Source organism: Cryptomeria japonica, chromosome 6 (assembly GCF_030272615.1).
Source record: "Cryptomeria japonica chromosome 6, Sugi_1.0, whole genome shotgun sequence".
Classification (NCBI taxonomy): domain Eukaryota; kingdom Viridiplantae; phylum Streptophyta; class Pinopsida; order Cupressales; family Cupressaceae; genus Cryptomeria; species Cryptomeria japonica.
In genome coordinates, this window is record NC_081410.1 from 515,304,185 (window position 1) to 515,880,900 (window position 576,716).

Here is a 576,716-nt window from a genome sequence, read left to right on the forward strand (position 1 = left end):
GACCTGAGCTTAACTATACTATCACTGAAAATGAGATGTTGGCAGTAATATATGCACTTAATAAATTCAGGCATTATATCATAAGATATCAAACATATGTGCATATTGATTATACAACAATCGAATATCTCATGAACAAGCCTTCAATTACAGGAATATTGGCTCGATGGTTACTATTGATGTAGGAATTTAATATTATAATTGTTGATAAACCAGGTAAAGTGAATGTAGTTGTAGATTATCTTTGTAGGCTTCAATTGTAGGATAATCCTGAACCTATAAATGATGCTTTCCCAGATGAACATTTGTTCTTGATAAAAGCTCACACTCCCTGGTATGCTAATATTGCAAATTATTTGGCTGCTAATAAGATGCCTTCTCATTTTTTCTCCAAAATAAAAAAGGTTTCTAGTTGATAAAAGCTTTAATTTCTCTTGGATTGTTGATTGTTTATTTTATATTGGACCTAACCAAGTCTTAAGAAGGTGCGTCAGAGAGGATGAAATGTATGATATTCTTCATGCATGTCATGATGAGCCATGTGGAGGACATTTTTCTGCTAAAAGAACAACACTTAAAATCCTTAACACAAGGTATTATTGGCCAGCTTTGCATAAAGATACAAATCAATATACTAGAATATGTGATAGATACCAACGAATGGGTAGGACCACTAGATCTGATGAAATGCCATTGTATCCCCAAATATCGGTTGCACCATTTGACAAATGCGGATTGGATTTTGTTGGACCAATTGATCCTCCTTCCAATGGGATATCCTATATTCTAGTATGCACTGATTATGTTACAAAATGGGTGGAAGCAAGAGAAATGACTTAATAAGGTAGCTGAATTTCTCTATGAGGAAATATTTACTAGATATAGAGTACCAAGAGAGATTGTTTCAGATCAAGGACCATAATTTACTTCCACATTAATTGTAGCATTGGTTAATGAATATAATATCAGACACAAGAAGTCTACTCCATACCATCCTTGCGCAAATGGTCAAGTAGAGGTTACAAATAGGGATTTATAAGCTATTCCTACCAAGATAGTAACTCTTCATAAGAAATATTGGTCAAATAGACTTCTTGAAGCCATTTCGGCATACAAACCAACATGGAAGACAACAACTAATTTTACACCTTTTGAAATAGTGTGGAAAAACAACCATGATGCCCATTGAGTTTGAGCATAAAACTCTTAGGACAACTCTGCAATTGAATATGACTCTGTCAGAAGCACAAAAAGACCACATCATCCAATTGAATATGACTAAGTCAGAAGCACAAAAAGACCACATCATGCAATTGAATGCCCTAGATGAATTGAGAAAGATGATTTCCCAATATACATAAATTATTCAACATCAACATGCTAAATGGTATGATAAATATATTAAAGAGAGAAAGTTTCAATTTGGAGATTGGGCATTCTTATATGATTCCAGATATAAGGATACAATGGGGAAGCTACAAATAGGTTGGTTGGGCCCATATGAGATTGATGATTTTTTTTTTTTTGGAGCAATTCAGTTGACAATAATAGACCCAGTCAGATTCAAAATTTTGGTCAATGGTCATCGACTATGCCTTTATCATAAGCCTACAACAAAAGAAGACTTCTTGCAACAATTTGACAACCAAGTGTAGACCATAGTTCTTGCAACCTCTACAAGGGTCCTTCCTAGTCCAGAGTCTTAAAATTCTTTTTGCATGCATTCATAATAAACATTTCCATATTTAATGGAAATACCATTCTTCACTAATAATTTTCTCATCCAGATCATCTCATTTCATTTCTATTTCTACCACATCATCCACTTCACGTCACCTCATCTCATATCATGAAAAAACAATTGTTTGATTGCATCAATAATTAGCACGACTACATGTATGTATATTATTTATTTTTCTTTAATTATGCATTTATACTTTCATTATGATTATTAAATGATATGATTCACATAATCCGCATACCCTTCCCTCTGTCCTTTTCCGCATGTGTGGACACGTGTCATCTTAAGTTGGGGGGGGTGTTTTATGGTTCTATTTGTGACTGCGTAAATTATGTGTCCTTGTCCATGATGTGTTTTAATCTTTTTGACATAATTTTTGAATGAGTTAGTGCTGATGTGAAAGCCTATAGTATGAGTGAGTATACCTTTCCTGCTGCCATAGTTGATGAAAGGCATTGAAGAATAAATAAAAGGTTATGGGGCATGAAGTTTTAAATCTCACAAAATATTTCAGTCTTTCATTTTGTTGTGATGATATTCATTTTGTTGTGGTGATTGTTTTTGAATGTCAAGTTAACCATGAGAGGTGCCTCTATCCATCATGAGCCTATGATTCATGATGCTTTGCTATAGGACAACCAATGTGAACACTTTTTCTAGACTTATGGGTGGATTGATTATATTTTGAAATTGATAGATTTTAAGATTGCGCAAGAATTTATGCGCCCATTTAGTGAAGGGGAGGATTTTTTCAAAGCGTTATGAGTCATAGCCATAGAGAAGAGAATAGCCAAAGTCACCAGGTTGCCGCAGGATGGAGAACTATTTGCTAAGGTAAAAGATGCAAGAAGTGCAAGGGCAAAGTTTACTCACCCAGCTGATGAACCTCTGAGCGTGGACAAGAAAGGAACTAAGTGGATATCTCTTCCAAGAGAATGGCCGCAGGTTGCATTTCATGTAATGAAGTATTTAACATGTGATGGTAAGTACTCCAATCTGCATTTTGTCCATTTCAAATTATTGAGTCATGCGAGGCATGGCTAAAGGATGAATATTCCAAATTTCTTGTATCATCTTATCTCTATTAGTGCAAAGGAGACACAGAAGGGTAGTACCCATTTTGTAAGTCATCACAATTTAATCAAATTATTGGTAGAATGGTCTCTTAGAGATGTCTTGTAGATGTGATGGGGAGAGTCTGAGGATATTAGGCAATTTGGGGAAGAAAATGGTCCTACTACAAAAGAAATTGTAGTTCAAGAGGAAAATATCATAGAAACTTTGTATCCTAGGGTTTTGGCGGCAGTCGAACCTCCTATTGCCGAGGAAGCTTTGTCTGGCATGAAAGGAACAATAGTTGAGCCAAGTGTTGAGCATCCCTCCACTCAAACTTAAAGTGGGATTGCATTTTATAAAAGAAAGGGTAAAGAAAAAGGCGATGCAGGGGGAGAAACCATGGAATGGCCACAAGAAGTGCAGGTTCCTCCAACTAAAAAGCAAAAAATGAAGGAGAATTTTCTTGTAGCAGAACCTCCTACAACCACACAAGAATTCCCATTAAGAAGAATTCATCAAGTTAAGCAAAGAGCTTAGGAAACATGAGGTGTGAGTGAGGTTATTTCTATGGAAACATCAGAATTAGGGCAAAGAAGTCAGAAAGAGGGTAAGCCGTAGGAAGGACATGGAGCTGAAAGACTGTCAAATTTAGCCCAAATAGCAAAGCAATTTGAAGAACTAGGTGATAAGATCTCGAGCCCTTGGGTAACTACTCACAGGCTCCCTTCATGTCTCACTAGCTTATCTGTTGCACTCACATTTTATAGATAGTGGGAAATAGAAAAGGCTAGGCTATAGGAGATAATTTACAAGCAACAAAAAGAAATTGAAAAGAGGGACAACCAAATTATTGAGTTACAAACTAAAGTAGATATTGTAGCAAACATGGTTCCCAAGTAAATGCAGTGCAAGGCTCCATCAAGAGTTTATTCTTTATATCTGAGGGAACAGTATCTATGTTTTAAACTTAAGCGCATTGTTAGGGATCTAATCCCTTCTTTGAAGACTTTGCATGAGTTTTATAGTTCTTACCAAAGCTCTCCTATAGCTATTAATAATTTTCTATGTGATTTTTATTTGCATAATTATGTTGTCTCTTCTGACAATGAATGAAATCCCTTGTTGTATATTGGTGATATTCAGTTAAAAGCATTGATATCTTGAATACAGAATGAAATTAGTATGGGAGTACAATCTAGAACATACATGAACTTGGATCTTGATTGTCCACTACCACTTAGAGATGAAGCTAAAAACCCACGACAGATGTACTATGAATGGAAAAAGTTGCTGACTAGACCTGATGTTAGAAGCCAAGTTTTACCATTGAGAGAGGAAGTATTTCAGGAGTATGAAAATTTGGTTAGAACTGAGAATCAAGTTGCAGTTGAATATCTGGCTCAACATTAGAACAACCTTCTAGAGGACCTAAGGCAGGGTGAACCCCATTCATTTCCCAATTCTCATGCAACCATACAAAGAGCTCCCAAGTATATCCACTTGGGTAGCACAAAAGGCAATAATTGGCTACCATTGATATTTCAGCCACCTATCCTTATGTGGCCATTGATGGGATGTGTAGCTACAGATAAACTATATGATGAGGCCACGGAGGAAGCCAAGTGGGATAGGTTGGAGAAGATGAAAGGATTTTATTGGAACCTTGTTGTAGGAGGTACAGGACAAGGTACCATAGGTGAGTTTCGAGTTAGTGCTAGACTAAGGAATTTTCCTCCTGCTAAAGGACCAACAAGACATTAAGTTGGGGGGCAAATGATGAGATAAAATAATAGCTCTTTTATTTCTATGATTGATAAGTTTTTCCTATGTTTTAAGTTGCATATTGGGACAATGTTTAAGTCATGTGATGTATCAAAGTTTTGATTATGTGCATTTTTTAATGATAGCCTAACCCGCTGAACCCTTTTATTGTTCTGACTTAATATTCCTATAGCTATGTGGATTATTATGGTAATATCATGCATGGATGTATAAATATTGTGATTAATGGAAATATATACATATATATATATGCTTGTATTTTCTAACCTTTAATGCAGGAGTAAATAAGTTGTTGTAGAAGCGGTTGTCTTAAGGCAGATGGAGAATCATGCCATGCAAATAGTTGGAGATTTTTTGAGATGGTTGAGCATTTAAAACATTGGAGAATATGGTGTTCAAGTAAATTGGAAAAGGAATAGTGAGGCGATACTAGACTCATTTATGGTTGTCTCCAACAAACATCAATCTAGTAACCACTGCCATGCTATATTCTTGGCTATGGTTTAGTAAAGCCCCACGTTCTTTGTGGATTAACTTCTTCTCCTTGTTGTAGTAAATGTTTCTGCCTAATTTCATGGGCATGATCTAAGTAGTTGAAATTTTTTTATAAATTTATAATAAATAAAGACCTACACCTCTTCACGAAGGTTAGACAACAGTTTCGAGAATTGGAAGCATTTCTCTTATCTCATGCATTGTATCAACTTTTGGAAATAATGAATAACAGCTATGTTATTCAGAGTATATAGAATCATTTTGAAGTCTGGATACACTCATCCAAGGGGGCCCACTTGGTGAGTATTCATGTGTGATTTTTATATTAAGTTTTATTTTTGTTGCAGTAGATGTTCTAGCAACTGATTGTTCCTGTAGCCAATGGAACCAGATTTGGTGATTGTTCCTATAGCCAAAGCAGATAGAGTAATTCATGTTTCTCATCTCTGAACTTAGTTAATAGTGTTAGATTCGATGATAGTACCACAGACACTGAGAGGGCGGGGGGGTGAATCAGTGTGTAACCAGTTTGATGAATATTTAAACTTATTTATTACTTTGCAACCCAAAACAGTGTATCGGTAAACAAGAATTAATGCAGTAAATAGAAATAATAGAGACAACATAGAAACACACCATAACACAAGATATTTTAACGAGGAAACCCGGTGTGGGAAAAACCTCGGTGGGATTTGTGACCCATAATATTACTCACTGGCCAATGAATAAATACTACTTACAATAGGGGCCTACACATGTAGGGAGGCCAACAGCCTAGAGCTCACTACTCAAAGAAGAGTCTCACTGACTACAAAATGGAGAATTAAATCCAATACAATGTACTGCTCAAAACAAAATCTCTAATTCTAGGTTTAGTACCGGTTTAAGCTCAGATAGATACCTTAAACAAAAAGCTTCACTGCCACTAAATAATTTTCTTCTACCATACATATATCATATTTCCTTCTACTACTGCTTCAAAATAACCTTTAAGATCTCACACATATATGAGTCTTTTACAATATACCAAGTCGGCTTACAAAAGATAATTATATTACAATAAACAAAAGTTCATCCCATGTCAGCTTGAGGGCCGATATGCTTTGTTGCCAATGTAATTTGAATGCTAGTGTAAGTGCCTACCAGTGTCGGTGTCTACCGGTGCATAAAATTTATGATGTCGGTGCATGTAGAAATCTATTGCTAGTTGGTGCCAGTTAGTTGCCATCAATGACAACATCAACTATTCTCATATGAGTGTAGAATGCCAACAAATTGTTATTTAGTTAGAATCTTTTGTTAATGTTAAGATTTCCTATAGCCATTTAGTTGTCATATTTTTGCTTGTTTATTTTAGATAGACTTAGTTGTTGTAGTAGTGCAGAATGATTTTTACCAGAACTTAGTGCATATACAATCCAGACCCATTTCAAGTAATATGTTCCTAGGTTGACAAGTAAATAAACCTCAGTCATGGAAATGGTAGCTACTTGGAATAAATGATCAATCTTTGAGTTAGGACTTTAAATCTAGTTATTATTCTTATTCGCTAGGCAAACACATTCTTTCTTCAGATCATTCTTTGTACTTAGATTACTAAGTTTAGCAATCTTCCTCTTCTTGAAGAGATCTGGTAGCCTTCCTCAAGCCACACAAATAGTCTGTAATGAGGTCTCCATAAATGCATTCTCCATCATCCTATTCTGATCAATTCGATCATAGCTACCTTCATTAATGAAATCTTCAATTCGTAGATGGCAACAAAATCTAGCAACAGATGAATCATATTTGCATTCCTTTATGTGCAATCAATGAGCACCACGTCATCACAATGACGTTCAGACTAGTTGGTCAACCCTTAGTCAACTACCACGTGGCCTCAAAATTATTGAATCATTCATCCATAGCCTCTAGTCAGAAATTGTCAAATGCTTATGTGGATAGGTCAACTATTGAGGACACAAAAAACTTGAGCTCCACAATGCAACTAGCACAACTTCTATTCACACAACAAACAACCTCTTTACAACATCGCTGGCAGTTAAGACATCCTAGTAGAAATCCCTATGAAATGGAAAAAACACCATGCCTTTCATGGTTTTTCTACGATTCAGGTCAACCAGAAGGTTTCACCCACAACCTAGCAAAAACAAATCACTATAACATCTTATATTAACTCCACGGTCACCTTTTTTGTCTTCGTGGTTTCAATGGAAGCATACAACACTTTCGTGGTCTCCCTATGAAATGGTGACAACCTTCTAATCACTGAAAAATTGTCATATCACCCAAAAAGGTCCCACCAGTACAACTCATGGGTAAGAGTTGAAAGTTGGGTCCCAATCCTATGGAAGTCTACAGGTTGGGGAAATTACCCACTAGAAACGAGCGCCTGATTTTTACAAATTGGGTGCCCATTTCACTTCGAGGGCCTAAGCTATGAATAAAACGGGCACACATTTTAGAAAATGTGCACCCTTTTCAGTTCGGTCCCCTGAAGCAAAACGGGCATGCGATTTTTACAAATCGGGTGCCTAATTTGTAAAAAAGGGGTGCCCATTTTGTAAATGTATTTAATTTTTTTTTAAGGCCTTTTTTTCTCATTTTCACTGTTTAGAAAATGGGTAAGCAATTTCAGGAAGCACGGGTGCCTATTTTCAGCTTTCCAGCTGACCCCCCAGACCATTTTTTTCCTCATTCTAGGGACATACCTTTGTTTTTTAATTATTTTTTTTATTTTTAGTATTATTTTTCTAAAAGAATGTTAATTTATTGTTATTTTTTAATTGTAGAGAGTATGTTAAAATTTTAAAGTTTGAAAAACATTTTTATTTAATAGTGTAAAAAGCCATTAATTTTATGTTTAAAATAGTTGTTTTTTAGTTTTCAAATATTGTAGAAAACATGAAAAATAAAAACTAGTTAAAACTTAAAACCCTAGGTAGAAAACAAAAAGGAAAAAAGTAAATGAACAATAAACCCTAGACATAAAACAAACGAACAATAAACCCTAGACAAAAAACAAATGAACAATAAACCCTAGATAGAAAACAAACAAACAATAAACCTTAGAAAAAAAATAAACAATAAACCCTAGACATAAAACACACAATAAACTATAGATAGAAAATGAATAATAACTCTCTCTCTCTCTCTCTCTCTCTCTCTCTCTAGGACACCTTAGTACATCCTAGGACCTCTTAATATATTATAGAATGCCTTAATACATCCTAGGACATATTTTGACCTTGTAAAAAATCGAGAACCCTTTAATACATCCTACTACATCCTTAGACCCATTTTCACCCCAATGCTACATATATTTCTATGATTGCCCTTTCATTCAAAGTGTCCATAGTACCTTATTAGCAGGTCTCCCTTTGTATCTTTCTAATTTGATGTTTGTTGCCACCACCAAATGAGAATAGTATATAATATTCTTTTCTGATCAGTAGTCTTCATAAGCTGGTAAGTCATTCCTTCTTGTTAGGTATTTGCGTAGCCATGTGCGACCTACCACAACTAACCCAACTAGATACTGAAAACCCATCATCATCTACTTGATGAAATATCAACTTTTTCTTCGGTTCTACACATATAGCTAGCCAATACTCAGTCTACTCATCATTATCCTCAAGTGCAACAACAACATACACATGTCATGGAAAACAAAATTAAGTACATGTAGAAATAAAACTTGTTAGAATTTATAATTCAAATACAATCATAAATTATATGATAATACATAAATAATATAATTTACATTTATAAACAAGAAATTGAATTAAATTACTAGGTTGTATGAGGTCTGAAACATGATCATAATATTCTAATGCAAATGCATGATCTGGGTCTTCATTTCTTCTAATATCTTGATATTGTGTCTCACTAGGTGTTAAGGATTTTTTTTGCCATTATTCAACCCATTCCATCTTCTCGCATTGTTCCCATTCACCTGCAACACAAAATTGACAAAAACATGCAAGCTCCCTGATGGAGAGCTAGGTAACAACTAGGTGAAAACCTTCTCTCACCAACAATTACTATGTCCAAAACAAGTTATTTTGTTTGTTCAAGGTGTCAAAAAATGCACCTACCAAATTCTCAACTCACACAACAATTTGTGTGACCTGATCCATACTAGTTTAGTCTCTTCTAGTACCGGTATGATGAAAACACTCTACCCTTCTGTGAATCGATTTAGTGTCTTCTGGTACTGGTGGGATGGAAACCTATTTGATTTTTCCTATTGGTGGTCCAACCAACACAAAACACCCATAAGATATGGCAATCAGATGTGTTAGGGAATACTTGCCTCACAACTATCCAATTTTCTAGTAGCCCTACCACTAGCCTAGTAGCCCTATCGATTGAGTTTTCCAAACACAACTTAACAAAATTCCAAAGGACAAGACAAACTAAAGGTATATTTAGATACCCTTTACCTAGTTAAACAAGTATCCAAAGGCTTGGACTCTAACCATAAGTTGAAAGGTTTGTACCCTTACTATACTTCCAAACCTAATTAAGCCAATTAGGCCTGATTTACAAAGAAAGTACCCCTTGTATTAGTCCCCCAACTAAACCAACACTTCTAAAACTTGGGGTAAGGTGTTAAACCAATAGATAAAAGGTTTAAAGAATTGATCCCATCTTCTTTATCTTCTGCAAGTGATTTCCACCTCTACAGTTCAGGTGGTCACATAGAGATGCCCGCCTAGGGTCAATTCAATCTCTCCAGTCTTGGAGTCTCCCTGCAAACCAATACAAAAATCTTATGATGCAATGGCCCTTCTAATATTTTCCCAATAGTTTGTTAGGTCCTCTAGTGAAAATGTCAGATTAAGGGCATCTTTACAGTGAAACCCTAGGTGTCGATAAGGTTTGTGACTAGTCTGGTTATATCTGGATGGATCCCTACAACCCGATTATTACAAAACCTCAAAATTGATTCAAATGAAAGGTAAGATACTTCCCTAATTCATTCAATTGGTTTCAGACATCCACCAATCTATACTAATCAGAAATTAATAGCAAAAACATAGAATTTCATAAAACTCCAAGTATATTGTATTGCTCCAAACTCCAAAACATCATCAAATTTCATAAACTTCAACAACTACACCAAAAACATCTTGGAATAAATCCAAGTGGGAATAATATATACTCCCTAATGGTTTCCAACTACTTTTCAAATTTTAGAACCATTGGAAGATTAGTTATCCCTTTTTACAATATTTTACAATGACAACAAAAGTTGTCAACTTGCACTTTTCAAACTTCGCAACTCCAAGCTGTATTTGACCTATTCCAAGTATTGGTTTGATGTTTATAAGACCAATATTTATTTTTATGACTCATTCCTAAACTCCTACTGACACACATGGTCATTTATCCATGGTGGGTTATAAAATGCAACCATGACAATTCCTTACATCAATTGGGTCTTATTGGTTCACAAAACTATCAACCTATTACAAATGATCCTTTTTACCTTATGGGTGATACTAGGCTCTTTTATACTTCATTTGTGTCCTCCTTTGTGTCTTTGGGTGCTCCTGCACCACTCCCTTGTCCATATTATCCAAGTGTTAGAATTAGAACTCTTAAATGAATGATACTAGGTAACCCATTGATTGTATCATAATAATATCTTGGAAGGATATTCTCCTCTTCAACTAGCCAAAAGAAATGTCTGATTGTAGAGCTCTGACTTGATCCTGTGGATAAATTTGCACTACACCAATCCACAATTGCACTTCCATTTTTAAATTTAGCTTTTTCCTCAAATTTGAGTTGCTCTTTGCAAACGGATCTCTTAACACATGCACCGGCACCATCATGTTCTCCTTTCTCGTGTCCAACCTCAAAAAAACTCCTCATGTGTTTGATATTAGTTTGCTTATGTATGCTACTCAACCAATAAGACATTCTAGCATTCTTTAATTTCCCTGTGCAATTATCTGACCATATTAGATGTTGTGTCATCTGAATTTCTCTCTCCTTCAAATTCTCATAAAAGGTCTTGAAGCAATACTAGGAAAACTCTGATGAGTACAATTTATTATCAATCATATAGAAATGGTACTCTCTCAAAATTTAATGATCCTTTTCTATACTATCAGGTGCATGCCTATAGACAATATGAACAAAAATTGCTACTTGCATTGAATTGTAATATTGTGATTGGACCTCATCTTGTGGTGCAAGTGTATAGATATTTGCAAAGTCAATGACCGAAAGTATACTAACAACAAGAAATGTATTCTTAAATACTTAAAACTAACCATTGAGCCATTTATCATTTTGAGAGTGTTTAACATATCTAGGTACGATCTTACTCTTAAATTCATTCATAAATACATGAACACTAACTTTTTCAGTAATTAGATCGCACCATCTTCCAACCTTTCCACCCTTCAATGGATACTCAATAGTTTTAAATATTTTTACATCAACTAATTCTTGTCCAAAATCAATTGAAATATTTTCATGTAAACATTCATCCAACAATGCAAGATTGCCACATATATCACATATACTAGAAACACATGCATTCAAAAGAAATTATTGCTCATTAGGTGGGTTGCAAAACAAACTAGATATAAACTCCTTTATAGATTTAGCTAGTATATTTATACCACATTCTTGCAACATTCCATTACTATGCATTGTAACACGCACATATCAAAATACATCATAATGGTAATGAAATGGAACATGAGTTTTGCAACAACATGTGACTCTTTCCTTGTCAATCTGAACATACAAATATTTACACTTTTCAAAAGACCTTTGACTAATGCTAATAGTTAACACCTTATCATCCAAAATTCTTTTGTACAATTCAGTTTGAGTCATGTCCAAAAGGTGTTCTAGATGTGGATCATGAACTTTTTACCCAACTCTTAATTTAAGAACATCTCTAGCATTAGGTCATACTCTTGTATTATCATGCCATAATTTTTTGATCAAAGTTTTGACTTCACTAGTAAGTTTCATATTAGATCTTGGTAGTCTACCACTAAAAGTACACAAATTTTTTGATGGATCACTTTCAAAGTGAACTCTTCTTTTTACAGCTCTTCACAAAGTTTTATGATGAATATTAAGATATCCAACTATGTTAGTCATCATTCTTTTTTCAGAAGTTGTTTTGCTTACTAAAGTTGTTGTTATTGCTCAACGTGCCACATTCCTATCTTTAGACTGATTTTTCTTTCCAATTGTATTAAAGATGATAGAAACAATTGATACAACTTGTTTTAAAGACTCATCCTTCTTCTTAGGTTTGACATAGAAACCTAACTTAATCATCACTTTTCGCATTTTAGTCATTTTAATTAGTTGTACTATTAATTGATATTGAAACCCAAATTTCTTATTATAAAAAAATTGTCTAAACAGTCTATTTGCATGTGTCCTAATCTGTCTCCATGAAACCAAGCCAAGAATATTGTCTAGCACATCTCTTTTAATTTGAAAATATTCATTTATTTCATTATCATTCAAACATGTTTCTTTTGTTAATTGTATTTCCATGTCTACATCCACATTATTGATTTCAGTTGCCGGTTGATTTTCAATTTCAATTGGGGTTTCAATTTTGATTTTTTAATTTGAGTTTTACTCTCATTTCGGGTCTTATTTTCAAATGGAGTTTGATTTAATGAATAACCTACTTCTACTATATCACCAATTTGTTCATGAGAATAAACTGTTAATAAGATGAGAGGGGGGGGGTGAATCATAAAAACTCACTATGTAATATATTTATCAGATTAAACCTCAGTAGCCTTTACTGCTATGCAACTATGACTGCAAATCATTCAAACTCATAAACAGATACACTTAAGACATCATAACACATTTAACATCAGATTTAACATAGAAACACAAATAGGGAAAAACCACTGTGGGATTTCGGACCCACTAAGAAATATACCCTTCTAGAGTATGCTCGGTTAAAAGCCAATCCTGTTACAGATTATATAAACACATTGCTAGATGTGACCCAGTTAAGGGATTTCCCTCAAACTTGTTAGAGTCTCACACTTTGTTAGAAGTGACCTTGTCAAAGGATTTCAAACACTCATTCAGAATGTTACCTTGCTAGAGGATTTACAAATAAGACTGTTAGGTCCACTTGGTTAAGAGATTTCCTATCACTTACAACATAAATAACAGTATAAGATATATCTACAACTTCACATCTAAAATGCTAAAGTAGATTCTGTGTGCTCAAAATAATCTGGTCATAAGACTTATCTTGCTCCTTGCTGGGCTTCTCAATCTATTCTTCAATCAGATCTTCAATCTTCTATGCTCGGTGCTCACTACTGTAGTATCACTATTCTTCTATTTTGCCCGCATACATTGTTCATCAACAATTTCTTAATTATAAAAAATTCCTAACCGCTTAATCTCCTTGATCACATTTACCATGATCAATCTTAGCCATTAGATCTTTAAACTTGATTAGGTTCATTGTAGATCTAACTTGTATTTTCATTGTCATAGATCCTTAAAAAACTTCTTGCACGACATACCAATCATCTATACATCTCCAGCTCATTGGCATCTTTCATTTAATAATGCTTTTATCCATCCAATGCATTTTGTTATTACTCGATTGTTACTCGATAAATATTGAACCTCACTTGGTAGATATTCTACCTTCTTTAACCAATAGCGATAACCTTAGGGTTTATCGACTAGCATCTTGCTCGGTAACATAGAACAGTATCCAACCTTAACTAATTCTATAGCTTGAAATCTTTTCTCCTTCTTGTTCAGTCTTCGAATACTCATATATAGGATATCAAAACAATCAAAACAACAAGATCTCATTAGTGTCTAACTTAGTAATAGTTTCCCATTAAATAACTTATTACTCTCCTTCATTTTTACATTCATTCTGTGCCACTTACCGACATCTTTATACTCATCAAAACATACTCTTTAAGATATGGCAACATCATACTGAATCAAAAAATCAATTGCTTGACATCAATGACAAAATAATAATATTAAGATAATAATCATCCTTTATCAATTATATCAACAATCTCCAACAACCTTCTCAATATCCTCATACCAACAAACTTAGTGGAATGCCAACATTCTCCCTTTGTGAAATGCTAACAATCTCCCCTTTGGCATTGATGACAAAAACCAACTTTAATGGCAATACCAACTTGATTTATTTCAATTGATTCGGATTCGGATTGCTATTTAAACTTCTCCTAAAATTTTCTCCCCCAGTCATTAGTCTTCTCTTATCTGTCTTTACTAATTAGTCTTCTCCCCCTTTGACAACAATGGCAAAAAGTAAAATTAATTCATGATTCCTTCCGTTGTGAAGTAATTTTCTTGCTGAAAATACAAATGTGTCATCTTAGTCTCGCTAAGAGCAACTTGTCTTTAATCACTATTTCCTGCACAACTTTAGGCAACCTCCTAAAGTGTGTAAAGCAACATCAATTCATAAATAGTTATCCTGTAGATTCATAGAATTGATGCTTTCATTGAACTCAGTCAGTGAGTACTAGATAGGGGTAACTTACTTCTGAGATACTCAAAAGTGTCCCTTGGTAGTGGCTTTGTGAAGATGTCTACTATTTGTTCCTTTGAACTAATATATTCCGGCACAACTTTCTTCTCTTGAACTTCTTCTCTGAGATAATGATACTTTATAGAGATATGCTTTGTTTTAGAGTGCATTACCAGATTCTTTGAAATGTTAACGACACTAGTATTATCACAGAATATAGTTACTGGTTCAGTAACTTTCTCATTAATAATTTCCAACTGTTGTTTGATCCATGTTATATTGGTACAATTCAATGCTGTAGTGACATATTCAGCTTCAGCTGTTGACTGTGAAATGCATCCTTTTTTCTTGCTAAGCCAACTTACTAGTCTGTTTCCCAAAAAGAAAGCTCCACTGCTTATGCTTTTCCTATCATCAATGTTTCCTGCCCAATCAGCATCAGTATAGACTTTTAAGTCAAAAGAATTCCTCTTTTGATATACTAAGCCATAATCTTCAGTACCTCTTAAGTATCTGAAAATTCTCTTGATTGCTATCATATGGGTTTCTTTGGGATATGCAGAAAATCTTGCAACTATACCTACTGCATGTGCTATATCCGGCTTGCTATGAACCACATATTGCAACTTTCCAATCATATATCGGTAAAGTGTCTCATCAACAGATGCAGATTCATCATTCTTTGATAGTTTATAATTGGTAGTCATAGGAGTACTTACAGGTTTAGAATCCTCCATTCCAAATTTCTTCAAGATTTCCTTTATATACTTGGATTGAGTAATGAAAATCTCATTTTTCATTTGCAGTATTTGTAGACCTATAAAATATTTTATTTCATTGATTAAGGACATCTCAAATTCTTTGCACATTTCATTTCCAAAGTTCTTGCATAAATAATCATTTCCACAAAAAATAATATCATCAACAAATATGGCTAAAACCAGTATTTCATTGTCCTCATCATTTTTCATATACATGTTGTTGTTTTCACTTGTCCTTATAAATCCAATTGTGATTAAGTAAGAGTGCAGTCTTTCATACCATGCTCTAGGTGCTTGCTTTAGACCATACAATGTTTTGTTCAACTTACATACCTGATTTGTATTCTTGTCTTCAATAAATCCTTCAGGCTGTTCAATATAAACTTCTTCTTCTAGTATACCATTTAAAAATGTAGATTTAACATCCATTTGATATACCTTGAATTTTTTGTAAGCAGCATATGCCAACAATGTTCTCACTCCTTCAAGTCTTGCCACAGGTGCAAAATTCTCACCATAATCTATTCCTTCTTCTTGAGCATAACCTTTGCAAACTAGTCTTGCTTTATTCCGAATGACCTCTCCTTTTTCATTTAGCTTGTTTTTGAAAATCCACTTTGTACCGATTACATTTTTCTCTTTTGGTCTTGGGACTAGTGTCCATGTTTCATTCTTCTTGATTTTTTCAATCTCTTTTGTCATAGCATTTATCCAATCTTCATTACTAAATGCCTCTTTTACTTTCCTCGGTTCAAATTCAGATATCAGACATGTGTTTTGTCTCAGTTTGTTCTTTGTCATCACTGGATCATCCTTATCTCCTATAATTTAAATTGATGCATGATTTCTTCTGACATACTTGGCTAATATAGGCTCAGTAGGCTCTGTTTGATCTTCTTCATCACTCGGTAACTAAGTATTTTCTTCATTTTCTTCATCAATTTTCTCGGTAGGACTTCTCGGTTGAACATATACAAACTCTTCATAATCTTTTGGTTCTTTGGAATTTCCTTCATCATTTCTTTCTGCAAATTCATCAATTTTCACATTTGTGCTTTCCACTATTTTGTTAGATGTTTTGATTAGACATTTAAATGCTTTACTTCTAGAAGAATAGCAAAGAAATGTTCCTTCCTCGCTTTTCTGATCAAACTTTCCATTTCTGTCATCTTTGTGAACATAACATCTACTTCCAAATATTTTAAAGTAACTTACATTAGGTTTCTTGTCATACCAGATTTCATACGGTGTCTTCAAAGTTCCTTTCTTCAGTTGTACACGGGTCAGGGTGTAAACTGCAGTGTTGATTGCTTCTCTCCAAAATGTTTGAGGTACCCTCTTTTCTATCATCAGGGTTTTGGCACAATCTACACTTGTCTCTTTATACCATGATAATTGCAAAATAGATTAAATTCATCATAAATGAATTCTCCTCCTCTGTCAGATCTTAGACATTTCAACTGTCTTTCTGTTTCTTTTTCAACTCTAGCCTTATACCATTTGAACATTTGAAAGGCTTCTAATTTCTCTTTTAAAAAACATAACTGACATCATCCTTGAGTAATCATACACAAATAATATGAAGTATTTATCTCCCTAATAACTTTGAACTTTCATAGGACTACAAAGATCAATGTGCACAAGATCTAAAATTCCTTTAGAAGTGTAGGACTTACTTGTAAAGCTTGACTTTGTCATCTTACCCATCTGGCATCCTCGGCATATTGCTTTCTCATGTTTTTCCAAGCTCAGTAGACCTCTTACTCGATGCTTCTTTCTTATTTTGATCAGGTTATCAAAATTTACATGACAAAATCTTTTATACCATAACCAGGTATCTTCTATTTTAGCATACAGACAATTGTTCCGAGTTGAGTCAAGATGAAATGTATTACCTTTTGTTTGTGTCCTGGTAGCAGCCAACTTTCCATGTTTGTCATGAACTTTGACACTTCCTTTCTGAAATTCTATTCGGTATCTTGTATTGTTTAGTTGTGCTACACTCAACAAATTGTATTTCAAACATTCAACCCAGTATACATCATCACATTTAGCATTGTCAAGAAGTGTGATAGAACCTTTACCTTTCACCAGACATGGTTCATAGTTACCAAATCTTACATAGCCTCCATCGTAGTCTTATAATTTAACAAACTTGTATTTGTCACCTGTCATGCGATGTGAGCATCCACTATCTATGATCCAAGAATCATTTTTATTTATGTGAGATATTAAGGCTTTTTCCTCATACCTTTCTTCATCGATCCATCTTTGATAGCCACATAAACAACTTCCTCTGTCTCAGTCCCATCAGATTTATCATCATTGGATTCCTCATCAACTACTAGGCATGACTTTCTATCTCTCCTTCTAAAGTCTCAGTGTCCTTTGTATTGGTTGTCTTTCTATCTGTCATCTCGGTATTCTCTCTTTTCATTAGATTCTTTGTTAGGATAGTTAGAAGCCATATGTCCTATTCTATCATAGTTAAAACATTTTAAAGGTAACTTTCCTTTATACTTACCTTTGCCTCTTGGTAACCTTCTGGCTAATAATGCTTCAAACTCTTCTTGTTTTTTGATTTTCTCATATAGTTTGTGTACCTCTTCCATGTTTTTGTGAAATCTCTCACTTGCTCTACTCTGATTTCCTTCAGTATACTTATACATTCTATAATTGTAATCATTAGATTGACCAAGATGAAAAGAACTAAATGGAGATTCAACTTTATTTACCGAAGACCCACTATTATCAAAATTACTTAACTCAAATGCATGTAGCTTACCAGTAGTAGCATCCAAGGATACTGACATGTTTGGTATAGACCTTAATTCATTGATTGCAGAGACTTGAATGGTATAAGCATGTAGAAGTGTTCTGAGCAACTTACTTGTTACATCATTTTCTTCAATAGTTCCTCTTGCTCCTTTGATTTGATTGACAGTTTCCTTTAACCTTGTACTGTATTTGGTTATGTTCTCACCTTCATTCATTTTAATGGATTCAAGTTGAGCTCTTAGACTATCTACTTTTGCTCTCTGAACATGTTCATCACCACCATACACAGATATAAGCTTATTCCACATTGCTTTGGCATCATTGCAGACTTCTAGATCATTAAACTCTGAGTCGATTAATGTTGATGTTATTTCAATCATTACTTGAATATGTTATTCATTTGCCTTTATCTCTTCCATTGTCATCAGATAGGTGCTAGGTGCAATGTAATCATTCTCCAGATAATATGTTGCATATTCTCCAATTCCTGATAAGTGCAACTTCATCCTTTTCTGCCATGTGGAGAAACTAGACTTGTTCAGCTTTGGTGCATCCCTTTTATACATCTTCAGATCTTGCCTCAAGTACCTTTAAAATTTTATTTCAGAGTCCAAAGCTCTAATACCAATTGTTAATAAGATGAGAGTGGGGGGGGGGTGAATCATAAAAGCTCACTATGCAATATATTTATCAGATTCAACCTCGGTCGCCTTTACTTCTATGCAACTATGACTGTAAATCATTCAAACTCATAAACAGATACACTTAAGACATCATAACACATTTAACATCAGATTTAACATGAAAACCCAAATAGGGAAAAACCACTGTGGGATTTCAGACCCACTAAGAAATATACCCTTCTAGAGTATGCTTGGTTAAAAGCCAATCCTGTTACAGATTACATAAACACATTGCGAGATGTGACCCGGTTAAGGGATTTCCCTCAAACTTGTTAGAGTCTTGCACTTTTTTAGAAGTGACCTTGTCAAAGGATTTCAAACACTAATTCAAAATGTTACCTTGCTAGAGGATTTATAAATAAGACAATTAGGTCCACTCGGTTAAGGGATTCCCTGTCACTTACAACATAAATAACAATATAAGATACATCTGCAACTTCACATCTGAAATGCTAAAGCAGATTCTATATGCTCAAAATAATCTTGTCATAAGACTTATCTTGCTCCTTGTTGGGCTTCTCAATCTGTTCTTCAATCAGATCTTCAATCTTCTCTACTCGGTGATCACTACTGTAGTATCACTATTCTTCTATTTTACCCGCATACATTGTTCATCAACAATTTCTTATTTATAAACAATTCCTAACCGCTTAATCTCCTTGATCACATTTCCCATGATCAATATTAGCCTTTAGATCTTTAAACTTGACTAGGTTCATTGTATCTTTCGATCTGAAAATATTTTATCTCGCCTTGGAACTTGTATTCCTTCCTTGGAACTTGTGCTAGGTTATGACCGTTCAATCTATGCTGTAGATCTAACTCCTGTATTTTCATTGTCATAGATCCTTAACAAACTTCTTGCATGACATACCAATCATCTATACATCTCCAGCTCATTGGCATCTTTCATTTAATAATGGTTTTATCCATCCAATGCATTCTATTATTACTCGGTTGTTACTTGGTAAATACTGAACTTCACTCAGTAGATATTCTACCTTCTTTAACCGATAACGATGACCTTAGGGTTTATCGACTAGCATCTTGCTTGGTAACATAGAACAGTATCAAAACTTAACTAATTCTATAGCTTGAAATCTTTTCTCCTTCTTGTTCAATCTTTGAATACTCATATATAGGATATCAAAACAATCAAAACAATAAGATCTCATCATTGTCTAACTCGGCAATAGTTGCCCATTAAATAACTTATTACTCTCCTTCATTTTTGCATTCATTCTGTGTCACTTACCGATATCTTTATACTCATCAAAACATACTCTTTAAGATATGGCAAAATCATACTGAATCAGAAAATCAATTGCTTGACATCAATGAAAAAATAATATTATTAAGACAGTAATCATCCTTTATCAATTATATCAACAATCTCCAACAACCTTCTCAATATCCTCATACCAACAAACTTACTGGAATGCCAACATTCTCCCTTTGTGAAATGATAACATAAACATGGGGTTGTGAAGACATACCTATATCCAATAATGGATTACAAGATGCACCTAAATTTCATTCTGTTGTGTTTCCTTCTTCAACATTTATGGTGTCCTTAATGTTCTCGTCTTCTAAAATGATTATTGAACTTGAAGCTCCAACATTGTTCAATTCTTTAATTCTTGCTCTTCTTTCTCATTGACATTTTTCCTCCTCTCTATTTGCTGCAATGTCTCCAGCTGTCATAACCTTCCTTTGCCTCTTTCTGCATTAATTTGATCCCATGGCTATACCAAAATTCGAATTCGGATGGATCTCCTTGTCAAATCGATAACAAGACAATAAAAGATAATTATTTAACAAAATATTCTCTTTGCAGATCAAACCTGCTGAATAATGATTGAATAATAATTTACTCATTGAAATTTGTCCTTTATTTTTTTCCCAACTAATCTCTTAAGAAATGGGCATCTGTTATTTGAATGAAATGGGTGCCTGTTTTCAAATCGGGTACATGATTCTGAAAAATGGGTACCCATTTCACTTTCAACAGTACAAAGCGAAAGGGGCATCTGTTTCATAAAAGGTGGAGTGGGAAACAACCCTCTGCCTTTCTTTTGGCTTTGGGTTAGGCTTGGTGGGACCAAGCTTATGCTTGGACCTCCAAAAAAATGGCTAAGACAAAAGAATATCAGATTTTTGCCTTGGACTAATTTTTTGAGGGCCTTCCTGATCGAATATTTTGATGAAACGAAAACCCATTAGAGTTGTCAATGTCTTGATTTTAAATGTAAATTTCACAGTGATAAGATTATTTTACTATTTTTGCATTATTTATTAATCAAAAGTGCTACCTAAACCTAAAATATTGAGGTTCACTAAAACTTTAATAACATTTTTGTTTTTAGGTTTTTAGAAAAATAAATTATATGACATCAATCTACATACAATTATTTTGAAGATAAAAAAAAATTAAATAATGAAATTTTCATCAAATTATGGTGGTCGTACACCGAATGTTTTGGAAATGTACTTTATTGTCAATTAAAAATTAATAAACAAAAATACATTCAATCAAAAAATAATAAAAAATATTCTCATTAATATTTGGGGTATTAGGTATCATTTCCTAGAAGGATTTGCAAAAATCATTTATTTGTGTCAAAAAATGGTGGTTGTACACATGTGGTATGGTCCTGAAACAAACATTTTGAAAAAGTGGTTTTTAATCATGCCTACTAAAAAGATATTTCTACCATGTGGGTATTGAAATAAATTACATATTTGAAAATTAGACTCCGAGTACTACATTTTCTATTATTGAAGTTTTCCAAGATTCAATCTCTAAGTGCCTCAAATTTTGATATCAATCAACAGAATAATTTGAAAAACAGAGAAAACACTTCCACTTTTTGCCCAAAATTGGGTCTCAACTTCTTGTAGCCACCCTCATTGCCAAGGGGATGAATCAACTCTCAAAAATTAGTACCTGCCAACACAAGAGAAAAGCGGGCCCCACAAACTATTAGGTCCTGGAGACAACTAAGAGGGGGGGGGTGAATCAGTTGTCAACTACTTTCAAACCAAAAACAACTTAACCACCTTAATGCTTAATACCAGTAAACTAGTTAAGTATGCCGGTAGATAGTGATAATAGTTAATAGCTATACCGGTAAAGATTAATGCATGAAACATAAACACAAAGTCATCCACAACACATGACACCAATATTTGTACGTGGAAACTCTATAAGGGGAAAAACCATGGTGGGAAACCTTACCCACAATCAGATGATACTACTGCAGATAGTAAGTGTACATAAATGGGGTCTACACATGCAAAAAGGCCAACAGCCTAGAGCTTACTGCTCAATCACAAAATGGGAGTCACACTGACTACAGTTGGATGGTTAAATCCAATAAGAATGTACTGCACAAAATAACATCTTCATATGCTGGATTCAGTACTGGTGTAATGCTGATATGCTTTCACAAAACCTAACTTCACCTTCAAATGATGTCTTCATGTATAGCTCTGCTTAATCTCGCATATACCTTCACACAATTCTTTTTCGCATTCCACATTCGATCTTACAAACAAGATCTTACATTTATACCATAACCTAAGACCAATTTTAGTAGGTCGGCTCTACAAGATATTACAATAAAAACATTTTACAAACAATATAATATCTGATGCAATAACCGATTGAACATGTCAGCTTAATGCATTTACAACAATAATTAATCATTTCCTTAGCGTGCCATGCTGATCTGGAAAAGATAAACATACCGGTGTAACCCTAGGCAAACCTGAACCTATTTGCCAGTAAAAGCAAATATGCAAATATGAATATACTAGTGAACAAAACTATGAATATACTAGTGAACAAAACTCCAGGACAAGATTTCAAAAAAGATGTCTTCGACATTACCAAGTGTCTTCCACATAATTCTGAGTGCCAATGAAAATTATATCCTATCGGTGAACCATATACCAATAATTGTGCAATAGTTACTTGATTGCCAGTGAATTCTGCTAGATCTCCAAAGTGCTAGTGTTTTAGTAGGTGTTGACATCAATGACAAAACCATACCAAAATACCAACAATCTCCCCCTTTGGCATTGATGGCAACACAAGATGGAAAAACCATCAAAGTGCCAAAACAAAAATGCCAAATACCAATAACCAACAATCTCTAAAATGATCATAACTAGAATACAGAGAGTAATAGTCTCTCCCAAACAACAATCTCTCCCCCTGGGAGCAACATGTGTTATCAAAAGTTTCCATACCAATCTCTCCAAAGGATAATGTGTTTTTCCATAGATATCTCTCCCCCTTTGACATCAAATGCCAAAGTTACAATAATACCAAGCTCATATACAATATACCAGCTACTCCCCCTGAGAAGTAGCTTCCTCATCAAAGACCAGAGTAAAAGTTTTGTCTTTTAATTCTGCCGGTTGATGATAATCATCAACTGTCTAGGTCTCTACCGGTGGTGGTATGACTCCAAGCTGATCTTTGAGATATTAAAAAATCTCCTTAGGCAAAGGTTTTGTGAAAATATCTGCAAGCTATTCTTTAGTGTTCACATAAACCAGTTTTATATCCTTTTCTTCAACTTTTTCCCTTACAAAATTCAGTTTGATAGAAACATGTTTTGTTTTAGAATGTAGTACTGGATTATTAGATATACCAATTGTTGCAGTGTTATCACGATATATGGTAATAGGTCCCTTGCATTTTACCTTTATGTCTTTCAACATTTGCTTAAGACATAGTACCTGTGTACAGTTAGTTGTTGCTGCAACATATTCTGATTCTGTTGTTGATAAAGATGTACAACTCTGCTTCTTACTCAACCAAGAAACTAATCTCTTTCCAAGAAAGAATGCTCCGCCGATGGTGCTTTTTCTATCATCCACATATCTTGCCCAATTTGCATCTATGTATGCACATAATTCAAAGTTTTCATATCTAGGATACCATAATCCAAGATTTATAGTGCCTTGTAAGTACCGGAAAATCCTTTTTACTATTTATTTATGATTTTCTCTACGATTACTTTGAAATATAGAAACAATACATACTGCATTCATAATTTCAGGCCTGGTTTGTGTTAAATATAGTAAACCTCTTATCATAGATTTGTATCTAGTAGGATTAACAGGTGTAGATTCATCCCTTTGAGATAATTTATCATTTGTAGTCATAGGTGTGCTTACTGGTTTAGAGTTCTCCATCCGAGATTTCTTTAGTAATTCTTTCAAGTACTTGGACTGACTCAAAAATATACCTTTATCAGTCTGAGAAATTTGTAAACCTAAAAAGAATTTTATTTCTCCAATCATAGATATTTCAAATTCTTGCTGCATTTCAAGAGAAAATTCCTTACACAATCCATCTTTTCCTCCAAAGATTATATCATCAACAAATACCTCTATAATCAAGATGTCATCATTATTTATTTTGTAATATAAATTTTTGTTTGCATTTCCTTTAGTAAAACCAATCTTTAATATATACTTATCCAATCTTGCATACCAAGCTCTTGGGGCATATTTCAGTCCATACAGAGCTTTCCTTAACTTGCAAACCATATCATTGGCATCTGTCAAAGAAAATCCATCAGGTTGTTCAATGTATACTTCCTCTTCAAGATCTCCATTCAAAAATGCACATTTAATATCCATTTGATAAACTTTGTAGTTCTTGTGTGCTGCAAAAGCCAAGAATAATCTGACTGCCTCAATTCTAGCTACCGGTGCAAAGGTTTCATTGTAATCAACTCCTTCTTTCTGAGAATATCCCTTACATACTGGTCTTGCTTTATTTATGACAACCTTACCATCTTCATTAAGTTTGTTTCTGAATACCCATTTGGTTCCAATTACTTTTTTATCTTTAGCCCAGAGAACTAATGTCCAAGTGTTATTTTTCTCAATTTGTTCTAATTCTTCTTCCATAGCTTTAATCCAAAATTTATCTTCACATGCCTCATTTACAGATGATGGTTCTATTTGAGAAATAAGACATACCTCTTCATTTGCCAATCTTCCTCTTATCATAACTCCTTTAAATTTATTTCCAATTATCTGATCTTTAGAATGATTCAATCTTACATACTGGGGTGTCTTTGTTTGCTGTTGTTCTTCAGTTATTGTGGAATCCTTAGATGTACTGGGGTAACTAGATCTTCATTGTGTACTAGTGGGTTTGGTGTAGGTTCATTTGTCACAATTTCTATTTCCGGTTCAGAGTCTATATACCTTGAAGTTCCTCTGAATTGTTCATCATTTTTACATTTGTACTCTCAACAATTTTCTGCAATCTTTTGTTAAAACATCTATATGCCTTGCTCTTAGATGAATAACCAAGAAATATTCCTTCATCAATTCTAGGATCAAATTCTCCAATATACACATCTCTTCTAATATAACATTTACTTCCAAAAATTTTGAAATATTTTAGAGTAGGAGTATTACCAAACCATAGTTCATGAGGGGTCTTACCGGTTTCACCTTTGATGTGAACTTTTTTGAATGTATAGACTATTGTGCTGACTGCTTCTCTCCAATACATGTGGTAAATTTGCTTCCGATAACATACTTCTTGCTGCATCCATGATAGTTTTGTTTTTCCTTTCAACAACTCCATTCTCCTGTGGTGTCTGAGGTGTTGATAGTTGTCTTGTGATTCCATTCACTTCACAGAATGTATTAAAGTCCTTAGATGTGAATTCTCCTCCTTGATCTAATCTTAAACATTTGATTTTCTTACCGGTTTCATTTTCAACCATTGCTTTGAACAGTTTAAACTTTCCAAGTGCTTCTGATTTTTCTCTGAGAAAAGTAACCCAACACATTCTAGAATAGTCATGAATAATTAGCATGAAATATCTATCACCTTGTAAGCTTTTAGTTCTAGCTGGACCACATAAATCAGTGTGAATCAAATCAAGAGCATCATTGGATTTTTCTGGAATACTTTTGAAACTAGCTCTAACTTGTTTTCCAAATTGACATTCCTTACATATTTTGTTATGAGGTTTGACAATTTTAGGTAGATCTCTAACTACCTTAGAAGTACTGATCTTTACCATGAAATCAAAGTTTACATGACAGAGTCTCTTATGCCATAACCAACTTTCATCTATATGTGCAATCAAGTGTGTCATTTCACTGTTGTTCAAATGAAAGATATTACCTCTAGTCTAATTACCGGTTGCAATTTCCAAACCAATTCTATTCATGATTTTGCATTTTCCATTTTTAAATTGTAACTGAAATCCTTTCTAAATTAATTGACCAACACTTAAAAGATTATGCTTCAATCCTTCAACATAGTAGACATTGTTAGTGTTATGCTTACCATCAAGAGATATTGTACCCTTACCTTTGATTGAATAGGCTTTGTCATCTCCAAATCTTACTAAACCTCCATTGTATTCTTGAAAGTTCAAGAATTTACCTTTGTCTCCTGTCATATGATGTGAGCATCCTGAGTCAATGATCCATTCATCCTTTACTTAAACTTTAGTTGCTAGGGCTTGTTCTATCGGTTGAACAGTAGGTGCCAGTTGATCTTCTGTTATAGCAACAAAAACCAATCCATTGTCTGTTGGATCCTCATCAGAATCATCAGTCACACCTTCATCAACAATGTAACAAGATTTGTCTTTGTTCTTCTTGAATCTGTATCTCTAATATTTAGGATTAGGCTTGTATGTCCTTCTAGATTCTTCTCTTAGTCTAGCATGTCTATCAGGGCATCTCGAAGCCATATGACCAATCTTATTGCAGTTAAAACATTTAAAGGGTGCTTTACCTTCATACTTACTTCCAATTGGACCTTTAGGCATTTTCCTTGCAAATAGTGCTTCAAGTTCTTCAAGTTCTTCATTTTCTTTCTTGCTTTCTTCAAGTTCTCTTGCATAAAAGGATCTCCAATCATATTTGTCAAATGATGGAGTAGATGATGTTGATGCTTTAAAGGCTAAATCTATCTTTATAGTAGCCACAGGACCAAATTCTTCAATTTCAAAAGCTGAAAGTTTCCCAATCAATGTATCCCTAGTTACTGATGTATTAGGCATTGTTCTTAACTCATTAATAGCAGTAACCTTCATTTTATATGTCGATGGAAATCCTCTTAATATTTTTGAAACAATTTCATCCTCACTTAAGGTTCCTCCATAATATTTAATACCCAAAACAATTTCATTTACTCTTTCCATAAAAGCAAAAATCCTTTCATCTTCTTCCATTTTCAGATATTCATACCTGACCTGGAAGCTTTCAAGTTTTGCAATTTTGACTATGGAATCTCCTTCATTCAGTGTTTCCAAATGATCCCAAATAGCTTTAGTAGTAGACCTATCTGATAATCCCATGATTTGTTGATCTGATAATGCGCTCAAAAGTGCTTTCCTCATCTTTAGCCACAATAGTTGGACTGGGCTGACCAAATACAGTAGCAGTGTAACCTTTCTTTGTAACTTCCCAGCCATCTTTGCCAATGCAATTTAGATGTGTCTCCATTTTGATCTTCCATATGCCATAGTTGGTTCCATCAAGTTTAGGACTGTCCTTCCTGAAATAATTAGTAGACATTGGATCTCCTTAAGTTGTTAAACTTTTGCAAAAGAGGACTAGGATCTGATACCAATTGTTAGGTCCCAGAGACAACTGAGAGGGGGGGGGGGGGGGGGTTGAATCAGTTGTCAACTTCTTTCAAACCAAAAACAACTTAACCATATTAATGCTTAATACTAGTAAACCCGTTAAGTATACCGGTAGACAGTGATAACAGTTAATAGCTATACTGGTAAAGATTAATGGAAACCCTGTAAGGGGAAAAACCATAGTGGGAAACCTTACCCACAATCAGATGATACTACTATAGATAGTAAGTGTACATAAATGGGGTCTGCACATGCAGAAAGGCCAACAGCCTAGAGCCCACTGCTCAATCACAAAATGGGAGTCACACTGACTACAGTTGGATGGCTAAATGCAATAAGAATGTACTGCACAAAATAGCATCTTCATATGTTGGCTTCAGTACCAATGTAATGCTGATATGATTTCACAAAAACCTAACTTCACCTTGAAATGATGTCTTCGTGTATAGCTCTGCTTAATCTCGCATATACCTTCACACAATTCTTTTTTGCATTCCACATTCGATCTTACAAACAAGATCTTACATTTATACCATAACCTAAGACCAATTTTAGTAGGTCAGCTCTACAAGATATTACAATTAAAACATTTTAAAAACAATATAATATCTAATGCAATAACTGATTGAACATGTCGGCTTAATGGATTTACAACAATAATTAATCATTTCCTTAGCGTGCCATGCTGATCTAGAAAAGATAAACTTGCCGATGTAACCCTAGGTAACCCTGGACCTATTTGCCGGTAAAAGAAAATATGCAAATATGAATATACCAGTGAACAAAACTCCAGGACAAGATGTCCAAAAGATGTTTTCAACATTACCAAGTGTCTTCCACATAATTCCAAGTGTCGGTGATCATTATATCCTGTCAGTGAACCATATATCAGTAACTGTGCAATAGTTACTTACTTGCCGATGAATGTTGTTGGATCTCCAAAGTGCTAGTGTTTTAGTAGGTGTTGAAATCAATGACAAAACCATACCAAAATACCAACACAAACATATTAGCATTTCACTATTTTGTAGATGGTCAAAGTCAATGAATTTTTTTGACCGTGAATTGGTGAAAAATGGGTTGTTAATAACATGCATGTTATACGCATTTTGCAGTTTCGCGGCCGGTCATAACACTTAGGCAGTCTTCTCAGTGAAATAGAAATAGACCACAATGGTAGTCAATAACATGCACATTTCATTGTATCATGAGACATGTTAGTTGACACTTAAACTAATCTATGAAATGGCAAAGATCAGTAATCTTTGTGTTGTGTGCTCTTTGCAGATTCATGACTGACTTAATCTGTGTGAGGTACTTCCCTGCGATATAGCGATAGAGATAACATGATGTATTATGTGCATATCAACTGCAATAGAGTGTGACTAACATGACATGTTATTCAAACAACAACCATACTTTTGTGAGTCAGATCAAACCACCCAATGCATTTAACACACTTTGACCTATGTCTCCTTTGTCCATTTTCATGTACTCTAACAACCCTTTCATGTTGGCCTTTTGTATCTCTTGTGTGACTAACATGATGTGTTATACACATCCTATTTATAAATTCTCTACCATTGACATCAATGAGAATACAATGCCAACAATCGCCCCCTTTGGAATTGATGTCAACCACACTAATTTTCTATCCATTTGACACAATGACAAAGGGCTTGGTTGCCTATAAAAAATCAGCCTGATGTACAAATCTTGTATTGTATGGCTAAAATACTGCTAGAAGTGTGCATTCTCCCCTTCTGAACATTACCGCATGCATAAAGTTGGACTACTTGTATTGCCTGAAAGACTAGATGAACCATTATTACAATATAAAACATAGCTCTAATACTGCTTATAAAAACTTGTGATGTCCCCCTAAGACCAAGCATGAGGCTCAAAGGAAAAATTTATAAAAAAATATGCTCCCCGAGAACCATAGACCTCATTAAATGTGTAAGTGTTGAAAGAGGGTGGGATAACACCCAAATTTATTCATTTTTGTCTTTTGGCAATGCCTTAGTGAAGATATCAACTACTTGTTCACCAGTGCACAAATATTAAACTTTTACCTCTTTCTCTGCAACCTTTTCCCTGAGAAAGTGAGACTTGATGGCAATGTACTTTGTCCTAGAATGCGTGACAAGATTCTTTGATATATTTATAGAACTTGAATTGTCACACATGATGGGGATGGGGTCTAAAAATTCTACTTGAATACCCTTAAGTGTCTACTTCATCCATAACACTTGAGAGCAACATGTTGCAACAACAATGTATTCGGCTTTAACAGTTTATAAGGAGATTGACTTTTGTTTCTTGCTATGTTATGATACCAACTTGTCTCCAATGAAGAAGGATCCACCATTGGTGCTCTTCCTATCATCTACACATCCTGCTCAATCAACATCAGTATAGGCTTGTAAAATGAAATCTCCTTTCTTTGGATACCATAAACCAAAATTGAGTGTTCCCTACAGATACTTGAATATCTTCCTAATTGCATTGACATGTGATTTCTTAGGAGCTTCTTGAAATCTTGCAACCATGCACACTCCTTGAACTATATTAGGCTTTGAGGTCGTGAGATACAATAGACTTTGAATCATGGATCTATACAGGGTCTGATCTACACTAGGTGACTCATCATCCTTACTTATTTTGCAACCTGTCACCATGGGGGTACTAACTGGTTTGTTGTCTTCCATTTGAAATTTCTTTAGCATGTCCTTAGCATACTTGGTTTGAGAGATGAATATTCCCTTATTCTACTATGATAATTGCAAACCAAGAAAATATGATAACTCTCCAAGCATGGACATCTCAAACTCAAACTTCATTTGATCAGAAAATTCTTTGCATAAGGTATCCTTGTTTCCTCCAAATATGATGTCATCTACATATGCCACTACTATGATCATGTTTTCTCCTTCTACCTTAATATATAAGTTGTCAGCATTTCCCTTCCTGAAACCTTGCTGATGGAGATACTTATCTAATCTTGAATACCATGCTCTAGGTGTCTATTTTAATCCATATAGTGCCTTCTTCAATCTGAAAACAAAATTCTCATCTACATGTAGCTGAAATCCTTCAGGTTGCTCTATGTATACCTCTTCTTCAAGACTACCATTCAAGAATGCATATTTGACATCCATTTGATATACTTTGTATCCTTTATAGGCTAAGAATGCCAAGAACATTCTAATTGCTTCAGGTCTTTCAATTGGTGCAAAAGGTCTCTTCAAAGTCTATCACTTCAACTTAAGCATATCCCTTACACACACAAGCCTTGCTTTGTTCCTTATCACTTTTCCTTCTTCATTCATCTTGTTCTTATAGATGCATTTAGTCCCAATAACATTTATCAACAGGTCTAGGAATCAATTCCCATGTTTTGTTCTTCTCAATATGTTGTAACTCTTCCTCCATAGCCTTCAACCACTTTTCACTCTTGTTGGCCTCATCATATGCCTGGGGTTCCATCTGAGTCATAAGGCAAAATTTTACTTGCTCATTATTTCTTGCATGACTTCTTCTGGTTTGCACACCTTCATTCATATTGCCAATTATCTAATCTTCAAGGTGATTCTTTTGAACATATCTATTTGGAGCTTTGCTAGGAGCCTCTTCTTGTTCACTTTTAAATTTCTCTTCATCTTCAACATATGTTTCTTCAATCTGATTTCTTGTGGTTTGTTTACCTTTATGTAGATCTTCATGGATTCTGGCATGTACACTTTCAATCACTTTCTTTGGCCTTTTGTTAAAACACTTGTAGACCTTGTTGTTAGTAGAGTATCCTAAGAAGATACATTCATCACATCTTTATTCAAAGCTAAATACTTCATCCTCATCTCTTTTGATGAAACGTTTTCTACCAAACACCTTGAAGTACTTGTCTGAGGTTTCCCTATCATACCATAACTTATAAGGTGACATTATGCTATTCACTCTTAGTTCTACATTAGGTAGATTGGCTTCATTTAGCATTGTCCTTGCCATCTCTTTGACTATTCTATTCTTCTTTTCCGCAACACCATTTTTTTGTGGTGTCCTAGGGGTGGGGAATTGTCTTTTAATTCCATGTCTCTCATAGTAATCTTTAAACTCATTTGATGTGAACTCACCTCCATGGTCTGATCACATACATTTTAGTTTGTATCCACTTTCCTTTTCTACCATCTTTTTGAGTATTTTGAATCTTTCAAATGCTTGTGACTTATCTTGAAGAAAGGTGATCCATGTTATCCTTAAGAAATCATCTATAAGAAGCAATAAATATTTTTATCCATTTAGTGCTTTTGTTCTGGTTGGCCCACATAAGTCAGTGTGCACAAGTTCTAGTGGCATTTTAGTTGAGTATTCTTAAGTCTTTAAGCTCACTTTAGCTTTCTTCCCTCTTTGGAACTCATCATAGAAAGTGCTTGCAGGTTTGATAATCTGAGGTATGTGTTGAACATACCCTCTGTTTCTTACCTTAACCAAATTATCAAAATTAATGTGTCCTAGCCTTCTATGCCACAACTAGCTCTCATCAACTTGTCCCATCATGCACTGAGATTTAAAGAATTCTTTTAGATTGAATACATTACCATCAGTCCTCTTGCCTTTGGCAATAAGTTGTCCATTACTTTCCTTTTTGATCTCACATCCTTTGGAGTCAAAATTGAATTTGTATCCCTTGTCACACATTTGACTCACACTTAGAAAATTGTGTTTCAGACCTTCAACATAATATACATCATGAGGTTTGAATTTTCCATCTATGCTGAGAGTACCCTTTCCTTTTATTTTAATTGATGAGTTGTCTCCAAATCTCACAGAACCACCATTCCAATCTTCAAGATTAATGAATTTCTTCTTATCTCCAATCATGTGATTGGAACAACCACTGTCTACTATGCACAAGTTCTTTCTTTTTGCATGTAGGGAAGTTTGGACAATCAAACTTGACTCATTTTTTCCTTCCCTTTTTCTATCCAAACTTGTTTTGTCTCTTCCTTCTTTTCTATTGTCTCATTCTAATCTAATTTTGTTTTTTATTCCAAAATTGACACTGCCTTCTTTTGCTTAGTTGTCCTAAGCTTACAATGTTTTGCAATGTGGCCCAAGTTTTGACAATGATAACATTTTACATTCAAATTGAATGATGAATTTGAAAATCTATTGTAGGACTGAGATACATTTCACCTACATTCACGAATCATGTGACCAACACCATTGCAATGATAGCAAATGACATTTACATCTCTAAGAGAAATAAATGAATGTCTACTTTTAAAATTATAAGAGGACCTACGCATAAGTCTACATTCTGCAATTCTATGACCATAAGTATTACATTTATAATAGTATCCATGGAACTAAGGTACATATCAATCACTGTTGAAATTATTGCTCATTGGTCTCCTTGGAGAAACATAACTTGATCTTATTGAGCTCTTCCTTATATCCTTGAGTCTTGTGAAGCCTCCATCATCCATCTTGGCTTTTCCTTTAGGATCAGCATGTTTGTTTCTTGTAGTAGAAACATGTCTTCTTCTCAATAGGCTTAGTGATAGTGAAGGTTTATTTGTTTACATTTTCACTTGAAGAGGTAAATGTATTTCTTTATTGGTTGAGTCCTCACCATTAGAGAATTGACTAGCATCAAATCCAACACCCTCTATGTGTTTGGAGTGCTTTAGTTTGCTCAACATTTTGTCTAGTGCATCAGTGCTCCCCTCATACTTAATCCTCATGTTAAGTTCATCTTTATTCTTTTCAAACTCCTTCCTTATATTTACAAGATCTTCTTCCAATTTTTGATACTCCTTTTTCTTCTTCTCCAAATCTGATTTTGTTACTTCATACATCCTTTTTACTTCTTCCAACTAGATTCTCAAGTCAAAAATTATTGTCTTTGACTCATCAAGAAATTTTTTTATCAACTCTTGTTCCTCAGCAGCAACATACCTATTACTTTTGTATTCTTTTCACACCTTTCTAAGTTCTTCTAGAGCACCCACAAGTTCACCTTCAAGATCTACCTCAACTTCAACTTCTTCCTCTTCATCACTAGCAGCATGCTCATCATATAGTTTTGTTACTACTTACTAAGTTTCCATTAGTTTTATATCCAAAGTCATTCTATATACTCTAGTTGGTTACTACTACCGAAATATTTAGTTGGTAAGCACAGAGCAGTTGGTTATAGAAGAAAGTAGTCACAGAGCCTAGTATACACCGAGTTGTCTACCGAGTTACACTCTATGTCTACCGAGCAGAAAAAATGATATACCGAGTGAACACACACCGAGTGAAATGTTTTACCAGATTCATTGAACCTAGACACATGTGTGGAAACATGTTACAAGATCGAGGAACAAAGAACCGTTATCTCATTGAAAATTGCACTTAAAGATTTTATATGATTTTGAGGTCATCTATCCAATGATATATTTTGTATGGTTATAAATTCGATAAATTATGTTTGTAAGATCGAAGCAATTAACCAGATCACCGACATAAGAGATCTATTTATACAATATGGATTAAGGATAAAAATGAAAGAAATGAGGTGTATGAAGCAAGACATGTGCAATAGATAAGCAAGCACTGAGTATTGTGACTGTCAGAGACATAGAGGTCACTGAGAAGGATTTCAGAGAATAGTCAAGGAACAGAGTAAATAGAAAGGTTTACCGAGTTACTTTATGGGTTATCGAGGTATCCTAAAAGCAAGGTAATCTCATTTTGAGCACATAGAATCTTCTATAACATTCCAGATATAAAGTTGCAAATATTTTGTAAAGATTTTATTGTAATATTTTGAGTTGTAAGAAAAACCTTTAACAGGGTAAAAGACTCTAACAAAGTCTATAAATTGTAAAGCCTTTAACCAGGTGCATCATTTAGAATAAGTGTTGTAAAATTCTTTAGCTAGGTAGATCTAACGATCTTGATACTCCTAACAGGGTAAGCTATCAGAAATAGCTAAACATGTAGCTCTAACCGAGCAACCTTTATTATTGCAGTAGTGAAGTTGTGGGTGCCATCCCCACCACAGTTTTTCTCTCTAACCAAGAGTTTCTGCTTAACCAAAATATATGTGTCATGGAGTGAATCATGTATGATTGTTATTTATTTGTTTTAGCTTTATGTTATGTTACATCAATTTTTGGTTTATGCATAATAGTAAAGTTATTGTTAAAGAAAGGATTTGAAGTACTAATTCACCCCTCCCCTCTCAGTACATTAGCTTTCCATATTGGGCTTAACAATTGGTATCAGGGCTTGAATCTTGGAAAAGGCTTTAATAGCCTAAAGAAAAAGATCTTATCAATGGAAGGCTATAAACAATCTTAGAGAATTGTGTATCTGCAAGAAGAGTTGGATCATGCTAATCAAGTGATTGCAGACATGCAAAGACAAATGCAAAAATCATTAAAAGTTAGAAGAAGATTTTCTGATGATTTGCAGGACTCTCAAGAGTTAGTGGAACAAATTGAGACATCATCTGAGAACAGTATATCTGAAGAGACCGAAGAAATGATTGGAGAACTGAAAGAAAAGAACAAAGCACTGACTGATCAGCTATAAGAAATGAAAAGAGGACATGAACATTTCAGCACACAGATGACTGAAATCTTGATGCATTGAGGACAACCAAGGATAAAGTAAGAGATCTAGAAAGAGAAAAACAACAACTTGAAGCATTAGTATCTGAAAAGAATGATGAAATCATTAGGATGACTGGAATTCAAATTAATCTGACAGATGAATTGGGTTATGCACATCATGAAGCAAATCTGAAAGACGATGAGAATCAAGCATTGAAACTTGAACTATCAAGGTTGACCGATGAACTTGAAACAAAGAAGAAATCCAAAGAAACACTGAAGAAGAGTTATGAAGCATCAAAGATGTTGGATGAACAACTGAATACAAAAAGACCCAACAAAGTTGCAGGACTCGGTTACAAAGGAAAAGACTCTATCGAGAGAGGAGAATAATCAAAGCAAGCTGGAAACAAGAAGAACATTAAAGGAAAGAAGCCTATTTACAGCTACTGTGGAAAACAAGGACATACTGCTAATATGTGCCAAATCAAAAAAGGTAAGCAACCAAATGTCACTAGGTATAATGGTTATTGTCACAATTGCAATAAATATGGTCATACATCTAACCAATGTAGGACAAAGTCTGCTAGCAATTATCAGAAGGCAAAATTCAAAGGATTTTGTAAAAACTGCAATAGATATGGACATAGTACCGAGAAGTGTTGGTTTAAGCAAAAGAACTATATGTGGTCTACACACCGAGCAAATACTAGAGGCTACCAATCTCACATAGATTCTAATCGACAATATTCTGTAGTACCATGGGACTACAATACAAGGATATGGTGTGAATGTTGTGGAAGATATGGACACATAAGTGGCAACTGCTTTATAAGATTTGGAATAAACAACTGAAGATCATGGAGAAATCCTGGTATGGCATGTTTTCATTGTCACAAAGTTCGACACTTAGCTGGAGAATGCAGAGATAAACCTGTTTGAGAATCTAAACACCATAAGGAAGCCGAAGAAGAACAACTTGGCTAATACATTGAAGTTTGGATCACTTTTGGTATGCATGTTTTTCTATTTTGAGAAATTCTTTCCATTAGTTGGTAATGTAGTTTGGGAGCTACAGCGACCATTCACCCATCAAATCAATGACTTCATCAAATAGCTAGGTGATAACTTTAATGATATTATTGATGATTACTTTAGCAAGTTTCAGGAAAAGACGCATAACAGGTATAGAATTCCACCCAAGTTAGTAGAGGAGTACAAGGATGACATATGCTTTGAAGTAGACACTGACTACTGCTATGTTAAAGTTGTGGAATCGAGAACTCAATCTTTGCCACCTATGGGTTATGAGATTGATTTTGACATAACACAACAATAGATAGATTCTTTTCTTACATTACCAAGGCATGCTATCGAGCTGAGGTATGGAACCTATGAAGAAGTTAAAGAGAAAGTAAAGATGAGTATTGTAGTACCCAAGGCTACAAGGAAATCAACGAAAATGATCAAGGCATTAACAGAGAAATTTGGAGAAGGTTCTTCCTCCACACCTATCAAAGGAACTCCAGTAATCACCGAGGAGGAATCTAAAGCCCAAGAGGCAGCGATTTCTTTGAGCACTGAATTGCCTAAAGGGAAAGTTTTGAAAAGGAAGAAACATGATACATCAAAGGTATCACTGACTCCTTCACTAAAGCGCCCAAACACAAGATCATCTACAATGTCACCGAGTAAGAAACCTAAGAATGTTGTTGTTCCAAAGGTAACAAAAACTTACAATAAATCTACTTGGAGACTCATTTTGACTAAAGAGTCCAGTGACACCGAATCTGAAGACAAAAACAAATTTCAGATTGTCAAGAGTAAAAAGGTAGATGTACATAGTGTTGATAATTTTTGTGCTAATCTAAAGCAATATGGTGGATTTGGAGCATTCAGATATTTAAGTATGAATCCAGATCTGATGATGAAAAGAGACAAATTGAAGAAGCCGTAATCTACACACTTCTGAAATTCTGATTGGTCCCATTGGAAGTATCTAAATCTCTTCCAAATGAATTATATTTGCATATTGATAATAGGTGGAAGTATGCCATGGACTTAGAGAAACATATGAGAGAAAGAAGTCTGGTACATCTCTTTCCAGACATGTCAGTAAATGAGATCAAAGAACATCTGAAAAATAACCACACAAACTTCCTAGTCAAGCAAAGAGCCTTGAAATTGATGAATGGCCTTTACTTGGATGTAGAGAATGAGACAAAGGAAAAATGGTAGGAAATCTTTTGAATCAAGAATGTTGGTGAACAAGTTGAAGTTGAAATAGTTGATGTCACCGAGCAAGACCCTGTTAGCACTATATAAATTGATGAGGATATCATGGACACCGAGGCACAAGAACAAGAAATGATAGAAGGGAATGCATATGCCAAACGAGTATCTAGTGAGTCCGTGTTGGAACAAGTACATCCCTATCCTCCGGTCACTCAGCCTGCTTCAACCGAGGCCCCTCGGGATACTAAACAAGGAACAGAGGATCACAAGTCTATAGAAGGAGACACTACTTCTCAAGCCACAGGGGAGAAGACCTCTCAAGATCCTTCTAGCACCTAAAATGTTACAACTGAGACCCCAAGCACAGAAGCACCGAAGGACACAACAAAGGCTACATCAAAGGTTCAAGAAATTAACAAAAGTGTTGCCTCTACTAGGCAACATACCGAGGGTCAACAAGCCTCCCAAGCCATTGTGTTAGTTCAACTGGTGAAAGGTAAAGAAAAGAAAATGAAAAAACATAGTTTCAAATTAGATTTGTCAAAACCAATAGTGTTGCCAAATGTTGACATTTCTAAACTAAAAGGGCAAGCACTCATTGAATTCGGTGAACTATGCAAAGCCAAAGCAGAACAGGAAAAACAAATGTCTATTCAAAAGAAAAACAAAGTACTTTAGAAGGTGAAAGCACTATTAATAGATATGCTACCTAAAGCTACAGTGACAAAAGATGCAGCCATCCATATTCAACTGGATGAACTCCTAACTAAAATAGAGACATCTCGAGTAGACGCATATGAATATTTGAGAAAATTGAAGGACAAAGAGCTCACTGCTAAAATGATTGAAGAGGTACAGAAAGCTATTGCTATTGGCAAAGTAAAACTGGTCAAATTTATTGTTGAGTTGTCCCCTCAACTCAAGCACATTCTTTATTTATTTCAGAAACTCTGTACATTGTCTTTATTCATTAAAGATATAAAAAATAAAACAAAAGTGATTAAGAAAGAGATCACCGATCTCTCAAATAAGTTGACCACTGAGCCAAATTCTATTCAGAATTTCTATACAAAGTTACAAAAGCTCATGGCTCAACAATTGGAACTTAGGAATGAAGAGCACAAGATTAGGATGGATATAATGACTCTTCAGACATTATTCATTCCTCATCTTTTCTCCATCCAAGAATAGATCAACAAAGCTACCTCCCTATCCACTCAACAAGAGGGAAGCACCTTAGATGGACTAATTTCACTATTAGCTGACATTACAGCTCATAATTCACTCATGGATAGTGTCAAGGATGCCCTCTCTACCGCACTCACCGATGCAAGGACAAAGTACAAATCCATTTTTGACCAGTTGCCACCACCGAATGGTAACTAAGTTTTGATGTTTTTCAAAAAGGGGGAGTGAGTATAGTATCAAAGTATCAAAGGGGGAGTGTAGTATATAGGGGGAGTATACCGAACAGAGTATCAAATGCACAGTTAATTTTGACAGTGAACTGGCAGTGAACAAAGCAGTGACAACTGAGCACTTAATACAAGAGATTGATCACCGAGCATGCAAAATCAGAGTTATGTACAGTATATTGAAAAGTGGAGTATATCTGAGTATATTATTTTATTGACAATTGTATATACTGTCAGTTTAGTCAAATTTTGTAAGTATATAGATTTTTGAGTTATGACTTTGAAAGTAGTTTGTCAAACATCTCAACTAATGTCAAATGGGGAGATTGTTACTACTTACTAAGTTGCCATTAGTTTTATATCCAAAGTCATTCTATATACTCTAGTCAGTTACTACTACCAAAATATTCAGTCGGTAAGCACATAGTAGTTGGTTATAGAAGAAAGTAGTCACAGAGCCTAGTATACACCGAGTTGTCTACCGAGTTACACTCTATGTCTACTGAGCAGCAAAAATGATATACCGAGTGAAAACACACCGAGTGAAACATTTTACCAGATTCATTGAACCTAGACACATGTGTGGAAACGTGTTACAAGATCGAGGAACAAAGAACCGTTATCTCATTGAAAATTGCACTTAAAGATTTTATATGATTTTGAGGTCATCTATCCAATGATATATTTTGTATGGTTATAAATTCGATAAATTATGTTTGTAAGATCGAAGCAATTAACCAGATCACCGACATAAGAGATCTATTTATACAATATGGATTAAGGATAAAAATGAAAGAAATGAGGTGTATGAAGAAAGACATGTGCAATAGATAAGCAAGCACTGAGTATTGTGACTGTCAGAGACATAGAGGTCACCAAGAAGGATTTAAAAGAATAGTTAAGGAACAGAGTAAACATAAAGGTTTACTGAGTTACTTTATGGGTTACCGAGGTATGCTATAAGCAAGGTAATCTCATTTTGAGCACATAAAATCTGCTATAACATTCCAGATGTAAAGTTGCAGATATTTTGTAAAGATTTTATTGTAATATTTTGAGTTGTAAGAAAAACCTTTAACAGGGTAAAAGACTCTAACAAAGTCTATAAATTGTAAAGCCTTTAACCAGGTGCAGCATTTAGAATAAGTTTTGTAAAATCCTTTAGCTAGGTAGATCTAACAATCTTGATACTCCTAACAGGGTAAGCTATCAAAAATAGCTAAACATGTAGCTCTAACCGAGCAACCTTTATTATTGTAGTAGTGAAGTTGTGGGTGCCATCCCCACCACAATTTTTCTCTCTAACCAAGAGTTTCTGTGTAACCAAAATATATGTGTTATGGAGTGAATCATGTATGATTGTTATTTATTTGTTTTAGCTTAATGTTATGTTACAAAAGTTTTTGGTTTATGTATAACTAGTAAAGTTATTGTTAAAGAAAGGATTTGAAGTACTGATTCACCCCTCCCCTCTTAGTACATCAGCTTTCCATATTGGGCTTAACAAGTTCTCCTTGTACCATTAAGAGATTAATTTCTCTTTCTTCTTCACTGCAATCCTCATCAAAGACACTCGCTTCATCCATGTCATCATCTTCAAAGGTGTAGAGACTATTTTTCTTCCTAAAGCATCTTCTCTTTGGTTTGTACGCTTTCTTCATTTTATCCTTACGAAAAGATCTTTTGTTTTTCTTCTCATCTCCATCTTTCTCACCATAGAGGCACTTAGAAGAAAAATGTTATATTTTACCATAGTTGAAGCATTTGAAGGGAAGCTTACGTTTGTACTTGCCTGATCCCTTTTTTATTTTTTTGACAAAGTTATCTACAACAACATTAGAATCATCTTCTTTTTCATGAGAAACTTCTTCTATTCCTTTCTTGGTTATGTTTAATGTTCCCTCTCTCTTTGACAATTCTCCACTTATTGTTCTCATGTCATAGGATGACATATAGCCAAATAGTTCATCCATAGAGAAGGTGGTCAGATCTTTAGCTTCTTCAATGGCTAAGACTTCGGTGTCATACTTTGGATTGAGAGATCTGAGCACCTTTTTGATGATGACTTCAAATTTGACTTCCTCTCTGATTCCTGTTATAGTATTTATAGTTTCATCTACTCTTTGAATGTATTCTACTATTTTATCTTCTTCCTTCATTTTTAAACCTTCAAACTGACCTTTGATATTTTGTAGTTTGGCCTCCCTTACTTTGATAACACCTTGATAGATTTTTTGCAGCTTGTACCAAGTATCTTTTTCAGTTGTACAATGCATCACTTTGATAAACTTTGTATCAGATAAGCCACTAAGGATGGCGTTCTTGGATTGAACATTATTCTCATATTCTCTTTTAGCATCAGGATTTTTAGGAGATGCTTAAAGAATAGTATAACTTGTTTTCACTTACATCCAAACATCAAAACATAAGGAGGATAAATAAGTTTCCATTCTTGTACTACAGAAGGCATAGTTTGTGCCATCAACTATAGGTGTTTTAGAAGAAGAGGATTCATTCCTAGCCATTGTGTTCACTAAGAAGGATCTACTCAAGTTGGATAAATCTTTTACTCTAAGAGAACCTAGGGATCTAATACCAATTGAAGAACACAAGTGAACACCAAGAGGGGGTGAATCAATGTATTTAAAAAAAACAATAGATTAATTGTGCAAATATTAACAATGCAATGCAAATGAGAATACACAGATACACAAGAATAAATCCACAACACAAGATTTACAAGGAAAACCCACAGTGGGAAAAACCCTCGATGAAAAATGCTGCTAGAGTCTACTACTCCAATATAGCCTCACAATAAAATCACTAATTAAAATATATTTAGGGAGCCAACCCAAGGGGAACCAATCCTTGATGATTTTGAGCACCAACTCAAGGAGCACCAACCCCCTAACAATTAAGAGGACCTACCCCTACTCTGAGAACCCACTCAGATATTTACAAGAAATAAAGGTTTACAAAATCAATACTAGCCTTGTTACAAATGGGTTTTGTAACACTTACAAATTCTCACACCTTGAGAATTGATTTCACTGCTAGCTAATGTTCTTCCTCTATTTTATCTTCTTCCTCTATTTGATTGTCTTCTTCTATCTGCCTTTGCTTCACCTTGCTAAATGTTCTCTTCTTATTTCTGGTTCAGTAACTACATTTTCTACTATCTACAGGTCTTCACACATCGCTCTCTATACACAACCTTAGTTAGATAGAGATTTTGTGTTTCCACATCTATCTTTGTATCAACAAACACACCTCCAATTGTCAAATCTCATCAAATCTGCTACTTGATTCAATTGGCTCTGTACAGCCAATATTTTTCCCTCCAAAGAAGAAAATCAAAATATTTTATTCAGTTATGTTGTCTTGGATATTTATACTGCATGACATTTTATTCTCCATCCTAAATACGTTCCCAGATTGGTCTCATGTATTGAATGCATCAATTATGTCTTTTCATTCTTTGTACTTAGATTACTATGTTTAGTAATCTTCCTCTACCCGAAGAGATCTTGTATCCTTCCTCGAGCACAACAAACAATCTACAATGCGGTCACCATTAATGTATTTTGCATCCTCCTATTCTAATCAATTCTATCATAGCTACCTCCATTAATGAATCATTAGTTGGTAGACAACAACAAACTCTAGCAAGTGATTAATCAGATTCTCATTTCCCTGCGTGCAATCAACAAGCACCACATTGTCATAATAACATTTAAACTATTTAGTCAACCCTTGGTCAACTTTTGCATTTATTTTCTTCTTTACCAACATGCAGATGTGGCCTCAAAACTCTTCAATCATTCGTACATAGCCTCTAGTTAGTAATTGCCAAACACTTATGTGGATAGGTCAACTATTGAGCACACAAAATGCTTGAGCTCCACAATGCAACTAACACGAGTGTTATTCACACACCAAACAACCTCTTAACATCATCGTGCTAGTTAAGACATCTGGACAAACATCCGTGCAAAATGCCAAAAATGCCATGCCTTTCACGGTTTTTCTATGGGTTGGGTCAACCGAAAGGTTTGACCCATGACCTAGTAAAAACAAATCACCATAACATCTTATATTAACTCCAAGGTCACCTTTTTTGTCTTTGCAGTTTCGATGGCAGCATAGAACACTTTCATGGTCTCCTTGTGAAATGGCGACAACCTTCTAATCACTGAAATCTACCACATCACCCAAAAAATGGTCCCACCAATACAACCCACTGCCAAGTGGACGAATTAGATCGTGATAGATGAGTACCCACTGACACAGGAGAAAATTGGGCCCCACAAACATTATAGCATTTTGCTATTTTGCTAAGGGTCAAAGTCAATAAAAAATGTTGATGATGAATTGGAAAAAAATGGGTTGTCAATAGCATGCGTGTTATATGCATTTCACAGTTTTGCGGCCAGTCAGAACACTTAGGTAGTCTTCTCATTGAAATGGTGATAGACCACAATGGTAGTCAATAACACATGCATTATGCGCATTTCATTGTATCATGGGACATGTTAGTCGACACTTAAACTAATCTATGAAATGATGAAGATCAGTAATCTTCATGTTATGTGATCTTCGTAGTTTCGCGACCGACTTAATCTGCAAAAGGACCTTCCCTGCGATATAGCGATAGTGATAACACAATCTATTATGCACATATTGACTACAACAGAGTGCGAATAACATGACATGTTAGTCAAACAACAACCATACACAAATTGATATGAAGCTTAATCATTTAACAAGGATCCTTGCACATTGCCTAAGTCTAGACATCATTCTGACTTAACTAAGTTAGGATGTTTGCATATATAATATGTCAACATTGTTCTTTTACTCCCCTTTCGAATTACATTTGTTGGTTAAGCTATGACATATTATCCAGTGAAAAATGTACTATGCATTAACAAAGACTCATTTAAAAAATCAATTTTTACTTCATAAACTCTTTAATTCTTAACAATCACTTAAACTAGAAACAAAAGCTCATATAAAAATGACCTCTTTAATTCTAAGAAGGCTAAGAAGGTGTAGTTTAATTATTTGGCTACCTGTGCACTTACTCTCGCCTCTTCCACCACCTTCCAAACATCAAGGTCGACCACATGCCAAAACTATTGATAGAAGAAATAAGGAAAACCATCTAGCCCCGAGGCTTATTTTATCTTTGTCGATGAAAATGTTTCCAACCTTCATCCTATTCCATTCTTTTAATTTTCCTTTAAGTAACTGTAATTTCTTAAAGAACTAGAATGCTTTCGAACAATACACCATCGGGGCCTCCTCCCACCAGGATTTGATCAAATCTTTCAAACCATGCTCCCTTAACCACATTTTATCAAATTTAAAAGGACATATAATCAGGAGACTATCTAGACAAACCAAAAGTTCCACTGGAAAATGATCTAATGCAACAATCAATTTGACCCTAACTTTGAAGATTAAAGGTCTGGAAGCCCAATTTCCACCCAAAAAAAGTCCGTCTAATTTCTCAGCAATATGATCACCCCCAAATCTACAATTGGACTAGGTGAAGGTTCCTTTATTAGTTCTTACATCTCTTAGGCCATTCTCAATGAAAATTTTTTAGAAGCCAACTTGTGAAGTAGTGATACCCACATTTCCTCCTTTCTTGTCTATCATGTCTAGAATTGCATTAAAAGCTCCCTCAACAATCACCAGTTCTTGTGACAGATTACTCAGGATCAATGATGATTTTTTTCATATCTTCAATTGCAAATTAGCTTTCACCAAGCCATACACATTAATGAGGAAGAACTTACAATTGAGACTGCAAGAATATATTTTGCACAACTGCCAAGCATGAGTTTTGAATTGTTCCTCCACCTTAACAAAAGAAGAATTCCATAGTCTACCAAGTCCACCTAAAGAACCCACAACACTTGAAAAAAACCCTGTCCATGATCGCCAAAGCTCTCATCAAACCCTCTGCCTCCTCCAAGCTCATTTTTGTCTCCTATAAACATACCAGATCTGGTTTCATCTGTTCAAGACCACGCTTGATCAGATGATGTTTTTCAAGGGTGTTACAACCCCTGACATTCCAACTTATGAGTTTCATTTTTGTTCAGGAAGTGGTCCTCCCTTCCCTACTGTAAGTTTGCATTTTCCTTTGGCATTTCTTGCTATAGCAATCCAGATCCTGTTTGGTTTCCTACCCCTGGACTTCTTTTCCTCGAGGGGGGCTTTTGCAAGCTCATAATTGATTTGGTTGATGGTACGACTCTCTATAATATCTTCCTCATCAAAAGCTCCCCAATCATCCTCCTCATCATCTCAAATCGTGTCATCTACCTCCTCTTCACAAACAATCGTTTCTTCATTATTCATGTTAGCACATTAACTCTGTTCCGGTTGTAAATATTCTTTTGCACTTGGCTCCTTCTGGGTTCCTACCACTCCTGCATCCAATGTCTTCATAGCCGCTTCAACTTTATTTAAGGTCTCTTCTACTAAGTTAGCAACTTCAATCTGGCCTGCTATTCTATATACATCACTTGAGACCGCCATATGTTCATTCCCTTTTTTTGCTTCATGCTCCTTAGCAACATGCACCACCATGGAAGGGGAATCCTCATCGTCCAAATTTTTTGACTGCCTCTTCTCCTTCGCCTCATTCGCAAACTTCTCCACTGTAACTTCCAATGAAGAATCTATTTACTTACCCTTAGGGCAAACCATGCACACCTCTACCGAATGTCCTTCCTTGTTACACACACAACATCTTTCTAGTTGATCTTCTACCTTCACCTACTATACCCAACATCCTACATTTGTATTTATTTCTAACCATGTAGGAAGAGGGAAATGAGGTTTCCACCCAATACATATTATTGCATACACACTAAATTATTTTTTCTCTATAGCCTCATCCGATTTGATATAAAATCCTAAATTATTCCCAATCATCTGGAAGGTCTCTTCATTCCAATATTTCTTTGGAAGGTTATAAATTAGCAACCAAATGGGTACTTTTTCTCGAGGGGCCTTAATAGGATTAAAGTTCAGCTCCCAATCCTTGATTTACAAACCTCGACCTCCCATGAAAAATGACCCATTATTTAAGAACCAGCTCTTATCCTTACTATTCTCTGTGATTACTAAGAAGAAGTCATTAGGAATTGTCTTTATATCCACTTTGAAAGGTCATTTCTCCTCACACCATTTCTTAACATGGCTAAAAGCCAACCAATCTCCAATCCATTTCATGCCAAAACCATTTTCTCTTAAGAAAGCTAGCAAATCATTCCAACTTTTATTATCCAAAAAGAAAGATATTTTTTGAGCTTTCGGCAGTTTAGGGTTTACCTTCCCCAAAGGCTTCATTCTTGGGATCTTCTTTGACCTCCATTCCTTTGTGCAAACCTTTTGTCAATCTGGTTTCTCTCCTGATTGGTTGTCATTGCGATTGTTGAAGCTACCTTGGAAGTAATTTTTGGATCTTGAGAAGTTCTTGCGCCATCCACCGCTTTCCTTTCTACCCATAAATAGTTCAGGGGCTCTGTTATGATCCTCCCAAACCCATTTAGGTTTTGTCCATGAACGAAAATCTAGACATGCATGGTACGTTGACCAATCATTTGGTCTAAAATCTCTGAACTCTCTGGGTTGTAGCCCTAACCTCTTGTGTGTTGCCATTAGTCAAAATAAAATTGAATTTGAAATTTGACTTGCAAGGAAAATTTGAAATTAAAAATTGCAAATCTGAAAAAATTAACCCAAATTATGCAATTCACAAGCTCAATTTTGAAATTAAAAATAAGTGTTTTAATGAAATTAAACTCTAAATTTTTCAAATTTGCAAGAAAATCAAACTTCTAAATGAAAATTTGAATTTTAAATTGCATACACACTCAAATCTAAAAAATAAAATCAAAAGTAAGCATAGGACATATTGGGTTCACCAAAAATGTAAATGGGAAAAATGATTCCCTAAGGTTTCCACCCAAGGAATGAAAACCACTAGAGATATTTTTCTCTTTGAGGCCTTTACATTCAAAAGAGGATTGAGAATTCAATAGATCCAGTCAAAAATCAGATAAAGATCAAATGCTAAGTGAATTTGGATATAAGGGGGTTTCCCCTTTTGTAAAATGAAGTGATGAAATTAGGTAAAAGGCTAAAAAATGAAGGTGAAAGCATGAAAACAATGAGCTACAGTTGCGGGATTTTTGCACGCACCTAGAATTAAACAATGTAAGTCAAATCGGACCTTCTCAGCGAAACTTCTCAAAATTTGCCATGACCATGGTGCATCACAACAGTTGTCTAAACTTTTCGCACACTAAAGGGAGATGATTCATCCTCGTGAATGAAGCCCAATATGAGGAGTACAACTCTGTACTTGTTTCCTACACCAGAATAAAAGGAAATGTGTTAGGAATAAGGGTTTGCCTTAGGTCAAACCCCAGTTTTGGAATTAACCATGAAATTGAAATAAACGTAATTGAAATGAGTGAAAGGAAAGGATCTCGTTTTGAGAGAGATATTGAATTACGACTTAAAATTGAATTATGATACCTCCTAGTGAACTTTTTCTTGCTTCCACATGGAATTAGGGTTTATGAAATCTTCAACAAAATATGATGAATAATGTCTCCTTCAATGCTTGAAACTTGACTTTACTACTGCTCTTAAGTTGAAAGAAGACTGATTGTTGCTTAATTGGTCTTGAATGCTTGATCTCATGTATGATCTTGATGCTCATGTGATTGATAGATGTTCGAATGAGAGGGGAAAGCCTCTTTATATACTTGCTCGTCAGTGAAATTGGCTAATTTTCTGATACGAGTCGACACAGAGAGGGAAATCCTGCTCAATTTTGAAATAGGACCAAAGGGTCAAATTGGGCCCAATTTAGAGAGGACCATTGTGTGGTGCCATGGTCCCAGTGAGGACCATGGCATGATGTCATGGTCCTGCCCTATTTTGGGGTAGACATAAGGTGCTAGATAAGGTGCAATTTGAGTTTAGATTCCGTTTGTGATGCGCAAGAGCATAATCGGGTCTTCAATTGGGCCGAGGGGTGCAAACACTTAGGTGAAGACCCAAATGCAATAAAAATTGCGAAGGGTGCAATTTTAGGATGCTACACTTAGTGTGTGGGGTAAAGCATTCAGGTCTCATTAGCTGTAGATGCCATTTCATGGTTCATTGGTACTGACTTTTCCTTCTTGGCCTCCTATCGCTTCATCGCCAATTCCTTTTTCACCTGATTCGCTATCACCACCTCCTTTACCACCTTCTGCTTCACAACCACCATCTCCTTCCTTGTCACCATCTCATTCCTCATGCAATGCATCTTTGGCACCGCCTCCTTCCTTGACTTCTCTTCTTTCCTCAAGCACTATTGCTTCAATGATCTATCTTCTTTTGCAGTCAGCCTTAAACTACACACTAAGCAACATATTAAGTCTAGAAAATGCCAGTCAACTTTGAATGTTTAACACTTTTAAACCTAGAAATCAAAGCTTAGTGTGTGATTTAAACCATCCCTTCTTTTGCAACTCTCAAACCTAAGTTTCCCCATCAGCCTGCTCAAATCTTAAAACAGAGGCACACACAGAATAATTAAACAGATATGTAACATACACAATTAAAAAGAAATTCAATTCACAAACTCCATTACATCGTGCCTCTGTTTTCAGATTTTACAATCTTCTTCCTTGAAATTTCCTTTTACCAATCTACGATGAATGTGCTCGTCGAGAGAAGGAATGAAGTCAACATCTCCTCAACCATCATCAGCAAGTTTGCAACCTCATCTCCACTCGTTGGCAAACATCATCTACAAGTTTGCAACCTCAAGGTAGGAAAGGTGAGAAGAGTTGGTGTTGCCACGCCCAGTAAACATGATCTTCTTGCCTTTCCTACTTTGAGGTTGCCCACTTGCGGACATCTCCATTCTTTATTGTAGTACGTCCTACTGGCAAACATTCTGCAGGTAATATTTTGAGTAAGGGAGGACAGCAGCTTCTTCCTCTCTCAGTTTGAGCTTTCATGGAGTTTCATGGAGGCAATTTCATTTTGTTGCCATCCCTCCTCAGCTTATAGAAGAAGAAAATTGAAAGCTGTAATCTTGCAATGAATGGAAACCCGCAGAGAACCCCTGTAATATACACGCGCAGGTCAACTTTGCCTACCACGAGACAATTGCCACAGTCAATACGAAAAATATCAGTGCAATATGAGGTGAAGATTCATTCCAGAAAACTTGGAGTACATATGCACCGTTCCAAACGTAGGTTATTAATGCGGGCGTACGGGATTTTTTAAAATAAGGAAGTGATCGCAACACTCTTTACGGAATGTTTTGATCAACTTCTATAGGTCGGCAATTGAAAAGACAAGTACCAATACAGTACATCTTTCCTTTATTCAAATGATATAAATCTGAGGTCAACAAATGACAACCAACGTATTAGGGTCAAGCATATGTTACAAATAATCATCTTAGATATTTTAGTAAGGTTTGGAAATTGAAATAAGTTTTTCAATTAAAAAATTAATTGTTGATTGCAAATTTTTAATGATTGTCATTGTCACTATATAAATAGAAGTGAACATTTTAATAATGTGCATAGAGTTTTGGATTTGATTGTGTTACTTTTTTGAATATTTATTTTGTTTCGAGTCAATATATTTACTAAAACATAGAAGATAAATGACGTCGAAAAAAATTACACATTCAAATCCAAAAGTCTAATCTCAATGATATCATGGATTCTAAAAATTCATGTTATAATTTAGCAAAATTTGTAGACCTCTTAAGTTAATTTATTGTATAAGTATGTGTAAAGTAAGTATTAGATTTTGATAATCTATAAAGATAATTACAATATATTATTCAATATAACAATTTGTTGAGTTGTAGTGATGTATTATATGAAGCTCCAACATACATAGCTATAATATTTTTGATAGGGAGAAGTTTATTCAAATTACAAACAATTAATAGTCGAGTGATTGGAAAAAAATTGGATTGCTTCTAAGAAATGATTCATACAAGAAGTTGTCAATTATTTTCAATCATCAACTTAAACTTGATTATATGCATTTTCTCAATTGCAATGCATTGAACAATATACCAAACTCTCGTAAAATGTTGCCAACATAATAGGCCAAGCTCAAAATAATTTTTCTTTTACTAAAATATGAAAGGTATCAGGGATTGCAGATGCATTGATATTCAATGTTGCAACAAAAATTGTAACAAGGAATCGAACACCATTTGGAGAAAGAAACAATAATAATGGCGATTGAGAAGGGTGAGTGGGTTTAGATGATGTACATCTTATTTTAGGAATCAAATATGACATTCCAATCCTTGTATGTATCATTTGAAACATAGTTTTCATTTGATTCTTGCAAAATAGGATGGAATAATATCCCATTCTACTCAACTAGTAAATTTATTGGGTCACGACTCGTATTTTCCTTGTTTCATGCAATTTTGTGTTTTGATCAATTATATCTATGAAATTAACTATTAAAAATCACAAAGAGGATGGATGGTACAAACACACCAATAATAGTTATTGTCAAAGTCATGCCTATCAACCATTCCAAGTTCATTACAGTCATGAGGAACACCCATGTAGATCCAAGACAAGAGTTACTACTTGTAGTCTCATAAATTATATTTTCATCTAATTTCTTACTCATTTGGTCCTCACTTTGGTGTTTCTCACCCTCATGCCTCCAAACCTGATCAATTTACTCAATCCAATACCAAATATAGAAGGTCATCACCTTTCTAAGCTCTCACATGTTATTTTTAGCCCAGAAAGTTAGGAATAATATTCCCAGCACCCTAGTCCTCCTAGACTATGGCACTTAGTTTAATGCTCTGCCAAGGAACGCTAGATGAGATTAGAAAAATACACATAAGATTATATGGACATACTTTTATTTTATTAACTAAGAGTGAAAATACATAACATACATGAGTTTAAGACTCAACTTCAAGAGTATGTCAAACTATCATTCACTAATAATTCACATGTAGAAGACTAAGAACCTGAAAATTCAATTAAACATGGGGAAGGGTATCATGAATCATAAAAAAGATTACTACAGTGATTAGGGTCACACAAGACCATTCAAAAAGTTGCAAGACTTGATTTAACAAACAAGAATACCTACTAGGTCCTAGGTGCCATCAATTGGTTTTAGTGAAAGCCTAATCGCACTTCAACACCCACAAAACCATATAAAGTCATTCTAAACAAACTTAAGACACCTCTAATGGTTCCTAGATATCAATACCTTCATAACATAACACTTTGAGCTCTCAAAACCCCTGATCTCTCAAACTGACACTCCAAGCTCTCAAACTGACACTCCAAGCTCTCAAAAAAGACTATAGACTATTCAACAAGACATAGATGGGCTATCCCACATTAATGGTTCCCACTTTTGCTAACAAAGGAAATTGGCAAAAGTGGAGAATTGTTTTTATGGGGGGTTTGAGCGAAGTCGGGGTGTTCAAGCGGAATACCCTTTGGGGTTCGAGCGAAGCCCCCACTTCGCTTGAACCCCCTCTTTCGAGCCAAGCACCTTTAATGCTTGTTTATGTCATTTTTCAATTATAGCACGGGTGTTCGATCGAACCCCCCTTGATTCGAACCTTCCTAAAAATTGGGGGTTTGCTCGAACCCCCCTTCGTTCGAACCCCTTTTTTAACACTTCTCTGAAGATTTCTACACTTTTTTGCAAATTTTTGGCCTTGAAACCTCTTGTTGAAGGCTCAAATGGAATGATCTTGACAACCCAAAATGTAGTATTGTAGTCCTCGAAGAAAGCTTTCCAATGACTATAATTTTATTACATATTGAGTTTATTATGAACTTGTTTTTTTAATTTTACCAAACATAGGTTTTTCACCGAACATGAACTTCTTTGTTCAACGCATTGGGAAAAATAGGAAACTAATTAAAAAAAAATTTGAAAAATATCTAAGCCCCAAGTATTGATGTCTTCTTTCTAACAAATAAAATAAAATTGAATTTTGATATATATAGAACAAGTTATGTGTTCAAACTTAAACCTATGTCTGAATTATGACTAGTTGGACTTCAAAACTTAATAAAATGAAAAATATTGAACATATCACTATCAAACCAACTGCAAGCATTGGATATTGATGTTACAAACCAAAATTCAAAAGAATTGAGTTTTTATCATTTATATAAAAAAAGTTATGCGTTTCGAGAGGCACATCACTCTTAAAAATTATAGTTTGTTGTAAAAACTACTTTTCGAGGGAGATGGAAAAATTAAAAAAAGTTCCTTCAAAAAAAATTGAAAAAAATATATATAGAATCTTTAGACAAAATGCTACAATTCACTAATTTACATCATCTTCAAATTCTTAATAGTTTAAAAGTTATAGTTGTCAGAAGTTGAAGATTATTTTAAAATTGTTCATCTCAGTGTCAAAAGTGGAAAAAAAGTGGGAACCATTATTGTGAGTTCACCAGATCCCTAGACTAAACACAAGCACCCGAAATGGGTACCTACACATTTTTAGAATACTAGCATGGCATGAAATAGTACTAAAAGCTTCCCAGTGTCCTAGACATATGTATCCTATAAGCTTCCCACTATAGATCATATTGTGTTATTTGTGGTCATTGAAGGACCAATACATGTATATATTCGACATTTTTATTGTATATCAATCTAGACATGGCATATGTCACATTTTTGTAAAACTTTTATTGACTTGGCATATATGCAATTTTTGTATACATACACAATTATTGTGCATTTTGATATATATAAAAAATGATATTTGATCCAATTTGTTCATTATGTGCATGTCTTTGTACTTTGAAACTTAAATATTTACAATTAAAATGTGATCCAATTCTATCATATTGTGGATTTATCAAATTAAAATCCAATAGAATTTATTAAGTTTTTACAATAGGCTTTGCATTGTGGTATGAGCCATGATCATTACATGGAATTTGTTTGACAATTTTATCATTGATGTGCATCAAAATCTTGTAATATGTATATTGTATTTTTGTATATTTACATGTTGAAGACACATTAGTCATGAGGCACACATAAAGGCATATGTTGAAAACATATCAGACATCAAGTGATCACATGAATACATAAGACATATGAATACACTCAAGCATAAAATAACTCCTTAATGAAGGAATTATTCACATGAATTCATGAAGACACAAAGCATACTCAAAGTATCCACTCAATACATGCGTTGTTAGAATCTTTCTTATTAACTAGAATAGTTCATTGATTTGTCTATACCTTGCAAGATGGCAGGATCAAAGTTTTGATACCATTTGTGATATATGTTACTAATTTTAGACTAGTCTTAGAGTGAAAGTTTGTCAAAGAAGCGAGCCCATTCGACAAGATTAAGACAATCATAGAGCACATTTCAGAGGATTTTCAGTCTTTGCAACATATATCAAACCGACAAGCACTGGAGAGGTTCACAGAGGCAAAGAGAGATACATTTGATCAAGTGATTGAATCTGAGAGGAAGGAGATTGATGATAAGTTGAAATTGATTAATAATGCATTGAGGAAGTGTACTAATATCTACAGAGTATGTTGTAATACAGGTTTACTCACAGTTGAGAGAGATAAAAGGATCGAGGATATTCAGGAGGAGATTGTAGGTATAGCCAATTCTTTTGATGGATTGAATTCATTAACTACAACTATAGATGGTTAGATTTTGGTTTTGGAAGCCCAAGTTTTTGCTCTTAAGAAAGAAAAATATAAAATCATAAGGAGAGCCAGAAGTCTTAGAGGTTTGGTGAGTCCCTAGTTGGATTCATTAAGTGTACATAAAAAGGAGTGTATAGATATGGTTGGTAAGCTCAAACTGGCAAAGATTATGAGAAAGAGTCATTTGCTCATATGCTAAATGGACTTGTATCTATTTTCATCACTTTCAAATCTGGTTGGGATACCTATCTTGAGCTTTTGGAGAAGGCTTATCCGAATATTTTCAAATACATTCAACTCTGGTAAGGTATTTTGGGACATATTCATTGTATAGTCTTTCATTTTGTCTCGATTTTTGCCTTTTTGATACTTTTTGGTATTTTTGATGGCATTGATGTCAAAGAGGGAGAGTTATTGATGTGAAAAAGAAAAAGGGAGTTGTATACATTAGGGGGAGATATGGATATATGGAGTATTTTTTATTATGATCATAAATGAATATTCAGCTTAGGGGGAGTAGGCTTAGGTTGAAATCGACAGATACAAACCATGATCATTTTTTACATGAGTGTTGCCATCAATTCCATAGGGGGAGATTGTTAGTAATTGACACTCAATTGGTTGGTTTTGTTAGGATTCCCAAAGATATTGAGAGGGGGGGGGGGGGTGATGAATCAGTATCTGACCGATATATTAATTTTCTTATCTTATAACATGAAAAACATATTAAAACTATGTACCGATAAAGCAGAAATAATGCAACAAATAAGAACAAGAGCCACAACATGAAAAACACACCATAACACAATATTTTAATGAGGAAACCCAGTGTGGGAAAAACCTCAGTGGGATTTGTGACCCACAATATTCGCTTACTAGCCAATAAGGGAATACTACTGCTACAATAGGGGCATGCACATGCAGGAAGGCCAAGTGCCTAGAGCTCACTTCTCAATTACAAAAGAAGTCACACTGACTTACAAAATGGATTATACAAATCCTATATCTTGTACTACTTTCAGATTACCATCTGCTATGCAAGATTTAGTGTTGGTTTAAGCTCTGCTACATACATAAACCCTTAACCTATAATTTGCATATTAGGTCTGCTACCTTCTATTCATATTTCACATCATACATCTTACAAAATGATCTACAATGATCTCATACATATATGAGTCATATTACAATCCACCATGTTGGCTTACAAAAGATTTTACAATTAATTACAAAATGCATTTATACAAAATTGTTGTCCGCCAGGATGCCGGTAATCTTCCTTTTGAGTGTCGGTGATCTGTATGCCGGTGTAGAGTCTATCGGTGTCAGTACCTATCAGTATCATAAGATTGTAAGGTTGCCATCAATGACAATACCTTCAATCACCTACAATTTCTCATTGGAGTGTACATTTTCCAGCAATCTCCCCCTTTGGCATTGATGGCAACACTCATGAGAAAAATCAAAAAAGTGTCCACAATGATGTCCAAAAAGAATCTGCCAAAAATTGTTCTACCAAAACTATGTTGTCAAGAATGTATGCTCCCCCCAAGCTGATGATGTCCTTTCTTCTGACCATTTTTCTCATCGCACTACTCCCCCTTTGACATCATTCTGCATCTTTTCACAAAGTTCTCTCCTCTTGTTCCTTGGAATAGTAAAATTCTCTTGAAGTGCTTGAATGATATCCTGAGCAGCCTTCAGATCATCTTCAAGTTTGATATTCTTCACCTTTTCTGCATCATAGTCTGAAAGAGTTGTTTCCAATTGCTTTCTCAAGTTTTCCATCTCTACCAGTGTCAAGATCTTCCTCAAGCTGTTAGGCTTTTGAAAATAGAGGACCAAGCTTTGATACCAATTGTTAGGATTCCCAAAGATACTAAGAGGGGGGGTGAGTCAGTATCTGACCGGTATATTAATTTTCTTATCTTATAACATGAAAAACATATTAAAACTATGTACCAGTAAAGCATAAATAATGCAACAAATAAGAACAAGAACCACAACATGAAAAGAACACCATAACAAAATATTTTAACAAGGAAACCTGATGTGGGAAAAACCTCGGTGGGATTTGTGACCCACAATATTCGCTTACTGGCCAATAAGGGAATATTACTGCTACAATAGGGGCCTGCACATGCAGGAAGGCCAAGTGCCTAGAGCTCACTACTCAATTACAAAAGAAGTCACACTGACTTACAAAATGGATTATACAAATCCTATGTCTTGTACTACTTCAGATTAGCATCTGCTATGCTAGATTCCGTACCGGTTTAAGCTCTGCTACATACATAAACCCTTAACCTATAATTCGCATATTAGGTCTGCTACCTTCTATTCATATTTTACATCATACATCTTACAAAATGATCTACAATGATCTCATACATATATGAGTCATATTACAGTCTACCATGTCAGCTTACAAAAGATTTTACAATTAATTACAAAATGCATTTATACAAAATTGCTATCAGCCAGGGTGTCGGTAATCTTCCTTTTGAGTGTCGATGATTTGTATGCCGGTGTAGAACCTGCTGATGCCGGTGCCTGCCGGTATCATAAGATTGTAAGGTTGCCATCAATGAAAATACGTTCAATCACCTACAATTTCTCATTGGAGTGTGCATTTGCCAACAGGTTTCAATATGTTGTCATTCATGGCAAGACAAAAAATTGTTCAAGCTTCATATTTTGTTTTAGTTATGTATCGGTGGGCACTTTACAAACACTTCACTAACACTAACATTGGCACCGACACTGAAAGGTTGGAAGGAATTATTTGATTACTAGCAATGTAGGCCAACATGGTTTAGAACTAGGTTATCAGTATTGGAGGCTGATATCTTTTGGAGATCCGACATTGGCAATTGTTTTTGATATTCATGTATTTATACATTATTGAGTTGTCATGTATATTCATATTGTAATTATCTTTGTAAATTGACATAAGGCTATTGGTATTTTAGATATGTTGATATGGTTTTGTCATTGATGTCAACACCTGTCATCACTTGTCAACACTTATCAGCACTTGGAGATCTTTGATTATGTTCACCGCAAGTCAGAGACTTATGCACAATCACTGGTATTTGGTTCACCGGTAGGTTATATTATTCACCCGCACTTGCAATGACTTGAAGACTACTTGGTTATGTCAAAGACATTATTTGATCACCTGGTTTTGGTGATCTAGTTATATGTTTATTCGGGTTCGCATATTTGCTGTTACCGATAAATAGGTCCAGGTTATGCACCGGCATGCATATCTATTCCAGATCAGCATGACACATTATGGAGATGATTTATTATTATTGTAAATACATTGAGCCAACATCATGCATTGGATATTGATTTATTTATTTGTAATTGATTTTATTGTAATATCTTTTAGTGACCCGACCTATTCAATTGGTCTTAGGTTATGGTATAAATGTAAGATCTCATTTGTGAGATCGATATGTGATTGGAAAAAGAATTGTAATAAGGTATATGCAAAAATAAGTAGAGATATACATGCAGATATCATTTGAAGGTTCAAGGAAGGTTTTTGTGAAGGCAATCAGAACTAAACCAGTACTGAATCCAGCATATGAAGATGCTATTTTATGTAGTACATTATCATTGGATTTAACCATCCAATTGTAGTCAGTGTGACTCTAATTTTGTGATTGAGCAGTGAGCTCTAGGCAACTGGCCTTTCTGCATGTGCAGAATCCATATTGTACACATATACTATCTGTAGTAGTATCATTTTATTGTGGGTAAGGCTTCCCACCATGGTTTTCCCCCTTAAAGGGTTTCCACATACAAATATTTGTGTTATGTGTTGTGGATGTTATTGTCTTTCTGTTTCATGCATTAATCTTTACCGGTACTGCAATTAACTAATAAAACTGTCTAGTGGCATAAAGTTTGGTTTACCAGCATTAAGCATTAAGTTTTGGTTAAGTTAATTTTGGTTGAAATTATTGGACAACTGATTCACCCCCCCTCTCAGTTGTCTCTGGCACCTAACAAAGGCATGTTGAATTCTAAAGGGTATATAGGTCATTTGGTTAGATCATTTTTTATGGATGGATAGGAGAATATGATAATGTTGTGAATGTGAAATATATGAGAGAGATCATGTATGTGAGGATATTTATGTAAGGGTTATTCTGGTAAGGGTTTAGGGTTTCAGACCGGAACAAACAGAGCTTAACTAGAACTGTATTCAGGCATAAAAGATGCTACCTTTGTAGTTCAATCATTTCACCAGATTGTAGACTAGATTTGTATGTAGTCAGTGAGGCTCCTTTTGTGATTGAGAAGTGTGCTCTAGGTGGTAAGCCTTCTTTCAAGTGCAGGGCCCTATATTTTGTAATATCTCTTCATATGGCCAATGGATTGATATTGTGGGCCAAAAATCCCATCGTGGTTTTTCCTCTTTGAGGTTTTCCACATATAATTCTATGTGTTATGGTATTTATTTATGTGATTGGGTTATTGGTCGCTTTACTTATTTAAATTCTATATGTATCGGTATATCGGTTGGTGTATGCATACTTTAATAAGGTTAAAATTGATCATTTCGGTAGAACACTAATTCACCCCCCCCTCTAAGTTTTATTGGATTCCAATGGTATATAAGGATGGTCTTAAATGCATGTGTTAAGGTACAAAAGTATGGATGTGTTTGAAAAGATGTGATGTATATGCAAATGATATGCAGACAGATTTGATGGAAGAGATGTGCAAAAGCTAGTTGAGAACTTTGATAGTGTTTGGTAATAGATTTTGATTTTAGATGTGTTTTCCATGATACTAGATAGTCGACATAGAGATTCAAGGTCAAATTCATGATCAAGATATCCTATTCATTTTTAGTACATCTATTCCCTCTACAAGAAACTTTGTTTCTCTTGGAATTATTTTGTATCTTTCCCTAAAGGAATGAGTTTATTTGTGCACTTGTCCTTTATATCTTTCCCTAAGGTTACACACATTAGCTAGCAAGTATGGAGTAGTTAGCTCCTTGGACTGTGGCCTAATCATTGTAATATTTCATATCTATATTGTGAGTTTGATTGTCACAATAACTTTTGCCTTCTTGGGTTTTCCACATAAATCAAGTGTCCATGAGTTGATTGTGAGTTGTTCTTTCATGATTTTGTTAAAGTAATATGTTAGTAGTGGTTTCAAGTTTAACAACTCAGAAAAAAATTGTGTTAGAGATAGGGACTAATTCACCCCCACCATCTATTCAATAATTCCTATAAGAGCTTAGTCCCTTCTTATGAAGGTTAACCACTTGAGGAATATCTAGAATGGCATAGGATTTAAATTTAAAGCACTGAAGTTTGAATGTACGTATTACTCTTATTTGAAAGAGAGAATGCAATTTTACTTCCAGTTTTTACTAAAATGAATATGACAAATTATCAAGACTGGTTAAACTGCTCCACAAAATGGTCCTCCACAAAATCGAGATGAGATAAAAGATTTTGACAATAATACAAAGACTATGTTTACTAATGTCAACTACTTAAGAGTAAAACTATAATTATGTCTCACATTTTAGGCCAACTTATTAGCACAAGTGAATTTAAGTATTTCTAACTAAAAAATAATTTTAATTAAACATATGGTTTATATAGAATCATTATAGCTACTTGTTATATATGGGCCACAAGTTTTCCAATTGGAAGTGTCTACTAAATGTATATTTTATATCACTTTGGGTCTAATTACCAAAAAAAATATTTTTTTCGAAAAACTCAATGTTTCAACAACTCCTACTCTTATAAATAATTACTTTTTGAAATGTAGAAGTACCATTTTATAGATCTCCAATTGAATATTCCAAAAAATATCTCTTTTAATTTTTTTATATTTAATATTTGATATTTTTTTTTATTGAAAGTAGGTCATCAACACTATTTAATATAAGATTGATTATCTTGTCAAGGAAAAATACTAAAATTTATTTAAAAAATTTGCAAAAAATATGATGCACTAGAGAAAAGAATCTGTGTCAAGATGATATAATTCTTTTGTAATTTGGATAAATAATGAAGAAAAATGTGGCACCAAATGGAAAGAGTTATATTTTAGCACATGCAACTTTTCAAATTTATTGAAAAATATATATTTATAAAAAATAGTTAAAAATATATTCATGCAGTAAAGTTTAAAGTTATCAATATACACAAAAAAAATTTAAAAATAAAAGTTAAATTTTACTAAATAAAGTGTGGCTCCTTATGTAACTTCAATTTCAACACTTTATTACCAACTAAATTAGAGTGTTTACTTTATAAAAAACTATATTCAAATAATTTTTTACTTTTTTTTTATAAAATTACAAACATAAATTACACAAAAGAATATACATTTTATCAGTTTACATTATTTCAAAATTTAAAACATATATTTCACTTTCTATTGATTCAATTTAAAAAGTTCAATTAACATTGGCCATTTCCTTTATAATTTAATGTAACACAACTTTGAACTTTTATTGTTAAGTGATGAAGTGTTTGGTAGGGTTGTGGTATTGAATATTGCTAAAGAAATTTGGGACAAGCTAAGAAGTGTATATGAAGGTACTCTGAAGTCAAAGCAAGATAAACTAGCAAATCTGGGGGACAAATTTGAGAACCTAAGGATGTATGATGACAATATCATTGTAGGCTATGCTTACAAATTAAATGAAGTTGTAAAATGTTATCAAAGGTGTTGGTGGAAAAATAGAAGAAAGTGATGTTTTACAAAAAGTGTTGCTAACACTACTGAAACCCTACAAGCCCAAGAGGTTTTCTATTGGAGATAGTCATGATCTAGATAAGTATGCATTGGACTAACTTCTTGGTTTACTATCTAATTTTGGGATTGCTGAAATAGATGATATTATAAAAGAAAAGAGAGAAACAAAATTCAATGTTTCAAAGAAGCCTAAATATGAACAAAAATCAAGTGAAGAGGTGGATGGACTTGAAGAAAACTTTGTAAGAAGACTCAAAAGAGGAACTAGAAAGTACAAAGGTATTCTACCTTTTAAATGCTTTAATTCTTTTAGAATTGGTCATTATGCTTGTAGATGCATGCACAAGGAATATTACAAGAGATTTGATGGTGATTAAAGGAATGATATAAATTAAACTAGCCACAAAATAAGAAGATAAATCATAGAGATAAAGGAAAAAGAGGTTTTTATTCAATAGAGACACACTTATCAGAAGATGAAGATGGTGATGACTCAAATGAAGAATTCTTGTTCTAGGATAAAAAGAAGAAGGATAAAGGAAGATCTAGAGGACTGTAAAATATGAAGAATAGTGGAAACCTTGCAAAAGGAAAAAAAATATGCATGGTAAAAAGGAACAAAAGGCCTAGATTATTGACTCTAGATGGTCAAACCACATGAAGGTAGATATGGAGATTCTTGTTAAACTTGAGAAGTATGACGGAGGATCAATGAAATTTGCAAGCGAGGAAGCTATGCAACTATTTGCGGAAAAGAAAGAACTACAATTGATGGTAAGCATAAGACTGATGATGTTTACTATGTCAAAGGTCTGATACATAGTTTTTTGTGTAAGTTAGATATCCAATAAAGGTTATGAGGTCATATTTAAAGAGTCTAGATGTGAACTCTCAAAAAAGGGGGTATAGTGTGATTAGTTGTTGAAGGTATGCAAATAGATGGAAATGTCTACTATGTGAAAGATAACAGTGGAAGAAACTATTTGTTGGCACAAGTTTGTGGAGAATGGAATTGGACAGAGACTGAACTTTAATTTGAGAATGAAGTTAAAACTTTTACTACAAAAGAAGAGAAATCTCTAGATGTTAATAGCTGGATAAATATGATTGAGAAGGATCTAATTCAAATAGAGGAAAGTCAAGTATTAGAACATGTACTTGAAGCGGTTAACAAGAGAGATAGAAATAAAGGGGATGTTCATGAGTAGGCCAAATATAGATGGTAAGGAAAAGGAAAATATTAAAAAAAATTAAACCAAGATAAACTTATTATGCTTAAAACAAAGGAATTTTTGGAAGTAATTGTAATCAAACTAGATACTCATCATCTTTCAATGGTAAGTGTTTTTCATGCAATAAATTTGGACATAAAATAAGTGAGTTCAAAAATTAGAAGGGATCACATTCATCAATAAAGTATGTTATGCTTGTAACATTTTTGGTCATAAAGGTAATGTTTGCAGAAGTAGAGCCATATGGAATGGAAATATCAATACAACGTATGGTAGGAATGTTCAATCTCTTAAGGGATACTACTACACTTTAAATATGTATAGGATCAAGGACATTGAGTGTATCTTTAATGGAAGATTCATAATGACCGATGATGACAAAAATAATGGAAGTGTGCTCCAATAAGGTTTGGTCATCACAAAATGAAGAAATCAGATGTGTTGGCAACAATACAACAAACTGAGAGGGGGGGTGAATCAGTTTGATTACAAAATTTACTTAACTCAAACTCAATCTAAGATGTAATTAATAACAATGAAATGAAAAAACAACACCACATCAATAACACACATAGCACAAAGATTTTTGACATTGAAAACTCAGTTAGTGGAAAAACCACAGCAGGAACCTACCCATAATGAGATATTACCCTATTAGGAGTAAATTAAATGTTACAATGGAGAATGCACATGCATTCAGGAACACTTCCTAGAGCTCATTTCTCAAATCACATTAAAAAAGAGCTACAACCCTGAGGAAGACTCATTGTCTTACAGAAACATTCAGACAACATCCAAAAGATCATGAACTGAGAAAATACCATCTCCTCATGCTTGGTTATAGTTCTGGTTAAGCTCATAGTCTGATCTTCTCTACCACACTTCTTCACACTTCTTCTCTACTACTGAAAGATCAAAACATTATTCACACACATATATACCTCGTAGATACATCTCTCATATGATTATTACATATATTTTTACAAATCATCAACCTATATTTCAAGGTCGGCTCAACACTCATCACAAATTACAAGAATATAACGGCACACTACTACATTATATAAAGACCAAAACAATATTAACTAAGACATAGTATGGACCTAAACCAACACCTCGAACATGAAACAAGTCGAATAATTAAGCCTCGAACATCCACAACATGCTACAACCATCTGATCACTGAGAAAGTCACACAACATGAACATACCGAAGAAATCATCAATAACATGCATAGCGATCAATGCAGACCATCAACACAGATAGGACCCAATCTATAAACATCTACAAGCATCATGAATTACCACATCAACAATTGCAACATCACCACTTCTAGAATCTTCATCATCATCATATCAAACCTCAAGCACATCAACTATATTGAGTGTCAAACTGAAAGATTCACTCATGGACCTCCAAATCATCAACCATATCAATTAAACACATATATTAACATCTTGAAAAATTGCCAAATCTGCAAACCAAGATATTGCAATGCAGAGAAATGCGAAGACAAATCGAAAACACTAATCAACACAAACAAGTAATAAACCAACCATAATACCAGATCTCATAACTCAATAAAATAATCATGCAAACCTCTAAAACTTTAGCTAAATCAAGTAGAGATACTTATCTCAAAACCCTTTAATCTTCAATCTCATCTGCAACACACTAGCCAAACCAACTCACTCAATCTGACTACAACACTAGAATATAGGAATATGTTGACATCAATGACAACAGATCATTCTAACAAACTTCTCAATAATATCCAACAATATCCCCCTTTAGAATTGATGGTAGCATATGAATGTGAAAAAAATTAATGCAAAGAAAGAATTTAACTACCAACAATCATCCCATAACTCTCAACAATCTCCCCCTGAGATCATGCAAAGAACTCAACACAAGTACTCTCTCCCTCATTCTTTTACATGAGTCCAAAAGGAACATATGCAAAACATGATTTTCTCCTCCTTAGAACTAACTCACAAATCTGAACATCTCAACTACATCACTAACTACTCCCCGTGAGTAGAAACTTCACTCATTGATCTAGATCACAAGATATCTTTGTGAAGTCCATTAGACTGATGCAACTCAATTCATCTTAGTTCTCGTCAGGAGGGAAAACCACCCCTAGCTTCTCTCTAAGACACTCAAAAGTATCCTTAGGAAAAGGCTTCGTGAAGATATCTACAATTTGTTCCTTTGTAGATACATACTCCAATCTGACTTCCTTCTCACTCACCTTTTCTATCAAGAAATCAAACTTGATTGATAGATGCTTAGTCTTTGAATGCAAAAATTGAATTATCAAAGTATATAGTAGCAATCTCATCAAAAATAACTTTTATATCCTTCAACATCTACTTCATCCACATCACCCGAGTACAATTGCTAGCACCAACAATTTATTTGTCTTTTGCAGTAGATAAAGAAATTGTATTTTGCTTCTTACTCATCCATGAAACCAACTTCTTACGCAAGAAAAATGCACCAACACTAGTACTCTTTCTATCATCAACATCACCTGGCCAATCAACATCAGTAAAAGAAATCAAACTAAAATTTGCTGGCAAATGCACACTCCAATGAGACATTGTAGGTGATTGAAGGTTTTGTCATTGATGGCAACCTTACAATCCTATGACACCAGCAAGGCATTCCACCGACACTAGCAACATCATACTCTACACCAGCACACAGACCACAGACACCGGTAGTGAAAAGAAGCATACCGGTATAGAGGCCAACATGAATTTGATTGATAATGTATTTCATTTCTTATTGTAAAAACATTGTAAGCCGACTTGGAAAGTTGTAAAATGACTCTTATATAAGAGAGTTCATTGTAGAACATTGTATATAGAGGATGCAAGTATGGATGAATGTAACTAGGAGAAATAAGGCAGACCTATTATGTGAATTATAGGTTAATGGTTTATGTAAGAAGCAGAGAAGAAACCGGTACTGGATCTAGCATTATAGATGCTATTTTGAAGTAGTACAAGACACAGGATCTATATAATCCATTTTGTAAGTCAGGGAGACTTCCTATTTTTTATTTGAGCAGTGAGCTCTAGGCACTTGGCCTTCCTGCATGTGCAGGCCCCTATTGTAGCAGTAATATTCTCTTATTGGCTAGTAAGTGAATACTGTGAGTCACAAATCCCACTGAGGTTTTTCCCACACTGGGTTTCCTCGCTAAAATATTGTGTTATGGTGTGCTTTTCATGTGGTTGTTGTTTTCTTTGTGTATTGCGTTACTTTCTATTTACTGATATACAGTATTAACATGTTCTCCATGTTTTAAGTTAAGAAATTGCTCATACTGGTTAGATACTGATTCACCCCCCCCCCCTTAGTATCTATGGGAATCCTAACAATTGGTATCAGAGCTTGGTCATCTATTTTTAGAAGCCTAATAGCTTGAGGAAGATCTTGAGACTAGTAGAGATGGAAAACTTGATGAAGCAACTTGAAGTAGCTCTCTCAGACTATGATGGAGAAAAATTGAAAAATATCAAACTTGAAGATGATATAAAAGCAGCTCAGGATATTATTCAAGCACTTCAAGAAAATCTTACTATTGCAAGAAACAAGAGAAGACAACTTTGTGAAAAGATGCAATTTGAGAATGATGAAAAAGAAACTCTTAGTGATCTGATAAACAAGTCGAAACAAGAGAACATGACAACAAAGAATGAGATGCAGGATATGACTATGAGATTTTGTAAGTAAATTGAAGATAGAAAGAAGAATGAAGAAGATTTGACTAGAAGACTAAGTGATGTTGCAAATGAAAACACAAGACTTAGCTATGAAAATGATTTGATGAAGACAGATCTGATGCACGCACAGAATGATTCAAATGAACTAATGAGATAGAAAGAAATCTTAGAAAGAGAACTAGATACTGCAAATCAACATAAAAAAAAATTCAAGAAAAGATTAGAAGAACTTGGTGACTTGTTGAAGAATCAAAAAACTTAAGGTAACACTTGTGGAATTGGCTTTAAAGCAAGAGAAATCTTTGGTACTGCAAACACACAAGATCATAGCAAACCGGTAAGACAACCTACTGCTTACAAATTTAATGGCAAATGCTATAACTATAATAAGTATGGTCATAGAGCAAATCAATGTAGATCTAGAAGTAATCAAAATAACAATGCACCCACCAGTCAATGTTCAAAATGCAACAAAATTGGTCATAATTCTAAAAATTGCAGAATGAATGTGAGATGTTATGTTTGTGGAAGATTTGGACACTTATCTAATCAATGTAGAACACAAACCAACATAGGTTATGGGAAGGCTATTCAGAAAAATAATGTGACTTGTTATGCTTGTAACAAGATTGGACATATTACAAAATTATGCAAAAGTAAGGCACCACCGACTGACAACAAAGGTTCTAGTTTGAAAGAAAAAGAAAAAGTTGAAGAAGTTAAGCAAGAATTCTCAAAACAATGGATTAGAAAGTCAAACCTAAATGGTGTTGGGAATACTCCTCCACCGGTAGAACCAAGCAACACTCCACTGGCAGGAGTCTCTTCATCTAATTGAAGAAAATTCTTTTGAGGGTTTAGAAATCAAATAAAACTCATGCTATCATTCCCTCGGTTGATGGTGAGAAGTAGAAATTACTTCTATACCGGCAAATAAAGTTAAGTGACTACTTAACCAACATGCATTAAATGTGGTAGTTGGCGAATTAACATTATAAATTAGTGATTTTGGCTCCATTTTACTTCACTAAGCATTCAAACATTCGAAGAGCGCAAAATTTCTAGAGCTAAGGCATTTCGAGCAAAGAGGCAAAGCATTTCAGCAATCAATCTTTCCAAAGGCAGAAAAAGGTATTTATAATCATGGCATCCTCTTCTGTACCTGAATGCATAGCAAACCCTACTGTAGTTGAGGTAATCAAATGCCCTAGGCCCGTATTTCAGCTAGTTCCTGAGATAGCTAAAAAGGATGATAATGTTGGTGGATTTTCCCAAATCCCCAAAGGAGTTGTTTTTGCAGAAGACCCTAGAATGTACATCCATTTCCATATAGAAGAATTAGGAGATGAAGAAATTAAGAACATGTACAAAACTATTATATGTGATGATTCCAGTAATGTGAAACCTGAACACAAAATTGTTGAAACCCTAGGATTCACTGAAATCCTCAGCATTCCGGATTTCCCTAAGGAAGTTATTAGGATAGTATTGAGCAAGGTACATGGTGCATTCTTTTGGATAGATTCAGTTCATAAAATTACCAAGGAAGTTGTGAAAGCTGTAACAGGGTTACCTTCCACCGGTGACAGACCAAACAAGACAAAGAAGGTCTCAAATGACTTGGTAATGAACCTAACAGGTGCAACATCCGACAAAATTTCTTTAAGGGTGAATGATGTAACTGACATAAATGTGAGATTCATTAGCATGATTCTAGGTTACAAAACAACTCATGCAAATAGACTTAACTCAGTTTCCAGCTTATGCATTAAAAGTGTTGATGATATGGTTAAAGATAATGTGAAAATTGATGTATGTGAATGGTTAAAGGATGAACTTATTGACAATCTGGGAAAGATCAAGAAGGATAAGAAAGGGACATTTAGGTTTGGCAATTTATTTGTATGTTTAATGCTACATATAACAAAATAGGTGCCCGATATAGGTAACAAGAACCTTGGATTTGACATACCAGTAGGGAAATAGTTATCTGACTTATTGAACAATATGGGTGAAAACAAAGATAAGAATATCAATGAGTATTTTCTAGCATTGAAGGCCTGGATGAACACTAGAGTCAGACTATCAAAGAAAATTGTAAATAAATACAAGGATGAGATCTGGATGGAAGTAGTTATCCCAAGAACAATTTGGGTTACTGAAATGGGTTATGAGACTGACGACCACATCATTGAAACATATGCAAAAGCCCTTTTGGAAGCACCCAAGGAACCTAAGGAAGAGGTATTTGGTAGTGCTAAAACCATTGAAAAATAGATACAATCAAAGAAAAATGTAAAGAAGGTTGAAGCAATAGTAAGAAGAGGATCCCGGTAGGAAAAGGCTATAAAATAAGATGTACTCAAGAAAACCGGTATCACTGAAGATAAGCTAGAAGAACTATAGCCTGAAACTCACCTTTCACCGGTAGCTACTTCTTCAGAGAGTGATATGCCTGCAGCATTTAAAAGAGTTGTAAGGAAAAGGGAACCTTCACCGATATCAACACCTTCACCTAGAAGAACCAGACAAAAACAACATGCAGTAAGGCCACCGACAAAGAAGAAAAAGTTAACACCCAAGAAGAAAACTAAACAAAACATTGCCCCAATTGACAAACTACTGGATGAAATAATAGAGGAAGGAAAGCTTAAGAACATCAAAAAATTATATGATACATTATCAGCTGAGGACAAAGAGCAAGTTGAAAATAGTGTTATTTTACACTTGGATATCTACAAGAAGTTCTTGATGCAAGTTGTGCATGAACTACCGGATGAACTATTCAAGAGACTGGAAGCAAGAAGACAAGCTATTGTAGAGATTTACAAGAAAATAAAAGTTGAAAACTTACTTGTTGTCTACCTAGTTAACTCTCCAAAAGAAATAGATGATCTAATTGCAGAGGCTAACCGGTTAGTATTCTCAACTGCACACCGACATATAACACTTATGGCTGGTAGAGTAAATGAGGTTATAGAGGAAATTGAAAATGCATGGGATATATTCCTTGTTGAGAAGGACAAATAGGAAGAGTATAGAAACCCTAAACCAATCAAGGTATATCAAAAAGACAAGGATAAGGGAAAAGGAAAGGTTGGTGGACCTCCAAGCATCAAAATTAGAGATAATTTATCCCCACCCCCTCTGGTTACTCCACCGGTAGCAACAACTAAAGATGAACCTACAGATGAGAGTATGGATGTATCACAAGAGGATACAAATCCTAATTCTGAGGTACTATACATAGTTGATGTTGATACTCTGAAAGTCAACATTATGATAAAAAAGGACACAACCGGTAAGACAAATATAGCTAGTGAGCCACTGGTAACTGATAACATCGAAGGAAAAGAGGCAGATGATAACATAGGGCAATAGGTAGAGACTCAAACAGAAACACAAACATATCAACAAATAGAGAAACAAGCAGAGAATTAGGCTCCAGAATAGCAACAAGTTCATGTGGAAATAGTGCCACCGGTAAGAGGAGAGCAACAAAAACCTTTTCTTAAGGAAATGGAAACATAGACTGACCTACCAGAGGTCACTACAAGCAAGGTTTTTCCCCCACCGACAGAATTCAGAATGTTGGTTCCTCCTCTGCTGGATTTAAATCAACAAATGTAACTGAAGTTCTTTTAGATTCTATAGAGAAAATAACAGATTGTAGTTCATAGGCATATAAAGCTATAGATGACACAATTCCAATTTTGAAGATGATAGCTCCAAAATGCAATGTACAAAATAAGGATTCTTTGAGTCAACTCAACACTCTGTCTAAGTATATTACTGACAACACAGTGACAGTTGAGAAAATAAAGGAAGAAGTATTCAAAGAGAGGTTAGAAAAAGAAAAACATAAATTCTTTGAGGAACAAATAAAGAGGTGTACGAGGTAGTTTAACACACTTCTACCAGAACTGTGCAACACACTTAAGGAGTTCAAAACTTTGTACCGAGACACTTGTAAGACAAACTTTTTGACAGTTGACATTGATAGGAAAATGAGCAAGATACAGGAGGAAATTAATAAGCTAGCTGACAATTTTATTAATTCATTTGATTCATTTTCAATTTTTGAGCAAAAGATAATAGGTTTTGAGGAAGAATTATTAAAGCTAGAAAGAGAAAAGAAGAAAATAAAATACAAGGCTAAAGATCTGAAATGGAGATTAAGTCCAAAAATGGACTACCTAGCATGTTTAAGGAAAGAAATATTTGAGGCATTAGTTCAAGGACAGAAAACACCGGCAGAGAAAATGCAACACCTCACCGGTACAGTTCAAAGAATAAAGGCAACAATAAAAGATAGTAAAAAGTTTCTTGAAAGCCTAAATTTGGTTTTGGTGGATCTTTTTCAAATTGTAACCACCCGATTACAAGGTTGAGATAGGAAACCATACTCTATTGACACTTTGACAACCTTTGTCATTGATGCCAAAGGGGAAGTAGTGATATGAGAAAATAATCACCTAAAGACTCAGCTGCTCAGGGGGAGTTTAGTCATTTTTGGTTCACACATTTTTGGTAACATATTTTTGGACTACACCTTTTCGAATTTTCTCATGAGTGTTGCCATCAATGCCAAAGGAGGAGATTGTTCGCAAATGCACACTCCAATGAGACATTGTATGTGATTGAAGGTTTTGTCATTGATGGAAACCTTACAATCCTATGAAATCGACAAGGCATTCCACCGACACTAGCAAGATCAGACTCTACATCGGCACACAAACCACTAACACCGGCAGTGAAAGGAAGCATACCGACATAGAGGCCGACAGGAATTTTATTGATAATGTATTTTGTTTCTTATTGTAAAAAAATTGTAAGCCAACTTGGCAAGTTGTAAAATGACTCTTATATAAGAGAGTTCATTGTAGAACATTGTATATAGAGGAATGTAAGTATGGAGGAATGTAACTAGGAGAAATAAGGCAGGCCTATTATGTGAATTATAGGTTAAGGGTTTATGTAAGAAGCATAGTAGAAACCGGTACTGGATCTGGCATTATAGATGCTATTTTGAAGCAATACAAGACACTAGATTTATATAATCCATTTTGTAAGTCAGTGAGACTTCCTATTTTGTATTTGAGCAGTGAGCTCTAGGCACCTGGCCTCCTGCATGTGCAGGCCCCTATTGTAGCAATAATATTCTCTTATTGGCCAGTAAGTGAATATTGTGGGTCACAAATCCCATCGAGGTTTTTCCCACACCAGGTTTCCTTGCTAAAATATTGTGTTATGGTGTGCTTTTCATGTGGTTGTTGTTTTATTTATTGTATTACTTTCTATTTACCGGTATACAGTATTAATATGTTCTGCATGTTTTAAGTTAAGAAATTGCTCATACCAGTTAGATACTGATTCACTCCCCCCCTCTCCATATCTGTGGGAATCCTAACAAAATCATCATCTTTAGGATATCACAAACCAAAATCAATTGACCCTTTCAAATATATAAAAATTCTTTTAACAACTACAACATGAGATTCCTTAGGATCAGCTTGAAATCTAGCAACAAGACAAACAACATTCCTAATATGCGGTCTAGTCTGATTAAAATACAACAATCCACCAATTGTAGATCTTGTTGGGTGAATATTTTGTCACCAGCGTACCAATGACAAAATATGTGTTTCACATAGCTATGATAAGACAAAGTCTTTCCTCTCATCAAAGAGGGGTTACCTATTAGAATTTTTGGTATTACAACAACTTATACAAAGAAAAATTTGGGTGTAAGCATAGGGTATGTAATTCTCTTTTTCTAGAATTAATGTATTCTCCCTTCACTTGGTGATATTTCTTACAACTCAATAAACTTAACATCTAAATTAAACATCTTGACAAAGATCCTTAATATTTAGACAATGTTGTAAGCTCAAAGTCTTATGTAAGTGTAACTACTTTAATCACCACTATTTTAACTTAAATCTCAACTTGTAGCTCAAAGTATTCAAGATGTGATCAATGATTCCTAAAAATGCAAGTAATTGGCAGCAATACAAAGCTTCCTATGTAATTACTTAATTATCAAAAGATTTCCCAAATATGTAGATAGCACAAAGTCTATTTCCACAATTAATAAAGCTCTTTCATAAACCCTCACAATTTCACCAAAAGGATTCAAGTTCATAAGAAAAGATTATATGCGAACTAAACATAAAAATGATTCCAATCACAATCACAATCTTTAGTCCAACACAAAGTTTAGAAACTATTAGATTGCTATCTTTATTTCCTTGAATTAACTTTTACATCAAAAAGCACAAAGTCTTAGTTGAGATAAAAAATTTGGCAGAGTTTTGTTAAGCATAAAAAATATCCATATGTACAAATGAGGGTCCAAGTAGTGGAGAGAAATGTGGGCACAGTTGACTAATTCAACTGGATAGTCCCACTTGAATACAACTATTGCATCAAATGAAAATGCAACTACAAGAAAATTTGCAATGAATAAAAATGCAACTACATGAAAAGAAAGTGTCAAAGTGGGACACTTTATTCATCTTTCTCCTCCTCATTGGATTTTTGGAATTCCTTGAACATGACCAAAACAACTGATGGTAGAACATTATGGTAGAACTAGTGATGGTGCAAACACAGGAAACTGCATCTTCAACTTTCATGTATTTATTCCCTCTATCTTTCAACATTGATTCATGAACTTCAAAACTGATTTGTATTTCTAGCAACTTATCAAATGCATTCAATGTGAAATTTTGTTTTGTATAGTGATCTATCAAGGAAAGAAATTCTTGTATGATGGCATCGCTGGTCACAATATTTTGATCATTATCTTACAAATAACAAGGAATTATAGCTACCCTTGCTGAAATATGATCAATCTCATCATCATCTTCTTTCTTCTACCAATCCATCTCCATAATCATTGACCTTATCATTTACCTCTTATGGGAGAATAATGATAATATCTAGATGTATTTCTCTCTTATTGAAAATACTTTATTTTCCACAAGGATGTCAATTATGAAATCCTCCATTTTACCCCAAAGAGTTACACTCTTTTCAATATCTTCTACCTCTTGAGATAAGGAAGGTTTGACACCTTGAATTTCACTTTGAACAAATTCAAAGTCAGTCAACAACTTAATTGTTGAATCCAGAAGATCAGAACCTTGTGATTTCAAACGAGCAATCCATTCATCTACTACTCGGCCCTTGACATCCACCCATTCCACTTTCTCGAGAGCCTCAGTATCAATTGAGGAAACAATTGACTCAATTTCCTAAGAAGATTGTGTGACCTTGAGAAGCACAGTGGTCAACTATTCACATTTTTGCTTCAATTCATTATTTCATCTCTTTCTTGATCAAACCTTTTCATAAGAGAATTGAAAGCAGTTTGAGATTCTAACTTGACACTATCATGTGTCTCCACTCCAAGTTATACATTCTTCATAGTATAATCTTCAGGTTGAATAATATCCTTGTTCTTATCAAAAGATGACACCATAACCTCAACATATTTCCTTTTTGTAGTAGGATCCACCAGCACTTGAGAAACAATTTTTGGCTTTTTAGTGCTTTTGGATTTGGGAGGAGCCAGCTTTTTGAAATCAAATTCATCTAGTGAAATTACCCATTTTTCCTTTTAGGTGATACTATATCCATCCATGGTGGTAAATATTCATTAGTAGATGGATTTGTGGCACCCTTCTGAATGGCAATTGATATCTGAGGAACATTCTGACTTGAAGTTACAACAATAGAAGATGGAATTATAGGTACTAGGGTTGTGGAAATAGATGGTGTGTTTGTTAATAGAGATACAGTAGCTTTTATTCATGCCTCCTTGGAAACAACTATGGTTGTGATGTAGAGAGGTCAAGAAAGAAGGTAACAAGACCCAGTATCACACTTCTATGCCTTATCTAAGGCCTATTACAACCCCACAACTAGGGTTCTACACACACACCAATGAAACTAGTCACCTACTGCACTTACTAAGGAGGGTTTGGACTGATTGACAACCAATTTCACTCACCCTAGCCTTCCAACTAGTTTTGGGAGACTTCTTGTTGCACTCGGGTCAAGAAAACCCCTATTTAGGCATAGTTCTTGTAGCCCTACCAGGCCGATATTTCTCAAATCATTCAAAATTATCCCCAAAAACCATAGGGAGAAATTACATATCTGAGTACCCTTTTTGGAATTACATCTAATTACAAAACATGGAGACTTGAGTCTATTCCATCAACCCTAAGAAATTACTAAGCTACCAGACCTAATAGGCCTAATTAGGCCTATTTTCCAAGGCAACTACTTAAAGATGTTGTTGAAAAACCAAAATAACTACTTGTAAATGTTACTTAGGCTTCTAATATGCCAAATCCACCATTAAACTAATCACCAAACACTCCCTAGGTGAGTGTTTTCTCATTCCTCCTTAAGGGCTAGGCTAAACACATGGTTTTGTTTAACCTAGGTTTTGATGGAAACCACAACAACCCTCACTCCTAGATTCCACCCTTTGGAAATTGTAGTATACACACACTCAACCTTAATTTCCCAAAATTCCATTGAATTACTCAATGAGATTTGCATGTTAGGGCCATGTCTTTGGTGAAACCCTATGAACCGGGTTTGGAATGACAATTTTTAATAAACTGCCCACAACTCACTCCAAACTCTACCAATTTGATTCAGATCACTTGTATTCAAACCTTTAATCACACAAAAATCCAACCAATTCAAAATCCCATGCCAATGAATCCTTTGTCAGATAATACAGTACAAAAAACAATGAAAATTGGGCAAAATCTGAGTTTTCTTATTATTCAAACCACCAAATCTTTACATGCTTCATCCAACCCACAACATGGATGATCTCTAAGGAACAAATAGGCCTTCCCCAATGGATACAAATATTTTTCAATTAGTTATAACCATTGGAACCTATTTGCAAATCGATGGGAAAAATTTGCTTAGCAACTTTTACAACTTTTGACAATTTTACATTTTTGACATGCCAAAGTCCCTAATGGAATTTTTAGAACTATCCTATGTCTAAACAAGTCAAGAAAACCTTAAAAAATGCATCCTACCCTACATGAACCTCATGGAAAAATTTGGTCTCTTGGTTTATAAATGACCTTCGAGCCAATTGACCTTACAATAGGCTCTTTATTACATTCACAAGATCCAAATTGATCCAAAACACATTCCTAAGGTCTAAGACCACTTATCTAACATTTAGAAAAGAAAAGAAATCCAAAACCATGAGGTGCCCTGCACCATAATCTCGAGGCTAAAAAACTCAAGTCTCTTGAGTTGGGAAATCAAGAACCTTGCACCCAATCTTCTCCAAAGCCTACTCTGTCATCTAGGTTGCATCTTCTAAGTGTTTGTCCTTCCATTGGAATAGGTACTCATAGTAGGTATGCCATCTTATTTTCTTACACACCCTTTTGTTAAGTACCTGGTTAACTTCAAGCTTAGGTTTCTTAGGGAGATCTTGTAATCTCTTCCCTACTAGAATCATCTTGACCTACATCACACACATCAGTAACGAGACCTTTATATGTACAGATATCTGAAACATTGAAAGTGTTAGAAAGATCAATGTTTGGTGGGAGATCAATCTTGTAGGCATTGTTGCCACACTTTTGACTTATTTTGAAGGGGCCTATTTTCTTCATCATCAACTTTGTGTATTTCTCCTTAGAGAGTCTCTCCTTCTTGAGATGAATCATCACCATATCTCCAACCTTAAATTGTAAATCTCCCTTTTTCCTATCTGCTACATGCTTGTACTTGTCTAAGGTTTGTTCTAACCTATCCTTTACTTGTTGATGTATATCCCTCATCACTTCTGAAAAGTCCTCTGCTTGTGCACTTCTTCTGTCCAAATCCTTCACATCTCTTAACTCTAATACACCTCTAGGGTGTGACCCATACACTATTTCAAAGGGACTGTGACCAGTGCTCCTATTCAATGAGTCATTATAAGAAAATTATGCATGAGAAAGTATTGAATCTCATGTAGGTCCTTGATCCTTAGTTAGACACCTAAGTAGGTTTTCAAGTGACCTATTGTTTACCCCAGTCTATCCATTAGATTGGGGATGATAAGCTGACGTGAATGAAAAATTGGTACCCAACCTACTCTAAAAAGTGCACCGAAAATGCCCAATAAAATTAGAAACCCTATCTAAGATGATTGATAGTGGAAAACCATGTAATCTTACAAACTCTTTGAAGAATATACCTGCTATATGAGATTCATCATGTGTGGTTTTACAAGGTAGAAAGTCAGACATTTTTTAAAACCTCTCTACAACTACATAGATGTTGTCATAACCCTATTTGGTCTTTGGGGGTCCTAATACAAAGTCAATGCTGACTGAATGTCATGGCTTGTTTGGTATGGGCAAAGGATTATACAAACCTACATTTGAACTACTACCCTTGACCTTTTAAAAAATTATACAGCCTTCCACATACTTTCTTATCTCAGTCTGCATCTTGGACCAGAAATAGAATCTTCTAACCAACTCAAGGGTCTTGTCAATTGAAAAATGAGCTTCCAATCCCTCACAATACTTCTCTTTCACAATGTTTTCTCTAATGGAGCCTTTAGGGATACAAAGTTGGCTTCCCTTGAAAAGTAGACCTTCCTATAGAATAAAATTTGAGAACTCCTTGTGGTACTTGTCACCCATTTCTTGACACACTTGGTATACTTCTTTAAAATCCTCATCTCTTTGGTACATATCCTTCATGGAATTGATTCCTATGCTCTCCAACTGAATCTCCTTCACTGTCAGGTTCCTCCTGCTAAGGGAATCAGTTACCCTATTAGCTACTCCTTTCTTGTGCTTGATGGTGAAAGTGAATGCTTGAAGTGTTAGAATAACTGGTGGACAACGGAGAGGAGGGGGGGCGAATCAGTTGTCAACAAATTATATAAATCAATCCACTTTATAACCATTAACCAAAGCACATAAACATTGAATACTGAAATAGCAAAAATAGATACCGGTAAGCAATAAAACTTAAGAGTGAAACAGATAATCAACACAATGCAACCATACCACATAATACCATAATTTGTACGTGGAAAACCTAGTAAAGGGAAAAACCATGGTCAGAAGCCTACCCACAATCAAATAATACTTTTGCAAAAATTATGTGATACAATGAGGGGCCTCCACATGCAGGAAGGAACATTGCCTAGAGCGTACTGCTCATTACAAAGGAGTATCACTGACTACAAAGAGGTTATAACCACCTCAATATAATTGGACAACAATCTAGAAGAATGAACTGCCAGAGATAGCATCTACCATGCCTGATTACAGTCTCGGTTAAGCTCAATACCAAAGGCCTTTGACCTCTTACATAGACCCAATTCTATCTTCAATGATTGATCAAATCTCCTGCCTAAATGATATTCTATTATTCGCACATTACATTTCACTGTAACTTCCAATCTTATGATCTACAATGAGATCTTACATTTATTTATACCAACCCTAAGGCCTAAACCAATTAGGTCAGCCACCTAAAAGATATTACAATAAGATCATTAAATATATCCACATTACAATGATATACCATGTTGGCTTTAGACCAAAACAACATTAACCAATCCATAAATTATCCCAGTAACATATAGAGTGTTATCTTGATGATGATTGTCATGCATTCATCACTTGTTATCATTGATGAAACACTCTCACACACACATATGATTACATTGACTACCAGTGTAACTTCATTGATTTATAATGTTAACCGGTATGTTAGAATGTATATCTCTAACCGGTACTTTGTGTCAACAGGTATGTGCCTAAGAGATAACTTGTAGTTACATTAAGTCGGCATCAAAATGAAGATAAAGTTGAAGATGAAGATCGAGTGGAAGATTCTAGGACAATGGTTCACATATTTTGTTCCAACCAGTATTGACTGTTTCAACTGGTATCCATTTTTGTGATGAGTTACTAGCACCGTTTGTTTGGCGGTCATTTTTTGCGATGAGTTATGTTTTTATGTCAAGATACATAGTACCTATGAAATTGTGTTCCTATGGCCAACATAAGATTTGTATGCCTATTTAAAGAGAGAGAACTGATATAGAAGAGGAGTTTTTATGAGAATACTGATATGTATAAAGAATGAAATCTTTTGTTGAAGAGCGATAAGTGTATAGAAGAAGAGCAATGTTGAATGTACTTAGAATGATCTGATCAAGAAAGTCTTGTGCTACTCAGAACAGATTAAATATTTCTTGTTGTTTTCTAATCATTACAATAGAGTGAAATCCCCTAACCAGGTAAGCTCTAACAAGCTTTATTGTACAAATCCTTTAGCAAGGTGATCCATTAGTTTGGATTCTAAAATCCTCCAGCAAGGTTACTCCTAATAGGGTAGTACTCTTAACATAGTATAATCTTCTAATCAAGCTTGGGATTTCTAACAAGATTCGCTCCTAGCAGAGCACTTTATAAGACCTTAAGTGGTCAGTTTTCTATTACTCCAGATAGTTAACTTGTGAGTTCCATCTCACCGTGGCTTTTACTTATTTGGGTTTTCCATGTATAAACACTTGTGTTATGGTGGATGTTCTACTTTATGTGGATGTTGTTATTTCATTTTAGATAGCATGTATTTTGTTCAAATTCTTAGTTAAGTTCATATGCGGGTTAGTGTTTAAAGTTGTATTTGTTTTGGTGTCACTGATTCACTCCCCCCCTCTCAGTGCTTTTCAAGACCATCAATTGGTATCAGAGTCTAACTTCTTCTTTGAAGCCTAACCGCTTAGAAGGGAATCTTGAAACTACCATGGGGGAAAGAAGCTACTTCGAGATGGTTAGAGAGTTAGAAGCTAGCAGAAATGAGATTGAATCCCTTAGGGGAAAACTAAAAGTCTCTCAAGCCAAAAGGATAGAGTTATCTAAAAAACTACTAGAAATATCTGATAACAATTCTTCAGATGAAGCCAATATTGAAGCTTTAGCTGATGAAGTTGGAAAGGTGAATGGTGAAAAATTGAATCTAAGGAGAGAAGTAGAAGGTCTCACTATCCACATGAGTCAGGAACTAGAAGCCAGAAGAGCTACTGAAGATCTTATGAAAGTAAGAGATCGGGAGATCATAAAGACAAAACGGGAAAAAGATACTATACATGAGGACTTGATTGCTGAAACAGAAGAAAAGGAAAACCTAAAGCTAGATCTTGAGTTGGCATCTTCTCTGAAAGAGAACCTTTCTAAGCATAATGAAGATCTTGTCAAAAAGCTTACTGAAGCTAATGAGAAATTGGAGATGTTTGTCAAAAGTTCTACCATGCTAGAAGAACAAATTGAATCACAGAGAATGAAGGGTAATATCTCTGGACTTGGTTTTCATACAACTAAAAAAGGTGAATCCTTTGGTACAAAGAACAAAATTGGTTCTAAATTCAATAAGACTACTAGTAAGAAGGTTTTTAAACATGTCTTCTTTTTTTGTCGCAAGCCTGGTCATGTTACAAATGTTTATAGGAATAAACCTAACAAAAATGCAAGTTACAATACTAATGCTAGGTATGTGTCTAGAATGTTTAAAGGTCAATGCTACACATGTGGAATGTATGGGCATAGACATATTGAGTGCAGATATGGATCAAACAATCTTGTACCACACATGCATCCTAGACCAAATGGTGACCGGATAAGGAATTTTGATAACTAGGTAAACCAAAATTGGCAAAGATCCTATGGCAACCGATTTAGTCAATTCGAAATGGAAAAGGCAACAAATGTTGTTTGCACCTTTTGTAATAACTTTGGTCATGTGGCTATGAACTATAGAAAAAGAACAAGAAGAGGAAATGCAAGACCCTGGAGATCATCCAGTATGGTTTGTTACCACTACAACAAACCAGTGCACTTGGCAAAGTTTTGTAGATCAAGGAATAGTAAACCGGTCAACTATTTCAAGGATCAGAAAGGCAAGAAGAAAGTTGATGTTGAGGAAACTAGAGAGGATATGAACCAGACCTGGAAGAAGAAAAATGAAGAATTGTCTGTAGAGGAAATCATTCCTTCACCCTATGAAGAGAATCCAACACTGGTGACTTAAGCCTATATAACATGGCTAAGGGGAGCATAACGGTAAAACATTTTCGGACCCCTTTGAGAAATAAGCGGGAAAGATTTTTTTTTTGAATTTTGGTGACTTTTTGCTGACATGTTATCAACTGGTATTTCACTTAAGTGGTAAATAAAAATTAGGTTTTGTAACCTAAAAGTGTGAGTACTTATTGCGGTCGGTAAAGTGGATAAAAATGAGTTTTACTTTATCATTTTTACCCTAACTCTTTTGAAAAAGAAATTTGAAGCGATTGCAGAGCAAAACAAGGTTGTCTTTGTGTAAATGGGCAAATTGCTTTGTGATTATAGAAATCAAGCTGAATTGAAAGTTGCAGAGAGGTGAACGGGTGTACATTTGAACATTTTAACCGGTAAACAGAGAAACATGCAAGATACAAGGTATTTCTTTGTATACTGCTTAGAAATCTATTTATCTAGAATGGCATCTACTTCTCAATCTGTAGAGAGGTTGATGTTCACTACTGAGCCTGCGGAAGCTCTAAAGGAAAATGAAATTATGTCTAATAATGCATTATCACAAGTACTAAGTGGTGTTGTGGTTAAAGGTGACTTGTCCAGCTATATAGATTACAAAATAGAAGATTTAGGAACTCTACACATCTATACTCAACTGAAATCACTTTTTGATAAGAATGGAAAAATTGAAACAAAATATGCAAGGGTTTTTGAAAAAGGGTTTCATAATAATGCATATTTTCTTGAAGACTTTGAGGATGAACAAATAAGAATCATCCCGAGTTGAGTCCACAAAGAGAACATGTATTTGGAAAGAACCCATATGATAACTAAGGAGGCTATTAGGGTTGTAACGGGTTATTGCTCAACTGGTGAAATTCTTGTGCTCAGAAGAATTTCAAAGGACATTGTCTTCAAGCTAACTGATTCTACATCTAATAAGCGTGCTTTCTCTATCAACACTATTAGAGACCTTGTAATGAAACTTGCAGCAATGGTGATAGGCTACCGGGTATTCTACTCCAGTAGACTTAACAGTGTTCCATCTGCAGCAATTCACACAACACATAGAATGATTATAGATAATGCAAACTATGATATTTGTGAAGCTATCAGAGACCAATTATTTCAAATTTTGAAATCCATTAAGAAGGAGAATACACAAAAGTTTAAATATGGTCAAGTGTTAGCCGGGTTATTTTTTTACTTTCAAAACTTCCTACTAGGTATTGGTGATATTGAATGGTCCAAGGAACAATCGGTCAATGCACAAATCAAGAACAACATTAAGGTTGTGAAGAATACTTTTTCAGCTGCCATGAACAAGTATTTTAATGAATTCTAGAAAAAGATGAGCATGAGAGTGCGGTTACTTGAAGATGTAGTAAAACACTTTGCAAAAGACATAATCTTCACGGTTACCTTTGACTTCTACTTGATGCGAGAAATTGAACCTAGAGAAGAAGTGATGGAAGATATGAGCTATGAGGTCAATCATGATTTATTGGTCAGTTATTCTAATACCCTATTAGCATCGCCCAAAGAGAAAAAGAAGGTAAAATTGGACATCTTGGCAGTCCAAGCTGCACCAGCTGAAACCAGTATTGCACCTGTAGCTAAAGTGAAAGGAAAGCAAAAGAAATTTGATGAAAATTCTCCTGTAAAAAAGACCACAAGGGTGACTCAGAGTGTCCTAACCAAGAAGGAACCAACACCTAAAGTATATGAAAAGAAGGAGAGTGCACCAAAGAAGAGAAATAGGAAACTGATTTTGCAACAAGATTCTGAGGGTACAGATTCTCAAGAAGAAGAACCAAAGAAGAAAAAAGCAAATTCTGAAGAAGAAGAACCAAAGAAGGAAAAAATAGATTATGAAGAAGAAGAACCAAAGAAGGAAAAAGCAACCAACAGAACACCTAAGAAGGTAAAGGTAGTGCCAAAGGCAACTACACCTATAGATATTGCTACCTACAAACTTGACATAATCTTTGAGAGGACAATGAAGTCATTGGGAAGAAACAGGTTTGACACTGTCAAAGAACATTATGATTCTTTACTGAAGATGAGCATAAGCAAGTAAACCAATAGGTAATAACTTATTTGGGTCATTACAATAGATTTTCATATGATTTAGAGAAAGATATTTCAATCTCTTTGTATAATACTTTGTTAGATAAATTGGAAGAAGCCATTCAATTAGAAAAGAAGATTATTGAAGAAATATTTGTACAGTATTTTTCCAATCTATCATCAGATGGAATTAGTGCTTTAACTGAGGAATAAAAAGCATATTTTGATTTTTAAATGAGGAGATTGAAGCTCCTTAATGGAAAAAAGGTAGTTATTGAGTCCGAGACTCATCAGCTAGCTTGTATAATCAAACAAAGGGAAGAAGTCATCCACTCTAGCAAAAAGGATGATACTACTGATGATGTTCCTCGACCGGAAATGGATGAAGAGGAAATTGTTCAAGCTGACATAGTCTATCCAACCAAGAAGAAGGATGATTCCATTATTCTTGTTGATGAAGATGTTCAGGAAATAATAGACCTATCTAGAGACATCACTGCACCAGATATGGATCCTCCTACAATCACAAAAGTACAAGTTACATTAGTTGATCAACCGGGTACTCAACTCAAAGTGGTCAGTGAACCAATAGTTGAACAACTGGAGAAACCCCAATCTCCATCGGTCATTGAGACTACTCAAAAGGAGTCTACTAAGGAAGCTATTGCTCAACAAACTGAAGATATAATAGAGAAAAATACAGAAAGAGAAATCATTAAGAGTATACCCGCCGAACCGGCAAAGCAAGAACTACTTGATGATGATGATGAAGATTCTTTAAGTATCTCAAGACCTATTGACATGAACACCTTGAGTACATCAGAAATGATGAAGATTGCTAATGTTATGCAATCTCGAGCACACAAGAAGTGAATCAAAGAGCAGAGGATTGAAGTAGAGACAATCCAGAATGCAGTAGAAATTTTGTCTAGTTTACACTAGAAATAGATGTTGCACATCTTCCCACTCCTATCAGCAAACTTGGTAAGTTAGTTGCAAATGCATCTGATCAAATCAAATTGCTTAAAGATGCTGATCAAATATGTTCTAAGAAGAGCCACAAGAAGGCATATGGAGATAAACTAGCTAAGTACATTGAAAATGGCAAAATGGCTTTATCTCATAATGGAAGTCTATTAAAGAAAGCGATTGAATCTGGAGGGAAGTATCTTGCCTCTACCTCCAATGTTACTTTCTTTTATTCTGATATTTATAAGAATCAGGTTGAAACTAAGCAGCAAATAGAAAGATTATTCAAGGCATATGTCCCACTCTAGGACTCCATTCATGCCTTTAACTGGTCTATAGATGATTTGCATGATAGAGTGAATAGGAATGATAATGACAGGGCTAAGAGATTCTGATCTCTAAGAGATCTTAAGAGTCAGCTCACCTCACGGGTCGACATTCTTCAGAAAGCCTACACCAGTGCAGAAGCTATTCTTGCTACTCCTGAAACTTGCATGCTACACTCAATGGAAGAATTCTATTCCTAGTTGCTATCTACCTTTGAGTATACGGATAACATATTTGAATCATGGGAGAATGCTTTATCCCATATGAAGCAGAATTTCAATAATATTTTTATGAGAATAGCTAATGCATGAACTTGTTTCCAATTGTAATATATGATGAACCCTTTAATATAGATTTTCTATATATATGTATATATTTTGCTTTATCATTTTGGAATTTGTTGGTGTAAATAAATATTCATTTTGGATATTATTACACTTTACTTAAGTTAACTTAGGATAATGCATCTCTTCGTAGTTTGGATTTGAGACAATTAGGGAAGTGTGCACATAGGGATAGAGCTTGTAGGAGAAATTCCACCTTTTGTGGTCTTATTTTGCTGTTACACTCCACATTTGGTGGGTCATCCACCTCTTGTGGAATATGATATTATTTCTCCTACCTACCCCTAGTATTTCTTACCTACCCTTGTTTCTCATTGAGCCACATGTCATAATTGTGTGCTCGTACATCCATATGGCCTTGCCTATATAAGTAGGCCTATATTCATTGTATTGGTTAATCCAGTTGATCATTTGCATATTGATGAGAATACAGTTTGTTCTTATCATTCTATTGTCTCTCTTTTTATGCTTTTCATTGTGCCCTTGATCTTGACAAAATCCTACATGGTATTAGAGCCATTGGGGCTTCATTGATTAGTCTTTTGGAGACATTTTGGAGGCTTCAATTTTCGGATTTGGGGATCTTCATTTTTTGGGGGCGTCGTACAACAATTTGGACATCACGATTGAATCCGGGAGGCCGTTTCCATGAATTTCGACTATAAAGTCGACCTATTTTGGTGAGAAATTTTTTTTCCCCATTTTGGCTATTATTGTATGGATTTCGAAAAAATTTTAATTATTTTTCGAGAAAAAAAAAGTAAAAGAAAAAATTTCTGGAAAAACAAATTTTTTTTTGAAAAAGGCGATCAAAAAAAAAGAAAAAAATATAAAAAAAATTTTTTTTTTGGGGGGTCCGCAGACCCCCACCCCCGTGACCCTGCAGTACTCTGCAGGGTGCAGGTTGTAGGGCCATACCGCCGCTGTCGCCCCGTACTCTCCTCGGCCACCGCAGCTCTAGAGCCTCCCGCCGCCACTGTGCACGTTGCCGTCGTGCACCTCCCGCCGGTATCCCCTCGGTCGTCGTTGCTGCAGGTTCACACCGCCAGCCGCCCCGCTCCGTCGGCTGCCCAGCTCTGCATCACCTTGCCACTGCACCCGTCGCAGCCTCGCCCAGCAGCCCGCCCCACCGTTGCCCGTGCAGGCCGCCCGCCCCGCTGCCCGCGCAACCCTTCCATCGCCGGCACTTTGGCTCCCCGCCGCTGGCTCCTCCTCCTCTTAGGAAGACTTTAAACTCAGTGAGACCCGCGTCCGCCACGTGGTAGGTGGCCATTGGCCCATGGTCAACATCCGTAAAACAGTTCATCGCCCAGTCATAGCTGCCACATCAGCCTGTCTGTACGGTACGGATGCCATGTAGGGGGTGAAGTTTTTTTGATAGCTAGACAGGCATCAAATTTAAGCCCATCATTTGCTGACATCAGTGCCACATCAGCAGAATTTTGAAATTTTTTGACCCCCTCTTCTTTGAGCTTTTCAGTTTTGCAGTTCAACTTTGAAAGGCCATATCTTGCTCATTTTTGCTCCTTTTTTGGTCCAATTTTTTTTGAAATGGGCTAAAATTTCGTGATCGTTGCAGTGGTGTGGTTATTTTCTGATTTTGGTGCATAGGTTTTTTAGAAATTTCAGATTCTCTCAGCTGTATCTGTCCAATCCTCAATTCTGCAACTTCAAAGGCCTCGTTTGAGCTCATACGACCTCCTTTTCAGGTGTCATTTTTTTTGAAAGTGCATGTTTTTTCATCTACTTTCATAATCTATGATCAGATTTAAGAGATTTTGAGTGGAAGTTGTACTTTCAGATATTGGTCTTATTTGGCCTATTAGGTACTTGTAAAGTGCTTGGATCTTAGTTTAGATCTCTTGCATTATTAGTTTGAGTCTCTTTTGGCCTTATTGAGGCAGTTGTAAAATTGAAATCAGAAGTCCACTTTGCCATTTGTTGCAAGTGGCCCATTGTATATGCACTAATTATAAAGTGCCAAATCATCACTTTTGGGGGGGTTCTTTGATTGAGTGAATTTAGGGGGGTGTCTTGTGTGATTGTGCCTCTCTTTGTGCTCTTTCATTTTTGTTGCAATGAGTCCTCATAAATTTCCACCTTTAACTCCACATAATTATGCATCATGGAAAATTAAAGTATGGAGTAAATTAATGGAAAAGGGTCTCACGCATTACATAGATGGAACAATAGCAACACCACCTAATCCTAAGGCTAATCCTAATGCTCAATTAGAATGGCTCACTAATAATTGCATGGCTCTTGGAACTTTGCGCAAGTATGTATCAGATGACCTCATCTTTCATATTGAAAAGTGTACCACAATCAAAGATGCTTGGGATATGTTTCAGAAATTGTATGGTCAAGTTGATGAAATCAGAGGTTATAAGATTGACAATGAGCTCACCAACTTGGATCCCAAGAGTTTTGATACAATCCAAGATTATGTCACCAAAGCAAATGAGCTAAGAGCAAAGCTTAAGGATTGTGGAATTGACAAGAAGGATGCTCAGTTGATATTCAACTTGTTGGACAAGCTTGCACCAGAATATGCAACATTTGTGTCTAGCTTCCAAACTCATCGTTTGACAGTGGGAAGTTCCTATGTTATGCCTTCATTTGATGCTTTCACAGAAATGTTGATATTGGAACAATCTAAGTTGTTGAACATGGGGCTTCTCAAGTCTTCAAAGTCCAAGACTTTGGTGGCTAATCAAGGGAATCAAGGAAGTCAAGGCAAAGATTCCAACAAGAAGAAGAAGCAATCCAAGTCTAAGCCACACCAGGAAAAAGGACAAACATCCTCTCCATCACAAGGTGATTTTTCATCCTCTTCCAAGATGGGGACACCACCTAAGAAGGATAAACCAACTTGTGCATATTGCAAGAAGTATGGTCATGATGAGCATCGATGCCATGCAAAGCAAGTTGATGAGTTAACTAATCTTCTTAAGAAAAACAACATCAACTTACCATCCGCCTACACAAAGAAGGATTCATCTCCTTCCTCTTCCTCACATTCTAAGGGAAAAGGGCAAGCATTTGTGGCTACAACAAGTTCTTCACAGCAATGGATACTTGACTCGGGTGCCTCATATCACATGGGTTCTACAAAGGAGCAGTTTTCTTCATTGGAGCCATCTAAGGTACCTCACATTTACATAGGTGATGATACACAAGTAGAGGTTCAAGGGAAAGGTTCAGTTGACATGGATGATGGAACATTTGAGAATGTTCTCTATGTTCCTAACTTGTCTACCAACCTTCTCTCTATCTACCAAATCACTCACTATGGAAATAGGAAAAAGGTTGAGTTTACACTAGATTCAGTTGTGGTAAAGGAACTTGATGATGATGCCTTGGTAGCAGTGGGGCAAGTCAAGGCTTTATTCATTCTCCCACTTTGTGCCAAGTTCACGTTCTATGGCCTTGCTTACTCATTCAAATTCAGAAAGTAAGCTATGGCATGAGTGGTTTGGTCACCTCAACTACCACTATGTTCAGTAGCTCAGCACTAAAGACATGGTCACAGGTCTACCTCAAATTAGTTTTTTAGAGGGTGTATGTTCAGGTTGTTCCATGGGCAAGCATCCCAAGGAGAAGTTTGATAAGGGGAAAGCTTGGAGAGCTTTGGAAGTTCTTCAACTTATACACAACGATGTAGCAGGTCCATTTCCAGCACCTTCATTTAGTAAGGCCCGCTATGTCCTCACCTTCATTGATGACTACTCCTGCTTCACTTGGGTCTACTTTCTTATTCATAAGAGTGAAGTATTTGATAGATTTTAGGACTTCAAGACTCGTGTGGAGAAGCAATCAGGGAAAGTGGTCAAGATTCTTCGTACAGATAATGGAAGGGAATATGTGAACAAAAGACTTGAGGATTTTTGTACATTTGAGGGGATTGATCTTCAGTATTCTGTTGCATACACTCCATAGCAGAACGAAGTTGCAAAACACAAGAATCGAACTCTGAAAGAAATGGCTAGTTGTATGATACATGCACGTTCTCTTGATCCCACCTTTTGGGCCGAGGCAATCAGTTGTGCCACACACATCCAGAATCGGGTTCCTCACAAATCTTTGCAAGGTATTACTCCTTTTGAGGCTTGGGCTGGAAGGAAACCGATTGTGAGACATTTCAGAGTCTTTGGGTGTCTAGCATGGGCTCGCATACCTCCACAGAAATGCAAGGCATTGGAACCTCAAAGTTGACCTTGCATATTTGTTGGATATCCTAAGGGTGTTAAGGCATATAGATTGATGGATCCTGAGACACATGAGGTGTTCATTGAGAGGAGTGTTCACTTTGAGGAAAGCTCTCCTAGCTTAGCCTCTCTACCTCCTCCACCTTCCTCCAGTGTGGATAGTGATGCTAGTGATTCAGATGATGAGACTCCTTCAACTCCGACTCGCAGGATTACACCTCCATAGGGTCCACTTGCAGTTGAGGAGCCTCATTCTCCACCTCCACCTAGACGTCATTGGGCTCGACAGACACTTGAGTCCGCGGGTTCTCTTGTTGGGGATCCTTCAGATACACGGAGAACTTGATCACAACATCAGGATCTACCCCATGCATTCATTGCTACTACTTCCGATCCACAGACATTTAGGGAAGCATCAGGGGTTCCTGAGTGGGACCAAGCTATGGAGGAAGAGTATAGTTCCTTGATGAGGAACAACACATGGGATCTAGTCCATCTCCCTAAGGGGAGAAAGATGGTTTGATGTAAATGGATCTATCAGACCAAGTTTGCAGTGGATGGTAGTGTGGATAAGTATAAGGCTTGGCTTGTTGTGAAAGGTTTCTCCTAAGTAGCAGGTGTTGACTATACTGAGACCTTTGCACCCGTAGCCAAGATGAACTCCATTCATTTGACACTTGCTATTGCTGCAACTCATGGTTGGGTTGTACATCAGATGGATGTGAAGAGTGCTTTTCTTCATGGTGATCTTGATGAGGAGATTTATATGGAGCAGTCACAGGGTTTCATCCAGGATACTTCCTTGGTTTGCAGACTAAGGAAATCTCTCTATGGCCTTAAGCAGGCCCCCAGGGCTTGGTATGCCAAGATGGATTCCTTTCTTCTCTCTGTAGGGTTCACTAGGTGTCATTCTGATCCGAATGTCTACATTCTGTGACAGGATGACTCTCACTTGATACTTGTGCTCTATGTTGATGACTTGATCATTACAAGGAGTACCGCATCCATCACTAGTAGGGTCAAATCTGCTTTGCATGAATGATTTGCTATGACTGACTTGGGTCCTTTGCACTACTTTCTCAGGATAGAGATTTCACAGTCACCTTCTGGGATTACACTATCGCAACCCAAGTATGCTCTTGATCTACTTACACACTTTCATATGGCTGATTGTAAGCCTACCCTGACTCCCTTTCTTTAAGGAGTCAAGCTTGAGGCTTAGTGATCTTCTCCACCAATTGATGCCACTTTGTATCGTCAGCTTGTGGGTAGTCTCATCTACTTGACTCATACACGCCCTGATATTTCATTTGCAGTTGGCATGGTTTCCCGCTTCATGTAGGAACCACATGAGCTTCATTGGAAAGCCGCCAAACGCATCCTTCATTACATCTAGGGTACACATCACTATGGGATTCACTATGCAACAGGCACAGGACTTTGCTTGGTTGGTTACACAGACTCCGATTGGGCTGGCGATCTTGATGATCGTAAGTCTACTTCTGGTTACAGTTTTCACCTTGGTTTAGGCCCCATTTGTTGGTAGAGCAAGAAACATGCTATTGCTCTCTCTTCGACTGAGGCTGAGTATCAAGGCGATGTTAACGCAACAACTAAGACCATTTGGCTCCAGTAGATTCTCACAGAGTTTGTATTCACCACTCCATGACTGACAGTTCTACATTGTGACAATCAGAGTGCTATTGCAATCTCGAAGAACCCAGTCCAGCACCAACGGACCAAACACATCAAAATTCATATGCACTATATCCGAGAGCTCTTTCAGGAGTAGGTCATTGATTTGCAGTATTGTCCTACAATGGAGCAAGTTGCTGACATATTCACTAAACCTTTCATCGAGAGAAAGTTCCAGCAGTTGCAAGCTCTCTTGGGGGTGCAAGATGTGTCATTAGGGGGGGTCAGCTAACTTCTCCTTCCTCTCTTATGGGGGGGACTTTTTCCTCCTTGAGGTTTTGTCCTTCTTCTTTGAGAGTCTTTTGTACTTTCATCTCTCTTTTGGGGGGGAGTTTTTTCCCACTGGGTTTTCTCCTTTTCTCCGTTTGTGAGAGATTTCTTTGCATATTTTTGCTTGCATTTGCATATTGTACATGGGTACCTATCATGGCCTAGTAACCGGGACCCATCTTGTATTGTTGACTTGAGTCTTCATTCCCCTAAGTTGCACTTAAGGGGGGGTGTTGGTGTAAATAAATATTCATTTTGGATATTATTACACTTTACTTAAGTTAACTTAGGATAATCCATCTCTTCGTAGTTTGGATTTGAGACACTTAGGGAAGTGTGCACATAGGGATAGAGCTTGTAGGAGAAATTCCACCTTTTGTGGTCTTATTTTGCTATTACACTCCACATTCAGTGGGTCATCCACCTCTTGTGGAATATTATATTATTTCTCCTACCTACCCCTAGTATTTCTTACCTACCCTTGTTTCTCATTGAGCCACATGTCATAATTGTGTGCTCGTACATCCATATGGCCTTGCCTATATAAGCAGGCCTATATTCATTGTATTGGTTAATCCAGTTGATCACTTGCATATTGATGAGAATACAGTTTGTTCTTTTCATTCTATTGTCTCTCTTTTTATGCTTTTCATTGTGCCCTTGATCTTGGCAAAATCCTACAGAATTGTTGTCAAAGGGGGAGTAATAATATGTATGTGTGTTTTTGAAAATTTTGTATTTATGCATGCATTAAGGGGGAGTATTGCATTAAAAGGGAATATGAGTATATATATATATATATATATATATATATATATATATATATATATATATATATATATATATATATATATATATATATATATATATATATATATATATATATATATATATATATATATATATGTTGTGTATGCACACTTAGCGGTATTGTATTACTCTTTTTTTTTCTTTTTCTAAGTATTTTCATCAAAGTCAAAGGGGGAGATTGTTGGCTTGATGACAATTATTATGTATTCATCACTTGTTGTCATTGATGAAACACTCTCACACACACATATGATTACATTGACTACTAGTGTAACTCCATTGATTTACACTGTTAACCGATATGTTTAAAGGTCTATCTCTAACTGGTACTCTGTGTCAACCGATATGTGCCTAAGAGATAACATGTGGCTACATTAAGTCAGCATCAAAATAAAGATGAAGTTGAAGATGAAGATCGAGTGGAAGATTCCAAGACAATGGTTCACATATTTTATTCCAATCGGTATTGACTGTTTTAACCAGTATCCATTTTTGTAATGAGTTACCGGCACCGTTTGTTTGGCGGTCATTTTTGTGATGAGTTGTGTTTTTATGTCAAGATACACTGCACCTAGGAAATTATGTTCCTATGGCCAACATAAGATTTGTATGTCTATTTAAAGACATCTTAGTGAGTCATTTTATGAGAGAGAATTGATATAGAAGAGGACTTTTTATGAGAATACTAATATGTATAAAGAGTGAAATCTTTTGTTGAAGAGCGATAAGTGTTTAGGATAAGAGCAATGTTGAATGTACTTAGAATGATCTGATCAAGCAAATCTTGTGTTACTCAGAACAGATCAAATCTTTCTTGTTGTTTTCTAATCATTACAATAGAGTCAAATCCCCTAATCAGGTAAGCTCTGACAAGCTTCATTGTACAAATCCTCTAACAAGGTGATCCATTAGCTTGGATTCTAAAATCCTCCAACAAGGTTATTCCTAATAGGGTAGTACTCTTAACAGGGTATAAGCTTCTAATCAAGCTTGGGATCTCTAACAAGATTCTCTCCTAGTAGAGAACTTTTTAAGAACTTAACTGGTCAATTTTCTATTGTTGTAGATAGTTAAGTTGTGAGTTTCATCTCACCATGGTTTTTACCTATTTGGGTTTTCCATGTATAAACACTTGTGTTATGGTGGATGCTCTACTTTATGTGGATGTTGTTATTTCATTTTGGATAGCATGTATTTCATTTGAATTATTAGTTAAGTTAGAGAACAATTTACATGATACCAGTCCATAACCTAGATAGGTACCAAACCTAATCTGGGTCCACCACGCCAAAGCAATGTCTCCAATCAGTCAAGGCATGAACACAGATCATCTTCAGCATCCTAAATTCCATCTAGAAGCTGCACAATCACCACTTATACATTCTACCAAATATTCTCAGTAACAAGCTCTGCTGGTAAAACCTTAAACCCTTACTGGTATAGGCTTACTAGAGTGTATGATAGAATCCAATCACCAAGTCAATACTGACTGACAAAAAAATGCTATAGAAAAATGTAACACATAAAACCAATCATAATCCATTGATCCAAACATGCTGAAAGTGTCCAACAAATAGTCCCTTCTACTGGTAACACTAGATCTTTTGTCAGTCACCAAAACTTGTCTGCCAAAAACCAATCATAACAATTAGTGTTGACATCAATGATAAAAAATCAATTCAATACATAATCAATTCCTTCATATTTCCAACAATCTCTCGCTTTGGCATTGATGGCAACACTAGATGTGAAAAATAAAACATCTAAGTGCCAGGAAATGCCAAACATTTCTCATAGAAGATATAACAATGAAAAACTGAAAAATCCCAACAACACCCCCTGAGGAGTGCATTCCAATCTGAATCTCTCCCATAAATATTATTTTTCACATATAACTTTCCAGGAAATGCCAAACATTTCTCATAGAAGATCTAACAATCAAAAACTGAAAAATCCCAGCAAGTCCCCTTGAGGAGTGCAGTCCAATCTGAATCTGATCTGAATCTCTCCCATAAACATTATTTTTCATATATAACTCTGCCTCTTTGACATGAATGCCAAAGATATGACATAGATATCAAAATTCTATGAATTGCAAAGCTAACTACTCCCCCTAAGTAGTAGCACCAGTACATCAATCCAGAGCAATAGATAATGTTGATGATCCATACCGGACAAATGCACTACTCCATCAGTTAAGTTTCTATCAGAGGGGTAGATACCCCTAACCTATCTCTCAAATACTCAAATGATTCCTTAGACAAGGGTTTAATGAATATATATGCAATCTGTTATTTAGTATTCACATAAACCAATTTGACTTCCTTTTCTTCCACCTTGTCCTTTAGAAAGTTATATTTTATTGATATGTGCTTAGTCTTAGAGTGAAATACTAGATTCTTAGACATTTCTATAGCTACAGAGTTATCATAATAGATAACTACTGGTTCACTACAATTTACCTTGATATCCTTCAACATTTGCTTCATCCATGGGACTTCTGTACAATTAGTTGCTTCTGCAACATATTCAGCTTTTGCAGTAGACAAAGAAATGCATGATTGTTTTTTGTTGATCCATGAAACCAATTTCTTTCCAAGAAAGAAAGATCCATCAAAACTGCTCTTCCTATTATCAGTATCTCCTGCCCAATCTGAATCTGTATATGCACATAAAGTGAAGTTATCATCTCTAAAATACCATAAGCCATATTCAGTTGTTCCTTACAAATACTAGAATATCCTCTTCATTACACATTCATGATTTTCTTTAGGATTACTTTGATATCTTGAAACAATACTCACTTCATTCATAATATATGGTCTACTATGAGTTAGATATAACAAGCTACCAATCATAGACTTATACCTTGTCGAATTTACCGATGCAGATGTGTCTTTGATAGATAATTTCTCACTTGTTACCATAGGAGTACTTACCAGTTTGGAATTATTCATACCAAACTTCTTCAACAATTCCTTTAGATACTTAGTTTGACAGATAAAAATGCCTTTGCCAGTTTGAGTAATCTGCAAACCTAAGAAAAATCTCATTTCACCAATCATAGACATTTTAAATTCATTTTTCATATTATTAGAGAATTCCATGCACAATTTGTCTTCACCTCCAAAAATGATATCATCAACAAATACTTCAATAATCAGAATATCATCATCAGTGATCTTATAATATAAATTACTGTCAGTATTACCTTTAGTAAAACCAAGTTTCAAAAGATATTTATCCTGCCTTGCATACCAAGCTCTAGGAGCTTGTTTCAATCCATATAATGCTTTCCTTAACCTAGAAACCATATCTTTGTCATCTTCCAGTGAAAATCCATCAGGTTGTTCAATGTATACTTCTTCCTCTAGTTCACCATTTAAAAATGCACATTTAACATCCATTTGATAGACCTTATAGTTCTTGTATGCTGCATAGGTAAGAAATGGTCTAACAACTTCAATTATAGCTACAAGTGCAAATGTCTCACCATAACCAATTCCTTCCATTTGAGTATATCCTTTACAAACCAGTCTAGATTTGTTTCTTACAACTTGACCATCCTCATTCAGTTTATTTCTAAAAACCCATTTAGTTCAAATAACATTCTTATTTTTAGGTCGGGGAACTAAAGTCCAAGTCTAATTCTTCTCTATTGATTTAATTCATCTTCCATAGCCTTTAACCAATGTTTATCTTTACAAGCTTTAATAATAGATGTCGGTTCAACTTGATAAATAAGAAATACCTCTTCATTTGCCATTAATTTTCATGTCATAACACCCTTGTTCCTATCTCCAATATTTGATCTTTAGAATTATTTAACCTTACATACCTTGGTGTCTTCTAAACTTCAGGTTCATTGTTTTGATCATCAGTCATAGTTGAATTTTTTGATTGTACTTGTGTAGCTATTTGAGTGTCTTGTACCGGTTGAGGCATTTCTGGGTCATTTATTATCATTTCCACTGTCAGTTCCCTATCATAAGATATAGATTGATCTCTATATTTCTCATCCACTTTCACATTTGTGCTCTCCACAATTTTCTGCAATATTTTGTTATAACATCTATAGGCTTTACTTTGAATTGAATATCCAAGAAATATCCCTTCATCACATCTAGGATCAAACTTCCCAGTTGAATCATCCCTTTTGATATAACATTTACTTACAAAAATTCTAAAATACTTAACAGTTCGTGTATGTCCAAACCATAATTCATAAGGAATCTTACCAGTTTCACCTTTGATATGAAATCTGTTGAATGTATAGACTAGTGTACTCACTGCTTCTCTCTAGTAGATGTGAGGTAATTTGGCTTCCATCATCATGGTTCTTGTTGCCTACAAAATGGTTATGTTCTTCCTTTGCACTACTCCATTCTGCTAAGGAGTTTAGGGTACAAATAATTATCTCCTAATTCCATTTATCTCACAGTAACTGTTAAATTCATGAGAAGCAAACTCACCACCTTGATCTGATCTTAGATATTTGATTCTCAATCTAGTTTTAGTTTCCACCTTTTCTTTAAAGATCTTGAATTTCTCAAAAGCTTCAGACTTCTCCCATAGAAAAGTCACCCACATCATTCTAGAATAATCATCAATTATTAGCATGAAGTATTTATCACCTTGAAAGCTTCTGGTCCTCACTGAACCACATAATTCAGTATGAATCAAATCAAGATCATTAGATTTATCATGTATTCTCTTAAAATAAGTTCTAACTTGCTTTCCCAATTGACGTTCCTTACATACCAGATTATGAGGCATTATAATCTTAGGTATATCTCTAACTACCTTTGTTGAACTGATCTAAACAATACAATCAAAACTAACATGACATAACCTCTTATGCCATAACAAACTCTCATCAATATGAGCAATCAAACATGTCTTATTACCAGTGTTCAAGTGAAACATATTACCTCTAGTCCGAGTATTGGTTGCAATCTCCAAACCAGTTTTGTTAATGATTTTTAATTTTCTATCTTTGAGCAGAAGTTGAAATCCCTTGTCCACCAATTGACCAACACTTAAAATATTATGCTTCAAACCTTCTACATAATAGACATTATCAGTATTATGCTTACCATCCAAAAAAATAATACCTCTACCTTTGATCATACATGCTTTGTAATCTCCAAATCTAACTTGACCGCCATTGAATTCTTGCAGCGACAAAAAATGTATTCTATATCTAGTCATATGATGTGAGCATCCACTGTCAATTACCCATTCATCCTTGTGTTCAACTTTTACTGCCAGGGCCTTTTATTCATTTGTGATAGCTGGTTCTAGTTCATCTTCCTTTAAAGCATAGAACAACCATTCCTTTCCATTACTGGATGGACTAGAAGAATCTCCTGCCGATTAATCCTCTGAATCATCACTTACTCCTTCCTCATCTGCTATGTAGCATTGTTTGTTTTTCTTGAATCTAAATGTGTTCTAATTAGGCTTAAATGGTTTCTTGACTCTTTCCTCAAATCTTGTATTCCTTTCAGGACATCTAGATGCAAAATGACCAATCTTATTACATGCAAAACATTTAAAAGGTGTTTTTCCTTCATACTTACTTCATGTCGGTCCTTTAGGTACTCTTCTGGAAAATAAGGCTTCAAGTTGTTCAAATTCTTCATCCTATTTCCTCATATCTTCCAAATATTTTGCATATAGGTCTTTCCAATCACTCTTGCCGGTAGATGATGATGATGCATGAAAAGTAGGTTCAGAATTTGCAACTCCAGAAGGTCCAAAATTTTCAAGCTCAAAAGTAGATAATTTCCTAATCAAAATGTCATTGTTAACTGAAGTGTTTGCCACTGTTCTCAATTCATTAATTGTAGTTTCCTTCATCTTGTAAGTTGGTGGTAGGGATCTCAAAACTTTAGAAACTATTTCATCTTCACTCAGAGATCCTCCACAACATTGAATTCCCATGACAATCTCATTTCCTTTTTTCATAAATGTAGCAATTCTTTCATTATCTTCCATCTTCAGATTCTCATATCTTACCCAACAACCATCAAGTTTAGCAATTTTGACAGTAGGGTCACCTTCATTCGGAGTTTACAATTTATCCCTCATAACCTTTGTGAATGATTTATCAGTCAATCCCATGATTTTCTGATCAGTGAGTGCACAGAAGAGGGCTTCTCTACCTCTATAATCATTTTTAATATTTTTGTCCAAGTTTGTAGGAGCAAGATTGCTAGATGTTGGATCATAAGATGTGTACCCTTTCTCAGTGATCTACCAAATACCCTTTCCAATACATCTAAGATGAGTCTCCATTCGGATTTTCCATATCCCATAATTTGTTCCATCAAACTTAGGGATGTTGGTATTATGGATGACTTCGTCATGTGTTGCATTGGTTTTGTCATTGATGTCAACACTTATCTTTTTAGAGGTCTACATTATTGATTTGGCACTATGGTTATATTAGTTTATTGTTGAACCAACACATTATGGTTTTGGCATGGATATTGGCTTATGCACAGTCACCGGTATATGTTCACCAGCATGATATATGGTTCACCGGTAGTGATGATGACTTGTTATCATCTGGAGATGATCTGGTTATGTCGAAGACATGGATTGGATGTTTGGATTTGGTGTTTTGATTATTGGTCTGATTGGGTTGACATATTTTCTTTAATCGCCAAATAGGTCTAGGTTATGGACCAGTACAAGATATCATGTTCCAGATCAGCACGACACATTTTGGAAATGGTTTATTGATTAAATAATGTGTAAATGTATTGAGGCCGACATATTGTATTCCATCAAGACTTATTTTGTAACTGTAATATATTTAGTGAGATGACCTTATGATTTGGTCTTAGGTTTTGTATAAATAATTGTAAGATCTTATCGAAGATCATTGTATGAGTGTGTGCGGATATTGAAGATAATTGTGAAGAGTGAAAATAAGCAGATCCTTGTGCGAATCATGCAGATATTATCTAAAGGTTGAAAGAAGGTTATGAAGGTGTTTGGCACTCATGGTCAGAGCTTAAATCGGTACTCAACCCAACATTGTAGATGCTATTTTGAAGTAGTACATTGTTATCGGATTTAACCATCTAACTGTAGTAAGCATGACTCCTATTTTGTGATTGAGCAGTAAGCTCTAGGCGGTTGGCCTTTCTGCATGTCTAGACCCCTTACTGTATACACTTACTATTTGTAGTAGTATCATCTGATTATGGGTAAGGTTTCCCACCATGGTTTTTTCCCTTACAGGGTTTGCATGTTAAAATATTTGTGTCATGTGTTGTGGATGTTGTTTCTTTTTCTGTTTCATACATTAAGTTTTACCGGTACTGTTATAACTGTTAATCTTTTTTACCAGTATTAAGTTTGTTTTAACAACATTGAGTTTTAAGTTGGAATAATTGTTTTGGGTTGTAATTTATTGACAATTGATTCATGCCACCCCCTCTCAATTGTCCTTCCGGTTCCTAACAATTGGTATCAAAGCCTAGTCCTCTTTTTGCAGAAGCCTAACAGCTTGAGGAGATCCTATGGTAGCAAATATTTTTAGGAAGGACAGTCCTAAACTTGATGGAACTAACTATGGTATATGGAAGATCAGAATGGAACACAACTACATTGGAAGAGATATATGGGATGTTACAAAGAATATCTATGTTGGTCCTACTCCAAATAACCCTCATCCACCGACATTGGCTAAAGACTTGGAGAATGATTGCAAAGCAAGAGAAGCACTTCTAAGCACATTATTAGATCAGCAAATCATTGGATTATCAAATAGATCTACTGCAAAAGAAATTTGAGATAAACTGGAAACATTGAATGAAGGAGATACCACTGTCAAAATTGCAAAATGAAATGTTACCGGGTCAGGTATGAAAATTTAAAAATGGAAGAAGATGAAATAATTTCTGCATTTATGGAAAGAGTTGATGAAATTGTTTTAGGAATACAATGTTGTGGAGGATCTTTAAGTGAAGATGAAATTGTTTCTAAAGTTTTAAGAGCTTTACCACCATCTTACAAAATGAAAGTGACATCTATTAATGAGTTGAGAATAATGCCTAATACATCAGTTTCTAGAGATACTTTGGTTTGAAAAATTTCAATATTTGAGCTTGAAGAGTTTGGTTATGTTGCTACAGCCAAAACTGATATAGCTCTCAAAGCATCATCATCATCATCATCTGACAAATCTGATTGGAAAGCACTTTATGCAAAAGAACTTGAAGATGTTAGGAGAGAAAATGAATAACTTGAAGTGCTATTTGCAAGGAAGATGCCTAAAGGTCCTGCAGGAAGTAAGTATGAAGGTAGAGCACCTTTCAAATGTTTTAATTGCAATAAAGTTGGTCATATGGTGTCTAGGTGTCCTGATAGACATGAAAGACTAAGGGAGGAAACAAAAAGAACATATAAACCTAACCCTGAATATCAGAGATACAGATTTAAGAAAAACAAAGTCATGTTACTATGCAAATGAAGGTGTTACAGATGACTCTGATGGAGATCCAGCAGATAATTGATGGGCATTTGTTGCAATAAAAGAAGATCAACCCGCACCTATTGTCAAACTGGTAGAGCAAGTATTGGCAGCAAAAATTAAAGAAAAGGATGAATGGATAATTGATAGTGGATGCTTGCATCATATGACTAGTGATAAAAGCAAATTCTTATCATTTCAAGAAATGCATGGAGGTCTAGTAAGATTTGGAGGTGACAAATCTTATTTAATCAAAGGAAGAGGCACTATAACTTTGGATGGTAAGCACAATACTGACAATGTTTATTATGTTGAAGGTTTAAAGCATAATCTTTTGAGTGATGGTCAGTTAGTGGAAAAAGGATTTTAGTTACAATTCAAGAATGGAAAATAAAAAAACATAAACAAAACTAGATTGGAGATTGCAACCGGTAATCATACTAAAGGTAATATATTTCATTTGAATACCAGTGATAAGACATTTTTGATTGCTCACATTGATGAAAGTTGGTTATGGCATAAAAGACTCTATCATGTGAATTTTTATTACATTATAAAGATAAGTTCAACTAAGGCAGTAAGGGATTTATGTAAGATTGTGAAAGCTCATAATCTAGTATCTAAGGAATGTCAAATGGGAAAGAAAGTTAGAAAAAAATTTAAGAGCATTTATGAGAAATCCAATAATATTATTAATTTAATTCGTACTGATTTATGTGGTCTAGAAAGACCAAGAAGTCTTCAAGGTGATAGATACTTTATGCTAATAATTGATGATTATTCTAGAATGTGTTCGGTTACTTTTCTCAGGGAGAAATCAAAAGATTTTGGAAGACTCAAGATATACAAGGCAATGGTAGAGAATGAGACTGGCAAGAAAATCAAATGTTTGAGATCTAATCAAGGAGGATAATTTACATCTAGGGAATTCAAGGCATTCTATGAGGAGAACGTGATGAATAATGATGAACAATAGATACCCCAACTGGTACTGAGAAGGAGGGGGTGAATCAGTACAGGTAAAAACTCTCTTAACAACTTATCTAGATAAAGCAAAACCAATTGGTTATCACCATTACTGGACTTAATCATGGCAATACCGGTTAAACATAGTAAGATACTAGACACCATAAAATGATAGGTTTGAATACTTCAAATATGATCAATTATGCAAAAAAAACTTCACCCTTAAACATATTTATGTGGTATGCTAAAAATACCATAACCTATTAACCCTGCATGCATAATCCTTCAACCAAATACTTCATAAACATCACATGAAAAATGCATAACACCTAACACATAGATTTTTCATGTGGAAACCCAAATGGGAAAAACCACGGTAGGGATGAATACCCACAAGCTTGTTTTGAACTCTTTTGAAGCTCACCCTGTTAGGAGCCTAGTCCAGTTAAAGACTTTACAATAAGGTTCTGCTAAGAAATGATCCTATTAGAGATCACCTGGTTAAGGGATGGCTATATACCTTGTTAAAGGTTACCTTGCTAGAGGATTTAAAGAACTCAATGATCTTGAGTCACCTGGTTACAGGTTTTACAATAAGCCTATTAAAGCTACCTAGTTAAGGGATTTTCCATCTGTTGAAATGATTAGATGACAATAGGAAAAACTACGATCTGATAACAACACTACATGCCAAGGTAGATCCTTTTCATATCCTCTACTCTGCAATCACACTTTGCAGCTTACCTCTTACTGGTATGGCAAGTATCAAGTATCTGTTCACTCGGATACATACACACAACATTTTCCAACAAATTTTCAATAACAAACATCATCGACCCTATAGACAACAAATAGGTCAATAACATAAACCCTAAACCCTAAGCATCTTAGGTCTACAACACAAACGGTCCAATCCTGACCATCCAAACATATTGCATAGAGAATTACAATTTCAAATAAATCACAAGACAATCTGTATCATTCATTCATCACCATAGATAGGAATCAGTAACCCATCATAGTCTCTTCTCATACCACTAAGAAGAATGATCATTCCCAAGGTAGACTTCAAACGCGGTCGATCTTCTTATGCCTCAATCCTTCATGTGCACAAAGCTAACATGGCACCTCAATCACATCTCTCAGCTAACTCATCATAGAGTATCATCGGTTCATCACACAAGTTGGATCACCAAATTGATAACCATAGAGATGAGACTACCAACCAGTAATCACACTTAGTGAAACCCCGACACTGGTTCACTGAATCTCCTCATGCTTCTTCTTACTAGTTCACCAACTTCTTCCAATCTGCACATCGGTTCACTTACACTTATTTGACATCAATGACAACATACATTATCATCATATCAACATGTCGGTTCATCATATGCCAGTGATATCAAACAATCTCCCCCTTTGGCATTGATGGCAATACTCAGTGTAGCATTGGAATTGAAAACCTCATAGACCTGTGTATCTGCATTATCGGATATCTTATCCCCATACATCTATCATATATCTTCTGCCCCTTTGATAGAAATGCCAAAGTGGAGGCATAAGCTTCCAAAATCTACTATGTTGCTCCCCCTAAGGAGTAGCTTCCATCAACACATCAATCCTGAAAGATTTGACGCTAGAGTAATTGACTGATGCAAAGAACACAACCTTAGTTGACTTCATGAAGGGGCAGAACCTGTAATTCACCTCTCAAATAGGCAAATGTACTCTTCGGTAAGGGCTTAGTGAATATATCTACTAGCTTCTCCTTATTCTAAACTTTCTCTCTAAAGAAATGATATTTAAGCTCAATGTTCTTAGTTCTAGCATGCAATATCGGATTCTTGGAAATGTTTATTGTACTTGTGTTATCACAAAATATGTTCACCAGTTCAGATACAGGTACCTTGAAACCTTCCAATACATGCTTCATCCAAATTTCTTGAGTGCAGTTCATAAATGCTGACACATATTTTTCTTCAGCTATAGATTGAGAAGTACAACTCTTCTTCTTGCTTGTCCATGAAACTAATCTTCCACCGAGAAAGAATGCTCCATCGGTTGTTCTCTTTCGGTCATCCACATTACCTACCCAATTAGCATCAGTATATACTTTGAGATTATAGTCACCATTATATGGATACCATAATCCATAATCAACTATTCCTTTCAAATATCTAAGAATTCTCTTCACAGGTAGCAAGTGGGATTCTCTTGGACATTTCTAAAAATGAGCTACTATGCCCACTGCATGAGCAATATCTGGTCTGTTGTGCACCACATAGTGAAGTTTATCGATCATTGACCGATAATCTTTTTCATTCACCAATGTTGAATCATCTTCCTTGGTCAGTTTACAGCCAGTCACCATCGGTGTACCAACCAATTTGCTTTACTCCATGCCAAAAGTCTTCAATACCTCTTTGACATACTTGGACTGGGTAATGAAGATACCCTCTTTCATTTGCTGAATCAGTAAACTAATGAAGAATTTTATCTCTCCTATTAAAGACATCTCAAATTCTTTCTTCATTTCATCTGCAAAGACATGACTCATTTTATCATCTCCTCCAAAGATTATGTCATCCACAAACACTTCACAAATCAGAATTTGATCACCTTCTGATTTCAAGTAGATGTTGCTATCTACACTTGTTCTTTGAAATCCAATCTTGACAAGATGAGAGTGTAGTCTTTCATACCATGCCCTAGGTGCTGTTTCAGTCCATATAGGGCTTTGTGTAATCTAAACACCATGTCACTATCTTCTGATAAGGCAAATCCTTCCGGTTTCTCTATATACACTTCTTCTAGGATTCCATTCAGAAAAGCAGACTTCACATCCATCTGATAGACCTTAAATCCCTTAAATGCTACAAATGCAAGTAGCATTCGAACACCTTCTAGTCTAGCCATAGGAGAAAAGGTTTCTCCATAATCTTCTCCCTCCTCCTAAGCGTATCGCTTACATACAAGCCTAGCCTTGTTCCTAACAACTGTGCCTTCTTCATTCAACTTATTCCTGAAGACCTATTTGGTACATATGACATTTTTATGTTCTGGTCTGGGCACCAAAGACCATGTTGCATTCCTTTCTATCTGATATAGCTCCTCTTCCATTTCTTTAATCTAGTCTTCATCTGTAAGAGCTTCTCTAGAAGTCTTGGGTTCAAATTCAGAAATCACGCAAGAGTTCTCCTTCACTTTTCTTCTTGTGAGTATCCCTGCATCTTTATCTCCTATTATTTTCTTTGGATCATGGTGTAGCTTCACATAACTAGGAATGATTCTAGCCTAGTCTGCTAGCTTTTCTTCTTCTTCTTCTTCTCTTACCGTGGCTTCTATTGGTACAGGAACACTAAGATCTTTACAAGTTTATTTCTTAACCAGTTCCTAGAAGGCTATACCCGATTCATATTCTACTTCTTTGCTGCATGTTACCTCAGGTTCCTCAGGGGATTCATCAACCCAGACATTGATACTTTATGTTGGAAAATGCACACTCCAATGAGACATTTTAGGTGATTGAAGGTTTTTTCATTGATGGCAACCTTATAATCCTATGACATCAGCAAGGCAATCCACCGGCACTAGCAAGATCAGACTCTACACTAACACACAGACCACTAACACCAGCAGTAAAAGGAAGCATACCAGCATAGAGGCCGACAAGAATTTTGCTTGTAATATATTTTGTTATTTATTGTAAAATCATTGTAAGCCGACTTGGCAAATTGTAAAATGACTCATATATATAAGAGATCATTATAGAACATTTTGGTAAGCACAAAGGAATGTAATTAGGCAAAATAAGGTAGACCTATTATGCAAATTATAGGTTAAGGGTTTATGTATGAAGCAGAGCTATAAACCGGTACTGGATCTGGCATAGTAGATGCTATTTTGAAGTAGTACAACACATTGGATTTATATAATCCATTTTGTAAGTTAGTGAGACTTCCCATTTTGTAATTGAGCAGTGATCTTTAGGCACTTGGACTTTCGGCATGTGCAGGCCCCTCTTGTAGTGGTAATATTCTCTTATTGGCTAGTAAATGAATCTTGTTTTTACCACACCGGGTTTCCTCGTTAAACTATTGTGCTATGGTGTGTTTTTCATGTAGTTGCTGTTATCTATGTTTATTGCATTACTTTTTGTTTACCGGTATACAATATTAATATGTTCTACATGTTTCAAGTTAAGAAATTGCTTTAACCAGTTAGATATTGATTCAACCCCTCCTCTCAGTATCTGTGGGAACCCTAACAATTGGTATTAGAGCTTGGTCCTCTATTTTCAAAAGCCTAACAGCTTGAGGAAGATCTTCACACCAGTAGAGATGAAAAACTTGATGAAGCAATTAGAAGAAGCTCTCTCGGACTATGATATAGAAAAATTGAAAAATATCAAACTTGAAGATGATCTAAAGGCAGCACAGGATATTATTCAAGCACTTCAAGAAAATATTACCATTGCAAGAAACAAGAGAAGAGAACTTTGTGAAAAGATGTAAAATGAAAATGATGAAAAGTAAACTCTTAGTGATCTAATAAACAAGTTGAAGCAAGAGAACATGATGACAAAGAATGAGATGCATGATATGACTATGAGATTTTGTAAGGAAATTGAAGATAGAAAGAAGAATGAAGAAGATTTGACTAGAAGACTAAGTGATGCTACAAATGAAAACACAAGACTTAGCTATGAAAATGATTTGTTGAAGATAGATCTGATGCACACATAGAATGATTCAAATGAACTGATGAGATAGAAAGAAATCTTAGAAAGAGAACTAGATACTGCAAGTCAGTATAAAGAAAAATTCAAGAAAAGCTCAAAAGAACTTGGTGACTTGTTGAAGAATCGGAAACCTAAAGGTGACACTTGTGGAATTGGCTTTGAAGCAGGAGAAAGCTCTTGTACTACAAACACACAAGATCATAACAAACCGGTAAGACAACCTACTACTTAAAAATTTAATGGCCAATGCTACAACTGTAATAAGTATGGTCATAGAGAAAATCAATGTAGATCTAGAAGTAATCAGAATACCAATGCACCCACCATTCAATGTTCAAAATGCAACAAAATTGGTCATAATTCTGAAAATTGCAGAATTTATGTGAGATGTTATGTTTGTGGAAGATTTGGACACTTATCAAATCAATCTAGAACACAAACCGGCATAGGATATGGGAAAGCTATTCAGAAAAATAATGTGACTTGTTATGCTTGTAACAAAATTGGACATATTGCAAAATTTTGTAGAAGCAAGTCCTCACCAATAAATAACAAAGGTCCAAGTTTGAAAGGTAAAGAAAATTTTGAAGAAGTTAAGCAGGAATTCTCAAAACAATGGATCAGGAAATCAAAAGTGAATGTTGATAGGAATACTCCTCCACCGACAGAACAGAGTAACACTCTATCGGTAGGAGACTCTTCATCTAACTGAAGAAAATTCTTTGAGGGTTTGGCAATCAAATGTGAATCATGTTATAATTCCCTCGGTTGATGATAAGAAGTTAAAATTCCTTCTATACCGACAAATAAGTTAAGTGATTACTTAGCCGACAAGCATTAAATATGGTCGTTGGCAAAATTAACATTATAAATCAGTGTTTTGGCTCCATTTTTATTTCACCGAGCATTCAAACATTCGAAGAGCGTGAAAACTCCTGAGCAAAGGCATTTCAAGCAAAGAAGCAAAGCAATTCAGCAAGCAATCTTTCCTAAGGTAGAGAAAGGTATTTATAATCATGGCTTCTTCATCTGTTCTTGAATTCATAGCAAACCCTACCATAGTCGAAGTAATCAAGTGCCCTAGACCCATATTTCAGTTAGTTCCCAAAATAGCTAAGAAGGATGATAATGTTGGTGCATTTTCTAAAATTCCCAAAGGAGTAGTTTTTGCAGAAGACCCTAGAATGACAATGATGGTGCATTTTCTAAAATTCCCAAAGGAGTAGTTTTTGCAGAAGACCCTAGAACGACAATGATGGTGCATTTTCTAAAATTCCCAAAGGAGTAGTTTTTGTAGAAGACCCTCGAATGTACATTCATTGTCACATAGAAGAATTAGGTGATGAGGAAATCAAGAACATGTATAAGACTATAATATGTGACAATTCCGATAATGTGAAACCCGAACACAAAATAGTTGAAACCCTATGATTCACTGAAATTCTTAGCATTCCGAATTTCCCTAAGGAAGTTATAAGGATAGTTTTAAGCTGGGTACATGGTGCATTTTTCTGGTTGGATTTGGTTCACAAAATCACTAAAGAGGCAGTAAAGGCTATGACAGGGTTACCTTCCACCGGTAACAGACCTGATAAAACAAAGAAGGTCTCAAATGACCTAGTGACAAACCTAACAGGTGCAACATCTGATAAAAGATCCTTAAGAGTAAATGATATAACCAACATCAATGTCAAATTCATTAGCACAATTTTAGGCTACAAAACTACACATGCAAATAGGTTAAATTTAGTCTCTAGCCTATGCATAAAGAGTGCTTATAATATGATCAAGGATAATGCAAAGATAGATGTGTGTGAATGGTTGAAAGATGAGCTTATTGACAATCTTGGAAAGATTAAGAAAGACAAAAAGGTGACATTTAGATTTGGAAACCTACTTGTTTGTTTATTGTTGCACATAAAAAAATAGGTGCCCGGTATTGGTAACAAGAATCTTGGTTTTGATATACCGGTAGGCAAACAACTGTTTGATTTACTGCACAACATGGGTGAAAATAGAGAAAAGAATATAAATGAGTACTTTCAAGCATTGAAGGCCCAGATGAATACTAGAGTCAGATTGTCACAAATAATTGTAAATAATTATAAGGATGAAATATGCTTTGTTATAAAAAAGGATGAGATTTGGATGGAGGCAGTTATCCCAAGAACAATTTGGGTTACTGAAATGGGTTAAGAAACTAATGACAACATAATTGAAACATATGCAAAAGCCCTTCTGGAAGCACCCAAGGAACCTAAAGAAGAGGTATTTGGTAGTGCTGAGACTATTGAGAATCAAATTCAATCTAAGAAAAGGGTAAAGAAGGTAGAAGCAATAGTAAGAAGGAAGAAGATGTACTCAAACAAACCGGTATCACTGAAGATGAGTTAGAAGTACTATAGCCAAAAAATCACCTTTCACTGGTAGCAACTTCTTCGGAAAGTGATATCCCAGTTGCATTTAAAAGAGTTGTGAGGATAAGAGAACCTTCACCGGTATCTACACCTTCTCCTAGAAGAACTAGATAGAAACAATGGGCAGTAAGGCCTTCGGCTAAGAAAATAACTCCCAAGAAAAAAAAGTTAAAACCCAAGAAGAAGACTCAACAAAACATTGTTCCAATTGACAAACTTTTAGATGAAATAACAGAGGATGGATAGCTGAAAAACATCAATAAATTATATGATTCATTATTAGCTGATGACAAAGAGAAAGTTGAAAATAGTGTTATTCTACACTTGGATATCTACAAGAAATTTTTGATGCAAGTTGTGAATGAATTACCAACAGAACTGTTTAAAAGGCTTGAAGCAAGAAGGCAAGCTATTGTAGAGCTTGACAAGAAAATAAAAATTGAGAAACTACTTGTTGTATATCCTGTTAACTCGCCAAAGGAGATAGATGATATGATCTCTAAGGCTAACCGGTCAGTATTCTCAACTGCACACCGGCATATAGCACTTATGGTTGGTAGAGTAAATGAGGTTGCAGTCGAAACTGCCAATGCATGGGACATATTCCTTGTAGAGAAGGAAAAGTAGGAAGAATATAGTAAACCCAAACCTATCAAAGTTTACCAAAAAGATAAGGATAAGGGAAAAGGCAAGGTTGGTGGACCGTCTAGCATAAAAATAATAGATAATCTATCCCCACTGCCTCTAGATACTCTACCGGTAGTTACTACTGACAATCAATTGGATAGTGAGAGCATGGACATACCACAAGAGGACACAAATCCTAACTTTGAGGTACTATACATAGTGGACATTGATACTCAGAAGGTTAATATTGTGTTAGATAAGGATACAACTAGAAAGACAGATATGGCTAGTGAGGCACCGGTAACAGATGGTACAGAAGGTAAACCGATAGATGATAAAACTGAACAACAAGCAGAGCAACGGGCTCCATCACAGCAATAGGTTCACACAGAGTTAGTGCCACCGACAATAGCTGAGCAAGACAAACCTTTTCTGAAAGAAATGGAAACACAAACTGACCTACTAGAGGTGACCACAAGCAAAGAAAATGCTCCCACTGGTGGAATACAGAGTGTTGGCTCTTTAAGTACAAAATTTAAACCAACTAAAGTAACATAAGCTGTTTTGGATTCCATAAAGAAAATAACAGATTGTAGCTCCCAAGCATACAAGGCAATAGATGATACCATTCCAATTTTGAAAATGATAGCACCTAAATGTAATGTAGACAATAAAGATTCTTTGAGTCAACTTGACACTTTGTCTAAGTATATTACTGACAACACTGTGACAGTTGAACAAATAAAAGAGGATGCATTCAAAGAGAGATTAGAGAAGGAGAAACACAAATTCTTTGAGGAAGAAATAAAGAAGTGTACAAGGCAGTTTGACACACTTCTACCAGAACTATGTAGTACATTAAAGGAATTCAAAAATTTGTACAGAGACACATGCAAAACTAACTTTTTGACAATTGATATAGACATAAAGATTAGCAAGATGCAGGAAGAAATAAATCAACCAGTTGGCAATTTCATTAATCCATCTGATTCATTATTAGTTTTTGAGCAGAAGATAATAGGTTTTGAGGAAGAACTATTAAAGTTGGTAAGAGAAAAAGAAAGAATAAAAGATAAGGCTAAAGATCTTAAATGGAGACTAAGTCCAAAATTGGACTATCTAGCCTCTTTAAGGAAAGAAATATTTGATGCCTTGATTCAAGGACATGAAACACTGGCAAAGCAAATGCAATACCTCACCGGTATAGTTCAAAGGATAGATGCTGCAATTAAAGATAGTAAAAAGTTTCTTGAGAGCCTGAATCTAGTTTTGGTGGATCTTTTTCAGATTGTAACCAACCGGTTACAAGGATGAAGCAGGAAACCACACTCAATTGACACTTTGACAGCCTTTGTCATTGATGCCAAAGAGGGAGTAATGGAATGAGAAAAATAATTAGTAAAATGACTCATCAACTTAGGGGGAGTACACATTCTTTTGGTACACAATTTCTGGTAAGACAATACCGACAGAATCTTTTTGGATGACAGTTTTTGGATTTTTCTCATGAGTGTTGCCATCAATGCCAAAGGGGGAGATTGTTGGCAAATGCACACTCCAATGAGACATTGTAAGTGATTGAAGGTTTTGTCATTGATGGCACCCTTACAATCCTATGACATCGGCAAGGCAATCCACTGGCATTAGCAAGGTCAAACTCTACACCGACACACAAACCACCAGTACTGGCAGTAAAAGGAAGCATACTGGCATAGAGGCCAACAGGAATTTTGTTTATAATATATCTTGTTATTTATTGTAAAATCATTGTAAGCCGAGTTGGCAAATTGTAAAATGACTCATATATATAAGAGATCATTATAGAACATTTTGGTAAGCACAGAGGAATGTAATTAGGCAAAATAAGGCCGACCTATTATGTGAATTATAGGTTAAGGGTTTATGTATGAAGTAGAGCTATAAACTGGTACTAGATATTGTTAGGCCCAATATGGAAAGCTAATGTACTGAGAGGGGAGGGGTGAATTAGTACTCCAAAAATTTTCTTCAACAATAACTTTATTGTTATGCATAAATCAAATAGTGCAGTAACATAATATAAAGCTAAAACAAATAGATAACAATCATACATGATTCACTCCATAACACATATGTTTTGGTTACGCAGAAACTCTTGGTTAGAGAGAAAAACTGTGGTGGGGATGACACCCACAACTTCAATACTACAATAATAAAGAGTGCTCAGTTAGAGCTACATGTTTTGCTATTTCTGATAGCTTACCCTATTAGGAGTAACAAGATCTGTTAGATCTACCTTTCTAAAGGATTTTACAACACTTCATCTAAATGCTGCACCTAGTTAGAGGGTTTACAATTTATAGACATGATTAGAGTCTTTTACCCTGTTAAAGGTTTCTCTTACAACTTCAAAATATTACAATAAAATCATTACAAATATCTGCAACTTTACATCTGGAATGTTATAGTAGATTCTATGTGCTCAGAATAAGTTACCTTGCTTATAGCATACCTCGGTAACCCATATAGTAGCTCGGTAAACCCTTTTGTTTACTCTGTTCTTCGATTGTTTTCTGAAAACCTTGTCAGTGACCTCTGTGTCTCTGTAACAGTCTTCTTACACTCATGCATACACCTATTTATTTCTTAACTCATGATGTATAAATAGATCTCTTATGATGGTGATCCATTCATTGCTTTGATCTTACAAACATGATTTATCGAATGGATAACCATGCAAATTATTTCATTGGTTAGATGACCTCAAAATCATACACAATCTTTAAGTGCAATTTCCAATGTGATAATGGTTAGATGTGCCTCGATCTTATAACACATTTTCATATGTATGTCTAGGTTCAATGAATCTGGTAACATGTTTAACTCAGTGTATATCAACTTGGTGTGTCATCTTTGCTACTCGGTAGACAACTCGGTGTATACTACATTTTGAGACTACTTTCTTCTGTAACCGACTAGACTGTGCATATCAACTGAATATCTCAGTAGAGATAACCAACTAGAGTATATAGAATAACTTTGACATGAAACTAATGGCAACTTGATAAGTAGTAACAATCTCCCCTTTTGACATTAGTTGAGATGTTTGACAAAAACTACTTTCAAAGTTATAACTCGATAATCTATATACTTGCAAAATTTGACTATACTGATAGTATATACAATAGTCAATAATATAATATATCCAGATATACTCCCCTTATCAATATACTGTACAAATCTCTGATTTTGCATGTTTTGTGATTTGTTTTATGTGCTTTGCTTACTGTCCTATTCACTGCTCGGTTCATTGCTCTTGGATACTCTACTTGCTCTGCTCGGTATACTCCCTCTATATACTATACTCCTGTTGTTTGATTTTATACTTTGATGCTTTGAATGCTACACTCCCCCAATACTATATCACTCTTCTAATTCTATATCATATCACTCCCCCTTTTTGACTAACATCAAAACTTAATTAGCATTCGGGGGTGGTAACTGATCAAAAATGGATTTGTACTTGGTCCGAGCTTCGATGAGAGCGACAGAGAGTGCATTCTCTACACTATCCATTAAAGAATTACGTGCTTGAATATCAACCAATAATGATATTAAGCCATCTAGAGTTCTTCCCTCTTGTGTAGTAGATAAGGAGGTGGCTCAGTTGATCTGTTCTTGGACGGATGAAAGATGAGGAAGGAATAATGTTTGAAGTGTCATTATGTCCATCCGGATCTTGTGTTCTTCATTTCTTAGGTCCAATTTTTGAGCCATGAGCTGTTGTAGCTTTGTATAAAAATTCTGAATTGAATTTGGCTCTATGGTCAACTTGCTTGAGAGATCGCTGATCTCTTTCTCAATTGCCTCTATTTTATTCTTAATGTCTTTAATGAATAAAGAAAATGTGCAGAGTTTCTGAAATAAATAAGAATGTGCTTGAGTTGAGGAGTCAACTTAGCAATAAATTTGACAAGTTTAACTTTGCCACTAGCTATAGCTTTCTGTACCTCTTCTATCATTTTTGCAGTGAGCTCTTTGTCTTTTAGCTTGCTCAAATACTCTGATGCATCTACTCCAGATGTCTCTATCTTTGTTAGGAGTTCATCTAGTTAAATGTGGATGGCTGCATCTATTGATACTGTAGCTTCAGGTAGCATATCTATTAGGAGTGCTTTCACCTTCTGAAGTACCTTATTTTTCTTTTTAATGGCCATTTGCTTCTCTTGTTCAGCCTTTGCTTTGCATAGTTTACTGAAATCAATGAGTGCTTGCCCCTTCAATTTTGATATGTCTACATTGGGCAACACTATTGGTTTTGACAAATCAGCTTTAAAACTGTGTTTTTTCATCTTCTTTTCTTTACCTTTCACCGATGGAACTAAGACAAGGGCTTGTGAGGCTTGATGACCCTCGGTAGGTTGCTCAGTAGAGGCAAAACTTTGATTGGTTTCTTTAGCCTATGTAGAGTCCTTCAGTGTCTCGGTACTTGGTGTCTCAGTTTCAACATTTGTAGTGCTAGAAGGTGCTTGAGATGTCTGTTCTTGAGTAGTACCTTCTCCTGTTGTAGACTTGTGACCTTTGGTGCCTTGCTCCATGTCATGAGGGGTTTCAGTTGAGACAGGTTGCTTGACCGGTGGATAAGGTTGAACTTGTTCCAAGACTGATTCACTAGATACAAGTTTTACATATGCATTGCCTTCTATCATTTCCTATTCTGGTGCCTCTGTATCCATGACATCTTCATCTATTTGAATGGTGTCAGTAGGGTCTTTCTCGGTAACATTAGGATCTTGCTCAGTGACATCAACAATTTCAATTGTAGCTTGCTCACTGACATCCTTGACTTTAAAGATTTCCTGCCACTTTGCTTTTGTCTCATTTTCCACTTCAATATACAACCCATTCATCAGTTTTAAGGTTCTCTGCTTGACAAAAAACTTTGAATTGTAGGTTGTCAGATGTTCTTTAATTTCAGCTACTAACATGTAAGGAAAGAGATGAACCAAACTTCTTTCTCTGATCTATTTCTCTGAGTCCATTGCATACTTCCACCTATTATCAATATGCAAGTAAAGCTTATTTGGAAGTGACTTTGCTAGTTCTAATGGAGCTAATCAGAATTTTGGAAGTGTGCAGATGATAGCTTCTTCAATTTGTCTCTTCTCATCATTATTCCTGGTTTCATACTTGACATATCTAAATGATCCAAATCCTCCATATTCTTTTAGATTAGCACAGAAGTTTTCAACACTATGTATATTTACCTTCTTGCTCTTGACAATCTAGAATTTGCTTGCATCCTCTGATTCAGTATCACTAGACTCTTTTGCCAAAATGAGTCTCCGAGTAGATTTATTGTAGGTCTTTGTTACCTTGGGAACAGTAACACTCTTTCTTTTCTTACTCGGGGAGGCTGTAGATGCTCTTGTGTTAGGTCACTTTAGAGGTAGAGTCGGTGAGGCCTTTGATGTGTCCTATTTCTTTCTCTTCAACACTTTACCCTTAGTCAATTCAGTGCTCAGTGTTCTAGCTGCCTCTTGGGCTTTAGATTCCTCTTCGGTAATGGTAATGGTGCCTTTGACAGGTGTAGAGGAAGAGTCTTCTCCAAATTTCTTTGACAATGCCTTTATCATCTTTGTTGTCTTTCTTGTAGCTTTGGGTACTACAATGCTCATTTTTACCTTTTCCTTTACTTCCTCATAGGTTCCATACCTTAGCTCAGTAGAATGTCTTGGTAATGAGAGAAATTCATCAATTTGCTATTGTGTGATGCCAAAATCAATCTCGTAACCCATCGGTGACAAAGATTGAGTCCTCCGTTACACAACATTCACATAATAGTAATAGGTGTCAACTTCAAAACATATATCATTTTTGTATTTCTCCACCAGCTAGGGTGGAATCCTATATCTGTTATGCATTTTCTCTTGAAATTTACTGAAGTAATCATCCATAATATCATTTAAATTATCTCCTAACTTCTTAATGAAGTCATTAATCTGATGGGTGATTGGTCGGTGTAGTTCCCAAACAACTTTACCAACTGATGGAAAGAATTTTTCAAAATAGAAAAAATGCATACCAGTAATGATCCAAACTTTAGAGTATTAGCCGAGTTGTTCTTCTTTGACTTCCTGATGGTGTTCATATTTTCAAATAGGTTCTTCAGCAACACCTCACATAGATCAATTTTCATTCCCTTTTTCACAATTTTGTATGCTAAGTCTACTCCTGCATAGGGTACATTGTTTTCCCTTGCCGATTGGAAGAAATAGTAGCCCATTACTCTAATGGCAAATTTTAGTTCTTCATCTGTGACATTATTCAGTTTCAATCCTCTGCAATCTAATTCCACTCCGGTTAAACTGATCAATTCCTTCTGTGATATAATCTATTGGGCTCGGGCATGATCATAAATGGGGTAACCGGTAATCAGATGAATGATTTCCTTAGTAATCTTAAATGGTTGCTCTTCTAGCCACATGAAATCATTGTGAACTCTGCTTAGAACAAACTTGACCCACTAGGGTTTGAACACACGGGGATAGGTTAGGGCTTCAGTTAATCCCTTGATCTTGATGTGCTCATACTTGCTGTTTAATTTACCATCGGTACACAGCTCATCATAGGTGTCTTTAATTTCAACATGACTGAGTTCTTCAAGATGACATTTGGTGAAGAATCTCACATCCTCGACTAACAACAATCTGTCCGGGATGAGTGAAAAAGCGGTTTTGTCATCCAGTTCAGATGCAACTTTGGGAGTCAAAGAGTATTTTAGTGAGGGCTTCTCTACATTCTTGACAACTATGGGATCTTGGATCTTGGGCGCCATTGTAGATTTCAGATAAAAGCTAACAAAGGATCCTTAGGGCTTCAGGATTTTCAAACGACTGATGCTTTATACTTAGCAGATAATGGCAACTAGATAAGATCGGTAAACCAACTTAACAATGCATTGAGATTGATGTAAATACCTTGAATTTTCTTTGTAGGAGGTTTGATCGCCTTAGATTCGCTTTGCTCTGCTCTCTCGAAAACTTGGTAAATGTAAATAACTGCGAAAATGCTTTTAAGTACACCATATGCCTTATCGGACTTTGTGCGGGTTAGGTCAAAAACATTAAATGCACTCGGTTCCTCTTTAACCGATTTACTCTCCTTTTTCCATTTTAACCGAGTAACCAAACTTCCTTCATTCACTGACTAGACAGGTTTCCTGTATAGTGCTTCAAAAGACTTTGATATAATTTCAAACTTACTATTACATCTTAATTATGCAGATTTGAATTAAGTACATGATAAAATAGGAACTGTTAAGATTTAACCTTGAGAGAATGCAGTCCAGGTTCAATGAATCTGGTAACATGTTTAACTTGGAGTATATCAACTCGGTGTGTCATCTTTTCTACTCGGTAGACATTAAATGATACTCGGTAGATAGCTCGGTGTATACTATGTTTTGAGACTACTTTCTTTTGTAACTGACTGGACTGTGCATACTAACTGAATATCTCGATAGAGATAACCGACTAGAGTATATAGAATAACTTTGACATGAAACTAATGGCAACTTGATAAGTAGTAACATATATGGCATAGTAGATGCTATTTTGAAGCAGTACAACACATTGGATTTATATAATCCATTTTGTAAGTCAGTGAAAATTTCCATTTTGTAATTGAGTAGTGAGCTCTAGGCACTTGGCCTTCCTACATGTGTAGGCCCCTCTTGTAGTAGTAATATTCTCTTATTGGCTAGTAAGTGAATATTATGGGTCACAAATCCCACCGAGATTTTTCCCACACCAGGTTTCCTCATTAAACTATTGTGTTATGGTGTGTTTTTCATGTGGTTGCTATTATCTCTATTTATTGCATTACTTTCTATTTATCGATATACAATATTAATATGTTCTACATGTTTTAAGTTAAGAAATTGCTTTAACTGGTCAGATACTAATTCAGCCCCCCCTCTCAGTATCTGTGGGAACCCTAACAATTTCAACAATTTTTTGAGTTCAATTGTTGTAACACTTGAGAGATTTGCTCTTAGTCGAATATCCCAAAAATATTCCTTCATCACATTTTGCATCAAATTTGCTCAAATGCTCACCTCTCTTGATATAGCACTTACTACCAAACACTTTAAAATAACTCACAGTGGGATTTTTTCTGGTCCAATATTCATAAGGAGTTTTATCTTTCTCTTTCTTGATGAGTACCCGGTTCATAGTATAGACTGTATTGCTCACTGCTTCTCTCCAAAAAGTGTGATCTACCTTTCTTGGATTAGCATTGTTCTAGCCGCTTCAACTACAGTCCTGTTATTTCTTTTTTCTATGCCATTTTTTTGTGGTGTCCTTGGGGCAGACAACTATCTCTTGATACCATTATCTTCATAGTACTTATTGAATTCATCAAAAGTGAATTCTCCTCCTTGAACAGTTCTCAGGCACTTTATCTTTTTACCACTTTCTTTCTCTACTAATGCTCTGAAAGCTTTGAACTTTCCAAATGCTTCAGACTTGTCTTTCAAGAATGTGACCTACATCATTCTTCAGCATTCACATAATAGTAATCGGTGTCAACTTCAAAACATATGTCAATCTCGTAACCCATCGGTGACAAAGATTGAGTCCTCGGTTCGACAGCATTCACATAACTGTTAAGATTTAACATATGTCATTTGTGTCAAAACTTGTGCTAGGGTATACAGTTTAATCTGTGTTGTAGATCTTCATGCCAATTTTCGTTTGTCATAGATTCTTTAACAAACTTTAGGCACAACATAGCAATCATTTAATCAGTTCTAGCTCATCAGCTCCCTTCATTAAATAACGCATGTAACCATTTGATGCATTCTGTTACAACTCAGTTACAACTCAGTAAATACTAAACTTTACTCAGTAGACACTCTGTCTTCATTAACCGATAGTGATAACATTAGGGTTTACCGACTAGGTTTTTTGCTCGATAACATAGTATAGTATTAACCTTAAAATAAATAACATATGTATGATATCAAAACAATCTAAACATCATGATCTCATCATTGTCTAACTCGGTAATAGTTTCCCATTGAATAACTTATTCATCCCCTTATTCATCATATTCTTTCTGTTTCTTTTACCGACACCTTTATACTCATCAAATCATACCTCTCAAGATATGGCAACATCATACTGATTTAGAAAATCAATATCTTGACATCAATGACAAAATAATAATATTAAGACAGTAAATCATCCTTAATCAGTTATATCCATAATCATCAACAACCTTCTCAATATCCTTATTGAAATGCCAACAATCTCCCATTGTTTGTTATAATACCAACAAATCATACATGATTCACTCCATAACACATATATTTTGGTTATGCAAAAACTCTTGGTTAGAGAGAAAAACTGTGGTGGGGATGGCACCCACAACTTCACTACTGCAATACTAAAGAGTGCTCGGTTAGAGCTACCTGTTTAGCTATTTCTGATAGCTTACCCCATTAGGAATAAAAGGATCTATTAGATCTACCTTGCTAAAGGATTTTACAACACTTCATCTAAATGTTACACCTGGTTAGAGGTCGTATAATTTATAGACTAGATTAGAGTCTTTTACCCTATTAAAGGTTTCTCTTACAACTTCAAAATATTACAATAAAATCATTACAAATATCTGCAACTTTACATTTGGAATGTTCTAGCAGATTCTATGTGCTCATAATAAGTTACCTTGCTTATAGCATACCTCAATAACCCATATAGTAACTCAGTAAACCCTTCTATTTACTTTGTTCTTTGACTATTCTCTGAAAACATTCTCGGTAACCTCTGTGTCTCTGTAACAATCTTCTTACACTCATGCATACACCTATTTAATTCTTAACTCATGTTGTATAAATAGATCTCTTATGATGGTGATCCATTCATTACTTCTATCTTACAAACATGATTTATCGAATGAATAACCATGCAAATTATTTCATTGGTTAGATGTCCTCAAAATCATACACAATCTTTAAGTGCAATTTCCAATGAGATAACGGTTAGATGTGCCTTGATCTTCTAACACGTTTTCATATGTATGTCTAGGTTCAATGAATCTGGTAACATGTTTAACTCGGTGTATATCAACTTGGTGTGTCATCTTTCTTGCTCGGTAGAGATGAAATGATACTCGGCAGACAACTCAGTGTATACTATGTTTTGAGACTACTTTCTTCTATAACCGACTGGACTGTGCATACCGACTGAATATCTCGGTAGAGATAACCGACTAGAGTATATAGAACAACTTTGACATGAAACTAATGGCAACTTGATACGTAGTAATAGATATGGCATAGTAGATGCTAATTTGAAGTAGTACAACATATTGGATTTATATAATCCATTTTGTAAGTCAGTGAGACTTCCCATTTTGTAATTAAGTAGTGAGCTCTAGGCACTTGGCCTTCCTGCATGTGTAGGCCGCTCTTGTAGCAGTAATATTCTCTTACTAGCCAATAAGTAAATATTATGGGTCACAAATCCCACTGAGGTTTTTCCCACACTGGGTTTCCTCATTAAACTATTGTGTTATGGTGTGTTTTTCATGTGGTTGCTATTATCTCTGTTTATTGCATTACTTGTTGTTTATCGATATACAATATTAATGTGTTCTACATGTTTTAAGTTAAGAAATTACTTTAACCTATCAAATACTAATTCAACCCCCCCTCTTAGTATCTGTGGGAACCCTAACACTTTCAACAATTTTCGGAGTTCTATTGTTGTAACACTTGAGAGCTTTGCTCTTAGTGGAATATTCCAAAAATATTCCTTCATCACATTTTTCATCAAATTTGCTCAAATGCTCGCCTCTCTTGATATAGCACTTACTACCAAACACTTTGAAATAACTCACAGTGGGATTTTTCCTGGTCCAATATTCATAAGGGGTTTTATTTTTCTCTTTCTTGATGAGTACCCGGTTCATAGTATAGACTGCAGTGCTCACCGCTTCTCTCCAAAAAGTGTGATCTACCTTTCCTTGGATCAACATTGTTCTAGCCACTTCAACTACAGTCTTGTTATTTCTTTTTGCTATGCCATTTTTTTGTGGTGTCCTTGGGGCAGACAACTATCTCTTGATATGATTATTTTCACAGTACTTATTGAATTCATCAAAAGTGAATTCTCCTCCTTGATCAGTTCTCAGGCACTTTATCTTTATACCACTTTCTTTCTCTACTAATGCTCTAAAAGCTTTGAACTTTCCAAATGCTTCAGACTTGTCTTTCAAGAATGTGACCTACATCATTCTTGAGCATTCACATAACAGTAATCGGTGTCAACTTCAAAACATATGTAAATCTCATAACCCATCGGTGACAAAGATTGAGTCCTGGGTTCCACAACATTCACATAACTGTTAAGATTTGACATATGTCATTTGTGTCAAAACTTATGCTAGGGTATACAGTTCAATCTGCATTGTAGATCTTCATGCCGATTTTCCTTTGCCATAGATTCTTTAACAAACTTTATGCACGGCATACCAATCATTTAATCAGTTCCAGCTCATTAGCTCCCTTCATTAAATAACGCATGTAACCATTTGATGCATTCTGTTACAACTCAGTTACAACTCGATAAATACTAAACTTTACTTAGTAGACACTCTATCTTCATTAACTGAGAGTGATAACCTTAGGGTTTACCGACTAGGTTCTTTAGGGTTTACCGACTAGGTTCTTTGCTTGGTAACATAGTATAGTATTAACTTTACAATAAATAACATATGTATGATGTCAAAACAATCTAAACATCATGAGCTCATCATTGTCAAACTTGGTAATAGTTGCCCATTGAATAACTTATTCATCCCCTTATTCATCATATTGTTTCTGTATCTTTTACCAACACCTTTATACTCATCAAATCATACTTCTCAAGATATTGCAACATCATACTAATTTAAAAAATCAATATCTTGACATCAATGACAAAATAATAATATTAAGCCAGTAAATCATCCTTAATCAGTTATATCCATAATCATCAACAACCTTCTCAATATCCTTATTGAAATGCCAACAATCTTCCCCTTTGGCATTGATGGCAAAACCAATTGATTTGACCTAATTGATTCGAATTGCTATGATACTCTGAAATGCTGAAATACTCTCCCCTTGTCATCAGTCTTCTCCCCCATACATTATACTTCTCCACTTTTCTCAGTCTTTCTTTTCTTCAGTCTTCTCTAGTCTTCTCCAATCTTCTCCTCCTTTGACAACAATGTGAAAAAGTAAAGAACTAAAACATAATTTCTTCCTGTATGAAGTGATTTCCTATTGTGATGTATCAACTTAGTCTCAGTCATAGCATTTTGTCTTCAATTCCTATTTCCTGTATTGTTTGTTGCACACCTTTAGAAAACCTCCTAAAGTGTGTAAATCAACATCAACTCCTAAAAGATATTTTGTAGAGTCATCGAATTGATGCTTTCACCGAACTTAGTCAGTGAATGGAAGATAGGGGTAGGATCCCTAACTTACTTCTGAGATGCTCAAAAGTGTCCCTCAGCAGTGGCTTGGTGAAGATATCTGCTATTTGTTCCTTTGTGCTAACATACTCCAACACCACTTTCTTCTCTTAAGCTTCTTCTCTAAGATAATGATATTTGATAGAGATGTGTTTCGTCTTAGAGTGCATAACAAGATTCTTTGAAATGTTAATGGCACTAGTATTGTCACAGAATATAGTTACTGGCTTAGTAACTTTCTCATTTATACCATCCAATAGTTGTTTGATCCATGCTATGTTGGTACAATTTAATGCTGTAGCAACATATTCAACTTCTGTTATTGACTGTGAAACACATCCTTATTTCTTGTTAAGCCAACTTACTAGTCTTTCTCCTAAAAAGAAAGCTCCTCCACTTGTGCTTTTTCTATCATCAATGTTGCCTGCCCAATCAGCATCAGTATAAACTTTTAAATCAAAGTCATTTCCCTTCTGATATACTAAGCCATAATCCTCAGTGCCTTTCAAGTATCTAAAAATTCTTTTGATTGTTGTCATGTGTGTTTCCTTGGGATCTGCATGTGCTATATCTAGCCTACTGTGAACAACATATTGTATCTTTCCAATCATGGATTGGTAAAGTGTCTCATCAACAGATGCAGATTCATCATTCTTTGATAATTTACAGTTGGTAGTCATACGAGTACTTACTGGTTTTGAATCCTCCATTCCAAATTTCTTCAAGATTTCCTTTATGTACTTGGATTGAGTAATGAAAATCTCATTTCTCATTTGCAGTATCTGTAAACCTATAAAATACTTTATCTCACCGATTAATGACATCTCAAATTCTTTGCTCATTTCATTTCCAAAGTTCTTGCATAAAGAGTCATTTCCACAAAATATAATATCATCAACAAATATGGCTGAGATCAGTATTCCATTTTCATCATTCTTCATGTACATATTGTTGTTCTCACTTGTCCTTATAAAACCAATCTTAATCAAATAAGAGTGCAGTCTTTCATACCATGCTCTAGGTGCTTGTTTCAAACCATATAATGCTTTGTTCAATTTACATACCTGATTTTTACTCTTGTCTTCAAGAAATTCTTTAGGTTGTTCAATAAAAACTTCTTCTTCTAATATATCATTCATAAATGCAAATTTGACATCCATTTGATATACCTTGAAATTTTTGTAAGTATCATATGCCAACAATGTTCTTACTCCTTCTAGTCTAGCCATAGGTGCAAAAGTTTCACCATAATCAATTCTTTCTTCTTGGGAATAACCTTTGCAAACTAGTCTTGCTTTATTTTGAATGACATCTCCTTTTTCATTCAACTTGTTTCTGAAAATCCACTTTGTACCAATTACATTTTTGTCCTTCGTTCTTGGGACCAGTGTCCATGTGTCATTCTTCTTTATTTGATAAATCTCTTTTGTCATAGCATTTATCCAATCTTCACTGTTAAATGCCTCTTTCACTATTCTCGGCTCAAATTCAGATATTAGACGTGTTCTATCTCAGTTTGTTCCTTGTCATAACTAGATCATCCTTATCTCCTATAATCTGACTTGATGCATGATGTCTTCTGACATATTTGGCTAATACAGGCTCGATAGGCTCTGTATGATCTTCTTCATCACTCAGTAACTGGATATTCTCTTCATTTTCTTCAACAGCTTTCTCAGTAAGACTTGTTGGTTGAACATAGACAAATTCATCATAGTCTTCTGGTTCCTTGGAATTTCCTTCATCATTTCTTTCTGCAAATTCATCAATTTTCACATTTGCACTTTCTACTATTTTGTTAAATGATTTGATCAGACATTTAAATGCCTTTCTTCTAGAAGAATAACCAAGAAATGTTCCTTCTTCACTTTTCTGATCAAACTTTCCATTTCTATCATCTTTGTGTACATAGCATCTACTTCCAAAGATTTTGAAATAACTTACATTAGGTTTCTTGTCATACCAGATTTCATATGGTGTCTTCATAGTTCCTTTCTTCAGTTGTACTCAGTTCAGGGTGTAAACTGTTGTGCTTACTACTTCTCTCCAAAATGTTTGTGGCACTTTCTTTTCAATCATCAGGGTTTTGGCGCAATCCACAATAGATATGTTTCTTCTCTTAGCTATTTCATTTTGTTGTGGAGTTCTCGGTGCAAAGACTTGTCTTTTAATACCATGATCATTGCAGAATAAGTTGAAATCATCAGATGTGAACTCTCCTCCTCTATCTGATCTAAGACATTTCAGTTGTCTTCTTGTTTCATTTTCAACTCTTGCCTTGTACCATTTAAACATTTGAAAAGCTTCTGATTTTTCATTTAAAAACATAACTGACATCATCCCTGAGTAATCATCGACAAATAATATGAAATATTTATCACCATAATAACTTTGAACTTTCATAGGACCATAAAGATCGGTGTGCACAAGATCTAAAATTCCCTTAGAAGTGTAAGACTTACTTGTAAAGTTTGATCTTGTCATCTTACCCATATGGCATCCTTGGCACATAGCATTATTAGGTTTTTCCAAACTCGATAGACCTCTTACTCGGTGCTCCTTACTTATTTTGATCAAATTATCAAAATTTACATGACAAAACCTTTTATGCCATAACCAAGCATCATCTATCTTTACATATAGACACTTATTCCAAATTGAGTCAAGGTGAAATGTGTTACCTTTTGTTTGTGTCCTGGTAGCAGCTAACTTTCCATTCTTGTCATGAAGTTTGACAATTCCTTTCTGAAATTCTATTTGGTATCCTATATTTTTTAGCTATGCTACACTCAACAAATTGTATTTCAAACCTTCAACCTAATAAACATCATTGCATCTTGCATTGTCAAGAAGTGTTATAGATCCTTTACCTTTTATTGGACATGGTGCATCATTACCAAATCTTACATAGCCTTCATCATAATCTTCTAACATAACAAACTTGTGTTTATCACCAGTCATGTGATGTGAGCATCCACTATCTATGATCCAAGAATAATTAGTATTTATGTGAGATATTGGGGATTTTTCTTCATACCTTTCTTCATCTGATCCATCTTTGATAGCCACATAAACTACTTCCTCTGTATTAGTTTCATTTGATTTATCATCATTGGATTCCTCATCAACTATTAAGCATGTCTTTCAATCTCTTCTTCTGAAGTCTTAGTATCCTCTGTAATGATTGTCTTTCTATCTATTATTTGGTAATCTCTCTTTTCAGTAGAATCTTTGTCAGAACAGTTAGAAGCCATGTGTCCTATTTTATCACAATTGAAACATTTCAAAGGTAGTTTTCCTTTATACTTACCTTTGCCTCTCGGTAACCTTCTGGCTAATAGTGCTTCAAACTCTTCTTTCTTTCTGATTTCCTCATACAGTTTGTGTACTTCCTCCATGTTCTTACAAAACCTTTCACTTGCTCCACTGTGATCTCCTTCATAGTACTTATACTTTCTTTCATTGTAATTATTAGATTCATCAAGATAAAAATAACTAAATGCAGATTCAACTTTATTTACCGAAGACCCACTGTTATCAAAATTACTTAACTCAAATGCATGTAGCTTACCAATAGTATCATCTAAAGAAACTGGCATATTGGGTACAGACCTTAATTCATTGATTGCAGAGACTCTGATTGCATAAGCTGGTAGAAGGGTTCTTAACAACTTACTTGTTATATCTTTTTCTTCAATGGTTCCACCTGCTCCTTTGATTTGATTGACAATCTCCTTTAGTCTTGTACTGTACTGAGTTATGTTCTCACCTTCATTCATCCTCATAGATTCAAGTTTCCCTCTTAGACTATCCACTTTTTCTCTTTGAACATGTTCATCACCACCATATACAGATATGAGCTTGTCCCTCATTACCTTCACATCATTGCAGCCTTCTAGATCATTAAACTCTGAGTCGGTCAATGCAGATGTTATTTCAATCATTTCTTGGATATGTTCTTGCTTTGCCTTTATCTCTTCCATTGTCAATGGATAGGTGCTCGACGTAATGAAATCATTCTCCAGATAATATACAACATATTCTCCAACTCCTGATAGGTGCAACTTCATCCTTTTCTACCATGTAGATAAACTTGACTTGTTTAGCTTTGGTGCATCCCTCTTATACATCTTTGGATCTTTGCCTCAAGTACCTTTAAACTTTTCTTCTGGAGTCCAAAGGTCTGATACCAATTGATAGTTCTGATACTTAATGTTAAGTACAGATGCCAAGATGATAAGATGAGAGGGGGGGGGTGAATCATACAAACTTAATCTTCCATAAAAACATCAGATTCAACCTTGGTAACATATACTTCAGTGATATAACCAAAATTGTTAAACATGCAAACTCAAAAGCATATAAACATCATAAACCTCATAACACCAGATTTAACATGGAAACCCAAATAGGGAAAAACCACTGTGGAATTGCGGACCCACTAAGAAATATACTCTTCTAGAGTATGCTTGGTTAAAAGAAAATCCTATTAAAGATTACAAACACATTGCTAGATGTGACCTGGTTAAGGGATTTCCCTCAGATCTGTTAGGATCTTCACCTTGTTAGAAGTGACCTTGTTAAAGGATTTCAAACACTCAATCAGAATGTCACCTTGCTAGAGGGTTTTACAAATAAGACTGTTAAGTCAACTCGGTTAAGAGATTTTCTATCACTTCACAAAATAATAGTAATAAAAATCTATCTACAACTTCACATCTAAAATGCTAAAGCAGATTCTTATTTGCTCAATACAATATAGACATTAGAACTAATCTTGTCCATCTGTTGAGCTCTATACTCTGTTATACAAATAGTTCTTCAAGCTTCTGTGCTTGGTAATTACTATGTAGCATCCCTATGCATACACTTGCCCGCATACATTGTTTATCAATAGTTCCCTATTTATAAACAATTGCCAACCGCTTAATCTCCTTGATCACATTTCCCATGATCAATCATAGCCATTAGATCTTCAAACTTTGACCAAGTTCAATGTATTCTTCGATCTGAAAAATGTTTTACCCTACCTTGGAACTTGCATACATTTCTTGGAACTTGTGCTAGGGTATGCGGTTCAATCTGCGCTGTAGATCTTCTTGCCGATTTTCCTTTGCCATAGATTCTTTAACAAACTTTATGCACGACATACCAATCATTTAATCAATTCTAGCTCATCATCTCCCTTAATTAAATAACACATGTAACCATTTGATGCATTCTATTACAGCTCTGTTATAACTCATAAATACTAAACTTTACTCGATAGACACTTTGTCTTCATTAACCGATAGTGATAACCTTAGGGTTTACCGACTAGGTTCTTTAGGGTTTATCGACTAGGTTCTTTGCTCGGTAACATAGTATAGTATTAACCTTATAATAAATAACATATGTATGATATCAAAATGATCTAAACATCATGATCTCATCATTGTCTAACTCAGTAATAGTTTCCCATTGAATAACTTATTCATCCCCTTATTCATCATATTCTTTCTGTGTCTTTTACTGACACCTTTATACTCATCAAATCATACTTCTCATGATATAGCAGCATCATATTGATTTAGAAAATCAATATCTTGACATCAATGACAAAATAATAATATTAAGACAGTAAATCATCCTTAATTAGTTATATCCATAATCATCAACAACCTTCTCAATATCCGTATTGAAATGCCAACAATCTCCCATTGTCTATTATAATGCCAACAAATCATACATGATTCACTCCATAACACATTATTTTGGTTACGTAAAAACTCTTGGTTAGAGAGAAAAACTGCGGTGGGGATGGCACCCACAACTTCACTACTGCAATAATAAAGAGTGCTCGGTTAGAGCTACATGTTTAGCTATTTCTGATAGCTTACCATATCAGGAGTAACAAGATCTATTATATCTACCTTTCTAAAGGATTTTACAACACTTCATCTAAATGATGCACCTGGTTAGAGGCTTTACAATTTGTAGACTTCATTAGAGTCTTTTAGCCTGTTACAAGTTTCTCTTACAACTTCAAAATATTACAATAAAATCATTACAAATATCTGCAACTTTACATCTAGAATGTTATAGAAGATTCAATGTGCTCAGAATAAGTTACCTTGCTTATAGCATACCTCGGTAACCCATATAGTAACTCGGTAAACCCTTTTGTTTACTCTGTTCTTCAACTATTCTCTGAAAACCTTCTTGGTGACCTCTGTGTCTCTATAACAGTCTTCTTACACTCATGCATACACCTATTTAATTCTTAAATCATGTTGTATAAATAGATCTCTTATGACGGTGATCCATTCATTGCTTCGATCTTACAAACATGATTTATCGAATGAATAATCATGCAAATTATTTCATTGGTTAGATGACCTCAAAATCATACACAATCTTTAAGTGCAATTTCCAATGAGATAACGGTTAGATGTGCCTCGATCTTATAACACGTTTTCATATGTATGTCCAGGTTCAATGAATCTGGTAACACGTTTAACTCGGTGTATATCAACTTGGTGTGTCATCTTTCCTACTCGGTAGAGATGAAATGATACTCGGCAGACAACTCAGTGTATACTATGTTTTGAGACTACTTTCTTCTATAACCGACTGGACTGTGCATACCGACTGAATATCTCAGTAGAGATAACCGACTAGAGTATATAGAATAACTTTGACATGAAACTAATGGCAACTTAATAGATATGGCATAGTAGATGCTATTTTGAAGCAGTACAACACATTGGATTTATATAATCGATTTTGTAAGTCAATGAGACTTCCCATTTTGTAATTGAGTAGTGAGCTCTAGGCACTTGGCCTTCCTACATGTGCAGGCCCCTCTTGTAGCAGTAATATTCTCTTATTGGCCAGTAAGTGAATATTATGGGTCACAAATCCCATTGAGGTTTTTCCCACACCAAGTTTCCTCATTAAACTATTGTATTATGGTGTGTTTTTCATGTGGTTGCTATTATCTCTATTTATTGCATTACTTTCTATTTATCGATATACAATATTAATATGTTCTACATGTTTTAAGTTTAGAAATTGCTTTAACTGGTTAGGTACTAATTCAGCCCCCCCTCTCAGTATCTATGGGAACCCTAACACTTTCAACAATTTTCTGAGTTCTATTTTTGTAACACTTTAGAGCTTTGCTCTTAGTGGAATATCCCAAAAATATTCCTTCATCACATTTTGCATCAAATTTGCTCAAATGCTCACCTCTCTTGATATAGCACTTACTACCAAACACTTCAAAATAACTCACAATGGGATTTTTCCTGGTCCAATGCTCATAAGGGGTTTTCTCTTTCTCTTTCTTGATGAGTACCTAGTTCATAGTATAGACTGCAGTGCTCACTACTTCTCTCCAAAAAGTGTGATCTACCTTTCCTTGGATCAACACTGTTCTAGCCACTTCAACTACAATCCTATTATTTCTTTCTGCTATGCCATTTTTTTGTGGTGTCCTTGGGGCAGACAACTATCTCTTGATACCATTATCTTCATAGTACTTATTGAATTCATCAAAAGTGAATTCTCCTCCTTGATCAGTTCTCGGGCACTTTATCTTTTTACCACTTTCTTTCTCTACTAATGCTCTGAAAGCTTTGAACTTTCCAAATGCTTCAGACTTGTCTTTCAAGAATGTGACCTACATCATTCTTGAGCAGTCATTAGTAAGAATCATAAAATACCCATCTGCCTGAATACTTCTATTTTTCATACAACCACACAAATTAGTATGCAGAAGATGAAGTAAATTTTCTATTGAGAAAGACTTACCTTTAAAAGTTGAGGAAGACATCTTCCCAAGTTGACATTCTCTGCACAAAGAATTCTTAGGTTTGTCCAGCAACTGTAATCCTCTTATCACCTTGATCTTACCAGCTTTAACAATGTTGTTGATAAATACTAAGAGGGGGGGGGTGAATTAGTATGCCAAAAATCTCTATCCTTAAACACTTAATCAGTCTGGAGATGAACTGGTAAAACAGTTTAACAGACAGACCGATTATCACACATGCAAACCAAAATGCAAATAAAGAATTCACCCACAAAAGCAATACAACCAATACACAAGATATTTGACGTGGAAACCCAAATGGGAAAAACCACGGTGAGATGGAACTCACAAGTCACTATCTGTAGAATAGAAACCAGATCGGTTAAGGTCAGACCAGTTAAGGTCTTATAATATTCTTCACCAGAATAGATCCTGTTAGGAATCTCAATCTCTGTTAGGAGATAAGTCTAATTAAAGACTACCTTGCTAGAGGATTTTAGATTCATAGAAGTGAACCACCTTGTTAGAGGATTTTACAAAAGGCTTTTGGGCCTACTCGGTTAAGGGCTACAGAATTGTCAAAGATGTGAGTAATCAACAAGTGTTTGATCTATCTAATAGCACAAACTGCTTGGTTAGATCCAGTATAGCTCACTACTAATGCATTCTAGCATTACTTCAGTCTTCTCTATCTCTCTCATAGTTACAACTTGATCTTCTCAGATAAGATAGCTTTTACAACAACTCATCAACCACCTTAAACCCTAGTCACAATATAAACCCTTTTTGCAACAACCTAAAACCCCAAACATGATGTCCTTTTAAAGGAATCTAATTTCATGTCGGTCCAATAGGATTACATTACAATTTCCTAGGTTCAATGAATATAGACATACTCATTAACATGACACAAAAAGCACCATCAGTGTGTCGGCACCGTCAAACAATCGGTGGATCAGTAACTCATCACAAAATGCTGATTGGTAACTCATCACAGAGTATTACCGATTCATACAAAATACCGGTTGTTGGTTTGACAAATGAAGATTGGTAAGAATGTGTTGTGCCGCTTAGGTCCCTCGTACCGCTTGAGATCTACGAACCGCTTGGGGTCAACATGCTGCTTCAAATCGGAAAACACATTCTGCAAAATCACCAATAGTGTAAAGACTAGAATACAACATACCGGTTGGAATAGATACCGGTTGAGCTCTAGCTCATACATATAAAGGGGATCTCAATACAAGTGTGTGTCCATCAATGACAATCACAACATAAACATAAAAAATGCCAACAATCTCCCCCTTTGGCATTGATGGCAACACTTAGGAAAATAAAATTTTGACATATAAGTGTTTTACAACAAAAACATGCCATTAACAAAATTGCTCCCCCTAAGCATATACACTATCCCTTAATCAACACAATGTATAGCAATTTTGCATACAGAGAATAAACATTGAGATATCAGAGCATAAAGCATATATCAAAACATATATCAAAATTTTAAAACCAGATACTTCTCCCTATTCTTCTCCAAAATAGATAGAGTACTTCTCCCCCTTTGCCAACAATGACAAAGTACCGCTGAAAAACCCTATTTCCATTTGATATATATATATAAAAGTTTATGACAACAAGGAATAATACTTGTCAAAAACCGATTTATAGTCCTGCAAAAATTATTTCATTAATAGAGACCAGGACTCAAGTAGGGAGGTGGCCACTTCTTTCTCTGTTTGCATCTGGGATACCTATTCCTCCATGGCATCAACTGTGCTCATCTCCTGCGTAACTCTCAAGGCATCCAGGTTCAGATAACACTTCTAAAGAATTTGCAGACATGGAAGTAAAACTAGTTGTAACTCCTGCAAATCTCTAGACCATGTACTGATCTCTTGCTCCATTTTGGCTAACTGGATCTGGAACTGGTGAACGGTTTGCCCATGAGTTGCAAAGGAATCATAAGGTGGCTTAAATGTTCTCAAGTAAGACTATAAGTCCGTTTGAAGCTTTTGCTTCTGGGCTAGCACATCATTGCAGAATAGATGGGGTTGACAAATTTTTCTTAGCAACAGATTTCCCTCATCCAAAGCGTCCCTTATATCCTTTTGGTCTTTCAAAAGTTCAGACCGAAGTTCATTCAACTTTTTCACCAGAGAAATGTTAAGAGCCTTTTGATGCTCTTTCTTGACATTTGCCTTGGCTGCTTCTTCTAGGCTCTACACCTGATCATCCACTACAGTACATAGTAGTTTAAGCTGTGCTAGTGACGATTCAGTGTTAGGAATATTGGTATTGGGGATCAAACCGGTAAGGGTGTCTATAGCCACTTGAATTATGTCTTGCTCCTTTTTCCTTCGAATGATTTCAAGGCACTCTTGAGCAACCTTGATGCTCTGGATAAGCTTCGACTCACTTGTAGACTGGAGATCGATAGGACTGGAGATATCAGCCAGTTTGGCTTGACTCCCGATTGCCTTTGAACTCTCCATATGTGTGCTCTTCATCTCTTCTAGTGCCTTGTCTGCTTCTTCCTTCCTTTTCTCTGCTTCTTTCTTATGTTCTTGTTCCTTGCCTTCCTCTTCTTTCTTTTTCCTCTCTGCTTCCTTCCTCTTCTCCTCTTCTTTTTCTTCCTCTTCCTTCTTCTTCTTTTCTTCCTCTTCCTTCTTCTTCTTTTCTTCCTTATCCTCTTCTTCTTTCTTTTTCCTCTTATCTTCCTCTTTCTGCTTTTTCTCATCTTCATCTTTTCTTTTCTCCTCTTCCTCTTTTCTCTTCTCTTCCTCTTTCTTCTTTTTCTCATCTTCATCCCTCTTCTTCTTCTCTACCTATTCCTCAGCCACTTCCTATGTGTCCTTGGCTTGCTCACTGCCTTGTTTGGCTTGTTGTCCTTGTTCTATTCCCTCAGAAGGTATGTCCTGAGTGACATCTTCTACATCCAGGGCATCAACATCAATAGTGTCGATTGGTTCTTCAATTGGGTTTCCTTCATCAAAAACTTGATCTGGTTTGGATATGACCTGTTCTTTTTCTGCTTGTAGGTTGACCATTCATGCTTTCTAAGCTTGAATAGCATGATTCATATGCTGATGAGTGTCCTTTTCAACATCACCAACTCTTCCCTCCGACAGCCAGAGTCTTCTTCTCCTTGTGAAGAAGAGTCCTTTATTTTGGTCTGAAACATCAAATAATTCTGAGTTTGAGAGGCCAGGAAAGTATTGTGCAAACACTTTCTCCCTAATCTCCTGTTCTTTTTCTATGGCAATGTGCCGTTTATTTTCTAATGCCTTATATAATGAATCCGGTGTCTGAGATTTAATCTCTGATGGTGATCGATCATTTTTACAGAAATAAAGAATAATTTCCTGTAGTACTTCATCTTTCTCCTCACTATTAAAATCATCATAATAATCTACTAAATCATGAAGTAATTTTCTCCTAATATTCTTTACTGTTCTTTGACAATGTGGCAAAGTTTTATATGAGGAGATATCGATATTTACCGGTGCAGACGCTGTCGGTTCATTCTTCTTCATCTTCTTTGTGTGTCTGGCCTTCTTTGGCATTTCATCAGACTTAGTCTCCTTAGAGTCTGGTTCATTTGACTTAGTCTTCCTTTTTCTTTCAAAGACTTTTGTCGGTGCCACTACCTGTTTCTTCTTAGTAGGTGACTGCTTGGTCACTCTTGGAGTTGGAGTAGTAGCCAGTGCCGATGCTACAGGCACTACCTTTGCTTTCTTTGTTGTTGGTTCTTTTCCTTTCTTAACAGAGGGTTCCTCAGTTGGTGCAATCCTCTCTAGATAGGTTCTGGTCCTCTTAGCCTTAGGATCAAGAGGCAAGGCAATAAGGGTTGAGGCATACCCTTCTAGCATATCATACATCACCTCATAGCCCATTGGCTCCACTTCTTCCATTCTAGGCTCAACAGCCTCCATTAGGCATTTGTCCACCTAGATGGTGAAATAGATGTCGTCTTCATATTTCTTAATGATGTCACTTGAGATCCTCACCCTTTGACTCATCTTCCTTCTGAACTCATCAAAATACTTATTCAGCACATCAGGGTAACCGGTTCTGATAGCTTGAATGCTTTCCTTGATTTGTTTGGTTACCGGTTGGTCAGGGGACCACTGGACATCTCCTACTCCAGGAAAGAAGCCTTGGAAATAGAAGAATAACCCAACCAATAGTTGTCTGAATTTGAATCTCAGTGCATTATCTTGTTTAATTGACTTCAGGTTAGATAGGAGTTGCCTCTACATGCCGGTGCATAGGTCAAATGATGCATCCTCTTTAATCATCCGGTAAGCGGCTTTTATCACTACAACAGATATAGAATTAATCCTGCTGGCTGAGAATGTTCTGTAGCCTATCACCATGTAGGCGTACTTCACCAAATCATCCTTGATAGAATTAACTATCATACCTCGTGAGTCACTTGTTGAATTGGTGGATTGGCAACTCATCACAAAATGCCAGTTGGTAACTCATCATAGAGTATTACCGGTTCATACAAAACACCATTTGCCAGTTTGACAAATGAAGGCTGGTAAGAATGTGTTGTGCTGCTTAGCTCCCTTGTACCGCTTGAGATCTACGAACTGCTTGTGGTCGACATGTCACTTCAGACCAGAAAACACATTCTGCAAAATCACCAATAGTCTAAAGACTAGAATACAACATACCGGTTGGAATAGATACCGGTTGAGCTCTAGCTCATACATATAAAGGGGATCTCAATACAAGTGTGTGTCCATCAATGACAATCACAACATAAACATCAAAAATTCCAATAGTTGTCAAAGTTCATATGATAGAGTTTCCTTTGCCATATCCAACTATCATCAAACTTAGCCATTAGACACTGACTTATCTTGGCATTCAACTAAAATAAGTTACCTCTGGTCTTCTTACCAGTCACAATAACTTCACCACTCTTCCCAATTATACTACAAATTCTACCTCTGAATTCTAGAATTAATCCTTTGTCATTCAGCTGAGAAACACTCAACAGGTTATGCTTAATACCTTCTACCTAGTAGACATCATCTGCATTGCTCTTTCCATTCAGTGAGATGGATCCTTTACCTTTTACCAAGCATGGTGCATCATTGCCAAATCTGACAACATCTCCATCATATTCCTCTAGAGACAGAAAATTTATTCGGTCGCCAGTCTTATGGTGAGTATAACCACTATCGATTATCCACTCATTGGAGTTGTCAATGTGAGAGAAGAGATTTCTTGTCGGACACTTCTTCCTAAACTGCTACAAACACTATGTCTTCATTTTATTCATCTTTTGATTCTTCATAAGTGATACCTTCATCCACAACAAGTATACAATTTCTTTTGTTTCCTCCTTTATACTTTCTGAGCCTCTCTAGTTTATCCTTATTTTCATTGTTAGGGCAATTTACAACTATATGTCCTATCTTATTGCAGGAAAAAAATTTCAAAGAAAGTTTACCTCTATATTTTCCGGTTCCCTTAAGAAGTCTTTTAGCAAGAAGAGCTTTGAACTCCATCAGAATCTCTTCATCATCCATATCTCTGCATTGTTTGGATTCATAACTGGTACTAGTTTCTTTTCCTTTTCTGGGAGGTACAGTAGATGCTTTAAAGGCAAACTCAGTCTTTTGAACACTACCATCATAGCTATTCAACTCATATGTAGTTAATTTTTCAATAATAGAATCTAAGGATACCTTGGTCTTATCAATAGACCTCAGTTCCTAGATAGCAACAACTCTGATCGCATAGATTGGTAATAATTCTCTAAGGACTTTACTAACAATAGTGGTATCATCAATAGTTCCACCAGTGCTTTTGATATCACCAACCATAGTCTTAATCCTAATGTCATATTGGTGAATGGTTTCACCTTCAACCATCCTCATATCCTCAAATTTACCTCTAAGGCTTTCTTCCTTAGGTTGCTTTACATGCTTATCACCACCATAGATGTTTTCCAGTGTATCCTATACATCCTCAGATGTGTCCTTGTCTTGAACACCAATAAACTCAATGTCTAACAAGCTACTGATAAGGGCTTCCATGACTTGCCCATTTTCCTAGATTTCTCTCTTCTGATCATCAGTCAAAGTGCCAATGGGAGTCAAAAATGCATTCTCAACATAGCTCCAGTGTTGAGCACCCATACTCTTGATGTAATCTTCATTATGTCCTTCCATATCTTAAAGTTATCTCTATTGAACTTAGGACCTTCCCTCTTCATCATTGCAGTAGGATATTTTACCTCAAGCGGTTAAGCTTATATAACCGAGGACTTGGAGGCACTCTAATACTAATTCATGAATAATGATGAACAACTGATACCCCAACCGGTACTGAGAAGGGGGGGTGAATCAATACAAGTAAAAACTCTCTTAGCAACTTATCTAGCTGAAGTAAAACCAATTGGTTATCACCATTACTGGACTTAACCATGGCGATACCTGTTAAACATAGTAAGATACCAGACACCATAAACTGATAGGTTTGAATACTTCAAATATGATCAATTATGCAACATCAACTCCACCCATAAACATATGCATGTGGTATGCTAAAAATACCATTACCTATTAACCCTGCATGCATAATCCTTCAACCAAATACTTCATAAACATCACATGAAAAATGCATAACACATAACATACAAATTTTTCACATGGAAACCCAAATCAGGAAAACCACAGTGGGGATGAATACCCACAAGCTTGTTTTGAACTCTTTCGAAGCTCGCCCTATTAGGAGCCTAGTCTGGTTAAAGAATTTACAATAAGGTTCTGCTAGGAACCAATCCTATTAGGGATCACCCAATTAAGGGATGGCTATATACCCTGTTAAAGGTTGAAACCCTGTTAAAGGTTACCTCACTAGAGGATTTAAAGAAATCAATGATCTTGAGTCACATAGTTATAGGTTTTATAATAAGCCTGTTAAAGCTACCTGGTAAAGGTATTTTCAATCTATTGAAATGATTAGAAGACAACAGGAAAAACTACAATCTGATAACAACACTACATGCCAAGGCAGATCCTTTTCATTCCTCTACTCTGCAATCACACTCTATAATTTACCTCGTACTCGTCTGACAAGTTGTCATGCCCAAACTTTTGGGCACGAACGGGATAAATTGTTTTTTTAAAACATAACCTAATGAAGCTAAGTTCAATAAAATAATGCAGTATCAAGTCTTGTCTTAACTACGTTTGAATTCTTCTTCAACTAAAGTTAATTTAAACCACTATGTCAAGTACGCGGGACAATCTAATTTGCATGTAGGAAATTAACTCTGCGAAGTATTTATTATCTTCTTATTAATTAATTAAATAATAATTTCATTTAAGTAAAAACCCCTAATTTAATTGCCAAGGGATACTATTAATCTCAATCAATCTTTTTAATTATTGGAGTTAATTAAATTAACTCTAGCAATTGGATTTTTAAATCCCATGAATTATTTTAACAATAATTATAATGTGTCTAAAATTTGACCAAAGGGCTAAATAAATCCATAGTAAAAATTTGCCCTATAAAGGTTAATCTCGACAAGCCTAAATTTAGGTGAACAAAAAAATAATCCCTTATGGCCAAAGAACTTACAAAGTCATTAAAAAATATCCTAAAAGATTAAACTCCAATATAATTTAAAATTTAAAACATCATATTCACATGTTTATACAAACGTATCAAAATATGAATGTTTAAATAAAATAACTAAATTAAAGTTGAAGTTATACATTCATAATTTTAAACTATATATATATATATATATATATTTATTAAACCCATATATATTTTTTTTATTAAACACACATATATTTGTAAATGTGGATATTTATTTTCTAACCAAACTTTATAACAAAAATACCCCATGTGCCCTAACTAAAACCATTATAAAAATAACCCACCCTCTATCCTATTTTTCTTCCATCTTAATGTCTTGCCCTAACCCTAATTTGGGGCTAGGGCTTAACTAGGTTATATTTTGTTTTTTTGAGTGTAGGGTGTGTGTGTGTGTGTTTGTTGTTGTAGGTTATGGGAGGCGGCGGCCATGGAGGGAATCGGCGGAGGAGCGGAGGAGGGTTGCTAGGGCGTCGGGCAGGGGGCATCCCGAGACGCCACTATGGTTACCCATAGTGGCGGCCAGGCACCACCCACTGTGGGTAAACACAGTGGTGGCCTGGAGCCTCTCCATTGTGGTTACCCACAGTGGGAGGCAGTGTGGTTGACCACTATGGTTGCCCACAGTAGCGGCCCCAGCCGCGCCGACCCCCGATAACCCCTCCTTTATTTATTTATTTTCTCTTATATATATATATATATATATATATATATATATATATATGATATCTAGGGCTAACTTTACTATGCAAATATATATTATTTTTTTTGAACTTTTAAATAGATTAATTAAAATTTTCAGATTCAAAACAATGTGTTTCTTTTCTTTTTTTTTAAATACCATGTAGCTAAACTTAGAGATAGACTAATTAACTTTAGATTTATTTTCTGCAATTAAGTAAAATGACAAAATTAAATAAATTTAAGCATCAACTATATTAGACTAGAAATCATTGAAATAAATCTTAGAGATAGACATGTTAATTTTAGATTTACTTTCTACAATAAATCAAGGGAAAAATAACAAAACTAATTAAACTACCTCATGCAACATTAGTGCTCATACTAAATGGCTAATTAACTATATTTGCATTTAGAACTTCCATAAATAGGACTAAATGTTTTATTTCTAGCTTACTAACATACATGCTTTTCTATTTCATTCTTTTCCAATGTTTCAAATGGATTTGGGGATAAAATGAATTTCTTGATTTTCAAAATAACATATACACAACAAATATTATTTTCAGAACTATAGGAACTAAATCCAGAAATACACATTTCATTTTTTTTTTGCAATAATCACTTAATAAAATAATGTATTTCTTTAAGACATATTAAAAATACAATATAGTCAACATTACAAATGGGTGAGATACCCAACTAGTCTCTCATTTCTATTAAATGAGGACTTTAAATAAAATATATACATTTTCTTTTTTTCAAAGTAAATACAACATATAGCTTTCTTTTTTTTCATTGCTAGAACTAAAATATAAAATATCCCATCCCCTAATCTTTTTTGCAAATCAAGTAAATCCAGCAACTCCTAGCTTGTCTTTTTCTTTTCTTTCCAAGCAATCCTAGATATAAATCATAAGGCTTTGACCATAGAGTGCTCACCTCCCATCCTAGGCTTACTAGAAGCCACCCTCGAGCTTGGAGAACCAAGCCCTAGACAGGTTACACACATGCAAACACAATAAGCAAGGGAAAAAAACACACAACAACACTTTCCCAACCAAGGCTACACTTCACACAAAATATGATGATTTTACATGGGTAGTAGTGGACCAAATACCCTGAGGAGATTGCAAGAATGGTAGATCACAAAGCCACCTCATGGAAACAAAGATATATTATAATTTATTAACCCCATATCTTTATGCCCCCCCAAGGCAATCATGCCATACTTTCCCTCCTTATGACCCCCAAATGCATAAACCAGGCCATGCAGCAAGGGTCACATATACACACCTTGAGATCACTCTCACAAGGAGAGCCTCTCACTCGAGGGCTATCAAACTTCTACCACCCACAAGACCATCCTACTCTCCCAAGAGTAGAAGGCCTTGGTTACTCCCAAATCACAAGAAAATGCATAAAAGAAATGACAGATAGGTCACATAATAATTTTCACAAAGGAAAATACAAGAAACCTACTTTTATATACAAGCAATCTTCCAACATAAACATGCAACAACAAAAAAAAAGAAAAAAGGAGAAGATGAACCAACCTTCAATCTGTCCAAAGGTTTGCTAGAACTAGTTTGAGGATGAGCAACCTAATTCCACAATTCTTCCTTCTACCCTTCACCAAAATTCTATCCCAAAACTATCCTTTTCAAAATTGCACGATCTCCAAAAATGGAGAGTGGGTGATTACCCAAAAAATATCTCATCCTTGCCTAAAAAGACCTCAATGAGAGTTCTCACAGGTTTCCAAAACTGAAGAGGAAAAAGTAAGAGAAAGTGGGGAGAAAGATCTCACATCAAAAAGGAAGGTTATCTACCCTAGATGGCACCTTCTAGTTTTGAATTTTCGCTCACCTTAGGAAACTCACTTTTTGAGGTGACTAAACAGTCACATGGGAGTAGACACATGCCTAAAAATACTCCTAACCCATAGGTATACCTTATGGACTTTAGGAAACACCTTTAAACTACCCCTAGGAGTCCATTTGACCCCTTATAAACCCATATGAGGTTAACTTTCGGGTCAAACCCGAGTTGACCACTCCAAAGACTCTCTACCCAAGGAAAATTTAGAACCACATTCAAATGTTTGAAAAAAAAACTATAGTTGAAATAACTCCCTCCAAGAGACAAGTCAAAAATCAAGACGTAAATCAACACGTGTCAAGTGACACAATAAAATACATTACAAAATTACACATGAAATTTGTCTCTTGTTGGATTTACACAATTTAATAAATTCAATTTAACACACATGCAACATTTACTTTCATAAATAAAATACAATACACATGGGGTGTTGTCTCTCCAAATAGACAACCCCTGGCTTTACGAATGTACATAGGTCTAGGTTTGGTTCCCCATAATGTTTCCATGGTCACATGGATACTTTTCATGCGCATCTCAATTACACATTAGTAATTCCAAATAACCTCATATAGAATTAAACACATGAATAAGAATACACATCAACCACTCTGCATACAAATGATATTAGACAAATCAATATATCTTATATCCAAATAAATCCACATAAGTAATTATCATAATCCTCATAATTTTGCTCCATACATAAAACATGCATCGTATTTCTATCATCATAGTAAAGTCTTGCAAATCCAAAATGACATACATCATTCCAATTTTATCCTATTCTAGAATCATATAGAGTTATATATCTACAATGCATAGAAATGAAGCATCAATATATATCAATGTTATCCAAATCATAGAATCATATAAGTTGTAAATCCATAATGCATAAAAATAAAGCATCCATAATAGTCTCAACATGAAAATCACTGAAATGCTAGGATGAGTCGGGGTAGGGCCTCACACAAGTATCAATTATCTCTTCACTCAGATACATACACACAACATTTTCCAACAACTTTTTAATAACAAACATCATCAACCTTATAGACAACAAATAGGTTGGTAACATAAACCCTAAACCCTAAGCATCTTAGGTCTACAACATAGGTGCTCCAATCCTGACCGTCCAAACATATTTCATAGAGCATTACAATTTCAAATAGATCTCAAGACAATATGCATCGTTAATTCATCACCGCACACGAGAATCAGTAACCCATCACACTCTATTCTCATACCACTAAGAAGAATGATCATTCTCGAGGTAGAATTTAAATACAGTCGATCTTCTTATGCCTCAATCCTTCATGCGCAAAAAGTTGACATTGCACCTTGATCACATCTCTTAGCTAACTCATCATAGAGTATCATCGATTCATCACAAAAGTTGGATCACCAAACCAATAACCATAGAGATGAGACTACCAACCGATAATCACACTTAGTGAAACCCCGACACCGGTTCATTGAATCTCCTCATGCTTCTTCATACTGGTTCACCAACTTCTTCCAATCTGCACATCGGTTCACTTACACTTATTTGACATCAATGACAACATACATTATCATCATATCAACATGTTGGTTCATCATATGCCAATGATATCCAACAAAATGTAATCAAAAGACAACTTTCAGCACCCCGGACACCCCAACAGAATGGAGTTGTGGAAAGGAAGAACATAACTATATTGGATCCAGCAAGAACCATGATATTGCAAGAAAATGTACCTCATGTGTACTAGAGAGAAGCAGTGAATATAATAGTTTATACTTTCAATAGAGTTCACATCAAAAGTGAAACTGGTAAGACCCCTTATGAACTATGGTTTGGTCATATTCCTACTCTTATATACTTCAAAATATTTGGAAGAAAATGTTATATTAGGAGACATGAGTCTATTGGCAAATTTGATCCTAGAAGTGATGAAGGGATATTTCTTGGTTACTCAACTAGAAGCAAGGCATATAGATGTTATAATAAAAGATTGCAGAAAATCATTGAAAGTACTAATGTGAAGATAGATGAATATTTTAGAGGAGAATCAAAATCTGTAGGTTCTGAACTGACAATAAAATTATTATAAATGAGCACAAACTGCATCGGCACAAAATGAAGAACTAGTCACACTGACATCATCAAAAAACTCAACTGTGACTGAAGAACAACAACATGCGAATGTAAATCAGAATAAACCAAGGTATGTAAGATTGGATCATTCAGAAACTCAGATAATTGGAAATAAAAATCAAGGTGTTATGACTAAAGGAAGATTGGCAAATGAAGAGGTATGTTTGATCTCTCAAGTTGAACTAGTATGAGTTGTTGAAGCATGTCAAGATAAACATTGGATAAAAGCAATGGAAGATGGATTAGAATAGATTGAAAAAAATAATACTTGGACATCAGTTCCTCGACCTAAAGAAAAAAATGTAATTGGAACTAAATGGGTATATAGAAATAAACTTAATGATGATGGTGAAGTAATTAGAAACAAAGCAAGATTAATTTGTAAAGGTTATTCTCAAAAAGAAGGAATTGATTATAATGAAACCTTTGCACCGGTAGCCAAAATTGAAGTTGTAAGACTATTTCTTGCATTTGCAGCTCACAAGAACTATAAAGTTTATCAGATGGATGTAAAATATGCATTTTTGAATGGAGATATTGAATAAGAAGTTTACATTGAACAACTTGATAGATTTTCATTAACAGATGACAAGGCTATGGTTTCTAGGTTAGGGAAAACTTTATATGCATTGAAGCAAGCTCCCAGAGCTTGGTATGCTAGACTGGATAAATATCTTTTAAAGCTTGGTTACACTAAAGGTAATGCCAACAGTAATTTTTATTACAAAATTACCAATGATGACATTTTGGTTATTGAAGTATTTGTTGATGATATTATTTTTGGAGGTGAAGAAGAGTTATGTAAAGACTTTTCTAACAAGATGCAAGAAGAGTTTGAAATGTCTATGATTGGAGAGATAAAAAAATTTCTAGGTTTGCAGATTTCACAAACAGATAGAGGTATATTCATATGGCAAACAAAATACTAGAAGGAACTTTTGAAAAAAATTGGTATGGAAAACTCCAAACCGGTAAGCACTCCTATGACTACAACTGATAAATTAACATTAAAGGATGATTCAACTCCTATTAATCTGACAAGGTACAAATCTATGATTGGAGGATTATTTTATTTGACACAAAAAGACCTAATATAATGAATTCAATGTGTATTGTATCAAGATCTCAAAGCAATCCTAAAGAAAATGATGAAACAACAGTAAAAAGGATTTTTCGGTACCTATAAGGCACAACAAATCTTGGTTTATGGTATCCTAAAGATGACAATTTTGAGTTATGTGCATATATAGATGCTAATTGGGTAGTTGATGTGGATGACAGAAAGAGTACCATTGGTGGAGCATTCTTTCTTGGGAGAAGATTAATTTTATGGATCAGGAAGAAGAAGACTTGTACATCATTATCTACAGCAAAAGCAGAATATGTTGCAGCAACAACTAATTCCACTCAGGTATTATGGATCAAGCAAATGCTAAAGGATATCAAGGTAAAATGCAAAGAACTGATAATCATTCATTGTGATAACTCAACAACAATTTATGTATCAAAGAATCTGGTTTTTCACTCTAAAACAAAGCATGTTTCTATTAAATATAATTTTTTGAAAGAAAATGTTGAAGCAAATGAAGTGAGATTGGTTTATGTGAATACTGAAGAGAAAATTGCAGATATTTTTACAAAGCCTAAGGAAACATTTGAATATCTCAAAGAGCAGCTTGGGGTAATCACCCCACTAGCAGAGACTTTAATGATGAAGATTGGCATCAAACTGACATGGACTAACATAAAAATATTTTCCGGCTTTGATGAACGAGAGCTACTGCTTAGGGGGAGTAGTTAGCTATATGTTATGTTCTAATTTTGATTCTTAACTACTTTAGAATTTGATGTCAAAGGGGGAGAGATGTCTATGGAAAAACATTGTACTTTGAAGATTGGGGAGAGATGTATTTTGGTTTTGGTTTTTGGTATAGAACTTTGTATTGATCTATTTTGGGAGATTATTTATTTTTGGCATTTTTTTTTCGGCACTTAGATGTTTTTCCATCTAGTGTTGCCATCAATGCCAAAGGGGGAGATTTTTGGTATTATGGATGACTTCATCATGTGTTGCATTGGTTTTTTCATTGATGTCAACACTTATCTTTCTGGAGGTCTACATTATTGATGTGACACTATGGTTATATTGGTTTATTGTTGAACCAACACACTATGGTTCCGACATGGATATTGGCTTGTGCACAGTCACTGGTATATGTTCACTGACATGATATATGGTTCAACGCAAGTGAAGATGACTTGTTATCATCTAGAGATCATTTGGTTATGTCGAAGACATGAATTGGACATTTGGATTTGGTGTTTTTCTTATTGTTCTGATTGGGTTGTCTTGTTTGCTTTAATCGACATATAGGTCTAGGTTATGGACCGATACAATATATCATCTTCCAGATCAGAACGATACATTTTGGAAATGGTTTATTGATTGAATAATGTGTAAATGTATTGAGGCCAACATATTGTAACACATCAAGACTTATTTTGTAATTGTAATATCTTTAGTGAGTCGATCTTATGATTTGGTCTTACGTTTTGTATAAATAATTGTAAGATCTTATTGAAGATCATTGTATGAGTGTGTGCGAATATTGAAGATCATTGTGAAGAGTGAAAATAAGCAGATCCTTATGTGAATCATGCAGATATTATCTAAATGTTAAAAGAAGGTTATGAAGGTGTTTGGCACTCATGGTCAAAGCTTAAACTGGTACTGAATCCAATATTGCAGATGCTATTTTGAAGAAGTACATTGTTATTGGATTTAACCATCCAATTGTAGTCACTGTGACTCCTATTTTGTGATTGAGCAGTGAGCTCTAGGTGGTTGGCCTTTCTGCATGTGCAGCCCCTTATTGTATACACTTACTATTTGTAGTAGTATCATCTGATTGTGGGTAATGTTTCCCACCGTGGGTTTTCCCCTTATAGGGTTTCCATGTCAAAATCTTTGTGTCATGTGTTGTGGATGTTGTTTCTCTTTCTGTTTCATGCATTAAATTTTATCGGTACTACTATAACTGTTAATCCATTTTACCAGCATTAAGTTTTTTTTACTAGCACTGAGTTTTAAGTTGGAATAATTGGTTTTGGGTTGTTTTATTGAAAACTAATTCACCCCCCCCTCTCAATCGTCCTTCCAGTTCCTAACAAGGAATTTCTCCTCTAAAAAATAGTTGCCGGTGGGTTTGAAGTATTAGTTGCCATAGGATCTAGCTCAAGCGATTAAGCTTTTGCAAAGAGGACCAAAGCTCTGGCACTAATTGTTAGAATAACTAGGGGAGAACTCAGAGGGGGGGTGAATCCATTGTCAATAGATTATCTAAATAAATCCACTTTATAACCATTAATCAGAGCACATAAACATTGAATACCAGAATAGAAGAAACAGATACCGATAAGCAATAAAACTTAAGAATAAAATAGATAATCAACATAATGCAACCATACCACATAACACCATGATATGTACATGGAAAACTTGGTAAAGGTAAAAACCATGGTGGGAATCCTACCCATAGTTAGATAATAATTTTGCAGAAAGTATGTGATACAATGAGGGGCCTCGCGTGGAGGAAGGCACACTTCCTAGAGCATACTACTCATTACAAAGGAGTCTCACTAACTACAAAGAGATTATAATCACCTCAATATAATTGGAGAACAATCTAAAAGAATGAACTGCCAGAGATAACATCTACCATGCCTGATTACAGTCTCGATTAAGCTCAATACCAAAGGCCTTTGACCTCTTACATAAACCCAATTCGATCTTCAATGATTGACCTAATCTCCTTCCTAAATAATATTCTATTATTCACACATTACATTTCACTCCAACTTCCAATCTTATGATCTACAATGAGATCTTACATTTATTTATACCAACCTTAAGGCTTAAACCAACTAGGTTTGCCACCTAAAAGATATTACAATAAGATCATAACACATATCCACATTACAATGATATGCCATGTTGGCTTTAGACCAAAACAATAGTAACTGATCCATAAATCATCCCGATAACGTATAGAGAACATGTTACATGATACCTGTCCATAACCTAAATAGGTATCAGACCTAATCTAGGTCCACCATGCCAAAGCGATGTCTCCAATCAGTCAAGGCATGAACAAAGATCATCTTCATAATCCTAAATTCCATCTAGAAGTTGCACAATCACCACTTATACATCCTACCAAAGATTCTCCATAACAAGCTCTGCTAGTAAAACCTTAAACCCTTACCGGTATGGGCTTACTAGAGTGTATGATAGCATCCGATCACCAAGTCAATACCAACTTACCAAAACATGCTCCAGAAACATGTAACACATAAAACCAAACATACTCCAATGATCTAAACATGTTGGAAGTGTCCAACAGATAGTCCCTTCTGCCGGTGATAATAGATCTTTTGTTGATAACCAAAACCTGTATGCCGAAAACCAATCATAACAACTAGTTTTTATTAGGAATTGGGAAGGACAACTGTGAGGGGAAGGGTGAATGAGTTGTCAATAAATTGCAACCCAGAATTTCAACTTAAAACTTAGTGCCTGTAAAATAAATTAACAGTTATAGTATTATCGATACACCTTAATGCATGAAATAGAAATAAAAACAACATCCACCCCACATGACACATAGATTTTGACATGGGAACCCTACAAGGGGACAAACCACGATGGGAAACCTTACCTACAATTAGATGATACTACTACAGATAGTAACTAAATACAATAATGGGGTTTGTTCATGCAAAAAGGCCAACCTCCTAGAGCTCACTTCTCAATCACAAAATTAGGAGTCACATTGATTACACAATTGGATAGTTAAATCGAATAATCAATGTACTGCTTCAATTTAGCATCTTCAATGCTAGATTTAGTATCGGTTTAAGCTTTGCGCATGAGGACCAAACACCTTTATAACCTTTAACAACCTTCCTTCAACCTTTAGATGATATCTATGTGATTCACACAATGATCTTCTTATTTTTTCTCTTCACAATAATCTTTAATATATGCACACACACACACACACACACACACACTTCTTCCAAATAAGATCTTACAATTATTTATATAAAACCTAAGACCTAATCATTAGGTCGGCTCTCAAAAGATATTACATTTAAATCAATTACAAAATAAGTCTTGGTACAATACAATATGTTAGCCTCAATACATTTACACATTATCCAATCAATAAATCATTTATGAACCATGGCATGCTGATCTAGAACATGTTTTCCTATGCCGGTTCATAACCTAGACCTATCTATCGGTTAAGGCAAATATGTGAACCCGATCAATCCAATATGTAAAACACCAAATGCAAAAATCCAATCCATGTCTTTGACATAACCAAATGATCTCCAGAAGATAACAAGTCATCATCAGCTTCCTGAGCTGCCAGTGAAACATATACTGGTAACTATGCATAAGCCAATATCCATACTGGGACCACAATATGTCAGTTCATCAACAAACCAATATAACCAGAGTGCCAAATAAACAATGTAGACCTCCAAAAGGATAAGTGTTGACATCAATGATAAAACCAATGCAACACATGATGAAGTCATCCATAATACCAACAATCTCCCATTTGGCATTGATGGCAACACTAGACGGAAAAACATCTAAATGCCAAAACAGAATGCCAACAATCTCCCTTAAATATATCAACACAAAGTTTTATACCAAAAACAGAAACAGTATAACCAAAACCAAATTACATCTTCAAAGTACATTTTTTTTCCATATACATCTGTCCCCCTTTGACATCAAATTCCAAAGTAGTTAAAAATCAAAACATAACATACAACTAACTACTCCCCCTGAGAAGTATCTCTCCTTCATCAAAACCAGAATTTTTTATTTATGTTAGTCACTATTGGTTTGATGCTAATCTGTATCATCTAAGTCTCTGTCGGTGGGGTGATTACCCCAAGCTTCTCTCTAAGATATTCAAATGCTTCCTTAGGCAAAGGATTTGTAAAAATATCTGCAATTTTCTCTTTAGTGTTCGCATAAACCAATCTCACTTCATTTGCTTCAACGTTTTCTTTCAAAAAATTATACTTAATAGAAACATGCTTTGTTGTAGAGTGAAATAGCGGATTCTTTAATATATATATTGCTTCTGAGTTAACACAATAAATAATTACCTGTTCATTGCATTTTACCTTGATATCCTTCAACATTTGCTTGATCCATAATACCTAAGTGCAATGAGTTCTTGTTGCAACATATTCTACTTCTCTTGTAGATAGTGATGTACAGTTCTGTTTCTTGGTGATCCATGGAATTAATCTTCTACCAAGAAAGAATGCTCCACTAGTGGTACTCTTTGTGTCATCCACATCTCCTACCCAATTTGCATCTGTATATGCACATAACTCAAAATTGTCATTCTTCGAATACCATAAACCAAGATTTGTTGTGCCTTGCAGGTACTGGAAAATCTTTTTTACTGTAGTTTCATGATTTTCTTTAGGATTGCTTTGAAATCTTGAAACAATACATATGGCATTCATTATAGCAGGTTTGGTTTGTGTCAAATACAATACCCCTCCAATCATACATTTGCACCTTGTCAGATTTATAAGAGCTGAATCATCCTTTGATGTCAATTTATCTATTGTAGTCATAGGAGTGCTTACCGGTTTGGCGTCTTCCATTTCAAATTTCTTCAAAAGTTCATTCAAGTATTTTGTTTGACAATTGAATATACCTTTATCTATTTCAAAAATCTGCAAACATAGAATTTTTTTTATTTCTCCAATCATAGACATTTCAAATTCTTCCTGCATCTTATTAGCAAAGTCTTTGCATATCTCTTCTTCTCCTCCAAAAAGGATATCATCCACAAGTACTTCAATAACAAAAATGTCATCATTGGTAAATTTGTAATACAAATTACTGTCAGCATTACCTTTTGTGTATCCAAGCTTTAAAAGATATTTATCCAATCTATCATACCAAGCTCTAGGAGCTTGCTTCAATCCATATAAAGCTTTTCTTAATCTACAAACCATATCATTATCATCTGTTAATGAAAATCCATCGGGCTGCTCAATGTAAACTTATTCTTCAATATCCCTATTCAAAAATGCATATTTTACATCCATCTGATAAACCTTATAATTATTGTGAGCTACAAATGCAAGAAACAGTCTTACTACATTCTGGCTAACAGTGCGAAGGTTTTGTTATAATCAATTCATTCTTTCTGAGAATAACCTTTACAAACTAATCTTGCTTTGTTTCTAATTACTTCACCATCTTTATTATGTTTATTTCTAAATACCCATTTAGTTCCAATTACATTTTTGTCTTTAGGTCAGGGAACTAATGTCCAAGTATTATTCTTTTCAATTTGTTCTAATTCATCTTCCATTGCTTTTATCAAATGCTTATCTTGACATGCTTCAACAACTAATGCTGGTTCAACTTGAGAAATTAAACATACCTCTTCATTTTCCAATCTTCCTCTTGTCATAACACCTTGATTTTTATTTCCAATTATCTGATTTTTTGAATGATTCAATCTTACATACTTGGGTTTATTCTAATTTCCATTCACAGGTTGTTGTTCTTCAGTCAAAGATCAGTTTTTCTAATGATGCTAGTGTGACTAGTTCTTCATTCTGTTCTGCTGCAATCCATGTTCGTTCATTTATAATCATTTTGTACTACTGGTTCAGAACCTATAGATCTTGATTCTCCTCTTAAATTTTTATCTATCTTCACATTAGTACTTTCAATGATTTTATGCAATCTTTCTATTATAACATCTATATGCCTTGCTTCTAGTTGAATAACCAAGAAATATTCCTTCATCATTTCTAGGACCAAATTTCATAAGGGGTCTTCCCGGTTTCACCTTTTATGTGAACTTTGTTGTAAGTATAGACCATTGTATTTATTGCTTCTCTCTAGTACACATAAGATAGATTTTCTTCCATCATCATGGTTGTTGCTACATCTAGTATAGTTTTGTTCTTCCTTTCCACAACTCCATTCTGCTGGGGTGACTGGGGTGTTGATAGATGTCTTTTGATTCTATTCTCTTCATAGATTGCATTGAATTCCCTAGATGTGAATTCTCCTCGATCAAATCTCAAACATTTGATTTTATTGCCGGTTTCATTCTATACCATTGCCTTGTATATCTTCAAATCTTCCAAAATCTTCTGATTTCTCCCTGAGAAAAGTAACCCAACACATTCTAGAATAATCATCAATTATTAGCATAAAATATATACCACCTTGAGGTCTTCTTGTTCTTGCTAGACCACATAAATCAGTATGAATTAAATCAATAATATTATTGGATTTCTCATAAATACTCTTAAATGTTGTTATAACTTGCTTTCCCATTTGACATTGCTTACATACCAGATTATGAGGTTTCACAATCCTAGGTAAATCCCTTACTACCTTAGTTGAACTGAGCTTTACAATGCAATCAAAATTCACATGACGGAGTCTTTTATGCCATAACCAACTTTCATCAATTTGAGCAATCAAACATGTCTTATTGCTGGTATTCAAATGAAAGATATTTCCTTTAGTCTGATTACCGGTTGTAATCTCCAATACAGTTCAGTTTATGATTTTGAATTTTCCATTCTTGAATTGTAATTGAAATCCTTTTACCACTAACTGACCAACACTCTGAATATTATGCTTTAAAACTTTAACATAAGTATTGTGCTTACCATCCAAAGTTATAGTGCCTCTTCCTTTGATTAAACAAGCTTTGTCATCTCCAAATATTACTAGACCTCCATGATATTCTTGTAATGATAAGAATTTTCTTTTATCACTAGTCATATGATGTGATCATCCACTATCAATGATCCATTCATTATTTTCTTCAATTTTTGCTAATAATTCCTGCTCTACTATTTTGACAATAGGTGCTGGTTGATCTTCTTTTATTGCAACAAATTCCCATCCACTATCTACCGAATCTTCATCGGAATCATATGGAACACCTTCATTTGCATAGTAACATGACTTATCTCAATTTTTATTAAATTTGTATCTCTGATATTGAGGGTTAGGCTTATATGTTCTCTTTGCCTCATCTCTTAGTCTTGAATGTCTATCCGGACACCTAGACGCCATATGACCAACTTTACTGCAATTAAAAAATTTCAAAGGTGCTTTACCTTCATACTTACTTCTCGCTGAACCTTTAGGCATCTTCCTTGCAAATAGTGCTTCAATTTCTTCAAGTTCTTTTGCATAAAGTTCTTTCCAATCAAATTTGTCAGATGATGATGATGATGATGATGATGTTGATGCTTTGAAGGCTATATCAGTCTTGACTATAGCAGCACGACCAAATTCTTCAAGCTCAAATGCTGAAAGTTTTCAAACTAGAGTATCTCTAGATACTGATGTATTAGGCATTGTTCTCAACTCATTAATAGTTGTTACTTTCATTTTGTAAGCCAGTGGCAAAGCTCTTAAAACTTTAGAAATAATTTCATCTTCACTTAAAGATCCTCCACATCATTGTATTCCTAAAAAAATTTCATTAACTCTTTCCATAAATGCAGAAATTCTTTCATCCTCTTCCATTTTTAAATTTTCATACTTGACTTGGTAACATTCCAGTTTTGCAATTTTGAAAGTCGAATCTCCTTCATTCAATGTTTCTAGTTTATCCCATATAGCTTTTGTTGTAGATCTATCTGATAACCCCATGATTTGCTAATCTTATAATGCGCTTAGAAGTGCTTCTCTTGCTTTGCAATCATTCTCCATGTCTTTAGCTAAGGTTGGTGGATTAAGGTTATTTGGATTAGGAGCAACATAGCAATTCTTTGTAACATCCCATATATCTCTTCCAATTCAATTCAGATGTGTCTCCATTCTGATCTTCCACATACCATAGTTAGTTCCATCAAGTTTGGGACTATCCTTCCTAAAGATATTTGCTACCATAGGATCTCCTCATGTTGTTAGGCTTCTGCAAAAAGAGGACTAAGCTCTAATAGCAATTTTTATGAACTAGAAAGGACATCTGAGAGGGGGGGTTGAATCAGTTGTCAATAAATTGCAGCCCAAAAAAAATTATTCCAACTTAAAACTCAGTGACAGTAAAATAGATTAACAATTATAGTATTACTAGTACAACTTAATGCATGAAATAGAAAGAGGAACAACATCCATAACACATGACACATAGATTTTGATGTGGAAACCCTGTAAGGTGAAAAACCATGGTGGGAAACCTTACCCACAATCAGATTATACTACTGTAGATAGTAAGTGAATACAATAATGGGTTCTGCACATGCAAAAAGGCCAACCTCCTATAGCTCACTGCTCAATCATAAAATTAGGAGTCACATTGACTACATAGTTGGATGGTTAAATCCAATAATCAATGTACTGCTTCAATTTAGCATCTTCAATGTCGGATTCAGTGCTAGTTTAAGCTTTGCGCATGAAGACCAAACACCTTCATAACCTTTAACAACCTTCCTTCAACCTTCAGATGATATCTGCATGATTCACACAAGGATCTGCTTATTTTCGCTCTTCACAATAATCTTCAATATATGCACACACGCATACTTCTTCCAAATAAGATCTTACAATTATTTATACAAAACCTAAGACCTAATCATTAGGTAGGCTCTCAAAAGATATTACATTTAAATGAATTACAAAATAAGTCTTGGTGCAATACAATATGTTGGCCTTAATACATTTACACATTATCGAATCAATAAATCCTTTCCAAATTATGGCATGCTGATTTGGAACATGTTTTCCTATGCTGGTTCATAACCTAGACCTATTTGTCGGTTAAGGCAACTACGTGAACCCGACTAGTCCAATATGAAAAATGCTAAATGCAAACATTGAATCCATGTCTTTGACATAACCAAATGATTTCCAGATGATAACAAGTCATCATCAACTTCTTGAGCTGCTGGTGAAACATATACTAGTAATTGTGCATAAGCCAATATCCATACATGGACCATAGTGTGTCGGTTCATCAACAAACCAATATAACCAACACGCCAAATAAACAATGTAGACCTCCAGAAGGATAAGTGTTGACATCAATGACAAAACATCAATGCAACACATAATCAATTCCTTCATATTGCCAACATGAAGTTATTACATCCACTTCATATGTCGGTGATTCAACTTGTCCTACCTATTCAAGAATCTTAAAGCATAATTATCAGTATAGATTACAAATTCCTTTGGCAACAAATAATACCTTATTTCCTCATAGATTGGACCATCACATACATCTCTAAGTCATAGGTTGAGTACTTTTGTTTGGGTTCATTCAATTTTTGACTGAAGAAGGCTACTGGTCTACCTTCTTGACTCAAGACTCCTCCTACTACCTTTGTACTTGCATCACATTCTATGGTTAAAACCTTATGAAAATCAGATAGAACCAATATAGGTTTCTTTGCTACCCTTCTTTTGAAATACTCAAAGGACCTATCTACTTCACTAGTCCATAAAAATTGACATTTTCTACCCCCTTTATAGTATCAATCATAGGTGCACATACACCACTAAAATTATTAATAAACTTCCAATAGAAGCATACAAGACTATGAAAATGTTTTACCTCACTTGCATTTCTAGGTATAGGCCAATTCAAGATTGCTTCCACCTTGGATGGATCCATCTTGAGGCTGCTCTTGGAGATCAAAAAACCAAGAAATACTAACTCCTCCTACAAGAAGACACATTTTTCCAAATTGATCTTGAATATCTCTTCATTCAACCTTTTCAACACCAAATCAAAATGTATTAGGTGCATATCCCTAGTCTTGCTAAAAATCAAAATATCATCTAAGTACACAACAACAAAATGATTGATTAAAGGTTTCAAAAATTCATTCATGAGTCTCATGAATGTACTAGGATCATTTGAGAGGCCAAATGGAATGACCATCCATTAATAAAGTCCTTCATTTGTTTTTAAGGTTGTCTTCCACTCATCTCCCTCTCTTATCCTGATTTGATGATAACCGCTCTTCAAATCCACCTTAGATTAGTACTTGGATCCTGCTAGATAGTCCATCAAGTCTTCTATTTGATGCATAGGGAACCTATACCTTATTGTAATATTTTTTATGGATCTTGAGTCCATACATAATCTCTATGTACCTTCTTTCTTTGGGGCCAATACTAGAGGGACACCACAAGGGCTAATGCTCTTCCTTATGAACCCTTTCTCTAGCAACTCCTAGACTTGCCTTTCAAGTTCTTCATTCTGATCAGGGGTCAACTTATATGTTGCTTTTTTGGGTAATGTTGAGCTTGGTATGAGGTCAATACAATGAATTACATCTTTGAAAGGTGGCAGGGTCTTTGGTTTTCTTCCTACAAATATACACTTGTATCTTTCCAACAACCCTTTCACTTCTCTAGGACCTGCAATCTTTTCTTGCACCTTGTATTCCTCTTTCTTCCTCACTTCTTCTCTTTGCTTCACCACTATGGAAAATCATGGGTTATCCTTCTCTTTTATTGTGGGCATAAACTTCTCTTTACCCACTAACATGACACTAGTCACAACATGACTGCCCTTACCAAAATCCGGTAGTGGGGTCATAGTATATTGAACACCATCTTTGCTCAACTTGTAGACATTTTTCCTCCCATGATGCCTTGCATCTATATCATGTTTCCATGGTCTTCCAAGGAGTAAATGGCAAGCATCCATCTCTACAACATCACACAAAATCTTCTATCTATATTCACCTATTTGAAAATTAACTCAAACTTGTTAGCTTACCAAGGCTTGTGGCTCTTTGCTCAACCAGGAGACTTTGTAGGGGTAGGGGTGAGGAATTTTCTTTAATCCAAACTTTCTGGCCATCTCAGTTGAAGCAAGATTATCAGTTGACCCTGAGTCTACAATGACTCTACATACCTTTCTACTTACCTTGTAAGTAGTTCTAAATTGTGCCTTCCTCTGTGGTGGCTCATTAATGATTGGTACCTTCAAGAGGGTCCTTTTAAACATTAGGCACTCCCCTTTCTCTATATATGCATTCCTTTAAGGCGAGTTCACACTTTCGGTGTCCTACTCCTATGCCAAACGAACTCTTCTTTCTACACCTTGACTACTAAATCCTTGCTTTTCTAGTCATCTAAATGACTAATGGCCAACTTGATTACATGAGAAACACCTTCCGGTGAACACATTGGCTCCTCTACCTCCAAATATACCTCATCCATTTGGTATCCTTCCTCTGAAACCATCCCTATGACTTGGTTCTCTTTTTGATTCCTGATTACTTGACTCTCCTTGTGGTTTAGGAGATGTTCCTCTTCCACCAAATCTACCTCTTCCTCTAAAGTTTCCTCCTCTTCCTCTACCTTGTTGGTCTCCCTTTCTTCCGAACTTTTCTTCAATTATTAGGGCCATTTGATAGTATTTATGAACTATCTCAGGATTGAAAAGACTTATTTCATCTTCAATGGTATACTTGAGGCCATTCATGTATCTTGCCAATTTTTGCTTCTCATTCTCCGATACCTTTTCTCTTAAGGACGGTTTGTGAAACTCCTATGTGTATCCACTCACATCCAAATCATTGTCTTAGGGTATGCAACTTCTTGTGCATTGTCACTTCATAATCGTCAAGTACAAATTTCCTCTTCACCTCTGCAACCATCCTCTTCCATGATGAGAAGGGTTTCTATTAGGATTCCCAAAGATACTAAGAGGTGGGGTGAATCAGTATCTTGCTGGTTAATGGATTTTCTTAGCTTATTAAATTAATTGCATCTCAAAATAGTATACCAGTAAACAAGAATTAATGCAATTTAAATAAGAACAACAACCACAACATAGAAAGCACACCATAACACAATATTTTTAACGAGGAAACCTAGTGTGGGAAAAATCTCGGTGGGATTTGTGACCCACAATATTCACTTACTGGCCAATAAGTAAATATTACTGATACAATAGGGGTCTGCACATGCAGGAAGGCCAACTGCCTAAAGCTCACTGCTTAAATACAAAAGAGAAGTCTCACTGACTTACAAAAGTGGATTATATAAATCCAAAATCATGTACCACTTTGGATCAGCATTTGCTATGCTAGGTTCAGTACCGGTTTAAGCTCATGCAACAATCATAAACCTTATTCCACAATCTGCCTTAATATTCACACATATTATCTATCTCACATATTCCTCATTACAAATGTTCTCTAAGATCTCATACTTATATATGAGCCTTATTACAATTCGCCTTGTCGGCTTTCAAAAATATTTTACAATTAAATACAAAATACAATAAACAAAATTTTGTCGACCAGGGTGTCAGTGAACATCTTTTCATTGTCGGTGAACTATATGCCGATGTAGAGTCTGTCAGTGCTGGTGCTTGCCGGTTTCATAGGATTGTAAGGTTTCCATCAATGACAATAAATTCAATCACCTAAAATTTCTCATTGGAGTGTGCATTTGCCAATAATCTCCCCATTTGGCATTGATGGTAACACTGATGAGAAAAAGCCAAAATGTGTATCCAAAAATATTGTCCAAAACTGTCTTACCAAAACTGTCAAAACTGTGTGCTCCCTTTGAGCAGGTGATCTCTTCTAGTGCTGGTGCCTACCGGTGCCATAGGATTGTAAGGTTTCCATCAATGACAATAAATTCAATCACCTAAAATTTCTCATTGGAGTGTGCATTTGCCAATAATCTCCCCATTTGGCATTGATGGTAACACTGATGAGAAAAAGCCAAAATGTGTATCCAAAAATATTGTCCAAAATTGTCTTACCAAAACTGTCAAAACTGTGTGCTCCCTTTGAGCAGGTGATCTCTTCTATCATATCCTTTTTCTCATCCTCTACTACTCACCCTTTGGAATCAATGAAAAAGGCTATCATTTAATGTCAATTGAGTGTAGTTCCTATTATGATCCCTATAACCGGTTGGTTACAATCTGATATAACTCTGCTAAAGTAACATTCAGACTGTTGTATAATCTTTCACTATCCTTCAGTGCTACTTCAGTCCTCTGAATTGTACCGATGAGAAAGTATATTTTCTCTTCTAGTGTCTTAAGTCCTAGAACAAGAGCCTCAAAAATCTCTTTCCTCAAAGAGATGAGGATATCCAGTTAAGGACTTAGTCTGCACTTCAGTTCTTTTGCCTTAAACCTTAATCTTTCCTTATCTTTTTCAAGTTTTTCTATTTTGATCTTTTTATCTAATTCCACAATTGCTACCCTTCTAGATTCTAATCTTCTATACAATTTATTGGCTATATCATCTACAAATTCCATCAAAAATTTCTTATAAATATCAAGATGTAAAATTACACTATTTTCTATACTTTCTTTTTCATCATTCGATAATGTGTTATACAACTTGCTGATGTTAGTCAATTTTTCAATCTTCAGTTATTTCACTTAGAAGTTTGTCAAGTGGAGGAACAAATTGTTTTTGTTTCCTCTTCTTTGGTGTCGAATTCCTTGTTGGAGGCCTAATTGCCTGTTGTTTCTATCTTGTCCTTTTTGGTGTAGGAGCAGGTCCCAGTGAGGGTTTTCTTTTTCTTTCTACCCTTTTGAATTCTGCTGGTATCTCATTGTTAGAGGAGGTAGCAACTGGTGAAAGATGTGTTTCTAGTTGTAGTCCTTCTAAGTCACTCTCCTTAATACCAGTTTTATTTAATACATCCTCTTTGATAGCTTTAGCCTGCCTTGTTCCTTTCCTAACTATCTGCTCAGTTTTCTTTATTCTTTTCTGAGATTGAATACCACTTTCAATTGTTTCAGTATTTCCAAATACTTTTTCTGTCGGTTCTTTAGGGGCTTGTAAGAGGGCTTTTGCATAAGTTTCAATTATATTCTCATTTTCCTCATATCCCATTCTAGTAACCCAAATAGTCCTTGGGACCACTGCCTCCATCCAAATTTTATCTTTCTTAATTACAAAGCATATCTCCTTTTGATATTTGTCAACAATAGCTTGAGATAGCCTTATCCTAGTTTTCATTCTAGCCTTCAGTGTTTGAAAATGTTCATTTATAATCTTTTCTCTGCCCCTCTTGTAGCAGTAATATTCTCTTATTGGCCAATAAGTGAATATTGTGGGTCACAAATCCCACCGTGTTTTTTCCCACACCGGGTTTAGTCATTAAATCTTTGTGTTATGGTGTGTTTTTCATGTGGTTGCTTTTATCTTTGTTTATTGCATTACTTCTTGTTTACCGGTACACTATTCTAATATGTTCTACATGTTTTAAGTTAAGAAATTTAATATACTGGTTAGATACTAATTCACCCCCCCTCTCAGTATCTATGGGAATCCTAACAATTGGTATCAGAGCCTAGTCCTCTATTTTTCAGAAGCCTAACAGCTTGAGGAAGATCCTTACACTGGTAGAGATGGAAAATTTGATGAAGCAACTAGAAGCAGCTCTCTCAGATTTTGATACAGAAAAACTAAAAAATATCAAACTTGAAGATGATCTAAAAGCAGCTCAGGAAATTATTCAAGCACTTGAAGAAAATCTTACCATTGTAAGAAACAAGAGAAGAGAACTCTGTGAAAAAATGTAAATTGAGGATGATGAAAAAGGAACTCTAAATGATATGATAAATAAGCTAAAGCTAGAGAACATAATAAAAAGGAATGAAATGCAAGATATGACCATGAGATTCTATAAGGAAATTGAAGATAGGAAAAAGAATGAAGAAGATTTGACTAAAAGACTAAGTGATGCAGCAAATGAGAACACAAGACTTAGCTATGAAAATGATTTGTTGAAGATAGATCTGATGCATACACAGAATGAATCCAATGAACTGATGAGATAGAAAGAGATCTTAGAAAGAGAATTGGATATTGCAAATCAACACAGAGAAAAATTCAAGAAAAGCTCAGAAGAACTTGGTGTCTTGTTGAAGATTCAGAAACCTAATGGTGACACTTGTGGAATTGGCTTTGAGACAGGAGAAAGCTCTAGTACTGCAAACACACAGGATCATAGCAAACTGGTAAGACAACCTACTGCTTACAAATTTAATGGAAAATGCTTTAACTGTAATAAGCACGGTCATAGAGAAAATCAATGTAGATCTAGAAATTATAAAAATATCAACACACCCACCGATCAATGTTCAAAATGCAACAAAGTTGGTCATAACTCTAAAAATTGTAGAATGAATGTGAGATGTTATGTTTATGGAAGATTTGGACACCTATCTAATCAATGTAGAACACAAACCGACATAGGCTATGAGAAATCTATTCAAAAGAATAATGTGACTTGCTATGCATGTAACAAGATTAGGCATATTGCAAAATTATGCAGAAGTAAAGGATCATCGACAGACAACAAAAGTTTTAGTTTGAAAGGAAAAGAAAAAGTTGAAGAGGTTAAGCAAAAATTCTCAAAACAATGGATTAGAAAGTCAGACCTAAATAATGTTGGAAATACTCCTCCACCGGTAGAACCAATCAACCCTCCATCGGCAGAAAAAAGTAGTACTACACCAGCAGGAAGCTCTTCATCAAATTGAAGAAAGTTTCTTTGAGGGTTTGGCAAATCAAATGAGACATATGCTATTATTCCCTCGGTTGATGATGAGAAGTTGAAAATTACTTCTATACCACCACACAAAGTTAAGTGATTACTTAACCAGCATGCATTAACTATGGTAGATGACAAATTGACATTATAAATTTGTGATTTTGTCTCCATTTCACTTCATCGAGCATTCAAACATTTGAAGAGCGCGAAATCTCTAGAGCTAAGGCATTTTGAGCAAAGAAGCAAAGCATTTCAGCATTCATCTCTTCAAGGGTAGAAAAGGGTATTTATAATCATGGCATCATCCTCTGCACCTGAATTCATAGCAAACCCCACTATAGTCGAGGTAATCAAATGCCCTAGGCCTGTATTTCAGCTAGTTCCCGAGATAGCTAAAAAGGATGACAATGTTGGTTCTTTTTCCCAAATTCCCAAAGGAGTTGTTTACGTAGAAGACCCTAGAATTTATATCCATTGCCATATAGAAGAACTAAGAGATGAAGAAATCAAGTACATGTACAAATTTGTTATCTGTGATGATTTCGGTAAAGTAAAACCTGTACACCAAATTATTGAAACCCTAGGATTCACAAAAATTCTTAGCATTCTAGACTTTCCTAAGGAATTTATTAGGATAGTGTTAAGTAGAGGACATGGTGCATTCTTTTGGCTTGATTCCATCCATAAAATTACCAAGGAAGCTGTGAAAGCAATAATAGGTTTACCCTCCACTGGTAGTAGACCAGACAAAACAAAGAAGGTCTCAAATGACCTGGTAATGAACTCAACTGGTGCAACATCCGACAAAAGGTCTCTAAGGGTTAATGATGTGACTGACATAAATGTGAGATTTGTTAGCATGATTCTAGGTTACAAAGAAACTCATGCAAATAGACTTAACTCATTTTCTAGCTTATGCATAAAAAGTGCACATGATATGGTTAAAGATAATGTGAAAATTGATGTATGTGAATGGCTAAAGGATGAGTTGATTGACAATTTAGGAAAAATCAAGAAGGATAAGAAAGGGACTTTTAGATTTGGTAATTTACTTGTATGCTTAATGCTACACATAACCAAACAGGTGCCCGGTATAGGCAACAAGAACCTTGGATTTGACATATTGGTAGGGAAACAGTTATCAGACCTATTCAACAACATGGGTGAAAACAAGGAAAATAATATCAATGAGTATTTTCAAGCACTAAAGGCCAGAATAAACAAAAGAATCAGACTATCACAGACAATTGTCAACAAATATAAGAATGATATATGCTTTGTAATTAAAAAGGATGAGATCTAGATGGAAGCAGTTATCCCAAGAACAATTTGGGTTACTAAGATGGGTTATGAGACCGATGATTACATCATTGAAACTTATGCAAAAGCCCTTCTGGAAGCACCCAAGGAACCAAAGGAAGAACTATTCAGTAGTGTTAAGACCATTGAAAGCCAAATTAAATCTAAGAAGAGAGTAAAGAAAGTTGAAGCAACTATGAGAAGAGGCTCAAGGCAGGCAAAGGCTATCAAAGAAGATGTACTGAAGCAAACCAACATCACTGAAGATGAGTTGGAAGCATTACATCCTGAAACTCACCTATCACTGGTAGCAACTTCTTCAGAGAATGACAAGCCAACAACATTTAAAAGAGTTTTAAGGAAAAGGGATCCTTCACCATCATCCACACCCTCGCCTAGAAGAACTAGACAAAAACAACAGGAAGTGAGGTCTTCGGTAAAGAAGACAACCCCAAAGAAAAAGCTAACACCTAAGAAGAAAAGTACTCAACAAAATATTGCTTCGATTGACAGATGGTTAGATGAGATCATAGAAGAAGGAAAACTCAAGAACATAGAAAAATTATATGATACACTATCAGCAGATGAGAAAGAGCAAGTTGAAAACAATGTCAATTTACACTTGGATATCTATAAGAAGTTCTTAATGCAAGTGGTAGATGAACTACTAGATGAATTATTCAAGAGATTGGAAGCAAGAAGACAAGATATGGTAGAGCTTGACAAGAAAATAAAAATTGAAAAATTACTTGTTGTTTACCCAGTAAACTCACCAAAGGAGATAGATGATCTAATTGTAGAGGCCAACCGGTCAGTATTCTCTACTACACAAAGGCATATTGCACTAATGGCAGGAAGAGTAAATGAGGTAACAAAAGAAACATAAAATGGATGGGATATATTCCTTGTGGAGAAGGAAAAGCAGGAAGAGTATAGGAACCCCAAGCTTATCAAAGTCTATCAAAAGGACAAAGGTAAGGGTAAAGGAAAGGTTGGTGGACCTCCCAGCATCAAAATACAAGATAACTTATCCCCACCGCCTTTGATTACTCCACCGGTAACGACAAATGAAGACCAACTGGAAAATGACAGTATGGATGTATCACAAGAGGATACTAATCCTAATTCAGAGGTACTATACACAATGGATGTTGATACTCAAAAGCTCAACATTGTGATAGACTAGGACACAACCGGTAAGACTAACATGGCTAGAGAGCCATCGACAACTGACAACATTGATAACACTGAAGGAAAAGTGGAGGATGATAGCACAGGGAAATAGATAGAGACTCAAATAGAGACTAAAACAGATCAACAAATAGAGAGACAAGCAGAGCAACAGGCTCCGGAACAGGAACAGGTTCATATGGAAATAGTTCCACCGGCAATAGGAGGGAAACAAAAACCCTTGCTTAAGGAAATGGAAACACAAACTAACCTACCAGAGGTCACTACAAGCATGGTTACTTCCTCCACCGATGGAATTCAGAATGTTGGTTCCTCCTCAGCAAGTTACAAATCAGCCAATGTAACTGAAGTTCTCTTAGATTTTTTGAAGAAAATAATTGATTGTAGTTCACAAGCTTATAAAGCTATAGATGACACAATCCCAATTTTGAAGATGATAGCTCCAAAATGCAACATAGATAATAAGGGTTCTTTGAGCCAACTCGATACTTTGTCTAAGTACATTACTAACAACACAGTGATAGTTGAGAAAATAAAGGAAGAGGCATTCAAAGAGAAGTTAGAAAATGAAAAACAAAAATTCTTTGAGGATCAAATAAAGAAGTGTACAAGGGAATTTGACACACTTCTACCAGAACTATGCAACTCATTGAAGGAATTTAAAACTCTATACAGAGACATTTGCAAGAAAAACTTTCTAACAGTTGACATAGATAAGAAAATGAACAAGGTACAAGAAGAAATAAATAAACTTGCTGACAATTTTGTTAATTCACCTGATACATTATAGTCTTTGAGGAAAAGATAACTAGTTTTGAGGAAGCATTACTTAAGTTAGAAAGAGAAAAGAAGAGAATAATAAACAAGGCTTAGAATCTGAGACTCAGACTAAGTCCAAGACTAGACTATCTAGCATCCTTGAGGAAGGAAATATCTGAGGCATTAGTACAAGGACAGAAAACACCGATAGAGCATATGCAGCACCTCACCGATACAGTTCAAAGAATAGAGGCAGCAATAAAAGATAGTAAGAAGTTTATGGAAAGCATAAATTTGGTTTTGGCGGATCTTTTTCAAATTGTAACCACCCAGTTACAAGGTTGAGACAGAAAACTACAACTCTATTGACACTTTGACAACCTTTGTCATTGATGCCAAAGGGGGAGTAGTAATATGAGAAAATAATCAGCAAAAGACTAATCTGCTCAGGGGGAGCTCATATATTTTTGGTACACATTTTTGGAAACAATTTTTAGATTAAAAGTTATGGATACACTTTTGAAATTTTCTCATGAGTGTTGCCATCAATGCCAAAGGGGGAGATTGTTGGCATATGCACACTCCAATGAGACATTGTAGGTGATTGAAGGTTTTTTCATTGATGGCAACCTTAGAATCCTATGACACTGACAAGACAATCCACTGGCACTAGAAAGATTAGACTCTATAGCGGCACTCAGACCATCGGCACTGGCAGTGAAAGGAAGCATACTGGCACAGAGGCCAACATGATTTTTGTTGAAATATATTTTGTTTATTATTGTAAAATCTTTATAAGCCGACTTGAAAACATTGTAAAATGACTCATATATATAAGAGATCATTGTAGAATATTTAGGAGAAGGATGATAGAATGTAATTAGGCAAAATAAGGCAGACCTATTATGTGAATTATAGGTTAAGGGTTTATGTAAGAAGCAGAGAAGAAATTGGTATTGGATCTAGCATTATAGATGCTATTCTGAAGCAGTACAAGATACTGGATTTATATATTCCATTTTGTAAGTCAGTGAGACTTCCCATTCTTCTATTGAGCAGTGAGCTCTAGGCACTTGGCCTTCCTGCATGTGCAGGTCCCTCTTGTAGTAGTAATATTCTCTTATTGGCTAGTAAGTGAATATTGTGGGTCACAAATCCCACTGAGGTTTTTCCCACACCAGGTTTCCTTTTTAAATCTTTGTGTTATGGTGTGTTTTTCATGTGGTTGCTTTTATCTCTGTTTATTGCATTACTTCTTGTTTACCAGTACACTGTTCTAATATGTTCTACATGTTTTAAGTTAAGAAATTTAATATACCGGTTAGATACTGATTCACCCCCACCTCTCAGTATCTGTGGGAATCCTAATAGGTATCAGCCACAACTTCAACTATATAATTTGGTTAATCAGTCTGATCTTTCTGCTCCCCTGTTTGAGAAGTAATCAGGAGGTTGACTTTGGTTGGCTCATTTCTCAGAGCTTCCTAGGTTGTAGGACCGGAGATAGAGGCTAAGGGAACTTCCTTCTTCTCCCCCAAGGGATTAAAATGATTTAAATTTTCTTCTTTACTATCTAAGTTTTTAACTTGCCATACCTTTTTCTCTGGTGCCCTTTGGTTCTTAGAATGGGGCTTAGGCTGCCTGGATTCTGCCTTGGGTTTGGTGGGATAGGACTTCACCCAGTGCCCTAATTTTTTACAATGGAAGTAGGAAAAGGGAATAGATTCATATTCAATATTTTGCTTCCATGTTCCCAGCTTTGAAACTAAATCTATCTGTTCTGGCATATCTGCATCATGGGCTACCCCTATGCAAGACCTGGCATGAGTGAGTCTCCTTTTTGAAGCTGTTACAGGGTCTATAGAGAGAAATTCACCAAAAGAGTTTGCAATTCCAGAGAAGATACTTTCAGCCCAAAATTCTAGAGGCAAGCTCGGTAGCTTTACCCAAACTGGAACTTGTGTTAAGAGAGAGTCTTTCATATTGAGATTCGGTTGCCATTTATGAAGAACCAAGGCTATCTCTCCTACCATCTAGGGAATTCCACAAACAATCATGCATTTGTCTTCTTCACAAGAGAAAGAAAAGGACAAAAGGCCTTTGGGTAGGGCCGAAATTTCAACATTACCCTTAAGGGCCCATTTTTCATTTGACATAGGCCCTAACAACTTCAATGTTAGGATGTGGTCCCATAAATTTGCCTACCAAAGAGTTTGAAATACTATTTATATTGTGATCCAAAACCACATCAGGGATAGAGATAGCGAACTTACCTCCAGAAGGATCAGATATATTCTTGATAGGAGGAAATGAGGATTTACTAGTTGGTCTAGTTCCAAATAGGGAAGACAAATAGTGTCTTACCTAGTTAATTAACTTTATTTAATTACTTTTGTTATTGTCCCAACCCTCTTTGTAATTAAATAATTTAGATATATGAACTCTAACTCTTCACATTTTGTAAATAAATATCTGTAAAAAAATTTAGTTTTGATGGAGTGTGGGAGTGGTAGAGCATGAGGCGTTAGGATTATGGGAGGTGGCAATGGAGTTGTCGAGGGTAGTGAGGGCTTCAAATGTGATTCAAATAATGGTGTTATTTCTATGGGGGGTGGGATTTTATGTTGATTGTAGTTGAAATTGGTAGACAACTCTCTTTTTCTAAGTGGCTTCCCCCATGATGACATGACTATGGATTTTGTCTAGTTGTAGCTCCCTATGTAGTTGGTTTGATGCATTGATTCTCCATCGGGTTTCCCTTCTATTGAATTCATCCCCATTTATATTGTTGGTATTATGGATATGTTGCATTATTTTTGTCATTGATGTCAACACTTATCCTTATGGAGATCTTTGGTTATGTTGAACTAGCACATTGTGTTCACCAGCAAGTTCAATGACTTATGCACAGTCACCAGTATATTGTCCACCGATAGGTTACATTGTTCACCGACACTGATGATGACTTGTTATCATCTGGAGATCACTTGATTATGTCAAAGACATGGTTTGGATACTTCATTTTGGTATTTTGGTTAATGGTCTAATCGGGTTGACATATTTTCTATTACTGGCAGATTGGTCTAGGTTATGGACCAATATGCATTATCTATTCTAGATCAGCATGACACATTATGGACTTGATTTATTGATTGGATATTATTTTTTTTTATTGATATTGATTGGATATTGTTGTAAATGTATTGAGGCGACATTATGCATCACATCTAGACTTGTTTGTAATTGATTTAATTGCAATATTCTTAGTGAGCCAACCTACACATTTGGTCTTACATTTTGCATATATGTAAGATCTCATTTGAGATGAGATAGTAAAGGAAATGATATGTAAGGTTATGGTAAGGTAATGTAACATGGTATGTATGAATATTGAAGATCATTTGAGCAGACCATAAGATAAGGTTCAAGGAAGGTTTGAAGGTGTTTGTTAGAGCCTAACCGGTACTGAATCCAGCATTGGAGATTCTATCTTGAGCAGTACATTATTCTTGGATTTAACCATCCTACTATAGTCATTATGACTCCCATTTAAGCAGTGTGCTTTAGGAGGTTGGCCTTTTTGCATGTGCACACCCCATTTGTATACAATTACTATCTGCAGTAGTATCATCTGATTGTGGGTAAGGTTTCCCACCATGGTTTTTCCCCTTACAGGGTTTCCACGTCAAAATATTTTTGTTCTGTGTTGTGGATATTCTTTCTCTTTCTGTTTCATGCATTAAGTATCACTAGTATTGATACTAACTATTAATCTGTTAATCAACATTAAGTTTGGTTAATTGGTATTAAGTATTAAGTTGAAGTAAGTTATATTTGGGTTGAAATTAATTGACAACTAATTCACCCCCCCTCTCAGTTGCCTTCCAGGTGTTGGTTCCCAAAACCATAGATTGGAAAACCAAAAGGCTTGTCAAATCTTCAAGTTATACAATCAGCCTTGGCCAACGAACAGGGATGGTCGAATACCAAATCCCTCTACACTTTAGGCTCCACTAAACCTAGGTGGGTATACCTTTTCCTCTCAAGCACCAAAGAGATTATTTAAATTGGATTTAAGGCTTTTAGTAAATTACAAAAATGGCAAATTGTTGTTCTACAACTATGTTTTATTATGTGCTTTAACTGAATACTTTGAACAGAAATGAAAATGTTTATGATAGTATAATGAAAACAAGGATGCTTTCAGGACTTCAAAAGAAATATGTAAAGATCAGTTCGTATAAAATTTAAGAAGAATGTTTCTTTATCAAGGACCTTGAATGTATGATCAACCATAACCTTAAAAGATAAATAACAGACCAGTGCATTTATCCAAGGGGTACTTATGACACTTTGTGGACAAAAAACCTTATCAACTCCTGAGACAATATTAATCATCAACTATGAAGGTTTCAACATGTGTTACACAACAATGAAAACCTAGTGTCACATTTAATGTAACAACATATGATGGGACATCATAGCAAATCGTATGACAGATTTATCAAGAGGACAGAATAAATCATCAACACAAAAAGTATGCACAATACTTAGGAAAAGAAATAATGAATCTTGATATATTAATCCTTAAGAGATGATTGCATACATAATTTGCACTTGAAAATACTCCATTATAGTTTGTTAGCATAAAAAGACACTTCTTTGTTCTATAGACTTCCCTAATGCATATAACTTGCAGTCCTTCCTGGTGGTATGTTCTTTCTAAAAATCAACCCCATTACAGTCAAAATGACTCATTCTAAATATATATGCTAAGAGGCACGAATGGAAAGACACACCCTTCCATTATCCTAATAACTAACTGAACAGTAACTAATCAGCCTAACTAAAACACTGATTGCATTACAAATATAAAACTAAACAATGACTTAAGGATTTCGATCCAGCCAGTACCCACACTTCTGAATATGTCATAAATAGCCTAGGTCTTTGTAGGTTGGTGTGTTGAAGATCGCATCCCTGGCTGCAGTCTTGATTATGTAAAGATTCTCAAATTGGTCGGCAGTGTCATTCATATCAAAGATATCTGTTTTGGCAATGGCTTGGGCTGCACTAAGTAAAGACTTACACTTAGAAAGACATATGGTCTTATCTTTAATTTCTCTTGCATCATCTACCAAACGAGAAACCCCACGTTGAACAATCTGCTGGCATTCATCAAATTCTGACTTCAATTCCTTTGCAACTTCTTCACATGTGACAAGAAGACCCTAAACCTTCCTTTTTACCTTTTCTTTAGTCAATGCATCTTGCAAAAGCAGGTTGAATTTATCTCAAATTCTGCTGTGTGAAACCGTATTGTCCATGTTCCTCTGATATGCACCCCACCACTCATCCAACACCTTCTCCAAATTCTCACATCTCTTATTCAACAAAACACAAGCAGTGTCAACCCTGATGCTTTTCATCTCCCTCTTCAACTTAGTATGCTCATAAGATAATTTTTTGAATTTCTTCTTCCATTGACCTCCTGAATCAGTAATTTGATGGATCGGATGCCAACTCCTCTTTAAGGGTTTCCTCATATAAGGCCTTGTATTTATTCTTCTCTGCTATCTCATGCTTCATTTGGGCCTTATTGAATTTTGTAATATTAATACCTATATCGACCGTGACCATAGGGTCTACTTCTCCAACTTTCAGGGTCATCATGTGAGCAAATGCTTTGTCCACATTTATAATTTTTAGCCTTTTATTGGGAGGGTATAAGGCCCATAGAAACATTTCATTTTTAGCCTTTTATTGGGAGGGTATAAGGCCCATAGAAAAATTCTTCCTCATTTGGATCATATCTTGATCCAATAAAAATGTCTTTTACTCCTTGGATATTCAATTTCAAATCCTTATTGTCTGAGTTCAGTAAAGAATCAAAGATAAATGAGGCACTCAGGTCCCAACCTGGAAACACAATTATTCCAGTCTCTACTAGTAGTTACCTCCCCTTTTGTGGGGCAATAGTCTCAACTTCTTTGTCAATATCTTCCTTCAATCTCTTGTTCATTTCTACCTCATTTTTTAGGGGTAATATTTGGCACTGCTTCCCTTAACTTCTTACCCTTGAAATAGTACATGAATGATTTGAACTATTTAGACTTTATAAATTGATCATCTGACACAAAAGAAACATGCTCTATCATTCTTTCATCTATTTCTACCTTTAGTGCAATGATGAGCCTATCCTGTGCTTCTGGATCCTTTTCTTTCTCAGGTGCCCTGAGCCTAGAAACAACCTCATTCTCCCTTGAATCACTTTGGGTTGGTTCTTCCTCCATGTTTTCTAATCTCTACCTTCTCTCCTGTAGTTTTTTCTCTAAATTTTCCATAAAATCCGCCAGCTCTTCCACCTCCTTATTTCTACACATGTCTTCAAATTCATCTTCTTGATGAAGACAGTCTCCCAACTCTTGCCTCTTCGTGCTTGCATGGATGTAACCCTCAGGATCAAAATGTGTCCTAGACACATGTTGGAATAGGTTGTATTCATCCACCAACTTACTATCAATGGCTTCATATGCTTTGGTAGATACAATTTTAAAGTCCTGGAAGTGAAGTGTACCAAGGAGGAAGGCTTGCTTGTGTGCACCTCCAAAATGCTTGGCATTAGAAACACTTAATTTCCTTTGAATTACCAAAAAATCAATCCTGTTTGGCGCAAGTTTTAGTAGCACATAAGGATAACCTTCAAATCCGTACCATCGAAAAAAAGTGAAGTTTTGGCATGAATACAAATCACCCCAATTGTGATTGACCTTTGGGTTTTTGTTCTCGTGAGGCCTAAGAAACTTCTTGACATCCTTAGAGAATGATCCTTGCAGTGGCTCACCAAAGAGAAAGAAAATTGGTTTAACAAAGAATTCCTCAAATTTGAGGTAATGAGAGTTCACATATCTATAATCCCAGAGTGAAACCCACAACTGCACTAGTTGATCCTGTCCATTCTTCCCTACTGTGTTTAGACTCAAACCCTCTGGCCATAATCCCCTAAATCTCCCATAGAATAAAAAAATATGCATTAACAATGAATAATGATTGAAATGCTTATCTGGATTATCTTTCAAGTTCATAAAACCTTGATGTAGTTTGTCCACCAGGTACGAAGTGAAATCAAAATATCTAGGCTCATGCCTCTGGACATCCGCTGCTAAAACCAATGGTCCTATTTTCGCCACATCAAGACCTTCAACTACTCCACTAGGCCACAAGCCACACACACACACACACACACACACACACACACATATATATATATATATATTGTAGATACTTCTTGAAAATAATTATATCATAAGGAAAGCCATCTTCCTCTATTAGCCTTCCCTTTTCCACTTTGTGGATTGCAAGGTTCCATCCCTAATATGTAGTATCCATTTTCCTATATTCCTCCTCAAAATCTATAAATGACAAAGGCACATCTGCCTCCAGGTTCAATGCAAAAACTTCCTGAATTGTGGCTACCGCAAAGTGAACAAAAACTGTCCCATTGGGCAACAAAATGCATCGCTTGTTTGCATCATAATGTCTCACCAAGAGTTTTAATAAGTCAATATCTACAAAAACATTAGGTACCACAAGCTTACCTAAATTGGTGTTCCATGGGTTTGAAATTGGCATAGGCTCATCCTTGTGGAGGTAATGAAAAAGAAATAGTTCATCCCCTCGTAGTATTGTGACTACATCTCCAATTTCTCTATACCTGTCCTCCAAATGCTCACGAATGGGGAAATTCTCCTTAGCTCTGCATGACCTGGCTCTTGGAGATCCCATCTGGTTTATCATATCTTGGTTTAGCTTTCTTTGAGCCTCACTAACTTCACCCTTAGATTTTTTCATCGTGGTAATGGACACTTCTACAACCTTGCACTTCCCTTTTGAGCTTGACCCTTCCATCTCTACAAAATTCTTCACTCCACACTCAGCAGCTCAGATTACACTTGATACCTTTTTTGCAATAACTCTATGCGAAATACTATTATGCAACACTGGTTATATATGCCAAGGAGTCCAATCTTGTACTCAATTACCACCATCTTTGAAATATTTGCTTCATGTGGCAACCCACCTACTCAATAGATGCATTTAATCGAAGCCATTATGTCAGTTTTTCACATCAAGACCTCCAATGGCTAATCGGTGAAACCTTTCTTGATGATTCAATTAGTTGGTTCCATTTATTATGAATTTACCACTTTTCACCTTTTGATCGACACAAGTTATCCCAACCAACTTATTGGGTCTCGGGATAATAGTTTTCTTTCTATCCTGATGGTTCACTTTATCCCGATGAACACTTCAGCTTCGACTATGCCTTTTGTTTTAATACTCCATCAGCATAACTTTCTCTAATGTTATCTCCTTCGGTTTGCTTTTACTTAACCCATCAAGTGTTAGCATAATTTATTTCATGTCCCTCCAGTACCCCGATGATATCAATATATCAATCTACATCCTAAATAAGTCCTCCACGCTATCGGCATGACTTACCCCGAAGAACTCTTAGCTCCTCACCATCCTTCTTAACAATCCTATCAAGACCCGACATAGCATAAAATTTCTTTTTCCGATGTCCTAATGAGTCCTCACTTAATGCTTACTTTATCGATATAGCTTATACTGATATCTCCGCAGGTGCTTCTATCTTCATCGGGGGTTGGAATAGTATTTTTTAATTCCTCCCAAAGTCCCAATGAGTCTCTGATGAACCTTAATGTTTTATGCTTCCCAGTCTTCTTTATTGGTATAGGCAATGCCGATGGTTCCACCTTCTGATCCTCCATGTCATCGGGGGTTGGTCTAACTATTTTTGCCTTATCCCGATATGGTCTTTTTCTCTGATGGGCCCGCCTTTGGTTCCCTTTAGTCATCTGGTATCGGGATAGACAGTTCTCATTACTTCCGATCTCTCGATATTATATGATGATCTTTTCCTTATCATTACAAGTTACACTGATGGATTCATAGGCTATCGGTATAACAATTTTTACATTTTGTCAATAAGCCAATGTATGCCGATAGGAAAACAACCGCCTTATGTTTCATCAGAACAATCTATCCCGATGACATGACTTTCTCAAGAGTGCGCACCATGGTGAGTATTTTTCAAATGCTCCAAAGCATCCGCATGTTGTTTCATCAGTATAAGTTATGTCAATACTCCTTTTACTTGCCAATGTTGTTTCATCAAGACTACTTATGCCAATGATTGAAATTTTGCAATTTAGCACAGATAGACCATCACTGTTGAATATTAGTGATTCCCCTTTTCTCACAGGGTCTAATACATATTCGAATATAATCTTGGATCATAGCATAATGACTTCTCTGGTGACAAAATGCCTCCATAATGGATTCCTTGTGCAATCTATACTTAGTGCATGCCCTTAGTGATACCTTGATACTCCTGAAATAGCCAATCCTTTTAGAAAACCTTTACTTGTGCAGATAAAGCTCCTACACATACAAACCAGCAATGAATGCTCATATGATAAAAGCAAAAGGCCTCCATGTAGAAGAAAATATTTTATAAAAATATGTGCTAACACCAGGTCCTAACAGATATGTCTATTAAGGAGTTTCTATTTGTGGTTGCTACGCCTAGAATTTATTTAGAGGATCCTACATCTAGTTTTTTGGCTCTTTCCTTAGTGGACGTGGCTATTCTTAGCAAGTTGTTTCTTTTCCCCTCTTTTCTTTTGCAGGCTTCCCTTGTTAGCTAGAGGTTGGGTCTAAAGGGGTGGATTTTGGTACTTATTGTCATGGGGTAATTTTCCTTCCCTATTTTTGGCATCTTTCTCTCTTTATAGGTTGCATTTGTTTTTATCAAGTTTTGGTTTTTGATGCTTGTTTTTCATGGTTTTTCACCACATGCTTAGGATATTTTTGTGCATTGTTTGGGCAACCCATTTCTATTTTTGGGTAGATATCTATGGCTTGGGATATGGGTCCAGATAGGTATGGAGCTTTCTTACTTTTTTTTCATTATCCATCTTTTTGTTGACTTGTGATATCCCCGTATTGTCAAATAATAATAATAATTGATATCTAAATAGGCTTATGCACCATTTCTTTAATTATGAGTTATTTGTTCCTTCAAATTAAAGATTTGAATGAACCTATTAATAGTAAACTAATTATTATATTATCAATTTTATTAAATAACATCTTTATATTTAACTTAAAGATTATAATAATAAACTGTTTATTATTAAATAACATCTTTATATTTAAATTAAAGATTATATAGTAATTAAATTATGAAGTAAATCCAATTGAGAGAAATGATTACAAATATATGTTAAAAACATATATATTAGGAGTGACTTAAAAAATTACCACATGTTTATGGTAAAAATGGAATAGCAATATTGAAAGACTAAATGAATTCAACCACAAAACCCTAGCCTAACAATAAACAAAGATCCACCATAATATATGAAGATTACCTAAGACAATGCAAATCAAATGAAATCACAAAGATTATACCATCACATGTCCAATAGGGTTTGAATCTCCATTCTTCCTATCTCCATTGATCTTGCTTGATATATTTGCTCTCAGATTTTATGTGTGCACAAGAGCTCAACAAAGAACGGAAATGTGATTGCAAGCAGGATTGATCGCATATGAAAGTTTGAATGCTAGAGTAGTCGACGTTGATAATGAAGGAAGCATCTCCTTATATAGAAGACACTATAAGAAATGGAGGGATAAGATTGAGAGGTGTAAAAGATAGATAGTCGGCTATGATTAGAGAGTAGGTAAAAGAAATAATAAAATAATAAGAGGGTAGGTAGTGTAGGAATTAAGAGACGAATGACATGTGTCATAGTTAGAAAATGTTAATGAATTAATTAAATAAACAAAGATTTATTTTAATTAATAGAGGAAGTGATCAATTAAATAAATAAAAGTATTTATTTAATTTATGGGAAGGATAATTTAAATAATTAGAAGTATTTATTTAAATGATAAATAAGGCTAGAAGAAGATAAATGAATTAATTAAATATAGAAAGATTTATTCATTTAATAGAAGAATTAGGATAAAATAATTAAAGATATTTATTTAATTAGACAGGACAATTTTAGGTGTCTACATTTTTCCCCTCTTTGAGACAATGCAGCTTGTCGTGTTGTTTCAAAAAAGATAATATGAACTGATACAGAGTTGCCCCAAGATGGGAATGACATGCCCCCTCAAGAGATTGGATGAAAATGTCTAAAAATGATCACAGACAATCTCTCAATAAGAAAGGAAGGTTAGAAAGGACTTACTGGATAGAATAGAGTGAAAAAGTCATGGGATAATGAGGACTGACATAGGAGACTAGGGCTAGTGCTAGGGCTAGGGATAGGGTTAGGGTAGTCTATAAGATAGACCATGAGGGGAAAACATCCTCATTGTCATCCACACATCTAAGAGATCAGAGTGCAGAGAGAGTATAGCGCAGCAATATTCAGCAGCGATGACATTGGTTCATAGATTCGATCGCGTTCATTGATTTCTGAGGCCAATAGATGTAGGAGAGCCGGTAAGTACCACAAAACCTCCTTGTACTTTGTCACATTAAATGTTATCATAAATGCATGTTAGGTAGTGCAATAAATGCATTTTAGGTATGTCTAAAAAAAATATCAAGCGGGGTAAAAATGCTAAGGCATGTCTGTGTTAGTGCTAGGTGCGTCTGGATTGGCTAGGCGCAACTATGTTTGTGTCAGGCGCGTCTATGAATGTAGCAACATCTGTATCAGATGGGAGCATGTTTGTGTTGTGCAGGAGCATCTATGCTATATGAGTTCATTTATGTAGTCTGCAAGCACGTTTATGTCATAAATGTGTGTTTGTATCTTCTAGGCCAAATTGACAGTTCTGTGATGAACATACGCTATCAATTGGACAAGCTACTAAGAGGATACACTCAAGAAGGTCCTTTAGGGAAGACTAGAATAGCAGATAGGGATAGGATTGACAATTTTGTGATAGAACATATGTTGCCAATCAGGAAACTACTCGAGAGGATACACTCAAGTAGAGGCCCTAGAATAGGTTCAAAGCATCACTTTGTGATGAACATGGAATGCTACTAGGATAAAAAAATAGTACTTTGTGATGAACAGGGAGTACTAAAAAGAGCAGCACTTTGTGATGACTAGGGAATGCTAATAACGTAATACTTTATGATAAACATGGATTACCACTAGGATAGGAAGCAACACTTTGTGATGAACAAGGAGTGTTACTAGGATAGAATGCCATAAACACTTATGATAAGAAGCAACACTTTGTGATGAATAGGGAATGCCACTTTAACTGACACAGTTGATTTTCTTGACTGCAAGAGGACCTATCAATGCTGGAGTTGCGAGAGAGATTCCCGTCGACTCAGAGTTTATGACTAGAGTTGACGCTCGAGGATAGAGTAGTAGTTGAGGCCATGGGCTTGCGATCTATTATGTATGTGCCTGAGTTTTGGGTGAACATGGGGTTACTGACTGCTTTAGCTGAGAGATGGCACTCAGAGACTTACACGTTTCATTTTCCAATGGGTGAGATGACAGTCGCCTTGGAGGATGTATACAGGATACTGCGGATACTGATCGATGGGGAGTTAGTTTCTTATGATTGAGATGAAGACAAGGATGCATTAAGACGAGTGTTTTAGGATCTAGGACTAGAGATGAGGGCTGGACATGTGGCTTGGGATACCATGACATGGACAAGATTGGCGCTACCAGCGATGTTGTCAGGAGTGATTAGTGGGTTCCTCTATCCGGATAGGGCGACAGGAGGATTTGTTGTGGGATGGGGGAGAGGAGGAGGATGAGTTACTGGCTTTGAGGGAGATCTGCTAGGGACAAGCAGATGAGATGCAGGATTTGGAGAGGGAGATAGCTAGGTTGAGGAGACAACTAAGGGACACTAAGAAGGAGAGAGATCAGGCTATTCAGCACTATACAAAGGTTGAGACAACACTAAGGGTAGGGAGACAGGCAACAAAGGACACAGGGGCCATATATGCTTATGTTTAGTGGGAAGGGGTAGAGATAGCTTATTGGAGAGACCTATACTATGGAGTGGTACCTCCAGATCAGTGGGCTAGGAGCTTCCAAAGACCATCATAGACTGTGACGACCATTGGAGGGAGAGATAGGAGACATGCGTCTAGCGGTGTGGTCATGGGTCCTCTACCATCACCAGATAGAGGGGGTAGGAGAGATGATCTAGGGGCAGTCCTTCCAGGGCTCAGACTCCATTGAGGTCAGCTGACTACGAGGGGGGAGTTCATCATAGCCTTAGAGGGCTCCCTATGTATCAGTTTTGTACCATTTTGCATGATGACACCTTCGGGTGACTGTAGCCATATGATTTTCACATCATTGTATCATGACACTTATGAGTTTGATATATATATGAGATGATTCATCTTTACGAAAGCTATATGCATATGTACCTATGTGATTTTTCTATATGATGCTTATGATATGAATACAAATATGTACATGATGAAATGCCATATTTTTGTTCTTTTATGTTTTATATGCTATGCATATGCAATTGTGGATGTATGAAATGCAAATGAATATGATAATGCAAAGAACTATTTACATGATGAGAATCTAAAATGTGCTAACATGTGTTGTGTGCAGGGTGTGATGTAATTGGGATATCTATATGTATGTATGAAATGCTAATAAGTGGTAATACAGGTGCAAACTACACAAAATGCAAATGTTTTTGGTGTTTCATTATACTCAGTCATGTGATAGCAGGCTACACGGACTTAAGAAGGATGATGGAGGTAAATCAAGAAAGGGGGATGGAAGATAGAGGATATGGAAGTGAAAGAGCTTCTTGTGGATTATCATCATTGAGATTTATTATGGAAAAACAGGTTATGACAATCGAGGCATAAGTTTGACCCAGAAAGTCATTGTACCTGTTTGCATGGAGATAAGACAATTGGAAATAAGGAATGCCCGAGTTCATACTAGACCCACAGTGTCCTCATATCCTTGGATAGGTCATAGCATTACTAAGAGACAATCCACATACAACAAAAGAAAAATAGGTGACGATACCCCATCCTCGCCTTTCTAGTCAAAGACATCCTAGAGATAGAATCCCTAGTCAAAGACATCTCGAAAAAGCTAAAAGACTTGTCACCAAAAGATAAAATCAAAATAAAACCAAGACTCGACACCAACATCCACTATAGTCCTCAAGTTTAGTGTCTCTTGTCACTTGTATAAGCCTTATTTGATTGTGGCCACAATATTTACTTTCACAAAAGGATAGATAGCACTGAACCATAAAGTTGTCTGAGTCTATTGAAAGATTTGATTTGTTGAAGCCCATTTTTTCTATTGTGTCTCATCTAAAACTGACTGAATCCATACAACTGATACTTTATTGCGGAGAAGATGAAACTTTAATATGGACTGGCGATGCAAGTGTTGCTTTATTGTGGATTGTGCATGGATAGACTGAAGAAAATTGGAAGAAACTCTACTCCTCAGAACGTGTGATGCTCTTAGTTCCACACCCATCACTAGACGTAGGATTTGCCTTAGCCACAGATAGGAGCTGATTTATTATGGATGGAAAGGTTGTGAATGTGTGCAAAGTGAAGGATGAAAGTGAATCCTAAAGGAGGGAGGAGAAATGTCTCCATGCATGATGCTGGTGACTCAGTTTTCACCATGGTACTTGCCTAGGGTGCCATCGAAGTGGTTTTCACCATTGGACGAAATACTTTTCTGTTTTCCAGTTTTTTTTTATTTTTTATGTCACAAGGTGCCTGTTTGCTAGGTTTTCACAAAGTAATGAATTTTTTTTTATGTTTATGATTTTTTTGTATTTTTTATTATTTTTTTATTTTTTTGTATTTTGACTTAGGATACTCTGAATAGCTATGTGTAAAACCTACAAAGGTGCATTCTATTGATGTGATCCTCCAAAGGTTTGCCCTCTGTGGTTGAGAGCTGATATGCACCAGATCCATAGGCTATTGTAATGATGTAAGGACCAAGCCAATTTGGTTTGAACTTGCCCTTCTTCTCTCTGTCTTTATGATTTTTAGGATTTTCTTTGAGAACTAAGTAACCTCAAATGTGTGAGGCTTGACATTATGATTGTAACCATGACTCATTCATTGTTTATAAGCCTTGAGATGATTAAATGCAATTTGTCTTTGTTCATCCAATAGTTCAAGTTCCTGTAAGCAAGAGACCCTGTAGTCTTCATCACTGATAATGTTTTGCAAAGAGACTCATAAAGAGGGTAACTCAACCTCAATAGGCAAGATAGCTTTAGTGTTGTAGACAAGTGAATAAGGTGTGGCTCTTGTAGGTGTGCAGACGCTTGTGTGGTAAGCCCAAAGTGAAGGATTAAGTTGGATATGCCAACTGTGGCTAGCATCATCAACTGTCTTTTTTAGGATTTTAAGAATGATTTTATTAGATGCCCTAGCTTGGGTATTACCTTGGGGGTAATAGGGTATGGAGAAATGAAGGGTAATATGGAAGCGATCACAAAGTTCACGAACATCTTGATTTTTGAAGGGACGCCCATTATCGGTGATGATGGAAATAGGAATACCATATCGAAAAATGATGTAGTTGAGAATGAATGTAGCAATCTGTTTTCCAGTGACTTGTGTAAGAGGCACGACTTCAATCCATTTTGTGAAATACTTTGTGGTGGTAATGATGAATTAATGGCCATTGGAGGAAGGAGGGTGAATCTTGCCTATGAGATCGAGTCCCTATCGACAAAAGGGAAAAGGAGTTGCAATTGGTTGAAGTTCTTGTGCTGGTGCATGAATGAGGTCTCCATGAAGTTGACATTGCTTACATTTCTTGACAAACTGATATGAGTATTTTTCCATATTGGGCTAGTAATATCTAATCCTGATGAGTTTCTTGGATAAGGTAGGAGCACTAGAATGTGGACCACATATCCCTTCATGAACTTCACGTAACACAATTTGAGCTTCATCCCTTTCTAAAAATCTAAGAAGAGTGCCATCTAGACCTCGATGGTATAGGATATCGGCTAAAATGACGTATCGAGAAGATTGGCGAATGAAAGTGTGACGTTGATTGTTGGATAAGTTAGGAAAATGGTATTATTACAAAGGCATGTGAAAATGGAACCATATAACTGGGAATCAGGACTAACAACACATATCATCTTAGTAGGAGTGATCTCATATGAGGGAACCAAAAGGTTATCCACCAAGAACTCATAGCAAGTTTCATTCTGTGGTAGATGGATTAGTGAAGCAATGGTAGTCATGGCATCTACGGCTTGATTCTGCTCTCTTGGTATTTGCTCAAAGTCTAACTTCACTAAATGTTGTTTCAGGTCATCCACCATTCTTTTGTAAGGCATTAATTTTTCATCTTCTGTTTGGTAGTCATCAGTTGCTTGACGAATTACAAGTTGAGAGTCCCCAAAAACATGAAGTTCCTAGATCTTCCACTGAACTACAATCCGTAATCCAGTTGTTAATGCCTTGTATTCTACTATGTTATTAGTGCAAGGAAATGATAATCGATATGCTTTTGGTATAGAATCCCCTTGAGGTGTAATGAAGAGGATGTCAGATCCTATACCATGCTGTGTGTATGAGCCATCAAAGTACAGCTGCCAAGGCTTCATGTGTGAGACCATCAAGATGGATTCATCTGGAAATTCTGAAGTTAGAGGAGCATCGTCTATCATGGGAGCATCTGCTAATTGATCTACAATAGATTGTCCTTTTATTGGTTTTTTGTCTACATATTCAATGTCAAATTCACTCAGGAGCATCACCCATTTGGCTAGTCGACCAGTAAGCGTTGCTTTATTGAGAAGGTATTTCAATGGATCAATCCTTGCGACCAACTTAGTTTTATGAGTTAGCATGTAATGTCATAATTTCTACAAAGCAAAGACCACAATGAGACATGCATGCTCAATTGATGTGTAGTTTAGCTCATATCCCACCAAAGTACGACTGATGTAGTAGACTGCCTTTTCTTTGCCCTCAACATCTTGTTGTGCTAAGAGTGCCCCTAGTGCTGTTGAAGTAGAAGATAGGTATAGTAATAGGGGTTGTTCCAGAACTGGTGGCATCAAGACTGGTGGATTCAGAAGATAATCTTTGAGTATCTGGAAAGCTTGTTGGTAGTTATCATCCCATTTGAATTTGATGTTTTTGTGTAGAAAGTGCTGAAAAGGATGACATTTGTCTGCCAGTTGTGCTATGAGTCTTCATATGGACTGGAGTCTCCCTTGCAAAGATCAAAGTTGACTAATATTTCTTAGTGGTTACATCTCTAGGATGGCCTAGACTTTTACTGGATTGGCTTCAATTCCTCTTTTTGAGACAATCAATCCTAGGAGCTTCCTAGAGGTTACTCCAAAGACATATTTCTTGGGGTTTAATCTTACTTTGTATTTTTCCAACCGATCAAAAATGACTGAAAGTATGTCTAAATGTGTATCTCTGTCTATTTATTTTCCGAAGAGGTCATCAACATAATCTTCCACAGTAACATGCATGAGATCGTGAAAGATGGTAGTCATTGCTCTTTAATATGTAGCCCCTACATTCTTTAGCCCAAAGGGCATGACATTCCAACAAAAATTTACCCAAGGACAAGTAAATGTTGTTTTGTGTTGATCCTCGGATGCCATTTTTATTTGATTATAGCCAGAGAATCTATCCATCAAAGATAACATCACATGACCTGCTGTGAGATCTATGATCAGGTCGATATTTGGCAATGAAAAATCATCCTTAAGACAAGATTTGTTGATGTCTCTAAAATCTGTGCATATTCTGATGCTACAATCTAGTTTACTGATAGGTACTAAGTTGGAGATTCATTCAGGATAATCAATTGGGCGTATGAATCTGACATTCAATAATTTGTCAAGCTCTATTTTGACTAATGATGGCACTTGTGGATGCATCTTTCTTAATTTCTGTTTTAATGGTTTTTCCCCAGGTTTGACTCTCAAATAATGCATTACTAAATCCAGATCTAGTCCAGGCATATTAGCATGTGACCATACAAAATTGATTTGTCACTCTGTGAAGAAACTTATGAACATTGGTCTTTCTGCCTCCGTCAGAGATTGTACTAGGAATAAGTTATGTGGAATTTCTTTTCTACCAGTGTTTTTTTAATGGTCTCCTCTACTAACATAGATGAATTTTCTTCATATGATGTCAAGAGAATATTGAGCCTTCCATCTTTGGGTGCCTCAGGGAGGTTTTCGCCCTCACATACGTCCTTTCTTTTTACTTTATTGGGGTCAGACAGTGCCACAATGTGGTTTTCACCCTAAGACCCATGATTTCTTTTTATTTTTATTTTTTTTTGACTAGAAAGCCCAATGCCCTCACCAAAATATGCCACGCTATTGAGTTCTATAGTGTATCCTACCTTATGGTCCCTAGGGCGAAGATCATCTCGTATGCCTAGATAGTCAATAAAGGCTTCATCATTTTGGAATGTGTCAAATTGTACAGGTCCTTCATGGTCCCAGTCAATAAGTTGGTGGTAAACAAGGGGAAGGCCTTCAATGTTTTCAAAGTCAGTGGGACCAAGGGTGAAGATGTAGTTATATTTAGGTATGTCAAGGTAATTATTGAGGTCATCGTTGGCACTCTCCTCATCTGTCTCTATTGTGAACGAATCCAAATTGTTATCACTAGTAGCGCATTCTGGGATGGGTATCCTCATTCTTTGTGATTTTGACCTAGAACCTAGAGGCAAAGATTGTGTGGGATCTTCAGGGGTTGTTTCCAGACCAACTTTGAATTTTCTATAAAATTCCTCCCCTTCTCTGGGTTCACATAGTTCTCTGAATGTCTTTGTGAGTTCATAGTCACTGGAGGATTTTTTCGAACCCCATTCCCACTCATTGGAGTCTGTGGAATAGTGGTTCTCTTGTTGATTTTTGGTAGCTTTGATTTGTAATGCTTTTTCTATCTTTTGAGTATTTACCCTAGAAGACAAGAAACCTAGTCCTTTCAAGCCTTTTTAAATGTCAATTCTGGTTGCAAAGGTTGAATGATACCTTACTTTCTTAAGCCAAGAGGACTTTTACCATCATACCCAAATTTTTTTTAGGATCTTGAATCCTTTGCCATATTTTTCACATGGTATGCTGATGTGATCTTGTGTTCCATTTTCAGGGTCTTTGTAAAGCATTTTGTATACATATTCTTCTTCTATTTCACCCCACTTTTGGAAGATAGTAGGATCCCATCTGAGTGTAATGATAGATACCTTTTTAGTAGGATGTGGTCATCCATATTCTTTTGGTGAACTCATAACTTGTTGTAAGCACATGGTTTGATTCAAAGTTTATTCACCCATGCCTTTTTCTTGATATTGCCCTTTAAGGTCACCTTATTTTTATGTTGAAGGTTTTAATGATTCAGGATCAATGTATGCAAAAGAAGGGACATCTTCCCTATTAATTGGAATGATCGTCTCAGTTTTTGGTCTCAAGTTATTGTAGTATATAAATGGATTAGGATCACCATTAACTATTATTTCAACTCCATTGTGAGGAAACTTAATGCATTGGTGGTATGTAGATGAGACTTCCCTCATCTCATAAATCCAAGGACCTCCTAGCAATATATTGTATGTGAGATACAGGTCAAGAACTTGATAAACCACATCCTTTGTAACTGATCCAACTCTGAGAGGTAAGGTGACTGTGCCTTTGGATGAACTCTCTTTATCATCATATGCTTTGATGGTAATTTTATTTGTAGCATTCTCAACTTTGCCTAAATATCCCAATTGTTTAATAGTGTTGAATGTACAAATGTTTAGACTTGTTCCTCCATCTACCAGAACTCATTTTATTTGATGTTTGTATAGGAAGGCTTCAATGTGTAAAGGTGCATTATGTGGTTGGCTTATGGAGGCATCATTAGCTTCTGTGAATGTAAGGGAGTGTGGAATAGAAAGGTATGCCACCATGGCTTGAAATTGGTCCATGTTCAAATCAATAGGGACATAACTATCTCTCAAAATTTTTTCAAGAATATCTTTATGTGTGGGGGATATACATAAAAGTTTAAGGATGGAGATAAGCATGGGTGTCTTCCCTAACTATTCTACAAGGTCATACTTGGGTTTGGTTGATGAGGAAGTAATGTTTTTAGCTTAAGCACCTTGCAAGGTGAATTTAGCTCGATGAGTTGTAACATTACATTCAAAGGTAGGTTCGGAAGAAGATCCAATTCCTTTTAGGATAATCTTGGGTCTTTGGGTAGAATTCTCAGGTGTTTTGTCCTTGATGATAATGGTAGAGATGTAATTATCCATTGAAATGTGATTGATAGTTGAATCATAGTTATAAGATGCTCTTATATAGTTGGTCTCCTCATCTATGGATTTGGCTTTTCCCTTGTCATGTTTTGGGAATGGTTCTTTAAACATATCATGTTCTTGACTGGATGAATATCCTTCGATCTCAATGTCTCCTCTATCAATAAGATCTTGTATAATGTTCTTCAGCCGATGACAATTTCCTATTTTATGTCCTTTGCTCTTGTGAAATTCACAATACTCATCATCATTCCACCAATTTGGTTTGACCTTTGGCTCATATGGAGGCAGATTTGGAATTGTGATTATCTAGTTTGCTACTAACTTTTTGAAAGCTGACTCAAGTGGTTCTCCCAATGGGGTATACTTCCTTCATGATTTTGAAGTTATTTGAGTATTCACTTGATTGTTTGTAGAGCTTGATCCCAAAAAAATGATTTTGGGTCATACTGTATTGGCATCAACAACACCATCATTGACTGTGTTCTTGTTTTTATTCCAAAATCTTGGCTTTTCTTTTCCTTTAAAGTCCTCTTTGTTTGCTTTGAATATTTTGACAATGCCTTGCTCAATTAGGACCTTCTGTGTCGCTAAGCCTTTCTTAATGATGTCCTTGAAGGTGGACAAACAAGCTTTTCTTATATCATAACCAATGTCTTTGTTAACATTCTAGGTGAACATCTCTACCATTTGTTTTTGTGGAATTTCACAAGAGCATCTACTGGCTAGATTTCTCCATCTTTATAAATATGATGAAAAATATTCTCCATCCTTTTGCTTGGTGTTGCACAAAGTAGTGAGTGGTATGTTTGTCTCTATGTTGTATGAGAAATGTTGGATAAATGCCTCTGCTAAGTCACCCCATGACTTAATTCCAGGTGGAAGTTGGGAGAACCATTCCATAGCTTGATCACCTAAGCTCTATGGAATAATCTCATCAAATATGACTCTTCTGCTGCTACCTGAATGCAATCTGTGAAAAATGGTCTTATATGTGTCTTAGGATCTCCTTTGCCTCTGTACTTACCAAACTTAGGTGTCACAAAGTGTGTAGGAAATGGAGGCATTGGAATGCTTTTGTCAAATGGATAGGGACATATGTCTCTCATTGTGTAAGTTGGCTTCGGTGTATTTATGTCCTCTATTTTCTTTTGTAAGTCCTTAATTTGTTGTTCCAAATTGTTCTTAGGTGGAGATCGACTTCTTAGACCATATCCCATGCCTAAACCACTATGTCGAGGAGGAGAATTTTGCATGTATGGATGGTATTGATCATACACATGTTCATATGGAGGAGGTCTATAATGATTTTTTGTATAAGGACCACTTGGTATATAGTTATGATGAGGGATGGAATATATGTTTTGTCCATGTATACCATACTCTATAGGCATGTCATGAGTTTTTTCTAGTGTGTTGCCCCCAAATTTAACTTGGGGTTTCCTTGTGTCCAAATTTTGATCATGCCTTTTGATATCCAATTGCTTTGGTGGTTGGTCCTTAGCAATGGTGTGTGATTGAGTATATTTTTCTCTATAAGACTTCCATAATGGTCTGTGAAGGTGAGTATCATATGCTTGACCATGTGTGTATGGGACCTCAGGTTTTTGAAACAAAGATAATGGTGATTCAGGAATAATATGTGGTCCTCTATTGCCTCCACTATTAGGCCTCCTTTGATCCATGTTGAGGTGAGGTTGTTGCAAAGGTCTATTTTCCATTATTTTAGACATGTCAAAATCATGAGGGATCTTGTCTCCACTTTGTGCCATTACTTGTAATAAGTATTGTCTATCTCTCCTCATTATTTCCTCAACCAATCAATTGAAACGGGGATCCATAATGGAGTCTTCTACTTCTGCTGAATGTATGGAAAAGTTGTCCATATTTTCATTGTGTGTATCATTGTTGTTTGTAGTGTCCATGTTCTCAACATTTGGAATGTTTCTATAGGCATCCATGTCAGGTAATGTAGTATGATCAGAATTGAAAAAGACATCATTGTCATACTCATAGGCACTCATGTTTGTGGACTCTTGAGCCTCTTTAGTTTCTCTCCTAGATTTTTGGGAATGGTTTTGAACCATGAACTAGGTCTTGACCAAGATGTGTGAGACTAGATGAAAATAGAAAGAGCATGGAAGATCAAGAGTTGGATAGAATGTAAATGAATCTAAGATGTACTTGCAATGTTCAAAGTGTAAGACCAAGTATGTATGTAGTAGAGTAGGTGTGGCTTCCAAAGACATGATAGTTTCTATTGATGAGGTAAGTTGACCTTGACTCTAAGTAAGACTAAATGAGACCCAAAGGTGATAGACCTTGATGAGGGACCACTCAGAAAAATGTTGTTGTATGTAGTGTGTTGACAAAGCAAGATGAGGATAAGCAAGTGACCTTTTGAATCAAGTTTAGACAAATGTTAATGTAATGTAAGGTGTAAAGCAATGATGAACTTTGTGAGACCCAAAGATAGGTTGAATGCTAAATGAAAACCTGGAGAGATAACCTAGGAAGCTCAATAAGTTTGAAACTGACTGTTCTTGTTGGCTGAATTGTAAAGTTTTCTAATTTTGAACACAAATGTGCCTGTATACTTCATAGATGTGATTAAATGATGCAGACATGGTTCTATTAGACATAGACGTGTTTCCAAAAATTAAGTGCAATTTTCCTAATGCGTGAAGTTGCTTGTTGTGACCAAATCTAAATTTTTGATAGTTTTTTCATGACAAGAGGACACAATGTTGATGAAGACTCAATGTTTGCAATTGTTTAGACTCAAAAATGACTCCAAAATGACACCAAAGAAAGTGTGTTGTTTGATGTAAAAATGTTTTGCATACACTTGAAGACACCAAAGACACAAAGTTTTGATGTTTGGTCTTGAATGTTTGATTGTTCAAAATAAGACAAGCACAATTCTTATGGCTGGCCAAGACAATAGTTCTTGATCCCACATGGGGTTTCCCCTGAGGCTACACTATTCAGAGTGGATACTTAGATACTTGACCCCACTGGCTCCACCCTTGGCACTCACTTCTCTAGGGCAGCCACACACCAGTCCCCATGAAAAATCCCTATGGCAAACTTTGTATCTCTACTAAGAACTGTATGTGTGTGGGTCACTCCAAAGGTCCGACCTCCTAACCCAACAACTAGAAGGATTTTGGCTTTCTAAAATAAAAAGGTGCTAGTAAGGGCATCCTCTCATGTGGCCATACATGCGACACTTTCAGCTTTGTAAATATAGAAGGCTCCCAGATGGTAGGGGTTACGCCCTACAAATGATCAAATAAATTTGATCAAACGGGTTTATGGGGAGACATAGTGTTGGTATGAACTAATCACCACACGTTACCCATGGTTTTCATCATGAATACAGTTGTTTATAGTGGTTTGGAAGAGGTGGGTTTTCCTTGCTACCACTTGGGTCATTCTCTCCTCACTGGTAGTCCTAATGACCACACAGGGAGATAGGCCTTCTAAAGATTAAACAAAAAAGAGCTTGTTGCTCAAGACACAAAAGACACTAATTCAATTTTAGTGCACCAATTGAAGTGTTTGATAATCTATGAAAACAAGGTGCACAATAAAGATCAAAAGAAAATCCTTGTCAAGGTCCTGCAACAAATATTTGTTAGTAGTTTGGATTGTTTCAAATGATCACCTCTTCCTACAAGCACACAAGTTAGGTAAATTTTAGATCCAAAAGACTTTGTGAAATAGGGGCCTTCGACAAAATGATTTTTCTTTCAAGACAAGCTGCACCGATTTTGTTAGCTAGATCGAAAGATGTTAGCTCAAAATAAACCAGATCTGAAATCCGAATGATGAAATAAAACCTCAAAACTAGAAAAAAAAACTGAAATGCAAAAGGTAAAACACAAACACGGTTAAACCTAAGACAAACACCATAGAAAAACACAAATGCACATAGATACATCACAGACACGTCTTCTGAACATAGACGTGACTACCAAACATAAACGTGTTTGAAGGCTTCACAGATGCAATTTAGGAACACAAACATGACCCTATAATCTGCAAGAAAAATAAACTAGTGTCAAAGATGCAGACGCAGGTACATAAATTATAGATGTGGCAGAAAATCAAAAAGGTAATCTCAAAATGCACAAATGCAAAAATTTTGAAATGTTGTCAGAAATGTCAGATCTGCAACTTCAAAAACACAAAATCTACAACAAAAAATGTTAAATTCAAAAGGGACAAGGGTCCCACTGGGTGTACCAAAATGTTTATGGTAAAAATGGAATAACAATATTGAAAGACTAAATGAATTCAACCACAAAACCCTAACCTAACAATCTACAAAGATCCACCATAACATATGAAGATTACCTAAGACAATACAAATCAAATGAAATCAAAAAGATTATACCATCACATGTCTAATAGGGTTTGAATCTCCATTCTTCCTATCTCCATTGATCTTGCTTGATATATTTGCTCTCAGATTTTATGTGTGCACAAGAGCTCAATAAAGAACGGAAATGTGGTTGAAAGTAGGCTTGATCACATATGAAAGTTCAAATGCTAGAGTAGTCAGGGTTGATAATGAAGGAAACATCTCGTTATATAGATAACACTATAAGAAATGGAGGGATAAGATTGAGAGGTGTAAAAGATAGATGGTCGGCTATGATTAGATGGTAGGTAAAAGAAATAATAAAATAATGTGAGGGTAGGTAATGTAGGAATTAAGAGATGAATGGCATGTGTCATAGGTAGAAAATGTTAATGAATTAATTAAATAAATAAAGATTTATTTTAATTAATAGAGGAAGTGTGATCAAATAAATAAATAAAAGTATTTATTTAAATGACAAATAAGGCTAGAAGAGGATAAATGAATTAATTAAATAAATAAATATTTATTCAATTAATAGAAGAATTAGGCTAAAATAATTAAAGATATTTATTTAATTAGACAGGACAATTTTAGGTGTCTACACCACCAATCAATAATAATTATAGATGGATTGGTTAAGGTTAGAATATATTAATTCCAAAAAAAAAGCACAACATGGCCCTTTAATGCTCACGTCTTCTTGGGGAAAAGTCATAGCCATCCAAATAATTTTATATAGGATTGATCTTTCACTAGAAGATAACAAGGAGGAGATACCACGAAGAAAAAATGAGGAAAACAAGGGGATAAGAAAAGAAGAAAATAAAGATAGGTTAGCAGTTCCATGACTTGGGTAACTCGGCTAGTAAGAATATGAACATCTAAGATTGTTAATAAATCGTAGGATGTTATTAATACAATATGATGCCGATAATATAATAATACTATTAATACAACATGATGTTGTTAATATAATAGTATTACTGTTAACACATTATGATGCTATTAACATAATATCATATTATTAATAAAATATAATACTATTAATACAATAGTTATACGGATTGGTAAAGTATGAATATATGGGACTGTTAATTCAACTTGGTATTAAGAATATAATTAACACTATTACTAACATTAATACAGTAAATACTGTTTATGCAATTGATATTTGAAAACACGAATTACATCAGTTCAAAACTACTATTAAGTTACAGCAAATAAAAACCTTGTTCTTGGTGGCATGCATATGAAAGTGTCTAATATGAATGTTAATATATGAAACCCCATAACATTCTTATGCAAAATTAATAATGGTATAAAATTAGATAACAATAATAATATGATTATAATAACAATAAAATTATAATTATTATAATAGTTTATGAGAGCCACTCTGTATTACAATGTATATTACATTACTATTTAAAATAAGTAATAATATAATTATAGAGAATAATATAATGGTTGTAATTATCATAATATTTTATAAGGGATGTTCTCTAGTTGAATATATATATTAATATTAATTGATAATAAATAATAAATATACTTATATATATAGTAATTTGAATGAATAAGTAAATATAAGATTACAAATCAGATGGAATTATTAATTTGATATCAACTAGAAAGTTATGTTTCTCTGTTTTGACTATCAATATCTTAAGAAATGTGATGTTTAAGATAGTTTTATCTCCTAATCAGTTTGGTTTTAGTCATAATTACATTGACATAGATTAATTATGGTTAAAACGAGTCTAAACCTAGTAGGGGACATTACAAGTGGTATCAGAGCATAATCTTGCCATCCTGTGGGACTAAACCACAACATTGTTCTTCAATATGAGTGTTCTTTCCAAATTAATATTTCATTCCCTACAAGTGTATGCTTCCTACCTTGGGAATATTTATGATTACTAAATTTATTCTTCATGTATGTTCCTTACCCGACAGTTATTCACAAGTACATGGCTCATGCCATATGATGAATAAATGATGAAAAGTTAGTACCAAACTGGTACTAAGAGCGGGGGGTGAATCAGTACAGACAAAAACTTTCCTTGAACTAGTTTGACTACAAAGACTGCACTTAACTGGTAAACAGTAACACTGATCCAAAACAGAGTACTACTGGTAAAACCAAGAATGACTGTGACAAGCATAAACTAGTTATCACTTAGATCTTCACCACACCTAACATCTCCTTTCCACTTCACTCATATGCATAAACAAGTAATACATCAGAATTGTAAAGATTATTGGTTTAGCATGCATTACCACTTGACAAAAAATATTAAAGCATCACATGAAAACCATCACACATGACACACTGATTTTTCATGTGGAAACCTAACTGGGAAAAAACATGATGGGGATGAATACCCACAAGTTGTTCTTTGAACTCTTTTCAAGTCCGCTTTGTTAGGAGCCTAGTCTGGTTGAAGACTTTTACAATAGGTTCTGCTAGGAACTGATCCTGCTAGGGATCACCCGATTAAGGGATGGCTAAATACCTAGTTAAAGGTTAGAACCCTATTAAAGGTTACCTCACAAGAGGATTTGAAGAACTCATTGAATTGAGTCACCCTATTAAAGGATTTACACAAAAGCCTATTAAAGCTACCAAGTTAAGGGATTTTCCAACTATTGAAATGGTTAGAAGTCAAGAGGTAATACACTAATCTGATAACAACACACAATGCCAAGACATATCCTCTTTAGCTCCTTTGCTTCTGCAATCACACTTTGTAGGTATCAACACACTTCTCCGGTCTGGCAAGAATCAAGTATCACTCACTGGGATACACACATAACATTTTCCAACAACTTCGAAATGAAAAACATCATCAACCTTATAGGAAATAGATAGGTCGGTTGCATAAACCCTAAACCCTAAACATTTAGGTTTAACACTTCAGTCGGTTCAATCCAGGCTATTAATCACACTACATTGAATACAATAGTCTTAAACAGATCTCAAGACATTCTCCAACATCCATTCTTTGTCACTTCAGGAAGTCGATAACCCATCACGCGTTCTCCACCATTTATAGAGACTTTGCACATTCTTGAGGTAGATAGAAACAATCTTCTTCATGCAAGATCCTCAAGGAAATCCTTCATGCACACAAGCCTAATGTGGCAACATGATCTGATCTTCATTAAAATGCTAACTCATCACAGGATGTCATCAGTTGAATCACACAAGCAATGCATCAATCAAAAACCCTGAAGCTAAGACTACCAACCGGTAGTCATGACAAATGAAACCCTGATACAAAACTTCCCATTTAACGGTTCTCATTCCAACATACCGGTTCACGTTGAACAAACATACCACTTCAGTTTTTCACATATACCGGCTCACAACATCATACCAGTTCTCTTTTCAGTTTTCTTACTACAATATATCGGTTCGTACTTCAACATATTGACATCAATGACAACATACAATATCATCATGTCATCAAGCTCTGCACATATGCCAAAAATCTCCCCCTTCGGTATTGATAGCAATATACAAAGATATCTATCTACTTCGCATCTTCTTCTCCCCAATACTGCAGATATATTCTCTGCTTCACATCTTCGCCCCCTTTGACAACAATGCCAAAGTGGAGGCACAAATAGCTATTGGCAATATTGTATTATAACAAACAATGAAAGATTCTTGGCCTTTCATAAGGATATTGAGAAGGTTGTTGATGATTATGGATATAACTGATTAAAGATGTTTTACTATCTTGATATTATTATTTTGTCATTGATGTCAAGAAATTGATTTTCTAATTCAGTATGATGTTGTCATATCTTGAGAAGTATGATATGAAGATTATAAAGATGTCGGTAAAACACACAGGAAAGAATATGATGAATAAGGGGATGAATAAGGTATTCAATGGGCAACTACTACCGAGTCAAACAATGATGAGATCATGATGTTTTAGATTGTTTTGACATCATACATATGTTGTAAATTGTAAAGGTTAATACTATACTATGTTATCAACCAAAGAACCTAGTCGGTAAACCCTAAGGAACCTAGTCAGTAAACCCTAAGGTTATCGCTATCGGTTAATGAAGGTGGAATGTCTATCAAGTGAAGTTTAGTATTCACCAAGTTGTAACCGAGCTATAACAGAATGCATTAAATGTTTACATGTGGTATTTAATTAAGTAAGCTGATGAGTTGGAGCGGATTAAATGATTGGTAAGCTGTGGAAGAAGTTTGTTAATTAATCTAAGGCAATGAAAAGTTGGCATGAAGATCTACAACTCAGATTGAACCGCAATACCCTGGCACAAGTTCCAAGACTAGTATGCAAGTTCCAAGGTGGGGTAAAACATTTTCAGATGAAAAGATGCATTGAATCTGGACAAGATTGAAGATCTGATGGCTATGATTGATCATGGGAAATGTGATCAAGGAGATTAAGAGGTTATCTAATTGTTTATAAATAGGAAACTGTTGATAAACAATGTATGCGGGCAAATGTATGCACATGGATGCTACATAGTGATTACCGAGCACAGAAGCTTGAAGACCTGTTTGAATAACAGAGTATAGAAGCCCAGTAAGTAGACAAGATTAGTTCTATGTCTATAATGTATTGAACAAATAAGAATCTTCTTTAGCATTTTAAACGTGAAGTTGCAGATAGATTTGTATTAATGTTATTTTGTGAAAGTGACAAAAAATATCTTAACCGAGTGGACTTAACAGTCTTATATGTAGATCCTCTAGCAAGGTGACATTCTGATTGAGTGTTTGAAATCCTTTGATAAGGTCACTTCTAACAAAGTGAAGATCCTAACAGATCTGAGGGAAATCCCTTAACCGGGTCACATCTAGCAATGTGTTTGTAATCTTTAATAGGATTTGCTTTTAACCGAGCATACTCTAGAAGAGTATATTTCTTAGGGGGTCCAAAATCTGATAGTGGTTTTTCCCTATTTGGGTTTCCACGTTAAATCTGGTGTTATGAGGTTTATATTGCTCATATGCTTTTGAGGTTGCATGTTTAATAGTTTTGGTTATATTGCTGATATATATGTTACCGAGGTTGAATCTGATGTTTTTATGGATGATTAAGTTTGTATAATTCACCCCCCCCTCTCATCTTGTTGGCTATTGGAATTGTACTTATATTAAGTATCAGAACTATCAATTAGTATCAAAGCTATGGACTCCGGAAGGAAAGTTTAAAGGCACTTGAGTTAAAGATCCAAAGATGTATAAGAGGGATGCATCGAAGCTGAACAAGTCAAGTTTCTATACATGGCAGAAAAAGATGAAGCTACATCTATCAAGAGTTGGGGAATATGTTGTATACTATCTGGAGAATGATTTTGTTGCATCGAGCACCTATCCATTGACTATGGAAGAGATAAGGGCAAAGCAAGAACATATTCAAGCAATGATTGAAATAACATCTGCATTGACCGATTCAGAGTTTAATGATCTAGAAGGTTGCAATGATGCAAAGACAATGAGGGATAAGCTCATATCAGTATATGGAGGAGATGAACATGTTCAAAGAGAAAAAGTAGACAGTCTGAGAGGACAACTTGAATCTATCAGGATGAATGAAGGTGAGAACATTACTCAGTATAGTACAAGACTAAAGGAGATTGTCAATCAAATCAAAGGAGCGGGTGGAACTATTGAAGAAAAGGATATAACAAGTAAGTTGTTGAGAACCCTTCTACAAGCTTATGCAATCCGAGTCTTTGCAATCAATGAATTGAGGTCTGTACCTAATATGCCAGTTTCTTTAGATGCTACTATTGGTAAGCTACATGCATTTGAGTTAAGTAATTTTGATAACAGTGGATCTTCGGTAAATAAAGTTGAATCTGCATTTAGCTCTTTTCATCTTGATGAATCTAACGATTACAATGAAAGAAAGTATAAGTACTCCGAAGGAGATCACAGAGGAGCAAGTGAAAGATTTCAGAAGAACATGGAAGAAGTACACAAACTGTATGAAGAAATCAGAAAGCAAGAAGAGTTTGAAGCACTATTAGCCAAAAGGCTATCGAGAGGCAAAGTTAAGTATAAAGAAAAACTACCTTTGAAATGTTTCAATTGTGATAAGATAGGACATATGGCTTCTAACTGTCCTGACAAAGATTTTACTGAAAGAAGAGATTAGCGAGATGATAGACAGAAAGATAATCATTACAGAGGACACCGAGACTTCAGAAGAAGAGATAGAAAGACATGCTTAATAGCTGATGAGGAATCTAACGATGATAAATCAGATGAGACTGATACAAAGGAAGTAGTTTATGTGGCTATCAAGGATGGATCAGATGAAGAAAGGTATGAAGAAAAAGCCCTAATATCTCACATAAACACTAATGATTCTTGGATTATAGATAGTGGATGCTCACATCATATGACAGGAGATAAACACAAGTTTGTTATATTAGAAGATTATGATGGAGGCTATGTTAGATTTGGTAATGATGCACCATGTCCGGTAAGAGGTAAGGGATCTATAACACTTCTTGATAATGCAAGATGCAATGATGTTTATTAGGTCGAAGGTTTGAAATACAATTTGTTGAGTGTAGCACAGCTAAACAACACAGGTTACTGAATAGAATTTCAGAAGGGAATTGTCAAAGTTCATAACAAAAATGGAAAGTTAGCTGCTACCGGGACACAAACAAAAGGTAATACATTTCACCTTGACTTGAAAGTCTATACTGATGCTGATTGGGCAGGCAACATTGATGACAGAAAAAACAAATGTGGAGGAGATTTCTTTTTAGGAGAAAGACTAGTGAGTTGGCTTAGCAAGAAACAAGGATGTGTTTCAATAGCAGAAGCTAAATACGTTGCTGCAGCATTGAATTGTACCAACATTGCATGGATCAAACAACTGTTGGAAGGTATAAATGAAAGAGTTACTGAGCCAGTAACTATATTTTGTGACAATACTAGTGCCCTTAATATTTCAAAGAATCCTGTTATGCACTCTAAGACAAAGCACATATCTATCAAATATCATTATCTTAGAGAAGAAGCTCAAGAGAAGAAAGTGGTGTTGGAATATGTTAGCACAAAGGAGCAAATAGTAGATATCTTCACCAAACCACTACCAAAAGACACTTTTGAGTATCTCAGAAGTAAGTTAAAGGTCCTACCCCTATCTTCTACTCACTGACCGAGTTCGGTGAAAGAATCAATCTGATGACTAATGAATATATTTTGGGAGTTGATGCTGAGTTATACACTTTAGGATGTTCTCTAAAGGTGTACAGGACATAATATAGGAAATATTACAGGAAACGTGAATTGAAGACAAATGCTCTGACTAAGACTTAGTTGATACACAACAATAGGAAATAAATTCTCACAAAAAGAAATTATTTTTTAGTTCTTTACTTTTTGGCATTGTTGTCAAAGGGGGAGAAGACCTATTAGGGGAGAAGACTAAGAGAAAACTACAGATTGGAAAGAAGATAGAAATGAGGAGAAGTCTAATGTATGGGGGAGAGCATTTCAGCATCTCAGAATCATAGCAATCCGAATCTTTTAAGGTCAAATCAATTGGTTTTGGCATCAATTCCAAAGGGGGAGATTGTTGGTAGTATTGCATTATAATAGACAATGAAAGATTGTTGGAATTTCATAAGGATATTGAGAAGGTTGTCGATGATTATGGATATAACTGATTAAAGATGTTTTACTATCTTGATATTATTATTTTGTCATTGATGTCAAGAAATTGATTTTCTAATTCAGTATGATGTTGCCATATCTTGAGAAGTATGATATGAAGATTATAAAGATGTTGGTAAAAGACACATGAAAGAATATGATGAATAAGGGGATGAATAAGGTATTCAATGGGCAACTACTACCGAGTCAGACAATGATGAGATCATGATGTTTTAGATTATTTTGACATCATACATATGTTGTAAATTGTAAAGGTTAATACTATACTATGTTATCAACCAAAGAACCTAGTCGGTAAACCCTAAGGAACCTAATCGGTAGACCCTAACACTATCGCTATCGGTTAATGAAGGTGGAAAGTCTACGGAGTGAAGTTTAGTATTCACCGAGTTATTACTGAGTTGTAACCGAGCTATAATAGAATGCATTAAATGTTTACATGCGGTATTTAATGAAGGAAGCTGATGAGCTGGAGTGGATTAAATGATTGGTAAGCCGTGGAAGAAGTTTGTTAGTGAATCTAAGGCAATGAAAAGTTGGCATGAAGATCTAAAGCTCATATTGAACCGCAATACCCTAGAACAAGTTCCAAGACTAGTATGCAAGTTCCAAGGTGGGGTAAAACATTTTCAGATGAAAAGATGCATTGAATCTGGACAAGATTGAAGATCTGATGGCTATGATTGATCATGGGAAATGTGATCAAGGAGATTAAGTGGCTATCTAATTGTTTATAAATAGGAAACTGTTGATAAACAATGTATGCAGGCAAATGTATACACAGGGATGCTACATAGTGATTGCCGAGCACAAAAGCTTGAAGACCTGTTTGAATAACAGAGTATAGAAGCCCAACAGATAGACAAGATTAGTTCTATGTCTAGATTGTATTGAACAAATAAGAATCTGCTTTAGCATTTTAGATGTGAAGTTGCAGATAGATTTGTATTACTGTTATTTTGTGAAAGTGACAGAAAATCTCTTAACCAAGTGGACTTAACAGTCTTATATGTAAATCCTCTAGCAAGGTGACATTCTGATTGAGTGTTTGAAATCCTTTGACAAGGTCACTTCTAACAAAGTGAAGATCCTAATAGATCTGAGGGAAATCCCTTAACCGAGTCACATCTAGCAATGTGTTTGTAATCTTTAACAAGATTTTCTTTTAACCGAGCACACTCTAGAAGAGTATATTTCTTAGTGGGTCCGAAATATCATAGTGGTTTTTCCCTATTTGAGTTTCGATGTTAAATCTAGTGTTATGAGGTTTATATTGTTCATATGCTTTTGAGGTTGCATGTTTAACAGTTTTGGTTATATTGCTGATATATGTTACCGAGGTTGAATCTGATGTTTTTATGGATGATTAAGTTTGTATGATTCACCCCCCCCCTCTCATCTTGTTGGCTATTGGATCTATACTTATATTAAGTATCAGAACTATCAATAGCTATGTCCCACTATGCTGCTCCCCCTAAGCCATAGTATCCTTTAACACACCAATCCTGACAAAGATTTATTAATGCAATACCTGACTGATGTGGAGCAAACACCTTTAGTTCACCTCTTGAAGGGGAAGCACCCCTAATTCACCTCTCAAATAGGTAAATTTTTCCTTCGGTAGAGGCTTGGTGAATATGTCTGCTAACTGCTCCTTACTAGAAACATGTTCCAGTACAACCTCTTTGTTCTAAAACTTTGCCCTCAAGAAATGATACTTGAGCTTGAAGTGCTTGGTTCTAGCATGTAAAACCGGATTCTTGGAAATGTTGATTGCACTTGTGTTGTCAAAAAATATACTTACCGATTAAGATACAAGAACTTTGAATCCACTCAATACATGCTTCATCCAAATTGTCTGGGTGCAGTTCATAAATGCTGCAACATATTTTGCTTCTGTAGTAGACTAAGAGATACAACTCTGCTTCTTACTCATCCATGAGACCAGTCTACCACCAAGAAAGAATGCACCACTAGTTGTGCTCTTTTGATCATCCACATTACCAGCCCAATCAGCATATGTAAACACTTTCAGGTTGAAATCATTACTATATGGATACCATAATCCATAGTCAATAGATCCCTTCAGATATCTAAGAATCTGCTTGACTGCTACCAAGTGGGATTCTCTTGGACTTTTCTAGAACCGTGCAGTAATGCCTACTGCATGTGCAATGTCTAATCTACTATGTACTACATAGTGAAACTTACTAATCATTGATTGGTATTCCTTCTCATTCACCAACGCTAAGTCATCTTCTTTTGATGGCTTACAACTGGTCACCATCAGTGTACCAACCAGTTTGTTGTCTTCCATGCCAAAAGTATTCAACACCTCTTTGACATACTTAGACTGAGTGATAAAGATTTCATCTTTCATTTGTTGAATCTATAGTCCAATGAAGAACTTAATCTCCCCTATTAGTGACATCTCAAATTCCTTGTTCATCTCATCTGCAAAATCATGACTCATCTTGTCATCTCCACCAAAAATTATGTCATCAACAAATACCTCACAGATTAGAATCTGATCTCTTTCTAACTTTAGATAGATATTGCTATCTTCACTTGTTCTCTCAAATCCAATCTTCACAAGATGGGAGTGTAAGCATTCATACCATGCTCTAGGTGCTTGCTTCAATCCATATAGGGCTTTATGTATCCTACACATCATGTCATTGTCTTCTAATAGGGAAAACCCATCTAGGAATGCAAATTTTACATCCATTTGATATACTTTGAACCTTGAAAGATGCATATGCAAGAAGAATACAAACTCCTTCCAATCTAGCTACTAGAGCAAAGGTTTCTCCATAGTCTTCTCCTTCTTCTTAGGCATATCCTTTACACACCAGTCTAGCTTTTTTTCTTACCACTGCGCCATCTTCATTCATCTTATTTCTGAAAACCTATTTGGTGCCTATGACATGTTTATGCTCGGGTCTGGGTACCAAAGACCATGTACCATTCTTTTCTATCTGCTCAAGTTCCTCTTCCATTGCCTTGATCCAGTCTTCATCTTTATGTGTCTTATTTGTTTCCTTTTGCTTTTCTTCATCATCCTCATCTTCATTAGCATCAACATCTACCAGTGTAGAAGCACTGTTACTGGTACTAGGCTATTTTGCAACGGGTTCCCAGAAGGTTACAACCGATTCATCTACCACTTGCTCACTATCGGTTTCCTCATGTTTCTCAGAGGTTTCGTCAACTCTAACATTGATACTTTCAACAATTATTTGAGTCCTATTGTTGAAACATTTGAGAGATTTTCTCTTGGTGGAATACCCTAGGAATATTCCCTCATCACATTTTTCATCAAACTTGCTCTGATGTTCACTCCTCTTGATATAACATTTGCTACCAAACACTCTAAAGTAGCTTACCACTGGTGTCTTACCAATCCAATACTCATAAGGAGATTTATCTTTACCTTTCTTGATGAGTACCTGGTTCATTGTGTAGACTGCAGTGCTCACCGCTTCTCTCCAAAAAGTGTGAGCAACCTTCCCTTGGATCAACATAGTTCTGGTTGCTTCAACTACAATCCAGTTGTTCCTCTCTACTAGGCCATTTTGTTGTGGATTCTGGGGGGTAGACAATTGCCTCTTGATGTTATTCTCTTCATAATACTTGTTGAATTCACTGGAAGTGAATTCTCCTCCTTGAACAATTCTTAGGCACTTAATCCTCTTACCACTTTCATTTTCAACCAGTGCTCTGAAGGCTTTGAATTTTCCAAAAGCTTTAGACTTGTCTTTCAAGAATGTGATGATAACTCAATGATGAATGGATAGTACCAAACTAGTACTAAGAGGGGGGGGTGAATCAATATAGACAAAAACACACTCTTAAACCAGTTTGTCAGTAGACACTGAGCTTTGACAGACAAATAGTAACACTGGTCCTAAAACAGAGTACAACTGGTAAAACCCAGAGTAACTGAGACAAGCTTAAACTGGTTGACACTTATCTTCTCATATAATCTAACACTTCATTTCCATTTCACCCTAATGCATGAACAAGTAATCTACCATCAAAGATATACATATAAGAAACTAGATCAACATGATTCACTGCTTGATAGAAATCAACATAGCATCACATGAAGAAGACAACACACATGACACACTCATTTTTCATGTGGAAACCCAACTGGGAAAAACCACGGTGGGGATGAATACCCACAAGCTTGTTTTTGAACTCTTTAGAAGTTCGCTCTATTAGGAGCCTTGTCTAGTTAAAGACTGATACAATAGGTTCTATTAGGAACCGATCCTATTAGGGATCACTTGGTTAAGGGATGGCTAGAATACCTGGTTCAGGGTTAAACCCTGTTAAAGGTTACCTTGTTAGAGGATTTCAAGAACTCAATGGTTTTGAGTCACCCTACTAAAGGATTTATAGCAAGCCGGTTAAAGCTACCCTGTTAAGGGATTTCTCAAATGTTGAAATGGTTAGAAATCAACAAGTATTACAATGATCTGGTAACAACACTCAATGCCAATGCAGATCCGCTTAAGCTCCTCTTCACCTTCTGCACTTACACTCTACAGGTAACACATCTCTCCTCTAGTTTGGCAAGAATCATGTATCCTTTCTCTTGGATACACACACACAACTTTTGCCAACAACCTCAAAAAGAGACACAACATCGACCTTAAAGGAAAACAAATAGGTCAATTGTTGGCATTTTTTGATGTTTATGTTGTGATTGTCATTGATGGACACACACTTGTATTGAGATCTCCTTTATATGTATGAGCTAGAGCTCAACCAGTATTTGTTCCAACCGGTATGTTGTATTCTAGTCTTTAGACTATTGGTGATTTTGTAGAATGTTTTTCCCGGTTTGAAGCGGCATGTCAACCCCAAGCGGTTCATAGATCTCAACCGGTACGAAGGAGAAAAGTAGCATAACACATTCTTACCTATCTTCATTTTTGTCAGACCGGCAATCGGTATTTTGTATGAACCAGTAATACTCTATGATGAGTTACCAACCGGCATTTTGTGATGAGTTACCAACCCACTGATTGATTGATGGTGCCGACACACTGACGGTGCTTTTTGTGTCGTGTTACTAAGTATGTCTAGATTCATTGAACCTAGGAAATTGCAATGTAATCCTATTGGACCAACATGAAATCAGATTCCTTTAAAAGGACATCATGTCTAGGGTTTTGAGTTGTTGTAGTTGTTGTTGCTGAAAAGGGTTTATGTTGTGGCTAGGGTTTAAGGTGGTTGTTGAGTTGTTTTAAGAACGATCTTATCTGAGAAGATCAAGTTGTAACAAAGAGAGATAGAGAAGACTGAAGTAATGCTGAAATGCATTAGTAGTGAGCTATACTGGATCTAACCAAGCAATTTGTGCTATTAGATAGATCAAACACTTGTTGATTACTCACATCTTTGACAAGTTTGTAGCCCTTAACCGAGTAGGCCCAAAAGCCTTTGTAAAATCCTCTAACAAGGTGGTTCACTTTTGTGAATCTAAAATCCTCTAACAAGGTAGTCTTTAATTGGACTTATCTCCTAACAGAGATTAAGATTCCTAATAAGATCTGTTCTGGTGAAGAACATTGTAAGACCTTAACCGGTCTGACCTTAACCGGTCCAGTTTCTGTTCTACAGATAGTGACTTGTGAGTTCCATCTCACCGTGGTTTTTTCCAGTTGGGTTTACACGTCAAATATCTTATGTTATGGTTGTATTGCTTTTGTGGGTGAATGCTTTATTCACATTTTGGTTTGCATGTGTGATAACCGGTCTATCTATTAGACTGTTTTACCGGTTTATCTTCAGACTATTTAAGTGTTTAAGTACAGAGATTTTTGGCATACTAATTCACCCCCCCCTCTTAGTATTCATCAATTGGTATTAGAGCCTACCTTTCTATAAGTTTAACCGCTTGGAAAGAGATATGGAGGAATAGACCTTGAGGGAACTTTCTCAATGGCTCACTTAGTCTGAGCAAGCCTATGATGATCTTATGGTCAAATACAAGGCATCTCAAGCAAAAAGGAGAGAACATGCAGAGAAGTTGATGGAGCTATCTGAAAGTAGTTCTAAAGATGAAGCAAATATGGAAGCCATGATTGCAAAAGTAAATAAGTTGAATGATTCAAACTCGAATCTGAGAAAGGAATTGGAAGGACTAACTATTCGGTTTAGTCAAGAGCTTGAGAACCGGAGGAAAGCTGAAGATCGGGTAAAGGACAGAGATCATGAAATCTCCAAATTGAAATAAGAGATTAGTGCAGTGACTGCTCACCTTCATGAGAGTAGGATGGAAAAGGAAGACATGCAAGGAGAACTGAACATAGCCATCTTTGAAAATGCAAGCCTAATGGAGACAAATACTACTATTTCCAATGAACTCTTTGAGTCAAAGGAAATACTTGCTAAGTTTAGCAAAAGTACTGTTAAGCTAGAGAAAAAGCTTGAGTCATCTAGACCAGTAAAGAATACCAATGGTCTTGGTTTCTCTGGACATGAGGAAGGAGAATCCTCAGGAACAAATGTTGAAGCATCAATGAAGCAATCGGCACTCAAAGGAAAAGGTAAGCAAAAATTCAAACCTATTTGCTTTAACTGTCTTAAAGAAGGACACACTGTCAATGTATGTAGGAGCAAAGCCTACAATAATTTTCCATATTTTATCAACAATGTACCTAGATCCAATAAGTTCAATGGTCATTGTTATGCATGCAACAAGTTTGGGCATAGAACATCTGAATGCAGGTCTGTCATGAACAATACTGGAAGATATCCTCAGAGGACCCAAGGAGCTGGTCCGGAATCTTTTATAAACTAGAACCCTAACCGGTTTAATGCCTACAATTATCAGTCAGGCAACAATGGTTATCAATTGGCAACCAGATGGAGAGAAAACTATTGGATTTGTCATGGACATGGTCACATTGCTGCTACATGTAGAAGGAAGAATGGAAATATGAACGATGGACCTTGGAGAGCACCTGGATTGGTTTGCTATCACTGCAATAAACCAGGTCACATTGCAAGATTCTGCATAAGCAAAAAGAGTATATCTGATGATATACCGGTCACTCAGAAAGGAGAATTTGATGCTGAAAAAGTTCAAGTGGACATGAACAAAACTTGGAGGAAGAAACCAACAATGTTGGAAGAGGAACCGGTTTCTGCACCTAGTGTGAAAATATCAGAAACGACAAACTAATCTCTAAAGAGGCTTAGGGGGAGAAAACGGTGAAATGATTGTGAACCCCCAGTTACACTGGTAAAAGACCTTAACTAGTATGTGATACCTGACGCTTGGCAAAAGACCAGAAATGGTAAAAGAGGCAAATTAGGGTTTATGCCCTAATAGAGGAGCATTAATGGCAGTAGATGAGAGACATGTATAAAAGCATATTTCAAATCATTTCTCACTATCTGTTTTTGAGCGAAGGAAATTTTTCAAAGTGCAAAGCGAAGAAAAGGCGATTTGAGCTAAGATTTCAAGAAATTGATAAATCTTGAAGGAGATTCATATCCAGTTTGCATGCAGTTGTGGAGAACACAAAGTGGTGATTTGACAATCGATGGAGAGTGGAGTGAAGCAGAATCAGGAAGCCCTAAATTCATGTTATAAAGGTATTTTTCGTGTTCTTGAAATACTCAACAATGGCTTCCGCATCTCATACCAGTTCTAGTACATCCATTGAGTCAGTAAGTTTTATTCAAAGGAAGTCCAAATATAATGCCTTATCACAAGTTCCAGCTGGAGTCATAGTTGAAGAAGGAGTTTCAGATTATATTGATTGCAAAATAGAAGACCTAGGGTCTTTAGCTATTCACACCTAGTTAGGTTTATTTTGCGGCAAGGACAAGAAGATCAAACCGGAGTTTAGTATCCTAGAGAAGAAGAAACTCCATAATGTAGTATACTTTCTGGAAGATTTTATGGAGGATCATATCAGGATCATTTTGAGCAAAGTCCATGGTGACAAGATGTACTTGGAGGTGACGCATGATATCACGCCTCAGGCAATTCATGCAGTCACCGATTTTTGTAACACAGGGGAAGTGCCAACCCTAAGAATGGTAAGCAAAACCAAAATGGCCAAGCTCACTGGTTCAACAAGTGACTCATGGGGTATGACAGTTAATCCTATCAAGGATGATCTGGTGAAATACGCCTACATGGTGATAGGCTACAGAACATTCTCAGCCAGCAGGATTAATTATGTATTTGCTGCAGCAGTAAATGCCGCTTACCGCATGATTAAAGAGGATGCATCATTTGACCTATGCACCGGTATGCAGAGGCAACTCCTGTCTAATCTAAAGTCGATTAAACAGGATAATGCATTGAGATTCAAATTCGGACAACTATTGGTCGGGTTGTTTTTCTATTTCCAAGGCTACATTCCTGGAGTAGGAGATGTCCAGTGATCTCCTAACCATCTGGTAACCAAGCAGATCAAGGAAAGCATACAAGCTATTGGAACCGGTTACCCTAAAGTATTGAACAAATATTTTGATGAGTTCAGAAGGAAGATGAGTCAAAGGGTAAGGATCTCAGGTGATATCATTAAGAAATATGAAGATGACATCTGTTTCACCATTCAGGTGGACAAATGCTTAATGGAGGAAGTGGAGCCAATGGGCTATGAGGTTATGTATAATATGCTGGAAGAGTATGCCTCAACCCTTATTGCCTCACCTCTTGATCCTAAGGCTAAAAGGACTAGAACCTACTTGGAGAGGATTGCACCGGCTGAAGAACCATCTATTAAGAAAGGAAATGAACTGGTAGCAAAGAAAGCCAAGGCAGTGCCTGCAGCATCGGCACCGGCTACCACTGCAACTCTAAGAGTGACCAAGTGGTCACCTACAAAGAAGAAACCAGAGGTGACACCGGCAAAAGTCTTTGAAAGAAAAAGGAAGACTAAGACAAATTAACTAGACTCTGAAGAGACCGAGTTTGATGAAAAGCCAAAGAAGGCCAGACAGACAAAGAAAATGAAGAAGATTGAACCGGCAACATCCACACTGGTAAATATCGATATCTCCTCATAAAAACCTTTGACACATTTTCAAAGGATAGTTAAGAATATTAGGAGAAAATTACTTCATGATTTAGTAGATTATTATGATGATTTTAGTGTTGAGGAGAAGGAAGAAGTATAACACGAAATCATTATTTATTTGTGCAAAAATGATCGGTCGCCATCAGAGATTAAATCTCAGACACCAGATTCTTTATTTAAAGCATTAGATAATAAATGGTGCATTTCCATTTAAAAATAATAGGAGATTAGGGAGAAAGTATTTGCACAGTACTTTCCCGACCTCTCAAATTCATAATTATTTGATGTGCTGGACCAAAATAAAGGACTCTTCTTCACAAAGAGAAGAAGACTCTGGCTGTTGGGAGGAAGAGTTGATGACATTGAAAAATACACTCATCAGTATATGAATCATGCTATTCAAGCTCACAAAGCACGAATGGTCAACCAACAAGCAGAAAAAGAATCGGTCATATCCAAACCGGATGAAGTTTTTGATGAAGAAGGAAACTTGGTTGAAGAACCAATCGACACTATTGATGTCGATGCGCTGGATGTAGAAGATGTCACTCAAGACATACCTTCTAAGGAAACAGAATAGGGGCAACAAGTCGAACAGGGTAGTGAGCAAGCTAAGGACACACAGGAAGCGGCTAAAGAACAGGAAGAGAAGAAGAAGAGGGATGAAGATGAGAAAAAGAGAAAAGAGGAAGAGGAGAAATGAAAAGATGAAGAAAAGAAGAAGAAAGAAGAGGAAGGAAGCAAAGAGGAAAAAGAAAGAAGAGGAAGACAAGGAACAAGAACAGAAGAAAGAAGCAGAGAAAAGGAAGAAGGAAGAAGCAGACAAGGCAGCGAAAGCAATGGAGAGCACACAGATGGAGACTCTGAAGGCAACCGGGAGTCAAGCCAAACTGGCTGATATCTCTAGTCCTATCGATCTCTAGTTTGCAAGTGAGTTGAAGCTTATGCAAAGCATCAAGGTTGCTCAAGAGTGCCTTGAGATAATTTGCAGGAAAAAGGAGTAGGACATAATTCAGGCGGCTATAGACACCCTTACCGGTTTAATCCCCGGTACCAATCTTCCTAACACTGAATCATCACTAGCACAGCTCAAACTACTATGTACTGTAGTGGATGATCAGGTGCAGAGCCTGGAAGAAGCAGCTGAGGCAAATGTCAAGAAAGAGCATCAAAAGGCTCTTAACATTGCTCTAGTGAAAAAGTTGAATGAGCTCCAGTCTGAACTGCTAAAAGACCAAAAGGATATAAGGAATGCTTTGGATGAGGGAAACTTGCTACTAAGAAAAATCTATTAACCTCATTTGTTCTGTGATGATGTGCTAGCTCAGAAGCAAAAGCTTCAAATGGACTTACAGTCCTACTTGAGCACATTTAAGCCACCTTATGATTCCTTTGCAACATATGGGCAAACCGTTCACCATTTCCAGATCCAGTCAGCCAAAATGGAGCAAGAGATCAGTACACAATCTAGAGATTTGCAGGAGCTACAACTAGTTTTACTTCCACGTCTACAAATTCTTTGGAAGTGTTATCTAAACCTAGATGCCTTGACAGTTATGCGGGAGTTGAGCATAGTTGAGGCCATGGAGGAACATGTATACCAGATGCAAACAGAAAAAGAAGTGGCCACCTCCTTACTAGAGTTCTGGTCTCTATCCATGAAACAATTTTTTCAGGACTATAAATTAGTTTTTGACAAGTATTATTCATTGTTGTCATAAACTTTTTTATATATATCAAATGGAAACAGGGTTGTTCAGCGGTACTTTGTCATTGTTGGCATAGGGGGAGAAGTACTTTTTTTTGGGAGACAAATAGGGAGAAGTATCTGATTTTAAAATTTTGATATATGTTTTGATATATGCTATATGCTTTGATATCTCGATGTTTATGCTTTGTATGCAAAATTTCTATACATTGTGTTGATTAAGGGATAGTGTATATGCTTAGGGGGAGCAATTTTATTAATGGCATGTTTTTGTTGTAAAACAATTAGATGTCAAAATTTTATTTTCCTAAGTGTTGCCATCAATGCCAAAGGGGGAGATTGTTGGCATTTTTTGATGTTTATGTTGTGATTGTCATTGATGGACACACACTTGTATTGAGATCCCCTTTATATGTATGAGCTAGAGCTCAACCGGTATTTGTTCCAACCAGTATGTTTTATTCTAGTCTTTAGACTATTGTTGTTTTTGCAGAATGTGTTTCCTGGTTTGAAGCCGCATGTCGACCCCAAGCGGTTCGTAGATCTCAACCGGTACGAAGGAGAAAAGTGGCATAACACATTCTTACCAGTCTTCATTTTTTTCAAACCGGCAACCAGTATTTTGTATGAACCGGTAATACTCTGTGATGAGTTACCAACCCACCGATTGATTGACGGTGCCGACACACTGACGGTGCTTTTTGTGTCATGTTACTGAGTATGTCTAGATTCATTGAACCTAGGAAATTGCAATGTAATCCTATTGGACCGACATGAAATTAGATTCCTTTAAAAGGACATCATGTCTAGGGTTTTGAGTTGTTGTAGTTGTTGTTGTTGAAAGGGTTTATGTTGTGGCTAGGGTTTAAGGTGGTTGTTGAGTTGTTGTAAGAATGATCTTATCTGAGAAGATCAAGTTGTAACAGAGAGAGATAGAGAAGACTGAAGTAATGCTGAAATGCATTAGCAGTGAGCTATACTGGATCTAACCAAGTAGTTTGTGCTATTAGATAGATCAAACACTTGTTGATTACTCACATCTTTGACAAGTCTATAGCCCTTAATCGGGTAGGCCCAAAAGCCTTTGTAAAATCCTCTAACAAGGTGGTTCACTTCTGTGAATCTAAAATCCTCTAATGAGGTAGTCTTTAATCAGACTTATCTCCTAACAGAGATTGAGATTCCTAATAGTATCTATTCTGGTGAAGAACATTTTAAGACCTTAACCGGTCTGACCTTAACTAGTCTGACCTTAACTAGTCTGGTTTCTATTCTGCAGATAGTGACTTGTGAGTTCCATCTCACCGTGGTTTTTCCCAGTTGGATTTACACATCAAATGTCTTGTGTTATGGTTGAATTGCTTTTGTGGGTGAATGCTTTATTCACATTTTGGTTTGCATGTGTGATAATCGGTCTATCTATTAGACTATTTTATCGGTTTATCTTCAGACTGTTTAAGTGTTTAAGTACAGAGATTTTTGGCATACTAATTCACCCCCCCTCTTAGTATTCATCATCAATAGCATAAACCCTAAACCCTGAACCTGTTAGGTTAAGGAATTCAATTAGTTCAATCTTGATCGTTGAGCATACTGGATTAAATGAAACAGTTCTTGATCCGATCGCAAGACTTTCTATATCGTCCATTTTCTACTGATTTCATGGCGGCTGATAACCCATCACACGTTATCACCGTTTACAGACTTTGCACATTCCCAAGGTAGATAGGAACAATCTCCTTCATGCAAGATCCTTCACACGCACAAGGATTATGTGGCAACATGATCTGTTCTTCATTACCATGTTAACTCATCACACAAAGTCACCAGTTGAGCCACACAGGCTTGAAGCACTTCAACTGGAAACCCTGAAGTGGAAACTACCAATCGGTAGTCATACAACACTTCCATGTGCCGGTTCCCATAACTGTATGTTGGTTCACCATGTTATACCGGTTCTCACATATGCCAATTCTCTCCTCTTCAACATATTGACATCAATCACAACATACAATGTCATTATGTCTTCATACCGGTTCACATAGTGCTAACAATCTCCCACTTTGGCATTGATGGCAATATACAAAGATATCTCTCCACTTCACATCTTCTCCCCCTTTGACAATAATGCCAAAGTGGAGGCACAAGCTTCCTTTTTCCATTATGCTACTTCCCCTGAGGAGTAGCATCCTTCAACACATCAATCTTGAAAAAATTTGACTATGCAATACCTGACTGATGTGGAGCCTATACCTTTAGTTTACCTCCTGAAGGGGCAACACCTCTAATTCACCTCTTAAGTACATAAATGTAGCCTTTGGGAGAGGTTTGGTGAATATGTCTGCTAACTACTCCTATCTGGAAACATGTTCTAGTGCAATCGCTTTGTTCTAAAACTTTTCCCTCAAGAAATGATACTTAAGCTCAAAGTGCTTGGCTCTAGAATGTAAAACCGGATTCTTGGAGATGTTAATTGCACTAGTATTGTCACAAAATATAACTACTGGTTCAGATATAGGAACTTTGAAGCCATTTAATACATGCTTCATCCAAACTGACTAAGTGCAGTTCATGAAAGCTACAACATACTTTGCTTTCATTGTAGACTGAGAGATACAACTCTACTTCTTACTCATTCATGAGACCAGTCTACCACTGAGAAATAATGCACCACCGGTTGTTCTTTTTCGGTCATCTACATTGCCTGCCCAATCAGCATCTATGTAAACTTTCAAGTTGAAGTCCTTTCTATATGGATACCACAATCCATAGTCAGCAGTTCCCTTCAGATACCTAAGAATCCGCTTGACTGCAACCAAGTCGGATTCTCTTGGGCTTTTCTAGAATCTTGCAGTAATGCCAACTGCGTGTGCAATATCCAGTTTGCTATGCAGTACATAATGCAACTTACTAATCATTGATCAATATTCCTTCTCATCAACTAATGCTGAGTCATCTTCTTTGGATAGTTTACAATCGGTCACCATCAGAGTACCAACCAGTTTGCTATCTTCCATGCCAAAGGTCTTCAACACCTCTTTCACATACTTGGACTGAGTGGTAAAGATTCCACCTTTCATCTGTTGGATCTGTAGTCCAATGAAGAACTTAATCTCCCCTATGAGTGACATCTCAAACTCTTTCTTCATCTCATCTACAAACTCATGACTCATCTTGTCATCTCCACCAAAGATAATGTCATCAAAAAATACCTCACATATTAGGATCTAATCTCCTTCAGACTTCAAGTAGATATTGTTATCTTCACTTGTTCTCTCAAATCCAATCTTCACAAGATGGGAATGTAGACATTCATACCAAGCTCTAGGTGCCTACTTTAGACCATATAAGGCTTTATGTAGCCTACATACCATGTCACTATCTTCAAATAGGGCAAACCCATCTGGTTGCTCTATGTACACCTCCTCTTCAAGTACACCATTTAGGAATACAGATTTTACATCCATTTGATATACTTTGAAACCTTTAAAAGATGCATATGCAAGAAGCATACGAACTCCTTCCAATCTAGCTACAGGAGCAAAGGTTTCTCCATAGTCTTCTCCTTCTTCTTGAGCATATCCTTTGCACACCAATCTGGCTTTGTTCATAATCACTGTGCCATCCTCATTCAGCTTATTTCTGAGATACCCATTTGGTACGAATTGCATTTTTATGCTCCGGTCTGGGTACCAAAGACCATGTACCATTTTTCTCTATCTGGTCAAGTTCTTCTTCCATTGCCTTGATCTAGTCTTCATCTTTATGTGCCTCTTTGAATGATTTGGGCTCAAATTCAGAGATCATACATGAGTTTTCTCTGACCTTTCTTCTTGTAAGGATTCCTGCATTCTTATCTCCTATGATCTGCTTAGGATCATGATTCAACTTGACATACCAAGGAATGGTCTTGATGGATTCCTCTTGCTTTCCTTCTTCATTCTCATCTCTATCAGTAACAACATCTACATCTGTCGGTGTAGGAACACTGTTACTGGTACTTAGTTGACTGACAACCAATTCCCAAAAGGTTGCAACCGGTTCATTTACCACTTGCTCACTACTGGTTTCCTCAGTTTTCTCAGAGGTTTCATCAACTCTTACATTGATGCTTTCAATAATTCTCTGAGTCCTATTGTTGAAACACTTGTGAGCTTTGCTCTTGGTGGAATATCCTAGGAATATTCCCTCATCACATTTCGCATCAAATTTTCTTTGGTGTTCACTCCTCTTGATGTAACATTTGCTACCAAACATTCTAAAGTAGCTAACCACAGGTGTCTTACCGGTCCAATATGCATAAGGAGTTTTATCCTTACCTTTCTTGATGAGTACTCGGTTAATTGTGTAGACTGCAGTGCTCATCGCTTCTCTCCCAAAGGTGTGAGCTACCTTTCGTTGAATCAACATGGTTCTAGCTACTTCAACTATAGTTTGGTTATTCCTCTCTGCTAGGCCATTCTGTTGTGGAGTCCAGGGAGCAGACAGTTATCTCTTGATGCCATGTTCTTCATAGTACTTGTTGAATTCACCGGAGGTGAATTCCCCTCCTTGATCAGTTCTCAGGCACTTGATCCTTTTACCACTTTCCTTCTCCACTAATGCTCTAAAATATTTGAACTTTACAAAGGCTTCAAACTTGTCTTTCAATAATGTGACCCACATCATTCTTGAGCAGTCATCAGTGAGAATCATGAAGTACCTATTACCCTACACAATTCTAGTTTTCATAGGACCACACAAATCAATATGCACAAGATCAAGCAAGTTGTCTATAGTGAAAGATTTACCTTTAAAGGTTGAGGAAGACATTTTCCCCAATTGACACTCTCTGCACAAGGTATTATCTGGTTTTCTTAGCACCAACAACCCTCTAACTGCCTTGATCTTACTAGCCTTCACAATGTTATCAAAGTTTACATGGTAGAGTCTCCTATGCCATATCCAGCTATCATCAAATTTAGCCATAAGACATGTACTTATATTTGCATTCAGCTGAAATAGGTTACCTTTGGTCTGCATGTCGGTGGCCACCAATTCACAATTCTTTCCTTTGATTCTGCAAACTCCATTCTTGAATTCCAGAGTGAGACCATTGTCATTTAGTTGAGCAACACTCAGAAGGTTGTGTCTGAGACCATCAACCCAATACACATTTTTAGCACTACTCTTTCCATTCAGAGAGATGTACCCTCTGCCTTTGACCATGCATGGTGCATCATTGCCAAAGTGAACCACACCACCATCATACTCTTCCAAGGAAAGAAACTTTCTCCGGTCACCAGTCATATGGTGAGAACAGACACTGTCAATGATCCACTCATTGGAATTATCAAACTAGGAGACAAGAGCCTTCTTGTCTGACACATCTTCCTTGATAGCAACAAACACAATATCTTCATTTGCTTCATCCTTTGATTCCTCATCTGTGACACCTTCATCAACTACCACAAAATAGTTTTTCTGGTTCCTCCTTTGAATTTCTTGAACCTTTCCAGTTTGTCCTTGTTGTCACCATTAGGACAGTTTATAGTAATATGTCCTATCCGGTTACAAGAGAATCATTTCAAAGGAAGCTTACCTTTGTATTTTTTGGTTCCTTTAGGAAGTTTCCTGGTAAGGAGAGCTTCAAATGCCATCAGAATCTCCTCATCATCCATTTCTCTGCTCTATCTTGGTTCACCACTAGTGCTAGCTTCTTTTCCTTTCCTGGATGGTACAGCAGAAGCTTTAAAAGCTGATTTAGTCTTTTGAAAATTGCCATCAAAACTATTTATGTCATAGGCTATCAACTTTGCAATGATGGAGTCTAGGGATACCTTAGTCTTGTCTACTAATCTCAGCTCCTGAATAGTAGCAACCCTTATTGCATAGACCAGCAATAGGGATCTCAAGACTTTGCTTACCATAGTGGAATCTTCCATTTTACCACTTGCACTCTTGATATCACCAACAATAGTTTTGATTCTTATTCCATACTATTTAATGGTCTCACCTTCAACCATCCGCATGTCTTCAAAATTCCCTCTAAGGCTTTCTTCCTTAGCCTGTTTTACATGCTCATCACCACCATAGATATTTTCAAGAGTATCTCATACCTCTTTCGGATTTACCTTATCTTGGACATCAATAAACTCAATGTCAAATAAACTACTAATTAGGGATTCCATGACTTGCCCATTCTCCTGCATCTCTCTCTTTTGGTCATTGGTGAGAGTACCAATAGGGGCAACATAGGGATTCTCAACGTAGCTCCAGTGTTGAGAACCCATGATTTTGATGTATATCTTCATTCTGTCTTTCCATATACTAAAATTTTCCTTGTTAAACTTTGGACCTTCCCTCTTCATCATTAGACTGGGATCTTTACCTCAAGCAGTTAAGCTTATAACATAAAGGACCTAGAGGATGCTCTAATACCAATTGATAACTCAATGATGAATGGATAGTACCAAACTAGTACTGAGACGAGGGGGTAAATCAGTACAAACAAAAACACACTCTTAAACCAGTTTGTCAGTAGACACTATGCTTTGACAAACAAACAGTAACACCGGTCTTAAAACATAGTACAACCAGCAAAACCCATAATAACTAAGACAAGATTAAACTGGTTGACACTTATCTTCTCATATAATCTAACACTTCATTTCCATTTCACCCTAATGCATGAACAAGTAATCTACCATCAAAGATATACATATAAGCCACTAGATCAACATGATTCACTGCTTGACAGAAAACAACATAGCATCACATGAAGAAGACAACACACATGACACACTCATTTTTTATGTGGAAACCCAACTAGGAAAAACCATGGTGGGGATGAATACCCACAAGCTTGTTTTTGAACTCTTTAGAAGTCCGCTCTATTAGGAGCCTTATCTGGTTAAAGACTGATACAATAGGTTCTATTAGGAACTGATCCTGTTAGGGATCACCCGGTTAAGGGATGGCTAGAATACTCGGTTAAGGGTTAAACCCTATTAAAGGTTACCTTGTTAGAGGATTTCAAGAACTCAATGGTTTTGAGTCACCCTGTTAAAGGATTTATAGCAAGTCGGTTAAAGCTACCCTGTTAGGGGATTTCTCAACTGTTGAAGTGGTTAGAGATCAACAGGTATTACAATTATCTGGTAACATCACTTAATGCCAATGCAGATCCACTTAAGCTCCTCTTCACCTTCTGCACTTACACTCTGCAGGTAACACTTCTCTCCTCTAGTCTTGCAAGAATCATGTATCCCTTCTCTTGGATACATAGACACAACTTTTGCCAACAACCTCAGAAAGAGACACAACATCGACCTTCTAGGAAAATAGATAGGTCGATAGCATAAACCCTAAACCCTGAACCTATTAGGTTAAAGAATTCAAATGGTTCAATCCTGACTATTGAGCATATTGCATTAAATGAAACAGTTCTAGATCCAATCTCAAGACTTTCTCCATCATCCATTTTCCATCGATTACATGGCGGCTGATAACCCATCACACGTTATCACCATTTATAGACTTTGCACATTCCCGAGGTAGATAGGAACAATCTCCTTCATGCAAGATCCTTCACGTGCACAAGGCTTACATGGCAACATGATCTATTCTTCGTTACCATGTTAACTCATCACACAAAGTCACTGGTTGAGCAACACAAGCTTGAAGCACTTCAACCGGAAACCTTGAAGTGGAAAATACCAACCGGTAGTCATACAATGCTTCCATGTGTCGGTTCCCATAACTGTATGTCGGTTCACCATGTTATACCGGTTCTCACATATGTTGGTTCTCTCCTCTTTAGTATATTGACATTAATGACAACATACAATGTCATTATGTCCTCATACCGGTTCACATAATGCCAACATGTGACCCACATCATTCTTGAGCAATCATCAGTAAGAATCATAAAATACCTATATCCCTGCACACTCCTAGTTTTCATAGGACCACACAAATTAGTATGCACAAGATCAAGTAAATTATCTGTAGTGAAAGATTTATCTTTGAAGGTTGAGGAAGACATTTTCCCTAGTTGACACTCTCTGCACAAAGGATTCTCCAATTTTCTCAGCACAGGAAATCCTCTAACTGCCTTGATCTTACTGGCCTTCACAATATTGTCAAAGTTTACATGGTAGAGTCTCTTATACCATATCCAGCGATCATCAAACTTAGCCATTAAACATGTACTGATATGTGCATTCAGCTAAAATAGGTTACCTATGGTCTGCATACCAGTGGCCATTAGTTCACCACTCTTACCTTTTATTTTACACACTCCATCTCTGAATTCTAGAGTGAGTATATTGTCATTCAGCTGGGCAACACTCAAAAGTTGTGTCTGAGACCTTCTACCCAATACACATTATCAGCACTGCTTTTTCCATTCAGAGAGATGAACCCTCTGCCTTTCACCATACATGGTGTATCATTACCAAATCGGACCACACCACCATCATACTCTTCTAGAGATAGAAACTTGCTTCAGTCACCAGTCATGTAGTCAGAACAACCACTATCAATAATCCACTCATTGGAATTATCAAAGCGGAAGACAAGAGATTTCTTGTCTAACACATCTTCCTTAACTGATACAAACACAATGTCTTCATTTTCTTCATCTTCTGATTCCTTATCAGTGACACCTTCATCAACTGCTACAAAATAGTTTCTCCTATTTCCTCCTTTAAACTTCTTGAACTTCTCTGGTTTGTCCTTATTATCACTATTAGGATAGTTTACAACAATGTGTTATATCCTATTACAAGAGAAGCATTTCAAAGGAAGCTTACCTTTATATTTACCAATTCCCTTAGGAAGTCTCTTGGCAAGAAGAGCTTCAAATTCCATCAGGATCTCCTCATCATCCATTTCTCTACTTTTTCTTGGTTCACAACTTGTACTTGCTTCTTTTCCCTTTCTATATGGTGCAACAGATTCTCTAAAGGCTGATTCAGTATTCTGAATACTGCCATCATAATTATTTAGCTTATATGCGGTCAACTTTGCAATGATGGAGTCTAGGGATACCTTTGTCTTGTCTATAGACCTCAACTCCTGAATAGCAACAACCCTTATTGCATAGACTAGTAACAAGGACTCAAGACTTTGCTAACAATAATGGAATCCTCAATTTTACCTCCTGCACTCTGGATGTCTCCAACAACAGTTTTGATTCTTATTCCATATTGTTGAATGGTCTCTCCTTCAACCATCCATATGTCTTCAAACTTTCCCCTAAGGCTCTCTTCCTTAGCTTGTTTCACATGCTCATCACCACCATAGATATTCTCCAGAGAATCCCATACTTCTTTGGGATTGTCTTTATCCTGAACATCAATAAACTCAATGTTAGATAGACTGCTGATTAGGGCTTCCATGACTTGTCTATTCTCCTGAATCTCTCTTCTTTGATAATTGGTGAGAGTACCGGTAGGAATAACATAAGCATTCTCAACATAGTTCCAGTATTGAGCACCCATGCTTCTGATGTATATCTTCATTCTGTCCTTCCATATTTTATAGTTATCTCTATTGAACTTTGGACCTTCCCTTTTCATAATTAGAGTAGGATCTTTTCCCCAAGCGGTTGAGCTTACAACATAGAGTACCTGAAAGATGCTCTAATACCAATTGATGAATAAATGATGAACAGTTAGTACCAAACTAGTACTGAGAAGGGGGGGTGAATTAGTATAGACAAAAACTTTCCTTGAACCAGTTTGACTGCAAAGACTGCACTTAACTGGTAAACAGTAACACCGATCTAAAATAGAGTACTACCAATAAAACCAAGAATGACTGTGGCAAGCATAAACCAATTATCATTTAGATCTTCACCACACCTAACATCTCCTTTCCACTTCACTCATTTTCATAAATAGGTAATACATTAGAAATGTAAACACTACTGGTTCAACATGCATTACCACTTGACAGAAAATATTAAAGCATCACATGAAAAGAATCACACATGACACACTGATTTTTCACATGGAAACCCAACTGGGAAAAACCAAGGTGGTGATGAATACCCACAAGTTGTTCTTTGAACTCTTTTGAAGTCCCCCCTATTAGGAGCCTAGTCCGGTTAAAGACTTTTACAATAGGTTCTGCTAGGAACCGATCCTACTAGGGATCACCTGGTTAAGGGATGGCTAAATACCCGATTAAAGGTTAGAACCCTGTTAAAGGTTACCTTGCAAGAGGATTTGAAGAACTCATTGCATTGAGTCACCCTGTTAAAGTATTTACACAAAATCCTATTAAAGCTACCCAATTAAGAGATTTCCAACTACTAAAATGGTTAGAAGTCAATAGGTAATACATTGATCTAATAAAAGCACACAATTCCAAGGGAGATCCTCTTTAGCTCCTTTGCTTCTATAATCACACTCTGTGGGTATTAACACACTTCTGCAGTCTGGCAAGAATCAAGTATCACTCACTAGGATACACACAACATCTGCATACAACTTCAAAATGAAAAACATCATCAACCTTATAGGAAATAGATAGGTCGATAGCATAAACCCTAAACCCTAAACATTTGGATTTAACACTTCAGTCAGTTCAATCCAGACTATTAATCAACTGCATTGAATACAATAGTCTTGAATAGATCTCAAGACATTCTCCGACGTCCATTCTTTGCCACTTCAGGAAGCCGATAACCCATCACGTGTTCTCCACCATTTACAGAGATGTCGCACATTCCCAAGGTAGATAGGAACAATCTTCTTCATGCAAGATCCACAAGGAAATCCTTTAAGTGCTCAAGGCTGATGTGGCAACATGATCTAATCTTCATTACAATGCTAACTCATCACAAGATGTCATCGGTTGAATGACACAAGCATTGCATCAATCCAAAACCTTGAAGCTAAGACTACCAACTGGTAGTCATGCCAAATGAAACCCTGATACAAAACTTCCCATATACCGGTTCTCATTCCAACATACCGGTTCACCTTGAACAAACATACTGCTTTATTTTTTCATATATACCAGTTCACATCATACCGGTTCTCTTGCCGGTTTGCTTACTACAATATACCGGTTCATACTTCATTATATTGACATAAATGACAACATACAATATCATCATGTTATCAAGCTCTGCACATATGCCAACACCATATGTATATTCATACAAATTTAATACCTTGCCATGCATATGCTTCATGTTCTATGTACCCATGTACATGCTTCCTACTTTAAAGTCTATTTGTGTCTGCGATACTAAAAATGTGGTATATAAAAGGCATACACATATAATGAGACAATAAAATGTAATTGAAAAGCTTAATTGAAAACTAGATTAAAAATGCAAACCATAATCCTTCCTTGAAATGTCCCATTTTCCTCTATTCTTGAGGACCTTGAAGGTGTTGAATTGATGGGCTCTCAGCTAAGAAATGACCTCAAAGTGGCAACTCAAGAGTTGAGTAGCTATTTGATCATGATTGACTATGGAGATGATATGAAATGCATGATTTGAGAACCTAGATTAACATGCTATGATCAATCCAAAATATAATTACTAGATAATTGAAATGCAATTTGCCTATAGTAATGATGCTTAAATTGATATGAGATGGGATCCATATTGCTCCAAAATGAGAGATATTTATAGGAATTCCAAGGCCAAAGCTGAGGTGGCAAGAATCGACGGTCTAGATTTGATCTGAAGATATCAAGGGCCAAGATTGAGGAAGTTGGAGAAGAGGTTGAAGGAAGGGGCACTTGTCATCTCTGTGGTGACAAGTGTCAAGGAGCCTTGCTCATGAGAGGGTAAGTGTCCAAGGGAGGAAACATGTGGCAAAAGTGCCATGTGTCTCAAGGGGAGAATATCCATACCATGGGAGGTTAGGATAAGGAGGTTAGAAAGTGCAAGATAGGATAGGGTTAGTTAGACCCAGGATTAGATTGAATGGGTTAAGTTAGGGGATGGTTAGGTTAGGTGGTTAAATTTAGGAGCCATGTGCTCATTTGAATATAAAAATTCAAATAATTGGAAAATGGTGATTAATCTCAACAAACTTGAGTTTGTTCATCTTAATTAGAGATTAGAAGAATTGATTAATATGGGGAGACATTAATTAATTTAGAATTAATTAATCAAAAGGGGGATATGAAATGAACTATGTAAATAAATCATTTAGATTTATTTACTTAGTTGATGAATAGAGAAATTAATTAAATTGCTTGTGAATTCAATTAATTGGGAAGGGGAATTAATCAAATAACTGCATATTTAATTAACTATCTTGAGACCATTTTTAGGTGTATACATTTTGCCCCTCTTTGAAGCAATGTGTGACAATGCGTTGGTTCAAAGAAAACTTGATTGATGATGTTGTTGATATTTATTTTGATAGGATGCAGATTCGATCTTGGTTTGATGTATATTTGGTTTCGATGTGATACTGATTTGATTTGGAGATGATAAATCTCGATATGATGTGGTTTTGATCTTGAAGATGATAAATTTTGATATGATGCGGATTCAATGTTTGAGATGATATGATGCCCCAGACGCTGTTTAATCTATGTGATGCTAAAAATGTGGTATATAAGAGGCATACACATATAATGAGACAATAAAATGTAATTGAAAAGCTTAATTGAAAACTAGATTAGAAATGCAAATCATAAGCCTTCCTTGAAAAGTCCCATTTTCCTCTATTCTTGAGGACCTTGAAGGTGTTGAATTGATGGGCTCTCAGCTGAGCAATGACCTCCAAAGTGGCAACTCAACGGTGGGCACCAATTAATGTGATGCTAAAAATGTGGTATATAGGAGGCATACACATATAATGAGACAATAAAATGTAATTGAAAAGCTTAATTGAAAACTAGATTAGAAATGCAAACCATAAGCCTTCCTTGAAATGACCCATTTTCCTCTATTCTTGAGGACCTTGAAGGTGTTCAATTGATGGGCTCTCAGTTGAGCAATGACCTCCAAAGTGGCAACTCAAGAGTTGAGTAGCTATTTGATCATGATTGACTATGGAGATGATATGAAATGCATGATTTGAGAACCTAGATTAAAATGCTATGATTAATCCAAAATCTAATTACTAGATAATTGAAATGCAATTTGCCTATAGTAATGATGCCTAAATTGATATGAGATGGGATCCATATTGCTCCTAAATGGGGGATATTTATAGGAATTCCAAGGCAAAGCTGAGGTGGCAGGAATTGATAGTCCAGATTTGATCTGAAGATATCAAGGGCCAAGATTGAGGAAGTTGGAGAAGAGGTTGAAGGAAGGGACACTTGTCATCTCTATGGTGACAAGTGTTAAGGAGCCTTGCTCATGAGAGGGCAAGTGTCCAAGGGAGGAGACATGGGGAAAAAGTGCCATGTGTCTCAAGGAGAGAATATCCACACCATGGGAGGTTAGGATAAGGAGGTTAGAATGTGCAAGATAGGATAGGGTTAGTTAGACCCAGGATTAGATTGAATGGGTTAAGTTAGGGGATGGTTAGGTTAGGTGGTTAAAGTTAGGAGCCATGTGCTCATTTGAATTTAGAAATTCAAATAATTGGAAAATGGTGATTAATCTCAACAAACTTGAGTTTGTTAATCTTAATTAGGGATTAGAAGAATTGATTAATATGGGGAGACATTAATTAATTTAGAATTAATTAATCAATAGGGGGATATGAAATGAACTATGTAAATAAATCATTTAGATTTATTTACTTAGTAGATGAATAGAGAAATTAATTAAATTGCTTGTGAATTCAATTAATTGGGAAGGGGAATTAATCAGATAACTACGTATTTAATAAACTATCTTTAGACCATTTTTAGGTGTATACCTTTTGCTCCTCTTTGAAGCAATGTGTGACTACGTGTTGGTTCAAAGAAAACTTGATTGATGATGTTGTTGATATTTATTTTGATAGGATGCATATTCGATCTTGATTTGATGCAGATTTGGTTTTGATGTGATACTAATTTGATTTGGAGATGATAAATCTCAATATGATGTGGTTTCGATCTTGGAGATGATAAATCTCGATATGATGCGAATTCAATTTTTGAGATGATATGATGTCGATATGATGTGGATCTGATGTTTGAGATGATAAACCTTGATATGATGCCCTAGATGTTGATTGATAGATATGTGGTACGATGATGCCCCCTTGGGAGATCAGTTGAGATAATTGACCTTTGGAGTTTTTGGATCTTTGCGAAATTGATGTCCCGATAGACTATTGGATGATTCCTGCAACTGTGGTTGATGAAAGCATGAGTTCTTCGATCACTTTGATACAGTTCTTGATGTGATGATTGATAGAGTTTGATTGAATTGATAGGATTGATGAGCTCGAGATCAAATCTGGTTTTAGGAATGACACCTCATGTATAAGACAAAGATGATCAAAGCATCTGGTTTCAGGAATGATATATCTTGTATAAGACTTGATCAAAACGTCTTGTTTCAGGAAGGATTCAGCCTATATAAGACATGATAGAATGGATCAGATGAGATGGATTGATAGAATTAATAAGATTGATTGGATAAATAACTGACAGTTTGTTGATATCATGTTGTAGGAAGATACATAAATGCTGATGTGGGTTCATTTGAGGGGGTAGCATAAGACTCACATTGGGTTTTTCCAGATTTTAAAAAAAATTCCATACACCTCCCAAAAAACCTTATTAGCATTTTCGCCAGATGGGTTGGGGAGAAAATTATATTGTTGAAATGGGTTTTTGGATTAGTGAAATGGGTTGTTTGGATTTTTTTTTAAATTTCATTTCATTTTGAACCCCAAATATTTTTTTTATTATACATGCATTTTTTTTGTTGCTAAAAAAAAAAATACATAAAAAAAATTACTTTATTTTGAAATTTTGGCAGGAGAGGAGCTGGTGGTGCAGAGGTGGAAGGCGGAGCGGAGAGCGAAGCGGAGGAGAGGAGGCCCAACGGCGGCCGCAGGCGCCACCGCAGGCGTTGCGAGCGTCGTGAGAGGCACCCTGGGCACCACCGCGGGCGCTGTAAGCGCTGCGGGCGGCGCCATCGTGAGCGGGGGGGGTTTTTATTAAATTTTTTTTAATGTTTTTTTTTAATTTTTTTTTTTTAATTTTTTCATTTTTTTGGCAATTTAATTTTTTTTCGATTTTTCGATTTGTTTGGCAATTTTTTCGATTTTTTGATTTGTAGATTTTTCGATTTGTAGATTTTTGATGATTGCTAATGATTTGATTATTCTGATTTTTTTATTATTCTCGATTTATACTTGATTTGATTATTTTTGATTTTTTGATTATTTTTTATTGTTTTCACTCTGCATCTTAGTGGTCCCACTGATATGGGACATTGATCCGTTCATGTACACACCCTTTTGTGATGATATATTGATGATCCCCACGATGTATATTTGTGATGTATCTCATATATTCTGTGATATCATTGTACCTTGGACATTGATTTTGTTTTGATGATATGATATGCAGCCTATCATATTTGCTCTACATGACCTATGAGATGATGGATGCATTCTATTTGATATATGATTATGATGTGTAGTCACTTTTATGATGTATACTTTAATTTCTATATGCTTATGAATTCTAGATGATGGATATATGATGATACAGTATTTACATGATGTATGCAAATGCAAATGGGTGAACTCACAAAGCTGATTCCCACTTTTTGGTACATCCTGATTTTTGCTGAAATCATACATTTTTTAGAAAATATAATTATTTAAGCTTTAACAGGTCCCATTTGAAGTAATTAATTGAAGAGAGCTAGATCAAAGGCTCTTAGATCAAAAATTCTTGGATAGAACCTCTCTATTTCTAAATCATACTTGCAATGGAGTCTCCTTTGCATCTATCAAATGCTGATAAAAACCCAATTTTACATTAGCTTTTGAGGGGTCAAACAAATTCATTTAGAAGTTTTGTTTTCTTAAGGATTTAGTCCTTATTGTAAGCTTTCCAAATAGTATAATTTTTAATATATTTAAGTTCATTAATATATTTTTATTTTATTTTTTATAAATGTAGGTTTTTCACCGAACATGAACTTCTTTGTTAAATGCATTTGGAAAAATAGTAAACTAATTCAAAAAAAATTTGTAAAATATTTATGCACTAGGTATTGATGTCTTCTTTCTAACAAAAAAAATATAACTGAATTTTGATATATATAGAGCAAGTTATGTGTTCAAACATACACCTATATCTAAATTATAATTAGTCGGACTTCAAAACTTAATAAAATAAAAAATATTCAACATATCACTATCAAACCAACTGCATGCCCTCGGTATTGATGTTACAAACCAAAATTTAAAAGAGATAAGTTTTAATCATTTATAGAAAAAAAGTTATACGTTTCGGGATGCACATCACTCTTAAAAAATGTTGTGTGTTGTAAGAAAATACTTTTGAGGGAGATGGAAAAATCAATTAAATTTTATTCAAAAAAAATTGAAAATACTATATTTAGAATCTACAAAAAGGATGTTACAAATCACTAGTTTACATCATCTTCAAAGTCTTAACGATTTAAAAGTTATAGGTGTCGGAAAGTGAAGGTTTTTTGCAAAATGTTCATCTAAGTGTCAAAGTTGGTCAAAAAGTGGGAACCAATATTGTGAGTTCACCCAAATATGTATGGTGATGCTTATAATTTCTATGTGATGTTTGTACGATTGCAATGCTTTCTATGTTTATGATATTTTTTTTATGATTTTCTCATGCATGTTAATATGAGATGGATGCAATGCAATGCAATGGTGTTATTTTATATGCTTTAAGATTTGATGAATGCCATGCAATGATCCTACTAAATGAATGAATGATTTGATGCTTTATATGAATGATGTCTTGGTATGCAATGGTTACATGAGATGAACTAACTTATCATGCAGGATGAATAAATTGATTATTTTTGTTATTGTCCAATGTACTCAATCACGTAATAAGAGAGATAACACCATGTTAGCTTTGGCCTTGGAAAAGATGAGCATTGTGATCCCATGCAGAATGAAATGCAAATGCAAAACATGAAATGCAATGTGATGATCAGACCGGTCATGGAGTCATTGCTTTGTTTCATCATTGAGCCTCTAAAATGTGGGAAGTGAGTGCAAACATCAATGGTATAATTGAACCATGATGACCTGAGCACTACTTTCCTAGGTTTTGATATTGCAAGTTAGCACAAGCATCGAGGTATAATTGAACCAAGATGACCAAAGTCTTGCTTGCGTAAAACAGGCAGTATTAACCATTTCTATATGCAAGTCCGAAATGTCTTCCATGATACTCTAATGATCAAGTCCTTAGAAAACCTTGCACATATTAATGATTAATTTACAGACAGTAGACAAGAAAAACATCATGTTCCTTCCTCATTCCTCTAGTCAAAGACATCCTAGAGTTACTCAGAAATCATGATAGCGAAAATCAAAATAAAATAGTTGAACCATTATTGCCAAAGTGTTAAAATCATGAGTCAAGATATATCATCCATTGATATGTGTTTTGTCATGTTTAGATTGATATGTGATAGTTAATGGTTGACAATGTGATCTTATGTTCAATGTTCGATGTGTCTTAGTTTTTTGCTTGACAAGCGTTCTCTGACTGTTGTTCTACCTATTTGATTAAGCTCAAAATGATCAAAACTTTTTACCCCCAGCCAAGTTCAGGATTTTGCCCCGAGCCTAGAAACAAGCCTTATTATGATATAGTCAATGATCCAAACCATGACGAGAAATCACCTGGGATGCCTGCATATGTACAAAAGGCTTTATGATGGATATGAACAATGCTGACAGAAAAGAATGCAAGTGGAAGAATGTGTGAACCAATAGATGGCAGAGCTAGCCGATAGATAGCGCCTGTTTGCTAGGTTTTCACCATCTGTTTTTATTGCACTTTTTCTTATATTTGATTTTTTTTTTTTTTTTTTTGCTTTTTTACTGTTTTTGGATTTTCTGCTTTTTCACTGTTTTTGGATTTTCTACTTTTTCACTGTTTTTGGATTTTTTTTAGACATAAAACTTCTTTAGATGCATGCTATTGATGGGTTCCTTGAGCTGATCTTCGTCTTGTGTTGATAGCTGATATGCTCCTGACCCAAATACTGTTGTGACCACAAATGGACCTAACCAGTTTTGTTCAAATTTTCCTTTCTTTTCTTGATCTGACTAGTTTCGAGGATTTTCCTTTAGTAATAGATCAAGTCCACATTGGCAGAAAAGATAAGATCTTGCTAAAGCATGAAGTTCTTGTGTTGGTGCATGGATCAAATTTCCATGGATCTAACATTGTTTGCATAATCTAGCTATCTAAAAAGAATCTCGTTCCATAGTTGGCCAATAATAGCCCAAGCGTATGAGTTTTTTTGAAAGGATAAGACCACTTTAATGAGTGCCACAAATGCTGTTATGGACTTCATTTAAGGCCTTCTCAGATTCTTCTTGTTCGAGACATCTTAAAAGAGTACCGTCTAGACCTCGTTTAAATAGGGTATCCGCGACAAGAGTATAATGGGAGGATTGGCGAATAAAGTTTCTCTTTTGGTTCTTTGATAGGTCAAGAGGTAAGGTGCTATCTTTCAGATATGTGTAAGTTTGGCCATAGCGGGAAGAATTATTATGTCCAATAATTTGGCAGATGGTTTGGGAATCTGGACAATTATGAGAAGGGTATGACAACTCTTCAACCAGGAATTCATAACACTCTTGATTTTCCTGTGTTTGTAATAAAGAAGAAAGTGTTGCCATGGCATGTGCTGCTTTGTTATCATTTCTTGGAATTTGTTTGAAAGTGATTTCAACAAATTATTTCTTGAAGTCATCCACCATCTTTTTGTAAGGTATGAGTTTGTCATCTTTTGTTTGATAGTCATCATTGATTTGATTAATGACAAGCTGAGGGTCTCCAAAGACTTGAAGTTGTTTAATGTTCCATTTTGTAGCCATTTTGTAGCCATAGAATGCCTGCTCCTAATTTATGTTGTGTTCCTCTATTGATATCTACTCTTGATCCATGTTGTGTTCCATTATTGATGTTTGCTCTTGGACTGATATTCGGGTGATGTATTATAAGATCTGGATTGAACCCTGGAATGTTTGCGTATGACCAGGTAAAATTGATTTGCCAACTTTTGAAGGATTTCAAATATTTTTTCCTTGCTAGTTCTGATAAAGAGATTGTTGTTGGATGTAGATTGATTGTGTAAATGATAACTACTGGTTCTATTAGGATAGATGACTTCTCTTGATAGTACACATGTAAGGTGTCAAATATCCCATCTTTCAGCACCTTGAGGAGGTTTTCACCGATAGATGCATCCTTTATTTTTACTTTTTCATGGTCTAATGTTGCCAATCAATGGTTTTCAGCATTATACCTGATATTGTTTTCTTTATTTTCATTTTTGCGACTAGGACATTTGGCACCTATTTGACTTGAAGTTACATCAGTGGAATCCCTAGTGAAAGTTGTTGTAGGTTTGATTTCATTAAGATATAAGGATATGGCATGGTCATTAGGTAAGGTATCAATGTCAGTATGTCCTTCATTTTCCTAGTCCATAGGTTCAGGATAGCTTAAGGATAAAGGATCTTTAGGTTGATATGTTTCAGAGATATTGGGAGTCATGATAGAGATGTCAGACCTTTCAGTAGGTATTTCCATGTCTAGGATGATACTCTCATCAGAATGACCTCGTCCAAGAAATTCTTGATCGTCCTTAGTTAAGTCCATGTCAGCCATATGTGATTCTGATTCAAGTAGGCTAGTTCCTAACGTTTGTTCTAAAATACGTGTGAACTACATCAACACCTACATCTACTTCTTCCCTTTCAATTTCAAGTTGCTCTTGTTTGTTGTTCCATGATAATGAACATTCTTTGTTGCCTTGATCTTTCAGCTGCATTTGTTCTTCCATGTTTGACAAAATTGATGCAATTGATTGTTCCTTGGATTGTGTGTATGAATATGCTTCCTCTCTGTTATGTGAAACAATGATCTCTTGAGCTCATTTCATTTTATTACCACACTGCACTGGATTGAAATTAGCTGATATTGTGATTTCTTGTCCATTGTATGGAAATTTTAAGCACTGATGACATGTTGATGTAATAGCTTGTATGTCCTGTATCCACGATCTTCCCAAGATTATGTTGTATGGTAGTGTTTTTCTGCAAAGGTCCCACTCTGATGGGTAATACCATTATGTTCTTTGATTTAGATCTTTTTTAGGGGATCAACTGCATCATCTGAATAACCTAGAGCACGGACAAGACTCAATGAGAAAATATTTAAGCTAGCTCCCCCATCTATTAGGACACGTTTAACAAGAATTTTATGAATGAGGACTTCAATTTGCAAGGAAGCACTATGGGGATGTTGCAAGGAATCAATGGTTGGATATGAAGTAGATGGGTTTTGAATAGGATCCTCTGAAATAGGTTTGACAGCCATTATGGATATCCCCTGGGGAACATCATCTTTGGGTGTACTATTTGGTGAGGATGTTACGGAAGGTTTTTACACTTTTTTAAGGAGTGTAAGAATATATGTCTTTGGAGAGTTAATTTGCTTATGGGGGGATGAACCATTGCTAGATATAAGTGTATGATTGTGATCTTTCTCATCCAAATCTTTTAAGGATCTTTTTAATAGTTTTGACATGGTTGGATTTTGATTCTGGACTTATTTGATTTCTCCAATATGTTGGCTTGTTATGTGTTCTTCTCCTTTGCTTTGGTATGCCATGTTTCTATGATCTTCAAGTATTTCCAATGTTTCAGCGATCTTATGTCTCTACCTTGTAATTAAAATGGGCATTGTGTTTTGAATGTTTTTGTGATTAAATCTTGCTTAATGTGCTGCAATAAGTGATCAATTGTTGAGGAAATGATTTTTTTCAAGTATTTGCTTGTTTGCAAGTTTTTCGATCTTAGTTTTGGAGTGCAAATTTTGTGATTTTTGATATGACCAAGTTCAAATAGAAATGATATATCCTATGATAAAGAACAAGGTTATTCTAATCAATCGTTGTAGTTTTGTGATAAAGGATGATTGACCCTAATGAGAAACTATGTTTGAGTGATTAGTTTATCAGAGAGGGTGATAATGGACTTTAAGGTGTTTGATCTTTAACTTGTTTGAGGTGAATACTTGAGAATTTTGTGTGTTTTGTTCTTGAGTTTATTTTGATAGAAGATAACCTGATTTAATGACCCAAGAAGATGACCTAGTCTTTATGTTTGACTGTTTGAGAAATGGGTTGTTTATGTTTTCTGATTTTGATGCAGTTTACCAGAAACGTTGACAAAATGAATAGAAATGCTACTATACAGACCAGGAATGCTGCTATATGGACCAGAAACGTTGTTATATGGACCAAAAATGCTGACAGAAGGACCAGGAACTCTGGTCTGCAATATAGTGACTCTAAAGTTCAAATAATGATATGTAGGTTTAGCAAATTGAGTGCTTGAACTTAGGAGATTGTAATTTTGATCCAACTTTATGATTTTTAGACTCAGACAATGGATTAAGACCTAACAAGTACAAATTAGGATATTTAATGTTGCAACATGAGCAATTTGATATGCAACTCATAAGAGTTGTTGATTAGACCAAAGGAGCTGACCTTTAGACCAAGAGAGCTATTGTTTAGACTAAGAACTCTGTTGTTTAGACCAGAAACTCTAATTGTGCTCAACCTTGGAGAGTTTATGTTAGACTATGAGAAAATTGACATTCATACCAAGAGAGCTGATGTTTGGACTGGAAATGCGACCGTTTGGACCATAGGTGTGACTGTTTGAACCATAAGTGTGACTGTTTAGACCGTAGGTGTGACTGTTTGGACTGAAAGAGCTAATATGCAAATGTGACTGTTTGGACTGAAAGAGCTACTGTTTGGACTAAAAGTGCAACTGTTTGGACTGTAAGTGCAACTATTTGGACCGTAGGTGCGACTGTTTGGACTGAAAGAGCTAACCTACTGTGAAACTTGTGAATTTGACAGTTTGAAGTTTGAGGTTTTAATGTATGTTGTATTTCAATGGATGATATCTTGACTTGACTTACAAACACAGAATTCAAATTGTATTTTTGTCCCAAAGGTTTTCAACAATAAAAAACACATCAATCAGTCTATCCTAAGGAGATTGGCTGAGAATGAAAACCTTTTCTTGCTGACTTAAGTACACACCCAATAGCTAATCAAAATATGCCCACTAAGCATCACACAATGGATTCTCAACACCATATTATCTAACTCCAAATGCTAATGGGGGAATGATATGGCAAGTGTCTTGGGAGAGTTACTATCTCTCTTGCACAAAGATTATCACCCTTTCAGAGGTGAATCGGGTAGCTTCTATTTTTATAGTTCTTAGTCAAGAATTCTGTTTGAAATTACCCCTTGAAGTCATGCAAGCATGATTGAGGCATATAGCCCGACAAGGTACCGAAACAAGATATAGTCACATAAACATGATTGAGACCACGAGGCCCTACAAAATGCCCAATATGAGAGATCTCAAAGAGAAAACTCAAATAATCCCATCCTCTGAGACTTTAATCATCAGAGACCTATTTATTATAGTGAGTTGGAATGCTTAGGTCCAGCTGTACTCACCTGGGTCATTCTCACAGGGTGATTACTTTTTCCCACTGTGACAGGCTCGCTAAATATATGCACTATTGAAAGCAAAGGATGAGTCTAGCTTTCTGATCACCTAAGAAAGGTGAGAGCATACTCGCCTATCATCAAGACACATAAGACATGTTTGTTCATTTCCATTGTAATTAGTCTATGTGCCTAATTTAACAAATATAAGTGCAAAATCCCACGGTTACAAACAAAGTTAGTAGTTTATATTGCATTCTTTGGCGGTGAAATAGTTTATAACTTCAGTCTTTCATAGCAAAATAAGTACCTACAAAACCAACAATCTGCAAATTAGGTTCGGGAAAATGACTGTCCAAAAGCAGAAATGAGGAATGCAACATACAATATTTGCAAAATTAATAAAAAAATTGAAAACACCATCAAATTGACCAAGAAAGCCATCATATGTGCCAAGAACGCTGCTCTGCACACTAGAAACACTATTCTGCAAACCAGAAACGTTGTTCTACAAACCAAAAATGCTATCAAATTGACTGAAAACGCTACCAAATGTGCCAAAAACACTACCATACATACCAAAAATGTTAAAGTATAGACTAAAAACACTAAAGTATAGAAAAACATAAAAATAGAGTTGAGGAATCTCCTATAAACGTCATTTGAGGTGTTGGAATGCCACAAAAGAGGCCAAGAACATGATTCGGGAGCCCAAGAGAGCTAATATGCACTCTAAAAGAGCTAATCAACCTATCAATGAAATTTCCTACAAGCAAAATTGTTAAAGATCAAAGGGGCTAGGCCCGACGGTGGGCACCAATTAATGTGATGCTAAAAATGTGGTATATAAGAGGCATACACATATAATGAGACAATAAAATGTAATTGAAAAGCTTAATTGAAAACTAGATTAGAAATGCAAACCATAAGCCTTCCTTGAAATGTCCCATTTTCCTCTATTCTTGAGGACCTTGAAGGTGTTGAATTCATGAGCTCTCAGCTAAGCAATGACCTCCAAAGTGGCAACTCAAGAGTTGAGTAGCTATTTGATCATGATTGACTATGGAGATGATATGAAATGCATGATTTGAGAACCTAGATTAACATGCTATGATTAATCCAAAATCTAATTACTAGATAATTGAAATGCAATTTTTCTATAGTAATGATGCCTAAATTGATATGAGATGGGATCCATATTTCTCCAAAATGGGAGATATTTATAGGAATTCCAAGGCCAAAGCTGAGGTGGCAGGAATCGACGGTCCAGATTTGATCTGAAGATATCAAGGGCCAAGATTGAGGAAGTTGGAGAAGAGGTTGAAGGAAGGGGCACTTGTCATCTCTATGGTGACAATTGTCAAGGAGCCTTTCTCATGAGAGGGCAAGTGTCCAAGGGAGGAGACATGTGGCAAAAGTACCATGTGTCTCAAGGAGAGAACATCCACACCATGGGAGGTTGGGATAAGGAGGTTAGAATGTGCAAGATAGGATAGGGTTAGTTAGACCCAGGATTAGATTGAATGGGTTAAGTTAGGGGATGGTTAGGTTAGGTGGTTAAAGTTAGGAGCCATGTGCTCATTTGAATTTAGAAATTCAAATAATTGGAAAATGGTGATTAATCTCAACAAACTTGAGTTTGTTAATCTTAATTAGGGATTAGAAGAATTGATTAATATGGGGAGACATTAATTAATTTAGAATTAATTAATCAACAAGGGGATATGAAATGAATTATGTAAATAAATCATTTAGATTTATTTACTTAGTAGATGAATAGAGAAATTAATTAAATTGCTTGTGAATTCAATTAATTGGGAAGGGGAATTAATCAAATAACTGTGTACTTAATTAACTATCTTCAGACCATTTTTAGGTGTATACAGTGTCAATTCTTATGTATGTGTTAAATGCCTTGCTCTTATTGATGTGCTTTACATATATATTTCATAATAGATATGTATTCATTTGAATGGTTATTTCCCCAAGTAAATAATTGAGAATGAAATTGGAATAATGCCATATTAATTGAATTCTTAACCTATAGATTCCAATGATCTGATTATTCACATTGGTCTAATACTTTCAAAGATAGGGAATGTGTGGGGGAAAGGTAGAGTAAATTGGTCACATGGCGAAAATGTCCCAAGATGGCTAGCAAACCTTGTGGGAGCCGCATGTAGACTATGTCATGTGCCCTTGGCATAGTAAATCTTCTATCTTGTAAGGTTTAGTAGAATAGGGAAGAGGAGTTTCATGAAATCTATGGGAAGTAAATCATACAAATTAATATTATGATGTGTTTATACTTTTGATTGATCTATAATAGTGCCAAAGATATGAATTGATTGACAAATGTGGATTAATCCAACATGCCTTGAACTACATGCTTACTCTAAGTGTACTCCTCATATGTGTACCTATGTTTGCCTCACACTTGTTTTCTCCATGAGGATACTTCTCATGTATTCTTAATGCTTGATGATCTGTATTAGAGTGTACTATTTCAATCTTTTCATGCTTGATGTGCATTAATTGCCTTATGCTTGACATATGTATTTCATGCCTTAGATGCATTTATGATTCATGACTTGCAACTGTTCAATGAGCATTTGTTTCATATTCTTTAAAAATACTTGTATGACTTGAATGTAAGATCATATATTTGTACATATTCTTCATGTCCTATATGCTTTATGTGTATTCATATGGGTGTTGTATACCTTACGTGTATTCATACGTATGATTATAATTTAAGTGTTTTCATGTGTATGACTCAGATCATGTGTATATGTGCGCCTTGTAATGTACATGTTTCATGTTCTACCATGTGTATGAACATCTATGTATATGCCTAATGTCTTTCTCATATCTATGCGCATGTATAATTTATACTTTATGTTTTTTTATGTGAATACCACTGTATGTTTTATGTGTGTTCTTATTGCCTTAAGTGTATAATTCATGCTTTATGTGTATTCATGTACATTATGTATATGTTTCATGTATATTTATAGATAATTATGTGTTTTCTAGATTATTAATCATTATTCTATAGATTGTAGGAATTCAATTCTTCTTCTTTCTCTAATACTTACAGAGATAGGAAGTGTGTGGAGGAGAGGTAGAGTAAATCGGTCACATGATGATAATGTCCCAGATGGGTAGAAAACCTTGCGAGAGCCACATGCAAACTATGTCATGTGTCTTTGGCACAATAAATCTACCATGTTTTAAGGTAGAGGAGAATGAGGAAGAGGAAAACCATGCAATCTATGAGAGCTAAAAAAACAATAGATTAACAACTACTAACCATATTTGATAATATTTTAACATTTCATTATGGGTGTTCGGTATGGTCTCTTATGATAATGCTCAATGTTGTCATGTTTCCAGCATGTATACTTCAAGTACTCTTTTCTTTATACTATGTATATTCATGTGTTTGCTTCATTTTTGATATCATTTCAACATGTATACCTTGTGTCTTTATGTGTGCCTTATGAGTGATGTATCTTTAGTGTGTTCATTTCATAAGTGCTTTTCTTATAAATACTTTGTACCTTATGTGTATTTGTGTATTGCTTCGAGCCTTACATGTCTTACACACATACTTCATGCCTCGATGCATTTGATTTTGCATATTAATTTGTGCACATGTGAATGCTCCATGCCTTACATCTATGCTCCATGCCTTATGTATATCACTTCATACTTACATGTGTGCTACTTCATACATCACAATTTTTGTACACGTCTGATGTGTATATAAGTGAATTGCTTCATGCCTTACATGAATTTATATGTCTACATGTTTTATTCATGCCTTGAATGTATTCTTGTGCATCATTCACATATATTTCCATATATGATTCATAGGTGTGTTTATGTATATATTTGATGCTTTGTATGCCCTATGACTTAAGTGAATTTATATGCGCTATGTGCATCCATACTTCCTAAGTTAAGTGGATTCATGTGTGAGCTTCATGCTACTTATCTTGAGAAAATTTAAGTGTATACTCCATACTTTATGTACTACATGTATTTCATGTGTATGCTGCAAGCCTTGATTGTATTTACTTATATTACACATATGCATCACACCTTGTGTATATTCATGTGTATGCTCCATTTTTTATGGAGATGCTTATTGCCTTATATGCTTTGGATTTACACTTTATGTGTACTCGTATGTATGACTGATGTCTTATGTTTTCATGTGTATGATTGATGTATTGGGTTTGTACATAGAGTGTTTACTTTGGGTGTATTTCATATACTTGGTTTGCACCTCCATGTGATTTGTATGCTTCATATCTTACATGTATTTCTACAAGTATTACTTTTGTCTATGCTTCAATATTTCCACATATACTTCAATCTTGCATGTGTTTAAATGACTTCATGTGTATTAGTCCAAGCCATCTGTATCTTACATACTCTTCATACCTCATGCTTCATTCTTCGTGTTTACTATAAGTATTCAGGCTTCATTACCCTACATGTATGCTTCATGACTATATACATATGTATGCCTTGTGTTATTAGGAAGTATCTCAGTATGAGGAAATTGTCAATTGTTTGAGGACAAGCAATCTTGAGTGGGGGAGACTTTGATGTCCTTGTATTGTAAAATAATAATAATTTATATCTAAATAGGTTTATGCACCAATTACTTAATTATGAGTTATTTGTTCATTCAAATTAAAGATTTGAATGAACCTCTTAATAGTAAAGTTTTTACTATATTATCAATTTTATTAAATAACATCTTTATATTTAACTTAAAGATTATAGTAATAAACTGATTATTATTAAATAACATCTTTATATTCAAATTAAAGATTATATAGTAATTACATTATGAATTAAATCCAATTGAGAGAAATGATAACAAATATATGTTAAAAACTCATACCACCAATCAATAATAATTATAGATGCATCGATTAAGGGTAGAATATATTAATTCCAGAAAAAAAGCACATCACCTCTTTGTAATGCTCACGTCTTCTTGGGGAAAAGTCATAGCCATCCAAATACTTTAATATAGGATTGGTCTTTCTCTAGCAGATAACAAGGAGGAGATACCATGAAGAAAAAAGGAGGAAAACAAGGAGATAAGAAAAGAGGAAAATAAAGAGAGGTCAACAGTCCCATGACTTGGGTAATACAGTCAGTAAGAATATGAACAGCTAAGATTGTTAATAAATCATAGGATGTTATTAATACAATATGATGCCTATAATATAATAATAATAGTATTAATACAACATGATGTTGTTAATATAATATTATTACTGTTAACATAATATCATAATATTAATACAATATAATACTATTAATACAACAGTTATACGAACTAGTAAAGTATGAATATATGGGATTGCTAATTTAGCTTGGTATTAAGAATATAATTAACACTAATAATAAATTTGACTTTGTTAATATTAACACTGCTAACATAACCTAATATTATTAATACAGTAAATACTGTTAATGCAATTGATATTTGAAAACATGAATTACATCAGTTCAGAACTACAGAATGACTTGTGATACCTCTGCCCTGGATGGATTCATAATTGGTACTTACTTCTTTTCCTTTTCTGGTTGGTGTAGTAGATGCTTTAAAGGTTGACTCAGTCTTCTGAATACTGCCATCATAGCTATTCAACTCATATGCAGTCAACTTTGCAATGATAGAGTCTAAGGATACCTTTGTTTTGTCAATAGACCTTAGCTCTTGAATAACAACAACTCTGATTGCATAGACTAGTAACAATGATCTCAAAACATTACTGACAATGGTGGCATCATCAATCATTTTGTATACACCTAAAAATGGTCTAAAGATAATTAATTGAATCAGCAATTATTTAATTAATGTCCCTCCCCAATTTAATTGAATTCACTAAGCAATTTGATTAAATCCCCTTTCATCTACTTATTAATAAACCTAAGGATTTATTAAATAGGTTCATTTCATTTCATCCCCTTTAATTGATTAATTCCCTCCATCCAAAATCATTTCTTCAAATCCTTTAATTAATTAAAACAGATCCAATTTATGAGTTGTTGAGATTAATTATCCTTTTCCTATTATTTAAATTTCTAAATTCAAATTCTCCTAACTTCTACCACTCCTAAACCTAACCATTCCTAAACCTAACCCATTCTATCTACCACCATGTCCCCTTTCATCCAACATCTTCTAGAACCTTTGTGACACTTGTCACTAAGTGTTCCCATTCATCCAACTCCTTCTAGAAGCCTCTTGACACTTGTCACCATAGAGATGAAAGATGTTCCCTTTAATCCAACCCCCTTTGCCATCCTCCTCCAATTTAACCATTTATATCTTCAGATCAATCTTGACCATTGATTATTGCCACATCACCCCTATCCTTGAAAAATCTTATAAATAGACCTCATTTTGGAGCAATATTGGTCCCAATTTCATATCATGATTGCATCCCATCTCATTCGTAGCTTAAGCATTGTTACTATAGGTATCTAGCTTCTAGTTTATCATTTGTTAGCAATGTTATCATGCTCAATTTTAGCTTAAATCTTAGCTTAATCATGCTTGATAAATCATTCATGAAGCTTAATCATGTTATTCTTGCTAGATCATGCATCTTCATCATTCAAATCCTCCATCTAAGTGTAGTCAAGTCACTGGAATATGCATAATCAAATCTGAGAGCATTTTCATACTCGCATTTACTAGGAGGCAATAAGTTTATTAGCTATGCTTTTGTCTTTCTTTGATTTAAATCTTCTAACCATGCTTGTAATTATTTATTGAGTGCATTGTGGTTGTAGGTATAGGTACACTTCACAGAGCATGACATTTTGGCACCCACCGTGGGGCTGAAATCATCATTTTTGGACTCTCAAGCTTCATCAATCTTCCTCTCTGCTTGAGACAAAATCAGAAACTCGTATGAGCTCCCTTTGTGGCTTGTACGAGCTTCCTTTTAGCTTCGAATGACACTTCATCCTGACTCATACTAGGTATAATTCTGACTCATATGAGCTTTTACATTGAAAATGTTAGGATTCCCACAGATAATGAGAGGGGGGGGGTGAATCAATATCTAACTGGTTTACTAAATTTTTAAATTTAAAACATGTAGAACATATTAAAACTATGTACCGATGAGCAAAAAGTAATGTAATAAACAGAGATATAAACAACCACATGAAAGACACACTATAACACAAGAATTTAACAAGGAAATTCAGTGTGGGAAAACCTTGGTGGGATTTGTGACCCACAATATTCACTTATTGGCCAATAAGAGAATATTATTGTTACATAAGGGGCCTGCACATGCTGGAAGGCCAAGTGCCTAGAGATCACTACTCAAATAGAAGTCTCATTGACTTACAAAATGGATTGTATAAATCCAGTGTCTTGTACTTCTTCAAAATAGCATCTATAATGCCAGATCCAGTACCGATTTCTGCTCTGCTTCTTACATAAACCCTTAACCTATAATTCACATAATGGGTCTCCCTAATTACATTCCATATCTCGCTTATATCTTCTTCTCAATGTTCTATAATGATCTCTCTTTATATAGGAGTCATTTTACATCATACCAAGTCGGCTTACAATGATTTTACAATAATAAACAAAATATATTACAACAAAAATCCTGCCGGCTTCCTATGCGAGTATGCTTCCTTTTACTGCAAGTGTCAGTGGTCTGAGTGCCACTGTAGAGTCTAATCTTGCTGGTGCCAGTGAATTGCCTTATCGATGTCATAGGATTGTAAGGTTGCTATCAATGACAATACCTTCAATCACCTACAATTTCTCATTAGAGTGTGCATATGCCAATAATCTCCCCCTTTGGCATTGATGGCAACACTCATGAGAAAATCCAAAAAAATTGTGTCCAAAAAATATGTGAACCAAAAATGTGTGAACTCCCCCTGAGTAGATGAGTCTTTATCTGATTATTTTCTCATACCACTACTTCCCCTTTGGCATCAATGACAAAGGCTGTCAAGGTGTCAATAGAGTATGGTTTCATGTCTCAACCTTGTAACTGGGTGGTTACAATTTGAAAAATATTCACCAAAACAAATTTATGCTTTCCATAAATTTCTTACCGTCTTTCAATGCTACCTCTATTCTTTGAGCTGTACCGGTGAGTTGTTGCATATGCTCTGCTGGTGTTTTTTGTCCTTGTATTAATACCTTAGATATTTCTTTCCTCAAGGATGCTAGATAGTCCAGTCTTGGACTTAATCTTAGTCTCAGATTCTTAGCCTTGTTTATTATTGTCTCCTTTTCTCTTTCTAGTGCAAGAAATTCTTCTTCTAAACCTGTTACCTTTTGCTCAAAAACTGATAATGTATCAGATGAGTTAACAAAATTGTCAACAAGTTTATTGATTTCATCCTGTACCTTGCTCATTTTCTTATCTATGTCAATTGTCAAAAAGTTTGTCTTACACATGTCTCTGTATAGAGTTTTAAATTCCTTTAGTGTCCTGCAAAGTTCTGGTAGAAGTGTGTCAAATTCCCTATTACACTTCTTTATTTGATTTTCAAAGAATTTCTATTTTTTATTTTCTAATTTCTCTTTGAATGCATCTTCCTTTGTTTGGTCAACTGTTACTGTGTTGTCAGTAATGTACTTTGACAAGGAGTCAAGTTGACTTAAAGAATCCTTATTATCTATGTTACAGTTTGGAGCTATCATCTTCAAAACAGGGATTGTGTCATCTATAGCTTTATAAGCTTGTGAACTACAATCAGTTATTTTCTTTAAAGAATCTAAAAGAACTTCAGTTACATTTGTTGATTTGTAACCTGCTGAGGAGGAACCAACATTCTAAATTCCACCAGTAGAGGAAGTAACCATGCTTGTAGTGACCTCTGGTAGGTCACTCTGTGTTTCCATTTCCCTAAGCAAGGGTTTTTGTTTCTCTCCTGTTGTCGGTGGCTCTGTTTCCATATGAACCTGTTCCTGTTCCAGAGCCTTTTGCTCTACTTGACTCTTTGTTTGTTGACTTGTTTCAATCTCTATTTGAGTTTCTATCTATTGTCATGTGCTGTCATCTGCCAGTTTCTCTATGTCATCAGTTCTATCAGTTACCGGTGGCTCACTAGCCATGTCAGTCTTCTCGGTTGAGTCCTTGTCTACTACAATGTTGACTGTTTGAGTATCAACATTAACTATGTATAGTACCTTAGGATAGGATTTGTATCCTTTATACCCATACTTTCTTCTATCGGTTTATCTTCAGTTCTTTATATCGGTGGAGTGATCAGAGGTGGTGGAGATAAGTTATCTTTTATTTTTAAACTTGGAGGACCACCAACCTTGCCTTTACCTTTATCTTTGTCCTTTTGATAGACTTTGATAGGCTTGGGGTTCCTGTACTCTTCCTGCTTTTCCTTCTCCACAAGGAATATATCCCATGCATTTTCTATTTCTTCTATTACCTCTTTTACTCTCCCAACCATTAGTGCAATATATTGTTGTGTAGTGGAGAATACTGACTGGTTGGCTTCTGCAATTAAGTCATCTATCTCTTTTGGTGAGTTTACTAGGTAAACAACAAGTAATTTTTCAATTTTTATCTTTTTATCAAGCTGTACAATAGCTTGTCTCCTTTCTTCCAGTCTCTTATATAGTTCACTTGGTATTTCATTTACAACTTCCATTAAGAACTTCTTATACATATCCAAGTGTAAAATAACACTATTTTCAACTTGCTCTTTCTCATCAACCGATAGTGAGTTATATAGTCTGTTGATGTTTTTGAGTTTTCCCTCTTCAGTGATCTTATCTAACAGTCTGTCAATCGGATTAATATTTTGTTGAGTCCTTTTCTTTTTAGGTGTGAGCTTTTTCTTTGGGGTTGTCTTCTTTACCGGTGACCTCACAGCCTGTTGTTTTTGTCTAGTTCTTCTAGGTGAAGGTGTGGATGCTGGTGAAGGATCCCTCTTCCTTACAACTCTTTTGAATGCTGCAGGCATATCACTTTCAAAAGAAGTGGCTACCGGTGATAGGTGAGTTTCAGGTTGTAATGCCTCCAACTCATCTTCAGTGATACCAGTTTGTTTCAGTACATCTTCTTTGATGACCTTTGCTTGTCTTGAGCCTCTCCTTATAGTTGCTTCAACTTTCTTTACTCTTTTCTTAGATTGAATTTGGTTTTCAATCGTCTCAGCACTACCGAATACTTCTTCCTTGGGTTCCTTAGGTTCTTCCAGAAGGGCTTTTGCATAAGTCTCAATGATATGATCATTAGTCTCATAACCCATCTCAGTGAGCCAAATTATCCTTGGGATCACTACTTCCATCCAGATTTCATCCTTTTTAATCACAAAACATATATCATCTTTATACTTGTCAACAATTTTCTATCATAGTCTAATTCTTTTGTTCATTTAGGCTTTAAGTGCTTGAAAATACTCATTGATATTCTTTTCTTTGTTCTCACCTGTGTTGTTGAATAGGTCTGATAACTATTTTCCTATCGGTATGTCAAATCCAAGGCTTTTGTTTCGTATACTGGGAACCTGTTTGGTTATGTGTAGCATCAGGCATACAAGTAGATTACCAAATCTAAAAGTTCCTTTCTTATCCTTCTTGATTTTTCCTAGATTATCAATTAGCTCATCTTTCAACCATTCACATACATCTATTTTCACATTATCCTTTACCATGCCATAAGCACTCTTAATGCATAAACTAGAAACTGAGTTAAGTCTATTTGCATGAGTTGCTTTGTAACCAAGAATCATGCTAATGATTCTCACATTTATATTAGTTACATTATTAACCCTCAATGATATCTTGTCGGATGTTGCACCAATTAGTTTTGTTACTAAGTCACTTGACACCTCCTTTGTTTTGTCTGGCCTGTTACTGGTGGAAGGTAATCCTGTTATAGCTTTCGCAACTTTTTTTGTGATTTTATGGACCGAATCTAGCCAAAAGAAGGCACCATGTACCCTGCTCAATACTATCCTAATAACTTCTTTAGGACAGTCCAGAATGCTAAGGATCTCAATGAAACCTAGGGTTTAAACAATTTTATGTTCAGGTTTTACATTTTCGGTGTCATCACAGATAACGGTTTTATACATGTCCTTGATTTCTTCATCTCCTAGTTCTTCTATGTGACAGTGAATATAAATTCTAGGGTCTTCTGCATAAACAACTCCTTTGGGAATTTGAGAGAATGCACCAATGTTATCATCCTTTTTAGCTATCTCGGGAACTAGCTAAAACATGGGCCTAGGGCATTTGATAACCTCGACTATAGTAGGGTTAGCTATAAATTCAGGTGTAGAGGAGGATGCCATGATAATAAATACCTTTTTCTACCTTTGGAAGGATGAATGCTGAAATCATTTGCTTCTTCGCTTAGCTTTGGAGATTTCGCGCTCTTTGAGTGTTTGAATTCACAGTGAAGTGAAATGGAGCCAAAACCACTGATTTATAATGCTAATTTTGCTAACTACCACAATTAATGCATGCCAGTTAAGTAATCACTTTACTTCTTTTTCCGGTATTGAAGTAATTTCTACTTTTTACCATCAACCGAGGGAATAATAGCATATGTCTTATTTTATTTCCAAACCCTCAAGGAAACTTTCTTCAATTTGATGAAGAAATTCCTGTCGGTGGAGCACTACTCTATCCTACCGGTGGAGTGTTGATTGGTTCTACCGGTGGAGGAGTATTCCCAACATTATTTAGGTCTGACTTTCTAATCCATTATTTTGAGAATTCTTGCTAAACCTCTTCAACCTTTTCTTTTCCTTTCAAACTAGAACTTTTGTTGTCTGCCGGTGATCCTTTGCTTCTGTAGAATTTTGCAATATGCCCAATCTTGTTACATACATAGTAAGTCACATTATTTTTCTGAATAGCTTTCCCATAACCTATGCCGGTTTGTGTTCTACATTGATTAGATAGGTGTCCAAATCTTCCACAAACATAACATCTCACATTCATTCTACAATTTTTTAGAGTTATGACCAACTTTGTTGCATTTTGAACATTGACCGATGGGTGCATTGGTGTTCTGATGACTTCTAGATCTACATTAGTTTTCTCTATGACCATACTTTCTACAGTTAAAGCATTTTCCATTGAACTTATAAGTAGAAGGTTGTCTTACCGGTTTACTGTGATCCTGTGTGTTTGCAGTACCAGAGCTTTCTCCAACTTCAAAACCAATTCCACAGGTGTCACCTTTAGGTTTCTGTTTCTTCAGAAAGTCACCAAGTTCCTCTGAGCTTTTCTTGAATTTTTCTTTGTGCTGATTTGCAATATCTAGTTCTCTTTCTAAGATCTCCTTCTATCTCATCAGTTCATTTGAGTCATTCTGTGTGTGCATTAGATCTATTTTCAACAAGTCATTTTCATAGGTAAGTCTGGTGTTCTCATTTGCTGCATCACTTAGTCTTTTGGTTAACTCTTCTTCATTCTTCTTTCTATCTTCAATTTCTTTGCAAAATCTCATATTCATATCCTACATCTCATTCTTCATTGTCATGTTCTCTTGTTTTAGCATGCTTATCAAATCATTAAGTGATTCTTTTTCATCATTCTCATTTTGCATCTTTTCACATAGTTCTCTTCTCTTGTTCCTTGCAATGGTAAAATTTTCTTGAAGTGCCTAGATAATATCTTGAGCTTCCTTTAGATCATCTTCAAGTTTGATGTTTTTCAATTTTTCAGTATCATAGTCTGAGAGAGCTACTTCTAGTTGCTTCATCATATTTTCCATCTCTACCGGTGTCAAGATCTTCCTCAAGCTATTAGGCTTCTGAAAATAGAGGACCAAGCTTTGATACCAATTGTTAGGATTCCCATAGATACTGAGAGGGGGGGGGTAAATCAGTATCTAACTGGTTTACTAAATTTCTAATTTTAAAACATGTAGAACATATTAAAACTGTGTACCGGTGAGCAAAAAGTAATGTAATAAAAAGAGATATAAACAACCACCTGAAAGACACACTATTACACAAGAATTTAACAAGGAAACCTGGTGTGGGAAAAACCTCAGTGGGATTTGTGACCCACAATATTCACTTACTGGCCAATAAGAGAATATTACTGTTACATGAGGAGCCTACACATGCAGGAAGGCCAAGTGCCTAGAGCTCACTGCTCAAATAGAAGTCTCACTGACTTACAAAATGGATTGTATAAGTCTAGTGTCTTGTACTGCTTCAAAATAACATCTATAATTCCAGATCCAGTACCGGTTTTTTCTCTACTTCTTACATAAACCCTTAACCTATAATTCGCATAATAGGTTTGTCTAATTACATTCCATATCTCACTTATATCTTCTTCTCAATGTTCTATAATGATCTCTCTTTATATAGGAGTCATTGTACCTCATGCCAAGTCAGCTTACAATGATTTTAAAATAATAAAAAAAATATATTACAACAAAAATCTTGTCGGCTTCTTGTGCTAGGATGCTTCCTTTTATTGCCAGTGCCGGTGTAGAGTTTGATCTTGCTGGTGCCGGTGAATTGCCTTGCCGATGTCATAGGATTGTAAGGTTGCCATCAATGAAAAAACCTTCAATCACCTACATTGTCTCATTGGAGTGTGCATATGCCAATAGAAAATTTGTTATTCATTCTAGCTCATTCCTGTGTTATACAAGTTGATTTTCACTATCGTATGAGAGCTAATTCTGTTTTGTACGACTTTCTGGCTTCAAAATCTTATGTCATACGAGTCTACTTTTATTCTTGTGCGAAATCTAAATTTGTGTCATACTAATTGGTAAATCATGTCATACGAGTTTCTGCATCTCTGTCATACTAATTAGAATTTTCAAGATTGTCTATACGTTGGTAATTTGCATTTTTGAACGCCTTCTGGTCATTTTTAGCCTTTGAAAGCACCAAAAAAGCATAGTTTGCCAATGCTCTTTCAAAATCTTATCTACAACTCTTGGAGACCTTTCCAATGAGTTAAACGATTCATAATTTTGAGTCCTGAGAAGAAAGTTATGTCTATTTGAAGATAGTTTGTTTGAAAATTTCATAGTTTGGATCACTAATGCTAATCTTGTTATGTCTATGAGATGTTTGCAACCTAACTCTTTTCTGCAGGACGCTTGTCAAAGATACACTTGTCAAAGACAAATTCAAAACACAATCATGACTACCAATGGATCTATTTTGCAGGTTCTTAAGGATTCAGCAAAAACTTTGTGCATTCTTTAAGATTTTTAGGCACACTTCAATTTGGGCTAAAAAATGAACTATCATGTCTTATGTGCTTGTGATGATAGGCAAGTATGCTCTCACCTTTCTTAGGTGACTAGAAATCTAGACTCATCTTTTTTCTTTCATTAGTGCATCTCTTTAGGAAGCCTGCCCTCCCGAGGAGTTATTAACTCTTAGCCCTTAAGGCTGGTGAGAGGGGAACGACCTAAGTGGGAACGACTAACGCCAAGTAATCCAACCCACTATAACATAAATGTGTTTTTGATGAAAATCAAAGCAACAAAAGTGCTTGGGAATAGCTCTTTGTCATACCTTCAGGTATATCAAACCTTGGTTTTCAAGGCTGGGAGACCTCTTAATAGAGTTTATACCCTGATGCATCGAATGGATCCCTTACTAGTGCCGGTTAAAATAGAAGCTACCTGGTTCACCTTCGAAAGGGCGAAAATCTTTGTGCAAGAGAGATAGTAACTCTCCCAAGACACTTGCCATATTGTGCCCCCATTAGCATTTGGAGTCGGATAATACATCATTGAGAATCCATTGCGTGAGACTCATTGGCCATATTCTAATTAGCTATTGGGTGTGTACCTAGGTTAGTAAGCAAAGGTTTTCATTCTTAGCCAGCTTCCTTAGGGTTTAGCTTAATTGAGAGTCATGTATCACATCATGTGTTTGCTATGTATTCATCCCTAAACTGAAAAATCAGACACTTAAAAACTAGAAAACCAAAGTAAAACATCAAAATTCAGTGATCAAAACTCAAACAAACAAACACTTTTTACACCTGTTAAAATACTTGTCATACGAGTCAAGATATTCTGTCGTACGAGTCAAGGTTCTATGTCGTATGAAACACTTCTTTACACATGAAGTCACTAATCTATTGTTTTGTCTTGTATCTCTTGTCATTCTATGCTGCATAATCTATCATACGAAACTCTGCATCTGTCAGTCGAAAGTTGTGTCTTGTATATCTATTTCAGATTTATCATTTCTTCCTGATCAATTTGCAGTAAGCATGAACACTTGTTATCTGTCAATCTGTGCTTAGATTGTCCGCTTGGTTTGCTTGGTCAAGTTATCATCCATCAAAATCAAACTCTAGAAGATAAACACCCCAAGATTTTTAAGTGCTCACCCTCAACAAGTTCAAAATCTAAACATCTCAAAGTGCATTATCACCCTCTTTGATAAACTGATCACTCAAACATAGTTTCTCATCAGGATCAATCATCCTTTATCATGAAACTAAAACATTTGGTCAGGATAATCTTTTCCCACATCGTAGGATATATCGTTCCTACTGGAATTGGTTCTTATCAATCATCACCATTGCACTTTTAAATTGAAGATCGGAAAACTTGCAAAAATTTAAACACTTGAACCATCTTTCAGTGTCATATCACTTTATTGGCTTGAAATTGACTATTGATCACTTATCAAAACAACTTTTAGAAAATCAAACCCCTGAAATGGAAATAGAAACATTGGAAATAGCTGAAGATCATATCAACATGACATACCAAAGAAAACACAAGAAGAAAACAAAACAAACCAACATATCAGATCAATCCAAGAAGTCCAAAATCAGAATCCAACAATGTTAAAACCTCACAAGGATTTAAATACATCTCAAAAGAAAGGTGGCTCTTTTATGCATCTCTTAAAGAGATCCCTAAAGGATTTGGCTAAAGAAGATCAAAATTGTGCACCCATGTCTAACAATGATCCATCCATCCATAAGCAAATTGACTCTCCAAAGGCATCTATTCCTACACCTACTGAAAGCTTGCAAGAACCTTCTATAGCATCCTTTCCAAATAATGCATCCAAAGCTAAAGTTCCCCAAGGGATATCCATGATGGCCATCAAACCTATTTTAGAGGATCCTATTCAAAGCTCATCTCCTTCATATTCAAGCATTGATTCATTACAACATCCCCATAGCACTTCCTTGCAAATTGAAGTCCTCATTCATAGAACTCTTATTAAATGTGTCTTGATAGATGGGGGAGCTAGCTTGAACATTTTCTCTTTGAGTCTTATCCATGCTCTAGGTTATTCAGAAGACGCAGTTGATCCCTAGAAAAAGATAAAAATCAAACCATATAATGAAGAAGAGCATTCATCTAAAGGAATGGTGATATTACCCATCACAATGGGACCTTTGCAAAAAGATACAGCATGCCAAGTTCTAAACTTGGACCTACCATACAATATACTCTTGGGAGGACCATGGATATAGGACATACAAGCTACTACATCAACATGCCATCAGTGCTTAAAATTTCCATATAATGGACAAGAAATCACAATATCAGCAGATTCAAATCCATTGCAATGTTGTAATAATTTGAAATTAGCTCAAGAGATCATTGTTTCACATAACAAAGAGGTAGCAGCTTCAAGCACACAATCTAAAGAACAATCATTTGAATCAATTTTGTCAAACATGGAAAAACAAATGCAGCTAAAAGATCAAGGGAATGGAGAATATTTGCTATCATGGAAAAACAAACAAGAGCAACTTCAAATTGAGAGGGATGAAGAAGAAAATATAGTAGTCGATGTAGTTCACACGTATGAAGAACAAACATTAGGAACTAGCCTACTTGAATCAGAATCACATTTGACTGACATGGACTTAACTGAGGACGATCAGGATTTTCTTATACGAGGTCATTCTAAGGAGAGTACCATTCTAGACATCAAAATACATACTGAAAGCTCTGACATCTCTATCATGACCCCTAATATCTTTGAAACTATTCAACTTGAAGATCCTTTATCCTTAAGTTATCCTGAACCTATGGACTAGGAAAATGAAGGACATACTACTATTGATACCTTTCCTAATGACCATGCCATATCCTTATATCTTGATGAAATCAAACCCACAACAACTTTCACCAAGGATTCCGCTAACGTATCTTCCAGTCAAGTGGTTGTTAAATCTCCTAGTCACAAAAGTGAAAATCAAGAAAATAATATTAGGTCTAATGTTGAAAACCATTTATTGGCAACATTAGACCACAAAAAAGTAAAAACAAAGGACACATCTAACGGTGAAAACCTCCTTGAGGTACCGGAAGATGGGAGATTTGACACCTTACCTGAATGTTATCAAGAGAATTTATCTATCATTATAGCACCAACAAAGGAAACTATCATTAGCACAATTGATCTACATCCAACAACAACTTCTCTATCAAAACTAGCAAGACAAAAGTACTTGAAACCATTCAAAAGATGGCAAGTCAATTTTACTTGTTCATATACAAATGTTCCAGGGTTTGATCTATATCTTACAATACATCACCCGCATATCACTTCCAGAGAATGCATCAATAATGGAACACATCATGGATCAAGAGCAAGCATCAATAAAGGAACACAACATAAATCAGAAGCAGACATTCTATTCATCAAATAGGCTTTAGAATGGAACATTAAATAACTTTAGGTCTTTGGAGACTCTCAACTTGTCATTAATCAAATCAATGATGACTATCAAACAAAAGATGACAAACTCATGCCTTACAAAAAGATGGTGGATGATATCAAGAAGTACTTTGTAGAAATAAATTTTGAACAGATTCCAAGAAATGACAACAAAGCAGCAGATGCCATGGCTACACTTGCTTCTCTATTGTAGACACAGGAAAATCAACAACGTTATGAAATCCTGGTTGAAGAGTTGTTTCATCCTGCCTATAATTGTTCTGATTCCCCAACCATCTATCAACTTATCGGACATGATTCCTCCCACTATGGCCAAACTTACACATACTTGAAAGATAATATCCTACCTCCTGACTTATCAAAGAACCAAATGAGAAACTTTATTCACCAATCCTCTCATTTTACTCGTGTCATGGATACCCTGTATAAACGAGGTCTAGACGGTACTCTTTTATGATTTTTCAAACAAGAAGAATCCGAGAAGGCCTTACATGTAGTCCATAACAACATTTGTGGCACTCATTCAAGTGGTCTTATCCTTTCGAAAAAAATCATATGCTTGGGCTACAATTGGCCGACTATGGAACGAGATTCTTTTAAGATAGCAAGACAGGCAAACAATGTCAAATCCATGGGAATTTGATCTATGCACCAGCACAAGAACTGCATGTTTTAGCAACATCTTGGCCTTTTTGTCAATGGGGACTTGATCTAGTAGGAAAGATAAATCCTTCCTCATCTAATGGACACAAATTCATACTGGTAGCTACTAAATATTTCACAAAATGGATTGACGCAGTACCTCTCATCAATATCACAGGAAAACAAATTGTTGCATTTATCTTGAACTTTATCATTTGTCTCTATGGAATACGAATGACCATTATCATTGATAATGGGCGACCATTCAAGAAACAGGATGTACAAGAGATATGTGAGAAGTTCAAAATCCAACACAGATTCTCCACACCATATTATCCACAGGGAAATGTGCAGGCAGAAGCATCTAACAAAACTATTCTGAAAATTCCCAAAAAGATAGTGAATGATGCTGGGAAAGATTGGTATATCCAACTAAAACCTACTCTATAGGCCTACCACACCAGTATCCGCACACCGACAGGTGCCACACCTTTCTCTCTTGTATATGGATCAGAACCCATATTGCCAATCGAAGTAGAGATACCCTCTCTACGTGTACCACTTAAAGGTCTCATCCCAGATGAAGAACAACGAGTATCTAGACTGCAAGAGTTAGAACTGATCCAGGAATGAAGACAAAATCCCTTTGATCATCTAAAGGTATATCAACAAAGAATGTGCCGGAGCTATAATCATAAGGTCAAACCATGAATGTTTCAAGTGGGAGAACTAGTGCTAAAAGAAAATCCACGCAACAAGGCAAATCGAGAAAAGAAAGGAAAGTTTGAACCAAATTGGTTAGGTCCATTTGTGGTCACAATAGTATTTGGATCAAGAGCATATCAACTATCAACATAGGATGGAGATCAACTCAAAGAACCTATCAATAGAATGCATCTGAAAAAGTTCTATGTTTGAAAAATCAAAAAAAAAAAATACAATGAAAAATCAGAAAAAATGAAAAAAAGTGAAAAATAAAAAAAATTAAAAACAATCAAAAATCAAAAAAATCAAAAACAATGAAAAATAAAAAAAAATGAAAAAAAGGGAAAAAGAAAAAAAAGAAAAAAAATCAAATATCAGAAAAAGTGCAATAAAAACAGATAGTGAAAACCTGGCAAACAGGCGCTATCTGTCAGCTAGCTCTTCCATCTATTAGTTCATGCATTTTTCTGCTTGCATTCATTCATCAACGCTGACCATCATAAGCCTTTATACATATGTAGACATCCCAGGTGGCTTCTTACCATGGTTTGGATCATTGGATATATCATAACAATTTTGTTTCTAAGCTTGGGGCAAACTCCTACACCTAGCTGGGGCAAAACTATTGATCAATTTTGAGCTTAATCAAACAAGTAGAACAACAGTTAGATAACTCTTATCAAGTGAAAACTGAGACACATCCAACATTGAAGACAAGATCAAACTATCAACTATCAAGCTATCACAAAATCAATCAAAGCACATCACACACTTTCCAGTGGATAATATCTTTTGGATAATGATTGTAACATGATTGTTCATTTTTTCTATATTGCTTTTTGCTATCATGATTTCTGAGTGACTCCAAGATGCCATTGACTAGAGGAACAAGGAAGAAACATGATATTTTTCTTGTCTGCTGTCTGAAAATTAATCATTAATATGTGCAAATTTGTCTTGGGACATGATCATCAGAATATCATTGAAGAAATTTCTGATTTGCATATTGAAATGATTAATACTGCCTATTTTATGCAAACAACATTCAAGTCATCTCGGTTCAATTATACCTCGATGCTTTTTTTAACTTGCTATATCAAAATACAGGAAAGAAGTGCTCAGGTCATCATGGTTTAATTATACCATCGATGTTTGCACTCACTTCCCACATTTCAAAAAGCTCAATGATGACAAAAATGCAAAATAATCCAGTGACTGGTCTGGTCATAGTTTGCATTCCATTGTATTTCATTGGCATTTTAGCTTGCATTTCATTCTTGTATGGGATCCTGAAAGCTCCTTTTATCCAAGGTTAAAACTATCGCAGGAATCATCAAAGTATCATCACAAGTGTATACGCAATCAGAATAATGACTCATTATTCTCTCATGATATTATCGACCTAGCTCAAATCTTATGCTATCTTTCTCAATAGAATGAACAATCAGCATATCCAAATATTTTTGCAACTTGATATCAACAAATTGTCAGTTCTTTATCTATCAACCTTATCAAATCAAATCAATCAATCAAACCTAATCAATTCTATCACGTCCTATATAGGATGTATCCTTCTTGAAAACAAACGATTTGATTTTGATTCATGTCTGATATAGGATGTATCCTTCCTGAAACCAGACATTTTGATCATGTCTTATACAGGATGAATCCTTCCCGAAACTAGATGCTTTGATAATCATTATCTTATACAAGATGAATCCTTCCTGAAACCAGACTGAATCTAATCAATCAAGATTTTTCAATCTTATCAATCTAAGCAATCAAGCTAATCGAAGAACTTGCATTTTCATCAAACACCATTACAAAAATCAAATCAAATCTATCGGGATATCAATCTCGCAAAAACTCCAAAGATCAATTATCTCAATTGATCTCCTGAGGGGGCATCATCATATCAAAATTTAGTAATCAAGAGTTGGGGCATCCTATCAAATCAATACCATCACCAAAATGAGATTATTCTTTGAATCAACGCGTCATCACACCTCATTTCAAAGAGGGGCAAAATGTATACACCTAAAAATGGTCTAAAGATAATTAATTGAATAAGCAATTATTTAATTAATGTCCCTCCCCAATTTAATTGAATTCACTAAGCAATTTGATTAAATCCCCTTTCATCTACTTATTAATAAACCTAAGGATTTAATAAATAGGTTCATTTCATTTCATCCCCTTTAATTAATTAATTCAAATTAATTAATTCCCTCCATCCAAAATCATTTCTTCAAATCCTTTAATTAATTAAAACAGATCCAATTTATGAGTTGTTGAGATTAATTATCCTTTTCCTATTATTTAAATTTCTAAATTCAAATTCTCCTAACTTCTACCACTCCTAAACCTAACCATTCCTAAACCTAACCCATTCTATCTACCACCATGTCCCCTTTCATCCAACATCTTCTAGAACCTTTGTCACGCTTGTCACTAAGTGTTCCCATTCATCTAGCTCCTTCTAGAAGCCTCTTGACACTTGTCACCATAGAGATGACAGATGTTCCCTTTAATCCAACCCCCTTTGCCATCTTCCTCCAATTTAACCATTGATATCTTCAGATCAATCTTGACTGTTGATTCTTGCCACATCACCCCTAGCCTTGGAAAATCCTATAAATAGACCACATTTTAGAGAAATATTGGTCCCAATTTCATATCTCAATTTCATATCATGATTGCATCCCATCTCATTTGTAGCTTAAGCATTGTTACTATAGGCATCTAGCTTCTAGTTTATCATTTCTTAGCAATGTTATCATGCTCAATTTTAGCTTAAATCTTAGCTTAATCATGCTAGATCAATCATTCATGTAGCTTAATCAGGTTATTCTTGCTAGATCATGCATCTTCATCATTCAAATCCTCCATCTAAGTGTAGTCAAGTCACTAGAATATGTATAATTAGATCTGAGAGCATTTTTATTCTCGCATTTACTAGGAGGCAATAAGTCGATTAGCTATGGTTTTGTCTTTCTTTGATTTAAATCTTCTAACCATGCTTGTAATGATTTATTGAGTGCATTGTGGTTGTAGGTATAGGTACACTTCACAGAGCATGACATGTTCCACTAGTTCTCTTGATATCTCCAACAACAGTCTTGATCCTTAGGCCATATTGTTGAATGGTTTCACCTTCAACCATCCTGATGTCTTTCAAATTTTCCTCTAAGGATCTCTTCCTTATCTTTCTTGACATGCTCATCAGTGCCATAAATAGTTTCCAATGCGACCCATACATCCTTAGGAGTGTCCTTATCTTGTACATCAATGAGCTCAATATTAGACAAACTGTTGAGAAGAGCTTCCATGACTTGCCCATTTTCTTGAATCTCTCTTTTCTAATCATCAGTCATAGTGCCAGTGGGGATTACATAGACATTTTCAACATAGCTCTAGTGTTGAGCAACCAAACTCTTGATATAGATCTTCATTTTGTGCTTCCATATTTTGAAGTTATCTCTATTGAACTTAGGACCTTCCCTCTTCATCATTACAGCAGGATCTTTTACCTCAAGTGGTTAAGCTTATATCACCAAGGACCTGGAGTTTCTCTCATAGCAATTGATGAATAATTATGAACAACAAATACCCTAACCGGTACTGAGAGGGGGGGGCATGAATCAGTACATACAAAAACTTCTTAGCAACTTATCAAGTTAAAACAATACTAACCGGTTGTCTTCATCACTGAACGTAACCATGGCAATACCGGTTAAACATAGTAAGACTTCAAATAGTCAAAACTAGTAAAGTTGAATACTTCAAATACATTCAACACTTGATAACAACTCCACCCATAAACCTATGCATGTGGTATATCAATAATACCATGACCATTAGCTTTGCATGCATAACCACTTAAACAAAGAATACTCAATCATCACTTAAAAAATGCATAACTCAGGACACACAAATTTTTCACGTGGAAACCCAAATGGGAAAAAACACGGTGGGGATGAATACCCATAAGCTTTTTTTTGAACTCTTTAGAAGCTCGCTCTGTTAGGAGCCTAGTCCAGTTAAAGACTTTACAATAAGGTTCTACTAGGAACCGATCCTGTTAAAAATCACTCGGGTAAGGGATGGCTATATACCCTGTTAAAGGTTACCTTGCTAGAGGATTTAAAGAACTCAATGATCTTGAGTCACCTAGTTAGAGGATTTACAATAAGCCTATTAAAGCTAACTAACAACGGGACTTTCCTTCTATTGAAATGGTTAGAAGACAATAGGTAAAACTCTAATCTGATAACAACACTATATGCTAAGGCAGATCCTTTTCAGTTCCTCTACTCTACAATCACACTCTATAGTTTTCCACTCACTAGTCTAGCAAGTATCTCATCACTCGGACACACACAACATTTTTCAACAACTTACAATAACAAACATCATCGACCTTATAGACAACAGTTAGGTCGGTAGCATAAACCCTAAACCCTAATCATTTAGGTTTACAATTACAGGCGGTCCAATCCTGACCATCCAAACATTTTACATAGAAGAAAACAATCTCGAATAGATCACAAGTCATTCCACATCATCCATTCTTCACCGCATAGAGGAATTAGTAAGCCATCACGCTCTCTTCTCATACAGCTAAGAAGAATGTTCATTCCCGAGGTAGGCATTTAATGCAGTCGATCCTTCACATACAAGATCCTCAAGGAAATCCTTCACATGCACAAAACTGATGTGGCATCTTGATCTCATCCTCATTTCTTAGCTAACTCATCACAGAACATTATCAGTTGCATCGCACAAGCTAGATTGCCAAACTAGAAACCCTAGAGCTGAGACTACCAACCAGTAGTCACACTTAGTGAAACCCTCACACCGGTTCACTACATTTCTTCATACCGGTTCACCAACTTCTTCCAATCTTCATGCCAGTTCACTTGTACTTATTGACATCAATGACAATATACATTATTATCAAATCATCATGTGCCAACATACCGGTTCATCAAATGCCAACACGTTTACCTTAGTTTCCAGTGGAATGTTGTCTGGAGGATGTATTGTGGATTCTCGCTTCATTGATTGGGAAGCCTGTTGGAGCTTCATCGCAAACTTTGGGGAGAAAGGTAATGACTTTTTCTCATATTTGCATTGAAATTGATCTTAGTAAGCCTTTTCTAGATGCTATAGATATGTGTGTAAGTTCTTATACCTGGGTTAAACAACTAGATTATGAGACTCTACCATTTTGGTGTCGTCTATGTCATGAGTATGGTCATTTTCAATGCAAGTGCCCTAGGTCTAAACCGGTTGTGCACCAACATCAAAAGCCATCCTGGAACCTTGATGGGGCGAATAAAGGAAAAGCACCCATGTCTGGTGGGGCTATGGATGCTGATGGTTTCTCCCTAGTTAAGACAAAGAATAGAAACCAAGGTCAAAAGAGGTTTTTGCAGGAAAGTCACGAGGAGGATACTTTTAGTAGATTTGGAGCCTTGGATGATCTTAGTCACCAGGAGGTGAATCCAAGGATGATTCCTTTGGACCAAAGTGCAGTAGTGATGGTGCGAAATAGTGTGAACTTGGATCCTACCCAGGGTCTGCAAGAGATTGGGAGTCAACAAATGGAGATGGATCAGTAGGTATTGGCTTAGTTGGGACCCTTCTCTAGTTCTAAAATAAAGATAGTTGGTGGAGATGTTTCTCCTACAACACAAAAATTGGACTCTACTGGGGCTAAAAGTAATAAGATGTCTTTACATCTGGGTCTTCTTCAGAAAGACATCAAGAAAAGCGCAAGAGAGAAGAATTCAAAGGTTGGCAGAAAGGACTTGGATAAGATTAAATTGATGGGGGAGAACTTGTTTGAGTCAAGGTATCATGCCCAAACTTTAGGGAAAAAATGAAACAACAAAATTATTATTATTTTTTTAAACATCATGAATTCATTAAATAATCTACATTAAAATGAAATCAAATAAGTTTTGTCTTAACTAAGGGGTAAATAGAAATGTTTACTAAAGTTGAAATAATTAACTCAATCAATATAGTGACAATAATTAGTGAAGACTAATTATTCCCTAAGAGGGTCATTGCAACTTAATTAATTAATCTAATCAGCCTAATTAAGTTTTCGTTAATTAAAGTCGAGAGATATTTAAATATCTCGATTGTATTTAAAATATTCCAGGCTAATTAAAATAATGATAATGTTATCTTAAATTAAAATTAGTTAATTGAGCGCACACAAATTCACTTTTTAAATATAACCAATAAGGTTAACTAATTCAATAATGATATTTGCCAAATAGATATATTTTATATTAAAGTCAATTTTAAATCCCCTAAACCTTCAAATTTTTGAGTATTAAATTCTTGGCCAAAATTGACCTCATAGGCTAGATTTCGCATAAAACAATTATTAATATTCATTAATAATTTCCCCCAAATTCAATTTAACTTAACGTCCATATTTAATTAAATATGAACAATAACTGAATAATAACTCTAGTTATTAAAATTAGATCAATAACTGCGAATTAATATATATATATATAAAATTAAACCCCATTTTAAATTTTACCTTGATAAAAAGACTATATTAAAATAAATTAATTTTCACCTTAGTTAGATAAGGAGTTATAATGAAATTCTACATATGGGTATAATTAAATGGGAGGGAAATTTTCTTTTTTCAAACTTTAAACAAAAAAATTCACCCTCTTTAATTAATATTTTAAATCTCCAACCCTAAATAGGGTTGAATTATTCTTCTACTATAATTTAAAAACAACCTAAAATTTTTATAATCTCTAAATGCTAACCTTAACCCGAATGTGGGCTAGGGTTGCATATCTAATTTACTTCTATTATCTAAATCCTAACCCTAACCCGAAATTGGGTTAGGGTTGCATATTTTTATCAACTTAATTCTTTCTTTCTTTTATTTTATTGTGCTAGGGTTTTTGTGTGTGTGTGTGTTTTTTTTGTGTGTGTAGGGTTTCGCAGGGGCGAAGGAGGGAGGTGCAGGCGACCGAACTGTGGTTTACCATAGTGGCAGCCATGGCCGTCCACTTTGGTTAACCACAGTGGCGGCCACAACCGCCCGTGTGGATTAACCGCAATGTGGCCGCAGCTGATCACTGTGGCTTAACCCGCAGTGGCGACTGCTAGCCATCGACTGCGGCTTAACTTGTAGTAGCGGCTACGACCGTTCATTATGGCTTAACCCGCAGTGGCGGCCGCTAGCCATCCATTGCGGCTTAATCCGCAGTGGTGGCCGCAAGGTACCCACTACGGCCTAATGCACAGTGGTGGCGACTCCACCTAGGTAGCTCAATCGTATACCCCATGCTTTGTTTTCAAATATTTTGTTTTATTTAATTTTTATTTATTTATATATATATATATATACCAAATCTTAGGATATATGTATGGTTTCTAGAAAAATAGCCAGAATACTACTGCAAGATTTCTTTCTGAAATTTCTAGTTTACCCATATTTTATCAATGCATATGTTTTGATTTAAATGCAACAAGTAATTAAATATATTTATATATTGGAGTGTATATATATATATATATATATATATATATATATATATATATATATATATATATATATATATATATATATAAAACTTTCTAAGGTAAAAATATGGACTACAATAGTTTTAGCGAACTGTTTTCTATTAACAGAAATAGGAGTAAATCTTTTATTTTATTTTCACTTTGGGAATAATCTATATCTATTTTGAGATTTTTGTAGAATGTGAAGATACGACTGTTTATCTATCTACAGAATAAGTTACTTTACTATTTTTACAGAATGAATAACAATGACAGAATTAAAATTAAAAATTTTCTTTTTGTTTCCTACTAGCATGCATTTTCTAGATTTATAACTTAAGCAAAAATGACTAATCTTCTTTTTTTTTTAACATTTGCAAAATAACCTTTTTAGTTTAATGGCTTTCTACTTGCATGCATTTACAGAATATGTAAAAAGTAGCAGAAATAATCTTATAGACAGTTGCAACTAATATACTCTAAAAATCCATGAGTAACAACAACAAGATAAAAAAAAATACATTAATATTTTAAAACAGAATAAAACATCTCATTCCTTTTTGTAATAATATTTGAACAACATAATACATATCTTTTTTCTTTGCAACTTATACAAAACAAAATTAATCAAATACACTCTTTTTATTTAAATGATCCATACATCAAATAAAATACAACTTAAAACTTAGTCAATAATACAGATTCTTATTCTTTTTCAATATAATTACAATAAAAATCTCTTTCCTTTTTCCTTCTTTTCTTTACAACTAAAATACAATATTACATTTTTTTTTTTGCAACTAAAATAAAATTAGCAAGACCATATCCAAGCTTTCCCCTCCAAGTCTTTTCCAAGGCAACCTGTAGTAAAAGGATTTTTGGGTTGTGACCGTGGAGGCTCACCTTCCAACCTAGGCTTACTAAAAGCCACCCCTGATCTTGGAGAACCAAGACCTAGATGGGTTACACTCAAGCAATACACAAACAAACATGGAAAACTCACAACAAACACATTTCCTTCCCAAGGCTAAACATCATCACATAATGTGATTTTTACATGGGTGGAAGTGGACTAAGTACCTTGAGGAGAAACTACAAAATAATAGATCACAAGCCATCACATGGAAACCAAGAACACATCACAAGTCTAACTTGACCCAACATCCTTATGACCCCCAAGGCATACATGCCATAATATCTCTCCTTATGACCCCCAAATGCATAAACAAAACTATGTAGCAAGGGTCACATAAACAAACCCTTGAGATCACTCTCTTAAATAGAGCCTCTCACTCTAAGGCTGTCAAACAACCTTCCACCTCGAAGGCCACTCTACCCTCCCAAGGGTGAGATGGCCTTGGATACTCCCAAAACACAAATAAAATGCATAACCAAAACAAGTGAAATCTCTCATATATTTCTTCACAAATTAAACACAAAGGAAGAAAACAAACTACATTGAAGCAATCTTTCAAAGAAAAAAAATTGTAACATACAAGGAAAAAGATTGAACCAACCTTAAATCTACCAAGGGTTTACAAGGGATAGTCTGGAGAAGAGTAGCTCAAATCCACACTTCTTTCCTTCAACACTTAGCCAAAAATTCTATCCTAAACTTGCTTCCAAAATTTCAAGAACTAGTCTCAAAAGATGGAGTGTGGGTGATTAACTTCCCAAGTCTCAATCCCTTTCCTAATAAGGCTTCTCTAACTCTTTCGAACCTCTTGGGTAGAGTGAGAGCTCACATTGGTTGGTCTTCCCAAAATCCTTACACACTCCCTAACCAAGGCACCTCAAAAAGGTAAATGGAATGGGGAAAAGGAATGACACATACCAAGAAGGTTTTCTAACCAAGGAAGACTCTCCTAAAGATAAAATTCGGTCAACTTGGGAAACTCACTTTTTGGGGAGGTTAAACAAGTCCTAGGGAGTGGACACATAGCCAAATTTGGCCTTCATCCATAGGTACACCATATGGCCCACTAAAAATGCTCCTAAACTGACTCTAGGAGTTGGTTTAACCTTTTGAAAGTCCACCCAAAGTTTACCTACGGGTGAACTTTGAGTTGACCCTCCTAATGGCTCCCTATTCTAGGTCTACTTGGGGATCATCAAGGATAATTGGAAATATAACATTGGTAAAATAAATTCCATAAAAAGAGGCATGACAATGCCAACTCAACATACAACACATGTGTCAAGTGACACTACAAAAAGAAATCCACATCACAAATACACACATGGCAATTGTCCTTATTGAAATTTATAAATTAAACCAATTACCAAATTGAACACTCATACAAGCATAACATTTACAAATTAAAATTTTTTTACAAACGAGGGGTTGTCGCTCCAAATAGACAACCCCTGGCTTGAAGGTTTTGTCATTGATGGCAACCTTGCAATCATATGATACTGGCAAGACAACATACCGACACCGGCAATGACAAACTCTACACCGACACATAGAACACCAGCAAAGAAAGGATACTTGCACCCTGGCCGACAAGAATTTTGTTTATAATGTATTTTGTAATTATTTGTAAAATCATTGTAAGCTGACATGGCGAGTTGTAATATGACTTATATATGTATGAGATCATTGTAGAACATTTTGTAATAATGGGATAGGCGAAATAAGGTAGACCTAATATGCAAATTATAGGTTAAGGGTTTATGTATGAAGCAGAACTAAAAATGGTACTGGATCTGGCATAGCAGATGCTAATTTGAAGCAGTACAAGACATTGGATTTGTATAATCCATTTTGTAAGTCAATGTGACTTCCTATTTTGTAATTGAGCATTGAGCTCTAGGCACTTGGCCTTCCTACATGTGCATGCCCCTATTGTAAGAGTAATATTCACTTATTGGCCAGTAAGCGAATATTATGGGTCACAAATCCCACCAAGGTTTTTCCCACACTGGGTTTCCTCATTAAAATACTGTGTTATGGTGTGCTTTTCATGTGGTTGTTGTTATTCTTGTTTACTACATTATTCTTGGTTTAATAGTATACAGTATTGATATGCTTTACATGTTTTAAATCAAGTAAATTCAATAACTGGTTAGATACTAATTCACCCCCCCCTCTTAGTATCTTTGGGAATCCTAACAATTGGTATCAGAGCTTGGTCCTCTATTTTCAGAAGCCTAACAACTTGAAGAAGATCTTGAAACCAGTAGAGATGGATAACTTGAAGAAACAATTGGAAACAACTCTTTCAGACTATGATACAGAAAAATTAAAAAATATCAAACTTGAAGATGATCTAAAAGCTGCTTAGGATAATATTCAAGCACTTCAAGAAAACCTTACCATTGCAAGAAATAAGAGAAGAGAACTTTGTGAAAATATGTAGAATGAAAATGATAAAAATGAAACTCTTAATGATCTGGTAAACAAACTGAGACAAGAAAGTAGTACTACAAGGAATGAAATGCAACATATGACTATGAGATTTTACAAAGAAATTGAAGATAGGAAGAAAAATAAAGAAGATCTGACTAGAAGACTGAATGATGCTCCAAATGAAAATACAAGACTTAGTTATGAAAATGATATGTTGAAGACAGATCTGATGCATACACAAAATGACTCAAATGAACTTATGAGATAGAAAGGAATCTTGGAAAGAGAACTGGCTACTGCAAATCAGCACAAGGAAAAATTCAAGAAAAGCTCAGAAGAACTTGGTGACATGCTGAAAAATCAGAAACCTAATGGTGACACTAATGACCTTGGCTTTGAAGTTGGTGAAAGCTTCGGTACTGCAAAAACACTGTAATGCCCCGCCAGGAAACCCCTAAGGGTTTAAGTTAAAATCACTCAATTAGAGTGTAAATAATTTTTTTTTTAAATAATAATTAAGAGCGTTAATGAAAAGTTACAACATTAAGATAATTAGGAGTTACCTAAAACTTAGATACCACAGCGGAAGGCTAAACGAACCTAAGGAGTTTCCCAACGCGATTACATAACCTTACTCCCAACTCAACATGCGTCAATTGATCCAATAAGCGGGATAACTTAATTACGAGATAATGCATAAGACTTGATTATACATATGTTCAATGATTTGACATCTTATAATTTTAGGAAGCGTTCATTTACTTTGGGTGCTTAGGAGGCCATCGTGAGGTTATTTACTCAATGCACATCAACACCTATTTAATTTAAGAGGCCTCCCTTAAGGTTCAATGCATTTTAAATAAATGGAGTTCATTCATTTGATTTTAAGATAACCACCCACATTTGAAAGCTTTCTTAATTATTAAAAGTTTGGTTAATAAGATGAGATACATTCATTAAGGATTAAACTACAATTAATAGAGTATGGTTCCCTCATTAAGGTTTGAGCATAATCAAACTAAAGATTCATAGTTTCTTTTATGGAGGGTAAAATGCAAGTAACCATAGAGTTCATTCATTGAGGCTTTAATAGTGCTAATAGATGGACTAAATTCATTAAGATGAAAATGTATTAGGACACATGAGAGCATCCTTTAAATTAAAATATAGTTAGCAAGATGAAATTTGTCATTTCAGGGTTTAAAGCATAAGTTCATAGTGGCGTTCTTCTATTAGGATTAAAATACAATTATCTTATTGCATATCACTCTTTTTAGTTAAATGATGTTAATATGAGAGAGATACTTTTACTAAGATTTAATGTATAAACAACTAATTGAATCCTTCCCATTTTAGTTCATTTTTAGCCATCATAAAGAAATTCATTTATTTGCGTTATAATTATGGAAAGCTAGTTGAGTTCATCCCTTTATATAATTATCCTGATAAGATTATTTGTTAAGGTTAAAACGTAAATAACTAAACAAATTTATCCAATATAGAGAAGTATGGTTAACATGGCGATACTCATTTAAGAGGATAAAAAGTAAACAACTACATGATGATCATCCATTAGGTTTCAATCTAGGAATTATATCATTAATTCTAACTTTTTTTTCCATTCACATTCGTTCAATTTACATGCTTAATAACAAGTTAATCCAATGATGTAACCCAGCAAGATTCTTTCCACTATTACTACTTTTAATTAACATTATCAGAATACTTTGCCATAACCTTAATTACAATCTTTTTATGAACCTGATTACTACATTAGTCAAGATGAATAATTTTATGCACTTAGATTTAAGTTCATTAATTTTCCACCATACACTTATACAAGATACAACCATACATGATAACTTAAAGCATGAAACAAAGGAAGCTAAAACATCGCATAACACAGATATGATCTCGGAGTTCACCCCTAAAGGGCTACATCTCCGGGTCTGCTCAACTGCAAGACCCCTTTGGTATTATATCATTAGGAATACATAAATTATAAGTCTTTTACATCTTTACCACATAGGCGGATACAACCAATTTACAATTGACCACTTTGATCCACAAATCCTAATTGACCTCCACGTAGAGGCAGAACCAACAGTGCATGCAAAAAGGAAGTACAAGGTCCATTGTCCAACAGTACCCTATTTAGAGACCTAAGACTTAACAGGTGTCCCAATGACATCACGACAGGGTCCAAACAAATACATCAAGGTTTGCCATCACTTTAACAAAGCAAATACAAAACTTAAACTTGAAACTTTCCAAATCGATACATTGTCCAACTTCCATTCATTCTACTAGCATATCGATGAAGTAATAACAAAATATACGAAGATAATTTAGGTTCAAATTTCATTCTCTCCTATACTTTAGTTTTCATTTCTAAAATTCTCGGAAGATCATAATCATTCAAATCGAAAGACAATGCTTTTTAAAAAAAAATACAACGTCTTATTAAAATATATTTCATAACGTTAGCAATGGTGTTTTATTTTAAAGGTCTCCAAATACAGACAATATTTGATCTCTTCTCCAAGATTTACCTTTCCTATTAAACGAAGTTCCAAATTTAAACATTTGTTAATATCAATTTAATAATCCAAGATTAATAAATTTTAATTAATCTACAAATAAAAAAAGAATATGCAATCTCCATTATTTGATATATATATATATATATATATATATATATATATATATATATATATAAAATATTTAGCACTAAAATCTAAATTTATAAAAAAAATAGGATTGTCTACAAACTTATTACAACTTCTTTATTTCATCCCCCATTTCATTTATAAATGCTAATATCATATTTATTATTATTTTTTTTAAAAATAATAATAAATAAAATAAAATAAAATTAACTAAAAATAAAATTGCAGGCACTGCGGGGCCCACCTCCCAACCCGGAAGGTGCGGAAACCCCATAGTCCCCTCGCTGCCATACTGTAGGCACAGGGTTTCCCTACGGGCCGCCGTGGACACAGGGTCTCCCTGCGGACGTCGTGGTCGCAGGTTTTACCCTGCGGCCACAGTGGACGTAGGGATTCCCTGCGGCCCACTGTGGACGTAGGGGATACCCTGCGGAGCCACGGGAACACGGGGGTAGGGGAAAAATGGGGGAGGGGGCGGCGGCGGGAGCCGAGTTTTGGCTCCTCTGCTCGCCAAACCCTACGCCCAAAAACATATTCTTTTTTTGTTTCTTTTTAATATATATATTTTTTTTAAGATTCACAGTTTAAAGCTAAAACATTTTTGAATGAGGATACGGAAAGAAAATGCATACACAGTCACAGCCATAGCCATTTTTTTATATTTTCTTATTATTTGTTTTTTTTCTTTTCTTCTTTTTATCCTTTCTTATTTTTTTTTTTTGTTTTTCCAGAAAAATAAAGCCATAGATTGGGAAAGATTTTTTTTCTCCCAAAAAGTCCAAGAAACCATGACAAATCTTAAATTCAAACAACCAAACTTTCAACAAAACTGAAAACTAAGTCTTAAGAACACTCATGGGTAGTGTCATTTCTATTTTTCTAGCATTTCATGGAGAACATTCTTCACAAATTTGTATTTTTTGATTCAACAATAAATAAAAAGAGTAGATTCGAATCCTACCTTATAACGCATTCCGGGCAAGAATTTTGATGAAAAGATCCACCTGCAACTCAAAGCCAATCTCCCATTTCCCAAAATTTTCTCTCATCTCCCTTTTTTTTTTTCAAAAAAACCAGCTCCCAGAAAAGAATCCCCAAAAACATTTCAAAACTAGGTTAAAATGAGAAACCCTATTTTTGCCCTAATTTTCAATTTCGAATTTAAGCATTTTTTTTTTTTTTGAAAATAAAAGGAACATGAAAGTGGAAATCATTATTTTCCACTACTCAACAAATCTGACTTGTTTTATTCTAATTAAAATTTACATGCTTCTATTCCTTATTCAATTCTAATTTTCATCTCTCTAAATATCAATTTAGGCCTACATTTATATTTTGAACTGTTAACAAGGATAACGCATTTTGATTAATTTAAATTTCCAAAAATCAATCTTTTATACTATATCAACTTTACAAGTAAAAAGAATAATTTTCTTTAAATAATAAAATTTACCCTTTTCTCTTCCAAAATGCGAATGTGAATTATTTTATTTCTATTTCCCACATGACTTTAAATCTTTCCTTTCTAAAACGCATAACTCATTAAATTTGTTATTATTAAAATTAACTATTAAATTAACTCGCTACAACATAATAAAGCAACCTTTTAAATAAATGACTAATCTAATGAAAGAAATCTATTTACTCTAATTTTCTCAACTAATAATGTGTAAATGAACACATTAATTCAAGTTAACTACTTTAAGCTTGCTACAATTATAATTAAAACGATCTCTTTAAATTAACGATTAATCATATAAAAGAAGCTACCTATTTAAATTTCTATATCACTAATGTGTACGTCTACTCATTAAATTGAATTTAATACTTAGGATAACAAACTCCACTTACCCTGCGCAAGGTATGCCAATTGAGGAAGTCCACCAAAACACATGACATGCAACCCAATGCAAGGAAACCCCCCCGAATCCACACACGATGCTCACCTGACCATGGCTAAGGCAAGATGAAAGTTTAATGACCGCCAAATCCGAAGTCTAAGGATGGAGGAGGTTTACTCAAACTTGCGAACCCCGAAGGAGATGAACCTTGCCTTAGGCGGTGTCGTACCTGCAATCTCCTACACCCATTAATCACGCAAGCATACATATACATATACATATTCAATGAAGGCGTTAGCTCAAGATTTATCACAAGGGTTAGGAACAATTACATTTACACAAGAATCGATGCAAAAGCACAATAATAGGTATGCACGATTATTTATATTATCTAAACTACACATTGCACCATGATTAACCTACCATTCAAGAATGCCACATAGGAAGTCAACCAAGGTCAAATAGGTATTACAAGTCCGACTAGGGTAGGGGCATTACATTCTCCCCCCCTAGGCTCCGACTTACTCCTGGAAGTCGCAAAGCTAAACGGAAGTCGTACAACACTTATTAGCCCTTAAACTCAATTAACAATTATCAATTTGCACAACCAACTATTTTGCCATCATCTTAGAACATTAATCATAAATCCTCTACAAGTGCCATCATCCATTAACAAAAATGCATCTAACATCATTCACATCTTCTAATATTCTATAATTTACACACAATCATAGTAGAGAAACGAGAATTTTTCCCTTTTTATTACACCAAATTTAAAGCAGTTAAAATATATAAGCACAGTTATCATACTCATTTATCAAACATGACAAGAAAATATGCTCTCAAGGTCAATTTCTTTCACCAATTCATCTCTCTCACAAAACTTTATCGCATAGAACTAGCTTCAAATATCAATTTCTACCACCAAGTTAACTTTTGTCAAATAAGAGCAATGTAAGAACTCAATTGTGTACACCTTTCAGACATACAAGAACCTTTCCAATGACTATGCCCCATAACATTGCAACAAGTTAGTTCCATTTAATCCATGATTACACATAATATCCATCCACAAGACTGGTTTGCACAACACAATAGGCCACATGTGAGAATGTCTAATGCTCGGTCAAAGGTAACATATATGATCCACATCTCTATGCCTGCTCTCAGAATAAATACATGATCAACAAATGTCCAACATCTCACTCGAGGGCTTGATGGTGCTAGGGTACACCATAGCGGTGCTACCTTCCACACAAGTCCCTCGTGAATATCCCTTGTTGTGTAAGGTGTTTAGCCTCTAAGAGATAGTCACCACTCATAGGTAGGTAGTGGATCCTAGTTGTTTCACAGCCTCACATACCTCCATCCTCAAGGTTCCCTGCGTCTACTTCCTCGTATACACTCATCCAAGTCCGTCTCCTACGTTCTTGGAGAGGAATTCACATTGCAACACAAGACTAGCATACAAAAACAACAAGGATAAACCGGTTTAGCCACCAAAGTACAAAAGAGTAAAGATAATAATTGTCAAATCCAACAATAAGACAAGAAAATGATTTCCGGATTTGCAACATCAAATCAAGTAAAATCAAGATTGCAAGATCGTGGCTAAACTGTCAAGGTCAAGTAAAATAAATTGCTGGCCCACAAAGAAATAAATAAATAATTAAAAGAAATTCATAATTGCACTTTACATCACTACGTGACTAGTAGCTAGCCACCAATGAGGAAGGAAGGATCAATCGTCTAGCTATCCTAGTAGCTCATCATGTGGTGTGGCCAAGTCACACATCTGCATGGCATGGCAGTGTGCACCTCGGCATCACCCCGCATCACGTTGTCACGTGGCATGGCTCTACCCTATACCTAGCGGTAGGCCGCATGGAAATGTCTACTACATCCCGCATCGTGTCTCAGCACGGCATGGCAATACTCCAAGCGGACAAGCACGCAATGGATGTATCCCGCATGGCAGTGTACCCCGTGGATAAGGCACGCATCGGTCACACTCTGCATAGCGATGTTCCTCTCAGGATACTCGCCGTAAGCCAGAGGTATACATGGCTAAGGTCTACCCACAAGTCTACCAACACTAGTCAGTTGGCAACTTATGTAAGAAAATAACACGCCTCTCATGAAGACAAGGCAACAAATGCTCCAATAAAATCCATCAATATGCTCAAGAACTGTCATCTATATGCTCAAAATAAAGGATAGGAATTAGGCTGGCACACATGAACCTCGTAAATCGGTTAATCACAAGGGGAAGTATTGAGTACACCTATGTTATAGTTTCATTACAAAACTATATTTTTCCTCAAAATAGGGAAGCTAAAGTCGCTTCGCGTCAACATTACTTGTACGCTGTTCATACTATTCAAGGAATGGTGACTTCTACTACTACCCCTTCACATACTGACTTATCAACAACCCGTGGGTTGGCACTCAGTAAGGAACAAATAAGAAACATCACATAGATAGGTATGGTTTCCCATACTCATAAGAAAACATATTCCCCATGGTTGATTACTTCACCATCCAATGGGCACACAACACAAGTACGGGCTTTCTCACAACACACACAGAATAGCACCATTACTGTTTTAGTCACATTTACAGGGAGTACTTTACATTATGCTAACATATACTTAAGGGAAGTTTTAATTATGCTTTACACATGAATCACCAAATGTAGTACTCCTGCCCTAATCTATTTCTAATCTTGGTTTAATCTTGGTTAGGTTATCTTAATATAATGTTATAGTCAGATGTTTGATTTAATGCATAGCTGTGGATGTGGTTTTCACACTAGTTGTATGCAAGTTGTTCAGTGTTCCTATTTCGTGGTATTAATATCGGGCTAACGCTTTCATTAAAATTTTATATATGTATGCATGTATGACTCTTGGTTGCAGGAGATTTCAGGTACAATGTTGCATGAGTGCGAGGTTCATCTTCACCTGGATTTGCAGGTTTGAGTGTACCTCTTTAATCCTTAGAGTTGGATTAGGTGGTCGTAAGACCCTAGTTGACCTTAGTTGTGCTCAAGTGAGCATCGTCAGTCGCCGTCGGTAATCCCTTTTTGGTTGGGTTTGCGAGTCGTCTGTTTGGTTGACCTTCTTGGTTTGCGTGCTTGGTGTGTATGGTTAAATTGATTAATTAGTCCTTAGTATTTTATTTGACTAAATATGCGTTCGTGCATTAAAGATTAATGGACTAGATTAATCGGGATTTCGTTATGCGATTTTCGTTGATATTGGATTGGTCGTTTTAAATTGGCAGTAAGTTCAATTAACTAGTTGATTTTGAATATTAAATGCATTTTGTTTATGTTGTTGAAAAAGGAAAGTTTTGTATTTAATTGCAATAGAATTAATTTAATCTTCTGGCATTCTTGAAATAGAAAGGTTAAATTTCAGTTGAGTGAGAAAATCAATTTTAACTGGGAAAAGCAATTTAATTTGTTGATATAGTTGGGAAATAAGTATTTTTGTGATTTATTTTTAAATAAAAATTTTAATTCCAAAAATGGAATTTTGGTCAACTCTTCCTGATAACTTAAAATTTTGGGAAATTTTGAGGATGGATGTTTTTGGAAAAATGTTGGTTGGAAAATATTTTGGGGATGAAAATTTGGGGGTTTTGGATGGGGAAGGATTCCTGGAGCTGCAGATTGGGGCTTTTCAGCAGATCTTGCCAGGAATGCGAGATAAGGTAGGATTCAGATCCATCTCTTTGATTTCTGGTTGTATTGTTCTTGTTTTTTTTAAAAACCAAATATTGGATATCAATTGGAAATGGCTGTTCATGAGGAACTCTTGTTTAAATCTCCATTGGGTGTTCTCAAATTCAAATTCTATTTTAGAAATTAGATGTTGTTGGGAAGAATGGTTGAGTTATTGAGTTTAAATGACCATTTTGCCCAAGTATGGGTTTTGTTGAAGAAATTATCATGATTTGATATTCTTCAAATTTTGTTGAGGATTTAAAGCTTTATCCTTGCTGGGAAAATCCTCATTTTAAGGTTATTTGAAGCTGTGTGTTTTAAAAATAAAAAATAAAAATTGGTTGTTTTAAGTCTCTGGGAGACTGACTGTGTTTTTAATCACAGTAAATAAATTTAAAAAAAAAAAGAATATTTTGTTAGTCTCTGGGAGACTGTTTTTTTTTTCAGACTGTGTTTTACACAGTAAGCAAGTTTTATAAAAAAAAATATTTTTAACATCCCACGTGGCTGGGCACAAACCCCCACCACGCAGGAGGCAGCTGCTACCATGGTAGCGGACTGCAACCAAAGGTTAGCAGCGCTGCCAATGGCAGCTGCCTGCTACCTTTGGTAGCAGCGCTACCATGGGTAGCCTGAGCTCCCCTGGGCAGCGAGAGCTCCCAAGGGGGGCCCACGTGGGGTTCCATGTGGGTACCCTCCCCTGTTTGCATGGTTTTTTTTTATAAAAAGAAATAAAAACATTTTTTTTTAATATTTTTTTTATTATCAAAAAAATATATATAATATTTTAATATGATTTAATGTTTAATATTTTAATTAAATTTTTTGATTATTATAAATATTGGCATTTAATTAAAAATTCAAGTATGAGTTGTTATTGACTTATTGTATAATGTAAAAAAAAAATACAATAGTTAATATTCAAAACTCATCTTTTTTTAATGCATATTTTGATAATTAAATACTTAATTCGTCACTTTGGTATTAATTATTAATTTGTTATATTTAATCAATCGCGGATTATTAAATATATTCATTAATTAATAGTTAATTTTTGTAATTTTCTTTATATGCTCAAGGAAACAATTTGTTAATCTGGGAATGGATTTTCTTTATTTGGCTTCCCTAAATATGTATATTTCCTTGATCTGTATAGTGTAAATTGGTTCTGGAAAAGACAAATGTGTAGGATTTATTTTGAACCAGTACGTCAATGATGTTCTAATTGAAGATTAAATATCTTAATTAATTGGTTAATGGTTGTTTAAATTATATTCTTGTGAAATTGGTTAAAGAACTCATTATGGCGTATTTTTGTATGTTCGATGTAATGAACACCAGTGAGTTAGAAAACCAAGAACAACCTATACCTAGATGAGGTAGATAACTGCAATCTAATATAGACCTTGTGGAAATCTTGATCGACATTTAATGTCTAGATTAATTTGCAGAAAGATTGTATCTGTTGAATATTACCTATGCGAGTTTAATTTATGTATTCGCTTTTGCTTATGTAATGGCAAGTCGTGTTTTGTTCGATAGGACCCTATCGTATGGATTGATTTGGGTACTTGTTTCAGTCCTCGGTTCCGAGTTGACTGTTGTTTTGTGGTAGTGTCGTATTTGGTCATATCCCTTGTGTGGGTGTCGAATGATGAGTCATGTTTGACCAGATGGTTGTTCCTCCTTCTTGATCTCCGTTCGTCTGACCATGTCTATTCCTTTGTTTTTGAGATTTTCTGAGTTTAGTCTAGTGTCGTATGGGAAAGTGGCTTTCGATTGGGGGCTGCGCCCAAAGTGGCTGTTGGGTAACCCGTCGAAAGTGAGTCTTATAAGTGATAACCTATCAGTAGATTAGAATGTAATCTCTAAGTAGGATAATTGTGCCTCACACAAGGGACGAGTGCTAACATAGACTCGACATGCTATGGGAAGGCCTGAAATGGCAAACCACCATCCTTGTCTTCACGAGAGGATGTGTGGGTCCACATGAGGCTTGGATGGGCCGGAGGCTCGGATTAGGTTGCCAGGGTAACCCAGTGTATGGGGCTGGGACCTATGAAGACCTGCCATGGTAACCGTACCAGGTTGTGTGATGACACTTGTCCCTACGTTCGCTAGTGTGTTGTTCTTTTGTCCTGTTAGGAGTACCTTTGTGGGTCGTCCTTTTGTCTATGCCCTTGTGAGTATCGTTTCCATGTTAGACCTTGGGTGGTGATGACTCTGTTTTGTGGATGCTCCAATGGACTTTTGTTTTAGCTTTGATTATGTTCAGCTGGATCCTTTTTTTTTTAGGGATCGATTATGTATAATTGACCGATGTGGTCGTTTGTATATTGTTTATGTTTCGCCTTGATGGCCGGACTGTAATGGTGTAACCTCTTGTATTCCTAACTTTATTAATTATCAGAGGGGTCTCGCAGTTGAGCAGACCCGGAGATGTAGCCCTTTAGGGGTGAACTCCGAGATCATTATGGTGCTATGTGATGTTATTCTCTTATGTTCCTTTATTCAACTTTGTCATGTATGATTAGCTTATGTTAGAATGGATAAGTGGATAAATGGAATTAACTTTAAATGCTTATATGCAGTCTTTCTTGAATGCCTTTTTGATCGAATGCATAAGTGGTTTAGGTGAGATGTATCATAGATGCATGTATGTAATCGTCTTTTAAATGCAATAAATCCGAGTATGAAAGAATGTAACTTAGAGTAATGGAATATATCCAGTTGTTGTTAAGAGAAATTAAGTATGCTTGAAAAGATCTCATATGTTTATGATGAAATTCTAGTGTGTTAGAATGTTAGATGTATGGCTTGTATTTTTATGAAAAGCTTAAATGAAGATTATGAATAGATCTTAATGGATGAACCTTTGCTTGTGATTTATATTTCCATCTGTTGAAAGAAATTATCCTGATTAAGAATTATCTCGTTATTACGATAATTACCTTATTGGACTAATTGTGTGAGTTAAGTGAATTGCGAAATTTAAGTAATCTCGTTGGGAAACTCTTTAGGTGTTAGTTGATGTCTTCCGCTATGTAATCTGAATCTTTGATATCTTGTTGTTTCTTAATGTGGTGTAACTTTTTTAAAAAAAATTATTGCACTCTAATCTTGTATTTTGGCTTATCCCTTCGGGGTTTCCTTGCGGGGCATTACATTTGGTATCAGAGCCCATGTTGCAAACACTGGGATCTCTGGTGTCGCGTGTGCCCTCTATTGGTGTGAGGTGTATCGACCTTATGTGTATGCTTGTCCTCCTTTGGCATGTGAGTGATTGAGCAGACCGTAACTTGTGTGTAACGTGTTTGTGTTCACACCTTGTTCTCACCTTCTTGATGTTGGTGTTTGAGTGTTTATATGTGCATTGGTTGCTTATTGATGTCTGGGTCTACGATTACTCTTATTCTGAAAGAGAGTCGTATGTACCTTCCTTTTTGAGTGTTGTACTCTTTAGACTAGTCCATTTGGGTTGGTCCGTGCTTGTCTTGAATCTGAAAGTGTGAATTGTGTTCGTTTAAGATTATGATCTAGCTTAGTGTTGTCCACTTGAAGGACTAGTATGGAAATTGTTGAATGCTTATTTTGTAGAAAATTAAATGATCATCACCATTCCTCTCTTTCTTTCTGGAAATTAAAATGACTAGGATATGTGTAATTATCTTTGATTCGAGTTTTCTTGTTTGCGAGAGAGAAAAGGGTGTGACTTCTTGAACCCTTGTGTGAGCCTTATGACACTTATGTTTTTAGATTAGTAAAGGGGCTATGGGTTTTAAAGTTCATATTGGTTATTGGGAGAAAACTGTATGTGTACGTTTAAAGAATTCTCCATGTGTATTTTGTAGGAGTAGCATAATTAAATTCTATCTTAGTAAGGTGCATTACTATGCGAATAGTTGAATTATGTGAAACTGCTTGGTTTGTAGAAGAAGTATTAAAAGGAGCATGTTATTGTAGCTTCGAGAGTATATTAATGTGTTCCACGAAAGATTGTTTTATGTGTTTCATTAAACCAGTTTGATTGAAGGTTTATTTTAGCAAATGCTCCATTGAACTCGCTTTTGGGTATATGTAATTACCTTAATGTGTTTAGAAAGTGTAGATGAAAAGCTTGTTCGATGTGCGTGCATTAATATGTTTTAATTGGGTGATAGCTCCTTGCTTTACTTTTGATCGTAATGTGATTTCTATAATAGGTTGCAAATTATGACATGTGTCTGTATTGTATTATTATAAGTGAGTGTTTTCAAGAGGTCTGGTATTTTCGAAAGGATTGCCTGTTTTGATCTCTGTTGGTTGGAAAACTAGAACCTCCTGTTGCAACCATAATTGTTGGAAGTGTTTTGTTAAGCTGATTGTCTTCCTTTTTAAACGGTAGCGAAATGAAAACCGTGTAATTAAAATGATAGGCTTATAGTGAGAAATTTGATATTATAGTGTGATCTGTTGATCTTGCGTTTTTGTAGGAAATAGTTTGGTTATCAAACTCTCTTTCCTTTCTCTTTGCCTAATCATAAGATTTTTAGAAATGGTATTAAAGAATGCATTGATTTAAATAGAATGTTTATAAAACATGTGAAATTGTACTATTGCATTTTGGCTTCATAGTGATAGATGAAAGTCCTCTTTGGGAAAAGAATTTGCATAGTTAGCAATTTAGTTATGAATGCTTAGTGAAATTTGAGAAAGATATAGGAATGATTTTATTTCCTTATATAGTTGTGAATTGTTAATAATTTCAGTACTTGAATCTAGAGTAAACTTGATTCAGTTATTTATATAGTAAGCATAATTAAAATCTTCCTTGTATAGATGTTAGCGTACTGAAAAGTACTCCCCGTAAATGTGACTAAACCAGTACTGGTGTAATTGTGTGTATTGTAAGAAACCAATACTTATTATATGTGCCCATGGATTGGTGAAATAATCAACCATGGAGGATATGTTGCTTATGAGTATGGGAGACCATACTGTTTATGTGTTGTTGCTTATTTGTTTCCCTGCTGAGTACCAAACCTCGGGTTGTGGGTAACTTAGTATGTTAAGGGGTAGTATTCGAAGTAACTGTTCCTTGAATAGTATGGATTGGCGTGCGAGTAATGTCGGTGCAAAGCGACTTTAGGTTCTCTACTTCGAGGAATGATATAGTTGTACTATTAAACTGTATCAAAGGTGTACTCAATACTTTCCCTTTTGATGAATCTATTTTATAGGTTTATATGTGACAGCCTATTCCTCTTCTTTATTTGAGCATATGGATGGTGATTCTTGAGTAGAGTGATGGTGTAATTTGGAGGATCCTTTGCCTTGTGTTCATGAAAGGTAGGTTTATTCACTTGTGCTGCCAGTTAGTACGTGTTGGCGGGCATGTGGGTGGACCCTAGTCATGTATACCTCTGACTTACGATGAGTATCCTTCTAGATACGTCGCTATGCGGGATGTGACCTGCGCGTGTTTTTTTTTTGTGAGGTACACTACCATGCGGGATACGTCCATTGCGTGTGTTCTCCGCTTGGGGTATTGCCATGCCGCGTGATGACATGATGTGGGGTGATGTCGAGGTGCACACTGCCATGCCATGTGGGTAGTGTGACTATGTCGCACCACATGACGAGCTACTGCAATAGCTAGTTAGTTGTTCCTTCCTTCCTCGTTGGTCACTAGATGCTAGTCACATAGTGATGTTATGTGCAGTTGTGATATTCTTTATATTTCTTTGGGGATCAGCAATTTATTTTACTTTGACTTTGAAGGTTTAGCCACGATCTTGTGATCTTTTGCACTTTTGACTTGGTGTTGCAATTCCGGATTATTTTCTTGCCTTACTGTTGGAATTGATGATTTATTATCTTTATTCATCTGTACTTTGGTGGCTAAACTGGTTTATCCTTATTGTTTTCGGATGCTGGTCTTGTGTCGAAATGTGAAATTCCTCTCCAAGGACGTATGATATGGAATTGGTAGAGTGTGTGCGAGGAAGTTGATGTAGGGAACCTTGAGGATGGGGGTATGTGAGGCTATGATGCAGCTAGGATCCACCACCTACCTATGTGTGGTGACTATCTCTTGGACGCTAACCACCTTGCTCAACAAGGGATATTCACAAAGGTCTTGTATGGAAGGTAGCACCGCTATGGTGTGCCTAGCACCATCAAGCCTTGAGTGAGATATTGGATATTTATGATCATATTGTTGTTTTGAGAACAGGGATAGAGATGTTGATCATGCATGTTATCTTTGACCGAGCGTTAGACATGCTCACATGTGGCCTTTTGAGTTATGTATTCCAGTTATGTGGTTATTATGAGTATCATGGACTAAATTGTGTTAACTTGTCACTATGTTATGGGACATAGTCTTTGGAAAGGTTTTTTATATGCCTGGCAAGTGTAAACAATTGAGTTATTTTTTTGCTCTTATTTCATGAAAGTTTATTTGGTTGTAGGAATTGATATTTAAGCTAGTTCTATGTTATAAAATTTTCTGAAAAAGATATATTGGTAAAAGGAAATTGATCTCAATGGCATGTTTTCTTGTCATTTTTTATAGATGATTATGGTAATTGTTGTTTACCTCTTTGTAATGCTTAAATTTGGTGTAATGAAAGGGAGAAAATTATTGTTTCTCTGCTATGATTGTGGATAATTCCTAGAATATTTTAAGAAATGTATGGATTTAGATGTATCTTGCCAATGGATAATGGCGTTTGTAAAGGATTTTGCAATAATATTTCATTTATTTATGGAAAGATTTCTATGTGCAATTTGATCTTTGTTGAATGAGTTTCAGGGCTGATGCGTACGACATGTTTTCCATCTAGCCTTACGACTTCCAGGAGTAAGTCAGAACCTAGGGGGGGAGAATGTAGTACCCCTGCCCTAATCTATTTCTAATCTTGATTTAATCTTGGTTAGTTTATCTTAATATGATGTTATAGTCAGATGTTTGATTTAATGCATAGCTGTGGATGTGGTTTTCACACTAGTTGTATGCAAGTTGTTCAGTGTTCCTATTTCGTGGTATTAATATCGGGCTAACGCTTTCATTAAAATTTTATATATGTATGCATGTATGACTCTTGGTTGCAGGAGATTTCAGGTACAATGCTGCATAAGTGCGAGGTTCGTCTTCACCTGGATTTGCAGGTTTGAGTGTACCTCTTTAATCCTTAGAGTTGGATTAGGTGGTCATAAGACCATAGTTGACCTTAGTCGTGCTCAAGTGAGCATCGTCAGTCGCCGTCGGTAATCCCTTTTTGGTTGAGTTTGCGAGTCGTCTGTTTGGTTGACCTTCTCGATTTGCGTGCTTGGTGTGTATGGTTAAATTGATTAATTAGTCCTTAGTATTTTATTTGACTAAATATGTGTTCGTGCATTAAAGATTAATGGACTAGATTAATCGGGATTTCGTTATGCGATTTTCGTTGATATTGGATTGCTCGTTTTAAATTGGGAGTAAGTTCAATTAAATAGTTGATTTTGAATATTAAATGCATTTTGTTTATGCTGTTGAAAAAGGAAAGTTTTGTATTTAATTGCAATAGAATTAATTTAATCTTCTGGCATTCTTGAAATAGAAAGGTTAAATTTCAGTTGAGTGAGAAAATCAATTTTAACTGGGAAAAGCAATTTAATTTGTTGATATAGTTGGGAAATAAGTATTTTTGTGATTTATTTTTAAATAAAAATTTTAATTCCAAAAATGGAATTTTGGTCAAGTCTTCCTGATAACCTAAAATTTTGGAAAATTTTGAGGATGGATGTTTTTGGAAAAATGTTGGTTGGAAAATATTTTGGGGATGAAAATTTGGGGGTTTTGGATGGGGAAGGATTCCTGAAGCTGCAGATTGGGGCTTTTTAGTAGATCTTGCCAGGAATGCGAGATAAGGTAGGATTCAGATCCATCTCTTTGATTTCTGGTTGTATTGTTCTTGTTTTTTTTTAAAAACCAAATATTGGATATCAATTGGAAATGGCTGTTCATGAGGAACTCTTGTTTAAATCTCCATTGGGTGTTCTCAAATTCAAATTCTATTTTAGAAATTAGATGTTGTTGGGAAGAATGGTTGAGTTATTGAGTTTAAATGCCCATTTTGCCCAAGTATGGGTTTTGTTGAAGAAATTATCATGATTTGATATTCTTCAAATTTTGTTGAGGATTTAAAGCTTTATCCTTGCTGGGAAAATCCTCATTTTAAGGTTATTTGAAGCTGTGTGTTTTAAAAATAAAAAATAAAAATTGGTTGTTTTAAGTCTTTGGGAGACTGACTGTGTTTTTAATCACAATAAATAAATTTAAAAAAAAAAAAGAATATTTTGTTAGTCTCTGGGAGACTGTTTTTTTTTCCAGACTGTGTTTTACACAGTAAGCAAGTTTAATAAAAAAAGGTAGTAAAAAAATTAATATTTTTAACATCCCACGTGGCTGGGCACAAACCCCCACCACGCAGGAGGCAGCTGCTACCATGGTAGCGGACTGCAACCAAAGGTTAGCAGCCCTGCCAATGGCAGCTACCTTTGGTAGCAGCGCTACCATGGGTAGCGTGAGCTCCCATGGGCAGCGAGAGCTCCCAAGGGGGGGGCCCACGTGGGGTTCCACGTGGGTACCCTCCCCTTTTTGCATGGGTTTTTTTTATAAAAAGAAATAAAAATGTTTTTTTTTAATATTTTTTTTATTATCAAAAAAATATATATAATATTTTAATATGATTTAATGTTTAATATTTTAATTAAATTTTTTGATTATTAAAAATATTGGCATTTAATTAAAAATTCAAGTATGAGTTGTTATTGACTTATTGTATAATGTAAAAAAAAAATACAATAGTTAATATTCAAAACTCATCTTATTTTAATGCATATTTTGATAATTAAATACTTAATTCGTCACTTTGGTATTAATTATTAATTTGTTATATTTAATCAATCGTGGATTATTAAATATATTCATTAATTAATAGTTAATTTTTGTAATTTTCTTTATATGCTCAAGGAAACAATTTGTTAATCTGGGAATGGATTTTCTTTATTTGGCTTCCCTAAATATGTATATTTCCTTGATCTGTATAGTGTAAATTGGTTCTAGAAAAGACAAATGTGTAGGATTTATTTTGAACCAGTACGTCAATGATGTTCTAATTCAAGATTAAATATCTTAATTAATTGGTTAATGGTTGTTTAAATTATATTCTTGTGAAATTGGTTAAAGAACTCGTTATGGTGTATTTTTGTATGTTCGATGTAATGAACACCAGTGAGTTAGAAAACCAAGAACAACCTATACCTAGATGAGGTAGATAACTGCAATCTAATATAGACCTTGTGGAAATCTTGATCGACATTTAATGTCTAGATTAATTTGGAGAAAGATTGTATCTGTTGAATATTACCTATGCGAGTTTAATTTCTGTATTCGCTTTTACTTATGTAATGGCAAGTCGTGTTTTGTTCGATAGGACCCTATCGTATGGATTGATTTGGGTACTTGTTTCAGTCCTCGGTTCCTAGTTGACTGTTGTTTTGTGGTAGTGTCGTATTTGGTCATATCCCTTGTGTGGGTGTCGAATGATGAGTCGTGTTTGACCAGATGGTTGTTCCTCCTTCTTGAACTCCGTTCATCTGACCATGTCTATTCCTTGGTTTTTGAGATTGTCTAAGTTTAGTCTAGTGTCGTATGGGAAAGTGGCTTTCGATTGGGGGCTGTGCCCAAAGTGGCTATTGGGTAACCTGTCAAAAGTGAGTCTTATAAGTGATAACCTATCAGTAGATTAGAATGTAATCTCTAAGTAGGATAATTGTGCCTCACACATGGGACGAGTGCTAACACAGACTCGACATGCTGTGGGAAGGCCTGAAATGGCAAACCACCATCCTTGTCTTCATGAGAGGATGTGTGGGTCCACATGAGGCTTGGATGGGTCGGAGGCTTGGATTAGGTTGCCAGGGTAACCCAGTGTATGGGGCCGGGACCTATGAAGACCTGCCATGGTAACCGTACCAGGTTGTGTGATGACACTTGTCCCTACGTTCGCTAGTGTGTTGTCATTTTGTCCTGTTAGGAGTACCTTTGTGGGTTGTCCTTTTGTCTATGCCCTTGTGAGTATCGTTTCCATGTTAGACCTTGGGTGGTGATGACTCCGTTTTGTGGATGCTCCAATGGACTTTTGTTTTAGCTTTGATTATGTTCAGCTGGATCCTTTTTTATTCAGGGATCGATTATGTATAATTGACCGATGTGGTCGTTTGTATATTGTTTATGTTTCACCTTGATGGCCGGACTATAATGGTGTAACCTCTTGTATTCCTAACTTTATTAATTATCAGAGGGGTCTTGCAGTTGAGTAGACCTGGAGACGTAGCCCTTTAGGGGTGAACTCCGAGATCATTATGGTGTTATGTGATGTTATTCTCTTATGTTCCTTTATTCAACTTTGTCATGTATGATTAGCTTATGTTAGAATGGATAAGTGGATAAATGGAATTAACTTTAAATGCTTATATGCAGTCTTTCTTGAATGCCTTTTTGATCGAATGCATAAGTGGTTTAGGTGAGATGTATCGTAGATGCATGTATGTAATCATCTTTTAAATGCAATAAATCGGAGTATGAAAGAATGTAACTTAGAGTAATGGAATATATCCAGTTGTTGTTAAGAGAAATTAAGTATGCTTGAAAAGATCTCATATGTTTATGATGAAATTCTAGTGTGTTAGAATGTTAGATGTATGGCTTGTATTTTTATGTAAAGCTTGAATGAAGATTATGAATAGATCTTAATGGATGAACCTTTGCTTGTGATTTATATTTCCATTTGTTGAAAGAAATTATCCTGATTAAGAATTATGTCATTATTACGATAATTACCTTATTGGACTAATTGTGTGAGTTAAGTGAATTGCAAAATTTAAGTAATCGCGTTGGGAAACTCTTTAGGTGTTAGTTGATGTCTTCCACTATGTAATCTGAATCTTTGATATCTTGTTGTTTCTTAATGTGGTTTAACTTTAAAAAAATAAAATTATTGCACTCTAATCTTGTATTTTGGCTTATCCCTTCGGGGTTTCCTGGCGGGGCATTACACCAAACAAGGTTTACTCTAGATACACGTTCTGAAATTCTCAACAATTCAAATTTACACAAGAAATTACATCATTCTGATATCTTTCTCAATCTTCCCTAAGCATTTTCATTCCCATTACTAACTATGCAATTTCCTTTTTCCAAGGCGAAAAACATTCCTCTTTCAATTAGAAGCCAAAGCAAATATACAATTTCATATGCTTTGTAACAAAATTTCTTTCAAATCACTGCATTCTAAATGGTTTTTCAGAAACAACAATTCCTATATTTTAAACAAGAGGAGGAAGAGAGTTGGAAAATCAACTATTTCCTACGAATACACAAGAATTTCAAGATCACACCATATGCTCGGATATAAGTTTATCATTCGAGTTGCATGATTTTCATTTTTCTATCTTTTAGGAAGGTGCCAAAACATCCTAACATGACATTTCTAATCATTATTGTTGCACTATAATGTTCTAGTTTTCCGAACAAGAATTCAAGACAACCAAATTTTCTTTTGTAATACAAGTCTTCTTGAGAACATTCACTATTCGTAATACAATACAATACAATAACACATCAAATTTAACATTGAAATTTCATAATACGACAAGGAGGTAAAGGAAGAGCTATCTACTAGATATTGCACATTTAAAGCATACAAATTAACAAGTCTTTCATTTACTCTTTTCGAAACACAATAAGACAATTATCTAAATCCAAAGCAAGTTAAATGGTGCATCACTTAATAGGTCCTAAATCACACTAGTTGAATAAGCACATAAAACAATCTTTCAAGGAGCACATCAATACACTTCTGAAGCTACTACAACATGTCCTCTTTTGGTATTCCTTTCACATCAAGCAATTATCACAAAATCACTATGCGCATTTTAATGCACCTTACTTAAGATGGAATTTAGTTATATTACTCCTACCAAGCACATGGAGAGTCCTTAATGCAAACATACAATTTTCTATCATTAACCAAAAATTAACTCCCAAACCATTCCCTTTCACAATCTAAAACACAAAAATGTTATAAGGCTCACACAAGGCTCAAGAAATATCATCCTTTCTCTTGCAATAAGAAAACTTAAATAAGAGATAACTACACATATCAATTCCTTTTAATTTACTAGACAGAGAAGAGGAAGAGTCATAATCACTCAATTTCTACATAATAAGCATTAATATTTGCCATACTAGTCTTTCAAGTGGACAATCGTTAAAATCGATCAATACCATAAACAAGCACATACCGTACTTTTAGATTCAAGATATTAACATCCAACCCAGATGGATTAGTCAAAAGAGTAAAACCATTCAAGAATGAAGGTACATATGACTCCCGTTCAGAGTAAGAGAAATCATAGACCAAGACCTCAATAAGCAGACAAAACACCTATAATTATTCCCAAAACACCCACATCAATAAGGTGAAAACAAGTTGTGAACACTCACGTTACACACAAGCAGGGGTTGTTAAATCACACCCTCACATCAAGGTGGACAAGCATACAACATAAGGTAGACACACACACACCAACTAAGGGCACAAGCAAAACCAGAGATCCCAGTGTTGCAACATGGGCTCTGATACCAAGTGTAATGCCCCGCCAGGAAACCCCTAAGGGTTTAAGTTAAAATCACTCGATTAGAGTGTAAATAATTTTTTTTTTAAATAATAATTAAGAGTGTTAATGAAAAGTTACAACATTAAGATAATTAGGAGTTATCTAAAACTTAGATACCATAGCGGAAGGCTAAACGAACCTAAGGAGTTTCCCAACGTGATTACATAACCTTACTCCCAACACAACATGCGTCAATTGATCCAATAAGTGGGATAACTTAATTATGAGATAATGCATAAGACTTGATTATACATATGTTCAATGATTTGACATCTTATAATTTTAGGAAGCATTCATTTACTTTGGGTGGTTAGGAGGCCATTGTGAGGTTATTTACTCAATGCACATCAACACCTATTTAATTTAAGAGGCCTCCCTTAAGGTTCAATGCATTTTAAATAAACGGAGTTCATTCATTTGATTTTAAGATAACCACCCACATTTGAAAGCTTTCTTAATTATTAAAAGTTTGGTTAATAAGATGAGATACATTCATTAAGGATTAAACTACAATTAATAGAGTGTGGTTCCCTCATTAAGGTTTGAGCATAATCAAACTAAAGATTCATAGTTTCTTTTATGGAGGGTAAAATGCAAGTAACCATAGAGTTCATTCATTGAGGCTTTAATAGTGCTAATAGATGGACTAAATTCATTAAGATGAAAATGTATTAGGACACATGAGAGCATCCTTTAAATTAAAATATAGTTAGCAAGATGAAATTCGTCATTTCAGGATTTAAAGCATAAGTTCATAATGACATTTTTCTATTAGGATTAAAATACAATTACCTTATTGCATATCACTCTTTTTAGTTAAATGATGTTAATATGAGAGAGATACTTTTACTAAGATTTAATGTATAAACAACTAATTGAATCCTTCCCTTTTCAGTTCATTTTTAGCCATCATAAAGAAATTCATTTATTTGGGTTATAATTATGGAAAGCTAGTTGATTTCATCCCTTTATATAATTATCCTGATAAGATTATTTGTTAAGGTTAAAACGTAAATAACTAAACAAATTTATCCAATATAGAGAAGTATGGTTAACATGGCAATACTCATTTAAGAGGATAAAAAGTAAACAACTACATGATGATCATCCATTAGATTTCAATCTAGGAATTATATCATTAATTCTAACTTTGTTTTCCATTCACATTCGTTCAATTTACATGCTTAATAACAAGTTAATCCAATGATGTAACCCAACAAGATTCTTTCCACTATTACTACTTTTAATTAACATTATCAAAATACTTTGCCATAAACTTAATTACAATCTTTTTATGAACTTGATTACTACATTAGTCAAGATGAATAATTTTATGCACTTAGATTTAAGTTCATTAATTTTCCACCATACACTTATACAAGATACAACCATACATGATAACTTAAAGCATGAAACAAAGGAAGCTAAAACATCGCATAACACAGATATGATCTCGGAGTTCACCCCTAAAGGGCTCCATCTCTGGGTCTGCTCAACTACAAGACCCCTTTGGTCTTATATCATTAGGAATACATAATTTATAAGTCTTTTACATCTTTACCACATAGGCGGATACAACCAATTTACAATTGACCACTTTGATCCACAAATCCTAATTGACCTCCATGTAGAGGCAGAACCAACAGTGCATGCAAAAAGGAAGTACAAGGTCCATTGTCCAACAGTACCCTATTTAGAGACCTAAGACTTAACAGGTGTCCCAATGACATCACGACAGGGTCCAAACAAATACATCAAGGTTTGCCATCACTTTAACAAAGCAAATACAAAACTTAAACTTGAAACTTTCCAAATTGATACATTATCCAACTTCCATTCATTCTACTAGCATATCGATGAAGTAATAACAAAATATACGAAGATAATTTAGGTTCAAATTTCATTCTCTCCTATACTTTAGTTTTCATTTCTAAAATTCTCGGAAGATCATAATCATTCAAATCGAAAGACAATGCTTATTTAAAAGAAATACAACGTCTTATTAAAATATATTTCATAACGTTAGCAATGGTGTTTTATTTTAAAGGTCTCCAAATATAGACAATATTTGATCTCTTCTCCAAGATTTACCTTTCCTATTAAATGAAGTTCCAAATTTAAACGTTTGTTAATATCAATTTAATAATGCAAGATTAATAAATTTTAATTAATCTACAAATAAAAAAAGAATATGCAATCTCCATTATTTGATATATATATATATATATATATATATATATATATATATATATATATAGCACTAAAATCTAAATTTATAAAAGAAATAGATTTTTCTACAAACTTATTACAACTTCTTTATTTCATCCCCCATTTCATTTATAAATGCTAATATCATATTTATTATTATTATTTTTTTAAATAATAATTAAAAAAATAAAATTAAATTAACTAAAAATAAAATTGCGGGCACTGCGGGGCCCACCTCCCAACCCGGAAGGTGCGGAAACCCCACAGTCCCCTCGCTGCCATACTGTAGGCACAGGGTTTCCCTGCGTGCCGCCGTGGACGCAGGGTCTCCCTGCGGTCGCCGTGGTTGCAGGTTTTACCCTGCGGCCACAGTGGACGTAGGGATTCCGTGCGGCCCACTTTGGACGTAGGGGATACCCTGCGGAGCCATGGGAGCACGAGGGTAGGGGAAAAATGGGGGAGGGGGTGGCGGCGGGAGCCGAGTTTTGGCTCCTCCGCCCGCCAAACCCTACGCCCAAAAACATATTTTTTTTTTGTTTCTTTTTAATATATATATTGTTTTTAAGATTCACAGTTTAAAGCTAAAACATTTTTGAATGAGGATACGGAAAGAAAATGCATACACAGTCACAGCCATAGCCATTTTTTTATATTTTCTTATTATTTGTTTTTTTATTTCTTCTTTTTATCCTTTCTTATTTTTTTTATCTTTTTCCCAGAATAATAAAGCCATAGATTGGGAAAGATTTTTCTTCTTCCAAAAAGTCGAAGAAACCATGACAAATCTTAAATCCAAACAACCAAACTTTCAACAAAACTAAAAACTATGTCTTAAGAACACTCATGGGTAGTGTCATTTCTATTTTTCTAGCATTTCATGGAGAACATTCTTCACAAATTTGTATTTTTTGATTCAACAATAAATAAAAAGAGTAGATTCGAATCCTACCTTATAACGCATTTTGGGCAAGAATTTTGATGAAGAGATCCGCCTGCAACTCAAAGCCAATCTCCCATTTTCCAAAATTTTCCCCCATCTCCCTTTTTTTTTTTCAAATAAACCAGCTCCCAAAAAAGAACCCTCAAAAACATTTCAAAACTAGGTTAAAATGAGAAACCCTATTTTTGCCCTAATTTTCAATTTCGAATTTAAGCATTTTTTTTTTTTTTTGAAAATAAAAGGAACATGAAAGTGGAAATCATTATTTTCCACTACTCAACAAATCTAACTTGTTTTATTCTAATTAAAATTTACATGCTTCTATTCCTTATTCAATTCTAATTTTCATCTCTCTAAATATCAATTTAGGCCTAAATTTATATTTTGAACTGTTAACAAGGATAACGCATTTTGATTAATTTAAATTTCCAAAAATCAATCTTTTATACTATATCAACTTTACAAGTAAAAAGAATAATTTTCTTTAAATAATAAAATTTACCCTTTTCTCTTCCAAAATGCGAATGTGAATTAATTTATTTCTATTTCCCACATGACTTTAAATCTTTCCTTTCTAAAACGCATAACTCATTAAATTTGTTATTATTAAAATTAACTATTAAATTAACTCGCTACAACATAATAAAGCGACCTTTTAAATAAATGACTAATCTAATGAAAGAAATCTATTTACTCTAATTTTCTCAACTAATAATGCATAAATGAACACATTAATTCAAGTTAACTACTTTAAGCATGCTACAATTATAATTAAAACGATCTCTTTAAATTAACGATTAATCATATAAAAGAAGCTACCTATTTAAATTTCTATATCACTAATGTGTACGTCTACTCATTAAATTGAATTTAATACTTAGGATAACAAACTCCACTTACCCTGCACAAGGCATGCAAATCGAGGAAGTCCACCAAATCACATGACACGCAACCCAATGCAAGGAAATCCCCCCCGAATCCACACACAATGCTCACCTGACCATGGCTAAGGCAAGATGAAAGTTTAATGACCCCCAAATCCGAATTCTAAGGATGGAGGAGGTTTACTCAAACCTGCGAACCCCGAAGGAGATGAACCTCGCCTTAGGCAGTGTCGTACCTACAATCTCCTGCACCCATTAATCACGCAAGCATACATATACATATACATATTCAATGAAGGCATTAGCTCAAGATTTATCACAAGGGTTAGGAACAATTACATTTACACAAGAATCAATGCAAAAGCACAATAATAGGTATGCACGATTATTTATATTATCTAAACTACACATTGCACCATGGTTAACCTACCATTCAAGAATGCCACATAGGAAGTCAACCAAGGTCAAACGGGTATTACAAGTCTGACTAGGGTAGGGGCATTACAAACACATGATCATAGCAAACCGGTAAGGAAACCAAATGCTTATAAATTTAATGGCAAATGCTTTAACTATAACAAGTATGGTCATAGAGAAAATCAATGTAGATCTAGAAATTATCAGAACACCAATAGGCCCACTGGTCAATGTTCTAAATGCAACAAAGTTGGTCATAATTCAAAGAATTGCAAAATGAATGTAAGATGTTATGTTTGTGGGAGATTTGGACACTTATCTAATCAATGCAGAACACCAACCGACATAGGATATGGGAAAGCTATTCAGAAAAATAATGTGACCTATTATGCTTGTAACAAGTTTGGACACATTGCTAAATTTTGTAGAAGCAAGACCTCACCGGCAAATAACAAAAGTCCTAGTTTGAAAGGTAAAGAAAAGGTTGAAGAGGTAAAGCAAGAATTCTCAAAATAATGGATTAGAAAGTCAGATCAGAATGTTATGTGAATACTCCTCCATTGGTAGAACAAAGAAACACTCCACTGACAGGAGACTCTTCATCTAACTAAAGAAAATTCCTTTGGGGGTTTAGCAACTAAATGAAAAACATGCTATTATTCCCTCGGTTGATGGTGAGAAGTTCAGATTACTTCTTTACCAACAGATAAGTTATGTTGTGACTCAATCGGCAAGCATTAAATGTGGTAGGTGAAGATAATAACATTATAAAAAAAGTGTTTTGACTCCATTTTCATTTCACTGAGCTTTCAAATCTTCGAGAGCGTGAAAATCCTGAGAAAAGGCTTTCCAAGCAAAGAAGAGAAGAAATCTATCAAATCTTTCATCCCTAAGGCAAATTAAGGTATTTATAGATATGACATCTTAATCTACTCCTAAATTTATTGCAAACCCTAGTGTTGTTGAAGTTATTAAATGCCCTAGACCTGTATTCCAGCTAGTTCCCAAAATTGTGAAGAAAGATGATAGCTTAGGTGCATTTTCTCAAATACCCAAAGGGGTAGTATATGTTGAAGACCCTAGAATGTATATACATTGTCATATTGATGAACTAGGTGATGAGAAAATTAAGAATATGTATGAATCTGTGATTTGTGATGAATTGGGAAATGTCAAACCTGAACATAAGATAATAGAAACCCTAGGTTTCACTGAAATTCTCAGTATCCCAGATTTCCCCAAGGATATCATAAGGATAGTATTAAGCAGAGTACATGGTGAATTTTTCTTGTTGGACTCAATTCATAAAATCACAAAAGAAGTAGTTAAGGTTGTGACAGGGTTACCCTCCACTGGCTGTTGGTATTTTGGTATGGTTTTGTCATTGATGTCAACACCTACTGAAAACAATCACTTTGGAGATCCAACAACATTCACCAGCAAGCAAGTAACTATTGCACAATTACTGGTATATGGTTCACCGACATGATATAATGTTCACTAGAATCTAGAATGATATGGAAGACACTTGGTAATGTCAAAAACATTATGTGGACACTTTGTTTTGAAGAATTAATCATTGGTATATTCATATTTGCATATTTGCTTTTACCGGAAAATAGGTCCAGGTTATCTAGGGTTATACGGGCAGGTTTATCTTTTCCAGATCAACATGGCATGCTATGGAGATGATTTATTATTGATGTAAATGCATTAAGCCGACATTTTTAATTGGTTATTGCATCAGATATTATATTGTTTGTAAAATGATTTTATTGTAATATCTTACAGAGCCAACCTACTAAAATTGGTCTTAGGGTATGGTATAAATGTAAGATCTTATTTGTAAGATCAAATGTGGAATGCGGAAAAAGAATTGAGTGAAGGTATATGCGAGATCAAGAAGAGGTATACACGAAGACATCATTTGAAGGTGAAGCTAGGTTTTTGAATAAGCATATCAACATTACACTGGTACTGAATCTAGCATATGAAGATGTTATTTTGTAGTACATTATTATTGGATTTAACCATCCAATTGTAGTCAGTGTGACTCCCATTTTGTGATTGAGCAATGAGCTCTAGGTTGTTGGCCTTTATGTATGTGCAGACCCCATTTATGTACACTTACTATCTGTAGTAGTATCATCTGATTGTGGGTAAGGTTTCCCACCATGGTTTTTCCCCTTACAGGGTTTCCACCTACAAATATTGGTCTCATGTGTTGTGGATGACTTTATGTTTGTGTTTCATGCATTAATCTTTACCGGTATAACAACTTACTATTAACATTGTCTATCAGCATACTTAACTGGTTTACCAGTATTAAGCATTAAGTTGGCTAATTGGTTTTGGGTTTGAATTTATTATACAACTGATTCACACCCCCCCGTCTCAGTTGTCTCCGGGACCTAACAATTGGTATCAGAGCCTAGTCCTCTTTTGCAAAAGTTTAACAGCTTGAGGAGATCTAATGTCTACTAATTATTTTAGGAAGGATAGTTCTAAACTTGATGGAACCAACTAAGGGATATGGAAGATCAGAATGGAGACACATCTGAATTGTATTAGTAAAGACATCTGGGAAGTTACAAAGAATGGTTATACTGTTGCTATAGCTGGTTAGACTGCTCCAACTACCTTAGCTAAAGATGAAGAAAATGATTGCAAAGCAAGAGAAGCACTTTTGAGCACATTATCAGATCAAAAATCATGGGATTATCAGATAGGTCTACTGCTAAAGCTATTTGGGATCATTTGGAAACACTAAATGAAGGAGATTCCACAATCAAGATTGCAAAACTTGAAAGCTTCCGAGTCAGGTATGAACATCTAAAAATGGAAGAAGATGAAAGGATTTCTGCTTTTATGGAAAGAGTAAATGAAATTGTTTTGGGTATTAAATGTTGTGGAGGAACTCTGAGTGAGGATGAAATTGTTGTAAAAATCTTAAGAGGTTTTCCACCGGCATATAAAATGAAGGTTACTTCTATAAATGAGTTGAGAACAATGCCTAATACATCAGTAACTAGGGATACATTGATTAGAAAACTTTCAGCCTTTGAAATTGAGGAATTTGGTCCTGTTGCTACTATAAAAACTGATTTGGCCTTTAAAGCATCAACATCATCTGCTCCATCATTTGGCAAATCAGACTGGAGAGCCTTTTATGCAAGAGAACTTGAAGAATCCAAAAAGGAGAATGAAGAGCTTGAAGAACTTGAAGCACTATTTGCAAGAAAAATGCCAAAAGGTCCAGTTGGAAGTAAGTATGAAGGTAAAGCACCCTTTAAATGTTTTAACTGCAATAAGATTGGTCATATGGCTTCAAGATGCCCTAATAGACATGCTAGATTAAGAGAAGAAGCTAGAAGAACATACAAGCCTAATCCTGAATATCAGAGATACAGATTTAAGAAGAACAAAGACAAATCTTGTTACATTGCTGATGGAGGTGTGATTGATGATTCTGATAAGGATCCAGTAGACAATGGATGGGTTTTTGTTTCTATAATAGAAGATCAATCGGCACCTACTGCTCAACCAGTAGAACAAGCCCTAGTAGCTAAAGTTGAAGCAAAGGATGAATGGATCATTGATTCAGGATGCTCACATCATATGACTGGAGACAAAGGTAAATTCTTGAACTTTCAAGAATACAATGGAGGTTTAGTAAGATTTGGAGATGACAAAGCCTATTCAATCAAAGGTAAGGGTTCAATATCTCTTGATGGTAAGCATAACACTGACAATGTCTACTATGTTGAAGGATTAAAGCATAATCTTTTAAGCGTTGGTCAATTAGTTGAGAACGGATTTTAGTTACAATTTAAAAATGGAAAATGCAAAATCATGAATAGAACTGGTTTGGAAATTGCAACTGGTAATCAGACTAGAGGCAATATCTTTCATTTGAATAATAGTGAAAAGGCATGCTTAATTGCACATATAGATGAAAGTTGGTTATGGCATAAGAGACTATGTCATGTAAACTTTGATTGCATGGTAAAAATCAGTACTTCTAAGGCAGTTAGAGATCTACCTAAAATTGTGAAACCTCAGAATACAATTTGTAAGGAATGTCAATTTGGAAAACAAGTTAGAGCTAGTTTCAAAAGTATTCCAGAAAAATCCAATAATGGTCTTGATTTAATTCACACTGATTTATGTGGTCCAACTAGAACTAGAAGCTTACAAGGTGATAGATATTTCATGCTAATTATTGATGATTATTCTAGAATGTGCTGGGTTACTTTTCTTAGAGAGAAATTAGAAGCACTTGGAAAATTCAAACTATTCAAAGCAATGGTTGAAAATGAAACCGGTAAGAAAATCAAATGTTTAAAATCAGATCAAGGAGGAGAATTCACATCTAAGGACTTTAATACATTTTGTGAAGTGAATGGAATCAGAAGACAGTTATCAGCACCTCAGACACCATAGCAGAATGGAGTTGTTGAAAGGAAAAACATAACTATCTTGGATGCAACAAGAAGTATATTATCAGAAGAAAATCTACCACATGTGTATTGGAGAGAGGCAGTTAGCACTGCTGTCTATACATTCAACAAAGTTCACATCAAAGGTGAAACCGGTAAGACCCCTCATGAACTATGGTTTGGTAATACTCCTACTCATAAGTATTTAAAAATTTTTGGAAGTAAATGTTATATTAGAAGAGATGAATATATTTGCAAATATGATCCTAGAAGTGATGAAGGAATATTTATTGGTTATTCATCTAAGAGCAAGGCATATAGATGTTTTAATAAGAGATTGTAGAAAATTGTTGAGAGTACAAATGTAAAGATTGATGAACAATTCAGAGGAACTTCAAGGTATATAGACTCTGAATCGGCAACATAAATTGTGACAAATGAACCTATACTGAATCCACCGGTACATAATGAAGATCCAGTTACTCCGATATCATCAAAGGATTCCACAGTAATTGAAGAACAACAACAAACTAAGACACCCCGGTATGTAAGATTGAATCATTCTGAACATCAGATAATTGGAAACAAATTTAAAGGAGTTATGACAAGAGGAAGATTGACAAATGAATAGGTATGTCTTATTTCTCAAATTGAACCATCATCTATCAATGAGGCATGAGAAGATAAATTTTGGATTAAAGCTATGGAAAAAGAATTAGGACAAATTGAGAAAAATAATACTTGGACATTAGTTCCCCGACCTAAAGATAAAAATGTAATTGGAACCAAATGGGTATTTAGAAACAAACTTAATGAAGATGGTAAGGTTGTCAGAAATAAAGCAAGACTAGTGTGTAAGGGATATTCTCGGAAAGAAGGAGTTGATTACAATGAAACCTTTGCACCAATAGCTAGAATTGAGGCAGTTAGATTATTCTTGGCTTTTGCATCTTACAAGGACTACAAAGTTTATCAAATGGATATTAAATGTGCATTTTTGAATGGAGATCTTGAAGAGGAAGTATATATTGAACAACTTGATGGATTTTCTTTGACATATGACAATGATATGGTTTGCAGGCTAAGAAAAGCTCTGTATGGATTAAAACAAGACCCAAGAGCTTGGTATGCAAGGTTGGATAAGTATCTTTTAAAGATTGGTTTTACTAAAGGAAATGCAGATAGCAATTTATATTACAAAATAACTAATGATGACATCTTGATTATTGAAGTATTTGTTGATGATATAATCTTTGGAGGACAAGATGTATTATGTAAGGAATTTTCTATTAAAATGCAACAAGAATTTGAAATGTCTATGATTGGAGAAATAAAATTCTTTTTAGGATTGCAGATTTCACAGACTGATAAAGGTATATTTTTGAGTCAATCCAAGTACTTGAGAGAATTGCTAAAGAAATTTGGGATGGAGAACTCTAAACTGGTAAGCACACCTATGACTACAAATGATAAATTATCTCAAAGGGATGAATCTACACCTGTTAATCCAACTAGATACAAATCTATGATAGGAGGTTTACTGTATTTGACACAAACCAGGCCTAATATTATGAATGTAGTATGTATTGTTTCTAGATTTCAAAGTAATCCTAGGGAAAATCATGAATTAGAAGTAAAAAGAATTTTCCGGTACTTACAAGGCACAACAAATCTTGGATTATGGTATCCTAAAGATGACAATTTTGACCTATGTGCATACATAGATGCAAATTGGGCAAGAGCTAAGGATGATAGAAAGAGAACCACTAGAGGAGCATTCTTTCTTGGAAAGAGATTAGTTTCTTGGTTGAGTAAGAGATAGAGTTGTACATCTTTATCAATAGAAGAATCAGAATATGTTGCAGCAGCAACTAACTGTACATAGGTATTATGGCTTAAGCGAATGTTGAAAGACATAAAGGTAAAATGGAAGGAACCCATTACTATATATTGTGATAACACTACAACAATTGATATATCTAAGAATCCAATATTACATTCTAAAACAAAACATGTTTCTATCAAACTGAATTTTCTAAGGGAAAAAGTTGAAGAAAAGGAGATAAACCTGGTTTATGTGAATACTCAAGAACAACTTGTAGATATTTTTACAAAACCTTTGCCTAAGGAGACTTTTGAATATCTTAGAGATCAGCTTGGAGTCATACCACCACTGGCAGAGACTTAGATAGTTGATGATTGTCATCAACTGGCAGAATTAAAAAGACAAATCTTTATTCCGGTATTTGATGAGGAAGCTACTTCTCTGGGGGAGTAGTTGGTATTTTGTATGGACTTGACTTTTGTAGCTTTGGCATTTGATGTCAAAGGGGGAGAGATATCTATGGAAAAACACATTATCTTTTAAGGAGAGATTGGTATTGAAAATAAATCTTTGGATAAACACATGTTGCTCCTAGGAGGAGAAATTGTTGTCTAAGGGAGATTGTTGGTTTTTAGTATTTGGCATTTCTGTTTTGGCACTTTGATGGTTTTTCCATCTTGTGTTTCCATCAATGCCAAAGGGGGAGATTGTTGGTATTTTGGTATGGTTTTGTCATTAATGTCAACACCTACTGAAAACAAGCACTTTGGAGATCCAGCAACATTCACCGACAAGCAACTATTGTACAATTACTGGTATATGGTTCACTGGCAGGATATAATGTTCACCGGTATCTGGAATGATATGGAAGACACTTGGTAATGTCGAAAATATCATGTGGACACTTTGTTTTGAAGAATTAATCATTGGTATATTCATATTTGCATATTTGCTTTTACCGGCAAATAGGTCCAGGTTATCTAGGGTTACACCGGCAGGTTTATCTTTTCCAGATCAGCATGGCATGCTATGGAGATGATTTATTATTGATGTAAATGCATTAAGCCAACATGTTTAATTAGTTATTGCATCGGATATTATATTGTTTGTAAAATTATTTTATTGTAATATCTTGTAGAGCTGACCTACTAAAATTGGTCTCAGGGTATGGTATAAATGTAAGATCTTATTTGTAAGATCAAATGTGGAATGCAAAAAAGAATTGAGTGAAGTTATATGTGAGATCAAGAAGAGGTATACATGAAGACATCATTTGAAGGTGAAGCTAGGTTTTTGTATAAGCATATCAGCATTACACCAGTATTGAATCTAGCATATGAAGATGCTATTTTGTAGTACATTCTTATTAGATTTAACCATCCAACTGTAGTCAGTGTGACTCCCATTTTGTGATTGAGCAGTGAGCTCTAGGCTGTTGGCCTTTCTACATGTGCAGACCCCATTTATGTACACTTACTATCTATAGTAGTATCATCTGATTGTGGGTAAGGCTTCCCACTATGGTTTTTCCCCTTATAGGGTTTCCACGTACAAATATTCGTGTCATGTGTTGTGGATGACTTTATGTTTGTGTTTCATGCATTAATCTTTACTAGTATAACAACTTACTGTTAACACTGTCTACCGACATAGTTAACTAGTTTACTGGTATTAAGCATTAAGTTGGTTAATTGGTTTTTGGTTTGAATTTATTAGACAAATGATTCAACCCCCCCCCCCTCCTCAGTTGTCTCCGGGACCTAACACTGACAACAGACCTGACAAAACTAAGAAGGTCTCAAATGATCTAGTGACAAACCTAACCGGTCCAACATTTGATCACTAAGGGTAAATGATGTAAATGATACAAATATCAGATTTATCAGTATGATCTTAGGTTACAATACTACACATGCAAATAAGTTAAACTCAGTTTCTAGCCTATGTATTAAGAGAGCCCGATATGGTAAATGATAATGCAAGGATAGACATATGTGAATGGCTTAAAGATGAACTAATAGGCAATCTAGCAAAGATCAAAAGGGAAAAGAAAGAAACATTCAGATGTGGAAACCTACTTGTTTGTCTGATGCTATATATAACCAAACAAGTACTTGGTATTGGCACCAAAGATTTTGGATATGATATACTGGTAGGAAAACAACTATCAGAATTGCTGAAAAATATGGGAGAGAACATGCAGAAAATCATAAATGAGCACTTTCAAGCACTAAAAGCTTGGATGAAAACAAGAGTAAGGTTATCACAAGCTATTGTGGATAAGTACCAAAAGGAAATTTGTTTTGTAATAAAGAAAGATGAAATTTGGATGGAGGCAGTTGTTCCTAGAACCATTTGGGTTACTGAAATGGGGTATGAGACTAATGACAACATAATAGAAACCTATGCAAAAGCCCTCCTAGAAGCTCCTAAGGAACCTGAGTAAGAAGTATTTGGTATAGAAAGTCAAATTCAATCAAGGAAAAGAGTTAAAAGGGTTGACGCAACTATTAGAAAAGGAACCCAGTAGGCATAAGCTATTAAAGAAGATATGCTAAAGAAAACCGGTATAATTGAAGGTGAGTTGGAAGCACTTCAACTGGAAACACACCTTTCACCGATTGGAACTTCTTTAGAAAGTGACATACCTGCAGTATTCAAGAGAGTTGAGAGGAAAAGAAAACCTTCACCGACACCTTCTCCTACACCAAAAAGACAGAAGCAACAAGTAGTAAGGCCCCCAACAAAGAAATTAACTCCAAAGAAAAAGAAGTTGACTCCTAAGAAGAAGTCAAAATAAACTATAGCTCCTATTGACAAATTACTAAATGAAATTACTGAGGATGGCAAGTTGAAGAATATCAGAAAACTTTATAACACACTATTCGCTGATGACAAAGACAGAGTAGAGAACAGTGTAATATTACACTTAGATATTTTCAAGAAATTTTTGATGCAAGTTGTTGATGAAATACTAGTAGATCTATATAATAGACTAGAAGCTAGAAGAGTAGCTATTATTGAGCTAGATAAGAAAATAAATATTGAAAAACTACTTGTATTGCACCCTGTTAACTCACCTGATGAGATAGATCAATTACTCTCTAAGGATAACCGGTTAGTATTCTCAACTGCTCACTGGGATGTAGCACTGATGGCAGGAAGAGTGAATCAGATAATAGAGGAAACAACAGATGCATGGGATATATTCTTGGTAGAAAAAGAAATACAGGAAGAGTATTAAAAACCTAAAACCTTGAAGGTATATCAAAAGGATAGGGATGAAGGAAAAGGCAAGGTTGGTGGACCTCCTAGTATAAAGATAACAGACAACTTACCCCCACCGCCTTTAGATACTCCACTGGTAGAAACTACTGAAAATCAACCAGCAACAGAGAGTATGAAGACAACACATGAGGACACAAATCTTGATTCTGAGGTGTTGTACATAATGAATGTCGACACACAGGAAGTCAACATTGTGGTTGATAAGGAAACAAGTGAGAAAATAGATGTGGCAACTGAGCCACCGATAGAAGACACAATAGTTGAGACAAATGTTGAAGATACAGTTGATGACATTGAAATTGGGAGTGAGCAACAAACTGAACACACAACAGATACAAGAAAATCTGATAGCATTGGTGTACATAATGTATCTATTGAGAAACTGACAACTGATAACAATGAAAAATCTGTTGAGATACCAACTGTAGACATTTTAGGAGCAAGCACAGAGAAACCGGTAGAACATACAGAGTCACAAACAGAAAAACTGGTAATGGATACCACTGAAAATTATCAGAGGCACCATCAGAGAAACCATCAATAGAGAGTACAAAGAAATAGGTAGAACAATAGGTTCATTCACAAGTACATTCAGAGACAGTGCCACTGGCTACAACTGAAAGACCTAAACCTTTGGTAGCTGAAATGCATACACAAATTGATCCTCCAGTGAAAGAGGAAAGCAATGCTATTATTACCACCAACAGAATGCAAATTGTGAAGACAGTTGGACAGACATCTAGAACATCCATGTCTGAATTCAGACCAACAAATGTGACAGAGGTATTGCTAGATTCAATTAAGAAAATAACATATTGTAATGCACTATCATATAAGGCTATTGATAACACCATACCAATTTTGAAGATGATTGTACCCAAGTGTAAAATAGAGAATAAAGATTCTTTAGAACAATCAGCCAAATTGTCTAAATTCATCACTGGTAACCTACTCACTGTTGATCAAATAAATGAGGATACTTTTAACGAAAGGATGATAAAAGAAAAACATAAATTCTTTATGGAAATTGTGAATAAGAACAAAGAAGAGATGGATACTCTTTTACCGGAACTCAATGAAATCATTTTTTAATTCAAGAAATTATACAGGGATACATGCAAACCAGATGTATTAATAGAAGATCTTGACAATGAAATCAGAAAGACACAGGATAAGATTAATAATATTGCTGACAATGTGATTGATACATCAGATTCATTTTTGGAATTAGAGAAGAAAATTGTAGAGCAGGAAGAGAAAATTAGGAAAATGGAAAATGAAAAACAAAGAATAAAGGACAAAGCAAAGGACTTAAAATGTAGACTTGGTCCAAGACTAGAGTATCTTATTTCTTTGAGAAAAGAAATATCTGAGGCTCTAGTTCTTGGACTAAAGATATCGGAAGAGAAAATGCACATACTCACCGGTATAGTGTAGAGAACCCATGAGGCTATAAAACACTGTAAAACATTCAACAACGACATAAATTTAATTTTGACTAATATCTTTCAAAGTGTAACCCACAAGTTACAAGAAACCAAGCAAGACTCCACTAACAACGAATGACAACCTTTGTCATTGATGTCAAAGGGGGAGTAGAGGCTATGAGAAAAATGATCAACAAATGGCTCATCAGCTTAGGGGGAGCTCATACTTTTTTTTGGTAAGACAATTCTGGCAGACTCATTTTTGGATGACACTTTTTGGATTTTTCTCATGAGTGTTGCCATCAATGCCAAAGGGGGAGATTGTTGGCAAATGCACACTCCAATGAGAAATTGTAGGTGATTGAAGGTTTTGTCATTGATGGCAACCTTGCAATCATATGATACCAACAAGGCAACATACCGGCAGTGGCAATGACAAACTCTACACTGACACATAGAACGCCGGCCAAGGAAGGATACCGACACCCTAGCCAACAAGAATTTTGTTTATAATGTATTTTGTAATTATTTGTAAAATCATTGTAAGCCGACATGGCGAGTTGTAATATGACTCATATATGTATGAGATCATTGTAGAACATTTTGTAATAATGGTATAGGCAAAATAAGGTAGACCTAATATGTGAATTATAGGTTAAGGGTTTATGCATGAAGCAGAGCTAAAACTGGTACTGGATCTGGCATAGTAGATGCTAATTTGAAGTAGTACAAGACATTGGATTTGTATAATTCATTTTGTAAGTTAGTGTGACTTCCTATTTTGTAATTGAGCAGTGAGCTCTAGGCACTTGGCCTTCCTGCATGTGCAGGCCCCTATTGTATGACTAATATTCACTTATTGGCCAATAAGCGAATATTGTGGGTCACAAATCCCACCGAGGTTTTTCCCATACTGGGTTTCCTCATTAAACTACTGTGTTATGGTGTGGTTTTAATGTGGTTGTTTTTATTCTTGTTTACTGCATTATTCTTGGTTTACCGGTATATAGTATTGATATGCTTTACATGTTTTAAATCAAGTAAATTCAATAGCCGGTTAGATACTGATTCAACCCCCCCTCTCAATATCTTTGGGAAACCTAACAAATTATACATTAGTAATTCCCAAGTAGCCTCATATAATATTAAACACATAAATAAGAATACAAATCAATCACTCTGCATACAATTGACATCATACAAATCAATTTACCATATATCAAAGCAATCCACATAAGCAATTATCATAATCCTCATAGATTTAATCCATTCATAAGATATGCATCATATTTATAGCATCATAATAAAGTCTTGCAAATCAAATAAATGACACACACCATCTCAATGTTATCCTATCCTAGAATCATATAAAATTCTATATCCATAATGCATAGAAATGAAGCATGAATAAATCAATGTTATCCAATCCTGGGATCATATAAAGTTCTATATCCATAATGCATAGAAATAAAACATCAATAATAGTTCCAACATGAAAATCACTAAAATACTAGGATCGGTCGGGGTAGGGCCTCACACAGGGTCAGTAAAGACTATGGATTCTCATTTTTCTATTCCTCTGAAATGATTGTGATTTCATGGATTTTGAGGGGCTTGAATAGTGGCCCTACACAAAAAGTTGTTCAGGAATTGATTAGGAGTCATTCTCCTGATATCCTTTTCTTGCAGGAAACTAAACTTTATGTGGAAATTATTTTGGTTCTAGTGCCCAAGCTATGGGGGAGAGGTGAACGTCAATGTGTTGGGGCATTTGGCTCCTCTAGGGGTGTGTCTTGTCTTCGTAACCCCTTGAGGATATGTCCTATATTGTGGGTTTCTTCCAAATCTTGTTTATCTGAGGTTGCCTCTAGTCTTGAGACTAGGGAATATAGCTTGATTTCTAACATGTATGCTCTTATTGCTATTCAGTGTAAGCAAGATTTGTGGTCTTAGATTTCTTTTATTTGTGGGTTTTTCCCTTTTCATCTGTGGATCATGGCGGGTGATTTTAATGCCATCTTAGAATTGAATGAGAAGAAGGGTGGTGTTATGAGGTTGGAGACTTCTTCCCTCCTTCTTTGGGATAGTATAGAACCCTTGAATCTAGTTGACATCAAGCCTCGAAATGGGTAGTTCACCTGGAACAACAAGAGACTAGGAGAGTATTGGATTGCGGAGAGGTTGGATTGCTTTCTAGTTTCTAGCTTTTGGATTGGTGGGGGATGGTCCACATCCTATGAGATTTTGGATTGGAGAGGTTTGGACCACTTGCCCATCAAGATGGTTTCCTCTTCTACTTGGGTATCTTGATCTCCTTCATTCAAATTTAAGCTTATGTGGTTGAGAGACTCTTCTTTATAGGCTCGTGTTGTGGAGTGGTGGAAGAAAGGGAGGCCTGCCTTTGGCACTACCATGTACACCTTTCCCAAGTAGCTGAAATTTGTTAAGTTTGAGCTTAAGTGGTGGAATCATCAGTGTTTTGGTAACATCTTTCATGCCAAGACAAAGGCTCAATTTTAGTTGAATGACATTACGAGAGATATTAGAGAGCATGTATTGTTAGAAGGCTTGCTTAGGGAGGAAGTCAAGGTAGTCAAGATTTTAGAGGAATGGGAGCTTAGGGAGGAAATCTACTAGAAACAAAGAGCTCATGTTTATTGGCTTCAAGTGGGGGATAAGAATAGAGATTTATATTTTAATTAGGTGAAAGCAATAAGGTATGGGAATTCCACCCCTATTCTAGTTAATGATAGAGGTGAGAAATGTTTATCCTTCCAGGAGATTTCTAGGGAGTATTTACAATATTTCCAATCTCTTTTTAGTGAGGACTTTCAGGGGGAATCGGAAGAGGAAAATTAGGTTCTCTCTTGTATCCCTTCTCTTATTAATAGGGATATGAATGAGCAACTTATGGGACCTATTTTGTTGGACTAACTTGAGAGGATTGCTTTTCACATAAAGAAGGGGAAGGTGCCTGGACCAGATGGGTTTCTGATTGATTTCTATCAAGATTTATGGGATATTATTAAATTTGACTTATTAGAGGTGGTCCAAGAGTCCCAGAGGAGTAAGAAGATGCTTCGGGCTTTGAATGTGACGTTCATTGTGCTCATCCCCAAGTGTGATGGGGCTGATCGGTTAGGCCAGTTTCACCCTATTTCTCTTTGTAATGTGATTTATAAGATTATTTCTTAGTTGATAGTGAAAAGGTTAAAGAATTGGCTCAGGGGGATCATTTCTGAAGAGAGTGGGTTTATGCAAGGAAGTCAAATTTTGGATTGAGTTCTCATCGCTACTACATTCATTCTATGGCAGGTTCCAAGGAAAAAACTATGTTTATCAAGTTGGACATGGAAAAGGCTTATGATAGAGTCCGATGGTCCTTTCTCTAGAAGATTCTTAAGGTGTTGGTTTTTCTGATCAAAGGATCCAAAGGGTTACGAGTTGTGTTTCTTCTACATCACTATTTGTGATAATTAATGGAGATCATATTGAGTTGTTTGGTGCATCTAGGGGACTTCGTCAGGGGGACCCTCTTTCCCCATACATATTCATTATTCTAGATAAGGGTTTGGGGAGATTTATTAAGTATAATATGGGTGTAATGCCTTGCCAGAAACCCTAAAGGAAAACAATACAACTAGGAAACTAAAAGGGCATAATAATTTATTTTTTTTAAAAGATTAAGTACATAATCATATCAATACCATGTTTAACGACACAACAAAATTCTATAATATGATTTCCTAAGGGTTACCATAGAAGATTAATTCGTAGATTATATTAACACCACAGTTAATCCAATTGTTCCGCTAATTAGGAAAATTAAATGCTCAAGATAAAATCTACACATACATCTAAATTCCATAATGAAAGAATCAAAGTACTCCAATGCATTCGCTTTTACAATATCCATAAATACATGGTTTCCAATAATACCACGGTTTACAAAGTTACAATATCAAGGTTACATAAAAGTTTGATACAATGACCACAAGGTCTCATCTGAACAATGATCATGAACATGAGCCCGTACATGAACCACGAACCCAAAAACACTAGTGAAGCCCTTCCTTGCCTAAAGATACATTCCAGAGCATCTAATGGGAAGTGCCACTACCACCAGACCATGTGATCCCGAAATGGAACCACCCCACCGTGCTAGGAGATAGTAGAAAAACCCTCAAGAAAGTAAAGTAAGACAAGTATGAAAGAACTACAAGACTCCGCAAACATCCATGTGACTCAACTCACAAAAACTAGTCAATCTAAGGAGAGAGTCCCATTGCATATCTTAATATGGATACCATGGTACAACCTCCATAGGTCCCGACACCCATCCTGGGTTATCTTGGTAAACTCTCCTGAACCTCTAGTTCCAACTAAGTTTCATGCGGACCCTACCAATCCTTTCGTGAAGACAAGGTGGTAAGTTTGCCATTCCCGGGCTACTTGTAACATTATGAGCCCTATACTAGCACTCACCTATGCATGAGGTACATTATCTTAATTAATATTTATCTCACTCATCCCAAATCAATTATTAGGTTATCACTTTTTAACTGACTTTCAACGGGTTATCCCGTCATCCACTTTAGGCACGGTCCCTGCTCGAAAGCCACTCTCTCTCATAGGAAACTATAGGAAAGGTATCTCTATGAAAATTCTATGGTGAAACAGATAGCCATACCTAATCCTGATAAACTATAGGTGAAGGATACACAATCACTAACCCAAGCTTGACCATTTGGACAAAACACACAATGGCTCACATAAATAAGGTTATACAACAACACCTGACCAAGGAGATATAATAAAATAGGACACAATGACAACTCAACCAGAATTGCAATGAAATTTAAACTTGACTGCAAAGACCATTTACACAAGATCCTAATAAAGGCAATCTTTTCTTAAAATGGCCAAATGCATAAATAGCTTGCAATTTAAGATTTCCAGAAAATAAGAGTTACAACTATATTAATACAAATAAATCAATGTTGTCATTTGTTGAGAAAAGAGGTAAATGAACCAGGACACACGGGAATATAGAGAGATTAGGCGATATAAACTTAGAATTTTAAACCATAAGAAATGGATTGCGCATTAATGATTTCCTTTCATTATTTCCAAAAGATTAATAACACATATTTAGTAACAACTAACATAAATACAATTGAGGATACAATCTTTTGAAAAATAAAATATCATCTTTCCTATAAACACTATTTTGCCTATTTTATCTAATTGAAGATAGTCTTTCATACTTTCTTACTCCAAATAATAATGAAAATTAAAAGAAATCTGACCTCTTGTAAGCTTGGACTGGTTTGTAAGACTTCTGATGCTCTTTCGCCAAATAGAACTACGCCTTTCTTGCAAATCTATCTTAAATCTATCCTATCACTCTATTAAAAAATTTCTCTTCTCTCTTTCTTCGATACTATAAGAGTATCTTCTTTATTCCCTCTCCTATTCTCTTATTTCCTTCCGGAGTCTATCATTTCTCTTTGCTTCTGAATATCATCCATCTCCCTATCTTCCATCTCAATTTATCCTAGTTTTTCCTATGATCTCTCCCCATTAAGAGGCTCGGTGATTATTATTGATTTGAAGTCTTCTACTTGAGTCTACATTTAAACTCTTCTCACATCTCCACGTCTATCAGAGATGGCAACTTTTAAAGCATATTCTATTGTTATCGTGCATGTTTTAACTATATATTTTCCTTCTATAATTGATATTCATAGATTCATGGTACTATGTGTCTATTATCTTATTATTTACTGCAGTTATAAGCATCTTTTCCTGTGGTTTTAGGCCACCACTATTGGTCTACTTCCATCCTGCGTGGAATGAAGAATTCAAACTGCAGTTTTAACGTGGCTTATTTCTTTCATCCACCATGACTATATCAGTTTGATCGCTCCATAGAGAGGTTGGCAAAGTGTCACAAATACTTATGTGTTTGTCTTTAATGGGTTCCTTGATTATGCTGCTAGGTCTAAGCTATAGCTTCCACATTAAACCTCTAAATTCTGCATCTATACCGATGGTTTTGCCTACGTGTTAGCCACCTATCGACTCCTAGCTAATTTGGGACAAAGTCATTGTCCTTAGGTTGGAGTTAACCGATAGTTTTTGTTTGTTTAGATTGGCCACATGTATTAGTTGACTTGAGTCTAATCGATAGTTATTGTCTAGCTGGCCACCTTAATGGTCATGCGAATTAGTCGCTATGCTATGGTGTCTAAAAACCCGCCACCTTTCTAACATGTGACTATATTATAATTTGAAACATAAATATTAAACTTTAAACGTGTAAATAAATAATATATAATCCTAATTTATATACATGCAGATATTCATAAATACATTTTATGAATAATCATGTCTGTATCATAAGTCAATAATCACATAGACATAATTTAAATATTGACCTCCAAATATATATATGTATGTGTGTCCGATATAATCATATTTGTCTACTACCATCCATATTAAACTTGCATCAATATAAAAACGATCATTAATAAAGATGCATTTTTTATACAAATGACAATAATCATTCGATATAAGGTACATTAAGTTGTAGAATCCAAATTATTCAACTTATAAATAATCATATTAAGAATAATCAACATAATTAAACATGAATCATATTTACCTACATATATATATATATATATATATATATATATATATATATATATATATATATATATATATATATATATATATATATATATATGATCAAGTCCTATTATACATTTAAAATATGTACAACTATAATATAATTTCAAAAACCAAACATACCAATAATGAGATAACTTGATAAATTTAATTAATTAATTAAAACCACTAAACACACAAACTGAGAAAACCTCAAGCAAATACTCATAAAAGATCAAACAACAAAATATGAAGGCCGGACAAACTGACAGGACGAATAACTGATGACACTCACACGAGTGTAACTGAATAAAATAGGGTCAACTACTATCTCCTCCACTTCCATCGAAAAATATAAGGCACACTCAGACCTATGAAGCCAGATGGAGATGATAACCTGTACCTACTTGATACTTGTACCTACAATATCCTGTATCACCGAGCCACACATGCATATGTACAATATAGAAAACATGGCATACACACCGATGAAGGAGAATCGCGATGTTCCTTATCTCACCAAAATGAGTGAAGGAAAATCATCCCCTTGCATCCAATACAGTCGCAGACACACAACATATAATTCCACATTGCATGGATAAAGTAAAGTGTCAGTACATAGCAATAATCCATAAAATGCCATAAATCACAAGTATTGAAATACTGCAAATAAATATGCATCTCATATCCAGATAAAGCATGAAATAATGTCATATAAGTCTAAATAAAAAAACATGGTAATGTATCCACTGAAAACAACCAGTAATAAAACATGAGTCCAATGAGTTCAAACGAGTAGGGGTACTACATTCTCCCCCCCAAAACTAGGCTTACTCCTGGAAGCCTAAAACAAATAAGAATACAACTCTCTAATCTTAATTGCATCCTCCCAAGTCACTAAGGTCTCATCATTTGGGTCCCATAGGACCCTTACCTGGTTGATGGTGCAACCCTTAAGGATCAAATCCCAATGCTGAAGAATGTGCATGGGATCCATGGAAAGATGCCCGTCCTCGACCTGTAAAGAGTTCCAATCAAGAACATGTGTCACATCAGGATGATAAGGTCAAAGAACTAAAACATGAAAGACATCATGGATGTGGGATAGACTCAGTGGCAAGGCAAGATGGTAGGCAATAGGACCTATCCTCTCAAGGATCTCAAAAGGGCCAAGAAAATGAGGTGCCAACTTAGAACCCTTTCCATAATGGATCAGACTCTTCCGCGGATGCACTCTCAAAAACACACAGTCACCAATAGTAAACTGACGATCTGCATACTTCTTTTTACTATCCTGTGCAGCTACGAAATGCTCATGAATCCTCTCAACCTCCTGCTCCATCTCTCAAAGAATATTTGGTCCTATAAGCACCCTATCCTCTAGTCGATCCCAACTCAAAGGAGTGTGGAAAGGATGACCATATAATTCCTAAATGGGGGACATATCTATGGAGCTATGATATCCATTGTTATAAGAAAACTCCACTCGATAGATATAATCCTCCCAACGTGATTGTTGGTCCATAACATACATGTGAAGCATGTCCTCCAAAACCTGATTCACTCTCTCTGTTTGACCATCTGTCTCTAGGTGATAAGCTGAACTAAAGTTTAACTGAGTCCCCAAAGCATGCTAAAGTGAGGTCCACAATGCTGAGGTAAAGACAGAATCTCTATCAGAGATGATCCACCTCAGAATCCCATGCAATCTCACTACATCTTTCAAGAAGACTCATACCACCACTACTGCCATATAGGAAGCTCGAATAGGAACAAAATGAGCAACCTTAGTCAATCTATCAACTATGACCTTGATGGCATCATGACGACGCGAAGTGACAGGAAAATGAATAATGAAATTCATGGAAATGATATCCCATTTCCAATCCGGTATCAAATTATGTTGTAAAAGCCCTCCCGGGTGCTGATGCTTTGCCTTCACTCGCTGGCACTCTAAACACTTTGAGACAAAATCAGCATTGTCATGTTTCATGCCAGCCCAATGATAAATCTATCTAAGATCTGTGTGCATCTTCTTGACACCTGGATGTGCTGAATAAGGTGCACGATGGGCCTCAGTCATGATCAAGACATAAAGACCCTCCAAAGAAGGTACATAGATCTGTCCATGGTGATGAAGAAGTTCATCTACCTCAAGATTATATCCAGAAAATCTACCCTCTAAAGGCCTTTCGGACTCTATCATGGCTCTAACATCTTGATACCAAGTATCCCAAGGAAGAACTCTGAGAATCCTCTCTCTCAAGTCTACTCCAAGGGACAATGCTAAAACCTCATGTCATCTATGACTCAAAGCATCTGCCACTACATTCTCTTTCCCCTGAATATAACGAACCTCAAAATCATACTTGCAGAGGAATTCCATCCATCTTTGTTGTCGAGCATTCAAGTTCGATTGTGTAAAAACATACTGGAGACTGCGGTGATCACTATGCAGTTCAAACCGACGCCCTAATAGAAAATGTCACCATCTAACCAAAGCATGAACTACAATTGCCAACTCTAAATCATGAACTGGATAGTTCAACTCTTGGTTCTTGAGTTTATGAGACTCATAAGCAACCACATGTCCATCTTGCATAAGCACTGCACCTATACATTCCAAAGAGGCATCTGTGCATACCATAAAATCTCTAGATGGATCAGGAACTGCCAAAATCGAAGCATTGACAAAGAGTTCCTTGAAGGTATGAAAAGCTGACTCATAGTGTTCTGACCAAACAAACTTCTTCCCTTTCCTTTGAAGAGAAGTGATTAGGTGTCCTATCCGGGAAAAGCCCTGAACAAAGCGACGGTAATATCTGCCCAAACCCATAAAACTCTGAACTTTTGAAATGTTGGTCGGCGCTGGATAATCAACAATGGCTTGGATCTTTGAAGGATCCATGGATACACCTTCTCCTAAAACTATATGACCAAGATAGTTCACCTCAAACTGGAAAATATCACACTTTGCCAAATTAGCATAAAGTTAATTCTCCCTCAAGCACTACAATACCTGATGTAAGTGACCTTCATGTTCTTCCATAGTTCTAGAATAAATCAATATGTCATCCAAGAACACAAGGACAAAATGATCAAGGTAGGTGCAAAAAACCCCATTCACGAGGCTCATGAAAACTGAAGGCACATTCGTCAACCCAAATGGCACCACAATGAACTCATAGTGACCATAACGAGTATGAAATGCTATCTTATGAATATTTGTATCCTGAATGCGCAACTGATGATATCCAGATTTTAGGTCAATCTTAGAGAACACCTTGGCTCCCTTTACCTGATCCAAACAATCATCTATATGAGGCAATGGATATTGATTCTGGATGGTTACCTTATTCAACTGTCGTTAATCAATGCATAACTATAGAGAACCATCCTTCTTCTTAATGAAGATAATAGGCGCACCCTAAGGAGAAACACTAGGATGAATGAATCCCTTGGTCAACAATTCTTCTAGCTGCAACTTCAACTCACTCAACTCCTGAGTAGTCATCCAATATGGAGCCCTCGAAATAGGTTCTGCACCAAGAACCAAATCAATGTGAAAGTCTATGTCTCACTTTGGAGGCATACCAGGAATATCCAATGGAAACACATCAACATACTCTTGAAGAATAGGGTGACTATCAAGATTGATTTCAACACTCTCTGACTCATCCACATCCTCAAGAGTAACTGCAAAAAGATGACACCCTCTACGCATGCACTGCTTAAGTTTCATAGCGGAGATCATACATAAGGATATTGGTCTCTGAACTCCAACAATCTCCACTTCCTTACCAATGTCATCTAAACACTCCACTGTCTTCTTGCGATAGTCTACGTGAGCACTGTGAGAAGATAGCCAATCCATCCCCAACACAACTCCATAAGAACCCAAAGGATGGACTTGAAGGTCAACTAAAGTAACTATGGCTCCTAGATTCAACTCACAACTAGGAACTAAGGCATATATAAAAACACGGACACCTATAGCCAATTCTACTTGCCACCTATCCGCCTGCTTAATAGACATGAGTTCGCACCGCTCCACAATAGATGAAGAAATGAAGGAATCCGAAGCGTCGGAATAAAAAAGTATAGCAATAGGGATTCCACGCAACATACCTATTGCCTCCATAACTATACCCTGATTATCAGCTTGGCAGTTATCCACCACTGCAAACACTCTATGGGATCTCCTTGCATCTCCCATTGTAGGCTTTGATGTTGCTAGCCTCTGACTACCTATATTGTAGAAATGTAGAGGGCACTGTGCAGCTCTATGACAAAACTGTCCACAAGAGAAGAAAGCTCCTCTATTACCTGTCGGTCCACTAGACTACTGAAAACTTCCTTGGCTAGGGGTGCGAGATGCACTCTATGAGGACTGCCCTGTAGGGCCCTATCTACCCCTTTGCCAGTTCCTATTCTTCTTATACTGAGCATTGCCACCCTTCTGGCCTTGGAACTATTTCAGTTTTGACGGTTGCTGCTATTGCTATCTCCCTTAGTGGGTGCCTGAGGAGTCCTAAATGGTGCAGCTGACTGGCACTGATTCCCATGAGCTCTATTCCCACTAGAAGGGGCACTCCCTATCAGCACACTCATCTAACCACCAAGTGCATGGCTAAGGTTTAGATCTACCAATCTAGCATTTGCCATGACTATCTGCACTGGAGTTGGCTCAAACACCCTAACACCTCCACTGATGCGGTCATTCAAACCCCTCATGAAGTGTTGTACAAGCATAGCCTCATCATTACCAATCCTAGCATACTGTTTGAGCTCATAGAACGCATGCTCATACTAGTCTACTGTCATACCATACTGATGCAAAGCGTGGAACTCATCTACCCAAGTCTACCTCCACTGGGGTGAGTGAAAACATTCCCTGAATCTCTCTAGAAATAGCTCCCATGTCATGGTGTTAATGCACACACTGATCTTCTCCTCCATTAGTCTCCACTAGATCAAAGCAAAGTTTTCAAGATGCATAATAGCACATCTCACCTTGGTGTTGCTACTTTATGGGAACATAATGAAACACCGATCCAGACTTTATGGTGAGACTAGTACCCATACCATCAAAGAAAGGAGGGTTAGACCTCATCAAGTCCTTTATGTGACCCAAGGAAGCTGGATCTCCATTAACTTCAATCTCCCTCCTCCTAGGTGATCTCTCTCTCTCTCTCTCTCTCTCTCTCTCTCTCTCTCTCTCTCTCTCTCTCTCTCTCTCTCTTCTGGAACTGGCTGATCAACCTAAGGCCTGGGGCCTAACCTAGCAAGAACCTCCTGAAATATCTATCTCAGCTCTTCCCTTTCAGGAACCTATTCTTCTACATGCTGTGAATCCTGATCAGACTATTCTGGCTCAACACTCACATGAGTAGGCGGTGGTGAAGGACTGTGATGATCAGAACCACAACTCCATCCTCCACCTCTGCCTCCACCTCTTCCTTTATTGCGACCACCCATACGGCCACCTCCCCTAGCTCTCCTAGCCATGACCTAGCACTACAAAAGAGAAAATGGTTCAGATCTATGGTAAGGATAAATGAGGGAAATACAAACATTAAGACCTAACCAAAAAGGTCAAGCTGAATAGGCACACTACAAACCCAGAGTACCTAGTGTTGAAACTTAAGCTCTGATACCAAATATAATGCCCCGCCAGAAACCCTAAAGGAAATAAATACAACTACGAAACTAAAAGGGCATAATAATTGTAAAGCGGAAAAATGATCGAACCCTAGTTGTTCTCCCCTCCCCAACTCCGAGGAGAGAGAAGGGAGAGTCTCTAGGGTTGATGGTTTTCACTTGGGAGACTTTACATTCAAAAGAGGGGTTGAAACCCACAAGATCCAATCCCACACAATGAAAGATTGGATGCTAAATGAGTTTCAAGGGTTAAGATAGCAAGGCTACCCTCTTTTGTAAAGAATGTTGATAGAAGAATTAAGCTAGGAATCCATAGAAAGTGAGAAAGATTCGCTTATAAATTGAGATAGGGATATAGGATGAAGCTGCGGACCTGGAATTAGCTGTAAAATGTCGATACGGCGCTATCCTTCAAATTTGAGCAAAAGTTGATGAGATGATGGCGCCCGGCGTGCACACGGTCCTCCGAAAAATCCGTGAAACGAAGGGGGATCTGTTCGTCTCTGCACAAGGATTCCAGATCTTCAATTTCAGCCGCGTACCTGCAACCTACACACAGAAAAGTGAAGACGATTGGGGGGTTAGGGATTAGGGGTTTGCCCTTAGGTCAAACCCCAGTTTTGGAATTAACCAAGAAATGAGAAATGCTGTAAATGTAATGTAAAACAAGTACTAATACCTTGTTGTAAGGATGTTTGTATCCTTATATGCGAAGGTATAGATGTTGTTGTTTGTTGTATGTTGTATGTTGTAGCATGTAATGTGTTGTAAGTGATCTCCTCTTCAATGGTTGAATCCTTGTCTTGAATGCAACACTTAGCCTTGAATGGAGACTTAGAATGATCAGTTGCTTGAAGGAATGCTTGAATGCTTGAATGCTTGAATGTTTGAATATCGTTTTCACCTTTTTCCATCCTCATGCCAAAATGAGAGAGAAAATGTCGCTTATATACTTGCCAATTAGGGTTAAAAGACTGATTTTCCCGACCTTAGGCCGACCAGGAAATGTTATTTTCCAATTTGCAAACAAAAAGGCCCGAAGTCCCATAGGAGACCGGGCCCAAAATAGGGCTAGGGACCAGGGCGCTGGGCACTCTGGTCCCACCCCCCGGGACAACAGGGTGCAAGTAGGATCAGGCCAGGGTGCTGGAAAAATGCAGTTTTTGATGTCGTGAGCAAGTTTCTGGGTCTCCATTCAAGTTTAGTGTTGCCTCGCCATCGTGAAGACCCAAATGCGGTCAAAATTGCAAGTGTCACAATTTTAGGATGCTACATTTAGCCCCCACTTTAGAGGGAGTATAAGCGTACACTCATACTTCCGGTAAAGTACAAGGAAACAACATTGAAAAACTTTCACCACGTCAAGGAGGCAAGATACACCAAGCCCCCAATGGACTAAGGATCTTACGACTTCGATTGACAAGGTAAAAGGGAAGATCACGAGGGAGAACCATGACTGTCAGTAGTAAGGTTCCCTCACTATGAGTCATGCAAGAAAGATATCAAAAAATTTCAAGGCAAAGCTAAATTTGTCAAGAAATTTTCAAGTATCTTGAAAAGATATGAATGGGATGTATGCCCCCCTACGTTAAAGCGATCGCACATGCCTCACCGGGGGTGATTGCTTTAAGGTAGTGATACATATAAGAATGAGAAAGGAAAGGAGCATGTTATCACAAGGATTTAGCCCCCAAGTGTGAGATAAGCCCAAGGATAATAGACACAAAACACAAAGCACAAGGTGACTTCGCTTTCCTTGGGGTCAGTATGCTGTATGATAATTCATGTATATCATATGTATGTATGCATAATTGTTCTTCATTCCCCAATCAAGGAAGGTCACCTAGAAGAAGGGAACACATGTGTCTTTTGAGTCAACATGAGAGAGACCAAAAGAGATCTCAATGTTTTGCATCGTCCTCAAGTAGACAACACTAAGGACAACAAATAGAAGAATGAGAATAACATATAGAAGAAGTAACAAAAAAGAGGGGGAGAGAATCTGCTATGCTAATGAAACTAGTCTAGCACATCATCTACCCCCCGATCTTGCTGATCAATGTTTCGGGAAGGTATGGAACACGCTAGAGGAGGAACATCCAACATAGCAGATGGAGCTATCACAGGATCCAAACAAGGGCTATGTTCATATCCCAAGCCGCGGTGTTCTTGTCTAGGAGCTAGGATAAGTACTTTAGAAAATTCATTAGATAAATGGTTATCAATATCAACAAGTTCATATTCACTATCAGAATGAACAAGAGAAGTAGCATTTTCATCATGAATAACATTTTCATCCATATCATCATCAAGATTTATAAAAATAGGATCTTTAAGTCGCACAGGATCAAGACCATCATGCATCTTATGTTTAGGAGATTTCGGCTCAATCGTCGACTGAGGAGAAAATGGAATAATGCTTGTTGAAGGTGTTTTTGGGGATTGCAAAGTTTGAGAAGCAGCTGCCTGAGATCTAAGATGACGCTTTCGTTGGTGTTCACGTGCAGAATGATTTCATCTAGTCTTAGTAGGAAGTTGCGAAGAGTGAGGAGGAGGAATGTTCTCATCCTTATCACTTGGGTGTTTAGGTTGTGGTCTCTTAGGTTGAACAATAGGAGAAGAGGAAGGTCTCTTCTCTCCATAAGAGGAAGGAGGAGGAACTGCTCCATATAAAGGAGGAATATTTGGTTTTGGAAGGAGACCAAGTCCATCATGACAAGGAGGTATAGGTCTACTCTTGGGAAGTTTATTAGATATAGGCATAGTCACATCCATAGGGATGGGTTGGGAATCTTCTTGAGGAAAGACATTGGTTTTATCTTTCAAAGGAAGAACTTCCTTCTCAAGAACGATAGGAATGTCAAGTTTGGGTGTTCTAGGTTCACTTAGAGATAGGATCATATCTTTTTTCCACTTTTGATAAGATTTGAAAAGATGATCACTTCGTGGAGGAAGAGATTGGAATTGTTTAGGCCAAAAATCATCAATAGGAATGCTAGAAGTTCTTTCAGCTGGTTTAAAGAGACTATAATTGACAGTAACAACTTCACCATTATGGGGAAATTTCAAGCACTTGTGAATAGGAGAAGCAATAGCTTTCATGGAAGATAGCCAAGGATAGCCTAGCTTCACACGAAATTGTTCAGATGATGGAATAATAGAAAAGTCTACATCAAGGGATTTGTTATGGACCTCAATAGGTAATGTAATAGAACCAATTGCAGGAGAAGAAAATGCATCAAATAGTTTCACAATCACATCTGTTTTGTCATAGATCACTTGATTCAATTGCAAAGTAAAAAGAAATTCTTTAGTAATGACATTAACCATACAAGAAGGATCAATAAGCACTCCACAACAAGGTGTGTTCTTGACTTTTGCAACTATATATAAAGGACCATCAGGTGCCCTGATAGTTTCACTGGAATCAAATGTGATGGAAGGTTCTTTAGGGATTTTCTATTGCTCCACAAAATTAATCACATTTGGAGTCATAGACACGAGATCATCAGGTGAGACAGAGGAATCAGTAGTATCAATCGCATTAGAGGTATGAGAAGGCAATGGATCAGTAAAAATCTGAAGATTTTGGTTAGGAAGAGCTACAGATTTGTTGCCTTTATCATTCAGACCAGAAACAGAGATAGTATTATTATCAATCAAATCTTGAATTTTCCCCTTTAAAGCAAAACATTTTTCAGTATCATGCCCAGGTTGACGATGAAATTGACAAAAAGATTTGTTATCAAAATAGGGTGAATTAATCTTTGCAGGATCAACTTGCCTTATAGGAGGAAGAGTAAGCACATTTTGTTCCAATAACTTATTCATAATACTATGCAATGATTCATTCAAAGGAGTAAACTTTCTTTCTTTCTTGAAAAACTTAGAAATAGGAGACACACCTGATGTTGCATTCACATTATTGTTGATGATGTTTTCATTGAATTTAATGGACTCTCTGTTCGGTTTAAACTTCCCAAATGGTTGTTGACTACTATCACCCTTATCACTCAGAGCCATAGGATGTGATTGTTCCATTTGACTCACAGTCAGTTGATAATTGTGAAGAGTTGCGCACAACTGTTGGAAAGAAGTAAACTCAGAAAATAGGAGTTTTTCTCTAATGTCTTTTTGTAAATTAGAAATAAAGATTCTTTGAATATCATTGTCAGGCACTGGAAAAGAAATTTGAGCATACAAATGCTTATATCTACCAATGAAATCAATCACTTTTTCTTTAACACCTTGTTTACAATGCATTAAATCAATCAAAGTAACTTTAGGGCTTATATTGTTTTGAAATTGTTGAATGAAAGCATTTGCAAGTTGTTCGAAAGAAGTAATAGAATAGGAAGGCAACGAGAAATACCATTGTAGGGCTTTGTCTCTTAATGTTCTAGTAAACAGTTTTGCAAGCAACCTTTGGTCATAAGAAAAATCAGTACATATTGTTTGAAAGGTCTTAACATGTGTTAGAGGATCACCCTTACCATTATAAAGCTCCAAATGCAGAATTTCAACATGTTTAGGGGGGATAGCTCAAACAATGTCAAGAGAAAGTGGACTCACAACATCAAATGTGGGCACACTAAACTTAGATTGATTCATAGAGGCAATTTGTTGTTGTAAAGAAGAGACAGTTTGTGCAAGATTGTTAATGGTCGCTTCAGTCGAAGAGTTCATATTAGACATGTTAGATTGTGATGGAGGTGTTATGTTATTGAAAGAAGGTAGAGAGTAAGGTGGTGGGACACTATGATAGTTAGTCATAGGAGATGATTGGACAGGAGGAACACTACAAGGAGGAATGGAATGGTTAAATGAATTGCCCCCTTGCGTCATGTTCATTTGTGGAGATATAAGAGGAACACTCATTGAAGGAATGAATGAAGAAGTTGGATTGAATGAAGGAAGAGGGTTAATTGAAGAAGAGGGATTGCCCCCATGACTGGTGATCATAGGAGGAATGTCTTGTGTTGAAGTAGTCATTATGTTTGATGTAAAAGTAGGTATACTAGCAATAGGAATCATCAAAGGAATAGAATGATTGACTTGAGTAGGAGGTTGTGTATAACCTAAGGTTTCGGCACAACTCTTCATAGGCATCACATTTGAATCCACAATGTATGGAATACCACGCAAAATATCAATTCCATTCTTATCACTTTGAAGCATACGTTTTAGACCCTCAATTAAAGGAAGAGCTTGACTATCAGGGTATTCTTGAGACATCCATTGTCGAAAATCATCAAATTGGTTATCCAATTTTGAAAGTTGTTCTACAGAAACCTCAAGGAGAGCTTCTTCATCATTAAGAAGATTAGAGGAATTACCCATGTCCTCGTTAAAAAGACCATTCAAATTAGGTTCCATCTCCTCAGTAATTAAACCTTGGAAGGACTTAATTCTAAGGCTTCGTCTAACGGGAATAGTGTAGGTAGGGCTTATTGTTGTAAAACTCATGCACTAAAGAGAGAGAGAAGATTTTGAATTTTAGAGGTAGCAAATTTCAGTAAAACCAGCCAATCTTCCAGATTTAAGCTGTTAAATGCAATCAGGACAATCTCCCGAAATTTCGGAAAAAATGTCCGGGACCGTGGCGCTCGGGGTGCACATGGTCCTTGCAACTTTTTTCGAAATTTGCAGGGATGAAAGTTATGATGATTTTACAGCTAACCTGAAAAAATTGAGTGATTTTACGATCTGTAGATAGGCCAAATTAAAGTTGCAATCTCAAAATTGAACCCTACCAAGATTGTCGAAAAATGCAAAATTTGAATTTTGAAAAAGAGAGGGAAACTGAAATTTTGAATTTTATGATTTTAGAGGGAATACCAAAAGCAATGTAAGTTTTGAAATTTGAAAGTTGACTCAATTTCACGCAAAATTCAATTTTGAAAGCGGAAATCAAAGTTGTTGTAATTAAGCACTTAATTTCAAAAGTCACAAATTGCAAAAATTTGAATAAAGCATTGAAATTTCGAATGAATGCTAACACACTTTTCAGATTTAGGACAGTAAGAAACACAATTTTGATATGAATTTTAATTTCAACAATTTTTGAATGATTAGAAGCCTCAATCCAAGCATTCGCTAGACCAACTTTGACTGTAATTTTGAAGGTGTTAAAATTGATAAAATCAGCCAAAATTTTGGATTTTAGCAGAAAAATACAGTAAGATTTAGCTCCCGAAATTTCGGAAAAAATGTCAGGGACGATGGCGCTCGGAGTGCACACGGTCCTCGCAACTTTTTTCCAAATTTTCAGGGATGAAAGATATTATGATTTTATTGCGGAATCCAAAGTTACAGCTGATTTGGAAATGTTTTGATCAGTGAAATTGTCGGACAAAGGTTGAATCAAGAGGGTTTCAAAAATTAGGGTTTCGACACTTAACCACTTAATTTTCAAAATTAATGTACAAATATGAATTAACAATTTGTAATAGAAGGGCAGATCTGAAACAAGCATTTAACAATTAAACATTTCACAAGTTTAATTACTTAAAAAGAAAATTTAGGGTTTTTATGCAATTAACCTCTAAAATTTTGCAAAAGATCAAACATGGAAATGTAATCAAGGAATCCAATTTTTAGATCTAACTATGAATAATTAGAAAGGATGTTCACGTCAGGTTCACCAAAATGTAAAACGGAAAAATGATCGAACCCTAGTCGTTCTCCCCTCCCCAACTCCGAGGAGAGAGAAGGGAGAGTCTTTAGGGTTGATGGTTTTCACTTGGGAGACTTTACATTCAAAAGAGGGGTTGAAACCCACAAGATCCAATCCCACACAATGCAAGATTGGATGCTAAATGAGTTTCAAGGGTTAAGACAACAAGGCTACCCTCTTTTGTAAAGAATGTTGATAGAAGAATTAAGCTAGGAATGCATAGAAAGTGAGAAAGATTCGCTTATAAACTGAGATAGGGATATAGGATGAAGCTACGGACTTGGAATTAGCTGTAAAATGTTGATACGGCACTGTCCTACAAATTTGAGCAAAAGTTGATGGGACGATGGTGCCCGGCGTGCACACGGTCCTCCGAAAAATATGTGAAACGAAGGGGGATCTGTTCGTCTCTGCACAAGGATTCCAGATCTTCAATTTCAGCCGCATACCTGCAACCTACACACAGAAAAGTGAAGACGATTGGGGGGTTAGGGATTAGGGGTTTGCCCTTAGGTCAAACCCCGGTTTTGGAATTAACCAAGAAATGAGAAATACTGTAAATGTAATGTAAAACAAGTACTAATACCTTGTTGTAAGGATGTTTGTATCCTTATATGCGAAGGTATAGATGTTGTTGTTTGTTGTATGTTGTATGTTGTAGAATGTAATGTGTTGTAAGTGATCTCCTCTTCAATGGTTGAATCCTTGTCTTGAATGCAACACTTAGCCTTGAATGGAGACTTAGAATGATCAGTTGCTTGAAGGAATGCTTGAATGCTTGAATGCTTGAATGTTTGAATATCATTTTCATCTTTCTCCATCCTCATGCCAAAATGAGAGAGAAAATGTCGCTTATATACTTGCCAATTAGGGTTAAAAGACTGATTTTCCCGACCTTAGGCCGACCAGGAAATGTTATTTTCCAATTTGCAAACAAAAAGGCCCGAAGTCCCATAGGAGACCGGGCCCAAAATAGGGCTAGGGACCAGGGCGCTGGGTGCCATGGTCCTGGGGGACCAGGGCGCTGGGCGCCATGGTCCTGGGGGACCAGGCCGCTGGGCGCCATGGTCCTGAAGGACCACGGCACTGGGCACTCTTGTCCCACCTCCCGGGACAGCAGGGTGCAAGGAGGATCAGGCCAGGGTGCTGGAAAAATGCAGTTTTTGATGTCGTGAGCAAGTTTCGGCGTCTCCATTCAGGTTTAGTGTTGCGTCGCCATCGTGAAGACCCAATGTGGTCGAAATTGCAAGTGTCACAATTTTAGGACGCTACAATAATTTTTTTTTTTTTTAAGATTAAGTGCATAATCATATCAATAGCATGTTTAATGACACAATGGAATTCTAATTTATGATTTCCTAAGGGTTACCAATGAAGATTAATTCGTAGATTATATTAACACCATGGTTAATCCAATTATTTAGCTAATTAGGAAAATTAAATGCTTAAGATAAAATCTGCACATATATCTAAATTCCATAATGAAAGAATCAAAGTACTCCAATGCATTCCCTTTTACAATATCCATGAATACATGGTTTCCAATAATACCATGGTTTACAAAGTTACAATATCAAGGTTACATAAAAGTTTGATACAATGACCACAAGGTCTCAACTGAACAATTATCACGAACGTGAGCTGGTACATGAACCACGAACCCAGAAACACTAGCGAAGCCCTTCCTCACCTAAAGATACATTCCAGAACATCCAATGGAAAGTGGCACTACCACCTCACCGTGCTAGGAGATAGTAGAAAAACCCTCAAGCAAGCAAAGTAAGACAAGTACGAAAGAACTACAAGACTCCACAAACATCCATGTGACTCAACTCACAAACACTAGTGACTCTAAGGAGAGAGTGTCATCGCATAGCTTAAGATGGATACCATGGTACAACCTCCATAGGTCCTGGCCCCCATCTTGGGTTATCCTGGTAACCTCTCCTGAACCTCCGGTTCAAACTAAGTCTCATGCGGACCCTACCAATCCGTTCGTGAAGACAAGATGGTAAGTTTGCCATTCCAGTCCTACTCGTAACATTATGAGCCCTGTACTAGCACTCACCTATGCACAATGTACATTATCTTAATTAATATTTATCTCATCCATCCCAAATCAATTATTAGGTTATCACTTTTTAACTAACTTTCGACGGGTTATCCTGTCATCCACTTCGGGCACGGTCCCCACTTGAAATCCACTCTCTCTCATAGGACACTATAGGAAAGGTCTCTCTATGAGAATTGTATGGTGAAACAGATAGCCATACCTAATCCTGATAAACTACAGGTGAAGGATACACAATCACTAACCGAAAATTGACCATTTGGACAAAACACACAATGGCTCACATAAATAAGGTTATACAACAACACTTGACCAAGGAGATATAATAAAATAGGACACAATGACAACTCAACCAGAATTTCAACAAAATTTAAACTTGACTACAAAGACCATTTACACAAGATCCTAATAAAGGCAATCTTTCTTAAAACGGCCAAATGCATAAATAGCTTGCAATTTAAGATTTCCAGAAAATAAGAGTTACAACTATATTAATACAAATAAATCAATGTTGTCATTTATTGAGAAAAGAGGTAAATGAAATAGGACACATGGGAATATAAAGAGCTTAGGCGATATAAACTTAGAAATTTAAACCATAAGAAATGGATTGCATGTTAATGATTTCCTTTCATTATTTCCAAAATATTAATAACACATATTTAGTAACAACTAACATAAATACAATTGAGAATACAATCTTTTGAAAAATAAAAATATCATCTTTCCTATAAACACTATTTTGCCTATTTTATCTAATTGAAGACAATCTTTCATACTTTCTTACTCCAAATAATAACCAAAATTAAAAGAAATCCGACCTCTTGTAAGCTTGACTGGTTTGTAAGACTTCTGATGCTCTTTCGCCAAATAGAACTATGCCTTGCTTGCAAATCTATCTCGAATCTATCCTATCACTCTATTAAAAAAATTCTCTACTCTCTTTCTTTGATACTATAAGAGTATCTTCCCTATTCCCTCTCCTATTCTCTTCTTTCCTTCCGAAGTCTATCATTTCTCCTTGCTTTTGAATATCACCCATCTCCCTATCTTCCATCTCAATTTATCCTAGTTTTTCCTACGATCTCTCCCCATTCAAAGGCTCGGTGATATTTATTGATTTGAAGTCTTATACTTGATTCTACATTTAAACTCTTCTCACATCTCCACGTCTATCAAAGATGGCAACTCTTGGAGCATATTATGTTGTTATCGTGCATGTTTTAACTATACATTTGCCTTCTATCGTTGATATTCCTAGATTCATGGTACTATGTGTCTGTTATTTTATTATTTACTATAGTTATAAGCATCTTTTCCTGTGGTTTTACACCACCACTGTTGGTCTACGTCCATCCTATGTGGAATGAAGAAGTCAAACTACAGTTTTAACGTGGCTTATTTATTTCATCCACCATGACTATATTAGTTTGATCTCTCCATGGAGAGCTTGGCAAAGTGTCAAAAACACTTATGTGTTTGTCTTTAACGAGTGCCTTGATTATACTGCTAGGTCTAAGCCATGGCTTCCACATTAAACCTCTAAATTTTGCATCTAAACTGATGGTTTTGCCTATGTGTTAGCCACCTATTGATTCCTAGCTAGTTTGGGACAAAGTTGTTGTCCTTAGGTTGGAGTTAACTGATAGTTTTTGTTTGTTAGTTTGGCCACATGTATTAGTTGACTTGAGTCTAATCAATAGTTATTGTCTAGCTAGCCACCCTAACAGTCATGTGACTTAGTCGCTATGCTATGGTGTCTAAAAACCTGCCACCTTTCTAACATGCGACTGTATTATAATTTGAAACGTAAATATTAAACTTTAAACGTGTAAATAAATAATATATAATGCTAATTTATATACTTGCAAATATTCATAAATATATTTTATGAATAATCATGTTTGTATCATAAGTCAATAATCACATAGACATAATTTAAATTTTCACCTCCAAATATATATATGTATATGTGTTTGATATAATCGTAGCAATCTACTATCATGCATATTAAAGTTGCATCAATATAAAAATGATCATTAATAAAGATGCATTTTTTATACAAAATACAGTAATCTTTCGATATAAGATACGTTAAGTCATAGAATCCAAATTATTCAACTTATAAATAATCATATTACGAATAATCAACATAATTAAACATGAATCATATTTACCTACGTATATATATATATATATATATATATATAATATATATATATATATATATATATATATATTTATATATATCTATATATATATATATATGATCGATTCCTAATATATATTTAAAATACGTACAACTATAGTATAATTTCAAAAACCAAACATACCAATAATGAGATAACTTCATAAATTTAATTAATTAATTAAAACCAATAAACACACAAACTAAGCAAATCTCAAACAAATACTCATAAAGGATCAAACAACAAAATACGAAGGCCAAACAAACTGACAGGATGAATAACTGACGACACTCACACGAGTGTAACTGAATAAAATAGGGTCAACTACTATCTCCACTTCCATCCAAAAATATAAGGCACACTCAGACCGGTGAAGCCAGGTGGAGATGATACCCCATACCTACCCGGTACTTGTACCTGCAATATCCTGCATCACCGAACCACACATGCATATATATAATATAGAAAACATGGAATACACACCGATGAAGGAGAATCACAATGTTCCCTACCTCACCGAAATGAGTGAAGGAAAATTGTCCCCTTGCATACAATACACTTGCAGACACACAACATATAATTCCACATTGTACAGATAAAGTAAAGTGTTAGTACATAGCAATAATCCATAAAATGCCATAAATCACAAGTACTGAAATACTGCAAATAAATTATGCATCTCATATCCAGATAAAGCATGAAATAATGTCATATAAGTTTGAATAACAAAACATGGTAATGTATCCACTGAAAATAACCAATAATAAAATATGAGTCCAATGAGTTCAAACGAGTAGGGGTACTACATTGGGGTTGGGTACTTTTCATGATTGGATTTGGGGTAGTGATTTACCTCCTGAGTCCCATTTGTAGTTTTTGGATGATATGACCCTGATGGGACTAGCTAAAATCAAAGAATATATCAATCTGCGTAAAATATTGGATGTTTATCTTGGGGCTTCTAGCTAGTTGATCAATGAGGATAAATCTTCCATCTTCTTCTTCAACACACCTAGAACTATTCAATTGAGTATTGCTCATATTTTGAGATTCTAGGTTGGGTCTCTTCCCTTGACTTATCTGGGTATCCTTATCTCTACTGGTAATCCTCCCAGGGACTCTTGTTAGGGTATTCTGGACAAATTTCGCATGAAGGTTGAACATTGGACTCGTAGATGGTTATCTTTTGTTGGGCGGGTTCAACTTACTCAGTCAATGGTTCATGCCCTTCCGATTTATAGGTGTATGCTCAAAGTGGCCCCAAAGTGGTTTTTGAATGAATTTGATTCTTTAGCAAGGTGATTATTATGGGTAGGCAACCTGTCCTCCCATAAATGGTATCTTGTCAAATGGGACTTGGTGTGCATCTTGAAGTAGCTGGGTGGGCTTGGCTTAAGGTAGTCTTCTTTTTTTGGGGAGGCTTTGGTGGCTAAATTGTACTAGAGGTGGTGTGTTGAACATGATCGAGGTTGGGCTATGATTCTCTCTTTCAAGTATATACAAAGGATCCCAAAGGAGGAAATTATAAGATATCTACTGGTGGGAAAAGGTTCTATGATTTGGAGTACTCTCAAGAAAGGGGCTAGACTAATAAAAAGTCTTTTCTGGATCTGTAGGAAGGGAGAAGAGGTTCTTTTTTGGTTTGATTCCTGGGATGACTATCTTCCCATTATTGATCAATTTCCTAATTTATGGAATCTTTAATAGAGGTTCTTGGAGGTAGGGTGGTCTAGAGTGAGCGACTTTAAGTATGTTTATAGGTGTGGGCTACTAGAGATGGTGTGGTGGAAGGTTCCTAATGAATGGTCAGTTGTTGATATGGAGGAAGACTGTGCTGAGCTTCATGGCATTTTGGCTAGAAGACACTATAGTTCTCTTCAGGATAGGGATAGACTTGCTTGGTCTCCAAATACGAAGGGTGTGTTTACTGTTGCTAGTGGGTAACAGGAGTTGTTATTCCATCATTTGGAGGTGAGGGAGGTTCACTACTAGAAATATGTTTTGAACAAGTTCTCTTCTCCAAAGTGTAACTATTTTGCTTGGACTTTGGCTTCGAATATGTATCTTACTTGGGACAATATTCACAAGCATGTATTCCATGGGGCTTCCATTTGTTTTTTGTGTGGCAATGGAGAGGAGGACACCTCTCACCTGCTCTTTAGATGTCCCTTCTTGATGTTGCTCTAGCATTACTAGTGGGGTGTGTGGAAGCACACCTATGTTCATGCGATTTCTTTGGTGGATTTTTGGAGTAGCTTGGGCAAGCCTCCTAATTTATCTTCTTTTCTCTATATTGTCCGCCACATTGGACCCATTTTTATACTTTGGCAAATCTAGTTAGAGCAGAATAGGAGGATCTTTAGGGATGATAGACTGTTGGTTCAACAAGTGTGAAATAGAGTCATTGGCATGATCCAGGAGATGGTGGAAGCTAAATGTGAGGTGAATTTTCCTCTGGATAGAGAGGAGGCTGATATTGTGAGTAGGTTGGGTTTGTAGGGGATGTCTCTTGTTTCAGCTTATGTTAGGAGAGGTAGATGAGCTAAATAAAAGGTTCAAAGGGTGGGAACTTGGTTTCCCCCTCAGGATGATTTCATTAATATTAATACCAATGGCTCCTCTAGGGGTAATCTAGATCCTGCTGGGATTGGGGGGGATGGCAGGGATTTTATGGGGGTTGTGGTCTTCTTCTTTCCAGTTCATAAAGGACATCAGTCTAATAATTTTATGGAGGGGATTGCAATTTTCTATGCCCTGGAGCGTGCATATGAGCTGGGGTGTTGTAAGGTTATATGTGAATTGGGTTCACATATTATTGTTAATCTGTGGATTGAGCAGAAGGTGAGTGGGATTAATTGGCAACTGAGAGGGATTGTGCACAAAATTTTGCAGATTAGTGCTATGATGGAGAGGGTGTCTTTCATCCGCATTCCTTGTGAATGGAATAGAGTCATGGATTGTTTGGCTAAGTAGGCTTCGGAACAAGGTGATCTTTGGAATATTGAGGGATGGGATCAGCTTTCCTTCCATTACTGTCAGGACTTGCATAAGATCCTCGCTAAGGATATTGAGAGTTATGAAGATGGATGATGTCTGGTTGGGTTTTTGTTCTCTACTGGAGACTTGTGGCTCTACTTTTTGTGTGTAATTCTAGATGCTGAGTATTAATAAATTTTTTACCCCTTTATTCAAAAAATCAAAAACAAAAAAAAAAACAAAAAATAATAATAATAATATAATTATTATAATAGTTTATAAGAACCGGTCTTGATTACAATGTATATTACAATACTTTTTAAAATAAGTAATAATATAATTATAGAGAATAATATAATGGTTGTAATTATTATAATATTTTATAAAGGTTGTTCTCTAGTTGAATATATATATTAATATTAATTAACAATAAATAATAAATATACTTTTATATATATAGTAATTTGAATGAATAAGTAAATATAAGATTATAAATTTAGATGGAATTATTAATTTGATATCAACTAGAAGGTTATGTTTCTCTGTTATGACTATCAATATCTTAAGAAATGTGATGTTTAAGATAGTTTTATCTCCTAATCAATTTGGTTTTAGTCATAAGTACATTGATATGGATTAATTATGGTTAAAACGAGTCTAAACCTAGTAGGGGACATTATATGACTTCCCCTTGTTTGCTTTCTCATCTAGTATTCCCTGCATATTATAGTACCAGGTTTAATAATATTTTGTAGGTCTCTCACAACATGATTAGAATTGATCTTTACCATGTTGTCAAAGTTAACATGTCCCAACCTTTTGTGCCATATCCAACATTCATTGCTCTATGCCAATAGATAACTAATTCCTTTATTTTACTTCACATAGTAGGCATTTCCATTTATTTTTATTGTGTCTGTAAATAATCTTCTAAAGGGTCCTTTTATGATGTCACATTCAACTGCATGATATATGAAATTCTAACCTTTATTGTACATCTAACTCACACTCAAAATATTTTGTCTTAAATATTTAATATAATAAAAATCATCTACCTTATGCTTACAATCAATAGATATGGTTCCCTTACCAAAAAAGGTGGAGCCTCCTCATTAGAAAACTTCATTGATCCACCATCATATATTTTAGGGCCTATGAACTTTCTATTGTCTTTGATCATATAATTTGAACATCCAAAATCAATTTTTCAAGCTTTGGGTTTCACTTTTGGATGTAGTACTATATTGGTATAGTTTTGAATTAAGGTTTCAATTGAGATAATAAAACTACTAACAAGCCAAATTATCCAACACATTGAAAGACAAGTGAGCCTAATAGATCTAGCCTCAATCCAAATAAGGAAAGGGATTAAGTTCTAATTAGATTCATTGGCTATTATTTTCCACCCAGTTTGTAGATTTAATTTGCAATGTAATTGTAAAATTAAGGTGAAACAATGGATAATTGAAGTAAATTGCTGAAAATAGACTACTTCCGGTATCCCAAAAAGCCACAAACTAAGATCTAGGAAAAGGAAGAGATTCAAAGCATGTTCCTATAAGTTTTGCCTAATGTTTGGGGACCAAGTAGTATACATTCACCCTACTCATTTGAATTTCACTCTATCAAAAGCTAAACCTATTCCTCGTTGTCAAATTTGTTGAAATCTCTAAGTACAACTCTTGAGTTTGTTCCCTACACACAAAAGAGAGGAAATAGGTTGTGGATAGTAGTTTTCCTTAGGTTAAACCCTAGTTTTGGATTCACCCTTTTAAATGAAATGATAAATGCTATGAAAAATTGTATCAAGATGATTTCCTTTTAAGGGAAAGGAAAGATCTTAAATGAAATGCTTATAATTGAAATGTATACCTTGATGATTTTTTTTTGGGATCCTCATCCAAGGGTTCTAGGATGTCTTGTAGAATGTCTTCATTAAATGTTGATCACGGATGCCATCTTGAATGCTTGAACTTGACTTCACTTCTTCTCCAATTCTTGATGAATACTTGATTTTTTGATCACTTTAATTTTCTAGAGTTGAACTAAGATCATAAAATTCATTCAGAATTGGTAGGTTTCAAATGAAAGGGGTAGACCTCCTTTTATACTTGACTACCCAAAAATTAATTGAATTTCTAGAGTAGTCTGATCATGGGGTTATATTTCCTACTCACTTGAGGTGACCATTAAGAGGACCAAATTTGGAACCTGATTAAAAGGACTATACCACTGGGTACCATGTTCCTCAATTAGGACTGGCACCCAAGATCATGGTCTTGAGAATCAAGACTAAAACTTGAGGATTATGTAACAAAGGTGGAGAAATTGCAAGTCTACAAGTGATGTAAGAAAAATCAACATAGTTATCAGGAATTAGAAGATGAAGTAGCAAGGTAAGGTGTAGGTGATGAAGAAATTGTATGAAAATACAATTACGATTCCACATTTATCTCCCACTTTAGAGGGAGTATGAGACTAAACATGCTCATAATAAAGTACAAACTTGCATTAAAAATAATTCACCAAGATATCAAAGAAACAAGATGTACCCAACCCCAAGGAATTTAGGATCATACTACTCTATTGTCAAGATGAAAGGGACAACACATGAAAGGGAAAGAGACATCATCACTATACTAGCCTAGTAATATTTTCTTACTATGACTCACGAAAAAGAAAAATATGAAATATTAAACCAAAAGACAATTTGTAAAGTAACATGAGTATTTAAAATTTGCCATGGTGTGTGCATAAAGTGTAACATTGAACGGAGTGTATGCTGCCACGTTAAAAGTATTGCATACACCTTATCAAGAGAAATTTATTGAAGGTTGCATGCACCTAAAATAAAAACACATTACCATGATAATGAGATGCCCCCAAGAAAGGAAAAATCTAAGGATAATGGTCCTGAAACATAAAGGAAAAGTCATATAAGGAATCCACTAACTCTCGGGTGAATATGCTCTTATGATAAATAATGTATATCAATAAAATTTGTATTGAATTGACCTCATGCTTAGAAGGAAATGGAACTAAAAATTAAAAGGAAGAAAATAATAAGAGATGACAAACAAGTGTCTTTTTGAGCGAAAATGGAAGATGCCAAAAAGGAGGTGGAAAACATGCAGAGGTCGGTGAACTATTCATTGGCATGGTTGTCTGTGTAGTAGGTGGTCATTAAATGATAAAGCTGCAAATCACATGATGATAATAGACTAATGTGGCTTGAGGAATAATGGATGACAGAGAATGATCAGACACTTGAAAAATTATGATTGAAGCATGAAATTTGATTGTAGATTGACCTTGAGAAAGAAACAATTGAATCATAAATGAGTCAACAAATTTCAAGGCCATAAAAAAAGGGTTAGGTTTTCTATTTTTGGCAAACATATTTTAGATAGATGAAAAATATTGATGTATAAATGATGGACAGTTAGTACCAAACCGATACTAAGAGCGGGGGGTGAATCAGTACGGGCAAAAATCTCTTTTACTTAAACCAGTTATGACTAAAAACTTTGAACTTGACTGACAAGCAATAACACCACTCTAAGCCAGTTTACTCCCGGTTAAACACAGTAAGAATGCATAAGACATAAACCAGTAGCTCTTAACTTTCCACACAATCTAACATTTTACTTCCACTTCACCCATATGCATACAGTAGTGATACATCAACAAAAATATAAAGAATTACTGGTTCAACATGCTTTACCACTTGACAGAAAATAACAAAGCATCACATGAAAAGGAATCACACATAACACATATATTTTTTTCATGTGGAAACCTAACTAGGAAAAACCATGGTGGGGATGAATACCCACAAGCTGTTCTTTGAACCCTTTTGAAGTCCTTTCTGTTAGGAGCCTAGTCCGGTTAGAGACTTTTACAATAGGTTCTATTAGGAACCGATCCTGCTAGGGATCACCTGGTTAAGGGATGGCTAAAATACCCAGTTAAGGGTTAAACCATGTTAAAGGTTACCTTGGTAGAGGATTTCAAGAACTTAAAGATTTTGAGTCACCCTATTAAAGGATTTACAGCAAGTTGGTTAAAGCTACCCTGTTAAGGGATTTTCCAACTGTTGAAGTGGTTAGAGGTCATCAGGTATTACAATGATAGGGTAACAACACTTCAATGCCAACGTTGATCCACTTCAGTTCCTTCCTTCTACAATCACACTCTACAGGTATCTATTCTCTTACCTGGTCTAGCAAGAATCACGTATCTCTACACTTAGATACACACATAACATTTGGCAACAACCTCAACATGAAAATCAACATCGACCTTATAGGAAATAGATAGGTCAGTAGCATAAACCCTAAACCCTAAACATTTAGGTTAAATAATTCAATCAGTTCAATCCTAACCATTAAACATATTGTATTGATTACAACAGTCTTGGCCAAATCTCAAGATGTTCTCCAACATTCGTTCTTCACCACTTCTTGGAGGCTGATAACCCATCACGTGTTCTCCACCATTTACAGAGACTTCACAAATTCTCAAGGTAGATAGGATCAATCTCCTTCATGCAATATCCTTCACGCGCATAAGGTTGTTGTGGCAACATAATTTGTTCTTCATTAGAATGCTAACTCATCACACAATGTCATCGGTTGAATCACACAGGCTTGGAATACTTCAACCAAAAACCTTGAAGCTAATACTACCAACCGGTAGTCATACCATATGAAACCTTGATACAAAACATTCCATATACCGATTCATTTGGATAGACATACCGCTTCACTTTTTCACATATACTAATTCACAACATCATACCGGTTCTCTTGCAAGTTGCTTACTTCAATATACCGGTTCACTCTTCAGCATATTGACATCAATGACAACATACAATATCATCATGTCATCATACTCTGCACATATGCCAAACAATATGTGATGATTTATTTCCCTAAAGTAGGTGAGCGATCCAAGGTAGATTGAATCGGATTGTATACAGATTTGATTGGAGGAGGAAAACCCTCACCATCCTAAGTTTGAATTAGTTTTTGGCAGGAAGCCTCAAGTTTAAAATATGTTGACCTAAGAATAAAAAATGATGATGCTGGTGAATGAAAGTGAATGGGCAAAGACTGTTTGAGTAAAAAAACATAATAAAAATCTCAAGTGATTGTGTGTTGAAGGAGAAATTGGTAAGGTGTGTGTGAACTAGCAGAGAACAAAATAGCAAAAGAAGAACATAGAAAAGTGTGGTCAAGTGTGAATTGAAACCAATAGTCAGAGGGAGAGAAGTTTTAGTAGAGTTAGAATCAACTGAAAGGCATTATTTCAGGGTGTGTGGAGTTTACATAGGTCCGTAAGATTGAAACCGGTAGTGCAGAGTATTGAAGGGTTGCAAAACTTCATTTGAAATAGGGAATTTATTTGTAGCTCCTTTAGTTTGTATCCTATAAATTGATCAAGGGTTGGTGCTCCTTTGAGTCATTTCTCCTTTGATTCAATGCTCATAAATCAGGGATTTGTGCTCCTTAGATTGGTGCCCTAAAATTATAATTAGATCATTTTCATTGTGAGGCTAGATTGGAGCATAAGATCTCCAACAACTATTCTCACTAAGGTTTTTCCCACATTGGGTTTTCTTCGTATATCTGGTGTTATGTGATGCATTCTTGTGTATGTGTTATATTGATCTTATAGAAAATCCTTTCACACACTTAGTTTGCATTGTTTAGTTTATTAGTCAGCATTTTGTTTGTTTTATATTGAAACCAGTATATCCCAGATTAGGAAAGAAGTATTTAAATCATTGAATCACCACCCTCTTAGAGATCCATTGTGTCCAACAAAACTTACCCATTCTGTTGTTATTAATATAACTAATATTGGTTAGCCATTCATAATAAACCTCCCTTTTCACCCCTTTTCTTCCATAATAAATCATGTCCAATCTATAACTATGGCAAAAATCCTAAATCTACTGATGGAAGTGGTACCTTGAGATCACATGTTTTGAGGAGCACCATCTTTTCATTCCACCTTCTCGCACTCAATCTGCAATAAGAAGTCATTTTCACCACCAATCCACAATAAATTTTTGTTCTTCTTCGCAATAAAGAATCAATTTCATGGATTTAGTCAGTTTCAGATGAGACACAAACAATAGTGGACTTTCAACAAATCAAATCTTTCAACAGACTTTGGCAAAACCATGTTTTTCAGCATTATTTGTCCTTTATTAGGATGGAAACATTGTGACCAAATAAAAAATATTAATATATATGGAAAGAAACATAAATAACTTGAAGATTTCATTATGTGTTGGTGTCAAGTCTTGGTTTTCTTTTGATCTTATCTTTTAAGGTGGCATGTCTTTTAGCTTTTCTAGGGTGTCTCTGACTAGAGATTCTAACTCTAGGATGCTTTTGACTAGAAAGGCGAGGGTGGGATATGATTCATCTACTATTGTCTTGTTGTCTATGGGTTGTCTCTTAGTAATGACATGGCTTGTCCAAGGATATGAGGACACTATGAGTCTAGTATGAACTGGGGCATTCCTTGTTTGTGATTGTCTGATCTCCATGCAAACAGGTACAATGACTTTCTAGGTCGAACTTATACCTCAATTTCCATAACCTATTTTTCCATAATAAAGCTCAATGATGATAAAGCACAAGAAGTTCTTTCACTTCCATATCTTATATCTTCCATCCCCCTTTCATGATTGACCTCCATCGTCCTTCCTTCGGTCCATGTAGCCCATTATCACATGACTAAGTATAATGACACACCAAAAATATTTGCATTTCATTCACCTGCATCATCACATATTAGTAATTTTCATTACATGCATACCATTTATCATGTTTGAAATCATCAAATCTAAGCTAATTAGACTAAAAGGACGAATGACAAAATCCTTAACTAGTGAAGCTGATTTTAAACACAAAGCAATAGAATAAATGAAAGAAGTGGAAGAATTAAACTAAATTAAACTCCCTATTCTCCATTTGTGCTTTCATTGTTCTTCTCCATTGTTGTTGGTGTAGATGGCTCTCAGGTATTTAACTTGATTTCCTGCATAAGATGGACAACAATTTTGAAGACTATGATTCTATATTCTAGATTCTAAATGCTGAATGCTAGATGCTATGATTCTATATGCTACGATTCTAGAATTAAAATGATGAGATGAGGTTGAATTTATAGATTTTCAACACAAAGGAGGTGAGAATTTGAACTCAAGTGTTGATTGATAGACAAATGAAATTGATTGACTTATTAACTCATTAGATTGGGGAGTCAATTGAATTGATTGGAGAGTGAACTCAATTGATTAACCAGTTGACTGAATAGACTAGTCAATTGGCTGAATTGATTAATTAGAAGACTGGCTTGATTGATTAGTCATAACACGTTGATTGAGCGAATGAGGGTGATTGATGAGTTAACTGGGTTAACTAATTAGATAATCGATTTGATCAGCCAATTTTGATTTTAGCATGTGCTGTAGGATTTTGAAATTGAATTTGATTTTCATTTTCAATTTGGATTTGAATTTGGACTTTCAAATGCTGAAATGCACATGAAATTAATTGGAATTAAGTGAAATTCAAATTTGGGAAAAAAAGAAATGAAATTAGATGGAATTATAATTTGGGTATAGGAAGAATTAAATTAATTAATTAAGTAATTAATTAAAATGAAATTATTTAATCATAGGAAATTGAATTAATGAAATAATTAAAATTATTTAACTAAGGAAAATATCGTAATTAATTAAATAATTAATAATTGAGATACAGTTAATTGATTAAATGATGAAATGATACGAATTTGATTATTAGAAATGTTAAAAGTGATGATCAAAAGAAATATTTAATTTAATCAAATAATTAAAGAATTACTTAATTAAATAGATGAATAATTAATGTAGAATTAATGAGATATTTTGAGGTGTCTCCATTTTGATGTAGTCAAGGGAGGGAGATCCAATGAAGGATAGCCCAACCTTGTAGATAAACACATAAACCATGCAAACAAAACCGGTAACTGGTAACAACATTCCAGGAATAGCAGGAAGAACAACCGGGAACAACACATAACACATAACCGGTAAAGAAGGTGAATAAATCATATTACAATTTGAAGAATTATACATGCCACATGCTAGATTGTATTCCAGGATACAAACAATGATTACAATGCAATTACAAGATCCGCAGATCAACCTCATATCCAATCAACTTCCAATAACAGTCTATCGGTTCTATCCTAATCCAAACCTTAGCCTTCCTGCCTCAGTCCTACAGGATGAAAATCCTATCTGTTCTACATCTTTGCTCTATCTCAATGCTCTGCCTTCAATCTTCCAACTTCTCAGATGTCTTCAAATGACTCACAAGTTTCCATATATATACCTCCCACAAATAATTATAACTTAATCAAGTCGGTCCAAAGACCAACCTATTTATGAAATGTGCAATAGCAACATGTCGGCTCAATCACTTAGGAACAAACTCCAAAAAATAAAATGGTTCATAAACCTCTAAGAATACCGACCAAGGCCCAAAGCAATGCTTCAAATGATCAGCAAGTCATGGAGATCAACAACAACTCAAAATCACCTTCGCTCAACATACAACCAGGCTAACCGGTAATCACATCAATCGGGACAATACCAAGATCCACATATTACCACAAATAAAGCCAAAAGCTATGAAACTCAAACATTGTAAAGACCATGAACACAAGGGAATAAGCCTAGAACCACAATGCTAAACACTCCAACATGAAGAAATGCCAAGATCTCAAGAAACTCCACTGAAAACTGCTCAACTGATAAGAACTAGATCGGTGCTCCTGCATCACATTTTCCCCTCTTTGAAACAATTTCGGAATGACATTGTTTAAAAGAAAATGAAAAAACATTTATGCCCCAGTATGCCTCAATGATATTTAGGGTATATATATGCTTCCTTGGAAAAAGTGGTCGAAAATTTATGGAATGAAGACCATTTTTTTGGAAATATGCTAGTAATCGATAATGTGAAATTTGGTGAGTCATTCAAAAAATTTGCACATTTTGTTTGTTTTTCCAAAAAATTTATCAATGTGTAAATTTGCAAAAATTAGCAAATTCTCAATTGAGAGTATATTTATCTGCAATTCCTAATATTAATTTGCAATTGATAATATTAATTCTCAATTGAATTATTTATTCATAGTTAAAAATATTAGTTCACAATTGAAAATATTAGTTCGTAATTGAAAATATTAGTTCGCATTTGAAAATATTTTGTTACTTGAGAGTGATAGACTTATAAAGCACTGAGAGTGGGGGTGAATCAGTGATAGAAAAAACAATAACACTTTAAACACAGACTAGTAAAAATAATGAACCAACTTACTTAAGATTACACACACAATCCAAAGTGTTATAAAAGCATTCACAACAAGTAAAACATTCACCATAACACAAGTGTTTATACGTAGAAAACCCAAAGGGGAAAAACCACGGTGAGATGGAACTCACAAGCTAACTATCTGCAGAAATAGGTAACTGGCCGATTAAGGTCTACAAAGTTCTCTATTGGGAGCAAATCTTGTTAAAGATCCCAAAATCCTTGTTAGGAGCTATAACCGGTTAAAAGTAATACCCCACTAGGAGTAACCTCGGTACAACATTTCAAACCCAAAGTAATGGATTACCTAGCTAGAGGATTTGTACAATAAAGCTTGTTAGACCTTACCTAGTTAGGGGATTTAACTCTTATAATGATTAGAAAATAACAGGTGGTATGATCGAGAAATAGCACATCTTGCTTCTGCTCACTCAATACTGCATCACAAACATACTTTGCAACTCCTTCAATAAATCGCATCGACTCATCGCTTGTATCTCGCATCATAAAATTAACTAACCGCAATGTCATTTTATAAATTTTAGATTTCATGTCAGCTCAAGAACCTCAAAACAATTTACTAGGTTCAGTGTATCTAGACAATCTTCCATAACAAATCACAAATCATCACCAAAAATGTCGGTTAGAGATAACTCATCACGACTGGTGATAACTCATCACACAAGTAGTAAAGCCAGTTGGAACATCAATGTCGGTTGAGAGTTAACCACTTCCAATTCATAGATCGATTGTCCTTCATTCACCTCCTTACATCTCTTTGCTAAATCCCGAAATTTGTGTTAGTGGAATTGTCTTCACTTCATATACCGGTTGGACTTCTCTATACATATGATACCAGTTTGTCTTAGCAATATGACAATATCAACGTATTTGTGTGAGTATACATGTGTTTCATCAATGAAAACACATAAAGTCATCTAATACAAAAATTATCATCAAGCCAAAAACCAACAATCTCCCCCTTAGACATTGATGGCAACACTTAGAAATTTTTTACCACTAAGTAGCTTAGAAAAATGTACAAACTCCCCCTTAATAGTACATACAAAATTTTCACATCACATACATATTACTACTCCCCCTTTGACAATAATATGAAATTGAAAAATTATATATATATATATATATATATATATATATATATAACATCAAAATTTGCATCAAAAAGTTGCATATACATAAATATAAGATTTTTTCAAGATGTGTTCAATGCAATTCTTAAGAAAATCTCACTAAAAGTAATCTTCATCTATGCAAGATCATTATCCCATGTTTCCAATAATGTCTCAGTGATCTCAACAGTGGCCATAATTTGTGCAGCAAATTCTTCCATTGAATCCACTTTGCTCATTTTTCAGGGTAGCCAAAATCGCTTCTAAATCCTTGTATGCCCTTTGTAATATTTCAACTTTTAGAACCAACTGGTTCTGCAGTTCTTTCAAGGATTTGAGTCATTTAACTTGTTCAGAATCATATACATCTAACATATGGTGAAAAGCATCAATTGATTTGCCAAAATCTAGAGTCGAATCCTGTACTGGTATATAAGTAGTACATATATGTTCTAGTTCCTTTTCCATGTCTTGTTCCCTCTTCTTCAAATCAAATAAAAAAATGAAACTTTAGATGTATTTGCCAAAAGTTTACCTCTAGTTTCAATAGCAGTCCTCAAAAGATCTTTATTTACAAATAAGACAATATTGCCTTTATCAATGACTTCCATTAGTTTCTCTCCCCTCTTCTACTTGTAATTCTTTTTAGCTAAGGTCTGAGCTTCTTCTTCAAGGGATTTTAGTTGGTCAGTAGTATCAGCAAAAAAATATCCAAGTTTTCTCATAGGGGTAAACAAATTGCTATTGTTAGTCTCTCGTAGAAGACTAGATAGAATGTCAATAGAAGTCTCTATAGTTTCTACTTCTTGTCTCTGTTCTTTTAATCTTTTCCTTTGATCTCTGGATTGCATAGTTGTAGAAATATTCATTAGTTCAAATGTAATCATTTTGTCCACATCAATTGGACCTTGAATGCTTATTGAGTCACCCTCATCCTCAACTATTGTTTTCTCCTTCTTTTCTTCCACCTCTTCATGCTTCTTCTCTTCAGTCTTCTTCATTTAAGTCTCCTTCTCTTCAACCAATTTCTTTGGTTTCTCTTTCTCTATTTTTATTTGTGCTTCCTATGTGGTTGTAGTTTCCGGTGGTAGTTAATTTTCATCTTGGTGTTCTTTTTCTGATGGCATTTGTACATCCACACTTGGTTCATTAACCTATGCTTCCTCTGCAAGTTGTTCACTAGCAATATCAAATTGCTACTCAATTTCCTTCATTGGTTCAATGACATTACCAGTTGTATCCACAATATCCTGAATTTATTATGTGTCATTCAAAATGAATATAATCAGTGTAGAACTTGTGTCATCCTTATTCTTAACAAGATACACTACATCTGGTGTAATATTATCTTCATAATCTTTCTCTGGTGGAGCTCCAGTCTGATTAGAATTTGTATCATAGCTTTTTAGAAGTGTCTCCATCCTTTGAATATCTTTAGCTATTTTATGAGTATCATCTTCAATAAGTTGTCTTTCCATCCAATAATTTCAATCTCCTTGACTTAGAACAAAACTGTCCTTTGTACTTAGCAAACAATGCTAGTAACTCATCTTGAGATAACTGAGGAAACTATTGAATGAAAACTTTGTCAATAATTTCTTGATCCTGTTCGACAACCATTTCCCATTTATTTACAAGAATAAAATATTAAGAATTAGAATGTCTTTTTCAATATCTTGTGGTAACCGATTATTTTGACATAGGTAATTGATTACCTATTGAACAATTTCTTGTTTATGACCATCATCAAATGAATCAAAATACTCTTTGACATTGTGAAACCTTTTCCTTCGTAATGTTTTTATTGTCCTCTCAAAATCACTAATTGGTTTGAACGTTGCAAAATTAATAGGAATATTTTGCTTGGAAATGCCTCCTACTGGTTTGGATTTCTTACCAGTCAACCTCATTTTCTTTGTCTCTTCTTCAGTATTGGTATCATCAAATTGTACTTGAAGAATGACATGTATGCCTGCCTTCTTTGTTGTAGTCTGGTTCTTTGTATACACCTTGGGTACCGGTTCCTTATTGGTCTGAATAATTCTTATCACCCTTGTACCGGTGCTCATAGAAGCTACTTGCTCAACTTTCTTCTTCTTCTCCTTGGTACACTGGGTTGGGTAAGTGCAATCCTTTCCAGGTAAGTTCTTGGTCTTTTCTTCTTTTTATCCTTAGTAGATGCCAAAAGGTTATTTGCGTAACCGATCAGTAAGTCATATTTAACTTCATAGCTCATTTCTTCCATCTCTTCTTCTCTCGGTTCAACAACCTCCATAAGGTAAGAGTCAGTGGTTACAGTGAAGTAGATATCTTTTTCAAAGTGTTTCACCACTTTATCAGACATCCTTAATCTCATGCTCATATTCTTTTGAAATTCATTAAAATACCTATTCATGGCAACAGGAAATATGTTCTTCATAGCCTTGATGCTATTCTTGATCTGTGCTATAACTAGTATGTCCTAATACCATTGAATATTACTGATTCCTGGAATGAAATTTTGAAAGTAGAAAAATAATCCAATCAGCAGTTGACCGTATTTAAACTTTTGACTGTTATCCTTCTTGATTGATTCTAAGTTTAGCATCAATTGACTTGTCATTGCCTCCCACAAATCATAATTGAAATCTTCTTCCATCATTCTGTAGGCGGCATGCACAACAACAAATGGTACATTGTTCATCCTACTAGAATGGAATACCTGATAGCCAATTACCATTGTTGCAAATTTAACTCCTAGCTCTGTAATGTTATTGAGTGATATAGCACGATAGTCGATAGTGGTCCCAGTCAATGCAATCACAGTCTCCTTTTAGATTGTTCTCAGTTTTGGTACTTCACCAGTTACGACATGAATAGCCTCCTTCATGATAGTATGAGACCTATCAAGATACATATTATCACCATGTACTCAGCTAAGGATAATTCTAACATGCTCTTCCTCAAAATCTTCAAGAAAATAGGATGCATTGTGAAAACCAATGATCCTAGATCGCCAATGATCCTAGATCCTCAATTTTACAGTCTATATAACTTGTCAAATCACCCTTGATCAAAATACCACCAGGAACTTGAGACAATGCATTATAAGATCCTATTTTATCAGGTTCCATAGACTGCATATCTTTCGCGGTAATCATAAGACTCTCTGTTGGTCTAGATGACGATGCAATTCTAGATAATCTGGAGTCGAGAAAGAATTAGCAAAAAATCCTTAATCCATTTTCTCTAGTAGGGTTTCTGGTTGTTCTCTCATATGCACACTTGTTTCATCTTTCCTTATCTTTAAATTTGATTCAACTTTTGATTCATATCACAATTCCATTCGCAATCAGCTAACAATGCTCTATTTCATGATGCAAGTGCTCAGAAATTCTTTTTTGAATGCAATTAGGGTAAAAATAAATTAGTAAAACTTCCTTTAATTAACTTACCCATTGCATTAATTACATAAGCGATAGGGTAACAAACCCTAATTACCACTTAACAAGCTTGCTTATACTGATAGGTATATAACCGATTGGTAATCCTTAGAAAACCAATAAATAATAATATAAAAAATTCTCATATTACAACTCTAAATGCAAAAATCTCTCACCATACACTCTTCAAGGGGTCCAGAAGTAGATTTACCGATATGCTCCCCTTAGGCTTGTTGAAAAACTCAATTCACTAGTGCAGGATTCTCCACACTAGGTGAAGGATTTTCTTCTTCTACTAGCTTCTCCTCACTTTTATTTTTCCAAATTCTATTCATCTCCACCCTAGTTTCTTCAAAATCAACCTTTTTCTTCCTTTTAGATCTTCAGAGTGGTTTACTGATTTGTTCTTCTTTGCCCTGCAGAATTTAGCTATGTGTCTTGGTTTGTGACAATGATAGCAAGCCATCCTAGATGATCTTCAAGGTCCTACATTACCTCTTACAGTTCTCCTTCTGCAATTCATAGCCACATGTCTATAGTTATTGCAAATTGTACAAATCACTTTTGTTACCTTATCCATCTGATATGGACTGAACCAGTTGACATAGTATTTTTTCTAGTTCATGTTTATGCAGTTGTCATAGGTCCTTCTACAGTCACCGATAGGTCTTAAATTCATGTGAGGTGTGAGGTTTTTCACTCCATACCTACATTCAACTGATCTATATCCATACATGTTGCATGTGTAATAATGACCTTCAAATCTCCTAGACACATATCTAGTATGAGCATTATAGCTTGTGTTCTCATTAGATCTTCTTCTACACACATTAGTAGTATGTCCAGGTTTAAGACACTTAAAACAAATTGGTTTCTAGGCCTTCTTACTGGTAGGCTTCTTAGCCTTAGGAGAAGTTTTACCTTCATGCATGTTTCTCTTGGTACCAGAAGATTCTCCTTTCTAAGATGTATTGAATCCTAATCCATACATGTCACCTTTCATTCTTTGAGATGGGATCTATTCATCTAGCATAGAGGAACTCTTGTTGAATTTGTCAAGTTTCCCATTAGCCTTAGTAAGCTATTTGGTAAGATCTTAATTATACTTTGTAAGAGTCTCTCTAAGACACATTGCCATTTCAAGATCTTACTGTAATGATTCTTTTTCTTCCTTCTCCTCATGCCAATGTTCATGCAAAGTTGCATTCTCCTACTTGATCTTAGAAATCTCATGATCTTTCTCTTTGATCAGGTCTTCAACTACCCTCCTTGCTTCAAGTTCTCTCATTAGATTTCCCTTTTCACCATTCATTTTCTTCACTTCTTCAACCAATGCTTCATTGTTGGTCTCATCTAAAGAACTATTGTTAGAGATATCCAATTGTTGCTCAGTTAGCTCTCTCCTTTTAACTTGTGAAGCTTTGAATCTACCTCTCAGGGTTTCATACTCATCCTTGGTTGCATTAAGCACTCTAGCCATCTCTCTATAACTCATATCCCTCGTAATAACTTTAGAGTTTCCTTCCATGTGATTAAGCCTTAAGGAAGTTAGGCTCTGATACCAATTGATACACATATAAAGCATTGAGGGGGGGGTGAATCTGTGATAGAAAAATAAATAATACTTTAAGCACAAATCGGTAAAAATAATTAACCAGCTTACTTAAGATTATGCATACAATCCAAAGTGTTATAAAAAAATTCACAACAAGTAAAACATTCATCATAACACAAGTGTTTATACGTGGAAAACCCAACTGAGAAAAACCATGGTGAGATGGGACTCACAAGATAACTATTTGCAGAAATAGGTAACTAATCAGTTAAGGTCTACAAAGTGCTCTGTTGGGAGCGAATCCTATTAAAGATCCCAAAAGGCCTGTTAGGAGCTATACCAAGTTAAAGGTAATACCCTTCTAGGAGTAACTTCAGTAGAGGATTTCAAACCCAAACTAATTTATTACCTAGTTAGAGGATTTGTATAATAAAGCTTGTTAGATATTACCTAGTTAGGGGATTTAACTATTGTAGTGATTAGAAAACAAAAGGTGGTATGATATAGAAATATCACATCTTTCTTTTATAGATCCTTTTTGGCTCACTCAATATTGCATCATTGACATACTTTGCAACTCCTTCAATAAATCACATCAACTCATCACTTGTATCTTGCATCATAAAAATAACTAATCACAATGCCATTTTATAGACATTAGATTTCATGTCGGCTCAAGAACCTCCTCACAATTTCCTAGGTTCAGTGTATCTAGACAATCTTCCATAACACATCACAAATCATTGCCAAAAAATTTGGTTAGAGATAACTCATCATGACCGGTGATAACTCATCAGACAATCAGTGAAACCGGTTGGAACATCAATACCGGTTGAGAGTTAACCGCTTCTAATTCATAGATCGATTGTCCTTCATTTGCCTCCTTGCATCTCTTCGTTGAATCCCAAAACTATTGTCATTGGAATTGTCTTCACTTCATATACCGATTATCTACACATACTCATTTGAATTCTCTATGCATATGATACTAGTTTGTCTTAGCAATACGACAATATGAACATATGTGTGTGAGTATATATGTGTTCCGTCAATGACAACACATAAAGTCACCCAATACAAAAATCATCATCAAGCCAAACACCAACAAAGAGATTGTTTGTGCATTAAAGGCATGAAGGATCTCTTGAAAGAAGAATAATGTTATATGATAGTTGGAAGAATGGATAGTTGATTACATGAATGAGTTTGATTAGAGAAAAGAAATGGTTAGAATGATTTGTAGATTTATTGAACAATTTGATAAGATTGATAGGATTGATTTGATAAAGATAAATTCTGGTTTCACGAAGGAGACGTCCTATATAAGACAAAGATGATCTAAACATGTGGTTTTAGGAAGAATACATGCTCTATAAGACAAAGATATATGATCATGTCTGGTTTGAAGAAGGATAAATCCTATATAAGACAAAGATAGATTAAAAACATCTGGTTTTAGGAAGAATACATCTTGTATAAGACGAAGATAGATGATCAAAATATGATGAATAATGCAAAATAATTTATTAATAGATAGAATAGTTGAAATGAGAAAATGATAGAATCATCGATGAGAAGATTGGACTTAAGTGATGAGAGAGATCTTGTTAGATGAAAGAATGATAGAAAGAAACATCAAGTTGATTGAAGAAAAGATACTTGATGAGAGAGTGATATTGATTGATACAATCAGTATGATGAGATCGGGAAAATGAAACAATATGATGATGATGAATAGTCTTCTTGTCCTCATTCATAGTGCATCACTTTATCATCATTGAGTCTTATTATGTTAAAATGAAGCTTAGTACACTAGGGTATAGGGAACCAAGATGTATAGATATCTCATTACAAAAAACAAACACATAGCAGACAAGGAGTGAACCCTCCATTCTAGGAATAACAAGGGTTGAGGTATTGTGGTAGTCACAAGAATAGATATCCCTCATGGGATACTTGCCAAATGAACATACCAATCACAGACGCCCACTGGAACTATTTCCCCATAACTTCATTGGTTCAAACCACAAACAACAAATAAAGAAAATGATCATTCCCATCACAACTCCTCTGGTCACTTTTTTGGACATCCTTGAGTAGCTAAAAGAAATGATCTTTGCTTATTTGATAAAAAGAGTCAACCAAAATAGACAAAACTCAAGAGTTGGACTGACTCTGTCTTTGCTTTGATATGTTTGAGGTGATTTTGATAATGCCTAGTTTCAAAAGTTTTGGACCCTGTTAAAGATTGACTTGTCTAGTTTTGAGTGTACCGATTCTATATAAGATAAGATGTTGATCACTTTGATAGTTTGATAATGATTTGATATATTAGGCATTTGATAAGCTTGATTGTAGATGTTTTGACAAGACAGTCGTATCCTTTGTTTAACTTCATGTGACATGTTTGTTGGATATCTGCTACGATGTTTGATTCTTGCAAGACATGTTATTGCAAGTTTTCTATTAATGTTTTTTAATTTTTTGTTTGTATCCGAAGAGATTTTAGATGTTAAGGGTTTTGGGTATTTTCTCAATATTTTTGTATTCTGTGGATTGATATTTTGATCTTTTTGTGTTTTTGCCCCTTTCTGGCAATTGTGGTGGATTTTAGCAATCATAACGGATTTTGATAGCAATTGCAACGTATTTTAATAGCAATTATAGATAAATATTCTCAATTTTGTGGTATTTTAACATCAACTACCAAGTAGCAATTGCAGATTTCCATTTTCTCGGCTTGATTTTTCAATTTTTTGTACTTTTGATATTTTTTTTTAATGTTTTTGTATCTGAATTTTTTAGTTTTTTATTTTTTTAATATTTTTGATGTTTTGGGACTTTTGAAATTTTTTATGTTTTTTGTATTGATGAAACATGACCTCCCATTAATTGATAAACATAAGACTAACTTGGACAAAATCCAGTAGTCATACTAATTGATGTCATGGTTTTGATTTGTGTGATCATTGATAGGAATGTCTTGTTTCAAAGAGTGAGTACCCCATATAAGACCAATCTGTCTGGTTTGAAGTATACCCTTCCTTGTATAAGACATGTTGATGTTTGATAAAGTTTGATCGATAGATTGATTAACAAGACATGTGATCGGTTTGATTATAGACTTTGAAAGTTTGTTTGTTATTGATTAGATTTGATTGGATGGATGGCCCATGCTTTCTTGCTTTGCTTTTTGCTTTTTGATATTTTGATTTAATTTTTTTGATTTTTAATTGCTTTTTTCAAGACATGTTGTGATTTTTTGAATATTTTTAGGATATTATCTGATTTTAAGAATTTTTAAGGACATTATCTAATTTTAGGTTTTTCTTCAGGGTGTTATTTGATTTTTTTAGAATTTTTTCAAGATGTTATTTGATTTTTAGAATTTTTTTAGGACCTTATCTATTTTTTAGAATTTTTTCAGTTATACCCCCAAGTATGCAAACCTATATGATATGACGATCTAGGCAATGCATATGGAGACAATGAATTTTTTATATTAGTTATGCTAATGCAAGATGTGTGATGAAAATGAAGTTCCTATTCAAACAAAGATGAGTGTGTGCATCTTTCATTCTAAAATTCTATAATTGAATCAAAGGTAGGAAATATTTCACAGATAGGAATTCAATCCATTCTCAGAAAACGTTACACATCCAACCTAAAACACTATGTAACCAAGATTTATGAATGGAGGCATGAAATACTTCTCCATCAATTCTTGAAACTTTGATCTTCTTTTTCCCATGTGTTTGCATTTGAGTTTATTCTGACTCTTATAAACATCAAAGACCCTTGGACTCCTATGTATCTAGCTACGTGAGTTATTCTGACTTCAAAAGAATCCCAAATAGAGCCTCACTACTAGAAATCTTTTAGGGCTCCGACGAGGTTATGCACTATAATATCTCAAATATTGCTCCATTGCCAACAAGCGCCTATAGCCCTGATGGAGTTACTTGCATGTTCCCATAGTCAAGCCTTTTATCGTCACACTTGTATGCATTTTATTTCAATTATATATCATTTTTTATTTTTCCTTCAGATGGAAATTGGAATAGTATTTTTCTTTTCTTTTCTTCATTTTCTTTCATTGACTTGTAACTAATGAAACCTACTTGGGTATGACATTACAATAGGGCTGAAATAGAATTTTTTAATTTTTCACTAGCCACATGACAAACCAGGTATCTATAATGACTTAGAGCATTGATTAATGTGAGGTATAGCAAATGATAAATTTTGGGTGACAAGGTTCAATAGTGAAACCTCTACTCAGTAATAGATAAAGCTCAATTACAAGGCGATGTTTGAAATTGAATGACTAAAGATCTCCTAAAGACTTCATGATCAAGTATCTAGGAAATGAGACAACCTTCGTTCCTTTCAGTGCAAACAAGTAAATAACTCAGACAATCATCTTGTGTATCTATTGGTACAACTATATGAGAAAGCAATAATGATATGCAAGCAACTATGGTGCATTTTGAAATAGAGATATGCAATGCAGTAAATGCAGTACTGAAAATTGTAATGAACCCACCCTTAGATGTAATATCTTTTTAGGTGCACATTGTTATTGATTTGGTATGAACTTTGTGTAGAGAATTCATCGGTCTTTGTTTGAAGAGTCAGATGAACTTGACTTTTTCAATATGATATTCAGCCGAGAGTCCTTCATGTACAATTTCTGTTATAGCCTCCTTATTTTCAAACCAATCTAGTTGTGGTAGACCTTCTTGCCCCCAATCTTTCAAGTGTAGGTGTATGAGGAAAATAGATTCTGGTTTTGAAGTTGTGACATGAGTGGGTGATATGTTTGTTTTTATTGACACACTTAAAAAGTATGATGAAGCCAACCAATTATTGATCTCATTAGCTGGTGTTATGCTTATTTTTGTAACCACATTGACATTTGATGATGGTGCACATACCATTGTTGATAAATTATTTTATGCAGTATGACCTAGATTGGTGATTTCATTGATGAGGGGTTCATGAACAACTTGTGTAGAGGCATTGGGATCATGAGGAAGACTAGGAGAAATGAAAGAATCATTTGAGAGGGAATCTTTTGAGAAAAATGCAAAATTATGACATGGAAATGAAGGGAAAGAGGGATATTGATAAGGATATGGAGAAATAATATGATCTTGTTTAGGATATGCAAGTGAAGGGATGCTTTTATCATGACTTGGAAAGATATTATTAGGAAGAATGGAAGGCATGTCCTGATTTTGCTTGAGAGGTGCATGGTGGATGGAACTTGAAAGAACATATTTCCTTTGAGAAACAAGGGTGTTATTTTGAGTGGAATAGAAAAGAATGAGGGGATCATCATAAAATTCTTGATAGGTGGAGTCTTCATAAAAAAATGGGTAGAATGAAAGGGTTTGTTCTTGATCTTGATTTGTTTCATGACTGATTTCTTTTGATTTTGGATTGTCCTCTTGACATGGGGAAGGAGTTTGAATGGGAGATTTTTGGAAGGTTCCAACCTTTTGACTTGATGAGAAAGGATTTTGAATGAGACTCTCTGAATCATGACTTACATTAGATTGGCCTTGTGTGACTTCTGGGATGATGAAATGGTGGATAGATATGATTGGTTTGGATTTTGGTTGAATAGAATTTGATTTTGGTTGAAAGGGATTTTATTTTGGTTGAAATAGGTTTGATTTTCACTGAATGGGTTTTGACTTGGAAATTGGTTGAAAGGGGTTTGATTTTCATTGAAAGAGATTTGATTTTGGTTGAAAGGAGTTTCAATGTTGGGTTGATGTGAATTTTGAATTGGACTTTGGTTGAAAGGGGTTTGATTTTGGTTCAAAGAGATTTGATTTTGGTTGAAAGGAGTTTGATTTTGGTTGAAAGAGATTTAATTTTGGCTTACAGGATTTTGTATGTTGGGTTGATGTGATTGGTATGTTTGATATATTGGGTTTAAAGAAGGTTGACCCGACTCTAAAGTTGGTTGAACTGAAGTAGGAATGATTTTGTTGAAGAATGAATTTTGGCGTGTTTGAATGATCTCACAAGAAAAGGAAGGTTGGCCTGATAATGATTCCCTCATGGTTATCACTTCTCTCATCATATTTTCTAGCCAGCCACTATGGTTGCTAGGGCTAGTCATGTAGCTCATTTGTTGTTGCAAAGTATTGATCTGTCAAGCTAAGGTTTCTATGGACAGTGATGCAATAGGAATGGAAGGGATGAATGGTTCACCTTCCCTACAAAATGTATAACGCCATTCCATGATGTTTACTTAATTGGTTTGGACCTAAGATCACAATATGTAATATATTTTCTCCATTTCTAGAATTGTAGCAAAAGTTTGATTTTGATCTGATGTTTGATGTTGATGTCGACAAGCTTGTCTTGTTGGTATTGAAACTTGACTTTGTTGAGGGGTTTGATATTATTCATGTTGAAACTTGACTTTGTTGAGGGATTTGATCTTGTTGAAATTTAGTATTTGCAAAGACATGGTAGCAAGTAAAGAAAACAATCTAAACTAAACAAACAAAGCACTTGTTTAAAGGACTTTTTCAAATCCTCATGAATGTTGAGATCTTTTTCAAGACCCAATTTTGTATTTGTTGTATTTGGTCAATTAATAACACATCAAGCAGACTCTTCTAATGGCTAAAAGGTCACAAGTATTACCACAACCCACATCTTGATACTACATCAACTGAAATAGCCTTGTCACACCCTATGGTGTGCCCATTTTTTTTTCCTTTTTCCATAAATTAGACTAAAGAGGATTGCTCCTTAATTATCCCATTATCCTGGGAGATATATGGTGAGTGTCTTGGGGGTAGATTCTTCCCCACCCTTGCACTATGATAATTCAAGTGTTTGGTTTCTGACTTTGTTTGGCTTCTAATTTGTAAGGTGTTTAGAAAGGATTTCATTTAAGTGGTCACAATCAACAATGTTTTACACTTTGTTGAGGGAGGTCTCCTAACCTATGGAGGCTATGCTCTACAAGTTTTAACATACCGTATAGGCATTGAGGGAGGCATAACACCGATGTGACAACATGTAACACTTGTCTGATATGATTTTTATCACATATGCATTTATTTATAGTGGCTTGGATTACTTGGCTTTAGTCATTGCCACTTAGGTCATTCCCCTCTCACAGGCCTTAATGGCACCCTAAAGGAAACTCAGGAGGGCAAGCCTTCTAAAAGATGTAAGTACAAAAATTTACTGAAAGCATAAAAGAAGAAAGTCTGGTTTTCTGATCACCCATTGAAGCGGAGAGCATAATACCTATCTCTTTGAAGACATGAAAAATAAAGTTCTTTTTATCCTTCCATTGCAATGATTTTCTATTCTAAGTGGAGATGTTGCTCCACACAATAATGGTGTTCATTTTTAACCTTCATAGAAATTTGTGAAAGAACAGGAAATAATTTTATTTTTTTTATTTTTTAAAAGCACCGAAAGAAGTTCTCTACTCTAACCCTGCAGATAAATTAATGTTAGTAGACACATAGTGGGCTATCCAGCCTAATTTTCTCAGTTGCAGAGCTATGTCTTTTCACAAACAAAGAGAATTCTTGATAAAAACCAGAATCAAATAAAGAGAAAATGTGAAAAACCTAAACTTGAAATTGCGAACTAATATATGATCAATTGTGAACTGGTATATAGTCAATTGTGATTTATTGTGATAGCAATTGTGATTTATTGTGATAGCAATTGTGAGTTGATGTCTGAGAAATTGCATAACAATATCAGATCAATTTCTCATCAGTTAATTTTTTAAAAAAAAATTTAAACAACATAAAAAGAAAGAAGATAGAGATTTATTTTGCAATGATGTTTTCCCAAATCACATGAGCCATCACATCAATGTCATCATAAAATTTGTATTTGCAAATGAATCGGTGGATGCTTCTATGGTATTGGGTGATTTCTTCTTTTTCTTCAATTTCACGAAGCTCTCTTTCTACTTTTAGGAGTCTTTGGTATGCTTTTTGTTCTCTCCTATGCTGTCTTGCCCTCCTTGCACTTAAGATTTTGAAGGTTAGCTTTCTTGCCATTGGATTAGACACATTTTATGCACAAAGTGAAAATTTCCAGAATTGAAATATTTTAATGGGTTAGGTGTGCAAGATCAACTTATTAAGAAAAGACAAACAAAAAATTAATTTAGTTTCTTTTTGAGCAATTGCGGATCATTTTAGCAATTGTGGTAGATTTTACTATCAATTGCAATGGATTTTGATAGCGAGTGCAGATAAATGTTTTCAATTGCGTATTTTTGTCTAATCAATTATGGATTCTGGTTTTCTATGCACATTCGGATATGCAAAATCAATCAAAAACAACAAATGAAGGTTACCATTTCTTCACATTGGGTTCACAAATGTTTCTCATGTTTGTAATCATCAAATCTAAGCTAATTAGACTAAAAATGAATCATAAAAATCTTTAACTAATCAAGCTGATTTTAAACACAAAGCAATGAAATAAATGAAGTGGAAGAATTAAGATAATTAAACTCCCTATTCTCCATTTCTAATTTCATTGTTCTTCTCCATTGTTGTTGGTGTAGGTGGCTCTTAGGTATTGCACTTGATTTTCTGCATAAGATGGCCAACAATTTTGAAGACTATGATTCAATATTCTGGATTCTAAATGCTAAATGTTACATACTATAATTCTACATTCAAAATTATGAGATGAGGTTGAATTTATATATTTTCAACGCAAAGGAGGTGAGAATTTGAACTCAAGTGTTGATTAAGAGACAACTAAAATTGATTGACCTATTAACTCATTAGATTGAGGAGTCAACTGAATTGATTGGAGAATGAACTCAATTTATTAACTAGTAGATTGAATAGACTAGTCAGTTAACTGAATTGATTGATTAGATTACTGACTTGATTGATTAGTCATAGAAAGTTGATTTTGAGTGAAAAGGGTGATTGATGAGTTAACCAAGTTAACTGATTTAATCAACCAATTCTGATTTTAGCATGTGTTGTAGGATTTTGAAATTGAATTTGATTTTCAATTTTAGTTTAGATTTGAATTTGGACTTTTGAATGTTTTTTATTAAGGAAAATCAGGTTTTAAGGGACCCAAAACCTGCTTAAATAACAAAGAGAAAATCAATAGAGAAACTAGATAAAACAGAACAAAGAGAGAAAGGCTGCAAAATAACAACAAAAAGAACAACAATCAAAGAAAAGAACAACTCAAGGCCAATGAGAGACTGGCAACCTAAAACCAAATTACATTTCAGATGAAAATCTTTATAGTCTCTTCTGCATCCTTGACCAACATCATCATTGCATTAGCTACCTCTTTTGGTTCTTTATTTTCCTGCATCTATTGATTGCCTTTGGTCTTTAGCTCTAGCTAACTTGCATTTTGCCTAGTCCTACATCTGGAGGAGTGTAGAACAGAACTAGAAGCTGACTCTGTTAGGATTCCCATAGATACTAAGAGGAGGGGATGAATCAGTAACTAACTGGTGAAATGATTTTCTTAACTTAAAACATGTAGAACAAATTAAAACTGTGTACCGGTAAATAGAAAGTAATGCAATAAATAGAGATAGAAACAGCCACATGAAAAACACACCATAACACAGTAGTTTAATGAGGAAACGCGGTGTGGGAAAAACCTCGGTGGGATTTGTCACCCATAATATTCACTTACTAGCCAATAAGAGAATATTACTGCTACAAATGGGGCCTGCACATGCAAGAAGTCCAAGTGCCTAGCGCTCATTGCTCAATTACAAAATAGGAAGTCTCAGTGACTTACAAAATGGATTATATAAATCCAATGTGATGTACTGCTTCAAAATAGAATCTACTATGCTAGATCCAGTACCGATTTATAGCTTTGCTTCTTACATAAACCCTTAATCTATAATTCGCATAATAGGTCTATCTTAATTTGCCTAATTACATTCCTCCATTATTACATACATCATCTTACAATGAACTCTCTTATATAAGAGTCATTTTACAACTTGCCAAGTTGGCTTACAATGATTTTACAATAATAAACAAAATAGATTACCAACAAAATTCCTATCGACTTCAGTGTTGGTATTCTTCCTTTCACTGTCGGTGTCGGTGGTCAATGTGTCGGTGTAGTCTGATCTTGCTAGTGTTGGTGGATTGCCTTGCCGGTGTCATAGGATTGTAAGGTTGCCATCAATGATAAAACCTTCAATCACCTACAATGTCTCATTGGAGTGTGCATTTGCCAACAATCTCCCCCTTTGGCATTCATGGCAACACTCATGAGAAAAATCAAAAGTGTATCCAAAAATTGAAATCCAAAAAAGATACCAAAAATATGTACCAAAAGAATATGTGAACTCCCCCTGAGTAGATGAGTCTTTTGCTGATTATTTTCTCATTATTTTTCTCATACCACTACTCCCCCTTTGGCATCAATGACAAAGGTTGTCAAGGTGTCAATAGAGTATGGTTTCCTGTTCCAGCCTTGTAACTGGTTGGTTACAATTTGAAAAAGATCCCCCAAAACCAAATTTAGGCTTTCAAGAAACTTTTTACTGTCTTTTATTGCTGCCTCTATCCTTTGAACTGTACCGGTGAGGTGTTGCTTTCACTCTGTTGATGTTTCTTGTCCTTGTACTAATGCATCAGATATTTCCTTCCTTAAAGATGCGAGGTAGTCCAACTTTGGACTTAATCTCCATTTAAGATCCTTTGCCTTATTTTTTATTTTTTCCTTTTCTCTTTCCAACTTTAGTAGTTCTTCCTCAAAACCTATTATCTTTCGCTCAAAAACTGATAATGAATCAGATGAATTAATAAAATTGTCAGCTAAATTATTTAATTCCTCCTGTATCTTGCTCATTTTCCTGTCTAGGTGTTAAAAAGTTAGTATTACAAGTGTCTTTGTACAAAGTCTTGAATTCCTTCAATGTGCTACACAGTTCCGGTAGAAGTGTGTCAAACTGCCTTGTACACTTCTTTATTTGTTCTTCAAAGAATTTCTATTTTTCCTTTTCTAACTTCTCCTTGAATGCTTCCTCTTTAATTTGTTCAACTATCATTGTGTTGTCAGTAATATAATTAGACAAAGTGTCAAGTTGAATCAAAGAATCCTTATTATCTACATTGCATTTTTGAGCTATCATCTTCAAAATTGGAATTGTATCATCTATAGCCTTATATGCCTGTGAACTACAATCTGTTATTTTCCTTATAGAGTCTAAAAGAACTTCAGTTACATTTGTCGATTTTAATCCTGCAGATGAGGAGCCAACACTCTGAATTCCGCCGGTGGGAGCAATATCCTTGCTTATAGTGACCTCTGGTAGGTCAGTCTGTGTTTCCATTTCCTTAAGCAAAGGTTTGTCATGCTCAGCTATTTCCAGTGGCACTGACTCTGTGTTGTCCTATTGCTGTGTTGGAGCCTGTTGCTCTGCTTGTTTCTCTGTTTGTTGTTCAGCCTATTGCTCTGCCTATTGTTCTAGTGGTACCATCTGTCAGTTTTCCTCCTATGTTATTTGTGTTATCAGTTACCGATGGCTCATTATCCATATCTATCTTATCGGTTTCATCCTTATCTACCACAATGTTAACTTTCTGAGTATCAACATCTACTATATATAATACCTCATAATTAGGATTTGTATCCTCTTGTGGTATATCCATACTCTCATTAGCCAGTTAATCTTCAGTTGTTGTTACTGGTGGAGTATCTAGAGCCAGTGAGGGTAGATTATCTGTTATTTTGATGCTTGGAGGTCCACCAACCTTGTTAGGCCCATTATGGAAAGCTAATGTACTGAGAGGGGAGGGGTGAATCAGTACTTCAAATCCTTTTATCAATAATAACTTTACTATTATGCATAAACCACAAACTACTGTAACATAACATAAAGTCAAAACAAATAAATAACAATCATACATGATTCACTCCATGACACATATATTTTGGTTACGCAGAAACTCTTGGTTAGAGAGAAAAACTGTGGTGGGGATGGCACCCACAACTTCACTACTGCAATAATAAAGGTTGCTCAGTTAGAGCTACATGTTTAGCTATTTCTGATATCTTACCCTGTTAGGAGTATCAAGATCTATTAGATCTACCTTGCTAAAGGATTTTACAACACTTAATCTAAATGCTACACCTAGTTAAAGGCTTTACAATTTATAGACTTTGTTAGAGTCTTTTACCCTATTAAAGGTTTCTCTTACAACTTCAAAATATTTCAATAAAATCTTTACAAATATCTACAATTTTACATCTGCAATGTTATAGCAGATTCTATGTGCTCAAAATAAGATTACCTTGCTTATAGCATACCTCGATAACCCATAAAATAACTTGATAAACCCTTTTGTTTACTCTGTTCTTTGACTGTTCTCTGAGATCCTTCTCGGTGACCTCTTTATCTCTATAACAGTCAAAACACTTAGTGCTTTCTTATGTTTCACACATGACTTGCTTCATACACCTTTGTATATCTTTATCTATCACAAATGACTTGCTTCATACACTTTGGTATAAATAGATCTCTATGTCAGTGATCTGATTCATTGCTTCGATCTTACAAACATGATTTATCGAATGAATAACTATACAAAATATTTCATTGGTTAGATGACCTCAAAGTCATACACAATCTTTAAGTGCAATTTCCAATGTGGTAATGGTTCTATGTTCCTCGATCTTGTAACATGTTTTCCCATGTGTGTCTAGGATCAATGAATGTGGTAAAATGTTTCACTTGGTGTATATCAACTCGATGTATTATTATTTCTGCTTGGTAGACATGGAATGATACTCGGTAGATAGCTCGAGGTATACTGGGCTCTGTGACTACTTTCTTCTATAACCGACTATTATGTGCATACCGAGTGAATGTTTTGGTAGTAGTAACCGACTAGAGTATATAGAATGACTTTGGATATAAAACTAATGGCAATTTGATAAGTAGTAACAATCTCCCCTTTTGACATTAGTTGAGATGTTTGACAAAACTACTTTCAAAGTCATAACTTAATAATCTATATACTTAAAAAATTTGACTAAACAGACAGTCTATACATTAGTCAATGAAATAGTATATTTAGATATACTCCCCTTATCAATATACTGTACAAAACTCTGAGTTTGCATGCTCGGTTATCAATGTTCTGTGATAACTTTTCGGTTCACTGCTCTGTTCTATGTTGCCTATCAAAATTGACTCTGACTCTATATTTGAATACTCTATTTTGCTCAGTATATACTCCCCTTGTATACTACATTCCCCTATATACTTTGAAGATTTAATCTTTGATGCTATATCACTCCCCCTTTTTGACAAACATCAAAATTTTGTTACCATTCGGTGGTGGCAACTGGTCAAAAATGGATTTGTACTTTGTTTGTGCATCGGTAAGAGCAGCAGAGAGGGCATTCTTGACACTATCTATTAAATAATTCTGAGTTGTAATGTTAGTTAATAGTGAAATGAGTCCATCTAATGTGCTTCCCTCTTGCTGAGCGGATAGGGAGGTATCTTTGTTGATCTGTTCTTGGATGGATGAAAGATGAGTAAGGAATAATGTTTGAAGTGTCATTATGTCCATCCTTTTCTTGTGTTCTTCACTCCTTAATTCCAATTGTTGAGCCATGAGCTATTGTAGCTTGGTATAAAAATTCTGAATGGAGTGTGGCTTAGTGGTCAACTTATTACAGGGATCGGTGATCTCTTTCTCAATTGCTTTTGTTTTATTCTTGATATCTTTAATAAATAAAGAGAATGTACAAAGTTTCTGAAATAAATAAAGAATGTGCTTGAGTTGAGGGGTCAACTTAGCAATAAATTTGACAAGTTTAACTTTGCCAATGGAAATAGCTTTCTGTACCTTTTCAATTATTTTTGCAGTGAGCTCTTTGTCTTTTAACTTGCTCAAATATTTGGATGCATCTACTCCAGATGTCTCTATCTTGGTTAGGAGTTCATCCAGTTGAACATGGATGGCTGCATATGTTGTCACTGTAGCTTCAGGTAGCATATTGGTTAAGAGGGCTTTCACCTTCTGAAGTACTTTATTTTTCTTTTGAATAGCCATTTGCTTCTCCTGTTCAGCTTTGGCTTTGCATAGTTCACCAAAGTCAATGAGTGCTTGCCCCTTTAATTTGGATATATCAACATTGGGAAACACTATTGGTTTTGACAAATCAACTTTGAAACTATACTTTTTCATCTTCTTTTCTTTACCTTTCATTGGTTGGACTAAAACAATAGCTTGTGAGGCTTGTTCACCCTCGGTAGGTTGCTCGGTAGAGACAACACTTTGGTCGGTTTCTTTAGCCTCTATAGTGTCCTTTGGTGCCTCTATACTTGGTGTCTCGGTTGCAACATTTTCAATGCTAGAAGGTGCTTGTGAGGTTTTTTCTTTGGTAGCTTGAGAAGTAGCTTCTCCTTCTATTGACTTGTGACCTTCTGTGCCTTGTTCCATATCCTAAGGGGCTTCAGTTGAGACAAGTTGATTAACCGGAGGATAGGGCTGAACTTGTTCCCAAACTAATTCACTGGATACAAGTTAGGCATAAGCATTCCCTTCTATCATTTCCTATTCTGGTGCCTCTGTATCCATGATATCTTCATCTACTTGTATGGTGTCAGCAGGGTCCTGCTTGGTGATATCAGGATCTTGCTTGGTGACATCAACTATTTCAACTTCAACTTACTCACCAGCATTCTTGATTCGAAATATTTCCTGCCATTTTTCTTTGGTCTCATTCTCTACTTCCAGATAAATTCCATTCATCAATTTTAAATCTTTTTGCTTGACTAGGAAATTTTTGTGGTAGTTTGTCAGATTTTCTTTGATTTCATCTACCAACATGTCTAGAAAGAGATGTACCAGACTTCTTTCTCTAATCTATTTTTCCGAGTCCATTGCATATTTCCACCTATTATCAATATGCACATACAATTCTTTTGGAAGAGAATTAGATACTTCCAATGGGACCAATCGGGATTTGAGAAGTGTGCAGATGACAACTTCTTCTATTTGTCTCTTTTCGGCATCATTTCTGGATTCATATTTAACATATTTGAATGATCCAAATCCACCATATTTCTTTAGATTAGCACATAAATTTTCAACACTATGTACATTTACCTTCTTGCTCTTGACAATCTGAAATTTACTTGCATCTTTAGATTCGGTGTCACTAGACTCTTTTGCCAAAATGAGTCTCCGAGTAGATTTCTTATGTTTTTGTTACCTAGGTGTGGCAACACTCTTTGTTTTCTTACTCATTGAAGCTACTGATACTCTTGTATTAGGTCACTTTGCTGGAGGAGTCAGTGTTACCTTTGATGCATCCTGTTTCTTTCTTTTCAACACTTTTCCCTTAGGCAATTTGATGCTTAGTGTAATAGTTGCCTCTTGGGCTTCAGATTCCTCTTCGATAATGGCTATAGTGCCCTTGACAGGTGTGGAGGAAGAATATTCACCAAATTTCTCCATTAATGCCTTTATCATCTTTGTTGCCTTCCTTGTAGCTTTGGGTACTATAATGCTCATTTTCACTTTTTCCTTCACTTCTTCATATGTTCCATACCTCAGCTCAGTAGCATACCTTGGTAATGTTAGAAATACATCTATCTATTGTTGTGTGATGTCAGAATCAATCTCGTAACACATAGGTGGCAAATATTGAGTTCTTGGTTCCACAACATTCACATAACAGTAATCAGTGTCCACTTCAAAACATATGTCACCCTTGTATTTCTCCACTAGCTGGGGTGGAATTCTATGCCTGTTATGCATCTTCTCTTAAACTTACTAAAATAATCATCCATAATATCATTAAAATTATCTCCTAGATGTTTGATGTAGTCATTGATTTGATGGGTGATTGGTCGGTGTAGATCCCAAACTACTTTACCGACTGATGGAAAGAATTTCTCAAAATAGAAAAACATGCATACAAGAAGTGATCCAAACTTCAGTGTATTCGCCAAGTTGTTCTTCTTCAGCTTCCTTATGGTATTGAGATTCTCAAATGGTTTTTTCAACAATACCTTGCATAAATCAATTTTCATGCCTTTCTTCACAATTTTATAGGCTAAGTCGACTGTTGCACAGGGTACACTATTTTCCCTTGCCGATTGGAAGAAATAGTAAGCTATTACTCTAATGGCAAACTTTAACTCTACATCAGTGACATTGTTCAATTTTAGTCCTCTGCAATCTGATTCTATTCCAGTTAAACTAATCAATTCCTTCTGTGATATCATTTTCTGAGCTTGGGCATGATCATAAATAGGGCACCTGGTGATCAAATGAATGATTTCCTTAGTGATCTTAAACGGTTGCTCTTCTAGCCACTTGACTCACTAGGTTTTAAAGACATGGGGATAGGTTAGGGCTTCAGTCAATCCCTTGATCTTAATGTGCTCATACTTGCTATCCATTTTACCATCGGTGCACAATTCATCATATGTATCTTTGATTTCAACGTGACCTAGTTATTCAACTCGACATTTGGTAAAGAATCTCACATCCTCGACTAATAAAACTCTATCCGGAATGAGTGAAAATGTAGTTTTGTCATCCGGTTTAGATGTAATTTTGGGAGATAGATAATATTTCAGTGAGGGCTTTTCAACATTCTTAACAACAACGGGCTCTTGGATCTTAGGTGCCATTGCAGATTTCAGATAAATTCTAACAAAATATCCTTAGGGTTTGAAGATTTTCAAATGGTAGATGCTTCACACTTAGCAGATAATAACAACTTGATATGATCGATAAACCAGCTTAACAATGCGTTGAGATTGATATAAATACCTTTGAATTTCTCTTGGGAGGTGGTTTAATCACCTTTGTTTAGGTTTTGTCTGCTCTCTTGAAAACTTGGTGAATGAAAAATGACCGCGTAAATGCTTCGAGTACACAATATACCTTATCGGGCTCCATGCAGGTTAGGTCAAAAAACATTAAATGTACTCAGTTCCACTAAACTTTCTTTCCTTTTTGTGCTTTAACCGAGTAACCAGACTTTCTTCATTTACTGACTTGATAGGCTTCTTGTATTCACTGACTTGATAGAATTTCAATCTTACGAATACATCTTAGCTATGTAGATTTTGAATTAAGTATATAATAAAATAGGAACTGTTAAGATTTAATCTTTGAGAGAATGCAGTCCCTTCATACCTTTACCGATTAATTTGCAATAGGTGCACCTAACTCGGTAGGTAAGGTGCTTTCTTCATTTGACACAATTTCCTTCTTTTTCCAAATCATTTGTAATTTTTTTTTTATTTCTTCAGTGTCTCCTCTAGGTTAATCTCTGCAATCTCTAGCCAAGTGTCCAGCTTTGTGACAATGAAAACATGTCATACCAGGATTTCTCCATGATCTTCGGTTGTTCATTCTAAACCTTATAAAGTAGTTGGCACTTATATGTCCATATCTTCCACAACATTCACACCATATCCTTGTATTGTAATCCCATGGTACTGCAGAATATTGTCGGTAATGATCTGTGTGAGTTCGGTAACCTGTAGTATTTGCTCGTTGTGCAGACCACATATAGTTCTTTTTCTTATACCAACACTTCTTGGTACTATGTCCATATCTATTGCAGTTTTTACAAAATCCTTTGAATTTTGTCATCTGATAATTGCTAGCAGACTTTGTCCTATATTACTTAGATGTATGACCATATTTATTGCAATTGTGACAATAGCCATTAGACTTAGTGACATTTGGTTGCTTACCTTTTTTGATTTGGCACAAGTTAGCAGTATGACCTTGATTTCCACAGTAGTTGCAAATAGGTTTCTTTCCTTTGATATTCTTCTTATTTCCAACTTGCTTTGATGATTCTCCTCTCTCAGTAGAGTCTTTTCCTTTGTAACCAAGTCCTGCTTCTTTGTTGGGTCTTCTTGTATTCAGTTGCTCATCCAACATCTTTGATTCTTCACAGCTCTTCTTCAGTGTTTCCTTGGATTCTTTTCTGTTTCAAGTTCATTGGTCAACCTTGATACTTCAAGTTTCAATGTTTGATTCCAATCATCTTTCTGATTTTCTTCATGATGTGCATAACCTAGTTGATCTGACAGATTTTGTTGAATCCCAGTCAACCTTGTGATTTCATCATTCTTTTCAAATACTAAAGCTTCAAGCTTTTGTTTTTCTCTTTCTAGACCTCTTACTTTGTCTTCAGCTCTCCTCAATGCATCAAGATTCTCAGTCATCTATGTGCTGAAATGTTCACATCCTCTTTCATTCCTTTTAGCTGATTAGTCAGTGCTTTGTTCTTTTCTTTCAATACTCCAATCATTTCTTTAGTCTCTTTAGATATACTATTCTCAGATGATGTTTCAATTTGTTCCACTAACTCTTAAGAGTCCTACAAATCATCAAATAATCTCCTTCTAACTTTCAATGATTTTTGCATTTGTCTTTGCATGTCTGCAATCACTTGATTAACATGATCCAACTCTTCTTGCAGATACACAATTATCAGAGATTGTTTATAGCCTTCCATTGATAAGATCTTTCTCTTTAGGTTGTTAAACCTTTTTCCAAGATTCAAGCTCTGATACCAATTGTTAGGCCCAATATGGAAAGCTAATGTATTGAGAGGGGAGGGGTGAATCAGTACTTCAAATCCTTTTATCAACAATGACTTTATTGTTAAGCATAAACCACAAACTGTTGTAATATATCATAAAGTCAAAACAAATAAATAACAGTCATACATGATTCACTCCATAACACATATATTTTGGTTACGCAGAAACTCTTAGTTAGAGAGAAAAATTGTGGTGGGGATGGCAGCCACAACTTCACTACTGCAATAATAAAGGTTGCTCAGTTAGAGCTACATGTTTAGCTATTTCTAATAGCTTACCCTATTAGGAGTATCAAGATCTGTTAGATCTACCTTGCTAAAGGATTTTACAACACTTAATCTAAATGTTGCACCTGGCTAAAGGCTTTACAATTTATAGACTTTGTTAGAGTCTTTTACCCTATTAAAGGTTTCTCTTACAACTTCAAAATATTTCAATAAAATCTTTACAAATATTTGCAACTTTACATCTGGAATGTTATAGCAGATTCTATGTGCTCAAACTAAGATTACCTTGCTTATAGCATACCTCGGTAACCCATAAAATAACTCGGTAAACCCTTCTATTTACTCTGTTCTTTGACTCTTCTCTGAGATCCTTCTTAGTGACTTGAGTGTCTCTATAATAGTCATAACACTTAGTGCTTTCTTATGTTTCACACATGACTTGCTTCATACATCTCTATATATCTCTATCTATCACACATGACTTGCTTCATACACTTCTGTATAAATAGATCTCGTATGTCGGTGATCTAATTCATTGCTTCGATCTTACAAACATGATTTATCGAATGAATAACTATACAAAATATTTCATTGGTTAGATGACCTCAAAATCATACACAATCTTTAAGTGCAATTTCCAATGTGATAAAGGTTCTATGTTCCTCGATCTTGTAACATGTTTTCCCATGTGTGTCTAGGTTCAATGAATCTGGTAAAACATTTCACTCAGTGTATATCAACTCAGTGTATTATTATTTCTGCTCGGTAGACATATAATGATACTCGGTAGACAGCTCGGTGCATATTGGGCTTTGTGACTACTTTCTTCTATAATTGACTGAATGTTTGGGTAGTAGTAACCGACTAGAGTATATAGAATGACTTTGGATATAAAACTAATGGCAATCTGATAATTAGTAACAAACCTTTCCTTTTCCCATATCCTTGTCTTTTTGATATACTTTGATTGGTTTGGGGTTTCTATACTCTTCTTGTTTTTCCTTCTCAACAAGGAATATGTCCCATGCATTTTCAGTTTCTTCTACAACCTCATTTACTCTACCAACCATCAGTGCAATATGCCGGTGTGCAGTAGAGAATACTGATCGGTTAGCCTTTGCAATTAGATCATCTATTTCCTTTGGTGAGTTTACTGGGTAAACGACAAGTAATTTTTCAATTTTAATTTTCTTTTCAAGCTCTACAACAACTTGCCTTCTTGCTTCCAGTCTCTTAAATAGTTCAGCTGGTAATTCATCCACAACTTACATCAAGAATTTCTTGTAGATATCCAAGTGTAGAATTACACTATTTTGAACTTTTTCTTTGTCATCAACTGATAATGAATCATATAGTTTGTTGATGTTTTTGAGCTTTCCTTCCTCTATTATTTCATCCAAAAGTCTGTCAATTGGAGCAATATTTTGTTGGGTCTTTTTCTTTGGTGTTACCTTTTTCTTCTTGGGAGTTATCTTCTTCGTCAGGGGCCTCACTGCCTATTGGTTTTGCCTGGTTCTTCTAGGCAAAGGTGTAGTTGCCGGTGAAGGTTCCCTTTTCCTTACAACTCTTTTAAATGTTGCTGGCATATCACTCTCTGAAGAATTTTCTACTGGTGAAAGGTGAGTTTCAGGCTATAGTGCTTCTAACTCATCTTCAGTGATACCAGTTTATTTGAGTACATCTTCTTTGATAGCCTTAGCCTACCTTGATCCTTTCCTTACAGTTGCTTCTACCTTCTTTACTCTCTTCTTAGATTGAATTTGATTTTCAATGGTTTCAGCAATGCCAAATACTTCTTCCTTAGGTTCCTTGGGTGCTTCCGGAAGGGATTTTGCATATGTTTCAATTATATGATCATCTATTTCATAACCCATTTCAGTAACCCAAATTGTTCTCAGGATAACTTCCTCCATCCAAATCTCATCCTTCTTAATCACAAAACATATGTCATCCTTATATTTATTTACAATTTCTTATGATAGACTAACTCTAGTGTTCATCTGGGCCTTCAATGCTAGAAAGTACTCATTGATATTCTTTTCATTGTTTTCACCCATGTTGTTCAATAAGTCAGATAGTTGTTTCCCTACCAGTATGTCAAATCCAAGGTTCTTGTTACCTATACCAGGCACCTATTTTGTTATATGTAGCATTAAACAAACAAGTAAATTGCCAAATCTAAATGTCCCCTTTTTGTCCTTCTTGATCTTTCCCAGATTGTCAATCAATTCATCTTTCAACCATTCACATACATCAATTTTCACATTATCATTGATCATGTCATAAGCACTCTTTATGCATAAGCTGGAAACTGAATTTAGTCTATTTGCATGTGTTGTTTTGTACCCTAGAATCATGCTAATGAATCTTACATTGATGTTGGTTATATCATTAACCCTTAAAGACCTTTTGTCGGATGTTGCACCTGTTAAGTTCATTACTAGGTCATTTGAGACCTTCTTTATCTTGTCAGGTCTATTACTAGTGGAGGGTAACCCTGTTACAGCTTTTACAACCTCCTTAGTAATTTTGTGAACCGAATCTAGCCAAAAGAATGCACCATGTACCCTACTCAATACTATCCTTATAACTTCCTTAGGGAAATCTAGAATGCTGAGAATTTAAGTGAATCCTAGGGTTTCAATAATTTTGTGTTCAGATTTCACATTACTAGAGTCATCACAAATAACAGTCTTGTACATGTTCTTAATTTCTTCATCACCTAATTCTTCTATATGGCAATGGATATACATTCTAGGGTCTTCTACAAAAACTACTCCTTTGGGAATTTGTCAGAATGCACCAATATTATCATCCTTCTTTGTTATTTTTGGAACTAACTGAAATACGGGCCTAGGGCACTTGATTACTTCCACTACAGTAGGGTTTGCTATGAATTCAGGTACAGAAGAGGATGTCGTTATTATAAATAACTTTTTCTGCCTTTGGAAAGATCGATTGCTGAAATGCTTTGTTTCTTTGCTCGAAATGCCTTAGCTCTAGAAATTGCATGCTCTTCGAATGTTTGAATGCTCAGTGAAGTGAAATGGAGCCAAAAACACTAATTTATAATGTTAATTTGTGAGCTACCACATTTAATGCTTGCCGGTTAAGTATTCACTTAACTTTATCTTCCGATATAGAAGTAATTTCAACTTCTCACCATCAACTGAGGGAATAATAGCATATTTCACATTGATTGCCAAACCCTCAAAGGAATTTTCTCCAATTAGATGAAGAAACTCCTGTCGGTGGAGTACTACTATGTTCTACCGGTGGAGGAGTATCCTATCCACATTTAGTTCTGATTTCCTGATCCATTGTTTTGAGAATTCATGCTTAACTTCTTCAACTTTTTCTTTTCCTTTCAAACTAGGACCTTTGTTGTTTACCGGTGAGGGCTTGCTTCTACAAAATTTAGCAATATGCCCAATTTTGTTACATGCATAACAAGTCACATTATTTTTGTGAATAGCCTTTCCATATCCTATGCCGGTTTGTGTTTTGCATTGATTAGATAAGTGTCCAAATCTTCCACATACATAACATCTCACATTCATTCTGCAATTTTTAGAATTATGACCAACCTTGTTGCATTTTGAACATTGACTGGTGGGTGTATTGGTAATCTAATAATTTCTAGATCTACATTGATTTTCTCTATGACCATACTTGTTACAGTTAAAGCATTTTCCATTGAATTTATAAGCTATAGGTTGTCTTACCGGTTTGCTATGATCCTGTGTGTTTGCAGTATCGGAGCTTTCTCCAACTTCAAAGCCAAGTCCACAAGTGTCACTGCAAACACCTAAAATTGTCATGTCTAATTAAATAAATATTTTATTTATTTAATTATCTTTATCCTAATTTTTCTATTAATTGAATAAATCTTTATTTATTTAATTAATTCATTTATCCTCTTCTAGCCTTATTTCTCATTTAAATAAATACCTTTATTTATTTAAATTATCCTTTTCCTAAATTAAATAAATATCTTATTTATTTAATTGATCCCACTTCCTCTATTAATTAAATAAATCTTTATTTATTTAATTAATTCATTAGCCTTTTCTACCCATGACACATGTCATTCATCTCTTAATTCATACACTACCTACCCCTTTCCTTATTTTATTATTTTTTTACCTACCCTCTAATCATAGTCGACCTCTTTTACACCTCTCAATCTTATCCCTCCATTTCTTATAGTGTCTTCTATATAAGGAGATGCTTCCTTCATTATCAGACCCTCACTATGCATTCAGCCTCGACTACGCTTTTGAACTTGCATATGCAATCAAGCCTACTTGCAACCACATTTCCGTTCTTTGTTGAGCTCTTGTGCACATAAAATCTGAGATCAAATATATCAAACAAGATCAATGGAGATAGGAAGAATGGAGATCCAAACCCTATTGGACATGTGATGGTATAATCTTTTTGATTTCATTTGATTTTCATTGTCTTAGGTAATCTTCATATGTTATGGTGGATCTTTGTTGTTGTTAGGCTAGGGTTTTGTGGTTGAATTCATTTAGTCTTTCAACATTGTTGTTATCCATTTTTACCATAAACAGTCACCATTAGGTTTTTGATTCTTTAGCAAGTCACCAAGTTCTTCTTAGCTTTTCTTGAATTTCCCTTTGTGCTGATTTGTAGTATCCAGTTCTCTTTCTAAGATCTCTTTCTACCTCATAAGTTCATTAGAGTCATTCTGTGTATGCATCAAATCTGTCTTCAACAAATCATTTTCATAGCTAAGTCTGGTGTTCTCATTTGCTGCATAACCTAGTCTTCTAGTCAAATATTCTTCATTCTTCTTTCTATCTTCAATTTCCTTACAAATTCTCATAGTCATATCCTGCATCTCATTCCTTATTGTCATGTATTCTTGTTTCATCTTGTATATCTGATCATTAAGAGATTCCTTTTCATCATTCTCATTTTGCATCTTTTCACAAAGTTCTCTTCTCTTATTTCTTGCAATTGTAAAATTTTCTTGAAGTGCTTGTATAATATCTTGAGCTACCTTTAGATCATCTTCAAGTTTGATATTTTTCAACTTTTCTGTATCATAGTCTGAGAGAGCTACTTCCAATTGCTTCATCAAATTTTCCATCTCTATCGGTGTCAAGATCTTCCTCAAGCTGTTAGGCTTCTGAAAATCGAGGACCGGGCTCTGATAGCAATTGTTAGGATTCCCAAAGATACTAAGAGGGCGGGGGGGTGAATTAGTATCTAACCAGTGAAATGATTTTCTTAACTTAAAACATGTAGAACAAATTAAAACTGTGTACCGGTAAATAGAAAGTAATGCAATAAACAGAGATAGAAACAACCACATGAAAAACACACCACAACACAGTAGTTTAACAAGGAAACTTGGTGTGGGAAAAACCTCAGTGGGATTTGTGACCCACAATATTCACTTACTGGCCAATAAGAGAATATTACTGCTACAAGAGGGGCCTGCACATGCAAAAAGGCCAAGTGCCTAGAGCTCACTACTCAATTACAAAATAGGAAGTCTCAGTGACTTAAAAAATGGATTATATAAATCCAATGTGATGTATTGCTTTAAAATAGCATCTACTATGCTAGATCCAGTACCGGTTTATAGCTCTAGTTCTTAAATAAACCCTTAACCTATAATTTGCATAATAGGTCTGCCTTAATTCACCTAATTACATTCCTCCATTATTACATACATCATCTTACAATGAAATCTCTTATATAAGAGTCATTTTAAAACTTGCCAAGTCGGCTTACAATGATTTTACAATAATAAACAAAACATATTATCAACAAAATTCCTATCGGCTTTTGTGCCAGTATGCTTCCTTTCACTACCAATGCCGGTGGCCTATGTGCCAGTGTAGAGTCCAATCTTGCTAGTGTCGGTGGATTGCCTTGCCGGTGTCATAGGATTGTAAGGTTGCCATCAATGACAAAACCTTCAATCACCTACAATGTCTCATTGGAGTGTGTATTTGCCAACAGACTCATCATCAATAATCACCATTTCTTTATTCTGCTTGTTCTTCTCCAGGAAAACAACCAACGCATTCATGTTTTGAGAGGACACCTTCAACAAAACCATACTATACTCCATGAATTTATTCAAAGCATTCTTAGTTTTTTGAATCTGATTGTTTATCAGACCATTATCAACCTCACCCTTTTCTTTGATAATCCTCACCACATCCTCAAGGTGCTTCAAATCTCCCTTTATAATGTCACTTTCCGGCCAGTCCAAAATTTCTTTTTCATCCTCTCCACCACTAGTATCCTCCACATTATCCTCTTTACCTTTAATGTTGATATCCTTAATAAATTTTTTAATTTTAAAATCCAGCTCTCTGTGTTTATCCTAAATGCTAGTGATATTATGAATCACCCATTTTTGAAAATTGAACATTTCCAAAGTGCTATTTCTAGCAGCATTCAGAATGGATTCCATGTTCTCTAAATCTGGGGCAGAGTCCACAGACCTAGGGCTTCCCTCCTCAATGTTATGTTGAACATCATCCCTGTTATTTGATACATAGGGATTATCCTTCACCTCTATCTCTTCAACATCCTCTTCTCTCTGCTCATCCCCTTCCTCACCCTCAACCTCCTTCTCATGCTCATTCTCTGCCTCTTCTTGCACCTTCTTCTCCCGCTCCTTCTCCAAACTAGTATTCTCTTCAATGTCTTCTTTAGCTTCATCACTAATGCATGATTTCTTATTCAGAGGAAGATTAGAAGAATCTTCATCAGAATCAGAGCCATCCTAATCCTCAAAAATATGGGCATTCTCCACAAAGGGATCATCCCTATTAGCCTTAGCTTTACCCTTCAGATGCTCATATATTAACAAAATAAGGCCTTGGTGAGAAATGCGGTAGGAATTAGGTTTCTTGGCATGGTCAACCAGGCTATCGTTAAGGGAAGAGGCCAAGTAGAAGGGCAACGATATCTTAGATCCATGGTGAAAATGGTTAAGGATAAAAAAGTGGTAATTGTAAACCTTCAAAAACCTTCCATCAACCGTAAGGTACTCCACTAAAATTTTCCACATTTTCTGCCATAAAGATTTGACCTGGTTAGGGAGATAATAGGAAGCATTATCATTTTTTGTGAGTCGGGCTCTTTCTTCTTCATTTTTGGGGAAATTCTTGATAGCTTCCAGTGAGAACTTGTCATCTCTATAGAATTTGATGTCATCCTTCTACAAGTCGGTTACCTCCACCACCAAATCTTCATCAAACTTCCATGTTTGGCCAAATACAGTAACTTTATTATTATTCCAGCCCTTGGCAAAACCATGGGAAATGGACTTCTTGCTCCCATGCAATTTCTCCATGTAATCAGTAAAGCCATATCTGTGCAACCGTTTCCATATTTTCCTTTCACTTTTCCAGCTATCACTGCTGGTAGGCTCATTGCAGTTAATATTTCCCCCCATAATGTGATGTTTGTTCAAGTTGAAACCCTCAAAAGAGCGCAAATTGACCAAATGTTGAAGAAACAAGATGTTGGAATCAAAAAACAAGGTGATTGGACTTTTGAATGTTGAAATGCACATGAAATTAAGTAAGTAAAATTCAAATTTCATGAAATGTGAATTTGAAAATGTGAAATTAGATGAAATTAATTGGAATTAAGTGAATTTCGAATTTGGAAAAAAATGAAATGAAATTAGATGGAATTATTTGGAATTATAATTTGGGGATTGGAAGAATTAAATTAATTAATTAAATCATTTAAATCAAATCCTTTAATCGTCGGAAATTGAATTAATTAAATAATAAAGATTATTTAACTAAGGACAATGTTGCAATTAATATTTAATTAATATTTGAGATAGGGTTAATTGATTAAATGATAAAGTGATAGGAAATTGATTATTAAAAATGTTAAATGTCATGATTAGAAGAAATATTTAATTTAATCAAATAATTAAAGAATTACTTAACTAAATAGATGAAAAATTAGTGTAGAATTAATGAGACATTTTTAGGTGTCTACACATACATATGGATATCATAATCACATTAGATTTTGCATACACCACTGATTAGTATATCATATATACATCATGCATTCTTATCATGTAAATAATCATAGCATGTTAATAATGATACATCCATCTACATATAGTACATTTACATTTGCATTCTCAATATAAGCATATAAAATAGAAAAGAAAAAAAATATTTTATATCATCATGTATATATTTTGCATTCATAAGAATCATAGCATCATCATAAGCATCATAGAATCATTATAAGAAGATGCATAAACTGAATCAACATATAGAAGCACAAACACAAAGGTGTCTACATCATCATACAAAAACTGATGCAAAAAGGATCCAGGAGAGATATAATGAAGACCCTCCCTCAGAGGTAGCTAGCCTCGAAGGAATCTAAATTCTCAAAGTACTAGCACCTAGATCATCTCGTTTCTCTCCTCTTGCAGACCCTACAGGGCCATCTTTTCACAAAAGTAGTTAACAATCTTGTGTTTGCCCAAATCTCAGGCATATACATAATGTGTCTCAATCCCATTGCATTGATTGCGGCGTGGTCCTCAACAGTCAAATCTATTTGTAACCATTGTGTCACAGGGAATTGCTCTCTAGACTCAATCCAGGGTAAGTACTCCTGCATCCAATCAAATCAATTGTGTCAATCCTAACTTGGTACTCATGATTATCACATAGTGATTCTTATCATATCCTATTCTAGCCTAGTGGCACCTATGTCCATCACATAGTGTTGCTCATCAGGCTCTATCCTAGTGCTTATGTCTATCACATGGCACTACATCCTAGTGTATATGTCTTTCACATTGTACTATATCCTATTTTGCTAGAGCACTCACCGGATTTTATTAGTTTGATGACTTATCCTACATTCAGCTTAGCAAACCTACCTTTTCTAGGGCACATGTTTGAGTGAATCTTCTCAATAGCTTATCCAATTAGCAACGTATGTTTATCACATAATTCTCAATTCTAGCCTTCTTTCTAGTTTGTCTTTTCTAGGGAACCTATTGAGTGAATCCTCTTAGCAGCATATCCAATTGGTAGCATATGTTCATCACGAAACTATCAATTTTACCCTTTTATGACAGACATGATTCTATTGATTCCTCTTGAGCCAATATTTTCTTGCGTGACCTTGTCACCCTATCTTGTCAATCTTTTCTAGCCTTTCTTTCTTATTGAAAGATTGTTTGCAACCCTTTTAGTCTTTTCATCAAATCTATCGATGGGGCATCTCATTCCCATCATGGGGCAACTTTGTAACATTTTATCTTATCTTCTTTGAGCTAACAAGGACAAGCTGCATTGTCTCATAGATGGGCAAAATCTAGACATGTAAAATTGTCCGCTCTAATTAAATAAATATTTAATTTATTTAATTGATCCCACTTCCTATATTAATTAAATAAATCTTTATTTATTTAGTTAATTCAGTAGTCTTTTCTACCCACATGACACATGTCATTCTTCTCTTACCTACCCCTTTATTATTTAATTATTTTCTCTACCTACCCTTTAATCCTAGTTGACCATTTATCTTTACACCTCTTAATATTATCCCTTCATTTCTTATTATTGGGATCCAAGAACACTGAGAGGGGAGTGAATCACTATTCTATTGGTAAGATAAGATTTTATGCTTTTATAACATACACATATAAAACGGTAAATGAATAAACAGATAACTTGAAGAAAATAAACCATCCCCATGAATGAACACCATAACACACATAATTTATACGTGGAAAACCTCAAAGAGAAAAAACCATGATTGGATTTGTGACCCACAATATCAATTCAGTGGCCATATGAAAGATATTACATAAAGAGGGGGCCTGCACATGGAGGAAGGCACACTACCTAGAGAACATTGCTCATCACTAAAGAGTCTCACTAACTACAAGCTTCTATTGAAGTAAAACAATAATAATGAACTCACAAAATGCATTTGCAATGCCAAAAAGAGTTCTTATTATAGCTCTGCTTTGTACTAGTTCATAAACCCTGAACACTTCTACCGGTATCTCCTTCCTTCCAAGAATGCTTTACAAAACATCTAGAGATCATTGCATGTTATTAAACTCACATACAAAATGATCTATATCCTTCTCATTACAATTATATATCCATAATCCTATTTTGTCCACATACTCTATTATCACATTATCTCATCCACAATGTCTTATCATAATGACCTAACAAACTGACCTATATACCCTTTACAAACAATATGCCTTATGTCGACATACAATACAAAATATATAGAACTTCCTTGATGTTGGCTTTACTAAAGTGTTGGATGCCAGTGCCAGTTGTAACCCTGGATACTCAATGCCAGTGTATGTCGGTGAATGCCTCCTAATGCCGGTATATGAATTCCATCTAATCTTGTTACCATCAATAACAAGAAAAATAATCTGATGAGTGTCAATTTCCAACAATCTCCCCCTTTGGCATTGATGGAAACACTCATGTGAAAATGGATTCCTATTGGTCCAACTGAAAAAGACATATGCTCCCCCTGAGAAATATACTCCTTCTCATATCATTCCCATATTTTTCTGTCAAATATTTTCTGATATTTTTCACATATATACTCCCCCTTTCGCATCAATTCCAAATACTGGTGAAAGAATTGAAAGAATTTGGTTCAAAACAAATGAATGAATAAATATTGATCAATCTACTGGAGCCTGACTAATTTCAAAATATTTGGGTAAGCCTTGTCTAGCAACTATAAGTATGTATCCCAGCCAGTTTTGAAGGTTTCAAATATGGATACCAGTCCACTCAGTGAGAATGTAAGTGTTTCCTTCTTAGAGACTTCTATCGGTGTGGGTTTTGTAATCATGTTGATACACTCTCTCTTATGTACACCTAGTGAATCCAATCTTGGACTCACCAATCCTCTAAGACTCCTTGCTCTCCGAATGATCTTTTCTCTCTCATTTTCAAAAGAAAAAAATTGATTTTCCAAAGAAAAAATTTGACCATCAACAGATATTGTCAGAGAGGTCAATCCATCAAAATAATTTGCAATGCTAGCTACCTTATCATGTAATTCCTTTAATCTGCTATCTACATTTGTTGTAAGAATTTCTATGTTACAACAAACCCTATAGATATTTGTACATTGTTTTAAACAATTCTCCATAAGAATGAGTTTATCTTCAATTTTCTTCTTCTCTATTTCAATGATTTGGTCAAAGGCAGATCTTTTAGCCACAATAAATCTCTCAAGTGCCAGTCGGTCTGAAATTTGTTGCAATGATTGAAAATTGTTAGATATATGCTCAGTTAGTGTCTTAATATTTTTGAAAGGGCTTGCTTCATTCTCAACCATACAATCAGGAATTAATCTATGCAAAACTGTAACTGATTGTTCTATTATTCCCTTATCTGTAGATGCCTCCTTCAGTAGCTTTTGAGTAGCTACCATCATTAATTCAGTGGGACTCATCTCAGTTATTGTTTTCTCTCAACTTGAGAAGTGTCAATTGCAAAAATATTTACTAGGGAATCAATATCTACTGTTGATATAGTCTCAGTTCCCTCTACCTTAACCTCCTTTGCACCATTGGCTTCACCACTTGTTGTAGTATCAATTACTGCTAGTGGAGTGTTATCCACAATATTATCAGTATCCTATACATTTCCTTGCTCAAAAATAGTTTCTGTCGGTATAAAATATACACTCTCCTTCTTTTTGTTGGGGGTTGTCAGAGTGGATGTTACTGATTTTCTCTTTTGAGTATGCTTCCTTGCCAGAGGTAGGGGGGTAGTAGGTTTTGTTACCTTTCTTACAAGTTTCCTCCTTGGTTCTACCTTTTTCTCCTCTACCGGTGGCTGGTCTACTTTCTTCCTTTGTACCCTTCTAAATGCTAGAGGATCATTTTCCTCTGGATCAGAATCAAAATTGATAGTAGAAAGATAAGTTTTAGACTTCTTCACCTCTGGAACACTAGCCACTGCCGATTTTGTTGTCAGTTCTTCTATTGGTTTGAATCTGGAACCCATTTTAGTACCTATCCTAAGAATGACATTCTATACAAATGAAAACATCTTATCTATTTTCTTCTCTCTTCTCTTCCTATTGAAGCCTGTTTTGACTTCAAGAGCCTTTTCTTCTGTAGTGTCAAAATATTTGGTTTTGTCATCCAATGGAGAATCTAGTAGCATCTTGGCATAAAGGTCTAGAATGTTATCATCCACTTCATATCCAAGCTTAATGACCCATGAGGGTTTCATCGGTCTTCACCATGAAATAAATATCAGTGGAGGACTTCTCCACAATGTGTTTGATATTCTCTCCCTCTGCCTCATATTTTCTTGAAATATTTTGAAATATGCCCAAATTTTTTCATCTTTGTTGGTACCAAGACCGGTGATTGCTTCCTTGATTTGCATACCTATCGGTATTTCATGATCCCAACACTTCTTCCCTAGACCAGGTAGCTCATTTATGAAGTAAAGCATTAAATAAGCAATGAGAATTCCAAATCTAAAGGTTCCTTTCTTAACACCCTTGATCTTTCCAAGATTCAACATCAGTTCACTTCTCAAACATTCACATAAGTCATATTTACCATCATTCCTCAGCATTTGATGTGCAGCATGGATGCAAGAACTAGCAACAAAATTCATTCGACTAGATTGAGTTACCTTATAACTGATTATCATGCTTGCAAAATTCACATCTATGTCCTTGATTGTGCGGATCCTCATTGATCTTCCATCATGGGTTGCTCAGTGAGCTTCTCAACCTCAGCGTTGGAGATCTTCTTGCCAGTTTCTTGTTTGACTTTGGGTAGGTCACTGACTGCTTGAATAGACTCCTTGGTGAACATGTAGGGCCAATCCATCCAGATAAATTAATTGTGAACCCTTCACAGGACGTATTTGATGACCTCATCCTTGAATTTTGGTATGTATAGGATACTAGTTAACTCTAGATCCTCAATGGCTTTGTATTCTAGATTGATGGTTTTAGAGCTGCCCAGTATCATAGATTGATACATGCCTTTTATCTCATCTGTTCTTAGATCCTCCAAGGTGCAGTGAATGTATGCCCTTACATCTTGAACATACATCATGTTGTCGGGAACCCTAGAGAATTCTCCCACAAATTCTTCCATCTTAACTATCAGGGGAACTTCCTTGAAAATGGGTCTCAGCCTATCCTTTACTTCAACAATGGTGGGATTTGCAATGAAAGTAGGAGTTGATGATCTTGATGCCATTTTGGTGAAATACCTAAAAATGATTGTTGGTTGGAAGATGTGAGTGCTTCTTAGATAATTGCTCGAAATCCTTATAGAATGTCATTTGTCACTCTTAATCGCTTGAGATTCACCTTATCTTCGCTCTGGACGCTTGAATGTTTGGTGAGTGAAAATGAATTCACTTTCCCCTTTTATCAGCTAATAAACCCTAATCCTTCACTGTCATAAATGCTTTGTGATCTACCCTATCAGATATCGGTTTCATAGTCTTATGCTAGGTAAACCTTCATCAATGATGACCACCAATTTCTAGATCTCTTTCGATCTCCTTCGGGGAATATGAAAGATTTGCAATGAGTTTGCCAACCCCTAAGGCTTATGCCTCAGTTACTGATGGAATTTCTTGTCAGTGGAGGAATGCTCTGTTCTACTAGAATCATCACTCTACCTTTATCTTCTCATTAAGTCATCCGGTTGTGCATCACTGATAATAAACTTTTCTTTGTACTCACTTGTAGTAGTTAGAGCATCTCTCAGAGTTATTACTTGTGTTTCAAGTTCTTGTTCATTATTTCAGTGTTGCACGAAACTAGTTTTCAACATATCATTCTCATGAGCCAATCTGTCACATTCCTTAGATTTGTTCTTTAGAGATGTAGGAAGATTTTCTTATTTCTTCTTTCTATCCTCAATATCCTTTGATATCCTCATAGTCAGGTATTGCATTTCATTTTGCATGAGCATTTTGGCTTGACTCAGTTTCTGACAATGTTCCTTGAGTGCATTATCATCATCCTATTTTTGCAAAAGTTCCTTCCTCCTAGCTTGAGTTGATGATAACCTTTCTTCCAGGACAAGAATGAATTCATTTGTAGAATTCAATTCATCTTGCAGTTTCAAGTTCTTCATCCTTTCAACATCATAATCCTGAAGAGTTATCTCAAGTTACTTTTCCATAGCCATGCCTAGAGATTATGGATTCAAGATCTTCCTTAAGCTGTTAAACTTCTTCTGAGGTACTAGGCTCTGATACCAATTGTTGGGATCAAAGAACACTGAGAGGGGGGTGAATCAATGTGTTAGTTGAGATGAGAGGGGGGGGGGTGAATCATAAAAACTTAATCTTCAATATATTCAATAGATTCAACCTCGATAGACTTTACTGATATGCAACTAAGATTGTAAATCATTTTGTTATCACTGTTTTAAAAATGGATGTTCTCAGTCCATAATTGGCTAGGTTTTTTTAAATTTTTGAGTCTAGTATGCCCTAGTTGCTTCAAAATTGTTTTAAGTTCTAAGGGGTTCAGGGTTTAGGTTTGAAGTCGCTTCAATATTTGAGAAAAACCCTTTGGTTTCTAATTCTACGTTACTTTATTCACTTAAGTAATGGGTCCTTTTCTCATGCAAAGTGTTCCCCCCATTGTTTTTAACCTAGACAGTCCTTTCAAATGTTTTAATTTTTATTCGCCTTTAAATTGCCTTTTCTAATGACCATCAGGCCTTGTAATTTTCGTGCAACTCTCAGTCAATCAGATGGCCTGAGTGGATTTGCAAACTCAACATGCCTGAATATTACCTATCGCAAAGTAGTGAAAAGGTTTGGCGGGACCTAGTGATGAGGACTTCTTTCTTGGCTAAAGGGCAATCATTTTGGAAAGAGATCAATGGCCCGCATTGATTCGCAGCCTAAAGATGCTCATGGTTTACAAGTTGCAAAATGGAGAATAGATGGTGGGCTTAGGTGAAGTGCTTAGTGGAAAGAGTAACAGCAAAACAGATCCCTGAGATCTGACGGCCCGTGTTGTTTCGCGAGAAAAAGATAACCGAGTTTTACCCTTCATGAAATAGCGAAAGGGTTTGGTGGGCCCAACGTCCAAGCTTCGTCTGAAGATTAAAGACCGACCATGTTCTATCTGAACGGATGGCCCTCGTTATTTCGTGAGATCAAAGTGCATGTGTTTTAACTATTGTGAAATAGCAAAAAGTTGTGGAGGCTCCCAGAAGCCGACGGGTTTTCTAACAAGTAAAGAGTGAGTGGTTTAGAGAATAATCAATGGCCTATGTTGATTCACAACCCAAAGATGCTCGAGAGTTATTTTTTGCAAAATGGTGAAATGACATGGCATTCCAAGCGAGCAGTCTAGGTGGTAGGGATCACAAATCAAAATGTTACACGTGTCCTCCAGATCATGTAAATCAAAGAACAAACTTGGCGACCAAGTGGTGGGCCCAAAAAATAGAATGATATAAACTAAAGACAAAGAGGTGACCTATCAGGCACGGATGGCATTTCAGAAGTAGATCCCACCGAAGTCTTTCAGCGAGTAGGAAGTTGACACGTTAGTTCAAGAGGGATTGAATGCCAAAATGAATGGCGTTGATTCGGAGGGCCCACATCTGCCGGTTCTAATAGGTTGTTAAAGGAAGGGAATCTTGAAGGATCTAATGGTGGGTGTTATTTCACAACCTTGAAATGCAACATGGTTACCCATCACGAAGTAGCGAAAGGATTTTCAGCTTGTTGCCAAGCAAGGAAGAGTCAAAAGGGTAAAAGTGGTGCAAGTTATATCTAATCCAACGGTCGGCGTCTTTTTGCTAAATGAAAATGCAAGAGATTTACGCTCTATGAAACAACGAAAGAGAAAAATGAAAAATACTCAGAGCAGTTTTGATCCGTTGGAGCCAAATTTTCAAATTCTTTCATGAATTCAATTCTGAAGGGACGGCCGAAGCATGAGGTGTTAATGTCGTAGTTAAGGAGCGAAATTGCCGTATATACCCCTGCATCAATTGAATGAGGAAATCATTTCACAAAAGAAGTTGCAGAGAGCTGGTGCGGAGCAGAAGTTTGCAAACTGAAATTAGGTTCTCTTGCTCTTTGTTTACCCATTGCTTAAAGATTGTTGAATTGTGGTCTTGTCCTGTTAGAAAATTGCTTTGATTGATAATTGGCTTAGTTGCATACTACTAAAATGGGACCTAGAAGAGAATTAATAGGGAAGGTAAATTACCAGGACCAAAATATTTGTGATGACTTTCTTGAGAAGTTAACCATGTCGACCAATGTTGGGGCTAAGGCTAAGGAATTAGTGCCAAAAAACCCCCGTTTGAAAATTGGGGATGGTTTATATGATAAAGGAAACTGGTTGAGGGACCCTAAAATAGGGATATCTGGTCTCATTTTGTTTAAGGTGGGTTTTGGTCAGAGACATGCCACTTCCCCTATGAATAGTATCTGGAATTTAGATGTAGGGAAGCTTGTGGTCCCTGGGGTGTTCATGGACGTTGATTTGTTGACCCTAATCACACAAAGTTATGAGCTTGCTGCCAGATGCATTAGAAACATAAAGGGATGAGCCCTTGTCAAAATCAAAGATGATGAATTTAGGAATGTCTTCAAGGTTAGTGAAGCCTCCATCTATCTTGAGCCTATTGATTTTGAGGCATTAACCGAAGTTTACAATGCCCAAAGAGATCATCTTAGGAGTGACCCATTGAGAGATTTTTATGTCAAAATAGGGGGATTAACAGTTGTAGGCCCTAGCATAATGGAGCCATTTCTCCAAAATTTATTTACCTTGAGAGCTAAGGGTATGTACTAGACACTGTGTCAAATTTTTGGAGAAGATGCTGAGAAAAACATGCCCATCCATTATATGTTAATGATTGCCCAAATTTGAAACCCTTCCCTGACCATAACATTTGACTTCACTCCTTTCCTCTCTAATTCTATCCATGTAGGCCTAGTAGGAATTAAGAATGGTAAGGTAGACAAGCCATTTGGATGGTATTCCTTGTTGATGCATATGTTTCTATTCAAAGGGGCTGATTATTTTGCAAAAGAGATGGACCTGGTTAAGGTCTAGAATAAAGAGGAGATGACAGTGCAATTGTGGAGTACTGTTCTATCTTGGGATAGAGAGGATGCAAGTTATCTGAAGTTTGATAGATGCTTTGCATCTAAAATTAGAGTTCTCTTGTGTGCAGAAAACCCTAGGATTCCCAAGGCTCTTTTGGAATTCCTTAGGCCCAAAGAGTTTGCAGAGGATATCAAGATTGTTCATAACTAGTGAGATATGTATCTATATCTTGTTTCTACTATTTTGAGAGTATATGGTTTCAGAGGAACCCCTTATCTACTACCCTATTATGTTCCATTAAAGATAGGGATTGTAGAAGTATTAAGACGGATTGAAGGAGTGCAAGAGGCCATGTTAACTAACAGGGGTAAAGGGACAATTTTCCCAACCATCACCACAACTCATCATTTTGTAATTACCAAAGGTGGATGGAAGTATTTTTGAAGAATTCTTTAAACCATACATGTTATCAACTGCAGTATCAAGGTGTGCCGACCTTGAAGATTTCTTCAACAACATGTTAAGGAAGAGAGCAGTTTGTATAATCAGGCCTCACTAATTCCAATTCCATGAAGATTTGATCAGGAATGAATATAGTCTAGATGAGCAAGAGTTGAGGAAGGAGAAGTGGATTGCATACAGAAGAGCCCTTGACTTTATCAATGAATTTGATTCTAGTTATGACCCTCTCTCTAGTTTTACCCCTTTTGAAGAAAAGGTTAAATTCTTAATTCTTTATTTTGAAAATTTAATGCAAACCCTGAAGGAAAAAAGAGAAGCCATAATGAAGAATGATCCTGACAGGGCTAAATTGGTCCTAGCCAAGCCTGCCTTTGCGAAGGCTATTCCACCAAGTGATTATATAATGCACAAGAGATCTAAGTATACTGTTATGATGCCAGTAACAGGTGAACCTTCTACTTCTAGAGGGGAAAGGGCCATTGAAGATATTATTGAGATTCAAGATTCGCCTAAGAGGGAGAGGATAGGCAAAGAAATTGAAACTGATGACCCTTAGTACTCTCCATCTCAGTCCCCTATTCACATAGGAGATTAGCAAGCGATGGCTCAGCAATTGATACAATTGGGGAGTCTGGGTGAAATTGCCTACACGTACAATGAGACTCAAGAAGGAATGCTAGAAGAGTCGCCCTGTGCTGAAATGGATGTAACTGATGGTGAGCTACAGGGAAAAGAATTGGACATTACTGTCAAACAATCTAGTGAAGAATTCCTAGCTGACAACAATTTTGTCACATTAGGAGCTTTTATGTAGTTTCTATGGATGCAAAATATTGATCAATTCATGATCAGATGTGAGCAAAGGGTAAATGAACAACCTCTCAAGGATGCAGCCCAAGTGGAGGAAGAGGTTAAACAAGAAATGATGGCTGAGTTCAAAGCTATCACTCCTAACACTGGAAGAGAGATGGTGGATAAAGTTGGTGTGCTAATCCTCCCTGAATGGGATATAGCTAATGCATTGGTTCTTGAAGTGGTTAGAAAGGAAACTAAGCCAATGAAGGGAGTGGTATTCAACAAAGATGATGCTTCTCTGGTTATGTGGTCCCTTAAAAGAGATGAAGGTAGAAGAAGGAAATATACCTCACATTCTAACCTTCTAGGAGTTATGATAGTCAAAAGAGTTCATTATATAGAGGTGGTGGAAGTAGCTAGTACTATTTTACAGATTGCTAAGTTGAATGTAGCAATAGCAGAGAAGGAAGCAAAAGAAAAGGTTGATCTTCAAATTAAGTTGGAAACAATTCTAAAGGCTTATAATGAAGTGAAAAGGGAGGTAGCCAGCAAGGACGCTATCATTGCCAAGCTTCAAAGTCAGCTGATGGGACAATACCAAGGAGGCGAGTCCTCTACCTTGGCAATTTTTTCTTCTCTAGCAAGGCCCCCACCTACTAGTCCCATCATATAATTCCCTCCTTCTCCTATGCCTTCTGGTTTTCAACTAGCTGAGACTTATCAAAATGAATTGGAAAAGATGAAACAGGCTCAGACCTTATTTGTAAATAAGTATGAGGAGAAGATAAAGGCTACAATTTTGAGATTTGCTGATACTGTTGATGCTCCCATGGTACTATCAATATGAAGAGAATTTTTGACACTCTTTGTGAATTAAATGAGGACAAGGCCATTCTAGAGCCTATTCTAAATAAGTGGATCCCGAGGGAAGTAGATTTGAATTCATGTGTGTATCTTATGATGAAGCCAGATCCGATGCCACTATCAAATCCACATGTGAATTGACCAAAGGTTTGAAAAAGCTGGTAGAAGGGAAACCCATTGTGGAAAGGAAGGCTAATTTATATAGAAAAGAGTATACTGAGCACAAATTTGAACTGTTTCCTAGAGGTTTTGTCAACCAAAATCAGATAAAGGACAAACAGGTATAGCTAGATGAGTTAGTAGCTAATCTGTCTCTAAGGGTAAATGAAATAATCAATAAAGATGATAGCTCACTGTTTGTTAAAACAATTGAGGAAATAGAAAATATCAAATCACATTATGGTTTCTTGGAGTCAGAAGTAAGGAAAATAAGGAAATCTTGGAAAAAGCTATTAAAGTTGAAGAAAAAGATTATTGGCTACTCATGGCCTATCGATGATTTTTTTCAAGAGTGGTCCAAAAAATATGCGGTGTAGGAAGAAGATGCTTGAGAATAGTTAGAGGATATTGCAGAAGAGTTACCAACTGAAAAGGCCGCTAAGACAGAAAGAGACTTGTAACTACTTTTTGAAACAAAGTATAGTTGTAACAAATTTTCCTAGGGAAGTTCGAAGCTTTGTATGCATCCATGTTGTTATAAATGGATACTAGGATTGTAGAAAAAGAGGATCCCAAGAAATTGTATGTAAACTCTGCAGAAATATATCTGGGATTTTCTAGTCTTATGGAGAAAACTCTAATGTTTTTGTAATCTTTTCTGAAATTAATATCAATATACAGACCATCAATTTTGAGCCTAGAATTTATGTTATCTTTGGGTGTGCTCGCAAATATTTACTGGTCTCAATTTGAGTGATTCAGGGTTATTCATTTGAGCATGGGTTTTAAGGCAATCTTTTATAGATGTGTTTCTTAGCTTTTCTCTTGAGGAGGAAAATTAAATATCGCAGGAAATATCTCTATGAGTGAATTATTTGCTTAGAAACTTTGAATCTGATGAATGCTTTCTAGTTTGATAAGGATAAAATTTTATATATGTCAGGTGTATGTGGGGTTTATAGAAGCCAAGGTGATGTGATGTGTGGAGATGTCTAATTGAGGGATTATTGTTTAAACTTAAATGACTCTGTGGCTTGGATAAGGCACTGGTATCAATTGTAGTTATCTTTTTACATATCTTGTAGGTCAGCACTAAACATGAGCATAAGCCTTATTTATTTGTTTTAGTTAGTTTAAAGGCGATAAGATTAATTGGTTTTCAGACTGGTTTACCATGGATGTATTTTTGTAGTGTGAATTCAGTTCACAAGAGGTATACCCACCTGAACTTTGGAAAAGTTCGAAGTGTAGAAGGTGCAAAAAACCTTGTCATATGTTGCTCTGAAGTTCCTTTTCCTTGATCTCTCTTTTGTAGACAAAGTTGTAAATTTCTCACAAGAGATAAGAAGGAATCGGAGTTGGAGAACAACAAAAGTGACGACTCTGCTGGGGAAAGTCATAGTATGAATCTAGATGTAGATTGGTCTTTCAAATAAAATATCGGTGTTGTCTTGATATATTCATTTAAAAAAAAAAATTGCATGATTTTTGATACGTGATGTTGGTCTGAAGATTTGAAATATTTTGTTCAAACCTTGTTTTCATATTTCCGATAGATCTGTGGGTGGCTACTCTGTTAGTTTAACCAGTCCTTGTAAAATAGGAAAATTCTGAAAAAGAAACAAGCATAATGCAAGTAGGAAAGAACACTAGGTCCTTCATGAAGAAACATCCCCGTGAGATGTTGCAAGAGGGATTACCTAAACAATCATGAAGAGGTCATAAGAGATCAGTATTACATAAGTCATCAAATGCTACATGGGTGCTAAAAATTAACAATACTGGTAAGGTATCTGATAGACTTGTTTATGCAAAGTCTAATTCTTCTTCCTGAGAATCTGAACATGATGTTTTAGGTTTCCATTCTGGAATATTTGGAAATATAGATGATGTTCATGTTTTAAATCAAGATATATCTCATGCTAGTTTTTCTGGGAGAGACAAAAGTAGTTCTAATGTAGTTAGACATTCTGTGCCTAGAATAGTTGATGGAAACATCAACTTGATTGATATAGACGAGGTTAACATATTTGACTCTGAGGAGATCTTCCTTGATGAAGATAAAGTTTCCCAAGAAATAGAGGACCTAAATAGAAAGGTTCATAACTTAATCTCCTTAAGAGCCCAAAAGGAAGCAAATAGGGAGAAGGAAGTCAAAGCAAAATTGATGGAAAGAGATAGGCTTCTTAGGCAAATTGGTGATCTTCAATTGTTGGCCCAAGAGAAGGAAAAGAGTGATGATGAAGGTCCTGTGATCAGGGAAATTCTAGTCCCTAAGGCCAAGCCAGCATATAGGTCAATAATCCAACCAAGCAGAGAAGTACTTAGCGACCCACAGTCTGCTAAGAATAATATTGATAAAGGAAAGCAGAAGTGCATGGAGGATGGGTCTGGATCCAAGACTATAGTGGAAACTCCTCATAGATTATTAGCACATGCAAGAGAAATGGAAATAATGAGGAAAGAGAAAGAAGATCTACAAATGGAGCTAGAGAAAGTCGAGTTAGAGGCAGCTAACCAGGAAGTTAAAAGAAAAATTGGTTACCTAAAAGCTCCCCCTATCATTTTCCCATCAGAAGATCTTAATAAGCCTGTTCCTTAGCAAGTTTCCTTCCCCCCTATTAAAGTTCAGTCCACTTTGCCTATCAATACAACAATAGCCAGTCAAGCCCCTGTAATTAATCAGAATAACCAGATCTCTCAAACCCAAATCCCCAATTTGAGAATGAACATGGGTAATAATAATGTTGTTAACCCTTTCCAAAGGAGACCTATCAACTTAGAATAGTATAGACAATTATTTTTTGATGGAATCTTAGGATATCCTAACCATGTTCCTACTGAGTTAAGAGATAGACTCCATAAATTTGCTAGAAATAATGCAATTAGTGTAGAGGAGCATTTAAAATCTTATGGTGATTTGATAAATGATTATGAGATAGTAGATGAAGATGTCATAATGAAATTATTTGTCCAATCCCTAATAGATGATGCAAGATATTAGTATAGGGGTCTCCCTGTTAATACAATTGGGTCTTGGGAGGATTTTAAGAATTGCTTTCAAGAACAATATGGTGATAAAATAAATGTGAGCTTCATGCTAAATGAATTCAATAATATTAGAAAATCTGATAATGAAAGGGTCATAGATTCCAATGCTAGATTTCAGAAGGCAATGCATAGATTGTATCAGGTGATGAGATTAGATGATAACATGTGCCTGAAAACTTATTACAATGCATTTGATTCCAAAATGGCCTATATTTTAAGGGATAAGAATCCACATAGCCTAAGAGATGCATTCAAAATTGCTATCAATATGGAGAGCAATAGGAAAGCATCTAGAAAATTAGGAAGAAGAACTGATGGTAGGCTATGGCAGGAAACAAAATAATAACCAAACAAAGTTGCTAAGGAGGAAGATAAGATAGAAAAGTTAGCGACTGCTATGAAGGATCTAACTGCCAAGGTAAACAAAAATGATAAACCTCACTATAATTGGCAAGATAGACCACCTAGATTGCATGATATGCCCTACAACACCAACTGGAAGGATGGTAAACCTCAGAATGAGAAGCCTAAGAATGTTCAAAGCCAAGATACCCCTGATCCCTTAAAAGGAAAAAAAATTTCACAACATAGAGAACACTCCTTGGTGTATTGCTTGTGACGGGCCACATTCTCTTTATCAGTGTGCAGTTGCTCAAGCCCTTGAAAAGTCTATGAGGCAAGAGGTTGAGCCTAATATAAACATGTTTGAAACTATTATAAGGAGTGATGTGTGTTGGTATCTTGGTATGGTTTTGTCATTGATGTCAACACCTACTAAATTCACCTACTTTGGAAATCCAGCAACATTCATCGACAATCAGTAAACTGTGCAAACAGTTACCAGTATATGGTTAACCGGTAGGATATAATGTTCACTGGTACCTACATTGACATGGAAGTCACTTGGTAATGTCACAGACATCATGTGGACACTTTTCTTTGAAGTAATAATCATTGGTATATTCTTATTTGCATATTTGCTTTTATCGGCAAATAGGTCTAGGTTATCTAGGGTTACACTGATAGGTTTATCTTTTCTAGATCAGCATGGCATTCTATGGAGATGATTTATTATTGTTGTAAATGCATTAAGCTGACATGTTCAATCAGTTATTGCATTGGATATTGTATTATTTGTAAAAAAATTTTATTGTAATATCTTGTAGAGCCGACCTACTAAAATTGGTCGTAGGGTATGGTATAAATGTAAGATCTTATTTGTAAGATCAAGTGTGGAATGCGAAAAAGATTTAAGGAAGGATATATGCAAGATCAAGTAGAGATATACACAAAGACATCATTTGAAGGTGAATCTAGGTTTTTGTAGAAGCATATCAGCATTACACCGGTACTGAATCCAGCATATGAAGATGCTATTTTTTGCAGTACATTCTCATTGGTTTTAACCATCCAACTATAGTCAGTGTGACTCCCATCTGTGATTGAGTAGTGAGCTCTAGGCTATTGGCCTTTCTGCATGTGTAGACCCCTCTTTGTATACTTACTATCTGTAGTAGTATCATCTGATTGTGGGTAAGGTTTCCCACCGTGGTTTTTCCCCTTACAGGGTTTCCACGTACAAATATTTGTGTCATGTGTTGTGGATGACTTTATGTTTATGTTTCATGCATTAATTCTTACTGGTATAGCAATTTTTTGTTGACACTATTTACCGACATACTTAACTATCTTACCGGTACTAAGCATTAAGTTGGTTACGAAGATTTTGGTTTGAATTTATTAGACAACTGATTCACCCCCCCCCTCTCAGTTGTCCCTGGGACCTACAATTGGTATCAGAGCCTAGTCCTCTTTTTGCAGAAGTTTAGCAACTTGAGGAGATCCAATGTCTACTAATTATTTCAGAAAGGATAGTCCTAAACTTGATGGAACCAACTATGGAATATGGAAAATCATAATGGAGACACATCTGAATTGCATTGGTAAAGATATCTGGGAAGTTACTAAGAATGGTTATACTGTTGCTGTAGCTGGTTAGATTGCTCCTATTACTTTAGCTAAAGATGAAGAAAATGATTGCAAAGCAAGAGAAGCACTTTTGAGCGCATTATCAGATCAACAAATCATAGGATTATCAGATAGATCCACTGCAAAAGATATTTGGGATCATTTGGAAACACTAAATGAAGGGGATTCCATAGTAAAAATTGCAAAACTTGAAAGCTTCTGAGTCAGGTATGAACATCTGAAAATGGAAGAAGATGAAAGAATTTCTGCTTTTATGGAAAGAGTAAATGAAAATGTTTTAGGTATCAAATGTTGTGGAGGAACCTTGAGTGAAGATGAGATTGTTTCAAAAATCTTAAGAGGTTTGCCACTGGCATATAAGATGAAGGTTACTGCTATTAATGAGTTAAGAAGAATGCCTAATACATCAGTAACTAGGGATACATTGATTGGAAAACTTTCAGCTTTTGAAATTGAGGAATTTGGTCCTCTTGCTACTATAAAAACTGATTTGGCCTTAAAAGCATCAACATCATTTGCTCCATCTTTTGATAAATCAAACTGGAGAGCCTTCTATGCAAGAGAACTTGAAGAAACCAAGAAGGAAAATGAAGAGCTTGAAGAACTTGAAGCACTATTTGCAAGAAAAATGCCAAAAGGTCCCATTGGAAGTAAGTATGAAGGTAAAGCACCCTTTAAATATTTCAACTACAATAAGATTGGTCATATGGCTTCAAGATGCCCTGATAGACATGCTAGACTAAGAGAAGAAGCTAGAAGGACATACAAACCTAATCCTGAATATCAGAGATACAGATTTAAGAAAAACAAAGATAAATCTTGTTACATTACTGATGAAGGTGTGACTGATGATTTTGATGAGGATCCAGCAGACAACGGATGGGTCTTTGTTGCTATAACAGAAGATCAACCGATACCTATTGCTCAACCGGTAGAACAAGCCCTAGCAGCTAAAGTTGAATCAAAGGATGAATGGATTATTGACTCAGGATGCTCACATCACATGACTGGAGACAAAGGTAAATTCTTGAACTTTCAAGAATACAATGGAGGTTTAGTAAGATTCAGAGATGACAAAGGCTGTTCAATCAAAGGTAAGGGTTCAATATCTCTTGATGGTAAACATAACACTGACAATGTCTACTATGTTGAAGGATTAAAACATAATCTTTTAAGTGTTTGTCAATTAGTTGAGAAAGGTTTTCAGTTACAATTTAAAAATGGAAAATGCAAAATCATGAATAGAACTGAATTGGAAATTGCAACCGGTAATCAGACTAGAGGTAATATCTTTCATTTGAATAACAGTGAAAAGGCATGCTTAATTGCTCATATAGATGAAAGTTGGCTATGGCATAAAAGACTATGTCATATAAATTTTGATTTCATGGTACTTCTAAGGCAGTTAGAGATCTACCTAAAATTATGAAACCTCAAAATACAATTTGCAAGGAATGTCAATTTGGAAAACTGTCATGCCCAAACTTTTGGGCAAAACACAACCGAATTTTTTATTTTTTTGCACTTAATTACATGCATTCATTTACTTAAATAGTTGTGACAACTTAACAGTTTGTTCTAAACATAATCTTAATTGATATTAAATACTAACATAACAATTATGATAACTTCTATTATCAAGCAGAGCAAATAATTTTCATGAGGGTGTTATTGAGTTCTCTCGAAAGTTCCTTTCATTTCAGTTGCGCTTTTTAGTACTTATTTGGATCCATTTCTACTAAACAGACATTAATATAATTACCGGGTTTGATATCATTTATTTACTAAATGTTAACACTATTGCTATTTCATTTCATTAATATTGCCTAATTGAGTAGATACAATTAAGGTGCCAAACATCATTAAGTTAATTAAATTGTCTGATGAAAGACTCCACTTGGGATAATAAGGTACGCCTGGCTTAGTCCCTTAATTTTATTATAGAGAAATTCTATTACAATATCCTCTTAAATTATTTATTTTACTATATTGAATCATTCCGTTTAATTATAAAAATAAAACCATTTTGATCTCTAAAATGAATTAAAATAATTTAAATCAAGTTTATATATTACTTTTTCCAACATCAACTATTTAATATTTTGCTTCCATTAATCCCATTACCCCTTGCTTTAATTTCAACTGATTGAACTTCTAATATGATAATAATAATGTTGTAGGATATTTCATTATATTTTCCATTAAAAATCCCTTAAAAGGTTAACCTCCAAAATTAATTAGAATTTTAAGCATTTTTTTTATTTTTAAATATGCCCTCTTGACTATTTAAACATTTATAAAATATAAATATCTAATAAAATAATTAACTCTTCAATTTGTCCTATACATTATATATAAATGAACATTTAACATTGATAAAAAGAAATTAAGGATGGTAAATAAACTAATTAAATTAAGGACAATTTTTTTTTTTCACTTCCATAATTTTGAAACTATATATATATATATTTTAAATACACATATGATTACATATATATTTATTTAATATACACTTATATATTTAAAGTGAGGTTTATCCCCCTTTTAGCTAAACATACCTAAATTTACCATGATACCCATAAACCCCAATTTTGTTTTAATCATTACAAAAAGCCTCTTTTATTTTTATTTTTATTTTTTTATAGATTTATTTTTAAAGAAGATTTTGTTTTGTAATAATTCTTTTTTTTTTTTTTATAAAATAAAGTTTTAAATAGTATTTTTTTTTTTTTTTGCTTTATTTAAAAAGTGCAAATATATATTTTGATATATATTTCAAACAAATAAGTTTATTATTAAGTAATGAATTCATTTAAACTATATATATATATATTGGACAATAAATTTATTTTTATATCTCAAAAATGAATTCTTTTAAATATTCAATATAGGCATGAAAAGCTGTTTATATATATGTGGTGTCTAGGACAAAAGCTTTCTATGAAAAATATAAAATCTAAAACATATTTAGTAGATTGGATAATTTCTACAGATTTGAATCATTGAATTTATTTCCTTTTTTATCAAAATCCTAGTTACTAAAAGAAATAGATAGGTTATTTAAATATTGATTTACTATCGACAAAATATAGTAAAAAGCATAATTAAGTCAATTAGAATAGCAACTCTAGAATTTCTATTTATTTCATTTAATCTGTTTAACTATAGATTTTATTCTCTATAACTAAACAAATGACAATATTTAATAATTCTAACAACAACTATATAAATGACCAATTTAATAAATTTAACAGCAACTAGATAAATCTAGACTAAAATAAACTTTAGAAATGAATATAATAAATCTGTTTTTTTATTTTTATTTTCTGCAATAAACAAAATGATAGATTTAAATAAAATTAAATATGACATTTCCATGTATAGATCTAAATTTTAGATTTTATTTTATCTCCCAACCTACTACATGCAGGTAGATCTATTCCATTTCCTTTCTAATATCTTGATTTTAAATGCATAAAGGGAATGAATACATTTCTTTCTTTTCAAAGCATCCTATACACAACAAATATTTATTTCACAACTAAAAACAAGAAATAATCATTTCTTTTCTGCAATATAACATAAATAAATATCACATAACTTTAAAACATATTCCCAAGTCTTTATTGTCATTTTACAAATAGGTCTCTCATTTCAAATAGATGAGGACTTTCAAAGAATATTAATTACATTTACAACATTTTTCTGCAACAATTAACTCCAGCCAGATCTACATGTCCTGATATTTTCTTCTAACAACCTGCAAATAAAACAAAGAGATGACCATGGAGTACACACCTCCTAGCCTAGGCTAACTAGTAGCCACCCCTGAGCTTGGAGAACCAAGCCCTAGACAGGTAACAAACATGCAAACACAAAAGATAGAATACACACACACTCAAAACACACTCCCAACCTGGGCTACACTGCACCACACATTGGTGATGTCTTTTCAAGGGTGGTAGTGGACCAAGTACCCTGAGGAGATTGCAAGTATGGTAAAACAAATACCCACCTCATGGCAAACCAAAACATATAGCCACCTCATGGAAAACCAAATACATCAAGTGTAACATAATCAACCCCCTATTCCTTATGCCCCCCAAGACATTCATGCCTTATTTCCCTCCTTATGACCCCCAATGCATAAACAAGCCATGTAACAAGGGTCACATAAATTCCCTTGTGATCGCTCTCATAACGAGAGTCTCTCACTCGAGGGCTATCACTTCTACCACCCACAAGATCCTCCTCTCTCCCAAGAGTAAGAGGTCTTGATGACTCCCATAAACACTTACAATGTATAAACACAAAATACCAAATAAATTTCCAAGAGAACATGCATGGAAACTAGTCTCTTACACAACCATTACTTTCAAAAACACATGCAATAAGAAATCCATTATAAGAAAGATACAACCAACCTTATTCTGCCCAAAGGTATTCTAGTTTTTTTGTTGAGGATGAGTAGCCCAGTTCCACGGTTCTTCTCTTTCTACCCTTAGCCAAAATTCTCAAACCAAATTCTATCTATTTCCTTACAAAATTCTTTTGTCTCGAAAAATGGAGAGTGGGTGATTACCCCCCAAAATCTCTCTTTCTTGCTTAAGAAGACACTAGTGTGAGTTCTCTCAAGTTTCTAAAACTAAAAAGGAAAGTAAAGTAAATGGGAAAAGGGAACTTTCATTCAAAAAGGAAGGTTAACCACTTAGCTCAAGCCTTCTAATTTCAATTTTCGCACAACTTAGAAAACCTACTTTTTAGGGTGTCTAAAAGGTCACATGGGAGTAGAAACTTGCCTAAAATTACCCCTAACCCTTAGGTATACCTTATGGGCTTTAGGAAACCCTATTAAACTACCCCTAGGTGTCCATTTAACCCCTTTTAAACCCCTCTGAAGTTAATTTTCGGGTCAAACTTAAGCTGACCATCCCAAAGATTCTTTACCCAAGGCATTTATGGAAATCACATCACATTAATTGAAAAAGCTATAGTTAAACAATTCCCACCAAGAGACAATTTTAAAAATTCAAACATAAATCCACACGTGTCAAGTGACACAAAGAAAATACTTTTACAAATTTATACATGAAATCGTGTCTCTTGTGGATTTTACATAAATCAATTAAATAACACTTAACACACATGCATCATTTACTGTTACAAATAAAATACAACACAAACGGGGTGTTGTCTCTCCAAATAGACAAACCCTGGTTTTACGAACATACATAGGTCTAGGTTTGGTTCTCCGTAATATTTCCATCGTCACATGAATATCTTTACCTACGCCACTCCAATACACATTAGTAATTTCCAATAACCTCGTATAATATTAAACACATGAATCAGAATACACATCAAACACTTTGCATACAATTTACATTTGAACAATTCAATATATCTCATATCCAATTAAATCCACATAAGCAATTATCACATTTCTCATAATTTTGGTCCACACATAAAACATATCTCTTAATTCTATCATCATAATACATTCCTGCAAATCCAATAATGACATACATCCTCTCCAATTTATCCTATTCTAGAATCATATAGAGTTCTTTATCATAAAGCATATAAATGAAGCATCAACATTCATCAATGTTATCAAATCACAAAATCATATACGTTCTACATCCAGACATAGCTGACATACGTTGAATCAAGATTATCCAATCAATGGATCTTTTAGGATTTCAAATTCATAACATATCAAAATGTACACCACAAGGTGCAATAACTCTATAACTTGGTTCAATTACCTTTCTCACCAATCTATCTGTCTAACACAGTCCATTCTATTGAATTATAAAGCATTTATTAATAGGTCAAACATGGTCAACTAAGTTAATCAAAGCTTGGTTTGGGGAAGGCCTTACAAAAACAAGTTAGAGCTAGTTTCAAAAGTATTCCAGAAAAATCCAATAATGCTCTTGATTTAATCCACACTGATTTATGTGGTCCGGCTAGAACTAAAAGCTTACAAGGTGATAGATATTTCATGCTAATTATTGATGATTATTCTAGAATGTGTTGGGTTACTTTTCTCAGAGAAAAGTTAGAAGCACTTGGGAAGTTCAAACTATTCAAAGAAATGGTTGAAAATGAAACCGGTAAGAAAATTAAATGTTTAAGATCAGATCAAGGAGGAGAATTCACATCTAGAGAATTTAATACATTCTGTGAAGTAAATGGAATCAGAAGACAGTTATCAGCCCCTCGGACACCACAACAGAATGGAGTTGTTGAAAGGAAAAACATAACTATTTTGGATGTAGCAAGAAGTATGTTATCAAAAGCAAATCTACCACGTGTACTGGAGAGAGGCAATAAGCACTGCTATCTATACATTCAACAAAGTTCACATCAAAGGTGAAACCGGTAAGACCCCTCATGAACTATGGTTTGGTAATACTCCTACTCTTAAGTATTTCAGAATTTTTGGAAGTAAATGTTATATTAGAAGAGATGAGTATATTGGCAAGTTTGATCCTAGAAGTGATGAAGGAATATTTCTTGGTTATTCATCTAAGAGTAAAGCTTATAGATGTTTTCATAAAAGATTACAAAAAATTGTTGAGAGTACAAATGTAAAGATTGATGAACAATTTAGAGGAACTTCAAGGTATATAGACTCTGAACCGGTAATAGAAATTATGACAAATGAACCAATAGTAAATCCATCGGTACAGAATGATGATCTAGTTACTCTAGTATCATTAGAGGATTCCACAGTAATTGAAGAACAACAACAGACTAAGACACCCCGGTATGTAAGACTGAATCATTATGAAGATCAGATAATTGGAAGCAAATTTAAAGGAGTCATGACAAGAGGAAGATTGGGCAATGAAGAGGTATGTCTTATTTCTCAAACTGAACCATTATCTATCAATGAGGCATGTGAAGATAAATTTTGGATTAAAGCTATGAAAGAAGAATTAGGACAAATTGAGAAAAATAATACTTGGACATTAGTTCCCTAGCCTGAAAATAAAAATGTAATTGGAACCAAATGGGTATTTAGAAACAAACTCAATGAAGATGGTAAGGTTGTCAGGAATAAAGCAAGACTAGTGTGTAAGGGATATTCTCAGAAAGAAGGAGTTGATTACAATGAAACCTTTGCACCGGTAGCCAGAATTGAGGTAGTTAGATTATTCTTGGCCTTTGCAGCTCACAAGGATTACAAAGTTTATCAAATGGATATTAAATGTGCATTTTTGAATGGAGATCTTGAAGAAGAAGTCTATATTGAACAACCTGATGGATTTTCTTTGACAGATGACAATGATATGGTTTGTAGATTAAGAAAAGCTTTGTATGGACTAAAACAAGCTCCAAGAGCCTGGTATGCAAGATTGGATAAGTATCTTTTAAAAATTGGTTTTACTAAAGGAAATGCAAATAGAAATTTATATTACAAAGTAACTAATGATGACATCTTGATTATGGAAGTATTTGTTGATGATATAATGTTTGGAGGAGAAGATGGATTATGCAAAGAATTTTCTCTTAAAATGCAGCATGAATTTGAAATGTCTATGATTGGAGAAATAAAATTCTTTTTAGGATTGCAGATTTTACAGACTAATAAAGGCATATTTTTAAGTCAATCTAAATACTTGAAAGAACTACTTAAGAAATTTGGGATGAAAAACTCTAAATCGGTAAGCACACCTATGACTACAAATGACAAATTATCTCAAAGGGATGAATCTACACCTATCAATCCAACTAGATACAAATCTATGATAGGAGGTTTACTGTATTTAACACAAACCAGACCTGATATTATGAATGCAGTATGTATAGTTTCTAGATTTTGAAAGTAATCCTAGGGAAAATCATGAATCAGCAGTAAAAAAGATTTTTCGGTACTTACAAGGCACAACAAATCTTGGATTATGGTATCCTAAAGATGAAAATTTTGATTTATATGCATACACAGATGCAAATTGGGCAGGAGATGTGGATGATAGAAAAAGCACCACTGGAGGAGAATTCTTTCTTGGAAAGAGATTAGTTTCTTGGTTAAGTAAGAAATAGAGTTGTACATCTTTATCAACAGCAGAATTAGAATATGTTGCAGCAACAACAAACTGTACACAGGTACTTTGGCTTAAGCAAATGTTGAAAGATATAAAGGTAAAATGCAAGGAACCTATTAATATATATTGTGATAACACTGTAGCAATTGATATATCTAAGAATCTAGTATTACATTTTAAAACAAAACATGTTTCTATCAAACTAAATTTTCTAAGGGAAAAAGTTGAAGAAAAGGAGATAAAACTAGTTTATGTGAATACTAAAGAACAACTTGCAGATATTTTCACAAAACCTTTGCCTAAGGAAACTTTTGAGTATCTCAGAGATCAGCTCGGAGTCTTACCTCCACCGATAGAGACTTAGACAGTTGATGATTGTCATCAACTAGCAGAATTAAAATGGACAAATCTTTTATTCCGGTATTTGATGAGGAAGCTACTTCTCAGGGGGAGTAGTTGGTATATTGAATTGGTTGGTATTTTGTATGAACTTGACCTTTTGTGACTTTGGCATTTGATGTCAAAGGGGGAGAGATGTATAGAAAAAAATTAGGGAGAGATAAAACATTGAGGAGAGATTGGTATGAGAGTTTGGTATAAACACATATTACTCCCAAGGGGAGAATTGGTTTCTGTACTTGGCATTTCTGTTTTGGCACTTTGATGGTTTTTCCATCTTGTGTTGCCATCAATGCCAAAGGGGGAGATTGTTGGTAGTTGGTATGGTTTTGTCATTGATGTCAACACCTGCTAAATTCACCTACTTTGGAAATCCAGCAACATTCACCGGCAATCAGTAAACTGTGCAAATAGTTACCGGTATATGGTTAACCGACAGGATATAATGTTCATCGGTACTTGCATTGACATGGAAGTCACTTGGTAATGTCAAAGACATCATATGGACACTTTTCTTTGAAGTAATAATCATTGGTATATTCTTCTTTGCATATTTGCTTTTACCAGCAAATAGGTCTAGGTTATCTAGGGTTACACCGACAGATTTATCTTTTCCAGATCAGCATGGCACGCTATGGAGATGATTTATTATTGTTGTAAATGCATTAAGCCGACATGTTCAATTGGTTATTGCATCAGATATTGTATTATTTGTAAAATGTTTTTATTGTAATATCTTGTAGAGCCGACCTACTAAAATTGGTCTTAGGGTATGGTATAAATGTAAGATCTTATTTGTAAGATCAAGTGTGGAATGCGAAAAAGATTTAAGGAAGGATATACATGAAGACATCATTTGAAGGTGAAGCTAGGTTTTTGTAGAAGCATATCAGCATTACATCGCTATTGAATACAGCATATGAAGATGCTATTTTGTGCAATACATTCTCATTGGATTTAACCATCCAACTGTAGTCAGTGTGACTCCCATCTGTGATTGAGCAGTGAGCTCTAGGCTGTTGGCCTTTCTGCATGTGCAGACCCCTCTTTGTACACTTACTATCTGCAGTAGTATCATTTGATTGTGGGTAATATTTCCCATCGTGGTTTTTCCCCTTACAGAGTTTCCACGTACAAATATTTGTGTCATGTGTTGTGGATGAATATATGTTTATGTTTCATGCATTAATTCTTATCGGTATAGCAATTTTCTGTTAACACTGTTTACCGACATACTTAACTGTCTTACCAGTACTAAGCATTAAGTTGGTTAATAATATTTTGGTTTGAATTTATTAGACAACTAATTCACCCCCCCTCTCAGTTGTCCCCAGGACCTACAATGTGGAGTCTCTACAGAGTGAATTTAGTGATTGTGATGTGCTGGATAGTAAAAGGTCTTACCAAGGACAATTAACATTTGATTGGCATCCTACTCTATATGTGGTAATCATTGAGGATGAAGAAGTTCATCTTAGAAGGCCTAGTGAGGAAGAAGTAAAAAATATCACTAAGGCGGCTATAGCTAAGGCCAAACACAATTACAATCTGAGGAGTACCATAAGGGATAGTGACCAGGGTGAACCTGGTTCTATGTTTATAAAAGAGGTATCCCAAAAGAAAGCAGCAAGTAGTGCTATTTTGCCTCAAGTTGGTCAAGAGAAGAAAGATTAAGTTAAAGAAGTGCCCAAGGATATAGATATTAAACCTATTAATGATATGGAAGGAGCTGCCACAACAAAGAAGGCAACTCAGCCTAAGGCAGAAAAAGCTAAAGCTAATACTAAGTTGAGTAGTAATTATACATTTGACATGGCTCAAGCTCTTACACAAATGAAAGTTATTGTCCCATTAATAGAGCTGCTGAAAATAAAAGAACATAGGGAAGCTGCCTTGTTTTTGTTTTCTAACACATCTAATAGTAACATAGTCTTACCCACTGGTTCAGCCAAAGATGGAAAGGATCAGGAGTTCCAAACCGGGCAGAGGTTTATGTAGGAACAAATATTACTCAAGAACCTTCATAAGTAGATCCCTTTTATGTCACTTTGTTAGTGAATAATTGGTTGATAAAAAATTGTATGATAGATTCTGGTGCAACTGCTAATGTAATGCCTTATGGCATTATCAAAGAATTAGGATTGTTAGTGACTACAGTATATGGGAAATGCTATGCTATGGATAATAGAGAAGTGCCTGTAATAGGTACAATGAGAGATGTTGAAGTGAAGATAGAAGCATTCCCTGAAGTGACCTATAAGATGGATGTTATTATCACTAACACTAAGCCTCATTATGGCATGTTATTATCCAAGCAGTGGGTAGTAGCAGTAGGCAAAAATGTTCAATTGGATTTATCTTATGCTACCATCCTAATCAATGGGAATCAAGTCAAGTTACACAGAGAACCACGTGCTCCTAGAGTAATTGAAAATGTAGATCCTAGCATGCTCAATTGTATGATTGATGTGGATCTTGACAGCTTTAGAGTACAACCAATTTTACCCCAATTAAAGAATACTAACTCCATTGTGATTGAATTGGAATCACAATAGCATGGTCTATGACAGATGTATTTTGATGGAGATTTCTCCAAAAAAGGATCTGGAGCAGGAGTTCTTTTTGTATCCCCATCAGGTATAACTTTTAAGTATTCTTTCTTATTAGCCTTTTAGTGCACAAACAAAACGGCTGAATATGAAGCTTTATTATTGGGGCTTGAAGTTGCAAAGAGGCATGGGATACAACTGTTGAAAGTTTTAGGAGATTCAAAATTGGTTGTCTCTCAGGTAAGATCCAAATATGCATCAAAAAATGATAGATTGAAAATATATAAACATGCAGTTTGGGATGTCATTGAGCATTTTAGTGCATTTTGTATTAATTGGATAGAGAGATCAAAGATATCATGGTAGACTTTTTAGCTAATGTTGCATTAAAGAATGATGATGCAACACTAACTAGTATATCCACTATGGAAATAAAATCTAGGCTTGCCATCCCTGATAATGTGTATAATTGGCAAGTTTTTGTCGATGATGAAGATATTCTTAGGTTCATACAATGCATTGATGACTATGATGGACAAAAAATTGACTGCAATGCATTGGTAGAGGTGATTGATAACAGAGAGATAGTGTTTGGGAATGACTTGGTTCAGTTGGAAACAAATGAGATACTAAAAGGGTTGGTAGATCTTGAGGGCATGTTCATCTATAACGACAGTCACCTGCACTAGCAATCTACTACCAAGTTAGAAGAATTGGAGGAGGTAAACTTGAGGATAGAATCACCTCCTAAGTTGGTATACATTGGAAAGAACTTGCCTCCTCATGTTAGAATTAATCTTATTAATTTATTGAAAAGATATAAGCATGTGTTTTCTTGGTCTTATGAAGACATAAAGGCATATAAACAAGACCTATTTCAACATGAAGTTCCTTTACTTCCAGATGCTAAGCCTTTCAGACAAAAGCAAAGACTTATTAATCCCCTACTAGAAACCAAGATGCAGCAAGAATTGACTAAACTAAGAGGGGGGGATTATTAAGCCCATAAGGCATTCCTCATCGATCTCCAATTTGGTCCCAGGTAGAAAGAAAAATGGGGACATAAGGCTCTGTCCCCCAATATGGAAGCCATGCTTCAGAGAGTAACTGGCTGTGATCTTTTATCAATAATGGATGATTTCTTAGGGTATGATCAGGTGCTAGTGAAGGAATCCGAGCAATTCAAAACCACTTTCACCACCCCTTGGGGAACATATGTTTATGTTAGAATGCCTTTTCGGTTAAAAAATGTTGGAGCTACATTTTAGAGAGCAATGGATGTAGCCTTCAAATAATTCATCAACATCATCATGGTAGTTTACCAAGATGATTTAACCTATTTCTCCAAAAGAGCTGATGACCACTGTGGACATTTAGAACAAGTGTTCTGTAAGGCTTTGGAATTTGGTCTATCATTAAACCCCAAGAAGTGTCATTTTGTTGTCACTAAAGGGAAGCTACTAGGGCATATTGTCTCCAAGGAATGGTATCCAGTCTTTTTTAGGCAAAGTTAATTTTGTTAGAAGATTTATTGCAAACTTTGTAGAGGTGGTAAAGCCTATTGTTAGACTGCTCAAGAAGGATACCAAGTTTTGCTAGGATCAAGAAGCTTCAAAGGCTTTTGCTGAGATTAAAAAAGCCATTCAAAAAGAACCTATGTTGAAATCTCCAGATTATAGTAAGCCCTTTTCTTTGTTCTCTTTTGCTTCATATCATACAATAGCTGCAGTGTTGTTACAAAAGGATAATGAGGGACATGAACATCCTATAGCTTTCTATAGCAAGTCTTTATAGGTAGCAGAATTAAGATATGAAATCATGGAAAAATAGGCATATGCTTTGGTTAAAGTTGTTAAGGCTTTCAGGCCATATCTTGTGAATGCATAAGTAGTTGCTTATGTTCCAAATGCTGCAGTCAAGGACATTTTGTCCCAATCTGAGGTTATAGGGAAAAGGTGCAGATGGATTAACAGGATCCAAGAATTTGATTTGGAAATAAAGATCACCAAATTGGTGAGAGGCTTAGGTGTTTCCAAGCTTATTGCTAAATCCAATCTTCTTGATGTTGAAATAAATAATGTTGAAGTTGAAAACATTGTAGTCACTAGCATTGAAAAGCAACCCTGGTATTCAGAGGTAGTGCATTTCTTGAGAGATGCAACATTTTTAGAAGGGATGACCCACAATCAAAGAAGGACATTAAAGCTTAAGTTGTAAAAATATGTTCTCATTCAGGGTGACCTATTTTGGAGAAATAGAGATGGGGCATTACTAATGTGTTTAGATAAATTCCAGGCCAAGAAAGTGCTGATAGAAATGCATAATGGAGTATGCGGAGGTTATTACTCTGCTAAGACAACTACTAGAAAGATAGTCTAGGCTAGGTATTATTGGCCTACCTTATTTAAAGATTCTCATGAACATGTTAGGAGATGTGACCCATGCTAAAGGTTTTCATCCAAGATAAAATATGAAGGAGCTTTACCCTTAAATTCGGTCACAGTGGAAGCCCCTTTTGTCCAATGGGGCATTGATTTTATTGGAGAAATTGCTGAAAGATCAGGAAGAGGCCACAAGTGGATTATAGTAGCAACTGACTATTTTACTAAATAGATCGAAGCTATACCCACCAAGAGAGCTACAAGTAAAGTTATCATTGATTTCTTGATAGATAATGGATAATGCTATGAGTTTTAGGTCTGAAGAGTTTGTTAAATTTTGCACTAGTCATGGGATAATTATGTCCTACTCTTCACCCTATCATCCTCAAGGGAATGGACAAGCTGAATCCAGTAATAAAAGCCTCTTGAACATTATCAAGAAAATCTTAGAAGAAAACAAGAGGTCTTGGGATCAAAAGCTGAAATTAGCTTTGTGGGTTGACAGGGTTACTGTAAAAAAGGCAATTGGAGTCTCACCTTTTGAATTGGTTTATGGTACACAAGCTAGAGTGCCAATAAACAATCTTCTTCCAGTATACAAATTCTTACAAGCTTAAGACATGGAGTTGTTTGAGCCCATGGAGGACCGAATGATTCAGATGGTAGAAGTGGAAGAGGTCAAAACTCTAGCTCATAATAGGAATTTGAAAATCCAATTGCAATCTAAGTATCTGTTTGACAAGAGGACGTCATTGAGAAAGTTCCAAATCAATGATGTTGTTCTTCAGTGGAATGAAAAGGGACAGGATAAGGGAAAGCATAAGAAGTTTGAGTCATTATGGATCAGCCCTTATGTGGTTTGTGATGTGAATGGAAAAGACTCATACCTTTTAAAGAATATGAATGGTGAAGTACAAGAATTTCCAGTGCATGGACAATTCCTGAAGCATTACTTTTCTTGATGTCCATGCATAGTAGGTCCTCTGTTTGTATATATTTCAGTTTGTTTTGGTTGTTTTCTGTTCGTCTTGTTTTTGGTATGTTTCTCCAGAGTTTATTAGATTCTTGTGTTGATCTCACGATCAACCATCCCCAGTCAGAGCCGCTGTTATCACTGTTTTAAAAATTGATGTTCTCAGTCCATAATTGGCTAGGTTTTTTGAAATTTTTGAGTCTGGTATGCCCTAGTTGCTTCAAAATTGTTTTAATTCCTAAGGGGTTTGGGGTTTAGGGTTTAGGTTTTAAGTCGCTTCAATATTTGAGAAAAAGCCTTTGGTTTCTGATTCTGCATTACTTTATTCACTTAAGTAATGGGTCCTTTTGTCATGCAAAGTGTTCCCCCCATTGTTTTTTACCTAGGTGGTCCTTTTAAATGTTTAAATTTTTATTCACCTTTAAATTGCCTTTTCTAATGACCGTCGGGCCTTGTAATTGTCATGCAACTCTCAGTTAATCGAATAGCCCGCATTGATTCACAAACTCAACATGCCCGAAAATTACCTATCGTGAAGTAGCGAAAAGGTTTGGCATGACCCAACGATGAGAAATTCTTTCTTGGCTAAAGTGCAATCGTTTTGGAAAGAGATCAACAGCTCATGTTGACTCGCAACATAAAGATGCTTGTGGTTTACAAGTTGCAACATGGTGAAAGATGGTGGGCTCAGGTGAAGTGGTTAGTGGAAAGAGTAATAGCAGTGCAGGTCCCTAAGATCTGATGACCCATGTTGTTTGACAAGATAAAGGTAACCGAGTTTTACCCTTTGCGAAATAGCGAAAGGGTTTGGTGGGCCCAACGTCCAAGCTTCGTCTAAAGATTAAAGACTGATCATGTTCTATCTGATCGGATGGACCTCGTTATTTCATGAGATCAAAGTGCACGTGTTTTACCTATTGCAAAATAGCGAAAGGTTGTGGTGGGTCCCAGAAGCTGATGGGTTTTCTAATGAGTAAAGAGTGAGTGGTTCAGAGAATAATCAACGGCCTACGTTGATTCACAACCCAAAGATGCTCGAGAGTTAGTTTTCATGAAATGGTGAAATGACATGGCATTCCAATTGAGCAGCCTAGGAGGTAGGGATCGCAAATCAAAAGGTTACATGTGTCCTCCAGATCACATAAATCAAAGAAGAAACTTGGCGACCAAGTGGTGGGCCCAACAAACAAAATGATATAAACTGAAGACAAAGAGGTAACATGTCAGGCATAGGTGGCATTTCAGAAGTGGATCCCACTGAAGTCTTTCAGCGAGTAGGAAGTTGACACGTCAATTAAGGAGGGATCAAATGCCAAAGTGAATGACACTGATTCAGAGGGCCCACATCTGCCAGTTCTAATAGGTTGTTAAAGGAAGGGCATCTCAAGAAGGATCTAATGGCGAGCATTATTTTGCAACCTTTAAATGCAAGATCGTTACCCATCGCGAAGTAGCGAAAGGATTTTCAACCTATTGCCAAACAAGGAAGAGTCAAAAGGGTAAAAGAGGTCCAAGTTCTATCTGATCCAATGGTTGGCATCTTTTCACAAAATGAAAATGCAAGAGTTTTATGCTCTGCAAAACAACGAAAGAGCAAAATGAAAAATACTCAGAGCAGTTTTGATCCATTGGAGCCAAAGTTTTAAATTCTTTCATGAATTCAATTCTGAAGGGACAACTAAAGCATGTGGTGTTAATGTCGCAGTTAAGGAGCCAAATTGCTGTATATACCCCTCCATCAATTGAGTGAGGGTATCATTTCATAGAAGAAGTTGCATAGAGAGCTCGTGCAGAGCAGAAGTTTGCAAACTGAAATCAGGTTCTCTTGCTTTTTATTTACCCATTGCTTATAGATTGTTGAATTGTGGCCTTGTCCTGTTATAAAATTGCTTTGACTAATAATTGGCTTAGTTGCATACTTCTAAAATGGGACCTAGAAGAGAATTAACAGCAAAGGTAAATTACCAGGACTGAAATATTTGTGATGACTTTCTTGAGCAGTTAACCATGTTGACCAATGTCAGGGCTAAGGCCAAGGAGTTAGTGCCAAAAAACCCCCGTTTGAAATTGGGGATGGTTTATATGATAAAGGAAATTGGTTGAGGGACCCTCAAATAGGGATATCCAGTCTCAGTTTGTTTAAGGTGGGTTTTGGTCAGAGACATGCCCTTTCCCCTATGAATAGTATCTGGAACTTAGATGTAGGGAAACTTGTGGTCCCTGGGGTGTTCATGGATGTTGATTTGTTGACCCTAATCGCACAAATTTATGACCATGCTGCCATATGCATTAGAAACATAAAAGGATCAACCCTTGTCAAAATCAAAGATGATGAATTTAGGAATGTCTTCAAGCTTAGTGAAGCTTCCAGCTATCTTGAGCCTATTGATTTTGAGGCATTAACCCAAGTTTATAATGCTGAAAGAGATCATCTTAGGAGTGACCCATTGAGAGATTTTTTTGTCAAAATACGAGGATTAACAGTTGTACGCCCTAGCACAATGGAGCCATTTTCCTTGAATTTATTTACCTTGAGAGCTAAGGGTATGTATTGGACACTGTGTCAAATTTTTGGAGAAGATGCTGAGAAAAACATGCCCATCCATTATATGTTAATGATTACCCAAATTTTGAACCCTTCCCTGGCCATAACATTTGACTTTGCTCCTTTCCTCTCTGATGCTATCCATGCAGGCCTAGTAGGAATTAAAAATGGTAAGGTAGACAAGCCATTTGGATGGTATTCCTTGTTGATGCATATGTTTCTATTCAAAGGGGCTGATTATTTTACAAAAGAGATGGTCCTGGTTAAGGTCAAGGATAAAGAGGAGATGTCAGTGTAATTGTGGAGTAGTATTCTATCTTGGGATAGAGAGGATGCAATTTATCTGAAGTTTGATAGATGCTTTGCATCTAAAATTAGAGTTCTCTTATGTGCAGAAAACCCTAGGATTCCCAAGGCTCTTTTGGAATTCGTTAGGCCCAAAGAGTTTGCAGAGGATATCAAGATTGTTCATAACTGGGGAGATATGTATCTATATCCTATTTCTACTATTTTGAGAGTATATGGTTTTAGAGGAACCCCTTATCTACTACCCTATCAGGTTCCATTAAAGAAAGGGATTACAGAAGTATTAAGACAGATTGGAGGAGTTCAGGAGGCCGAGTTAACTAACAGGGGTAAAGGGACAATTTTCCCAACCATCACCATGGCTCATCATTTTGTAATTACCAGAGGTGGATGGAAGTATTTTGAAGAATTATTTAAACCATACATGTAATCAACTGCAGTATCAAGGTGTGCCAACCTTGAAGATTTCTTCAATGACATGTTTAGGAAGTGAGTAGTTTGTAAAATCAGGCCTCACCAATTCCAATTCCCTGAAGATTTGCCCAGGAATGAATTTAGTCTAGATGAGCAAGAGTTGAGGCAAGAGAAGTGGATTGCATACAGAAGAGCCCTTGACTTTATCCATCAATTTGATTCTAGTTATGATCCTCTCTCTAGTTTTACCCCTTTTGAAGAAAAGATTAAATTCTTAATTCTTTATTTTGAAGATTTAATGCAAACCCTGAAGGAAAAAAGAGAAGCCATAATGCAGAATGATCCTAACAGGGCTAAATTGGTCCTACCCAAGCCTGCCTTTGCTAAGGCTATTCCACCAGGTGATTATATAATGCACAAGAGATCTAAGTATACTATAATGATGCCAGTAATAGGTGAACCTTCGACTTCTAGAGGGAAAAGGGCCATTGAAGATATTATTGAGATTTAGGATTCATCAAAGAGGCAAAGGATAGGTAAAGAAATTGAAACTGATGACCCTCAGTACTCTCCATCTCAGTCCCCTATTCATATAGGAGATGAGCAAGTGATGGTTGAGCAATTGATACAATTGGGGAGTCTGGGTGAAATTGCCTATGCCTACAATGAGACTCAAGAAGGAATGCCAGAAGAGCCAACCTATGTTGAAATGGATGTAACTGATGGTGAGCTACAGGGAAAAGAATTGGACATTACTGTCAAACAAGCTAGTGAAGAATTCCTAGCTGACAACAATTTTGTCACATCAGGAGCTTTTATGCAGTTTCTATGGAAGCAAAATATTAATCAATTCAAGATCAGATGTGAGCAAAGGGTAAATGAACAACCTCTGAATGATGCAGCCCAAGTGGAGGAAGAGGTTAAACAAGAAATGATGGCTGAGTTCAAAGCTATCAATCCAGAGGCTAGAAGAGAGATGGTGGATAAGGTTGGTGTGCTAATACTCCCTGAATGAGATATAGTTGATGCATTGGTTCTTGAAGTGGTCAGAAAGGAAACTAAGCCAATGAAGGGAGTGATATTCAACAAACATGACGCTTTCTGGTTATGTGGTCCCTTAAAAGAGATGAAGGTAGAAAAAGAAAAGATACCTCATAGTCTAACCTTCTAGGAGCTATGATAGTCAGAAGAGTTCAGGATACAGGGGTGGTGGAAGTAGCTAGTACTATTTTAGAGACTATTAAGTTCAATGTAGCAGTAGCAGAGAAGGAATTAAAAGAGAAGGTTGATCTTCAAATTAAGTTGGAAACAATTCTAAAGGCTTATAATGAAGGCAAAAGGGAGGTAGCCAGCAAGGACACTATCATTGCCAAACTTCAAAGTCAGCTGATGGGACAATACCAAGGAGGTGAGTCCTCTACCTTGGAAATTTCTTCTTCTCCAGCAAGGCCCCCACCTACTAGTCCCATCATAGAATTCCCTCCTTCTCCTATGCCTTATGGTTTTCAACCAGCTATGACTTATCAACATGAATTAGAAAAGTTGAAATAGGCTCAGACCTTATTTGCAAATAAGTATGAGGAGAAGATAAAGGCTACAATTTTGAGTTTTGCTGATACCCTTGATGCTCCCACCGTACATATCAATATGAAGAGAATTTTTGACACTCTTTGTGAGTTAAATGAGGACAAGGCAATTCTAGAGCCTATTCTAAATAAGTGGATCCTGAGGGAAGTAGATTTAGAATTCATGTGTGTATCTTATGATGAAGCCAGATCCGATGCCACTATCAAATCCACATGTGAATTGACCAAAGGTTTGACAAAGCTGGCAGAAGGTGTTACTACTTATCAAATTTCCATTAGTTTCATATCCAAAGTCATACTATATTCTAGTCGATTAGTATTACTGAATCATGCAATTGGTACACACAGAGAAGTCGGTATGGACAGTCTAGTCGATTACTGAAGAAAGCAGTCACAGAACATAGTATTCACCAAGCTGTTTACCGAGTAAAGGTTCATGGCTACCGAATGGTATAATTAACTCTCCAAGTTGATATTCACTGAGTAAAACATCTTACTAGATACATTGAACCTGGACATGCACATGAAAATGTGTTACAAGATCGAGGCACATCTAACTGTTTTTGTGTTGGAAATTGCACTAGGAGATTGTGTATGATTACAAGATCAATCTAACCTATGAGATATTTTGTTTATCGAAGAATCTTTTTGTAAGATCAAAGCAATAAATCAGATCACCGCTATAAGAGATCTATATATACAACATGATTCTAGGGTTAGATATATGACATGATATGATGTGATAAGAGATGCAAAGAGATAGCAGTGTGTATGCATGAAGGAAAACTGTTATAGAGACATAGAGAGGTCACCGAGAAGGTTATCAGTGAACAGTCGAAGAACAGAGTAAATAGAAGGGTTTACCGAGTTTCATTATGGGTTATCGAGGTATGCTACAAGCTAGGTAATCTTATTAAGAGCACATAGAATCTACTTTAGCATTTTAGATGTAAAGTTGCAGATATTTGTAATGATTATATTGTAATATTTTGAAGTTGTAAGAGAAACCTTTAACACGGTAAAAGACTCTAACCAAGTCTATAAATTGTAAATCCTTTAACCAGGTGCTACACTTATATAGTGTTGTATAAATCCTTTAGTAAGGTAGATCTAACTGATCTTAATACTCCTAATAGAGTAAGCTATCAAAAATAGCTAAATGTAGCTCTAACCAAGCATTCTTTATTATTGCAGTAGTGAAGTTGTGGGTGCCATCCCCACCGCAGTTTTTCTCTCTAACCAAGAGTTTCTATGTGACCAAAATATATGTGTTATGGAGTGAATCATGTATGAATGTTATCTGTTGATTATAGTTTTGTTTTATGTTACTACACTATTCTGTTTATGCATAATAGTAAGGTTATTACAAAAGAAAAGTATTGGAGTACTGATTCACCCCTCCCCTCTTAGTACATTAGCTTTCTATATTGGGCCTAACAATTGGTATCAGAGCTTGAATCTTGGAAAAGGGTTTAACCACCTGAAGAGAAAGATCTTAGCAATGGAAGGCTACAAATAATCTCGGAGGATTGTGCATCTTCAAGAAGAGTTGGATAATGCAAATCAAGTGATTGCAGACATGCAGAGGCAAATGCAAAAATCTCTGAAAGTAAGGAGAAGATTATCTGATGACTTGCAATATTCTCAAGAGCTAGTGGAACAAATCGAGACATCATCTGAGAACAGTATATCTGAAGAAACTGAAGAAATGATTGGAATGTTGAAAGAAAAGAACAAAGCATTGGCTGATCAACTAAAAGCAATGAAAAGAGAACATGAACATTTCAGTACACAAATGATTGAAAATCTAGATGCATTAAGGAGAGTTGAGGATAAAGCAAGAGATCAACAAAGAGAGAAACAACAACTTGAAGCACTAGTATCTGATAAGGATGATGAAATCATAAGGTTAGCTGGTATTCAACAAAATATGATAGATCAACTAGGTTATGCACATCATGAAGCAATTCTGAAGAATGATGAAAATCAATCTTTGAAACTTGAAGTATCAAGGTTGACTGGTGAACTTGAAACAGAAAATAAATCCAAAGAATCATTGGAGAAGAGTTATGAAGCATCAAAGATGTTGGATGAGCAACTAAATACAAGAAGACTCTACAAAGATGGAGGACTCGGTTATAAAGGAAATAATACTACTGAGAAAGGAGAATCATCAAAACAAGCTGAAAAAAGAAATAACATCAAAAGGAAGAATCCTATTTGCTACTATTGTGGAAATCAAGGTCGTACTACCAACATATGCCAGATCAGAAAAGGTAAGAAACCGAATATCTCTAAGTCCAATGGACATTGTTATAATTGCAATAAATATTGTCACATACCTAATCAATGTAGAACAAAGTCTGTTAACAACCATCAGAAGGAAAAATTCAAAGGGTTTTGTAAAAACTGCAATAGATATGGACATAGTACCAAGAGATGCTAGTTTAAGCAAAAGAACAACATGAAGTATCCACACTGAGCAAACACTGGAGGTTACCAAATTTACACAGATTCTCATTGACAATATGCACCAGTACCATGGGATTACAATACAAGGATATGGTGTGAATGTTGTGGAAGATATGGACATATAAGTGCCAACTATTTTATAAGGTTTGGAACGAACAACCAAAGATCATGGAGAAATCTCGGTATGGCATGTTTTCATTGTCACAAAACTGGACATTTAGCTGGAGATTGCAAAGATCAACCGAGAAGAGACATTGAGGAGATAAAAGAAAAATTCAAGATGATTTGGAAAAAGAAAGAAATTATGTCTGACGAAGAAAACACCTTACCTACCGAGTTAGGTGCACCTATTTCAAATTAGCCAAGAAAAGGTATGAAGGGACTGCATTCTTTAAAAGATAAATCATAACAACTCCTAATTTATTATGAACAAGAATTCAAAATCTGCATAGTTAAGATACAATTAGTTAGTTAGTATACTATACAGGAAACCTATCAAGTCAGCTATCAAAGCAAAGTTGAATACTTTGCGAAAATAGAAAATGAAGTAAATCGATAAAAGGTGAACCAAGTGCATTTAATACCATGACCTAACCTGCACAGAGCCTGATAAGGTATTTTTGAGTACTTAAAAGTATTTTTGCGGTCATTTTCATTCACCCAAGTTTTTGAGAAGCAGAGTAGAGTGAATCAAAGCGATCAAATTTCATTTAGAGTGAATTTTCAAGGTATTTACATCAATCTATTCACACTGTTTGGCTGGTTTCTAATCTAGTCAAATTGCTAGTGTCTACCGAGTGTGAAGAGTAAGCTACTTGTAAACCCTAAGGATAACCTATCAAATTTTTACTCGAGATCTACCATGGTGCCCAAGATCCAAGACCCTGTAGTTGTCCAAAATGTGGAGAAGCCATCTCTGAAGTATTCCCTAACTCCTAAAGTCACCTCAGAACTGGATGATAAAATGACATTTTCACTCATCCCGGATCGAGTCTTATTGATAGAAGATGTTAGATTCTTTACCAAGTGTCGTGTTGAGGAACTCGGTTATGTAGAGATTAGTAACACACATGATGAACTGTGCACTGATGGCAAACTGGATAGTAAATTTGAACATATTAGAATCAAGGGATTAACTGAAGCCCTAGTCTATCCTTGTGTGTTCAAACCCCAATGGGTTAAGTTTTTACTGAGCAGAGTACATGACGATTTCATGTGGCTACAAGAGAAACCATTCAAGATCACGAAGGAAGTCATTCACTTGATCACCGGATATCCCATCTATGATCATGCTCGTGCATAGAAAATGATATCACAAAAGGAGCTAATCAGTCTAACCAGAGTAGAATCTGATTACCGAGGATTGAAATTGAATAATGTCACTGATGCTGAACTAAAATTTGCAATCAGAGTCATTGGTTACTGTTTCTTCCAATCTGCAAGGGAAAATAGTGTACCATGTGCTGCAATGGACCTGGCCTACAAAATAGTAAAGAAGGGAATGAAAGTAGACTTGTGTGAAGTACTACTAAAGATCTTATTTGAGAACCTGAACACCATAAGGAAGCTGAAGAAGAACAACTCGACAAACACACTCAAGTTTGGTTCACTACTTGTTTGTATGTTTTTCTATTTTGAAAAGTTCTTTCCCTCAGTCGGTAAAGTAGTATGGGAGCTACACTGACCTATCACCCATCAGATCAATGATTACATCAAGAAGTTAAGAGATAACTTTAATGATGTCATGGATGATTACTTTAGCAAATTCCAAGAGAAAATGCACAACAGGTACAGGATCCCACCACAACTGGTTGAAAAATACAAGGACAATATTTGTTTTGAAGTCGACACTGATTACTACTATGTAAATTTTGTTGAACCAAGGATTTAGTCGTTGCAACCAATGGGTTATGAAATTGATTATGACATCACACAACAAAAAATTGATGCCTACCTATCATTGCCAAGGCATACAATTGAACTAAGGTATGGAACCTATGAAGAGGTAAAGGAGAAAGTATAAATGAGCATTGTAGTTCCTAAGGCTCCAAGGAAAGCAACAAAGATGATAAAAGCTTTGTCTGAGAAATTCAGAGAAGAATCTTCATCTACACCTGTCAAAGGCAATCTTTCCATTACTGAGGAAGAATCAAAAGCACAAGAGGCTACAATAACATTGAGCATAGAGTTGCCAAAGGGAAAAGTTCTAAAAAGAAAGAAACAGGACATTACAAAGGCCCTACCGACTCCACCAACAAAGAGACCAAACACCAGAGCATCAACTGCATCATCGAGCAAGAAACAAAAGACTGTTGCCACTCCTAAGGTAACAAAGACTTACAAGAAATCTACTCAGAGACTCATTTTGGCAAAAGAGTCGAGTGATACAGAGTTTGATGATGCTAACAAATTCCAGATTGTGAAGAGCAAAAAGGCAAACATTCACAGTGTTGAAAACTTTTGTGCCAATCTCAAGGAATAAGGTGGATTTGTAGGATTCAAATATGTTAAGTATGAGTCTAGGAACAATGATGAGAAATGACAGATTGAAGAAGCTGTCATATGTACACTTCTGAAGTTTCAGTTAGCACCATTGGAACTAGCAAAGTCACTTCCAAGTGAACTCTACTCACATATTGATAATAGATGGAAATATGCAATGGATTCAGAGAAACAAATAAGAGAAAGGAGTCTTGTCCACTTATTTCCTGACATGTCCGTAGCTGAAATCAAGGAGCATTTGTCCACATACAATTCAAAATTTCTTGTGAAACAGAGATCCTTAAAATTGATGAATGGGCTATATATTGACATGGAGAATGAGACTAAGGCCAAGTGGCAGGAGATCTTCAAACAAAAGGATGTCAGTGAACAATCTCAAATTGAAATTGTTGATGTCACTGAGAAAGATCCAGATGTCACCGAGCAAGGTCCAGACCCGGTTGACACAATACAAATTGATGAAGATGTAATGGATGAAGCCACACCAGAGCAAGAAATGATTAAAGGCACCACTTATGCAGAACTTGTGTCTAGTGAATCAGTCTTAGAACAAGTTCAGCCTTATTCACCAGTGAAGCCAATAGTACCAACCAAAGCCCCCAAGGACACCAAACAAGTTACCAAAGGTAACAAGTTTGAAGGTGCAGCAGACACAACAAAAGATCAATCGTCTCAGGGACAGACAAGCACAACAAATATTACAGCAGAGACCCCTAGCACTAAGCCATCCAAAGACACTGCAATTGCTATAGGAATAGTGCAAAGTGTTGCATCTACTGAGCAACCTACCGAGGGACAACAAGCCTCACAAGCACTTTTCTTAGTGCCCCAAACAAAAGGAAAAGAGAAAAAGGTGAGAAAGCATGGTTTTAAATTTGACTTATCTAAACCGATCGTGTTGCCCAATGTTGACATCTCCAAATTAAAAGGGCAAGCACTTACTGAATTCGGTGAACTATGCAAAGCAAAGGCCGAAGAGGAGAAACAACTGGCAATACAAAAAAAGAACAAGGTACTTCAAAAGGTTATAACACTGCTCACAGAAATGCTACCATCAGCAATAGTGTCAACCGATGCAGCCATCCATATTCAGTTGGATGAACTCATTAATTAGATTGAAACATCTGGAGTTGATGCATCTGAATACCTAAGCAAGCTCAAGGATAAAGAGCTCACAACAAAAATGATAGAGGAAGTCCAAAAATCAATTGTTGTTGGCAAGGTAAAACTTGTCAAATTCATTGTTGAGTTGACCCCTCAACTCAAGCACATTCTTTATATTATTCCAGAAATTGTGTACATTTTCATTATTTATTAAAGACATCAAAAATAAAACTGATGCAATTGAGAAAGAGATCACTGATCTCTCTTCCAAGTTGACCACTGAGCCTAATTCAGTTCAGACCTTTTTCAAAAAGCTACAACAACTCATGGCCCAACAGTTAGAACTAAGGAATGAAGAGCATAAAATTAGGTTGGATATAATGACCCTTCAAACATTATTCCTTCCTCATCTCTCATCAGTCCAAGAGCAGCTTAACCGAGCTACAAGCTTATCAACTACCCAAGAGGGAAGCACTCTTGATGGCTTGATATCACTCTTATATGATATTCAAGCACATAACTCATTAATGGAAAGTCTCAAGGACTCACTCTCAGTAGCCCTCACTGACGCCCGAACCAAGTATAAAACTATTTTTGATCAGTTATCGCCTCTGGATGCAAATTAAGTTTTTAATGTTTGTCAAAATGGGGGAGTAATTTTATGTTACTACATAGGAGAGGAAAGCCCAACAAAGGGGGAGTAATTCTACACTTGGAGACCAGTACAGTTTTGATAACACAATTTTGAGTATTATATACAAGGAGTCTACTGAGCAGAATATACAGAGCATTCAAAGTACACAAGTATAGTACAGAACCAAACCGAACATGCGAATTCAGAGTTATGTACAGGATAATGATAAGGGGAGTATATCTGCATATACTATTGACTACTGTACATATTGTCAAGTATAGTCATTTTGTCAAGTATTTTATTTTAGTTATGACTTTGTAAGTAGTTTTTGTCAAACATCTCAACTAATGTCAAAAGGGGAGATTGTTACTACTTATCAAATTGCCATTAGTTTCATATCCAAAGTCATACTATATTCTAGTCGGTTAGTATTACCGAATCATGCAGTCGGTACACACAGAGAAGTTGGTATGGACAGTCTAGTTGGTTACTGAAGAAAGCAGTCACAAAACACAATATTCACTGAGATGGTTATCGAGTAAAGGTTCATGGCTACCGAGTGGTATAATTAACTCTCTGAGTTGATATTCACCAAGTAAAATGTCTTACTAGATACATTGAACCTGGACATGCACATGAAAACGTGTTACAAGATCGAGGCACATCTAACCATTTTTGTGTTGGAAATTGCACTAGGAGATTGTGTCTGATTACAAGATCAGTCTAACCTATGAGATATTTTGTTTAATCGAAGAATATTTTTGTAAGATCGAAGCAATAAATCAGATCACCATTGTAAGAGATCTATATATACAACATGATTCTAGGGTTAGATATATGACACAATATAATGTGATAAGAGATGCAATGAGATAGTAGTGTGTATGCATGAAGGAAGACTGTTACAGAGACATAGAGAGGTCACCGAGAAGGTTATCAGTGAACAATCGAAGAACAGAGTAAACAGAAGGGTTTACCGAGTTTCATTATGGGTTACCGAGTTATGCTACAAGCTAGGTAATCTTATTAAGAGCACATAGAATCTACTTTAGTATTTCAGATGTAAAGTTGCAGATATTTGTAATGATTATATTGTAATATTTTGAAGTAGTAAGAGAAAACTTTAATAGGGTAAAAGACTCTAACCAAGTCTATAAATTGTAAATCCTTTAACCAGGTGCTACACTTATATAGTGTTGTATAAATCCTTTAGTAAGGTAGACCTAACTGATCTTAATACTCCTAACAGGGTAAGCTATCAGAAATAGCTAAATGTAGCTCTAACCAAGCATTCTTTATTATTGCAATAGTGAAGTTATGGGTGCCATCCCCACCGTATTTTTTCTCTCTAACCAAGAGTTTCTGCATGACCAAAATATATGTGTTATGGAGTGAATCATGTATGAATGTTATCTGTTGATTATAGTTTTGTTTTATGTTACTGCACTATTCTGTTTATGCATGACAGTAAGGTTATTACAAAAGAAAAGTTTTGGAGTACTGATTCACCCCTCCCCTCTCAGTACATTAGCTTTCTATATTGGGCCTAATAGAAGGGAAAGCCAATGTGGAAAGGAAGGCTAATTTATATAGAAACGAGTATACTAAGCACAAATTTGAACTGTTTCTTGGAGGTTTTGTCAACCAAAATCAAATAAAGGACAAACAGGTATGGCTGGATGAGTTAGGAGCTAATTTGTCTCTAAGGGTAAATGAAATAATCAATAAAGATGACACCTCACTATTTGTTAAAACAATTGAGGAAATAGAAAAGATCAAATCACATTATGGTTTCTTGGAGTCAGAAGTGAGGAAAATAAGGAACTCTTGGGAAAAGCTATTAAAGTTGAAGAAAAAGATTATTGGCTACTCCTGGCCTACCGATGATGTTTTTCAAGAGTGGTCCAAAAAATATGTGGTGCAGGAAGAAGATGCTCCATAACAGTTGGAAGATGCTCCAGAACAGTTCGAGGATATTGTAGAAGAGTTACCAACTGAAAAGGCCACTGAGACAGAAAGAGACTTGTAATTGCTTTTTGAAACAAAGTATAGTTGTAACAAATTTTCCTATGGAATTCCAAAGCTTTGTATGCATCCATGTTGTTATAAATGGATACCAGGATTGTAGGAAAAGAGGATTGCAAGAAATTGTAAGAAAACTCTGCAGAATTATATCTGGGATTTTCTAGTCTTAATGAGAAAACTCTAATGTTTTTGTAATCTTTTCTGAAATTAATATCAATATACAGACCATCAATTTTGAGCCTAGAATCTATGTTTTCTTTGGGTGTGCTCGCAAATATTTATTGGTCTCAATTTGAGTGATTCAGGGTTATTCATTTGAGCATGGGTTGTAAGGCAATCTTTTATAGATGTGTTTCTTAGCTTTTCTCTTCAGGAGAGAAATTAAATATCATAGGAAATATCTTTGTCAGTGAATTATTTGTTTAGAAACTTTGAATTTGATGAATTCTTTCTAGTTTGATAAGGATAAAATTTTAATATGTCAGGCATATGTGGGGTTTATAGAAGCTGAGGTGATGGGATGTGTGGAGATGTCTAATTGAGGGATATTGTTTAAACTTAAATGACTCTATGGCTTGGATAAGGCACTGGTATCAATTGTAGTTATCTTTTTACATATCTTGTAGGTCAACACTGAACATGAGCATAAGCCTTATTTCTTTCTTTCAGCTAGTTTAAAGGCGATAAGATTCACTGGTTTTTAGACTGGTTTACCGTGGATCTATTTTTGTAGTGTGAATACAGTTCACAAGAGGTATACCTGCCTGAACTTTGGAAAAGTTTGAAGTATAGAAGGTGCAAAAAACCTTGTCATATGTTGCTCTGAAGTTCCTTTTCCTTGATCTCTCTTTTGCAGATAGAGTTGTAAATTTCTAACAAGAGATAAGAAGGAATCAGAATTGGAGAACAACAAATTCAATACTTATAAACAAATACACTTAAACATCATAACACATATAAAACAAGATTTAACGTGCAAACCAAAATAGGGAAAAACCACTGTGGGATTTTGGACCCACTAAGAAATATACCCTTCTAGAGTATGCTCGGTTAAAAGAAAATCCTGTTAAATATTACGAATGCATTGCTAGATGTGACCCAGTTAAGGGATTTCCCTTAGACTTGTTAGAGTCTTGCACTTTGTTGGAAGTGACCTTGTCAAAGGATTTCAAACACTCATTTAGAATGTTACCTTGCTAGAGGGTTGACAAATAAGACTATTAAGTCCACTCGGTTAAGAGATTTTTTGTCACTTACAAAATAAACAATAGTAATAAAATTTGTCTACAGCTTCACATCTGAAATGCTAAAGAAAGTTCGATTTGCTCAAAACAATTTTGTCATATGACTTATCTTGTCCCTTGTTGGGCTTGCTAGGCTTCTCAATCTATTCTTCAATCAGATCTTCAATATTTTGTGCTCAGTAAACATTATTGTAGCATCATTGTGCATACATTTGCCCGCATACATTGTTCATCAACAATTCCTTATTTATAAACAATCTCTAACCACTAAATCTCCTTGATCACATTTCCCATGATCAATCTTAGCCATCAGATCTTCAAACTTGACCAGGTTCAATGTATCCTTCGATCTGAAAAATGTTTTACCTTGCCTTGGAACTTGCATTCCTTCCTTGGAACTTGTGCTAGGTTATTGTGGTTCAATCTGTGCTGTAGATCTTCCTTTTTGATTTTCCATGTCGTCGATCCTCAACATAATTCATGTGTGACATACCAATCATTTATTCATTTCCAGCTCATCAGCATCCTTTATTAAATAATGCTTTTATCCATCCAATGTGATCTATTAAAACTCGGTTGTTACTCGGTAAATACTAAACTTCACTCGGTAGACATTCTACCTTCTTTAACCGATATCAATAACCTTAGGGTTTACCGACTAGGTTCTTTGCTCGGTGATATAGTATAGTATTAAACATCATATGCAGGATATCAAAACAATCAAAACAACATGATCTCATCATTGTCTAACTTGGTAATAGTTGCCCATTAAATAACTTATTATTCCCCTTCATTATCACATTCTTTTTGAGTCACTTACTGACCTCTTAATTTTCATCAAAACATACTTCTTAAGATATGGCAACATCATTCTGAGTCAGAAAATCAATTGCTTGAGATCAATGACAAAATAATATTATTAAGATAGTAATCATCCTTCTTCAGTTATATCAATGATCTCCAACAACCTTCTCAATATCCTTATTGAAATGCCAACACTCTCCTTTTCTATTGTAATGCCAACAATCTCCCCCTTTGGCATTGATGGCAAAACCAACTTGATTTGATTCAATTGATTCAGATTTTGATTGTTGTGTCAACTTCTCCAGCTGTGGAGATTTCTTCTGAAGTCTTCTCCTCCTATCATTAGTCTTCTCTATTTAGTCTTCTCCCCCTTTGACAACAATACCAAAAAGAAAAAACTAATTCATGATTGCTTCCTTTGCGAGGTAATATCCTTGCGGTCTCATTCATGGTCAGAGAATCTTTGCCTTCAATCACTTTTTATTGTACAACTTTAGGCAACCTCCCAAAGTGTAAAGAAACATCAACTTCATAGATAGTTATTCTTTGGATTCAGAAAATTGATGCTTTCACCGAACTTTGCCAGTGAGTACTAGATAGGGGTAGGACCCCTAATTGACTTTTGAGATACTCAAAAGTGTTCCTTGGTAGTGGTTTTGTGAAAATATTTGCTATTTGTTCCTTTGAACTGATATATTCCAGCACAACTTTCTTCTCTTGAACTTCTTCTCTGAGATAATGATACTTTATAGAGATATGCTTTGTCTTAGAGTGCATTACCAGATTCTTTGAAGTGTTAATGACACTAGTATTATCACAAAATATAGTTACTGGTTCGGTAACTTTCTCATTCATACCTTCCAATAGTTGTTTGATCCATGCTATGTTGGTACAATTCAATGTTGCAGCGACATATTCAGCTTTAGCTGTTGACTGTGAAATGCATCCTTGTTTCTTGCTAAGGCAACTTGCTAGTCTATCTCCCAAGAAGAAAGCTCCATCGCTTGTGCTTTTCCTATCATCAATGTTTCCTACCTAGTCAGCATTAGTATAGACTTTTAGGTCACAAACATTCCCTTTTGATATGCTAAGCCATAATCTTCAGTGCCTTTTAGGTATCTAAAAATTCTCTTGATTGTTGTCATAAGTGTTTCCTTGGGATCTACAGAAAATCTTGCAACTATACCTACTGCATGTGTTATATCTAGTCTGCTGTGAACCACATATTGCAACTTTCCAATCATACATCGGTAAAGTGTCTCATCAATAGATGCAGACTCATCATTCTTTGATAGTTTACATTTGGTAGTCATAGGAGTACTTACAGGTTTAGTGTAATGCCCCGCCAGGAAACCCCTAAGGGTTTAAGTTAAAAACACTCAAATAGAGTGTAAATATATTTTTTTTTTTAATAATAGATAAGAGTATTACTGACAAGTTACAACATTAAGATAATTTGGAGTTATTTGAAAACTTAGATAACACAGCGGAAGGCTAGCGATCCTAAGGAGTTTCCCAACGCGATTACATAACCTTACACCTAGCTCAACTTGCGTCAATTGATCCATTAAACTGGATGACTTAGTTACGAGATAATGCATAAGACATGATGATATATATGTTCAATGATATGCCACCTTAGAATTTTAGGAAGCTTTCATTTACTTTGGGTGGTTAGGAGGCCATTGAGAGGTTGTTTATTCAATGCACTTAAAATTCAAAATTTCATTTAGAGGCCTCCAAAAAGGTTCAAGCGTTTAATATAATGAAGTTCATTCATTGGGTTTAAGGTACCCATTCACAATTGATATCATCCTTTAATATTAAAAGTATGGCTAATAAGGTGAGATACATTCATTAAGGATTAACTACAATTAATAGAGTGTGATCCCTTCATTTGATTTCATGCATAGCCAACTAATGAGTTGTAGTTCTTTTATGGAGGATAAAATGTGAGTAGCCATAGAATTCATTGAAGTTTTAATAATGCTAATAGATGGCTAAATTCATTAAGGTGAAAATGTATTAGGACACATGAGAGCATCCTTTAAATTAAAATATAGTTAGCAAGATGATATTCATCATTACAGGATTAAAATATAAGTTCAAAGTGACGTTCTTCCATTAGGATTGGAATGTAACTATCTTATTGCATATCACTGTTTTTAGTTAAATGAAGTTAATATGAATTATACATTTACTAGGATTAAGATTTAAACAACTGTACAATTACTTCCCATTTTAGTTCATTTTTAGCGACCATGAGAGATTCTTTTATTAGGGTTATAATGATGGATCAATAGTTGAGTTCACCCAATTATCAAGTTAATTTGGTAGGGATTATTTGTTAAGATTAAAACGTGAAATAACTAAACAATTTCATCCAATGTCGTGAACCATAATTAACATGGCATTACTCATTTAATAAGATAAAAGTAATACCTATATGACGTTCATCCTTTAGATTTCAACTTAGAAATTATAACACTAATTATAACTTTGTTTTCCCATACTCATTTGTTCAATTTACATGCTTAATAACAAGTTAATCCAATGATGTAACCCAACAAGATTCTTTCCACTATTACTACTTTTAATTCACATTATCAAAATACTTTTCCATAATCTTAATTACAATCTTCCATGAACCTGATTACTACATTTGTCAAGATGAATAATTTTATGCACTTTGATTTAAATTCATTAAATTCACACCATGCACTTATACAAGATATCCACCATACATGATAACTTAAAGCATGAAACAAAGGAAGCTAAAACATCGCATAACACAGATATGATCTCGGAGTTCACCCCTAAAGGGCTACATCTCTGAGTCTGCTCAACTGCAAGACCCCTTTGGTATTATATCGTTAGGAATACATAATTTATAAGTCTTTTACATCCTTGCCTCTTAGGCGAACACAACCAATATACAATAAACACTTCGGTCAGAATTTACATAATGATCCCTTCTAAAGTGGATCCAACTGAAACACTTCAAAACAAATACAGGTTCTAATGACTGACGATACTCTGACTAGGGGCGTAACCCGGCTATGATCAACACAAGTAACTAGATGATAGAGTCTAAAACAAATACATCAAGGTTTGCCGCCACTCTAAACAAGGCAAATACGGAACTTAAACTTGCAACATTTTTCTTTAAAATGATACGATATCAAAATCTACATGCATCATACTAGCATATTGTTGAAGAAATAACAAAATATACGAAGATAAATTTAGATTCATACTCCATTAAAACTTCTCATTAACATGTATTACCAAACGTTAACCAGAGTATAATTATTTCAAAGATCTCCAACTAAGACCATATTTAATCTCTTTTCCAAAGAATACTCCCAATTTGAATTGGTCCCTAAAATTTAATGTTAACTAAAACAAATCTAATAATCCATGATTAATGATTACCCCTTTTTATCCACAATTCTAAATATACGCAACTATGCATTTAACGTGTGTATATATATATATATATATATATATATTTGACATTTAAAATCTAATTTCAAATAAAATGGATCTTCCTACAAATTTATTACAACTTCTCTTTTTTTTAAAAATTTTCCCATGGCATTTTTTTCTTTCACCTTATAACTGCCAATATTATACATTATTCTTTTAACAACAACAAAAAAAAAACAATATATATAAAAAAAATTTAAAAAAAACACTTTATTATCTTTTTTTTTTTTTTGGCAAACCCTAAACTCAACATGCAGGACCTGCGACCCACAATGTGGACACAGGTTCTGCGGCCACACTGTGGACGCAGGCCCTACGGCCCACACTGTGGACGCAGCCTGCGGCCCACAATGTGGTCGCAGTCCCTGTGGCCCACGCTGTGGACGCAGCCTGCGGCCCACACTGTGGATGCAGCCTGCGGCCCACAACGTGGTCGCGGGGAGAGCTGCGAACTACGGCGGCGCCGCGGGGAAGGGGGCAGGTTGAGCTTCGGCTCCCCCCCCGAAACCCTAAATTTTTACCTTTTTTTTTTGTTTATTTATTTTTTTTGATATAAATTTTTTTTTTAATACAGTCCAGCTCGACTCAAGCAATTTTTTTTTGGAAAAAAACACAAAATGAAAAAACTAAAAAAAACCATAAATCCTCCATTAACCATTTATCACAGATCCATTCATTTTCCAGATTTCACCAAAAACTTCATTATGGGAAAAATATTTCCTATCAACTTTAAAATCACAAAATCCATTAAGAACAAAGATTTGATTCAAGAAACAACCAAGTTTGAAAGAAAACTTAGACTAAACCTCAAAGAAAACATTCATGGGTAATACCCCCTTTTTTTTATTTTTTTATTCAACAAATAAATAAAAGAGTAGATTTGAATCCTACCTCATAATGCATTCTGGGCAAGAAATTTGATGAAGAGCTCCACCTGCAACTCAAAGCCAATCTCCCCATTTTTCCTCAAAAACAAGCTCTCAAGGAAAGAAGCCCCAAAAACATTTCAAAACTAGGTTAAAAATGAGAAACCCTGTTTTTGCCCTAATTTTCAATTTCGAATTTAGGCATTTTTATTTTTAAAATAAAAGAGAATGAAAAATGGAAATCATTCATTTCCATTATTCAATACTCTTTATTCATTTTTTTTTTCTTTTAAAAATTAAAAAAGCTTCCATTTCTTATTTAACTCTAATTTTAAATTTCTTCATATTACTTTAGCCAACACTTTATATGTTTGAACTGTTAACAAGGGTGAGGTATTTAAATTAATTTAAACTTCAAAAATCAATCCTTTATACTATATCAATTTTGCAAGTAAAAAGAATAATAATTTCCTTTTAAATAATAAAATTTATCCTTTCTATTCCAAAATGCGAAAATGATGAATTTATTTCTATTTTCCCAAATGACTTTGAATCTTTCCTTTCTAAAACGCATAACTCATTAAATTCGTTATTTTAAAATTAGCTATTAAATTAACTCGCTATAACATAATAAAGCGACCTTTTTAATAAATTACTAATCTTATGAAAGAAATCTATTTATTTTAATTCCTCAACTTTTAATACATAAATGAACACATTATTTCAATTAAAATGCTTTAAGCTTGCTACAATTATAATTAAAGCGATCTCTTTTTAAATTAACGATTATTCATATAAAAGAAAACTACCTATTTTAAATTTTCTACATTACTAATGCGTACATCCACACATTAAATTGAATTGAATATTTAGGATAACAACTCCACTTACCCCGTGCAATATTTAGGATAACAAACTTCACTTACCCCGCGCAAGGCATGCAAATTGAGGAAGTCCACCAAATCACACGACACGCAATCCAATGAAAAGAAAGCCCCATGAATCCACACACGATGCTCACTTGACCATGGCTAAGGCAAGACGAGAGTTTAATGGCCACCAAATCTAAATTCTAAGGATGAAGGAAGCATACTCAACCTTACAAATCCCGAAGGAGATGAACCTCGCCCTAAGCGGTGTTGTACCTGAAATCTCCTGTACCCATGAATTCATACAAGCATACATATACATACACATATTTAATGAGGGCGCTAGCTCAAGATTTATCACAAGAGTTAGGAAACAATTACATTTACACAAGAATCGACGCAAAAGCACAATAATAAGTATGCACAATTATTTATATTATCTAAACTACACATTGCATCATGGTTAACCTACCATTCAAGAATGCCACATAGGAAGTCAACCAAGGTCAAACGGGTTTTACAAGTCCGACTAGGGTATGGGCATTACATTTAGAATCCTCCATTCCAAATTTCTTCAGGATTTCCTTTATATACTTGGATTGAGTAATGAAAATCTCATTTTTCATTTGCTGTATCTGTAAACCTATAAAATATTTTATTTCACCGATTAATGACATCTCAAATTCTTTGCACATTGCATTTCCAAAGTTCTTGCATAGGGAGTCATTTCCACAAAAAATAATATCGTCAACAAATATGGCTGAAAGTAGTATACCATTGTTCTCATCATTCTTCATATACATGTTGTTTTCACTTGTCCTTATAAATCCAATCTTGATCAAATAAGAGTGCAGTCTTTCATACCATGCTCTAGGTGCTTGCTTTAGACCATATAATACTTTGTTCAGCTTACATACCTAATCTTTATTCTTGTCTTCAATAAATCCTTTAGGTTGTTCAATGTAAACTTCTTCGTCTAGTATACCATTCAAAAATGCAGATTTAACATCCATTTGATATACTTAGAAATTTTTGTAAGCAACATATGCCAACAATGTTCTCACTCCTTCAAGTCTTGCCATAGGTGCAAAAGTCTCACCATAATCAATTCCTTCTTCTTGAGCATAACCTTTGCAAACTAGTCTTGCTTTATTCCGAATGACCTCACCTTTTTCATTCAGCTTGTTTCTAAAAATCCACTTTGTACCGATTACATTTTTCTCTTTTGGTCTTGAGACCAATGTCCATGTTTCATTCTTCTTGATTTTATCAATCTCTTCTATCATAGCATTTATGCAATCTTTATTACTAAATGCCTCTTTTACTATCCTTGATTCAAATTCAGATATCAGAGATGTGTTTTGTCTTAGTTTGTTCCTTGTCATTGTTGGATCATCCTTATCTCCTATAATCTGACTTGATGCGTGATTTATTTTGACATACTTGGCTAATATGGGCTCGATAGGCTCTATATTATCTTCTTCATCACTCGGTAACTGAGTATTCTCTTCATTTTCTTCATCAACTTTCTCGGTAGGATTTCTTGGTTGAACATAAACAAATTCTTCATAATTTTCTGGTTCTTTGGAATTTCCTTCATCATTTCTTTCTGTAAATTCATCAATTTTCACATTTGCACTTTCTACTATTTTGTTAGATGATTTTATCAGACATTTAAATGCTTCACTTCTAGAAGAATAACCAAGAAATGTTCCTTCATCGCTTTTCTGATCAAACTTTCAATTTCTTTCATCTTTGTGAACATAACATCTACTTCCAAATATCTTAAAATAACTTACATTGGGTTTCTTATCATACCAGATTTCATATGGAGTCTTCAAAGTTCCTTTCTTTAGTTGTACTCGGTTCAGGGTGTAAATTGCAGTGTTGATTGCTTCTCTCCAAAATGTCTGAGGTACCCTCTTTTCTATCATCAGGGTTCTGGCACAGTCTACAATTGATCTGTTTCTTCTTTCAGCTATCCCATTTTGTTGAGGTGTTCTCGGTGCAGACACTTGTCTCTTTATACCATGATCATTGCAAAATAGGTTGAATTCATCATAAATGAATTCTCCTCCTCTATCAGATCTTAGACATTTCAACTTTCTTCATGTTTCTTTTTCAACTCTAGCCTTATACCATTTGAACATTTGAAAGGCTTTTGATTTCTCTTTTAAAAACATAACTGACATCATTCTTGAGTAATCATCCACAAATAATATGAAGTATCTATCTCCATAATAACTTTGAACTTTCATAGGACCACAAAGATCAGTGTGCACAAGATCTAAAATTCCTTTAGAAGTGTAGGACTTACTTGTAAAACTTGACCTTGTCATCTTACCCATCTGGCATCCATGACATATTGCATTCTCTAGTTTTTCCAAGCTAGGTAGACCTCTTACCTGATGCTTCTTGCTTATTTTGATCAGGTTATCAAAATTTACATGACAAAACCTTTTATGCCATAACCAGGTATCATCTATGTTAGCATACAGACAATTTTTCTTAGTTGAGTCAAGATGAAATGTATTACCTTTTGTTTGTGTCCCAGTAGTAGCTAGCTTTCCATGTTTGTCATGAACTTTGACACATCCCTTCTGAAATTCTATTCGGTATCCTGTATTGTTTAGCTATGCTACACTCAACAAATTGTATTTCAAACCTTCAACCCAGTATACATCATCACATTTACCATTGTCAAGAAGTGTTATGGATCCTTTACCTTTCACTGGACATGGTGCATCATTACCGAATCTTACATAACCTCCATCATAGTCTTCTAGTTTAACAAACTTGTGTTTATAACCTGTCATGTGATGTGAGAATCCACTATCTATGATCCAAGAATCATTTTTATTTATGTGACATATTAGGGCTTTTTCTTCATACCTTTCTTCATATGATCCATCTTTGATGGCCACGTAAAGAACTTCCTCTATATCAGTTCCATCAGATTTATCATCATTGGATTCCTCATCAGCTACTAGGCATGTCTTTCTATCTTTCCTTCTAAAGTCTCGGTGTCCTCTATATTGGTTGTCTTTCTGTCTGTCATCTCGATAGTCTCTCTTTTCACTAGATTCTTTGTCAGGATAGTTAGAAGCCATATGTCCTATTCTATCATAGTTAAAACATTTTAAAGGTAGCTTTCCTTTATACTTACCTTTTCCTCTCGGTAACCTTCTGGCTAATAATGCTTCAAACTCTTCTTGCTTTTTGATTTCTTCATATAGTTTGTGTACCTCTTCCATGTTTTTGAGAAATCTTTCACTTGCTCCACTATGATTTCCTTCAGTGTACTTATACATTATATCATTGTAATCATCAGATTCAGCAATATGAAAATAACTGAATGCAGATTCAACTTTATTTACCGAAGACCCATTGTTATCAAAATTACTCAACTCAAATGCATGTAGCTTACCAATAGTAGCATCCAAAGAAACTGGCATGTTTGGTACAGATCTTAATTCATTGATTGTAGAGACTCAAATAGAATAAGCATGTAGAAGTGTTCTAAGCAACTTACTTGTTACATCCTTTTCTTCAATAGTTCCCCCTGCTCCTTTGATTTGATTGACAGTCTCCTTTAACCTTGTATTGTATTGGGTTATGTTCTCACCTTCATTCATTCTCATGGATTCAAGTTGACCTCTTAGGCTATCTACTTTTTCTCTCTGAACATGTTCATCACCACCATACATAGATATGAGCTTGTTCCATATTGCTTTGGCATCATTGCAGCCTTCTAGGTCATTAAACTCTGAGTCAGTTAATGCAGATGTTATTTCAATCATAGCTTGAATATGTTCTTGCTTTGCCTTTATCTCTTCCATTGTCATCGGGTTGGTGCTGGGTGTTATGCAATCATTCTCCAGATAATATGTTGCATATTCTCCAATTGCTGATAAGTGCAGCTTCATCCTTTTCTACCATGTGGAGAAACTAGACTTGTTTAGCTTTGGTGCATCCCTTTTGTACATCTTTGAATCTTTGCCTCAAGTACCTTTAAACTTTTCTTCCGGAGTGCAAGGATCTGATACCAATTGTTAGTTGAGATGAGAGGGGGGGGGTGAATCATAAAAAACTAATCTTCAATATATTCAATAGATTCAACCTCGGTAGCCTTTACTGATATGAAACTAAGACTATAAATCATTCAATACTTATAAGCAGATACACGTAAGGGTGGCTGCAAGTTGAGTCCCACTTTTGGGCAAAAAGTGGAAGTGTTTTCTCTGTTTTTCAAATTTTATGTCGATTGATGTCAAAATTTGATGCACTTAGAGATTGAATCTCAAGAAACTTCAATAATAGAAAATGTAGTGCTCAGAGTCTACTTTTCAAATATGTAATTTTATTTAATACCCACATGGTAGAAATCTCTTTTTAGTAGGCATGTTTAAAAACCATTTTTTCAAAATGCCTATTTCAGGACCATACCACGCATGTGTATGACCACCCTTTTTTGATGCAAATAAATGAATTTTTGTAAATCCTTCTGGGAAATGATACCTAAGACACCAAATATTGATGAGAATATTTTTTCTTATTTTTTTATTGAATATATTTTTTTTAATTAATTTTTAGCTGACAATAAAGTATATTTTCAAAACATTGCGTGTATGACCACCATAATTTGATGAAAATTTCATATTTTTCCATTTTTTTTTTAATATTCTAAAGAATTGTATGTAGATTGATGTTATATAATTTATTTTTCTAAAATCCTAAAAACCAAAAAGTTATTAAAGTTTTAGTGAACCTTGGTATTTTAGGTTTAGGTTCCACTTTTGATTAATAAATAATACAAAAATAGTAAAAGTAATCTTATCACTATAAAATTTACATTTTGAATTCAGGACACTGAAAAATCTAATGGGTTTTTGTTTCGTCAAAAAATTCAATCAAAAAGGCCCTCAAAACATTAGGCCAAGGTAGAAATCTGATGTCGATTTACCTTAGTCATTTTTTTGGAGGTCCAAGTATAGGCTTGGTGAGACCAAGCCTATCCCGAAGCAAAAAACAAAGCTAAGGAATGTTTCCCGCCCCTAATTTTAAAAAATGGGTGCCTGTTTCTGAAAAGATCCGTTGGGACAGAATCTGGCCCACAAGCACAAATCCCAATGATTGAATGATTTTTCAATCATTGGCTGACAGGTACAATCTACAAAGAGAATGTTTTGATTAATCATTCTCTTTGTTTGTCTTATTGTCGATTTGGTAAAGAGATTGATTCGAATTCAAATTTTGGTGTAGCCATGGGATCAAATCAACGTAGGAAGAGGCAAAGGAAGGTTCTGACACTTGAGGAGATTGCAGCAAATAGGGAGAAGGAGGCAATGCATCAACGAGAGAGAAGATCAAGAATGAGACAAGGAGCTTCAAGTTCCACAATCATTTTAGAAGAGGAGAACATCAATGAGACCATAAATGTTGATTAAAGAAAGACAATAGAACCATTTAATTCAAGTGCATCTTCTAATCCATTATTGGATACAAGTATGTCTCCATAGCCCCATGTTTTTTCTCATGAAGAAATTGGTGATTTAGTAGAAGCAGGTTACTTATTAAATGAAATTCTAATTGAAAATCAAACCCCAAATGAAATTAGAAGTCAAGTTGAAAGTGAAATTGAAATCCAAATTGAAACCCCAACTGAAACTAGATCTCAACTTGAAACTGAAATTGAAACCAAATTTGAAACTCCAAATGAAATTGAAAATCCACCTGCAACTAAAATCAATAATGTGTATGTAGACATGGAAACACCAATTGAAAATGAAACATGTTTGAATGATAATCAAATGAATGAAAATTTTGAAATTAAAAGTGATGTACTAGACAACCTTCCTGGCTTGGTTTCATGGAGACAGATTAGGACATATGCAAATAGATTGTTTAGACATTTTTTTTATAATAAGAAATTTGGGTTTCAATGTCAATTAATGGTACAACTAATTAAAATAACTAAAATGCGAAAAGTGATGAAGAAGTTAGGCTTTTATGTCAAACCCAAGAAGGAGGAGTCTTTAAAACAAGTTGTATCGACTGTTGCTAGCACCTTTGATACAATTGGAAAGAAAAGTCATTCTAAAGATAAAAATGCGGCACAACGGGCAATAACAACAGCTTTAGTAAGCCAAACAACTTCTAATAAAAGAATGATGAGTAATATAAGTGGATATCTTAATATTCATCGCAAAACTTTGTCAAGAGTTGTAAAAAGAAGAGTTAATTTTGAAAGTGATCCGGCAAACAAATTGTGGACTTTTAGTGGTAGAAGTTACCAAGGTCTAATATGAAACTTACTGATGAAGTCAAAAATTTGATCAAAAAATTCTGGCATGATAATACGAGAGTATCACCTAATGTTAGAGATGTTCTTAAATTAAAAGTTGGATCAAAAATTCATGATCCACATCCAAAACATCTATTGGAAATGACTTAAACTGAATTGTATAAAAAAATTTTGGATGATAAAGTGTTGACTATTAGCATTTGTCAAAGGTCTTTTGAAAAGTGTAAACCTTGGTATGTTCGAATTAACAAGGAAAGAGTCACATGTTGTTGCAAAACTCATGTTCAATTTCGCTACCATTATGATGTATTTTGATATATACGTGTTACCATGCATAGTAATGGAATGTTCCAAGAATGTGGTATAAATATACCACCTGAAACTATCAAGGAGTTTATTTCAAGTTTGTTTTGCAACCCACTAAATGAACAAAATTTCCTTTTCAATGCATGTGTTTCTGGTGTATGTGATATATGTGGCAATCTTGCATTGGTGGATGAATGTTTGCATGAAAATCTTTCAAATGATTTTGGACAACAATTAATTGATGTTAAAATATTTAAAACTATTGAGTATCCACTGAAGGATGGAAAGGTTGGAAAACGATGTGATCTAATCACTGAAAAAGTTAGTGTTCATGCATTTATGAATGAATTCAAGAGTAACATCATACCTAAATATGTTAAACACACTCAAAATGCTAGATGGCTCGATGGTCAGTTTCGAATATGTAAGGATACATTTCCTATTGGTAGTATACTTTTGGTTGTTGACTTTGCAGAGAACTACACACTTGCACCACAAGATGAGGTACAATCACAATACTACAATTCAGTGCAGGTATCAATTTTTGTCCATATTTTCTATAGGCATGCACAAGATAGTACACAAGAGGATCGCAAAATTTTGAGAGAGTACCATTTCTATATGAGTGATAATAAATTACACTCACCTGAGTTTGTCCAGTTTTGCTTCAAGACCTTTTTTTAGAATTTGAGGGAGAGAGAAATTCAGATGACACAACATCTAATATGGTCTGATAATTGCATAGGGCAATTCAAGAATGCTATAATGTTTTATTGGTTGAGTAGGATTCATAAAAAAACTAATATCGAACACATTTGGAGTTTTTTTGAGGTTGGACATGGGAAAGGAGAACATGACGGTGCTGGTGCATGTGTTAAGAGAGCCCTTTGTAGAGAGCAACTCAAATTCGAGGAAAAGGCTAAATTTAAAAGTGCAAGTGCAATTGTGGATTGGTGTAGTGCAAATTTATCCACAGGATCAAGTCAGAACTCTACAATTAGATGTTTCTTCTAGCTAGTTAAAGAGGAGAATATCCTTCAAAGATATGATTGTGATACAATAAATGGGTCAGCTAGATGGCATTCATTTAAGAGTTCTAATTCTAACACTTGGACTATATGGACTAGAGAGCTTGCATGTTTTTGTCAATTTTGTGTTGCAGGTGAATGGGAAGAATGCGAGAATGCGGAATGGGTCGAAGAATGGCAACACAAACCCTTAACACCTACTAAGACACAATATGAAGATGTTAGAAGAAATGAAGACCTCGATCATGCATTTGCATTAGAAGATTATGATCGTGTTTCAGACCTCATACAACCTGGTAATTTAATTCAATTTATTGTTTATAACTTTAAATTATATATTTTTATGTATTGTCATATAATTTATGATTACATATTTGAATTATAAATTCTAACAAGTTTTATTTCTACACATTGTACTTATATTTGTTTTATAGGACATGTGTATGCTATTGTTGCACCTGAGGATAATGATGAGCAGGTTGAGTATTGGCTAGCTAGATGTGTAGAACCTAAGAAAAAGTTGATATGTGATCAAGTAGAAGATGATGGTTTTCAGTATCTAGTTGGGTATGTTGTGGTGGTTGGTACATGGCTACACAAATACTTAACAAGAAGGAATAGCTTACCAGCTTATGAAGACTACCAATCAGAAAAGAAGATTATACACTATTCTCATTTGGTGGTGGCAACAAACATCAAATTGGAAAGATACAAAGGTAGACCTACTAATAAGGTATTATGGACACTTTCAGTAGAAGAGCATGAGGCAATCATAGACGCATTGTAGAAGAGAGAGGATGCAGATGGTACATTGGGTTGAATCAAATTTATATGCATGTAAGATAGAATTATGTCTTAAATATGACCTGACTCTATATTTATCATTGTATGACAAATCTATATTTATAGTGTACTTTTTTATTTTAGTACCATGAAGTCCATGCTTTTCATACCACTACTATCTGCATTAATAAACCATCAATACACTAGTAAAGTAGTGTGGTCAACTTAAGAGGAAAGTCGATACTATGTTTATAGCTTCCTAATAATTTGGTTAGCCTTAATTACATCAATCTATTGGATTCCTCTATGAGATTCATTTATAATTAATAATCCTTTTATATAATCATGAAAATCATGATTCCTCTATGAGATTCATTTATAATTCATAAGTCGATACTTGTGTGAACTCTTTTAAATATTTAATCACGATAATTGTTTTTCTTTGTCCCTTTAACATTGTATTTGTCTACATTTGATAAAATTTTGGTTTCATAAACAATATTGTATTAGTTATCTTATTCTTAATGTTATTTTGTGCACATTGAATTATAAACTGTTGCACTATAATAACAAGTCTTGAAATAATAATTTAATAAGGAAATGACATTAAAACAAGTCCAAATAACATAATAACAAAACAATGTATCACATATATAATCACTAGAGTGTGCCAAATCACATAACACGACCTGATATCATAATAGCAAGGAAATGACATAATCAAAAGTCCTATATATAATCACATAACACATAACAACAAGTCCTATATATAATCACATAATAACAAGTCCCGGGATAACATAACAAGTGTCATCATAAAAAGTCCACAATACAATAACATGACATGATCTAAAATATACAATCTAAGAACTCGCGTGCATCTCATCTGCAGTCCTCTTCACTCCATGTGAAGGTGGCTGAGATGAATCATCCTGCTGCACGTGGTCCTAAGATGCACCATCCTGTGTCTATGCAATATCAGTGTTTGCACCCTCCTGTGCATTATTAAAATATTTTACATGAGAAGAAGTTACTTGCATAATTCACTTATAAAATAATTAAATACTAAAAAAATTTAAATAAATTACCATACGACCGTGCTCGACAATGCCCTCACTGATATGTGGAGGTCCACTATCATGAACAAGAAAAGTGGTCATAGCCAAGTCCTGCAAAAAAAAACATTGTATATCAATTTTGATAATCCATATAAAAGCCAAGTACACAGTATAAACAAATTAGAAATTATTTTTGTAATCATCGTGCCTCAAATGATAATGTCGATGGTTGCATCTGGCTCAACCCCATAGCCGTACCAATATTGGTAGTGGTGTGGACCTGAACAACATATATAAAGCATGAATCAAACTTGTATATATACATAAATTATAAAGTATATATATATAGACTACAAGATTATCACAGAAAAGCATACATGTGATGTAGGGAAAGTAACTGATGGTCGAAGGCGTACATGTGATGTGCCATCAAACGATCCAGAAGCCTACAATTGCAAAAAATAATGAACATGAATCAAAGTTGTACTTAAATTAGTAAGCATGTAAACACTTCAAATTAATGGATGAAAAACATACTAGTGGTATGTGAGGCTTAGCCTCAGTGGTCCATGGGTCACCTGAAGAAGTACCCACCTCAGTGCTACATGAAGCACCCTACAAAATTGAAAAAACATATCATATGTAAATCATTACATTAAAAAATTTATTATTTATTTTAAATGTACATATCAATACAATCTATCTAGATGAAAGTGCATACTGTAAATGGGGCACCAACATCTCTGGGTATTGAGGTAACATGCTGTCTGTTCCTCAATGATGTGGTGTGATCCATCATCTGTTCAGAAAAAATTGACTCATGTTATGGTTCATATGTGTATATATAAGGAATTTAATATTTCACTACAAATTATACAAATAAATTTGTACCTCTCTAGGCTGATCATCGTCTGCCCACAAGAGATCAACATATGAAGAGATGGTATCAGCATGTGCAGCGTCCTCGGCATCATCGTAGCCACCATGGGCGGCATCAACATCATCAAAATCATCATCTCCTCTAGGGGCAGCCTCACTCTGTGGACCCCTACATACATCCCCACAACTCGTGCAAACATGTGCTAAGCAAGGGGAAACCCTCACCTCCCGCAACTGCTGTACCAAATTGCCTGATAGGACACTCAATGAACCTAGAGCAGAATCCACTACTCGATGATGGGAAGGTGCTGGAACAACTGGTGATGGAAGAGGAACCAATGGATCATCGCGCACACGATTTCTAACCTTGTCGCTCAATTTTTCTCCTGGCCTATCCTGGGGCATGCCTCTCCCAACCCCCTGAAAAGAGCTAATATCAAAGTAATTGGGCTTTTTTCCCAATTCAAATTCTGCCCATAATTTCTTCAAAAAATACATTGGGACCTCATGATTGGAGTGTGGTGGATGGTCAAAGACCATCCACCACCTCTCCCAAAAGTGGCTAGCAATGCCCGGGTGCCTACACCATCGAATAGAGATCTGTGGCTTCTTCGGATCTATCTCTTCACCCGTCTTAGGGTTCACAAAATATTTTTTTAAATCTATTTTTGTTATTTTTAAATCATTAACTTGTTTGTATGTGAGGCCATCTGCGTAAAATGCACGCAATCCCTCACGCCAGCTACGATAGCTATCTAACTCACTATCTAATGCCTTCACAGACTGTACAATGCCTTGCATACTATCTGCAAGGCATAACAACTGAGCGGGTGGATGAGGCTCATGCCTAATAGTGTGAATATCTCTAATCAGAGCATCAATATTTGTCCTAATTGTCTGTCGCAATTACTCGGGTGGAGGTGGAGGTGGAGGTGGAGTTGGAGGTGGAGGTGGTACTATACCTAATAGCTCATCTACCTCAAACTCATCCATCATGTGAAAATAATCTGCATATATATACAAACATGAAAATTTACAATTACAATTACAACCATGAAAATTTACAATTACAATTACAAACATGAAAATTTACAATTACAATTACAAACATGAAAATTTAAAATTACAATTACAAACATGAAAATTTACAAACTTGAAAATTTACAATTACAATTACAAACATGAAAATTTACAAACTTGAAAATTTACAATTACAATTACAAACATTAAATTTTCGATTACTTTTATAGGATTTTATATAGATTGTTACAAACAGAGATTAATCAAAAATTTATAAAAGACATTTAAGGGAAGAATTATTAGGATTATGATCTTTTTAGTAGAGCATATGTATTGGTTATTCTTATTTTTATAAGCTCACTTCATCAATGTTCGACAAGATATATGAAGGGTTGATCATAAAACTACATAGTTTTTTAAAGCTGAAGGTGCATTTGGGCTTTAGAAGATCTTCCATGACTTGTAAAGTCAAAGGAGGTGATCTAAAACCAAGAATATAATTATTTTAAATTATATAAAATCATTATGCTCAATCAATTTGGGAAATATAAAAATAATATCCAATCTCTTTACTATTATTTAATTAAACTAGTCCTTTTGTTTGTCGATGTGAGTGTTCCCCTTCTAATTTTAAATTACATACTTGAAAATTTAAAATTACAATTACAAACATGAGGAGGCATCATAGGTTTCTCTATTCATCCTTTTGTGGTAAAATTAGAAAGGGATAACTATGATTCTTTTGTAAAATGGTATCTTCATAAGTTTTAGGTGGTTTGATCATTTTCCTTTTATGTATGGAGTCATACCTAAACTAGAAAAACTAGAAAATATATAATCTTGGTATAACATCATTGACCATGTAGGAGTGATTTGATCTAGTATCAAGATCATGATTCTATGTGTATTGCATTGGATATTGATTTCCCCCACACACTTTGGAATAGACTTTAGGAGATCCATACCCTTCGATGGTGATACTTAAGAGGAAATTCATTATATCATATTAAATAATTTATTTACTTAAGATCAACTTTTATTTACATATTAAATAATTTTAAAAATATATTTTAATTATGTACATCAATTATATCAATTAGAATAAACATTTGGTAATGAAATACAAGCAATTATCATAAAAAAATTAGAATCAATTCATTCTAAATGTAAAATGATACATACACATATAAATATATAATCAATTTTTTAATTTAATATATACTTGGGAAGATAAATTTATATAGACGTGTAAATTTTTAAGTAATTTAGTGGGGTTTATAATGAAACCTATCCAAGAAAATTTGTCATATATTAGAATACATGACTCATCTACCCTATATAGACACCACCCTCAACTCTCCCTTCTTGTTGGTTCTTATTTTACTATTTAAATTAATGCTTTCACATAATATAATACATTCACTTCCAACACACACTCTACTATTTTCATGTGCTTTCACATAATATAATACATTCACTTCTAACACACACTCTACTATAATACATTCACTTCCAACACACACTCTACTAATATTGCTACAATAAGATTGCAATACCTTAAACTCTTGATGTACACCTTCTATTTATACTTCCAACACACACTCTACTATTTTCATGTGCTTTCACATAATATAATACATTCACTTCTAACACACAGTCTACTATAATACATTCACTTCCAACACACACTCTACTAATATTGCTACAATAAGATTGCAATACCTTAAACTCTTGATGTACACCTTCTATTTATACTTTCTTGCTTTCCATTTGAGGCAAGTAGGTCACTAAGTCCAATCCTTTCGAGAAATCAACAAACATTTCTTAGACATGAGATGGATTATAAACATCATAAGTAGTTGGGAGCTTATTCATAATTCTTAGTAACATGTGATGGATTATAAACATGATACTTCGCAATTGATAATAATTCTATTTCATCTAAAATAATTACATGTTCCCACCATTGTGCAAACTATGCACTAAAGAATTACAAGGTGATAATTGCCTAGTGATAGATATTGGTATAACAAATTACATTTTATTACAAATTGGTATAAGATAAACCAAATAATTATAACATACACTTTCATGGCCTACCCTTATATTGACATGTATGAAAACATAATGATGTAGTGATTGTATTAGTTGATATCCACTTGTAGCAATTATCATTTATATTGACATGTATGAAAACATAATTATGTACATCAATTATATCAATTAGAATAAACATTTGGTAATGAAATACAAGCAATTATCATAAAAAATTTAGAATCAATTCTTTCTAAATGTAAAATGATACATACACATATAAATATATAATCAGTTTTTTAATTTAATATATACTTGGCAAAATAAATTTATATAGACGTGTAAATTTTAAAGTAATTTAGTGGGGTTTATAATGAAACCTATCCAAGAAAATTTGTCATATATTAGAATACATAACTCATCTACTCTATATAGACACCACCCTCAACTCTCCCTTCTTGTTGGTTCTTATTTTACTATTTCAATTAATGCTTTCACATAATATAATACATTCACTTCCAACACACACTCTACTATTTTCATGTGCTTTCACATAATATAATACATTCACTTCCAACACACACTCTACTAATATTGCTACAATAAGATTGCAATACCTCAAACTCTTGATGTACACCTTCTATTTATACTTTCTTGCTTTCCATTTGAGGCAAGTAGGTAACTAAGTCCAATCCTTTCGAGAAATCAACAAACATTTCTTAGACATGAGATGGACTATAAACATCATAGGTAGTTGGGAGCTTATTCATAATTCTTAGTAACATGTGATGGATTATAAACATGATACTTTGCAATTGATAATAATTCTATTTCATCTAAAATAATTACATATTCCCACCATTGTGCAAACTATGCACTAAAGAATTACAAGGTGATTATTGCCTAGTGATAGATATTGGTATAACAAATTACATTTTATTACAAATTGGTATAAGATAAACCAAATAATTATAACATACACTTTCATGGCCTACCCTTATATTGACATGTATGAAAACATAATGATGTAGTGATTGTATTAGTTGATATCCACTTGTAGCAATTATCATTTATATTGACATGTATGAAAACATAATTATTTACATCAATTATATCAATTAGAATAAACATTTGGTAATGAAATACAAGCAATTATCATAAAAAATTTAGAATCAATTCATTCTAAATGTAAAATGATACATACACATATAAATATATAATCAATTTTTTAATTTAATATATACTTGGCAAAATAAATTTATATAGACGTGTAAATTTTTAAGTAATTTAGTGGGGTTTATAATGAAACCTATCCAAGAAAAATTGTCATCTATTAGAATACATAACTCATCTACCCTATATAGACACCACCCTCAACTCTCCCTTCTTGTTGGTTCTTATTTTACTATTTCAATTAATGCTTTCACATAATATAATACATTCACTTCCAACACACATTCTACTATTTTCATGTGCTTTCACATAATATAATACATTCACTTCCGACACACACTCTACTATAATACATTCACTTCCAACACACACTCTACTCATATTGCTACAATAAGATTGCAATACCTCAAACTCTTGATGTACACCTTCTATTTATACTTTCTTGCTTTCCATTTGAGGCAAGTAGGTCACTAAGTCCAATCCTTTCGAGAAATCAACAAACATTTCTTAGACATGAGATGGATTATAAACATCATAGGTAGTTGGGAGCTTATTCATAATTCTTAGTAACATGTGATGGATTATAAACATGATACTTCGCAATTGATAATAATTCTATTTCATCTAAAATAATTACATATTCCCACCATTGTGCAAACTATGCACTAAAGAATTACAAGGTGATAATTGCCTAGTGATAGATATTGGTATAACAAATTACATTTTATTACAAATTGGTATAAGATAAACCAAATAATTATAACATACACTTTCATGGCCTACCCTTATATTGACATGTATGAAAACATAATGATGTAGTGATTGTATTAGTTGATATCCACTTGTAGCCTACGCAATTCCTACACTATCTACAATGACCCATTTCTAATCATAGCCAATCCTCTTGATCATGCAAAAAAATGGGCCACCATGCCCTATACATGAGGTCTTGATTATTAGTTGTTATCATTAAGACCAACACTAACACTACCCTCAATGGTCTTCCACCATACTTGTATAGGCCTTATTTCAATACTCTAACCAGTATTTTTTTGACACATTATGACACAATGATGGTGCATAATCTTGAGAGGTCACCTAAACACAATGACATGGATAAAATTCAAGGGCTCCTCAACATTTCCCTAATGATATTCTATGCCCCTCTAATGCCAATCCCTTTTACTCATTTGCATTCTTCATTCTTGATGTGGATTTGGCCATGTGCGTATGATTGTGCCATTTACATTTTGAATGTAAATCTTTCAGTTTTACTTTGATCTTATTCTAGATGCTTCATTTGTTGCATTGTATGCCCCTAAGTGTTTATTGTTTTCTTATTTTGATATATGTTTTGTGATTGCTTTGGACCCATGATTTGTTGGATCGCCTTATGGTGATTTGTAATTTTGTAGTTACATTGAGATGAATGATGATCTAATATACCTTTGCTGATTATGATAGACTAAAAACCAAAAAAAATAAAATTTGACTCTAGAAGCTCCAATCAAAAACTAAATATATGTTCCATTTGATACAACACTGCTAGGAAAAACACTGATCACTAAGCACCATTTAATTTAGGGTTTAGGGTTTAGGGTTTAGGGTTAATTTAGGGTTTAGGGTTAATCAACCAAGATAGTCAAATTTAGGGATAATCAACCAAGATAGTCAAATTTCTCCTGGGACTTGTTCGTTTTTTTCTATTTAAGGTTTAGTGTTCGTTTTTCTATTCAGGGTTTATTGTTTGTTTTTTGCATCTAATGTTTATTGTTCGTTTTTCTATTCAGGGTTTATTGCTTGTTTTTTGCATCTAATGTTTATTTGTTTTTCTGTTCAAGGTTTATTGTCTATTTTTTGCGTCTAATGTTTACTGTTCGTTTACGTTTTTCTTTTTTTCCTACAGTTTAAATACTATTCATGTTTTTTTTTTCCTACGGTTTTTACTATTCATGTATTTTGCAATATTTGAAAACTGAAAACTATTTTAAACATGAAATAAAAGACGATTTTCAAACTTTAAAACATAAAAATTAAAAAATATCAATACATTAACATTTTTTTTATGAAAAACAATAAAAATAAATAAAATAGAATATAAAAAATAAAGCTAAATACCTGGAAGGAGGTAAAAATGGTCTAGGGGGTCAGCTGAGGTGAAGAAAACGGGTACCCGTGCTCCTTAGAAACGCCTACCCATTTTTCAAACAATAAAAATGATGGTAAAATGGTTAAAAAAAATAAATAAATACATTTAAAAAACGGATGCCCGTTTTCTTCAAATCGGGTGCCCGATTTGAAGTAAACGGGTGTTCGTTTAGCTTCGGGCACCCGTTGCTAAACGGACGCCCATTTTGTTTTGGCTCAGGCACCCAAAGCTAAATGAGTGCCCGATTTGTAAAAATTGGGCACCCATTTCTAGCGGGCTCATTTCCCAACCCGCGGACTTCCACGGGATTGGGACCCAACTCTATACGTTTACCCTTAAACATCATAACACATATAATACCTGATTTAACATGGAAACCCAAATAGGGAAAAACCACTGTAGGATTTTGGACCCACTAAGAAATATACCCTTCTAGAGTATGCTCGGTTAAAAGAAAATCCTATTAAAGATTACAAACACATTGCTAGATGTGACCCAGTTAAGGGATTTCCCTTAGACTTGTTAGAGTCTTGCACTTTGTTAGAAGTGACCTTGTTAAAGGATTTCAAACACTCATTTAGAATGTTAACTTGCTAGAGGGTTTACAACTAAGACTGTTAAGTCCACTCGGTTAAGAGATTTTCTGTCACTTACAAAATAAACAATAGTAATAAAATATATCTGCAACTTCACATCTGAAATGCTAAAGCAGATTCTATTTGCTCAAAACAATTTTGTCATATGACTTATCTTGTCCCTTGTTGGGCTTGTTGGGCTTCTCAATATGTTCTTCAATCAGATCTTCAAGCTTCTATGCTCGGTAAACATTACTATAGCATCATTGTGCATACATTTGCCCGCATACATTGTTCATCAACAATTCCTTATTTATAAACAATCTCTAACTGCTAAATCTCCTTGATCACATTTCCCATGATCAATCTTAGCCATCAGATCTTCAAACTTGACCAGGTTCAATGTATCCTTCGATCTGAAAAACATTTTACCTTGCCTTGGAACTTGCATTCCTTCCTTGGAACTTGTGCTACATTATTGCGGTTCAATCTGTGTTGTAGATCTTCCTTTTTGATTTTCCATGTCGTCGATCCTCAACATACTTCATGAGCGGCATACCAATCATTTATTCATCTTCAGCTCATCAGCATCCTTTATTAAATAATGCTTTTATCCATCCAATGTGATCTATTATAACTTGTTTGTTACTCAGTAAATACTGAACTTCACTCGGTAGACATTATGCCTTCTTTAACCGATATCGATAACCTTAGGGTTTACCGACTAGGTTCTTTTCTCGGTGATATAGTACAGTATTAAACATCATATGTAGGATATCAAAACAATCAAAACAACAGGATCTCATCATTGTCTAACTCGGTAATAGTTGCCCATTGAATAACTTATTAGTCCCCTTCATTATCACATTCTTTTTGAGTCACTTACCGACCTCTTAATTTTCATCAAAACATACTTCTTAAGATATGGCAACATCATTCTAAGTGAGAAAATCAATTGCTTGACATAAATGACAAAATAATATTATTAAGATAGTAATCATCCTTCTTCAGTTCTATTAATGATCTCCAACAGCCTTCTCAATATCCTTATTGAAATGCCAACAATCTCCTTTTCAATGCCAACACAATGTTCTATCAGTAAGATAAGATTTTATGCTTTTATAACATACACATATAAACCAGTAAATGAATAAATAGATAACTTGAAGGAAATGAACCATCCACATGAATGAACACCATAACACACATAATTTATACGTAGAAAACCTCAAAGAGGAAAAACCACGGTGGGATTTGTGACCCAAACTATCAATTCACTAGCCATATGAAATATATTACATAGAGAGGGGGCTTGCACATGCAGGAAGTCACACTTCCTAGAGTACACTACTCATCACTAAAGAGTCTCATTGACTACAAGCTTCTGCTAAAGTAAAACAATAATAATAAAACTCACAAAATGCATCTGCAATGCCAAAAAGAGTTCCAGTTATAGCTATGCTCTGTACTAGTTCATAAACCCTGAACACTTCTACCGGTATCTCCTTCCCTCCAAGAATGACTTACAAAACATCTACAGATCATTTCATGACATAACATTCACATACAAAATGATCTATATCCTTCACATTACAATTCTATATCCATAATCCTATTATATCCACATACTCTGTTATCACATTATCTCATCCACATTGTCTTATCATAATGACCTAACAAACTGACCTATATACACTTTACAAACAATATGCCTTATGTCGCCTTACAATAAAAAAGATATGCAATGTCGGCCTTATACAACAATTACAAAATGATTTTTCAAATAAAACTTCCTTGATGTCGGCTTTACTGAAGCGCTGGATGTTGGTGTCGGTTGTAGTCCTGGATACTCAATGTCGGTGTCTGCCGGTGAATGCCTCCTAATGTCGGTATATGACTTCCATCTAATCTTGTTGCCATCAATGACAACAAAATGAATCCAATGAGTGTCAATTGCCCACACTTACAGTGTTCTCTATATAAGAGGATGCCCTCTTGATTATCAATGCTAATCGTCTAATCACCTAATAACTGCATCAACCAAGCCTTCTTGCGATCAATCTATCAACCACAATCCGTTCTTTGTTGAGCTCTTGTGCACACATAAAATCTGAGAGAAAATACATCAAACAAGATCAATGGAGATAGGAGACAATGGATATTGAAACCCTATTTGACATGTGATTGGTAATATTACTTTATTTTGTTGATTTGCATGATCTTGGGTAGCTCTATTGTTATTGGTTAATGTTTCATTGTAGGACCAAGATTGTTTGTGGTTGAATATTTATGGTTTTACTGTTACTATTTACTAAGTTGTCATTAGTTTTAAGCCCAAAGTCATTCTATATACACTAGTCGGTTAATTCTACCGAAAAGTCCAGTTGGTAAACACCAAGGCCATTGATGTTGGTTACAGAAGAAAGACTAGTCACTGAGAGGATACATAGTGAGTTGTGAATTGAGACATATGCAGAATGTCTACCGGGTAAACTTTATATGTTTATCGAGCAGCTAAGAAGGTATATCGAGTTAATCTGAACCAAGTGAAAACGTGTTACTAGATTCAATGAACCTGGACACACATGTGAAACGTGTTACATAATTCGAGAAGATGAAACCGTTACTACATTGGAAATTGTATTTAAAGATTTTGTATGATTTTGAGGGAGAATATCCAATGAAATAATTTCTATGTTTATTCACTCAATAAAACATGTTTCTATGATCGAAGCATGAACAAATCACCATCTCAGAGATCTATATAAACAACATGATTTGAGTATTTGAGAGATGACATGTAAGATCAATCAAGAGTAGAGTGACGAAGGAAGAAGATTGATAGAGATAATCACAGGTTACTGAGAAAGTTTCAGAGATCAGTTTAAGGAACATAGTATACAGAGGTGGTTACCAAGTTGATTTATCAATTATTGAGGAATGCCATGAGCAAGGTAATTTTATATTGAGCACATAGAGTCTGCCATAACATTTCAGATGTGAAGTTGCAGATATTTTGTAAAGATTTTGATTGAAATATTATGTTGTAATAGAAACCTTTAACAGGGTAAAAGACTCTAATAAAGTCTATAAATTGTAAAGCATTTAACTAGGTACAATATTTTGTAGAAGTGTTTGTAAAATCCTTTAGCAAGGTAGATATAAAGATCTTTATACTCCTAACAGGGTAAGCTATCAGAAATAGCTAAACATGTAGCTCTAACCGAGCAATCTTGATTACTGCAGTAGTGAAGTTGTGGGTGCCATCCCCACCGCAGTTTTTCTCTCTAACCAAGAGTTTCCGCCTGACCAAAAGTCATTGTGTTACGGAGTGATATTTTGATGCATGTTATCTTTATGATTATGTTTCAGTATTTTATATCTTTGAGATCAGCAATACATAGTTTGAGTTTATCAGTAAAACTTCCTTGATGTCGGCTTTACTGAAGTGTTGGATGTCGATGCCGGTTTGAGCCCTGGATACTCAATGTCGATGTCTATCGGTGAATGCCTCCTAATGCCGGTATATGACTTCCATCTAATCTTGTTGCCATCAATGACAACAAAATGAATCCGATGAGTGTCAATTGCCAACACTTACAGTGTTCTCTATATAAGAGGATTCCCTCTTGATTATCAATGCTAATGGTCTAATCACCTAATAACTGCATCAACCAAGCCTTCTTACGATCAATCTGTCAACCACACTCTGTTATTTGTTGAGCTCTTGTGCACACATAAAATATGAGAGAAAATATATCAAACAAGATCAATGGAGATAGGAGACAATGGAGATTGAAACCCTATTTGACATGTGATTGGTAATATTGCTTTATTTTGTTGATTTGCATGATCTTAGGTAGCTCTATTGTTATTGGTGAATGTTTCATTGTAGGACCAAGATTGTTTGTGGTTGAATATTTATGGTTTTACAATAGTTTGTCATCATCACTTTTCATCAAGTATTTAGGTATTTGTATTTTCGATATCAAGTGATGCTATGTTGAGCATTTGCAAGTGTTTTGATGGTTTATATTCTAAATTGAGTAAGTTGTGTTGGTGTGCCTTAACTATTTTATTATTGGGAGCCAACCTATAATGTTTTGGTCTCTGTGATAGTGTGTGGATCTATAATTCTTGATTTAGGATGGTTAGGAAGGTGTGGCAACATGTTGTGATGCATCATACATTTCATTTTTTATTTTGCATTGCATTTAAGGTTATTTTTCTAGCCGACTATTTTGGTCCTGTAAGTAAAGTAGTATTTCCATTAATGGTATTATTATTAGGTGCGTATTCTATACCCCAGTGAAATCTATAAAGCATTTTGTCAATCTCACTAAAAGAATCAGAATTGATAAAATTTGATGTAGTTAATTAATTAAACTTTATACATTAGCATTCAAATAAAATTATATGTCCTAAGCATACAATATATACATGATAATGTTTGATATATTTAATTTAATAATTCATGCATGGCAAAAAGGAATTAAGAACTTGTCATCTGATGTAAAACTAAAACTTTTTAAAACACACCATTTTAATTGATCTTAAACATTCTAATGTTACCCATATCCATAACAATTCCTTTAGACCATACTAAAAACATCAAAGCTAGTGCCTTGCACTTTTCAAAAACTTTAGGCAATTAGAAATGTAGGAAAAAAAAACACAATTTAGTATGACTTATATACACTTGCATTGAATTTTTTATTAAAAATGATTCAAAATCATATTACTTATTATTTATATGTTTTCATAGTATGGTAGCCAAATTGCTTTTAAAATAATTTAAACAATTGAATATGCATACGTTAAATTTTTTAAAGTGTATAAAAATAACATTATGAGCAATGCAAACAGGGGGAAGAATCTCATAGTTTGAATGCAAGTTGACAGGATTCTCATGGCAAGTAGAATCAATATCCATAACAACTCCTTTAGACCATATTAAAAGTGTCAATATCCATAACAACTCCTTTTAGACCATATTAAGAATAAGTCTCTTGTTAGTCATAGTTTGAAAGCAAGTTGATAGGATTCTCATGACAGGTAGAATCAATATCCATAACAACTCCTTTAGACCATATTAAAAGTGTCAATATCCATAACAACTCCTTAAGAATTAACAATTAACAACTCCTTTAGACCATATTAAAAGTGTCATATTAAAAATTAACAACACAGATAATAAGTCTCTTGTGAGTCATTGAAGGCAGTCAAATAAGATGGTTTTCAAGTGCATCTGATTGAAGGCAGTCAAATAAGATGGTTTTCAAGTGAATAACTTGCATACGTAAACATTGAATTTGTAGAAACAACAGAGATAAGAATGAATTTGTAGATAAGTATTCACTTATTCAAATCAGTTATTAAATTGCGTTTTGTCTCAAATGGGCGGCTTAAATCTGAAATGAGATGTGAAGAAATGGTCGACTTAGCATTCAACATCAATCCTTTTCGTTGCTGTAATAAGTAGACGTAGTTTGATGTTTCTATTTCAGGAAGTGAAGTTTGATGTCCTATTCAAACTATTTATACACGTGAAGAGAAAATGGCAGATTTAAAAGTGAAATTGATTTTTTATTCTATTTGTATAGCTAAAAATTTATCATGCGTTTATGATATAGATTCTATCATTGTCAAATTGTTGATATTATTGTATAGCTGAAGATTTATCATGCGCTTATAATATAGATTCTATCATTGTCAAATTGCTGATATTATTGTTTTAACAAGTGCCTTTGTATTTGTAAGCAATGACTATGAAAAGCAGATGTGATTGTTGTCTTTGTTTGCATATTCAATTTTATAAAAAAGTCCATCTTTTTTCCCTTTTGGCATCTTCTAAGTGCCCCCATCTAGGAAATGGGAGCCCTCCACCCCCTCTTCCTCTCTCATGAGTCAAAGTAGTTGACTAATGTCAGTAATGACTCTAAACCTAGACAAAAATCCATTAGGGATATGAGATACAATATTATGGCCAATGATGTTGCAAATGGTTGCTAGAATACTTTGGAGCACCCTTGCTTCTGAAGATTAAAAAAATGACAATCCTTTCTTGGAATATTAGTAGGCTAAAAATTCCACATAACTAGAATATTCGTAAAATAATTAAAGCCTAAAATTATGCTCCTACAAGAAACTAAAAGGAGAGAATTCCTTTGTCAAGGTGGGAAAATTCATGTAGCTCTTTTCGTACTCTTCAGTAGTTGATGCATGGATGGTGCCTTTTGGGGTTTGCCTACTTTGTTGAAAATGCATTCCTTAAAAGGTAAACTTAAATTTCAAGATTAATCTTTTCTTAGTATCCTCTTGAATGATGATGGTAGTCACTCAAAATGGGTCATCTCTAATATCTATATCCCCAACAATATTTTATTGAGATGAGGAGCCTAATCTAATCTTCTAGCCATTCATGCTTCTCTTTTGGATGTCAAGTTGATGCTTATGGGTTACAACAAATCTCTTTTATTTCCTTTTCAAAATAAGCGGGCCTTTCTGACCTCTTAAGTAGTATGAAAGATCTCAATTAGCTGAAATGAGGTAGTGATCAAGACGAACTTGTGATTATTAGGGGAGCTTTATTTGATCTCAAATATGTGTGAAGAAATTTTATGTGGTCCAAAAATATATCAAGGTCTAGATTCATTTATGTTCATCTTGATCAATACCTTATTTTGGTTGATTGGGGTCTTGTTATTCGTGGTAATATTTACTCTCTGTTACACTTCACCTCTGAGCACTCACCTATTCTCCTCAATTTTTACCAAGCTACACTTAGTGTCAAGTACCCATTTAGTTTTGATATTATTTGGACTTGTTATGATTTGCATACTCACCCTTACTTATTGTTTGAAAAAACTTAGGTACCCTAGTGCTTGTTGTTCTCTTTTCTTATTTTTGTTCGTATTTTGGTATGGTTTTTTCATTGATGTCAACACCTACTAAAACTCTAGCACTTTGGAGATCTAGCAACATTCACCTGTATATGATACACCGACAGGATATAATGATCACCGACACTTGGAATAGCATAGAAAACACTTGGAAATATTGAAGACATTGTTTGAACATCTTATTTTGGAGAATTGCTTATTGGCATATTCGTAATTGCATATTTGCATGTTACCAGCAAATAGGTCCAGGGTTACACTAGTAGGTTTATCTTTTCCAGATCAGCATGACATATTATGAAGTTGATTAATTATTGTTGTAAATGCATCAAGCTGACATGTTGAATCGGTTATTGCATCAGATATTGTATTATTTGTAAAATGATTTTATTGTAATATCTTGTAGAGCCGACCTATTAAAATTGGTCTTAGGTTATGGTATAAATGTAAGGTCTTAATTGTAAGATCGATGGTGGAATGTGAAAAAAGGATTTGTGCGAAGGTATATGCGAGATTAAGCAAAGCTATACACGCAGACATCATTTGAAGGTGAAGCTAGGTTTTTGTGAAAGCATATTAGAACTACACCGGTGCTGAATCCAGCATATGAAGATGCTATTTTGAGCAGGAAATTTTAATTGGATTTAACCATCCAACTATAGTCAGTGTGACTCCCATTTGTGTTTGAGTAGTGAGCTCTAGGCACTTGGCCTTTCTGCATGTGCAGACCCCATTTATGTACACTTACTATCTATAGTAGTATCATCTAATTGTGGGTAAGGTTTCCCACCATGGTTTTTCCCCTTACAGGGTTTCCACGTACAAACATTGGTGTTATGTGTTGTGGATGATTTTGTTTCATGCATTAATCTTTACCGGTATTGCATTTATCTATTAAATTTGTCCACCAGTATAGTAGACTGTTTCACCGGTATTATGCAGTAATTTGATTAAGTTGTTTTTGGTTTAATATTTTAGACAACTGATTCAACCCGCCCCCCCCTCTCAGTTGTCTCTGGGACCTAACAATTTTATCCTCTTTCTTGTTTGTTTTTCTTATTTTTTTGTCCTTTGTTTGGATTCCCAGACTCCAAAGTAACTTAGGTATTCTCCAAAACCTTGGACTCTAGATTTCCTCAATGCTTGTTTGTTTCCTTCTGAGTTCTAGACTTTTGAATCCTAGAGTCTCGAGGATGTCAAGACCTCATGACTCTGGCCTTCGGTGTCAATTTGGATTTTTATGCTCTACAACCTCTCCAACTTGCATTTAATGCACTCATATTGCAAACTATTTAAATGTTGAAGAGTTAATTAATAGTTCACCATGAATTTGAAAAAGCTTTGCATCTTATTTTTCTATCCTATGATTTGTGGTGACCACCTTGTGATTTGATTCAAAGTACTTTTCTCTATAGATTTCGAGGATTCAAAGTGCTAATTTTTCTTTTGCACATGTTTGAGGTAAGGTTTCTTCTCCTCCCTCATGCTTTTTTTGGTTCTTGCATTTTTTCTTTTGCTTTATATCTAATTTGTCTACTTTTCTACTTTGTTAGATTAGGTTCTAAATTTAAAATATGCTGAATCCTCTAATGGAATTCAACATTCGGCCTTCAAATTGATCAGCCTTTTCCCTAGTCCTACTTGAACCAACCCCTAAATCTTTCTTTTGTAAGCATTTTTGTTTGAATTTAGTGTTTCTCATGCTTCTAGAGCCCATGTCATAATTCCATATAGTTAAGAAACTCCATGATAGGGTTCTTGTCAATTACTTGTTAGATGTAGAAATCCTGGCCTACTCACATTCATGATAAATAAACTAAGTGTTAAGCTATCCTCGCTCCATATTTTTAGACCCTGAAGTCCTTATCAGCCATGGGCAATGCTAGGCAAGATTCTTCTGGATCCTTAAATTTTGAGATTTCTATTTAATTCTACCTTCAGAGAATCCTTCAAAATTCTAGAATTCAGAATTATAGGGAAACCCTTATCAAATTGGAGAGTATGGAACCAAAAACCTGAACCCCAAAATCTAGATTCAACACTTAAAAATCAATGCATTTTTAATTTATGGACTTTAGGATTCCCTTCCAATATGTGCTTTAAAGAAAGTCGATGACTAAAACCCTAAACCATGAAACCTAAAGGCATTGTGTTAAAGACTAACTTTTTGGACTTCCAAACTTCTACATGTTAGGATAACCTCTTCCAAGTTCAACCTCATGCACCTAATTCTGTAGACCCCAAAAATTTTAATCACTTTGATTATTGACCCACACTTCAAGATTTTAGAAGACTTCTGGTGGTTGATTATTTGTTTAGGGTTGTCATTGATGGAAAATCTTCCTAGTTGTTCGATCCAATAGTCGTGATTCATCTTATCTAGAAGATCAAGGTTAAGGTAACCGATAGACAATTAACTGGTGGAATAGGGCAAAACAAGGTATTTCAATAATGTTTTGATCCTGAATGATCTCCGGTGATTACAACATTTTCGGTTTTTCTTTTTGTGATCTCAATGATATGAAAAACCTTTAGGAAGAGTGTGGTTATAATATTTTTGTCCAATGCTATGTTTTTGTTCGAGATTGAAGCCATCTTGAAGGAGATTATTTTTGTTCTAAGACCGGATATATAAGATCATTTTGGAGATTTATTTTCAAAGTGTGATGTGTATTGTGATCCATTTTGGTGTGACTAAGATCAGTTTCATGTGCGCATTTTACTTTCTGACCAACTGGTAGCTGACTGAGATAGACACATAATATTTAGGAGAGCAAAGACAGTTAGAGATTCAGAGCCTAACCAGAACTCATCTTTGCATAGTCAGATGTTGATTAATAGGTCATTTCATTGTATTTACACATTTTAAACAAATTGTAAGTTAGTGAGACTTCCTTGAGGGTTGTATCCCTCCAGTCAACTTATTTGAGCAGTGTGCTCTAGGCAGTGATCCCGAATGCAAGTGCATACCCATCTACATAATATTTATGTACTCCTGTCCATAGTATATGAATATTGTGGGTTCCAAACCCACCGTGGTTTTTCCGTTTCCAGGTTTCCACGTAAAAATTGTTAGGATTCCCAAAGAAACTGAGAGAGGGGGTGAATTAATATCTAACCGGTTAGATAATTTTCTTAACTTATAACATGAAAAGCATATCAAAAATGTGTACCGGTAAAAAAGAAATAATGCAGCAAATAAGAACAACAACCACAACATGAAAAGAACACCATAACACAATATTTTAACGAGGAAACCCGATGTGGGAAAAACCTTGGTGGGATTTGTGACCCACAATATTCGCTTATTGGCCAATAAGAGAATATTACTATTTACAATAGGGGCCTGCACATGCAGGAAGGCCAAGTGCCTAGAGCTCACTATTCAATTACAAAAGAAGTCACACTGACTCACAAAAATGGATTATACAAATCCAATATCTTGTACTGCTTTAGATCAGCATCTACTATGCTAGAATTAGTACCGGTTTAAGCTTTGCAATATACATAAACCCTTATCCTAATAATTCACATATTAGGTTTGCTATATTCTTTCAATCAATCGCCTATTAAATGATCTACAATGATCTCATACATATATGAGTCATATTACAATCCACCAAGTCGGCTTACAAAACATTTTACAATTAATTACAAAATATATATACACAAAATTTTTGTTAGCCAGGGTGCCAGTAATCTTCTTTTTCAGTGTTGTTGATTTGTATGCCGATGTAGAGTGTCGGAGTCGGTGCTTGTGCTTGCCTGCCAATATCACATGATTGTAAAGTTACCATCAATGACAATACCTTCAATCACCTACAATGTCTCATTGGAGTGTGCATTTGCCAACAATCTCCCCCTTTGGCATTGATGACAACACTCATGAGAAAAATCCAAAAATGTATATGCAAAAACGGTTTGCCAAAATTGTCTTACTAAAAACTGGGTGCCAAAAATGTATGCTCCCCCTTAGCTGATGATGTCTTGTTCCAATCATTTTTCTCATCGCACTACTCCCCCTTTGACATCAATGACAAAGGTTGTCATTCGTTGTCAGTGGAGTGTGGTCCCTACCTAGATTTTTGTAATCAACGGGTTACAATCTGGAAAATATCTATCAAAACCAATTTTAAACTGTCGTTGAATCTTTTGCTATCTTATAATGCCTCTTGTGTTCTCTAAACTATATCAGTGAGTATGTGCATTGGCTCTTTCAATGTCTTAAGTCCAAGAACCAGAGCCTCGGAGATTTCTTTTCTCAAAGAACTGAGGTAATCTAGTTTAGGACCAAGTTTACACTTTAATCTCTTTTCCTTATCCTTTATTCTTTCTTTGTCCTTTTCTAACTTCTCTATTTTCTCTTCAAGATCTGTAATTTTCTTTTCTATCTCCAAAAAAAGAATCTGATGTGCCTATCAGATTGTCAGCAATATTGTTAATCTCATCTTGTGCTTTGTTGATTTCCTTGTCTAGGTCTTCTGTCAGAATATTTGTTTTACAAGTATCTCTATACAGTTTCATGAAATCCAAAATTGTCTCTCCTAGTTCTGGTAATAAGGTGTCCATTTTCTCCTTGTTCTTCTTCACTATTTCCTCAAAGAATTTCTCTTTCTCTTTATTCATCCTCTCTTTGAATGAGTCCTCATTTATTTGATTAACTATTAAAATGTTGCCAGTGATAAATTTAGACGTGTCTAGTTGTCCTAAAGAATCTTTATTGTCTACAATGCACTTTGGTGCTACCAATCTAAGAATATTTATAGTGTCATCGATAGCCTTATAGGCTTGTGCATTACACTCTTTGATTTTCTTTATTGAATCTAGTAAGACCTTTGTTACATTTGTAGGCCGAAATCCTTCTATAGAAGTACAAGATGTCTGCCCAACTATTTTCACAATATCCATGCTGTTAGTTGTAGTAATAACTTTGCTTGTTTTGACCTCTAGTAGGTCAGTCTCTGTTTGCATTTCTATTAGAAAAGGTTTAGGCTTTTCAGTTTTTGCTAGTGGCACTGTCTTTGTCTGAACCTGTGTCTCAACCTGTTCCTGTTTTGGTTTCTCCATGTGTGTCTCAGAAGGTTTTTCTAAGCTCTCAACTGTCGGTTCCTCAGATGTAGTCTTTGTATGCATTTGCGGTTTCTCAGTTTGTACCTCTGCACTGTCCATTGCCAGTTCTCCTAATTGTTTTTTAGTTTTATCTACGGTTTCTTCTAATGGTTTACCAGTGGTGTCCTCTGTTGGTTGCTCTGTCTGAGTAGGTTTTTTTGTGCTTATGTTTACAGTATCATTAACCTCAACCTCAACATCTGCAGCGGGTGACTCAGTAGTCACATCTTTCTTTTTATCCTCAGTGGTTTCTCTATCAACCACAACATTTACTTCTTGTGTGTCAATATTAATAGTATACAAAACTTCACACTCTGGATTTGTATCCTCTAGAGGAGTTTCCATACTCTCAGTAGTTGGTTGATTGTTTGTAGTTTCTACTAGTGGAGTATCCGAAGGAGGTGGGGTTAAGTTATCAGTTAGTTTTAGGCTTGGAGGTCCACCTACCTTACCTTTCCCCTTATCCTTGTCCTTTTGATATACCCTAATGGTCTTAGGTCTTAGTAACTCTTCGTGTTTCTCTTTTTCCATAAAAAATATGTCCCATGCATCTGTTGTTTCTTCAGAGACTTTATTCACTCTACCTGCCATTAGTGCTACATGTCAGTGAGTGGTTGAAAACACTGTCTGGTTAGCCTCACTGATTAATTGGTCTATTTCATCAGGTGAGTTAACTGGATGCACTGCAAGTAATTTTTCAATTTTTATCTTCTTGTCCAGCTCAACAATAGCTACCCTTCTAGCTTCTAATCTTCTATACAAATCAGCTAGTATTTCATCAACAATTTCCATAAAAAATTTCTTGTAAATATCTAAGTGTAAAATTACACTATTTTCAATGCTTTCTTTGTCATCAACAGAAAGTGTGTTATACAGTTTGCTAATGTTTTTCAACTTTCCATCCTCTATTATTTGTTTAAGTAGCTTATCTAGTGGAGCAATGTTTTGTTTACTGGAGGCCTTATTGCCTGTTGCTTTTGTCTTGTTTTCCTGGGAGTGGGTGAGGGTTTTCTTTTTCTTTCTACCCTTTTGAATACCGCTGGTATATCACTCTCAGAAGAAGTTCCAACTGGTGAAAGATGAGTTTCCGGTTGAAGTCCTTCCAACTCACTTTCTTTGATACCAATTTGTTTCAAAACATCTTCCTTAATTGATTTTTCCTGACGGGTTCCTTTCCTTATTGTTTCTTCAACTTTCTTAACCCTTTTTCTTGACTGGATTCCACTTTCAATTATTTCTACATTTCCAAAGACTTTCTCAGTGGGTTCCTTCGGTGCTTCAAGGAGGGCTTTTGCATAAGTTTCAATGATGTTATCATCTGTTTCATAGTCCATTTTAGTTACCCAAATAGTCCTAGGGACAACTGCCTCCATCTACATTTCATCCTTTTTATTTACAAAACATATTTCCTTCTGATATTTATCCGTAATTGCCTGTGATAGTCTTATTCTTGTCTTCATTTGATCTTTCAGTGCTTGAAAATGTTCATTTAATTTTTTCTCCCTGTTATCTCCCATGTTGTTTAGTAGATCCAATAGTTGCTTTCCTACCGATATATCAAAGCCAAAATCTTTCTTACCAACACCGAGTACTTGTTTAGTAATATACAACATTAAACATACAAGTAAATTTCCAAATCTAAAGGTTCCTTTCTTATCTCCCTTTATCTTCTTCAGTTTGTCTATCAATTCATCTTTGATCCATTCACACACATCTATTCTAGTATTGTTGTTAACCATATCATATGCACTTTTAATACATAGGCTAGATATTGAGTTCAACCTATTTGTATGTGTAGCTTTGTAGCCTAAAATCATATTAAAAAATCTGACATTGATGTCCTTCACATCATTTACCCTTAGAGACCTTTTATCAAATGTTGTGTCAGTTAGATCTATCACTGTGTCATTTGAGACTCTTTTAGTTCTGTTAGGCCTACTACTAGTGGAAGGTAACCCTATTTCTACTTTTACTAGCTTCTTTGGCGATCTTCTGAATTGAATCCAACCCAAATTATTCTTCATGGAATCTACTTAGGACTATTCTTAAAATATCCACAGGAAAATCAGGAATGCTAAGAATATCCAGAAAACCAAGGGTTTCTGCTACCTTGTGTTCTAGCTTGACATTTCCAGATTTATCACAAATCATGGTCCTATACATGTTTTTGATCTCATCATCACCTAATTCCTCTATATGACAATGTATGTATATTCTAGGGTCTTCAACATAGACTAATCCCTTAGGAATTTGAGAAAATGCACCTAGGGTATCATCTTTCTTTGCTATTTCGGGAACCATTTTGAATACGGGTCTAGGGTGCTTAATAACCTCAATCATAGTAGGTTTTGCAATAAATTCAGGAGCACAGGAGGATGCCATGAAAATACCTCAATCTCCCTTAGGGATGAGTGCTTGAATGAACTGCTTCACTTCTTTGCTAAGGATTCCTTCGCTCGGGAATTTTCACGCTCTTAAAGATTTGAATGCTCGATGAATGAAAAAGGAGCCAAAACACTTTCTTTATAATGTTATTTTCTCCAACTACCACATTTAATGCTTGTTGGTTAAGTCACAACTTAACTTATCTACCGGTATAGAAGTAATTTCAACTTCTCACCATCAACTGAGGGAATAATAGCATGTTTTTCATTTTGATGCTAAACCGCCAAAGGATTTTCCTTTAATTAGATGAAGAGTCTCCTACCAGTGGAGTGATACTCTATTCTGCTGGTGGAGGAGTATTTCCGTCAACATTCTGATCTGACTTTCTGGTCCATTGTTTTGAGAATTCTTGCTTTACCTCTTCAACCTTTTCTTTACCTTTTAAACTAGGACCTTTTTTATTTTCCGGTGAATTCTCACTTCTACAAAATTTTGTAATATGTCCAATTTTGTTACAAGGATAACAAGTCACATTGTTTCTTTGAATAGCTTTCCCATATCCTATGCTGATATGTGTTCTGCATTGATTGGATAGGTGTCCAAATCTTCCACAAACATAACATCTCACATTCATTCTATAATTTTATGAGTTATGACCAACTTTGTTACATTTAGAACATTGACTGGTGGGTGTATTAGTGTTTTGATAATTTCTAGATCTACATTGATTTTCTCTATGGCCATACTTTTTACAGTTAAAGCATTTCCCATTGAATTTGTAAGCATTAGGTTGTGTTACCAGTTTACTATGATCATGATTGTTTGCAGTACCCAAGCTTTCACCAATTTCAAAGCCAAGGCCATTTGTATCACCATTAAGTTTTTGATTCTTCAACATGTCAACAAGTTCTTCTAAGCTTTTCTTGAATTTCTCCTTGTGTTGATTTGCAGCAGCCAATTCACTTTCCAAGATTCCTTTCCATCTCATAAGTTCATTTGTGTCATTTTGTGTATGCATTAAATCTATTTTCAACATATCATTTTCATGACGGAGTCTTGTGTTTTCATTTCCAGCATCATTTACTCTTCTAACCAAATCTTCTTCATTCTTCTTTCCATCTTCAATTTCTTTACAAAACCTCATTGTCATATCTTGTATCTCATTCTTCATTGTATTGTTATCTTGTCTCAAGTTATTTACCAGATCATTAAGAGTTTCCTTTTCATCTTCATCTTTTGACATCTTTTCACAAAGTTCTCTTCTCTTGTTCCTTGCAAAAGTGAAATTTTCTTGAAGTCCTTGAATGATATCCTGTGCAGCCTTCAGATCATCTTCAAGTTTGATATTCTTTACTTTTTCTGCATCATAGTCTGAAAGAGCTATTTCCAATTGCTTTCTCAAAATTTTCATCTCGACCAGTGTAAAGATCTTCCTCAAGCTATTAGGCTTCTGAAAATAGAGGACCAGGCTATGATACCAATTGTTAGGATTCCCAAAGATACTGAGAGGGGGGAGGATGAATCAGTATCTGACTAGTTAGATAATTTTCTTAGACACTTATAACATGAAAAGCATATCAAAACTGTGTACCGGTAAACCAGAAATAATGCAGCAAATAAGAACAACAACCACAATATGAAAAGAACACCATAACATAATATTTTAATGAGGAAACTCGGTGTGGGAAAAACCTTGGTGGGATTTGTGACCCACAATATTCGCTTACTAGCCAATAAGAGAACATTACTGCTTACAATAGGGACCCGCACATACAGGAACGCCAAGTTCCTAAAGCTCACTACTCAATTACAAAAGAAGTCACGCTGACTTACAAAAATGGATTATAAAAATCCAATGTCTTGTAGTGCTTCAGATTAGCATCTACTATGCCACATTCAGTACCGGTTTAAGCTCTGCAATATACATAAACCCTTATCCTAATAATTCACATATTAGGTTTGCTATATTCTTTCCATCAATCACTTATTAAATGATCTACAATGATCTCATACATATATGAGTCATATTACAATCTACCAAGTTAGCTTACAAAATATTTTATAATTAATTACAAAATATATATACACAAATTTTTTGTTGGCCAGGGTGTCGGTAATCTTCTTTTTCGATGTCGGTGATCTGTATGCCGGTGTAGAATCTATCAAAGCTGGTACTATTCTTTCCTATCGGTATCATATGATTGTAAGGTTGTCATCAATGACAATACCTTCAATCACCGACAATGTCTCATTGGAGTGTGCATTTGCCAACAAAAATTCTGGTGTGGATTTGTGTATTTATTGCAGCATGTTTATGTTCTTATATGTTATGAATTGTTAACCAGTGGATAAAGAATAAGTTTGTTGTTTCAATATTTTATAGATCATTGATTCACCCCCTGTCCCTCTCAGTGATCTATGATTCTAACAATTGGTATCAAAGCCTAGTTCCTCTAAGGAAGATTAAATCCTTGACAAAGATCTAGGAGATTAATTCTGGATTTCGATTTCCTGAGACATCTCAATATGGCACTTGAGGATATTGATGTAGCTATAAGTGAAGTTTGTACCTTCAATAAGAATTTGAATGCTGGTGATGAATTCATTGGTGAGCTTAAGGATCAAGCAAGTATCTACAAAGAAAAGAGGAAAGAATAAATGGAAAAGTTGAAGGAGAAAGAAGATCAGATCATGGAATACCAAGACAAAGATGATGAGGTTAACAATATTGAGTGAGAGAATGTTGCTTTGAAGAATGAGATGCAATCCATTATGATGAGACTAACTAAGGATATTGAGGATAAAATTAAGAATGAAGAAAATCTGGGATAATCATTAATGGAAAGAGATGATGAATGCTTTAGGCTTACCTATGAGAATGATGAGTTAAAGCTTGAATTGACACAATCAAGGAACAATGGTCAAGACCTTGAAAGATAGGTTGCTACCTTGAGGGATGAGCTTGCTACTACCAATGAATACAAAGACAAATTTAAAGCTAGCTCAACAAGACTTGATGAGATTTTGGAAAGTCAAAGACATGGAAAGGATATGCGGGGCCTAGGATTTGAGAAAGGTGAATTCTCTGGATGTCGAAAGGAAATGCCAAACCTGATCAGAAGAAGAGAAAGAATCCTCCAGTAAGACAACCTAATGCTCATAAATTCAATGGTAGATGTTTTACTTGAAATAAATTTTGTCATATGGCAAGTCAGTGTAGAAGTAGGATTAATAATGGAATGATGAACAATAACAGTATGATGAACAATATGAATAATGTATCTACCTTTACCGGTCAGTGTTTCATATGCAATAATTTTGGACACAAGTCAAATATGTGTAGAGCAATAATAATTAACTTTTGAAACAAAAGATGCTATGCATATGAAATATTTGGTCATATCTCTAGTCAGTGCAAGACAAGACAGAACCAGATGAACTTCATACCTATGAAGAATAATGTTGTCTGCATAGCATGCAACAAAACCAGTCATCTTGCAAAATTTTGCAAAAACAAAAATAGTGCTCCGGTTGACAAGAACAAATTACATGAAAAGGGAGGAAAAATTTGATGAGATTAGAGATCAGCATAAGAAGATGTGCATAAAGAAGGATGAATCTAAGGAAGATAAAGGATTTGTACCTAAATCCAATGCAGAATCTTCATCCGGTAACTAGGAATTTTGGCCTTGAAGGAAGGAAAATCAATGCAAATCTTGCGGTTCCCCTTGATGAGATCTGTAGTGAATGGATTATAGATGTAAGTTAATATCTGAAACTTAGATGGCTAAATTTTGGCATCTAGTAGTGGAATAGGGAATATGGTTACATATTTGAGGTACATTTATTTCAAAGAGAAATTAGGGTTTGTAAAGTTAAAAATGAAATTATGAGAATCATTCTTCACTTTATGAATAGTGTTTTTGAGAAAAAGAACAAGGAGATCAAAGAGCTAAAATCAATCCGGTGAAACAATCTAGGGCATTTGATAGTTGGTTAAGGTATTTCTTGAAAGACATTTTTCTGAGTCTGATTTTTTGAGATTTGAAAATGGCATCTGCATCTTCCATTTCTACTCTAGTCATGGTTGAGGTTAAGGATAAGACTCATCCTATATTTAAGAAACACCCTTACAAGTCCATGGAAGATGACCTGGTTGGAACATTTTCCTTCATTCCATACAGAGTCTTGCATGTTGATGATGTTCAAGCTTATATTCACTATGAAATTGAAGAAACCAGCTCAAAATACATCTTGGACATATATACTGACAAAATCATGGATGATATCGGCAATCCTAAGCCAAAATTTGCACAACTAAAGAAAAAGGGTTTCACCCAATTTGTGAACTTTCCAACTTTTGATGACAAGGAGTGGGTAAGATATGTGCTAAGTAGGGTCCTCGTTGAATTCATGTGGCTAGATAAACCTTACAAGATCACCAGTGATGCAATTAAAGCAGTTACCTGTTTGAAATAAACTAGTGAGAAGCCAAGGTTGCGGAAGGTCATGAAACCTACTGTGAACAAGCTAACCAGTGCATAATTTGATGGGTGATCAGTGAAGAACAACACAATTAAAGAGGATGATGTCAAATTTTCTGCAATGGTGATTGGTTATAAGGTGTATCAATCTAACAAACTGAATTAGGTATCTGACACTGCTATTCATGCTTCTTACAAACTGGTCAAGGGAGATGGTCATTATGACCTGTGCAGTGTGTTGTTGGAGGAATTTCTAATAAATTTAAATAAGATTAAATAGGCTAAGAAGGATGTTTTTTAAATTTGGATATTTGATTATGTGTCTGGCCCTATATTTCATGAACCAAATCTCCAAAACTTACAGGGTACAATGAGATTCTAATAGACTGGTTGCATGACAAATAAAGAATGGACTTGATAGTATTTAGAACCAAGACAATTAGAATATTGTATTGTGGAATTTCTTTATAAATTTTTAGGATAAAATTAAATGAAGAGTGAGGACCCCCAAATAAATTGTCAAGAGATATGAGGGGACAACTTGCTTTATGGTGAACAAGGATGAATTAGTGATGGAAGAAGTTCAACCCTGGATAGTATGGATAATGCTAATGGGGTATGAGGTTGATGAGACTACCTTGGATGCATATGCACAACACTTGCTGAATGCTCCAAAATACACAAAGGAGAAGAGGTTCAGAACACGCAAAGAGAAATAAATAGAGTTGCACTCCAAGTTCTCCGACCTGACAAGGAAGAGGAAGGTGGCAAAGATTGTGGAAGACATTCTTATTGAGGAAGGCCATCCCTGGGAAAAGGTCAAGGCTACTAGGGTAGCATGGGATGCATTTGAAATAGATAAGAAACAAAAGCCTACACCTTCTCCCATTAAAATAAAGGTATCTTGACCTTCTACCGCTCTAGTGAAGACACCTCCTACTAAAGTTGAACCATCCCGTGTATCTGCAAATGGGAAAGGTAATCTGAGGAAGATGTGGAAGACACAAAGAGAATATGTAGTTGTTTCTTTGCTGCAATCATTGACTGAATCTAATTTAGATATACACAAGGCACCGAAGAAAGGTGAATTTTCTAGAGTGATCTAGAAAGCCCAATCTAATGGTGAGAAGGAGGAGCCAAAGAAGAAGGCAAAATCTGATATTGTACCGGTCGGCAAGCTCATGAAAGAAAAGAAGATAAAATTAGATCCAGATGAGGCTATTGAATCTAATAAGATGAAATCTTCCAAAAAAAAGTATCATATTATTCCTCCTCTACCTACTCAGGAATTAATTGGTGAAATTATTAAAGATGGAAATTTGAAGTTCATCCCTATATATTATTTAAATATAGATGATAAGGATCGGAGGAAGATTGAGGAAGCTATAATCTTGTGTATGAATGAATTTAGTAAAGCATTAATTTAATTAGAAAAATAGTTTCCCACATATTTGTATAGCCTAATTGATGATAGGTGAAAATCTGGTAGCCAAATGGATAGAGAAATAAAGGAGAGTGATCTGGTTAATTTGTGCACCAGTATCACTATAGAAGAAATTGGCAGATTAATTTTGTTAGCAAATAAAAAGGAATTAGGAAGTAAGCATAGAGTCAACAGTCTAATGGTTGGCCGAGTTGAAGAAATAAGGAGAGAAACTAGTGAAATCTGGAAAACATTTCTGAATGAGAACCAGATTGTAGGTACTATCTCGGAAAATGATGCTACTCAGTCAAAAAATCCTCTGGTAGACAATGTAAATAAAGAAGAGGATACTCTGGATGATGATGAACAACAAATTTTGGGTTTTGTTGTGGATGAGCCTATAAATAAAAATATTAAACCAGCAGAGGAAGAGGATGGTGCACCAAGTGGTGACACCGATGGATAGGAGGCACCTAAAGAAGTTAAATCAGGACCCGTTGAGGCAGAAAAGAAAGAAGAGGTCAAACAGGATGAACCAGATAAGGATAAGGATAAGGATAAGGGTATGGGATTGGATACTCTTGTACTTATGGCAAATGACATTGCAAAAACCTAAAGCCTAAGGAGTTTTCCACAGTTCAACATTAATTTTGATAAACCCTTCAATGAAATATCTTTAGCTGAGAGAGTGATAGTTGTTGATGCTCTTCAAATGCAAGCCATACAAGAGTTAGCACAATCAGAATTTGAAGAGAAGAAACTCATTGGAAAATATATTAAATTTTTGGAATAGGTTGTACCAGATTTGCAGCTTGATGTAAGTACCATCTCATCTGGTAAGCTTCAAAATTTAATTGATCATATATCTACCCAATTTGATTCTTTATCTAAAGCATCAACCCGAAAAGCTATGGAGAATTTTAAGGATGCTAAAGTTCAAACATTTTTCCAAATGATTAATAATGATAAGGCACAACTAGATCAAGATTTAAAACTGATTGATGAGGGCTTAGTCAAAGGTGGTAAAATTTACAAGTCTTTTCTAATTTTGACCAATTTTACTACTCAGATAGACAAGAAGATAGATAATTATAAAGGGCAGTTAGCTCATATTTCTTAGGCCTATGATCCCATAGCCAATTTAACTAGCAGTATTGAGGGACAAATTTTGAATATCATTGATCAGATTTGGGGACCTTAGTGTATCATAAGATGGACTGCATTCAAAACATGTTTCCTATTGAGATTGCAACTATAGAGTTTTATGGTTATGTTTTGAATGGCTTTGTTTCAATTTTGGAGAAGTTGCGAGAAAGATGGAACACATATCTTGAGTTCCTGAAGATGGCATATATGAATATATTGAAGCATGTATAGATTTAATCTTCTAGTGAATGTGTATATATGTATAGACAAATTGGATGAATACTCTATCTTTGGCATTGTTGTCAAAGGGGGAGAGAGATGAAAAATGTACAATGTATGTATGGAGTGTACAATTTGTTGTATTGCAGATTCATGTATTGTTGATCTTAGGTGGAGCATTGGAATTCTTTTATTCTCTCATCTGGTTATACAGGTTTCAACACTTAGCCATTTTTCACAGGTGTTGCTATCAATGCCAAAGGGGGAGATATTTGGCAATTGACAATTATTCAGTGAATTCAGAAGACTTCTAGTGGTTGATTATTTGTTTAGGGTTTCCACTGATGGCAAATATTCTTGGTTTTTCAATCTCATAGTTGTGATTCAGCTTATCCGGAAGATGGAGGTAACTGGTAGACACTTAATCGGTGGAACAATGCAAATCAGGGTATTTCAGTAATGTTCTGATCTGGAATAATCTTAAATGATTACGATGTTTTTGGTGATTTTTTTATGATCTCAATAATATGAAAGACCTTTAGGAAGCATGTGGTTATAATATTTTTATCTAGTGCTATGCTTTATTCAAGATTGAAGTTGACTTAATCTACATGTTACACTTATTGAAGCTGACTTGAAGGAGATTGTTGTTGTGGTAAGACTGGATATATATGATTGTTTCGGCAATTGATTTAAATGTGATGTGTATGGTGATCTATTTTGGTATGACTAAATGTAGTTTCACGTGCTCATTTTTCTTTCAAACCAACTGGTAGTTGACTAAGACATAGATATAATATTTATCACAACAAAGACAGTCAAAGATTCAGAGCCTAACTGAAACTCATCTTTGCATAGTCAGATGTTGATTAAGAGTTCATTTCATTGTATTTACATATTCTAAACAAATTGTAAGTCAGTGAGATTCCTTGAGGGCTGTAGCCCTCCAAAAAATTCATTTGAGCAGTCAGATCTAGGCAGTGAGCCTGAATGCAAGTGAATTCCCATCTATGTAACATTTATGTACTCTTGGTCATAGTATATGAATATTATGGGTTCCAACCCCACCGTGGTTTTTCCCTTTCCGGGTTTCCATGCAAAAATTCCAGTGTTATGGATTTGTGTATTTAATGTTGCATGTTTATGTTCTTATTTGTTATGCATTGTTAATTGATGGATAAAGAATAAGTTTTCTATTTCAATTTCCGGTAGATCACTAATACATGCCCCATCTCAATGATATTTGATTCTAACAAGGGTTTCCTTCAAACCTTTACCTTCTAAGGAAGCCAATGTTTGATTCCTTAGATCTTGAAGAGTAAAGTGACTCTATAGAGGTGAGTACTCTAGAATTTTGGATTCTAGGATTCCCTTCAAGCCTTCACTATCTAGAAACAATGAAGCCAGTAGCCCCAAAACTCAAATTCCACATGGACTTTATAGAGGTACCCACTTTGTTATCTTGGAGTGTGAGATAATTAAGAATTTTATTTCACATTGAATATGTGACACATGAGACCTCATTTTCTACACCTTTCCAATATGAGATCTATTTTGGAATTTCAAACATTGGAATCCTAGAACACCTTTGATCTTCAAAACCTAATAACTTTTACATACTTAACTTTTAGAGATCCTTACCTTGCTGATAGACTCATTATTTTAGTATCTTGGACTTTGGGGAGTCATAAATTATGAGACATTATAGATATAGGAATTCCCAAGACCCCAAACCCTAGAATTGTAGAATCCCATAATCCTTAAACTAAGAATTTTGTAAGGAAAGTATATACAAAGTTGGTTCAATATGTTTTTATAGTGAGTCATGATGATTGTGGGTATGTGAAGGATAATGAGGGGCAAAAAAGTGGTGATATCCTAACTAAAGTCCTAATTGATAGGTTGATTGAAAAATATCTATAACTTTCAAATGTTATCAAGTTTTTGGGTCTAAAATATGCAGCACATTCTATGCTTTATATACTAGAGGATTTAAAAATAATAATTTCATAAATTTTTGGCCAAGTTATGGTGGTCAGACATACAAGCTTTTAATATTTTTAAAATGTTGTAGTAAAAAGTGTTGGGTTGGTTTAATGAACAAGAATACAGAGAGTGGGGGGTGGGGGTTGAATAAGTATTCCCATAGATTCTAAAATTTTCACAAAGGTAAAAAAAACCACAAAAGGAACATTGGATTTTATACGTAAAAAATCCAAATGAGAAAAACCACAGAGAGTGTTAACTCTCTAGATAATATAACTAGTTATATGGTGTCTACAAAATGGGTGGCTCACTATAGGATTGCTCATTGCCAGAATGTTCATTGCAATATATATAAATGAGCTTAAGGAAAGTTGTGTATATGAATGAATGAAATTAGTTCTAGGTTAATCTTAGATCACAACTCACAAAAATTATAGTAGATCTGGTAAAATATCTTTGTACCACTATCTACACACACCAACAACAAATTTGGTGAAGAATTACTGCGGTGCTCTACCAAACCAATCACTTACAACTAATCTGGAGTGAAGGATTACTGCACTATTGTTTTCACTTCGACTCTTCTCTAACTACTTCATTTTCCACAATGCGTACTTCAGACATGATACCCTTATCTACCACTTGTCACACACCCATTATTCATACCTTGTTGTCTTAGCTAAATACATGTACACATATATATACCAAAAGGCTCACATACCAGGATAATATCTTGGCCAAGAATAAGTAATATAATTCTTGAAACAACACACTATCAAATAAACCATTAACAAAAAAACCAAGTTGACCTCTACAAGATCTCCACATGCTTCCTTCGCATAATTCATTCACCAATGCATATTCATTACCAGAATAGAATAGGGGTCAACTAGACCCATACGCACAACTACTCCAAACTTCAACATATAGATACCACACATACCATAGATGTTGAACCATAAAATATGATAGATACAACTGATATTGTCATGTGTGTGAAGTAGGGTACTTGCATCTACAACACAAACACCCAATAGATCATTACAAGCATAGTTACAAAATTGAAATAAATTGAAAGATAAACCATGGAAAAGTGAACTATCACCTCCTAAGAGATGCGAGTATGGATTTGATGGTATAATGAACAAATAAGTATCTAGTATAGTACTAAGAGGGGGGGTGAATCGATATATTGAAAACTGATACAAAGTTCCCAAACTCAAATTCAATCAGATAAAGTAAACATATCTCAGTCAAGATCAATATTCATAAGAATACTTGACATTAACCGGTTTGACTGTTAAGACAACTCATCAGTAAACAACTTCAATCTTGTAAACATCAATGATGCTTAATCATAACTCAACATATTCATCTCTCAATGCTTCTAGTTATCATGCATTATCAAAAGTTAATCAAATCAACAAATAAGATCATAACCACAAAAGCATTCAACACTTGACACAAATGTTTATATGTAGAAAATTGAAATAGGTAAAAACCATGGTGAGATGAGACTCACAAGGATAGCTATCTGAACTCTTCTGAAGTTCTCCCTATTGGGAGCCAAGCTTGCTAAAGCTTTACAATAAGTCCTGTTAAGAACTAGTTCTGGTTAGGAATCACCTGGTTAAAGGATTTACAAATATGCCTTGATGAAAAATCACAATACCCAGTTAGGAGTAACCTCGCTAGAGGATTTACTAATCCAAGCTAATGGACCACCTTGTGAGAGGATTTAATGAGTAGCCAAGCTTGTTAGAGCTTACCCAGTTAAGGGATTTCACTTCTATTGTAATTGTTAGAAAACAATAGGTTTTCTTGATCTATCTGAATAGAACTATATTTGCTTGATGAGATCCTTCTTAAGTGTCAATCTGCCTTACTCAAAGTGCAGATCCATTCACTCATTAGGAAACTATACACTCAATAGGTTTTTGCTAATCATGCCAACAACCTTTACAAACAACTTCATCGACCTTAAATACAAATCAATTAGGTTGGTAACACAACAAAATACTAATTCGCATCATCAAGATTAAAAACAAGTCGGTACAATCTTGACTATTAGAAATCATGACAATCTCTTCCCATTCTTCAAGAAAATTCCAACCAACTCCATGATCACTGCTTCATCGGGCTTTGTAACTCATTACACATTGTGCGTTAGATGCAATCCAATTTGCTCCTTCCCTAGACAATAACCAAACACGCCAACACAATCTAAACTAATCCTTATACAATGAGCATACGTGTCTCCATCTCATCACATAATAAACCAACAAACTTGATCAGTTAGGGTTTAACAGCTGATGGTGTTTACCGGTTACATTACATAGAAAAGTTTAACCCTTTATAGAGGTCCACCAGTTCAACTCAAAAACTTTACATACCGATTTAAAATATCTTCCACAAATCTCTTCTTACTGGTTACTAGCCAATATCAAGAAAATAACAATATCAGTAATAACATGAATACCATTACCAGTTCAATTGACATCAATGACAACATATCATTAATGCAATATATATGCAAAATGCCAACAATCTCCCCCTTTGGCATTGATGGCAATACAAATATCAGCACCTCTAATTGCTGTTGAGATTGGTGAATAGGAATCCTAGTTTACATTACCAAGTATTCACCTTGCTCTGTCTGTCTTTAGCCTACCGCTGGTTCACCTAATCACACACATAATTCTTCTCCTTAATTACATAATTATTGTCCCCCTTTGACAACAATGCCAAAGTTGAAGTAAAAACAGGTAATTCTACTCTCACTGTGCATCAACATCATACTGCAACTTGATGTTCCCCCTGTGGAAAACATCCACTTCTTCATTAATTGATGTAAAATTCTGCAAGTGGTTCAAGGACTAATGTAATCAACATCATGCTCAACTAACTTCATGAAGAGGGACAACCCCCAATTGACTTCTAAGATACTTGAAAGTGGCCTTAGGCAGAGGTTTGGTAACGATATCCACAAGTTGCTCCTTGGTAGAAACATGCTCCAAGATAACATCTTTACTTTAAACTTTTTCCCTCAAGAAGTGATACTTCAATTCAATGTGATTAGTCCTTGCATGCAAAACAATATTTTTAGAAATGTTTATTGCACTTGTATTATCACACAAAATATTTATTGGTTCTGAGATTATGATCTTCAAACCTTCCAAAATGTGCCTCATCCATATAGCTTGTGTGCAATTCATATAAGCTTCTACATACCCAGCTTCAGCAGTAGATTATGAAGTACAACTTTGCTTTTTACTACTCCATGAAACTAGCCTTCCTCCTAGAAACAATACCAACTACATGGGCAATATCTGATCGACTATGAACAACATAATGTAATTTGTCAATCATTGACTTGTATTCTTTTTCATCTACAGACTTAGATGCATCTTCTTTGGACAATTTGCAACCTATAACCATTGGGGTTCCAACTGGTTTATAGTCACTCATACCGAAAGTCTTCAAAACCTCTTTTACATACTTGGATTGAGTAATGAAAATACCATTCTTTAGTTGTTGTATCTGTAAGACTATGAAATTTTTTATTTCCCCTACTAATGACATCTCAAACTCATTCTTCATTTCATCTGTAAAACAATTGCTCATGTCATCATTACCTCCAAATATAATGTCATCAAAAAATACTTCACTCACCAATATTTCATCTCCTTCAGACTTGAGATAAATGTTGTTGTGATCACTAGTTCTAGCAAATCCTATCTTCATCAGATGAGTATGAAGCCGTTCATACCATGCCCTGGGTTCCTTCTTTAATTCATACAAATCTTTATGCAACTTGCATACCATGTCTTCCTTATCTGTAAATGCATAACCATCAGGCTACACTATATAGACCTCTTCTTCGAATATCCCATTCGTAAATGGAGACTTGACATCCATCTGGTGTACCTTAAAGTTATTATGAGCTGCAAATGAAAGTAATGTTCTAACACCTTCCCATCTTTCTATTGGTGCAAAAGTTTCTCTATAATCTTCTCCTTCTTGTGCAAAACATTTGCATACTGATCTTGCCTTGTTGCGAACTACAACACCATCTTCATTTAACTTGTTTCCGAACACCCATTTAGTACCTATATAACATTCTTGTTTACCGGTCGGGGTACCACAAGGTCCAAGTGTTGTTCTTCTCAATTTGATCCAATTCCTCCTTTGTAGCTTTTACCCAATGATCACCAAATGCCTCCTTAGCACTTCTAGGTTCAAAGGTGGAGACCATGCAAGAGTTTTCTCTTATTCTCCTTCTAGTTAGTACATCAGAATCCTTATCTCCAATTATTTGTTCAGGACTATGATTCAGTCTCACATACCTAGGAATAACATGATCATTCTCTTCAGGTTCAACTTCTTCATTATCATCATCCTTTAAATTTATTTGTTTCGGTTGAACAAGTACATTAGGATTTTCTTTACTGGTTTCTGATTTAATAGTTTCAGCTTCCAAAAGAAAAATAAGGATCTTCATCCTTCTTCTCAGAACCAATTCCTTCTGAAACTTCAGGAAATTAATCTACATGAACATCAACCCAAACACCGTAATTGATCACTCGCACACGAAGTTCCACGAGTGTGATCTTTTTCAAATCCTAATATGATTTCTATCTCGTCAACCTCTAGAGGAGCCACCTGACTTGGCCCCACCCAAACCAAGATCCATTCTTCCCACTTTTCAAGATTGTATTTCTCTTCACTATCTTGCAGTTTCCCTCGTGAATTTTCAATTATAGTGTAGAGTTCTTCACGGAGGACACCACCACATCATCTAGAGTCTATGCTTTAATTTTTTTCTTTGATCCCATGGAGGCCAATAGTCCTCTATTTGAGGAAGTTTTTCCTGAATAGTCATGGGGGGGAGAGGTAATTCTTGAAATTGCTCTTCTATTGGGAGATTGTGTACATAACCTCTTGGTCTTCTAAAAGCTGACAATTATACTTTGAGTCCGCCAACTCTTGTTCCACACTATAGAAATTTTTGGATATTGACTTCCAAATATCACTAGGTGCAAAAGTATCATTCTCATAATAGAAAAAAGGTGCTCCTTGCATGAACACATTGATTTCCTCCAAGCATGGCCCAATAGGTTTCGCAAGAACTCCAAAACTAGTTAGACCCTCCAGACATAAATTAGAGACGTCACATTAGACACTCCAGACATTGTTTGTTTGTATTGCATACTATCTATCTATTTATCACCCTTAAACACTTTCCTTTGCCATTCTCCAATTTCTCTCTTCTAGGTAGCTGATGAGCTTGTTTCCATGTCATTCAAGATAATGCCTGCTTGCTTTCTTTTAGGAAATTTGCTTGCACATGACTCTTGGACTTGTATGTTCTGCTTCCGTACAGATATAAATTTTAATTCACGCTGAGATAATAATTAAATAAAATAAGGATTTGTAATGAAAAGATTTAGTCATTCGATGTTACATATTATCTGACAGAAAGGTCATAGACAATTATTGGAGAAAGGAAACATCATTGATAATCTTTTTTTGCAAATAACACTGAATCAAATAAATTAAAAATGTTTCATGTAATTTTTAAAAGTAGAACTCATTCAATGCTTTCATGCACCGATGGCAAAGCTGTCTGACCCACACCATTATGCATAATAGAACAAATCAATATAATAGGCTATTATAAAGAATATATACAAAAATATGAAAGAACATTAAATTACCATTACAAACCCATAAACCATTAAATAGTGAAAATAGATATAAATTTGTAAATGTCTCCCTATAAACACCACAACCATAACCAAAACAAAAAAAATTCTTACCTGCAAAAACTTAGCTAGTGAGTTGCAAGTCTACAACATCTCTTAGATGATCAAACCGTTTCTTAATTTTGTTCTTTTGGTTAGTCAATGGATTTAGTTGTATGTTCAAGTTTACTATTTGAAGCCTTCTGTTTCGCTATATTTGAGACATAATAAAATTCTTGTGAGTAGGAAATTGATTCAGGAGTTATGTGTGAAGAATTTGGCAAAGTAAATGATGACAATCAAACTCAAATTTTATTTGTCTTGATTAAAGACTTTTATCCTGATGGCATTAAATTAAATTTCTTTCTCTATTTTTTGGTGCTCTCTAGAGCAGAGGTTGCTTTGCATCGACCTGGGATACATTTTACTTGTGTTGTATTTGCGGAAATATGTATCCTAGGATGATGCAATGCAACTTCTACTCCACCAATACCAGATAGAAGAGAAAGTACTTTAATTTAAAGCCATCACAATAAAATGCTTTCAAGACATATATTAGGTATAAAAGGAAGCCTACCCTGTCATTTGAAGGGGGTTACCTACAATTCAAGTGATCTCTTAATTATAAAATCAATTCAATTCCAAGTGAATGTGCAATCAAGCATTCATCAAGAATTGAAGGAGAAATCAAGTTAATAAAGATATTTAATAAAGATATCATCTTTTAAATTAAGAAATGGGTAGGAGATTAAGAATACAAACCTTCCATATTGCACACTTCAAGGTATGTTAAAATCAGTTTAAAGTGTATTCATTTAGGGACCTTTCATAAAATATTCTCAACTTACATATCATAAAAGGATCTGCTCCACCAATACCAGATAGAAGAGAAAGTACTTTAATTTAAAGCCATCGGGATAAAATGCTTTCAAGACATATAAAATCAAGTGATCTCTTAGTTATAAAATCAATTCAATTCCAAGTGAATAGGCAATCAAGCATTGAAGGAGAATTCAAGCTGGTGTAGGTGAATTTGGAAGACAAAAGGACTCAATGAAGCTAGTAAAGACTTTTGAAGGTCTTAGGAGTGAAGAGCCAATCAATTATGCACACAATGAAGCCAATAAAGACAATCACCGTTAGCATAGATTGCAGGATATGCACAAGATGTGTTTGAAATGGATTTAGAAACTTCCAACCAAATGTGATTAGAGAGTATAGATGTTGTAGTGCAACTGCCCAGGTACACATGCATGCAAAATATGTAAGCTTAGATAAGGCACATGAACTATTTGACATAATGCCTCAAAGATCACCCAGTATCCAATGATGGTTGGGAGAAAGAAAACACCAATTTTTTCATAATCTTAAATATTTCTTTATTCATCACTATAAATCTATTATGAATATAGTGTCAATATTGCAGAAATTTATTCTATTATGAATGCAATATTTAGGGATGTAATCTTTATATATTTTTTTTAATTAGGAAAAGGTCTTAATACAATCCCCAACTAATTAATCTACAGAAAGATACCACTAAAGAAAGAAATTCAATCCTCACCACTATGGTCTTGAAGGCTTTTAAGACACTTGGATTCCTATTTTGGCCCGCTTTTCCTTGACCCTATGTTAAGATAGTAAACTAGTTTGAGATTGTGTATGGTTGCAATTATTTTCATGCATGGAAAGTGATTTAAAGTTTGGACCAATAGAGGATAAGTATTTCTTGAACCTTCAAGGACATGTGTAGAGCACCGTATGGATGTTTCTCCATTATTGAACTCTTTGAATATGTAAGTAAATTATTTTTGGTTGATGACATAGTAAGTGTGGTATTTGTCTTTTCGATATGTTGTGGATAATATTAATCAAATATGGAATTTTTTTGATGCTATATACACTATGTTTTGGATTGAATTTAGGTAAGCGAAGAGGTAATGGAAGAATAAAAGAGGTACACAAAGGAAGAAGAGTGAAATAGGTGGTTTGGGATGGAGGTTAAAAGTATATATGATAATTCATATGGATAATTTGTTGTCTATAAAGAGGCAAATAAGCTATCACAACTTCAACATGAATGAATGCCTCATCTACAAAAGTAAAAGGTACCTCTAATGGTTTCAAAATTTGTCAAAATAGTTATGATATGCCAAATAATCAAGTGGAATATCCTTTAGGTAACTATTATTATCTTCAAACTATTTATTTTGATTTTCATCATATCCTTTCCATGTGAATTTCCCTTGGTTTTAGTCCCATTTTTTCTTTATTTTATATATTTTCAAAACAAAATTTATAGATGCATGCCTCTACTTGTCTCACCACTCATTAGTTGTTTGGAATTTTCATTCCATTCACCAAGGTTGGCATCTATTCTAAGACTTTGTGTCATGGCCAAGCTAAATTATTTGCCTCTAGTTTCTCTCCAATATAGTCACCTAGTAGCATGTGAAATCTATCTCTTCCTAATTATTATTCTCTCCATCTTGTTAATGACCATTTCATTAATGAATCCTTCCTCAAGATTCTTTCCCAAGTAATAATCTTGCATATTGGAAAATAAATTACACTTCTATTTTTCCAAGCTACTCTTCCTTATAATGTTTAGATTTATTCTAAAGTGCTCATTGTGACTCATGTCTACTACTCTTCCTATTAGTCTCATTCCAATATCTCCTACAAAAATATGGAATGATTACATTTATATTTTATTTGTGTCTCCTAAATATCCACAAAATTTGGAACAATAATACAATTTTTCAATAATATTTAATTGTAAAAGAAAGGATTAAAATGGAACTAAACACTCTAAATAAATTAATCAGGGTTAAAGGGATAAACTAGGATCCATCTTCTTACAGTCTAGGCCTTAGAATAGATTTTATTAACACTTCACCTTTTGCCCTTTTTTCAATTCAAGTTCCAACTATTCAAGCATTCAACAATTCAACGTAAGTCCCCTTGTGATACCAGCAATCACATCAACCAACTATGTTTATCCACATGTTGTGACCCGACATACCAGAACCTTTGAGTTGTCTCAAGTGATCCTTAAGAAAATCTCCAGCATTTGAGTAACTTTGTTCAAGAGAGGATAAGATACTTTTGGGTATTTTATTCTGCGTTCACATGTGCATAAAAAACACATCAACACCTCCCACTTGTCAATGGATAAGCTAAAGTTTCTCTATAATGAATGGTTTATAAGGCACACCACTTGACGAAGGTTTTGCAAATGGGGTGGCAAGTTGAATGGGTTTGATCTTGGGACAATCTACATGGTTAAACGTGCTTGATTTAGAGTAGTATTAGTATGGGTGACCTCCTAGGAATACCTAATGCTTCACCACTATGAGAATCACTTTGATGAAATGAGTACTAAGTGATCCATTCTTATGAGGGGTTCATGTAAACTACTCATGAGAATGGGTCAGATTGACTCTAAAACTATGCAAGTGAATTTTGATATAAATATCATAGTATGAAAGTCTTGTGAAAACACTCATTCTTCTAGCATTGAAAGTTGTGAGAGAGTTATTAAGGGGATTCTCGTGTGTATAGATTCAATGTATAAGTTCAAGATAGATATTGAGGTGATATTTCTTTCCTTTTGGTACATCAATCTTTAAATTGGATGTTCTTTTGCCTTCATGGTAGGGAGTAAGTAATTTTTATGTGGGTTACTTTTTTCATTATTGGATTATTAAGGAAAACATAGTTTGTGAAGAGGAGGTTTTGCTTGTTATCTTATAAAAAAATTGGGTATTAGCTATTATAATAAATGATAGACAAAACAATGTCCTCTAAGGCTATTGAAATGAAATATCTATATGATGGATTCTCTTCCCAATTTATCTTCAAATTTATTTAGTAAATATTTGGGAAACCAAAATAGGGTATGTTGATTTGCAAAGGAAGAACTAAATACAAAAATTCCCAAAAGAAGATGTGTTAGCTAATTATTTTTACAAAGTGATTATTGTACTACCTTACTTTGTTTTGTCTTAGCTTGAAAAAATAAGTCTAGTTTAGATTATTTTCCTATAAAGCAAAATGGTCTAACAATATTGTTATCAAATGCAAATATTTAGAAGCTATTCCATATGATATTCTTGATAAAACCATTTCTTTTATAGAACCTAGAAAGGTAAATATTTTAAGATTTGACTATGGAGATGGCCACCTAAGATCTAGAGGTCTAATGGAAAGCACAACAAAATGAGAAGATCAATATGACACGAATAAACTATATTCCTATCAATGAGTTCAAGTTTACAATATGAATGAATGAGATTATAAATAGAACCCCTTGATTATATAGGTCATGTAGGACAATAATAATTTGAAATAAATGTCCACCACACATCCGATCTCCTTCAAGATAAGCATTAAAATATGAAGTACACAACCTATCTTCCCTACAATGAGGAAAATACAAATTATCTAACACCAGAAGACACAATCAACTTCACTCCAATGGCTTCCTGAAAACCCAAGCATGATCTATCTAGCCATAGTTGTAAATTTTTCATACCATTTAAAATAATGTCTCCCATTACCAATGACTGATTGATCAATGTCGGCCCTTGTTCCCCGCTACGGCCGTGGCATATGAAGATATGATTACCATATTGATGTGTAAGCTACCGGTAGAGTCTCCCACACCTGGAGGGAAGTTGATTAGCCATCAAATCAGTGACCACTTTTCTTAATGGCTTACACTGAAACAATCTTATCACTTTTAGTTTGTCTGGAAGCAAGAAAATTAATGATACCAAGGTGACGCGTGTTATGTTCCACTCCATGCAAAAAGAATAAAATATTTCTGGGATCTTAACTATGGTGACAGTTAATTTTTTTAACATGTTATCTATATTAAAGATTATTGGATAATTTTTCTAATTCTTGCTATTTTTGGAGAAGTTTAAAGGGAGGAGATAAAGGGTTAGAACACTTAGAGAATGAATGAAGAAGAAGCCAATTCCATAGATAAAAATTATAATTATCATGGGGAGGGACATTAAAATGATATGCTTCGAGTGGGGAGGTGCATTAAAATGATATGATATGCTTCGAGTGGGAAACTCCTTATGGGAAGTGACATGGATAACGAGACCTCCTATAATTGTGTGTGGAATTTAGGTTGAGTCAAGGGAAAATAATCTTTGATTGAGCAGGTATTAAAGAAAAGAATCTTTGATTGAACAGAATCATTATCATTTGTTTTTTTTTTGAGTTATTGGACTGCTAGTGATTCAGTTATGTTTATTAGTTATTTATGTAGCTTCAATTTTGTAATATTTAATTATTTTATTCAATCTAAAAATAATAATAATTTATATTTGCAAAATGCTACTGGTCAATAAAAATCAGATAATATGATTCTTAAACTTCCCTTAGTGGGACGATAAACTAACAAAAAAATGATACATTTTCAGATCCACTTTGACATACTATGTTAGTGGCCCTTAAATCTCCAAAAGATATAAAAAAGAAATGATAAAATGGAATCCTCCCTTTATTGGCTTTAAAACTGAACTTTGCTGGGGCGGCTAGGTATAAACCTAATATTTTTTATAATGAAGAGATTTTGTGAGCTATTTCAATTTTTTTTATCTATTGGTCCAGAATATGAGGCTAAGTTTTAAGCCTTCTTGAATAGTTTGAATCTTTGCAAAGAGAAGAATCTTACTAATATAGATGTGAAGTGGATTCTCGAATTTAAATAAATGCAATTAGCACACATAAATTTGTAAATTAGAAAGTTCAAAATATTACATGCTCCATTTGAAATTTTCTAGATAGCTTACATGATGTACGAGCAACTACCAACTATACCTATGAACAATACATTTTCGAGGTCATTTTGAATGACAAAAAGCATTGGGAGAATCTATAGTTTGGATTTCATTCATATTGTATTCCCTCGGATTGGCCAAGGAGATCCCAAGGTAGGTTTCAGTTAATTATCTTTTCACATTCATGTGGCTGTCATAAGTGTCCATGGCCTTTCTTTTACTCCTACAAAGTTTCAAAGGATGGACGATGATGTAAAAACTTAAACCAAGTGATTGTTGTAATGGGTGGTGTTGTAAAGGCCATATGATAGGTCACTAATCTTTAATGTTTCCAAGGTAAACATTTACATGGAGGTATAGTGTATGAAGAATTTCTTATAACTTTCATTCTTATTCTCATAAAAAAGCATTGTGTAGCTGGCAAATGCCTTCATCAAGGAGATGAAAGAGGTAGTTCACGATGAGAAGCCAAAAGGTTGGGTTTCTTGGTGGATATTCGATGTTAATTTTATGTCTTAACCAAGCCACCTTCTAACCATGATTAAAGATAAATATAAAAGGTTAAAACAAGACAAATATGATGAGCCCAATCTCATACAAAATTATGCGATTTATATATATACACATTAAGACATTCCCTTAAAAGGATGAAAAAAGAAAATGAAAAAGAAATCATTTATAGAGATTTCACCATTACAGAATCAATAAACCAAATGAATCTGAATCACCACATATCCTCCCAGTTTCTCCTCTGGACCACAAAAAATCTGATAAACTAAAGAAGTGACGGCCTAATATTTTAGTCAAGAAGCTATTTCTTCATCTGGTGAAGAAAGTTATTGTAGTTGTTGAATGAGGATCCTCCTTCCTTCACCACATCTCTACTACTTCTCATCAATTTGGTGACATGCTTCCTTATCTCTGTGCCATCTTCTCCCACTAGCAACTTGTCAATGGCTCTAACAATCTCCCCCTTCTCTATTATTCCATCCTTATTCGATTCCAGAGGCATGGAGGGAATATACTTTACTTTCTTCTCTTCTTTGGGAGCTCCTTCAATAACACCAAAAACAACCAGTCTAACCAAAATGCAAGAAGGAAAAGAAAAAAATTACGAAGAAGGGTGACTCTGTCTTGCCATCCTGAGAAAGGGTCCCAAGAGAGACGAGCCTTAGAATGAAGTAGCGGATGGCACACTTGGCGACGAGCGATGCGTGGAAAGCAAAGAGAGGAATCTTATAGAAATCAGCTACCGCCTTTAACCCGAAACATGTCATTGTGTCTACTATTATACCGGTGATCTTGTGCTCTTCTTCCCTCTCGTTGATCTCCTCAATAAGGCTCTTAATTACGGAAGGTGCCATGCTGTTATCTAATGCTTGCAATAGATTTGGAATGTTGGTGCGTTTGTCATCAGGTAGCAAGCTTGTCACACCAATATTGATCTTCACCGCCACGATTAAACCCACAGATTCGCTACAGAGGCGGGACGAATGAGAGGCAGGATTTTGTAAAGAGGCGGGATTTATGAAATGACTTGGTCTTTTCTTCTTTTTTTAAGTAATGCACATTGTCGTCGGAATTTCGATGAACGTGGGCACTTTTTCTAAAAAACCCTTAATGTCATTGCATTATCGTCGGAATTTTGATGAAATCGGGCATTTAAAAAAAAAAAAACAAGTTTTATCACAATATACCTTCTCTATCGGAAACCTCCATCGGAATTTTAGGCTAAATGTATTAGTGCCAAGGGAGGAGACATGTGGCATAAGTGCCATGTGTCTCAAGGGGAGAATATCCACACCATAAGAGGTTAGGATAAGGAGGTTAGGATGTGCAAGATATGATAGGGTTAGTTAGACCCAGGGTTAGGTGAAATGGGTTAGGTTAGAGTGATGGTTAGGCTAGGTGGTTAGAAGGTAGGAGGCATGTGGGTAATTTGAATTTAAAAACTCAAATAATAGCAAAAGGCTAATTAACTTTCAATAACTCATAAATTTATTTGTTTTAATTAATTAGGGGATTAGATGGAACGAGTTAAATGGGGGGAGGATTAATTAATTCAAATCAATTAATCAAAGGGAACTATTGAAATGAACCTATTAAATAAATCCTTAGATTTATTAATAAGTAGATGAATGGGAGAATTTAATCAAATTGCTAATGAATTCAAATAAATTGGGAAGGGGGATTAATTAAATAATTGCTTATTTAATTAATTATCTGCAGACCATTTTTAGGTATATATAGATATAATTAGCATAACCGATGCCGAAACACACAACTGATATCAGAACATAATAGAAATCAAAATAAACACTCCCTAGGATTCTAGAGATGAATATCTTTTGAAAATGACCCCACTAGATCATATTTCATAATTCTCATACATACCTATCTTCCAGCAATATCAAAACTACAACTCCAATAATATGCACCATCTGGTCCAAACTAGATAACCATTATGACATCAATGACAACACTAACAATATTCACACATGTCTAACTATTTCATCCTTTGTTATTGATGGCAAAACATCTTAGAAAGAAACATACCTACATACTATTTGTATACAACTCCCCCTAACTCATGCATCTCCTTGTCTACTTTATTCTCCTACACCATTACCATCCTTCATTATCCTTTATCCCTCTTTGATATCAAGGAAATACGATGCCTTTGATAAAAAAGAAAAGAAAGAAAGAACATGAAACTGCAAAAATAAATGTCAAAAGTTGTGTACCAGCCCAAAAAGAACTTTCAACTTCTTTTCTTCTAAAAGACTAGCTTGTACTTCTCCTTCAGTTCTAGAAGAACCTCCCATAAATTCATAGCCAATTTAATGATTATTGGAAAACTCTTGCATTCTACCAACAAATCAATAGCATGAGAAAAGTTGTTCGGAGTAGATGGATTCTGCTCATCTTCAATTGCACTATCAAGAAATACTAATAAATGCTCCAATTTCACTTCAACAATTTGCTTCACTTTCCAAAAAACACTCACAAATTCTTCTCTTTGTCTTTGCAAAGACAATAGTTTAGCCTGAAGATAATTTATCCTTTTTCTATACTCTCCATCCTTGTCACCTAGAAAATCAAAATATTTACCCAAGGGACTCAATTCATCTTCAATAGCATCAATATTTGCTCTATAATCCATTGTATCTTCTAGCCATGAAAGACAATACCTATAAACTCTACTAGCACTCCAAATATAGTCTCTCATCTCATCAATGCATATAGATAGGGATCTTTGTGCATCATTGCACTCCTTAAATTTTTTTTGTATATCTTCACCTTTTTCTTCTCAATCTTCAACATCAACAAGTTGCTCATACAAATTTTCCTTAATAATCCCATATAGGGATTTTGGAAGCACATTACCAATATCTCTAATTTTGTCACTATTCTAGACCAAATGATTTATCATAACATTTTCAAACTTATCTGTCCCAATAGAATTTATCCACAACTTACCAATCTTCCTTGTTCTATCTACACTCCCAATAATCTCCAACAAATTTTACTCATCATTTAATTATTTTACTTCCTTCTCTACAACAACCGACTCTCCTTTAGCCACAAGAGATATCAGATCCTCAATTATCACAATGTCATGTTATTTATGATTCTTCTTGCTTTTCTTTGATTTTAGGATATTGACAAACTCTCTCCTTTTCCTCTTACCAGAACAAGAACCCCCTTTAAAATAAATGATATTGGGAGATACAAGACAACACTCCACATTTTCAAAAAAAAATGAAATAAACATTTCATGTATTCTCTCTTTTGTCTAATCCATTCAAATATCTAAAGATTTTCCTAGCATCGAGAACACCAAATTTGTCATGCCCAAAATTTAGGGCAAAACTCAACCAACAAATTTTTTATTTTTTTTAAGACACTAAATTACTAACATGACAAACTCGGTAACTCAACTTTATCAAGTGGAACAATTAATTTTTTAAAATTTTTTTTTATAAGGGAAATATTAATTTCACTCAAAAGTATCTTTCATTTCAGTTGCGTTTATTAGTTCATCATTAGATCTATCTCTACTAAGTAGACATTAATAAAATTACTGGGACCGATACCAATTGTTTAATAAAAAAAACAAGTTCATGTGCCCCCGTTAATACATTCTTTCTTAATGTTTTAATTTAAATGTGGGCTACTAAATATATTAGTTTATTATCTCAGCAAACTTTGTCAATAGATGGATTAAATCAAAATTCTCTAAAAATAAATGACGAGGACATAAATAACCTCCAATAATCATTAATTGCTTCTAGAATCTAAATGAATTAGTCCTAGCACTTAGATTAATAATACCTCATTATTTTATTTATCATCTAATTGAAGTATGGTTAAACTATTTTGACCATCGGCCAATTAACTCCATAATGAAAAATTCTCCTATAAAATTTAGCATGGAGTTGCCTAGATTTAGGTGGCTAAATAATCTCATATAGGCAAATTAATGTATAATGTTATTGTAAGTTCTGAAGCAAACGATCCCCATAATAAACTTTCAGTTTCTAAACATCACAATTAATGTTTCCTATAATCAATTATAAAATATGAGAGTATAAGTAAGAAATTAATCTATGGATAGGTTAATATATTTATATAATTAACTATACATATATATATATTGATATATATATATATATAATCATATATATAAATATATAAATATCTACGTCTCTTCATTAGTTTAAAGAGAATATTTAAAAACATGGGAGAATTATTATTTTCTAATTAACCTTACTAATACCAAGCTCATAAAACCTAATTAAATCCTTATAAAAATGAACCCTACCCTCCACTCCATTTTACTACCAATTTTATTTTATTGCCCTAACCCTAATTTTGGGCTAGGGCATAACTATTAATATTTTATTTATATTATTTTTTTTTGTGTTGAGGATGTTGTGTGTGCATGTTTTGTTGCAGGGCCGAACGAGGAGCGGCGGTTGTGGAAGTCCTCTGTGAAAGGAAGGAGGAGCGAAGGGGGGAAGCGAAGGAGGGATCAGAGGGCGCCGGTGGCTCCACCCGAGTGCCACCGGAAGCCCCAAAGGGGGAACCCTGACCACCTACTATGGCTTCCCACTGTGGCGGCCAATGTGCCGTCCACTGTGGGGCGCCACAGTGGTGGCCCGAGCCACCACCGGCCCACTGTGTATACTCACAGTGGGTTCGGCTCCCCTCCCCGAAACCCTATGGTAGCATCTCTTTTTTTTTTCTTGTTTTTCTTTTTTTTTATATTTTTTTTTTTATATAATATAATATATATATATATTTATTTATTTATTTATTTATATTTATATGAATATATCTATTTAAATATATTAAATATATAAGTAAATCTGTTTATATAAACATATATATGCATATATAGTTATATTGCCTAATCAAATGTACTTTAAATATAATCATAAGTATATATTTTATACATTCAATGAACAAGGACATTTAGAGTTAACATTCCTATGTATTTGAAATATATATATATATATATATATATATATATATATATATATATATATATATATATATATATATATATATATATATATATATATATATTTTTTGTTTATATTTTTTTTTTTACAAATATTTAGCTAACAAAATTTAATAGCTTAACCAGCAGTTGTATAAATACGTTATTATTTGTAATAGATAGACCCTTTAACTTTGATTTACTTCTGCAACAAAAGTAAATAACAGGATTAAATAACCTTTAAACATCAACTATAGAACTATGAATTTATTTAAATCAAATAACTAATTACTCCAGATTTCTATTTCTGCAACTAAGTAAATTCCAGAAATCGATAAAATTAACAGCAACCTAATAAATCCAGAATTTATTAAATTAAATCCATAGAAGTAATTATAACTACTTTAGGTTTTATTTCTGTAGTTATATATATGATTTTATTTCCTGCATCTATATTTCTAGAATCCTTAAACTTAAATCATGAAATTTGAAATTTAAACTGCAATTTTTTATTTATTTATTTCCTTTTCCACAACAACATGCAAACAACCATTAATCCCTTTCTTTATTTCTTGGATTTATTTCACATACATAAAAGGGTAAAATATATTTAGTTGCCTTCCCACATCATTAATATACTCAACAATAATTAAATTCAGAAAACAAACTTTAGGAAACTGTTCCAGAATTATTCTTTTCATCTTTTGCAATATAACAAATAACTATTACATTTCTAGGAATTACTTTAAAAGACACTATAGTCATTTTACAAATAGGTCACTCAACTATTATAAGGAGGACAAAATAGCAACATATTTCCAAATGGATTCTACAAAAAATAACTTCATCAAGTTTTCCACTCGTTCCTAATCTCTTTCTTCCAATAACCTGTAAATAAGATCAAAGATATGACTATGGAGTGCTCACCTCCCAGCCTAGGCTAACTGGTAGCCACCCCCAAGCTCGGAGAACCAAGCCCTAGATAGGTAACAAACATGCAAACACAAAGACAGAATACACACAAACTCAAAACACACTCCCAAACCCGTGCTACACTGCACCACATGTAATGCCCCGCCAGGAACCCTAAAGGATTGCAACACTACAAGGCAACTAAAGGGAGAAATAATTTTTTTTTAAAGATTAAGTGAGTTAATCATAACTTTGCACAATAATAATAACACAAGCGGAAGTCTATCATTGACATCCTAAAGGGTTACCAATGAAGATTACTTCTAATTAAAACTACATCTCAATATTAATCCAATTATCCATCTAAATTAGGGAAAGTCAATTACGATTAAATAACTCAAATTCATAAATTGATTTCCAAAAGATAGATTTAAAGAGTTACAACATATATACTTCCAATGATTCATTTATACATAAGATGAAAGATAATTGAAACAACATACATCCAATGATCTTTAAATTACAATATTCCATAAATTACATGGCTTCCATAGAACAATAAAGTACAAAGGTTACAAAGTTGTTGATACAATGACCACACGGGCCTCAAAGGTACAATATCAAGAACATGAGTTGTTACACGAAGCAAGAACCAAGATACACTGGTGAAGCCAATCCTCACATGAAGGTAGGAACAAGATATCCAATGGGAAGTGGCACTACCACCCGACCATGTGATCCCATAATGGAACCACCCCACCATGCTAGGAGATAGCAGAAGACCCTCAAGCAAGCAAGATAAGTACAACAGTACACATGACTCCACAGTACACATGTGACTCAACTCACAAAACACTAGTGACCCTAAAGAGAGAGTGTCATCACATGGCTTAAGATGGTTACCCTAGGTAGGTCTCCATAGGTCCCGGCCCCCATCTTGGGTTATTCTGGTAACCTCTCCCGAACCCCCAGCTCCATCTAAGCATCATGCGGACCCTACCAACCTTTCGTGAGGACAAGGTGGTAGGTTTTCCATTCCAAGCCTTCCCAAACACCTTGAGCCTATACAAGCACTCAACCATGTGCGGGGTACATTATCTTAATTAATTTAATAACTACCCACCCCCTAATCAAATTATTAGGCTATCACTTAATAGCTGACTTTCGAGGGGTTATCTTGCCATCCACTTTGGGTGCGGCCCCCGCCCGAAAGCCACTCTCTCTACTAGGACACTAACTGGATAAGACTCTCTATGAGAACTCTATGGTGGGGCTGACAACCATATTTAGTCCAGACATAACATAGGTGAAGGACTCACAGTCACAAACCCAGGGTTGACCATTAGGAACATAACACATAATGGCGCACACCCTCAAGGTTTAAACATCGACACCTGACTAAGAGGTAAACATCAACGGCATAATGACAATTTTAACAATATTGCAATGATATTTAAACAACTAGACTGCAAATATTATAACACAAGATCCTACACAAGCAATCTTTCTTTTAAGCAGTCAACAACATAAAATACTTGCAATAAGGGTTTCTGGAATTAAAGAAATCACATCTATTTAACATAAAGAAATGATGAAGTCACATGTCTAATAAGGTTGAATTTGGAACCACATTAAAAATTTTAAACCCCCAATCAATTGATGATGATAAAATTATAATTTACCCAAATCGACCATAACCAAGTCAACATTTAAATCAAATTAAACAGATATATATAAAATAATATAAAATAATTCCAATATGATACATATTCATTGAATATAATATCATATGATTATATTACATTACTTATATAAAGAAAATTAATATTGAATTTAACCAATTTCACCTTTATTCCAAAAGTTAATAATAACTTCCATTTATTTTTATATATTTACCAAAATACAAAGAAAATAGATCTAATCACTAAATAGAAGTACTATTAATTAACATTAATACCATTATTACTAACAAATAACTTTACTATTATTATTTAATATTAAATAATAACGATATTATTATTATTCCTTTAAATAACAATAACATTATTATTTATTATTAAAAAATAACTTTATTTATTATGTTTTAACAATTATATATTATTATTTTTTTTTAAACTAAAAAAAAATATAAAAAAAAAAAATTAAAAGAAGGTCACGTGGGGCCCAAGGCTCCCACGGCAACAAGTGCTGCTACCCCAGGTATGAGGAAGCAGTGCTTGCTACAACCTCATACTTGGGGAAGCAGCGCTGCTGCTAAACCCAAGATGGGGAAGGCAGCAAGTGCTGTAGGGAGAGGGGGTGCGTGGGCTGGGTCGAGCCCAACTCCCCGCCACCACCCCCAATCCAAATTAATAATTTTTTTTTTGTTTTTATAAAATTAAATTTTGTTTTAAAGAATTTCTGGGATAGGAAAGGATTCAAACTGAAATACAGAGATGAAAATCTCTGTTAAAAAAATAACATCAATTCCCCAATCAAATTTCTTTTAAACAAACATTTTAAACAAATAGATATATCAAATAAGTCACTGGTAATAAAAATTTTACCAGCAATAAAACTTCTGTGACAAAACAGAGGTAAGAAGAAGTCACCCAAATCAACCCAATTCATTCCTAAAATCAAATTGAATGGGAACAAGCTTGATCTCTATTCTCCAATTGATTTTCTTTGCCCAACAAGAATGGACAAGAAGAAATTTAACTCATAATTATTTTTTTTTAAACTAGAAATTACCAAGAAGAAACTATTTGTGTAAAAACTTGGCAAAATTTTGCCAGCATAACTCTACTAAAACACAAAAACAATATCTCAAACTACAAACAACAAAAGCCATGAATTTCTTGCACAAACAAAATGAAGAACATAAATTAAATTATGAAATTACTTGGAGAGTTTGAGTTTGAAATTTGATAACCAAATTGATGGGATTCTTCTTCAACAATCTCATGGCAAGAAAAAAAAACTCAAAACCCAATACTCATAAACCAAACTTTTAGCAATAAACAGAGAATTGGAAGAAAGCATGGATTTTTAAAAATAGACAAGAAGGATTCAACCAACCTCTGGAGTTCCCAAGAAGAAATTATGTGTTTCAGCAGAATTTTCAAGCCAATTCAAAACCCAAAATCCTCCTTCCAAGAAATTTTTCCAGAATTTGTTTTCTCCTCCAAACAAGCATATCCTCTCCAAAAAAATATTTACAAGGGTAAATAGGAAAAAAAATATTTTAACCTAATCTTCTAGGTTGAAATATTTTTCTATTTAAAAACATTAAAATAAAACAATTGACTTTTTTTTTTTTTCCTTTTCATATTCCTCTAAAATAAATGGGAATTCCTTTTTTTTTTTTTTGAAAAAAATACATTTCTCACATTTAGGAATTAAATCAACTTTTCAACTAAAATGGAAATCAATAATTTAACTTTATTTTGTATTTATTAAAAGCAATTAACTTTATTTATTTTACTTCTTCCATTGGATTTAGACATGATTGCTTTTCCAAATTAAACAACTATAGATTTAAATCTAATAAATTAATCAATTAAGCTTGGTTCAAGACATAAAGGCATAATAATGAATAATTTGCTTATACCAACAATGAATGACAACTTAAACTTAAATAAATAACCGAACCACTATGGCACGCAAACCGAGGAAAAGAAAGAAGACTTGAAAGTCGAACAAAAGGGATGGACGACTGACTGACGACACTTACAAGAGTAGACTGAGGGTAAGGACTAGGGTCAACAGCTATCTCCTCCACTCCCATCAGACATATAAGGCACGCTCAGACCTGTGAAGCCAGGTAGAGACGATACCCCGTACCTACCCGGTACTTGTACCTGCAATATCCTACATCATCGAATCACACATGCATGCATATAAATATAGAATACACGGCACGCACACCGATGAAGGAGAATCGCGACGTTCCCTGTCTCATCGAAATGAGTGAAGGAAAATCGTCCCCTTGCATCCAATACAATTGCAAACATGCAACATATATATGACACATCGCCTAGATAAAGTAAGATGTCAGTACAAAGCAATAATCCATGAAATACTAGAAATCAATAGTACTGAAATACTGAAAATAACTCATGCATCTAATATCCAGATAAATATGAAATAATATCAAATACGTCTAAAAAATGTCGAGCAGTAAAGTGTCAACTGAATAGTAAACTTCAACATAAAATCAGTCTAATAAGTCCGATCGAGAAGGGGCACTACACCACACATTGGTGTTATCTTTTCAAGGGTGGTAGTGGACCAAGTAGCCTGAGGAGACTGCAAGTATAGCAAAACAAATAGCCAGCTCATGGCAAACTAAAGCATATAGCCACCTCATGGCAAACCAAATTCAACAAGTATAACAAAATCAACCCTTTATTCCTTATGCGCCCCAAGGCATTCATGCCTTATTTCCCTCCTTCTGACCCCCAATGCATAAACAAGCCATGCAGTAAGGGTCACATAAATTCCCTTGTGATTGCTCTCATAATGAGAGTCTCTCACTCGAGGGCTATCACTTCTACCACCCACAAGATCCTCCTCTCTCCCAAGAGTAGGAGATCTTGATTACTCCCAAACATACATACAAAGTATAAAACAAAATACCAAATAAATTTCCAAGAGAACATGCACGAAAATAAATCTTTTTCACAAACATTACTTACAGACACATGCAATAAGAACTCCATTATATGATGAATATGACAAACCTTAATCTTCCCAAAGGTAGGTTAGTTTTGTTGAGAATGAGCAGCCCAATTCCACGGTTCTTCCCTTTCAACCCTTAGCTAAAATTCTCAAACCAAAATTCCATCTCTTTCTTTACAAAATACTTTTTGTCTCCAAAAATGGAGAGTGGGTGATTACCCTCAAATTTTCCAATTCTTTCTTAAGAAGCTCATTATCTTAGTTCTCACAATTTTCTAAAAACTAAAGAGGAAGGTAACTCAGAATGGGAAAGAGAACTCTCATTCCGAAAAGGAAAGTTTACAACTAAGTTCAATCTTCTAATTTCAATTTTCGCACAACTCAAAAAAGTCAAATTTTAGGGTGTCTAAAAGGTCACTTAGGAGTAGAAACTTGCCTAAAATTACCCCTAACCCTTAGGTATACCTTATGGGCTTTAGGAAACCCTATTAAACTACCCCTAGGTGTTCATTTAACCCATTTTAAACCCCTCTGAAGTTTATTTTCGGGTCAAACCTATGTTGACCACCCCAAAGATTCTTTACCCAAGGTATTTATGACATCACATTACATTAATTAAAAAAAAGCTATAGTTGAACACTTTCCCACCAAGAGACAAAATAAAAATTTAAACTTAAATCCACACATGTGTCAAGTGACACAAAGAAAACACTTTTAAAATTTAATACATGAAATCGTCTCTTGTGGATTTTACACAAATCAATTAAATAACACTTAACACACATGCAACATATACTGTTACGAATAAAATACAACACAAACGAGGTGTTGTCTCTCCAAATAGACAACCCCTGGCTTACGAACATACATAGGTCTAGGTTTGGTTCTCCGTAATATTTCCATGGTCACATGGATAATTCCTGCGCAACTCGATTTACACATTAGTACTTCCAATTAATCTCATATAATATAAAACACATGAATAATAATTCACTTCAAACACTTAGCATACAATGTACATTTATCAATCAATACATCTTTCATCCAAATAACTCCACATAACAATTATCGTAATTCACATAATTTTGATCCATACATTACAACATGCATTTCTATTTCTATCATCATAGTAAAGTCCTGCAAATCCAATAATGACATACCTCCTCTCAAATTTATCCTATTCTAGAATCATATAGAGTTCTGTATCTATAAAGCATATAAATGAAGCATCAACATTCATCATTGTTACCCAATCACAGAATTATATAAGTTCTACATCTAGGCATAACTGACATACGTTAAATCAAGATTATCCAATCAATGGATCTTTTAGGATTTCAAATTCATAACACATCAAAATGTACACCACCAGGTGCAATAACTTTAAAACTTGGTTCAATTACTTTTCTCACCAATCTATCTGTCTAACACAGTCTATTCTATTGAATTGTAAAGCATTTATTAATAGGGTCAAACATGGTCAACTAAGTTAATCAAAGCTTGGATAATTTACTAAGTAGGGACATAAAATTTCCCATTATTTTCATTAAGTTACTCAAAGTCTTATCTTGCCTACTCAAAGGATGGAATACCAAAATCAATCTTATTATTGTAATTAACTTATTGTCTGCGCAAGGTTAAATTCTTAGTATTGTTATTACATTTCCCTTTGATTCTTAGGTAGGTGTTTTACAATGTTTCATCTTTCAACAATTTACATTAATGCACCATCCAAGTTGTATCAATAACACACATCAACTCCCACAATCAAAGTTACACATATTGAATTTTCTAGGAGTCCTACTTTGTTTAGGATTTTTTTTTTTTAAAGAATGTTTATCCTACTGTATTCACATCCAGGCATGTTACTTAAGAAAATTGACCTCACACTTAACCAAAATGAACCTACTTATTCTACATTCGAGGCACCTCACTAGGGTGTTAATACATTATTTGCTAAATCGTCCTAGGTGCATAATTTCTTCCAACTTTCTTAGGTGACAAGGCAAAAGCAAATTTAGGTTCTTCAATTCCGCCCTTATATAGGGTAGTTTTCTACCACTAGGGATTAAAATGTTTTTACATTTCTAGGCTCCAAGGTTTAAGTTTTATAGGGAGCATCGTTCGCCATTTCTAAACATTAAGGTACACAACAATCCCATTCCCAGAGAGTGATGGAAGTTATTAAAAATTATTTTAGATATCATCCATGCAATCATCTTCATACCCATGCCAACTTTACTAGTCGACACTCATTACTTTCACAATTCATTAGGTCTAGGTCACACTATTGTTATAACCTTTCTCTTTCAGATTACTCATAATTAATTTTACTTAGGAGGATATTCCTTCCTTATCTTAATTTGATAAAACACGTTCTTTGTTAATTCTTGTGCCTAATTTCACTCCTTGCGGTATTCTCCCTTGACACACTATAAGTGGTTCAACGAACATGATAGATATTTACACAAATCACATCACTAGGGCTAGTTATATCAACCATCAAAATGACCACTGGACACTTTACAAGATCAAAATACAAGTTACTTCTGCCAAGTCCAATAAAAGAAGAAAAATGCCGGCAATTGAAAAATATTAAAACTAGAAACATGGCAAGTGCTATAGTTCATATAAAAAGAAACATAAATTTAGTGGTCTTCTCTTCAAGAAAAATAATAATAATAAATAAATAGAAAGTACTAGCCCCTAGATCACCAAAATCCTTATTCAAGGAAAAAAAAAAAATTTAAAAATAAAAAAAAATAATGTCGAATCAACTCAAAACAAGATGACCGTACTGGTCATACCCTAGGGAGTAACCGCAACACATCACCCAGGATCACACGTCTTGAGTGTGTTAGGAAGTGATTATTAGACTCTTGAGATTCTTAGATTATCTGCATTCCTTTATTATTTACGACATATCCTATATACATGGGATTGCAATTATTTAATAGATCATGCTTCATTTAAACCTTCACATGATAGCTATCGCAAGCCACACCTTTTCGACATAATCCTTTATCTATTTAGGGTAATTAACGTCCATCATTATATTCTAACAGGTAATTGCACTAACCTCCACCATTCTTCGTCCATTCCTCTTAGGCTTCCATTAATTATCTTAACATGCTAAACCTTGATTCAATGTTACGTGGTAGCTCAAACATCGACCTTTTTATGTCTTTCACACACAGTTGGTAGTTTGGTACAAAATTGACACTTGTTTACTTAGAATCCACTTAGGATTTGAATAATATAATCATATAATTTTACTAGGGACATCATTTGTTTTTTTTTCTTAGCATCTTATGCCAACTCCTTATATTTTCAACTCTAATATTCACTTGCCTTCATTAGGTGGGAGCTTTTTGCCAAAATTACTAACACTTATGGGTAAGAGCCATTTGGGGTGGAATTATTGTTAAGTAAGGTCCATAATGGTTGACAACAATTCCAACCCACACATTACATGACATAATTCAAACAATCTCGAAGAGTGGACTTATTCTCACATACTTTACTTATGCAACTATGAAATCAAGGGCGTGTGCACTTGAAAAGTGACCAACACCCATCCTTTTAATTAAAATTTAGTAAAAAGAAAGTTATCTCATTCCATATTACTTATTTATATTTACTTTCTAGCCAACTTCGGCATATCACAACCTTCGATCTCTTCAATCTAACTCAACCCTCTTACCATCCTAATATCGAGTTAACCTTTTGTGGTATAACCTAAGGATGTCCAATAATTTCCAATGTCTTAAGACTCCCGTAACCTTCCTAGTTCTCCCTTTGCTAACCACATAATTTGATTCCTTATCAATGTTCTCATAAAATATTTTATACTGCCAACTAATTCTCTATAAAACTTTAGTATTATATTATTGTTATACAATCTTTCCATAAGCCATTTCTATCTGCATGTTACTCCATCCATACTTAGTGTGTTTCGTGTACCTTAACACCTAAGTGCCTAAATTTGCAACGCTTATTCGATTGTGCCTAGTAATTAAATTGTGTTACATACTATCTTGTACCTAGTGACTAACCGTGATTGGGTTGCACTTTCCTTCTTAGTTTTCTAAACGAATATTAGTTACTTATTCCTAGATTATAAGATCTTAATTCTTTTACACTCCTAGCACTTCAATGGAGATTCTTTGTATGATTCCTAAATCAACTCTATTCTCTCTTCCATTATTTACTTTCTTCAAGATCATCTTCTCATAAAGGATCTAGTTGAGGTTTTACTTGCTTGTTCCCCAATTATATAACCACGGATGAACTTAGGGTTTATAGTGAATACGCGTTTTTACCCGAGAAGTTCATGCCTCCTTTCTCCTTATTTAACTCACCTATAGTATTACTAGGGTTTTCTGATCAAGGGGATTGTCATACATCAGTTTAGTTCTTATCTTCAAGGTTATCCAACTCTAGCTTCACTATATTGCTACAGACATTGTCTAACTAATGCTCTTAATAAGGAATCTAACAAGATCACATTCTTAGGGTACCTAGTCCTTCGGATAGGTTAATGCTTCTTTCTACTATTCACAAGAGTACCTCTTAACTCTCCTTCATTGTTGTCTCCTATGGCGGCTTTTATCTTTTAACCATCATAATTTCACATAACTTAAAATTTTATTTCATCTACCTCGATTCTTATTTATCTTGTTTATTGTGCCTTTATCTTAGGTCTAGCTATCTCGCTTGTCTTGCCATGTCAAGAACATATCTCGATGGATGGCATTCATTTGGTTATCATCAAGAGTATTTTATTGAAAAATTAACTCCTCATACTTGATTTGATTAGGGCAATTATTACGTTTAGGTTCCAATTGAATGGTAACCTCATAAGCACAAAAGTACTAACTTTCGTTAATAAACACCGAAAATACTTCATATAATAATTGAAATTTTCACAGCCCTTGGCGTTTTATTATGCTATAAGCCTTATGACTAATAAGTTCAAATTTTAGGGCTTTTAGTGACCCTTGGAACTCCTTGAATTGATATATGTTGATCTAATGATTTACCAAAATTTTCACTTTGTTATTTCGCAAGTCCCACCTAGGTGTTATACTTCAAACCATAGTTTGTTTTCAACAAAGTTATGAATCCACCCCATGTTCACTAGTGTATGAACCTAGTGCTCTGATACCAAAATGTCATGCCCAAAATTTAGGGCAAAACTCAACCAACAATTTTTATTTTTTTTAAAGACACTAAATTACTAACATGACAAACTCGGTAACTCAACTTTATCAAGTGGAACGATTAATTTTTTATTTTTATTTTTATAAGGGAAATATTAATTTCACTCAAAAGTATCTTTCTTTTTGGTTGCGTTTATTAGTTCATCATTAGATCTATCTCTACTAAGTAGACATTAATAAAATTACTGGGACCGATACCAATTGTTTAATAAAAAAAACAAGTTCCCCTCCCCCCGTTAATACATCCTTTCTTAATGTTTTAATTTAAATGTGGGCTACTAAATATATTAGTTTATTATCTCAGCAAACTTCGTCAATAGATGGATTAAATCAAAATTCTCTAAAAATAAATGACGAGGACATAAATAACCTCCAATAATCATTAATTGCTTCTAGAATCTAAATGAATTAGTCCTAGCACTTAGATTAATAATACCTCATTATTTTATTTATCATCTAATTGAAGTATGGTTAAACTATTTTGACCACTGGCCAATTAACTCCATAACGAAAAATTCTCCTATAAAATTTAGCATGGAGTTGCCTAGATTTAGGTGGCTAAATAATCTCATATAGGCGAATTAATGTATAATGTTATTGTAAGTTCTGAAGCAAACGATCCCCATAATAAACTTTCAATTTATAAACATCACAATTAATGTTTCCTATAATCAATTATAAAATATGAGAGTATAAGTAAGAAATTAATCTATGGATAGGTTAATATATTTATATAATTAACTATATATATATATATATATATATATATATATTGATATATATATATATTGATATATATATATAATCATATATATAAATATATAAATATCTAAGTCTCATCATTAGTTTAAAGAGAATATTTAAAAACATGGGAGAATTATTATTTTCTAATTAACCTTACTAATACCAAGCTCATACAACCTAATTAAGTCCTTATAAAAATGAACCCTACCCTCCACTCCATTTTACTACCAAATTTATTTTATTGACCTAACCCTAATTTCGGGCTAGGGCATAACTATTAATATTTTATTTATATTATCTTTTTTTGTGCTGAGGATGCTGTGTGTGCATGTTTTGTTGCAGGGCCGAACAAGGAGCGGCGGTCGTGGAAGTCCTCTGTGAAAGGAAGGAGGAGCGAAGGGGGGAAGCGAAGGAGGGAGCAGAGGGCACCGGTGGCTCCACCCAAGCACCACCGGAAGCCCCAAAGGGGGAACCCCAACCGCCCACTATGGCTTCCCACAGTGGCGGCCAGTGTGCCGTCCACTATGGGGCACCACAGTGGCGGCCCGAGCCACCACCGGCCCACTGTGTATACTCATAGTGGGTTCGGCTCCCCTCCCCGAAACCCTATGGTAGCATCTCTTTTTTTTTCTTTATATATATATATATATATGAATATATCTATATTAAATATATAAGTAAATCTATTTATATAAACATATATATGCTTATATTTTTATATATATAGTTATACATTCAATGAACAAGGACATTTAGAGTTAACATTCCTATGTATTTGAAATATATATATATATATATATATATATATATATATATTTTGTTTATATTTTCTTTTTTACAAATATTTAGCTAACAAAATTTAATAGCTTAACCAGCAGTTGTATAAATACGTTATTATTTGTAATAGATAGACCCTTTAACTTTGATTTACTTCTGCAACAAAAGTAAATAACAGGATTAAATAACCTTTAAACATCAACTATAGAACTATGAATTTATTTAAATCAAATAACTAATTACTCCAGATTTCTATTTTTGCAACTAAGTAAATTCTAGAAATCGATAAAATTAACAGCAAGCTAATAAATCCAGAATTTATTAAATTAAATCCATAGAAGTAATTATAACTACTTTAGGTTTTATTTTTGCAATTATATATATGATTTTATTTCCTGCATATATATTTCTGGAATCCTTAAACTTAAATTATGAAATTTGAAATTTAAACTGCAATTTTTTATTTATTTATTTCTTTTTCCACAACAACATGCAAACAACCATTAATCCCTTTCTTTATTTCTTGGATTTATTTCACATACATAAAAGGGTAAAATATATTTAGTTTCTTTCCCACATCATTAATATACTCAACAATAATTAAATTCAGAAAACAAACTTTAGCAAACTGTTCCAGAATTATTCTTTTCATCTTTTGCAATATAACAAATAACTATTACATTTCTAGGAATTACTTTAAAAGACACTATAGTCATTTTACAAATAGGTCACTCAACTATTATAAGGAGGACAAAATAGCAACATATTTCCAAATGGATTCTGCAACAAATAACTTCATCGAGTTTTCCACTCGTTCCTAATCTCTTTCTTCCAACAACCTGCAAATAAGATCAAAGATATGACCATGGAGTGCTCACCTCCCAGCCTAGGCTAACTGGTAGCCACCCCCGAGCTCAGAGAACCAAGCCCTAGACAGGTAACAAACATGCAAACACAAAGATAGAATACACACAAACTCAAAACACACTCCCAAACCCGGGGTACACTGCACCACACATTGGTGTTGTCTTTTCAAGGGTGGTAGTGGACCAAGTACCCTGAGGAGACTGCAAGTATAGCAAAAAAAATAGCCACCTCATGGAAAACTAAAGCATATAGCCACCTCATGGCAAACCAAATTCAACAAGTATAACAAAATCAACCCTTTATTCCTTATGCGCCCCAAGGGATTCATGCCTTATTTCCCTCCTTATGACCCCCAATGCATAAACAAGCCATGCAGCAAAGGTCACATAAATTCCCTTGTGATCGCTCTCATAACGAGAGTCTCTCACTCGAGGGCCGTCACTTCTACCACCCACAAGATCCTCCTCTCTCCCAAGAGTAGGAGATCTTGATTACTCCCAAACATACATACAAAGTATAAAACAAAATACCAAATAAATTTCCAAGAGAACATGCACGAAAATAAATCTTTTTCACAAACATTACTTACAGACACATGCAATAAGAACTCCATTATACGATGAATATGACAAACCTTAATCTTCCCAAAGGTAGGTTAGTTTTGTTGAGGATGAGCAGCCCAATTCCACGGTTCTTCCCTTTCAACCCTTAGCTAAAATTCTCAAACCAAAATTCCATCTCTTTCTTTACAAAATACTTTTTGTCTCCAAAAATGGAGACTGGGTGATTACCCTCAAATTTTCCAATTCTTTCTTAAGAAGCTCATTCTCTCAGTTCTCACAAATTTCTAAAAACTAAAGAGGAAGGTAAGTCGGAATGGGAAAGAGAACTCTCATTCCGAAAAGGAAAGTTTACAACTAAGTTCAATCTTCTAATTTCAATTTTCGCACAACTCAAAAAAGTCAAATTTTAGGGTGTCTAAAAGGTCACTTAGGAGTAGAAACTTGCCTAAAATTACCCCTAACCCTTAGGTATACCTTATGGGCTTTAGGAAACGCTATTAAACTACCCCTAGGTGTTCAATTAACCCATTTTAAACCCCTCTAAAGTTTATTTTCGGGTCAAACCTATGTTGAACACCCCAAAGATTCTTTACCCAAGGTATTTATGACATCACATTACATTAATTAAAAAAGAGCTATAGTTGAACACTTTCCCACCAAGAGACAAAATAGAAATTTAAACTTAAATCCACACATGTGTGAAGTGACAGAAAGAAAACACTTTTAAAATTTAATACATGAAATTGTCTCTTGTTGATTTTACACAAATCAATTAAATAACACTTAACACACATGCAGCATATACTGTTACGAATAAAATACAACACAAACGGGGTGTTGTCTCTCCAAATAGACAACCCCTGGCTTACGAACATACATAGGTCTAGGTTTGGTTCTCTGTAATATTTCCATGGTCACATGGATAATTCCTGCGCAACTCGATTTACACATTAGTACTTCCAATTTATCTCATAATATAAAACACATGAATAATAATGCACTTCAAACACTCAGCATACAATGTACATTTATCAATCAATACATCTTTCATCCAAATAACTCCACATAGCAATTATCGTAATTCACATAATTTTGATCCATACATTACAACATGCATTCCTATTTCTATCATCATAGTAAAGTCCTGCAAATCCAATAATGACATACCTCCTCTCAAATTTATCCTATTCTAGAATCATATAGAGTTCTATATCTATAAAGCATATAAATGAAGCATCAACATTCATCAGTGTTACCCAATCACAGAATTATATAAGTTCTACATCTAGGCATAACTGACATATGTTAAATCAAGATTATCCAATCAATGGATCTTTTAGGATTTCAAATTCATAACACATCAAAATGTACACCACTAGGTGCAATAACTTTAAAACTTGGTTCAATTAGTTTTCTCACAAATCTATCTGTCTAACATAGTCTATTCTATTGAATTATAAAGCATTTATTAATAGAGTCAAAAATGGTCAACTAAGTTAATCAAAGCTTGGTTTGGGGAAGGCCTTACAAAATTCCCATATCACATTTTGTTTAGCCGAAAGGGATCCCAGACAATACATAGGTAAAGAAACAAGCAATGTTCCAAACTAGAAGGGATAATTCTTCTCTTTTGACATCTTAATGTTTTTTAACAATGATTCCCTTAATAATTTATGTAAGTCAAACATTCTATCTTCCATAACAAGCATATGAGACAAGTAAACTATAATACCTAAAGTGGAACCTCCCCTATTCCTGAAATAAATCATTTAATAAATTCCATATGCAACATACCTTACCACGGGATTGATAATTTTATTGATAATCAATGCTCTTTGTTCGCTCATTATAGTGGTTAGGGTTTCAACCTCTTTATTCTTTATCAATTTCTTAACTAGAACAAATCCACTATCGTATAAACCAATAATAACCGAGATAATTTCCTTCATGATTGGATATGGATCATCCAACATGATATGATTATTCTACACATGACTAAGGATTACTCAGATCACCTCCTCATCATCAAACTAGGGAAACTTAGTTCATAGATCCATTTCTTTATTCTCTAACTCCTTGATCCTCTACAAGTCTACATCACTCACACTCTTTTCCACTTTTATGATTTCCTTAGGGTCAAATTCATCTACAAATACCCTTTTCATAATCTGAAAGTCTCTACTACTTGATTCTCTAAAAATAATCTTGGCTTCCATGATTATTCACTTTGCTCTCTTCTATTGTTTTCAACTCCCTCAATCACTATTAACATGGTAAATAAAAATTATTTCAAGCCTTGATACTTTCCAAAAATATCCTTTAGGGTTTTGCCACCAAAAAGGTCTTATCGATGATGTCAGCACAAACCACTAATCACCGGAAAACCTCTTTTTTACAGTCACACCATGATCCACTTAGAAGGGGGTAAACACTGTTTTTTCTTCAAGAACTCCCCCTAAGCCAAAGCAATATCCTCACTTTCTAAATGAAGAGGTTCCTACATCATATTTTGCTACACCAGGCTAGCTTTGATTTTTCATTTCTTTCTCCAAACCAAAATTTCATTTTTCTTTGATCCACTATCCTTCATTAAATTCTTCTAGGCAGATTTCTCGATATTTTCATTTGTGCACTAATTAGCATAATGTTCAGATTCCTTGCACTTGTAACAACTAATATTCTTCTTAATTGAATTGACTAGAATATTTCTAGATTTGCACTGATTAGATTTATGACCATAACCATTGCATGCATGACAATATCCATGAATGTTATTGTTCACCTTATTTTCTCCAACCAAATTAGAATTCTATCAATAATTAGCTTTATGAGGAAACCTGCAACCACAAAGATGAACACCATAACACAATAGATTTATACGTGGAAAACCTCAAAGAGGAAAAACTATGGTGCGCTTAGAGAGCCACAATAACTATCCAATATTCAGATGAATAAATATTACAATATGGGGCCTGTACATGCAGGAAGGCCAACAACCTAGAGTGCACTTCTCATCACAAAAGGAGCCTCACCGGCTACAGAAAATATGGGACTCCAATTCGGAATAAAGATTGAACTACAAGAATAAAATCTCCTATGCTTGGGTATAGTTCTGGTTAAGTTCAATACCACAGGCCTTAAACCTCTTCCCCAAACCCAATTTGATAACCTATGATTGACCAGAACCTCTGCAAATGATTACAACATTATTCACACATAGATAATCCTATATCCCATCCCATGATCTACAAAGAGATCTTACATCATATTTATACCAACCTGAGACCTAAACAATTAGGTCGGCCTCCTAAAAGATAATATTATAAATTTATAACTGAAACCTACAATCTAATGATCAACCAAGTTGGCCTAAGACCAAAACAACAAAGACCAATCAATAAATCCAATTGGAAACACATCAAGATCATCCACCAACATGTTACATAAACCAGTGCGTTGATCAATAATGAAGAACAACAAATACCCTAAATGGTACTAAAAAGGGGGGGTGAATCAATGCATACAAAACCTTCTCTACAACTTATCAGGTTAAGACAATGCTAACCGGTTGTCTTCATTACTGAACTTAACCATGGCAATACTAGTTTAAATATAATAAGACTTTAGACAACATAAACCAATGAAACTGAAGACTTCAAATACATTCAATACTTGATAACTACTTCACCCATAAACATATGCATGTGGTATATTAGCAATACCATAACCATTGGCTCTGCATGCATAATCACTCAAACAAAGAATACTTAATCATCACATGAAAAATGCACAACTCATGACACAGTTTTTTCACGTGGAAACCCAAATGGGAAAAACCACGGTGGGGATGAATACCTACAAGCTTGTTTTGAACTCTTTTGAAGCTCGCTCTATTAGGAGCCTAGTTTGACTAAAGACTTTACAATAAGGTTCTTCTAGGAACCGATCCTACTAAAGATTACCTGGTTAAGGGATGGTTGTATACCCTTTTAAAGGTTGAAACCTTGTTAAAGGTTACCTTGCTGCAGGATTTAAAGAACTGAATGAACTTGAGTCACCATGTTAGAGGTTTTACAATAAGCCTATTAAAGCTACCTAGCAAAGGGATTTTCCTTCTGTTGAAATGGTTAGAAGACAATAGGTAAAACTCTGATTTGATAACAACACTATATGCTAAGGTGGATCATTTTCAGTTCCTCTACTCTGCAATCATACTCTGTAGTTTTCACTCACTGGTCTGGCAACTATCTCATCACTTGGATACATACACAACTTTTGCCAACAACTCACAATAACAAACATCATCGACCTTATAGACAACAATTAGGTCGGTAACATAAACCCTAAACCCTAAGCATCTTAGGTTTACAATTACAAGTGGTCCAATCCTAACCGTCCAAACACTTTTCATAGAATGAAACTATCTTAAACAAATCGCAAGTCATTCTGGATCATCCATTCTTCACCGCACATAGAAATTAGTAACCCATCACGCTTTCTTCTCATACCACTAAGAAGAATGTTCATTCCTGAGGTAGACATTTAATGTAGTCGATCTTCATATGAAATATCTTCAAGGAAATCCTTCATGTGCACAAAACTAACATGGCATCTCGATCTCATCCTTATTCCTTAGCTAACTCATTAAAGAATGTCACCATTTGCATCACACAAGCTGGATTGCCAAACTGGAAACCCTAGAGTTGAGACTACCAACCGGTAGTCATACTTAGTGAAACCCCGACACTGGTTAACTATATCTCTTCATACCGGCTCACCAATTTCTTCCAATCTTCATATTGGTTCACTTGCACTTATTGACATCAATGACAACATACATTGTCATCATATTATCATATCATCATACCAGTTCATCAAATGCCAACATGCATAAACTAGCCGAATAACATCAGATCCATAATAGGTTACCATATGCCAAATAAAACATCACGGTCAACTAGAACATGAATATGATAACCATCAACATCCTGATAACCTTCTAGAAGCTACACCAATATCACTTATTGGATTCATCAAAATATCTTCAACAAAGAGCTCTTGGTAAAACCCTTACCGGTAACTAAAAGGATTACTAGAACAAATGATAGTATCTGAGTCATCAAATCCCGAACCAACTGAATCGTATACACATCAAAACACATGAATAACCAATCCAAACCAATTCGACAAACTAGAACATACCAGAGAGGATCTCCACATCAACATCATAATCCGACCACTCTACCAGAACCAACCAGAAACTAATAAACAACCAAAATAGTCAGTGTTGCCATCAATGATAAAATATCAATGCAAGACATAATCAATTCCTCTAAATTCCCAACAATCTCCCCCTTTGTCATTGATGGCAACACTAGATGTGAAAAACATCCAAGTGCCAAGAAATACCAAACAAGTCTCCCCCAAGGGAAGACATCCAACAATCTCCCAAAGATGATGTAACAATGAAGTTTTGAACCAAATATCTCTATACCAATTAACCATCCATACACATGATCCAAAATCCCCCAATGGGATACAACCAATCTAAAATTTTGTTCCTCCTCCTCATTCCACCAATCTCCCCCTTAGACTGATATCTTTGTTAAGCTTTGTTTTTCACATAAATATATCCCCCCCTTTGACATCAATGCCAAAAATATAACATAAACATCAAAGAAAGATCATAAATCCTCTAAACCACACAACTAACTACTCCCCCTGAGTAGTAGCACCAACACATCAATCTAGAATGATGCTAATCAACATCACTCAAGTCTCTATCGGAGGGGCAGAAACTCCCAATCTATCTTGAAAGTACTCAAATGATTCCTCAAATTAATGTGACTTCATTTGCTTCCACCTAATCCTTCATAAAATGATACTTGATATAAATACCAGATTATTTGATATATCAATAGCAACAGAGTTATCACGGTGAATAAATACCAGTTTATTGCAATATACCCTTATATCCTTTAATATTTTCTTCATCTATAGAACTTGTGTACAGTTAGTAGCAGCAACAACATACTCAACTTCAACAACAAATAAAGAAGTACATGACTTCTTGCTAATCCATGAAACAAGTTTCTTTCTGATAAAGAAAGCTTCGTTGGATGAGCCTATCAAGTTACCTATATCTCTATCCCAATCCACATCTAAATATGCTCATAGTGTAAAGTTCTCATAAACCAAAAATGATACCAGAAAACACTTGAAAATATATGAAAATCCTAGCTACTGAAGTAAGGATTCAACATAATCGATTCCTTCCTTCTAAGAATATCCATTGCGAACCAATCAAGCCTAGTTCCAATAGCATCCAAGTCCATGTGTTGTCCTTTTCTAACTAATCCAAATCCTCTTCTATAGTTTACATCCAACATTCATCCTTACAAGCTTCAATAATTGATATTGATACGATTAAAGAGATTAAGCATACCTGATCAGTTGCCAATCTTCTTCTTCTCCAATTATCCGATCTTCTGAATCTTCAGTTACTATTGAATTTTATAATACTGATGAGGTAACTGGTTCAATATTTTATTTTGGTATAGGTGTTACCAGTTTAGTTATAACCATTTCCACTTCCAGTTCTCACATAAGTTTTGATAAGACCTTTGTTCAACTCATCCACCTTGACATTAGCACTCTCCATAGTTCTCTGCAATCTTTTGTTATAACATCCATATGCTTTTCTTTCATTAAAATATCCCTTCATCACATCTAGGATCAAACTTCCAATCCATTATCAAAGATTTTGAAATACTTAACTATAGATGTATGAACAAACCATAAATGATAAAGTGACTTACCAGTAAACCAAACCAGGTCGAAGATCAAAGATCCAAGATGCAACAAATCTAACTTCTCCAAAGATTTGAAATAGGTTTTCAAACCACTACCAAGGGCAATGCAAGATTCGTCATCAATTTGCCTCCCCCTAAGGCGAATGCCTTAGATATCGAATGAGTTTCCTGTCGGTGTGGGGACATTATTTTATGTTAGTTGAGTAATTGGTTGATTGTCTTTGTCAGTTGATCTTCAGATTTCCTAACTGATAATCTCTCATGCTCCTTCTAAATATCATCAACTTTTTGTTTTCCTTTTACATCAAATTTATCACTTTCTACCAGTAGGTTATTGCTTTTGCAAAATTTAGCAATATGTCCTACTTTGTTGCATGCATAACAAGTGATATATTCTTCTGAATTACCATACTATAACCTTGACCATTTATTGAGCTGCATTGATTAGGCTTATGTCCAAACTTTCCATATGCATGTCATCTCACATTTATTCTACAATCTTTTGTCTTATGACCATACTTTTTACAATTTGAACACTGAATGGGAGTTGCATTGTTATCATGATTTATTCTATTTTTGCAATGTCTTTCCATATGACCAAATTTATTGGAAACAAAACATCTACCATTAAATTAATACGCATTGGGTTATCTTATCAGTGACCTCTGATTCCGGTTGACCTTCTAACTAGATGTATCATCCTAATTTGCAGAGCGAGAGATTTCTCCATGCTCAAATCCAAGACCTCTAGTGTCTCCAGTGTCCCTTTCATCCTTCAATAATTCATCAAGCTTAGGAGAACTAACCTTAAACTTACCTTTGTATTCATTTGTAGCATCCAAATCTCCTCTTAGGACTGTCACCATTCTTTCCAACTCTTTCTTATTATTCTGTGATTGTACCAATTTAGTTCTCAACACATTATTCTCATGTTCCAACCTAATACATTCCTCAATTCTGTCTTTCAAAGATATAGGAAGACTTTCTTCATTCATATTTTGGTCTTCAATCTCCTTGGACATCCTCATGGTTATAGCTTTCATTTCATTTTTCATGATAGTATTCTCCTGACTTAGCTTCTGACATTATTTTTTAAGGGTATTCTCTTCTTCATCATCTTGATTTTGTAAAAGTTCCTTCCTTTTAGCTTGGGCAAATGACAACCTATCCTGCTAAGTAAAAATGAATTCCTTCACAAATCTCAACTCATCTTGTAACTTTATGTTCCTCAACCTTTTAGCATTACATTCTTCAAGTTCTACTTGAAGTTCCTTCCTAAAACTTATCTCCATAATATCTTCCTCAAGTTGTTATACTTACTCAAGTTGTTATATAAATTTTGGATATAATATCTTCCTCAAGTTGTTATACTTACTCTTAGGCACCAGGCTCTGATACCAATTATTGGGATCCAAGAAAACTAAGAGGGGGGGGGGGAAGGGGGTGAATCACTTTTCTACTAGAATGGATAAATTCAACCTTATTAACACAACTTAGCAACTGGTAAACATAAAAGCATATAACAATATGAAATAATGTAACCACAAAGATGAACACCATAACACCATTAATTTATATGTGGAAAACCTCAAAGAGGAAAAACCATGGTGGGATTGGAGACCCACAATATCTATCCATTGATCAAATGAATAAATATTACAATAAGGGGCCTCCACTGATGGTATGATGAATCAATAAGGATCTGGCTGACTAATAAGAGGGGGGGTTGAATCAGTAGATAAAATACTAACTAAACTTTCACCAAACTTAAAAACAACCTCTCCAGTCAAACTCAAAGCTGGTTTCAAACACTGAACTATCAAATGCAATATCACTGTCAAGTATATAGGTTGACTGTCATAACAAAATAACAGTAAAACAACTCTAAAACTCATAAACCATTTAACAAAAACATTCAAATACTTTACTAAAAGTAGTAAAAGCACATTTCAGATTGTTGTTGGTCATAATATCACAGCTAAGTGGATTTAGCAGTTAAGAAAATTAACCAAACAAACATAACCACAAAAACATTTGCCACTTGACACAATGATTTTGACATGGAAACCCAAATGAGAAAAATCATGGTGGGGATGAATACCCAAATTATTTTGAATTCTTCTGAAGTTCACCCTATTAGGAGCCAAGCCTATTAAATCTTTTACAAAAGTCCTATTAGGGACCACCTGGTTAAAGGATTGACTATAATGCCCTATTAGAAGCAATACCCTGTTAGGAGTAACCTCGGTAGAGGATTTGAAATCCAAGCTAATGGATCACCTGGTTAGAGGATTTAGATAGCACTAATCATGCTAGAGCTTACCTGGTTAAGGGATTTGACTATTGTAATTGTTAGAGAACAAAAGGGGTTTGTTGATCTGACTAATAGCACTACTCTTCTTGACTAGATCCTTTTCATGCTTCTATCTACCTTCACTCATACTACAGATACACTATCTGGTTTGGCAACCAACCACTCTTACACTTAATAAAAAATTGCCAACACTACAACAAAACAACTCATTGACCTTACAAACAAAACAATAGGTTAGTAACACATCACAAACCTAAGATCTCATAGAGATTACAAAAAAATTGGTTCATGTATGACCATTGGATTACATAGCAATCATTTCACACCATTCAAGATAACCTCAAGCACTCCTTGATCACTTCTTCATCGATCCATGTAACTCATCACATGGTTTCCACTCCATGAAATGTGCTCTCTCATTCCCAAGATAAATCCGTTATCTCTACATGCCAAAAACAATTTGAAACTCTTCTCATGCAGCATGCATACATGGAAAAATCATTACCATTCATCATTTGATCATAAATCAATACAACTAATTTACCAAGCTGCATTGGTTAGGGTTTAACACATCAACAGGTAGGGTTACCATGTGATCTCACTTCTTCTCAAGTAATATTTGTTTCCTTTACTACCTCTCCTACCAGTTGCAAAAAACATCATAACAACATCATTATTGGTTATAATTGACATCAATGACAACATAATAGTTCATTAATGCAATCTTCAAGCAAATTCCAACAATCTCCCCCTTTGGCATTGATGGAAATACAAATATCAATACCCTTGATTCTGATGATTGTGTATAGGAATATTTTGTTTACATTTTATGTACTCTCCTTCAACTAAGTCTCCATGTCTTCAGCTGGCAACTGGCTATAGATCTTCTCTCTCAATCATATAATTCTTCTCCTCGTAATCATATAGTTCTTCTCCCCCTTTGACAACAATGCCAAAGTGAAAGTAAAACATATAGTGTCATACTTCACTGTTCTTCATCATCAACCTGCAACATGATGCTCCCCCTATGGAATAACTCCACTCTACACCAATCCTACTTCAATATTCTTCAATTAGCTTTGGTATTGATGTATTCCACATCCACTCAATTGACCTCATATAGGGGCACAACCCCTAGCTAACCTTTAAGCTACTCAAAAGTAGTCTTAGGCAGAGGTTTAGTAAATATATCTACTAGCTGCTCCTTGGTAGATACATGATCCAATAACACATCTTTACTCTACAGTTTCTCTCTCAAGAAATCATATTTTAGCTCAATATGCTTGGTTCTAGCATGCAACACTAGGTTCTTTGAAATATTTGTTGCACTAGTATTATCACATAAAATCTTTACTGGATCTATAATCTTCAATTTGAATCCTTCCAGAATGTGTTTCATCGAGATTGTCTGGGTACAATTCATATACACTGCAACATACTCACCTTCAACAGTGGACTGCGATATACAACTCTGCTTCTTGCTACTCCAAGATACAAGTCTTCCTCCAAGAAAGAGTGCACCACAGGTTGTGCTCTTCCTAACATCAACATTACCTGCCCAGTCTGCATTTGTATAAATCTTCAAATCAAAGTTACTTGCATATGGATACAACAATCCATATTCAATAGTACCTTTCAAATATCTAAATTTCCTTTTGGTTTCTATCAATTTTGTCTCCTTTGGATTCTTCTAAAATCTAGCAACTAAACCAATTACATGAGAAATATTCAGTTTGCTTTGAACAACATAATGCAGTTTCCCTATCATTGACCTATAATCATTTTCATCAATAGATGTAGATTCATCCTCCTTAGACAGTTTACAACCTATAACCATTGGTGTCCCAACTGGTTTACAATCACTCATTCCAAATTTCTTTAATACATATTTCACATATTTAGACTGTGTGATAAAAATGCCACTCTTCATCTGCTGAATTTGCAAACCTATGAATAATTTTATCTCTCCTACTAGAGACATTTCAAATTCACTTTTCATCTTATTTGGAAAGTCATCACTCATGTCATCATTTCCTCCAAATATGTTATCATCTACAAACAGTTCACTCACTAGTATCTTATCACCTTCAAATTTGAGATATTTATTTTTGGCTTCATTGGTTCTCTAAAAACCTATCTTCACCAGACAGGAATGTAGCCTTTTATACCATGCGCTTGGTGTTTTCTTTAAACTATATAGTGCCTTTTGCAGTTTACACACCATATACTTTGCATAAATCAAAGCATAACCATCTAGTTTCTCAATGTATACTTCTTCCAGTATTCCTTTCAGAAATATTAACTTTGCATCCATCTGATATACTTTGAATCCCTTATATGCTGCAAATGCAAGTAGAGTCCTAATACCTTCAAATCTAGAAACTGGTGCAAATGTCTCACCATATTCTTCTCCTTCTTCCTATGCATAACCTTTGCATACCAATCTAGATTTGTTTATGACTACTACTCCATCTTCATTTAGTTTATTCCTAAATACCCATTTAGTGCCTATCACATTTTTATGCACTGGTCTATGTACTAGGGTCCATTTATTGTTCTTCTCAATCTGGTGAAGCTCCTCTTCCATAGCTTTGATCTAGTGATCATCTCCAAATTCTTCCTTAACAGTTCTAGGCTCAATAGTGGAGATCATGCAATACTTCTCTCTAATTCTTCTTCTGGTTAATACTCCAACATCTTTATCCCCAATAACTTAGTCAGGATTATGATTGAGTCTCACATACCTTGGAATAACATGATCATTATATTCAGGTTTTTCTTCCTCAATATCATCATCTTCTTCTTCAAAATCTACCTGTTCTAGTTGAACTAGTACTTCAACATTCACTTTACCAGTTTCTGGCTTCACTAGTTCTGGTTCCAATATCATAATGCAAGGTTCTTCTTCATTTTTCTCCTCACTAGTTTCTCCTGAGACTTCAGGATACTTGGACATCATCACTTTCAATGATTCTCTGTGTTTGGTTCTTGTAACATTTGTAGGCCTTACTGTTAGTGGAGTAACCAGGAAATATGCCTTCATCACTTTTAGCCTCAAACTTAATAACAAAGTCACCTCTCTTAATAAAACATTTACTGCCAAAAATCTTAAAATAACTGACATTAGGTGATCTACCATACCAGTATTCATAGGGATTTTTATCCTTACCTCTCTTTACCAATATCTAGTTCATAGTCTAGACAGTTGTCTTGGCAGATTCTCTCCCGAAAGGTTTCGCTACACCTCCTTGTATTAGCATGGTTCTAGCAGCTTCAACAACTGACTGAGTATTCCTCTCTACAATACCATTCTGTTGTGGTGTCCTTAGTGTAGGAAGGTGCCTCTTAATTTCATTGTCCTCACAATATCTAGTGAATTCCTTTGAAGTAAATTCACCACCTTGATCAGTCCTTAGAAAATTTATCTTCTTACCACTTTCCTTTTTAGCTAAGGCCCTGAATGCCTTGAACTTACTATAGGCTTTTGTTTTGTCCTTCAATAATGTGACCCATATCCATCTTGAGTAATCATCAGTGAAGATTATAAAATATCTGTCATCATGAATACTTTTAGTCCTTATGGGTCCACAAAGATCTATATGAAATAAATATAATAAATATTCTGCTAAGAAATACTTTCTCTTAAAAGTTGAAGATGTCATCTTTCCCAACTGACATTCCTTACACAGGGCATTCACCAGTTTGTCCAACTGAGGCAAACCTCTTACCGACTTAGACTTACTAACTTTGACAATGTTATCAAAATTTATATGACAAAATCTTCGATGCCAAAGCCAACTATCATCTACTTTAGAAATCAAACAGTTGTTGACTTTAGGATTTAGGTGAAATATGATACCTTTTGTCTACTTCCCAATTCCAATCAGATCACCTTTGTTCCTATTGATTTTTTACATTTCATTATTAAATTCCAATGGATAACCTTTGTCATTGAGTTGAGCTACACTCAAAAGATTGTGCCTTAATCCTTCAACCCAGTATACATCATCTGCACTGCTCTTTCCATTAAGAAAAATAGTTCCTTTTCCCTTTACCATGCAGGGTGAGTCATTTCCAAATTTCACAACTCCATAAAATTCCATCAAAGTAATAAATTTTCTCTAGTCATCAGTCATGTGGTGTGAACAATCACTATCTATGATCCAATCATCAAAACTATCCATGCGATAGACTAATGCCTTCTTATCAGATGTCTCCTCTTTAATGGGAACAAAGACAATGTCTTCATTAGCATCTCCCTCAGATTCCTCATCAGTGATACCACCATCAACTACAATGAGAAAATCTCTTTTTCCTTTTCCTTTGTACTTCTTGTACTTCTCACATTTATGCTCATTGTCATAATTAGGAAAATTAGCTACAATGTGTTCAATCTTGTTACATGCAAAACACTTCAAAGGTAATTTACCTATGTAGTTACTGATACCTCTAGGAAACTGCTTGACCAACAATGCTTCAAGCTCATTTAGAATATCTTCATCATTAACTTCATTTTTGGTTCTGGATTAATAATTGTGACTAACATCTCTGCTTTTCCTCATAGGTGGGTTAGAAATTGAAGCTCTAAATGATTCAGATTTCTAAGCACTACCATCATAGCCATTTAATTCAAATGCAATAAGCTTACCAATGATGGATTTAAGAGTTACCTTAGTTTTATCAATAGACTTTATCTCTTGAATGGATGCAACTCAGATAGCGTAGACCACTAGAAGGGTTCTTAGCACCTTACTAACCACTATGGAATCCTCCCCTTTACCACCAACACTCTTGATCTCACCAACTATCTCCTTGATCCTCTGACCATACTGTTGAATATTCTCACCTTTATCCATCCGCATGTCATCAAATTTACCTCTTAGACTCTCTTCTTTGGAAATATCCACATGCTCATCACCGCTATAGATTTCCTCAAGTTTCTTCCACACCTCATAAGAAGTCTCGAGACCATGGATATTAACATACTCTGAATCGAACAAAGAACTGATAATGGCCTCCAATGCTTGATTATTTTCTTGTTGCTCTTTCTTTTGATCATCAGACATAGTCCCACTAGGTGCAACATATTGAGTAACAACATGTTCCCAATATTGATTTCCTAGACTCTTGCTATAGATTTTCATTCTATCACTCCATACTCTATAGTTTTCCCTATTAAACTTTGGACCTTCTTTATTTATCACGTTCCTCAATATCATTACCTCAAGTTGTTAGGCTTAGACCCTAGAGGACCTGAAATACTCTAATACCAATTTATGGTATGATGAATCAATAAGGATCTGACCATCTACTGAGAGGGGGGGTGGTGAATCAGCAGATAGAAAATTGACTAGACTTTCACCAAACTTAAAAACAACCTCTCAAGTCAAACTCAAAACTGACTAGTTCAAACACTGAACTATCAAATGCTATATCACTTTCATGTATACTAATTGTCTTTTATAATAGAATAATAATAAAACAACTCTAAAACTCAGAAACCGTTTAACAAAAACATTCAAATACTTTACTAACAGTAGTAAAAGAACATTTCAGATTGTTGTCGGGCATCTCATCATATCTAAGTAGATTTATCAGTTAAGTAAATTAACCATAGCAAACATAACTACAAAAAAATTCACCACTTGACACAATGATTTTGACATGGAAACCCAAATGGGAAAAACCACAGTGGGGATGAATACCCAAAAGTATTATGAACTCTTCTCATGTTTTCCCTATTAGGAGCCAAGCCTGTTAAAGCTTTTACAAAAGTCTTGTTAAGAACAAATCCTGTTAGGGACCACCTGGTTAAGGGATTAACTATAATGCCCTATGAGAAGAAATACCATGTTAGGAGTAACCTCGGTAGAGGATTTGAAATCCAAGCTAATGGATCACCTAGTTAGAGGATTTAGATAGCACTAAGCCTTGTAGAGCTTACACAGTTAAGGGATTTGACTGTTGTAATTGTTAGAAAACAATAAGGGTTTTCTGATTTGGTGAATAGAACTACTCTACTTGATCAGATCCTTTTCATGCTTCTATATGCCTTCACTCATACTGTATATATACCATCTGGTTTGACAACCAACCACTCTTACACTTAATAAAAAATTTCCAACACTACAATAAAATAACTCATCGACCTTATAAACAAAATAATAGGTTGGTAACACATCACAAACCTAAGATCTCATAGAGATTACAAAAAAATCGGTTCAAGTGTGACCATTGGATTATATAGAAATCATTGCACATCATTCAAGACAACGTCCACTACTCCTTAATCACCGCTTCATCTATAATTGTAACTCATCATACAGTTTCCACTTCATGTAATTTACTCCCTCATTCCCGAGATAAAACTATTATCTCTATGCACCAAGAACCATTTGAAACTCTTCTCATTCGACATGCATACGTGGCATAAGCATTATTGTTCATCATTTGATCATAAACCAATACAACCAATTCACCAAGCTCCATTGGTTAGGGTTTAGTGCATCAACAGGTAGGGTTACCGAATGATCTCACTTCTTCTCAAGTAATACTAGTTTCCTTTACTATGTTTCCTACTAGTTGCAAAAAAACATCATAACAACATCATTACCGGTTATAATTGACATTAATGATAACATAATAGTTCATCAATGCAATCTTCATGCAAATGCTAACATGCACATGCAGGAAGGCCAATAGCCTAGAGTGCTCTGATTATCACAAACAATTAGGTTAGCCACCTAAATGATAATACAATAAATTCATAACTTGAACCCACAATCTAGTGATCAACCAAGTTGTCCTAAGATCGAAACAACATAAACCAATCAATAAATCCAACTGTAAATGCATTGAGATCATCCACCAACACGTTACATAAATTGGTCCATAACCTAGCCAAATAAAAACGGACCCATAATAGGTCACCATAAGCCAAATTAAACATCATGATCAATTGGAACATGAACATGATAACCATTAACATCCTGATAACCTTATAGAAGTCTCACCAACATCACTTATCAGATTCATAAAAAGAACTTCAACAAAGTGCTCCTAGTAAAACCCTTACTAGTAACTAAAAGGCTTACTATAACAAATGATAGTATCTGAGTCATCAAATCCTGAACCAACTAAATGTGATAAACATCAGAACACATGAATAACTAATCAAAACTATCTCCACAAACTGGAACATACAAGAGAAGATCTCTAGATCAACATCATAATCCAACCACTCTAGCAGAACCAACCAGAAACCGGTAAACAACCAAAACAGTCGGTGTTGCCATCAATGAAAAAACATCAATGCAACACATAATCAATTCCTCCGAACTGCCAACACATTTCCAATGCAATTTTTGGTGTGTGGATTCATCTTAGGTCTTGTATGATGTTGTTTGGCATGTGGTCAACCTTACTATTGAGCCGCATCACTTGGGTATTATTTTCTGAGAAGATTTATCTAATTCTTAGGGCTGACCTAATTACATGTTTTATTTTCCTGCATTGCTGAATGTAATCTTATGAGGCAAACTCAGATACATTCTGATGGGTATAAATACGATGGTATGTAATCATTTGTAAGGGAAGAGGAAGTGCAATTAATAATAAAGATAGGGATTCACATATTGTTGTAGTATCATAAATTGTACACCCTTGCTAGGGTGATACAATTTCACACTTAGGCTAGTACCCGCTTTAGTGTGTCTTCCATCTTGCATTTGTTATTTACCTTTAAGCATTTCATTAATTAATTTAATTAAATATAAAGTAATGTTTCATCACTCCCCACATTATAAAATTGGATGCTTTACCCTAAGTGTGCCCCTTTTTATTTTATTCCTCCAAAAAATCATTTAATTATAAACCCGAATTATGTCCTATTTCGACCTTTAAGGCCCATTTTCGCATATCAAAACACTTCGAAATTAGTTGTAAATTTTGGATTCTCTCTAATATCATCATATCTAAGAGTCCTGAAAATTTGGTGAAAAGTTAGTTGAACCATGGTGGGAGTGCACATGGTCCTCGACTTTTTTCCCAAAATTTTGGGAGCACAATTATGTGATATTATAATGCTTAACCCCAAAAGATTGGTGGGAAATTCAATTCCTAGCTCAGTCTAAAGGAAGAATTAAGTCGAAGTAAAGTTCTAGGGTTTCATACATCAGAGCTCTCTTTCTTCATTTGAAGGCAACTAAGAACCATCTATCTATCAGATCTAAGAATCTAAGAGCAATTTTTTGGAGCACAAGGAGCCTTCTATGTAGTGAAAGAGAAGCCTATCTGGAGTCTTCAACAATGTTCAACAAAATTTCATCAAGCATTCATTATCAATTAGGAGCCTTGAAGACAATGAATAGCAATATAAAACATTCAAGCTGTTATTTGTAAACATTTGTAGGATAGTGATTCCTGTAAGGGTTGTAGCCCTCTCTTGTAATTGATTAGTGAGCTCTAGGTAGTGTACTTGAATGCATGTGAATTCCCCTTGTAATATTATCATACTCCCGACCATAGTATTTTAATATTGTGGGTCTCAATCCTATCGTGGTTTTTCCCTTTCCGAGTTTTGTGCTTGTGTGTATTGAGTTTCTACACTTTACTTTTATTCATTTGTATCAAGTGGTTTAAGAATCAGTTCAAGAAAGTTATAAATTGCAGAACACTGATTCACCCTCACCCCTCTTAGTATTTATTGATTCCAAAAATCGATATCAAATCCTAGTTACTCAGAGGAAGCCTAACGACTTGAGGAAGATCCAAGATAGTGAATCAATGGACTCTAGTTTATAGAAAAAACTCTTTGTGGCACTTGAATATCTAGATACATCAAGAAAAGAAGTAAATAGCCTTAGAAGAAATTTGAGCGATGATGAAGAGTTCATTGAATAATTGAAGAAAAAGGTGAACACATCCAAAGAAAAGATAAAGGATCTTATGGACAAACTAAAGGAGAAATACCAAGGATTAAAAGACAAGACATATGAATGTGAAAAACTTGCTAGAGATAATGTAGTCTTGAAGAATGAAATTAAATCCATTGTGATGAAGATAACAAAGGAGATTGAAGAGATGAATAATATTGAGGAAAGTTTGAATCAGACATTAGAGGATAGATCTGATGAATGTTGTAGACTGAATTGTGAAAATGACCATCTACAGCTTGAATTGATACATTCCAAGAATAATGAGAAAGGGATTGAAAGGGAGATCATAATTATAGGAGATGAACTTACCACTACTAATGAGTACAAGAAAAAATTCAATGTTATCTCAACTAAGATAAATGAGATGCTACAATGTCAAGAAGGATAAAGATGATAACCAAGGACTTGGATATGAGAAAGGAGAAAACTTTGGATCTGGTCAAAGCAATGCTAAACCTCATCATCAAAAGAACAAGAGATCTTTGGTAAGATAACCTAATGCTTATAAATTCAATGGTAAATGCTTTGTTTGAAATAAATTTGGTCATATGGAAAGTCAATGCAGAAATAGGGAAAATCAGAATAATTCATCTTTCTCCAGACTATGTTTTAATTTCAATAAATATGGTCATACATCAAATGAATGTAGAAGTATGGTAAAGATGAGAAATATGAGATGCTATGATTGTGGAAGATTTGGACATATTGCTAATCAATTCAAGTCAAGGGGAAATCAACTTAAATCTATGCCTAATCAGAGAAACAAAATTGTTTTCTATGCTTGCAACCAATCTGGTCACATTGCAAAATTCTACAAAAGTATGAATGTGAACAAGAATTCTCTGATAGACAAGAATAAGTCATATGATAAAGGAAAAGAGAAGATTGAAGAGATCAGAGAGTAGTATAAGAAGAAATAGGTCAAAAAAGGTGATTCAGATGCAATGAATGAGTCTACACCTAATTTTGGTGTTTGAAACTCATCCGGTAACTAAGGCACTTGGCCTTAGGGGAGGCTTCTCATGTAGATCCTAAAAAATCTGAGATCTGTAACTAGATGCGACGGGTTGCAGACGATTGTGAATAATTGTGTTGTCAATCCTGAAGGATCTCTGGAAGACTCCATGTCGATTTGAGACTCCAGAATAATATTCATGAGTTTTAGATTATCTAGAAGAGTTAGCGTTGTGCATTTATTATACCTAAAAGTTAGGTATGCGATGGATAATAAGGGCAATTTAACTCTCCATTTTCACATTGCGCTTGAAGTGAGAGAGCAGGAGAGATTTAAAGATATTCGATGATGATTTGGGTGGGTGAAAGAAGTTGGGTCCCAATTTCATGGAAGTCCACAAGTAAAAATGTTTTCCGCTAGAAACAAGCACCCGCTTAGCTTCGGGCCCTGACCCATAAAAATAAAACGAGTGCATGTTTTGAAAAATAGGTGCCCATTTAGGATCGGACCACTATAGAGAAATGGGTGCACAATTTTTAGAAATGGGCACATGTTTCTAAAATGGGAACATGTTTCTAAAACCAGGTACACATCTCTAAAAATGAGCACACGTTTCTTAAAATGCTACAAATTTCAAAACGGGTGCCCATTTTTTGAATTTTAAATAATGGGTGCTCGTTTTCTAAAAGATGGAGTAGGAAACACACCTATGCCTCGATGTTGGCTTCACGTTAGGCTTGGTGGGACCAAGCCTATGCTTGGACTTCTAAAAAAATGGCTAAGGCACTAGAATACTAGATTTCTGCCTTGCCATAAGTTTTTGAAGGTCTTCTTGATCATATTTTTTGATGAAACGAAAACCCATTAGAGTTCTCATTGTCCTCATTTCAAAAATATAAATTTCATAGTGATTATATTTAATATTTTTGTATTATTTATTAATCAAAAGTGGTACCTAAATATAAAATAGTGAGGTTCAGTAAAACTCTAATAACTTTATTGTTTTTTAGGTTTTTGGAAAATAAATTATATGAAATCAATCTACATACAATTATTGTGAAGAGTATTAAAAAAATTTGAAAATATGAAATTTTCATCAAATTATGGTGACCATACACCAGATGTTTTGAAAATGTACTTTATAGTCAATTAAAAATTAATAATAAAAAGATATATTCAATAAAAAATAAGAAAAAATATTCTCATCAATATTTGGTGTCTTAGGTATCTTTTCCCAGAAGGATTTGAAAAAATTCATTTATTTACGTCAAAATATGGTGGTCGTACACATGTGTGGTATGCTTCTGAAACATGCATTTTGAAAAAGTGGTTTTTAAACATACCTACTAAAAAGCAATTTATACCATGTGGGTATTGAAATAAATTACATATTTGAAAATTAAACTCCGAGCACTACATTTTCTATTACTAAAGTTTTTTGAGATTCAATCTCTGGGTGCCTCAATTTTTGACATGAATCGACAGAAAATTTGAAAAATAGGGAAAACACTTCCACTTTTTGCCCAAAAGGGGGACAACTTCTTGCAACCACCCATTTCTTGCATCCAGTTGGAGACTAAAAGATATTTTTAGAGTTTGATAACTTTCTCTATTTTTAACCTAAAATTCGACAATGGCATCATCTGGTGTGGCGACTCCATTGGTTGTTGACATACTTGATAGGACAAGGCCGAAGTTTAAGAAACATCCATATAAATCGATGGAAGATGATCTACAAGGAGCATTTTCATCCATTCTGTATGGTGTTTTGCATGTTGAATACATTAGGGCTTACATCCATTACAATATTGAATAGCTTAGGAATGCTGAAATGATGAAACTTTACACAAGGCACATGATAGAAAGCATGGGAAACCATAAACCCAAATTCAAATCTCTCCAAGACAAGGGTTTCATTCAATTTATAAACTTTCCAGTTTTTTATGAACCCAAATGGGTCAGATATAATCTAAGCATATTTCATGGAGAATTCATATGGCTTGACAAGCCACACAAGATCACAAAGAAAGCAATCAGAGCCATAACATGTTTAATGCAACTGATGAAGTACCTATCCTAAGGAATGTAAATAATCAAACCATGATGGAGGCAAATGATTTCAAACATGATGGGAGATCAATGAAAATCAATGACATTATTGAATACGATGCTAGGTTTGCATCCATGGTGATGGGGTACAAGCTCTACCAATCAAACATAGACAACTCAGTATCCAGTACAACCATTTATACTGCCTATCAAATTCTCCACAAAGCCAAGTTGTATGATCTATGTGGGGTGCTTCAGAGTGATATCTTGAACAATCCGAAGAATATGAAGCGAGATAAAAATCATATATTTAAATTTGGTACTCTCATTCTCTTCCTATGCTTATATTTCATGAATGAGGTCTCTAGTGTAGGAAAACTTCAATGGGCCTATGACAGGTTAGTGGTGGTACAAATAAAGGAATCTCTAGATAGTTTAGGAGATGCACAAGCTTAGAGAGATATTATGTGGGGATACTTCAAAACCTTCCAAAGCATGATGCAAAGTAGGGAAAGGATCCCTAAGGAAATTGTGGAAAAGTATGAAGACTCCATATGCTTCATGGTGGACATTGACTAATGCGTAATGGAGGCTCTTGAACCCAAGACAACATGGGTCATGCCCATGGGGTATGAAGTTGATGGAGATACTCTTAATGCGTATGATCAACACCTCTTGAGAAAACCAGTAGACCAAACAAAGGGAAGAATTGAGATTTATAAGGAGAAAAGCTTTAGCCTACACTCCTAATTCATCAAACCTGGAATGCAAAGGAGAGTGAGGAAGGAAGTGGCGCAGTTAGCAGAGAATATGGTAATTACAAAGGAGGTAGTCTGAAGAGAAAGAGAGAGGAACATCTTGAAAGAAGAAAACATGGTCAAACCCAAGAAGACCAAACTAGAAACTCCTTTACCAAAGCCAAGGCAAACAAGGAAATCAAAACCTTCCTCTGGTGCTCAAAAGCCTATCCTACCACCAAAGCCTCAATACAAACCATCTAATGGAGCTGAGAAAAGGAAGAAACAAAAGCCAGGAAGAGTTTATGTGGCAGCTGCTATGGAAGATGATACTGAATAAAATAAAGTAGTGGGAGAGGTCAAGAAGTGTTCTACCTTCCGAAGAAGATCAGGCTAGCAACCTTCCGAAGAAGATCAAGCTAGCAAGAAACCAAGAGTTGAATCTGAACAATTTGGTATAACTCCTAAGCAAGTGAACTTGGATCCTACCCAGGGTTTGTAGGAGAGTGGGAGCCAACAAATGGAGATGGATCAGTAGGTATTGACTTTGTTAGGACCCTTCTCTAGTTCTAAAATAAAGATAGTTGGTGGGGATGTTTCTCCTACAACACATTAATTGGACTCTATTGGGGCTAAAAGTAATAAGACTTCTTTACATCTAGGTCTTCTTCAGAAAGACATCATGAAAAGTGCATAAGATAAGAATTCAAAGGTTGGCAGGAAGGACTTGAATAAGATTAAATTGATGGGAGATAACTTGTTTGAGTCAGGGTCAGTAAAGACTGCATTCTCATTTTTCTAATCCCCTAAAATTATTGTGATTTCATGGAATGTGATGGGGTTGAATAGTGGTCCTAGACAAAAAGTTGTCTAGGAATTGATTAGGAGTCATTTGTTGGCTTGATGATGATTGTAATGAATTCATCACTTGTTGTCATTGATGAAACACTGTCACACTCACATATGATTATATTGACTACCGGCGTAAATTCAATTGTTTACACTGTTAACCGGTATGTTAGAGGTTTATCTCTAACCGGTACATTGTGTCAACCTGTATGTGCATAAGAGACAACCTATGGTTATATTAATTTGGCATCAAGATGAAGATCCAGATGGAAATCAAGTGATGATTCATGGACAATGGTTCATATATTTTATTCAAACTAGTATTGATTGTTCCAACCAGTATTTGGTTATTTCTTTGATGAGTTACCTACATCGACTACTTGGCGGTTATTTCTATGATGAGTTACCTACACTGACTACTTGGTAGTAATTTTTGTGATGAGTTATGATCACATGTCTAGATACACTGCACCTAGGAAATTGTGTTTTGATTTCCTTGGATCGACATAAAATTTGAATGTTCATATATATCAACATCTTAGTTAAACTTCTACAACTGATGGTATGCATGAAGCGTGACAATTTTTCTTGAAGAGAAATAAGTAGTCAGATGAAGAGTGTGTTGAAGAGTAGTGTTGAATGTACTTAGAAGGATCTGATCAAGAAAGTATTGTGCTACTCAGAATAGATCAAACCTTTCTTGTTGTTTTCTAACCATTACAATAGAATAAAATCCCTTAACTGGGTAAGCTCTAACAAGATTCAATGTACAAATCCTCTAACAAGGTGATCTATTAGTTTTGATTCTTAAATCCTCCAGCAAGGTTACTCCTAACAGGGTACTACCTTTAACAGGGTACAAGCTTCTAATCAAGCTTTGGGATCTCTAACATGATTCTCTCCTAGCAGAGCACTTTGAAGATCTTAACCGGTTAGTTATCTATTACTAGAGATAGTTAACTTGTGAGTTCCATCTCATTGTGGTTTTTACTTATTTGAGTTTTCCACATATAAACACTTGTGTTATGGTGGATGCTTTACTATTTGTGAATGTTGTTATATCATTTTAGATTGCATGCATTGTGTTTAAAATCTTTGTTAAGTTCATCTACCAGTCAGGGTTTGAAGTAGTGTTTTATTTGGTGTCACTGATTCACCCCCCCCCCCAATCTCAGTTATTTTTAAGTCCATCAATTGGTGTTAGAGTGAAAATTCTTTGAAGCCTAACCACTTAGAAGGGAGCCTTGAAACCACCATGGGGGACATGAGCTACCGTGAGATGGCTAGAGAGATAGAAGCTAGTAGAAATGAACTTGAATCCCTTAGGGTCAAACTGAAAGCTTCTCAAGTCAAGAGGAGAGAGCTAATTGAACAACTATTATATATATTTGATAATAGTTCTTTAGATGAAGCCAATATTGATGCTTTAGTAGAGGAAGTTGAACAGTTGAATGGTGAGAAACTGAATCTAAGGAGAGAGATAGAAGGTCTCACTATCCGCATGAGTTAGGAACTTGAAGCTAGAAGAGTTGCTGAAGATCTTATAAAGGAAGGAGATCAAGAGATTACAAAGATCAAATGAGAAAATGACACTATGCATGGGAATTTGATTGCTAAAAGAGAAGAAAAGGAGAACCTACAGCTAGATCTTGAGCTTGCATCATCTCTAAAAGAGAACCTATATAAGCATAATGAAGATCTCATCAAACAGCTTACTGAAGCCAATGAGAAATTGGAAAATTTCATCAAAAGTTATATCATGTTGGAAGAACAAAGTCAATCACAAAGAATGAAGGGTGATATCTATGGACTTGGTTTTCACACAACTATAAAAGGTGAATCCTCTAGTACTAAGAATAAATTTGCTCCTAAGATCAAAAAGCCTACCAGTAAGGTGGTCTTTAAACCTGTCTCTTTGTTTGCCATAAACTTGGTCACACTGCAGATGTTTGGATAAACATACCAAACAAAAATGTAAGTTGCAATACTAATGCTAGGTATGTGTCCAAGAAATTTGAAGGTCATTTCTTCACATGTGGAATGTATGGACATAGATCTATATTTAAACCTATTTATACATGTATATTTCTTTTAATAAAAAGAACCAACTATGCCCATTAAATATTATAATGCAACTTATAGATAACCCTAAATTATAAGTTATAATTTAAAAACTTTAATTCGAATTTCCCTCTCATATTTTACATGCAAACCCTAACCCGAATATGAGCTAGGGTTGCATTTTTATTATACTTTGTTATTTAAATGCTAACCCTAACCCAAAATGGGGTTAGGGTTTATTATTATTATTATTATTTTAGTGTGTGTGTGTATACTATGTGTTTTATGCAGGTTCGAAGGCCATGAGGCGGCAAACAAAATGGGGCAAGGTGGTGGCCAAATGAAGGGGCGGAGGCCGAGTGGAGTTCAGAGTTCATAGTGCGGGTCTCTCTCGGATGCCACTGTGACTACCCATAGCGGCGGCCAGTACCGTCCACTATGTGTACACATAGTGGCGACTGGTGTCGTCCACTATGTGTAAACATAGTGGCAGCCCGGGGCCGTCCACTGTGTCTACCCATAGTGGCGGCACCTCCCATGCCACCCACTATGTGTAAACACAGTGGTCTGACTCGTGTGTCATCCACTTTGTTAACACATAGTGGTTCGGCCTTTAGGGACAGTACTCCCTCTTTGGTTTTTGCTTATATATATTTTTTTGAAATATTAAATATATATATATATATATATATATAAACAGATTTAAACATTTATTTATGTTTATATTTTAGTGCATTTTTTAAATATATATATATATATATATATTTATATTTATATATTTATATAAATATATATAAATTTATATATGCATATCAATCTCTTAGGGTTAGAATCTTACTTTTCTGTCTCTTTTCCTAAAAAGAAATCTAGACATTAACATGCAGGAATGTTAAAAATGTACAGACAACCCATACATAGATATAATTTTGTATATTCTATTTTTCTGAAATGATTTATTTAACATAAATAGATTAACTTATACCCTCACTGTCTAAGACTAAATCTGCATATATATATATTTTTTAAAACAACAATATATTTTATGACAGTAATGATAGTAGCAAGCAAAAACCTTTAAATAGGTTTTATTATTATTATTTTTTATTTATAGATGTAAGGAATGCATATATCTATTGCATAATGGGATAAATGCATTTCTTATTTACTTTCTATGCCATAAAGTCATTTATAGAAAGAGATTAAATTTATCTACTTTAGCTTTCTATTTTCTCCTTTCTTTTTTTATTAGGAAAATGACAGTAGTAAATACAAATGTAACAACATATAAATAGTACAGAAAATACTTATAACATTAACATAACATTTTCTGCATTTCCCTTTCTTACTCTTTACATAACTTGCAGAGATAAATAAATAACTGATTTCAGTTTAAGACATAATTAAATAAAAATAACTGCAGCATAATACATTACATAATTTAATCAAATGCTTTTCTTATAAGAATGTTGAACACAAGTTGCCAACTTTTACAAATGGGTAAAATACCCAATTAGTCTCTCATTCCTAATAAATGAGGACTTAACTAAATAAACACATTTCTTTCAAATAAATATAACATTTACATTCATATTTCTTTCTACAACTACAACAAATCAGCAACACCCTAGCTTTCTTTCTTTTTTTTTTCTTTCCTCTTTCCAAGCAACCTACATACAAAACATAAGGTTGTGACCATGGGGTGCTCACCTCCCAGCCTAGGCTTACTAGAAGGCACCCTCAAGCTTGGAGAACCAGGTCCTAGATGGGTTATACTCAAGCAAACACAAACAAGCAAGGGGAAAAACACAACAAACAAATTCCCATCCCACAACTGAAACTTCATCACATAATGTGATGTTTTACAAGGGTGGAAGTGGACTAGGTACCTTTGAGGAGATTTGCCAGATATTAACTCACAACCAACTCATGGCATCCAAGAACACAAAAAAAATCATCTTAACCCCCATATCCTTATGACCCCCAAAGGCAACATGTCATATTTTCTCCCCTTATGACCCTTGAATTCATAAACAGAACTATGCAGCAAGGGTCACATGGACAAACCCTTGAGATCACTCTCATGATGAGAGCCTCTCACTCTAAGGCTGTCAACTCCTTCCACTCCCAAGACCATTTTGCCCTCCAAAGGATAAGATGGTCTTGGATACTCCCAAAACACAATAAAATGCATAGCAAAAAGATGGGGAAAGAACCACATAAAAAACTTTCACAAATACAATACAAGAAAAGATACAATATTTACATTCAAGCATTTCTACAACATGAAAGTAAGAAAATGCACCTACCTTGATTTTGCCAAGGGTATTCTAGGGATATCTTGGAGAAGAGTAGCCCAATCCACAAATCATTTCTGCAACACTTAGCCAAAATTCCTATTCTCAAACTGGTTTTCTTTCAAATTGCAAGATCTCCAAAGATGGAGAGTGGGTGATTAACTCAACAAGTTTGAATCTCTAGCCTAAGAAGGCTTCTCTCACTCCTTCCAACCTCTTGGATAGAGTGAGAGACTCCCATTGGTTAGTCTTTCCTAGGTCTTACACACTCCCTAACCAATGCACCTCAAGAAGAGGAATGAAATGGGGAAGAGGAATAACACCTACCAAGAAGGTTATCTAACCAAGGATGGCACTCCTAAAGATGAAATTCGTTCATCTTGGGAAAACCACTTTTTTGGGTGGTTAAAAAAACCCTAGGGGAAGGACACATGGCCAAATTTTCCTTCACCCATAGGTACCCCATGAGGCCTAATAAAAATGCTCCAAAACTGACTCTAGGAGTTGATTTAACCTTTAGAAAGTCCACCTAAAGTTAACCTACAGGTCAACTTTGAGTTGACCCTCCTTATGGCTCACTATTCTAGATTTCTTGGTACCTTCAAGGATAATTAAGAAATACAATATTTAAAGAAAAATAAATCTCTTCAAAAAGGTGACATGACAATTTCCAACACAACATACAACATATGTGTCAAGTGACACTACAAAAATAATTCCACATCACAATTATAGACATGACAATTGTCCCTTGAATGATTTAAACAAATTAATAAATACAATTTACACACATGCAAACAATTACGTTTATAAATAAAATACGATACATATGGGGTGTTGTCCCTCCAAATAGACAACCTCTGGTTTTATGAACATACATAGGACTAGGCTTGATTCTCCATAATATTTCCATGGTCACATGGATAATTTCCTGCGCATCTGAATTTAAACATTAGTACTTTCCAATAGCCTCGTATAATATTAAACACATAATTAAGAATACAATTCAATCACTCTGCATAGAATTGACATTATACAATACAATTTACCACATATCAAGGCAATTCACATAGACAATTCATCATAATCCTCATAATTTAATCCATTCATAAGATATGTAACCATATTTCTAGCATCATAATAAAGTCCTGGAAATCAAATAATGACATACAACACTTCAATGTTACCCTATTCTAGAGTCATATAAAATTCTATATCTATAATGCATAGAAATGATGCATCAATATATCAATGTTATCCAATTCCCGGGATCATATAAAGTCCTACATCCATAATGCAATAAAATAGAGCATCCATTATACTTCCAACATGAAAATCACCAAAATACTAGGATGGGTCGGGGTAGAGCCTCATAGTAACAAACCAGGGCACTTAGCAAAATTTTGTAGATCCAGAAATAGAAAACTGGTCAACTCTTCCAAGGATCAGAAAGGAAAGAAGAAAGTTGATATAGAAGAAACCAGAGAGCATATCAATCGTATTTGGAAGAAGAAAAGTGATGAATCACCTAGAGAAGAAATTGTTCCTTCACCTAGTGAAGAGAACCCTACACCGGTGACTTAGGCCTTTTTAATATGGCTAAGGGGAGCTTAATGATAAAACACCTTCAGAACCCTTGTGAAAAATGAGCGGGAAAGAATTTTGAAACATGAAATTTTGGTAACTTTTTGTTAACATGTTATCAACTGATTTTCCACTTGAGCGGAAAAATTAGGGTTTGTAACCCTAATAGGTGATCATTTATTGTAGTAGGTAAAAAGGATAAAAGCAAGTTCTACTTTGTCATTTTCATCCTAACTCATTCGAGAAAGAAATTTGAAGCGATTGTAGAGCTGAGTAAGATTGTCTTGTTGTTAATTGTCAAATTGTTTCATGATTTAAGAAATTAAGCTGAATTCAAAGGTTGTAGAAAGTTGAATTGATGTGCACTTGCACATTTCAGCTAGTAAATGGGGCAACATGAATGAAACAAGGTATTTCTTTGAACATACTATTTTGAATCTTGTATGTCTAGAATGGCATCTTCTTCAAAGTCTATAGAGATGTTCATTATCACTTTAGAGTCTATGGAAGCTCTAAAGGTAGATAAAATTATGTCATATAATGCATTATCGCAAGTTCCAAATGAAGTTGTGGTAAATGGTGATCTATTCAGTTATATAGACTGCAAGTTAGAAGATTTAGGATCCCTATACATCTACACACAGCTAAAATCACTTTGTGATGAGAACGGTAAAATTAAGACACAGTATGCTAGGGTTTTCGAAAAGGGTTTTTATAATGCTCTTATTTTCTTGAATATTTTGAAGAAGCACATATCAGAATAATTTTGAGTAGATTTCATGGAGAGAACATGTACTTAGAAAGGACTCACACAATTACCAAGGAAGCCATTCAGGTCGTGATTGGCTACTTTGCAACCGATGAAGTACCTAAGCTAAGGAAAATTTCTAAGGATACTATCTTTGATTTAACCAGTTCTACATCTAATAGGCATTCTTTTTCTATCAACAACATCAGGGACCTTGCAGTGAAATTAGTAGCAATGGTGATAGGATACCAAGTATTTTACTCCAGTAGACTTAACAGTGTTCCATCTGCAGCAATCCACATAGGTCACAAAATGATTGTAGATAATGCTAACTATGATATATGTGAAGCTATCAGAAGACAACTATTTTTCAATTTGAAATCTATCAAGAAGGATAGTAGCCAGAAATTCAAGTTTGGTCAGCTTTTAGTCGGCCTATTCTTTTACTTTCAGAATTTTCTACCAGAGATAGGAGACATTGATTGGTCAAAGGACTCACTGGTCTCAGCACAAATCAAGAACAACATCAAGGTAGTAAAGAATACTTTCCATGCTACCCTGAACAAGTATTTCAACAAGTTCTAGAAGAAAATTAGTATGAGAATAAGAATACCAGAAGAGGAGGTAAACAACTTTGACAAAGATATAATCTTCACTATTACCACTGATCTTTATCTAATGCAAGCTATTGTGTAGTACCCCTTCTCGATCGGACTTATTAGACTGATATTTTGGTTGCATTTTACTTTTCAATTGATACATTATTGCTAAACAATATTTAGATGTATTGGATATTATTTCATGTTTATCTGGATACGAGATGTATGAGTTAATTTCAGTATTTCAGTACTTGTGATTGTAGCATTTATGGATTATTGCATGGTACTGACAATTTAATTTATCTATGTGATGTGTCATATATATGTTGCGTTTTTGCGATTGTATTGGATGTGAGGGGAAAATTTTCCTTCACTCACTTCGGTGAGATAGAGAACATCGTGATTCTCCTTCATTGGTGTGTCTGTTGTGTACTCTATATTTATATGCATGCATGTGTGATTCGATGATGCGAGATATTGCAGGTACAAGTACTAGGTAGGTATGGGGTATCATCTCCACCTAGCTTCACAGGTCTGAGTGTGTCTTATATGTTTGATGGGAGTGGAGGAGATAGCCATTGACCCTAATTCTTACCCTTAGTCTACTCTTGTGAGTGTCGTCAGTCGGTCGTCTGTTCCTTTTGTTCGGCCTTCGAGTCTTCTTGTATTTTCCTCGATTTGCATGACATAGTGGGTTCAATTATTTCTTTAAGTTTAAGTCGTCATTTCATTGTTGGTATAAGAAATTTATACATTATTATGCCTTTATGTCTTGAACTTATCTTATTTGGTTAATTTATTAGATTTAACTCTATAGTTGTTTTATTTTGGAAAAGTAACCATGCTTAGATCAAATGGAAAAATTAAAATAAATAAAGTTAATTCTATTACTTTTAGATTTAAAGAAAAATAAAAATAGAGTTAAATTATTGATTTTCACTTTTGTTGAAAAGTTAATTAAATTTCATTATGGGAGAAATATTTTTTTTTTCAAAATAAGGAAATTTCCATTTACCTTGGAAGGAAAATAGAAAAAAGTCAATTTGTTTATTAAATGTTTTTCATGAGAAAAATATTTCAACTTAAAAGCTTAGGTTAAGATATTTTTCACTATTTATCCCTAAAAACATTTTTGAAAGAGAGGCTTGTTTTTGGAAGAAAATGCTTGTTTTGGAAGGAGGAAAATTCTCGAAAAATTATTTTGGAAGGAAGATTTTGGTTTTGGTCTGGTAATTTGTTGAAGGATAGAAGCTCACAAATTTCTTCCAAAAAGCTCCACAAGTTGGATGGTTTCTACTTTGTGGTTTTTAAAAAAATATATGCTTCTTTCCCTTCTCCTGGGTGTTGTTAAAAGTTTGATTAAATGAGTGTTGTGCTATGGATTTTGTTTGCTATGAGGTTTATGGGAAAATCCCAATCAATTTTGTTATTAAAATGCAATTTGAAACTCTCCCAAATCAATTTCATGAAAAGTTTTGGTTTAAAAATCCATTCTTCATTTTGATTATGCAAAGGATTTCATTTCCTGTTGATTGTAGCTTTTAATTTTTGTGATTTTGGGTAGAGTCATGCTAGCAAAATTTTGCCAGGAAATTCCCCTCATGCCTTCAATTGTAAAAAAATAAATTCTTCCTGGTAATTTCCAAAATTGGGGAAAAATTCTGAGTTAAATTCTTCTTGTTCTATTCTTGTTTAGGCAAAAATTCCAATTGGGGGATGGCAATCAATTTATTTCCTAGCCAATTTGAATTTGGGAACGAATTTGCTTGTTTTGGGATACTAATTCCTATCTCTGTTTTGTCTCAGAGATTTTTCTTGCTGGTAAAATTTTATTACCAGTGAGTTAATTTAATATGTTGGTTTTATTCAATTTTATAAGAATTTAATTAGTTCTAATTGTGTTTTATTTAACTTCGAGTGTGCAGAACAGAGAAGTAAAATCTCTGTTAATTCATTTTTTATGAATTGAGATTTTGTTTTAAAAAAAAAAATTATAAAAAAAAATAAGAAGAAAATGGAGGGGGAGGCAGAGCCTGCTACCCCACGGTAGCAGTGCTACCATAAGGTAGCAGCTGCTACCTCACGGTAGTAGTGCTACCGTAGGTAGCGCTTGCTACCATAAGGTAGCAGCGCTACCCTACGGTAGTACCTGCTACCGTAAGGTAGCACTCACTACCTTGCTGTAGCAGCAGTGCTACCATGGGCAAACACACAACGCCCCCCCCGATTTGCCTTTTTTTTCATATTCGTTTCTTTTTTTAATATATTTTTTCAAGTTTAAAAAAAAAATATAATTGTTAAAAAAATACAAATGTTAATTAATATAAATATTAATTAATAATAATTATTATATATATATATATATATATATATATTATTTTGAGTTATTAGTTTATATTTATATACTTTGGAAAATAAATGGGTTTGGTAAAATTTTTGGATATAAATGCAATTTTTAAAATTAGATATTATATTTTAATATAATTTAGTCATATAATATTATGTTCATTAAATATATATTATATTGAGATTAATATATATTATTATATATATATGTAAAATTGGAATTAAATATAGATTATGGCTTTAGTCAGTTTGGGTAAATTATAATTTAATCATAATCAAATTATTGGACAATTAAATTTTAAATGAGGTTTCAATTAATCTTATTAGACATGTGACTTCATCATTCCCTTATGTTAAAATAGATGTGATTTCCTTATTTCTGGAAATCTTTATTGCAAGTATTTTATGTTGTCGACTGCTTAAAGAAAAGATTGCCTGTTAGGATCTTGTGTTAATAATAATTGCAGTCAAGTTTGAATATCGTTGTAATTTTGGTGAGTTTTCATTATGTCATATGAAGTTTACTCCCTTAGTCAGGTGTCATTGTTTTAACTCGATGTATATGTGCCACTGTGTGTCATGTTTCCAAATGGTCAATCCTGGGTTAGTGATTGTGAACCCTTCACCTATGTTATGTCAGGATTACTTATGGCTGTCAGTTTCGCCATAGAGTTCTCATAGAGAGGTACCTTTCCTATTATTGTCCTAGGAGAGAGAGTAGCTTTCCAACAGGAGCCGCACCCGAAGTGGTTGGCAGGATAACCCCTTGGAAGTCAGATAATAAGTGATAACCTAACAATTGATTAGGGGGTGGGTAGTGATTAAATTAATTAAGATATTGTACCCCATACATGGTTGAGTGCTTGTATAGGCTCAAGGTGTTCTGGGAAGGCCTGGAATGGCAAACCTACCACCTTGTCTTCATGAAAGGTTGGTAGGGTCCGCATGATGCTTAGATGGACCCAAGGGTTCAGGAGAGGTTACCAGGATAGCCCCAGAAGGGGGCTAGGACCTATGGAGACCTACCTAGGGTAACCATCTTAAGTCATGTGATGACACTCTCTCTTTAGGGTCACTAGTGTTTTGTGAGTTGAGTCACTTGAGTTCTGTGGAGTCATGTGTACTATCGTACTTGTCTTATTGCTTGCTTGAGGGTCTTCTGCTATCTCCTAGTATGGTGGGGTGGTTCCATTATGGGATCACATGGTCGAGTGGTAGTGCCACTTCCCATCGGATATCTTGGTTCTTACTATTAGGTCTCGGGGACAACTAAGAGGAGGGGGTGAATCAGTTGTCTAAAACTTTAAACCAAAAACAACTTAATCAATTACTTCTTTAATATCAGTGAGACAGTCTGTTATACCGATGGATAGATTTAACAGATAAATGCGATACCGGTAAAGATTAATGCATGAAATCAAAACATAAAATCATCCACAACACATGACACCAATATTTTTTATGTGGAAACCCTGTAAAGGGAGAAACCACAGTGGGAAACCTTACCCACAATCAGATTATACTACTGTAGATAGTAAGTGTACATAAATGGGGTCTACACATGCAAAAAGGCCAAGCCCCTAGAGCTCACTGCTCAAACACAAATGGGAGTCACACTGACTACAATTTGGATGGTTAAATCCAATAAGAATGTATTGCTTGAAATAGCATCTTCATATGCTGGATTCAATACCAGTGTAATGTTGATATGCCTTCACAAAACCCTAAATTCACCTTCAAATGATGTCTTTGTGTATAGCTATGCTTAATCTCGCATATCCTTTCACAATATATCTTCTTCACATTCCACACTTGATCTTACAATTAAGATCTTACATTTATACCATAACCTAAGACTAAAACATTTTACAAACAATATAATATCTAATGCAATAACCATTTGAACATGTCAGCTTAATGCATTTACAACATTAATTAATCATCTCCATAGTGTGCCATGCTGATCTGGAAAAGATAAACCTGTCCGTGTAACCCTGGATAACCCTGGACCTATTTGTCAGTAAAAGAAAATATGCAAATGCGAATATACCAATGATTAATTCTCCAAGATAAGATGTCCACATGATGTCTTTGACATTTCCAAATGTCATCTATACCATATCAGGTGCCGGTGATCATTATATCCCGTCAGTGTACCATATACGAGTAACTGTGTAATAGTTACTTGCTTGCCGGTGAATGTTTTCTGGATCTCCAAAGTGCTTTTAGTAGGTGTTGACATCAATGACAAAACCATACCAAAATACCAACAATCTCCCCCTTCGGCATTGATGGCAACACAAGATGGAAAAACCATCAAAGTGTCAAAATAGAAATGCCAAGTATCAAAAACCAACAATCTCCAAAAAAAATCATAACTAGAAATCAAAATCTCTCCTAAATAACAATCTCTCCCCCTGGGAACAATATGTGATTTCCAAAGTTTTCCCATACAAATCTTTCCTTCCTCAAAAGATAATGTGTTTGTTTTTCCATAGATATCTCTCCCCCTTTGACATCAAATGCCAAAGTTGTAACATACCAATTGTTTTATACAAAATACCAACCAATTTCACTATACCAACTACTCCCCCTGAGAAGTAGCTTCCTCATCAAAGTCGGAGTAAGAATATATCTCTGTTAATTCTGTCAGTTAATGACAAACATCAACTCTCTAAGTGTCTACCAGTGGGGATATGACCCCAGACTGTTCTCTAAGATATTCAAAGGTCTCCTTAGGAAAAGGTTTAGTGAAAATATCTGCAAGCTGTTCTTTAGTATTCACATAAACCAGTTGTATTTCTTTTGCTTCAACTTTTTCTCTTAGAAAATTCAATTTGATAGAGACATGTTTTGTTTTAGAATGTAATACCGGATTCTTAGATATATCAATTGTTGTTGTGTTATCACAATAGATAGTTATAGGTTCTTTGCATTCTACCTTCAAGTCTTTCAACATTTGTTTAAGCCAAATTACCTGTGTATAGTTAGTTACTACTGCAACATATTCTGATTCTGCTATTGATAAAGATGTACAACTCTGTTTCTTACTTAACCAAGAAACTAATCTGTTTCCAAGGAAAAATGCTCCTCCGGTGGTGCTTTTTTTGTCATCAATGTCTCCTGCCCAATTTGCATCTGTGTATGCACATAATTCAAAGTTTTCATTTTTAGGATACCATAAACCAAGATTTGGGGTGCCTTGTAAGTACCGGAAAATCCTTTTTACTGATGATTCATGATTTTCTCTGGGATTACTCTAAAATCTTGAGATAATACATACTACATTCATGATATCAAGTCTTGTTTGTGTTAAATACAATAAACCTCCTATCATAGATTTGTACCTTGTTGGATTAACTAGTGTAGATTAATCTCTTAAAGATAGTTTGTCATTTGTAGTCATAGGTGTGCTTATTGGTTTAGAGTTTTCCATCCCAAATTTCTTGAGTAACTCCTTTAAGTATTTTGATTGACTAAAAAATATGCCTTTTTTAGTCTGAGAAATCTGCAATCCTAAAAAGAATCTTACTTCACCAATCATACACATTTCAAATTCTTGCTGCATTTTGATACAAAATTCTTTACACAATCCATCTTCTCCTCCAAAAACTATATCATCAACAAAAACTTTAGTAGCCAAGATGTCATCATTAGTCACTTTATAGTATAAGTTACTGTTAGCATTAACTTTAGAAAAACCTATTTTCAAAAGATACTTATCCAATCTTGCATACCAAGCTCTTGGAGGTTGCTTCAATCCATATAAAGCTTTCCTTAACCTACAAAGCATATCTTTGTCATCTGTCAAAGAAAATCCATTAGGTTGTTCAATATAGACTTCCTCTTCAATATTTCCATTCACAAATGCATATTTAATATCCATCTGATATACTTTGTAGTTTTTATGTGCTGCAAAAGCCAAAAATAATCTAACTACCTCAATTCTAGCTACCGATGCAAAGGTTTCATTGTAGTCAATTCCTTCCTTCTGAGAATATCCCTTACACACTAGTCTTGCTTTATTTCTGATAACTTTACCATCTTCATTAAGTTTGTTTTTGAATACCCATTTGGTTCCAATTACATTTTTATCTTTAGGCCAGGGAACTAATGTCCAAGTATTATTTTTCTCAATTTGTTCTAATTCTTCTTCCATAGCTTTAGTCCAATACTTATCTTCACATGCCTCATTAACTGATGATGGTTCAATTTGAGAAATAAGACATACATCTTCATTTGCCAATCTTCCTCTTGTCATAACTCCTTTGTATTTGTTTCCAATTATCTGATCTTCAGAATGATTCAACCTTATATACCTGGGTGTCTTTGTTTGCTATTGTTCTTCAGTCATAGTGGAATTTTCAGATGATACCGGTGTACCTGGATCTTCACTCTATACTGGTGGATTCAATGTAGGTTCATTTATTAGAATTTTTGTTGCCGGTTCAGAATCTATGTACCTTGAAGTTCCTCTGAATTGTTCATCAATCTTTACATTTGTACTTTCAACAATTTTGTGCAATCTCTTGTTAAAACTTCTATATGCTTTACTCTTAGATGAATAAGCAAGAAATATACCTTCATCACTTCTAGGATCAAATTTCCCAATGTACTCATCTCTTCTAATGTAACATTTGCTTCCAAATATTCTAAAATATTTAAGGGTAGGAGTAATACCAAACCATAGTTCATAAGGGGTCTTACCGGTTTCACCTTTGATTTGAACTTTGTTTAATGTATAGACCATTGTACTGACTGCTTCTCTCCAATACATATGTGGTAAATTTGCTTCTGATAACATACTTCTTGCTGCATCCAAGATAGTTCTATTTTTCCTTTCAACAACTCCATTTTGTTGAGGTGTCCGAGGTGTTGATAGCTGTCTTCTAATTCCATTCACTTCACAGAATGTATTAAACTCTTTAGATGTGAATTCTCCTCCTTGATCTGATCTTAAACACTAAATTTTCTTACCGGTTTCATTTTCAACCATTGCTTTGAACAGTTTAAATTTTCCAAGTGCTTCAGATTTTTCTCAGAGAAAAGTAACCCAACACATTCTAGAATAGTCATCAATGATTAGCATGAAATATCTATCACCTTGTAAGCTTTTAGTTCTAGCTGGACCACATAAATTAGTGTGAATTAAATCAAGAGCATTATTTGATTTTTTAGGAATACTTTTGAAACTATCTCTAACCTGTTTTCCAAATTAACATTCCTTACATATTGTATTCTAAGGTTTGACAATCTTAGGTAAGTCTCTAACTGCCTTAGTAGTACTGATCTTTACCATGCAATCAAAGTTTACATGACAGAGTCTCTTATGCCATAACCAACTTTCATCTATATGTGCAATCAAGCATGTCTTTTCACTGTTATTTAAATGAAAGATATTACCTCTAGTCTGATTACCGGTTGCAATTTCTAAGCCAGTTTTGTTCATGATTTTGCATTTTTCATTCTTAAATTGTAACTAATTAACCAACACTAAAAAGATTATGCTTTAAGCCTTCAACATAGTAGACATTGTCAATGTTATGTTTACCATCAAGAGATATTGAACCCTTACCTCTGATTTGACAAGCTTTGTCATCTCCAAATCTTACTAAGCCGCCATTGTATTCTTGAAAGTTTAAGAATTTAGCTTTATCACCCATCATATGATGTGAGCATCGAGAGTCAATTATCCATTCATCTTTTACCTCAATTTTTTCTGCCAAGGCTTATTCTACCGGTTGAGCTATAGGTGTCGATTGATCTTCTATTATAGCAACAAAAACCCATCCATTGTCTGTCAGATCTTCTTCAGAATCATCAGTCACTCCTTCATCAGCTACATAACAAGATTTGTCCTTATTTTTCTTGAATCTGTATCTTTGATATTCAGGGTTAGGTTTGTATGTCCTTCTGGCTTCTTCTCTTAGTCTAACATGTCTATCAAGGCATCTTGAAGCCATATGACCAATCTTATTATAGTTAAAACATTTAAAGGGTGCTTTACCTTCATACTTACTTCCAACTGGACCTTTAGGCATTTTTCTTGCAAATAGTTCTTCAAGTTCTTCAAGTTCTTTCCTGCTTTCTTCAAGTTCTCTTGCATAAAAGGCTTTCCAATCAGATTTGTCAAATGATGATGCAGATGATGTTGATGCTTTGAAGGCTAAATCTGTCTTTATAGTAGCAACAGGACCAAATTCCTCAATTTCAAAGGCTGAAAGTTTTCCAATCAGTGTATCCCTAGTTATTGATGTATTAGGCATTGTTCTTAATTCATTTATAGTAGTAACCTTCATTTTGTATGTTGATGGAAATCCTCTTAAAACTTTTGAAACAATTTCATCTTCACTTAGAGTTCCTCCACAACATTTTATACCCAAAACAATTTCATTTACTCTTTCCATAAAAGCAGAGATTCTTTAATCTTCTTCCATTTTCAAATTTTCATACCTAACCCGAAAGCTTTCAAGTTTTGCAATTTTGACTATGGAATCTCCTTCATTCAGTGTTTCCAAATGATCCCAAATAGCTTTAGAAATAGACCTATCTAATAATCCCATGATTAGTTGATCTGATAATGCGCTCAAAAGTGCTTCTCTTGCTTTGCAATCATTTTATTCATCTTTAGTCAAATTAGCTGAAGCAGGCTGACCTGAAGTAGTAGCAGTCTAACCATTCTTTGTAACATCCCATATGTCCTTTCCAATGCAATTCAGATGTGTCTCCATTCTGATCTTCCATATCCCATAGTTGGTTCCATCAAGTTTAGGACTATCCTTCCTAAAATAATTAGTAGACATTGGATCTCCTCAAGTTGTTAAACTTCTGCAAAAGACGACCAGGCTCTGATACCAATTGTTAGGTCTCAGGGACAACTCAGAGGGGAGGGGGGGGGTGAATCCATTGTCTAAAATTTTAAACCAAAAACAACTTAATCAATTACTACTTGAATTCCGGTGAGATAGTCTGTTATACCGATGGATAGATTTAGCAGATAAATGCAATACCGGTAAAGATTAATGCATGAAATCAAAACATAAAATCATCCACAACACATGACACCAATATTTGTATGTGGAAACCCTATAAGGGGAAAAACCATGGTGGGAAACCTTACCCACAATTAGATGATACTACTGTAGATAGTAAGTTTAGATAAATGGGGTCTGCACATGCAGAAAGGCCAAGCGCCTAGAGCTCACTGCTCAAACACAAATGGGAGTCACACTGACTACAATTTGGATGGTTAAATCCAATAAGAATGTACTTCTTGAAGTAGCATCTTCATATGTTGGATTCAGTACTGGTGTAATGCTAATATGCCTTCACAAAACCCTAACTTCACCTTCAAATGATGTCTTCGTGTATAGCTCTGCTTAATCTCGCATATCCTTTCACAATATATCTTCTTCACATTCCACACTTTATCTTACAATTAAGATCTTACATTTATACCATAATTTAAGACTAGTTTTAGTAGGTCGGCTCTACAAGATATTACAATAAAACATTTTACAAACAATATAATATCCAATGCAATAACCATTTGAACATGTCGGATTAATGCATTGACAATATTAATTAATCATCTCCATAGCATGCCATGCTAATCTGGAAAAGATACACCTACTGGTGTAACCCTGGATAATGCTGGACCTATTTGTCGGTAAAAGAAAATATGCAAATGTGAATATACCAATGATTAATTGTCGAAGATGAGATGTCCACACGATGTCTTTGACATTTCCAAATGTCTTCCATGCCATATTAGGTGTCGGTGATCATTATATCCTACCGGTGTACCATATACCACTAACTGTGTAATAGATACTTGCTTGCCGGTGAATGTTTGTTGGATCTCCAAAGTGCTTTTAGTAGGTGTTGACATCAATGACAAAACCATACCAAAATACCAACACTTACCTTCTTGCGAGGATTGGCTTCGCTGGTGGTTCTTGGTTCATGATTCTTGTATCAGCTCATGTTCGAGATTATTGTACAGTTGTGACCATGTGGTGAATGCATTATTAAACTTTGTAACCTTGGCATTGTAACCTATGTTCTTTTATTGTTCTATTGAAGCCCTGTAATTTCTGGAATGTTTTAATATAAAGTTCAATGGGATGTATGTTATTTCAATTACCCTTCATCTTATGTATAAATGAATCATTGGGAGTATAAATATTGTAACTCTTTAAAACTATCTATTTGGAATCAGTTTTTGAATCAGTTTTTGAGTTTGAGTTAGTTAATTGTAATTGAATTTCCCTAATTTAGATGGATAATTGGATTAACATTGTGATGTAGTTTTTATTTGAAGTAATCTTCATTGGTAAACCTTTAGGATGTCATTGTTAGACTTCTGCTTGTGTTATTATTCGTGCAATGTTATAGTGAATGTACTTAATCTTTAAAAAAATAAAATTGTTGCACCCTTTAGTTGCCTTGTAGTGTGGTTTTCCTTTAGGGTTTCTGGTGGGGCATTACATTTGGTATTAGAGCCCATGTTTCAACACTGGGTACTCTGGGATGTATTGAGCCCATTCAGCTTGACCTTTTGTGTAGGTCTTAGTGTTTGGATTTCCCTTGCATTATCTTGGTCATAGATCTGAACCATTTTCTCTTTTGCAATATTGGCCATGGTTAGGAAAGCTAAGGGAGTTGGTCATGTTGGTGGCCACAATGGAGGTAGAGGTGGGGGTAGGGGTCGAGGTTTAGAACACCATAGTCCTTCGCCACCACCTAGTCATGTGAGTGTGGAGCTGGAACAGTCAGTTCATCAGGATTCACTGCATGCAGAAGAGTAGGTTCCCCAAAGGGAAGAGCTGAGATAGATGTTTCAAGAGGTTCTAGCTAGGCTAGGCCCTAGGCCTGAAAGTGAGCAGCCCATCCATGCTCAGGGTGGGGAGTCGCGTTAGTATGTTTCAGAGGAGAGAGAGAGAGAGAGATCTCCTAGAAGGAGGGAGGTCCAAGTTGGCCATGACCTGGCTCCCTTGAGTCACATCAAGAACTTGATGAGAACCAATCCTCCTTTCTTCAATGGTTGAGGCACATGTCTCAAGCTAGAGACTTGACTGATTAGTTTGGATAGGTGTTTCGCTATGTTTCCATACAGTAGAAACACTAGAGTGAGATGTGTGATCATGCCTCTCAATCATTTTGCTTCGATCTGGTAGAGGTTAGAGGAGGAAAAGATTGATCTGAGTATCAACACCATTTCTTGGGAGATTTTCTTAGAGAGATTCAGGGCATGGTTTCTCTCACCACAGTGGAGGCAGACTCGGGCAGACGAGTTCTATGCTTTGTGGTAGTTTGGTATGTCAGTTGACCAGTTCAAGCATAGATTTTATGAGCTGAAATAGTATGTCAGGATTGGCAATGATGAGGCTATGCTCGTGCAACATTTCTTGAGAGGTCTTAATGACCGTATCAGTGGAGGGGTGAGAGTTTTCGAGCCAGCTTCAGTGGAGGTAGCTATGGCGAAAGCCAGATTGGTTGAGAAGAGCCTCAGTCATGCGCATGGTGGTCAGTCGGGGGTATAGATAGGGAGTGTTTCTTTCAGTGTGAGCAGAGCTCATGGGAATCAGTCCCAGTTAGCTACACCATTTAGGACTCCTTAGGCACCCGTTAAGGGTGGACAACAGCAGCAGCTACAATAGCTGTAGAGACCGAAATAGTCCTAGGGCCAGTAGGGTGGCAACCCTCATCATAGAAGGAACAGGAATTGGCAGAGGAGCAGATAGGGTTTTCTAGGACAGTCTTCTTAGAGTGCATCTTAGGCCCCTATTAGGGGAAGCTTTCAGTAGTCCAGTGGGCTGATTGGAGGTAGAGGACTAGGTAGAGGATCTTTCTACTCTTGTAGGCAGTTCGACCATATAGCCATGCAGTGTTCTCAACATTCCCACCAGATGGGAAGTCAGAGGTCAGCTGCATCAGAGCCTACAGTAGGGGATGTTGGTAGATCCCATGGAGTGTTTGTAGGGGTTGATGACCGCCAGGCTGAGCATCAAGGGACTATTATTGAGACTGCAGGTGTGTTGTGTGGTATCCCTATCTCAGTGCTTTTTGACTCCGGTGCTTCAGATTCCTTTATTTCTTTGTCCATTGTGGAGCAGTGTGTACTCATGTCTGCTAAGTAGACAGATAGGTGGCAAGTAGAGTTGGCTACCAAGGTGTGCGTGTTTGTAGATGCCTTTTTTCCTACTTGTGAGTTGGATCTAGGACCCTTTGTGACTTTTGTTGACCTTTGAGTCATTCCTTTGGGGTCCTATGGAGTAGTGTTGGGGATGGATTGGTTATCATCTCATAGTGCTCATGTAGACTATTGTCAGAAGACAGTAGAGTGTTTATATGACCATGGCAGGAAAGTGGGGATCGTTGGAGTTCAGAGATCGATATCCTTACGTTTGATTTCCTCTATGCAACTTAAGCGGTGTATGTGTAGAGGATGTCAGCTTTTTGCAGTAACTCTTGAGGATATGGATGACGGAGAGAGTCGAGAAATTACTCTTGATGGTCACCCTAAGCTTTGGGAGTTTGCCAAAGTGTTTCCATTGGAGATTCCTGGTATGCCTTCGAAGCGAGACATAGACTTTCACAGTGACTTGGTTTCTAGTGCAAAACCTTTTTCGAGAGCTCCATATCGGATGACTACTCACGAGTTGAGTGAGTTGATGTTGTAGATGGAGGAATTGTTGACCAAGGGATTCATTCATCCTAATGTCTCTCCTTGGGGTGTGCCTGTTATCTTCGTTAAGAAGAAGGATGGTTCTCTTTGGTTATGCATTGATCATCGACAACTGAATAAGGTAACCATCCAGAATCTATATCCTTTGCTTCGTATAGATGATCTTTTCGATCAAGTGAAGGGAGCCAAGGTGTTCTCTAAGATTGATCTAAAATCTAGGTATCATCAGTTGCACATTTATGATGTAGACATTCATAAGATGACATTTTGTACTCGTTATGGTCACTATGAGTTCACAGTGGTGCCAATTGGGTTGACAAACGTGCCTTCCATTTTCATGTGCCTCATGAATGGGGTTTTTCGCACCTACCTTGATCATTTTGTCCTTGTGTTCTTGGATGATATATTGATTTATTCTAGATCTATGGAAGAGCATGAGGGTCACTTACAATAGGTATTGCAATGCTTGAGGGAGAATCAACTTTATGCCAATTTGGCAAAGTGCGATTTCTTCTAGACTGAGGTGAACTATCTTGGTCATGTGGTATCAGGAGACAGTGTATCTGTGGATCCTTCCAAGATCCAAGCCATAGTGGATTGGCCAGCACTGACCAATGTTTCAAAGGTTTGAAGTTTTATGGGTTTGGCCAGATACTACCATCGCTTTGTTCAGGGTTTCTCTCGGATAGGTCACCAGATTACTTCTCTCCAGAGGAAAGGGAAGAAGTTTGTTTGGTCAGAGCAGCATGAGTCAGCGTTTCATGCCTTGAAGGAACTCCTTGTCAGTGCTCCAATTTTGGTAGTCCCTGATCCATCTCAAGATTTTATGGTATGCACAGATGTGTCTTTACAAGGTATAGGTGCAGTGCTTATGCAGGATGGACATGTGGTTGCCTATGAGTCTCACAAACTCAAGGACCATGAGTTGAACTATCCACTTCATGATTTGGAGTTGGCAGTTGTAGTGCATGCATTGGTTAGATGGTGTCACTTTTTGTTAGGGCGTCAGTTTGAGCTGCATAGTGATCACTGCAGTTTGTAGTATATCTTCACATAGCCAAACTTGAATGCTCGACAGTGAAGGTGGATGGATTTCCTCTATGAGTATGATTTTGAGGTCCAATATATTCAGGGGAAGGAGAATGTAGTGGCTGATACTTTGAGTCATAGGCAGCATGAAGTTTTAGTAGTGTCCCTTGGAGTGGACTTGAGATAGATAATTCTTGGAGTTCTTCCTCAGGATTCTTGGTATCAAGATGTTAGAGCCATGTTGGAGTCCGGAAGGCCTTTAGAGAGTAGATTTTCTGGTTATAGTCTTGAAGCGGATGGTCTTCTTCATCATCTTGGCCAAATCTACATAACTCCTTTGGAGGGTCTTTGCACTTTGATCATGACTGAGGCCCATCGTGCACCTTATTCAACACATCTAGGTGTCAAGAAGATGCACGCAGATCTTAGATAGATTTATCAATGGGCTGGCATAAAACGTGACATTGCTGATTTTTTGTCAAAGTGTTTGGAATGTCAGTGAGTGAAGGCAAAGCATCAGCACCTGATAGGGCTTTTACAGCCTAATATAGTACTGGATTGGAAATGGGACATCATTTCCATGGATTTCATTGTTGGGTTGCCTATTTCTTCATGTCGACATGATGCCATCATGGTCATTGTTGACAGGTTGATGAAGGTTGCTCATTTTGTTCCTATTCGAGCTTCCTAAATGATAGCAGTGATGGCTCATGTGTTCTTGGTAGATGTAGTGAGATTGCATGGGATTCCAAGGTGGATCATTTCTGATATAGATCCTATCTTTACCTCAGCATTGTGGACCTCACTTCAGCATGCTTTGGGGACTCAGTTGAATTTCAGTTCAGCTTATCATCTAGAGACAAATGGTCAGACTGAGCATGTGAATCAGGTTTTAGAGGACATGCTTCACATGTATGTTATGGACCAGCAATCACATTGGGAGGATTATATTTATCTGGTGGAGTTTTCTTATAAAAATGGATATCATAGCTCCATAGGTATGTCTCCCTTTCAGGCATTGTATGGTTGTCCTTGCCATACTCCTTTGAGTTGGAATCGGTTAGAGGAAAGGGTCCTTATAGGACCGGATATTCTTTGAGAGATGGAGCAACAGGTAGAGTGGATTCGTGAGCATTTGGCAGCTACACAAGATAGGTAGAAGAAGTATGTAGATGCTCATAGGGTAGATCATCAGTTTTCTATTGGCGACTGTGTCTTCTTGAGAATGTGTCTGTGAAAGAGTCCGATCTGTTATGGAAAGGGTTCTAAGTTGGCGCCTCATTTTGTTGGCCCCTTTGAGATCCTTGAGAGGATAGGACCTATTGCCTACCATCTTGCCTTGCCACCAAGCCTATCCCACATCCATGATGTCTTTCATGTTTCAGTTCTTCGACCTTATCACCCTGATGTGACACATGTTCCTGATTGGAACTCCTTGCAGGTCGAGGACGGGGAGCTTTCCATGGAGTCCGTGTGAATTCTTTAGCATTGGGATGTGAAGGGATGATTTTCCTTCACTCACTTTGGTGAGACAGAGAACATCATGATTCTCCTTCATCGGTTTGTGTGTTGTGTACTCTATATTTATATACATGCATGTGTGATTCGATGATGCATGATATTGTAGGTACAAGTACTGGGTAGGTACGGGGTATCGTCTCCACCTGGCTTCATAGGTTTGAGTGTGCCTTATATGTCTGATGGGAGTGGAGGAGATAGCCATTGACCCTAATTCTTACCCTCAGTCTACTCTTGTGAGTGTCATTAGTCGGTCGTCCGTTCCTTTTGTTCGGCCTTCGATTCTTCTTGTATTTTCCTCGATTTGCATGACATAGTGGGTTCGATTATTTATTTAAGTTTAAGTCATCATTTAATTGTTGGTATAAGAAATTTATACATTATTATGCCTTTATGTCTTGAACTTAGCTTATTTGGTTAATTTATTAGATTTAACTCTATAGTTGTTTTATTTTGGACAAGTAACCATGCTTAGATCAAATGGAAAAACTAAAATAAATAAAGTTATTTCTATTGCTTTTAGATTTAAAGAAAAAAAAAATAGAGTTAAATTATTGATTTTCACTTTTGTTGAAAAGTTAATTAAATTTAATTATGGGAGAAATGTTTTTTTTTCAAAATAAGGAAATTTCCATTTACCTTGGAAGGAAAATAGAAAAAAGTCAATTTGTTTATTAAATGTTTTTCATGAAAAAAATATTTCAACCTAAAAGCTTAGGTTAAGATATTTTTCCCTATTTATCCCTAAAAATATTTTTGAAAGAAAGACTTGTTTTTGGAAGAAAATGCTTGTTTTGGGAGGAGGAAAATTTTGGAAAAATTGTTTTGGTTTTGGTCTGGTAATTTGTTGAAGGATAAAAGCTCACAAATTTCTTCCAAAAAGCTCCACAGGTTGGATGGTTTCTACTTTGTGGTTTTTAAAAAAATATATGCTTCTTTCCCTTCTTCTGGGTGTTGTTAAAAGTTTGATTAAATGAGTGTTGTGTTATGGATTTTGTTTTCTACAAGGTTTATGGAAAAATCCTAATCAATTTTGTTATTAAAATGCAATTTGAAACTCTCCCAAATCAATTTCATGAAAAGTTTTGGTTTAAAAATGCATTCTTCATTTTGATTATGCAAAGGATTTCATTTCTTGTTGATTGTAGCTTTTAATTTTTGTGATTTTGGGTCGAGTCATGCTAGTAAAATTTTGCCAGCAAATTCCCCTCATGTCTTCAATTGTAAAAAAATAAATTCTTCCTAGTAATTTCCCAAATTGGGGAAAAATTTTGAGTTAAATTCTTCTTGTTATATTCTTGTTTTGGCAAAAATTCCAATTGGGGGATGGCAATCAATTTATTTCCCAGCCAATTTGAATTTGGGAATGAATTTTCTTGTTTTGGGAAACTAATTCCTATCTCTATTTTGTCTCAGAGATTTTTCTTGCTGGTAAAATTTCATTACTAGTGAGTTAATTTAATATGCTGGTTTTATTCAATTTTATAGGAATTTAATTAGTTTAATTGTGTTTTATTTAACTTTGAGTGTGCAAAACAGAGAAGTAAAATCTCTGTTAATTCATTTTTTATGAATTGAGATTTTGTTTAAAAAAAAAAAATTAGAAAAAAAAATAAGAAGAAAATGGAGGAGGAGGCAGAGCCTGCTACCCCACGGTAGCAGTGTTATCATAAGGTAGCAACTGCTACCTCACGATAGTAGTGCTACCGTATGGTAGCGCCTGCTACCATAAGGTAGTAGCGCTACCTTATGGTAGCACCTGCTACCGTAAGATAGCACTCGCTACCTTGCGGTAGCAGTAGGGTGCCATGGGAAAACACACAACGCCCCCCCCCCCCCCCCCCCCAATTTGCCTTTTTTTTTCATATTCGTTTCTTTTTTTAATATATTTTTTTAAGTTTTAAAAAAACATATAAATGTTAAAAAAATATAAATGTTAATTAATATAAATATTAATTAATAATAATTATAATATATAAGAGATTAGTATTCACTGTTTGGAGCGAGGCGGAAGACATTTCAAATTCAACACCCTTCACCTCATTTTCCATTCTGCTACATGCTTTGAAAATTGAAAGGAAAACAGGTGAAGTGCGCAGGGCAAATATTTACTCCCAGAAAAGAAGAAAGAGCAAGGATCAGGTCTACCAGCAAATAAAAAGAATAATATGGCAGTGACAAATTCTTCCACATTGCATCATCCGCAGGCTCTGCATATTTCTCCAAATTCACACGAGGAAATCCAAGGGTTTTGAAAGATTTGGCCGCATTGAATTATATCATTGGATGAATTTGGTTTCTTCACTACCTCTGATCGAAAACCTCACTGCACATTTCCAGCAAAACCCTAACTAGTGGTGTGAGGATTTGGTGGGTGTTTTGAGGGTAAAAAACCTCAGATCTGAATGTATTATTGTTGCAGCCTTATTCTGCATCATACAACAGCAAGATTGCATTGACAAAATTCAGGAAAAGGGTTAGTTCTGGGCATAATCAGTCATAGGGCACAAAAAATCAAATACAGGAAGGAGGATTGTGGTTTATGGGTATCTTCAAGCGAAGAAAAGTGTTTATTGCTATTAATACAGTGATTGGATATGACTGATAGAGGACATTTGGGTTCATGGGCAGATGTGGGCTGGGAAGACCCACCTCATGTTTCGTAGTGGGTCTACACGAATCACAGATGGAAGGACATGGCGATACAGGTAAATCTGAGCAGAAATAACAAGGTTTTTCGGCCAGCTTCAAAATACTTTCAAGGCTTCTTTGGGAACAGACAAAGTGTGGCATGGAGGCAGAATAACAATGGAAGGAGATTCACTCAAGGGCATTTTAATAATGGTATGAATCAAGGGAATTTTGAGAAGCAATTCAAGGGCTTTTTGAGGAAATGGTCTTTGGATCTGGGCAATCAGCAAATGTTTGCTAGGTTGTTGGCTTGGCAAATAAGGAGACTGCTGCTAGGGTTTCTGTTTCTTCACAGTAGATGGGAAATAAGGTAAATGTGAACCTCAAGGAAGCTAGTCCAGAAAAGGTAAGTAAGATACCTTCTGATCCTATTTTGCTGGGGGTTTCTTCATCACAACTTTGGGCTCTTATCTCTTGTATTGATCTTTTGGGTTCCTATGTCGATAAGAAAGTGAATTGTTTGCATACAAATGCTATTTTTGGGGAAATTTGGGGTGATCAAATTAGTTTATTAAAGCTTTATCATAAATTGGAGAAAAGATGGGGGGATATGCATTATTTTCAATTATTGTCTGCGAATGCTTTTATTATTTTCTTTGGTTCTCCTTATTTCAGAGATGAGGTATTAAGAACTTCGCATCATTTGTTTGGAAAACATTTAATTTCAATTGTGGCTTGGAAACCCCTTTTTGTTCCTTCTTGGTCTAGTTCGAAACTTATTCCTTTCTGGTTTGGTTTACCTAAAATTCCTTTTGAATTTATGGATCCAGATGTTCTTGAGAAAATTGGAAATACTATTGGAACCTTTTTAACATCTAAAATGGACTTTGTGGATGGGGAGGTTCTAGTAAAAATTTGTGTTCTTATTAACCCTAACAATGTTTGCCCCCATACTTGTAATATCAAGTCTCATGATGGTATCTGGCACTAGTCAATTGAGAAATTAGATACGAAGCTTCTTAAGTCTCCTTTACTTTTGGATGCTCCATTACTTATGGATTTTAAGAAAAACTAGCAGGTTGTTGGCTCTGTCCCTAAATCCCTTAATAAAGATAGTTTTTTGGTGGGACCTTCGGTTGAAGGATGTGGAAATGTCTCTTCGCATAAATTGGTAGAAACATGTCACATTAATTTTGAAAATAATCCATTGTGTCGTAGTTCTGGGAAACCAAATGATCACACTTCAGGTTCGGTCTCACTTTCATCTTTACTGAAGACATTTTCTAATAATGGGGGTATAGTGGATGGTAATCCCCTGATGAATGGAGTAGATCATCCATTGATGATAGATTTCCCTAAGATGCCAAATAATCACACAAAGGGTAAGGACGATACTTTATCTTCATGCACTCAAAAGGAGGTTTTGGATTCTTCAAAGAATATGAATTTAGATAAAAATGTAGTGGTTGATATGGAAACTATTAAAAAGGTACCTACCATAGGTTTTCCTAATGATGCTTCTTTAGTTCAGAAAATTAAGAATTTGGTGTCTAATAATTCTCCTCTGAATGTTGAAATTAATATGGCTAATGAATCTTCCTTAGGGAATAGTAATCCGTCAGAGGTTGTCCCTGTTATTATGCCAGATGAGAATCTGGTTTAGCAAGTAAATGATATTTTTAACAATCATGCACATCAAATGGATGAGGGCATTACTGATAGAGTTGTTTGTTCAATTGAGAAGGATTTGGGGGGTATAAACTTGACCCTTCCAATTTCTGCATTTGCTAATCCTTTTGTGGTTTTGGCTACAACAGAGTTGGGTTTTAAAGATAATCCATTTATCCTGGCTTCTCCAAAGTCATGCAAGAGTTTACCAATTGTCCAAACAACTCCGGTTTTTTCACCATCAGTGGTTTCTCCTATGAGAGGTAGGCCTCCAAATAATCTTAAGACTCAAATGGAAATTGATGCTGGAATTGAAAAGACTTTGTCCCTTTCTCCTGCTGGTGGGCAAGGGAGGCATTTGGTCTCTCTTAGTAGGCCTAAGAAAACATGCCTAACTCCTGTAAGTGTAAAAAGAAAGAGGAGTAAAAGATTTGTGACTAGTCCTCCTGTGACAAGATCAGGGGCTGTGAAACATAATTTGCAAGGTTGCTTTGGGGAAAGCAAAAATTATCCAATTAATGGGAAGAGGGGAGGTTCGGCCTCCCCTCAAGGACAATGAGAATTATTTCTTGGAATGTTAGGGGCTTAAATGTCCCTAACAAGAGATGCTTAATTAAGTCCCAGATGGACTTAATTAAGTGTGATATTTTTATGTTGCAAGAAACAAAGTTGTCAAAGGAGTCTGCTGAGTTGGTTTTTTCATCTTGGAGAAGGTGGAATTTTCTTTCTTCTCTGGCTTGTGGTGCTTTAGGAGGTTTGGCACTACTTTGGAATAATTATAATATTGAGGTACAATTAGTGGCATCTACTACAAATTGGATGTTGGCTTTAGTTATAAGAAAGATTTCGAAGGTTAAATTTTGTCTTTTTAACATTTATGCTCCATCAAGAATTCAAGGGAAGAGTAAGTTATGGGGTGAATTAAAGAGGATTTCTTCTCCCTTAAAATATGGTTCCTTTATTATCTTCGGGGGTGATTTTAATGCTATCACTAATTTAGATGAGAAAAGAGGAGGTGTTTTCCCTAATAAAAGGATTATGGATGACTTTGGGGATTTCATTTATGATATGAGCCTTTTTTATTGTAAGTCTCAGAATGGGATTTTCACATGGACAAATATGAGAAGGGATTTTTCTCAGATTGCCGAGAGATTAGATCAGTTTTTGTTATCTAAGAATTGGATTGATTCAGATTTTGAATTCTTTTCCTCTATTCTACCAGTCTCTGTTTCTGATCATTTTCCAATTTCCCTTTCAGTTATTGAGGATAGGACTTATTTTAAGTCTCCATTTAAATTTGAGCCCATGTGGTTTAGGGATTCTTCCTTTTTGCTTCTGCTTATGAAATGGTGGAATTCTGCTCCTTTTTGTTCTGGGTCCCGTATGTTTTAGATTGCTAAGAAGTTAAGTTATTTGAAATTGAATATTAGGGAATGGAATATCTCATATTTTAAGAACATTTTTCAAGAGAAACAAAGGATTAAAGATATGATTGAGTGTCTTAATACTCATGCACTTCAACATGGTATGGTGCCACAAGTTTTTGATGAATTTAAGTCACTAAAATTATAGCTTGAGGAGGTGTTAGCTAGAGAGGAAATCTATTGGAGATAGAAATCTAGAGAGTTATGGCTTTCAGATGGTGACAGGAACACAAATTTTTTTTCATTCTTCAACTAAGATTAAAAGATGTAAGAATAGAATATCTTGTATTCAGTGTCAGAATGGAAAATTATTGACAGAGCCAGAGGACATTGCTTCAGAGGCAGTTAAGTTTTTTAAGTCATTATTATCTTTGGAAAATGGAAATCTCAACAATGATATTATATCTAATATTCCTCCTTTAGTATCTTTGGAAGACAATAAGATGTTGATCTCTCCCTTTTACTTAGAAGAAGTTAAGAGTGGTGTCTTTGCCATGAATCTAGATAAAGGTCTGGGACCAGATGGTTTTACTCCTTTATTTTTTCAGAAATGTTGGGATTTTGTGGGAAATGATGTTTTAGTGGCTTTCGAGGAAGCTAGGAGAAATAGATCTATTTTAAAAGAACTTAATACTACAATGATTGCAATTATTCCTAAAAAAGAGGATACTAAGACTTTTGCTAACTTCTATCCCATTGCTTTATGTAACACTTTGAATAAGATATTTATGAAGGCAATTTCCCTTAGGTTGGCAAAAATTCTACCTAGGATCATTTCATTAGAGCAAGGTGGTTTTGTTCCCGGAAGGGAGACGACAGAGGGTGCAATTGTAGCACATGACGTGCTGCATTCTATTTCCACCCAAAGAACCCCGACCATGATACTTAAACTAGACATGATGAAGGCTTATGATAGAGTAGAGTGGGGGGCTTTATGTGTTGTTCTTGAGAAGTTAGGTTTTTCCAAGGCCTGGGTCAAATGGATTCATGCATGTATTTCTTTTGCAAGATTCTCGGTTTTAATTAATGGTTCTCCTTGTGGTTTTTTCACTTCTTCTAGGGGTTTGAGACAGGGAGATCCCCTTTATCCCTTTTTGTTTATTCTCATAGCTGAAACCTTTAGTTGGGCTATTAGGGCTGCTAAAGTGGGGAGGCTTTGGAAAGGTATAAGGATTCAGAATATTCCCCAAAGTATTTCTCATTGTCTCTTTGCAGATGATACTCTGTTATTTGGACATGCTTCGTTAGTAGAGGCAAAAGTGATTAAAGGAATAATACAAAATTATGCATCGTTTTCTTGTCAAAAAGTCAATGGTGATAAATCAAAGATTTTTTTCCTTAATACATCACAACTGGTTTAGCATAGGTTGCAATCCTTTTGGGGATTTGAGACTGGAAATCTTCCATGTAATTACCTTGGGATTCCTTTCTTTGTTAAACAGGATAAGATTGGTTTTTGGGATAAGATTATTTTGGTCATTTATAAAAGAATTCTCTCATGGAATCATAGATGGTTAACCTTGATAGGTAAAATTGTTCTTATCAAGTCTTTTTTGAATGTTGTTCCCATATATCTCATGTCTATTTTGAAGTCTCCAAAAGCAGCTATTGTTAGTTTACAAGATACTCTTAGAGATTTTCTTTGGAACAATAATAAAGATGGCAAGAAGAAACTCTCTTTATTTGCATGGGATAAGGTATGTTTGCCTAAGGAACTTGGGGGAATAGGAATTCAGAGTCTGGAAAATCAGAATTTAGCCTTAGGTGCTAAGTTGGTTTGGAAATTATATGACAAGCCTAGCTCCTTCTAGGCACAGATTATGTTTGCCAAATATTTAAATAATGGACTGAGAGAGTACATTTTTAAAGTCTCAAATTTGCCTTCGGGATTTTCTATTTGGAATTTCCTTTGTAAATGTAGATCAGTTATTTTGCCTCATCTCTCATGGATTGTTCATAATGGTAGAAAGGTCAGATTCTAGGATGAAGTATGGAATGGATACACACCTTTGGTGAATATTAGGGATTGGTCTCCTCCGATCACTGTTCTTTCTTCCCTTTGGGGTGTTTCTGTAGCAGATTATTTTGAAATTGTGACTAGTGGACCCCTTAAGCTAGCTAGATGGAAGTCAATTGATTTCTTAGATGTTGATCAAAGCATGAAATTAGATTTTGAGAAGATTTTGGGGGATAGAATTGTATTTCTTTCTGATTCTGAGGATGAACTTGTTTGGACAAAGAATATTTCTGGTAAGTACACTATTAAAGATGGTTACAACTCTCTTGTGGTTGCTAAAGATTTTTCATCTTGGCCTTATAAGTTGTTTTGGCATTTGGCTTGTCTTCCTAAAGCTGGAGCCTTTGCTTGGTTGGCAGTTCAGGACAAAGTCCTTACAGGCATGAGACTAGACAGGCTTGGTATTACTGTTGTTTTCCCTTGTGTCTTTTATAACAAAAATTTGGAATCTTCTTCACACCTATTCCTATATTGTGATTATGCCTATGAATTTTGGCAGTGGTTGTTTGAGTAGTTAAATATATGCTTTGTTATTGGTAAGGATCTCATTTCCCATTTTAGATCTTGGCCCTTTATATTTGCCTCATCTTTTTATGCATGCCTTTGGATCATATCTCCATCTATTGTGATTTGGAATGCTTGGCTAAAGAGAAACAACAGGATATTTAAAAAAATAAGGTCTCCTATGTTTGAGGTTCTATTAAAAATTGAGTCTTCAATCTTTGAGGTTGCTTTGTCATTTATTTATAAGAATTTGGAAAATCTTACTTCTTTTTCACACTGGGATAGTAGAGTTACTAGAGTTTGGAAGATGTTGTCATTTTTATCCTCGCGTGGTTCAATTTTAAAAAATAATGATGCAATAGGTAAGAGATGCTCTGCTAGATGGAAACCTCCTCCAGAGGGGCACTTTAAACTTAATTTTGATGGGGCATCTTGTGGTAACCCTAGGTTGGCTGGGGTAGGCATGATAATTTACGATCACAATGCAAATTTTATTCGAGCTAAGTGTCATGCTATTGGTTTTAAATCTAACAATTATGCAGAATTTCATGCTTTGTCTTTTGGATTGGATATGGCAATCTCTTTGGGAATTAAGGACTTAATAATTGAAGGTGATTCTATGGTGATTATTCAATGTGTTATGAAAAAAAAATCAAATTGTTGGAATTTGCAGTATATACTTGATCCCATTTTACAAAAAATAGAATTGTTTGAATCTTTTTTGGTATCCCATTGTTATAGAGAAGTTAATAAGATTGTGGTTTATTTTTAGCCATTGATAGCAATGCTAATTAGCGAGAGGTGGGTTTTGAGGAAATTCCTTCTAGGGTATGGGAAGGTTTGCAACAATAGATATATGATTTTCTTGAGTAATGTTGATATAAAATTTTATGATAATGATTCCCGCTTTCCCTTTCATTTCAAGTATTCATGTTCGTTGTCTGGAGGAGAGTTCGAGCTCATGGTATTTGATACAATAGTGTTTTTACAAAAGTTTTTTGATACTTTATTTTTTGGCAGGAAGGTTTTTGGCTCATGGGATTTGGCATGAGGCTTTGGAAAATTTTGTCTTCTTCCATTGATAGCAGTTGTGGAGTCTACGGTTGAGAATTATCCGATGGGTTTTTTTGGCAAATTGTCATATGGGCTCTATGCAAAACTAATATTATATGTGTTGTGACCGCATTTTGTATGTGGTTTTGGGTGGGGTGCATAAATTGATCCGTTAGATACTATATGTTTATTTTATGAGCTGTGACCAGAGGTTTTCTTCCTAGGATTCTTTCCTCCGGTATGCTCTTTGAATTCTGTGTAAAAAATTAAAAAATATTAATTAAAAAGTTTAGTGGAATAATCCACTTTTATTGAAAGAAAAATTTATAATATATATATTATTTTGAGTTATTAGTTTATATTTATATACTTTGGAAAATAAATGGGTTTGGTAAAATTTTTGGATATAAATGTGATTTTTAAAATTAGATATTATATTTTAATATAATTTAGTTATATAATATTATATTTATTAAATATATATTATATTGAGATTAATTTATATTATTATATATATATGTAAAATTGGAATTAAATATAGATTATGGCTTTAGTCAGTTTGGGTAAATTATAATTTAATCATAATCAAATGATTGGAGAATTAAATTTTAAATGTGGTTTCAATTAATCTTATTAGACATGTGACTTCATCATTCCCTTATGTTAAAATAGATGTGATTTCTTTATTTCTAGAAATCTTTATTGCAAGTATTTTATATTGTCGACTGCTTAAAGGAAAGATTGCCTATTAGGATCTTGTGTTAATAATAATTGCAGTGAAGTTTAAATGTCATTGCAATTTCAGTGAGTTTTCATTATGTCATATGAAGTTTAATCCCTTAGTCAGGTGTTGTTTTTTTAACCTAGTGGATGTGTGCCATTGTCTGTCATGTTTCCAAATGGTCAATCCTGGGTTAGTGATTGTGAACCCTTCACCTGTGTTATGTCAGGATTATTTATGGTTGTCAGTTTCGCCATAGAGTTCTCATAGAGAGGTACCTTTCCTATTATTGTCCTAGGAGAGAGAGTGGCTTTCGAGCAGGGACCATACCCAAAGTGGTTGGTAGGATAACCCCTCGGAAGTCAGATAATAAGTGATAACCTAACAATTGATTAGGGGGTGGGTAGTAATTAAATTAATTAAGATATTGTACCCTGCACATGGTTGAGTGCTTGTATAGGCTCAAGGTGTTGTGGGAAGGCTTGGAATGGCAAACCTATCGCCTTGTCTTCATGAAAGGTTGGTAGGGTCTGCATGATGCTTAGATGGAGTCAGGGGTTTGGGAGAGGTTACTAGGATAACTCAAGATGGGGGTCGGGCCCTATGGAGACCTACCTAGGGTAACCATCTTAAGCCATGTGATGACACTCTCTCTTTAGGGTCACTAGTGTTTTGTGAGTTGAGTCACTTGAGTTCTGTAGAGTCATGTGTACTATTGTACTTGTCTTATTTCTGTCTTGAGGGTCTTTTGCTATCTCCTAGCATGTTGGGGTGGTTTCATTATGGGATCACATGGTTGGGTGGTAGTGCCACTTCCCATCGGATATCTTGGTTCTTACCTTCTTCTGAGGATCGGCTTTGCTGGTGGTTCTTGGTTCGTCATTCTTGTATCAGCTCATGTTTGAGATTATTGTACAGTTGTGACCATGTGGTCATTGCATTATTAAACTTTGTAACCTTGGCGTTGTAACCTATGTTCTTTTATTGTTCTATTGAAGCCATGTAATTTATGGAATGTTTTAATTTAAAGTTCAATGGGATGTATGCTATTTCAATTATCCTTCATCTTATGTATAAATGAATCATTGGGAGTATAAATATTGTAACTCTTTAAACCTATCTATTTGGAATCAGTTTTTGAGTCTGAGTTAGTTAATCGTAATTGAATTTCCCTAATTTAGATGGATAATTGGATTAACATTGTGATGTAGTTTTTATTTCAAGTAATCTTCATTGGAAACCCTTTAAGATGTCATTGTTAGACTTCTGCTTGTGTTATTATTTGTGCAATGTTATAATGAATGTACTTAATATTTTTTAAAAAAAATTGTTGTATCCTTTAGTTGCTTTGTAGTGTGGTTTTCCTTTAGGGTTTCTCATGGGGCATTACATATTGAGCCAAGAGAGGAATAAATGGAAGACATGAGTTATGAAGTAAACTATGATCTTTTCGCTGGCTATGCTAATACCTTATTGGCATCACCGATAGCCAAAGAGAAAAGAAAGTTGGACATTGTGGCAGTCTAAAATTAAGCTGCACAAAATGATACTACACCTGTGAAAAGTACAAAAGGAAAGAATAAAAAGTTTGATAAAGCATCTCCAACAAAGAGTACTAGGGTTACCAAGAGTATCCTAACCAAAAAGGAACTAGAACCCAAGGTATATATTAAGAAAGAGACAAAGAAGAGAGGCAGAAAATTAATTTTGCAACCAAAATCTGAGGGAACGGATTCTGATGAAGAATCAAAGAAGGCCAAGACATCTAGAAAAATATCCAAGAAGGTAAAGGTAGTGCCAAAGGCAACTGAGCCTATTGATATAGTTTCTTACAAACCGGATACCCATTTTGAAAGAATAATGAAGACACTAGGGAGGAATAGGTTTAACAATGTCACAGAATATTTTGATTCCTTCACTGAAGATGAGAAAGAGCAAGTGATTCAACAGGTAATCACTCATTTGTGTCATTATAGTAGATTTCCACATGATTTGGAAAAAAATATTTTAATCTCTTTGTATAATATTATTTTAGATAAATGGGAGGATACTATAAAATTAGAAAAAGAAATTATTGATGAAATATTTGTACAATGTTTTCCCAATTTATCTACAGATGGAATTAGTGCTTTAGTTGATCAGTACAAAGCACGCTTTTCCTTTAAAGCAAGAATATTGAAGCTTCTTAATGGTAAAAGGGCAATTGCTGAAACTAAGACACATCAGATAGCCCATGGAATAAAAAAGATGGAAGAACTCATCCATTCTTCTAAGAATAAGGATGAAGAAGAGATAGTTGATGATGTTAATAGACTGGAAATGGATGAAGAGGAGGTTATTCAACCTGGTGAGGTCAATCCACTAAAGAAGAAGGATGATTCCATTATTCTTGTTGCTGATGATGTCTAGAACATAGTAGACCTGTCTGGACATAATATTGTACTAGATATGGAGCCCCCAATAATCACTAATGTATAGGCTACACTAGCTGAGCAACTGGCTACTCAACTAAAAGTGGGCAATCCAATAGCAAAAGAACAACTGGAGAAACCCCAATCTCCACCGGTCATTCAAGAAATTAAAAAGGAAACTACTAAAAATGTTGCCACGTAGTCACCTGAAAAGACAACAAAGCAGAATACAGAGAAAGATATCATTAAGGTTGTATCCCCTGAATCAGCAAAGTAGAAACAACTTGAAGATGATGATGATGATTCTTTAAGTATTTCAGGACCTATTGATATGAACACTTTGAGTGCATCACAAATGATGAAGATTGCTACTGCTATGCAATCTAGAGCGCATAAGAAGAGACTAAAATAGAAAAGGGTTGAAGTGGAGACAATTCAGATTGCAGTAGAAATTTTGTTTGGTCTACTACTAGAAACATCTATAGCACATCTTTCTACACCCATTAGCAAACTTGGTCAGTTAGTTGCAGATGCATCTGATCACATCAAGTCACTAGAAGATGTTGCTCAACTATATGCTGAAAAGAGCAACAAGAAGAAGTATGCAGAAAAACTGGCTAAGGATATTGACAGTGGGAAAATGGCTCTGTCACATAATAAGGATTTTTTGAGTAAAGCTATTGAAACATGAGGAAATTATCTTTCCTCTACCTCCAATGTTACTTTCTTTTATTCTGACATTTTAAAAAGTCAAATTGAAACAAAGCAAGAAATGGAAAGGATACACAAGGCCTATGTCTCATTCTGGGACTCCATACACACCTTTAACAAGTCTATAGATGATTTGTATAACAAACTGGACAGCTATGATAATGAGAAGGCAAAGAGATTCTGATCTTTAAAAGACCTCAAGAGTCTGCTCACATCACAAGTAGACATATTACAGAGGGCCTACTCCAATGCATAAACTATTCTTGCAACCTCTGAAACCTGCACATTGGACTCAATGGAAGAATTCCATTCTCAGCTGACATCTAAATTTGAGTATACTGCACACATATTGGAATCATGGGAAAATGCTTTGTCACAGATGAAGAAGAGCTTCAATGCTATTTTTATGAGATTAGCTAATGCATTATTTTTTTTTAAGTTATTGTTATAAATTCTAAACACTTTTATACAAATTTTCTATATATATGTATATATGGTACCTTTTCAATTTGGCATTGTTGTCAAAGGGGGAGTAGAAATATGTATGTGTGTTTCTGAAATTTTTTGTATTTATGCATTCATTAAGGGGGAGTATGAGTATATGTGTAAATTTTCTATGTATACACACTTAGCGGCATTACTGTAAAAATTTCTAAGTGTTGCCATCAATGCCAAAGGGGAAGATTGTTGGCTTGATGATGATTGTAATGAATTCATCACTTGTTATTGATGAAACACTCTCACACTCACATATGATTATATCGACTACCGGTGTAACTTCAATTTTTTATACTATTAACTCATATGTTAGAGGTTTATCTCTAACCAGTACTTTGTATCAACTGGTATGTGCATAAGAGACAACCTATGATTATATTAAGTCAACATCAAGATGAAGATCCAGATGGAGATCAAGCGAACATTCATGGACAACAGTTCATATGTTTTATTCAAACCGGTATTCATTGTTCCAACCTGCATTTGGTTATTTTTGTGATGAGTTACCTGCACCGACTACTTGGCGGTTATTTTTGTGATGAGTTACCTACACCAACTACTTGGCAGTGATTTTTGTGATGAGTTATGATCGCATGTCTAGATACACTGCACCTAGGAAATTGTGTTTTGATTTCCTTGGACCGACATAAAATCTGAATGTCTATATATATCGACATCTTAGTTAAACTCTTACAACTAATGGTATGCATGAAGATCGAAAGTTTTTGTTGAACAGAAATAAGTGTTAAGATGAAGAGTGTGTTGAAGAGCAATGTTGAATGTACTTAAAAGGATCTAATCAAGAAAGTATTGTGCTACTTAGAACGGATCAAACCTTTCTTGTTGTTTTCTAACCATTACAATAGAATCAAATCCCTTAACCAGGTAAGCTCTAACAAGCTTCAATTTACAAATCCTCTAAGAAGGTGATCCATTAGTTTGGATTCTTATATCCTCCAGCGAGGTTACTTCTAATAGGGTACTACCTTTAACAGGGTACAAGCTTCTAATCAAGCTTTGGGATCTCTAACAAGATTAGATCCTAGCAGAGCACTTTGTAGACCTTAACCATTTAGTTATCTATTACTACAGATAGTTAACTTGTGAGTTCCATCTCACCGTGGTTTTTTCCTATTTGGGTTTTCTATGTATAAACACTTGTGTTATGGTGGATGCTTTACCTTTTGTGAATGTTGTTATATCATTTTGGATTGCATGCATTGTGTTTAAAAGCTTTGTTAAGTTCATCTATCGATCAGTGTTTGAAGTAGTGTTTTATTTGGTGTCACTGATTCACCCCCCCTCCCTCTCAATGCTTTTCAAGTCCATCATCATTCTCCTGATATCCTTTTCTTGCAGGAAACTAAACTTTATGTGGAAAGTATGTTGGTTCTAGTGCCCAAGCTATGTGGGAGAGGTGAATTTCAATGTGGTGGGGCATTTGGCTCGTCTGGGGGTGTGGCTTGTCTTTGGAACCCCTTGAGGATATGTCCTATATTGTGGGTTTCTTCAAGATCTTCTTTATCGGGGGTTGCCTCTAATCTTGAGACTGAGGAATATATCTTGATTTCTAACATTTATGCCCTCATTGCTCTTCAAGGTAAGCAAGATTTGTGGTCTCATATTTCTTTTATTTGTGGAGTTTTCCCTTTTCATATGTGGATCATGACGAGTGATTTTAATGCCATCTTAGAGGTGAGTGAGAAGAAGGGTGGTGTTATGAGGTTGGATCCTTATTCCCTCCTTTGGGACAATATATAACCCTTGAATCTAGTTGACATCAAGCCTGGAAATGGGCAGTTCACTTGGAACAACAAGAGACTAGGGTAGTATTGGATTGTGGAGAGGTTGGATCACTTTTTGGTTTCTATCTTTTGGATTGGTGGGGGATGGTCCACATGCTCTGAGATTTTTGATTGGAGAGGTTCACACCACTGGCCCACCAAGTTGGTTGCCTCTTCTGCTTGGGTAGTTCGATCTCCTTCATTCAAATTTAAGCTTATGTTGTTGAGATACTCTCCTTTATAGGCTCATGTTGTGGAGTGGTGGAAGAAAGGGAGGCATGCCTTTGGCACTACCATGTACACCTGTGCCAAGTAGCTGTAATTTGTTAAGTTTGAGCTTAAGCGATGGAATCGTCAATGTTTTGGTAACATCTTTCATGCCAAGACGAAGGATCAATTTGAGTTGAATGGCATTACTAGAGATATTAGAGAGCATGGATTGTCAAAAGCCTTTCTTAGGGAGGAAGTCAAGATAGTCAAGGTTTTAGAGGAATGGGAGCTTAGGGAAGAAATATACTAGATACAAAGAGCTCGTGTTGATTGAATTCAAGTGGGGGATAAGAATACAATATTGTTTTTTAATTCAGTGGAAGCAAGAAGGTATGGAAATTCCATCCGTAATCTAGTTAATGATAGAGGTGAGAAATGTTTATCCTTCTAGGAGATTTCTAGGGAGTCTTGGTAGTATTTCCAATCTCTTGTTAGTGAGGACTTTCAAGGGGAATCAAAAGAGGAAAATCAAGTTCTTTCTTGTATCCCTTCTCTTATTAATGGAGATATGAATGAGCAACTTATGGGACCTATTTTGTTGGACGAAATTGCGAAGATTGTTTTTCACATGAAGAAAGGGAAGACACCTAGACCAGATGGGTTTCTGGTTGATTTCTATTAAGATTTCTGGGATATTATTAAATTGGACTTATTAGAGGTGGTCCAAGAGTCCTAGAGGAGTAAGCAGATGCTTTGGGATTTGAATGTGACATTCATTGTGCTCATCCTTAAGTGTGATGGGGCTAACCAGTTAGGCCAGTTTTGCCCTATTTCTCTTTGTAATGTGATTTATAAGATTATTTCTAAGCTGACAGCGGAAAGGTTGAAGAATTGGCTCAAGGGGATCATTTCTGAAGAGGAGAGTGGGTTTTTGTAATGCTTTAAAATTTTGGATGGAGTGGTCATCGCTAATGAGGCCATATATTCTATGGCAACTTCCAAGGAAAAAACTATGTTTATCAAGCTAGACATGGAAAAGGCTTGTGATAGAGTCTGATGGTCCTTTCTCCATAAGACTCTTAAGGCTTTTGGTTTTCCTGATCAATGGATCCAATGGGTTATGAGTTATGTTTCTTCTAGGTCATCCTTTGTGCTAATTAATGGAGATGATACTGAGTTATTTGGTGCATCTAGGGGCCTTCGTCAGGGGGACCCTCTTTCCCCATACTTATTCATTATTCTAGCTGAGGGTCTAGGGAGATTGATTAAGTATAATGTGGGGCTGGATACTATTCATGATTGGAGTTGGGGTAGTGATTTACCTCTTCAGTCCCATTGGTAGTTTGTGGATGATACAGACTTGATGGGACTGGATAAGATCAAAGAAGATATAAATCTGCGTAAAATCTTGGATGTCTATCTTGGGAATTCTGGCCAGTTGATCAATGAGGATAAATCTTCCATCTTCTTCTTCAACACACCTGGAACTATTCAATTGAGGATTTCTCATATTTTGAGATTCCAGGTTGGGTCTCTTCCCTTGACTTATTTGGGTATCCCTATCTCTATTAGTAATCCTCTAAGGGACACTTGGCAGGGTTTTCTAGATAAATTTCATATGAAGGTTGAACATTGGACTCATAGATGGTTATCTTTTGTTGGGTGGGTTCAACTTATTCATTCGATGGTTCATGCTCTTCTGATTTATAGGTGTATGCTCCAAGTGGCCCCAAAGTGGTTTGTGAAGGAATCAGATTCTTTGGCAAGGCAATTGTTATGGGTAGGCAACCTATCCTCCCATAAATGGTGTCTTATCAAATGGGACTTAGTGTGCAGCCCGAAGTAGCTGGGTGGGCTTGGCTTAAGACAATCTTCTTTTTTGGGGGAGGCTTTGGTGGCTAAATTGTACTTGAGGTGGTGTGTTGAAAAGGATGGAGGTTGGGCTAGGATTCTATCTTTCAAGTATATGCAAAGGATCCCAAAGGACAAAATTACAAGATATCTGTTGGTCGGAAAAGGTTCTATGATTTGGAGTACTCTCAAGAAAGGGGATAAACTGATAAAAGGTCTTTTTTGGATTTGTAGGAAGGGAGAAGAGGTTCTTTTTTGGTTTGATTCTTGGGATGACTATCTCCCAATTATTGATCAGTTTCCTAATCTGGGTAATCTTTGCCGAAGGTTCTTGGAGGTAGGGTGGTCTAGAGTGAGCAACTTTAAGTATGTTTATAGGTGTGGGCTACTGGAGATGGTGTGGTGGAAGGTTCCTAATGAATGGTTGGTTGATGATATGGAGGAAGACTTCGCTGAGCTTCATGGCATTTTGGCTAGTAGACACTGTAGTTCTCTTTGGGATAGGGATAGACTTTCTTGGTCCCCAAATATGAAGGGTGTGTTTACTATTGCTAGTGGGTAACAAGAGTTGTTGTTCCATCATTTGGAGGGGAGGGAGGTGCACTGGTAGAAATATGTTTGGAATAAGTTCTCTTGGCCAAAGTGTAACTATTTTGCTTGGACTTTGGCTTGGAATAGGTATCTTACTTTGGACAATATTTGCAAGCGTGGATTCTAGGGGCCTTCCATTTTTGTTTTGTGTGGTAATGGAGAGGAGGACTCCTCTCACATGTTCTTTAGATTTCTCTTCTTGATGCTGCTCTGGCATTACTGGTGGGGGGTTTGGAGGCACCCCTATGTTCATGTAGTTTCTTTGGTGGAGTTTTGGAGCAGCATGGGCAAGCCTCCTATTTTATCTTCTTTTCTCCAGATTGTCTGGCACATTGGGCCCATTTTTTATACTTTGGCAGATCTGGTTAGAGAGGAATAGGAGGATCTTTAGGGATGATAGACTGTTGGTTCAGCAAGTGTGGAAAAGGGTCATTAGCATGATCCAAGAGATGGTGGAAGATAAATGTGAGGTGAATTTTTCTCTGGATAGAAAGGAGGCTGATATTGTGAGTAGGCTTGGTTTGTAGGAGATGTCTCTTGTTTCAGCTTGTGTCAGAAGAGGTAGACGAGCTAAGAAAAACGTTCAAAGGGTACGAACTTGGTTGCCCCCTTAGGATGATTTCATTAAGATAAACATCGATGGCTCCTCTAGGGGTAATCCGAGTCCTGCTAGGATTGGGGGGGTTGGTAAGGATTGTATGGGGGTTGTGCTCTTCTTCTTTTCAGTTCATAAAGGACAACAGTCTAATAATTTTATGGAGGGGCTTGCAATTTTCTATACCGTGGAGCGTGCATATGAGCTGGGGTGCCGTAAGGTTATATGTGAATCAGATTCACATGTTATTATTAATCTGTTGATTGAGCAGAAGGTGAGTGGGATTAATTGGCAGCTGACAGGGATTGGGCACTAGATTCTGTAGATTAGTGCTATGATGGAAAGGGTGTCTTTCATCCACATTCCTCGTGAATGGAATAGAGTCACAGATTGTTTGGCTAAGTGGGCTTTGGAACAAGGTGATGTTTGGAATATTGAGGGTTGGGATCATCTTTCCTCAGATAACTATCAGGACTTGCATAAGATCCTTGTTGAGGATATGGACAGTTATGAAGATGGATGATGTCTAGTTGGGTTTTTGTTCTCTATTGAAGACTTGTGGCTCTGGCTTTTGTGTGTAATTCTGGATTCTGAGTATAAATAAATTTTTTACCCCTTTATTCAAGAAAAAAACCAAAAACCAAAAAACAATAATAATATAATTATAATAATAAAAAATTATAATTATTATAATATTTTATAAGAACAACTCTGCATTACAATGTATATTACAATACTATTTAAAATAAGTGATAATATAATTATAGAGAATAATATAATGGTTGTAATTATTATAATATTTTATAAGGGTTGTTCTCTAGTTGAATATATATATATATATATTAATATTAATTAAAAATAAATAATAAATATACTTATATATATATATAGTAATTTGAATGAATAAGTAAATATAAGATTATAAATCAGATGGAATTATTAATTTGATACCAACTATAAGGTTATGTTTCTCTGTTATGACTATCAGTATCTTAAGAAATGTGATGTTTAAGATAGTTTTGTCTCCTAATCAATTTGATTTTAGTCATAAGTATATTGATATGGATTAATTATGGTTATAATGAGTCTAAACCTAGTAGGGGACATTACATGACTTCTCCTTGTTTTCTTTTGCATCTAGTATTACCTGCATATTGTATTACTAGGTTTAATAATATTTTGTAGGTGTCTCACAACATGAGTAGAATTGACCTTTACCATGTTGTCAAAGTTAACATGTCCCAAGCTTTTGTACCATATCCAACATTCACTGCTCTATGCCAAGAGATAACTAATTCCTTTATTTTACTTCACATAGTAGGCATTTCCATTTATTCTTATTGTGTCTGTAAATAATCTTCTAAAGGGTCCTTTTATGATGTCACATCCAACCCCATGATATATGAAATTCTAACCTTTATTGTACATCTGAATCACACTCAAAATATTTTGTCTCAAACCTTTAATATAATAAAAATCATCTGCCTTATGCTTACAATCAATAGATATGGTTCCCTTACCAAAAAATGTGGAGCCTCCTCATTAGAAAACTTCATTGATCCACTATCATATATTTCAGGGTCTATGAACTTTCTATTGTCTCTGATCATATAATTTGAACAACCAAAATCAATTTTTCAAGCTTTGGGTTTCACTTTTGGATGTAGTACTATAATGGTATAGTTTTGAATTAAGGTTTCAATTGAGATAATAAAACCACTAACAAGCCAAATTATCCAACACATTGAAAAATGGGTGAGCCTAATAGATCTAGCCTCAATCCAAATAAGGAAAAGGATCAAGTTCTAATTAGATTCATTGGCTTTGTTTTCCACCCTCTTTGTAGATTTAATCTGGAATGTAATTGTAAAATTAAGGTAAAACAATGTATAATTGAAGTAAATTGTTGAAAATAGACTACTTCCGATATCCCAAAAAGCCACAAAATAAGATCTAGGAAAAGGAAGAGATTCAAAGCATGTTCCTATAAGTTTTTCTTAATGTTTGGGGACCAAGTAGTATAGATTCACCCCGATCCTTTGAATTTTACTCTATCAAAAGCTAACCCTATTCATCATTGTCAATTTTGTTGAAATCTCTAAGTACAACTCTTAAGTTTGTTCCCTACACACAAAAGAGAGGAAATAGGTTGTGGATAGTAGTTTGGCTTAGGTTAAATCATACTTTTGGATTCACCCTTGTAAATGAAATGATAAATGCTATGAAAAATTGTATCTAGATGATTTCCTTTTAAGGGAAAGGAAAGATCTTAAATGAAATGCTTATAATTGAAATGTATACCTTGATGTTTTTTTTTTTGGGATCCTCATCCAAGGGTTCTAGGATGTCTTGTAGAATATCTTCGTAAATGTTGATCAGGGATGCCATCTTGAATGCCTGAACTTGACTTCACTTCTTCTCCAATTCTTGATGAATACTTGATTTCTTGATCATTTTAATTTTCTAGAGTGGAATTGAGATCATAAAATTCATTCAGAATAGTTAGGTTTCAAATGAGAGGGGTGGACCTCCTTTTATACTTGACTACCCAAAAATTAATTGAATTTCTAGAGTAGTCCAATCATGGGGTTATATTTCCTACTCACTTGAGGTGACCATTAAGAGGACCAAATTTGGAACCTGATTAAAAGGACTATACCACTGGGTACCATGTTCCTCAATTAGGACTGGCACCCAAGACCATGGTCTTGAGAATCAAGACTAAAACTTGAGGATTAGGTAAGAACAGTGGTGAAATTGCAAGTCTACAGGTGATGTAAGAAAAATCAACATAGTTATCAAGAATTAGAAGATGAAGCACCAAGGTAAGGTGTAGGTGAGGAAGAAATTGTATGAAAATATAAATTATGATACCACATTTATCTCCCACTTTAGAGGGAGTATGAGACTAAACATGCTCATAATAAAGTACAAACTTGCATTAAAAATAATTCATCAAGATATCAAAGAAACAAGATGTACCCAGCCCCAAGGAATTTATGATCATACTACTCTGCTATCAAGATGAAAGGGACAACACATGAAAGGGAAGAAGACTTCATGAGTATACTAGCCTAGTAATATTTTCTTACTATGACTCACGAAAAATAAAAAATATGAAATAATAAACCAAAAGATTATTTGGAAAGTAACATGAGTATTTAAAATATGCCATGGTGTGTGCATAAAGTGTAACATTGAACGGAGTGTATACCCCACATTAAAAGTATTGCATACATCTTATCAAGAGAAATTTTTTTAAGGTTGCATGCATCAAAAAGAAAAACACATTACCATGACAATGAGATGCCCCCAATAAATGAAAAATCTAAGGATAATGGTCATGAAACATAAAGGAAAAGTCATATATGGAATCCACTAACTATGGGGTGAATATGCTCTTATGATTTAAATAATGTATATCAATAAAATTTGTATTGAATTGACCTCATCCCTAGAAGGCAATGGAACTAAAAATACAAAGGAAGAAAAGAATAAGAGATGAAAAACAAGTGTCTTTTTGAGTGAAAATGGAAGATGCCAAAAAGGAGGTGGAAAACATGCAGAGGTCGGTGAACTGTTCATTGGCATGGTTGTTTGTGTAGTAGGTGTTTATTAAATGATAAAACTACCAATTATAGGTTGATGATAGACGGATGCAGCTTGAGGAATAATGGATGACAGAGAATGATCAGATAATTGAAGAATTGTGATCAAAGCATGCAATCTGATTGTAGATTGACCTTGAGAAAGAAACAGTTGAATCATAAATGAGCCAACAAATTTCAAGGCCATAAGAAAGGGTTAGGTTTTCTATTTTTGGAAAACATGTTTTAGATAGATGAAAAATATGTGATGATTTATCTCCCCAAAGTAGGTGAGTGATCCTGTCATGCCCAAACTTTTGGGCAAAAACACACACAACAATTTTTTTTTTACACTTAATTATATGCAAGCTATGCTTAATTAGATGCGACAACTTAATAGCTTGTTCCACGCGGAATTATACTCAAACATTTTTCTAACATGAATGATGAATAGAACAAATCTATCTAGAAACCTTAGGTTTCTATAAAACTCCTAGGTGACAGAGTTAGGATATTCCTAACATATCAAATTACGATAACTCCTATAATCAAATGGAACAAAAAGATTTTTATAAGGACAATAATATATTCACATCGAATGTCCCTTTTATTACAGTTGCAAATTATAATTCTTAATTAGATCGACTTCTACTAAATAGGCATTAATATAATTACTTGATTCAATAGTAATTATTTATCTCCTAACAAGTTTCCTGCATCCATGATAATACATCCCTCCTTTATACTTGATTAAATCTTGCATTTTTAAATTAATTATTAATATGATTTTAATGTAATAATATTAATTAATCGAGCAATTGAAAATTGAAGGCTCAAACGTTAAAATGTTAATTGCTTTTGTTTAGTATAAGATTCCATCTAGGCTAAAGGAGTTCGCAAGATCAAGGTCTTGGACTTATTTTTGAATATATATAATTCCACCATGATATCCACTTCCAAAGAATTTATTCCATTTAATAAATAAATTAATTCATTTAATCAATAGTTTCCAATAACCTTTTAATTACTTAGGAACTAAATTAATTAGTTCTGGCAGGAACATTATTAAAACCTATTATTCAATTTAACAATAATAAAAATGTGCCTAACAATCTCGACTGAAGGGCCAAATAAACCCATAGTGGAAATTGCTCTAGAAAATTAAATCTGGACTTGCCTAAATTTGGGTGGACTAAAAATAATTCCTTATGATCAAAATAATTTATAAAGTCATTATAATTTTCCTAAAAGATTAAATCCCAAGGTAATTTGAAATTTAAAACATCATATTTAAAGGTTTATATGAACATATATAAAATATGAATGTTTAAATAAAATAATTAAACTCAACTTGGAGTATACGTCCATATATATATAACTGTACATATATATATATATATATATATATATAAGGATATAGGGTTTTTAAATTCATACATTTTAAAATAAACATGAACCCTAAAAATTTTAAAATTATAAATAAAAGAATTCATGCTCACTTTTTCTTAATTATTTTTATAACTTTGAAATACCCTAACCCAAACCGGGTTAGGGTTTCTTGATATTTTTGCAGGGAGGAGGGCGAAGACAAATGGCGGAGGAATGGCGGCCACAAGGGGGGGGTTGTCACGTGCAGGGTGCCTGTTCGCAGAGGGGTAGTGGCGGAAGGCCATGCCTCCTGTAGTGGTGCTGGCACCGCTACGGGTCGCGGCCCGCAGTGGCAGCCTTAGCCGCCCCTGCATGTTGCGGCCCGCAACGACGTCGAGGCACTGCTGTAGAACGCGGCTCGCAGTGGCGGCCTCAGCCGCCCCTGTGGGTCACAGCCCGCAGTGGTGCCTCTGTGGGTTGCGGTCCACAAAGAACTGCGCCGCCCGAGGGGCCCCGTGGGAGCCTCGGCTCCGAGTCCCTTTGGGATAGGGTTGCCTAAAAAAAAATAGTATATAATATTTTTTTTTGTTTTATTTAATAAATATTTATGTGTATATATATATATATATCGTTTAGATGCATATAATATCTAGGGCTAAATTTAATATGCAAATATATATTTTTTTGGTACAAAAATTTAAGAATGACTGTCAAAATAAAACATAAATAAACCAGAATTATCAAAATAACTAAATATTTCATTTTTCAAAGGTTTCCAAATATATAATATATTTGCATATGTGGGATGTTTTAAGTATGAAGGCATATAATTTTTTATTTTTTTAAAAAACTTAGCAACATATATTTACTCAAAGTATGAATATCAAGATATTTTCTTATGTCAAGTCCATTTATTTCAAGCATTAAAGCAGGTTATTTAAAATATCAGATTAGGATATATTTATTTCTTTCTCTTTGCAATAAATCCACAGTTTGGATGCAGATTTAAAACATTGGGCATATTCATTTCAGTGTCCTTTTTTTTTTCTTTCCATTGTCTATATCTATTTAGCTATCTTTTGGGTTTAAAAAGTTATAACTAGATTTATTTATTTCCTACTATACGTGTATTTTCAGCATTAGATAATATGACAAAAATGAATTTATCTTAGTTTGCAACTAACTTCTCTTTAAATATTTTTAAATCCATAAACAACAAGGTATAATGTATTTCTAGTAATAACCCTAAAATATATGCTCATGCTTTCTTTAAGTTTAAACTGCAAATATAAATCAGTATCATTTCTTATTCAAAAACCTAATAAGGCATAAATAAATTTCTTGCCTACCATATTGCAACAAGTAAACATAAACATTATCTCTACTTCTATAAGGAAATAACTCTATTCCTTTATTTCTTTCCTTGCCAGAATGTGCTCAAGTAACATTTACATCTTTATTTCTTAATAAAAAACTAAGACAAGTAAATACATTTAATACATTTGATAACTTTTACAATGGTTAGATCTCAAACTTAGCCTCTCATTTCTACTGAATGAGGGCTTCACAAATATGTACATTTTGCTACTAAAATACAATTAAATTTATGATCCACTCAAAGCCTTCTTCTTTCCTTCCCTTTCAAGCAACCTGCAAATAAATCACAAGGCTATGACCATGGAGAGCTCACCTCCCAGCCTAGGCTTACTAGAAGCCACCCCTGAGCTTGGAGAGCCAAGCCCTAGATAGGTTACACACATGCAAACACAACAAGCAAGGGAAGAACATACAACAAACATTTTCCCAACCAAGGCTACACTTCATCACAAAATGTGATGTTTTTACATGGGTGGTAGTGGACCAAATACCTTTAGGAGACTGCAAGAATAGTAGATCACAAAGCCACCTCATGGAAAACAAAGATATATCATAAGTTCATTAACCCCACATCCTTATGCCCCCCAAGGCATTCATGCCATACTTTCTCCCCTTATGACCCCCAAATGCATAAACCAGGCCATGCAGCAAGGGTCACATATACACCACTTGAGTTCGCTCTCATAATGAGAGCCTCTCACTCGAGGGCTGTCAAACTCCTACCACCCGCAAGACCATCCTACTCTCCCAAGAGTAGGAGGCCTTGGTTACTCCCAAATCACAGGAAATGCATAAAAGAAATAACAGAAAGGTCACATACTAATTTTCACAAAGGAAAATACAAGAAACCAACTTTTACATACAAGCAATCTTTCCAACAAAAACATGCAACATGAAAGGGAGGAGATAAATCCAACCTTCAATCTGCCCAAAGGTTTGCTAGAACTAGCTTGAGGATGAGCAGCCCAAATCCACAAATCTTCCTTCTACCCTTAGCCAAAATTCTATCACAAAACTGTATTCTTTCAAAATTGCCTAGTCTCCCAAAAATGGAGAGTGGGTGATTACCCACAAAATCTCTCAGTCTTGCCTAAAAAGACCTCAGAGAGAGTTCTCACAGATTTCTAAAACTGGAAAAGGAAAAAGTAAGAAAAAGTGGAAAAAAAGGATCTCTCATCAAAAAGAAGGTTATCTAACCTAGATGGCACCTTCTAATTTCAATTTTCGCTCACCTTAGGAAACCCACTTTTTGAGGTGACTAAATAGTCACATGGGAGTAGACACATGCCTAAAAATACTCCTAACCCATTGGTATACCTTATGGCCTTTAGGAAACACCTTTAAACTACCCCTAGGAGTCCATTTGACCCCTTATAAACCCATCTGAAGTTTATTTTCGGGTCAAACCTGAGTTGACCACTCCAAAGATTTTCTACCCAAGGAAATTTTACAAACACATTCAAATGTTTATAAAAGCTATGGTTGAAACAACTCCCTCCAAGAGACAAGTCAAAAATTCAAGACATAAATCAACACATGTGTCAAGTGACACAATAAAATACATTACAAAATTACACATGAAATTTGTCTCTTGTTGGATTTACACAAATTAATAATTCAATTTAACACACATGCAACATTTACTTTCACAAATAAAATATGATACATATGGGGTGTTGTCTCTCCAAATAGACAACCCCTGGTTTTATGAACGTACATAGGTCTAGGTTTGGTTCTCCATAATGTTTCCATGGTCACATGGATAATTTTCCTGCGCATCTCAATTACACATTAGTAATTCCAAATAACCTCGTATACTATTAAACACATGAATAAGAATACACATCAAACACTCTACATACAATTTACATTTAAACAAATTGATATATCTTATATCCAAATAAATCCACATAAGCAATTATCATAATCCTCATAATTTTGATCCATACATAAGACATGCATCCTATTTCTATCATCATAGTAAAATCCTGCAAATCCAATAATGACATACATCATCTCAAAGTTATCCTATTCTAGAATCTTATAAAGTTATGTATCCATAACACATCAAAACGTACACCTCAAGGTGAAATGATTCTATAACCTGGTTCAATTACTTTTCTCACCAATCTATCTGTCTAACATAGCCCATCCTATTGAATTATATAATCTATTAGTAAGGTCAACCATGGTCAACTGAGTTAACCAGAGCTTGATTGGGGAGGGGCTCTACAGATCCCAGGTAGATTGAATCATATTGTATACAAATTTGATTGGAGGAGGAAAACCCTAACCGTCCTAAGTTTGAATTAGCTTTTGCCAGGAAACCTCAAGTTTAAAATATGTTGACCTAACACACAAAAACTATGATGCTGGTGAATGAAAGTGAGTGGGCAAAAAATGTTTGAGTAAAAGAAAATAATAAAAATCTTAAGTGACTGTGTTGAAGGAGACACTGGTAAGGTGTGTGTGAACTGGCAGAGAAAAAACTAGCAGATGCACAACCCAAAAAAGTGCAGTCAAGTTTGAATTGAAACCAACAACTAGAGGGAGAGAAGTTTTAGCAAAGTTAGAATCAACTGAAAGGTATTATTTTAGGGTGTGTGGAGTTTACATAGATCGGTAAGATTGAAACCAGTAGTGCAAAGTATTGAAGGCTTGCAAAACTTCATTTGCAACAGGGAATTTATTTGTAGCTCCTTTAGGTTGTATCCTATAAATTGATCAGGGGTTGGTGCTCCTTTGAGTCGGTTCTCATAAATCAAGGATTTGTGCTCCTTAAATTGGTGCCCTAGAATAGTAATTAGATCATTTTTATTGTGAGGCTAGATTGGAGCATAAGATATCCAACAACTATTCTCACTAAGGTTTTTCCCACATTGGGTTTTCCTCGTATATCTGGTGTTATGTGATACATTCTTGTGTATGTGTTATATTGATCTTATAAAAAATCCTTTCACACACTTAGTTTGCATTATTTAGTTTACTAGTTAGCATTTTGTTTGTTTTATATTGAAATCGCTATATCCTTGATTAGGAAAGAAGTGTTCAAATCACTGATTCACCACCCTCTTAGCGATCCATTGTGTCCAACAAAATTTACCCATTCCCATCATGGGTTGTTATTGATATAATTAATATTGGTTAGCTATTCATAATAAACCTCCCTTTTCACCCCTTTCCTTCCATAATAAATCAGGTCCAATCTATAATTGGGGCAAAAATCCTAAATCTAGTGATGGAAGTGGTACCTTGAGCATCACATGTTTTGAGGAGCACCATCTTTTTATTCCACCTTCTCATGCTCAATTTGAAATAAGAATTCATTTGCACCACCAATCCACAATAAATTTCTATTCTTCTTCGCAAAAAAATATCAATTTCATGGATTTAGTCAGTTTAAGATGAGACACAAGCATTAGTGGACTTTCAAAAAATGAAATATTTCAGTAGACTTTGGCAACACCATGTTTTTTAGCATTATTTGTCCTTTATCGGGATGGAAACATTGTGACCAAATAAACAATGTTAATATATATGGCAAGAAACACAAATAACTTGAAGGTTTCATTATGTGTTGGTGTCAAGTCTTGGTTTTCTTTTGATCTTATATTTTAAGGTGGCATGTCTTTTACTTTTTCCAAGATGTCTCTAAATAGAGATTCTATCTCCAGGATGTCTTTGACTAGAAAGGCAAGGATGGGATATGATTCATCTACTATTATTTTATTATCTATGGATTGTCTCTTAGTAATGTTATAGCTTGTCCAAGGATATGAGGACACTATGAGTCTACTATGAGCTAGGGTATTCCTTGTTTGTGACTGTCTAATCTCCATGCAAACAGGAACAATGAATTTCTACGTCTAACTTATACCTCAATTTCCATAGCTTATTTTGCCATAATAAAGCTCAATGATGATAAAGCACAAGAAGTTCTTTCACTTCCATATCTTCTATCTTCCATCCCCCTTTCATGATTGACCTTCGTTGTCCTTCCTTCAGTCCATGTAGCCCATTATATCATGACTAAGTACAATGACACACTAAAAATATTTGCATTTCATTCACCCGCATCATCACATATTAGTAATTTTAATTATATGCATACCATTTCTCATGTTTGAAATTATCAAATCTAAGCTAATTAGACTAAAAGGACGAATGAGAAAATCCTTAACTAATCAAGCTGATTTTAAACATAAATCAATACAATAAATGAAAGAAGTGGAGGAATTAAACTAAATTAAACTCTTTATTCTCGTTTTTTGCTTTCATTGTTCTTCTCCATTGTTGTTGGTGTAGATGGCTCTCAGGTATTTCACTTGATTTCCTGCATAAGATGGACAACAATTTTGAAGACTATGATTCTATATTCTGAATTCTAAATGTTGAATGCTAGATGCTATGATTCTATATGCTACGATTCTAGATTTAAAATGATGAGATGAGGTTGAATTTATAGATTTTCAATACAAAGGAGGTGAGAATTTGAGCTCAAGTGCTGATTGATAGACAACTAAAATTGATTGACCTATTAACTCATTAGATTGAGGAGTCAATTGAATTGATTGGAGAGTGAACTCAATTGATTAACCATGACTGAATAGACTAGTCAGTTGACCGAATTGATTAATTAGGAGACTAACTTTATTGATTAGTCATAACAAGTTGATTGAGTGAAGAAGGGTGATTGATGAGTTAACTAGGTTAACTGATTAGATAAATGATTTGATCCATCAGTTTTGATTTTAGCAAGTGTTGTAGGATTTTGAAATTGAATTTGATTTTGATTTCCAAATTGGATTTGAATTCGCACTTTCGAATGCTAAAATGCATATAAAATTAATTGAAATCCAGATTTGATGAAATGTGAAGTTAGCTAAAATTAATTGGAATTAAAAGAAATTCAAATTTGGGGAAAAATGAAATGAAATTAGATGGAATTATAATTTTGGGATTGGAAGAATTAAATTAATTAATTAAATAATTTAAATGAAATTATTTAATCATAGGAAATTTAATTAATTAAATAATAAAAACTATTTAACTAAGGAAAATATTGCAATTAATTAAAAAATTAATATTTAATTAATAATTGAGATAGGGTAAATTGATTAAATGATGAAATGATAGGAATTTGATGATTATAAATTATAAATGTGATGATCTGAAGAAATATTTAATTTAATTAAATAATTAAAGAATTACTTAATTAAATAGACGAATAATTAATGTAGAATTAATGAGAAATTTTGAGGTGTCTACATTTTGATGTAGTCAAGGGAGGGAGATCTAATGAAGGATAGCTAAACACATAAACCATGCAAAACATACTAGTAACTCGTAACAATATACTGGGAATAGTAGGAAGAACAACCGGTAACAACACATAACACATAACCGGTAAAGAAGGTGAATGAATCATATTACAATTTGAAGAATTATACATGCTACATGCTAGATCACAGTCCAGGATACAAACAATGCTTACAATGCAATTACAAGATCTACAGATCAACCTCATATCCAATCATCTTCCAATAACAGTCTATCGGTTCTATCCTAATCCAGACCTTAGCCTTCTTGCCTTAGTCCTACCGGATCAGAATCTTGTCGGTTCTACATCTTTTCTCTATCTCAATGCTCTACCTTCAATTTTCTAGACAAATGACTCACAAGCTTCCATATATATATCTCCCACAAATAATTATAACTCAATCAAGTCGGCCCATAGACCAACTGATTTACGAAACATGCAACCTTAACATGTCGACTCAATTACTTAAGAACAAACTCCTAAACATAAAATGGTGCACAGACCTCTAATAATACCGATCAAGGCCCAAAGCAACACCTCAAATTATTTTCAAGTCATGGAGATCAACAAAAACTCAAAATTACCTTCACTCAACATACAACCAGGCTAACCGGTAATCACATTAATCGGGACAATACCTAGATCCACATATTACCACAAACAAAGCCAAAAGATATGAAACTCAAACACGGTAAAGACCATGAACACAAGGGAATAAGCCTAGAACCACAATGCTAAACACTCCAACATGAAGAAATGCCAAGATCTCAAGAAACTCCAATGAAAACTACTCAACCGATAAGAACTAGACTGATGCTCCTGCATCACATTTTTCCCTCTTTAACACAAAGTCAAAATGACATTGTTTCAAAGAAAATGAAAAACATTTCTGCCCTAGTATGCCTTGATGATATTTAGGGTATATATATGCCCCCTTGGAAAAAATGGTTGAAAATTTGTGGAATGAAGACCATTTTTTCAGAAATATACTAGTAATCTATAATGTGAAATTTGGTGAGTCATTTAAAAATTTTGCACATTTTGTTTGTTTTTTCCAAATTTTTCATCGATCTGTAAATTTGCAAAAATTAGCAAATTCGCAATTGAGTGTATATTTATCCACAATTCCTAATATTAATTTCCAATTGATAATATTAATTCCAAATTGAATTATTTATTCATAGTTAAAAATATTAGTTCACAATTGAAAATATTAGTTCGTAATTGAAAATATTAGTTCGCATTTGAAAATATTTGGTTACTTGAGAGTGATAGACTTATAAAGAACTAAGATAGCAAAAATATTTGAAAATATTTGGTTACTTGAGAGTGGGGGTTGAATCAGTGATAGTAAAAATAATAACACTTTAAACACAAACTAATAAAAACAATGAACCACCTTACTTAAGATTACACACACAATCCAAAGTGTTATAAAAGAATTCACAACAAGTAAAACATTCACCATAACACAAGTGTTTATACGTGGAAAACCCAATGGAGGAAAACCATGGTGAGATGGAACTCACAAGTTAACTATCTACAGAAATAGGTAACTAACCGATTAAGGTCTACAAAGTCCTCTATTGGGAGTGAATCATGTTAAAGATCCCAAAAGCCTTATTAGTAGCTATAACCGGTTAAAGGTAATACCCTGCTAGGAGTAGCCTCAGTAGAGGATTTCAAACCCAAAGTAATGGATTATGTAGTTAGAGAATTTGTACAATAAATCTTGTTAGAGCTTACCTAGCTAGGAGATTTAACTCTTATAGTGATTACAAAATAACAGGTGGTATGATTTAGAAATAACACATCTTTCTTGTATAGATCCTTTTCTACTCACTCCATACTACATCATCAACATACTCTACAACTCCTTGAATAAATCACATCAACTCATAGCTTGTATCTTGAATCATAAAAATAACTAACCACAATGTCATTTTATAGACATTAGATTTCATGTCGGCTCAAGAACCTCATCACAATTTCCTAGGTTCAGTGTATCTAGACAATCTTCCATAACATATCACAAATCATCACCAAAAATGTCGGTTAGAGATAGCTCATCACAACCAGTGATAACTCATCACACAATTAGTGAAACTAGTTGGAACATTAGTATCAATTGAGAGTTAACCACTTCCAATTCATAGATCAATTGTCCTTCATTCGCCTCCTTGCATCTCTTTGTTGAATCCCGAAACTAGTGTTAATGGAATTGTCTTCACTTCATATAGCAGTTGGACTTATCTATACATATGATATCGGTTTGTCTTAGCAATATGACAATATCAATATATGTGTGTGAGTATATAGTTGCTCCATGAATGACAACACATAAAGTCATCTAATACAAAAATCATCATCAAGCCAAAAACCAACAATCTCCCCCTTAGACATTGATGGCAACACTTAGAAATTTTTTACAACTAAGTAGCTTACAAAAATGTACAAGCTCCCCCTTAATAGTACATACAAAATTTTCACATCACATACATATTATTACTCCCCCTTTGACAATAATACCAAATTGAAAAATTATATATATATCAAAATTTGCATCAAAAAGTTGCATATACATAAATATAGGATTTTTTCAAGATGTGTTCAATGTAATTCTTAAGAAAATGTCACTAAAAGTAATGTTCATCTATGCAAGATCATTATCCCATGTTTCCAATAATGTCTCAGTGATCTCAATAGTGGTCATAAGTTGTTCAGTAAATTCTTCCATTGCATCCACTGTGCTCATTTTCGGGGTAGCCAAAATTGCTTCTAAATCCTTGTATGCCCTCTGTAGTATTTCAAATTTTAGAACCAATTGGTTATTTGGTTCTTTCAAGGATTTGAGTCACTTAACTTGTTCACAATCATATACATCTAACGTATGGTGCAAAGTATCAATTAATTTGCCAAAATCTAGAGCCAAATCTTGCACTGGTATATAAGAAGTACATATATGTTCCAGTTCCATTTCTATGTCTTCTTGCCTTTTCTTCAAATCAAATAAAAAAGTGAAACTTTAGATGTATTTCCACAAATTTTACCTCTAGTTTCAATAGCAGTCCTCAAAAGATCTTTATTTATAGATAAGACAATCTTGCCTTTATCAATAACTTCCATTAGTTACTCTTCCCTCTTCTTCCTGTAATCCTTTCAGCTAAGGTCTAAGTTGCTTCTTCAAGGGATTTCAGTTGGTCAGTAGTATCAGCAACCAACTACCCAAGTTTTCTCATAGGGGTAGAAAAATTGCTAGTGTCAGTCTTTGGTAGAAGACTAGACAGAATGTCAATAGAAGTCTCTATAGTTTCTACTTCTTGTCTCTGTTCTTTTAATCTTTTCCTTTGAGCTCTGGATTGCATAGCTGTAGAAATATCCATTAGTTCAGATGCACTCAATTTGTCCACATCAATTGGACCTTTAATTCTTATTGAGTCATCCTCATCCTCAACTATTATTTTCTCATTCTTTGCTTTCACCTCTTCATGCTTCTTCTCTTCAGTCTTCTTCATTTCAATCTCCTTCCTTTCAACCATTTTATCTGGTTTCTCTTTCTCTATTTCTTTTTGTGGTTCTTATGTGGTTGTAGTGTCTGGTGGTAGTTAATTTTCATTTTGGTGTTCTTTTTTCGATGGCGGTTGTATATCCACACTTGGTTCATTAACCGATGCTTCCTCTACAAGTTGTTAACCAACAATATCAAATTGTTGCTTAGTTTCCTTCATTGGTTCAATGACATTACTAGTTGTATCCACAGTATCCTGAATTTATTAGGTATCATCCAAAACAAATATAATCGATGTAGAACTTGTGTCATCGTTGTTCTTAACAAGATACACTACATCTAGTGTAATATTATCTTCATCATCTTGCTCCGGTGGAGCTCCAGTCGCAGTTTGATTAGACTTTTTATCATAGTTCTTTAGAAGTGCCTCCATCCTTTGAATATCTTTAGCTATTTTAAGAGTATAATCTTCAATAATTTGTGTCTTTCCATCCAATAATTTCAATCTCCTTAACTTAGAATGAAATTGTCCTTTGTACTTAGCAAACAATGCTAGTAACTCATCTTGAGATAACTAAGAAAACTATTGAATGAAAACTCTGTCAATAATTTCTTGATCCTGTTTGACAACCATTTTCCATTTATTTACAAGAATAAAATATTAAGAATCAGAATGTCTTTTTCAATATCTTGTGGCAACTGATTATTTTGACATAGGTAATTAATTACCTCTTGAACAATTTCTTGTTTGTGACCATCATCGAATGAATCAAAATACTCTTTGACATTGTCAAACCCTTTCCTCCCTAATGTTTGTATTGTCCTCTCAAAATAACTCATTGGTTTGAACGTTGCAAAATTAATAGGAATATTTTTCTTGGAAATTCCTCCTACTAGTTTGGATTTCTTACCAGTCAACCTCATTTTCTTTGTCTCTTCCTCAGTATCAGTATCATTAGATTCTACTTGAAGAATGACATGTTTACCTCTCTTCTTTGTTGTAGTCTACTTCTTTTTATACACCTTTGGTACCGGTTCCTTCTTGGTCCATATACTTCTTGTCACCCTTGTACTAGTGGTCATTGAAGGTGCTTGGTCAACTTTCTTCTTCTTCTCCTTGGTACCACTGGGTTGGGTAGGTGCAATCCTTTCTAGGTAAGTTCTTATTCTTTTCTTCCTTTTATCCTTAGGAGATACCAAAAGGTTGTTTGCGTAACCGATCAGTAAGTCATAGTTGACTTCATAGCTCATTTCTTCCATCTCTTCTTCTCTTAGTTCAATAACCTCCATAAGGCAAGAGTCAGTGGTTACAGTGAAACACATATCTTTTTCAAAGTGTTTCAACACTTTATCAGATATCCTTAATCTCATGCTCATATTCTTTTTAAATTCATTAAAATACATATTCATGGCAACAGGAAATGTATTCTACATAGCCTTGATGCTATTCTTGATCTGGGCTATAACCATTATATCCTTAACCATTGAATATTACCGATTCCTGCAATGAAATTCTTGAAAGTAGAAAAATAAGCCAATCAATAGTTGACCATATTTAAACTTTTGACTGTTATCCTTCTTGATTGATTCTAAGTGTATATGGTGAAAATGGAAACAACAATATTGAAAGAATAAATGAATTCAACCACAAAACCCTAGCCTAACAACAACAAAGATCCACCATAACATATGAAGATTACCTAAGACAATGCAAATCAAATGAAACCACAAAGATTATACCATCACATGTCCAATAGGGTTTAGATCTCCATTCTTCCTATTTCCATTGATCTTGCTTGATATATTTGCTCTCAGATTTTATATGTGCACAAGAGCTCAACAAAGAATAGAAATGTGGTTGCAAGTAGTATCACATATGAAAGTTCAAAAGCGTAGTGTAGTCGAGTAATCATCGGGGGTGCACCGAGTTGATAATGAAGGAAGAATCTCCTTATATAGAAGAGACTATAAGAAAATGGAGGGATAAGATTGAGAGGTGTAAAAGAGGCCGGCTATGATTAGAGGGTAGGTAGTGTAGGAATTAAGAGATGAATGACATGTGTCATGGGTAGAAAAGGCTAATGAATTAATTAAATAAATAAAGATTCATTTAATTAATAGAGGAAGTGGGATCAATTAAATAAATAAGATATTTATTTAATTTAGGAAAAAGAATAATTTAAATAAATAAATGTATTTATTTAAATTAGAAACAAGGCTAGAAGAGGATAAATGAATTAATTAAATAAATAAAGATTTATTTAATTAATAGAAGAATTAGGCTTCAAATAATTCAATAAATAAAGATATTTATTTAGTTAGACTAGACAATTTTAGGTGTCTACATTTTGCCCCTCTTTGAGACAATGCAGCTTGTCGTGTTATTTCAAAGAAGATAATATGAATTGATACAAAGTTGCCCCAAGATGGGAATGATATGCCCCCTCAAGAGATTGAATGAAAATGTCTGAAAAGATTGCAAACAATCTCTCGATAAGAGAGAAAGGCTAGAATGGACTGACCGGATAGAGTGAAAGAGTCACGGGATAACGAAGACTAGCTCGGGAGACGATGGCTAGGGCTAGGGCTAGGGAAGTCTATAAAATAGACAGTGAGGGGAACACATCCTCATTGTCATCCACACATCCAAGAGATCAGAGTGCAGAGAGAGTAGAGAGTCGTCAGCAGTCAGCAGCGATGGCATTGGTTCATAGATTCGATCGTGTTTGCTGATTTTAGAGGCCAACAGATGCAGGAGAGCCAGTAAGTACTGCAAAACCTCTTTGTACTTTGTCACAATAAATGTTGTCATAAATGCATGCTAGGTAGCGCAATAAATACATTTTAGAATATGTCAAACAAGGTCAAAAAATGCTTAGGCATGTCTATGCAATATGTAAGTGCATTTATGTAATGAAAGCATGTTTATGTCTTCAAGGCCAAATCGACAGTTCTATGATGAACATATGCTGTCGATTGGATAAGCTGCTGAGAGGATACACTCAAGTAGGTCCTCTAGGGAAGATGAGAATAGATTAAGGGCTAGGATTGACAATTCTATGATAGAACATACATTGCCAATTAGGAAACTACTCAAGAGGATACACTCAAGTATAGCCCTAGGATAAGATAGATCGAGGCACTTTGTGATGAACAGGGAGTACCAAGACATAGTACTTTGTGATGAACAGGGAGTACCAATATGAGCAGCACTTTGTGATGAACAAGGAGTGAAAATGTGAGTAGCACTTTGTGATGAATAGGGAATGCAAATATGAGAAACACTTTGTGATGAACAGGGAGTGCGAGTGTGAGAAGCACTTTGTGATGAACAGGGAGTGCAAAAACCTAGTACTTTGTGATGAACAGGGAGTACCACTAGGATAATTAGCAACACTTTGTGATGAACAGTGAGTGTCACTAGAATAAAAAGCAACACTTTGTGATGAATAGTGAGTGTTACTAGGATAGAGTACCATAAGCATTAGGATAATAAGAAGCATTTTGTAATGAACAGGGAATGCCACTTTGACTGACACAGTTGATTTTATTGACTGCATGAGTACCTACCTATGCTGGAGTCATGGGAGATATTCCCATTGACTCAGAGTTTGCGATCAGAGCTGACACTTGAGGAGAGAGAAATGGTTCAGGCTATGGGCCTATGACATATTTTGTATGTGTCTGAGTTTCAGGCGAACATGGGGTTGTTGATTGTACTGGCTGAGAGATGGCACTCAAAGACTTGCACATTCCATTTTCTGATGGGTGAGATGATAGTCACCTTAGAGGATGTGTATAGGATACTGAGGATACTGATCGATGGGGAGTTAGTTCCTTATGATCGAGACGGAGATAGATGCACTGAGATGAAGAGATCCAGGACTGGAGATGAGGGTTGGACACATGGCTTGGGATACCATGACACAGACAAGATAAGCATTACCAATAGTGTTGGCAAGAGTGATCAATAGATTCCTCTATCTAGATAGGGTAACACGAGGATTGGTTGTGAGTTGGGGTAGGGCTCTAGAGAGGGAGAGACATGAGACAAACATCTAGCAGTGGGGTTATGGGTCCTCCACCACCACTAGATAGAGGGGACAAGAGACATGATCTTGGGACAGGTCCTTCTAGGGCTTAGACTCCATCAAGGCTAGCCGGCTCTGAGGGAGGGAGTTCATCACAGCCTTAGAGGGCTCCCTATGTATCAGTTTTGTACCATTTTTGTATGATGATGTAGACACCTTCAGGTGATTTTAGCCATATGATTTTGACATCATTGTATCATAACACTTATGATTATATATATGAGATGATTCATCTTTGTAGAAACTATATGCATGTGTACCTATGTGATGAGATGTTTCATGATGTATGTTTCTATGTGATGGTTATGATATGGATGCAAATATGTACATAATGAAATGTATATTTTTTTTCTTTTATGTTTTTATATGTTATGCCAATGCTAATGTGAATGTATGAAATGCAAATGAATATGATAATGCAGATACTATTTACATGATGAAAATGTAAAATGTGCTAATATGTGTTGTGTGCAGGATGTGATGCAATTGTGATATCTATATGTATGTATGAAATGCTTAATATATGGTAATGCAGGTGAAACTACATGAAATACAAATGTTTTTGGCGTGACATTATACTTAGTTATGTGAGAGTAGGCTACACAGACTCAAGAAGGACTATGGAGGTCAATCAAGAAAGGAGGATGGAAGTTAGAAGATATGAAAGTGAAAGAGCTTCTTGTGCGTTATCATCATTGAGCTTTATTATGGCAAGTAGGTTATGACAATCGAGGCATATGTTTGATGCAGAAAGTCATTGTACTTGTTTGCATGGAGATAAGACAGTCACAAACAAGGAATGCCCCAGTTCATACTAGACTCACAGTGTCCTCATATCCTTGGACAAGTCATAACATTACTAAGAGACAATCCGCAGATAGCAAAAGATAAATAGGTGACGATAACCCATCCTCGCCTTTCTAGTCAAAGACATCCTGGAGATAGAATCTCTAGTCAAAGACATCCCGAAAAAGCTAAAAGACATGTCACCAAAAGATAAAAATCAAAAGAAAACCAAGACTCGACACCAACATTCAATGTAGTCCTCAAGTTTAGTGTCTCTTGTCACTTGTACAAGTCTATTTGATTGTGGTCACAATGTTTACTTTCACAAAAAAGATAGATAGCACTGAACCATGTGTTGTCTGAGTCTGTTGAAAATTTTTATTTGTGGAAGCCCATTGTTGTTGCTGTGTCTCATCTAAAACTGACTAAATCCATGAAACCGATACTTTATTGTAGAGAAGATGAAACTTTATTGCGGATTGTGCGCGTATAGACTGAAGAAAATTGGAAGAAACTATACTCCTCAGAATAGGCGATTCTCTTAGTTCCACACCCATCACTAGACGCAGGATTTGCCTTAGCCACAGATATGAGATGATTTATTATGGATGGAAAGGGATGAAAAGGAATGTTATTATGAATGGCTAACCAATCTTGGGTAGATCAATAACAAGCCATGATGGGAATGGGTAAGTTTATTATGAATGGATAGGTTGTGAGTGTGTACAAAAGTGAAAGATGAGATTGAATCCTGAAGGAGGGAGGAGCAACATCTCCACACATGGTGTCAGTGACCTGGTTTTTACCATGGTACTTGCCCAGGGCACCACCGAAGTGGTTTTCACCATTGGATGAAATATTTTTCTTTACTTTTTTTATTTTTTCTTTTTTTGTATTTTTGAATTGGGATACTCGGAAGAGCTATGTGTAAAACCTATGAAGGTGCATGCTGTTGATAGGATCCTCCAAAGGTTCACCTTCTGTGGTTGAGATTTGATACACACCAGATCCATATGCTAGTGTGATGATGTAGGGACCAAGCTAGTTTGGTTCGAACTTGCCCTTCTTCTCTTTGTCTTGCTGATTTTTAGGATTTTCTCTGAGAACTAAGTCACCTACCTCAAATGTGTGAGGCTTGACTTTATGATTGTAGCTATGACTCATTCATTGTTGATAAGCCTTGAGATGATTAAAAGTAGTTTGTCTTCGTTCATCCAATAGTTCAAGTTGTTGTAAGCGAGAGACCCTATAGTTTTCATCATTGATAATGTTTTGCAAAGAGACTTGTAAAGAGGGTAACTTGACCTCAATAGGCAAGATAGCTTCAGCACCGTATACAAGTGAATAGGGTGTAGCTCCTATAGGAGTGCGCACACTTGTGCGGTAGGCCCAAAGTGTGGGATTAAGTTGGATATGCCAATTATGGCTAGCATCATCGACTATCCTTTTTAAGATTTTAAGGATTGTTTTATTAGATGCCTCGGCTTGACCATTACCTTGGGGGTAATAAGGTGTGGAAAAATGATGGGTAATATGGAAGTGGTCATAGAGTTCCCTAACATCCTGATTTTTGAAGGGACACCCATTATCGATGATGGTGGAAACAGAAATGCCATATCGACAAATGATATAGTTGAGGATGAATGTAGCAATTTGTTTTCCAGTGACTTGTATGAGAGGCATGACTTCGATCCATTTTGTGAAATACTTTGTGGCAGTGATAATGAATTTATGACCATTGGAAGAAGGAGGGTGAATCTTTCTTATGAGATTGAGTCCCCACTGACAAAAGGGCCAAGGAGTCGCAATTGGTTGAAGTTCCTACACTGGCACATGAATGAGGTCTCCATGAAGTTGACACTGCTTACATTTCTTGACAAACTGATATGAGTCTTTTTCCATGTTGGGCTAGTAATATCTAGTCTTGATGAGTTTCTTGGCTAAGGTAGGACCACTAGAATGTGGACCACATATCCCTTCATGTACTTCACATAACGCAATCTGAGCTTCATCTCTTTCTAAACATCTAAGAAGAGTGCCATCTAGACCTCGATGGTATAGGATATCGGCTAAAATGACGTATCGAGAAGATTGGTGAATGAAAGTGCGACGTTGGTTATTCGATAGATCAAGAGGAAGGGTATTGTCATGAAGGTATGTGAAAATGGAACCATATAACTAGGACTCAAGACCGACAACACATATCATCTCATTAGGAGTGATCTCATATGAGGGAACCAAAAGGTTATCCACCAAGAACTCATAGTGGGTCTCATTCGGGGGTAGATCAATTAGTGAAGCAATTGTAGCCATGGCATCCATGGCTCGATTCTACTCTCTTGGAATCTGCTCAATGTCTAAGTTCATGAAATTTTGTTTCAAGTCATCCACCATTCTTTTATAAGGCATTAATTTCTCATCCTTTGTTTGGTAGTCATCAGTTGTGTTATCACTGTTTAAGAAATGGGTTTTCTTTTCCCATGATTGGCTAAGTTTTGAAATTGTTGGGTCAAGTATGCTATTAGCTGCTTCAAATCTGTTCTAGGTCTTTAAGTTTTAAGGGTTTTGTTTTTAATCACTCAAGTGTCTAATAAAAAACCCTTTGGCTTCTATTTCTGCATTACTTTATTCACTTAAGTAATGGGTCTTTAAGTCGTGTAAAGTGTCCCCCCTTGTTACTTGCCTAGGCAGTTGTTAATTAATTGTAAATTTTTTTACACCTATCACTTATACCTTTTTCTAAATGTTGTCGGGTCTCGTAAGTGTCACGCAACTCTCAGATTAATCTATGCCTTTCGTTATTTTGTTAGGCAAAGTTGTGGGTGGATTAACCTCTGCAAAATAGCGAAAAACAAAAGGAGTGACTGTGTGCATTGGCGGCTAGCTTAATGAGACCCCATCTCATTTTGAATCCAACGGCTCACGTTGATTTGTAGCTGAAATAAGAAAGAAAGTTACCTTTCACGAAATGGCAAAAAGGTTTGGCAGGACCCAGCGGTGAAGACTTTTCCATGGCTAAAAGGCGATCGAGTCCTCAAAGATCTAATGGCCCGTGCTGTTTCATGACCGAGAGATGCCTGTATTTTACTCTTCGCAAAATGGTGAAAGGATAGTGGGCCCGGGTGAGGAGGTTTATAAAAAGAATAATAGATGTGCAAGTCCTCAAAGATCTAATGGTTAGCGCACTTTTGCAAGGTGAAGATGCTCGAAAAATAACTTTCGCGAAGTGGCGAAAATGACATGGCATTCCAAGTGAGTAGTCGAGTTGTTTTAAGTGGCAAGTAGGAAAGTGACATGTGGTCGAAGATCAAAGTGTTCAACAAAATAAAGTTAAGGGTTAAGGGCCGATGGGCCCATAGGACAGACAAGGTACGAGGATAAATGATGATCAACTCTATTTTGATCCAAGGGTTCTCATTGTTTCGTGGCTGCAAACCAACCAAAGATTAAAGCCTGCAAAATGGTGAAAGACAAATGGAGGTTCTACCCAACATAACGTGGCATGAAATTTGCTTCTTTTTGTGGGGCTCGATGATGATGTGTTGGATGACACATGGTTTTAAAAGTTGATTGAGGGCCCACCAAGGTGTAACCAGTAGTTATGTGGGAATAGCGAAGTAAAACAAGTGGCTGACTCAGAATTGAACTCGAAGGGGCTTCCAGGGCTAATGGCCAAATTCCACATGGCATTTGTTTACTGGTGAACAAGTGGGGTATGTAATACCTGGATAAAGGTCCCACTTAAAAGGTGTTCATCTCAAGATTGATACAATGCTTCTCATTGTTTCGTGGCCCAAATATGGAAGTAGATTAAACCCCTGTGAAATAGAGAAAATTGTTAGTTGTCAAGATGAGGTGCGGTTAGTGAAAAGGGTTGACAGTCCTGGTTGGAGTTAAAGGCCGAGTGGTTAGAGTTCCATCTAATTCTTGGTGTAGCTTCATGATAGAAAAATGATCGAGGGTTAAAGCTTGCGAAGTGGCGAAAAGGAGGTAGGGCCCGATGCTAAGGCAAAGAGGTTAAGACAGTGTAAAGACTGATCAAGTCTCATCTGATCGGATGGCTGGCGTAGTTTTGCTAGGTGAACGTGCAGGGATGTTATGCTCTACGAAATGGTGAAAGAGCAGAAAAGAAAATACACAGGTTTGTTATGACTCATTGGAGTGAAGTTTTTGAATTCTTTTATGAATTCAATTCTGAAGGGACGACCGAAGCACGTAGTATCAATGTCATAGTTAGGAGCCTGACTACCATATATGATCTCACATCGATTGAATGAAGGCATCATTTTGAAGAGCTGTTGCAGAGAAGTGGGTGCAGAGCAAATTTTTTTAGGTGCAGACAGAGTTCTTCAAGCCAAGAACAGGTTCTCTTGTATTCTTGCTTAACAATTACTTGACGGTTTGTTTAAATTGGGGTTTTGATCTGTTATAGAACTGTTGTGGTTAGTAATTAAGTTGCTTGCATAGTAATTTTAAGATGACACCTAAAAGGGAGTTCTTAGGAAAGGTTAATTACAAAGAGAGGGCAATCTGTGATGATTTCCTAGAACAGTTGACCATGTCAACTAATGTGGCAACTAAGGTAAAAGAGTTAGTGCCAAGAGCCCCTCACCTGAAAATAGGAGAAGGATTGTATGACAAAGGCAATTGGCTGAGAGACCCTCAGATTGGGTTGTCTGGGTTGGGTCTTTTCAAGGTCGGGTTCAGCACGAGACATTCCCCAGCCCCAATAAACAACATTTGGGAGTTAGACATAGGCAAATTGGTAGTTCCTGGAGTGTTCATGGATGTGGACCTTCTAACTCAGGTTGCACACAATTATGACCCAATTACAAAAAGTATTAGGGATATAAATAGAAAAACCCTCATTGAAATAAATAATGAGTAATTCAAAAATGCTTTTGGGCTTAGTGAATTTTCCAATTTTTTAGAACCCATCAATTTTAAATCACTAGCTCAAGTTTACAATGCACAAAGGAATCACCTTAGGAATGGGCCTCTTAAAGAATTCTTTGTGAAGATAGGTGGATTAACAGTTGTAGGACCTAATGCTATGGAGCCTTTCTCCTTAAATCTATTCACCCTTAGAGCCAAGGGATTATACTGGTCACTCTGCCAAATTTTAGGAGAGGATGTTGAAGTAAACATGCCAACTCATTACATGTTAATGATTGCTCAAATTTTGAATCCTTCTCTGGTAGTGACCTTTGATTATGCCTCCTATTTTACTGATGCCATCCATGAAGGCTTGATAGGGATAAAGAATGGGAAAGTGGATAGGCCTTTTGGATGGTACTCCCTCCTCATGCACTTATTTTTATTCAAGGGTGGTGACTATTTTGCAAATGGAATGGATCTTGTGAAAGAAAAGGATGGAGAGGAGATGCCAGTTCAGTTATGGAGTATAGTGCTTTCATCGGACAAAGAAGATGCTAACTACTTGAGATTTGATAAGTGCTTTGCATCCAAGATTAGGACTCTTATATGTTCAGATAATCCAAGAGTCCCTAAGGTTCTTTTGGAATTCATTAGGCCAAAACAGTTTGCTGAAAATATTAAAATTGTCCACAATTGGGGTGATATGTACTTATACCCTGTCTCCACAATTTTTAGAGTGTATGGTTTCAGAGGCACTCCATTTTTGTTGCCATATCAGGTCCCTCTCAAAGTAGGAATTGTAGAAGTTCTCAGGCAGATTGGTAGTATGCAAGAGGCAGAGCTAACAGGTAGAGGTAAAGGGACCATTTTCCCTATAATAACTATAGCTCATCAGTTTGTAATAACTAAAGGGGGCTGGAAGTGCTTTGAAGATTTCCTTCAACCATACCATTTATCAACTATAGTATCAAGGTGTGCCGACCCTGAAGATTTCTTCAATGACATGTTCAGAAAGAGGGTAGTATGTAGAGGTAGACCTCACCAATTCTAGTTCCCTGAAGACCTCATCAAGAATGAGTTTGATTTGGATGAGCAAGAGATAAGGAAAGAAAAGTGGGTGGCCTACAAGAAGGCCCTAGATTTTGTGCACCAGTTTGACACCAGCTATGACCCTTTGTCCAGTTTCCACCCCTTTGAAGAAAAGGTAAAATTCTTAATTCTTTGTTTTGAAGATGTAATGCAAACATTGAAGAGAAGAGGGAGGTTGTGATTAAGAACAACCCTGAGAAAGAAAGACTAGTTTTAACTAGGTCTACATTTGCCAAAGCAATCCCTCCAAGTGATTACATGTTACATAAGAAGTCCAACTATAGTATGTTGATGCCAACAATAGGGGATCCTTCTACCTCAAAAGGGAAAAGGAAGATACAGGATGTCATTGACATTCAGGAGAGCCCAAAGAGGCAAAGAATGGGAAAGGAAGTACAATATGATGAACCCTTGTATTCCCCATCTCAATCCCCTATTCATATAGGAGATGAACAGGCAGCAGCTGAGCAACTATTACAATTAGGCAGCCTTGGAGAGATAGCCTACACCTATGATGAAGTGGAAGAGGGAATACCAGAAGAGCCCCTTAATGTTGAGATGAATATAACTACTAATGAGTTCAAAGGCCAGGAGTTGGATCTTGAGATCAAACAAGCTAGTGAGGATTTCTTGGCTGATAATAACTTTGTCACATCAGGAGCTTTCATGCAATTCATGTGGAAGTAGAATATTGATCAATTTAATGCTAGGTGTGAGAAGAGGAAAGGTGAGCAGCCCCACAAGGATCTAGTTGTGGTGGAGGAAGAAATAAAGCAAGAAATGGTCACTGAGTTCAAGACCATCATTCCTGAGAAAGGAAGAGACATGGTAGCAAAGGCTGGTGTACTCATTCTCCCTGAATGGGACATAGAAGATGCCTTGGTTTTAGAGGTAGTAAGGAAGGAGAATAAACCTATGGAGGGAGTCACTTTCAGCAAGGATAATGCTACCCTGGTCATGTGGTCTCTGAAAAGAGATGAAAATAGAAAGAACAAGGACACCCCAGGGTCAAGTTACCTTGGAGGTATGATAGTGAAAAGGGTACAAAGCATTGGGGTGGTAGAAGCTACAAGCACAGTCCTAGAGACTACAAAATTCAGTGTTGTAGTGGTGGAGAAAGAAGCAAAGGAAAAAGTAGATCTCCAAGATAAGTTAGAGATAGTTTTAAAAGCTTATAATAGTGCCAAGGAAGAGGTAAGGGGTAAAGATAGCGTCATTACCAAGCTACAAAGCTAGTTGGCAAGACAATACCATCAAGGTGATTCCTCAACATTGATGATCTCCTCTTCTCCTGCAAGGCCTCCACCTACCAGCCCCATTATTGAATTCCCACCATCTCTATCACCTTCTAGTTCCTAGTTGATTGAGATCACTCCCCATGAATTGGAGAAGCTAAAACAGGCTCAGGCCCTATATGCAAAGAAATATGAGGAGAGAGTAAGGGCTACAATTTTGAGTTTTGTTGACACCACAGGGTCCTCACTAATGTACAATAACATGAGTAAGATTTTGAAAATATGGAATGAGCTAAATGGAGACAAGGCTATTCTAATGCCTATTTTTGACAAGTGGAAACCTAGAGAGCAGGATATAGAACTTATTTGTGTAT